At 45.3% G+C, this 576,716-nt stretch overlaps 2 protein-coding genes across 9 annotated transcripts in view; both read left to right on the forward strand.

Annotated features, from left to right (window-relative positions):
* Positions 1 to 76,361: 76,361 nt before the first annotated feature.
* LOC144822547 (caspase-8-like) lies at positions 76,362 to 311,880 on the forward strand. 7 transcript variants are annotated; one of them, XM_078680210.1, is made up of 13 exons: positions 76,362 to 76,449; positions 86,064 to 86,118; positions 104,473 to 104,527; positions 105,316 to 105,367; positions 141,806 to 141,887; positions 159,867 to 159,923; positions 160,723 to 161,028; positions 161,393 to 161,495; positions 223,004 to 223,148; positions 251,800 to 251,948; positions 269,832 to 269,955; positions 272,206 to 272,701; positions 309,456 to 310,955. In XM_078680210.1, exons 7-13 carry the CDS (start codon positions 160,736 to 160,738, stop codon positions 309,634 to 309,636), a joined length of 1,491 nt encoding a protein of 496 aa, XP_078536336.1. In that variant the 5' UTR covers positions 76,362 to 76,449; positions 86,064 to 86,118; positions 104,473 to 104,527; positions 105,316 to 105,367; positions 141,806 to 141,887; positions 159,867 to 159,923; positions 160,723 to 160,735; the 3' UTR covers positions 309,637 to 310,955. The 7 variants fall into 7 exon arrangements, with proteins under 7 accessions (XP_078536336.1, XP_078536335.1, XP_078536334.1 ...); XM_078680209.1 differs by lacking the exon at positions 159,867 to 159,923; XM_078680208.1 differs by lacking the exon at positions 141,806 to 141,887.
* A 100,517-nt stretch (positions 311,881 to 412,397) lies between these two features.
* The window catches only part of CASP8 (caspase 8), a 188,175-nt gene continuing 23,856 nt past the window's right edge, over positions 412,398 to 576,716 (forward strand). Inside the window, exons 1-6 of one of the 2 annotated variants that reach the window (XM_078680213.1) lie at positions 412,398 to 412,536; positions 527,303 to 527,643; positions 531,253 to 531,355; positions 550,651 to 550,789; positions 564,108 to 564,187; positions 567,814 to 567,952. In XM_078680213.1, coding sequence (XP_078536339.1) covers positions 527,339 to 527,643; positions 531,253 to 531,355; positions 550,651 to 550,789; positions 564,108 to 564,187; positions 567,814 to 567,952 — 766 coding nt within the window. In that variant the 5' untranslated portion in view covers positions 412,398 to 412,536; positions 527,303 to 527,338. Of the gene's footprint in view, positions 412,537 to 527,302; positions 527,644 to 531,252; positions 531,356 to 550,364; positions 550,467 to 550,650; positions 550,790 to 564,107; positions 564,188 to 567,813; positions 567,953 to 576,716 lie in introns of those variants that run through there. The other variant, XM_078680214.1, reaches the window with a different exon arrangement.

Below are 576,716 nucleotides of genomic sequence, written 5' to 3' on the forward strand. Positions count from 1 at the left end.
GCTGCTATGTATTTTTCTTGTTTTTTTCCAAATTCTTGGGCAGGATTCCTCTGTCATTTGACTTGAGCATACATTCCTAGACTCTGGTCTAAACTGCTGTTCGGTGAATCTGTATAGGATTTGGAGGCAGGAGTATATGGTTTGTATCATCATAGTATATCATTTCGTTATCCACTGACATTACATTTGTGACATGGAAGATGGCCTTCTTTATAGCAGTCATCTCTTTGTGATGTGATAAATGGGTACAATCCATATTATCCAAGGAAACCTATCCTATGTGTTGTAGGATAACGTTGATTTTCCCAATTTATGCCTTGTTTCTAACAGTTTCTTTCAGACTTCCATCTGAATCATCTTTCTACAGTTTTCCTCTATCCACCTTGAGATGGTGGGAAGAATGTCCACCATGTTGCAATTAGTATAGTTTTTTCACAAAATGTAAAATATTTTCTGGATTCCAAACATGCTATTAATTTTTTCATGGTACCCAAAAAATAGACATCAGGGTACAATGTCTACTGTTCCCGCTAAGAATATTCTCTGAACTTTGTTATGGTACTCTGAGTGGATTGCCTCCTCTGAGGGCATCTGTGCCAAAGCAGTATCCGTAGATTTTAGAAAGTATATGCATCTTAATGTTGCACAAAGATTTTTAAATTAGTATGACTTCATGGTTGACTTTGCTCTGACCATGTTTTTATGCCTTGGCTTAAGAGCAGAGCTGTCGGACTATTTTATGAGAAGCACCAGGAGAAGGGCCTTGGCTCCGCCACATGTTGGGATCCAGGAGTACATGTTTTGATTTGGCAAAAGTGTACTTCCTTTTTTTTTTTTTAAGTGGTTGCCCTCTACACACCTGTGATCATGTTTGTTTTAGGCCTCGGCTAGGCAGTGCTTGGGCTGTCTCTTTGAGACATGCTGTATTCAGTATATGGGCATAAAGCTCCGCCCACTTTCTGTCCATCTTTTTAATTGGCTCCTGTCCCTATCCTTTGTAAGTGGTGGCTTTTCATTGGTCAATATTATTTGTAGTCCCTCCTTAGTACCGCCTGGTCTCTTCTTGTAACCTCCCATGAGGACACCCCCATGTTACATGTGTTGTTACTCCCTAGGTTTTAATTACAGCCACGAAGCACTATTTTCTTAAAGGGCTGCAGGCAGGACACACTATTGGTCCTAAACAAGGCTGGCAGAGGTTACTTTATTCAATAGCACAACTCACATATTTACATGAGATCTTCTATAAATTTCCCTTCATCTACTTTACACAGAGTACAACCTCATCTAGAATTAATATAATAATATTTTTGTCACATTTCAAAGCTACTAATTGTATATATGGACATAGCTATGTGAATGTACTTGTGGTACTGTCTTGCATGCAATGCCTTATGGGTAGGGTGGATGTAATATATCTACAGCAGGTTGCAGTACCATATGTGGCCAAAAGAGGTCCCATTGGACCCCTTTTGGCCACATTTGGTACTGCACCCTGCAACATGGCTAATTAAAAAATATTGCCATGTATAATGCCAATCACTCCAACTTTGCAGGGTGCAATAGGATATGTGGCCACATATGGTACTGCACCCTGCAACATAGCTAGGTAAAAAAACTCCAACAAATGCAAGACTGATTGCATTTCCAATGCAATCGTTCTCGCATTTGTCAAAGTTAGAGCTGTTGGCATAGAAAATTACAATGTTTTTTTTCTTTTTGCCTATTTATACCATTGGCAATAGTGATATGCAAATATAATAACTCCACTGTAAATACAAATAAAAAAACTTCTTTTTAATGCCAACAGCTCGAACTTTAACAAATGCGTGACCTATTGCATTGTAAAAGCCTGTTTATCTCGCTGCCTCAGCTGCAATTTTCAGGGAAACACACATGGCATTGTAATGCTATTAAACTGTCTTAGATACCTAGATAACTTATGGCATTTTTCTTTGGCAGCAGCTCAGTTAGAAGGAGGGTAGTCATTAACATACATTGATTTTTACGTTTGCTTGACAGTGCATTCCTAAGCCAGACCTAGTGGCTTTGCAAATGCTTCTTGAATATGTGTGGTGGGGTGATCTGAGTATTTTGTATTTGCCTCCATTATTGGGCTTTATGTCTTTGGAAACTTCCATATGTTGGGAGGAACAGGGTCTACATTTAGAGAAGTGAGATTGAAATATGCACTTTCTTAAGCTTTATCATGCATCCCTTTCCTTTATGCAACTAGCATGCTTTGTATACTCAGTGCACTCTATTCTCTGTAAATATCATTTGCATTGATGAAGTAGGGGTATGGGTTAAGGATGGAGGAGGACTGTGAGTGCCCTTACTTCATAGATATTTTTCTGTTTGCTGTGCAAATTCTCCTACCTGCATCCATCTGGGGATAGCATCGCACATGTTCAAAGGACGGAGACTTGAGAATTACGACTACACACAACACTAATGACATTGCCCAGGGCCATCAAGCGAAGAAGTCATTCACTGAGTTTACACAAAAAATGTTTGGCAGAAATGGATGATATATTTTGACGATGTCAGCAGAAGATGTGTTTTATATGTCAAGGCAGGGGTAGATGGATCCACAGGGTACTCTATTTTCCTTTAGCAACCAAGGCAACAAAGAACCTCATTGTCACTGATCTCATTATTAACTGGATCACAAAAATAAAGGTATATTCAGTTCTTCTGTTGTCTGCGATGCACATTTTCTAATGTGAGATTACCTATGCTAAAGTGGGGCATAATTTAGAGTTTGGCAGAACCGGGCATCTACCAGAAAGTGCCAGATTCGAATTATATATATGTGAGGCTCAGAATACCCAGGAATTGTTATCCTCTTCGAACTTGGGACTGTTGAAAGCTATGAATACCAAATTGATCAGATGCCTGGAAACTATTATTTCGGTAGAAGAAACGGGCTGTGAGTTCAGTTTATGCAGGGGTTGGCAAGCATTAACCGCTATACATTGCTGGTGTTCAAGAATATGTAGGTTTGGATGTGGTCCTAATTTTAACAGAAAGGGCACAAATATGATTTCTGTACGTTAATCACGAGCTAGTTATAATTGAGGGTCCATAATGGGAGCGGGCTATCAGCTTGCGTAATTTTGTCTTGCGCAAGTCAGACAATTTGGAGCCAGATCTACAGTTGATCAGTCTGGGGTCTTCTTTTGGAGGCTGTTGCAGTGCGGCTCCAAAAATTCTTCATAAACCATCACCTTAACCCGCGGATCTACTTACTATTTTCTCACAACTGAGCCCATTACTCTTACCTTTCATTTATTCACACATTTACTCTGCTCCGAGAATTCGGTGAAGATCCAAAAAGGAGAGTCGCGGTGTAATAGCGGAGTGCCTAAACTGAAACGTTATACATTATTTACAACTGCAGTTTTATTTCTGATACCATGGTTTTCTTTAAGAAAGGTTTTAAAACACCCCACTATTCATTCATTTAATGGATCAGCTAGTAAAAGTTAACTAAAGGACAATACGACCTGCTTAATTCTCCATTTATTTAATTTTTATTTTAAGATTAAATCTCCTAGCATGATCCCTCCGAAAACCTCTGTCTCTCTCAAACGACTTCGCACCCATGCCAAAGTTAAAGTTCAGAAAAAATGTCAAAGTCCCTGCACCATAGGAAAAATTGCGCAGACCGACAGCATCTCGGGGTGCAAAGATCAGGTCAAAAACAGAGCTCTTTTCAATGTCCCAAATGGCCTCTTTTATACCCTTTTTCACTAACTTATCTATCTAAATTCGTAACTCCTAAGTCCTAGAATGTCTGTGATTGGTCAATTTAGAGTTGGATGAGCATCTCCTCATCGTTTTACTGTTTAATTTGTCCGGAGTCATCCTTATGTCATGAAAAATAGGGGTGCCATTGTTCAGACTTTTACTTCCTTCAAAGTGTCCTTTAAATTGTTATTCGTTGTTCTATTCACATGAATCAACTTGCTGACTTCAACAAATTTGGCTTGGGCCCCATGAAGGCTGTCCTTGACCCACATTGCTCAGTCACAGGCACCGCGCATCTCCGATCTGGCGCATGCGCACTTCTACTGCCATCTCGGAATTTCAGTCAGCATCCATCTTTGTTGGCGCACATAGGCCTCAATTTAGGAACTATTACAGAAACAAACACAAATAAACGTACATTTACGAAATAAAGCCCCTTTCTAATAATATCCCAGTTAGTATTAACCTAGCTTAAAGCGACACATATGCGTTATTTGACTTACCAATCTTCATGAATTATGCCACAAATGGACAAAAGCACATTCATGCAATTGTCAATTACATTACATCAAATGCGTACTCTTTATGACACAATATACGACAAATTAGTGAATTATGTTTGGCAATTCCATGCAAATTAGTATCCCACGTGTATTTGTGTATGTGCATTCTATTCTATGTTGATTAATTTCAAAACCACACGTTTAGTACTTATTACTGTTTTGCAAAGTTGGTTTCACAAGGGGTATACAAAAGAATTTTGTTTCCACCTTGCTCCATCAACTTCACCCTTTGGTGATTTTATCACCAAATACCTCCCAAAATGTGGAAAATTTTATCTCAACATGTTTCACATTCTTTTAATTAGTACATGTTACATTTCGGTTTCTTCTAAATTCTTTCTATCTTGATAAAACTTTTCTTTAAATTGTTCCATCTCAATATCACCTCTTTCTCTTTCCCTGTCTGGTTTTTCTTCAATCTTTTTCTTCAAGGACCTTTTGACATTTCTTTTCTGCCTACATTGACAACTTATTCTCAAAACTAAGATCACTATTATTATTATAGTTACCGGTATTAGTATTTTCCTATAATAGATCTACTTATTTCATAAAACCAATTTCTAACTGCTGATAAACTTCTACCAAGTTTCTCAAGAACACCTTCTACTTCTAGTGGTTCTATTTCTTTATGCAACTGTGTAATATTTGTAATGTATCTCTCAATGTTCTGACTTTTATCAGGAATGTATGTACAACAGTGTTGCACCTTTAAAATTCCACAGACTCCTTCTTTTACCAAAATTATATCTAAAGCAAGTCGATTTTGCATTACCATACTTCTCATAGCAAACATTTCAGTGTTAACCATTAACAATCCTCCAGCTGTGTCTGTTGACAAGCTCCAAAAACATCAACTATTATTTCGATTACACTTTCTCTTTTTCTACGACTTAGGGGTTTACCTATTTCATGAATCCCATTCGTACCTCTGTCAACATGAAACATTTTTGGAAAGACCATTTCAATATAGCATGAGCCATCCCAGTGGTCAGGTAACCTATAGTAAGCTTTGTTCCCGCAAAGAAAATAAATTCCTGGAAAAACGGAGTCATTTCCGGTGGAAGAGGTGTGGCGCCGCGGCCGGGGCGACTGACTCCGGAATCTGGGGACCACGGTTCGATCCCCGGCTCCGGCGGCAGGTCAGCCCAGCACCATGTGACTCTGGGCAATAGCTCGCTTAATCTTCCCGACGGCCCCCCAGCGCCTAGAGACCCTTACGGGTGATTGTGCGCTTTACAAATATGGACTTTACTTTACTTTACCTTTAAATCCCCATCCCCTGATGGGGCGTGGCCAAGATGGCGGGCTGAGAGGACGCTCTCATCGTGTGCTCCCGAGAACCCAGAGCCCCTGTGCCGCCTAGCACCGCTGATCTCCCCCAGATCGAGCGGCGACCACAGCCGGAGCAAGCGGGCGAGCGACAGTCCAGCTTTGAGCCCCGGTGACTCCTTGACCGTCGCGGCGCTGTGTCGGGGCGGCCCCCGGAGCTGGGTTGGCCTACATCGCGGCAGAGAACAGTGGGGCCGGTGACCGGAGCCCGTCGGGGATCCGGCATAGAGCCTCAGCGACGCCGCGAGGCCCGGCGCATCGGAGACACGCCCACCACGAGTGGCCGGTGAGGCGGACAGACGGAGTTCACCGGCCGGTCAACAACGTGCCGGCCGACGGCCCGGGGAGGTGGGTCCGGCGGGGAGCAGCTACGACAGCCCGGGGATCGGGTAGGCCGGGAGGCCTGGATCTGCGCCCCGACCTTCGTGCCTTCTTTCTGGAGCCCCACAAGATCGGGGGTAGGCGAGCAGCAGTCCAGCTGGAGCCCCGGTGACTCCCTAAGCACCGCAGCGTTGCGCAAGAGCGGCCCCCGGTGGGGTGGTTGGCCGATGGAGACCGGGAGAGGGCCGATGACTGGGGCCCACCGGTGGTCAGAAGTGGGGCCTCGGTGACACTGAGGAGGGCTGACAGATTTGGGGCGCACCCAGCACAAGCCGCCAGTGAGGCTGAGAGGACAGAGGCCCCCGGCGAGAGGACAACACGCCGGCCGACGGCCCAGGGGGCTGGGCCGGCGGGAAGCTACTACGCCAGTCCGGGGATTGAGTAGGCCGGGAGGCCTGTATCTACGCGCCGACCTCGGTGCCTCCCCCCAGGGCCCCACAAGACTGGAAGTGACGAGAGGAGGTGGAGGGACGCTCGGAGGAGTCTCGCTGTTTCTACACACGACGAGTGACCCCCACCCCTGCCACAATTCCGAGGAGGTCCTTGCTGGGCCTGTTGCGTGGAGGTGGTGCGCGTCCTGTAGACCTGACCGGAGGTGGGCCCCTGCCTCCTAGTCTTCCTCTACACAGGACCGGGGCCCGGCCGCTGCACTGGGCACCCTCATAGGTGGCCTCGTTGGAGAAGCAGGAACCGCCTAGCCCCTGCATCGAGTGCCTTGGACTGCGGTGTTGTCCGCTGACCTCGCGGGGGTCTGTCCCGCGATGCCTTCCACTGTGGCACGGTGGAGGCGATTTCGACTCCTGCAGACGTGCTGTGCAGCGGACGTTGGCCCAAAGGTGAGGAGGGTGCCCTGACGACGAGGTGCTTTGGTTTTGGCTAGGAAGGGGGACATCCCACAGTCTTCACCTATAATCAATCAATCAATCAATGCATTTATATAGCGCACTACTCACCCGGAGGGTCTCAAGGCGCTGGGGGGAGGGGGTCCGCTACTGCTCGAACAGCCAGGTCTTGAGCTGCTTCCTGAAGGCGAGGTGGTCCTGGGTCAGGCGGAGGTGGGTAGGAAGGGAGTTCCAAGTCTTGGCGGCCAGGTAGGAGAAGGACCTTCCTCCTGTGGTGGCTCTTCGGATGCGGGGGACGGCGGCGAGGGCGTGGCTGGTCGATCGAAGCTGGCGTTTGGGAGCGTAGAAGTTGAGGCGGCTGTTGAGGTATCCTGGACCTATAGACATTGCCTTTAACTTCGCGGAGCAGAGGGGGTGCCCTGCGGCTGGAGGGGGACTGCTACGCCCATCCTAGAGGCGACACTCCTGAGGTACGGGACACTCTCCGGCTGGAAATTGACCGAAACGAGCCACAGCGGAGGGAGCGTTTGCGTGAATCTCGGCCCCTACGTCATCCAGACGTTCTGAACTTTATAGGTCCCCTCCCTGTTGCGGCGCGACCCCCCCGCCCCCTCCACGATGTCGGGCAACAGATGGGGAAAGAAAGGAGACCGCACCTTGCCAGAGATGCTGGGCAGGGGGGCCCGCGACACGATAGGACTCAGCCGGCCCCAAGCCCCCCGGCCAGCTCTCGAGGAGCTGAGGGAGGGGAGCCTCCAGTAACTCGATCTTTCCTAGAGTCGCTGTTCGGCACCCTCAGGGAGGACTTCCAAACACTGAAACAGGAGGTGGCCGGGGAGGTCCGTGAAGTGAGGAGAGAAGTCGACTCCCTTGGAGAGCCAGTATCCACCATGGAGGAAAGTGGCCACTCCCGAGATGAGGAGATCGCGCACCTGCAGCGGGAGGTCTTGCGGCTCAGAGACCAACAGATTGATCTTCAGGCCCATGCCGAGGATCTTGAGAACAGGTCCAGGCGCAACAACATCAGGGTCCGGGGCGTTCCATCCAACGCAGAGGGGGAAGACGTGGCCGCTTACCTAAGAGACCTGTTCCGCGTCATTTTGGGCGAACCCGGCGATTTCCCGGTGAGAATTGACAGGGCGCACAGAGTGGGCCTGCCTCGACGCCGCCACCAGAAATACTGGCCTTCCTACCGGACTTCCCTTTGAAAGAGCGGATTCTCCGCGAGGCACGGCGGCGGCAGCCGGTGAGTTTCCGGGGGCATCAAGTGGCACTGTATCAGGACTTATCTACGATCACCTTACAGAAGCGCAAATCATTCAAAATCGCCACAGACCTTTTGAGAGAACATGACCCGCAGTATTCCTGGGGCCACCCCTTCAGGCTCATTTTCCGTTGGAACGGGACTCTGCATCAGCTTCGGTCCCTTCAGGACACTTGCAGAGTGCTAGGAATCACAGCTACGGATGAAGACGCTCCCACGCCTCACTGCCGCCGCAACACCAGGGAGGGATGGCAGACAATCCGAAGGCGGCGATCCACAACCCTGCCTTCACGACCCGACTCGCCCACGGTCCGAGCAGAAATGGACAGCGCAATACGGGAGGTATCCAGAGACACGTGGTCTGGTGATGTGGCCTTGACGGCCTAAGCATACTCCGGGGGGAGATCTTTTTGGCCTCATCATCGCTGCAGGTGCGAGGGTTCCGGGGGGGGCGCAGGAGGTGGCCGGACGTCCACTCGAATAACTTACCACAGACTTGTCCGATACGGACCAGACTGGGACAATGGTGTTCTTTGAACGGTTGGGGTTGGGGCTTGGGGCTGAGGGGGGGGGAGGATGGGGAGGGGCCGTTCACTAGGCAGGGTGAGGGGGGGGCTGGGAGTTGGGCTGTTTGGGGGGGGTTCGGAGGGTAGGGAAGGGGGGGATTCGGGGTTTGTGCTGTGCTATTTTGTTTTGCTGTTGCACTTGATCTGTCCACACGCCACTTTTATAGAGCTCGGGGCACTGTGTTGTATGGTTGCCGCTTTTGCCACACCTTGCACCACCATTTCACACTACTGTCACTTCTGCCGCCCCCGAGGGGGAGTCAGGCTTCTTAAGCGCAGTCCCTATAACGGTCTTTGATGGCCTTTGAGATAGTTACCATTAATGTGAAAGGAAAGGGCTGAATAACCCAGTCAAGCGGAGAGCAGTGTTGTCCCTACTAGAAAACACCCAGGCAGACATTTGTCTCTTACAAGAGACTCACCTCCTATCCAGAGACTGTCATAGGATGAGGTCGCCGAAATTTCCTGTAAGGCTCTTTTCCTCGGGGGCCACCAAGACAGCGGGGGTTGCAATCTTAGTGTCTAGGAAATTTAAAGGGGAGGTCTTGCACAAAGTGGCCGAACAGAAGGGGAGGTTGCTGGCATACAGGGTCAAGGTGGGAGGTCTGTTGTTTACGGTAGGCTCAATGTATAGCCCCAATGATCACCAGGACCGGTTTCTACACTCGGCCCTGGAAGACATTGCGTCTACCCCCGATAGGCACATCATCATCGGGGGAGACTTGAATATGGTCTTTGATTCCTCTTTAGACAGATCAGCGCAGCGCCGCCCACAAACGGGAGAGATCTCGCAGCTGAGTAAATCCCGACTGAGAGACCTCGATTTGCATGATTTGTGGAGGCGCCTTCACCCTGCTGTTCAGGCCTACTCACACTACTCACACGCACACAAGACCTACGCGAGACTAGATCATCTTCTGGTGACGGGACCGGTCTACGACTTGGCGACGGCTTCCGACATGGGGGTTCTTACACTGTCAGATCATGCCCCGGTGACGGGCACTTTCCAACTACCGCCGGTATCTCCCTCTAGAGGGGTCTGGCATCTTCGGGATACCCTGTTGCATACACCATCGGTTGTAACGCAGGTACGAACCTCGATCCGTGAGTTTCAGGAGCACAATGATAACGGCGATACCACCCGGGCGACGCAGTGGGCCGCCTTGAAGCCGGTGCTCCGCGGGAATTTATCGCCATTTCCTCTGCAGAGAATAGGGAGAGACAGAAAAAAAGGGACGAGCTTACGAGCAAGGTACGAGAGCTGGAACAGGTACATCAGAGGACGGGAGCACCTAGAGTCTGGCGGCAGCTCAAAGCTGCCCGAAAGCTCCTTTCTGCACTAGACATGGATAGAGCGGAATAAGCAGGGCTACGCCTGAAGCACACGTTTTACACGGGCGGCGACAGGTGTGGCCGGCTTCTGGCGTACAAGCTTAGAGTAAAACACCAGACCCAACGGGTTAAGGAGTTGTCGGTTTCCAATGGGGAGACTGTCAAGGAGGATGCCCAGATTGCGGACGGATTCCGTCAATATTACGCCGACCTGTATGCGGGCGAGCCCCCCTCGGCGATGGCCGAGACTGAATACCTCGCTTCGGTCGATCTCCCCACCCTGACCCTGGAGCAGGCAGAGCACTTGGAGCGGGATATCAGGATCGAGGAGGTGGTCGTGGCTATTTCCCGACTCAAGCAGGGGAAGGCCCCGGGACCCGACGGGTACACCCCACTCTTCTATAAAACGTTCTGCCCAGAGCTGGCGCCGCTGTTGACGCGGCTCTTCAACTCCTTTTCTGAGCCGGGGGCTATCCCTCCCGACCTACTCCGTGCGACGGTTTCGGTTATCCCCAAGACGGGGAAGGTCCGAACTGAATGTGGTTCCTACAGGCCGATCTCCCTATTAAATGTAGACCTCAAGCTCTACACTGGGATTTTAGCGGCACGTCTGGCTCCCCATTTGCCGGGGTTGGTGGATCCGGACCCGGCGGGGTTTGTCCCCGGTAGGCAAACGGTGGACAATACTAAAAGAGTGGTCCATATCCTGGAGAAAGCCTCAAGTATTCCTGGGGAACGAATGCTGCTTTCGATTGACACGGAAAAAGCATTCGACCGTGTACACTGGCCATACCTAGAGAGAGTGCTTTGCAAGTTGGGTATAGGTGAGAAATTTCACACCTTAATCTTCAATTGTTACAGATTGCCGTCTGCGGTGGTGCGAGTGAACGGTTGCAGCTCTAGAATATTTATGATCGAGAGGGGTACCAGACAGGGGACCGTTGTCACCGCTGCTCTTCGCTCTTTACATGGAGCCGTTTGCCCAGAGGATCCGTCAGAACCTGGATGCGTCTGGTGTCCGGATGGGAAAGTATACTCATACCATTAGTTTATACGCGGATGACGTGATCCTAATGCTTGAAGACCCTAGAAAGGCACTCCCCGCTTGCATCGCCGAATTGGAGGCCTTCGCGACCGTGGCAGGTTTTAAGATGAATATGGGGAAGTCAGCGGCCCTTGACATCTCGCTGACCGCTGCCACGAGACTCGAGTTACAGGGACGCTTTCCCATGCGCTGGTCTAAAGACCTGGTCCCCTACTTGGGCTTATTACTAGCACCCTCTTTACCTGCCATGGTGACAGCCAGTTACACGGCCTTAGGTAGGAAAATTAAGGAGGAATTGTCCCGCTGGAGCAGAGGCACGTTGTCGCTGTTAGGAAGGATCGCCGCGGTGAAGATGACTCTTCTACCGCAGGTATTGTATCTGTTTAGAGCCCTACCGCTCCAACCGCCGAAGGGCTGGATTCGACAGGCTCAGGCTGACATCGCACGGTTTGTCTGGCTGGGCCGCAAACCCAGACTCAAGAGAGCCTTGTCCACGCTGGCACCTGAATCTGGAGGGCTTGGCGTACCGGATCTACTTAAATATTATCAGGCTGCGCAATTGCGGTATTTAGTAGAATGGAGCAAGTGGGAATCTGATAGGCATTGGCTGTTTCAGGACCAGGCAGTGGCGGGCAGGACTCTGCAGGAGATACCCTTCATGCGCAGGGTTCACCGTCCCCCCAACCTCTATGCGTCCTTTGTCACGCAAGTCCCGTTGCGAGTCTGGGACGCCGTGACTGCTGTACATGGGCTCGCCACCTTCCCGTCACCACTTACGCCGCTGGTCGAGAATCCCGACTTCCAGCCCGGGATGGAACCTGGAGCATTCGCGCTCTGGCGGGCGGCTAGATGCAGCGCTCTGTTTCACATTTACGGCCCGGAAGGCGCCGTATCATTTCAGAACCTCAGACAGGAGTACCGCCTGCCTGAGACTGAACGAATGCGATATTTGCAAGTACGCCATTGGGCGCTTCAACCACAGGTGCGGGACCTGGCCGACCGGAAGCTCACGCCCTATGAGATGTGGCTGGCGACACGCTCCTCGGACTCCAAACTCATTTCTGATCTATACAGACTCTTGCAACCCCCCCCCCCCCCCATTTCACATTTACAACCACGGGAGGGAGCGTTGGGAGCGAGAACTGGGAAGGGAACTGAGTCACACGGACTGGGACCACATCTCCTATCGGGCGCGCCATTCTGCATACCACACTGGGCTCACTGAGACTTTCACTAAGATATCTACTTATTGGTACTATACACCTCAAAGGCTGCACGAAATGAATCGCAACATTGCAAACACTTGTGGGCGCGAATGTGGGCAGATTGGCACACTTATACACATCTTGTGGGATTGTCCGCTACTGACCCCCTACTGGAAGGAGATCCTAGATGAGATAGACCAGTGCTTTGACATTGAATTGCCCCGCTTCCCAGCCTATGTCCTGTTAGGGCTGCCCAATGGCTTGATGTATCCTCTGAAATCCAGAAAGGGTAGGCTGATAGCGATCGCCTTGGGCTCAGCAATTCAGAACATACTCATCTATTGGCGCACCACCACACTTCCCACTACTACCGGCTGGTTGCATAGGTTATGGCACGTTCTGGGAATGGAGCTGTCCCTCGCGGTGGCGGGGGAGGTGGATAAGTTTGAGGAGCTGTGGCAGCCTTTCCATACCTTACTACAATCAGAATTTAAGGAAATTACTTGTCCCCAATATCTCAGGCTACTGCGACTGGCATCTCTGACCGATCTGCCTACCTAGCATGCTTGGGAGGATTGCTTGATGAGAGAGGCGGAGGCCTCGAAGGAGTGGCAGGGGGGTAAGACATTAGCGCAGCACGGGGGGAGGGGGGAAGGGGATCTGGGGGTAGGGAGGGAGTTGGGGTGAGGGATGTTGGGTTTTTTGAACTTGTCATCACATGTTCACCTGATGCTACGCTCTGAAGGATGCTATGATTGTATTGGCTGAAGATTGAAGGCGCTCCTGGAGTGCGAACTGCTCTACTTCTTTGAGACGACTGTATTCATTTGTTTGTATTGTTTCTCACAAAACTGCAATAAAATGCTTTAAACCTAAATCCCCATCCCCTTTGATAACATATGTATCTTCACATTGACTAGCACCCACAAAGTAATTGTCATACACAATGTTATCTCTTTGAATACATAATTTCCCTAACATTGGTGTATCTATACTTATAGCCACATTTACATTATGTCCTTCAATATTCTCATCTGAAAATACCCATTTTGTAGATTGTCTATTTTACTTTTTCTTGTCTCGTATATTGTTGTCTTCTTTCCTCTACCATATTCAGAAAAGCTGTTTCTTCATTTCTCATTTTACAAGACAAATTATGTTTAAAAGCATAATCATGTGTCAATTCTTGTGTTTCTAAGAAATATTCTCCAAAAACTTTAGCAGGCTTAAATTGATTTAGTTCTGCTACAATTTTCAATTTCACCAATACATCATCTGAGTCAGAATAATAATATTCTAATTTTCCAGATCTATAAATTAGACTTGATATAACACTACAGGTCACTCCATATGTTAAGGGTAAATGATGGTAGGTCATGCCTTCTGACACAGATGCAGGCAGCTTTACACAGACATAACAATCGCTGGCATCCATCGTCCTCACATATTCAGACAATAATTTTGAAAAGGTGTTCCTAAAAAAAAAATCGCTGATCGAATTATCTTGATAAATTTCAGGTCTATATACATGTAATTTCTCATTTTTCGAATCATCATTTTTATCTTTCAAACTCATTTGTTTTCAGTCTTTCAATATCAGGAGTAAAAGGAATGATAATAGCAAGAATTAACCATATCAACATCAATATTCCAGTACAAATTAACCACATTCTACACCATTTTCTAAAAATAGAACATTTGGATTTAGTCACTTCATTAGTACCATTTATTTATTTATTTTTACACCGCAAATATCTCAGTCTTTTTACTTGTATTTGTCTCGTTTTAACCTTGTTTTCACTTACAATGTTCCTTCGAATTCAATTACAGCTTTCATTTGGATATATATATATATATATATCCCTTTCTTTTCACTGTTACACTTGGAAATCCTTTTCCTTTGTTACAGTTTACTCCCTTTCCCTTTCAACACCTTGGCTATGCAAGTTCTCTTGGCTGCTGTTTACTTCTCTTATTGGAGGATTTGGTCTCCTCACTCTTTTTGGCCTTTGCACAACTACTATTTTCTTTCCCAACAACTCTTTTTGACTGGTTATTTCATTTACTTGATTCTTTTGTACCTTTGCTTTGTTAACCAGTTTAATTTTCAGTCTATCAATTTTTTTAGGCCAATTTTCTGCTTTTCTTACTTTTTTTTATTTCAGGTTCAGTAGTGTTTCACTCCACTCTCCAAGTTTGTTTTCTCGAACTTCTCCTCAATTCAGCTTCGTCATCACTGTCATCTGTCTCTGTTTCAGATCTTTCTATAGTTTCATTTATAATGAATTTCACAGGATCTGATTCTTTTTCGGAGTTTAAATTGTCTCTGGTCAGTTCTTTCACTCTGTTAGAAACTTCTCCATAGCTGGTACCTGGAAGCTCAGCCTCATCGTGAGTGATTTCCTTTTCACCAGTTTTGAGATTTCGGTTCCTGCTTTCAGACTGTCCTTCAGTATTTTCTGAATTACCAGTTTTATTTTCACTTTGCTCAGTGTCCTTTCTGGTATCAATTTCTACCAAATCTCGACTTACAGGTCGCTCTTCAATATTTGGTATCTCAACATTTTCATTTTCTCCTTCTGATGCAGAGCTAGTATCTGATATCTCCAGATGTCGACGAACAGGCCAAGCTTCAGTATCTGGATCTCTTTCTAGTTCACCTTCAGTGTCTGAATCAGTGGTGCATTTACTCTCCTCCTGCAGATTTTCCGGCTCTGGCACACTTAACTGCAGTGGTACCAACCAGAATAACTTGTTGAGGTTTTTGCCATCGAGGCAATAGATAATTTCTTCTCCTGTGAACCTTTATCCGTATCCAATCTGCAGGGACTAGATCATGAGCTGGATGTTTCTCTTTCGTTTCTGACTCGATTCCCATCTGATGGAACACCGAAGTTACTACGTCAGACAGATTTTTGCAGTAATCCAGTATGATATCATCATTTATGCTCAACAGTTTATCAACTGGTACAAATGCTTGTCTCATTACTCTTCCCATCAAAATCTCATGCGGGCTTAATCCTGTTCTTTTGTCAGGAGTACTCCTCAGGGTCATTAGAACAAGTGGCAGTGCATTGGGCCATTTTTTTGTCCTGTGGCCAAGCACATTTTGGCAATTCTGTTTCTTATTGTTCCCTTTACTTGTTCAACCACTCCTGAAGCGTCTGGTCTGTAAGCACAGTGCAACTTTTGATGAATGTCCAATGCTTCACAAATCATTTGCATTAACTCGTGAAAATGTGATCCACGATCTGTTTCAATAGTTACTGGAAAACCGTAGTGTAGTATTATCTCACGTATCAGAAGTTTGGCAACAGTCACTCCATCATTCCTCTTAGTGGGGAATGCTTCAACCCACCGTGAGAATAAACAAATGATCACAAGTACATACCTAAGTCTGTTACATGGAGAAAGCTCAATAAAATCTAACTGCATTCTTGTGAATGGACCTCCCTCCCGTCCTATGGTTCCCAGACTCGCAACAGTTTTTCTTCTTGGATTTAGTTGTTGACACACAAGGCATCTTTAACAAAGGCTTTCAGCAATCATCCTAAACTTAGGATTGTACCATGTCAGACTAAACAATCGAATCATAGCGTCTCTTCCAATATGAGCTTGACCATGAAACATTCGGGCCATATTTGAGATCATGTTATCGGGCATTACTGGGCTTTCATCTTTGTAAACCCAGATTTCATCCTCTTCTCTTTGTCTACATCCTGCCTTTAACCAGTTATCCTTTTCTTCTTCCTGCATTTGTTTGACCTCCTGCCACGTCTCCACTGCTGTTGTTAGCATCAAAGGACTTGAAACATGTTCCGTTTGTCTATCCCGATTAATAGATGCAAGATTTTTGGCACAGTATTGTAGAGCATTTTAGGACCCTACTGTAATTTTCCCAATTCATGCCCTTATATAGGTATAAATCACCATGTCCATATATAGGCATAGAAATCATATCCATATTTAGACATAGCTCATGCAGTCCAAATACGGCATGGCTACTTCCACTAGTTTCGAAAATCCACGACGATTTCTTGGAAAACTTGGCTTCAGCAGCTAGGGACTTCCCCCTGCTTGAATATTGATTTATCCAAGAACTCATGGAGTTTTCAAAGAACTGAGGTTCTTTGATGACGTTATTATGTCCACCTTTACGTCAATCTCGGCACCTTCAAGGTATAAATATGCCCACACTTGCCTTAGCAAACACACGGTGGTTTGGAGCAGTTCAACTATCTACTTGCCCAACACATCCTGCTACAGCAAGTGCCGATGGAAGCCGACCCTCCAGCAGATGCACTGAGCGAGACGCTGTCTTTTCTCTGGCCGAGAAATCCAGCTCCAATGTTTCCAAGCTACCTTGCGGTTTGTTGGGAATTCAAGTCCTGAGACTGACCTCCTTCATTCTAAAACCAAGCTGATTAGACCCTAAGAGAAATCTTGGATAGATTCTTGGCAAAGAATACTAAATTTATGCTACACCTCACTTACTTCTTCCCTCGTACTAGACTTAGGTTAGGTACATCGGGGTAGGCGTATTTTAGAAGCACCAGTTGTGTACTTTTTAGCCTTTGTTATTTATGTATGTATTTATCTATGATCTAGGAACATACAATGCTTTTACAGTATTATTTTATCCTACTCTTCATACTGAACGCATTATACTTTGCAACAAGTCTTACGATTGTAGCAGTTCATTTCTTCTGCATGAGAAAGAAGACTGTTCAATAAATACTTTTATTGAAAACGTCCGGCTCTATTTCTCTGCACATCTGGTGAAACGAAGCATGCACGAATGACTGAGTAAAATATCTATCTATTGTTTCCACGACTCTGAAGATCAGTTTTATCTTGGGGAAACAAAGTTGTCATGTTTATGCGGTTGTCAGAAACTAAATCCCTTCTTGTGACCTCTGAGCTAGCCGACACGCACAATTAAGTCTAATATATTTGATGGCGACCGAGGAGACATAGGTCCTACGTCACATCTATAGGATATATTATTCCAATGCGCAGAACCTATTGGGAATATAGGAACTATACTACTGTTTTTTGCAATTGAATCCACATATTTAGTACCACGAGTCATATAGTCATCTACCTTTTTTTGAGCTGCACATTTAACAACAGTTATCTTATCTGGCAATTGAATGGCATCAATCAACATTTTCACAAATTCAGCATTTCTGAAGGGGACATCCTGCCGAAGTCATATAACCTCTTTGGGACCACAGTTGACCATAGTCATGGACAACCCCAAATCCATATTGACTGTCAGTCACTATGGTGATCCTTATTTCTTTTCCCAACTCACATGCTCGAATCAATGCAATCAATTCTGCAATTTGAGCTGAACGGATTCCTTTCAGACAAGATGCTTCCAAGACATCTGCTACTGTACAAACAGCATATGCAGCGCTCAGTACACCCTCATCTGTTCTTAGACATGATCCATCCACAAACATCACATAGTCAGATTCAGGTAAAGGTACATCTTTGATATCAGACCTTGGTTTAGTGCAATATTCTAGAACATCAAGACATTTGTGATCCACTTAATCTCTTACTTCCACATTCATGACATCTGGTAGTAATGTAGGTGGATTCACATTTACACATCTTGAAATTGTAACGTTGTCTGCACCTAGAAATGTCTTTTCATATTTTGTCATTCTGTAACTGGTAAGGTACTGTGTCTTAGTTCTTGTGAGGAGAATCTCCACTGAATGAGGTACATACACTCTCAACGGAAATCCCATCACTATACCTTCACTTTGTTCAATACTCATGCTTGTAGCAGCTACTGCTTTTAAGCATCCCGGCAATGCCTTTGCAACGGGATCCAGAACAGCAGAAAAGTATGCAATTGGCTTTCTCAGCTTTCCATGTCTCTGTATTAAAACTGACAAAGCACATCCTTCCCGCTCACTGCAGTATAGCTCAAACTCTTTTTCATAATCTGGCATTCCTAAAGCTGGTGCTTCACATAGACTTGTTTTTAATTGCCCAAAAGCTTCCAGTTCTGCCTTATTCAGAGTTATTGGGTCTTTTACATCTCCTTTTGTCAATCTCTGCAAAGGTTTAGCTATTAGGAGGTTTAATTCCCTGTATCATTTTGATCCTTTCTAAAGTGACCTGTCTGATTCCCTTAGCAATCTTATGGCCCAAATATTGTACTTCTTTTGTGACAAAATCGTAATTTTGACGGTGACACTTTATGTCCTTCATCTGCCAGATGGTTTAACAATGTAACAGTGTCTGAAACACATGCTTTTGTTTTCGACGCCAATAACAGGTCATCAATGTACTGCACTAAAACTGATTCTCCAGGTAGACTCAGGTTTTCTAATGATTTCTTTAACAATTGATGAAATATTGAGGGACTTTCAGTATACCCCTGAGAAATTTGACACCATGCTAAAATACGGTCTCTGAATTGGAACGCAAATATTGGTTGGCTTTCAGGGTGTAATGGAACTGAGAAGAACAAATTACATAGATCAATGACTGTAAACCATTCTGCGTCATGTGGAATTTGGTATAAAATGACTGCTGGGTTTGACCAATTGAACAACATGGAACAACTATCCTATTTACCTTTCTCTGGTCCTGTACTATTCTTGAACGTTCTATTGGGCTTTTTCATTCCCATTATCGGTGAATTACAAGCACTGTTATCTATTTCTCTCAAAATCCCTTGCTCAATCATTTGTTCTATAACTGGCGTTATTCCTTAAAATTTTTCAGCTGTCATCTTGTATTGAGGAATATTCGGAAAACGTATTCCTTCTTTCACAGAAACTTTTACAGGATCTACATTTTTCATCAAACCAATATCCTCTCCTGTAAAATTCCACACTTGCTGTTTGACTACCTCTTTCAGTTCTTTGGGTATTTTCTCTTGATCAAACACAGGAAACCTACTATTCTTTTCTGCTTCAATTAGTGTTATTGTCATTTTATACAAACTATCTTCATCTGGAATTTGGAGCTCAATGCCATCTGATGAGCAATAAATGGCACAGTTCATTTTACAAAATATGTCCCTTCCAAGAAGATGTACAGGACTACTGTCACACACGACAAATCGATGCATGTCTTTGAAATTTCCAATCTCTATTTCAATTGTTTTTTTTAAGGACGTTTTAATCTGCTGATTTGCTACACCTACCACTTGAATGTGTTCACCCGAGAGAGGAAGATTTTAAATTTCCACTGATCTAACAGTAGAACGGGTAGCACCTGTGTCCACTAGGAAAGTCACATCTACATCATTCACCTTTCCATTCACATATGGACTAGACTGATTACCTCTAGAGTAGCCATGCACGCACTCTTCTCCCTCTCTCAGGCACCATCAGAAACTGTCATCCGACTCGCTTCTGTCTTCTTTCAGCCAATATTGCGGACTCACATGCACTCTATTATTTCTAGTTACCTGGTCTCCTGCGCAGAATCTTGTCTCTGTACTGTATCTCTGTAGGTTTACATTGTGAGGAAGTGGAGGTTGTGGCACCTGACACTGTGGATTTACTACCTGTTGCTGTGGCGATGGTTGCTGAATTATCTCATTCAGCACCTGTGGATTTAATGATGTATTTTCCAGATTAACTTTCAGTGGATACTTACACTCTTTGCTCCAATGTCCCATCCTACCGCAATTATGACATGGATATTTCTTCTTCTATATTTCCAGTTAATTCTGGCTTACTAGAATTCCCTTTTATTCTATTTTGGTTCCCTTCTGTAATTTTTTTTCTAACTGAGCTACCTGGTATTCTGCAACCTTTACTTGTGCCCACATTGCTTTCTCTTTGAGTTTCCTTTGTTTTACTTCAATTTCATCACTACAGTATTTTGCATGTCTCAACTTCATCCATGGAACATGACTGCCATCCCATCAAATTATGCTTAATCGTATCCCCTATTTCAGGTCTCAATCCAAACACAAAGCGATATACAAAGTGACTCATATCTTTTTCATTTAATTCCTCATATCCACTATACTGTTTAAATACCAATAACAGTCTTTCATAGAATGCATGAACTGACTCTTTGGCTTCTTGGATTGTCCTGTCTATTTTTAACCAATCTCTCTTTTGGTGGAATTTTATTTTTCAGAAACACTATCACTTGCTCATATTTTCGCATCACTTCAGGTCCAGGAGCACCTGTCACTTTATCTCGTGGATATTCCTCTTTTGGCCAGTTCACCGTAATTTTACACTCTGTCCATAGATCTGCTGGTAGTACTATGTCAAACAACCCATCTAAATCTTCCCACAAAACTTTTGAAACTTTCACAAATTGGTCTACTTGCCTATACCACTCTACTGGTTTCTCTCTCATTCTGGGAAAATCATTTGTGAATGATAAAATATCTTGTCTGCTCCAAGGTACATGTACATATTCTCCTCCAGGTATTTCTCTTATAGGGAATTCTTTCACCACTTCTTGCTTTTCTCTTACTGGGAATGCTAATATGGATTTGTCACTGTTTTCCTCTCTTTTCTTTGTCCAAATCATTTTTCACTTATCCATATCTCCCCATTTTCTCAATAACACAATTAATTTTTATTTGAGTAATTCTCCCTGCTGTGTTCATGTTTTCTATATCTGTGTCAATAAAATCCACTCTATAAGGTTTCTGCAATATTTTGTATTTTGTAACATCCACATCCATTTCACTTGCTAGGCTTTCAAACCTATCATGCATGCCCATAAATGTGATCTCATCATCCTGATAAATTTTCAATCTATCTGTACCAATTGTTCCAATTATTAATTCCTCCATATCAACTTTTAACCTGGCTACATCTAACAACTTTGGTTCTGTTTCTTTTAGTTTGAAGGTTTTGATCGAATCACTTAATTCCTGCTCTGTTGGCCCTACTGGAGTTTGTGTTAAATCGATTTTCTCTACACTTTTTTCAGGAGTCACAGAACCGGACTCTGCTCCTGTTGAAAATTTATACGGAAGACTGATTAAAAGTCAAATCTGGCAGTGTCCTTTGGTTAGTACGTTTAATTTCTGATAAATCTGGATAAACCTTTTCTTTTACTTTTTGTAGACTCTGATTTAAAGGAATAGTTAAAGATGGCTCTTTTATTTTCTGGTTTTCAAATACTGGGATTACAGGACCTATTGTTACTGGAACAGTTACAGCTTCTATATTTTTAGTAAGCTCCTGTATCTTTTCAGTTAATGCATTTGTTGAACGTATATATTTAGGAGTGCTCTGTTGTGCTTCAACTTGTTGTTCTACTCTATTTCCAATGCTCTCCATTCCATTCCCTTGTTTAGGTGTCCCCGTATATCTTGTTCCGATTAATGGAACATCAGAATCGTATTTCATTTTTACTCTCTCTGGGAGATCTCTGAAATTTGAGAATCGTTTTGGAGTTTCTGCTAGTCTATCCTCTATTTGTGGAGCACTTGGAGTTGTACCCATAGCATTTGCTTGGTATGGCGGTGGTCTCCTATTTAAAGATTTCTTCCAATACTGCATCATCCGACCCACAATCCACATAACACCTCTTTCCTGTTTCTATATTATTCCTCTTTTCTGTAAATTTGTGCCCTTTTTCCTCATCTACCAATCTAACCGGTTAAATTCCATCACACATGTTAGCATCTCTGCGCACTTTCGCATTCTAGTCTCATGCGTTTCTCTCCAAAATCTATGACCTCTATTTCTTGGTCCTAGGTAGTCTCCAAACCTTTCTTGCTCTAAATCATGCATTTCATCTTCCCACTCAGCTAAAGCTTCAAATTGAGTTGGTCTAGGTCTTGGTTCAAGCTTCATCATTTTGTCTCTCAAGTTTCTTAATATCGCAAGACCGAAAGATCTTTCTTCTGGGAAAGCTAATGCACCATCATTTCGGGTATACCTTGCCCAATTCTCTAACCTCTCTAGTTTCAATTACTTTATCTTTTTGAATACATTTTTCAATTTTTGAACCCATGAAGATTTCTCTTTCTCCATTCCGTAATAAAATTACGTTTTGTTATTAATCTCCTGTCTTTTAAAAAGATCGCACACACTTCCGTAAACTGCTTCGTAACACCAGCCTATCGCAGCGTGGTTCAAACTATCGCACCAATTAGAACAAGATACGTTTCATTAGTGCTCAACCAATTATTTCGCTGATTTCGCTAATGCACCAATCAGCCGTTACTCTGTCTTGGTCATGCCGACCAATCCCAGTGCGACACTTTTAACGTCAGCCCTGCTCCGGCTTCTGCAGCTTCGAAAATTACAAAAATTATTGGCACACTGTATTTACATTTTTATACAGCAAAATCAGTTTGTAACTACATAAAACAACTCCATTCGTCTGTTTCGCAAAAAAACAAAGTGATAGTTTTCTCAATCACACAAGTATTCTGTATTTCCTGTAGACAGCGCTTACCTCTTCTCTACCACAGAATATTTGCTTTTGCCGATAAAACAGCACTTCCCTCTACCTTACCCTTATTTCAAGCTTCGGTTAAACTTTATTACTCTCTCTGGGTAGAGTTTTAAGACAGAATATGAAATGATCCCTGTACTCAGACCCAAGATTTCACAGGTTGCCCTCACTATACATTCACCACTTTTACACGTAAAGGTCCCTAACTTGTAACATACGACGATGTCATCACTTTGAAACAGACTATGCGATGTGCGACTTCACTTGCCACTCTTCCTCTGCCTGCAGACAGAGTGACCAGCTTCCCACACTTTCCGGAAGCCTTTTCCAGACTACATATAACGTAATACGAACTCAACAGATGTTAGTCCAAAATTCTGTACATTACAATTCTATATATCCTACTCTACACATCATATATCCTAGTTAACCTATAGCAACCTATGCTCTGCTACCAAGTATTACTGGTGCAACGCGGCTCCAAAAATTCTTCATAAACCATCACTGTAATCCGCGGAGCTACTTACTATTTTCTCACAACTGTACCCATTACTCTTTCCTTTCATCCATTCACACATTTACTCTGCTTCGAGGATTCGGTGAAGATCCAAAAAGGAGAGTCGCGGTGCAATAGCTGAGTGCCTAAACTAAAACTTTATACATTATTTACAACTGCAGTTTTATTTCTGATACTATGGTTTTCTTTAAGAAAGATTTTAAAACACCCCACTATTCATTTATTTAATGGATCAGCTAGTAAAAGTTAACTAAAGGACAACAAGACCTGCTTAATTCTCCATTTATTTAATTTTTATTTTAAGATTAAATCTCATAGCATGATCCCTACGTTTTTCTAGAAGGAAATAATTCAGTTATGCATTAATAATCCTGAAAGAAAGATTACAATTTAAAACACTGATTTATTAGCATGACAGTTTAGATAAATAAGTTGGAGACATATTACCCAGATATAGAAACGCAGACATCAGCATAGAATGAAATAGTTTGCAACAAAAACCTCTCTGTCTCTCTCTCAAAGGACTTCACACCCATTCAAAAGTTAAAGTTCAGAAAAAATGTCAAAGTCCCTGCACCATAGGAAAAAATTGCGTGGACCGACAGCATCTCGGGGTGCAAAGATCAGGTCAAAAAGCGAGCTCTTTTCAATGTCCCCTTTTATACCCTTTTTCACTAACTTATCTATCTAAATTCGTAACTCTTAAGTCCTAGAATGTCTGTGATTGGTCAATTTAGAGTTGGATGAGCATCACCTCATCGTTTAACTGTTTAATTTGTGCAGTCATCCTTATGTCACGAAAAATAGGGGTGCCATTGTTCAGACTTTTACTTCCTTCGAAGTGTCCTTTAAATTGTTATTCGATGTTCTATTCAAATGAATCAACTTGCTGACTTCAACAAATTTGACTTGGTCCCCATGAAGTTGGCCACGCTGTCCTTGGCCCATACTGCTCAGTCACAGACAGCTCGCATCTCGGATCTGGCGCATGCGCACTTCTACCGCCATCTCGGAATTTCAGTCAGCATTCATCTTTGTTGGCACACATAAACCTCAATTTAGGAACTATTACAGAAACAAACACAAATAAACGTACATTTACGAAACAAAGCCCTTTCTGTTTACCTCCCCCCCTTTCTAATGATATCCCAGTTAGTAGTTACCTAGCTTAAAGCGACACATATGCGTGATTTGACTTACCAGTCTTCATGATTTATGCCACAAATAAACAGACAAAAGCACATTCATATTATTCTCAATTAGAATACAACAAATGCGTACTCTTTATGACACAATGTACGACAAATTAGTGAATTATGTTTGGCAATTCCATGCAAATTAGTATCCCACGTGTATTTGCATTCTATTCTATGTTGATTAATTTCAAAACCACATGTTTAGTACTTATTACTGTTATGGAAAGTTGATTTCACAAGGGGTATACAAAAAAAATTTGTTTCCACCTTGCTCCATCACAGCCCACCTGACTTGGCACGTTTTCTTGGCTGCTCCAGATACCTTATTAAAGCTCATGAAGGACAGACCACTAAGACTGCTTAGAGAGTTGTGATCAGTAAAATCCTCAAGCGTAATTATTTCTGAGATAGAACGCACTAGGCGTTTTGTCGGACAGCCATGCATGTTTTTAGTTATTTTCAGGCTGTGGTAGGCATGTGCTTTGCCATATGTCCCAGGCATTTTCCCTCGGCGTAAACCGGCCCTCTGTAGGTATGCTGCTAGTTGTTGAGCTTGTTGTACCCAGACTTATGTCCAGCTGAACTATCACCCGATAGAATGAAACCATACAAGATGTTCAGAATGGGGGTGTTGTTGCTTGGAGACCGAACAGGTGCATGACACAGCACACCTATGGAGTTACAACATTGGTGATTGAGTGGGATTAATAAAGAGATAGTTCTAGCAGGGCATCCTCATTGGGTGCACAATGCCTTTTTCTCTCCATTACTCCTAATCGCAGTTTATTTGGAGGCCTTGTTTGAGGCTTTATCTAATCTAGATACTTGCCACGAATGACACAAAATGGGTGACTGTAGCATTGTTTACATTAGATTATGTGAGGATCTATGTCCAGGGAAATTGTTATACAGTGCTTTATATATTTTTATTTACCTGCCTTTAACCATGTTTATATACTGTGCTAAAATAATGTATTTTGATAATTGTATGTATATAGCTTAACTGAACATTATGTTCTCCTGTTCATGTAACGGCCTCTATCAGGACCTTTCTGCTCAGATTGTTAATGCTATAAATTCTACTGGGTGCTCTTGCTTAAGGGTTTTGAATGCTAAGCATCTTTCTCATAGGCCTACCAAAATATCAAAAAGACCTTGACAGAAGTTTGTTAGAATACCAACTATACCCACACCAAATAAACCAGCATTGGCAAAGCCAACAGGTCGTGTTTTAGGACCTATTCGCTTTGCCATCTGCTGTTGTGATGGTGCTGTGCAGCATCAGGAAACAGTGAAACATCTTCAAAATTTACAAAAAAGGGACTCATTTCAGTCTCTTTTACACTGACACGTGCATGCGTTAGGACGCATACCAGCTGTACGATGCATATGCCCTTTGCTTTAATTTTTTATTTTCCAATCCAAAATGGCGAACTTCGATTGCATTGGTTATTAAAAAAATATGATATTTTTCCCTCCAAAGCACCAATTTAAAAATGTAGCCCATGGGTGTTGGGGGAGGGAGGGGTGTAAGGGTTAAAAGGAAAGCGGTGGTGGGAGGAAGGGGAAAGACAGCACTTGAAGGATAGCGGAGAAGTACAAAATGGAGAGAACATCACAGAAGCATAAAGTCGAGAGCTTAGAGGAAGCAGGGGAGAAAATGACAGATGAGAGAGGGCAACATGGAGTGATAAGGGGGAGAGAAGCACACAGGAAAGACAGCTGGAAAACTCATGCACTCATGGAGTGCATAAGCAACAAGCATTTGCAATGCAATAGGTCTCGCATTAGGAAAATGTGAGCTATTGGTATTGTAAATACAATTTTTTTTTTATATGTGTTGGCTTTGAAAATATATAAATAGCATTGTTATTCACAAAGCCAATAGCTTACACTTTCCTAATGTGAGTCCTTTGGCTATGGCAATGCTTGTTGGTAGCAAGCAAGGACAGTGCTGTTGTGGTGCTGAGTAATGCTGTTGTGGTTGGGCTGAGTGATGTGGTGGTGTCCCAGAGTGATGTGGTGGTGTCCCAGAGTGATGTGGTGGTGCCCCAGAGTGATGTGGTGGTGCCCCTGACTGATGTGGTGGTGTCCCTGAGTGATGTGGTGGTGACCCTGAGTGATGTGGTGGTGTCCCTGAGTGATGTGGTGGTGTCCCTGAGTGATGTGGTGGTGTCCCTGAGTGATGTGGTGGTGTCCCAGAGTGATGTGGTGGTGTCCCAGAGTGATGTGGTGGTGGTGTGAGGCGTGCAGCAGTGTGAGTAATGCAGCAGTGTAATGCAACAGTGTGAGTAATGCAGCAGTGTGAGGCATGCAGCAGTGTAAGGCGTGCGGTAGTGTGCAGCATGCAGCAGTGTGAGTAATGCAGCAGTGTGCAGCTTGCGGTGTGCAGTAGTGTGAGGCGTGCAGCAGTGTGAGGCGTGCAGCAGTGTGCGGCCTGCAGCAGTGTGCGGCGTGCAGCAGTGTGTGGCATGTGCAGCAGTGTGTGGCATGTGCAGCAGTGTGTGGCATGTGCAGCAGTGTGTGGCATGTGCAGCAGTGTGAGGCGTGCAGCAGTGTGAGGCGTGCAGCAGTGTGTGGCTTGCAGCAGTGTGTGGCGTGCAGCAGTGTGTGGCATGACGAATAATGCAGGCTAACAAATGCGAGGAAGCTAGACTAAAACAAAACCCAAAACATCACCTCACGCCGAAAGCAAATCTGTTACTGTGGGTGGGGAGGTGGTGGTGGGGGGGGGGAGGGGGCTGTAGCTGAAACTAAATAAAGGTGACTTCGTACAATATGGGAATGCTTGCATGTTGATTAAAGCCCAGGCCATGGTTGATTGAGTGAGATGTGCTACGTTTATACGAGGAGTGGTTCTGCCTTTTGTTGTCGACACCGTGCAATGGCCACAGTTAATGTGTGGTGCAGAGTGGCAGCACGTCGTGGAGCGTCAGAGCAGAGTCAGCTCTCGCAAATAGAAATTCCTCTTTTGTCTCTGTGTTTATTTCGGTTGTAATGCAAGGAAAACATAGTTTAAGATGGAAGGACTAGCGCATTGTTGCATGTACCTTTGTGGGCACTAATCAGGAAATACGGTAAAAAATGTAAGTGGTCTGGTGTGAAAGATGAAGCAGGGCGGCCGTGAAGAGGCGCTGCGCTGATTAAGGGAAAGGAAACACGAACACTTGCATACAGAGCTTATAATGGGAGAAGTTTGTATGCCACAAGTAATCATGGTGATCCATGGGGGTGAACAAACAACAGGCGTGCAGCGGTGTGAGGCGTGCAGCGGTGTGAGGCGTGCAGCGGTGTGTAGCGTACAGCGGTGTGAGGCGTGCAGCGGTATGAGGTGTGCAGCAGTATAAGGCGTGCAGCAGTGTAGCAGTGTGAGGCGTGCAGCAGTGAGGCGTGCAGCAGTTTGTGGCGTGCAGCAGTGTGTGGCGGGCCGCAGTGTGTGGCGTGCAGCAGTGTGAGGCATGCAGCAGTGTATGGCGTGCAGCAGTGTGTAGCGTGCAGCAGTGTGAGGCGGGCAGCGGTGTGAGGCCTGCAGCAGTGTGAGGCGTGCAGCAGTGTAGCAGTGTGAGGCGTACAGCAGTGAGGCGTGCAGCAGTGTGTGACGTGCAGCAGTGTGTTGCGTGCCGCAGTGTGTGGCGTGCCGCAGTGTGAGGCGTGCAGCAGTGTGAGGCGTGCAGCAGTGTGAGGCGTGCAGCAGTGTGAGGCGTGCAGCAGTGTGAGGCGTGCAGCAGTGTGAGGTGTGCAGCAGTGTGAGGCGTGCAGCAGTATGCAGAATAATGCGGGCTAACAAATGCGGGGAAGCTAGACTAAAACAAAACCCAAAACATCACCTCACGCCGAAAGCAAATCTGTTACTGTGGGTAGGGAGGTGGTGGGGGGGAGGGGGCTGTAGCTAAACTAAATAAAGGTGACTTTGTACATTATGGGAATGCTTGCATGTTGATTAAAGCCCAGGCCATGGTTGAAGAAGCTTGTAAAGGAAACAGGAGTGTGACCCATAGACCCACTGGGATTGGGGTTCAAAGTTATAAAGAAAAAACAATATCCCAAAAGGTATAAATGAAAGGACAATTTGTATTGCATGTACAAAGCATTACATAGATCAAAGAAAGGAGACACTTATTCAAATTAAATAATTTTTTCAAAATTAATTTGTTATGTTTTGATATTCATCAGAAGAGAGAGAACATTTTATAAAGACATGATTATGTACAGCACAGAATACAATAATTCAAATGACAACCGGAAAGACTTGGTGCTCAATATATACAGGTGATATGTGGCGACGCAAGTGCAAGGGTGAACAGCGATAGACGGCGCAAAGTGAGGAATTTAAAGTGAATAGCTCAAAGATGTGACATAGAATCAGTGACTTTTTATAATGTAGTTCACAATTTCAATGGAGTCACGGCCAAATGCGCCTATAGTTTGCGCTGTGGGGTCGACGACGTTTCGGTCCTTAGACAATGTGGACCATCTTCAGGACGAGTTTGTCTCGTTTTGGAGTGCTGTGGGGCAAGAGGGGACAGGGTTAGGGTCCCTAAACTTGAAAACCCTAAGGGATGGATAGGAGAGCAAGGATACGTGAAGGGTAAAAGAGTGGGACAGGGCAAACGTGGGAGGGAGGAGGGGAGCAAAACTCGGAGGGGCAAACAGTGCGAACTAATGGTGAATGAGGAGTTAATAGGATGGTAGGTATCCTTTGCGTCAAAGAGCTGTCGCCCAAGCCATCAGGGGTTATATAGCCATGTTAAATTAAGATTGGTTGCACAGGACCCAAAGTAATTTTAAGAGGGCGGTAGACTGTTTTTAGTATATGTGCCCCGAGGTAGAAACTTAACATCAGGGGTTGAAAAAGCGGGGACATTTGGCATAAGAATTCAGGAGCCTTCCGAATTTAGTCTTACCTGTGAGTCAGTAGTTTAACAGCCCTGATCCGAAGGATCCGGCGAGATTCAGTTAGCTGCCCGAGAGCTAAAATAAGACGGAGAGGGATATTAAGTATACTCGGTCCCTGTAGGGTCAAGAGTGCACAGGCGGCAGTGCGAGGCATTTACCTTAGTCTTCTGGCAGGTCAGGGTGGACGTCGCGAGCGAATTGCGGTGAAGTAATGTTTTGACAGCCAGGGACCTACAATTGAAAAGGACCCGTTAGCCCCAGGGTTATGTCTAAAGAGGGAAAGAAAACAGAGGACCAAACACGCATCTCGGTACCTGGAAATTACACGGTCCGGGAACGCAATGAATCCGTTTGGGCAACCCAGCCAAGGAGTTAGGGAGCCTGTGAGTTAGCGTATGAATCACTAACGGGGTCAAACGCTGAAGCGAAGGGAAAATTACTGAGGGTGTGGTATAGTGACGGCGGGGAGGCGTGGTCAGGGGCGGATGGGTGTGGTCAGGCAGAGCGAAGGGGAGGTTGTGTGAATCAAGCTTGCACGTAACAGTTAAACATATTAAGGAAACAGGTGTTTTTACAACAGGATGCTCGCGTAGTTTTAGAACATGTGATACACGGTACATCAAATTACCGAATGATTTGGTAGGAGTGTAATATTTACATGTATATCTGAGAATACATGTACCAAAAACAAACATTCAGTATAATACATTTATGTATATATATAATAGTATCCACCGCCTTTACAGAAATATTCATGAAAGAATTCAGATTGTTCAATATTAAAAACCCAGATACCCATTGATAACTCTAGAAGTAACAGATACTCCCCATGAGAAGTAGTTTTTAAAGAAATCCCACAGATAAAGTGATGGGACATTATTGACATCAGAGGGGGGGGCCTATATAGACAGAATAGCTAAATGGAAATAGTATTGCTCCACTCTTCAACGGTATTTAAACCGGAATTTATAGAGTTACATAGTGTCATCCATTTGCATTCTGCTTTATTTAAAAGAATCTTAATGTCTCCTCCCCGAGCAGGGATAGAGGGTTTGTCAATCACTTGCCACCTGATATCTGTGTCTTGGTGACCAAGGGCAAACCACCCTAATGATAAAGCAAAGGATTATCCAGCATAAAAGCAGGATTAATTGTAAAGTGCTTACTGCCCCCCTGGTTTCACATTTTCTGGTTGAAGAGTGGAGCAATACTATTTCCATTTAGCTATTCTGTCTATATAGGCCCTCCCCTCTGATGTCAATAATGTCCCATCACTTTATCTGTGGGATTTCTTTAAAAACTACTTCTCATGGGGAGTATCTGTTACTTCTAGAGTTATCAATGGGTATCTGGGTTTTTAATATTGAACAATCTGAATTCTTTCATGAATATTTCTGTAAAGGCGGTGGATACTATTATATATATATACATAAATGTAATATACTGAATGTTTGTTTTTGGTACATGTATTCTCAGATATACATGTAAATATTACACTCCTACCAAATCATTCGGCAATTTGATGTACCGTGTATCACATGTTCTAAAACTACGCGAGCATCCTTTTGTAAAAACACTTGTTTCCTTAATATGTTTAACTGTTACGTGCAAGCTTGATTCACACAACCTCCCCTTCGCTCTGCCTGACCACACCCATCCGCCCCTGACCACGCCTCCCCGCCGTCACTATACCACACCCTCAGTAATTTTCCCTTCGCTTCAGCGTTTGACCCTGTTAATGATTCATACGCTAACTCACAGGCTCCCTAACCCCTTGGCTGGGTTGCCCAAACGGATTCATTGCGTTCCCGGACCGTGTAATTTCCAGGTACCGAGATGCGTGTTTGGTCCTCTGTTTTCTTTCCCTCTTAAGACATAACCCTGGGGCTAACGGGTCCTTTTCAATTGTAGGTCCCTGGCTGTCAAAACATTACTTCACCGCGATTCGCTCGCGACGTCCACCCTGACCCGCCAGAAGACTAAGGTAAATGCCTCACACTGCCGCCTGTGCACTCTTGACCCTACAGGGACCGAGTATACTTAATATCCCTCTCCGTCTTATTTTAGCTCTCGGGCAGCTAACTGAATCTCGCCGGATCCTTCGGATCAGGGCTGTTAAACTACTGACTCACAGGGAAAACTAAATTCGGAACGCTCCCGAATTCTTCTGCCAAATGTCCCCGCTTTTTCAACCCCTGATGTTAAGTTTCTACCTCGGGGCACATATACTAAAAACAGTCTACCGCCCTCTTAAAATTACTTTGGGTCCTGTGAAACCAATCTTAATTTAACATGGCTATATAACCCCTAATGGCTTGGGCGACAGCTCTTTGACTCAAAGGATACCTACCATCCTATTAACTCCTCATTCACCATTAGTTCGCACTGTTTGCCCCTCCGAGTTTTGCTCCCCTCCTCCCTCCCACGTGTGCCCTGTCCCACTCTTTTACCCTTCACGTATCCTTGCTCTCCTATCCATCCCTTAGGGTTTTCAAGTTTAGGGACCCTAACCCTGTCCCCTCTTGCCCCACAGCACTCCAAAACGAGACAACCTCATCCTGAAGATGGTCCACATTGTCTAAGGACCGAAACGTCGTCGACCCCACAGCGCAAACTATAGGCGCATTTGGCCGTGACTCCATTGAAATTGTGAACTACATTATAAAAAGTCACTGATTCTATGTCACATCTTTGAGCTATTCACTGTAAATTCCTCACTTTGCTCACTTTGCGCCGTCTATCGCTGTTCACCCTTGCACTTGCGTCGCCACATATCACCTGTATATATTGAGCACCAAGTCTTTCCGGTTGTCATTTGAATGATTGTATTCTGTGCTGTACATAATCATGTCTTTATAAAATGTTCTCTCTCTTCTGATGAATATCAAAACATAACAAATTAATTTTGAAAAAATAATTTAATTTGAATAAGTGTCTTATTTCTTTGATCTATGTAATGCTTTGTGCATGCAATACAAATTGTCCTTTCATTTATACCTTTTGGGATATTGTTTTTTCTTTATATGGTTGAAGAAGCAGCACAGACGTGCTACGTTTATAGGAGGAGTGGTTCTGCCTCTTGTTGCCGACACCGTGCAGTGGCCACAGTTAATGTGTGGTGCAGAGTGGCAGCATGTCGTGGAGCGTCAGAGCAGAGTCCGCTCTTGCAAATAGAAATTCCTCTGTTGTCTCTGTGTTTATTTCGGTTGTAATGCAAGGAAAACCAAGTTTAAGATGGAAGGACTAGCGCATTGTCGCATGTACCTATGTGGGCACTAATCAGGAAATACGATAAAAAATTTAAGTGGTCTGGTGTGAAAGATGAAGCGGGCGGCCGTGAAGAGGCGTTGCGCTGATTAAGGTAAAGGAAACACGAACACTTGCATGCAGAGCATATAATGGGAGAAGTTTATATGCCACAAGTAATCATGGTGATCCATGGGGGTGAACAAACAACAACAAGCTCTCGGCATTGCTGTGGCGGGGGGGGGCGGTGGAGCGGAGCTGGAGCGCATTCCTTTGAAGTCTGATGTGGGGCTGGGGAGTGGATCCTTTCAAGTCTGATGCGAGGCACAGATGGTGGTGTGACGTGGCTGGTTTGTACACGCGCATAGCTCACATGAACTGTGTGTGATCCGCAAGTTTGGTAGAGTTTTTGAAGTGCTTACTATAATTCTCGCCTATCTATCCCTGCGGGATAGAATAGTCGAGACCTAAAAAGTAACGATATAGAGCAGTTTGGGTTGGGAGGAACGCAGATAGATGTCAGAGAGCAACACAGAGCAGGAAGAAGCATACGAGGAGGAAAGCTATAAGACAAATGCATTCTCTTGGATTGCTAAAGAAACAAGCATTAGAAATGCAATCGGGCTCGGATTTATTTGAGTTTGAGCTAATGGCATTGTAAATGCCAATGTATTGTTGCTATGTGTTATGGAGTGTGTTCATGTGGTGTGTACTGCCAGTGATCTCCTTGTGAGTGTGAGACTATTGCACCGTTACTGCCTGTGATGTCCTTCTTGTGAGTGTGAGAAGCTTGCACCTCTGCTGCCTGTGGTCTCCTTGTGAGTGTAAGAAGCTTGCACTGCTGCTGCCTGTGATGTCGTTCTTGTGAGTGGGAGAAGATTGCACCTCAGCTGCCTGTGGTCTCCTTGTGAGTGTAAGAAGCTTGCACAGCTGCTGCCTGTGATGTCCTACTCACTACTCTACTCTACTCACTACTCTGCACTCTCTACTCACTACTCTACTCACTACTCTACTCACTACTCTACTCACTACTCTACTCACTACTCTGCACTCACTACTCTGCACTCACTACTCTGCACTCACTACTCTGCACTCCCTACTCTACTCACTACTCTACTCACTACTCTGCACTCACTACTCTACTCACTACTCTACTCACTACTCTACTCACTACTCTGCACTCACTACTCAACTCACTACTCACTACTCTACTCACTACTCTACTCACTACTCTTTCTACTCACTACTCTACTCACTACTCTACTCACTACTCTGCACTCACTACTCATTACTCTGCACTCACTACTCTACTCACTACTCACTACTCTCCACTCACTACTATACTCACTACTCACTACTCTACCCTCTACTCACTACTCTACCTTCTACTCACTACTCTACTCACTACTCTACTCACTACTCTGCTCACTACTCTCCACTCACTACTCTCCACTCACTACTCTACTCACTACTCTACTTTCTACTCACTACTCTACTCACTACTCACTTCTCTACTCACTACTCTGCATTCACTACTTTACTCACTACTCTACTCACCTCACTACTCTACTCACTACTCTACTCACTACTCACTACTCTGCACTCACTACTCACTACTCTACTCACTACTCTGCACTCACTACTCACTACTCTGCACTCACTACTCTGCCCTCACTACTCTACTCACTACTTTGCACTCACTACTTTTGATAAAAGTGCTAATTATGAGGCAGATTATGTGGCCAATGTGGCAAGTTCATAATTATGCTGTAAACCCTGCATCCAAAGTGACAGAATTGCATATTTTTCTGACCCTCGCAATTTTCTATTAATGCTAGCTGACCCGCATCTAGGCGCCACAATGATTGGCGCATATGAATCAAGAAACCGAAGTCATTTTAAGTGAGGGAGTCACAGCTCGAAAAACAACGTGTCTCGCAAGTTAGAAACGAAACCCGCACAGAAATGTACGCACAATATTGGAGCCGGCTTGCACTGATATATTGAAATTGCATTTATATAGCGCTTCCTATTTGGCAGCATTTTGAAACTCCTGTGCAAGCTGATTCAGATTGCACTGCGCCCTTAAAGCACCCGTAGCTCACAAGGCGCCATGCTACAATAGGTAAGCTGTTTTTTTTACCTTTACATTTTGTCTTCTCTTCTTTCAAACAATTCCTAGTGCTACGCGTTAACAACAATCTGTAGACATGTTTTTTACTACCTCAGACCTAAGTTCCTGTTACTCATTTTATGTCGTTGATACATTTCGAAAAGGATGCTGGTTTCTTTGGAACGGTTGCAAGTTACAACTAATAGAACAATGCATTCAGAACTGTGTAGGCAGCTCAGGAGAATAGTGTACCTGCTGCAGAATTCCGTATGAAGATTCAAGCCTTCATGCTTCTGAGGTCGATAAAATCGAGTGTCCCTGATTTATAAACCAGCGCTTCTCCGTTGGACAGCGAGCGCTGGTAGTCACAAGGCAAAGACAACCGATTAATAAAATGAAAATCAGTATTTATTGTCAATAGCTGACTAATACCCCTTCGTGCATGAGTGTGGGTTAAATATGTGTACATTGAATTCGATACTAAGCCTCTGAGATGGGTGGGAACAAATCGACATGCTCGCCGAACGCAAGATTTATCCCCCTGACAGCTCCTCGGCGCTGGAACAGTAAAACTCCAAATGAAAGAAGCAAGCTGCCGAAACCGCGATAAACCCATTCATCCCCTGAATAAATATGCTCGGACTTGCACCCACCCACAGGAGGCGCAAACAAACACCGAGGCCCTTAAAACCACTTTTAAAGCTGCACGACCTCCACCGCTTCCCGCCCAGTGCGCGTGCCAACTGTAACATGATGCCACGGCCATGTGTGTGTGTGTTTTTGACTTTTTGTATGCAATGCCATGGTGAACGCGCTCGCACCATCTGGATTGCATTACACGGGCACTCTGACAGCTCCTAATTAAGATTAATCACTCGGCCGTGCTCGTTCGCGCACACAATATGCCACATCGGCCACGCGTAAATTACTTATAGCCTATCAGGTCAACGCTACAAAAAAAACAGCACAGCGAAGACGAATCACTAGGCAGATACCAGAAAACACTAAGGAATGTGCCTGGAAAGAGCCCTTTCTGAATTCCTTCTTCTTTTGAACGCATAAGATCTCGGGAAGCTCCGCCTCCCCACTTCGTGGAGGCGGAGGCCCGAGCCCTAAAAAGTAATCCCCTAAAAGTGAGCTGTGGACAGACACAATGCAAGTAAAGCGGAGGCTCGAGGGGGTGGGGAGAATACCAGATGGACAGAGCACACCCATGAATAAAAAGCAAGCAAATGAGATCGACAGTAAAATCAATGGTAAGCAGTGGCTTGCTTAAATTAAGCTCACTATACGGCATTGGTAAAATGACAGTAGCCTTTCGCAACAAGGTTCCAAGTACTGATCACGTGTTTAAATGTTGTTTAAGGCAAATGAAGTGCTTTTGATGGCAAACTTTTTGAAGCAATAAAGTTAAAAATATCATACTACACAAAATATTATGTGTGTAAATGTTTCAAGGTGGTTTGAAACTGACTCATTCTGCTTTCAGATTTATACTGTTACTGCCCCGATTAATTTGCAGCAGGTTTACGATATGCCTGTATGTCAAATCAGAAAGAGTGCCTGGAGTAGTGTGAGTGCAGGTTGAGTGGCATCAAGCTTAGAGGGGACAGAGCAGAGTACATAATAGGTACTGCCAGCGGCTCAGAACCCTTGGAGCGAGTTTGTCCATAGGTGCGTTCCCCCGCCTGTCCTAGTGGGTATTATGACGTACTGCTAAGAGCATTAATACATGCCCACAATAAGAACTCAGGCAAACGGGCATAGTTTCACGTTTTAGTCTAGGTTATATGTTGTCTTTCTGTATTACCAAGACTCTGGCCAATTAGGAAGAAACATTAAGAACTAAAATTAAGAGCCTCCTAAAAATATTTTCTGATGAAAGCTCTGGACCCGGAACATGTCGACTACATACTAGGTTATAAAGAGACTTAATTCTCTACATACACCCAAAAGAAACTGTTTTTTTAACCATACAGGAGGCACCCAAATATAGAGATACCAGACATTTGATAGATTTATTGTTGCAGCGTTTGGACCCTTTTTCTATCATTTTATTGTCAACCACTCTCTTAGTCGTCCGATGGACCTTGCTTTGTGCAGAGGGGGGTCTGATAAAAGGGGGTTTAACCAACCATCCAATGAGGACCAGGAATTGGATAGCTGTTCTGCAAACTGATAATCAAATTTATGTAGATGACTCTCAGAAATGTACTACTTACATATAATATCTCCTAAAGAAAGTTAGTCTAGCTAATGTCATACAAACCAATGCCACAGTAAAAGCCTTACAGAACAACGTCAGTACTCGATATCCAGAGATCTCCCTAATTCGATCCCTTTTCAGTCGTCAATAAATCAATTGAAATCACAATCAAATGGAAATAACCAAGGTGAGACAGAGGCAGCTTGAATTAGTTTCTTTATCAAATTTAGTAAGTAAATACATGAGTACTTCGCTTAATTCAAACGAAAAGAATAATGAGATAAAATCAGGTTTGCCATAGAATGACCAAAGCTCAGGAAAGTTAAGGAAGGGACATGAGTTAATCCATTTCCAAACAGTTTCCCATGCGGTAAGAGACCATCAAGGCGCACACAGCGTATGCGTCAGTCCAGAGTTCGCAAAGCAAGGCTGGATAGATCAGCAAGGAAAGTCCGCAAGTGCGAAAGTTCTCCCTCGAAAGTAGATGAGAGCTCCTCCTAATTTTCGTCAAATCAATGGACATGATAATCCGCAAGTTCCCAGGTGACACCTCCTTGGTCACCTCATTTGGTCAGACCACTCAGTTAATTGGTCGATTAGCGTAGGGTGATTGTGATGAGATTTAAAGAAGACACATTTTATGGGAATATAGGCGTTGGGGAACGCATAAGCTGTCAGTTCATCCAGTAGAGGTGGATTCGTAAATATTCTGTAAACAAAGCACATGAGTGAGTTTGAAAGGATATTTTCTCGGATCGATATTCCCAAAGTAAAAGAATTTATGTCAAATATCCTTGCAATCGAGTTTGAACTCCTAAATAAAACATAGTTGCAATTCATTACTGGGACATTTTCCCATGGAGACGAAGTTGAACATGAAGGAAAAAATATGCATACACAGGCAGACCTGCACAGAATTTAGGCTACTCTAAGCAGGAATATAGAGTATTAAAATTTACATTTTCATTAAGAAATACGACATTTAAATATAAATTGCAGCTGATTTGTACTTAAAAGCAGGTTAATTTAATTGAAATTAGCAAGTGCATCTAACATACTACTGCATTTTCAAAGTTCCAATGTATAAATGTATTTCAAATTCTTCGGTACCTGGGCTGCGGCGCTCGGGTTCAGAGTGGAAAGGTCAGGTGGGCTCTGTGCGTCCAGGGCCTAGCGGTTGTCGGTCTTGCTGGTTGAGGACAGCTGGGCCACTTTGGAAGTGGGTTCTCTGTGGTGCTGACATCCCTCGATGGCTGCCCTGTCTCGGTGCAGTCTGATTCCGGATTGGACTCTCACAGGCTCTGTTTGCTACAAGGGGTCCAACACCCTGGGTGTTGGTTTTGTGCAGTTCCAATTGGCCTTGGTTTCCTCTCACTTGGTGGGGGGGTGGGTTGTGTGGGCAAATCTGACCTTGAGGAACACCGGATCCTTTACCTGTGAGGCTTCTGCGTCGAGCTGGCAGGGGAGCAGCAACTTGATACACCGAACTTTGTGTTTTTGGTACCTGCGGTCTGCAGGGGAGTAGCTCCTCTATTCCAAGGGAGATTGCTGGCAATTTGCAAAGGACTGTCCGTTTCCTGGGGTTTTTGGAAGCTGTTCAGCTGCAGTACAAGTTGCTGCTCACGATTGTAGAGACTGGTGCAGGTAGGCAGGGTTTGGCACCAAATCTCTACAGCAGTCTTCGGTAAACATAGTTTACCATGAATCCTTTTCCCCGCAGGCTATTACAACGTGGTTGTTACAAGGACTGCGTTGTAACAAAGCATACCATTACCCCGCAAGTCATAACAATGACTTGCGGATGGGTCAGAAGGTGTTGGATTTAAAATCCTACACATTCCCTACTGTTGCAGAGACCAGAGTTGGAATAGTACATTTTACTAGTCCCAAGTTCAGCCCCCCCCACCCCCCAGTGCAAGTCATTGTTATGACTTGTGGGGTAATGGTATATGTTGTTACAACGGGATCGTTTTAACGACCACATTGTAATAGCCTACCTGGAAAAGGAATGCGTTATGAGGAGGCATATTCGTAGTCTTCAGTTCTGGCTTTTCTTGCGGCTCTTCTTTGTCCTCTTCTTTCGGATCCGTTGACTCTGAGTTCCTGGTGTCAGTGAGCTGCCTAAATATGCAATTTAGGGGTGTTAAGGGGACTGACAGATAATAGTCACAAAACTACTTACCTCCAGGGTTCCTGCACCCTCTATGACCACTTCCTGCGGGAACTGGGCATAACCCTGACCCACAGAGCCTAATTCTGCCATAACTAAGATAGTGGAATTCTGAAAGTCTTGTCCACATCAGGTAGTCCACCTTAGGGGTGAAACTAGCCAGAGAGGGGGACATGTCTCATGACTAGCTCATTTTTCCGCCTGTTCTGGTGCCAAATGGACCCGGGGTAGGGGGTGGCATGTTCCCTGTCTGGGGAAACCTTGGGTTGCGTACCAAAGACGGCAGAGGTATTTGAAGCTTCCTGCCGTAATACGCAATCACTTAGACATCCTGCTTGGAGAAGGTGACAAAACCTCTGGCAGGAGCAGGCATTGTTTCTGCCCTCAGAGATCATGGGCTCTCACCTGCAGGTGGTCAGAAACCGGTCTGTGGTGGCAGGCTGGTCTATACCAGTCAGCCAGCACACTAGTAGTTGGTAGGTTTTTAGGGGCACCTCTAAGGTGCCCTTAGGGGCATGTATTAATAAATCCATCACTGGAATCTGTGGGTTTACTAATACGCGATGTTTGATACCAAACACCATAGGTTTCAGTGAAGCCATTATGTAGCTGGGAAAACTCATTTTGACCAGTGCCCAGATACCTTAAGATGGCTTCCCTGCTTGCTCACTTGTAATATCCAGCAATGGGTCTAGACATTACAGAGGCATATTTGCTCAATGGCCGTCTGTGTGGAATTTGTGTGGGGTCTCTTAAGGTGGAATAAAGTATGCTGCTGACCCTAGGGACCCTCTTTAGTACCCATGCCCTTGGTACATGGAGTACCATTTACTAGGGACTTAAAAGGGTAGGATACTAAAGTCCTTTGCCAATTGGGTACCATTAGACATTACTCAGTCCGAGTCGAAAATCAGCATTTAGCAGCTAAAAAGGGGTCAAAATGTGGGTGGATCACTGCAACAAAAAACCAGTTTCATACACAGCTACAAATCAAACACTAATTTAAGAGTTGTCTCCCTAAGTTAGAGGTTTGCTGAAAACTGTGGAGGGACTAAGGGTGAGCGATCAGGGGAATGGCATTGCCGCCCCCTCCCACCCCCCCGTTAGGTACTATAGCTAATGGAGTTTCAGATAAAAAGCGTTAGATTAGAACCCGAACGTACTTATGCAGCCTGTCACGTGGAAGGTGGGGTAAGTGGGGTACCAGACCCCCTTCACCATCCCCACAGAATGGAGCTGGTGACTAGTTGTTGGATTTAGGAAGTGAGGGACAAAGCTGCAAAGAAGAGTCTCCGAAGGAAGGTGAAGACTTTGGTGTCAAAACCAACAACTGAACTGGCTACTGAGAAGGAGGGGTACTGTCTACTGGCTTCGGCGGACTTGGGAAGACCAGTAAGATTGTTTGGTGTGTAGACCAAAGCTAGAGACACTCCACAGGAACTCTGTGTGACGTTTGGAAGTTGTGAACTGTGCCTGGCTACACAAGGTGACCAACTATCATACATTGGCATGATAGAAGCTGCCAGAATCCCTTTTGGCAAGCAGGGGTTAATGGGCCCAACTGTGGGGGGGTGTAGGCCTTTTACCTCTTCTGTCCCAGGGCCCGACTTACTACAGGCCCTGAGTAACTGGGCTAACTACTACCCCTTCAGGACTTGACTACCAGTGCTAGCTCGGATCGAGCAGTCCAAGGATTTTCAGGGAGAGGCAGGTGCAAGGGATGAGTTGGCTCATAACTCAAAATACCCACACTGACCAAAATAAGATAATTATCCATAACAATACTTACTTTGCATAAGGCTACAGTATTGAGTGTTCATGCAAACACAGTACGCACATTAAATAAGTCACACAAAATCTCTCATGGCTAGTGTCCTACCGCTTATCGGTGCTGAACCCCCACCCCCTTCCTCCCAGGGTACCCTCCCTCTCTTTCAAGCTTACCAGTGTGTCCCTGGCAGACCTTCTGAGGTGACTGCACTACCAATGCAGCTCTTTGGGCGATAATCCGTCAAGCTCATGCAAGTCTCCCAAAACTGCCTGCGGCCCTGCTAAAGTCTTACCCAACCGCTGCCTCCAGAAGAGTTTGGAAGCCAGGGCGCGTCTTCCAGCACTCCAGCAAGAAGCAGTTTGCACCATGTCATCTTGCTGTCGGCGGGTGGCACGCTGAAGCAGTCGCAGGCAGCAATGGCTTCCAGGTGCAGTGGCTCCTTCTTTATAGTTCCTCCCAGTAAGTTGATAGAGCAGCTGATGTGCTATAAGACTACTCCCTCCAATGGCTGCAGGAACTCCTCTGATGCGGGCGTCAGCCTATGGTCCTAGTGACCCTCCTGGGAGGAGTGGTTGCATGGACTCCTCAGACACAGGCACTGGTCCAATGGTCCTAGTGACCCATCCTGGGCCCGACCTGGGTCACTAGGACCAGGGAAACAAGCATGAGCAGAGGTGCACCAAGCAATGGCCCTAAGGGCCTCCTCCTGTCTTACAGCAGTCATAGGCAAGGTCGAAGGCCCCAACAGTCTCAGTTGCAACGGGCAATGTCCCCAGCAGGTTCAATGGCAACGATTGATGCCCCAACAGTCCAGATGGCTTTCCCTTTGGCATACGGTGGTTACAGACATGGGCAACAGCCCCTACCTACTCTGTCAGCTGCACTGGTCAATGGCCAGAAACTTCATGATCGCGCCAATGAAGTTTACCGAATTCTACGAGATAGCCAAGGTCGCTCTCTCAACACTGGGCCAAAGTGTGATTTAGTGGCTGATCCTTTGAAATACGGTTTGAGGGTGTCCGCTCTTTTGAAGTGCGGTCTATTCTGAACTGCCCTTCATTGAAGGGACAGTCTAAGCAAGTGGCTCCAGGTCTGACTGACAACACAAAACAAGGGAGTAACCGGGTGTCACACCTGGCTGTCAGCCGCCACTGAAATATGGTTCATAATGGTTCAGATGCCTAAGCCTTTTTCTCTGTTGAGATAGATTCTATGGTCCGCATTGCCAACTTTATCAGACCCACCATCCCTCTGACAATTAGCCCAGACCCCAATGACCAGTAACTCTTCCTGGAATCAAAGAGGCTTTTCAAGTGTCCAGAGGATGCTCTGTTCCCCTTTCTCCAGTGTGCGTTTTCCTACCCCAGCCCTTAAGGATGTCAGCAATGCACATCTCCTCTCTGGGGGTTGCAGTACTCCGCTTCTCTAGTTTCTCCAATCCCTGAACTTTTCTAGATGGAACTCTGGTACCATGTACGATGCACAGACACACACCCGAGCAAGGACAGGCAACTGGCATGCACTGTACAGTGCTGCACACAGTCCACGGGTGAGTTAAGTACACAGCCACAGAACTTTACATGAGTGGGCTGGTAGGCACCACTCCAGTGACACCGGAATAAAGGCCTGTTCACACTACTGATTTTTACGAAACTGAAAATCGGTGTGCTGTTACCACTGTGCTTGTATCCCTTAACCCCAGGTAAGGGCAGTAGCCCTCTACCACTCTCAGGGTGGCACTTGGGGTAACCCTCATGGGTTAACAAGACTAAATTACCATGAGGCAGGCTTAGGTCAAGGAACATGTGAGGGTGATGACGGAAGCAAGGCTGATCTTAGTTCATGGCTAACTTGAAGATCCTGACACTGCATAGACCTGGAGGTAGAGCCCAGACCCCTCTGGTAGGTGATAGAGGTGGCAGCAAAAAGAAATCAGCTAAAGCTGGGAGGGAGAGAGAGAGAGCCCACTGCCTTGTGTTGAGAGGTCACTATCCACTAACCCTTGGACTTAGGCTCTACCTCAAGGTCTCTCAATTGCGGTACGCTTGAGGTTTTCGTCTGCCTATCTGCTCAGTGTCTCAGATTGAACAAGACAGTAGGGGTGCTGGTGAATGTTTATATTGCTCAAAGGATAAAAGCACCAGCTCCCCCGTACCCCAGATTCGACCCCCATTAGCAAGTAAAGGATTCAGAGGATAACTGGGACATTGGCACTGGATAAGCCTTTGTTGGCTTCTCCAATACTTCACAGCTGATTGTCCTACTTCCTTTGTTATATAATGGTGAGAGCTAAAGTCTGACTTTAGATTGGAGACCTTTAGCTACCTTTGGCATACAAAAGCTGGAGGTAGGGCGTAGCAGCATTTTCTGCAGGGGTGCTCTTCACATGGGGGAACATGTCCCAGAGGGCTTTTTTCTCACTTCTTAATAAATACTTCAGGAGCAACTTCAACCGGAACGCTACTGAAATTGCCCTGAGATCAATTACTTAGGTCTTAGTCAATTTGAGGGAGTAGAGCTGCTTTAGCTGAGCCGAGCTGGAGGCATGGAAACCTTCCCAATGAAATGCTTGTTTGAAGCTGAGCCATTCAGACAAGCCAGACCCTCTTTCCCTAATGAATTTAACAATGATTGACATCAGTACCTCTATGAGTCCAGAAGAGATAGTAAGAGCCGGGGAACATAAGAGCTTCTGTCCTGTCATTCCCAAATTTGACATTACGACAAAAAAAATAGGCGAGCCAATGGTCACAGTAAATGGGAAATCTGACTCTAATATTGGGGTATAGAGAGGAGCTCATACTGGCAGGATAAGAATCATTTGCCAAGAGAAAAGACCCCTCCTGGGTCTTGTGGTTTCACTGGCCACCACCCTTCTTTGTCTGAGATCGACTTTGGTCAGGAAGGCAACCTGAATGGAATGCAATACCCCATATTTCAGAAGCCTGGGAAGGGGGAAGAGTTCGGAGGGACATTAGCTAAGACAGCATGCATTAGGAAGAGTGTTTCTGATTTTACCCCTGGCAAAAACATACAGGCCAATATAAGAGAGTGACGACTGCACCCTCTTCTGTTTCTGCCTCCACCCTGACTAGATGAACATTCCAGTCCTCGAGGGTAGGCAGTATCCATATTGACACTGTATCAACTTCTTTGCAAACTACAAGGGAGCAAGAAAGGATGAAGGTATTAGATTCTATGGGATCTGGTTTCGTTATCGTAAGTCAGCCTCTGGCAAGTTGGGGGACCAAGAACCTCTACATGTTTTAACTCCTCTTCAAGGAAGTCCAAGAAATTAAAGAAGCACAAATAGCCATGGTCAATGAATTGGCTAAAAAATTGGAGGAAATAGAAACTAGAATCATAGATTTTAAATCCTGTCGGACAGAGATGGAGCAGAGAGTATCTAACCTGGAGGATGCACATACTAATCAGACTCTATTTGCTCAGCATTGACAGAATGAGATCAGAAATTTGAGTGGGGTGATTGAGGATCTGGAGAATTGCTCCCATAGGTCTAATCTATGCTTGGTCGGTGTGCCAGAAGGATGCGAAAAGGATTCGGAAATGATATACACAGTCTCTAAGCTGATTTCTGTGCATATGCTTAAACATCGTATATCCGATTTATCTGTAGCCAAAGCCCACAGAGTGCCTTTGGGGAGGGTGCCCAAAGATGAGAGATAACCTTGTACAATATTGGTGCACTTTCAGGACTTCCATATTTGGGAAAGAGTTCTAAGAAAAGCTATCCAATGTAAATCTAGAAGTGTAGTGAATGATTTAACTTTCCAGATTTCCCCAGATATTTCTTTCAAAACCTCTTGCCAGAAATGGAAGTTCAAACAGATGTCTAATGCTTCTAATGCCAGAGGGTGTCAAGTTCAAGTTATCCAAACAGCTAAGCTGGAATTTTATGGACGAGTAGGGTTCAGATTTTTTCTGAAGTACAAGAGGCCAGAAAGTTTATCTTCTCACTGGGAAATGAGAAGAGTCCTGGTTAGTTTAACGCATTATTCCTTTTTTGGTGGGGGAAAAATGTCAAAGCCGCCCCTGGTGACCCAACACCACAGCAATTCGATAGAGGGAGTGGGAGGACTTAGCTTTTGGGGGCAAGGTTTCCCAGGTTTTTGGTTTGGCTAGGTGGTGTGGGGAGTGGTAGGTTTAGTTTGTCGGGGTGGGGAAATGGGTGTATGGAAGGGGAGGGTTTGGGTTAAGGGGGAATGAGTGTATGGGGTAAAGGAAAGTGGGACCAAAGAAGAAAACTGTTGTCAAAAGGGTGGTGTTTGAATGGCACATATCAGATACTGGTTGGGACAGGGGAAGAGAGGCCCCCCATTAAGGGGCGAGATAAACTATGATGGTGTATTAGGGAGTCTTAGGATGGCAAGTTTGACAGTGATTAGCCTCAATGTTAACAGGCTTAATAACAGAGTGAAAAGGAGAGCTATTTTTGCTTGGTGTATGCAATTTAAGCCCAGTATAATCTTAATCCAGGAGACCCATTGGGTAACGGAGAAATAAACCAATGAGGTACAATCTTAAAGACATTGGCACTGTATTTTTTCCTCTATGGATTTCACTCAAAGGGGAGTAGCATTTTTGGTCAAAAAAGAGCTGCAAGTGAGATATCAATCTCCTACAGATGGGGAGGGATACTGGGCAATACTACAGGTACAACTAAATAGTAGTAGATTTAACTTGGTTTCCTATTATGGCCTTGAGAGAGCGCCATTTACAGTGAAATTTGTAGGGGTGCAGCATATGTACAAGTAGTCAGCACCCGCGTATATAGAGGCCTGTTAATCATAGTTAGATGCAAGGTATGGAAAGTGCTAAAGTGAATTGGTATCAGAAAATGTGCAGAGCCAACGTTACAAAGTGCAATCCATGCTTGCTGACATATATAGATGCGTTTAAAATGAAACCTTCTCCTAATGCAACGTGTGTTTAACAATGCAATAGAATTTGTGATCTGCTTTATCTGAAACGTAACGAATTACATATACACATATACGATTTGCTTAAAGTAGAAGATGCATTTATTGTTAAGGTTTAATGTCTAGTGAACTAAGAGAACAAGTTAATGTCAAATGTTGGGCCTAAAACCCAAGCAGAGGCCTAGTTAATGGAAACAGTGCAGGCCTGTTGAGAAATGTCTTGTTTAAACATTGAGCTGTAGACAGGAGGGATAGATGTGACCTTTAAGAAATGTTGCAATACTCATAGACTGCGAGTTATGTGTGTATTCTTTTGCAGGCGCCTCATCAAGCAGATAGTAGAGTAGAAGGGCCCATTGTGTGTGTATGTTAGGATTCTAGACTCAGACATGGAGGAGTAGACCAGGAATTTTACAGAAGCGACTTGAAAGGATGAAGAGCCTGGGACCCAAGGACGGCTGAACGGACAAAGATGAATCCTCGCCATGTGGAATTTTTCAGAACTCAATACCTTCTAGATGGGCGTACCTATAGGCGTGTCATTAACATTGTGGGGTTTTGTATTAGGGACAGCACCCCGAGGGTGGATGCAGAGCAGATGGCTGAGGAGCTAGAGAGAGCGGTCGCATGGGCAAAGAGCTTAGCAGCAGTGATGGAAATTTTAGTCTAAGAGAGAAGGTGGTGAACTTCTTAGGAAGTCTCCACGGCTGACACCTTTTGTTAGGTTGGGCTATTGTCGAGTAGGGATGTCATCTAGCATAGAGTAGGGACAGACTAATCTGAATTGATGTCTTTTATCCTGATGAGCACCAGAACACAAGTTATAGCTATCCTGTTTAGTTTAATGGTTCTGGAATTGATTCTCGTTCTTTTCATCAGTCGGTTGAGGCTTTTCCGTAGGATTATGTTTGTACTAGTACCTGTTTATCTTCTGAACCTCTTGCTGAGGTGCCTGTATCTACAGTTATTTTTGGTTATGTAATAAACCTTTAAAATTCAGTCTTTAGTCAGTGGTTCTTTGGGGAAAGCAATTGGGTATTCTGAAATTGATTTATTTAGTTGTGACTAGATTGCCTAAATTTACTCTATGACAGGTAAAAAGGTTCAGTCGACCCGTGACGGGATTCTGGAGAATGGTAAGCAGACTCTAGAGGTGAAATCCCGCCTTTTCAGTTGGTAGCAGATTAGGATGGTTTATCTTCTGGAGTAAGGGTAATCTAGAAGTAGGTTGAGATTTCCCCGAGGCCCATAGAGAAGAACATGAAGAGTGTCCAGAGAGCCACGGACGGAGGATGGCGTTCCATGGAATCTGACGGAGAGTAACAGTGCGGCGGAAAGCAGCAGGTCGGAAGAGAGTGAGTATGAAAAGGGTCATGCGTTGCTAGATTGCGGTGTTATGTTGTGTCATGGTGTTGTAATGTCTTGCGGAGTTGAATGCCTGTAGTGTGAAAGGAGATCAGGTTGTGAGCGCGCGCAACCGGTGAAAATCTTAAGCTCAAGGAGAGTTTAAGTGGTTTGGGTGTATCGAACATCCACAGTAATTGTCGACTGTTGTGAAAGGGGGTCATGAGGTTCCATTGATCGTCCGAAGGAGTGTGGGGGTAACGGACGCTGGTCGGAAGTTACCGGAGACAGTTGAGGTGATTGTCTGTTTGCTCGCGGACAGGCATTTGCCGGGAAAAGTGACAATTACAGTTAGACTGTAGCCGTACAGTCAAGGAAGTGGTTGCTTGATCGGAAGTAATCATTTCTAGTGTGTGATTGGGATGCATGCGTGACCGGTGAGACATCGGGGAAAGGAGGGGAACTGCTGCGAAACGGAGGCGAGTGACGTCAGGAGGAGCCGCGCTGTGATAGGGCGGTTGGTGTGAAGCCGCGCTGTGATAGGGCGGTTGGTGTGAAGCCGCGCTGTGATAGGGCGGTTGGTGTGAAGCCGCGCTGTGATAGGGCGGTCGACGTGAAGCCGCGCTGGGATTGGTGGATTGTCATCAGGAAGTAAACGAAGGTTGTACACAAGGAAACGTTGTGGGTTTCATCATGAAATGTTTTAAAGTATTGCGGAAATGTTTCAAAGGAGAAAACAAGATAGAACCTCGGGGCGGGGAGGAGGCTCCACCCGAGGATACTCCAGCTTATTACATGGCAACGAATGTTGGGTTGCATACCATATTGTGGCTTGATAATTGGTGTAAGATGACAGATGGAAATGAGGAATTGACCTTTCCTAAATATGGAACGTTTAGACTAGAAGTGTTATACCAGTTGAAAGCAATTATGGCTGCATTGCGACCTTTGCCCAGACCAACACAGTTCGAAGCGCTCAATGCATGGATTAGGGCAGCCCACGACAGGAACAGAGACAGGAGACAGGAAAGAGTGAAGCGATCGGTAAGGTCGGTTCAGGAAGCGAGATGGGATGCAATGGAAAAGAGATGGAGGGTACAGACCATTACAGTAGACAAGTTGTATCCGTTACTGGAAAGTAAAGGGGATGGGCAGAAAAAGAGTACAGAAGATGAAGACAGTGAGACAGACGACAGCCTGATAGAGGCTGTTGTCAGAAAGCCCACCCCCATACAATCCAGAGCTAGAGGGAACGCAACAATTGAGAAAGCACTGGGAGGCCCCAACAGGGGAAGGCGGAGTTCCAATGGGGAACGAACGGACACCTCAGGGGACAAGTTTACCCCAGAAAAGGGAGAAAAGGCACCTCCACCCTCACCGGTAAATAGAGTAGTGGGAAGACTTACAGTACAGGAGGTACGGGTGGAAGAGGGTGTCCATTCTCAGAAACTGCCAGACGCACTTACAGTACCGGTTACCATAGGTCCCATAGTATCAGTGTACAATCCAGAACAGACACATCATGAGAGTTTACCCCAGATGGGGAGTGAGAGAAGTGCAAGCGATGGTAGAACTCATGTGGCAGATGGGTGGAAGACATTACCTCGACCTATAGAACGGAGCACCCCTTTGGTAACATCGGCACACCCTTCGGAAGACAGAGGGGGTTGGAGGGGATCGATGGATCTGAGAGGTCCAAGGCCGAAGTCGATGAGGGAGTTAAGGCCAGATTTGAGAACTTGGGAAACAGTTGTGGATACCCAGAGCGACAGGTCGAGGAATGTATTTGGGTCGGAGAACGAGGAAAATAGGATGGTCTCTCACTGTGCAGCTAGCGAAAGCAGACAAGATTGGGAACGCGGAGGTGTGGGAAGCAGGGGGACGTCCCACCACACCTCTGGAAACAGCAGGCAGGAGTGGGACTGCGAGACCTGTGAGGGTAGAAGGGTTCCTCCTAACACACCTGAAGAGAACAGGAGAGAGAGTCAGAACTGCAGCGGGAGGGACTCTAAGGAAACTTCTAGCCAAGGCACGTTGAGAGCGGCAATAAAGGCAAGAAGGTTAGACGTGCTGAGACTAAAGTCAGAAGTAGAGGAGATTGTGGAAGGTACACTGCCACTAGAAAGGATTGAATTATACGAACCGGATGAGCTATTGTTCGTGGCAAAGGATGTCACTCGGAAGGCTAGGACTGCTCATGAGAAGCTCTCAGAATTAGCGAACAAGTATGAGGTGGATTTGACAAAAACGAAAGCCCTACAAGGGGGCCATAGGTTACAGTACTCAGATCAAGACCTGGAAGAAAAGAGGGTGATCGGGTTAAAGACCCATATCAGGGAGCTGATCATGGGAATCCGAACATGGTCCAATTTGGAGAGATGGGAGGAAAGGTCGTCAAAGAAAAAGACTGTCAGGCGGAGTGTTATTGGGACACCCCCGGGAGGAGGGTTGATGCATGTCGAAGCGTACCCCTTGCGGGAGATGGCCCATGGGGGATACGTACATGTACCCTGGAGCAGGGGAGACCTAGCTGCCTTTACTAACACTTTCCCAAAGTTGCGAGAGAGCCCAGTGGAATGGTACAAGCAGGTAGAGAGGTTCGTTAAAATCTCAAAGGTGCTGTGGATTGATTTAAACACACTGTTTGACATTGTGGTTCCAAGTGATTTGTGGATAGCGTGCAAAGTCAGTGTCGAATGGCCCACAGCGGAGCCAGAGAGAGATAGCACCACAAATGGACCGTCACCTAGGGTAATGGCAAAGTACGAGCAGGCGATCACGTGGCTGAAGACTAAAGTACCACCACAGGACATAGACTGGGTAAAAATAGATCGGACTAGGCAGGAACCAAAAGAGACGGTGCATGAGTACTATGAGAGGCTATTGCTGATTTTCAAGCAGTACAGCGGATTAGATGTGATGGATCCGAAGGATATGGGACAGTTTGTATCCAAGTTTGTGCTGGGATTGAGGCCTGATATCTGCCTCATGAAACAGCAACATTTGATCTGTTGGCAAAACAAGCCTTTAGACGAGATTTTGAGGTATGCAAGGTACTGCAGTGATGAGATAGATTCGAAAACGAAGAAGCTTAAGGACAAACTGATGCTAGTCCAGATGCAAGCAGGAGGACAGGGCCAATCAGGAAATGGCACCTTGGGAAGGAAGTCAGGGGGACAGAAAAGAGACAATGAGGAAGGTCCGAGACCTAGGATAGATATAGCGACCCTGAAAAAGACGACCAAGTGCCATCAGTGTCACGAGGTCGGGCATTGGAAACGCGAGTGCCCCCATAATCCGGACAACCAGGTGCAGGAGGAGGAGGAGGAGGAAGTCGAGGAAGTCGAAGCCCCTCCGAGGCGGGAGTTGACAGTGACTAAGCCCCAAATGACAAAAGGGGGGACATCGGCCCCTAGGGCTCCGGTTCCTCAACCACCTAAGATTTCAGTAGGGAACAAGGTTTACAAGCAGATGCCCTTCATAGTCGAGGGAGATGAGCATTATTATTTTGATCCAGTGTCAGGACGGTGCCTGAATGGGGAGGAAGACTGTACCCTTGGAGCAGTACTAGAGGTAGATCAGAGGGGACCCTTTGTAGAGGCTGACGTAGATGGACACCCCACCACCTTCTTAGTAGATACTGGTGCTTCCAGGTCTACTGTGCGGTCCGCAGTGGTCCCTAATTTGCCCCTTTCAGGACAGACTATTCAAGTAGTGGGGGTTGCAAACAGAAGAATGACAAATCCCCTGACAGAGCCAGTTCCGGTAAAGATCGGAAGTTTCAGAGATAGACATCAGTTTGTGGTGTGTGATTCTAGCCCTGTATGTCTGCTAGGAAGAGACCTTTTGTGTAAGCTGAATTGCACCATCTATTGTACCCCCAAGGGAGTAGAGTTGCAGACTAATGATGACGATGCTGATTTTAAAGTTGCAAATTCGCATGTGTGCATTGAACTGTACCCTGCCATAACTGTGGAAGAACTTCCCTGGGACTTGAGAGACTCAGTCGCACCGGAAGTGTGGGACTTTACGGGGGAAGAGATCGGACTGATCAAAGGAGTAGAGCCTGTTAGAATACAGATAAAGCTGAACGCTGACTTCCCTAGAACACCACAGTACAAGTTGACCCCAGAGACACTTGGAGGTATAAAACCCGTGATTGAGTCCATGATTAGACAAGGGATCTTGAAGGAGGTTATGGGCAGCCCCTGTAACTCTCCGATAATGGGCTTGCAGAAGCCAAGCGGGAAGTACCGGATAGTACAGGATCTACGAAAAATTAACAACATAGTTGTCCCATGTTGTCCAGTGGTACCGAATCCAGCAGTAATACTGTTCCAGATACCGTTCCAAGCTGAGTGGTTTTCTGTGATTGATTTGTGTCAAGCTTTCTTTTCCATCCCACTGCATGAGGAAAGCCAATTTCTTTTTGCGTTCAAAATAGAGAGTCGGTTATTAACATGGTGCCGTATCCCACAAGGGTATACAGAGAGCCCATCGATCTTTAATCAGTTGCTGAAAAGGAATTTGGAGAGTCTAGTATTGCCACAGAACTCAGTTCTCGTACAGTACATAGACGACCTCCTTGTTGCGTCAGACTCCGAAGACGCTTGTAGGATTGACCCCATAGCCTTGTTGAACCATTTGGGAGAGAATTGGCACAAGGTATCACCTAGCAAGTTACAGTACTGCCTGCAAGAAGTGCAGTATCTGGGTCACCGAATCGAGCAGGGAAAGCAGAAGGTGTCACCAGACAGAATAGAAACGATCATGAGAATGACTGTGCCCTCGACCCAGAGGGAGGTTAGAATGTTCCTGGGCATGGTTGGCTACTGCCGACAATGGATTGCAAACTTTTCTCTGAAAGCAAAACCCTTGCAGAAACTGACGCACAAGGATGTAATTGATCCGGTACCATGGGACACAGACTGTATGATGGCTTTTCTCGAGCTGCGAGAGGACCTGTGTCGTGCTCCGGCTCTGGGAATGCCAGATTACCACAAATCATTTGCATTATTCTGCTGCGAAAGGGAAGGATGTGCTTTAGCAGTTTTGGTGCAGGATCATGGAGGAGTCCGTAGACCAGTTGCCTACTTTTCGGCTACCTTAGACCCAGTAGCCGCAGCGTTGCCCGGATGTCTCAAATCCGTTGCTGCAACAGGTGTCAGCATTGAAAGATGTGAAAGCATTGTAATGGGATATCCACTGACAGTGCATGTACCTCATTCGGTGGAATTGTTGATGACCAGGACCAGGACGCAGCACTTAACCAACAACAGGCTCACACGCTACGAGCAGGTTATACTTGCTGCAGAGAATGTGACCCTCAGGAGGTGCTCTGTCTTGAATCCTGCTACCTTGTTGCCATTACCAAACGATATAGAAGATGATTGGGAAGACCATGATTGTCTTGATGTAACTGAACTGTGCACCAAACCAAGGCCGGATATTGTTGATGTGCCGTTGACCGACCCAGATGAAATTTACTTTGTCGACGGCTCATGCATAAGAGACAATACTGGTCAGTTGAGAGCAGCGTTTGCTGTTTGTACTATTTCTGGAATAATTGAAGCAGCCTGCCTGGAAGGAGTACACTCCGCGCAGGTGGCTGAGATCATTGCGTTGACGCGTGCCTGTTTGGCAGCCAACGGAATTCGGATTACCATCTACACCGACAGCCAATATGGGTTTGGGGTGGTCCATGATTTTGGTCAGTTGTGGTCTCAGCGGGGTTACATGACGTCATCTGGCTCCCCAATCAGGAATGGCGAATTTGTCAGGTTATTGCTGGAGGCCTTGCAGGGTCCTGCAGCGATAGCAGTGGTTAAATGTACAGCACACACCAAAGGCACGGACTTCGTGACTATGGGAAATCGTTATGCTGATGAAGTTGCACGTTACTGTGCAGAGCAGGGATATTCATATACTGAACAGACGATCGAGGGGCCAAAGGAGAGAACTGAGCTAAGCATGATGCTTGAAGTGGCAGATACCTGGGAAGAATTGAGAGACATGCAAGGACAGACGTCAGATTATGAGAAAAAGGTGTGGGAATCGGCTGGTTGTGTCAAGGGAGATCTGGACATGTGGGTTTCAGCAGATGGAAGAGCTGTGTTGCCGAATGAGCTGGTGAGTGCGATGGCACGACAGATACATGGTCCTGTGCATCTGGGAAGAGATGCGATGTTGCGCGTGTTCAGACAGACATGGTATAACCCCAAGTTTAGACAGGCTGCGGAAGCAGTATGTCAGAGATGTGTGACATGTCAACAGATAAATGTTGGGAAACGAACACCAGTTACACCGAGTCACATTGGAAGGTCCGGCGGACCTTTTTACAGGATGCAAATAGATTTCATTGAAATGCCGAGGTGTAATAGCCTTAGGTATGTCTTGGTGATTGTGTGTGTGTTTTCTAGATGGGTTGAGGCATACCCTACTCGCAGGTGCGATACACTCACAGTGGCTAAACTATTGCTGAGGGAATTGGTGCCACGATTCGGGGTTCCGACCTCTCTGGAATCGGACCGAGGAAAACATTTTAATAGCGAAGTTGTGAAGATGCTTTGCTCTGCTCTGAATATTGATCAAAGACTGCATTGTAGCTACCGTCCAGAGGCTTCTGGCATAGTAGAACAGATCAATGGGACCCTGAAGGCCCGAATGGCAAAAATGTGCTCATCCACGTCCCTAAAATGGCCCGATGCACTGCCATTGGTATTATTGAGTATGCGCAGTACCCCGGATAGGCGGACAGGGCTCTCACCTCACGAGATCCTGATGGGGAGGGCTATGAGACTGCCATCTATTCCTACAATTGCCTTGCTGAATATCACAGATGACCTGATTCTTGATTACTGTAGGGGACTATCTGATGTCATCCGTTCTGTGTCCCTTCAGGTGCAGGCTGCTGAAGTTCCGGCTGCTAGCGACCTCTGTCACGACCTGTGCCCAGGTGATTGGGTGTTCGTACGGAAGCACGTGAGGAAGAGCTGCTTGGATGTGCGCTGGAGAGGACCTTTCCAGGTGATACTTGTGACCACTACTGCTGTGAAGTGTGGCGGATTGCCGAATTGGGTCCATGCTTCTCACACCCGACGAGCTCCAGCACCTAAAGAAGGAACAGCTCCTCTCGTAGATGAGAACAATAACGACGAAGAGGATCCAGAAGAGGGGACAAGCCAAGCTGTGGGGGAGCCGGTAGAAGTTGGGAACTCCCCTGATCAAGCTGTGTATGATCACGACGACAGTGACACTGAATCCGCCCCAGAAGAAGGAAGTGGCGGAGAAGGTGATCAGAGTGCAGAAGAGGCTGACAGGGAGGACGAACAGGGGGTGCAAACGAGAGGCCGGCGAGCAAGAGGTGCAGAAGCTCATTGGCCCGAAAGGCGGAGGCGAATGAATGTGAGATTGGCTTCCGAAAGAGAACTCGCCCCTGTGTCCGAAGAGTCTGATCTGGAAGGAGAAAACGAAGGAGCGGCGCAGAGTGGACCGAGAAGGTCAAGGAGGGTGCGAGTGCCGTGCCAAAGATATGCCACTCCAGAGTGGACCTATCCTTTCACAAATGTTAGGATTACCAATGCCAGGGGTACTGAGGTCCGGGAGGGTGAGGTCAGTGGAAGTGACCAGCACAATCCCCAATGTTAAGCTGCAAGTGGTGCTGTTGATACCTGGACTTGAAATTGAAGGTATCCTGACACTCACCATTCCTAATCCCCCTCTCCTAAGCAAGATACGTGATTTACTCCTGGAAAGACTGATTTTTTCTACCTTCGTTCCGGACATGCCAGCCTATGATGTAGTTGTGCTTCGCATGGAACTTTTGGATTATGTGTTGCAGGCCATCGGATCAAGCATAATCATTGACTATTAAGAGCTGTAAAAATTGAACTTTGAACTTTTGAAAAGAACTTTGAGCTTTAAAATGTGCGTTGAAAGACTTTGAAAAAACTGCTGTGAATAACTGTTAAAACTAACCTAGAGCCAAGTGGAAGAAGAACAAAGTTAGGGACTTTCCACAGAGGACGGAGAAGAGTTAGGGCGGTCTGTTGACTGAAGAAAAAGAAGAACTGAAACAGAATATTCAAGTTGCCAGGTGTGGTTCAAAGGACTCAAATAGCAAAGAAAGAGACTTGGGTGCTTTCCGAGCACGAACTGCTTGAGCCGAAACCATGGCACCTGGAAACCCGAATCGTAGAGCCAAGTGCATAGTAGGCACCCTTTTAGCAGGAGTGATTCTCCTTATAGTTATAGTAGTTTCAGTTTCCTATTTTGCACCACACGAATCAGTAGAGAAGGCTGAGGGGACACAGGCACCTGACACCCCTAGCCAGAAGGAAGAAAGAGAAAGAAGAGAGAAGGCCTTATTGGCTGCAGAAAGTCGTAGGTTACATACTGACCTGTCTAAAGGAAATTTTGGACAGAACGCTTATGCAAAACTGTTGTATGAATACATTGATGCGATGGATGCGAAAGACTGTTATGTGTGTATGCAATTGCCAGCCTCAGTAGATGAGGGTATTAGATACCATCACCTTCCATTGACATATGGAATTTCCTGTAGCTTATTGATTAGCATATTGTATGGTAGAAATCATTTTGAATATTATTTTTCAAATTATGATGCTGTGTTACCAGAAGTCCCAAATTACAAGCATTTGAATAAATGGGACTATTATAAATCGGAAGACAGACTGGGATATTTTTTCATTCCCACACAAGAACTAGACACCCCGTATGCACACCGACACAATTTGACTAGCTCATTGTCAGAGGTGGAAAAGAAGTTCATTGAGCAGGTGGAAGATAGGTACACGAAGCAAAAACAGTTGCGAGATTCAGGTCAAGGAAAGGTAGATTGGACCGAAGAAGAGAAGAAGCACAAGTCAAAAGGGAGTTACGGTCCCATAGCTTTAGATGAAGTACAGAAAGGGTAGCTGTGCCTCCACAGACCACAGACGTATTATGAAAATGTGTATGTGGGTCAGACCACGTGCGAACACACCTTTACATTAGAGTATTACACGAAGGACTTTTTGAAGAGCGTGGTGCAGGTGATTCCTACTGTATACTTTGTCTGTGGAAAGAATGCGTATGTGAGATTGCCAGAGAAGTGGTATGGAACGTGTTATCTAGCAATTATCTTTCCCAAGATTTACCATACTGAGGATTTTGCTCTCTTGGAGGGAGGGTCTCAGAGGAGGGTAAAGCGGGGGGAGAGTGCTGGAGCAGTGATTGGAGATGTGTTTGGAGCAGCGATACCTATGTTAGGAGTCATTTTCAATGACATCAAGATAAGACGGTTAGCAACTGTAGTGGATGAACTGTCAATGAATACTGCCAAGTCATTAGTGCTGGTGGAGGGTGAGATGTTGTCGATAAGGACAATGGTTTTACAGAACCGTCTTGCCCTAGACGTCCTCCTAGCAAAAGAGGGCGGAGTCTGTAAACGTTTGAAGATTCAGGAAGGCTGCACTTATATACCAGACAACTCTAAGGATCTGGAGACATATATAAGGAATATTACTGCGATCCATTATGAGATCGAGGACTTGACCCAAGAGAATACATGGGAGACTGTTGGTAAGGGATTTGGGAAGGTTGGAAGCTGGTTTGCCAACCTAGGAAAGGGTTTCCTTGGTTTTGTACTAAAACCCCTTATCATAGCAGTGGCATGTGTGATCGCCTTGTGGGGTTTAGTGAGGTTGTGCAAGTGGTACAAGGCGAATAGATTGGCAATATCAATGAAAGTGCATGAGATGCGAATGGAAAGACTGCAAGATAATCAACATCGCAGTTTGAGAGCATTGGAGATGCTCAAGAGGGGAAAAATGGCAACAAGCTCTGTTTAGCTCAGTTCTTATCCTGAGGATGATGTGAGGGTGGTGATGACACGGGTCATCAAAGGGGGGGAACTGAGAGAGCGCCATTTACAGTGAAATTTGTAGGGGTGCAGCATATGTGCAAGTAGTCAGCACCCGCGTATATAGAGGCCTGTTAATCATAGTTAGATGCAAGGTATGGAAAGTGCTAAAGTGAATTGGTATCAGGAAATGTGCAGAGCCAACGTTACAAAGTGCAATCCATGCTTGCTGACATATATAGATGCGTTTAAAATGAAACCTTCTCCTAATGCAACGTGTGTTTAACAATGCAATAGAACTTGAGATCTGCTTTATCTGAAACGTAACGAATTACATATACACATATATGATTTGCTTAAAGTAGAAGATGCATTTATTGTTAAGGTTTAATGTCTAGTGAACTAAGAGAACAAGTTAATGTAAAATGTTGGGCCTAAAACCCAAGCAGAGGCCTAGTTAATGGAAACAGTGCAGGCCTGTTGAGAAATGTCTTGTTTAAACATTGAGCTGTAGACAGGAGGGATAGATGTGACCTTTAAGAAATGTTGCAATAATCATAGACTGCGAGTTATGTGTGTATTCTTTTGCAGGCGCCTCATCAAGCAGATAGTAGAGTAGAAGGGCCCATTGTGTGTGTATGTTAGGATTCTAGACTCAGACATGGAGGAGTAGACCAGGAATTTACAGAAGCGACTTGAAAGGATGAAGAGCCTGGGACCCAAGGACGGCTGAACGGACAAAGATGAATCCTCGCCATGTGGAATTTTACAGAACTCAATACCTTCTAGATGGGCGTACCTATAGGCGTGTCATTAACATTGTGGGGTTTTGTATTAGGGACAGCACCCCGAGGGTGGAGGCAGAGCAGATGGCTGAGGAGCTAGAGAGAGCGGTCGCATGGGCAAAGACCTTAACAGCAGTGATGGAAATTTTAGTCTAAGAGAGAAGGTGGTGAACTTCTTAGGAAGTCTCCACGGCTGACACCTTTTGTTAGGTTGGGCTATTGTCGAGTAGGGATGTCATCTAGCATAGAGTAGGGACAGACTAATCTGAATTGATGTCTTTTATCCTGATGAGCACCAGAACACAAGTTATAGCTATCCTGTTTAGTTTAATGGTTCTGGAATTGATTCTCGTTCTTTTCATCAGTCGGTTGAGGCTTTTCCGTAGGATTATGTTTGTACTAGTACCTGTTTATCTTCTGAACCTCTTGCTGAGGTGCCTGTATCTACAGTTATTTTTGGTTATGTAATAAACCTTTAAAATTCAGTCTTTAGTCAGTGGTTCTTTGGGGAAAGCAATTGGGTATTCTGAAATTGATTTATTTAGTTGTGACTAGATTGCCTAAATTTACTCTATGACAGGTAAAAAGGTTCAGTCGACCCGTGACGGGATTCTGGAGAATGGTAAGCAGACTCTAGAGGTGAAATCCCGCCTGTTCAGCCTCATAGGTGATAATCCAAAGTATTTATGGAAGTTGGGTTGGAAACGTAGCTATTTGTGGAGAGAGGCTTTAATCAGGGGTGATTTCATCATTGTACCAGATTAGCGGCTGTACTCATCTAACCTATGTACGGTGCAAAGGAAGAGAAGAACGGAGAGGATTTTCAAAGATATTTCTCTCCGCTTACGGGTGGTGGATAGAAATAAGGCGGAAGCCTGGTCCTACACACTTTATTCTAAAGGTTTAATACAGCTTCTCTGATTTATGTTTTTAAGGCCCCCTTCATTCCCTGTTTATGATCTCTCACATCATGCCAGTGGCTTAACGGACCATCCGAAGTTAGCGTTAAGATACACCATCCCTATACTATGCAAAGCTAGGAGGCGGGTGATGGACAGGACAATCTTATTGGAAGAAGAAGTGATAGACTTAATTACACTAGAGAATATTGTTTTTTGGCACCCAATAAGGCATAATCAGATTTATCATTAATTTGGAAGGCCTTTAAATGTACTATTAGGGGAGCCTTATTTCTATACAGGCATTTTGTGTAAAGAAAAAGAAGGAAGATTTGGCCGTGTTGCAAGCAGAAGTTGATAGAGCTTGTTAGGGTCAGCCTTGGCAGGGGACAGATGGGTCCTTGCAAATGAAAAGACAAGGGACTTTTCCCTACAAAAGGCTTTGGTCACTAATCAGACCTTATTATAACAAGTCTATGGGGGGGTGAATTCATAGCCTGGTTTTTACCTGGAGGGCAAAGGAGAGGGTTAATCGCAATAGGATGACTTAAATTAGGAATTCTCTGACTGGGCAGGGTAAATAGAAGGAGGAGGAAATTAAAAAGGTTTTCTTTCAGTACTATGCCAGCATGTACTCTGATGATCATGCTGGAAACAGAGGGCTGGAACAGTAAATTGACGACTTCCTTGTGAGAGTATAGCTACCAGCCTTGACGGAAGAGGTGGCAATTTATTAAACTCCATTTTAGAAAGGAAGGTAGAGGAGGTCAAAAGACAGCTCCCCAATGGGAAAGACCCTGTGAAAGATGGTTTTGAGTTTTATAACACTTGTGTAGCTTGCTTGAAGGGCCCTTTATTAACTCTTTTTAGTCATTGCTAGCTGGTGGTCAGGTTCCAGATTAATTTCGGAGAGGGGTTTTGATGATTTTTTTTAAGGCAGGGAAAGAGGCCATTGATCCAAAATCTCGTAGACCTAGTAGTCTGTTAACTTCTGATTATAAGAATACTAAAATTCTAGCAAAATCGGATAGCTAAGGTAACTCAATTTCTTGTAGCGAGAGATCAGAACCGTTTACTAGGGTCCGGAATTTATTTTCGAATACGCATTTTTCATTTGAATTCATAGATAGATATGGTGATGGCAGATACCATCCATGTGGTGATCATTTTGCTAGATGCAGAGATGGCTTTTGCTCTCGTAAACTAGAGGTGCTTATTCTGGATTTCGGAGAAGTTACATTTTCCATCCCAGTTCACGAGATCTATTAAGCTATTATATCATGGGGCAACAGCACAGTTAATGAGTAACCAGCAGGGCCTTCATCTTAAATCGAGGCACCCGTCAAAGCTGTCCTCTTTCCCATTTATTAATTGCCCTCTTTATTGAGCCTTTGGCCCAATCAGTGGTCGAAGTGGGCAGGATCGGAGGGGCACAGCATGCCCATACTTTTTTAATTTAAGAAAAATAGTTCCAATACTTTTTATGAAAATGCACCCGTCCCGGGGCACTTAGTTCCAACAGTTGAAAAACCTCAACTGGAGTGTAAGGCAAAGAACCTCCTGAGCTGTGAAACCAAGAAAGTGACAGACAGCTAAACAAGTCTTCTTGCCAGGGTGCTTGCTGCCTGAAAGAAATGAAAATGTGCACAACTGGTTAATCTGCAATTGTAAAGGGTGCCTGAAAGCCGGTATTGGCTTTAATTGATGAAATCACTTGAAGCTTCCTGATAACACAGATGTAGTTTTTTTGAGTGGTACTGCAAGATAGTAACCATAATGACTTACATATTCAGTGGTTTATGTCACGGACTGGGACTTCCTAGCACTAGACATACACATTCACTATTCTGTACTGCACCAACCAGGGTTCAATTCTGTGGAGCTCTGATTACACACACAAACCTCTGCACTGATTACCTAATAGAGGTTTCATAAGCTACAATAATGGATTTCCCACTGATTAACTTAACTTGCATTTATTTTTCGTTTAAACTGTGTGTTATGTTATATGTAGTTACAAAGACAAAAAAAGTTACACAATATTTAAATATTTTTAGCTATGCTTTTGACCCTGCCCCCACCCTCACTCATCCAATCCTCATTTGCAGGCAGCATCACAGATCCCATACCTTTTTTAGTGTACTTCAATGACTGGGCCCAATACATCCACCAGGATAGAATATAGTGTTTCCCCTATCCACGGAAATTTTAAATAAAGTTGTATGCAAATGATATGTTTGTATTTTTAACCCTGACTATTCAGGAAATGAATGGGGCCTTGCAGTTGATTAAAATATGAACGCATATTGGGGGATATAAAATGAATGAAACAAAACTGAATGCTTGTTCATTTCCTCCCCGCTGGCCCTGCCTATGGCTCTGATGGAAAATTATAAAGTTGGCCCAAAGAGGTATTTGGGGGTGTTTTATTTAGAGGAGCCAGGGGAAGCTTTTAACAACTATTTTAAAGCGTTGATGAGAAAGGTCAATAACCTTTTAGAAATATGGAGAAAATTGCCCTCATCAATCATTGGCCGGATTGCCTGGATTAAAATGTCAATCCTACTACTATTTCTCTTTTTATTCTTATCTACGCCTTGCAAGTTGGAGGTCTCCTTTATTATAAAATTGGAACATAATATTTCATCTTTTATTTGGTCCCAGAAACAACCATGGTTGCAGTAGAAAGCCTTACAGCTGCCTAAGCTGAAGGGAGGTTTGGGACTCCCCGATTTCCAGAAATATAATACAACCTCATTTATTTTATAATTGCATTTTTTCTCAAGGTCTTCATCTAATTTTGATCATTCCATTTTACATTTTTACTTTTGTTGAGGGTACCTGATTTTGGATAGTGTCTTTTAATCCATAAATCCCCTCCCCCGCACCCCCCCCAAAGAAAATCAGATACAATTTATTAAACCGCATTTGGTTGTTGAAAAATTACTTTTTCAGGAAACATAGAATCCCCTTGTTTTTTGCTACTAAGAGGTCAACGGGGATGTCTTAGAGAAATTCTGTTTGTCTGACTAACAATTAGTTTTGTACTGTGGTGGGAGTTTATTGCCCCACTGATCAACCTGGCTTTCTAGTCAATTTATTGGAGAAATGTTTGAAGCTGATTGGTGTCAGTGTCTGCTAGTTTACTACGAGGGAAGGTAAAGTCTGAAGATGGTCTGAGAGGGTTTCTACCAGTGTGCATGACAAGAACTCCTGTTTTGTGCTACTAAGGGGTCAACAGGCTGCCTTAGTCACATAAACAGATTTAGTTTTGTACTGTGGTGTGATCACCGATCAAACTGGCTTCCCAGTCATTTTCTTGGAGAAATGTTTGGAGTTGATCGGTGTCAGTGCCTGTAGGGGAAATTTATTCTGAAGATAGTCTACAGGTTGAAAGCAGCTGAGGTCCAGAAAGTACATACATTCTGTCAGAAACAGGTTATTTCTGTGCTGGGGCGATATAATATTTGAATTTTAGTGACTGAAGATGTAAACCTACCAATGTTACCAGTAAGAGTTGGGAAGATCTTTTCTCAGAAAGTTTCTACCTGTGTGCATGATAATGATTCCTTACAAACAATAGTTAACACGCCTCCTGTTATCCGTTTTTCTCTATGGAGAGGATCTTATAAAAGGGTGGCAGTCGAAAGTCAAATCCCGGTGTGCATGACGGTATGAACCCTGTTACTGTTAAGTGTGAACAATTCAAGGTTTTATTCCAGGAACAAGGGAGAGACTGCTGCAGATTTGAATATTATATTACAATACCTACAATTTACAGTGGCATCCGCTAGGTAGAATATTGGTGCAAGGATGTTGCCGTCGTTATTTCTGCATACCAATCTATGATTTAGTTTTAGTGTGCAATTCATAGTTCTGGTGATTATAGGAATAGAGTGAGTTGGTGTCAAAGTGTCTGGAGTGGGAATTTATGTGGGCATATTTTAGTTATTTGATGTCCTGAATGAGAGAGGGTGATAGGTAAGACTGGAATGGGTGTGGCATCCTTCACTGGTGTATTAAGACAGATTTCAGAGTGAAAATCATCGTAGGTTGAGGTGCCAGTGGGTGAGAGTGGCGATCCACTACAGTTAGGATGTTAGATTGGGGCAAGGAGAGAAATGCATTTCAGTCAAGAGAATGTATCTTGCGAACTTGACATAGCATCACAGTTTGAGATGGGCCTCTGATGTTGCACAGCAAGCTTGCGTTTATAGGTACCCATGGGATTGATACTAACATATACATAAAATGGTGACCTTTTTATGAGGTGCAGAAAATGTTCACAATGCAGTCTCAAAAGTCTATTGCCTGGATAATGCATGCTCCCATTCAGGGCTTTAAGTAGGATGAAAAAACTGGGGGGGGGGAGGGTCTCTCAAAGGGGCGTGGCCAATGTAATTAAGCGCGTGGCTTAAAAACACGTAAGCTAAAAATCTGTGCTTAGCATAGTGTGCCGCCCAAATTGTATTTTGCTGTTTCTGTCATTGCATCCAGATATATGATACAACAAGTAACATCATACCTACAAAAAGTCAGGACTATTGTCTTTGTCAATTGTTGTCAGTTGCATAAGATAAATAAGCAGCAACTGTGGCTTGTATATAATCTTGAAAAAGCTTCCACTTAAAGCCTTGGTAACATCACAACAGTGTTGCTGCTCCTGATTTTCAAAAAGAGAAGGGAAATCCTGAGAGAAAATGAGTCTTTAAAGGATTTCCCTTACCCTACAACGCTTACCTGGCATGACTACATGCTATAACTTCTCCACTAATGAGAAGTGAGCAGTGTGAGCACGCGCATGTCGATGTGCCTGCTGTCACTGCAGTGCGGAAAAAAACTGACCACCTGTGCCAGGACACAAAACAGAGCCAAAATAGAGACCTATTTTGAGGCCCCCTTTAACAAGCACTGGCGTTGCCAATAGGTTTCGCATTTGGAAAGTTGGAGCTATTGGTTTTGTAAATGACATTTTATATTTATATATATAACGTGGCATTAAAACCAGCTCTTTAGTTAATTTATAATTAAAAACAACCTGGAGTTGTCTTGATACGGAATTTAAAACTTACAAAAACATCTCTAAAGTACTGAAGCGCATCAAATAATGTGTTCTTTTTAAATAAAAAAATAACTCCATGGCACTGCACAAAAGGTGTATCTTCGTGAATCTGTTGTGTACTGTGTTCTTGTGGACTGGGTATTGTTGTCGAAGATTGGTTTTGATTTATTTTTTCCCAAAAAATCTCTTTAAATTAAGTATTTTAAAAGTTTTGAAGCTGCATCTTTATAGAGTGTTTTACTTTGCACCCTTTATTGCCCCGATGACTTTGTTTGCCCCTATGAACAATGAAAATATTCGCTGTGAAATATTGATTTTGCACTTACAGTTTTTGTACTTTAAACGTAAGGAAACCTCTATAACATGTGTCTTGTGCGGATGGGTCGTAATGCCTCTCCCCTCCCTCAACAATTGTAATAAACAGCATTTATCATTTAGGCCTCGATTTTGAATCCGGCGCTGAAGTCAAACCAGACAGCAGGGGCTGAATTCGAGGGTTGAGATAAAGTGCCGTAAAGTGCGTCTTTCTGCAGAGATGTATGAGAGGAATGTGTGAGAGGGCAGGCGCGGTCTCTTAACCCGGCTCTACTCCAGTAATAACAGGCACTTTGACCTTTGAACTGTAATAATAAATGTGCGGACGCTGGCTTATTTCGACACTTTCTCCAAATAACCAGTTTTATTGGGCGACAAGTACTGTCCAAACTCTCACCACTGCCTTTTCTTTTCACAAGGCCCCTGCGGGCTTCCCGTTCATTGGTGAAGGGGGTGTGATATTATAGCGCCCACTGGTGTGTGCAGAGCTTGCCTTTGTGTCGGCCTGCTCCAATTAAAGGGAGAAGGTGTTGGCTTCCCCCAGTCACACTCAAGGGCACTTTTGGTGGCCCTGCGATAAAAGTGACAGCACTTTGAAGGAGCACTTTAGCAGGCTGGTGAGACTTCTTCCTAATTCATTTGCCCCCACCCCTCCCCTCCCCCTTAATTGCTGATCACCCTCTAAGCTTCGGCGCTTCCTTACCGGGGGAGGCTGGTAATGCTGATCTCAGGGGTCCCAGCTGGGAATCCTAGCCTTGTTTGTGGAAGGAAGCGCCGCCTGTGCTTATCTGATGCTTCGAGGCCCCTGCGTCTGTCTAGGCGGCCGATAGCGTTCTCCGTCTCCGAGGCCCCTTCGGAGAAGTTGCTGGCAACATTAAAGTTTAAGAAGCAAAGAAAGACACGCAATCCTTTCCTAAACACCGGCCCCCTCCCCATGCCCCCACCGACCCCTCCCCCGTCGTTTCACTATGGGTCATGTTTTTATTTATTTATTTATTTATTTATGCATTTTTATATAGCGCGGACTTTACCCGAAGGTGTCAGAGCGCTTCACAAAAGGAACAGAAATGAAACATAATGAGAAACATTACAAAAGAACAGATTACAAAAGCATACGTTACGTTACATAAGGTAATAGTGACAATTGTGAGCAAACAAAATACATGAGGTAGTAAAAATTGTGAGCAACCATATGAGCATCTTGACTAAAAGTCCCAGAATTCATTGCATGACTACAACACGGTGTCCTTGATGACAGGGAGTCATCTGGTTAGTGGCCCTTTCTTCTAATGACAGACATGTTCTTTAAACAACCCAATGTGACCTTTCCCCAAAAAACCGAGTGTTTCTCTAATTATTTGTCCAATTGTCGGAACAGGATTTGGAATGCCCTGGCGCTGGCTGCATTAAGGGGGCAGGGAGGCGGAGTTCCCGGAGTCAGCAGGGGTGCGAATCTGTTTGCAATCTGAGGTACAATGTCTGCTGCATTCGGACAGCCAATCAGCAAATGATGCAAGGGAGGAGTAAGTATTGAAGAGGCATTGTCGCCTTATTAAGGGAAATAAATAGGTTGGGTGCAAAAAAACACTATTGTAGTGAAAGTAAATAGAGAGCGTTCTGGGCGAAGCACTAATGCGATTTAAAAGTAACGCTTTTGCTGCACTGTATTATCCGAGCTTCAACATAGCATCCGTCAATGGCTTGAATGTGACTTCCATTACCATTACATTCTCTCTTTTTTGTTTGCTGATATCATACATAGTAATAAGGAATGCGTGTTTTACGTTGGATTGGCAAAAAAGTATGTCATTTGGAAGAAAAAGTAAAGCGTGAGCAGGAGGGGGCAAAGGGAGAGAAAGAGAGAGAGAGCGAGAGAGCGAGAGAGAGAGAAAAGTAAAGCGCGAGCCAGAGAGAGACAAGGGCGTGAACAGGGATGTAATTAGGGGGGAGGAGGGACGGAACTGAAGTGCTGGTGGGCAGAAAGGACGGCCGTGGGAGGCGGATTAGGGAGATGCTTGTGTGGTCACGTGACCCGCTTTTGTGGCCACGTGACCTCACATGCACTGTGAAGAAACGCCAGTGGTTTCACGAGTCGGATCAAGCACTTGAATTTTCGCCTATTACATTCGCAAGCGAATGATAATAGGCGAAACCTAAAAACTGCAGCTGCTCAGCACCGGTGAGATCCGGCCCACTTAAAGCTCTGCTCCCAGTTCAGCATAGCCCTCTTGCCCTGAAACTAAGGTAAATAAAGGATTAGCAACGGGTGCGCTCCCAATCTACAACTAAGAAAGAAAAAAGTAGAATGTGTATTCTACTGGACATTTATATAGCACTTACTACTGCTTTGTGGGGCACTAAAGACCACCAACATGCGGTTATTGTTTTACGGGAAAAGCAGTGCGGTGGATAAAGAGTTGTGAGAAACATGTGCGGTTTGTGATTAGCAGTTTTGAGAAGCTGCAGGTGCCGTTATGGTATTTTTTAGGATCATAGTCCAGTTAGCTGGCTAGTGCACTGTGTTGTCCAGTTTGTGGTTTAAAGTTACAAGGGACTTCGAAGGAATCGTCATGTTGAGTGTAAAAGACAACCTTGCACAAAGTATTGTGTGTATTTTGGCAAGAGACATATGAGGATATATGAGCGTGTTCGAGATGATCAATTGTGCAGTCCTAGACAATGATTTAGCTGGCTTTGCTTTCGATTTCTAATTTGACAACATAATGTTCACATATTTCAATCAATCAATTCTTTATTCGGATAAATACATATACATAAAAGCACAAATGTATGTGATTTCTTATTAATAAGGAGCTGATACTCTGTATCGAACATAAATACTGGCCATTCCTAGGACCTGCACGTCAAACTGCGGTGTCTCGTGGCCACAGATGGCCATCTCAGAAGGGAGTTAGGACCTTCTCTCTGACAAGTCGAATAAAAATTATGTTTCCCTCATTATTAAGACATAGATCCATATATCCTTACTTGCAAATACACAGTGCTTTAAATGGGCCGGTTCTCACCGGTACTGAGTACCGGCACTTTTTTTCATTTTCTCTCATCGAGTACCAGCTCTTTTCCTTGAATAAGGAGAGTACCAGTACTCACGAGGGCCTGGCTTTGATGCAGGTGGCGCTCCGTCATCAATCACCTCGTACCTCGGCAGCACCTTCCACTCTTAATCACAGTGGAAGCCTGGGCTGGGCTCGTACAAGAGAACTGCTGCTCTTGTCACCCGTGCACAGTGATCTGCATGTGCTGCTCTAGAAGCCATCAGAGCAGAGGTGTGGCTGCAGGGCGGTTTGTTTATCCTTTGTTTTTACACAGCAGGGCAGAGACGTGGCTATTAAACCTAATGGGCGAGGGTGTGAGAGGCATTGTTCAGGCGTACACAGTGCTGCAATGACCTCTGTAGCAGAAACCGCTCTATGTAAACTGCTGCCATTAGAATTTTTAACACCAATTCGTTAGTACATCTATGCCAAGACAAAATGTTTAACACTATGCAAAAGTCAAATACTTGATATTGTGCATCTACAAAACACATACAAGCCTTTTTTCAAGATACTGCTGCCGGTGTTGGGTATTTTCAAAATGCCTGGACAGAACAAAAAGTTTGCGTTTACTTTCACGATCTCTAACCATTGTATCACAATTATATTGCCTATTTGCATGTGTTAATATAATGGGAGCTTGGTAACAACCTCACTGATCCCTTTGAAAAATGCGATATGCTCTTTGACCAGAGATGTTTGCAACCAGCGCTAAACCATCTGTGCTTACATGCCACAAGGAAGTATACAGCTGTATTTTAATCAAAAGCCAATATAAGTAATGCATGACTAGGTAAGTGCATGTAACTCACACTCATGGTTGAAAATTATTGCACACTGCAAAAGCAGGAAAACTGAAACGATTTATCTATTTAGCAACCCCAGGTAGTCATTGGTACAAGTTATTTGAGTACAAGTACAGGAAACATATCTTATTTGTAATAAGTCTCATCTCCTGACTGAGAGAAGAACTCTGTTTATTTAGACCGTAGTTTTTAAACTTCAAGATCATAAAAAAATTCAGAACACTGTACAAAAACCAATCAGTAGCGGGATAATACAAACATTTATAAAATCACACAATTACTTTCTGTGCAACTCCACATAACTACTTCTATGCTAAAATCAATTTCATCAATATTCTAATTTGTAAAATCAATAAAAGTATAAAACCCTCCACACATATTAAAAGTGGGTGTTACAAATCTCTTAGAGATAAAAGCAAGTTTTTTACATTCATCATTATTCATTTACAATAAAATATTAGGACCGTTTGAGTTAGCTTCACCTCGGTTTTTAGCCTTTGACTTCTGCGGGAGAGGGTGTAAAAGTAAATTCATCACTGTACTTTCTTCCCTCGCCAGTTGGTTGACCCCTCTCAGATAGTTACCAAGTGCGATTGCCAAATATTCCATTCCTGTCAGTAAATTAATTGCTTGGGCTTGTAATCTTATGCCATATTATATAAATAAGGGTCGTAAGAACCGTTTTCTCGCTTCTACACACCTAAGACAATCTAGCAATATGTACAATATTTCACACTTGGTCCCCAGTCCACACTTGCATATACCATCGGGATATAACATTTCTGCCTTCAGTCTCCCCTCCATTAGCCAAGGGATGACACCAATACGGATTTTCAAAATATCCCGCCTAAATCCATAGTTCGGCAGGGTTTCTAAATAAGGACACCATGCATCATTTTCCCATGCTTCTATCATGTATTGGACCGATTTTTTATTTCTCTGGTATCCTAAGTCCTGAATTCTTGAATGCTCCCTTCCTTGTGCTCTGAGTGCACTCTTCGTGAAATCTACGTCTAAGGAATTTTGATTTACACCCACGTTTAGACTCCAGATTATCTCCTTTAATTTCCTTTTTGCCTCCATTGCCCATCTTAGGCTGCTATGCCGGATTTCATCACTGCACCAATGTGAGACTTTTTGGGCTTCCCCTTGGGATTGGCGTTTCCAGAATCTTGCCACAGCCATTTTGGCCTGGGTATTCCATCCTATCATTCCTGTCTCTAATCTAATTGCCTGTATCATTGCTGACTTTGGCAGGGACAGTAGCATTTTTAAAGCCTTACCTTCCTCCCGAACCCACACCCCTTTGCCACTGAGGAGGAGCACCTCTACCCCATACAGTACTTGGGGAGGGGGATCATGGCTTCATAAGCCTTTAACAGGGGTTTGTGTGACAAGTCCCCATAATCTTTATTACATTTTTTCAAACCACAAATGGAGGAAGATGCTTTTGCATTTTGATTTTCCAAATGTTTATCCCATTTTAAAGAGGATTCGAACCATAGGACTAGGTATTTATATTCTTTTACCGTTTCTAATTTTGTTTTACCTAGATACCAGCTAAAGCTCTTGGACCTTTTTCCGAAACACAAGATCTTTGTCTTGTCCACATTTACTACTAGCAATTTTGCCTTACAATAGTCACTAAAAGTGTTTAGTTTTCTCTGTAACCCTAGCTCTGTCTGGTCAGTAATCACTAGGTCATCTGCATACAACAGGCTTGCGACCTTTCTTCCACTCATTCTTGGGCTAGCACTTTTTTCGACCTCCAATGCTGCTGGCAGGTCTGCTAAAAAAAATTGAGAAGCGAAAAGGGGCTAAGACACAACCCTGTCTTAGCCCGTTCCCTATGTCTATTTTCCTTGTCAGTGCCCCCTAGGTGTCTTTTATTACTTGGGCCCAGTACCCTCTATGCAGTTCTTTTAGGATTGCTAGTAAGCAAACTGGGATATCATATTTGATCAGGCACTCCCATAATCTCCCGCGGTCCACCAAGTCAAAGGCTGCCCGGAAGTCGATAGAACAGGGAATATGTTCTGTTGTTTTATCGACTTCCGAGCAAGTGCCCAAAGGGCATAGCAGTGGTCCACTGTGGAGTGCCTTCTTTCAATCCCACCTGTTCCACCTGGATGATTGAGTTCGCGTCTACCCAGTTTTTTTGTTTGCCTAGCACTATTTTTGCAAATATCTTCTCCCCAATGTCAAGTAGATTGATTAATCTATAGTTTTTCGGGGTATGCATATCTCCTTTCTTATGTATGGGCCTTATTATAGACCCTTTCCAGTTATTGGGGAACCTCCCAGTGTCTAAAATTGCTCGGAACATATTTGCAGAGAATTCCGCCCACCAATCTGTTTGAGTTTTAATTATCTTTGCCGGGAGGTTATCTGGACCTGCTGCTCTTGTTAGATTCAAGCCCTTTATCGTTTTTTAACTTCAGTGACTGAAAAATCGAGTTTTATATCTGCTACCAGACCGCACCAGTCTGTGTACAGATTCTCTTTCCGGTTAGTCCCAGGCTATACAAGTCCTGTAAATATTCCTCCCAAGCTGCTTCTGCCACTATACAATTCATTGCTCCTGGCTGGCGGTCTGCTGCCGAGTGCACTAGCTTCCAGAACTGGCGTACGTTCCTTCTTTCGATTGCCTCAAGTAACTTTAACCAACAACCTTCTTTAAATTCTCTTTTTGTCCTCCTAATTAGCATGTTGTGTTCTCTTTTTAAGGCCACGAGGGCGTTTCCAATACCCTGATCCCCCTGTAAGGATTTACGGCGTGCCATTCTCCTCACTTCTCTTTTTTTCTCCTGACATTCCCTTGTGAACCAACCATTTTTTTTCTACGTCTTTAGACTGCTCACTTTAGTTTTATTTTTGCCACTATTTCCATTTTTCAGTCCCTTACTGAGTGTTAGGACCACCTCCTCAATTTTTCCTACGTACCAATCTAGGCTCTGGCCACTTTCTGTCTCCAGATCTAAATTCTGTTGTAGCTTTATTAATCTGGAGACATATTATTCCGTTAACCTAGTTGTACATCGTCTAGGGTAATCCATCTGTTGTTCCATCACTTGTGAACTGGGTTCTAGCTGTACATCAGGGATCTCCAAGACTACCACATTATGATCGCTTCCTTCTCTATTCAGGATCCTAAACCCAGTAATTAGTTAGAAGTTCCAGCGTGACATGAAAACATAATCAATAGGGCAGATTTGAGTACCCAGCTTGAATGTTTTTTTCGCAGGACAGTCTAAGTGGCATCTCCATTTAGGCAAAAAAGATTTTTGGCTCCCAAAAATGTTCCCAACTGCGTATCCTTAGCACTTGTTATACATTCTGGGAAGGTAGCTTGTGGTATCTCATAGGCATCTAGTATTTCTTGAAACCAGCAGTCTACATTCTTAGGGTGTAGTTTATGATTAAAATCGCCCATTAATATAATCATATCTGTGCCAAATTTTTCACAAAGATAATCCATATCTTCTTTAAAAAGAACCATTTCATCTGCATATTGCTCTGTAGAGCCCCGTTGCATGTACACATTTATAATCAAAAGCATATCCATTTTTATGAACCCCGATAACAGTATTCTACAGACCAGTAACCATTTACATTTCAAAGTTATTTCTGTTACTTTCTTCATAATTTTTGTTGACACCAGAGTCATTATTCCACCAGCTTGGGCGACCAAATCTATATTTCTTGGCTAGTCGGTTTAGCTGGTAGAAGCCATCAAATATTGGGGTCTTGCCACATAGCCAAGTCTCCTGGATACCTATAATCTCTGTGTTTTCTCCTAGTTCCCTTATGTTTTTTCGTTTAACATCATCTCCTAGGCCATTTATATTCCAGGAGGCTAATCTTATGCTATGTGGTGTACCTATTTTCTATTCAATATCGTCTAACCAACCTTCCTCCCCCTGATCTTTGAAGGCTCTAGATGAGGGATCCGCCTGGCCTGACTCCTTGCTCCAATTTCCCCACCAGTGTTCAACATTTGAATTATTTGCTACTATTTTGATGTTTCCCAATGGCGCTCCATCCTCTTCTTCATGATCACATAACCTGACCTGTCTTTTTCCTAGACCTGCGTGACATTTTAGGAAGTTTTTTCCCTGCCACCCCTTCCCTTCTACTTCTACTAATACTTCGTTCTCATCTAGTAGTCAAATTCCCTCATTCTGTAGCTCGTTTGCTGCTTTCTCAATTGTATCTTTTACCAGATTTGAGTACAGCGTAATTCTGGTGACCTCCTTTCCTTCTCTGGTTTGGCTGAAACCCACTGGCCTTAGGTCATTCGATCCTATCGCTTTCAGGTTCTGGCATTTAGCAAATCCTTGCAGGAGTTGTGACCTATTTAAGGGCAGCCTCTTTCCCCACTTACCTCGGTTGTGTCTGTCTAGACCAGCCTTTGTGCCCACGCCCCGCGGTCTGCTGGTTGAGCAGGGAGCACCCCGTGCACCCCCGTGGCTGCCTGCCAGCCGACACGGTTTGCCGCGTCTCCTCCTTCCACTTCTTGTCGCTTTTCTGTCTTTACTGCTTTTAGATCCTGTAACCGTGTTGCTGCTTTTTCTGACGCATAAACGCTAACGCGGATGCAGAACTCGGCTCTGCACTGCTCGTGCGTGACGTCAATCATATGGACGTAGGGGCTGTGCTGAGGCAAAAGCTGTGTTACGTCTGTGACAGGCGGACGGGAAACGAAGCGCTTCTCCTGACTGGGACTTCATGTCAGTAGCAAAAAACACAGTTGATGTACAGAATGTAGAACAATGTCATACATTCACCCCAGTACAAGGATCTGGGACTAAATCCATCGTTTTTTTGCACTCCACACCACCCTGGGTTAGACACTGGCTATATGCAAATTAGCTCTGACCCTGTGCCTCATGGGAACAGTCCAGTCCGAACTACCAAGCCATGTCTTTCCCAGACCGGAATCAGCATCCAAGGACCGGTTTCTGGCTATCAGCCTTCATCAGCCTGGATAGCTTGACTCCAGTGGTGTGGAGAGCCTGGGACTCACGTCTGAGCATACCCAGCTCACTCGGGGTGAAAATTGCAAAAAACACAGTTGATGGACAGAATGTAGAACAATGTCATACATTCACCCCAGTACAAGGATCTGGGACTAAATCCATCGTGTTTTTGCACTCCACACCACCCTGGGTTAGACACTGGCTCTATGCAAATCAGCTTTGACCCTATGCCTCATGGGAACAGTCCAGTCCGAACTACCAAGCCATGCCTTTCCAAGACCGGAATCAAGCATCCAAGGACCGGTTTCTGGCTATCAGCCTTCATCAGCCGGGATAGCTTGACTCCAGTGGTGTGGAGAGCCTGGGACTCACGTCTGAGCATACCCAGCCCACTCGGGGTGAAAATTGCAAAAAACACAGTTGATGGACAGAATGTAGAACAATGTCATACATTCACCCCCAGTACAAGGATCTGGGACTAAATCCATTGTTTTTTTGCACTCCACAGGGTATGCTCAGACGTGAGTCCCTTGCTCACTTTGCCACTTGAGTCAAGCAAGCCCGGCTGAAGACGGCTGTAATGCCAGAAACCGGTCCTGGGAAGCTTGATTCCGGTCCAGGGAAGACATGGCTTGGCAGTTCGGGCTGGACTGTTCCCATGAGGCACAGGGTCAGACTGATTTGCATATGGCCATGTCTGAACTGGGGTGGCGGAGTGAGCTAAAGAACGGTGATGGATTAAACCCAGATCAGTTGACTGGGGGTGAGTGTTTGTATTGTCAACGCTCCGTCCATCACCACCTTTGGTTTTTCTTTGTTCGCCCTAAGTTGGAAGGGTATGCTCAGACGTGAATCCCTTGCTCACTTTGCCACTGGAGTCAAGCAAGCCCGGCTGAAGACGGCTGTAATGCCAGAAACCGGTCCTGGTAAGCTTGATTCCGGTCCAGGGAAGACATGGCTTGGCAGTTCGGGCTGGACTGTTCCCATGAGGCACAGGGTCAGACTGATTTGCATATGGCCATGTCTGAACTGGGGTGGCGGAGTGAGCTAAAGAACGGTGATGGATTAAACCCAGATCAGTTGACTGGGGGTGAGTGTTTGTATTGTCAACGCTCCGTCCATCACCACCTTTGGTTTTTCTTTGTTCACCCTAAGTTGGCAGGGTTTGCTCAGACGTGAGTCCCTTGCTCACTTTGCCACTGGAGTCAAGCAAGCCCGGCTGAAGACGGCTGTAATGCCATAAACCGGTCCTGGGAAGCTTGATTCCGGTCCAGGGAAGACATGGCTTGGCAGTTCGGGCTGGACTGTTCCCATGAGGCACAGGGTCAGACTGATTTGCATATGGCCATGTCTGAACTGGGGTGGCGGAGTGAGCTAAAGAACGGTGATGGATTAAACCCAGATCAGTTGACTGGGGGTGAGTGTTTGTATTGTCAACGCTCCGTCCATCACCACCTTTGGTTTTTCTTCGTTCACCCTAAGTTGGCAGGGTATGCTCAGACGTGAGTCCCTTGCTCACTTTGCTACTGGAGTCAAGAGCCCGGCTGAAGACTGCTGTAATGCCAGAAACCGGTCCTGGGAAGCTTGATTCCGGTCCAGGGAAGACATGGCTTGGCAGTTCGGGCTGGACTGTTCCCATGAGGCACAGGGTCAGACTGATTTGCATATGGCCATGTCTGAACTGGGGTGGCGGAGTGAGCTAAAGAACGGTGATGGATTGAACCCAGATCAGTTGACTGGGGGTGAGTGTTTGTATTGTCAACGCTCCGTCCATCACCACCTTTGTTTTTTCTTACTTCATGTCAGTAGCCATATTTCGATTCAGACAGACCATCTTGCCATTTGTAATGTTTATTTCAGTGACAGTTAAAAATGCAAGAATACATTTGACATTTACTAGATTAAGTATATAAGGCATATAATATGTCATCCACATTAACATGCGTGGGATTGCAATAAATACTGTAAAGTAATGTCAACAAAAGATTTTAAAGCAATTCAAATTATCCAACGGAGACATTTTTTCAACATGTGTGCTGTGCTACATATATGGGTGTATATTTTAATTACACAGAGTGTATTCAGATAACCCAGTTAGATACATTTATTCATTTAAAATGTAAATGTTTTTGTACTTTTATAGCGCGCAGCTACCCGGACCGGGAGGGCTTGTACTCATACCGCTAAGGAACCCTTCCTGGTTTTCCTTGTGAAGCGTCCACTCCTGGGCACCCCCATGGTGAAACCAGGCATCCTCGCGCTGTTGGGGCCATTGTGGAGATTAAGCAAGCTATTGCCCAGAGTTGCAGCGTGGGACCCATTATTAGAATAGGCAATGAGGCGAGAATATCCGGTCAGAGGAATTTGAGCCCAAGACCCACCGAGGCGGGAATCGAACCCTGGTCCCAGGCCAGAGCTTTGCATCAAGGTCTGCCGCTCTAACCATTGAGCCACACTTCTCCACATGACAAAATGACAGGTGGAACCTGTTTATTCTGTCCACCACTGCTTTTCAATCACATAAAATGGAACATTGTAAGGTTGAGCCACCAGCAGCAACTTCCCCAGTGTCTTTTGTAAACATTTCTTTTCCAGTGGCAGCGAATATGCTGCTTACTGAAGTTACACAAAGTATGTCCCTTGGAAAGCAACTCTGGCTTCCATTTTAGACAGAAACTCCCACTAGTGCATAGCATTCAACATGTGATCAGGGATTTTTTTTTTTATGTAGATAGCTCAGTTGGATACTGTTTTTGTTGCATAGATCCCTGTCTTCCCTATAGATTATGAGTTAACATCCTTGGCATATATCTTAGTGAATTATGTCCCTTCTGCAAGGACCTGCATGCAACAAGGCATATATATAGAACCTTACTGTTTTTTTCTCAATCTTTTCATTTTTCACTTATTAGTAAGTGCTCTATAAATGGTTATTAGTGTAAAAAGCTAATGAACAGATACATCCGATGTTCTAATATTATGCAATTTTTTAATTTTATGCATATTTCTTGCATAAAAACCTTGGAAAGGTCAAACACGTAGCCCCGCCCCTTGATCCACCTTTAGCACCGCCCTTATACCCGCCCAAAGCTCCACCCCGTCTATCCCGCTATTTGATGAGTACCTGCACATCATTTTTGTCTATTTAAAGCACTGCTTTAAATAAAAATATAGAGTCGTGCAGACAATCACTATTTACAGTACCTGTTTGCTCCTGAGAAGTGCCGGTACTTTGCATTAAATGTTCTGCATAAGTGCTGAGAGTCAGGCACTCTCCGTGTCAAATGGAAGTGCGGGTACTCGGGACCTGACAGTACCTGTGTATTGAAGCACTGTCTGTAAATACACATACACTCGGACAGCCAACTAGAATTGCTTCCCTCCGCTCAGTTGCTGGGCGTTTACGTGTAGAGACGAGCAAGACAGCATAAGCGCCCGTGAACTGCGGGTCACTTAGCGCAGGCCCCGCCACCTTAAGGACAGTGTAGGAGGACCTGACACTGTATCACATGATCCAGGAAGGCGGGTCAACAGTGCAGCCCGCGCTTCGTGCGCTAGGAAAGAGTATCTCCAGGCGATAGGCTCCGAAAGTAAGTGTCAGCCTTGAATTAACTGGTTTTCGAACAATAGTTAATTGGCTTGTTTGTGCCGAGGAGCAGGCTGCCTGTGCTGACTTCATATGGTAAGTTCCACTTTGCTGAGACGTTGTGTTAAACTGGCTGTTACAAAGTGAAAGCAAACTGGGTAACTACACTGGCCCGGAAGAGACTACTTTTTACTGCGCGCAACAGAAGGACTTGGACGTTTGAGTAACACAAGTACAGCATGTCTGTGCCGGTATTCTCCCGTTAGGAATGCCTGCCTTTTTACAGCACCGATTGCCACTTGTTTCATGACAAAATGGTTTTCTAAAATGTTCACTTACTTCTTCCGCAAAAGTAGAGTTTGAAGCCGAGCCTACCCGGAAGGGAGCCGGGTACACCAGCTCAGCTTTCGACCAACTATCAGCAGCCAACAGCCGGATTGTATTGTACTCCTTATCAGGAGTTTTGGTTGACCCGGACAGAAATGGAATGTGTAAGGCGTATAAGTTGCATGCGGCATGACGACACAGGAAATTACTTCTCTGGAAGTGCGATCAGATGATTGTTATTCATCTGGCGTTGTTTATGCGACTGTGCCAGAAGCCAGTTCCTGCCCTGGTGCAGATAGCAGTAAAACAATGAAATCATAAATAATAATAATCCCTACAAAATATGTAAAATATATGTTCACGTTCTATTATGTGGAGACAATTTTATTAGTACTTTGGAAAGCGGTGACACAGGGCACAGTGTATTTTACATTAGGCTGGCATGTCAAATCTAGACTAAGTTAATTAAACATACAGAGAAAACACAAATACTAACACAGGATAAGTATAATACGTTTATTCTTTTCTTATTAATATTCTTATCCCTTTTTCGGGGTTGGGCAAGCAAGGAGCACGGATGCAAGATAATATAGTATCGGCACACCATCGTGACTTAAATAGAGAACTTATCCTGATCCATCAAAAAATACTCTGTAATAGTGCAAAGTTAAACCCAACGCCATCAGGTAACCTTCGTTTTTGTTACCTAAGTAATGCATGTATTAATATTGAGCAACTACTTGGCAGGAAGATTCTGAACACTCGTTGAGAGGAAGGAAAACTACTGATATTATCTTGACGTGGTGTACCTGTAGTGGCAAGCCACCATATATCCATGATAGAGACATTATATGTCTCAAATTACTTGAGGACAATGTTACCTAGACACCTACGAGTAACCACTGTGACGGAGTCCTGACGAAGGCCTAGCCGAAACGTGTTGTTTGTCAAGAAGCCGCCAGTTTCTGCATTACGATTTTTGTGGTTTATGGGTTTTAATATATACTTCTTTTAACCAAAGTTGAAAAAAAGTGTGTACAAATGAATTGAAATTATTACAATCCTGCTACTTGAAATATAGTCATGAAAGCATATGAAATGTACCAACTGTCAAAGGAAGACAACACATGTGTTTTATAAATTAGCATTAAGACTGCAAATAAACTTATCTTTGTCTATATTTTATTTTTAAAACATCTATAAAAAAGAGATAAGAATATTAATAAGAAAATAATAAACTGTTTATACTTATCCTGTGCTAGTATTTATGTTTTCGCTGTATGTTTAATTAACCTAGTCCAGAGTTGACATGTAGGGGATGTGGTTGGTTTGTGGGGTGTCACTGCATCTTGATTTAGTGTTTAAAGAGGTGAGTATTCAGCTGTTACCTAAATTGGAGCGTTGTTGAGGATGCACAAACAAACATTGCAATATCTTTCCAGGACCTTGGTGCATGGACAGAGAACACATTTGTTTTTTGCCCTTCTTTGTCTCCATTTGGATTGTGTCCTGACTGCTAGTGTAAAGAGACAGGGGCGGCACCTCATCGGGAGCGAAGGAGTGTCGCCCTGCCAAGGCAAACACAAATAAATAAAATGGCATGTCAATTCCATTTCAGTCATTTGCCACTGCACTGCGCTATGGTGGGGCAGTGCCGAATCCTGTAAATGCAGGATTACACACTGTTCTACAGTGCAGATGACGGATTGGCCGGCCGTCTTGCGGCGGCCAGCCTGACATATGCAGTGTAGAACCAGCGATCAAAAGGCTGTGAAACCGCCTGGGGATTACTGGCACAGGCCCCCATAATCAAAATGTGCTCTGGGTGAGCCTGCTTCCACCAATCATAGAGCTGATTTCACAGCATGAGAGCAGCTTTAGGATTGGTTGGAGTTGCGATGCACAAGCAGGAAGGAAGTCGTTCCTTCTCTGCCATGGACAGCAAACAGAAGCTTGGCACCGGTGGAGCTCCGGAATAAATGGTGAGTTGCGCACATTCGTGACCATCCTTTTTTTTTTTTAAGCTAACCCCGACTGCGCATAGCAACAACAGATGATTAGCATCTCAGCTAGCTCGGCAGCGGCGCCAGTCCTGATGGATTCGTAGATGATGCAGCTGGTTTTAAAGGTGGTGCAGATTGCCAGAGCCAGTGGAGTTCCATCAGGGTGGGGTGATGTGGTTGAATTAGTTAAGGCCCTAATGAGGCACACTTGTTAAACTTCAGCATTGCTCTAATTTTCTTTGATGCCATTCATCATGGCATGTGGGCATCATGGTCTCTTCTTCTTGTTTTTGGCCTTCCCATAGCGCAAGGACCAAGTACACGTCTCCTTGGGAAACATCCTTTACAACGTGGTCTTTACCATGTTGTACCTTTACCACACATTTTTTACCACGCATGTATTTAGAAAGCCTATGCTTTTACATTGTATGCCTTTACCATGCATTTTAGGTGGAATTAGGGAGTGTGGGGGGGTCATCCCCTACAAATACATTGTATATATATATATATATATATATATATAGTTATGTTACCAGAAGGACCTATGCAATAAGGCAGCATCTTACATGTCGCTCAACATGCATTATTTATGTGATTCAGTGCCAACGGCAAAGCTGTAAAAAAACCAATATGTAGGCCAAACAGTGAATGACCTCCGCACACGATTCAGGAACCACAAATCAGCAATAATTAATAAGAAAATTGACCAGCCTGTAGCCAATCATTTTAACCTTGTGGATCATTCACTATCAGATTTGAAGATTTTCCCCGTGGAACATGTCTCAAAGGAAGAACTACTGGACTCCAGGGAAAACTTCTGGATGTACCGTTTAAAATCATTGCATTCAGATGGACTGAACATTACTGACAATACAACCTGATTACTGCATATCTCAAGAACTCTCAGGACCGCATTGATTCCACATTCCAAATGGAATCTTCACTCATGATGCTTTTTGAAAATTCAGCTGTGTCATCTGTGCAGCCACTGAGCTTACCATCTTGAAACTACCTGAGGAAGGCGGAAGCTGAAACGTTGTAGTGGAAATATATTTTTGTTCTTTGGTGAATCTATCTGTTTGAGTCACTTCTTTCTTGAATGGATATATATATGTCCGGCGTGAATCGACAGGCATGCTGTAAACTGGATCCGCTCGCCGATCCGGCTTTTGCCTCCTGAGTGGATGTCAGGGTGCGTCTCCAACTGGTGGGAACCTTGGAGCTTTGATATATATATATATATATATATATATATATATATATATATATATATATATATATATATATATATATATATATATATATATATATATATATATATATTGCATGGTAAAGGCATATGTTGTAAAAGCATATGCATTCCAATAAATGCAGGGTAAAAAATGTGTGGTAAAGTCATGCAGAGTATTTCCTTGCATTGTTCGGTCATACTACCGTCTCCTTACGCTGCTCCTTATTTACGGAGCTATTTTTTACTTTGTTTTAAAGCACTCCATGGGAGCATTCCTGTTTTCAGGCCGTCTCTCTTGTACACATACTACTAAATAAAATACATGCATGTGTACATAAATAAATGCATTTCTTAAAAAGTTGTTAAATCGTCAACAGCATTTGTTTACTTTTTTTTTGCACGATCCGATGGTATGAAGCGCTTGTTCCATCCTCCATCTTGTACTTTGTGTTCAAGCTCTCCTTAGGAGTACATGTGTTTTCAGGCCGTCTCCCTTGTACACACTCACGCATACCACTAAAATGCACAATCTAATGTTATTGGAGCACTTGTTCCATCCTCTATCTTGCCACAGTGCTAACACTAGCCGGTGGTATTGGAGTGCTTTAAATGCTCATCAGTTACATTACACAATGACGCATTCATTATCGTGGGCAGGGGAATCGCAAGTGATCTGCCCAAAACCATAAATTGTTCAGCTGACGTTTAGATTCGAACCTGGTTCCCCAGTTACCATGTTGGCAGCTTTGGCCGTTACGCCTGATCTTCGTTTCACTTCAAAGCTCAATTGTATCTCACAATCTCTTCTACATTTGTCAAGACCCTTTCAACATGAACAAGCATTGGCAAAGTCAATAGAGCTCGGCAATGCCCAGAGCTATCGGCCTTGTCAGTGTGAATGTCTTTTAGCCATGTTGTCTAGCAGCACATCTGCTGTTCAGCATGGCTTAAAGTTACTCAAAAAAGCGCTCTGATTTGGCCAGTGCAGCCCATGTCATAGCGCTATTTTGTCTTAGGAGGTCCAGGACAATACATTGAACATGGGGTGAAGGTGAAGAAACTCGGCGTCGGCTTAACATCCTATTAATCTGGGCTTTCAGTAACTTTCAGCCTGTCTGTCCCCCCCCCCCCCCCCAACCCCCCTGGGGGCAAAGGGGATTTGCCCCTGGGGGGTAGAAAGCCCAATAGATGCCAGAGATTTATTTTAAATGTAAGGGTGGGCTATCCTGCCATGGTCATGCCTCCACCCCTACTAAATAGGACTACAGTCCTTCTGCCTCCATGGAGGACTGATGGGGATAGTTACTCCTGATTTGCCCCTCCCCCACCCCCCCTTTGGCGGGTTGGGGGGGCGGGAAGCCCACTAGACACCAGGGTTTAAAAAAAAGAAAATAGGGCTATAGGGATGGCAAAATCCGGGCTTGGGAGTGACCATGCCCCCAACCCAAATAAATGAGGAAACTAAAACTTTAGGGGAGTCCAGGGTGGTGTGCTCCGCTTGCTCCCATACCATTTTCTTACCCGCAATGCCATGCAAACCTTAAATGTTGACTAAAGACCCACCTTTTTCTCACATCTCTGTGAGAAAAATGTCTGGAATCTGCAGGGAGCCACACATTTTCTACCACAGAGCATTCCCCCAAGTCTCCCGATAAAAATTGCACCTGACTTGTGTGGGTGGGCCAAGAGACCTTGACACAAAAGGCCCTAAAGTGGAACTTTGGGAGATCAACAATAGGGGTAGCTGCAAAATTTGGGGCCATGCTCGGCCACCACCCAAAAAAACCCACCAACTAAAACTTTTTAGAAAAGTAGATAATCAGGGGATTCTAGGGAGGTGTGCCTTATGTATGTATCTTACCAACATTGCCCTGCAAACCTCAAACCTTTCCTGTAATCATACATTTCCCCTAAATTTCTGTGATGAAAACTTTTGGAATCGTCATGAATCCACAAAATTCCTAACACCCAGCATTGCCCCACTTTTGCCGATAAAAACACTGTGCCCCTTGTGTGGTTGTGCATAGTGCCCGCAACAGAAACAGATCAAACCGAGTCCCCACGCAAGGGCTCCCATAGACCCTGGTTTGACCCGTTCCAGTCGCAAAAGGGGTGTACATCTAGAAGACAGTTTCTACATGTACATGGAGGGCACTGAAGTCATGTCTGTCCGAGTGCAGATACGACCCTTGCTCACGATGGAAAAACTCACCAAATACTTTACTGTAACACATTAGTGGATGTCTTTTAAGTTCCTGAATTAAAATCCTACCAAAATTGAGGTGCTGTTAATGAGCAAAGCATCTCCTACCTGGCCCCTGGCCTGCTGCCCTGAATTTATGCAACCTCCTCAAATATGGGCATCCATCGCAACATCAATCTGTTACTCGAAGTAAAAAAAAGTGTATGTTCTTCTAATTGCTTCTAGTGTTGGCTGGTAGTGTGTTCCAGAGCTCGCCGGCTATTCGCCAGACAGCAGTCAAGCCTACAAATCTCTTATTGTACATGGTATAAGTGGTGCCTGAAGTGTAGTGTTCTATTTGGTTTGTATTTCTTGAATTTAACTTATAGGTATAGTAGTCGCTTTCCTTGGGAGGTTTTTGTGGACATTGCAGCTATCAGTAGCCAGTGGAGAGATTGCAGGGCGTGAATTGTGCATTCACTTGGGTGAAATCAGAGAAGAATTCTTGCGGCAGCATTTTGGATCAGATGTATTTTGCATATGCTAAATGTGGGTGTTCAAAGTATAGGATGTTGGCATTGTCAAGCTTGGAAATAACGAGTGTTGGGATGACTTGCTGTGTATGTTGGTATGGGAAGATGCGACACAGTGTTTTCATGGTTTAGAAGGCACACTTTATGACGGTGTTAACATGCAGTATTCAGGCTATCTCTAAAACCAGGTTTCGCCACTTTTCAGTGGCTTCTTAATGCTTCTTTACCCGCTCCCCCCCCCCAGATTCCTCTGGTACACCGACAACACCACGTGGAAGCTTCAAACCCTATCTAGAAAAGGAGGAATTCCTCGCCCGATGGGCGGGGGGTGGAGTAGAAAAGCAAATACGCTGGTGTGACGCATTCTTCTGATAGACTGTTTGTCAAAACTTTAGGCAGATTCTTAATCGGTATTCCACTTTCTTTGGGACTAATAACCTTTCATAGGGTTCATAGAAAACAAACTCCTCTATAAGAAGAGTTGGCTACGATAATGTAAGTAAATGTATAGTTATGGACATGCATATGCATAAATACCTGACGGAAGCTTTGTTTTGCCAGTTTACTGTCGAATAGGCTTCTTGAAGTAGGACAAAGCATGGACAAGTAGCTGCTGATATATAATAGTACTTTGGCATCTACTGGGAACTGTGGTTATGCTGCTCTCATCCATCATCTGAGGCTCCCAAGCATCATGAGGCAAATCCTGAAATGGAAAAGAATGTGCCGAAGATCAACATCAGCTCTTACCTCACAGCTGATTGTTGCCGGATACATCACATCCGTTTAGGCACTGTAAATAGTTCTTAGAAAGTACCGAGTAAAATTCATGGAAATGTCTCGCCAGCCACATGAAGCTTCTTCCCCACAAAATACCACATAATCCAGAACACCACCAAATGTATCATCAGAATACCCGAAATCTACGACATGAATCAGCCAAAGCAGAAATCTGCCCACGCCCTCAATGAGTTCAAGCAGATGCAATCTTTCTTTTTGTACACTGGTCAGAAGTCTGTCAATCTGGCCACACCCCAACCCTCACTGTTGAGTATAACAACACTTTAAAGACATATTTCTTCTCTTATTTCAGATTTTTTAAACAAAATAAAAATAGTTGTAGACACCAGATATGTAACGTCAGACCTTGCCTGGGTACTGTACTTGTCATGTTAAGTGGTTAAGATTTCACCATCCAACATTGTGATAAGGTTTGTAGTCATTGCTTTAAAATGTGCTCATAAAAATATTTAATTCTGTATATTTCTATGTAGCTACTTCAGTTTTTATGTACTACAAGATTTTAATCTGTATTTTTGAATGATCTGGTTTTTTTCTGTGTCGTAAGGGTACTCCATCATTTAACACATATTTTTTTAGTTTCGATATTGCAGCCTCGCAATAATTATTTGACTTTGGGGCACATGCATCAAGGTAGGCTTTTGCGAGTCCTTTATTGCGATTATTAAGGAATCTCATTTAAGGAATCGCAAAAGCCTATTCATGTAGGAATCGCTATAAAAATAGCGATTCCTAAACATTCCTTAATTACGGAATGGCTTCCCATAATTCCTATGGGCCGACAGGCCCTTAGGAATTAATGGGAAATTGCATGTGCAATTTGCGAGTACCACTAGGTGCAAGGGTGTCAAAAGGACACCGTTGCACCCCTGAAATTGTGATGTGCACCCATGTTGTGCATACATATGCCCCAAGGGCATGTGTCTGTGTAACCTGAAACTTTGAAAAATGCACTTTAGTGCATTTTTCAAAGTTTTCACTAAATACCATCAGGTTGAAATAATCAGTATTTAGCGGTCCATAATAGCGAAATCGCTATTTTAAAGGCAATCTTGCATTGCATTTAAGGCATCGAAATTTGCCCCTTTGCAATCGCAATTTCAAATGATGCATGTGCCCCTTTGACTTTTGTACTGATAGTCCAGAATCATGCCTGTCATTTACAGGCTCCTGTAGGTGTTTAACAACCTATTTCATGAGAGTTCGGGGGTTTCTGATTTCATATGAATCTTCAGCTTTGACCCTGTGCAGAGAGAGACATAGGTAATATAGAATCGGTTTCTGCTGTCTAAAAGGCACTAAGTTTATTACATGCAGGAACAAAGGGCTTTGGAAGTGCTACTGAAACTCTGCCTAGCTCTTTGCTATGTAGATGGTTACGACAAGCAGCATACTGTCTTACTGCGCTGGATGAGACATGCCTGTCTCTTGTAGGTTGTTGTGTTGTTGTTGTGACATCTAGCTAAGGAGCAATGGATTGTAGAACAAAGAGTGTGAGCCCTGATGATTCAAGATCACTTACAGCGAGACAGGAGATAAGAAGGTACCTATTCGGTTGGGTCAGAATACTCTTTAAATAGATGTCGCTTCCCTTTTTTTCTGAATTTCAGGAGGGGTGAAGCAGATGTGTGTAGTGACCACACACCTCACTAAGTTATTTTATCAGGATTGCAAATTGTGATCTGCAGGTTTCACGGATATCTTTGTAAAAATGCTTTAACCTGCAGAGCTGTCTTACTAGCATAAGCATTTGAGACTTACAAGTTACTCATGATGCATTGCAGCAGACACATTAATCCTCTATGCTGTATTATGATGATGCTAACTTGTGACCACCAGATTACACACAGATATCTGTAGCAAGTGCACTAACCACATAAAGTATCTTATTAGTTTAGCTTAAGGCTTGCTGGATGCACCCAAGTCTCTGAATTAGGTGCCTTAACCAAGCAATCAACCAACACTAATTAATCAACAAAGTAAACCAGAGCAGTTTTGCTCTGTCATTTCTTCCTCCTGTCAATTTGTTTTAGGGGCAAGGTTTGTAAAATGAATAAATATATAGAGGGACTATAACAGACCCTTGTCTTACCTGCCAGTACCCTCTAAAGTTGTGTGTTTCTGAAGTAAGTGTTCTCATTTCAATTACTATAGATATAATCTAGCGTCTTGTCATGTTGGCGCATAACCATTCCTGGTTATTCAGCCACCAGGACTAATCATTAGTCCAGTAGCCTTAATGGCTAGTCTGTATTTGGAAACTCCTCAGGATTAATAGATGGACAACGAATTCAGCAACAGTGGATGTGAATCCAATGTGGATGATTGGTCGGAAATAAGGCTTAGGAGGCTTGCTTAGTTTTCTCATGGTGGCTTTTATTAGTATATTTGAGTTACATATATGCATCTCGTCCCTTAAGTATCAGGTAAAGAAAACGCTCCAACAAAGCTCTCCTACTATCAGGTTCAGTCGCCCTTTTCCTAGGCATATGATGCTGGGTAGTAATGCCTTTTGTTAACACCCTTTCTTTTGCTTCTTAGGTCTGGTAAAGCTGTGCGACCAACGTCCCTCGGGGAAAAAAACACAAGCGTCCAGGTAAGTGTGAAAATTAAAATAAAAAAAACCTCCTCCAGTTAACTTTGTCAAGGAGGGAGGCGATTCCCTCTTAGTGGTTCTAAGGTGTTCTCTATTTCCCCGGTACCAGTTAATCTTTATCCCTTCTTTCTTTTCCTCTGTTCCCTTTTGCACTTTAAGTCAGGGTGACCGGCTTTACCTCTCCGATTCTCATCCCCCAAAGTTGATGCCGATTCGTGATTTGGGACAGAGAGTAAAGTGAGATCACACTAACTCGCCTATAGCTCCACACTGTCGTCCTCAACGATGCAGGGATCCGAGACAAGGCCCTGGAATGGACCACATCCTTCCTCTCCGGCAGAACCCAGAGCGCCACCTCCCCCCATTCCGATCCGAAGCCTCCAAGATCATCTGCGGCATACCCCAGTGATCATCCCTGAGCCCGACACTGTTCAACATCTACATGGCCCTGCTCGCACAAGTCACCTGACAGCACGACCTCAACATAATCTTCTACGCCGACAACTCTCAACTGATCCTCTCCCTCACCAAGGACCACCTCACCGCCAAATCCAACCTCCACGAAGGAATGAAGGCCCTCGCCGACTGGATGAAGATCAGCCGACTGAAGCTGAACATGGACCAGACGGAGGTCCTCATCCTCGGCTCCAACCCTTCAGCCTGGGACGACTCCTGGTGGCCTACGGCACTGGAAGCAGCCCCGACACCCACCGACCACGCACGCATGCAACCTGGGAGTCATCCTCAACTCAACACTCTCCATGATCGAGCAAGTCCACGCAGTCTCCTCCTCCTGCTTCAACACTCTTCCCATGCTCCGCAAGATCTACAGGTGGATCCCGACAGATACAAGAAGAACAGGCCCTCGTCAGTAGCAGACTCAAGCGCCCTCTACGCGGGTGCCCCTACTAAACTCATCAAACGACTGCCACGCATTAAAAATGCCTCTGCACGCCTGATCCTCGACGTACCACGCCACAGCCACATCACCACCCACCTGAGAAACCGGCACTGGCTCTCAGTCAACAAGCGGATTTCCTTCAAGCTCCTCATCAACGCACACAAGGCACTCCACAAGACCGGCCCAGCCTACCTCAACAGACGACTCTTCTTTTACATCCCCAACCGCAAGCTCTGCTCCGCAGACCTGGAACACCCTCCCACTGAGCCTACGACAGACCCAAGACCTGCTGACCTTCAGGAGGCTACTCAAGACCTGGCTGTTTGACCGGTAGCATCCCACCCACTTTTTCCCCCAGCGCCTCACGGGTACGTAGTGCGCTCTACAAATTCTTGATTGATTGAAAGGACTAGTGTAGCACAGACACAAGCATCAAAACCCTGCTTACCCAGGATCACCCTCCTCCTCCCCAACGGTATTCTGTCCCCATTGACTCTCCCTGGTAGCGACAACTCACCTGAGTGGTGGCAGGAGTGTACACCTTGGTCGCTGGCAAACACCAGTCTTCAGAACAGTCTTCTTCCGTTTCCTCAATTCTATCATCTCACATCACTCTCTGTGCTCTGGGAATGGGGTTTGGCTTTTACCTTGTCCGACCCTGTTGGCTGGTTCCCTGCTTTCGGAGCGACTGTGGACTCTTTACAAGACCCTCTTGAAGGTCTGCATCCTTCCTCGAGCCTCCATCCATGCGATTTGTTTTGTTTGTGTCCTTTCCCCTCCCTTTCTAACTTAGATCCTTTTTTTGTTTTGTTGCAGGGAAATTTTAAAAATAAAGAAAAAGACAGACTACTCTTGGCAAGGTATAAGCAGCTCTTTACTGTCGCAACAGGGATAGCGACCACCTGCACACAGATAAACAGCCAGTCTCAATTTACTGATTCACAGGCAGCTGCTTTTATACACGGTCAGACAATGCTTATTACAAAAAGTCAAACATTAAGTTGCTTAGAAATTACTCATTGGTTACAGAAACATTTAGTCATTTGTATTTCTAAACTTGTAACCACCTTCTCTACACTTCCTTTACTGCAGTTCTACCAATGCTTAACAAACAAACGATTCTCTGCTCTTGAATGCACATATGTTTGCCATAAAAGCAGGTGTATTTGTGTGTGTGTGCTTCACATTCTGCTCCCAAGACCTCCTATCAGATTCCGTGTGTTTAGGCTGATTCAATCTCCTGCTCTCATTGTTTAATTAGTTTTAATTAGCTGAGAACACAGAATACATGCCTGTGTGCTAAGCCCATAAACTCCTTTAACCTTGCCAATTAAGAGTTTTCCTTCAACTATGATCTTGCAGGTAATTAATTCTGTTTCCCAGTGAACTCTTCACCTCTTATTAGCACGAGATTTTGGGCATGCACTGCTCTTTCACCATGTACAGCAGTGACGCTCTCTACTGATGTCAGCTGTTGCATCACTTCTTCATATTTTGTTTCTTCCATAACAATTTTGAGGTCTTCCTGCCCGCTGGGAGCTCTCTCCATGGAATACTTATCTGGCCAACCAGGTAAGTTTGGATACCTGCCCTTAGGCTCCTCACATCTCCCTTATTTTCTTCCTTAAAAGAAATCTGTCTGTGGGATATCTTGAAAAGAAGTCCGCATTTGCTTTCTTCCCTTTCTTTGATCGATCTGGAACCGGAAGGGTTGCAGAGCCAGAAACCACCTCAGTACTCCAGCATTATTCCCCTTGTTTTGGGACATCCACTCTAAAGGGCCCTAATCATCATATAGATCAAATTCTCTCAGTTCTTGGAATTATCGAAGAGTTTCGATAGCCCGTTTGACAACCAACCTTTTCTGTCTCGACTATCGCATACTTGGGCTCCTTGGGGAAAAAGTTTTTGACATACACAAACAGAATTTTTTACCCCGTTTGTATCCGCTCGGGATAGAACAGCTCCTAGTTCTACCCCAAAAGCATCTGTTTAGAAGATGAATTTCTTGGTATAATCTGGGGTTTGCAACACCAGTTCAAAGGTTAGGGCTGTTTCCTTTTTTTTAATTGTGTATTTTATTGATTTTGCATATACAACAATAACAGGAAAGAAAAAAGATGGAACGTTCCTTCCAATATGTGCACAGTCTCCCCCTCACCTCCCTCCCGCTTGCATTAACCAGAATAAATGTGATATCAGCCCTTCTATTGCTTACATCTTATCAAGATTCGATATTAACTTGAGGAGTCTAGGGACTGTGTTCCTTCTCGTTTCGACCTCGACTTGTTATAATGGTCCTTAATTCCTTCATCGTTCTAAGTTTCACCCTTATAATAGTCATAGCTCTACCCTTCTGTGAGCTAACAGTCCCAAACTTTACCTAAACTTCTTAGGGCATACCTTCCCTCATAAACTAGTTTTTCCTTTGCTTGACATGCACTCATTTCCCTAATCCAATCTTGTACTAATGGGCGCTCTGCACTTCCCCATTTCCGCACAATTTCTCTTTTGGCTAGGAAGAAACCCGGGTTGATGATGAGCTTCTGGTACAAAGTTACATCAGTACCTCCATATTCTTAATAGTACCAGGGGTGCCAGTCCATCTATCTGTGAGCCCACTGCTGCTTCAAGTCTATGCAGGGTCCCATTCCAGCTTAAATTAAGAGCTGGGCAATTCCATAGTGTGTGTATGAAGGAACCATTTTGACCACACGCACGTAAGCATTGATTGTCCCCAGCCATGCCTATGTTGTGCAGAAGCGTTCTGGTATAGTATACCCATTGTAGTATTATAAGTTGGATCCAGCCAAAACACACCTAAATTGCAACTTCTCATGGGAATTGCAGTCCTCGGCATCTAGTTCCCATACATTTATCTGCCATCGTGTTCGCCCTGTGTGTTTATCATTAATGTTCCATATGTTAAGGAAATTGTCTTTGTGGTCCTGCAACCATCTAACAATCGTTGTTCCAGCCTGGATTCCTCCTTAGTCTCCTCTCTTGGGGAGATCCCGGCCTGCAGTGCTTTGTGTAACTTTAAGTATTTGAACTTTTGTGTGGAATCCATGTCATATTTCTTCTTGAGGTGCTCAAAGGGAGCCCTGCCATACGCCCATGTGGGGCTGTGATTACTTAGATATTATTCCTTTGTCATTCCCTGTCACTGACCATGCTAGTAGCCTACCCACCTTATCTCGCGCCTCATAGGTAAGTTTGTTTTTGCCACATAGATCTTAATCACATTGGTTACCATTGCCCGATATTCCTCTTGTTTCAGTGCGATGCGGGCTTCTGTTGACTTTGAGGGTTGCTGGAGATATTCCCTCCCTAAACCTGATGGATCCTTTTCATTGCCTCACATTGTTCTTCTCTCTTCCTGTTGTCTCCCAATCCTCCTGATATTATCACTCCCTATATAGTGCCCTTGTAGACCTCCAAAAGTGTGCACCCTTTCCTCACTGAGTCAGCGTTATCCATAAAATAGTGTTTAGTGGTCTTGTGTAATCGCTCTATTTCTGTTTTGTTGGTCAGACACCATGCAGCCATTCTCCCTTTCCAGGACTCTAGTTCGATGGTGGGTGGTCAGAGATTCCCCTCGCTTTGGATTCTGCGAGGGTAAAGAAATAGTCAATACGAGAATAAGTGTTGTGCGCTCCTGAGTAGCAGGAGTAGCCTAGTTGTTATACATGCATTGTTCTCCAGATGTCCCCCATGCCCAGCGCTTGCACGAAGAAGTGGAGTTTCCTGTCTAGGGCCTGGGACTTCCGCCTGGCAGTGGTTCTGTCTAGGCATTGGTTCGAGGGTCATATTAAAATCCCCTTCTACTATAGTTTGTGCCTGCAGTAATTCCAGAAGTAAACAACCAAGAGTTTGTAATGTATACATTTTTAACCCAGGTAGGACGTATAGATTTACCAGCGCCATCGTTTGTGCCTCCCAGTGCTGAGTGTCAAAGTGACCCAGGTCACCTGTCCATATTCTAATAACATGAAAAGTTATTGCACTCCTAGTCAGGATTGCAATTTTTTGGGGGCATGCCAACGTTTGGGTGGAGTTGTGATCCCTTCTTCGGGTAATGGATATCCGTGAATTTCTAGTTAGTCCCACACCTCTGCAGCTGTATCAAAGAAATTATATGATCCTTTTACTCTGAGCTTTGCAGCGAAGACAAGGCGTAAGGGAGTGCTAGGTGTCATAGAAGTTGCTCGACCCTAATGAAGGTTTGTCATTGTATTGTCGTGGTGTAGTCTTGGTAGATATTAACGTTGCTCCCATCCATCTTCCAGGGCCCATATATACTTGCCTTTTGTAGTATGGAATTTCTGTCTCGGAAATTGAGCAGTCTGGCTTCTGTGGCATGTGCTGGTGCCCCTGACTGTGGCGGTCTGCTGGTGTGCTCCACCATAAACCAGTGGGATGTTTTCCCTCCCGCACCACTGATGATAGCCAATACTCCAAGAATAGCTCTACGCTGGGTCCTTCTTTCCCTCCTGGGATTCCCACAAGTCAGACTTTATTCCGCCTGTCAATCTGTCCCCTCAGGTTACTTATCCTCTAGTGCCTATAATTGGGAGGTGTGGTCGGAGATTTCAGGCTGGGCCTGGGCTAGATGTATTCCACCTCTGTCACCCTCTCCACTAATTTTTTGTGGTCTGTCTATAGTATGGCCATGTCCTGTACCACTGTGTCTATTTTGTATTCTAGGGCCATTTTAATATCTTTAGTGGCTCCAGTATGATGGCTGTGTATGCCTCTAGTTCCTGCTCAACCGGTGCCACCATCAGTGTGTGTTTGTCTCCCAATTGCCCAAACATTTTTATTGAGAAAAGAAATAACATAAGGCAGCAATATGGCAGCGTATAAGTCCACAACATATGTGTACAGTTTTCAATACATTTGACACCAGAGCACGTTAGACACCCTTCCATTCCGTCAGACCAATAAGTTCCGGAGTATACAGTGTGAAGATCGTACAGAGCATAATAAACTCCCCAAACCAAGATGCACCCCCCCCCCGCCGACATCTGGCATACAAGTAACTACCTTATTCAGTACTGGGAGGGGGTATACCATCCACCTCAGTGGCATCCATCAATCTATCCCTTTCACAGTGCAGTTCTATAGTGGGGGACAAGCAAATGGTACCCCTGTATCTGTTCCACCCCTCCCCCTCCCCATTTGTAGTCCTATTTCTTGGGGCAGCCCCTATGTTTGAAGACATCTTTTTTGGCAAGCATTGCCCTGTCCATGTCAACTGCCCAATCGTGTAGGGTCGGAACCGTCCCCACACCCCACTTCTGGGCAATGTCACGCTTTGCAATGGCCCACCCAAGCGAGGCCCATGTTTACTCTATTTGCGTTAAGTCAGTAGCTTCCCAGATATTTAAGAGGCACAATTGGGTGGAGGCCTTAAGGGATTTACCACCTGCCCTCTGCATTTGTTGCATGACCCTGCTCCAGTACTGTTGCACTATCGAACAGTCCCAGAGAACATGAAAGAAGGTCCCTGGTTTGTGACATTGCCAGAGGCACAGGGGGTCAGTCCTCCTACCTATCTTGACCAAAATCCCCCCACCGTCTAGATATACACGGTGCAGGATCTTCAGTTGGATCAGGCGCAATCTCATAGGGATAGCCACTTCCTTGGGAGAGGCTAGAGCATAGCGCCAGTCCTCATCTTCTAAGTCTCCCAAAGTTGTCGCAGACGCCTTGAGGGGTCTGGGCGATTGTTAATTAGCTTTTTGTATGCGAGAGATATGGCCTTTTTGTGCATAAGGTCGAGTATCAGTCGGTCCTCCAGTGGAGAGGCCTCAGGGAGAGGGGCGTCTTTGGGCAAAGCTGCTTTGATTGCATAACCGATCTGCAGGTAGCGATAGGCCTCTGTCTGTGCTAGTTGATATTTGTCCTGTAAATCTGAAGAGGTGGCTATTCTACCCCCCCATCCACATGTCCCCCACTGTCGAGATACCTATCAGATCCCACTTATCAAAACCAGGGCATTCACTATGCTGCCCAAAAAAGGTCTGGTTTCCAAAGCGATGTGGACTTTGTGAGCTTGTTATGCCACCCCCATTTTTTTCTATTCACACCAAGCCAGACCTCCACTGTGCAGAGCCCCTGTCACCCACCCTCAACAGAATTAGGGCTGTGATCTAACCCCACTCCCTGGAGCATCAACTTGTGAGAGCGTGTGCATTCCGAGCATATGACCCCCCGCCTGCGATTTGAATATGATAAACTGTAATCAAGGGATAACACAAGAAACAACAATGTTAACACCACTGAGACAAACCATAGCGGCAATCTGGACATTTGGAGTATACAGTCTGTTCGAGAACAAGTGCAGGGCTATCAACGCCAGATCAGTCTGCTCCCCTCAGGTCATTGTTTGAAAGGTCAAGTTGGCCACTGAACAGTGCGCGACATCCTCAACCGCCAATCCCGTTCGTGGGACCAAGGGCAGAAAGGTGTGTCGTCTAAAGACAAATACGATAAGTTCACCCTCCTCAGAGGCCGGCAAAAATGCAGAAGTGAACAATGAGAGGCTCATACAGCCCTGGAAAGCCAGAACGTGGTGGAGTGTCATTAAGGCACAGTTTGTCCGTCGAGATTCGGCCCAGCAGACCCCAGCGAACAAAGGCCAATTAAACCGATGTCAAGCCACCAGACCGTACCCATTTGGGCTCTGCTTTGCCGAAGCATCACCCGGCGGAGACTCTGTCTGCGGGCTTGATCTGTCGCCGTTGGATCTGTCGCCAGCAGACCTGCGACAGCTTTTTTCAACTTTTCTCCAGCCCTCAAGCCAGTCCCAGGCATCTTCAGGTCTAGTAAAGAACCACACCTTCCCCCTCAGATTCCACATGCATCCTGGCAGGGAAGAGCATGGTGTGTTTGATGTTTTGACCCCGCAGCGCACGCTTCACATCCAGGAAGCTGCAACGTTGTTTCTGGACCCGTAGGGTGAAGTCCGGAAAAATTGCGACCTTGCTGTTATCTATGGATAGCGGCGGAGCCGTTCGTGCCGTTTACAGGATAATGTCTCTGTCGCGAAAATTGCCAAAAGCGGTTGAGGCGGCGCGCCAGGCCTGGCTCTTCCCCCCGGCACCTGATGTGCACTTTCGATGGAAAAGTGTTGAGATAGTCCCTTCGGCTGCAGAAGTTTGAGGATCAGATCTTCGACAAAGAGATCCGCTGCTGGCCCTTCGGCCTGTTCCGGCACTCCCAAAATGTGGATGTTGCGTCGCATACGGCCTTCATAGTCGTCTAGTTGCAGAGCCATGGCTTCCTGGGAAGTCTGGAGGTCGGCCACCTGGCATTTGAGGAGGTCAGTGTCTGCTGTTGGGTCCTTGGTCACACTTTCCACTTCACACACCCGTTCTGCCATCTTCTTCATGTTTGCTCTAAAGAATGAGACCGCCCGAGGCGACGGAGTCTATACGGCCTTTAGGGAGGTGCGCACCGACGGGATAACAGCAAGGGCGTCCTGTAACGTGGGGTCTGGTTGCTTCCCGCTAGATTCGGGTGCGGGTTGCTTCTCATCTTGGCCCTCTGCCATGCATACTTCTGAAGCTTGGTCTGAAGTCTCCCATGTCCGCTACAGCTGCTTGTCATGATGGTGTCGTAGGGTGTGGCTAGTCAAAGACTGGGTCCGAGACTAGACGAGTTACTCACCGCCGCCTGCTTATGAGACCAGCTCACAACGGCCTGTCAATTTCCGCCGGTCAACCCCAGACACAAGTGGGCTTTAGTTCCAAAGAATACCACACCTGCAAGGGAGGGGCGGGCAGAGAGTGTGAGTGACCCGCTAGGGGCTACACCAGCCGGGCAGGTCCCCAACTCCACGTCTGCACCGTACTGTCCAACAAGTGATGGGCCCAGTATAGGATCAAGACAGTCTTATTCCCAGTCACACACCATGAGGTGGTGCGTCTGCAGCCCAAGCAGCCAGCACCTGAGGTCGGTTGTGGCTCGCCATAATCACTGCGCCCGCCTTCAGCAATGCCCTGTGGCGCGGGCTCTGTAGGAGGCTTCAACACTGGGTGGGGAACTGCGTACCGCGATTCGCCCCACACCACAGCAATTCTCATTCAAAAGTACTGGAGCCCCCAGCAATATCAAGAAAGTTTACAAACAGGGCCCAAGGGGATCCTCTGCCCTGGCCCTGAATAAGGAATCGTCCTCCGTCCCCTCCACAGCCACGGCGTACAACATCTCAGTAACAGGGCCCAAGGGAGGCTGGAGGAGCAGGGTCCGCTGCCACCTTGTGGATTGCCCAGGTCTTGTGGGGAGGTGCACCAGAAGTCTACGCGGCCGGCACAGATGGTGCAAGGCTGCGTTTCAAAGTAGGTCAGCTGATGGGGCCTCTGGGGACCCGTGAAGCGCAGCAGCAATGAGGCCGAATGTAGCGGGGGATACTGGGTGCAGCGCACTCACCAGGGGGCTCACTGGCATTGACAGTCGCCGTCCCGGCCTCCAGCCGGGCCTCGGATCTCTGCTGCAGCCGCGGTGTCAAGTAGCGGCTCACAGCACCAATTAGCCTTGCAGCAACGTTCAGGCGCCGTCGATCAGCCCAATATTCAGCATGATGGTGGAGAGGAGCCTCGGGGTCAAATGCGTTCCGTAACAGGCGATTATGGCCGGGGCAGGTCTAGATAAAACAGATTAATCGGGAGTGGCGCGACGGAGCGAAGCTACCATGCGGCCATTTCCCAGTGCAGTTGGCCATGCCCCCCAAACCACAACTCTTGCAGCAATGAGGAGGGAGGGACTTCGTATCCCTGTCACCTTTGATCCTCTTGGAGACTTTAGTGGGCTCAGAGCATCTCAACCCCGGCCCAGTCCATGTTCCAAACAGCAGCGGTGGGGTCAATATTTATTGTTGGGACCACGCAGCCCCACCATCCTTGGGGCCTCTCTGGGTTCTGGCCAGCTTGTCTCGCTTCCACTTCTGATGGCCGAATCAAGGCAGCACAGTGACTGCTATCTTGGCCCTCTGCGCCACTTGTCCATTTCCAATCTCTCGCCGTATGACCCCTCACAGTGGTCGCTGCAACCGTATTGGTGCTCGTAACATGGGTACTCCGGAAATGGCCTATTGGCCGGTAGTCGAGTTATAGCTGTGGACTGCTTTTTTGGACACCCTAGGGGCTGTCTGTGCTGGTAGGATACCGCCAGCGACCCAGTCGGTGCCTGAGTGGCCTTTCTAGAGGTAGATGGGCGGAGGTATAACTCCCTTTCTCTTGCTGGGCTGGCCCATTAATGTATGCAGATTGAGCAGGGGCAGGGGGCCTGAGCAGAGGTGGTCTCACTTGCATTCTTGTGTGGCTCAGCAGTGTGAACTAATCTGTGCATTTAAAAAAAAATCGAAGTGAAGTTAATAAAACATGCCCCCACCCCCTTTCTTTTCATAAACCTTGCAGGGATTTGCGGAAAGGCAATACGCAAATGTGGGCCAATTTTTTGGGGTGTTCCCTGGCCGATTTTTTTATCCCAGCCCAACCATGTCCTCAGGGCCCCTCAGCTGTGCCTCTGCACTCTGTCATAGGCGAGGTTGTCCGGGGGCACAGAGAGATTGCTGTTACGTCTCTCAGGTGCTGGAGCTCGGTGCTCACACTGCCGCCTCCATGCTTTCCTGGACACGCCCCTGGGGGCTTTTTGTAATTCCTTGAAATCATTTGAAACCCTTGACGACTGTTTTCTTCACTCTCTTCCAGCTTCTCTGGTTTCTTTTAGCAAACCAATTAAGGGGTAGAATCCTGGAGATGAATCTACGGTAGTATCCTGCTAGCTCAAGGAATGTTCATCAGTCTCTTTGTTTGAGGGATGGTACCTGCAGTATGTCCGCTGTTTTCTCAGTTTGGGGGGTGGATAAGTCCTTTTCCCAACAAATACCCCAAGTACTTTACTTGTTTGGCTGCTAAATGGCATTTTTGAGTCTGCTTTTAAGTCTTACTTTTTGTAGAGTTCAGAGGACGGCTGTGAGGTGACCTAAATGTTCTTCCCAGTAATGGCTGTGAATGATCATGTCCTCTATATAGGCTGCAGCATATTGGGCGTGGTGTTGGAGTAAGCTGTTCCTCATCCTTTGGAAAGTGGCAGGAGCCACATGAAGTCCAAAGTTAGAACGGTGAATTGATATAGCCCCCAAGGTGTGGAAAATGTGGTTTTCACTCTGATTCAGGAGTATTTGCCAATACCCTTTACATAAGTCTAGAGTACTGACGTTTTGGGCTCGTTATAGTCTTTCTACCATCGCATCGATACGGGAAAGGGGTACACATCAAACTTAGATATTTTATTTATCTCTTGAAAATCTTTACAGAAACAGATTGTGCCATCCGGTTTAGGGACTAAAACCACTCGCAAATTTTATTCGCTCATGGAAAGTTCAATCACCTCCATTTGTAGCACCTTTTGCACTTCCTCCTTTATAGCTTTGCGTCGAGCCTCTGGTATATGATATGATTTTAACCTGACTCGCTTTACAGAATCCGTAACTAAGCAATGGTGAATTATGTGGGTGTTACTGAGAATTGTGGAAAAGACCCCCGGCATGACTTTAAACCACCCAGCAACTCCTGTCGTTCTATTCTGCTCTACTTTTGATCTATACATTGGAGGTCCTCTGTTGCTAGGTCTCCCTTCCCCGGGAATAGCCTGGGGTTCGGTCTTTCCCATTTTTTCAAAAGGTTTACATGGTAGATTTGTGATTCCTTTTTTTGTGTGTTAACCTCAAACCTGCAGGTGACTGGAGTTAGTCTTTCTAGGATTTTGTACAGATCCTGCCACTGGCTCAGCATCTTATTCTCCAAGACGACGTAGTCCCTGGTAGAAAATGTTCTGGGTTTAGCCTCCTTTTTTTTTTTTTTGTGTCCTCATTTTTCGCCCTTGGTGATCAACTAGTAGCATGTGGAAATGAGCTTACTGTCTCAGATAAACTGGAAGGAGCTCCGAGGAAAGCCGCCCTAATTGCCCCACAGTAAGTAATGTCATAATCCAACTAAGCCACTTTGGAGCAACCATTTGGGATACATGCTGCGTTCATATACCCAATCATACATTACTTACAATATATTGGGTATAGTCAAGTAAAAGAAAAGAGGGTGCCAAGCAGCGTAATCATTGGACCTTGGGAAAAAAAACCAAAAAAACCCCCCAAGACCAGAGCAAAACCAGTTACCAATTTAGTAGTCTCCAAAAGTTTCTCTTGCTTTGGTTTCCTGATCTTAAAAGGTCCATCTTTGATGTTTGTAGTACCGACATTCGCCAGTCCAGCAAGGTTAGAGGTAAAGGGTCTTTCCACTTCTTACATATTTCCCTCCTTGCCAACAAAATACAAAAGAAAAGTAAATTTTTTGCTGGGCCATGAAACTCCGAAGAAATACCAAAAATAACAAGAGCAGGACATAAGACTAGTTGGGATCCTAAAGAGTTGGATATTGAAATAGAAACAGCGTCCCAAAATGGTGTTAGAAGTGGGCAATCTAAGAACATATGTAAATCTGAGGCCTCTGCCAAACCACATTTAGGGCATAAAACCGGCAAATTGTCCGTGAACTTCGATATACGTTGAGGTGAATAGTAGGCCCTATGTAATGTAAACAAGTGGTTTCGGCGTAACCAAGATGGTTTTACAATGTTCCACATGATTTTAAAAGATTCATACCACATATTCTCCACGCTAATATCGGTTATATGTGTAGACCACAGCTGTTCTGGTAGTAGGAACTCACCCTTGACTTCATCCAGTAAAAGATTGTACCAGCATGAGATTTCTTTCTTGAATGGGAGCCTATCTGTTAGGAGAGACACCAGTGTGCTGTCCCCTCCCAGCTGAAATCTGCCTTTAACAGAGGGCCATGCATGTGCCCAGCTTTGCATTTGAAGGTATTTGAACCTAGAGAGCCGAGACCCCACTTTTGATTTTAATACCTCCCATGGCAATAGGCTTCCCTCAACAAAGATATCCCCCCAGACTACCATACCTGACTCACGTAAGGGTGTTGCAAGACTATCTAAAAGCCAACTCGGGGAGCCAGGAGAGTTCCATAATGGAGCTTTAGCAGAGTAGTAGTCAATTCTAATGGTACGCCTAAGTTTAGCCCATGTTCTACATGAATCTCTAAGCACCTTTAATTTTATTTTCTTTAAAAAGTTAGGATCCCCAAATTTAAACAAAAATTCATGGTCAGCCACCCTTTCTCCTCTTAGTAATGCAGCAAACATGTGTCCACAAGCCAAATTTATAGGGGATTTCAACAACATCCTAATATGGGACATTTGAAAGGCCCACCCGTAGAGTTGTAGGTCAGGGGCTGACAAACCTCCCTTCTCTCTACGTCGCCTGATCTTCTTCCTGGCAATTCTCGGGTTACGATTATCCCAAATAAAGGAGCGCATGTCACCTTGGAGCTTAGCTATCATCATGGGATTAAAAAAAAGAGGGATGGTATTAAATAGAAATGTAATCTTAGGCAAGATCATCATTTTAATTAGGTTAGATCTACCCAATAGAGATAGTGGGAGTGTAGACCTGGATTTCATTTGTCTGCGGCATTCTTTAGCTATAAGCGAGAAATTTGCTGGAACTATCTCGTCTATGTTTTTATATATATTCAGGCCTAGATATCGAAGGACTGAACTTGTCTGAGCTCCTGCTACGGGCTCGGGGTCATTCCAGGCCATAATATCTGTCTTGTCTTCATTAACTTCATAACCTGATACCTGGGTTTAGCCTCCTTATCATAATGTTCTTTCTGGCTGCTTTGATGTTGCTCTAGACTTTGCCTCATGATCTCTAGCATCACTTTCAAACGGATTCTTAAGTGACTCACGTACACAAGAATAGTTAAGTCCTCTCTCTCTTTCTCCCATACCTTGCGGACCTGGTCCAATACATTCCAGAGTTTCCGACTAAGTAACAATTCAAATATCCAAGCTATTCTGCTCTTTGCACCATATGGCAAACCATGCCGCAGGGAGCATTTGATCCCACTTTGTTTTTTATCGCTAGTAGCTTCTACAGGGTGATTTTTAAAGTGGAATTGTATTGTTCCAGCAACCTGTTCATCTGGGGGTGATAAACTGCATTTTTTATTTGTCTCACAAGTTTAAACGTGAATGGACTTCCCTGGTCAGTGAGTATTTTGTGGGGAAACCCTACCCTGGAAAATATTTCTATTGTGTGGCCGTAACTATTTGGGTGGTGTTGGGTTTCCATAGCTGAACTGCCTCGGGATACCTCGTTGTGTAGTCTACCATGATGAGGATAAACTGATATCTACTTCTCAAAGGTAATATGGGACTTATAATGTCCATTCCTATCTTGGAAAAGGGTTCCTGTATAATAGGTAGTGGATATGAAGGGTCTCTCGACGGTCTGTACCTTCTACTTTTCTGACATATGATATAGTCCCTCCGGTATTTCTTCTCTTGGCTAGGCCAATAGAACTGGTCTAATATCGTCTTCTCTGGTTTTTTTCCTTGTCCGAAGAGACCCTCTAACACATGGTTATCTGCTAGGAAAATTACTTGTTCTCTAATGGTTACGGGGACTAAGAGCTGTTTTGGTTGAGACCTCCCTCCCTTCCTGTATAACAATCCGTTCCTTTTGAAGAATCGGGGACCTTCATCCTGGATTTCCTTCTCTTCTGCTTCCTTCGCTCAGGCTTCTCGCAGGAGTTTATCCTCGCATTGTGCTGCTTTAAAATTCTTATCTTTATAGGTAGAAAGAATTGCCTTGATTCCATGTTTCTCTGCCCTTTTCTGGCTTTTGCTTTTTTTTGTTCAGGTAGGGGTCACTCCGTGCCTTCCTTTCCTGAAAAAGGGGCTCCCTCCCAACAATTGTCCCCCCTCCCTCCAAGAGTCTGTACCAGTGACTCGAGCTTCAGATATTCAGTATCCACAATGAGCGGTTCTGACCATTCCGGTATCAAGCCCACTTGTAGGGTAATGGGACTCTCTCCTTTTAGTTGAATATACACCTGAACTACAGGATATTCTTTCTTGTTTCTGTGAGAAGTTGGCCTGATATGTGATGTCCACTATTCTAGTGGGCACCTTGTATCAGTCCAAACAACTCTTATGGCGATGGTTGTAAAGTCAACCTTATAGACCAGCTATCCTAGTGGTAGCATGGACAAAGCAGTCTTAGGCTAAACTCAAGAGAGCATGTGAAGCCAGCTGTTTTACCATATGCAATCCCTTTTAATACCAAGTGAAAGGACACCACACAGGTTATATATATATATATATAAAATATATGTATTTATTACTAAATTAATCCTCTGAACTCTTTATGAGGTCAGAGGCACAAGCACATAACAAGATACTCAATTATAATACAATAAGTTGCACAAAATACAGTAATGCCCTAGGGGCACTTCGAACCATATACTAAAATAGTGGTATAAGAACCACGTCCCGAACAAAGGATAGGCCTAGGGCCTGGAGAATCGCTGGGGCTACGCTGTACTACCAAAGGATAGGGAGCAGGAGGCCCACGGGATGCGCGTGCAGTGTCTTTACACACACGCGAGTTACCATAGAGTTAGAATGGGAACGAAAGAATTGCAAACTAGTTCTTTTTGGTCACTTCCAGATGGACAAGGAGAAAGCTACTTGAAAGTTAGACACTAGGATAGTAAATACCCACAGGAGCACCGAAGTACTCGCGTTACCTCACCCACAGGAAGCGTTGCATAGGTGTCAAAGTGTGTCTGGTTTCGTCGCTGAATCCTATGGAGCCTTGAAGAAAGATGCTGCAGGCGACCAGGAGAGAAGTGTCCGGTTGGATCCAAGGGCGGATCGAGGATGAAGAGTACCTGAAAGCAGAGGGGACAGAGTCTGGGTCACTAGCCAGTGACCAGGAAGGAACCAGGCGATGTCGCGAAGCAATCAGGTGATGTCGTGAAGCTTGTCTCTGCAGCCACGTAGACCAGGAGGTGTCGACGATGACCATGAGCTGGATACGGACTGTCCCACGAAGGCTCTCGCTGTCGGCGGTGTCGGCTTCCGGATTGGAGTCAACAAGCCTTGGCAAAGGCAACCCACGCAGGAATCGAAGATGGCTTACGGATCAGACCAGCAAGGTCTGATGGGCTTCTCCTTTTCAGGGAAGGAGGGGCCAGTCTGGAGCAACCAGACCAGCGGTGTAAATCAAAAGGTTCATCGCCACCGAGGCCACTAGCCAACGGGCAAGTGACCGGACAGACGCGTCGAGCAGGAAAATGCAGAAGGCCCCCACGCAGAACTCGTGGATTGTGGAGGGCTAATCTTCGGTGCAGTTGGTGCTCGGGGCTGGGACTTCTCAATCCCCAATGCACAACTTTGAGTGTGCCTCAGAAGTTGCACGGAAAGCAATTCGCTGGCAGTCCAAGATGGCCGGTCCCACGTCTCTCGTCTCCTCCACGGGTCTCAGCTCTGCTGTGACTGTGGATCGGGCTGTTGGAAGTCTGGAAGTCCAGGTCTTGTCAGGCTCTGTGCTCGGGCTCCGGCGGGAGCGGCGACAAAGCAAACCGTTGATCGCTTGATGGTGCCTGCTTGCACAGGGTGGTCACTCCTTGACCACAAGGGAGATTCTTCAGTCTTCTATCTTCAGGTAGAACGTCGAAGGTCCAGAGTTTCATTTCAGTCAGGATAAATCTAAAGTCTTGGGACTCAGCTCCCACCTATATACCAAATTTAGGGTCTGGATTACCTGCTAGGTACCTCCTATGGGTGGGACCAGGGAAGGGGGTGGTTACACCCCTTTCCCTTTGTCCAGTTTCGCGCCAGAGCTGGGGCTGGAGTGCCCCAGCACCGCTTTGAAACGGACTATGCATGGGACACCTGGGGTGCCCCAGGCAGTGTCACATTTCATTCAACCCTCCCTGCCCCAATACCTTATGGCCTGTCTGGGGTGGTGCTAGCACCTCCCAAGACAGGAAACCTATTGTCCAAGCATCCCTCGCTGGAAGGACTCCCAGCAGCAGGAGGTCAGACTTGTGTCTGTGGCAGCAGCATCCATTTTGTGATGCTGAGGCTCTGGTTAACTTTAACCGGGATTAGGAGGAACAACATGTCTTCTCCCTCTAGAAGGGTGGAATGCCACCCCGTCGCCAGAACAGGCGAGGGGGTAGTATTCAAAAGCGTATGACACCTTACACGACATGTTTTGATAAAGCCAAACCAAAGTTAGCATTCAACCGCGAGGATTATAATGCACTTAAGAGTATATGGTATGGCAATATCATAGAACAGCTATAAGGACATGGTTCCGAAAGCTGCAGACAGGCTCAGCTCATGCTAGAGCACCATCTCACATAAAACCAAGCACTCTGCCTTCAGGATTGTTAAGGCCTGCCATAGGAGTGACTTATAGGTGCATATGTGTCTATATATAATGGTAGGTATAGGAATACTATACCTAAGCAAGGGATGATTACACGACCTTGCCCCAGCTGAGTGATCAGCCAGTTGTGTCAGTTTGGATGGCCAGCCAGGGGTGGCATAAGATACGCTGCAGCCCCTGGTAGACCTTGGATGCACCTATGCCCTAGGTACCTATGGTACATTATACATGGGCTCATAAGGTGACCCAATCCAATTGGTGATGTACCTAAGGTACATGGAGTCCATTTTACAGTGAGAGCAGATAGCCTGGGGCCCTGATTAGCAGGATCCCAGGCCAACTAAGTCGAAAACCAGCTAAACACAAGGCAAAAAATCTGGGGTAACCATAGTCAGGTATCCACCTTCCTACAGTCTCCATAGAAGCATTGGACAGTAACTATTCCCTTTTAGAGGGGCCGATATCCCTGAAGGAGGCGTGGTCTCATTATGCCTGCAAACCCCCTCCCCTCTCTCCAGAAGGTCATTTATGGGTTTCCATTGACTTTCAGGGAACAATGATAAGGTATACTGGAATCGGGAATAGCATAAAATATGAGTCTGTACATCAGATTCTCCAATAGTTGTTTTCTAAGGAGAATAGCAAGCTATGTGGCCCAAGCCTCCACAGTTGAAACATTGAGTCCTGCAGGGATATGTATCTGACCTCCTCTCTGATCTGCAAGAGTTTGGATGGCTTTTTGAAAGGATTCTTGATCTTCCGTGCCTACTACCCCAGATTTCGCAAAAGTTTTTTCTAGTCGTTGTTGGCGATAGTCCACTTTAGCCACAAATTCCTCCATTTCCTCCAATCCCACTTCTGACACCACTTTGTGGAGGGATGGTACACCACTTTGTGGAGGGATGGTCTGAAATAAGGATTAGGAGGGTTTTCTAGTTTCCTTCTGGTGACTTTTAATGAGTGTATTTGAGTTACATAGAAGCGTATTGTTCCTTAAATATCAGGTAAAGAAAGCACTCCAACAAAACTCTCCTTCCATCAGTTTGTCACCCTCTTCTTCCTAGGCCTGTCACTCTGGGGAGTGATGCCTATTGTTAACACCCTTTCTCTTTCTTCGTAGGTCTGGCAAGGTAGTGCCGCCGACGGCGCTAAAAAAAAACCAAGAGAACATCCAGGTAAGTGTGCTTATAAAAAAACCCAACATAACTCTTCAAGTTCAAACTGTCAATGAGGGAGGTGATTCCATCTTAGTGGTTCTAAGATGTTCTACATTTCAGTTACCAGTGAATCTTGAGCCTGTCTTCCTTTTCCTCTTTCCCCTTTTCAACTTTGTCAGGGTGACCGGCTTACCTCCCTATTCTCACCCCCGGTGTTTATGCCCAGCATGTGATTTGGTACAGGGAGTAAAGTGAAATCGCACTAACCCGTCGCCACTAGCACCTTACCAACACTCTATTCTGTTGTCCTCTTAGTATGAATGAGAAGAACTAGTGTAGCACAGACACAAGCATCATGACCCCTGCCCCTCCTTGTCCATGATAGTGTTCTGTCCACAATCGCTCACCCCAGTAGCTCCAACTGTTGAGTTGTGGCGGGCAGGTGTGTGTTGGTCAGCAGAAACCACCATTCTTCAGACTAGTCAACTTCCTCCACCATTTCCTCGATACCAGCATCCTCACAGTTCCCCGTTTGCTCTGCTGCTTGGGATTTGCCCTGTTGGACCCCACTGGCTGGTTCCCTGTTGGCTCTCTTCTTGAAGTCCAGCGTTTTCCTTCAATCCGCCGCGTCTTTTTCATGGTCCTTTGCTTTGGTGTCCCTCTTCTGTGTCTCTTGCCTGTCTTTTCTCCTCTTGGCTTCACCCCTCTCCTCCTGTGTGCGGAAGTCTGGTTTTAGGGTATGCGGTTTGTTTTGTGTGTCCTTTCTCCTCCCTCTTTCCTAACTGAGGTCCTTTATTTATTTCTAGTCTAACTCCCCGCCAGGAGTTCTCCCCACGGAATCCTCGTCTAGTCAACCAGGTATGTGCCAATACTGGCCCTAGGCCTCTAAATTACATTGTCCAACTGTATTTGCTTCTTAAAAAAACATAGGTAGGAGAAAGATTGAATCTGTAATCCCCAGAACATGTGTCATGGCTAATAAAGATGATTAAGTACATTAGGCTACCAAAATTCGTTTTAACTTGAATTGAAACACTGTAGATACACAATGCTGGCAATAAGCCCACATGATAGGTGGGAGGATTCGAAGCGCCTCGCTAAGACTGCTTTGTTTTACAGCCCTCCTGTTCCATTGGTGCCAATAGCCATCTTCCCCTCATAGTTATTTACCCATAGCAAGGGGTCCATACAGCCCAATGGTGATTTATAACCATGGCATTCTTTCCCAAAGTACTTTTTATTCATTCTTTATGTTGTGATCATGCTGTACAGAGATCACAGCTCTATGATCCAGGGTGCCTATTTCCTATGCAATTGAAGTACTTTGTCACCACCCCTTATGTTGCGTTCAACATATTGTGACCCATGAAATCTTAAGGGAATGTGTGTCCATGCAGTGGATTTCATTGTGGTGAAACTACGTAGGGGAATGGAGATCCTTGTTTGCGATTGCTCTTACATGCCTCCAGATCCTATCCCAAGTGGTATGATCGTCAAACCAAGGGCGGTTTGTTTTCGCATTGAAGATTACAAAGCATTCTACAAATTTGCTGTATCTCTTTTTTGTCAAACCTGTTTTTATTGATTTTCAAACATTAAGCATGGCAATACATTCAATCAAATTCTCCCTTTATAGCTTCTGGTTAGCTATATCTTTGTACAGCGTTTATCTGATAATCAGGGTATTCTCTCCCTTGGATACATATTTAAGTAATACCGGGATGCTAATGAAACCTTCTTTCAACTTCTCCCCTAACTGAACCCTCCTCTATCCCACCCCCTTCCTGTTAAACGAAGTCCAATGAAAAAAACCTCTTTGGTAAAGTAATACCGCTAGTGAAATAAAAGAAATTAGCACAATAGACAGAAGCAACTGGGCCTGACAGGAGACTCGGGTGACGAGGGGGTGAGGACGAGTCTCGTTATTCGTACTCTAGTAGGAATGATTTCACAAATTAGAACTGGAAGAGGTGCGGTGCTCTCACCCTCGAGGGGCAGGCAATCAGTGGGAGCCCTCTAGATAGATAACTGATCAGGGGGCTACAATTGTTTAAAAAGTTTTTAAAGTCTCTAAAAAATGTTGCTAATTCTTTCCATAATGATTGCTTGCCACAGTCATGCAGGCCATTGTTTAAGGGCTGGGGCATCTTTCTTTTTCCAGGCTGCGGCCATTGCCGCCCTCAGACAAAGCCACATTTTGGCCCAGTCTGCTGTCGTTTGATATTTCAGGCATGTTTCGCACAGGCCTAGAAGCGTGAAGTCGGGGGAATCTGGTATAGGGTATCCCAGAATCTCTTTAATTTGGGCAAGGATTTCAGTCTAGTAGCCCACACCCTGGCCAACAGAGATCTGATGTGTTGGGAAGTATGTCTTTTAATTTGGAGGGATATAAGTACCAGTCAAAGAGTATCCCACCAGCCCCCTACATGGGCCCCATGATGCACATTTCCAGTTCTTGATGATCGTCGTCGTTCCCCCAATGCCAACTTTGTCACCCAGGCCTCTGTAAAAAAAAGAAAATCAAACCATAAAACAGATAATGTTAGGACAACGTGTCCTCAGTTCTGTCTACGCCAGTGGTATCCGTAGAGCATTGGAGGCAATATGGACCAATGTGACTTCAAAAGTTCCTATATGATTTCTGTTTGAGAAGGTAAGCACCAATGACGTTCGTGTGTGTCAAGGCGGGTAACTCATACATTGGGCTCCTGGTGGATGCCCGAAGGCCTTGCTAAATTGTGGGCTAACGGCCTTAGGGAAGAGTCAACGTGTGTTTAGTTCCCAATAGGGAGATAGTTGTGTCTATATATGCCCATTGTTAGCATTCGAGTGTTCTGATTACATAGTTGAAGTTCAAAAGTTTGAACATGCTTGTGAGTCTCTACAGGGAACTGTTGTTTTCTTTGCGATCTGGGAGGGCGCTGCACCCCGGTTCCTGCGGGGGAAGCGCCCTGATGCCTTGTTCCGTCAGAGCCGTTGTCATCCTCCTGATTCGGGAGCCCCAAAAGTGTGAGGGCCTCTTTCACTTAAGTGATGTGGTTTGCTTTGTTCCAAAATTCGAAGCCCAAGCCAAAGGGATATGTCCAGCGATATTGAATGTTGTCTTGTCTAAGTTGTTCCATGATTGGTCTGAAGTGCTGGCGGCATGCTAGGGTTGCTGGTGCTATGTCTTGGTACAGTTAACACGCAAATCCCTAAAACTTCACAGTGTCCAATTTCCTGGCTGCTTGTAGCATTGCATCTTTAGTTTTGAACCAGTGCAGTTTTGCCAGAATGTGTCCTGGGCGCCGTCTGTCACCTTGGATGGGCTTCCCCACCCTATGTACTCTTTTCAGTTTGAGTTTGACAGTCGTCGTTCCCAGGATTTCATAGAAAGACCCGTCACAAAGGCCTCTAGATCAGGGCCCACTGCCCCTTCCTCCAGGTTCTGGATTCTAATGTTGTCGCCTGGAACGGTTCCCTAGGTTTTCTTTTTTCAGGAGAACTGCTTGTAATTGTGTTTGTAGATACTGAGTAATTGCTGCCATCCGGTCCGTTCACTGTTCAAGGTCTGATGCCTTGGTCTCTATGGGCCAGATGCGTCAAAGGGTTTTGGCCATTCTGTGTCTATGGGAAAATGTGTTCATGCATCTGGCCCTATATCCATCACCTTAGACCCCACCGAGTCCACATTCTGCTGAAGCATTATTAGTCTGCCACTGAGGTCGGGCTTAAGCGTTTCCAGAGAGGTAGACCTGTCTGCCCTCAGTTCCTCTCTTAGCTCTTGTTTAAATTTGCGCAGCAAGACGTGTAGATCTTCTTTAGTTAGCACCATGACGTTCTCCCCTTCTGTAGTCTGTTGTTTCCCCTTGGCTGCTGTGGGGGCGAAGTAGGTGGAGACTCTGTTATTCTGTTGTTTTTTTGGGCGGCATAAAGAGTCTCTTGTCGCGCCAGTACATGCCAGGACGACGCTCAGAAGTTGTTGGGAGCAAGGTTTTAGACGGAAGCTGAGCCTTTCTCTTGACCTGATAGCCGTGGCCGTACTGGTAGTTCTGCTGAATGTAGTGGGGTTCCTCCGTACACCCCTCCGTGTGTGAGTGTAACTGTCTCTTGTAGCCAGCTCCAGGATGCACCTCTAGTTCTTAAGTGGCTCCACTTTCGCCACAACAATGGTTCGTATGAGTTGTCACACCCCTGGAGGTTCCGTTTGACCAGCAGGCCTGGGCCTGTCCCACGTGCTCTGAAGCTCTCCGTGCCTCAATCCGCTGTGTGCACTTTGTAGCTGCCAAGGGGGGAGAGCTGCCTTGATGGGACTCCATGAGGGGTCAGGCATCCAGCGTTTTGACTCTGCTGCCGATTTGTCTCTCCAGTGGTGGGTTGATCCCTTCTGGTTCCCCAGGCAAGCCCGTTCAGAGTGCCATTCCTGCACTCGTGGGCTCATTTTCTGCTTATGCCCTGTATTGGGTGGGTGCCATTTTAGGGTCCGGCCGGCCGCAGGGGCTCCGGTGGCATGCATCTGCTGTGTAGTGTCCAGCAGGACACGGTCTAGTCGTTTTCTGTATGCCCTACACTAAACACCCACCCACCACTGATGTCACTGGTCAGGTGACACAGCTTGAATAAAAGAGGCCGAGCCCACGTGCTCTGGGCCAGTTGTACCATGTAGCCCACTGTGTCTGCGTCAGTGATTGCGAGCAATGAGGGCCCAGGGCCCCCAACATTACATTGGCGACGAGGAGGGCGGACGCTAGCCACGCGTGCCGCATTTAAAAGAAGAAAAACCTCGGAAAGAAGAAGGGAACTGCCCATGTGGAGAGCACCCTCCCGGGGAAGCGGCGCCGTCCGCCGAGAGGCCTGCAGGGCGTAAGCCGAGCCGCGGGCCTGCCTGTAGACAAGAAGGTGACCGAGAGCCCACCCCGCACCTTCTGCGTGGGGTGAAGAGGAGCGGACCGACCGGAGCCCACCCACGTCGGCCGCGAGAGAGTGACCCCCACAGAGTGAAGAGCAGACCGACCGGAGCCCACCCACGTCGACCGCGACTGAGCCCCCCTGCCTGGGGTGAAGAGAGAGCTGTGCAGAGCCCACATGCATCGGCCGCCACTGAGCCGAAACTGGATGCCCCACAGACGCAGCAACCACGGTGAGACCTTCGCGGAGCCCACCCGCGTGGAAGGTGAAGGCCCGTCGGCCGAAGGTGAGCCCAAGCACCGAAAGCGGAGCCCACCCGCTATAAGCTGCAAACATTGACTGTGCCCCCTAAAGTGCTAGCGACGCCGGCTATTAGCCCCCAGCAAAGTGAGGCCAGCGCAGCCCAACTGCGGCCTGCAAGCGACGACCCCTACCCCGCCGTGCAGCGTGTGAGTGAAGTTGCTGCGGCGGGGAGCATATGGAAAACTGCCGGGCCCTGCCCCGAAGTCAGCGGGAGGCCATCCCGTTTTTCCCGAGGTGCCCGCAGCGTGGGAAGAGCTGCCGGGCGCGGAATAGTTGAAGAGGAGCCCACCCGCAATGAACTGAACCTTCAGCGGAGCACACCCGTGGTAATGTACTAGTCACTCCCCGCGCCGCGTGAGACGTGTGGCGGCGGCGGTGGGGGAGGGGAAACGAAAAATCTAGCACCCGGCCCGCAGCCGGCAACCGCATCACTACACCCCCGGCGCAGCCCAGAAAACTCACCGCAAATGGAAGAGATGTCCGGCGGTGACCGCCTGCATTAACCCCAGCACCGTGGGTGAAAGAAGCGGCTGATCCTCGCAGCCCGAAGAGCGGTGCCAGCAACACCTCCACACAGCCCGTGAAAAGGGAAGGCAGCGAGGCGGCTCGCCTCGTGAGCGGAGGCCCAGAGTAACACTGCCGGCATAAAGCCAGAACTTCCCAGCGCAACAAACAATGAGGGGAAGACAGAGTGGCATGCAGCACCAAACCCCCATATAGCGCGCAGCCCATGGAAGGGAGAAAGCCTGCTCGGTAAACAAAAGGATTAGAAAAGAAAGGCACGTGCAAAGTGCCACTCACCGCAGCAAAACCGGAGTCCGTGGGGAGCCCCATGTGGCATCTTACATCCCCCGTGTGTACAGGGAGCAGCTGGGGAGGCAGGCCATGAATCCCAGCTGCTCCAACGACGCTTGCTCATGTGGAGGAAAAACAGGGGCAGAGTCAGACAAGAAATGGATCCAAATCTCACGAGCAAGGAAACCGGCCAAGGAATACAGGGAAAGCAACACTGCCATCTCGGGACCAATCAAAGGTACTGCACCCACTAAGCAAATACACTGACTTAACCCAGTGATTTCCCCAGCATGAAACCCTGCCTTTAACCACAGCCCTGGTCACAAGGACGGTACCCAAGACAAGCCCGCAGCAACACAAGCCGAGGACGGCAACCACCGCGAAATGACTAACTGCAGCGGAAGTCCACCACAGGAACACGCCAGAACACAGCGCAGGAACGCGCAAGGAGTGAAGGAACTCCACACCTCAGGACAGCACAGCATTGCGCAGGACCGCGCAAGGAGTGAAGGAACTCCACACCTCAGGACAGCACAGCATTGCGCAGGACCACGCAAGGAGTGAAGGAACTCCACACCTCAGGACAGCACAGCATTGCGCAGGACCGCGCAAGGAGTGAAGGAACTCCACGCCACCATGACGGAGAGACGTGGGGATCGCGTCCTCGGAGACCTGTCAGTAGGTCACAGCGAAGATGACTTGCCAGAAAGTCATCGCCAGACGCGGACCAGGCAGATGGTCGCCCGGAAAGAAAAGGAGAAGATGGCCAGTCAGATGGTCGCCCGAAAAGGAAAGGAAGACGCGGACCAGTCAGATGGTCGCCCGAAAGGAAAGGAAGACGCGGACCAGGCAGATGGTCGCCCGGAAAGAAAAGGAGAAGATGACCAGTCATATGGTCGCCGAAAAGGAAAGAAGACGCGGACCAGTCAGATGGTCGCCCGAAAGGAAAGGAAGAAGCTGACCAGGCAGATGGTCGCCCAGAAAGAAAAGGAGAAAATGACCAGTCAGATGGTCGCCCGGAAAGGAAAGAAGACGCGGACCAGTCAGATGGTCGCCCGAAAGGAAAGGAAGAAGCTGACCAGGCAGATGGTCGCCCGGAAAGAAAAGGAGAAGATGACCAATCAGATGGTCGCCTGGAAAGAAAAGGAGAAGATGACTAGTCAGATGGTCACAACTGCGAAGACATGCCAGAAGGTCAAAGCTAAAGTAACTGAATAGTCTGACATGAAGACCGACGTGAAGTTCAAGAAGAGGTCCATGGACGGGACCCAGAAGAGGTCTAATAACACAGACCCGAAGTAAAGGAGGAGCGACAGGAAGAAAGGTGCGATGGCTGGTTCTGGTCATCGGAAGAAGAGAAGGCGTGTCCTAAGGGTAGGACGCAACCAGGGAGACACGTGTGGAGTGCACGCCACACGGAGATGGCCTGGGTAGTGAAGATAAGAAAAGGGACCAACCACGTCGTGAAAGGAATGGAGGAGAAGAAGGGTAGTGAGTGCCACGGTGCCACTAGAAATCACAAGGAGAGAAGAGGTGTGACCAGTCAACACACACACACCAGAAGAAGAAGATGGTGACCTGCACTAGAACAATAGAGTGCATTGAAGAACAAGGCCTGGCAAGAACACCGGCGGCACAAGTCCGAGATATCTACCTACGAGCCATCCATCCACGTGGCGAACGCAGAAGAGGGCAAGTTGGACTGTTGGCAACAATCTACCTTTGGGGTTGAGCGGAAGGTTGGATGGCGAGAGTGCTCACACATCCGGCTGAGGAACTGACCACTCCACTCCAACCTGTGGCAACCCAAGAAGCAGAGGCCTCAAGGGACTCTGGTGGCAGCAAGTCCCGCAAGAGAGACAGATCCACAGCGGCGCGTCTGCAGGACCCATGGAGAGGAAAGCTCAGCGTGCAAGAAAAGAGTCGACAGCGTAACCTTCAGGCGGAACTAGGACACAACAGTGAAGATCGTGGAGCGCCCCGCTCACGGCCCGAAGGCTATGGTGGAGCAACATGACCGACAACACCAGTCCAGTGGAAGCCTGGCAAAGAGGTCCTCCCGGACATCTTGTGAGAGAGGAATACCGGCGAGAGGGGCATCCTTGTGAGAGGGATGTTTGCACCTACTCTTTTCACCTGCCAAGAGACACTTTGAAGCCTGCCCAGAGACATCACCAAGGACCAGGACTGAAGAGGAGAACCTAGAGGACAAATAACATCCATATCATTTCACCCTTCTCTCTAACTACCAACTGTCACCAGTGGTGCCAAGCAAAGGCAAGACCGAGAACAACGTCCAGGCGGCATAGACAGAAGACAGGACCCGCCAAACAACTGCGAACCATGCAACAATTAACTGTGTTCCTGGATGCAGTACCTACACTATCCACGGCCTGCAAGCCGCCAAAGAGACTCGTTTCAAATCATCGAGTCCAATGTTATATTGTGGTATAATTTCTTTCCCACAGGTTGGACTTTCCTTTGTTTTCATTTTTCCCCAAGTTTGGGAGGGATGTAGTGTCCAGCAGGACACGGTCTAGTCGTTTTCTGTATGCCCTACACTAAACACCCACCCACCACTGATGTCACTGGTCAGGTGACACAGCTTGAATAAAAGAGGCCGAGCCCACGTGCTCTGGGCCAGTTGTACCATGTAGCCCACTGTGTCTGCGTCAGTGATTGCGAGCAATGAGGGCCCAGGGCCCGCAACATTACACGCTGCAATGTCAACGACACTCCGCACTGCCCCCGAACCTCCGCGGCCCTCGTTTAGGGTCGACGCCTTCCTCCGAGTCTCGGGGGGACCCGTACTTCACGCCCAGGTGTGCTCTGTCTGTGAGTTACGCGCTGCTGCGGTGTGGCCTATATCGCCCGCACCCCACCCACCATTGTGTTGGGGAGAATCCGAGGCTACTCTGGCGATCTCGGTTAGAGGGGAAGCCGTGTGCCTCTCGCCACCGCTCGCAGAGCAGCAGGATCGTGGTGTTGTGCTGCTCGGAATCTGTCAAGTCGGGCGCTGGAAGTCTCGCCCGCTGGAAGTCTCGCCCGTCAGGTCCGCCTTTCACCAGGGCTCCCACCTTTCGCTGTCATCAGGACGCCTTGTCACCGCCTCAGACACCTTTTTCGCAACAGCGAGGTTCACTGGGCGAGCGGAGTGACTTTCATCACCAGAGTTTGTTGTAGGTGCCCATTAACCTTCTTTTGAGGAGCTGTGGTAGTCGAACCGTCGTGGATCACATCCACATGGCCATCTTGGCTGGCCATGCCCACCCTTGCTATGACTTTTAATAGGATTTCTTAATAGGATTTTGTGCCTGACGTTTCTGGTATGTAATTTGGTAAATTTGAGACGACATATCCAGTCTTTGTCTACAGAATTGACATCTGATCTATTTGAAGAATCCATGTTTACCAGCTCGGTACCTCGTATGTGGCAGAGGTACGGGTGGCAGTGAGCTCCCAATTATTAGATGTAATGCTTGGCTTCTCTGAAATGTATCTGTTTAGTAATGGATCCTCAGCCAATGCCAAATCTTTCTGTGAATTCTTTTAATATACCAAACCCTTTGAGTTATTGTATGTAAGTACTTCACACACAGGACAGGATGGATATGCACAGTTTAGAAGCCACGCTACTAAATCTGTGTTTCTATACTACATTGTAGGAGAGTGGGGTCTGCAATCCTATGGTCACCCCAGATTTTTGCTTTTTGCTTCACTGGTTTACGACTTTCCCTGGCTGTGGGCCTACTAATCAGACCCACAGCCTAGCTGTTCTCTCTCTAAATGGACAACCATGTACTTTAGGTGCATTTACCAATTGGTACTGGGCCACCTTATCAGTCCCTGTACAGTGTACCTTAGGTACCCAGGGCATAGGTGTACCCAGGGCCTACCAGGGGCTGAAGCATGTATTATGCCACCCCTGGCTGGCCATCTAAAACTGACACAACTGGCTGCACGACAGCTGGGGCAAGGTGGTGTAATCACCCTTTGCTGTAGATATAGTATACCTATATCTAACCCTAAAATGGACACATATATTCCTATCAGTCACTCCCATGGCAGGCCTTAACAATCCTGAAGGCAGAGTGCTTGGAATTATGTGAGATGGTGCTCTGGCATGAGCTGAGCCCGTTTGTAGCTTGCGGAACCAAGTCCTAATAGCTGTTCCATGATAACGCTATACCATATACTCTTAGGTGCATTATCAACCTCGCGGTTAAATGCTAACTCTGGTATAACATTATCAAAACATGTCGAGTAAGGTGTCATATGATTTGGAATACTACCCCCTCGCCAATTCTGGTGACGGGGGTAGCCTTCCACCCTTCTAGAGGGACACGACATGTATGTAACTGTGAACCCCGGTTAAAGTTAACTCGAGCCTCAGCATCACAAAATGGATGCTTCCACCACAGACACAAGTCTGACCTCCTGCTGCTGGGAGTCCTTCCAGCGAGGATGGCCTGGACAAAGGGTTTCCTGCCTTGGGAGGTGCTAGCACCACCCCAGACAGGATTTTGTGTATTGGGGAGGATAGGCCTGAAAGGAATGAGACATGCCTGGGGCACACAAGGTGCCCTGTGCATACACCGATTGAAACCAGTTGCTGGGGCATCCCAGCCCCAGCTCTGGCGGGAAACCGGACAAAGGATAGGGGGTGTAACCACCCCCCTTCCTGGTACCACCCAGGGGAGGGACCTAGTCAGTAGTGCAGCCCCCTTTAGGAGAATAAAGGTAGGAGCTGGTCCCATTCCAAATTAGATTATCCTGAACTATTCAACAAGAAGAAACTCTGGCCTTCGACGTTCTGCTCCACAGAAGACTGAAGAATCTCCCTTGTGGGGAAGGAGTGTCCACCCTGCAACTGCAGGCACCATCAAGCGTCCAGCGGCTTCACTTTGTCGTCTTCCCTCGAGGATCCAGACTTCAGAGCCCGACGAGACCCGGATTCCCAGACCTCTCCGACCTCAACTCACATCTACAGCAAAGCTGAGACCCGTGGGTGCGACGAGACACGTGGGACCGGCCATCTTGAACGAACCTGCACTTCGCTTCCAGCACGACTCCCGAGGTAAACTCGACCAAGTGCTTTGGGGGCTGAGAAGCCCCAGCCCCGAGCAGCTCCTGCACCGAAGATCAGCCCTCCAGTATCCACGAGATCTGCGTGGGGCCCTTCTGCTTGTTTGCTGCTCGACGCGTTGTCTGGTCACTTGCCGGCTGGCTAGTGGCCTCCTAGACGACAAACCTTTGAATCTTTGCTGCTGGTCTGGTTGCTCCAGACTGGCCCTTGCTCCCTTCCAAAAGAGGGGCACCCCGGACTCTCCTATTCCGCACCAGACACTTTCTCCACTCACCGCGTGGGTTGCCTTTGCCAAGGCCTGTTGACGCCGATTCCGGATCCAACACTGCCGACAGCGAGAGCCTGCGTGGGACAGCTCGTGCCTCCATCCTGGTCGTCGAAGACACCTCCTGGGCCACGTGGCTGCAGAGTCAAGCGTCCACTCTTCACCTGATCGCGACGTCGACATCTGGTTCCTTCCTGGTTCCACTCCGGTCACTGGCTAGTGACTGTGAACATTGTCCCCTCTGCTTTCAGGTCCTCTTCTTCACCGATCCACCCTTGGATCGCACCGGACATCTTCCTCCTGGTCGCCTGCAGCATCTTTTCTTTCAGGCTCCTTTGACTTCAACGCGAGAACCCGACGCACTTTGACACCTATGCACCCGCAGCCCGTGGGTGAGGTAACGAGAGCATTTCGGTGCTCAAGGGTAGTTTAACTGTCCTAGTGTCCAGTTCCACAGTCGTTGTTGTCCTATCTAGTCAGGATTGTCCGTACTCACCTTTAACTTGAACTGTACTGTCCATAGATGTTGTTACGCATCTCGCGTGTGAGTTCACACTCTGCACACGCGTTCCGTGGGCCTCCTATTACTTACCTGAAGTTAGTGTAGCGTGGTCCCATCGATCCTACAGCCTGTGGACAGCTCCATTCCTCTTATTGACTTTCACATTCCACTTACTTAGTATATGGTTTGTCGTGCCCCTTGGGCACCATTGTAATTTTGTGCAACTTGTAGTATTTTTCGTAAGAGATTGTCATGTGCTTAGCCCTCTGACCTCATAAAGAGTTCAGAGGTGTTGTTATTAATAAATAGACTGTTTATTTTCATAACAACCTGTGTGGTGTCCTTTCATCTGGTATTCAAGGGGTTATATTGTGGTAAAACAGCTGGCTTCACATGCCAAAAGAGTTTAGCCTAAGACTGCTTTGTCCATGCTACCATTAGGATAGCTGGTCTATAAGGTTGACTTACAACCAATCACCATAAGGGTTGTTTGGACTGATACAAGGTGATCACTAGAACTAGTGAGCATCATATATCAGGCCAACTTCTCACATACAGTACAATCAAACTTTATTTACCTGGTAAAGTTGTACAGTGCCTAGAGACCGGGGTCCCCATCGTCCTGGTCTGTCCCAGTACAAACATTCCTGCAGTTATTGCTACTTCATTTTGCTAGAGTTGTACATAGTATTTTCAAACCTCTTCCAGACATGAGGAAAGCAAAATCCTGTAATAGATTAGTTCCTACTCGTAGAGACTGATTAATATGGACAAATGTACTCAATACAAGGGCTGCATGTATTTAGGAGTGATTTGTGTATGTCTTTATTGAACTAATATTAAAGCCATGTGCTTCTTTTAGCCTGCCAAAAGCCAAATATTATGTTGTTAAAATATTTTTTTGGTGTGAATCAATTCTTTTTGTTGTAAGCAAAATGGAAATTGTCTGCAACTGGACATACCCTGTTTTAAGTCACTCCAAGAAAAGAATACAAGGATAAAGAACGAATACATAGAGAACCTCAACAGCAGCTAGCTAAATGCTGCTTATTTACACACTTCACATCTTTAACATATGAGATTTTAAATTCACTATAGAGACAAATGTTGCCAAAAATCCTGCCTGCATATCATTTGCTTCCATTAGCAAAAAATACTCCTGGGGGGCGTGGCTTGGCACGCAATGGCGACGGAAGCAGCGGGCTAGAGCTCCGATCTGAGCTCCCCTTCCCCGGGCCGATTCTCCGTCCCAATTATCCTAAACTGGTCATAACTGCAGGCGGAGTGAAAGATAACCCTCCTTCACCCCTCAGCCAAGTTTGAAGCCGATTGCTGAATCGGGACCGCTCCGGCGCTGCTTGTCGGACTCCTGCCGCGCTGGGTGCCCCTGAACCGGCGAGAGCCATCACGCAAGGACGTGGTCTCTACTTGAACACTAGGCCTCATAACGCGGCCTAAACGGTGCCCTACTGAGACGCCCGGCGATCGAACCCGAACAGCCATGCCTGCACCTCTGAGGCCCTGAGACACAGCGGTCCCACGACCCACAAAGCCCAGCTGCAACCACCCCTGCATGGAACCCGTGTGGAGGCAGGGGAACAGGAGCGCTCCAGACAACTGACGAAGGGAGTGGACTGAAACGACGCGACATACTTGGGGGAGAGGCGCCATCCGACCGGTCACGCTGAGACATGGAGACGGCGGGTAGACAAGGGAACGCTCGAGAACCAAGCAGCGAAGCACACCTCGAGCTGCGCCATCTACGAGAACCCACGACGACAAGAGCAGAGCCGACCGACCCCACATCACAGCTGGAATCTAGCAACTCGGACAGGAAGGCAACATCAAATTGTACTTGGAGTTCCTATAGAGGGACAGGACCTAGCGACGGACCCTTGCAAGGCGGGAAACCGGAACCCCTGAAAGCGGAGCACTGGGAAGCCGGACCACAACCGAGACGCGCCGCTATCCTGCCACATCGGAGCTCCACCACCACCCACGTAAGGGGGCACCCTGGTTTGGCGATCTCGAAGACCTTGTTGAAGCGGTCAACAGCTGGAAGGTGAGGAGGAAAGTGGGAGAGAGCGGGTGTCGCCCCACCCCCCCTGGAGCAGCGGGGACCGGATTCTCCGAATCTAGTGCTAGCCCCGACACGACAGCAGAGGTGAGGGGGTCCTAGTGGAACGCGCCAAACATCGCACTGCCGAGCAAAGACATTGCAACGCCAGCTACATACCCTGATTGGTCACCCTATCTAGCGGCCTTTAATCGATCGGCTGCCCTCACTGCTCGCCGCACCTGTGGGGTGCTGAGGGGGGGGGGGTGAGTGGACGGCGCCCACACCGGACACGCTGCGCATCCTGGCTGCTGCCCGAAATGGTCAAACCCTGATACCTCAGCTGCCTGACCTACACGACAGAGCGCTCCCTGCCAGAACGAACCCTCCCAGGCACAGCGGGCGCTGTTGCCCACTACCTTGCTCATGTCTGGGGGCGTGAAGACACGCACTGGCACTGGAGGTGCATTGGCGAAAGGAAAATTGGACAAATCACCACCGCAAATGAATACCGACCAATTGACGACGAAACTGGACAATGTGCTAGCTGTAATGGAACGCCTGGAAGAGTCGCTCCAACAGACTCGTACATCACTGGAGACTAAAATTGACAGTGTGGCGATTGATCTCAACCACCTCAGAGCCGACCACAAGAAATAGGCAGACCGCACCAAATCGCTGGAGAGAACGGTGGCGGAGCTGGGACCCCGGGTGCACCAGGCAGATAAGCTCATACAAGATCTCCTGAACAGGGTTGGGTTTCTAGAGGATCGTGCTGAGGACGCAGAAGGGCAGGCACGAAGAAATAACATCAGACTCGTGGGTGTGCCGGAGAAATGGGAAGGGACAGACCCCACACAACGTGTGGAAGATTGGCTGAGAGCCGTTATACCAGAAGGCAAGCTGTCACCACATTTCGTAGTGGAACGCGCACATCGCGTACCCATGAGACCACTTCCCTCGGGCTCCAATCCTAGACCGCTGCTCCTCCGTGTCCTTAATTATAAGAGACCGCGATACAATTTTACGTGAAACCAGGAAACTCGGAGAGATCCAGATCGATAACGCCAAAATAATGTTTTTCCCTGACTATACAGTTCCAGTGCAATGACGGAGACACTCCTTCCTTGCTGTAAAACGAAGACTGCGTCAGGCGAGTCTCAAGTACTCACTACTCTTCCCTGCCAAATTGAGAGTGGTGGCACAGGACAAAACGCACTTCACTAGCCCGGAGGAAGTTGAAACTTGGCTAGACGGTGGCGTGGGCGAGGCGCCCCGGCGGACACAGGGGACAGCTACAATATCGCGCTCACGTGGATCGCGATGACGCCGTAGGCGCAAATCACCCACGCCCCATCAAACACGAGAGGCGACGACTCATTCCCCACCTACAGACCTGGTTTTACTGGAACAACATGATGCTCTCCGCAAAGTCACGGAAATCAGCAGTTGCACGGCGCGTCCTCTGCCCTCAATACCAGCCCGCGCTCGTTTCCAAGCGATGATGAAGCCATCTACGGAATACCAGACTCCCAGTTATCTACAGACCCACCCGATGTCACGCCACAGACAGCAGATCTGCTCAACTGACAAGAGCAACAGGAACCTCCTTAATGATACATGGCCGATGCCGTCTTACCTGCATCTTTCATACTCGCTTCGGTGCGGGTGAGATAAGACAATGACGGATGTGGGACTCCTTTGCCCCGGGGAGGTGGCGGCGATGAGACGCAGTGAGTAACACTCACAGACATTGAACACTGTTGATGTATCACACTACTGCCAACCTCCCCCTATCCATGCCAACTGGACCCTGGCTACTAAAGACCCGGATCTACCAGAGACATGTGCCCCCGCACGGCCCTTCCCTTGGAGAATTGCATTGGGCGGACACACTCCTATAGAACTAGGCTGTGATAACCTTGATGATGCCTGCAAGCTGTGGCCTCTTCTCTATGGCCCGGGGTGGGGAAGAAACCCCCCCCCCCTTTTTTTGTAAATAATACCACTGACTCGCAGTTTTGTGCCGAACGCCTCACACCCCCTAGAATTGTAAGGTTTATTGTCTCTTTTGAGAATTTGGACGGCAGCATGTTACGCAACCGACCTTTTGGTATTTTTTACTATTTAGGCCTATCCTGGTCTGTTGTGTTATAATATTCATACCTGTTTTGCATTAATGAGGACTATCTGCTAATGACACTACACCTATGTTTGGATGTGAGACAGGGGGAGATACGGGGGGGCTTGGGGGAGGCTGCATGGGGTGGGTCGGGGGCGGGTGGAGGAAATAGGAATCACCTAGACAGCAGACATGACTGAGATAAAAATTTGTACTTGGAACGTCAGGGGCATGCACACACCATCGCGCAGATATCAAATATATTCCTATCTAAAACGACACCGGATACATATTGCACTCTTACAAGAGACGCATTTGAACAAAACAGAAGTGCGTACATTGCACCGCAGGTGGTGTGGACAGCTGTACGCCACAGAATACTCATACGCTCGCGGGGTGCTGCTGTGGGTTCGGCCTGGGACCCCTCTGACAGTGACACATACGCATGTCGACCATGATGGTAGATTTGTGGTAGTCCAGGGCAGGCTGGATGGACAACCAGTGGTTCTGGGCTCCTTGTATTCTCCAAACACTGAACAGGGAGATTTCTTAGCACGACTCTCGATGACACTAGTGCCATGGCATGGCGTCCCATGGGTCTTAGGAGGAGATTATAACTGCATCTTGGATGCACTACTAGACCGCTCTTCCCCACCTCAACCCGGCACGCCTGCACATGGGGCCATGAGGGCGTTGACCAGCTGGGCCACACAATGGGACCTATATGATGCATGGCGCGCACACAATCCCACTACTAAGATATACTCATACTACTCTGGAACACATGATTTGCACGTGCGGCTGGATAGATACATGGTATCAGCTGATCTCCCACCCCTTATCATTGACACACGATACATGGGCCGCACCCACTCTGATCACAACCCGCACATACTAGATATAGCATGGGAACGGCCACATCCCCCCCATCCCCACCTGGAGGCTACAGCCAGCCCTATTACAAGATGCAACATTCCGAGATTCCCTCCTCGCACAAACAGCGCAATATTTTGAGGACAACGCAGGCACAGCATCCTCCCCCCAGATCGAATAGGACGCTTTCAAGGTCGTGGTCAGGGGACACTGTTTAGGCACACAAGGACACATGCAGAAACAACTAGAGAGCGACTTGACACAAGTGGAGTCCCATCTACTCCAACGGGAACAGGATGCAATTAATGGCGCTGACGGCCCCCTACTGACGGCGCGTGCAGAACACGCTTGACTGATGGAACGGCTTCGTAACCTTAATTACGCAGCTCATTCAGCGCGCACGCACCACCTCAGCGACAAATCAAGCAAGCTACTAGCTAATCAAACAGGAGGACCGTGCGAAGCCGGTGTCAGCGATAAGCACTACTGAGGGTGGGGTGGTCTACACACAGAATAAAATACACACAGCTTTCACGGGACACTACAAATCACTATATAACTCCCGCCTACGAGTCCCCCACGCAGATATCGTGGAATACCTCTCGGATTTACATCTACCACAATTGACTGCTGCGCAACAAGAAGACCTCGGAACACCCCTCACATCTGAGGAGATTTGCGCAGCCATTTTTAACTTGTCCAATGGCAAATCCCCTGGCCCGGACGGGCTACCCGCCGAATTTTACAAGGCCTGCTCAGAAGTCCTCATTCCTGAGTTATTGAAAGTATATGCTGCGGCCATGGAAGACCCCTCCCTCCCTCCCACACTGAATGAAGCTAACCTTATCTCCATCCTCAAACCTGGCAGAGACGATACGCACATGGGCTCCTACCGCCCGTTGGCACTCTTAAACACTGATTACAAAATACTCGCCTCCACCCTAGCCTAGAGGCTGGCCCCCTTGGTTCCAGCGCTGGTGCACCAAGACCAAAACGGCTTTGTTCCCATACGTAGCACCTCACATAATATTCGCAGACTGTTTCGTTTACAAGAATACGCCACTCGTCAATGGCCACGATCGTGGTGCCTAGTACTGGACCTCGAAAAGGCATTTGACTCAGTGGAGTGGCCATACCTAGCAGCAGTGATGGAAAAATACGACCTAGGAGATGGTTGCACAGACATGGTCAACCTGTTGTATCAAAGGCCCACTGTACGTGTGCGCACGGGCAGACTCCTCTCGGATACCATTCAAGTGCGAAGGGGCACCAGACAGGGCTGCCCCCTGTACCCACTACTGTTTTCCATGGCTATGGAGCCTCTGGCCACGATATTGCGGGCACGAGGGGAGGAGTGGGGAATCCTGATGGCGGATGTTATACACGCAGTCTCGCTTTATGCAGACGACCTGCTTCTATACGTCAAAGATTTGAACAACATCCCGAGATCTCTAGCTGAAATATTCCAGACCTTTGAGGACATGTCAGGCTTAAGAGTCAATTGGACCAAATCGGGCGCCTATCCATTTAGCCCGGAGACGCCTGAATGTGATTTGATTCGGGGGCGAAAGACTCAATTGGTATCCCACAACGTTCCGATATCTAGGAATACACATATACAGGAACCCATCAGATGACCGCAGATGACCTTCTGGAAAACCCTGCCCCTAAATGTGCCAAGCCGAGTGGCGCTAACGAAAATGATAGTCCTACCTATTGTATTACTACGCCAACATCCCGAACTACGTCCCTACCAAAGTGTTCCGTGAATTGGAAACCCTACTTCACTACTTTAATTTGTTTATCTATATGATCCCTGCTACAAGCTAAACCTATTCAACTCCTATTGCTAATTACTCATGTAATCGTACTGATAATGCTATGTAACCCTACCTCACCGAGCTTGACTATATGACTATGACACAAGCTAAGCCTTATGCACCTCTTAATGCTAATTGCACAGGCGTTAGGAATATATTTATCTAATCACCCCTGATAACATATCGCCTTCTACCTCATATCTGTGTTGTTGTAATAATTGCTATTATAATGTCAATCTGTAATCTTTTTTATGTTAAGCGCTCTGATACCCACGGGTCTTGTTCGCGCTATATAAAACACTATAAATAAAATAAATAAATACTTCGCGGCCTACTCTGGAACACGGGTAGACCCCGTGTAGCACTGACGAAGCTGTATATGACCACTGAGGCTGGGGGCCTGGCGGTCCCCAACCTGGAATTGTACTATTTGGCAGCACAACTGCAGTGGGTATCGGGATGGCTGAGTGGCAGAAACTTGGAAGACATGGCCACAGACACCATTCGCTGGACACGCACACAAATCTGCACGTTGTTCCATCCCCTGGCTAAGACCCCCCGCCCTATACAACTACACCTAGCGGTGGCGTACAGGTGCTTCCTACGCTGCTTAAAGCTAACCCAAGCGGTGAAGCCGTACGCCCCGGTGCTCCCCCTACTGGGCACTCCCAGAGGAGATGGAGTGGTAACGGAAACCATGTTGGGGAGATGGACGCAGGCGGGAGTGGAGACATTAGGAGACTTATATGCTGACGGAACCTTACTCACTTTTGCTGAACTTGCAGCGGACACAAGCTTACCAGCCGGACAGTTTCTGACACATGCATCCCTAGTGCGGACGCTAGCGGATGCCTGGGGCGACATTTCTGAGGTACCGCCAATGCACCAGTTCATGCAATATCTACATGTCATGGGTAATATGGTACATTGGCTGGCACAAGCTCTCTTGGTACATACGCAACACTCCACCCAACAACTAAGAGACAAATGGGAGGCGGACAGAGGAAGGGCCTGGACGGACAAGGAATGGGCAATGGTGTTGAATGGCCCAGTCAATGTTCCACGTAACTCCCATTTTAAGATCATACAATTTTACATTTTGCACCACACATACCTGTCGCCAGATAAAATTAACAGATACTTCTCAGTCACCAACACAGCATGTCAGAGATGCTCCGTGACTGGAGCAGACCTGTTACACATGCTCTGGCTGTGCCCCAGCATCCAATCGTACTGGGACACGATCACAACACTGCTGACACAATGCACGGACGAAGACATACCGCACACATGGGAAGCCTGCATTTTGGGACTCTGTAAAAGAACTAAACTGAACAAAGTACCAGCTAGGTTTTGGGATCTGGGACTTGTCATGGCCAAACGTCTACTTACCAAACTCTGGAAACACGGCGAACCCCCATACATTCGACACTGGTACGCGTCTTTCTCCAATTGGGCGAGGGCGGAAGGTACAATATTGCGCCGAGAGGAAACGATGGGACTGAGAAAATTCCCCATTGCACAACTCTGGGATGCTACACTGAAGTCCTTCCTACAAGCCAGTCTAGCACAAGGAATCACTTGAAATAAGACCCACTTTCGGAATAGAAAACAGACATGAGGCATGACAGATATCCCATGTGCACAGCACCTCCTCCTTCCCCCCCGCCTACAACTAGGCGCACAGCATAGCATGCAAATCTACAACACAGCAATGACACCAGGGAGTACAGCATATTGTATCTAACAACCCCACGTGCACAGATACTAACGCTTCCCTGAATCATAGACACGGCTGCGTTGTCTCTTCCCCTCTTCCTCCCCTCCCCCTAGGCGGGGACCCCGGCCCCACGCGTTGGAAATGGCCAACATCTTTGCCGTGACCTAGTAAAACTCCCCCTGCGCTCACACATCGGCACTCCCCACACTTCATTAACATTAGCACTAACGTTCACACCTCATTCTAATTATTTTTGGACCCTTTTCGTTTTTGCAATTCCCCCCCCCTCCACTTTGTACACCTAAAGAAGACTTTTTTCGTTCTTCTCCTTCTTTTCTCCCCTGAATTATCCCATCCCCCTGTTCATACAATGGTTACGTTACAACAACCATGGTAAATTTCATTGTTGATGAAACTCTTCTAAATTTGCATATGTGATATTGGCAATTGCACTTCATTTGACACTCAGTACCTTCCCTTAAGCTACCGTGAAGCATGATACACTACGCATTGACTGCAAGGTATGACCAGGAAACACGTTACCCTGGGGAAAACATGCAGACCCACACCACAGCTTATCATTACATCCTCCCCAATACTATCCCCAATATCAGACGACACCACACATACAGAGACCGAAGACACACCATATACAACCTCAACAGTCTATTTGCAAAACCACCACTGCGCACAGTCTCCCGAAACTTTTATGCAAATTGCTGTTGAACAAAGCAGTCGTAAACATGATGTAAAAGGAATACGAATACTGTATAATTTCTTTTTTACAGTCTTCAACTGTTTCTTGTCGTTATATGTACTGAATATAACTGCCAATGATTAAGAAATGCTAATAAAATATATTAAAACAAAAAATTAGCAAAAAATACTCCTGAAATAAACATGGGCGCCCTCACTTAAGTACCTGCCTGAAATATTGATTGATAATATTACTTACATAGCCCCGAAACTGATAAAGAACCAATCATGCTGCATACCTATCTCACTCCCCAGACATCAGTGTGTCAAAGTCTTTGACCTTCATCTCAGTGTATTAAAATGTTTGTAGTGAAAATTAAGAATGTTTATGTTCTGTATTTCAGTACTTCCGGCTTCACCACACTGCAGAATGTTCATAGATACTTCCCATCTGTATTGTAGATCTTACTTCAGAACTTCCGTACATTCCTATCCTATCCAGTGTGGTTAATCCAATACTTTCGCAATTCAATTAAAATTAGAATCTCTTGTAGACGTTTTTCAACTCTCTAAACCATCCTGTAAATAGTCTGCATTTAAAATCAAATATCCAACTGATTTTACTTACATCTTCTGATGCTGAGGTAATCTGCTTTCTGCACAGCAAATCTGCGTACAATGGATTCTACCGTTTTTAGTCCCAAATGACAGCAATTCCTTTCTGCCTGAGTGGTTGAGCTAGTGAAGAGTTCTTGAGCTATGGGTTCATCCACGAGAGATTGAAACCGATTATTCAGGAATTTAATTCACAAAAAATGTCAGCTACTGTTTTTTTTTAAATTATGTATGGGATTAGTATACTTCGAGATAAGTTCCTTAGTTTATGCAGAACTAGCCTGGGTTATCAGTAGCTCACACTGTCTCAAGCTATGGTTGGAAAAATAGATTCTTGGGTTGCTCCATCATTGCTGCCAAAAAATATAGTTGTAGAGCCTGTTTCCTTTTCATAATTGGCAATCTTCATTTCTTCCTTCAGTTACTTCATAACAACTCACTCATTAAAGAGTGACCTTTTGTAATCTTTCTTGCACCAAAAATGGATATTTATTAAGAGGAAATTTATTTACGTGAGGTAGTTGTTTGATTAAATAATTCACAGACTAAATGTAATTGAAAAGTGTCACCTTTTGTAGCGGTACATTCTGTCTAAAATGTTAATCATTAAGATGAGTTTACCATGCCGAATTAGTTTTTTCTATAATCACAATAGTGATACTGCCCTGTTGATGAATGACTAGAAAATCCTGTATTTGAAAAATTAACGTAATTGAATTGATATTGGGTAAAAATAAGACCCCTTGCTAAGACGCTGTACAGTTTATTCTCCCAACAATTACCAACAGTCTTCAATTGATTAGCTTATAGTGGACATTGAACATGGGCCAATGGTAACACAATGCAAGCCATGCCATTCTTTCTAATGTTCTCTTACTTTGTTTTGAGCATTTTGTTCTGAATATTGTCATAAGAGTATCCCCAAGGATGACATTTCCTTTTTATTTTGATCATTTATTACCTCTTTGTTTGTCTTTGTAGACTCTTTACCCTAGGATCCTTCTGATCGCCAAGGCAATATCCTCTACCTTGTGTTCAAGGTTATCAAAATTTGAGTACATCCACACATTATTCACTTACAACACTACATCCATAGAGCATTTTCCATGACTATAGTTTTCTGCCCACATTCAAGTGTATAGAGCAAATATGGCTGCTGAAAGAGGGCAACCCTGTCTTGTTTCACTTGTAATCCTAAGATTGTCTGTTAACATGCCATTAAGGTTTTAGTTCTTATTAACTTTAATTTTAGTTTCCAATATACATTATCTTGCGATGCATACCACCATCCTGTCATTGTATTTGCCAGAGAAACTCTCACCAAATACAGACAAATTACGTTTGGTTTGTCAGACTGATAGTGCTTATGACTTATTGAATAAGAAGAGATGGGGGCCTTCCTTTAGAAACAGTATTGGTTGACAGGTACCTGCTCCTCTTGGATAGTTATTTTGTTTTAGATAATAAAATATTCAATGTGGGCCTCTAGATCTATTGTGCCTTTTTCACAGGCAAAATGTAATTGAAAAGTGGCACCTATTGTGGAGGTAGATTCTGTCTGTACAAGTTTGCAGCCCAAATTAGCTTTTTCTACAGTCACGATAGACATTTAATAATTTACCATTAGCTTAACATATGAAAGGGGTCTTTATTTTACCATTAGTTTCAGTGTAGCATATCATATAAATAAATAAATGTCTTACAGAGAATACCGACAACTAGAAAATCCAATATTTGAAAAATTAATATAAATTGATTGTCTGGTAAAAGAAAGGCCATTTTTTAACAAGCTATACAGTTTATCCACACAAGAATGATCAGCAGCCTCCAATTGATTAGCTTATAGTGGCCATTGAACATAGGCCAATACACAATGCAGTCAAAGCCATGCCATTCTTTCTAATGTTCTCTTACTTTGTTTTTAGCATTTTGTTCTGAATATTTTAGGGGGATTTGAACGTAGGTTAGTTGTAACACAATGCAATTAAAGCCATGTCGTATTTCTGATCAAATTCTTCACCTTTTCTTTTTTTATAATCTGTTTTTTGTTGATATTTTACATGCAATCACCTGATCCTGTGCAATCTCCTTTGAATTATACAGCTGTAAACAAGAACATCTAACAATGTAGTTGTTTGTTAAAAAATCTACAATATAAAGAATATTGGACCACTTTATGATGAATAATGAGAAAATCTTCGGTATAGTAACTGGAATATAGTGTAGTTGGAGGTGATCCGAGGCCCCTGGTCTTCAGAACTAAAATAGCTCACCTTAAAACAGACTTGATTCATGGTGAAAATTCTCCTTGAGGATGTACTGACCTAAGCAAAGTCTTACTGATTTTTCTAAACTGTTTTCATTGATTTTACAAACTTTAGCCATCAGTTATATACACAGTATTATTAACGACTAGGTACAAATCAATGTGATGTTGTGTACATGCAATTGTCTCTAGATCATATTTCAGCCCTTCTCTAGTAGTCCATACCGGGTGGTACCATACATCCTGTGAAGGGAAGAAGAGAACTGTGCCCGGTCCACCCCAAGCCTTCAATTTAAAGTTAGGAGTACTATAGCTTATGTATACCAGCCCACCTCGAGGAGACTATTATCATCAACCATTATGGATTTGTGGAGCAGTCATGTCAGTGCATGCTTCTCCATTTATCTGAATAAGCATTGTTCAATCGAGGGCTTCATTAAACAAATTTATTAGGTCGTCCCTTAGGTATGGAATAGGGTTTTTGCGCGGCCTGGCTCTTCAGCTACTGCTGTCAGCCATTTCTTGGCTTCTTCCTTTCATCTACACGGGGGATCTCCGGTGCAATGCTATTCCCCATGCATCAAGGTCAGATCAAGAAATTTGGAGTCTGACTTACCCTTTTTCGGTCATGGGTATAGACCCAATATGCAGGCCTCAGAAGTGTGCACGCCTCTTCTTCCCGCCACCTAAAGCAGTCTTACTTAGAAAGCCTTTTGGGTTTCATAGCTGGGACACTGCTGCCACGTTTAAGAAGATTCAAGCACAGAGAATGAAAAAACATGTTAAGCAAACTTGAATTTGGTAAATGTAGTATCACCCGTGGTAAATTTTCAGCTTCTAGAGTATTATCATTCCTTTGTGTTCGGTGTTACATGCACTTTGTTCCCACAATCTTTAATTTGTGGTTTGTTGTTTTATGAAGAGCTCTCGCTCTCCATCTGGTTACCTAGCACTGACCACAGATATGGAGGAGGAGAAAGAGTTGCAACATGTAAACAATGATAACCTTAAATTTCTACTCCTGCATTTCAAGTGGCGGCAGAGGTTAGAGCCAAGGCCATAAATTAGTTATCAAGCAGGAGATAAAGACATTCAACGTTCAACTCTGAGGAAGTATGATACTCACTTCTAGGTGTTCGATAAAATGAGGACTTAGCGACTAGACAGATTAGCAAAATGTATAGTTATATAAAGTCTAGAGGCTTCTGTTTTGCTTCGGTACATTTTATTGAATTGCATAGAACTGTGAGAGGGTGGCTTATAATAAAATGTGTAGACAGTAGAGTCATGGTCCAATATCTAAATGGCCAATTTAGTTCTTGCTGAAAAAGCTCTAGGTTCCATGGCCCTGGCCTCAAGGATCTTGTAAATATAGAGTATCAACGCGTGCAAGGTTTAGGACGAGTATTGATGCCTGCGAGGAGATAGATGTGCCTCCGTTTTAAGGCGCGATCTGTTGCAAATGATGCAATAGAGGTCCTTATTGGCATTCCTGCCATACTGAATAGAGGAACACGTTATATGTGCAATTATCCTAAGCAAAATCATACTTCGTAATCCTGTTCAAATACAGAAAGTTCATTACAGTCACTGAATGCACTTTTGATAAGACGGTGTCACGTGTGACCAAAGGAATATAGTTTGCATAAAGTCTTTTTCTCCAACACCGAATGCCCTTAAGGTACCAAGTTTCTTGGTGATGAGGCATTACTATGTGTGCGTTATAGCATAAGTGTCCACGCTAGACCATATTCAAATCTAAACTCCTATGGTATCGACGGGGCACAGCAGGATTTATTCTAAGTCACCAAAGAGGGGGTGTCGTCAGACAATAACTGCTATCTTTTTGGGCGGAAGATACTAAGGCGCTGATTTAGAGTTTGGCAGGCAGGTTACTCTTCCCTCATTATCACATGTGCATTATATCCTATTGCACTTCTACTAAGACGGGCAGGATATAAGTCACTTTTGTAATGGAATAACCCATCTCAATATTAGGCTCTAAATGACATTGAATTCTATCATCTTGAATGTGTTGGCATGATTACTACAGATGGAGGAGCACACAGAATGAGAAGCTGTTGGATTCCTTGCTTCTATTAGTACTTTCATCTCTCTCTACATTGACAGTCTTGTGATGGGGATTTCATTTTCATCTTCAGAAGATCTGCATAGTGACCCCTTTCAGAGGTTAAAAATCACCCTTTTGCCGGCATGCTGATGATGTAAAATCGCAAGATTCTGCTGACAGAACAATGCACATTAGCAAAGGAACCCACCCAGAGACTCTGGCAGTGATAGATTTCAGTTAGTGACAGCAGAAGATGAATGCTAACAGCTAGTAGTCCAGAATGTATTTCTACCATTGTACATCAGTGAACACACTGTACTGTAATGATTCTACATAGATTGTAATTGACTATAAGATTTCTTACATGACAATTTAACACTTTAGTCCATGATACATTGTGCCTCTTAGTAACTCTCCAGAGTTCTAGGTTCGCCTCCTAGTACTTGTAACCAAATGCTAAAATTGTACTGTTGTCCTGGTTCCCAAAAAGGAAGGGATGAAACTCTTACATTGTAAAGATACAAACAAAAGTCAGGGTGTGACACCTGTGACATTATTCAGATTCCTAGCTATCATAAATACACCCAGAAATCTTAAACAGGGCCCTCTCATCCAGGGTAGAAAAATTGCTCTCTGATAAGTAATATAACTACAACACTAGTGACAAAAACATGACCTCCTTTTCTACTCACATTGTTTTATGTTTTTTTAGTTTATATATATATATATATAGCGCAAACTAGACCCAAAGATATCCGTTATCCGAGTGCTTTACATGAGCACCAGTTTCGTTACAAATGGACACATTCATTTTTTTGTAAGGCACGGGGAGGGGGGGTTGAGTGATTTGCCCAGAATCACAGGATGTTGAGCGTCGTTGTCAACACTCGAACCCGGTTCCCCAGCTTCGAGATCGACCACTCTAGCGGTAAGGCTAACTGCAGCTTTGGAAAAATTTTAACGAGTAATAAAATAACTCCTGGCATGCGACCTCCCTTCTTCAAATCTTTTTGCCCATTGTGACTGTACCTATCGGCCCTCTGCCCTTTTTACACCCCAATCATCAGGATACTCTTTCCCTACCTCCCTCAAACTGATGGGATCTAAACAATTGTATCTCCTGTAATAGTGTAATAGCTCTTTTTATTGACTCCCCTCCTTCTGCTAAACACCTTATCACTCTACTCAACATATTGACGACTGCTAGATATCTTAGCTCATGAAGTCTCAACTGATCCACCTTCCCTTATACCTCGATATTTTAGACACACATCTTCACCAACACTCTTTCGCTTACCTGCCGCACTGAGCAGCCCCCAGCAACCTCTTTGGGCTGCAGTATCACAGTTATTGCTCCTCCCTCCATAGCTCCTCTCACCACTGTATACTGACCTGCTCTAGCCTTGTGAGTAAACTGCCTAGTAAACCCTGCTACCCTGAAAAGACAATAGTGCCATTTCAATTTTGTTAACGGCTCCATCAGTCATATTTCCTCAGATGTGATTACCCGTCCCAGTCTAACATTTGCCCTACTGAATATTCAAGCTTCTTAACTAAGACGTGGTTAAATCACACCTCACACTTACTCATGGAAATTGTTGTTCAATCTAAATATTCAGGCATTAGACAAGATACACTTGGTAAATCAGACAGGATGATGCCTCCCACTCCACATTAGAGCCTTCTCCTCTCGGCACACCCACCTGCTCAGCACCAGGATACCATAGCGGGTGATAGTGCGCTTTACATCTCAACATAACATTACATGCAAAAGACGCGTTTTAGTGCTTCTTAATTCCTTCTCTACCTTTCTTCTCCTTTGAACTTCTACAGGATGAGCTCATCTTTCCCAACATGGCCAAAATGGGATGTCGGAGCCTTGTCAGGCACCCCAACCTAGGATGCACGGCCAAAATGTATATGCGAACCATCCAATAAAGTTCAGATCGTTATCCATTTGTAAACCAATTTCCAGAAATAATACATGCTTTTTGTTTCCATTTTCTGCTCCAAATTCATTGCATGCCTTCCAAATGGGATGTACCATAATCCTCTCATCTCTGAGCTAATGATACCAAAACACCTCCTCTATTTGGCACTATAGTACTTGGTGACTTTACCATTGACCGTGATAAGACTTCAGACCCTACTACTAAAGACTCCAGTAAACTTGAAAAAAGACATCATCCTGATTTCATGTGTCTCGACCAACTGCACACGTTTCCTGTCAAAGTCACAGTTCAACAATGCTAAGAAAAGTTCCAAAATTGTCTGAAATCTTCAACCTGTAGGTCTTACCTTATTTAGACGATTAATTCCAGTTTCAATGAATTATGCTTAATTGTTTGTTAAATAAAATCATCAAAATTAGAGAATAACTCTCAAACCTGAACCGAATTAGCAGGAAGCACTGGTCCATACAAATGAAGAAGTTTGTGGATCTTAAACTCTCTTAAAAGTGACCGCCACATAGATCTTATTTCCGTTAATTTCTGAGGATCCTCTCTTGTCTGTTTCCAGCACCAAGCCGTCTTTGTACTTTGGCAAAGCAGCAGAGATGAGATTTTCAAAGAACTGGCCCAATCTTTGCTTTTACACTGGCTATCTGTAACAAAGTTTTCACTTCAAAAATTGTGTTGTACTGTAACATTTCAAGGTAGCACATCTTAAGGGTTCTGCTGGATCTAATACAACATAGGTGAACTGAGTAATAGTTAGGGCCACTGGAGTAAGGTCGCTTGAGTTATAATCAATCTCGGAGTGCCTCAGCGATAATAATGGTTCAATTTAATGTTCACAATGACCTTAAAAGGAGAAAAAAAAGACACTATGCTGCCATTTCACCTGCTATAGATGAAGTCAACCCGCTCGCCTTCCAGGAAAGCTGACGTCCATAGAGTAAAAGAGTATATTAGCTCTCCAACCTGCCAGAAACCCACAAATAGAAAGAGTACTCTCATCTTAAAGTCTTAAAGCGGCTAAAGGTTGACCATCTTGCAGGGGTGCTCGGATCCTATTTCTATCTGTAACTTGACTTTCCTCGTTTCTGTGTCTCCTATTTCAACCGAATCCCCTCCCCTCTGCTCCTCTCTTTTCCCCCTCTGGAACCTCTCGCGCTATTCACCCCTCCCATCCGTTTAACTGGTTTTAGCAATTTGCTCAGTCATGGATCCTAATTCCCTTATAGCACCTGACCCCAAATGAGCTGGCTGTCTGAAACGCTTACAAAATTGAGAACCCACCCTATCTTACAAAAAACGCTTCCAAGAGCTTAATACACAATCATCTTCAATTTCACCCAGAAACTCTAGTTACTGACCCCCACTTCTGCTACAAAAGGAGCTATTATAAGTGATCTTCCACACGAAAAGAATAGCACAGTGGAAAAATACAACATGGTCTAAGACTCTCTGGAGCCCCCTCGCTTACTTTGCAGAGCAGACACAACCATCACCATATATAAACAATGTGGGGAGCTGGGCAGCATTGTGGGGCAGCATTGTGGGGCTGGGATAGGCTGGAAGAACTTACTCTAGCAGAGAATACGTTTTTAAGGTGTTTGGTGTCACTTCCCCAGAGCACACCACTCCATCCATAAAGTTGGATTTGGGCGGTAAATCTATTGTCGATTTGGACAAATTACACCCACTGCTATTTTGGCAGAGAATAAGATCGACCCCAGAACTGTGCTCCTATGCTACCACACTAGAGGTAGCTAGTTTCTTCACTACATCGAACAAGATATGCTGGATACAAAAACCAACAAAGGCTTTTAGAATGCATCTGGGTAAGAGGCCAATGGGATACTGCTAACCCACCCAGCACAAACCAAGTGAAAGCCCTGTATTGGGACTGGGTAGCCCAAATTGAATCCAAGAACTTATCAAGGGGTAGGCTAACAGCAGAATTTGTTGATTTTAAAGTGATTAGACCCCCCTGAAAGGCTACCTTGACTTTATCCAGTCACAGAGTGACAGGAAACTCTACATGCATTTTTGATTTGGCACACTTCCCCTGAACTCTTTTAGCAGCACTTGGTCTTGAAAATAATCACCTTCTAAGTCCTGCCCTGCCCCAAATAAATGTAATCAATTATGCATGTCTTATTCGCCTGTCCTGCATATTTTCGGCCAAGAGCCAGGTGGCTTATGCCCATCTGTAAGCTACTGAGAACTAGCAAGCACGGTGTAGCTCTGCATATCCTCAATCTGACGCAAGACCTCACTTGCAAAATTTCTAGGTCACATGTGGAGAATCAGGAAGAAAGCCCAGAAAACCTTGTTTATCACCTACATAATTAGTTTTAATATTGTGATTTTAAGTAAAGCCTTTTTGTCTTGTATACTTGGGAGCTGTTTTGATGTTCTCACATACATATAGGTGGCTTAGACAGCATAGCGGATCCTACTGCCATTTTCCTTCTTAGTGGTGGTTTTTGTTGCCATTGCCCCTATTTGTACAGCATGAAGGCATATTTTTAAATACATTTTAGCTGGATATTCATATCAATCAAATTGTGCACAACGGCTGGGTAAACTAATTTGACTAGAAGTCCTCAAAATAATTGGCAATCTTAAACCGTCCTCTCACACAAAAGACCATGTACCCTCCAATATTATCCCCACCATTAAACACATCATCGCCCCATTCTGGACAAACATTATCAACACCTCACTCTCCACGGGCTGTGTCCCCACCTCCCTTCAACTTGGAGAAATCTCGCCCATAATTAGAAATCCTAATGCTGACCCAAATGACCTAAACAATCTCCGCCCTATCACCAAACTCCCCCTTCTCTGAAAGGTCCTTGAAAAATGTGTCCTACTACAACTTGACAAACACATCGAAAACTTCAACCTACTTGACCCCCTTCAGTCTGGCTTCAGGAAAGGCTGCAGTACCGAAACAGCAATGCTCAATGTCATTGATGACATCCATCAATCACTTGATAATGGCGAGACCTGCTTTCTTATCCTCCTTGATCTCTCCTCTGCGTTCGATACAGTCAACCATTCAGCCTAACTCAATGTTCTTAGGACCCGTTTCGGCCTTAATGACACCGCCCTCAAAAGGTTCACCTCATACCTTCAACACCGAACTCGGCAAATAAAAATTCAAAATTGTCTCTCTAACCCCTCTCCTGTCTCCCTTGGAGTCCCCCAAGGATCTATTCTCTCCACTTCCCTCTTTAACCTCTTTATGGAATCCCTCACTCTCATTCTTAAACAAGCAGGCATCAACTACCACCTATACGCTGATGACACCCAAATATATTACAAGATTAAAACTCACACTGACATCTTACACCTGAACAACGCCCTTCAGAAGATTCAATCCTGGTTCCAGTCAAATCATCTCAAACTAAAACCAAACAAAACTGAAATCATCCTCTTCTCCCCTAAAAAGAACTGTCTCCCCATTCAATCATGGATTTCAGACCTTAACGCACTCAACTGCTCACTCACACTGTCAAACTCCGTCAAATCTCTTGGCATTACTATCAACAACACCCTCACCCTTAACGTTCACATCAAAAACTCTGCCAAAGGAGCCCTCTTCACTCTCCGTCCTCAAGAAAATCAAACCATTCTTACCCATCGATGATTTTAAACTTGCAGTTCAATCACTGGTTCTTTCACGTATTGACTATGGCAACGCCATCCTCAACGGAATCCCCAAGGTCCACCTTGCTCCAATTAAAGCTGTTCTCAACCTTGCCGCCAGGCTCATCACAGACTGCAAACGCTTCGATCATATCTCCCCAGTTCTCAAATCTCTTTAATGGCTCCCTATCGAAGGGAGATCAACTTACAAAACGGCCTGCATTACTCATAAAGCCCTCCACCAAAACACTCTGCAGTACCTATCCAAGAAACTCCTCATTGCTGGTACCACTCGTCCTCTGAGAAGCACCAACGCCCTCCTCCTAATCCCACCTCTGCATAAAAAGAAAACCACACAATCTCGCTCCTTCTCTGGCAATGCCCCTACTATCTGGAATATCCTCCTGAAAAACCTGTGCTGTAACCCCTATTACGCCAGCTTCAAAAAAGACCTCAAAACCCACCCCCTTAACCAATAATGGGGATCCTAACCTGTGCCCGACACCTGATCTCTTTTGACTATACCATATTTGTCTCAGTAATATATGGCCCTCTTCCTGTACTCCACTCTACCTATATTACCTGTATTTTATTGCTTCAACTCCTGTTTCATTCCTCCTTGATTTTGTAATTTATGTTTTTTACTTTGTTATTATGCTTTTTATACCATGTTTGCCTTATACTATCCTGATCATGTAAAGTGCTCTGATACCTCTGGGTCTAGCCAGCACTATATAAAACTTTTAAAATAAAAAAATAAAAATATATCTTTTGTGCAAAACTGTATATATTGTATATATAGCATCTTGCACTTTTATGGTCTAATGACCAAAATAAAGTTCTGTGATTGATTTAACAATGTGATTATCCTCATCCTGTCTTCCGAATGCAACTTATAAGTATTTTATGACATTTTCTCCAACATCAAAACTCTAACTTGTTATGACTCCGCCCCCTCCCAAGGTCGTCCTAGCTCTTCAGGCAACCCACAGGAACCCCAAGCAGTATCCTTGCACATCCTTGCCTCATTAAGTGCTCTACCCATTCCCCCTCCACAGTGAGCAATGTACCAACGGTACCAATTCTACTCCAACTCTTGATGGGTCTGAGTTCCCTTCCATTGGGTCTGAGTTCCCTTCCATTCTCCAACAAACTAGACTACAGCACCCATGCCAGACCCCTAGAGCAGCGATCACGGAGTCACATAGCAACCAAAGTAACTCCATCAACCCGACTATCCTCGATCTTCGATACTACTAGCTTGCCTAAATCACTCCCCATAGCACATTCGATGACACTCTCGAGTGCGAACTACCAAACCCGAAAGCAACATGACCCATACAGTCCCAGCACTCCTACTCAGGCTGCTCATGCGCTCTATACCTCCTAACTTCTAGTTTAACTCCAACCTGACCCCCCTCTACTAGTTTTCTCTGGTGAGCAGTACTCAAAACACCACAACTCTGTACACTCCCTTGCCCCCACTCCCTGCCCCCTGATACAAACCCCAAGCACCTGTTCCCATAACTCACTAGAACCCGGACTTGACTAGATTACATTGGACCTACAGCAACTTAAACCAGACTTACAACAAAGACTAATAAACATTACCTCAGAATTGGCGAACAATTGGTGGTCCACAGGACCCCTGAGAAGAATGTTCACAACTTTTGTAAAGAAAGATAACCCCATTAAGTGCATGTTAGTCCATTTATTTAAGCAGCAGATATCGGCCCCTGGAAGCTCCCTGAGATCAACTAAAGCTGGTGTGACCATTCTGGATCTCCAGCAGAACACAGTTGCATCATCGCTCAGTAACAATCACCATGGACACTATTATGGATCTATACCAGGATGCACCCTGGTGATTACAATACAAAACATAACACATCTCCTTTCTTATTAAGAATTTTCTTTTGTTTTGAATTAACTAAACATTACATGCATGAACAATACTTAAATAGTATTCTAAACATAGTCCTTGTGCCACTAAGGTTTCCGTCTTAATCTCTCACTCATTTTACCCTTGCTTCCACCATCATTATCCGTGTCAAGGCACACATTCCTTCTCAAGCATTCAGATTCCTCCATCCTGGAACACACTAAAACTCTCCTGGTATTCCACCTTTTACCATCCACCTTTTACCATCCGACAACAACACGAAATTACTGTGTGTTTCTATAACTTTCATAGGAATAGAACATTTAGAAAACCTTTTCTTGATCACCTTTCCAACTAACACCCTCACCAACATCCTTTTTGAGAATCTCCTATTAGATCTCAATATCTTATCTTCACGTCTTTGTAGTGTGATTGGAAACCTTCCATCCTTTGACGTATTTAATTTTCTTTTACTTTTCTCCTTCCATACCTTTCCTTCCATGCAGGAACAGTTACTGTGCATGGTACTATTCCCTTCAGTAAACAGAAAGGCGTCTCACCCTTTACTGTATGTTGAGTTGTTCTATAATTCCACAACATTTCCTTCACCGGCTTTCTCCAACAAATGCTGCTGGAAATGGCTAACTGTATACTCTCACCCAACACACGGTTAAAGCGCTCAATGAGACCATTACTCCTGGGGTGATAAACAGGAGTTCTGGCTTGTTTAATACCCCATTTTCTTTTAGAAAAACATTAAATTCCTCAGATGCAAACTAAGGGCCATTATCAGTTACAAAATCTGCAAGACAACCTTCCTTACAAAAAATATCTTTGCAAAATGCAATAACATTTGAGGTTTTCACCTCACGCATAAAAGCAACTTCTGGTAGTTTTGAGTAATAATCCATCAGTACAGTGGCAAATCTCTCATTCAATCCCAAACACTCAAAGGGACCATATATGTCCATAGCCTGTCTTTCCAAGCTCTTTTGGGCCATTCCACAGGATTAATTGTAGTCTCTTGCAAAAGATGTGATTAGTCACTACAAGTGCACGCAACACAATTTCTGACAAATCTCTCTCTTTGCTTATCCATTCCTGGCCACCAGAAATACATCCTAACTTTTCATGGCAGACATTCCACAGTGGCCCTCGTGCATCATCGCAATCAATCTACCACACAAAGACTCCGGTACAACCAACTTATCACACTTTCTTACTATACCATCCATAACTGATAACTCTTTCCATACATGTTGATAAGGAGCAAGATCCTAGTCATGCATTCTTCCATCAATTTTGATTAACTTATCTATTACCTTTTCTTACATGTGATTAGTTACTACCGCTTCTTTCCATTCTTTTTCGTCTATGGCATGGCACACATCTGAAATTTCAGCAACCTCCACTCATCCTCCTCTCACATGGTCGATTTTTAAGCAGTAATCTGGACATGCAATCTGCATTTATGTTTCTAATTCCTGGAACATACTGTACAGAAAAGTTATATTCTTGTAAACAATGTAACCACCGTGCTATACTAGGTGTGGCTTTTCCTGCACAGAATGTGGAAAATAAATCCACCAAAGGTTTATGATCTGTTCGTAATTCGAACTGGGTGCCCCATACAAAAATTCTGAAAGTTGTACCCCCCACCAACATGCCAAGGCCTCTTTTTCTATGACAGAGTAAGGTTTCTCTGCACCTTTTAAAGCTCTTGACGCAGATGCCACGACTCTTTCCCTTCCATGATCCCTTTGCATTAATACCGCTCCTAAGCCATATCCACTAGCATCAGTGACCACAATAGTTTTGTGATCTGGATCAAACCGTTTAAGAGTTACAGCTTTGGCTATTTCTTTCTTTATAGAATCAAAAGCATTTTGACATTCTTCTGTCCAAGTATATGTGGCACCTTTCTTCCTTATATTTCTTAAAACATGCAAATTTTCTGCAAAATGATGTACAAATTTTGCGTAATACCCCGCCAACCCAAGGAACGATCTAAGTTGATGTTTGTCACGCGGAGCAGGAGCTATTTCAATAGCCTCCACCAAATCATGTTTTGGCTTAATTCCACTGAATGCCAAGGTATGTCCCAAGTATTCTACCTCTTCTTGAGAAAATTTACATTTTTCTAATCCTGTTGTCATCCCAGCTTTTTCTAATTTTGTTAAAACTTTGTTTAGCACTTCATTATATTGAGACATATCTTTGACCCAAACTAAAACATCATCTTGAAATACTAAGACATTTTTCTTGTTACCTAGTGTGGTTTGCATCACTCTTTGGAATACAGCTGATGCCAATCCAAATGGCATACGTTTAAACTCAAATGCCCCTTCTGGTGTGATAAATGAGGTTAAGTGCTTAGATTCTGAATGCGATTTCACCTGATGGTAAGCAAGTGATAAGTCTAATGTGGTGAAATACCTACCCCCATATACACCCGTCAACATTTCATTAATGCGAGTTAAAGGATGGCTATCAATCCATATACATTGGTATAAATCTCTCAAATCCACACACACCCAGATCTTGCCATTAGGTTTCGTGGCGATAACAAACGGACTAAGCCATTCTGAAGCCTCAATAGGCTCAATCACATCATTGTCGCACAATCTTTTTAATTCACACTTGAGCGCTTCTCTCAGCTGAACATTCGTTACTTTGTGAACTATTGTTTTGACATTTTGTTTGAGAATAATTTTGTATTAACATTTTTTAGACAACCCAAATTTCCATTAAATAATTTGGGAAATGTATTCATCCATTTGTTAACTTCTTGCGTTATCAATACCTGTTGTGAATGTTTTGGATCTATTATCATCCTCAACGTGCGCTGCTCTTTCCAACCTAATAGTGACTTTCCTTTCTCAACTATGTAGACTTTAGCCATTGCATGCCTGTCTTGAAACAATAAATCGACTATAACATAACCTATTATGGGTAACTTGTCCCCATTATAACCTTCTGGTTCAACATCTTTGGAATTTAATTTGAGTTTTCGGAGCCTTTCCCATGTATACTTATCATGATAGTGAACGGTGAACAAGAATCTGCCCAAAATTGTACTTTCTCACCATTTACCAATACATCACATTTCGGGGCAGAGTAATTTCCTCCTGACACCTCTGAAATATTGCATGTTTGAGTTGAATACTCTGTGATCATTAATATTTCAATTTCATCTGTGGTATCATTATCCCTATTATCTGAGCATTTACTGATATTTCCTAAAGTATTTACGGAATTTTGCATTCTCTTGCAAAATGACATGTTTTGTTACATTAAAGCATTTATTAGTAGTGGCAGGACAGTAGCTTGCCTCTACTGTGTGTCTGTTAACAACACATCTAAAGCAAATTCTTTGTCTTGGTACATTTTGCCTCCCTTTTATGTCTCTGATTCGCCTTGTATAACGCGATTGACTTTTTTCATACTTGACTTCACATACTTTCTCGGTATCTACATTTGATTTGGACACATTACCCCCCAACTCGTTTACATAACAGGAAGTATTCTCCATACGTAATTTCTCTTTTATTCTTAAATAGCATTACCTATTTATCATTTGGTCCCGTATGATCTCATCTCTAAGATCTTTAAATTTGCATGTAATCGCTAATCTATGCAATGTAGCAACATATTGACTAATCGCTTCTTCAGTTTCTTGACCTTGGCAAAAGAACTTTCGTCTTTTGACGACAAGGCACAATTTCTTTCCATAGCTCTCCTCTGAAGTCATCAAAGCATCTTCATATTCATCAGCTTCATCCCCTGAACAATCAGCATCTCTGCCCACAGGTGTTGGTAAGGTTTAACAGTTTCCTACCCTCTATACACCAATAACAATTTTTCAAAATTGCTAATTTCCTCTTTACAATGTATACATCACCCCCAATCGCTTATAAGTAAGTCACAAATGATTCCTTCCAATCTTCTCACTACATGAGGGGAGACCCTGGTTCCTGTAAGAAAATTGGTGGAGGAGAAATATTCTGTACTGCCATTTTCCGTAAATATCTTTATTGAGATAACCTGAATAAATTATTTTCAAAATGTCCCCGCAATTAACCATTTAAAAAAAAAAAATCCCAATTTTGTACTCCTTGGCATGTAAATTAGATGCTCCGACAGTACTGTTCCTCTTGCCTCTTCTTTTTTTTTTTTTACTTGCAGCCTTTCACATAAAAAAAACACAACTTATGACCCACCGTAATTTGTGTAGGGACGATTGTCCTCATGTAGCTGACAAAAGTAAACAGCCGAGTTCTCAAAAGGAACTGCTGAAGTATTCCAATGCAGGTCACATAAGAAAATGCGCTCAGATACACGCTCCAGTAAAAATGCCCAGATCACTGTTGCCCTAGTGTTCATCAAGATGGCGGCATTTGTACCCGATGACGTAGAGTGTCCCATCATTCACTAGGGTAGTTTGAATCATCCGGAACTACCTCACGTATAAAATCGCCAAAGACTTGGAGCGCGTCAGGAAATGGAACGCTTCCGTGGTTGCCAGGTAGGTCGAGTGCCTCTTTTTAAATGCAAACAAGGACACAGTGCTGCATGTGAGAATGTCAGGTGCCTATTTCAAAGATCCACGACTCCAACAACATTTAGGCTAACCCGCCGATACTCCCAAGTAGCACAAAATCCCAACATAGAAATTCACGTACTGTAGCACTGGATACGTGGAATGTGGCACACTATCCTTTTCTGAGCTGCGGGGGCCGTAATTTGATGTGGCGATTTTCATGCCTTCTAAAAATCGTTTTCATAAAAATTTCATTATGGGTGGAGTCTTCTTCAATCCATCCCATCCTCGTCGCCATTTTTGTAAAGAAAGATGACTCTGAGGGGGCGTGGCATAATGGCGGCGGAGTAGGACGTGCTATACTGTCCCTCTGGTGCCGCCTGCATACCGCTTTGTATATCACCCCTTCTACGGCCCATCTGTGCTGGCCGTGGGGGTCTTCTTACTCCCCTCTCATCCTAGCCTCTGGAGGGGGCCCTATTTTCGCACCCCAGTGCGGCATTTTGCCCTTTTGGGGCGTGCGGCCCTAGCTTGGCGGAGGCCCAGCGACCCTGGCTAATCGGGACTGAGGACTCAGCTGCTGCTCTGCGGCGTTGAGAGGCGGCTGCCACCGTGGCGGGAGCGGTGGTCTCACTGCCTGAGCGGCAGACCGAGGAGTGGAGCAGTGGCGTGGTGTCGGCGGGCCCGGGCAGCAGCCGCCATTTTGTTCCTCTACGGTCCTGCCTTGCGTGTGTTGGCACGCAGAGCCAAGGCCCAGCTACGATCTTGTACGGAGAGGCCCAGTGGACCCCATACTGCAGCGGCGGCTGCTGCTTCACATGGCGGCTGGCTGTGTGCTCCTGGGGTGCTGCGGTGCGGAGCTGATGAGCGGGGGCCCGTGAGCCGAGAGGTGAGGAGCGGTGAGAGGAGGCAGCTGGCTGGATTGGGGCCGTGTTTTCAGTCCGCGAGTCGGCGGACGGCTGGAGGCCTAGCAGAGTGGTCAGAGCTCATTTTCCTTCCTTTCCGCCTCCGGCGGTACCCCGATGCCCGAGATGCCTTTGTGGACACACCCCGACTGATTGGAGGTAGGGCCCAGCTCCGTACGTGGGGGAGCAACATGACGCCCGTTCGCCCCCGAGAGACTGCAGCAGCGAGGCCTGCGGGCTGGCGGCGGGGGTGAGTGGCCCTCTCCTGATGTGCATAGCGTGTGGGGGTGCCTGCATTGCTGGGACCTGAGAGGCTTGCGGGGAGTGTGAGGCCTACCATCGGCCCGTGGGACGGCGGGCGGTCGGTCTCCCTGCACCTGCGGTGGAGTCCCGCCTTGGCTGACAGTTGTGTGCGGTGCACGGAGTGAGCTTGCTAACCTGAGTGGAGCCTGGAGATCTGCCTATATTTGAGAGTGGTTGTGGGAGCCTTGGCCGCCTGCTCTGTCCGTATCTTAGCAGACGGCGGTGCAGTGTAGCCCAGCACCGGGGGGCGGCCTTGCCTTGGGAGGTCCTGCTGTGGGGCGAGTGGTGTGCCCCCCGCTCCTCTCACATTTTGCGGCGCTTACTGTCTGGACTCCCGGTGGTGCCCCCCGCCCCCTGACAGACCGCCATCACTGCACGGGAAATCTATTGAGATTCTAAAGCACTAAGCCGGGCCCTGACCGAGCTGTGGCCCCCCTTCCCCTGGATGGGCACGAGGCCTATGTAGTGCTTTGGCGCGTGAAGCTCCCGCCTGGGTTGGCGTTCGGGCGCTAACGTGAGGACTACACCTTTGCCCTATCTGCGTGCTGTGGGGCGCAGGCCCCTGCCGGGGGCGAGATGGCGGCTTCCAGGAATCAGAGAGATAAACCCCTGAAGGACCTGCTTCAGAAAGCGACGGGACAGTCTGCCTCTCCGCCTGCTGACAAAGCCCCATGCTCTGAGGACAATGAACTCCCGGCGACCAAGGCTTTCATGCTAGAACTGTTCTCTGCCATAAAGGAAGACATTTTGGAGCTTCGTTTGCAGCTCACCTCTGATTTGCGCGAGATACGGCGTGATGTGGACACCGTTGGGGAGCGAGGGGCTACTTTGGAGGAGCATGATCTGGGAGCTGCGGATGACATTCACCGACTCCAGCAGGATGTGTTTCGCCTCACGGAACAAAACCTAGATCTCCAGGCGCACGCTGAGGACTTAAAGAACGGTCCCGGCGGAACAATATTAGAATTCGGGCGGTTCCGTGGAAAGGAGAGTGGGATAACCTACGTGAGTACATTGGGGCACTTTTTTGTCAAATCCTTGGTGAGGAGGAGGATCAGGACATCCAGATGGATCGTGTCCACCTTGTTGGACTGCCGCGTGGTGCCAGGGCCCCTCCCCCGGACACACTGGTGTGTATCCATGACTTTCAGATCAAAGAGAGGATTCTCTGGAAGGCCCGTGACCTCAATCCCATACAATTTCGGAGCCATCAACCAGAGCTTTTTCAGGATTTGCGGCCTCCACCCTCGTCAAACATAGGGACTTTAAGCCCATCACTAATCACCTTCGGGAGAAAGGCCTCCCCTACTCGTGGGGCCATCCGTTTTGATTTCTCTTCAAATATAATGGCAAACTTGTGCAGGTTCGTTCGCTGGACTCTGCCTTTGAGATCTTGGGTCTGGAGCGGACCACACCCAACGCCTGGGAGCAACAGGTCGCCTGCTAGACATCGCAAGCGCTCCACCGAATGGCAGCGCGTTGGGAAGCCCTCTCAGTCTGCGAAGCCGGATGTGTCCCCAAGTCTGTTGGAGAGGGAGGCTGCTGTTACCTCCATGACACTGGTTACCGATAACCCTGTGGTCTCTTGAGACCCACAAGACTGGTAGTAGTAGGGTTTTTATCCGGTGCAGGAGGCGGGCGATTCTCTGATGAGGATTTGTTGCTTACCTTTGTCCTTGGAAGTTAGTGTGTTCTGTATCAGGAACGGGAAGTGTTCCACGATGGCCCCATGTTCTCCTGCTATTTGGGCATGTCAAACAGACTGTTGTTACTCTTGGCGAAATCTGAGTCTCTTTACCTTTTGGTTTTTCTTGTGTTTGGGGGTGGGGTGGGGTGCTTTGTTGGGGATTTGGGGTTGTTTTAGGGGCTCCGCATCAGCTCTCAGGGGATCTAGGCGAGGACCCGGGTTGCAGACAGGGCATCTTTGGCCCCCAAGGGGGCACTAGCGTTAAGCGCTGCATTAGCCACTCCCCCTTCTCTAGGTGTTATGGGTAGGGACTTAAAGACTGTGAGCCTGAATGTTAGGGGTCTAAATAGCCCTGTTAAGCGTTCGGCCATCCTTTCCCTCCTGGAGAATGTGGAGAGCGATGTGTGCCTGCTGCAGGAGACTCACCTCCTCTCTAAGGATACTAAGCCTATGGCAGATAAGAGCTTCCCTCTACAACTATGGTCCTCAGGTCCTAAGAAACATGAGGTGGCGATTCTTTTTAGCGTGCGCGCGCACTGCAAAGTCCTTTCTCAGGTTGTGGACATTAAGGGAAGGTTTTTAGCTGTACGCGTCCAGTGGGGGGATACACAGCTCACAATAGGGTCAATATATGCCCCGAACGAATGACAAGAGCCCTCCTTGAGGGTGGCCCTCTCTGAGGTGTTAGCGTTGCCGGATGCATTGATTCTCGTGGGTGGTGTTCTGAATATTGTGATGGACTCTGGGATGGACAGGTCTGAGCAGAGGTCCCACCAGGCGGGGGCAATGTCGCAGGGAGGGAGACAGTGGCTTCTGGAGGTAGGGTTGCATGATGTATGGCGTGTCCAGCACCCCCTAGAGCGCGATTACACCTACTACTCTGCAGCACACAAGACGTACGCGCGCTTAGATCACTTCTTGGCCACATCCTCTCTCTTACCTCATTTGTCCACGGCGTAAATTACACCACGCTCCCTGTTAGATCATGCTCTTATCTCAGTTCTACTCACCTCCCATGGCGAACGACCGCCACTGTCTGGCTGGCGCGTTCACAACTCCTTGCTTCACTCGGACTCAGTGGTCACACGGATACGGGACACTATCTTGACGATAATGACTTGGAGGGTACACCCCTAGCGTCGGTATGGGAGGCCTTGAAATTAGTGGTGCGGGGAGAGTTTATAGCGCTCGCGGCAACGTATTCTCGATTGCGCAAAGAGAAGCGCGCTGAGTTCGAGAAGGAGGTAGGCGACTTGGAGGCGATACATAAGAGGACGGGGACCCCGAGGGTTTGGAGGGAGTTGGAGACGAAGCGACGCATGTTAAAGCACCTTGACCTAGATGGAGCTGCACATGCCCTATTGTGCTTGTGACACAAATTTTATCTCGAGGAGACAAGGGGAGGAAGATGCTGGCACACAGATTGCGGGCACGCGCTCAGTTGACGACTATACAATCCATTGGGGACCCTCAAGCAGCTGAGCAATCCCCCTGATGCCCTCATTATGGACTCCTTTCGGCAGTTTTACCAGACCCTATATAAGAGGGAGGCAGCGGCCTCTCGGGGAAAGGCAGACTACTTGGCATCTTGTGGCCTTACGCCCCTATTACAGACGTTCTCGGATGCTTTAGATTCAGCGATCTGCATAGAGGAGGTCATATCCGTGATTGCTCGGTTGAAGGTGGCTAAATTCCCGGGGCCGGATGGCTACTCTGCCATATTTTATAAAACTTATTGTGTGAAGCTGGCTCCTCTTTTAAACCACCTCTTCAACTCCTTTCTTGATACAGGAGAAGTGACTCCCTCCATGGCTGAGGCAGTGATTACGGTCATTCTTAAACCTGGGAAGGACCCCAAGGATTGCTTTTCATACAGACCGATCTCGTTGCTCAACATTGATGCAAAATTATTCGCGAGCGGCGAGACTCAGCCCATTAATGGATGGAATAATTGATCCGGACCAGGCAGGCTTCATCCCGACGCGGCAGGGGGGGGACAATACCAAGCGGCTTCTCCACCTCATAGATTTGGTCCACCGCTCTCAGACTCAGGATTTCTTTCTTTCTTTTGACGCAGAGAAGGCCTTCGACCGGGTAGACTGGGACTACCTGTTCGCTGTTCTGAAGGCCTTTGGGGTGGGTAACAACATTTTGCGTTGGGTTCGGTGCCTCTATGCGGCCCATAGGGTGGCGGTGCGGGTGAATGGGTGTAAATCAGCCCTCTTCCCCATCACTAGAGGAACGCGACAGGGTTGTCCCTTATCTCCGTTGCTCTTTGCGCTCTATAAGGAGCCCTTCGCCCAACGCATTCAGTCCAACGTGGGTATCGAGGGGATTAAGTTCGGCGCTGATACTCATAAGATTAGCCTGTATGCGGACAATGTTATCCTGTCGCTAACCCAACCTCAATCCTCCCTGCGGTATCTGTCTGCAGAACTCCTTGAATTCTGAAAGGTGGCGGGTTTCAAAGTTATCTTCTCAAATTCACTAATCCTTAATGTCTCCATTCCTGATGCAGACGTGCAGGATCTGCAGCAAGACTTTGCCTTCCAGTAGGTGCACTCTGATATTCAATACCTGGGTACCCGATTGTTCCCCTCTATCTCTAAAACGGTGTCCCTTAACTATAGGCTGCTTGTTGAACAAACTGCCAAAGCCCTCTCTGAATCGTCCCGCCTCAACTTGGCCTGGTATGGGAGGTTGGCGGGGGTGACAATGACGGTGCTCCCGCGGGTCCTCTACCTCTTCCAAATGCTACCCTTGAGTCCCCCGCCGGGCACTCTTCGGAAACTGCAGGGGCTCCTTAATAAGTTCCTGTGGAACAATAAGCAGCCTCGGCTTGCGATGTCCCTCGCCACTACACCGAAGGCAGCGGGCGGGCTGGGCTTTCCCTTGTTGACGGCTTACTATTAGGCATCCTGTCTGCGATATATCGTGGAATTGAACAGGCCCTTGTCTAGCAAACATTGGAACTTTATGGACCAGACGGTGACGGGCTGTAACATCTGCCGGGAGTTGTGGTTACGACTGAAACACAGGACGTGGGGCCTTTACTCTTCCCCGGTGACCTCCCCAACTCTAAAAGCGTGGGACCAATTGGTGCAGCGCAGGGGGTGGATTACATTTCCCTCCCCAATGACTCCTTTTGTTGATAATCCAGATTTCCCGCCGGGTTGTGCGTCTCCAGTCTTCCATCGCTGGCGAGAGGAAGGCTGTAAGAGGGTGGGCTCCCTCTTTGACCTTGATGGTCTGATCCCATTCCCCTAATTGTGTAAGGAATTCTTCCAGCTGCCAGAGTCTGCCGCTTTTCACTATTCGCAGTTAGCGCACTGGGTGCCCAGCCAACCAATCTCGCCTCTGTCTCGCCCCTTGTCAGCGTTTGAAAAATGATTAGTTTGCAAGAAGGATGACCGCAAGATCATCTCTGAGCTGTATGCGATGATTCTGCGACATCCCAAGAAGCAGCGTACGAGGGCGCAGGTCCGATAGGAGACAGAGTTGGGGTGCCCCTTGACTGCCTCTAACACTGCGGGTACCGAGTCTGCCTATAAAGTGGCCGCTTATTGGTACTATAACCCGGCGCGCATCAAGGCATGGGATGTAGCAAAGTCAGGCCTCTGCTGGCGGGGGTGTGGCCTTCCAGGTACTTTGGTGCACTTGTTGTGGCATTGCCCGAAGTTGGTGCGATATTGGAAAGTGGTTCTGGATGACCTGGATGATGCGTTTCAGATTACATTTTCCCCGGGCACCTGAGCATGCGCTGTTGCTTGTGGCGAGGCAGATCCTTTTGGCGCAATGGGGTTCCCCGGCCACACCTGACCCACGGGATTGGATACAAAGGCTTTGGCACCTCTTAGCTATGGAGCGTCTTTCGTTGGGCATGGATGGAAAGGGTTCTGAATATGCAAAACTATGGGGTCTGTTCCTGCAGCTCCTGAGGGAAGTGACGTGCCCGAAATATTTACAAATTCTGCAACTCATTCCTTTAGAGCCTAGTGGGGCTACAGTGCAGCCTGAATGATGATATGAAGAACCTGTGGGTCCTGGAGGATAGACGGTGAAGTTAGAAGCTGATGCGGAGCGGGGTGGGGGTGTGGGGGCTAGAGGGGGGTGGAGGGTTGGGGTGTTACAGGTTTCTTTTGGTTGTTTCTTCTAATAAAAGTGGTGGCTATGGAATTGGAGGGACTGCTTCTTAAAGCTCAAATCTCCTACGCGGGGTCACCATCCGGGTTGTAGGCCCAGACGCCGTGTCGTTGCCAAGAGATTGCGCCCTGCTGGCAAGTTGATGTAGGCAGCTGGGCTGTGTATTAAGTTGCTTTACCACACAATAAAAACGATTGACTCTAAGAAAGATGACTCTATAAGAAGTGCATTTTAGTCCATTTATTTAAGTAGCAGATATCGACCCCTATACGGTTTATTTTCAGCACAACTCAAGATACTGATCTCTCTCTATGACATAGGAGCCCGTGGGCCCATCACTTTAAACATTTCCATTGAATTCTTCTGGGTGGATGGAAGGTGGATGGAAGGGTAATCATTAATGCCCAATTTTTTGATTCAACAAATTTCCTTTCTTTTGCCTATCACCAGAATTAATAAAGTAATTATCCAATTACCCCTAGGTATCTCCCATTGTCCTGATGAATTACCTACTGTAAGGACCCGAATCCTTTACGCGCACCCTTGGGGTCGAAAAGATGACAGCTTTACCTGTTTTCCATATATTGATAACAGTGATAGATTCACTGTATCACCAGAATATCATGGTTTTTACATGTGTTTAGCCTTTAAAGTGGCTGGATAGGCCATGTATTGTTTTAATGTATATATAGTGCACATTGCTCTTCCTTACTCACCGACCTTCAGTCTCCGCACATTGCTGCATATTACCTCCTCCCCACTTGGAGCATCTCTTCATGTTAATGCAGACGATTGTGCTGTTATGGAACATGATTATTATTTGTTAAACATTAATAAATGTTGATTATGATTTACTCAAAGGTGATGTTGAATTTCATTTTGAAGTAATTTCACTGTGATCACTTTCCTTTTTCACCGGACCTCACCCAGGTCCAGTGGATTTTTGGTCTCCTCATTGTTTTGTAACTTCCATACCTCGTAGACTCCACGAAATCACTGGGAATAACGCTGGACAAGAACCTAAACATACAGGAACACATCAGTACAGCCACCAAAGGAGTGAACTTAGAAAAAATATTATGAACACCTTAAGAAAAATAAAACCCTTCCTCCCCCTCGATGACTTCAAGTTGGACTATTAAAGTGCAACCCTGTGCGGCCTAGCTATATATAAGTTGGCTTTCTAAGGGCCTCTCTTAACTCTGCTGTAAAACTCATCACATAATCTAAAAGAAACTACCACATCACTCCTGATCTGAAATCTTTAAACTGGCTCCCATATGAGGAAGGATGCAATTGAAAATTGCTTGCATGACCCTCTAAAAATAAAAATAAAACTTTCTCCTTGAAATAAAGCGCCAGGATGCCTCCAAGGTTGAGAACTAACATTTCCTCCATGGCCTTCCTTCGCCTCTAGGGTCATTGAGAAATTTGTTACTTTGCCATAAAAATCCAAGTACACTATAATTCATGCCTTGTCAGGTTCCAAACTTTATTCAGAGTTGGCCGTATCACATAATCTGTCACACTTGTGGTATTAAACTACATCTCTCTATTTTTGATCAAGCCTGCCTTTGTCTTCTCATCCTACTGGATCTTACAGCAGCATATGACACCGTTGACCATCAGACGTTCCAAGACGGTACTGTTATTGTTCGAATGATAAGTCACAGGCCACACTCAGCCATATGGTTTACTTCCAGGCTCCATGCTGGCACCCATTCACTACAATCACTGCATTGAACCACCTGGAAGCTTTTTTAAAGATCTTTGTGTATCATTTTACCATTATGCTGACGGCACTGAAATCCGTCAAAAGTCAGATAGTACTGAATCCATTTCCATGAACCGACTGGTGTTGCATGCCATACGTACAAGCAGTTGCAGTAACTGATTGCTTCCAAATTGATCTTCATTACTTTAGTACTCTTGATGAACCTCTTAGAAGTGTTCCATCCAGTCGAACCATAGACAATTTGAATCAGGTTGTCCATGGTTAGGTATCTTTCTTAGTTCTCAAGCCCCAAAGCCCCTCTGGTTTCTTCAGAGATCAAGTTCTTCCTGCAGTGTTTTTCACCAGCATTGCTGGGGTCAATTGCCCCTGTAACATAGTTTTGGACAGTGACTGCCTGTCGGATTTCTTTCTTTGGTCTTTCTTTGGTCCCAAGCTGATTCTGTGCACCAGATTGCTAGAGGCAAGGATTTGAGTGACTCTCAGAATGGAACTGGAAAGTGATCTCACGCTAACATCTTCCGAAATTGCATAGCCTGCTCGCCCACCCATTTCACCTTCTCTGTACTGTAAGTACTGGCCCTATGGTTGCTTATTGGCATCTCCTGGCATCTCCTTTCCCCGAGTACCTTGTTTTAACTAAATCTGTCATTTAACTTTTTCCACTAGATCTCTTAGAGCTCTTGCTTCACTTTCAACTTCACCCACTGCCGTGCCCTTCAGCCTAAACCTCTTGAGAATCGTTTTACCCCTTTTTGACCTTTTTTCCAGTTTAATATCTAAGAGGATCCTGTGAGTGTGACAGGATCACACATCTGAAAAACTCTACAGTAGAGTTTTTAGGATGCTCAAATGACAGATTTTCAGACCCATGTCCACTTGTTCCCCTCTCCAGGGATGGTATAGTGTCTTACTAAAGCTAAATTCTGTGGGCTTTTCAGCAGCATCATCAGGGGACAAGCTCTATACTCTCCCCAGCAGAAGGCATCACAAGCACAGTAATCGCTTAGATTTATCTTTGTCTTGATTCCTTGTGCCCAATTAATGAGTTACACTTATTTCATATTTTCTTTTATATGAGGCTGATGAAATGATTTACACTGGCCCAGTTACATCCGAACAGAGAGACTGTTAGTTTACACTGGGTTAATCTCGGTCGGCTCACAGTTTAGGCATACGTTAGTAAGGGTCGCACTATCAAAAAGATAAACACTGTTTAAAAAGAGCACCAGTGGCTTGACTGTACCCTGGTTGTAGGCCTCTGTCCCAGTGAAAATATAAATATCCAGCTATCCAACTAAAAAACTAGAGGAATAAATCATGCACTTGGATTTCCTGCAGTATCCTTACATGATTTTAAACTTAATGGACTTCACTGACTCTCAGTACCATAGGCAAATATTGCTAAATTATTGTACATGCTTTCTTGATCAATTTTATATGAGCAAAAAGTGACATAATTTCTCTGGATAATGCACAAGTTCTTGTTGATTATAATGAGTTACCAGAAAGAGACAGTGGGTGATGACCCAAAAAATTAAGGACAGTAAGGAGAAGCCCACCCAGCTGTCCCTCACCAGTATTTAGGAAGTGTCTACACTAGGATGACACATTATCACTGGACATTGCTGTATCAGGGGCCAAGGAAAGGCACTGCCTACTGACTAGCGATAGGAAGGTTCGTGATACACATTGTGACAGATGCATTCTGTACCATCTTAAGTTAGACTTTTTTTTACCATTTTAAGTTAGAAACTAAACAATCTTAACACAAAGTATGGAGTGAATGCTGTTGTTAGGCTTTCTGTATTTGTGACACAGGGTACTTATGATGAAATAGCACTGTGAGCACAGTCCTACATACGCGCCTGAGCTGTGATTTCTGGATAGTGTTTGAGGTAAATAAAACAGACTCCACCCAGGGCCGGTTTTAGCGCTGGTGGCACACAGTGCAACAATCTTCTACCCCCCACCTTCCCATGACCTACTCCTCAGATTCCCTCACTACTCCCCCACCTCCCACCGCAAAAGGCTGGCTTTACTAATCCACTCAGCTATACACTTTAAATACAGATCTGTTGTTTGCACCAGGCATATTAACACTCTGCGCTGTTTTATGGCGAGTCAAAACTGCCACTAGACAAAACTCCAATATTTCTCTCTAGCAGGAACATTAATCACAAGAGTTTTCTTCACATTTTTGTTGTTGCCAGAAATCTGGATGCAAAAGGAACTCTGCGTCAGCTGCTTTTATTTATTTTATTTATTTATTTATAAAGTTTTATATAGCGCGAACTTGACCCAAGAGGGTATCAGAGCGCTTTACATTTGGTATCATTGCGGTACAAGATGCATCAGATACAAGAGCATAGAAAGGTACAGTACACATAAACAATGTTTCAATAGTTCGTAGGAGTGAGGGGAGGAAGGAGTAAAAGCAGGGAGACGATGGAACAATGCCCAATGACCGGCTGGGTAGGTGACGGTCAAGGGGGAAAACCAGGGCCAACTCCTCATTAGCTGTCAAGCAGCTCAACCGGTCATCAGCCATGTTGCTCAGGTCTCAGCTTTCAGGAAAAAAATGTTTTAGTTTATTTGAATCTGCGAAGGTTATATAGCGCTATCTAGACCCGGAGGTATCAGAGCGCATAACCAGGGGAACATTACATTAGAAGGTACATCAAAAGGATTGTAAAGCGCTGGCTAGACCCGGAGGTATCGGAGCGCTATAGCAGAGGAACATTGCATTACAAATTACATCAGTTACAATAGCGTAGTAAGGTACAGTAAACAAACAACGCAGGTGAGAGAATTTATAGGCAAGGAGGGGAGGGGAGGAAGGAGCCATAGCAGGGAGACGAGGAAGAACTGTGTCCAATGTCAGGAGATACAAGTAGAGAGGGAAAGGGGAGAGGTGGACTGAGAAGGGAGAGGACGAGGGGGAAGACGGAAAAGAGATAAAGGAAAGTCAGCCCCGAGACCAAGTGGGTAGGTGACGGAGAGGGAGATAATCTAAGGCCAGTCTTCTCTATAGCTCTCTAGGAAGCTCCAACAAGCATCGGTTAGAAAAATGGAAAGAACGGAGACAAAGAAAAGGCAGAACGGCAGAAATACGCAGGGGGAGGGTGAGACAGGGAGAAAGAGAGAAACAGTGTCCGGCTGGGCAGGTGACGGTCAGGTCTTGCTCAATGAATGCAAAGCTTTGCAATTTCACATTGTTTAGTTTTGTGAAGAGACTAACAATTAGGCCAAGTACCTTTTTGTGAACAATGAGTTCCCACACAAAACCTTTGGCACACTTGCTTTGAAGTTCTTTGTATTACACTTTACCACAACCAATTTGGATAGATTTTCATGGCAGCTAGATTTCAGGCTGCCAGGCCATAATCAGGTTTGTTGATGAAGTTTCGCATTAGGAGCACCACTTGGCACTACCTGGACCCTCATAAATTTGATCAAGATTTAGTTCATGGGTAGTGCCAAAGAAGACATTTACATTGGTGTTGAAGGGCCAGAAAAATACTGGCCGCAATTTGTTAGATTTAGAAGGAACTAAATATCCTATCACTGCCATGCATTTAAATCATATGCAACTTGATGAGGAGAAAAATAAACAAAGCGTTGGATCCTCATGTATCCTGGATACAGGTAGGCAGGTACGCGCGAATAAATAAGTAAACGGTTGAGGTTTAACAAATGCGATTGCATGCACTTGTGACTTACCGCTCTGTCTTTTGACATGTTAAATAGAGCTCACCATATCCAACGAACAGCATTAAGGAGAAAGTAAACTTCGGATGGTAAAAGCAGCCAAAAGTCCCAGATTATAAAGAGTCTCACCAGCGTAGTCATAAACGCTGTGAAAGTAAAGCAATGATAATCCACTAATCTTCAAAAGTCCATGTGTGATCAAACGTGGAGGAAGCGTAGCAATGATAACCCGCTGATTTTAAAAAAGTCCATGAATTATCATCGCTAAAGTAGAGCCCGCACCGAAATCTCCCAACCTCCCAGGGTTTATAAATAAAGAGGTGAGATGTGCGGCGGTTGCTCTAGTTCATGAGCTCACAAGTGACATTTAAACCATAAGTTGAGTGGTAAAAGTTACTTATAAAATTAGCTTTGAAGATTCTAAATCCAAAGTGATAAATTGTACTCACATAAGCCTGATAAATACCAGTAATTTGATAATTCAGTCCAGAAAAGTAAAAAAAAATGTTGTTTGATGTTGGGATCACAATGTTGTTGCGTGAGTAGGGCCTCGCCACCAGTGTAAGTTTCAAGGAAGATGAGGAGACTCCAGAAAGTAAAAGGTAGTTGTAAGTTTAATCCAGTAAAGTGATCCCATCTATCCTGCAGAAGAAGTCCGGTGCAACTGACAGTAAACTGCAGAAGCATCACCACACCAGATTCTATCACCATGGTACACCTTTAAACATAAGCAAGATGTCTATAGGCATAAGCATAACAGTGACTAAAGTAATTTCAGAATATTACACATTAGTTTCTCTGAAATTACTTTTGTTTTCACATCTGTCTTCACACAACATTATCATAATGCCTCAAACACGGAGTACAAGGCCTTTAGACATGATGTACAAATGTCGTTCTACCTTCATCCTGGGGCAACAGGGCTATCTGTATATCCACAACAAAACTAATCTGTGTGTACATCGCAAGGATGCTTTTTATTATAAATAAAGAAGCATTTCCGGGGGTTAGCAGAGGAGGCACTTCAGCTGACACTGAGGGTCCCTGTATGCGGTGGATTCACCGAACAGCTACCTGACATCTCCGTGTGGGGTGTCCAATTCGTGACCAAGATGGGGTCCTACATTCTCTCACACCTGGTAATGGGGTTGGATCATCCCATGGGAGGATTCTAGGCTCTACACCTACACACACTCTAGACATACATAGTGTAGGGATTGCATAGTAGGCGTATGCCTGATTACTACCTTCTTTTATTTGACTGCATATATACACTGCCTTAGCACCATGGTGGAAAAATATCTGCTATTTACTCTTTTGGTGCCTGTAATCACTTTCATCTATTTCTGACTACTGATTATCACAGAACATGTATTTTATACAATAACGATGGTTAAATAAATATATTGAAAACGTCCCACTGTTTATTCTCTGTATACTTCTCTGAGAACAAAAGAGCACAAGTGACTGAGCGGAAGGGTTCTGATCTTTTGCCACGATCCCTGAGGGGTCAGGGTTGTCATATTCAGTGGTTGCCAGAAACCATTCGTTCCCTGGTTGGGATGGGGGGCTTATGGTGGCACTGTGAGATAGCTGGTCTCTAGGCCAACATCTCCTGTAGGTGTGATTGGAATCAGTCTAGACACCTCACCCAAAGTTTATGTTGTCTGTAAAAGCGCAGGACCTACAGATTAGTGGGAACTACACGGCATCACCATATATGTATAGCATTCCCCCAAGCTCCATTGCCCCTCAAATAGTCCATACTAACACCTGGATATGGTTGGCGGGGGGTGGTGTCTCAGTTTGCAATGAAAATGGGGTAAGCATGTGTCCCTTCCCAGGTGTTCTCACTGTTAGTGTGCGATTTGTCTATCTATGCCCCTTTCCTAGCCCTTGTAATATTTCCAGTTTTTTGAGTCCCAGTTCTCTCTTGAAAAGTTTGTCTTGATTGTGTTACTCATCCCACTCCGTCCTGTTCTCCCCGTCTGTGTTGTTAACTGTTAAATAAACATGGAAAAACACTTGAGCTTACCAACTGACATCCCATTCTGAATGTTGACTCAAATTTACTTGGATTCAAGAGTGCGTATTCACACAGAGTCTTTCCACTCCACAGTCCAAGCTGTCCTTCATCTCCGGTATTATACGCCACATCAGTCGGAATCTCCTGGGGTTTGCTGGGCTGCTTTGCTGCCATTGATGGCACAATGGACTGGAGTCCATTGTCTGCTAGGCGGGGCTACCCCTTCTGTTGGCCTGCCTCTAATATCCACATCTTCTGAGATTTTAAAATGTTTGCCAACTTCGTTTTTGCTCTTTACACTGTGTTTCTTCCAATCTATCCAGATAGACTAGAGGAATGTATCCATCTATATGTAATCTTCTCATTCTGCAGCTGCAGTTTTTGTTATGGGTTGAAAGCTCATGAAGTGCTGCAAAGTGGTTTGAAAAATGTCTTGAAACACCAGGAGTAATCTGCAAAAGTCACCTCCCTTTAAAGTCTTGCTGCCTTTAGCACGTATTATTTTTCCCTAAAGTATTGAAACTTCACCACGATATCCATATTCTCTGCATGTGTTGCAGTCTGCTAGTGATCCTGATATCAAGAGCGATTTTCTAGATCCTCCAGTTTTGAGAATGAGCTTTGAAATTGCGTCCCCAGGTCTTCACATTCCTGTATATCACATGTTGTGTTCTATTCCAGGCTCATATGTTTGCCCTCAACCTCCAGCACTCTCTGCCCCACTGAGTTGACCTCATTTCTAGGCTCACCAATTTTGTGTTGAGGTGGTTATGCAGGTCTGTCAAGCTTTTTGTTGAAGTCATTTTTGAGTCAATTCCTGAGTACCCGCTGAACATGTGAAGGTTTTCCATAAGGTCAGGTTTTCGGAGGGACACTGTTGCAACTGGGGCGTTCTCCCTGGCTCTCCCCTCTCGGCCCACATTGACATCAGCCTATCTGTGGGCCCAAGTCATTTCCTGGATTTATGCAGGTAGACTTGGAGCCCGTTCCAGGACTTCTTTTTAGAGGCCGTGCAATGAGGAGTGGTGGCCATCGCAGGTTCAGGTCACGCTATGCTGCTTAGGGCACTCCGGAGTTCAAACCCTCTTAGAACGGCTGCATACCTCTGCAATCCAGGCACACATAGCCAACGGGAGTAGGCCAATCCGAAAGGAGTGTTCATGCCGGTCACACTGAGGGAGTTAGGGAGAACAGCCCCACAGTGGAAGCCGCGCCTCATACCTGGTTCTACTCGAACACTCTAGCGGTTCGCACTGGTGCTGTGTCTCCATTCGTTTTGTTGAATATGGCAACTACCCCCAATCCTCTCGCTCCTATATACCCTCAAAGTGTGCTGAACTTTGCTTTGTGCCCTGGCTAAACTACCCGTGATCTGCAATGGGGGCTGCATAGCCGTTGGTCTCTTATTTTCGGAGAGGCTCTGCAGCTTCTTATCTTTCTCAGGATCCTGAGAGAATCTTTCACTCAGCAGAATTCCACTCAGTGGCCTTTGATGCTGTGGTTTACTGCACGCACAATTTTTAAAGGCTGCGCTGCTTTGTTGACCTGCAGGCCTGGCCTCAACTTCCGCTCCTGGGTCCTCCTGAGGTAACCAGTGACTCAGTCTGCCATCTTGCAGTCCCCTGACGTGGGTCTTCTGCTTCTGGATGTCACTGGGTTCTGTGCAATAGGGGACCATCTTAGCCACACACCATCTCCCTGAGTTTTTCAATTCTGAAATATAAAGTCCACAGAAAGGAACAGCCACAATAGGTAATGCATCATCAAATATGCTATTCGTTGGAAAACAAGCATTGGCCATGCCAATATGTCAAGCTCATGACTGCATTGTTAAGCCACAGCTAAAAATCTATGTACGTTACTGACTGCCCTCCTTCCATCAGTGCTGCTGCCAGAGAAAAATGCAGTAAATTATCTACAACACTTTAATAGCATTGCAATGGCAAGTGTGTGCCCCTTAAAGTTCAAGCACAGGCAGTTGAAATGATCACAGCTGTGCGGGGGGCGAGCACTTATTTTGTGGAAGCACACAACTTCTGCCCAATCAAAACATGTACTCCTTGTTCCCATCGTGTAAGTGGAGCAAAAGCCCATCTCTCCTTGTGATATTCACTTTGGATGTATTTTTACCTCTCACCATGATAACCTCTTACTTGGACCTCCGATGGATCTTGTTCTATGCTGAAAGGGATTAAGATATTTGGAGGATGGGCAATTATCAAATGAGGACCAGGAATTGGGTATTTGCTAATGTTGAGTTAAACACAACTACAATTAGAATAGCCAGCAAAATTCACCACAAGAATTGAAACCCCACAGATTTACACTAAAATGAAATGAGACAGAATCAACAACATTTGGTTGCATCTAAGTTTCATTATTCAAATGTGGACTTCCCTCAAATTGTAAAGTGCTCTGATATCCTTCGGGATCAAGTTTGCGCTATATAAAACTTTATAAATAAACAGATTAGAGCATCAAAAGGTTTGTAATAGTGTTCCTCAGAGATCCTTTTGAAGGGATCTCAAAGAGCCTTGTGTTCCCTCGACAAAATAATCCCTTATTTGTGTTTTACATTGATACTGTCAATTTGTATATATTGTATGTTTTTTGTACATAAAGGTTGATAAGGTGGGGTTTGGATATGGTCATTGTAATGGTGTACAAACTAAAAATGCACGACTAATAGAAAATATTTTAGCTCTGTTTTCCTACTTTCCCTTATTTTTCTTTCACCCAATATCCCAGACTTTGTATACATGTGCTGATAGGATCCTGTGATACTGCTTCTATCAATATTCTGAGGTACATATATGTTCAATTCATTGTATGTTTGGCTTCCTCCATTGGAGTAACAGTAATTGTCCTTGCTGCAGTTGCTACATATGTTGCTGTTCCAGCGGGAATGGCCAGCCATGAACCAGTCTGCTGCTGCTTCAGTCACCTACTCTGCCTCAACTTTTCTTGCATCCCCCTTGGTCTCTTCACATGTGCTTCCCGCTACTATGTGTGCTTTGAAAACACAAGCTTTACATATAAATTGCCATAGCCCCAAATCCGCCCTTCTGAATGTTTCTGGGGAGCTGGTGGGGTGGGCTGTTTCAGTTTAGCCTGCTCAGCACGTCTCAGAACTTTGGCTGCTAATTATCAGCGCCCCCATCTTAGGTCAGTGCCCAGGTCAGTGCCCAGTGCGCCCGCATGCCCCCCCTAAAGCCGGCCTTGTTTCCACCTTCAAAGTAGCCAACATGATCAGTAAATTGTAAAAAGTGTCTTGTAAAAAAAGAAAATGTAGCTGTCTTTCGAATATCATTGATCAAAGATTAATTATGTATCAGTTTTAGTGGTGGGGTTTTGCTGTTTCCCACCACTAACCTAAAATCCTGTGTCTACTTCACGAAACCTGTCAGTTTTACCTGATTTTCAAATGCTCAGAGATTTTTTTAGGATTTTTAAACCTCTTTAAAAAAAAAAAAACGGAAGATTACAATGGAAATTTCAAACTAGCTTTCATTCGACACGCGCAGGCGGACCTAGATCAAAGAAAGTTATTTGATGGATGATTAATGCCAGGGAATCTTAGTTTGTCTTTTTGTTTCACTTTCAGATAGCCAGTGGACATGAGTGAACTCTTTATAGCCATCAGCAACAAGCTGAATGAATACAATCTGCAGTGTCTCAAGTTCTTGTGTACAGAATATACCTCGACAAGTTATCTTGAGAAGATCACTGAAGGATATGAACTTTTTCAGGTTCTAAATCAGAATGGAAAGCTTAAAAATAAAGACAGCTGGCTCCTAAAGGAGCTGATTTTCAGAATAAAACGAATGGACATTTTGAAAAATCCAATGGGTGCCAACCAAGAGGAAATTGAGAAAGAACTCGAGGACAGGGCCCAGATAAGCCCTTACCGGTGAGCTTGAGTATGACCTGGCATGACCTCATTTGAAAGCTCAGTTATCTATGTGTATGTATGTATGATATACGTGAGTGCGTATGTATGTATATATATATATATATATATATATATATATATATATATATATATATATATATATCCATATCCAACCCCCTGTCGCACAGCCAGGCCCTGTGGCCATTTCCCCCAGTAGCCATCCCGACGTTGTGCACGGCGAAAGGCCACCCCCTTCATCCAACCCCACGCATGTAACCAACCGCGCACGGCCTTGAGTCAAAGGTTGAAAGTGGAGGACTTGTGTAAGACTTCTGATGACGTTATAGAATGTTTTGGTTAACATTTTTATTTATCTTGCCAGGGTGTTTCTTTTTCAAATTGCGGAACAGCTGTCTCGTGACCAGGTAGAAAAAATCAAGTTCCTGTTGCATGACAAGGTGTCAAGGCCCAAATTGCAGAAAAAGGTAGGGACAGCCACTTTAAAAGTGTGTGATGTACTCGGGTTACTTTAAACAGATATACCAATATGGTTATGTTTACGTTTTACTCTTATGATGACTAATCAGATTGACAGGATTGATATATTCCGTTTCTAATTGCCACATTGTATAGTCTTGAACATGTTTACCTGAGATGTGAGATATTTTATTTTTGCCTAGCTTTATTCAAGTTCAACAATTACAGGGATTTAAGTTGCCCTTTCCTGTCTTCATGTAAAGTACAATGACCAGTGTGATGTCTCATCTGGATGAAGACATTGCACATATTTGTAATGTCCTAAATTCGTTTTTCCAGGATGGGTAAAACTGTCATGAAAAAATAAACTCCTTCCTGTTATCTAAAAACACTTCTGTTACAAATGTTCATAGTTTGCAATGGAATGGCTCTGGAATTTTCTTTTTATGTTCTCCTCAAAGGCCCCTGTCAGAAATGTTACAATTGCCCGGTTACTAAATAAGAAAATTGGTACAAACCTGTACAGGCAATCGTGCCTTCTTTATCCATTTAATTCTTCTGTCAATGCAGGTCCATACTGCCTTTTAATGATTGTCAATAGAGTGTCATCATTTTCTTTTTTTTGTAAACAAATTTTATTGATTTGCAATAAAACAGTGAAAACAGCCCACATGGTGTTGTGGAAGACATGACGTCCATCTCAAGATTCAACATAGTGGGATACACAAGTGCGAACTAATCCTTCAGGTTCGAGTGCCAGTCCACCTGTTGGGGAAATATGGTAATGCACATCTTAAGCCAGTGCCCGCCCACTACTCAGGATCCTGTGGTGCTTGTTAGTGCACTCTGTGTCCTAAATTCCACTGGGGTCCCATCCGGGAATAACAACGCAGGACCCCCCTCCCAACTCCCTCCAAACCCCTGCCTTCCCCACCCCCCAGGCATGTCGCCAATACGGCAAAGCATCTGTACTCGGACATTGGTCAATTCAGCCATGTATTAGGGGCGCTGTGTCCCATGTTTCCGATTACTGGCGCCATTGGATGGCATGATTACCATGTCAGCCCGGCTCAGAGATACCACACGGCAACCCCTAGATCATTCCCCTGCTACAAGGTCCACGTCAACAGTGTTGTCAGTCGGGTGTTTCAACAGGTCCACCAATGCCACCCATGCCAGTACCATCTTGAGCGTTCTCTCATTACCAGTGCAGTTGGTCATCTGCAGTCGCACGGTCCCCTCGCAATCCGCCTACTTCACCATCTCCCTAGTCCAGCGTGTCACACTTGGTCCGTTTTTCATTTTCCAGTGACTAGTGAGTTCCCTTTTAGCCAACATCAACCCCAGATCTATGAACTTACTAGTAAGTTTATTCCTAGCATTGTGAGGGAACCAGTGCAGCAAACCACAACAAGGCGCCAATGCTATGTCTCTCTCCGTCACGGCCGCCAGCCCAGTTTTCACCCCCCTCCAGAACTCTCCCAGATGTGGAGAGTCCCAAAACATGTGGAGGAACCCCGCACCCTCTAGATTGCATTTCAGGCACGCAGTTCGGGCCCTGAAGGATTCATTAGCCTTGCCCGGGGTAAGGTACGTCCTGTGCAGGACATGGAAGTGAATAAACTGGAAGCGTGCATTCCTAGAGCACTTCCAGGCCCTTTCTACAAGTTCCCCCCATGGTTTCTCACCGATAGCCTCACCCGGGCCCTCCTCCCATATCAGGGCGCAGTGCCGTTAGGGGCCGGCGCAGTCCCTGTGTGATACGCCTGTAGAGGCAAGTGCCTGCCTTGATAGTACCCGCCGCCATCACCACATATTGACAGGCCAGGAAGATCTCTGGTTCCACCTTCCCCTCTCGCCCATCTTTTCTGATAGCTGCCGTCCGAACGGCATGTAGGAGGAAATCACCTCTGGGGAGGTCGTTCCGCTTCCGAAGATCATTAAAAGGGAGCAAGGTATTGTTTTCAAATAAATCTCCTACAGTGGAGATCCCAACCTCATTCCATAATCGCAATCTGCTCCAGACCCCTCCATGGGGCAATGCCTCACAAACAACCAACGGGATCTCAGGAGCATACGGGGTCCGCACCCGCGCTAGTCTAGCTAGTCTGTTCCAACAGTAGCGCAACGTTTGTAAGTCCGAGGGGATCACCCCATGGGCAGACGCAGTAGCACTCGGGATAGGAGGGTCAGGCTTGGGTCCGGACCATCAAGGTCTTCCGTGTATTTTAACAGTCCTGCCATCCATTTTGTGTACCACTGAGCTGCACTGCATGATAATAGGCCTCAAAATCCGGCACCGCAAAACCTCCCTCCGCCCTGGGTCTCATCATAGTGGTGAGAGCCACTATCCGCATCCCAGTACTCGTTAGCATCGTTGTGTTGAGTTGAGCAAAAATCTTGGGTGGGTTCCAGATTGGAAGCGTCCCGAAGAAACAGAGAAGCCTGTAACCATTTCCACCAACGCCAAACTTCCCGCCACAGATAATGGGAGGGTCCCCCAGAACTCAGAGTTGCCCTTTGTGCTATGCTCTGCATGCCCTATGTTACCTTCTAGTAGATCGACAGGGTTATGGTATATCTGAGTGCCCAGGTAAGGTAGGCATCTAGTTTCCCAAGGTACACCCTGAGCTTCCGTAGATCCATCTCTACCTGACTGTGTAGGGAAAAGACACGACTTGTCCCAGTTCACCCTAAGCCCGCAACTCTCCCCAGGACACCTAGAAGCTCCTTGGCTCCTCGTAGGGCCTCCCCCGAGTCGTCCAGAAACAGTAGGAGGTCATCCGCATATAACGCAATGTGCTGTAACTGTCCCTCCACCACCAGCCCCTGATAGTAACAACCTGACCTCGCGTGCATAGCCATGGGTTTCATCGCCAGCGCGAACAATAAGGGCGAAAGTGACAACCTTGTCTCGTACCTCTGCCCACCATATAAACCTTCGAAATCAACCCCCCGTCCAAACTCAGGCAGTGGAATTTTTGTACAGGAGCGCCTTCCACTCTACGAAGCGGCCCCCAGGCCAAATGCTCTAGGAACCGTAAAGAGATAATGTAATTCTAGGCTGTCAAAAGCCTTCTCAATGTCGACCGTAAAAATGTATGCTTCCTCCTTGCAATAGGTGTCTGCCCCCAATATGCGCAGCAGCCTACGGACATTCATCGCTGTGTTTTTGGATGGGATAAAGCCTGCCTGATCTACATGGATAAGCGTCTGCATGTGGGCTAATAGCTGACTTGCCTATATCTGTCTTAATATGTTATAGTCTAAGTTAAGCATGGCTAGGGGCCAATACGTAGTTCGGTCCTCAGGTGGTTTACCAGGTTTTAACAGTGGGGCAATCATCGCTTCCCTCGTTGAAGCAGGAAGACAACCCTCCTGTTTCGCCTCGTTGTACAGTGTCACTAGCCGTGGGGCCAATACATCGTTGTATGCAAAGTAAAACTCCACAGGGAGCCCATCTGTCCCTGGTGTCTTATTCCTAGCCATATGTTTGATGGCGCTATGAACTTCCCCAATCTCCACCTCCCTGCCTAGTTCCTCCGCCGCCGCAGCATCACCCGTAGGAAACTCCACTTCAGCCAAGAAACCCGTCTCGTCCTAAGCCCCTGGGTCAAGTCTACTCTGGTAGAGGGAAGCATAATACTCCAAAACTGAGCATTTATATCTTGTTGACTGTAGAATACCTCGTCCCCCTGTGATATAGGTCGTGGCCCCATCAGTTGCTCTGGTGCCAGTACTCTGCTGCCACCTCATGGTAGCCTCTCCAACAGCCAGCCCCCAACGTCACAATGACCATTCCTCCTGCAGGCCGGCGAATGACCGTCAGACAATGCCATTCGCTGTTTGGGGTGTGACATCTGGCAATTCAATCTCAGAGTCTCAGTTCGTGCTACCGGGTCGGGAGCTTTCAGATCTGTCCATACCATACTCACTGTCCGTCGACTTTGGACTAGCCTTCCCTGGCTAATCTCCGCAACGGCCTGCACAGCCCTGTGTCTCTCGAGTTGGCGACCTGTCAGTGTGGGAGCCCTCCGATATCTCGGGGGTGTGCCCGATGCCCTTCAGGCACTGCTTAGCGGCAAAGTACTTGCTACATGTAGCTGCCGTATCTCCAGCCAGTGCCAGGCTTCTTGCGGGGCAGTAAAGAAGCGAGTCTCTGTTGTCGAACACCAGGAGACGTGCTGGGAATAACATGGCATGGAGGATTTGCAACTGGCGTAGCTTCCGCATGAGAGGCAGGAAGGAAGCATGTTGCCTCTGTACCTTCCTGGGGAAGTCTGGATAGATCATCACCCTGGCATTCCCAATCTGTTCCTTTTTAATCCAGTGTTCCATAAAATGCACTGCATCGTCCCCTTCCTCTCGCTCCGGGACCCCCACAATACACAGATTGTTCCGGCGGAACGCCCTTCGCTGTCCTCTCGTTTCCAGCACCCTAACCTTGGCCTCCACTAGTTTCAGCGAACGCTGTGGTGCTGTGACTGCCTCTGGGACCTCCTCCAAGGCTTTCTCGTTAAGCTTCACACGCTCCTTAAGCTTACGATGATCGTCCTTCAGCAGATTGAGGTCTGCCCCTATAGAATCTATCTTTGTCTCCAGAGCTTCTCTCGAAGAAGTGATGGCCTGCATGATGTCCACCAAGTTGGGCCCCTCCAAGACTGCATCCGCCTCACCACCACCTCATCTTCATCATACGTGTGCGGCCCGTGTCTTCCACTTGCCATGTATTGAACCCTTTCTTCCTGGACACCCTCCCCATTGTTAGCGGCTATTCAGGTTCTGAGGGGCGGTATCAGTAAGAATAGCGTAGGCGCCGAGCTCGGCAGCAGGGCGGGCCAGTCCGCACCGTCAGGACCGGTGTTCGGCGCTCAAATATGTGCCTGCAATCAGTCAATGTGGTGTTCCATTTCCAAGGGCCTCTTCCGTGTACACAGGCTCTTGGCGAGAGACACCAGCGTTGGGAATCACCACTCCACAGGTACAGCCAGTGGAGCTGTCCGCTTCAGACTGATTTGCATATGGCTGGGTCTGAACTGGAGTGGCAAAGTAAGCTAAAGTACGGTGATGGATTTACCCAGAAATGTGACTGGGGTTAGTGTCTGAAAAGTTTCAGCACTCTGTCCATCATGTCTTTGTGTTTGCATTGACGTGACACAACTAGAGCAAAAGACAAATGTTTATTGATTTTAAGATTATACAGTCTAATGTTCTTCTAAAATATTAAAAGTCATTGTGCATAAGGTATTTGCACCTTTCTATCATCATTCTATATGTAATTCTTCCTCCAGACGTGTCAGATTTTTTACCTAAAATATTACAACAGACCCGTCTCTTCCTGGTCAGGTGAATAAGTGTTTTAGTGTTTTGTAAATCACCTGTTGGTCCTCGTGAGCTTCTACTGAGGAGTCCACTCTTAAAAATGCATGTCAAGATTCAGATCTCCTGGACCAAATATTTAATTGGCTTAAAAAGAGAAAATATTAGATGTATAAGAAGTCTAGAAAACAGTCTGAGAAATCACTCCAAGATCCTCACCATCTTCTCTACGTTCGCCCCTTAAGACTCTCAACCATCGCCTATTTCACCAGATGTACATAGTCTAGCATCTTGTCTTCCAGCTCGTAGCTATTGATTACTTGGCTAGAATCAACCCTAGCCAAATTAACTTTTAATGCTCTAGGAGTGCTTCTTGTAAACGTGTCTTCTGGGCTACTACTTGTTGTAGAACCAGTTCTTCAAAACTCAGATTTAAAGAAGTTTTACGTTATCATGACACAGGTAGATTTTTAGTCTACACACCTTCCTTTATAGTCGTGTACAGTACGAGAAAAATAACTTGATGGGATTTCCTCCTTGTCCCACCAGTTAGTCCTAGGCCTCTAACTCAATTGTCAAATTCTATTTAGCTCACTTTATGGAACTGTAGACATAATTCAGAAGCACATGAAAGATCCTTCCCTTGCATATGGACACCTTCTCAATGTGTCTTAAGCATGAAGCAACATTTCTGTCACCCTTACAGTTAAAATGTAAGTGATAAGATCTCTGCCCTAAATTCTTTCTGCAAAATTTGACATAATGACTTTCACTTCTGCGCACCTCGCAGAAATTTTTGGCTGCCAAGAACATTTAATATAACATTTAAAATTACCACTTTTAAAACATGACCTCACATTTTCTTGCAGTTTCTGTCTTTTTTTTCCTGAAGATACCTTATTGAATTTAGGAACTGTGTGACTACAAACAGTAATTTATCTGTACCCATTTTATTTTTTACAAAGGTCCTTTCCATATTCAAATATGTGTTCTTATCCTTTAGCCGACCGTGGGTACCTTTAGGTAAGGTTCACCTATTAAGAAGCTGTCCTGCTGTAATTCTTGCATTTGAATGTTGCATGTGAAAGCATTAGCATGGAAAACAGTAAAATACTCAACTGTTTCCCTCTCTCCTTGCACTCTAAGCCCAAGGTGATGCCTGACTATGATCACAATGACCCTAGGTGTATAGGAAAGATTCACTTATTTTCTTCTTGACCTCCAGTTCCTGGCAATTATTGTGCCCTTATACAACGAAGAACACGGTTTTTTATATTAAACTGTAGACACATGCAGAGAACACACAGTCATCATTTGTTAACCATTCTTTCCTTCTGTGACAGCCACTTCAAATTCAGCTTTTCTGGTGAAGCCAAGTAGTTAAAGTCAACTCTCTGCAAGGCATAGGCACGTTTTAGCTGTCATGTTTCATGAATATTAAAGACAAACGAGAAAACCAATTAATACCACATGCAGGTCAATCCAGCTTGCAGATGCAGGCTTGTATCCAAAATTATGAGGGCTTGAGCTCCCACTACATTTAACCACACCAGAATTGTTACTCGATACTGCGTTGTTCCCCATGACTAAATGGTACAATAATGCAAGAACAAACTGAAAAGAAGGATGATCGCATAAAAATACTATATTCATAAAAATACTAAATACAGGCGTGATAATGAGAGACTTTCCATACACAAATGCAGTTTGAGGGCTTCATACACCTCACCTACATTACAGCAGGGGTTTGGAATGTAATAAAAAATCTACTGTCCATGAGGCAGGTTGCTTCATAAAACTATTTGTCCTGTAACAAAATCCAGCTGTCCCTTTAGTGTCATGTAGTGTGGCGACAATCATGGCAGCAATCTCATTATATAAGAGCTCTGATAATAGTCTCTCTGATTATGCCAGCGCTCATACTATAGCACGGTTTGAATACTAGTAATTCCCTTGTTTTGCCACCTTTCCACAGATCTACACAATGGAGCTGGCGGTAGCGGAAAGCAATAGTTCCCCATGATTGGAATGCCCTTTTGGGTCTATGCAAACCTACTAACTTGCATGTTTTATGGTTTTTCATCAGCTTGTCTCTAATATTTTCCCATTTAAAGAAAGGTTGGAAATTTACTCCTGACAAGCACAGAGATAAAATTTCTTCCAGGGTTGGGGAAAAAAGTGGCTTTGGGAAAGTGAACTTGTTACAGCGCATCAGATTTTCACAATAGGAAATCGACACCTGATTATTTGCCAGTGCTAAAATGTTCACAAATATTTTCTAGAAGTACAATTTCCTGATCTACATCTGTAAATTCTTGTGAATACATGAAAGCCGTAAATCTGTTCTACTGCAAGGACGTATACCATGAGTGCACTTTTGTGACTTTCTTTAAGAATTGGGACCCTGTTTAGGACTGGCATTTTGTTTTTGTTAAAATTCTATGTCTCTCTCTATCTACCTACCGGCTGGCTTGACTGTGAGTGACAGCATTCTGCTCTTTCATAAGGAACATATTGGCACGCAAAGTAGTTTTGTTCAGTGACAGGAACTATTGTGGCAATGTATGTTTTTTGAGGCCAAAAATGTTGTTGCTTTGCCAATGTTTGTTGTAATGGTGAGGGCCCAGCAGCTCCCACAACAATTAAGTTTTTCAAAATCTACATTAAAACAAGGCACGCATTGACATAACCAAAAGGTTGATCACCAAAATCCTACCTATTGCCTTTGCCAATGCTTGTTTATTTTCATGTTCCCTATAGTTTTGTAGCAACTGCTTACACTGATTTTCCATTATGAACATTTTTGAGAAATACTAGCATACATTAACAAATTTTCCTAAATGATGCTTCAAAGAAATGCAACCTAAAATTTCACAATAGGTTAGTAAAAAATGTTTTCCTTGTTGCATTTTTTTAATGACTATTTTATTTCAAGCTGTTGCATATATTTGCACCTAATCAGATAGCATATTGGAAGCATTATACATAGGCTTATATTGTTAAACTTTGCAAACATGTGTACACATTTTTATACTGGAACCACTGTCACGAGTGCTGTTCGAACTTGCATTTCCTTACAGTGCTCACCCTAATAAAAAAAAGATTTGTATTGACGAACCATAAATACAAGTTCAAACAGCATTAACATATGGGCACAACTATTCCCTTATCCTGCAGACAATGCCCTTCTTGATCCATAATGTGTTAGTGTAATCTGGTAGCCAAAGGGTTTGTGCTGCAGGGGGTTGGACCTACTTGTCCCAAGGACAAAATAAACATGAAAACATTTTCTCCTTGACCCCAAACAATATGTCCTGGTCGCTGGGCTATAGGATTTCCACACCCCTGATTACAACTAGCTGATATGGTCTGCATGATGTAGAAACAAAACTATGCTATTACAGTACACACTCAATAAAGTAATGAGTAAGAAATAATGGCAGCAGGATTGGCAGCCAGTTGTCCATGGTCAAATTACATTGATGTACTTGCATGAGAATCCAAAGACTGGCACAAAACCCACCACTTGGCCTTGCATGTGCAGTTATCTAGAGTGTCAGGCACAAACCTGGACAGTCAGCTTGGAGCTCACTAGTGTAGGACTCTAGAGGCAACTCATGTGAGCAGCAGAAGAATGAAAGGCTATCTGTGGCAGTAAATGTCAATGTTCTTGATTCACATCTCTGTCTCTACCGCCTCCTCTCCAACTGGAGACCCTCATGGGTGAGTAGCCGTGCTTAACAAGCACTGATTGATTGTTGTCTACTTCAGGGCAGTGCTAGCGGTTCTACTTATATCCTCTGTTGGGTTTAGGCCCTCCCCGCTACCAGCAATCTAGACAGTTTTGAAATGTTGAGTGTTGAAAACACATGCATATTCCTTTACTTGAAGTGTACCAGCCCTTTGGATGTTGAGCAGTAGGTGAATGTTGGTTCATGTACCAGGGGCTTCCTTTCCTATGGTAAGTAAATAATACATGGCAGATAAGTTTTTTGGGTTTGTCGTAAGCATAAATGTCAGGAGCTACTGCACTTTGATTGGCGAATTTGCCAGGAGCACGGATGCATGTTAAACTTGGAAATGTGAAGAGCAGTCAGTTGTTAGTCTAACTCAGCCACTGGTAGCAAGGGATAGCCGTCACTCCTGTTTGATGACCTTGGAGATGGAGCACGGCCCCTTCAAGGAGGAAGGAAGGGGCCCGAGGGTTAGACAGCCTTCCACTTGGCCTGGTCAAACAACCAACCAGTAGATTCCCTGTTGCAGACCCTCATGATTTTCAGAGAGGCCTTGAGGATATAGAGGAGCCACTGGCTCGAGATGCCACTAATTCCTTGGTTAGTTAAGAAGTGCATAAATCAATACCAGTCAACACTATATGCTTCTATTATAAAAGAAAAATGAGAGTTAACCAAAATTCCAGAAAAATAATAGCCAAATCCTTTGCTGAAATATGAGGAGAGAAACAAGATGAGATGGTTTTTGCTTTAATTTTTCTTTTTTTTATTCTTTTCTTCTTCAGAGAGACAAACACACCAATGCATTTTGCCCAAACATAAGCCTCTTCAAGGCTGCAAGCATGCCTAACATACATATAAATAGTTTATCTACAACATATATGAAAACTATAAATACAGACACATGACATCAACAAATATCCCACCCAACACCAGATTGCAATATGAATAGAGGAAAAGACCGAGAAAATGTAGATATTAACAATGTTTCACATTAAAAAACATAGTGAAAGAAAAATAGGAGAATACACATAACGGCAATACTTATAACAACATAACATAATAAAAACACTTAAACCAAATGACAGTTGAAACCCAACAAAAAACAGCAAGCATCACTTTACGATTTTGGATTTCCCGGTTTTGCCTTTCATCACGTTTTAACTGTAAGAGGGAGATTCAGCAACAAACATGAAAGCAAATGATATTAGGACAGGCATGAAAATTAACGAGCACTACAGAAAAGAAAGGAAGAAAGAGGGAGACGAGAAGAAATTAAAAAGAGTGAAGAACAGAAATAACACACATAACCCAAATCTCATATTTGAATGGTGCACCTGAAAAGTTAACCAAAAAGAGAGTGCCCAGAGCATGCATGTGAATTTCTGACATACTTTGTCAGAATCACACCTGAAATAGTTTTTATCAGTGCTTATCAAATAGCAATGATCCCGTATTGAATAAACGGCTGCGCCACACAGAGACTGTAAACATCTGTTCCATGCTAAGGAGTAAAGTATAAACATTTTAAATATGAATCCGTCAATCCTTTAATTCTACTAGCGACAAAGATGTGTAAAAAAAAATAAAAAAAATACTGTGTGTACCACGTCTCAAGGTCACAAATAAAAACACCTGGTGTACCTTTAGTGTTCAATGTGCCCAGTATTCGATGTACCACAGATATCATGCATTAAAAATAGCTCGCACCCCATCAGGTTTTCCTTAACCAAGTGTTCAAGAAATTAGTGCCTCCACAACTAAAGAGCAGTAACACCAAATAACTATTGATGAAATCCTGGAACAAAAAACATAGAAGACTGAAGAGTTTCTCAATAATCTTTAGTAAGTAAGTAAAAAATTTTATTGCACAATTATTTAAAATCATTGCAATATGCACATCTAGAAAATTACATTTTAGATAGAAAACAAGAATTCAAGTCTGTTAAAAAAGACAATAAAAGTGATGGATTGGGTAAAGGGAAGGGAAAGGCACATAGGGAGGTTAAAATTCAAACTTGCTCGGATAATTGGATCGAATAGTTAATTTCTGTGATGAATTTTACAAAGCGAGTCGCCAATTGTGGCGAGTCTCCCCTCATACAGGCCTCGAGCGCTTCTTGACAAGTCCTGATGCCTAGAAAAAGCCAAATTGGTCTCAGCCAAAATATTTTTTGCGCCCGGAGGTGATGGCAAATGCACAGAATGTGGATTAGACTTTCCTCTCCCTGATTACAGAAACGACACTGAGAGGAGGCTTCTTTCATGTATCCTTGGCCAAACTTGTATGCCTTCAACGGAATTAAGCCAAAGCGAAATCTCATTGATTGATGTTTGATATACGGCTTCATTGCTGATGCGAGATAAGATGGTAATGTTTTCGGGGCATATAGTTTGGCGGCCCAGGGACCGTGATAAAGTTGGAGAACCTGTTGCATGTCCGATTGATTTGATAGAATTTTGGCTTGCTTGGTTAAAAGCTTTGCTTTCGTTTCATCTGACAAGGGAGAGGACCATATGTTCCCCGCTTCAAGGGAATTGAGGCAGAATGTCAGATACTTATTCCATGATGTAGTTGGATTGCTAAGCAGGAGCCATATGCAGCTCTTCAGCGAGTGGGGGTTAGCTTGTTTCGCTTTCAGACAGTATGAGACGTATCTTGCTCCCATAATCCAGCGCATAGAGGATAAGGAAAATTCTTTCCGGATTTGGGCATGAGAAGTCGAATTTGGCAATCGGAAGACCCAGCGATAGCATGATGATTGTGCTTTATCTAGCCAGTTGTTCATTTTGTCTTTGAAGATTATTGCGCCAAAGGAGATTGTGGGCAGGAATTGTGCATTGATTAATTTGATCAAAGGGACAAAATCTTGGGAATGCAGAGCACTCTTCGTTCTCCTGAAGGCCCCCTCTAAACTGCGAGCCACTGCCTGCATCTCTGCTGTATGCACAGAGCATCTCCCTTTATGCCTTTTGCAGCTAGAGTTGTTTCCATCAGGTGGGCTATGGAGATCAAGTTGTCCTCGATGTGGCAACCTTTACGGAAGCCGGTTTGGCTAAAAGGGATTACGTTTTTCGTTTCCACCCATTTTATAAGTTCTTTTAAAGGTACACTTGCGTAGGCTTTCCCATCCACATCAAGCAGGGTTATCATTCGATAGTTATCGGGATTGGAACGCGAGCCTTTTTTATGAAAAGGTACAAGGAATGATCCTTGCCAAGAGGGCGGGATTGTGTTTCCCAGTATTGCATCTTTAAAGAGAGGGGTCAGTATCGCAGCCCATTTTTGTGCGGAGGCTTTGAGTACTTGCGTAGGGATCCCGTTGGGTCCGGGGGCACCGCTGGAGCGCATTTTCTTTATGACTCCTACTATTTCTTCTGTGGTTATCATGATGGTGGCGGTTGTGCCATCCTCAGTGATGAGCTGATCGAGCGTAAGTTGGGTACTACTGCTGTTATTTGATGTGTACGGTGCTGTGTATAATATTTTAACGTAATTCTCCCAGTCAGCGGGGGAGATATTAGCTGCAGTGGGTGGTTTAGTGGCTTTGGTAGCCTCATTTACCCAATTCCAAAATTTTCTTTGGTCCTTGGTTTTAATTATCTCAAAGACTGTCGCCCAACGGAGCTCTTCTTTCTGTCTTTTTAGGGCGAATCTGGCCTTTCTGTAGTTTTTTCTGGCGGCAGTTATGTCACTCCTCAGGGATTTATATTCACTTTTGTTGCTCGCATGGACTCGTTGCAACTTATTTAATTTACTCTTTGCGGAGATTATAAGTTGTTTTTGCTCTAACAAAGTAGTTGGGACCGAAAGGTCCTTCGGAGGGCTATTTGGAAGTTGTAATGCTAATTGGTCTCTGAATTCGCTTAGTCTTGTCTCCCAGGCAAATCCTGTCAGGTAATCAGTGCCATCCAGACGCTGTTCGGAGAGAAGACTGTCAACTTCCACTTCTATTGCTTCACGATTCCATTCGGACCATCCTAATTTCCTTACATTCTGAAGGTATGATTCCCTTCCAATCAGGGGAGCTATTGGGCGGTGTTGCTGCCTAAGGGCAATCTTGCATACTAGAATGGCATGATCGCTGTCTAAGGATGGTATTATCGAGAGCTGATGTGCCAGATGGAAGGCAGTGAAAGATATCCATATGTAGTCTAAAGTCTCCATACGGGATGAGGATATATGGGTATATGCAGCTTGTTGATCAGAGGCTAACCTTCCGTTGAGAATGCGCAGGCCTGATTGGTTTAATTTTGTTGCTAACATTGTTCAATTGGCCTCCTTCCGTTGAAATTGGGACTTTATCTCCGGGATTGCCCACTCTTCATTTACTAGTGATATTTGAGAGGATTGAGTGGGGTCAATGTCCATTAAGTTGGAGTTGAAGTCACCCGTTATCAGCCACAGATCATTTGGGAATAAAGCTTCAAGTTTATTTATTATAGGAAGCAAGTTGCTTAAAGTAGTCTCTCGACGAATTTTTACGGGATGCAGGTAGACACAGCCAAGAATGAGTTTTTGCTTTATTTTCCCCTTAACATGACTCTTAATCTCAATGCTGAGGAAAATGTAGTCGCCTTCGCCGTTGTAAAGTGTCTCTAATTTTGCAACCAATGTATTCTTTACGGCGATCAGCACGCCTCCAGATGCATGGCCACCTGCTGTGGATGGAATAGCAAAGGATTTGGCTACAGTAATAATGTTTATTCTGATTTGCTAAGCAAAGAGAGGAAAGTAAAGAGCATAAGTAAGCACTAAAAATAACCTTCAATGCAAATGTGTAACGATGTAAAAAAGATATCCTAAAATGATCTTCAGAAATAATCAGCTGGTCAGCTGATCCCAGTGGGGCGCGAATATTTGTGAGTTGTCCCAATAGGCATCAGTGGTGCTTTCCCAATTCCCATTGCCATTCATGGGCAGAAATGGGGCTATTTTGCATAAGTTGGTCGCATCGGAAAGACCACCCATGTAACACTTCAATCCTAATCAACTCGTGGTTGTTTGTTAGTCAACATAAGGTGCCCATAATAGTCAAACAGACTTACGGCGCATCACAACTGGTTTGTGTGTAGCTCCCTAAATCGAGGGAGAATAGTCTGCATGTTTTAGCCCAAATAAGATGCATAAATGTACCGTGGAAAGCACTCATTGGGGCAACTCAGTGGGCTAACTAAAAACAGTCCGTGTGGAATTGCCAAACCATACATAGTACTTATAGGTATTATCAATCATGCGGCGCAATACTAGGAATTCTGTGCCTTAAAACTGGAACACCGTGTTACAGTAACAGTATCAAAAAAAGAGCACCAGGCATGGCTTCTGTTGTCGTACACTTCTAGTGATAACACTATGAGCAATTCTAGTGGTGACCCCCCACAGTGCATTGAGAAACGCCGCATACGTTTTCACGTGCAGTAAACCAATGCCTTTCCCGAAACTCGCTTTTGAAATTTTTTTTTTTTTTTTTAACAAATCTGTTTTTATTGTTTCAAGATTACACTCTATAGTAACAGGCATTTCATACAGAAGTTCGCTGTCATGTGTAACTTGTTAATCAATACATGGGCACGCTGCCACATTATTTTAACGTGCATTCAAACTTCACTGCGATTAAAACAAGGAACGCTCACCCAGGAGCTAGCTGTACTACATTCTGCCAGTTCTGATACAGTCTTTAAATTGCAGTACGAAAGTAGTGTGTCAACCTCCCGGTTACTCATGTGGTCCAATGCTGATCGTTCAGCTTCGTCAATGAAACAGATGTTTTACTTACAAAGGAAAGGAACAATATCTATGGCAGCACAAATCATTTAGACCTGCGTAACTCCCTCCCCCCTTGCCTTTGTCCCACCCCTCGTCCCCCGGAGGCCCGTATGTGTTCCTCAGCCATAATCGTGCTAGTGTAGGTGCACCCGCGCCAAAGTAGGGTAGGAGAAAGTGGGACCAGGCTATCACTTCAGCGCAACAGCCCATGGCATGCATCCGCCTGCGCAGTCATCACCTACCTCCCCCGCGTGCCTCATGTGGCCTACCCCTTCCAGCCGCTGTAACGCACAGAGCATCTGCTCCCAGTGGGCCGCTATAGGCTCCTTCCTCAACCCTATCGTTTCCTCCCTACGGATGGCAGTCCTCTCTGCCCTAGCCCATGCCTGAAATGAGGAACTCCATGCCCGTATGTGCGGCGGGTCGTGCGCCTTCCATCTCTTTGTGAAGCGGCGTTTTGCTACCACGAGCCTAAGGTCCAAGAATCTGGATTTTACCTTGTCTTTGGGGGACCTCTTAACGTGGTGTAAGATGCATTCGGGCCAGTCAAACGGTATAGTACGACCCATGCTACCCTGCAGCAGCCCACTAATTGCGCGCCAGTAGTTGCCCAACCTAGGACAGCTCCACAGCATATGCAAGAACCCCGCCCCCAGCTCATGACACCTAGGGCACAGTGCATCATTACGATGAAAATACTTGTTGATCAGCACTGTTGTGAGATAAGCCCTGTGGACAATGAATAATTGAATTTGGTGAAACCGCATGTTTCTGGGAATACGGACCGGACTTTTGAGTATCCTTCCCCACTCCTTATCCACCAGTGGCCGCCCCAGGTCCAGTTCTCATTTGCATCAAAGCGGGCCTAAGCTGATAGCTGCATGCTCCCTCAGTGATGCCGTGAACCAGGTGCCTACCTCTCCCATGACGTGCAGGTATTGCATGGTTAGATGCTGGTTGGGCTCCGTGGTCATGTCCCCCCATTTGGCAGTCAATCTCGCCATCAGGGAGCGGTGTGCCAAAAAACCCCGGGTGGGAGCCCTTCTTCTGCCCCTAGAGTCTCGTATGGTATGAGCTCACCATCCCGGTATAGATCTCCAAGCATACGAACATCGGCCTCCCACCATTCCGCGAGCGCAGGAGCCGTAAGCACCCTATCACCACTCTGAGAATCCTCCAGAGGTATGGCCGGTGCGTACGGGACAGCAGTGCGGGATTAGATATAGGGCCCTTCGGTAACACTTGTATGCCACCGCCAATAGGAGCGGAGTCGTTTGCGTAACTGTAGCAAGGGGATGGAAAAGTCTGGTTATTTGTTCTAGTGAGTAAGGCGGCATTGCTGTGGCTGTATCATTTCTGCCCCTGTCTGCCAGCCAGCAAGCAACCCATTGCAGTTGAGCGGACAGATAGTAGTGCTCGAGACCGGGAGCAGCCAGGCCACCCCGGTCCATCGGCAGGAATAATTTAGCAAGCGCCAGCCTCTGCCTAGCTGTGCCCCAGACAAAGTCCCACAACATTCTATTGAGCATGTTAAAGAAGGGAGCCGGAATGAATAGCGGCAAATTAACAAAGAAGTACAGAAGGCGGGGAAGTATGACCATTTTGGCAAGTGCCACCTTTCCTGTAGTCGTCAACGGAAGTGTACTCCAAAAGCGCACCTGCGATTTAAGCACCATAACCGTCCTTCCCAGGTTCCCGTCAAATAAATCAGCTGGGCTACGGTAGATTTGTTTCCCCAGATATCTGAAGGTACCATCTTTCCACTGGACCTGCGTACCGTCAAGACAGTATCCCGGGTCCGCTGTCCCTGATTTGAAGGATTTACCCGCGTTCACGCGAAGCCCCGAGATAGTGGCAAAGGTCTGCAGTAGCTGGGCCAGCCGCCCCGGCATGTGTCCTACGTCTCTCACATATACCAACAGGTCGTCAGCGTAGAGCGACACCAGGTGAACTGCATCCGCCAGTGGTATACCATCCCCTAGAGTCGCCCATATAGCCACCGCTAGGGGCTCAATTGCCAGTGCGAATAGCAACGGGGACAGAGGGCACCCCTGCCGAGTGCCACTGCCCACTGACACCGCTTTAGAGACATAGGGGCCTAACCGCACACAGACTGTGGGATTCTTGTAGAGCAGGGCGACCATGTGGAGAAACCCTACGTCCAACCCATATCGCAACAGCACTGCCGACAGATAACCCCATTCTAGGCAATCAAATGCCTTCTCCAGATCTAGGATAAGACATCCTGCCCTAGGGCACTTATGTGTGGCCTCGGCTGCCTCCCTGAAATACCTCAGAAGATTCAATGACGTGGACCTCGCAGGGACAAACCTGTTCTGGTCTGCGTGTTCTAAGTGGGGGACCACTGGTGCCAACCGTTCCGCCAGTATTTTTGCGAGGATTTTATAATCCACATTAAGCGTCGCCAGGGGCCTATATGATCTTAAAGCCTTAGGGTCTCTGCCCCGCTTGGGCAGGGAGACCAGGAACGCCTCCAGCATTGAAGGGGGCAACAATCCTTCCTCCACTTCTTTGTTGTGGAGCGCATGAAGTAACTGCCCCAAGGACTCACAATATGCTTTTTTAGTACTCAGCAGGCAAACCGTCCGGCCCCGGCGTTTTCCCGGATGCCATTGAATGGATCGCCTCCCCGATTAACTCTAAGGAGAGAGGTGCATTAAGCGCTTCCCTATGCTCCTCAGAGGGTATTGGCAGCTGGATAGAGTCCAAAACCCCTCTAGAAGGTGCCTGGGGCCAACTCCTTTGGCCTTATACAACTGCTTATAGTGGTCAGTGAGGGCCCGGTGGATTTCCCGCTACGTATACACCAGTGTCCTGTCCACCCCACGAACTGCTCCTATCGGAGCACGGCGTTCCTCCTGCCGTATCAACCAAGCCAGTAGGTGGCCCGCTCTATCCGCCCTAGCATGTGTTCTGGCTGTGTGTACCGCATAGTTGTGACATCGGAGCCTCTCCAGACGCTCCGCGTGTTGGGCGCGGAGATCTTCCAACCTGTGTGAGTGTCTACCCCCTCCATCTCCCTCCCGCTCATTTTGCAGTAGCTCATCTTCTAAACACGCCAGGGAGTCAGAAAGCGTCCTACGTATATTCCATGTGGCGCCCAAACAGTGGCCCCGGACAGTCACTTTGTGGACGTCAGACTCAACTAATGCGTTGCTCGCCGTACCTTCATTAATGTCAAAGTATGCTTATATAGCCATACCCAGGGAAGAGTGAAACTCTGGGTCGTCTCCCAGCGATCTGAAACCACAATGGATTATGATCGGAGTGCATCCGCCCCAGGTATACTGACTGCGCAATAAGCAGAAGCAATGATTGGGAACCCACCATCCTTTCTAGCCGGACATGCAAATCATGTACTGCTGAGTAGTAGGAGTAGATCTTATCTCTCGGGTGGAGTGTGCGCCACAGGTCCTGCAGCGCCAAGTGTGTGAGCCAGTCCCTAAACGCCTGCGCGTTGAACTCCGTCACTGCGGCACGGAGGGGGGGAAAAGATCTGTCCAACTGGACATCCAGCACCATGTTAAAATCCCCTCCTAGCAACCAAGGGAGCCCAGCATAGGGATGTAGGAGCTGCATCAGCCGCGCTAGAAAGGACGGTTGGTCCACATTAGGTGCATATAACGATCCTAACAACATCTCTTGACCATTTAGTTTTCCCTGCACTAGCGTGTACCAGCCCTCCCGATCCACCTCCACCGTTTCACAGTTGAAGGAAATGCCCGCTTGCACCCAGCTCAGTGTGCCCCGCGCATGCGCTGAAAAGGTGGTGCCGTATACTTACCCCCTCCATCGCCTGCGAAGTCTGTCCAGTTCTGTCTGGGTCGTGTGTATTTCCTGTAGGAGGGCAATCCCCACAGAGTGTCGCTGTAGGTAGGAAAAAATGGAATAATGCTTCAACGGTGTGTGCATTCCACGTATGTTCCAGGGCATAATATTAGTGTGTATCATCATGCATCTGGGTAGTTAAGCGCAGCGTGGGGCAAAGTGGCCGCACCAGGGGGTCTGGGCTGTGGCCTGAGGGGATCATATCAATGCGCTGCCAAGTGAACAATATAACAACTGCGAACAGTGTAACAAATAGGGCGTATCCCTGAATGGGCATCCGTCCAAACCTCAAAAACTTCAGTTAGAAGTGAGCTATTCCAGTGTGTTGCCTGGTGGGGTGCTTCGTGGTAGCGGTGACCTGTCTGCACTATTCCCTCTCCCTTGTCTCCCCTGATTACGGGAGGTGTAGTAGCGTGTCGTGAAGTAAACTAACGCGCAGGTACAGTGCGAGTCGCAGCGGCAGGTGCCCGCGAATGCAGAAGAGTGTGGCATCAAACGCCTTGTGTCCCGCCCCTGCGCAGCATGCTGTCCCCTGTTGTTACACATGTGCCCCGGCAGGCTCCGAGGACCCCCCCAGTACACAGTACAGTTCAATGTTAAAGAAATTGAAATTAGAAAAACATATTACCCCTCTGTCTGCAAATGACAGTCGCACAGGTTCCCAAAACTGTCTCTCTAGTCTCCTCAATGCATCCCTTCCAAGATAAACAAGCATTGCAAATGCAATAGGTCTCGCATTAGAAAAGTTGGAGTTATTGGTCTTGTAAATGACATATTTTATTTATTTGTTGGTTTTTAAAATTGCTAAATTGATGGCTTTGTCATTTACAATGCCAATAGTTATAACTTTCGCGAATGTGACACCTATAGCATTTGGAATGCAACGTGTTTTGTATTTACGTGACTTAGATGGCAGCTCTGGTCGTTAGGCCACATCTCTAGAGAGCAGGAGAGTGCAGCAGGGGAGAGAAGCACAGCAATGCAATAGGTCTCGCATTAGGAAAGTTTGAGCTATTGGTATTGTAAAGGACACATTTTTTATTTATGTGCTTGTTTTGAAAATAGCGAAATTAATAGCTTTGTTATTTACAATGCCAATAGTTTTATCTTTCGCAAATGTGACACCTATTGTAACACAATATGTGTTGTGAGGGTGAGTGAGGGTGAGGGTGAGGGGTTGAGGGTGAGGGTGAGGGGTTGAGGGTGAGTGAGGGTGAGGGGTTGAGGGTGAGTGAGGGTGAGGGGTTGAGGGTGAGTGAGGGTGAGGGGTTGAGGGTGAATGAGGGTGAGTGAGGGTGAGGGTGAGGGGTTGAGGGTGAGTGAGGGTGAGGGGTTGAGGGTGAGTGAGGATGAGGGTGAGGGTGGGTGAGGGTGAGGGGTTGAGGGTGAGTGAGGGTGAGGGTGAGGGTGGGTGAGGGGTTGAGGGTGAGTGAGGGTGAGTGAGGGTGAGGGGTTGTGAGTGAGGGTGAGTGAGAGTGAGGGTGAGTGAGGGGTTGAGGGTGAGGGGTTGAGGGTGAGTGAGGGCGAGGGGTTGAGGGTGAGTGAGGGTGAGGGGTTGAGGGTGAGTGAGGGTGAGGGGTTGAGGTTGAGGGTGAGTGAGGGTGAGGGTGAGTGAGGGTGAGGGTGGGTGAGGGTGAGTGAGGGTGAGTGAGGGTGAGGGTGAGTGAGGGTGAGGGGTTGAGGGTGAGTGAGGGTGAGGGGTTGAGGGTGAGTGAGGGTGAGGGTGGGTGAGGGTGAGGGTGAGTGAGGATGAGGGGTTGAGGGTGAGGGGTTGAGGGTGAGTGAGGGTGAGGGGTTGAGGGTGAGTGAGGGGTTGAGGGTGAGTGAGGGGTTGAGGGTGAGTGAGGGTGAGGGGTTGAGGGTGGGTGAGGGTGAGTGTGGGTGAGGGGTTGAGGGTGAGGGTGAGGGGTTGAGGGTGGGTGAGGGTGAGTGTGGGTGAGGGGTTGAGGGTGAGTGAGGGTGAGGGGTTGAGGGTGAGTGAGGGGTTGAGGGTGAGTGAGGGTGAGTGAGGGTGAGGGGTTGAGGGTGAGTGAGAGTGAGGGTGAGTGAGGGGTTGAGGGTGAGGGGTTGAGGGTGAGGGTGAGGGGTTGAGGGTGAGTGAGGGTGAGGGGTTGAGGGTGAGTGAGGGCGAGGGTGGGTGAGGGTGAGGGGTTGAGGGTGAGTGAGGGTGAGGGCGAGGGTGGGTGAGTGAGGGTGAGGGGTTGAGGGTGAGTGAGGGTGAGGGGTTGAGGGTGGGTGAGGGTGAGGGTGAGTGAGGGTGAGGGAGGGTGAAGGTGGGTGAGGGTGAGTGAGGGTGAGGGTGAGTGAGGTTGAGGGTGAGTGAGGGTGAGGGGTTGAGGGTGAGTGAGGGTGAGGGGTTGAGGGTGAGTGAGGGTGAGGGTGAGTGAGGGTGAGGGGTTGAGGGTGGGTGAGGTGAGTGAGGGTGAGTGAGGGTGAGGGGTTGAGGGTGGGTGAGGGTGAGTGAGAGTGAGGGTGAGTGAGGGTGAGTGAGGGTGAGTGAGGGGTTGAGGGTGAGGGGTTGAGGGTGAGTGAGGGTGAGGGTGAGGGTGGATGTGGTGGTGGATGTGGTGGTGGATGCGGTGGATGTGGAGGTGGTGGTGGATGTGGTGGATGTGGGGTGATTGCGGCTTGCAAGCTTATTCCGCTCACGTTATGCAGTTTCAAACATGATTGCCACTATTACTCTCAAATTCACTTGGCAGCAAACTGGTGAACTAATTAAAAGAAAGTCGTATTCAGCGTTATGGCCGGTACTTTATTCCAGCAAAGTGGCAAGCCAGTACACACCAATTAGCTAGTAAAGCTAAAAACACACCACATGGCACAATTGCTGGCTGAGCGAGCAGAAGTAAGCCAAACAGCTTTCCCGTAGCTAAGGAGAGCTGAGCTCTTTTTGTAGCAGCACGCATAAGAAAAGTCCCGTATTTTCACCAAAACACTCTCTGATAATGATCAGCCGAATTCAGAAGGCTTCCTGCCCTCATATATTCCCAAGAGAGCAGTAATCTTATAAGGAAATGCTGTCATCACACCTAAAGCTACGGATGAGGAGAGCTTGCTGGAAGACATTCAATTAATGAAAAAAAAAAAAAAGAAAAGGAGACACGGCCGGCCGGCCGTGAACTGAAAGCACGGCCGGCCGGCCGGCCGGCCGTGAAAAAGCCTTTGATGCCGCAGGGGGTAATTAGGGGAGGAGAATGGCTGGGCTGAGGCACAGCGCCAAGCCTTTGATGCAGCAGGGGGGCGGAGCGGGAAGAGCTGCTGGCGGCACTAAGCTGACGATTTGATGCTGTGCTGTTAACTAATTACGCTTGCGCATTGAGTTAAAAGTGCACATGCACTTCATCAAATCGCCAGTGAATCGCCAGTGTAGGTAAGCTTTGTTTAAGCCCCCATAGTCTCGCTCTGCTCAATGCGCATGCGCATTGACAGGCGAGACCTAAAACTCTGCAATCGATCATGTCTTCTGCCCCATCAAAGTTAAAGTCCAAAAATATTTCAACCTCTCTAGCACCATTAAATTGTCCAAACCGACAGCATGTCGTGGTGCAAAATAAAATCCGTGGAGCAGCGACTTTTTCTCCCTTTCACACAAGCTCTTTTATACCCCTTTTCTCTAACTATCCAACTTCAAATTGAAACTTTTAGGGTCCACAGTTCTTTCTGATTGGTCCATTAGAGGGGTGGTGATGATCACCTCATGTACTCCTTGTTCAAACCAGTTTGCATCTTAGCAATGTCATCCTGTAATTCTTTCCCATGGCATTCATCTCAAATTTGTGCTGGTCATTCTCCCATTGCAACACTTTTCGTTAATGCGCTTCCTTACAAACGATCTCAGTAGCAGTCATCCTTTGGCAAATATCTGTGTCTTAGGTCACGCTGACCTTAACATCTCTCACTCCATGCACAGGCCATTCTATTCACACGTTCTGCTCTCAACGCATGCATGGAGGCCATCTTTTTCCGAAGTGATGTCAATAATTCAGTAAACAGCCATTTTCTCTGACCAGGCCGCACAGGCCTCAATGGGAACTAATGCGAAAATAAACACAACAGAAATTAGATTGATAATTATAGTCCTTCTGTTTACCTCCACCATTCCAATTTTTCCCGGTTAGTGGTTACCTAGTAGAAACAAACATATGGAGTCATTTTACTTACCAATTCTATTTTTATTTTGCCACAAAGGATTTTCTACTTATGCGCAAACACATATACTTATTTGATTAAATATATATTATTACAGCTCTGTTAGTATGACTGATTCACGTTTATTAGTATATTATTTTATGCAAAACAGCAATTAGTTTACATTTAGCGTCTTGCTAAGAGTAGAACTTTGTGCCGTGTAGTGTGGGTGGGTAGTCTGGATCCCCAATTATGGGTGTGAGCGGTAAAATAGATGTAGAGAGTTTTTGGGCTAATCGAAACCTGTCCCATGTCTCAATGGTCGCCATCACCATTGGGGAGATGTATACCCCTGATGGCTGGTGTTTTTTGATTAGCCAGGTATGGTAATGTGCCGTTGTAATGTTCTACCAAAAGGGTTCATGGAAGGCTGTGCGTTTTGAGTGTTCCATGTTCTGTTTGGAATGTGAGGATTGGTTGGCCTGTACACTTATACACCGGTGTATTTTCCATATGTGTATGCTGCCAATTGCTTGGCCTATAAAACACCAATGCTTTTCCATGCTCGGCCGCTGCCATTCCACCATGTATCTCAACTGTGCTACCCGATAGTAGTGACCATGTGGGAGATATCTGCCCTGACTAAGACCAGCTGGAGAAAGGACCAGTACTCTTGGTTGAACACTTTTTCAGCAATGATTGAGATTAACATAGCTGAAATAAGGGATTGAGTTGTTTTATTAATAAGATGAAGGGTCTGCTAAGAATTATCGCTGCAGTTTCTCCCTGCAATAAACCTGGATTGATCTGGGTCTGTCAGCACTGTCACCTACGGGCCCAAGCGAGCAGTTAGTATGCTGGTAAAAATGTTAGCATCTACATTTAGAAGTGAATTTGAATCATATGAAGAATTTTAGAGTATGGCCTGTTCCAGGTTTAGGAATTACCCTGATAGTAGCTGCCTTCATCAGGGGTCAGTTAATGCCGAAAGAAGCAAAACAAAGTTAAACACTTTTTTGAAAGACTTAAATGTTGGGGCACACATGGGCTTTCACAATGCAAAAAGATTTTATTGCAGATGATATAGCAAGGCTGTTTTTAGGAATCATAGTTAGTGCTCACATTAAGAGTGAAAACAAGTGTGAAGTGGCGAGTGAGCTTAACGTTTAAAATATATACATTGCATTGACAACATGGAAAAAAACTCCGTGTTAATATGAAACAGTATAGGAGTTTTTCGTTTTATAGAGGTCGACGGCTTTTCGATCTTCTTTTTTTTTATTTATTTTTTTACTTTTTTTTTATTGCAAGCAAATCAGATAGATACATATTTCATACTGAGAGGGGCTATACAAACATAGTAAGAAGAAAGAAGAAAAGAAATACATTACAGTTCTACAGATGCTCATATCGAAAAAGAAACAAAATTAATCTTTTTAGTTAATATTAGACCGAGATCTTCTAGGTTCCCAATTCTGCCTGTATCCAATGATGAACTGGAGCCCATAATTTCCCCCCGCTAATCTTTTAACACGACCTTTCACGGCATAAATTGCCTGTTCTAGATTATACTTCGCTAAAAGCCGGGCCTCCAAGTACAGAATTGCGGCGGATCTGGGCTAATCCATTCCTGAGTAGCACAAACACGATAAACAGACATACAGATAAATAGGAGCTTTTTTTTATCTTCAGCAATGTTTTCAGAGGATGTACCTATCAAAACCAGCTCTGCTGTCCGGGTAATATTACAGCCGAGGATTAAAGACAGAAAAGTCTGTATCTGAGTGAGTACTGATGAGAGCAGCGGGCATAAGAAGAACATATGATTTGCATCCGCTGCTTCTAGCAAGCATCTCTTACAGGCTGTACCTGAAGATGCTCCCCATTTAGAATTTTTTTCGGGGGTATGATATAAATCAAAGAGGACCATATAGTGCTGAGTACGAGATATACCGGTCAATAAAATAGCGTTAGCCATCAGAATGGAATCTTCTATCAGCACATTTGTCACCCAGAGTTTCTCTGCCCATCGGTCTTGTACTATAGATAAGTCATCTGAATAAAATTAAATCAATAAATTATAGAAAAAGCCTATCTTTCTTTTAGTATATAAAGATTCAATCAAATATATTTTCTGGAGCCCTAAACGTTGCTCTAATGATAAAGTGTTAATATAGCTATGTAATTGAAAATATTTGAAGTAATCCAGAGTTGAAATGTTAAACTTAGAGGTCATTTCAACATTATACCATAAATCACTGATACAATTAATTCCTTGTTTGCTCCATTTTAACATAATATGATCCCTAAAAATAGCAGGCAATTTATGCTTGGATGACAGGGGGGTATATCTCAAAATCTTTGGAATCCCTAGATCTTGAAATAGCTTGGTTCTATATTTTTAGAAAGCAGCCACGAGCTTCTTACCCCTAAAGAAAATTCATAGATGGAGGGAAAATGTGCTTCGTGAATTGGGGCTTTAATACCAATAATTAAGGGATTAATGAACTGTAGTATTGATGCTAGGTAGTAAAATAAGAAATGTGGCGTGCTCCATCCTCCTCTATCCTTAGGGAGAGTCAACTTTTTAAAAGCTCTATGGTGACGTTTGTATCCCCATAGAAATCTTCCCGCCATTCTCTCCAGTTGTTTAAAAAATTCTATTGGAAACTCAAGAGGTATGGTTTGAAAAAGATACAGAAATCGCGGAACTATTAACATTTTGAATACATTATTTCTGCCATGTAATGACAGATGTTAGTGGTTAATCCATTCCCGAGTAGTATTTGCTTTCTTAAGAATGGGGATAAAATTAAGCTTGGGAATATCAGAAATCGGGGTTGTGATCTTAATTTTTAAGTATGTTGCGGTGGATACTATGTTAAGGTGTGTAGGTGGATTCTGACCAACAAATAGAATTTGAGTTTTGGAGGAATTTAATTTATAGCCCGAAAAAGCACCGAACTCTTCCGCTATCTCTTCAATCTTTGGGATTGCCTTTACAATGTCTGTGGTGGTCACCACCACATCATCAGCATATGCCTATGCTCTGTAAGGAGTCCCTGCCACCTCCACCGGATTTATTTCCTCCTCTTGATTTAGTTGATTAAGGTAAATATCAATATATATAGAAAAAAGTAGTGGAGATGACGGGCATCCTTGCCGAGTACCACGAAAGATGGAAAACGGACTAGAATTACGGGACCCGATTTTAATACAAGACGTTGGTGTCAGATATAAAGCTTTCAGAGCCTCTATCATTTTTCGTCAAAAGCCTTTCAGAGCCAAAACATCCCATAAATAAGGCCATGCCACCCTGTTGAATGCCTTCTCGGCATCCAACAGGGTGATTCCAATAGGTGTGTTGGTAACCTGCGCCCAGTCCATCATAGCAATTAGTCTTCGGACATGGTCCGAGGTGTCCCTATTAGGGATGAACCTGTGTTGCCATCGTGACACAATAGAGGATATCACTGTTGACATACGGGTGGCAAGTATTTTTGAAAAGACCTTGCTATCAGCATTTATTAAAGATATCGGTCTAAAAGACGCCGGATTAAAGGGGAGCTTATCCTTTTTAAGAAATGCCATCAATGTGGATTGACTCCACGATGCTGGTGGAGACCCTCTCTGAGCTTCCTGAAATGTAAGCAATAAGTCTTCTTTCATAACATTTCTAAACATCCTAAAGAATTCAAGAGGGATGCCATCAGGGCCCATAGCTTTCCCCGTCACCAGCGAAAGCAGAGCTGATTCAATTTCCTCCCATGTAATGTTAGCTTCGAGGGAATCTGATTGTAGTAAATTTATTTTCTCCAATAAAATTTAACAACATATCCGGAGAATATGCCACATTATCATTTTTATATAACTGGGAATAGAATTGCCGGAATACCTCGAGAATTTGATCTGGGTCGTTATGAACCTGACCTGCCTCATCTTGTATTGCATTAATAGAATTTAAGATTTCTTTCTCTCTAGTTCTTTTTGCTAGTATCTTTACAGAATTTTCTCCTATTTCGGAGATCTGAGATCTAAATGTCGCAAGTTGTTCCGCTAGTTTAGCTGCAAATGTTTCATAGAGCCTAGCCTTATGTATGTCCAATGTAGTTTTAATTTGTTCAGTATCTTGATGTTTAAAGATGGCTATGGCAAGTTTTTCCTCCCATTCTCGTACTAGGTTAAAATTCTGTTCTATTTTCTCTTTAATAATTTTTTGTTTCTTAATTGAGTAGGAAAGTGTTTCGCCCCGGACCCCAGCTTTGAAAGCATCCGAAACTATTTGAGTAGATGTACTGCTTCTATTGAAGTGAAGAAAGTCTTTGATCCATTTCCTCATTATTTCTAGATATGATGGATCTGCAAGTAATTTCCGATCAAAAGACCAGGATCTTAAAGTTGGGGGAGAGCCAGTCTCTGTCGGAACCTCTATTACTATTGGATTGTGGTCAGAAATTATTCGGGGGAAGATTTCGAATACTATACTATTTATTAGTCCGCAATTCACAAAAAAATAATCCAGACGTACAAATTTCTGATGGGGATTAGAAAAAAAGTAAACCCCGGTGAGAGAGGATTTTTTACGTACCCCACATCTCTTAGACCATATTCTGTTACTAAACCTTTGATTGCATTATAGGTCTTCTTTTTTAAACCTGGATATATAACATCACTAGATATATCTATCCCCCCCTCAAGATGCATGTTCAGATCTCCACAAAAAATAACCGAGGGCGGCCAATCCGCTAATTCTAGGCTTAGATAGTCTATAACCTCGGGGTCATCTGAGTTTGGGGCATAGACTGAACAAATTGTCCATAACTTAGCATCTATCTCAAGCTCGATTATTACCCATCTTCCATACTGATCGGCCTTAGTGCGTTTTAAGCGTCCTCGTCCTTGCCTCATAAGGACTGCCACACCCTTTGTGGTAGTGCCTTGTCTAGTACAAGCTAATAATTGCAGACCCAAATCTTTAAACATATTTCTATCGCTCCACCTAATATGAGTTTCTTGAAGACAAACTATGTCTATTTTCACGCTCTGCATAATTTGGTTACAGATCCCCCTTTTTTTTCTGTTATTTATTCCACAAAAGTTCCAAGAACAGACTCGGAGTTTACCCATCATCAATAATTATACAGTCTCCCTTTCTGTGCACCTTCATACATCCATGCTGTTTGACACATTGGTTATTTACATACAGACTCATATTTCTGTTCTCATCCCTTTTAATCAAAAAAGTAAAAAGCTTTGATAGAGCACCAATCGAATGACTAATCAGTTTTTTCTGATTTTGCTTGCACCCCCCACCCACCCTGGTGAACCCCCTCCCCCTCCCCCTTCCCCCCAACCCAACTCGGGCATAAGGACTAGTAGTCCCTAGTATGGATGATGTGAGAAGCATCTGGTGTCTCACTGCCGCCTCCTTCCTTAATTAATCTTTTGCTATTCAGCCACTCTAGCTCCATTTTTAGAGCCAGATCAAGAAAAGTTACGTTATTTTTTTTTTAGTCAGTAAATAATTGATTAACTGGTTAGATACCCAAGTGTCAATAAGACTGTTTGTGCAAGGGGGTTCCTCAGGGCTCTGCCCTGAGTCCTACCCTGTTCAATCTCTACATGGCCCCTCTGGCAGAAGTGGTGCAATCGTTCGGCGTAGAGCTTGTCTCTTACGCCGACGACACGCAACTTCTCATATCCCTGACCCATGCCCCTTCTAAGGAAGCTGATAACTTCAACGCCTGCATGTCCAAACTAGCTATGTGGATGAATGAACACTCATTGGACAAAAACAGAGGTCCTCATTATGGGAGGAAATGAGGTCAAATGGACGAAAGAGTGGTGGCCCAGCTGTCTGGGTCCCCTGCCCACGCCTGCACAAGAGGCGAAGAACTTAGGTGTATGGGTGGACAATAAACTGTCCTTCGACAGCCACGTAAAGGGGACTGTTGGCAAATGTTTTGGGGTGATGAAAACCCTCAACCGCACCCTCGACCTGTTACCCACTAACTCCAGGCGTACCATGACGCAGGCACTAATAACGTCCCGCATTGATTACGGTAATGTACTACTCATGGGGACTTCAGTGAAAAACATAAACAAACTACAGGTTCTACAAAACTCGGCAGCTCGCCTGGTGCTAAGGCTTCCCCGCCGTGCTCCCTCACGTCCCTCTCTAGCAGCCCTCCACTGGTTACCGATCAGTAAGAGGATTGTTTTTAAAGCAATGCTCTGGTGCCATAAAATAATTCATCACAGAGCGCCGGCATATATGTCTGATTTGGTGTCTGTGTACGAACCCAACAGATCTCTTAGATCCAAAGGAAAGGGTCTACTTAAAACTACCTGCCCCAAAAAAGCTAAAATGGGTGGCAGATCATTCCGCACCTTAGCTGCCAGGCAATGGAACCTCCTGCCTCTAGATATCAGGTTGGAGAGTAATGAAATCGTATTTAGGAAGAAGCTGAAAACTTGCCTCTTTGCTGTGTGAACTGGCTCTTTCTTTTTTTCCTCTGCCGCTGCTTTCTTTCTCTATAGCGCGGGGACACGCCGGGAGGTGTTACCATGCGCTCTACAAACTCCTTTAAACTAAACTAAACTAAAGAACATCATCATTAGTTTCAACGATCTTGTGAGATCTTAATAGCCCTTTTGTGCCCTCCATAAAGCATATGAGGAAGAAGAAAAAAAATGCCAATACTCTTTTACAGTAATTGCATTCAAAATGAGGCCAAAAGCTCTTTAGCTGCGCCCTCCGAAGTCAAAAAGTACGATTTCTCTTTGAAAATTATTTTAAGTTAGAAGGGTTCAAGAGAAAGGCCTGGGCGCCTTTAGCCTGGAAGGTGGGTATTAACTGTCGAAACTGCCAGCGTTGCTCCACTGTGGCATGACAATAGTCAGGCCGGACGAAGAATTCCACGCCTCTCCCCCTTCTTTTCCGATCTGGCCTGGCCAAGTCATAGAGAGCCTCTCTTGCCAAGAAATTGTTTAGACAAATCAGGATTGCTCTAGGTTTTGAATTAGTATCCTGTCTGGGTTTTTTTTAAAATGGAAATCGGTGTGTACGTTGAATTTCCATATCCCATTTCCATAGCACGAGCTCTGGAAATGCTTCCGAAAAGAGATCAATTACAAATTGTCTTATATTGCCGCCTTCGTTTCCCTCAGGAACACCCAGGATTCGAAGGTTATTTCTACGTGATCTGTTTTCCAAGTCCACCAGTTTCCAATTTATCGCATCTCTCAGCCCTACCAATGAGGAAATTTGTGTTTGTTAAACTGTCACAGTATCTTCGATCGCTGAAATTCTCCCCTCAGTCACTCTAGCAGATGGCTCACTGCAGGATTTGGCAACTTTTCTGAGGTTGTTTTGGAGCCGTCGGATAGCACCTTGCGTGCGGAGATTTTCTGCCCTTGTCTCCTCCCGATGCTGGATCATGAGCTGACAAAGTGTATCTAGCGTAGTACCAGTTGATTGGGATTGTGTGCTATCCTGGGTCTGCGGTTTCTGTAGTGCAACCGTAATTGGTGCATTGGGGAGAGTATCTCCATGTGTTGTGAGTACTGTAATGTCTTTAGCACCACATTCCGACCTGTGTTGAGGGGGATCCTCATCCTCATCTTCATCTTCCTCCTCACCCTCCTCCTGTCCCACTAAGCCAAGAGAATCTTGTTGCGATCCCAGACTCTTACCGCTCAGCTCGTCTCTCCATCCGCCATCTGCCTCAAGGATTTCGGATTCTAGAGCCACCGACAGGACAGTCATAGAGTAAAAATTACCCACAGAATCTACTGATTCAACATCTTCCACAACTAGTAGAGATTCTGGTGCATCCTGTGCTGATTCTAATAATGTCTTGTGAGTTGGTTCTCCAAAAGTCTGAAGGGACTCCGAAATAATTGTCTGTGAAGACATTGGGTTTTGACTCTCTTTTGACCCATCTTTACCATTGCCAGCGTCTGTATTCAGCCCAATGTCACTAGGTATATTTAAGCTCTCAATTGCAATTACTGATGTTTTCCAAGTGTTGCCATTTAATCGAATATTTCCCGGTTCTAAAGTTTTGTTCTTTTATTTTTGTGCAAACATGTCTGGGATTTTGGGAATGGCTCCCAGCCTACAACTCCCAGAATCCCCCACTATCGAGCGAGCGGTAACAGTAGTAATTTCGGCTGGAGCTGCTGTCAAAACAGGCACAGAGACAGAGTCAGAGTTAAAAATTACCTGCTGAGGGTCCTGGAGATTATCCTGCAGTACAGTGTTACCGACATTACCGCTACTCTGCGCGTTCTGAACACTCTGGGCGCTCTGGGCATTCTGAACACCTTCCTGTGCGGCCGTGGTTGCCCTAGTCTTTGGCTTGTTTTGTGGCTTGGGAGCCGCCGCAGGATTCTTCGGTGCCATTACTCCAGTGGTGTCTCCCTTTCGTCGTTTCTGAGTGCAAAGTCGTCTGCCAGAAGCAGCGGATTGCTGCAAATCGATATCCTCCGCAGAGCTGACCTCCGCTCCAGTCCGTGGTCCCGGTTTCGCCCTTGAGTGCGGGAGAGATGGATGCCGCCACGTAGGTTGCAGCGACCGGCGGAACCAACACCAGAGATCCAGCCGCATCCCGGGAAAGAAAACAGGTAAGAGGAATTGAAAACTTAAAGGCTCCAATTGAGCTGTGCTGCTAGCCGTTAAGACATCAGGTTTTTATGGCTGCAGTCAGATACTATCAAAAAGGTCGGAAGGGTTCAGGCAGCGAGACCGCTAGCGATGCTGCTCACTCGGACGCCGATGCGTCCGCCATCTTGCCCCTTAACATCAGATTGGCTTTCCGATCTCAATGATTTGATATCATCCTCAGGACAATGAAATGTGAGCATGAAGAATCTATAGGAAAGATAAGGTACATTTTAAGCGAAGGCCCAGGATCATTAATTGCGATGCACAGTTAAGTATTAATGCAGTGCTCCCTGTAGAGCGCAACTCGACAATTTAAATTATTAATTAATTATAGTTGTTCAAAAAATTGAGACAAATTCAAGCGATCCGATGGTCATATATTTAGTAGAAGAAAAGTTCAGAGGTGGAGAGTAAAGGCAGAACTTCGTGCCTAAAGAGCATGCTAGCCGGGTGAATTGCTGCAAAAGGTATTCTGCGATAGTTTGATGGCTGTGAAAGAGGAGTCCAACTCAGTGATAGCCAAACAAGCGAAGGCGCAATGTGTCGCAGATTCGGAGCTACACAGAGTGCGGATTCTAGACCAGGTGACACGTGCAGCTACGGTCTATCAAGGCAGGGGGAAAAAAGAGGGAGGTTGGAACAACTTGCACGAAATGAAAAACTACACAGCCTATGCGTGCAAGTTACGCAGTTGGGGAACCACCACTTAGTCGGTGTTCTATGAGAATGTGTACTGTAATGAAAAAAGGGGGGTCAATAGTATCCACAGGGATTGTGGTGAATTTACGCTAATAAAGCAGGCGTAGGCTATTACTTACAGGGCGAATCAGCCGGGGTGCGCAGATGAGAAAGGCGCAAATGAAACGGGCCCGCTGGAGATGGGTCAGATCTTTGGAGAACGCCGCAAAGTCGATGTGGTCGAAACCTGAAAAAGGACAGTGAACTGAATATTCAGGAACCATTACCCGAGTGAGTTAACTCAGGTTTGGTGGGAGAGTGAACTTACTGGAAGATAGACCTTGGTGGTCGAGTAGTATGCTTGACTGGCATCCGCTCCATTTGGACAAAGTAGGTATCTGCACCTAAACACCACATAGTGTGTGTCCGGTCCCTCTTGTCAAGAGGGTAGGTGAAATCAATAACCGGCGGTCATAATTGTCGTGGTTAGCAGGGTGCTTGGGGTGAGAAACCAAGCGACTGACATACCTTAGGACCGCAAAAATCTGTCGGAGTTCCTCGGGACGAGCAGCCGCTCTGTCTCAGACATGCAAGGAAGGTGCAGCTTAGGTATCTGTACCTAAATACTGCATAGTCAGTGTCACGTTCCACCTGTCAAGAGGAGAGTGGAAATAAATAACGGGTGGTCATGAGCACCGCGGTGAGTAGGGTGCTTGGGGTGGGAAGCCAAGCAGCTGACATACCTTAAGACCGCATTAGTCGGTCGGGGTTCCTCGGGACGAGCAGCTGCTCCTTCTCGGATGTGCAATGAAGGATGTGGATGGAGTCAGGCGGAAGTGAATAAATACTTACGGTGTGTGGCGTTGGTGAAAAAAGACTAGACCGCGCCATATGATGCACATGCGCGGTGAGTCAGAGAAACCTTGCGAGTCAAGGACAAGTGTCCAGAGTGAAAGTACGAAAAGTAAATCACAACTGGCAAGAGATGTGAATGGGAAAAGGAAAAATTTGATGCGCTCTGTATTTAACATGGGCGGTGAGCCTTACATCTACTTTTTCTGTGGTCAAGGGTGCTTACCCTTTTATTGACATCCCTTGGATGCGTTTTGCTTTCAGCTGCCTGTTGGCCTTCTGCGGCCGTGTTCCACAGGTTGCTGTACCCTCTGACTATGGTATTCAGCCGGTGGCTCAGCTCGGTAATGTCATTATGGCTCGGAACTCAGTTGACCGGTTCGGTTTGTTACTGCATTCTTTTGGCCTGGCTTATTGCCCTAAGAGGTGTTCCCCATTGTTTGCGGTATGCATACTCAATGTGGGGTACTTGTATGCTATTATATAGCCATGCTTATCTCACCTGGGCCTGGGAATCCTGTGGGCTCCATGGGTCGCTTGGTGGTCCGTTGTACGGTGATCTATGTTTTTCCGTGCTGCCATCTGCTTACGCCATGGTCATCCAACTCCTTTGGGGGTTTCATGGTCTCCTCTTCAAGAACGGCTCCTACCTACCCTTACGGTTATAGGTATGGTCCGCTATATACATGTTCATGCTCCTGGCTAGTTCTGTCTCTACATAATTGTATGTTTATACATTTATGTCTATATGATGGTTGCCTTGGTATCCTCTTCCTACTTCGCCACCTCTTGTCGAGGCAGCGAGGTCTGCATTAATATCTCCTTGCTTCCGCTTACTCGAGTAATTTCCTAATTTGACTTTAAGGTCTCTATGGCCATTTGCCTGCTGCCTATTTCAACCTGCTTCAGCGGGTTTAGAATTGATGCTAATTGCCCTTAATGATCCCTTTTGGGATTGGGTGTGCACTTGAGGTCTTTCTTGTCCCACCTGGCTAATCCTAACGCATTGCTCAGGTTCTAGTCTTGCCTCTGGGATCTTAACGCCGGCTCCTTTTGAATTCCTTCTATAGGCTAGTCTGTTAGGCTTTGGTTGCATCTCTTCAAGTTCCTTTTGTGCTTGGGTCTGTGTACTTATTGTGTGTCATTAAGCGGAGAGTGGTCTCTCTCTCTCACTCTCACTCTCACTCTCACTCTCACTCTCTCTCAATATATATGTTCTACTTGCTCCTTTGGAATTGGCCCATTCGTGTATGTTGTCCCTTCCGAACGGACCGCTCTTATCACATTCAAAAACGTTGTCTCGATCGCCGCCCCTGTTCAATTAATTTAAATAGATGATGACACCAATGACCTTTTAATGCATTTAAAGAGGGTTTCTCACGATGCCTGATGTTGTATGTTCAGTGTCAAGTTATTTGAAAAATATTGTGCATATCCGTTTCTGATAAAAAATGCCTTGCTACCCCCATAGAAAGAGTAATATTAAACTTAAGAAATCTCCATGATTCAATGAGGTTTTCAGACATGCAGAGCACAAACTGAATATAAAAGTTTAAGAGTTAGTATTCTGAGACCAGTAACTTGCCACACATCCAGAAGTGTGGTGTTCCCAAAATGACGGTGCAGAGAGCAGCTTCCAAGACCCAGTTTATATCGTCTTTAAAGTTTTCTACTTGAAGTGCATTACTGCTGTATTTTCAATTTTGTTTTATTTTCCTCTCAATAGTTCATTTTTCATTTCATAGACACGTTTCACTCTTTTGCCACAACAGTTCTATTTGTCCATAAGCTCACTATGGCATCATCATTTTCCAGTGTCTGATTTTCACCTCAGCACTTTGTCTGTACTGTACACATGAAATCCTATCATGTCTTAAAATGTGAATTTCTATCTAAAATAAAATACAACCGAGATAATTATTTCGTACTTAAATGCGGTTTCATTAGCCTACTGTTTGTCAACAGCTCTCCAATGGTTAACAAACCCGGGAGAAGTTTAGTAAAACCACACTATCCTGTGCATGCTCAAAAAATCATAAACGCGTTTGACACTGGCAAACCTAACATAAACTGCAATCAACAAAATTGTACAAGGTTCCCCAAGGGAAGGTAAGGGTTAGAAGAATAATTACTCTCTCACTGGAAATGGTGTAAAACCATGACAGGGAATAAGGTAATCCCTTATCGGAACTGAGGATGCCTCACACAACTAAAAAGCTGGACGACTGTTGTCATCCTACCTGATGGTTGTATTGTGTCATCATTGGCCTCCTGCTCCAGCGACAGGCTGGCGGTGCAATGCCTGACGGGTAGCACAAAGTGCTACTCTTTGGTGGAGTTCTTTTGTTCCTGGCCAATGGGTGCATGTGTGTGAGGGACCTGGGAGGTGAAGAAGTGAGCGTGAAAGAAAAGGTTAAAAAAGGTCAGAGAAGTCCACTTCAATTGCTTTATTCATGTGGCTTACTGCCTTATTAAAATAATGAAGGGAGGGGTACCGATGCCGAAAAGTTAGATGGTTCGGCTTCGTTCAACCCTCACTTGTAGTGTGGTCGACATGTTTCATGCCTCAACGGCAATTCATCAGGACCTAGGAGTGCTCATCAACTTGTAAAGGAATTCTCTCAAGTTTGAAGGAAGTTTTCAAATACAACCTGCGTGGTGAATGTACCAGTGCAGTGGGGTGTCTGTGTCCTGCGTGGGTTCCCGCCCCCTTGGCCTTGGTGGATGGTCCCCACAGACTGTCCTTGTGGGGCCTGAGCTGTTAGGTGAAGACCTTGTATGCTCGAGGCAAATGCCGGAATGCACCTACCCCTACCACGTCAGCGATGTAGGATCGCAGGACAGCCGCTGTTTGAAAACTTCCTTCAAACTTGAGAGAATTCCTTTACAAGTTGATGAGCACTCCTAGGTCCTGATGAATTGCCGTTGAGGCATGAAACATGTCGACCACACTACAAGTGAGGGTTGAACGAAGCCGAACCATCTAACTTTTCGGCATCGGTACCCCTCCCTTCATTATTTTAATAAGGCAGTAAGCCACATGAATAAAGCAATTGAAGTGGACTTCTCTGACCTTTTTTAACCTTTTCTTTCATGCTCACTTCTTCACCTCCCAGGTCCCTCACACACATGCACCCATTGGCCAGGAACAAAAGAACTCCACCAAAGAGTAGCACTTTGTGCTACCCGTCAGGCATTGCACCGCCAGCCTGTCGCTGGAGCAGGAGGCCAATGATGACACAATACAACCATCAGGTAACATGACAACAGTCGTCCAGCTTTTTAGTTGTGTGAGGCATCCTCAGTTCCGATAAGGGATTACCTTATTCCCTGTCATGGTTTTACACCATTTCCAGTGAGAGAGTAATTATTCTTCTAACCCTTACCTTCCCTTGGGGAACCTTGTACAATTTTGTTGATTGCAGTTTCGTAGGACACGTACATTGGACCCCGTTAAAGATTGTCCTTACTTTGTCCCTCCTTGTTGTTAATATAAACCTAACATAAACACAATTCAGTGCAGTGCTCATGCATTATTGACTCTGTATCTTATTCCTACCCAGAATCGCTGTGAAGCAACGATATTTCTGTGACTTGACTCTATATTTTTGTGGACTGCCCCTAATTTTAGCGCCATACACAAACGCATAAACATTGACAACGACTATAGCTCTTGATTTGCCGAGACCTGTTGGCTTTGTCAATGCTTGTTTTAAGTAGCAATTATTCCTTAAAGAAAGAGGTGCTACCTTAAAAAAAAAAAGTTTCCCTTTTGACAATGCTTACACAGAGATGGTGGTCGCCTGACTCTTGTGGGCCACCATCCCTGTGTTCATAATAGACAATCACGGGCGGTTGCAAATAGTAACTTGTCTAGTTTATATTCATTAGGTATGTCTCGTGACCTCCTTCAAATGGAGGATTTTGTCATGGGGCCTGTTAGTACATAGGTTGTATCGTAAAACTACACACGTCGCAAAAATGTTGGTGCACAATTTTCACCCACTTCATGCGAACGATCTGCCTGTTTGTACATCTTGTCGCAAGTGAGACTCTTATAATCACACAAAGGGCAAGCCAGAACCAGATCAGAAGACAAACGATACGTTGTATGGTATTGTAATTGCATTTGTATTGTGCTTACTACCCCTGACGAGGAGTCTAAGCGCTTTTTCGGCGAGTAGGACGCTACTCCGGGACCCATAGAGGATTAGTGCTGGATTAGTATAGTGAAACGTGCAAGTACATTTTAAGTGGTGGATATGTTAGTCAGTTATTTGGTTTCTGAAGGATAGCAGAAGGCTAGAAGAGGAAAGAAGGTGTGTATTAAATAGCGCTTAAAAACCCCAATGTGGTGTTAAAGCGCTTTTTTTGGTGAGTAGCACGCTCCTCCGGAAACCCATAAAGAATTAGTGGTGAATTATGATTTGAGAAGTGTATATTAGTCAGTTATTTGGAGTGAGAATGATAGCGGAGGGATAGAAGGGAAAGAAAGGTTTGCATTCATATAGCACCTGTTACCCCTGATGGGGTGTTGAAGTGCTTTTCTGGCGACCAGGCTACTCCGGATCCCATAAACGATTACTGTTGAAAATTAGCATACTGAAATGTGAAGTAATTTGAGTGGTGGACATGTTAGTCAGTTATTTGGATTGAGAAGGGTTAGAGAGGGATAAAAAAGGAAAAAAAAGGTTTGGATTTATATAGCGCTTGTAACCCTGAAGAGGTGTTGTAACGCTTTGTTGGTCAGTAGCACGTTACTCTGGAACCCATAAAGGATTAGTGGTGAATTAGCATGGTGGAATATGGAATTAGAGAAGTGAACATGCTAGTCTGTTATTTTGATTGAAAAGGATAGTGGAGCCATAGAGTGAAGTATTTCTTTTTTTAGGTCATAGCAGTAGGAGGAGGCTTTTGGATGAGTAAAAAGGGTTTTTGGAGGGATAGAGTCAGAGGGAAGAGTTTAGAAAGGTTTGTTTTGGGGGATCGGTATAGTAAAAGAGGTGTCAGATGATGCAAGGAGGAGTGGAGTAGGAGAGAGTCAAGAAAGGGTTATTTTGGGGAACATAGTAGTGGTATGGGATACATGAGAGTGGGTGTAGAGGATATAATGATAGATGTATAGGGGGAGAGATAGGGTAGTGAATTGGATTGGAAAGAGTAGTAGAAAGAAGTTTGAGATGAGTCAGAAAGTTGGACTAGAAGATATATTGAGGGAAGTATAGGCTGAGAAATAGGGTAGTGCATTGGAAATGTTAAATTAGAAGAAAGAGATACATATATAGATCCATAAGTGCATTGAAAGTATATAGATGCATAAAAGAGGTAAGTATGTGCAGATTAAAGATATTCTTAGAGGTAGCGGATGAGAAATAGGGTAGTGTATTGGATATGCTTTTTCAAGAGAAAAGTAACAGACACACAGATCCAAGTGCATGGAGGTACATAGATGCACAATTGAAGCAAGTACATGTAGACCAAAGATGGTTGTTTTTCTTGTTTTTATAACAACATATTTATTGTACATGTTTATACAAAGCAATACACAAAGATAAGCACATATCTATAGTAAAAATAAATGCTTATATACAGTGGGACAAATACATAGGGTGGGTATTAATGAATGGGAAAATGGGCAGCATTCCTGGCCCTGGTACCGACCAGGCTCAAACAGGCTTTCACCATTGTCCTCTCCACCCTTAACAGGCTCAAACAAGCACTCACCCTTGTCTTCTTAACCCATAACAGGCTCATACAGGCACTCACCCTTGTCCTCGCCACCCTTAGCTTCGACGCCCGGACTGAGACGCCCTAAGCCTTGGCCGTTTATAGCCCTAGTAGTCAGGTGACCCCTTCAGCTAATGGGAACCCTAGCCCTAACACTTTCCAATGACAGCACTAGCCCTAAAATCTAGGACCAATAGGAGATGAGGACCTTACAGCCAATCTTAGCCCTAGTTAAGCACCCAATCAGTTTCAAAAACCCTGATCTCTATGTCCAATAGAGGCCCTAGCCCTAACAGTAGTCTCAACCCTAGTCCAAGCAACCAATGGCACAGGAAGCCCTAGTGCCTACTTCCAATAAAAAGCCTAACCCTATTCTTAGTCCCACACCTAGTCCAGCAACCAATCACACCATAAGCCCTAATCGAGATTTCCAATTAAAGGCCTAACCCTAGCCCTAGTCCCACCCTAGTCCCAACAACCAATGACACAGGAAGCCCTAGTCCCTATTTCCAATAGAAACCCTAGCCCGAGACCCAACCCTACATTGATTAAAACACAGCTCCAAAATCCAATCCGAACCCTCAAATACTCAACCAATGAGGACAACAACCCTAATCCAATAGAAACATCGGATACAACCACCAATCAGTGTACACATGTACCAAACAATATCAGACTATATAAGGCCCCAGCTACCTCAGCCAAGGTTTGCTGGCCAGGAAGTTGGAAGCTGCTCTATTCAGAAATCTCCTAGGAGACAGACCTGCTGAATCCACACTTTGGACTTCTGCAGGTAAGGCCCCAACAAATGTGCCCTCTAACAACACTACTGCATAAAAGTACTCCCTCTCCTGGACAAAAAACGAAGTGCACAGTCCCTATTAAACACAGTTTAAACAGCTTACAGCAGATTACTACTGTCTCGGGGGGATGGTGGGGCTTGTTTCACTGACTTGTTAACACAAAGTGGGCGCTGAGCGTGCACTTCTTAACATACAGGTGTTACCACAGAGCAAATGAGACATTTGGAGGGAAAACTGATAGTCACAGGGAATAAGAGGGAAATACTACAGAGTTTGGACTGCAAATCCCACAATTTCAACAGGTTAAATGGAAGCAGTCACAGGCAGGAAAAACCACAAGTTTAAACACAAAAACATGGGATAAATTATGCAATCACTGGCAGATTAAAAGTACAATTTTAAACTGTAACAACCACAGACAAAGACAGTTAAAGACATTTAAAAAAAAGAAATAGGATGATGCAATTACAGGTAGGGAAAATCGTTTTTTTAAACTTTTTTAGGAAAGAGAGAGCACTAGTCTGCCTCCTTACCACTTCCTGGACTCTGCTCACTGCAATCTGGGGCACAGTTAGGCTGCAACTCACAAGATGGAGGAGAATGATTTGGGATGCACCAGCAAACCCTTAAGGGGCCTGGGCAGGTGTGAGAGGAGGGCTCCGATTTGCTTGGATCTAGGGAAAACCAATATCAATCCTAGGTCTGCTGGCCTGGGGGTGGGGGTGGGACTGGGACTGGGGAGCTGCTCTATTCACATATCTCCTAGGAGACAGACAGCCTCAATCCACACTTTGGTAAGGCCCCAACAAACTTGTCCTCTCGCAACACTATTTGTATAAAACTTTACTCCCTCTCCTGGCCAAAAACGAAGTGCACAGTCCCTATTAAACACAGTTTAAACAGTTTACAGCAGATTACTGCTGTCTCACAGGGGCTGGTTTCACTGACTTGTTAACACAAAATGGTGGCTGAGGGTGCACTGCTTAACATACAGGCCTTAGCACAGAGCAAAGGAGACATTTGGAGGGAAAAACTAATTGTCACAGGGAATGAGAGGGAAAAACTACAGAGTTTGGACTGTACATCCCACAATTACACAGGTTAAATTGAAGCAGTCATTACAGAGTCTGGACTGCAAATCCCACGAATCAACAGGTTAAATGGAAGCAGTCACAGGCAGGAAAAACCACAAGTTTAAACACAAAAACATGGGATAAATTATGCAATCACTGGCAGGTTAAAACTACAATTTTAAACTGTAACAACCACAGGCAAAGACAGTTAAAGAAATTTAAAAAGAAAGAAATAGGATGATGCAATTACAGGTAGGAAAAATCGTTTTTTAAAACTTTTTTAGGAAAGAGAGAGCACTAGTCTGCCTCCTTACCACTTCCTGGACTCTGCTCACTGCAATCTGGGGCACAGGTAGGCTGCAACTCACAAGATGGAGGAGAATGATTTGGGATGCACCCAGCAAACCCCTAAGGGGCCTTGGCAGGTGTGAGAGGAGGGCTCCGATTTGCTTGGAGCTGGGGAAAACCAATAGCGGTCCTAGGTCTGCTGGCCTGGGGGTGGGGGTGGGGCTGGGACTGGGGAGCTGCTCTATTCGCATATCTCCTAGGAGACAGACAGCCTCAATCCACACTTTGGTAAGGCCCCAACAAACTTGTCCTCTCGCCACACTATTTGTATAAAACTTTACTCCCTCTCCTGGCCAAAAAACAAAGTGCTCAGTCCCTATTAAACGCAGTTTAAACAGTTTACAGCAGATTACTGCTGTCTCACGGGGGTGGGGGCGGGGGCTGGTTTCACTGACTTGTTAACACAAAATGGTTGCTGAGGTTGCACTGCTTAACATACAGGTCTTAGCACAGAGCAAAGGAGACATTTGGAGGGAAAAACTGATTGCCACAGGCAATGAGAGGGAAAAACTACAGAGTTTGGACTGTAAATCCCACAATTCAACAGGTTAAATGGAAGCAATCGCACGCAGGAAAAACCACAAGTTTAAACACAAAAACATGGGATAAATTATGCAATCACTGGCAGGTTAAAACTACAATTTTAAACTGTAACAATTTGAAGGGAAAAACTGATAGTCACGGGGAATGAGAGGGAACAACTGCAGAGTTTGGACTGCAAATCCCACAATTCAACAGGTTAAATGGAAGCAGTCACAGGCAGGAAAAAACACAAGTTTAAACACAAAAACATGGGATAAATTATGCAATCACTGGCAGGTTAAAATATAATTTTAAACTGTAACAGCCACAGGCAAAGACAGTTAAAGAAATTTAAAAAGAAAACAATAAGATGAGGCAATCACAGGTAGGGAAAATCGTTTTTTAAACTTTTTTAGGAAAGAGACCGCACTAGTCTGCCTCCTTACCATTTCCTGGACTCTGCTCACTGCAATCTGGAGCACAGGTAGGCTGCAACTCACAACATGATGATTTTCTCCCATTCTAGAACTCTGGTATCAAACAGCCATGATTGCTGTTTAAAAGGTATGCTGTGCAATCCATCTTAGAAACTCGACAGGCAGAGATGCTATTTAATGTTTTAACTAATTACAGTAGTGCAGGCTTAGAGGTAGCATTAGGTATAGGATTCCAGCCAGTTCAATAAAATACTAGAAATGTTCATACTGTTCTCGCTGACGGTTACGGTTTTAAAAGCTTTTTTATTTTTTCTCTGTATGCTTACCTTTTATATTTTATGCTGAAAATCAAGACTTTTAAAATAAATGTTTAAAAACTATAAGTTCCGGTTTCTTAGTGCAGTTAAGTGTATTGGTCAAGAGAAGAAATCGTTGTTTGGATCACCGCTGTGTCTCTGAACTTGTCTATCGAAACTGCTGATAGTAACCTCAAAATATTTCCTTCACAAAGGTAACTTGGCAGGCTCATGGCGAGACTGCGGTCCATTAAGATTGTTTTACTCGGCGCTGGTGCACTGAACTGAATCCTTGCACCTGTGGGTTAGAAATCCTACCCCTGAAGAAATTCCAGAATTTGTATCAATAGGGGTCACATGCTGACTACGAGGACAGTTCCTCTAGCAGGAAGGAAATCAACATTACAACAGTGCATGCGACCACCGAACAGATCACTGTGCTCCAAGAAGCCATGCAAAGAGACCAGCTTCGTACAAGATAGGAACCACGCCCCAGGGGTCACTCAAGCGACACATCAGCGAGGACTTGGAACACATGAGATCCTTTGGGGAAAAAGGACCACCCAGTAGTGGTTCAACAAGCCAGCCAGATCTAGCGCCCAACACAGCTGACAACTGACCAAGCTTTGAGTGTCCATAGAAGCATGTAAAGGAAAGGGCATTTGCCCAGACAGGCAAGGAAAAAAAGGGCAGTACAGATATGTTCAGTGTAGTCTCTAGTGAATATAAGGGTAGAGGGCCACGCATAGTCCACAGATAAAACTGGAGAGGCCATGGTTCCTTGAATTGAAGAGAAAATGCTGGCCTTACAGAATTCTGCTTACTCCTTTATTGTGATTGTGTAATGTGTTACGGCATTTTGCCTTTCTCAATGACATTTGAAAGTTCCATAAACCTTGGAGATAATTAACATACCTTTTAAATAAACTGAGTTCATAGCCGTGGTTGGCCTACTCACTCATACAGCGTATGCAAAATAAAAAGATGGAAGCATTAGTAGTAAAGGAATTCATAGCAAATACTTTTATAATGCATCCCTGATGAAACATATGCACCTATATTGTGGAAACCAAAAACATTAAAGAGCAGGTGTTTCAGAGTTTGTTAAAGGACATAGAAAGCAGACTACAGTCCCCTCTTAACACTGGTGTATAATTACTACTAGTCTGTCAACCACTTAAGTTGGCACAGGTAAAGAATTGACACTATGTTATCATATAATCTAAGATAAAGTGTCTATGGAGGATCAGAGACGGCGTTATCTTCAAGAATATACGAGGCAATGTGTAGCAGCAGATAACCATTTAGAAGCAATTAAATCAGCATAGTGCTTCAAATAAGCCTCAAGCCAAGAAGGCTGGAATCCAGTAAAATGTAGAAACCATGAAGGTTTATGTAAAATTAAGAAGCAGTATAGAAGGCGAAATTAAAGTTGATCAGAAGGGGATTTTCATAAATCTCAATTAGATACAGCAGAGAGTCTGACATACAGTCAAGTCTCAGAGCAAAAATAATCAAAGTCCAAAATTAAGAGACAGACTGATGTGGGTTTGCTTTCTAATGTCGGGGTACACATGAAGTTACTCTCCTTCCAAAAAAGCTCCTATAATGATATTAACAGTGAAAATCACAATGTGAGTATGATATGATCATGTTGCTGCACACAATTGACAAATCAAAATATTTAATGCATCATCCTCATCTAACACCAATATTAACCCCTTCCGTGCGGGGCACATTCCCCCGCTGTGCTGGGGGGCGAGGGGGCGCGTACAGCACCCCGGTGCTTATGACGAGGTCAGCTCGTCATGAGCTACCGCGCTCCGGTTCTCATGACGAGCTCGCTCGTTCCAATGGAACGCTCAGCACAGCAGGGGAATCAGCCCAGCATGCGACCGTTCCAAGTAACGGGCGCGGTCATGACGAGCTCAGCTCGTCATGAGCACCGGAACGCTGTGGCTCATGACGAGCCGACCTCGTCATGAGCACCCAAGGGGTTAAACCACCCCTTTTTAGGTCTCGCACCTGGTGACGAAGCGCTGCCGCCTGCGAGACCTATAGTCGTCGGCTATGCTTTCAAGGGCTCTAAAGGGAGACAGGAGATGGGCAGGTGCAGGCTGCAGGCCGGATCGGATCGGGACGCATGCATGAACACGCGCTAGCATCCACTATGAGCCGTTCATTAACTTTCACTTTCATTGATAAACATGTGCAGCTGGCGCTCCTCCCTGCAAGCCGCACGAAATTGTACATTAAAGTCAAGCTCGCAATGCGGCTAAAAAGTAATTACAGGCTGGTGAGGCGCTTTGCTTCACTGCACTTCGTGGTAGCAGCGCGGCGCTCGCGGGCACGGCAGTGCTGCCACTCACCCGTCTTGGTCGCCTCCCAGTAGCTGTTCTCGGGCGTGCAGCATGGTGGGCAGGGGCTGCTTTTTGTTGCTTTGGTGGCCCCTCCAACAGTCTCGCCAGCCGCACATCACTCCTCAAGCTCAGCGAGCTAAGACCACAGGCTCCGCCACTGGGCACAAGCCGCAGGGCACGCCAATGTGCACGCTCACGGCGTCTCGCTCCTCCCCTCCCGCGTCTCTTCCGTCTTGTGCCCCAGTCCTGCCCCTTGGGTTACGTGTGCCTCAGGACCCGCAATCCTGCTTACAAGCAGCACTGTGGGCTACGATCAATGTTTGTGTATCCCGATCCTCCAGCACTCGTAAACCAAGAAACCGGTACGGACACACAAACACTGAGATGCGCTAGGTGTGCACTCTCAAAAGCAGCGCAAGCCAGACTGTGTGCCTCAACCCCAGCCCGAAAAGCCTCAGCTAGTCTGCAGGAGAGGGACAACGTACAGCAATGCTGGCCCTGTGACTAAGACCCGCCGACACCGCACCGGACCCTTACGAGCTTTCTTGTTTTTGTGCTAATAATATCCACTGCTTAATTCAAATAATAATTCGCGTTTTTAATCATTTTAAACGTTTTCCGTCAATGTCTCCTTGCATTCAGAACACAACTTTCACGGTCCTGGTGCTTCGTTTGGAAAAACATTGTTCCAAGTGTGTCAGCCCAGCTTTCTAAATTCGGACTTAGCAACGGTTTATCTACTTTAAAAAAAATTAACACTCGAGTCTGTATGCCATATGAGGATTGCTTCTTGGTGGTGGTAGGCCCAGTGTGTGCCATCAAGTGTTTTGAATTAAATAGTCAAATCTGTGGTAGAGGAATGTATTCTTGCATGGTTGCGGTGCCATCCCCAGGTCTGTTGTTCGAACAATGGAGTGACTGAGTGCTTGGGACACTGAGATGTGCTGTACACTGTGCCTGCTGATGCTGCCGGCACCCGTGGGCGCCCCTCACCTACTGCCCCGGCAGTGCCCTTGCGGATCGCCTCGTCTGCACCCAGAAGGTCACCATGGTACAGCGCTTCAGTCTCCAAAGGCAGCTGTCTAAGGTGGGTCTTGGCCCGTCTCCGCCCCTCCTTGGGGTCTGCAAACTCGGCAGGCGTTGGCAGGGTGCTGCAGCCTTCCCCTTTTTTCTTCTTTAAGTGGCACATTTTAGGCTAATAAAGAAATGGCTCTTGGAATCTGTGAAGGCGGCACCGTCTCCTGCAGCTCCACTATATTATGGTACCTTGCTGAGTCAACATGGCAGCCCCAGGCTTGCAATGTTACAATCGCCTCCTCTAATATATTCAAATTGATATTTGATATATGATCCAGCGGCCTATAGAAAATATATCAGAAACTATGCTACCTAACTTCACCACACACTCTAAAAATCACTACTTAAAAACATGGACCCATTAATAAAACCTGACATATTTTGACCAACTGAATCATGTGGCCTAATTAAACTTATATACAACTTATATACATTTATATATATCCACGGTAAATAAACAACATTACTCAAACAAATCCTAACTATTTAATTGGCCACCATGGCGATGGCATCTAGCTAATGATAACCTGCACTCCTGAAATAACAAGACCAGCTTGTTTCAAAAGTAAGTTTTTATTAGCTATTTATTTGAATTATAAGAATATAGTTTTATTTATGCATTTTTATTAGAATCATTGTAAGTATATTTGAAAGCATCATATAGAATTTAGTTTATTTGCAAAGAATTATAAGTTTAGCATTTTCTCAAAACCTAAGTCCCTAAATTAGCTAAATGAATGGAAATAAAGCAAAGTCTTTAGGATTTCTTACGTGCTCCAAGTAAAGTCCGTCAGCACGACACCCTCATCCAAAGGTTAGAAAGCAGCAGCGTGACCCATCCACGGGGCAAGGATCTTTATACCTTTCTGCGCTAAGCTAATCTAAGTAAAAGTAAATCTTTCCGCAAAAGTCGATGTCCCATTGGTTCATGAGTGACAAGTGACATGTCACCCCATTATTTCAAAACATCAGATCCATCACTTTCTTAGACTCCATTGTCTCTACTGTACGTGCTCCGAGGCTTCCTTTGCTTGCAACAAATTTGTAATAGTTTTTCGCTGGTTTCATTTCACTTCCTCGGATGCCAAGTTATCAAATGTTCCTTCTGCCGGTTCCTGACCTTGGCCACGTCCGACCAGAATAATGTCAGAGCCTCATCGCAGTTCAACAAATGTTACTTCGATGGAAAACTTTTAGAAAGGACATCTCAGGCTTCGTGCAGAAATTAAATTCGTCATTTTGATAAGCTCGAGTGAACTAGGCCCAAAGCAGTCAATTTAATTTCTCTAATGAATAAACAAACACAAGAAAATAATTAATGAAAGAAATATTATTCATTCTGTTTCCACCCTTTGTTTGCTAATTATTTTAACCCACCCATTAGCCTAATATTACCTAGCAAAAAGCAAACAAATAAAGCAGCATTTTATATCTACCAGTCTTCATAAATCCACGAAATCCTTTATGCACCTATCGAGAGTAGAATGACATCACATAGACAAGGAAAGCAAAATAAGCACATGCCACTTTTTAAAATTCAGCTGCAGTTAGTTATGACATGACAGAACGACAAAATTAATTTATTATTTTTGCACGAACAAAAAGATGCAACAGTAATGCACATTTATGAGCACATGTATTAGTGTTCCCGCGTGTAAAAGTTTAATCTAAGTTGATTTAGTACAAACACATCACAAATCATTAATAGGATTATTTTATTTTATGGAAGTATGACTTCACGAGTTGGAATAAAAAGTTATTCTCTATCTCGCTCCATCAACTCCCTCATCTGGTGATTAATAAATCACCACACCATACCCAAAATTTGGATAATGTAAACTAATTAGAAAATGATTCAAATTCACTTGAGTTAGTATTCTAAAAATGTGTTTCTGCAAAATCTCTGCAATTATCATAACGAGCCCTATGTAATTCTTGTAATTCTATTTCTTTTTCTTCTTCCTTTTTTATTTTATAAATTCTCTTCTTTTCTTTCATTTGTTTCTTTCTCTTGTGTAATAAACAACCAATTTTTGTTAGAACTATTATAAATATTATCACAATCAAAGGTGTTAAAATCTTGCCAAGAACTGAACCACCTATTTCTTGAAACCAAGTTTTTATAGCTTGAAACCTTTTTGAAAGTCGTTCTGAAAAATCTTCCTCTTCTAATGGAACTATCTCTGAATGCATTTCTGTAATATTCTTAATATACATATCAATATTTTTACTTTCGTCAGGTATGTAGGTACAACAATGTTGCACATGTAAAATGCCACAAACTCCTCCCTCTTTTGCTAGAAGTATATCTAAAGCAAGGCGATCTTGCATCTCCATAGTTCTAATTGCAATGACTTCAACATTCACTAATTGGAAACCATCTGCTGTATCAGTGGACAATCTATCGACAATTGTGGATAATTTTCTAATTTTCCCTGCATTCAAGGTTATACCTACTATGGGTATCACTGCTTCAAAAATATCTCCTAAAATTTCTGTGAAACTTTCTCTTCTATATCTATTTACATGATTATTAATTTTGAACAGTCCTTCTGTATTTCTGTCAACATGAAATATCTTTGGAAAAACAATTCCAACAAAACAAGTCCCATACCAGTGGTCTGGGAGATTATAGTAAGCTTTGTCACCACAAATAAAATAAATCCCAGGAAAAATTGGATCCTTGCCACCTTTGAATCCCCAACCTCCCATAATCTGATAAGTGTCTTCACAATTACTAGCACCCACAAAATAATTATCAAAAAGTGTATTATCTCTTCTAATACAAAGCTTACCACTAACTGGTTTATCTATGTGAATTGCAACATTATCAAAAGTTTTGCCATTAAGCTTCTCATCTTCTCTTTGCCAGAACCTAGATTTAGTCTGCTTAACTAATTCGTTTCTTTTATAAATTGCTCTCCTCTCCTCAACAAGGTTCAGGAAATTCTTGCCTTCAGTACTTAGTTTACAAGTTAGATTATTCTTATAAGCATATTCATAAGTGAGTTCGTTAGTTACTAGGAAAAATTCCCTCATCTGTTTGGCTTTTTTATGTTTATTCAAAACACTCTCAATTTTTAAGTTCGCAAAAATCTCATCAAAATTTGAATAATAGTATTCTAAACGTCCAGTCTGATAGAACAAACTAGCTAACACACTACATGTTATACCATATGTAAGAGGAAGCATATTGTATGTTACTCCCTCAGAAACAGAAGCAGGTAACTTTACACAAACATAGCAGTCTTTAGCGTCCATTACTTTAACATATTCTCCTAAAAGCCTTGTGAATGTATTGCTTGAAAAATCACTAATAGATTTGTCCTGATGAATTTCAGGTTTGTGATCAATAACTTTACTTGTTGCACTATGTTTGTTTTGACTAATTGAAGCTTTGCTTGTCATATTGACTTTGTGTAAATGTTTGTTGATTTCAAAAGGAATAACAACAGCTAAAACTAACCAGAGCAGAATTAACACGAGCACACACACCAGAGTCATCTTACAGCATCTCTTGAATATAGAACACTTTGAAGTACTCCGTTCCATAACGTAAGGCATTTTTTTTTTCAAACTTTGTCTTAGAAGATAAAAAGAACAAAAAATTATTTTAAAATATTACATTTTTTAAAATGTACACCTCTCTTTTTAAAAGAATTTTTTTTTCTTTTTTTAAATTTTTACCCTAACAATGTATCTTCGACCTTATGTCACAAACAATTTCCCAGCTAAACAAGTTTTCTTCGACCTTGTGTCACCTAACACAATTTCTTCGGCCTTTTGCCAAACAATAAAATAAAAAACCTAATTTAATAAATCAGTGCTTCAATCATTGTCACTAATTTCTTCAATTTCATCTTCCTGGCTGCTACTATTAATCTCAATAATAGGAGGAATTATCAGATAAGTCCATTCAGGAGACCTATATTTCTGATTAGGCTTCACAACTCCCTTAGTTTTTCTAGACACTACTTCTATTTTCCTCCCTTTTTCGGCTTTCTTTTCAGGCTCGTTTTGACTAGTGATTTCATCCACCTGCTCTTTAGATTTTTTAATTAGCCTGACTCTCAATTTTCCACTTCCACTTGGCCACAAATCACCTTTTCTCAAGATCTTTCTTTTCGGTTCTGAAACATTTGTTTCTGACTTCCAAGATCTTTTCTTTACTTTTCCATCTTCATCATTAACGTCACTTTCTCCAGAGTCACTGTCAGAAATTTCAATTCTTGACACAGGAACTTTTCTACTCGGCAGTTTCACTCCGTTAGGAACTATACTTTGTCTTCCATCACTGGTACTTGGTAATTCGTTCTCCTCCTCTTCTTCAATTACCTTCAGCTTCCCAGTTCCAGGATTACCGTTCCTTCTTTCAAAGCTTAGTTTCTGCTTTTCGATACTCTCCTGGTCAGAAATTTCTATTGTCTCAGTTTCTCTGTCTTCAAGATTTTCAATAGATTTTATTCCATTTACTTTCTTGACTGAATCTTCTGCTACTTTCTTTTCTAGCCGATCTTCATTCTCAGAATCTATTTCAATAACTTCCAAATCTTTTCTTGTCAACTCTCCATTCACAGGTACAGTTTCCAGATGTCGACCTCCTTGTCGATCTTCAAAATCTGGAACTCTCTCACTTTCTACTTCAGAATATGAATCTTCTGTTGAATCACTTTCTTCATCAGAATTATCAGGAGTAGGCACTGGAATAGTATGACTGGGATGAATCCACCTTTTCAATCCTTTACATTTTACTGCATTTGTAGTGACTAGAATTATCTGCCTAGGTTTCTGCCACCTAGGGACCAGACAATTTCTTCTTCGATGAACTTTTGTCCTGACCCAATCTCCAGGTCTCAGATCATGAGTCTGTACTTTTTCATCTGATTGTGCTTCAGTTCCCACCTGATTAGACACAGAAGTCACTACGTCAGACAGTCTCTTGCAATATTCTAAAATAGCACTGTCATTAATGCTCAACAGTTTTCCAACTGGAACAAAAGCTTGTCTCATGACCCTGCCCATTAAAATTTCATGAGGACTCAGACCTGTCTTCTTATCAGGTGTACTCCTTAATGACATTAGAACTAGTGGAAGAGCATCTGTCCACTTTACACCTGTATCTAGACACATTTTTCCAATCCTGTTCTTAATTGTTCCATTAATTTGCTCAACAACTCCAGATGCCTCTGGTCTGTATGCACAGTGTATTTTCTGCTCAATATTTAATGCTTCACAAATTAATTTCAAAAGTTTGTTATCAAAATGACTTCCTCCATCACTTTCAATAGTGACAGGGAAACCGTACCTCAGAATGATTTCTCTAAGCAACAGTTTTGCAACTGTAACTGAATCACAATGTCGAGTAGGAAAAGCTTCTACCCATCTTGAAAATAAACAAACAATCACAAGAACATATTTCAAACAATTGTGTAGGGGCATCTCAATGAAATCCATTTGCAATCTGGTGAAAGGACCACCCTCTCGACCTGTAATTCCTGTACCTACAATTGACTTTCTGTTTGGGTTCATTTGCTGGCAAGTTAAACACCTCTGACAAAAAGACTCAGCGATAGTTCTAAATTTGGTATTAAACCAAGTCTCTTTAAAAAGTCTGATCATGGAATCTCTTCCAATATGGCCAGGACCATGATATAATCTGGCCATGTCAGCAATTAAACAATTAGGTAAGACTACTCTGCCATCTTTGTAAGTCCATACTCCATCCTCATCACGTGGTCTACATTCTGCCTTTAACCACAAATTCTTTTCCTCATAATCAGCTTCATTTTGCAAATCCCTGATTTCCTGCCATGTTTCCACTACTGATGTTCGCATCAATGAATTTGAATCACATTCTTTGCTTTTTTCCCGATTGTAAGCACGACAATTTTTTGCACAGTATTTTGCTGTCTCCTCAGCATAAGCATTACCTTTGGAGATAAAATCCACACCTTTTGTATGTGCTGCACATTTAACCACAGCAATTTCTTTAGGCAATTGTATAGCGTCAATCAATCTCTTGATAAACACTGCATTTTTAATTGGTGATCCTGCTGAAGTTAAATAGCCTCTCTGAGACCAGAGCTGTCCATAATCATGCACAACTCCGTACCCATACTGGCTGTCAGTTATTATGGTAACCCTCAAATCCTTTGAAATTTCGCAAGCACGAATTAAAGCAATTAATTCAGCCACCTGTGCTGAACGAATTCCTTCAAGACATGATGCTTCTTCAACATCTGCAACTGTGCAAACTGAATAAGCTGCTTTTAAAACACCTCCTTCTGACCTCAAACAAGAACCATCCACAAAGTAAAAAAAATCTGATTCAGGCAAAGGAACATCTTTAATGTCCTGCCTAGGTTTGGTGCAATATTCCATAACATCCAAACACTCATGTTCCACATCATTTTCATCAATAATTTCAGAATTAGGTAACAATGTGGAAGGATTCAGATTCACACATCTTGCAATAGAGACATTATCTGCTCCCAGAATTATTTTTTCATATTTAGTCAACCTACTGCTAGTTAAATGCTGAGTTTTACCTCTTGTCAGTAATATTTCAACTGAATGAGGCACAACAACTTTCACAGGAAATCCCATTATGATTCCTTCACTATGCTCAAGACTGACACTTGTTGCAGCAACTGCTTTTAAACAGCCTGGTAAGGCTTTAGCAACTGGATCAAGAACTGCAGAGAAACATGCAATGGGCTTCTTTAGATTCCCATGTCTTTGAATGAACACAGACAATGCACATCCCTCTCTTTCACTGCAATAAAGTTCAAAACCTTTCTCATAATTTGGCAAGCCTAGAGCTGGAGCTTCACACAAGCTTCTTTTTAGATTTTCAAAAGACTCAAACTCAGCTTCGTTTAAAACAATTGGGTCTTTTACATCTGATTTTGTCAATCTCTGTAGTGGCTTCGCAATTACCGAAAATCCACTTATCCATTGTCGACAGTAACCAACCATTCCCAGAAACATTCTGACCTGTCTTTGTGTTCTTGGAGGTTGCATTGCTTGAATCATTTTAATTCTCTCAACTGTCACTTGTCTCTTTCCCTTTGCAATTCTGTGACCTAGATATTTTACTTCCTGTTTACAAAACTGCAATTTAGCTGGAGACACCTTATGTCCCTCATCTGCTAAATGATTTAACAGTATAATTGTGTCTGTCACACAATTTTCTCTTGTTTTAGCAGCTATCAACAAATCGTCAATATACTGCACCAACGTTGACCTGCCAGGTAAATCTAGATCTTCCAAAGATCTTTTTAACAGCTCATTAAAGATAGAAGGACTTTCTGTATACCCTTGAGGAATTCTACACCATGCGAGGGTCCTACTCTGGAATCTGAAAGCGAAAATTTCTTGACTCTCAGGATGTAATGGTACAGTAAAGAACGCATTGCAAAGATCAATAACAGTATACCATTCTGCATCATGTGGAATCTGATATAAAATGACTGCAGGATTAGGAACCACAGGACAACATGGTACGGCAATCTGATTAATTTTCCTCAAATCCTGAACAATCCTATATGTTCCATTTGATTTTTTAATTCCCATAATAGGTGAATTACAAGGACTGCTCTCAATTTCTTTTAAAACACCTTGCTTAATACATTTTTCAATCACAGGAATAACTCCTTCAATTGTCTCTGCTTTCATTTTATACTGAGGAATATTTGGAAATTCTATTCCCTGCTTTAAAGTAATTTTGACTGGATCGACATGTTTCATCAGACCCATCTCATTTCCAGTCAAATCCCAAATTTCAGCCTTTACTGTTTCTTTGAGCTCTTCTGGTAAATTATCTTTTTCAAATGTAGGAAACTATTTTGTTTCTTCTGTTTCTACCAACATCATAGTCATTCGATACAAACCATCTTCCTCCATTGTTTGCAGTTCAACTCCCTCAGGAGGACAATATATTCTGCAATTCATTTTACACAATATATCCCTCCCCAACAAATTCACAGGACTACTGTTACAAACCACAAATCTGTGTTTGTCTTTAAAATTTCCAATTTCAACTGGTACTGGATCAGTTAGATCCGTTCTGATCTGTTGATTACTTACTCCTACTACTTGGATGGTTTCCCCAGAGAGAGGTAGGTTTTCAATTTCCACTGATCTAACAGTAGAACGGGTAGCACCAGTGTCCACTAAGAAAGTGATGTCTACATCATTAACTTTCCCATTTACAAATGGACCAGACTGGTCAACCTCAAGAGTGGCTCCAATAACACACTCTTCCCCCTCTCTCGGGCACCGTCAGAAGTAATCATCAGAATCACTTTCTTGTTGCTCAGTTAACAAAAACTGTCCTGAAGCATTTTGTACAATTTGCCTTTGGGATCTTATTACCTGTTCATCTCCTTGAAATCCCACACTTGGATTATATTTTTGACTTCCCCCACAATTAGGAAAAGGAGGTTGCGGTATTTGATTTTGCTGGTGATTCAATTGGTTTTGGAGCTGTCGCTGAAGACTCAAATCATTTAAATTCTGTTGCAACTGTAGCTGTCGCTGCAGATCAACATCACTCTGCATCTGTGGATTTAACAATGGACTTTTTAAATTTCTAGGTGGTTTCTTACACTCGTCTCTCCAATGTCCAATTTCTCCACAATTGAAACAAGGTAATTTCTGTTTTAATTCTTCAACTTTAGGATTACATTTTCTGTTAATATTAAATTTAAATTTTCCTTGACCCTGATTTGAATTTTGAGTTTGAATAAAATTAGTATTTTTATTTCCAAGACTAGCAATCTGTTGCTCAGCCACTTTTACTTCAGCCCACATCGCTTTCTCCTTGAGCTTTTTCTGCTTCACTTCTAACTCATCACTGCAGTATTTAGCTTTTCTTAAAATGTCATCAACAGAAAGTGATTGCCAACCGACAATATTATTTCTGATCATTTCTCCAACCTCTGGTCTGAGACCATAAACGAATCTATAGATAAAATGACTCATATTCTTTTCATCCAATTTCTCATAGCCACTGTATTGTTTAAAAACTAACAGTAACCTCTCATAAAATGAATGAACTGATTCTTTCGGTTCTTGATTAGTTCTATCTATTTTAACCCAGTCAACCTCTTTTGGCGGAATTTTTTGTTTTAACCAGTAAATCACTTTTTCATAAAAATCGATTACTATCGGAGCTGGAACACCTGTTTCTTTATTTCGTTCAGGTTCCTCTTTTGACCAACTTATAGAAATTTTACATTCTGTCCAAAGATCTGATGGGACAACAATGTCAAAGAATCCATCCAAATCAATCCACAGAACCTTTGAGACTTTTATAAACCTGTCTACCTGACGGTACCACTCAACAGGCTTTTCTCTTAATCTAGGAAAGTCATTTGTAAACAACAGAATGTCTTCTCTTGACCAAGGGACATGAACATACCCTCCACCTGCAATCTCTCTCATTGGAAACTGTTTTGACAATTTTTCTAATTTCTCATCTTCCTTCTTTCTTGTCCATTTCACTCTCCACTTACTCAACTCACCTAATTTTTTGATGTAAACAATTAAATCTTTTATATGCATTATTCTTCCCATTGAATTCAAGTGTTCAATATCCTTTTCTGTAAAATCTAATCTATAATGTTTTCCAAAATTCTTTTGCCTGTTCAAATCAATTTCAAGTTCTGCTGCCAGTTCTTCTAATTGATCATATTTGTTTTTTGTTTTCCACTGAATACTCTTACAGATGAACAGGAGTTCATCATCACGATAAAATTTTAAACTGTCAGGACCAATTGTACCAATAATTAACTCTTCTAAATTAGCTTTTAATTTTGCAACATCAAGTTTAGAAATTTGTTTTCTAATATCAGAAGTTTCGGCATCAGATTCTGCACCCATTGGAGATTTTGAAAAAGAACCTTCATTAAAAGTTAAATCAGGCATTCTAGTTTTGGCAGAATTAATTTCAGATAAATCTGAGTAAAATTTTTCAGCAACCTTTTGAATTTCAGCATTTAGAGGAATTGTTAAACCTGATTTAATATTTTCTTTTCGTTCAAAAACAGGCTGAACAGGACCAATCCTTACTGGAACCGTCACAGCTTCCATGCCTTTCGTTATTTGTTGAATTAATTTTTCTTTTGAACGTATATATTCAGAAGTATTTTCGATTTCCTCATCCTTAATTTCTCTTAATAAATTTTTAGGAGGTTCTCTATCCTTCGGAATTAACGAAAAATGTCTACCTCCAATACAGACATCAGCATTTGTTCTGGTTTCTGAATTTTCCGGAATTTCAAAACATTCAGAATTATTTGGGTATAGTTTAGAAGATTCACTAATTGGAGGTGCACTCGGTGTAGTCTCTGTAGAAACCATCGGAGTAGACCATGATCGAGGAGATCTCAAAGGCTCATTTCTTTTATTAGAAGTAAAAATTTCTTCTAAAACTGCATCTTCAGTCTCATTTTCTAATGGAGCATTATTTTTCTTTTCAGTTCTTTTTTCACTAGGAGATCCTAAAACCATTTCTCTAATTAAATAAAGTCCATCACTCATGCTTCCTTGTCTCCACATTCGCATTCTGCCTTCATGAGTTTCCCTTCTATAGCTTGGTATAGCTTGGTATTTTAGGAGGTCTTTTAATACCACTCGCTTCTCTTTGTAGTTGAAACATTTCATCCTCCCATTCAACTAAAGCTTCAAATTGAGTAGGTCTTGGCTTTGGTATAAGAGCATTCATCTTTTCTCTTAAATTTCTTAAAACCTTTACATTAAAAGAACCATCGTCCGGCCAAGTCAAAACACCATCATCTTTTGTGTAGTGTTTCCAAATATCAAACCACAAAACAGTATGATAACCATATTCACCTTCCATATACGCTGCAGGTGTTTTATATTTATGTAGTAATTTACCACCTCGCGTTTCTATTTTCTTGTCAGGTGAAATAAAAATTTTAAGTTTCTGAAGCAACGTAGGCTTTTTCTCAACATGAGTTATCATTTTTAAGAATCAAATTCAATAAAATTGTTCTAAAATTATTTCCGGGATGTTCCGCAAAGTCAGCCAATCCGTGCGCGAAACACACCAACAAACCAATCAGGATTGAATTACGTCACTACTTTGCTCAACCAGTAAATATGAAGTTTTTCTGAAGAGCCAATCAGTTTACAGCTCGTCAGAGATTCAAGAACCAATCAGAACACAGCTCGTGACGTATATCGTCCAATCACAGCGCGGCTCTGTGACGTACACAGCAGCTGCGGTTTCTCACGTCTCACTCCCAGCGCTCACCCCTCCTTCACAAAATCTTTTCACAGCGCCATTTTGAGAACGCTTTTTCGATGAAAATTAATTTTTAACAATGACAAGAAAGACTCATCTGTCTGTTTCTCTAATAAGTGATAGAATTTCAATCACACAAGGATTCTATACGTGGAATAGACGACGCTATTCTCACAGAATATACATTTGCTAATAAAGTAATCTTTTTACTCTACCCTTCAAGCAAGTAATTAATGAACTCGTTTTCTCTCAGAATGCACAACTAAGTGACAATTCAAAAGTTCGACTTGAACATAATTACAAAACAATCACGCACTTTCAAACGGAAAAAGACCCTAAAATCAAACACACATGAAATCCGTACAGGACTCTCACCTGTTTATAGATATCATGCACCGTTAATAAAATAAACGACGTTATCCGTACAGGACTCTCACCTGTTTATAGATATTAAGCATGTTATCCGTACAGGACTCTCACCTGTTTATAGATAAACATACACCGGCGTTAACTTACCCTTCACTCAAGCTCGAATATATACTATTACTCTTATCACAGTGAGTTTTAGAGCGGGCTCATTGTCCCTATACTCATGCTGTTCAAATTTCTTAGATAATCCTCACTATACAACATTCACACCTAGCCCTAACATGTGTTGCACGGCCACAACACTAGTGATACACGGCGATACCACTACACTGAAACAGATCAAATGTACTGTGTGACTACCTTCTCATCACACTATCTGTACCGGTACAACTCACATATAGCACGAAAAACAAACTCAACATGTGTTAAACATCGATCCTATATCTATACCATAATACATTGATTACCATAGCAACCATCAAAATCTGCTACCAGAAGAATTGATCCAGCGGCCTATAGAAAATATATCAGAAACTATGCTACCTAACTTCACCACACACTCTAAAAATCACTACTTAAAAACATGGACACATTAATAAAACCTGACATATTTTGACCAACTGAATCATGTGGCCTAATTAAACTTATATACAACTTATATACATTTATATATATCCACGGTAAATAAACAACATTACTCAAACAAATCCTAACTATTTAATTGGCCACCATGGCGATGGCATCTAGCTAATGATAACCTGCACTCCTGAAATAACAAGACCAGCTTGTTTCAAAAGTAAGTTTTTATTAGCTATTTATTTGAATTATAAGAATATAGTTTTATTTATGCATTTTTATTAGAATCATTGTAAGTATATTTGAAAGCATCATATAGAATTTAGTTTATTTGCAAAGAAATATAAGTTTAGCATTTTCTCAAAACCTAAGTCCCTAAATTAGCTAAATAAATGGAAATAAAGCAAAGTCTTTAGGATTTCTTACGTGCTCCAAGTAAAGTCCGTCAGCACGACACCCTCATCAAAAGGTTAGAAAGCAGCAGCGTGACCAATGCACGGGGCAAGGATCTTTAAACCTTTCTGCGCTAAGCTAATCTAAGTAAAAGTAAATCTTTCCGCAAAAGTCGATGTCCCATTGGTTCATGAGTGACAAGTGACATGTCACCCCATTATTTCAAAACATCAGATCCATCACTTTCTTAGACTCCATTGTCTCTACTGTACGTGCTCCGAGGCTTCCTTTGCTTGCAACAAATTTGTAATAGTTTTTCGCTGGTTTCATTTCACTTCCTCGGATGCCAAGTTATCAAATGTTCCTTCTGCCGGTTCCTGACCTTGGCCACGTCCGACCAGAATAATGTCAGAGCCTCATCGCAGTTCAACAAATGTTACATCGATGGAAAACTTTTAGAAAGGACATCTCAGGCTTCGTGCAGAAATTAAATTCGTCATTTTAATAAGCTCGAGTGAACTAGACCCAAAGCAGTCAATTTAATTTCTCTAATGTATAAACAAACACAAGAAAATAATTAATGAAAGAAATATTATTCATTCTGTTTCCACCCTTTGTTTGCTAATTATTTTAACGCACCCATTAGCCTAATATTACCTAGCAAAAAGCAAACAAATAAAGCAGCATTTTATATCTACCAGTCTTCATAAATCCACGAAATCCTTTATGCACCTATAGAGAGTAGAATGACATCACATAGACAAGGAAAGCAAAATAAGCACATGCCACTTTTTAAAATTCAGCTGCAGTTAGTTATGACATGACAGAACGACAAAATTAATTTATTATTTTTGCACGAACAAAAAGATGCAACAGTAATGCAAGGTTTATGAGCACATGTATTAGTGTTCCCGCGTGTAAAAGTTTAATCTAAGTTGATTTAGTACAAACACATCACAAATCATTAATAGGATTATTTTATTTTATGGAAGTATGACTTCACGAGTTGGAATAAAAAGTTATTCTCTATCTCGCTCCATCAAATCGCCTCCTCTAATATATTCAAATTGATATTTGCAGATAGACTGTGCTTTGTGCAGCTTTGATGTCAGGTGGTGGTGGTTGCTGTTAAGTGACACAGAGGAAGGACTGCATTTTATTGCTCAATGATGACGAGGTGAAGCTGGAATAGCTGATTAGTGTTAGTTGTAGTCATGTTTCATCTAAAAAAGCGCACAAATATACAGAAGTGTTTTCTGTTTAAAGCATCTGCACCTAATATGTCCTGGTAAAACCCTGTTTAGACCACTGGAAGCCCTTTTCCCCCCAACCCCCACCTCCAGTTGCCACTGTGACACACTCGAACTTGTTAAGATAACTCAATATCTTCTGCCGGGTACACCCAGTTGCACGAAGGCCAAGGTAGCTCCAAGCTCACTTCACTAATTCCAAAATATCAAGTATTCTATCCAGCGAGTAATCTGCATTAAATCTTGAAAGTAGCATTTCCCTGGCCCACCGCAGCTTTATCTCCCAACCCCCAAACGCCCGCTGCTGCTTTATCTCGCCCCCCTCCCTTCAATGCCGCAAGAGTCGTCGAGAGTGTCCTGGACTACCAGACGGTGGAGGAGGGGGAAGGGCTGGGAGGGGAGACCGAAGTATCACATACACTGTGCCCCCGTCCCCCCTGCTGCCCACAAGGCGTATTCCAAATCGGCTGCAATCAGAACCAAAATCAAGCTGCGCCTCTCAGCAGCACGCTCTAGAAGCTTAGCTGCTTTAATTAAAAGATTATAAGCAAACACACCTAATAATTTAGCAATTTATACGCAGTGTCACGTAATTTGTCAATAAAACACTGACCGCTCTCAAATAAGTGAAACAATCACAAATGCATGTATTCCAGTTTGTTTTATCAGTATGGTATAGATGAGATTTCCTGTTGCTTTAACCTTTTTTCCTCACTAATTCATCTCCAGTCTAATGGTGCATAATGAATAATATATACTGTATACTTTTTAGAAAATAAAAACAATATAAAAAACAATGTAATTTACAATGCTAATTACTTTAAACCTGTCACTGCGAGACCTATTGCATTGTAAATGCTTGTTACTTAATGTCATTGGATGCTTCAAAACAAATCTAGTTACATTAAGAGCAATGACAGTAAATAAACCCAAGGTAACACAGGCAGGAAGAAACTTGAATCTTGCAAAACTTCCTCCAGAGTTCTTCGAGTACAGCGTGTCAACATAGAGCATTACACTGATGCACTTTTTGTTATGTTTGGTGAGAGGATACATGAACACACACCACTTCATGGCTGCATTAGGATTCAAGATGGCATTTCCGCCTAGTTTGTCGAAAACAAAGGAAAAATACAGTTTTGAGAAGTTAAGTATTTTTGTTTTAGTTAACAAATGTTGAGTGTCAATCTGCTGTGGCACACTCTATATATACTCTTCACAACTCTGAATTGACTTACCACCATTAGATTACAGTGTAATGGATTATATGGGAACAAGAGAATGATTCCAGCAATACTTTCACATTAAGTGGAAACCCATTTTTCTAACATTATTAGTGCGTTGTTATGTCAAGCATATCAGTACACCTCATTAGAGGGAATAATAACCAATTTAACCCAAAAGGGTACATGTCATATCGACATTTTAATTCAAAACAATGTTGAAAAGAGTAGTTCTAATCCTTTCTGCTGGTCCAAGTGATGTATAGCATAATACATCTCATTAAGTTATTGAGAATTAAAACACTAACCAGTTTCATTAAGAGAATAACATTAGACCCCGGTGTCAATATATTGAGATAAGTGAAGAATAGAACTCAAGGAGATAGCTTTGACTTTGGTTAAGTACAAGCGCCTTGAGACCCATCCGGGTGAGTAGTGCGCTATACAAGTGTTATGATTGATTGATTGATTGATTGATCCCCATATGGTCTAAGTGTAAACTGTCAAAATCAAAATTAACTCATTTATTGAAGGCCAATTTAGATCTCAATACAATGACTTCAGTTGGACTATACCTGTCAGTAATAACACCTAACATATCAATAGGCTTGAAGGCCAAAGTAGGGGTGTTGATGTACATCAATTTCAGCAAGTAGAAAAACAAGTGCAAGCGGAGCAAAAAAACATTTAGATCAGTCGATCCTAAAAAAAATGCCAGTCCGTATTATCAAAGTTTGAGTTTGTGTCTGTCCCTAACATCTTTTACATTTGCTGCAATATTTTTTCCTGCAGGCAATGCTGGAGATATTTCTTGAAATGGAAAGGACTGGACTTCTGGCTGAAGACAATTTCCAGGAGCTGAAAGATCAGATGAAGTCTATACAGCGAATTGACCTGCTTAACAAAATTACGTTTTTTGAAGAGACGAGGAAAAAAGGTAGCCTTTTTAAGTGTTACTACATTTTCTGTCAGCATTTTCAAAATCAACTCCCCCTTGGTAGGACACCCACTTAGATCAAAGAGGACAGCCAATTAGTGGACCATAGTAGCAGTGTATGATAAGAACGACAAAATGACACTCAAATTGCGATCATATAGCACGGATTTGTAATACTCTTAACATTCTCAGGCATGTAATCTCTTTTCAGTATTCAAAGAAGGGACGTATAATTGTGAACAGGAACATTTTGTATTGCTGATGTTGTGGATGATTTTTTTTCCATACCCAAGATGTACCAGTAGTAAAGATGACGGACCAGTGCAGTCCCCCATGTATCCAAAATAACCCTCTTAGATGCCAGTGGCGTTACATTGAACAATGTGGCAGCTGCCTTGCAAGGTCCCAAGTGGCCTTTGTGTAACCACCCCGGGAGAGGGCCTCCCGCGACTGCTGTATCGGTATCTTGGTGGCGTCCTTTATCACACCCATCACTCCATTCCAAAAGTCCTTTATTTTGACAGTGTCCCATAGCGCATTCCCAAATGCTCCCATTCCCCCACATCATATCCAACATTTCTCCAATTTATTAACATCAATAGCATTAAATGGAAACCAATACAGATGCCATCGTACTAACCAATTCCAGTCCATGAGTCTGACAGCTCACTTCCTTGAATTCTTCATTTCACCTCCCATTATTCACCGTAGAGAGCCATCTACCAGTTCCACCTCCAACTTGTCAAAAATAGGCCCCTTTTCGTACCTCCCTTTCTGTAGCAGGTCTCTATATTCAAGAGGTATTGTGCTTATCATCTACCCTTTGTATGAGTCTGCAGATACAGTATTGGGTCTCCTAGCTGCTGCTCTCCTCGCATGTTCCCATACCCAATGCTGGACCTGCATTTCTGTACCTTCCTCATTCCCCAAAGTCAAAATCCTGCTGAAGTTGCTCGAAACTATTGAATGACCACTACTCCCTTCTCATGCGTGTCTCTGATCTTAGTACTTCATAAGACTTCTCCGTTTAGACCAGGAATAAATACCTGATTACCCAGGATCTGTGTATATGGCGAAATAAAGGAGGGGACTCCCTGGTCCTGCCTTCAACATTGTGCACGTAATAGGAGAGTGTAACATATTTGCGGGACTATTTTTGTAGCTGAGCCAGAATACCTACCATAGGGGGCAGTCCCACTACGGTATGATCTAAGTTTCTGCTTTTGACCACTTGGAAATGTACTTAAGTTATGCCGTGTGGTAGAACCATGTCAAATTAGGACTGTCTAACCATGTTAGTTGGAGAATGAATCAGAAACCAATCCATATCTTTCCTAGGAATGTTGATTATTGAATCTTCTGATTTGTACAAACTAACTTTGACGGATACTGCACAGGAGTTCCTTAAGCAAAGGGGCAAGGATCTAGTGTAACTTGATACTGAAACTGTGGAGTGCTTCCCTACATTAATAGTGATTTGCTGGCCTCAGAGCAAATCACAGTACTGTAGGTAGAGGAGGTTTAACATCCCGGCAGGGAGTAAGAGGATGTAGGCTGTGGAGAGAGTTAATGGGCTAAAGGGAGGTAGAAGCAAACCAGGCTAAAGTGCAGAGTGCAGAAGCAGACGTAGCAAACGGAAACTGAATTTCTTGTGGGTGGAAAAAAGGGAAGTGAGGGGAACAACGCAGGTCAGAGAAGCTCCGAAAGATTGGTTGCCTCAAACAAGAAAAGCCTTTGCCGAATGTGTAGAAGAACTGCCAATTGTAGAAAGCTGATGTAGAAATTGTACTCTGGGTGGAAGAAGAAAGGGGTAAAGAGAAAAACAAAGAGAATTGGATCAGTCCCAGTGACTGGTGGTTCCCTGATCAGGAAAATGCCGGTTAGCCCTACATGTCTGAGGATAGACTGCATCTTAATAGGTAAAAATGAAGCTTTTAAAAAATATATATATATTTTTGTATGCTAAGATTTTCTTCTGTTCAGTTACTCACTGGGGAAAGAAGGTTGGGTACAGGAGTGCTAAAAAAACTCCTAGCAGACGCAGAAGGAATGGAAAAATGCTCAACACCCACCAAGTTCCCTGCATTTTCTTACTCTTAAGAGACATCCAGTCTCTAGAGAGATAGGTAATTGGAAGCCTAATTTATGAAAGGAGAATCTGACAAGGAAAAGAGGAATACAGAAAGTGATATCCAAAGTTCACAACCACTTAAATCAGCAATAAGGGGTTGAGAATTAAATGGAAAAGCTAGAAGACAAAGAGAAACCTAAGTATGGAACAAAGCAAAGCTTCCCAAGTGTTTTCTCACTTACCGGTCTTATGAGTGTTTTGCTAGGGAAAATGTTTCCCCTGACGTGGGAAGACCCTAACACCAGTTGATTGAGGATCACCAGAAACCCATATTTATTTATTTATTTATTTAAAAAGTTTTATATAGCACGAATATGACCCTTTCTGGTATCAGAGCGCTGTACATAGAGGCAAAAGCATGAATAAACTCAGTCCAATGGGGGTCACCACTGTAAAACAACAAGGAGTAAACAATAAAAATCAGGTACTCGGTAGTGAGCCCCACTAGTTCAGTTCCTTATATAGTGCAATATATTTCTTCTTACATGCAGCAAAACAATCATAGAGTCGCTCATCACAACATAGTAAAATAAATGATAAATCTGTAATCGGCCCAAGAAGTATTCTTCTAGTATAGTTCCGGAAGGGCCCTTGTGTAAAACTAACAATTTACCAACCAATCAAAAATAAATATAGAAAGATATGTTGGGATAAAAGACAAATCTGTCAACAAGGGGACTTGAAAGAGAGTACATGATGATGCGGTTAATGTTCACTCAGGAAAAGCTATTTGGTCTGTTTCTCGAAAGAGGCAGTGAAAGGATTGGCTCTAATCCCCGTAGGAAGAGTGTTCCAAATTCTAGGAGCAAGGCCGGAGAAATCACGTTTGTACTTACTTTTCTTTTTGTGTGTATGTACTTAAGTTCCGACTGAAACCAGAAAGCACAAGCTTGTTCGCCAGATAGGCTGGAGTGTTGTAATGCAGGGCTTTATGCGTGAGGCAAGCTATTTTAAAACTGATCCTGGCTTCAATAGACAGCCAGTTAAGCTGCACAAGGTCGGGTGGGATGCGATCGCGTTTTTTTGAGCCTGTGATGAGCCTGGCCGATAAATTGCGTGTGGCTCTGAGAGGGGTCATACTCACTTTAGGAAGCCCTGTAAGGGTCACCAAACCATATTCAAGTTGTGAGATCACCAGGGATTGTACTACAGGCTGTAAGTCTTATAGCGGAAGGAAAGGCTTGATTTTCTTAAGGGTGTTACGGTGAAGGTTTGCACCCCTAATAGTGTCACTGGCGTGAGCTTGCATATTAAAGTATTTGTCCTAATGATTTAGAAGAATCAACCAGATGAGTTGAGCAGTTAAGGGCTGTGAGTTGTTTTAGCCGGTGCAGAGTAGTTGTGTGGGGCAATCAGCCGGAATTATGTTTTGGGGTATTCAACAAAAGATGATTCTGGGCTAACCATTGTTGAGTTTGCGAGAGAGCTTCGTTTAAAGTTTTAATGTCCTCCAGAAAGGAGATCTTCAGGTAAAGTTGCGTGTCGTTCGCGTACATGTGGTAATGAATGTAAGAATGGTTCGGAATGACAGTGAGAGGTTCCATAAAGAGGTTGTAGAGCGTGGGCAAGAGTGTGGAATTCCAATCCTGACCAGGGTACTGGATGCAAGGGATTGGTTGAGTTTAATCCTCTGTGTGTGGTTATGTAAGAAAGAGGCAAACCACTTTAGGACTGGTCCCGAGAGGCCCATCCTGAGTTGAAGAAGCTTAATCAAGTTTTCATGTTTGATGGTGTCGAATGCAGAAGACATGTCCAGAAGGATCAGAAGACAAAGGACATTTTGATTAAGGGATTTCAGGGCGTCATCCACAATGTGAGTTAGAGCAGTTTCAGTACTATGCCCTGCTCTGAAACCGGATTGATAGAGGTCAAGTAGTTGAAATTTCTCTATATGGTTGCAGAGCTGCTTGTGGACGCATTTCTCGAGCAGTTTGACTAGTGTCATGATGTTGGTGATCGGTCGGAAGTTATTAGGATCAGATAAATCCGATTTGGGCTTCTGGAGTAGTTCTGTGCAATCTGGTAGGATAAAAGAATTCCAAGGGGCATCATTTTTGGGAGAACAACCAAGAAGTAAGGAGACTGCCTAGGGAACCACAGGCTCCACTGATGATATTAGAGGTGGCACCGTGGGAGTGTCTGGTTGCAGCTCCTGTTCAATTTATCTAGTATTTTCAGAGAAGTGCACTGTGAAGTCCTCCCCCCTAGGGAGTGGAATCAATGAAACTAGGTTGTGGTTGAAAGTGTGGTTTCCTTGCTGTTTGATGATTTCGAAAGCATCGTGGATCTATTTTTAGCACTGTTTAGCTGCTCCCTGAAATGGTCTGTTTTAGCAATGCAGATTTTTTTGTTGTTGCCTAAGTTTACAGCATTCGTCATTTAGGGAACCATTAAACCAAGGTTTAGATTGTTTGTTTGCATCCTTTTTAGTTGTTTTGGTGCAATGGTGTCAAAGATATTAGCCACAGTGCTAATGTAGTGATCAGAAAGATCATCAAGGTTGGCCATGTCAGGGGGAGGCTGAAGTCTGTTCACAGTGATGACAGTAAGATCATTGATGTTGACGTCTCTCATGTTGTGAGACAATTGTTTAGCTTTAAGAGGTTGTCCCTTTCTGCAAGTGGTATTTTCCAGTATGTGTAAGGCAATTTGATGATGACCTGACCAGTCACAAGGAAGGATATCACCCAGTTGAATGATATTGTCTCTAGCAGTAATGAGGTCGAGGGTTGCACCTTTGTTGTAGGTAGGTCCCTTACCAAGCTGAGAGAAGTTGAGATCCGAGAGGAAAGACTTAAAGGAGTTGACTAAAAGATAATTGGGGTCATTCTAATGGAGTTTGAATTCTCCGAGGAAGATATGGTATAGTTGATGCGAACATGAACTAATAACCTCCATGATTTGCTCTATGAAGAGCAAATTGTCTCCCTGTGGATGGTAAATTGTGTGAAGCACACAGATAACCTTGCCCTTGTTCCTAATTTCCATTACTAGTAGCTCACAGGAAGATAGCCGAACATTCTGTGATGTTTTTTATAGTTAGGCTGGAGTGATGAATGCAAGCAATGCCCCTCCCATCACCCCCTCCCCATTTTCCCCTGATAATCACATCGGATAATGGCATAATGAGCGGGACTAAGATGTCGAGAACAGGGGAGAAGGCCTCGCTGAGCCAGGTTTTGTTGAGAATCTGTAAGTCCAAGTCTTGCGCTAAGATGAGTGCAGAGTTGTCCACAGCATGTTTCACGGCTGAATTGCAGTTGATCAGCATTGAAATAATGTGGGAGAGGTGTTCATCTCCTCCTGATGAGCGGTAGTAATTTGGAGTAGGTTTTCCTTATTAACCGATCCGAGGTTGACCCTGGGTTCCCTGTCAGGGTCCCGGGAACTAACGGGGATGGTAATAGCGGAGTTAGAGGAGAGGAATGACCCCGTGCCATTGTACGAGAGTACAAGAGTGAGGGTGTCCTCAGCCAGGAGCTGAGGCTGAAACCTACAAGGTCTGGATTGATGGGTTAGGAAGAGGCCTAGAATTCCAACTGGAACTAAGTGGGAATCGAGTAAAGAATTGTTCGTCCCCAACCCCGCGGACTCCAGGAGGATTGTGTTGCACATTCCCAAGTGGAGGTTGTATATATATTTTTTTTAACCTTTTTATTGAAATAAACAACATAAATGACACTTCATCCATTTGTCATGAACAATACACAATGATACACCAAGAAATGAAAGGAGATATAACATCACTATTTGGTCAGATTCACGTCACTACCGACTCCCCATCGCAGAAATCGATCAGCATACAAAGCCTATAACGTTGCATAACCTTGTAACGACAGTGGAACCAGCAGCCATATTGACAATAAACAGCACAATACCTTATAAATTCAATTACTTAAAAAAAAAACAGAAAATAGAACTGAGCCAAAAGAAAAGAAAGGCAATCCACTGAGAAGTCTGTAGCCATCCTGCTGGCACTGATATCCTTTCCTGACCAGTCAGGCAGGACAAAATCCACCCCACCTCTTAGGCATTATGGCAGTACTCGTACTCCCCAACCCCCCCCCCCCCTTAACCTATCTCACAGGTATCGCTTCCCATCGATTCATTGATTAAATACAATCTTAACGGTTCCCAGATGACTTTCGGTCGCGACCGGACCTGCAGCTCCTCTACATAAGTGTTAATGTTGTCTCTGCAGTAGACTAAGTCAGATAACCAAGCCTTGAGCGTGGGCCTAGATCTGCCACCCCAAGTGACAGCCACTCTTCGCGCAGCCTGTAGCAATGCCAGCCTCACAAAAACACCAGTCACTCCACGAATATGCGGAACACAGCAAAGCAGGCATACCAGCGGTGTGTATTGCACATCTACTTCTACCATCTTCCGGATGCTGCTCACCACAGCGCCCCAGAATTCACCCACCTTCCGACAACTCCACGCCAGATGCATAAAATCTGCGTCATCGTGCCCACATCCGACGCAGCAGGCACTCTCCCGTAATCCGTATCGAAACAGTCTCACTGGGGTGTGATAAACCTGATGTATAAATTTAAAGTGAATAATCCGAAGATTACCATTCATAGAGAGAGTCCCCGTTAAAGCACAAATATGTACCCAGTTCTCTTCTGTAACGGGATTCGGCAGACAGTCATTCCATCGTTCCCAACTTTTATCAGGCGCCACAACTACCTCACTCCTAATCATCTTATATAGGTTGGAGATCAGTTTCTTATTAGCCAGTGTAGATATCACGAACTGTAGAGAGGCCAACTCAGGGGGCTCCTGCGGGGCTGTAGGGTAATGTGTTCGGATCGCATGTCTCAGGCGATGTACCGCAAATCTAAACAGAAGAGACTGAATGTTAATATATTGCAGCGCCTCGGACTCTATAAGGCCTCCCTGCGGGTAGATATCCCGCATACGCTCCAAGCCAGCCTCCAGTAGCAATCTCATGGATGGGGCCTCATGCGTAACCGACAGTGCACGGTGATGCTCCAGATACATAAGCGACGCATAAAGCGGCAGCTTCCCTGCTAAGCGCCCGATATTACCTCAGGCCGCTATCGTGGCATCCACCGCGTTGATTTCCACTTTTGGGGTACCACGTGCATTATGTGTGATAATACTATAAAGCGGAATCGGAGCGGCATCACCTTCTTCAACCTCGACATGAGTCGTGAAGGCGTGCAGCCTGTACCAGTAGGAAGCATACTGGGCTTGGGCACTTAAGTAATAGACATAAAAGTCTGGAGCATCAAAGCCCCCTCTTTCATAACACTTCGTGAGAACTGACCACCGCACTCTTGCATTCTTGCCTCCCCATACCAGTCAGATTAACTGGCTCCGAAGGGACTTAAAGAAGGACTTGGTGAGGACTACAGGAATATTCATAAACAAATAAAGGAATCGTGGCAACACGACCATCTTGACCAGCGCAATGCGGTCCGCCAGCGAGAGCGGCAGCCCGATCCAAACATCCACCCAATCTTCCTGTTTCGAACATGCCTTGCCATAGTTCTCGCGGACCACAAATACAGGGTCCCGGTGGACCCAGACTCCCAGATATTTGACTGGATCAGTGGTCCACAGTAGTGGAAACTCAAGGCTGGGCTTAGGTGTGCATGCCGTTAACGGGATGACGTATGACTTATCCCAGTTGATGCGAAGTCCAAATATGTACCCGAACCGGACATATTCTCGGAGTATTTGCGTTAAAAATTTTACTGGCTCCCGCACATAGAGAACCATATAATCGGCATACAAGGGTATTGCAACCGGTCTATGATTAAAATTAAGTGCAGCTTCCCTGTGTCTTTGCCGGACCACACAGGCCAGCGGCTCCAGGACTATCGTGAACAGCAATGGTGACAGAGGACAGCCCTGCCTAGTGCCTCCCTCAATCTGAAATGGCTCGGACGTCAGCCCACCTACACGTACCCTCGCAGTCGGCGCTGTGTATAGCAATTTAATCCACTGCACGAAAAGCGGGGGAAGCCCATGCGTCGCAACACTCGATATAAATAAGGCCATTCCACTGAATCAAATGCCTTGGCCGGTCCAGCAGTACCGCCACCGCTTCCAGGCTAGGATCCATTACATGAAACATTGAAAAAATTGTGCGCAAGTTGTGTGAAGTGGACCTGCCCGGGACGAAGCTGCCTGGTCAGGCAGCACCAGACCCTGCAGGAGAGGCTGTAACTTATCCGTAAGGATCTTAGCCAAGATCTTAGCATCAATGTTAATAAGCGATAGCGGTCGATAAGACTCACAACGCTCCGTAGCCTTATCCTTTTTAAGGAGCGTAATGACTAGTGCCTCGCTTAAAGAAGAGGGAAGTACCCCGCTCTCATACGCCTCAGCATACATTTCCAGGAGGTACGGAGCCAGCAAGTCGGCATATTTCTTATAGAATTCAACTGTAAGTCCATCGGGACCAGGTGCCTTGCCGCTGGACAGCGCAGCTATCGCTGTCTTGATATCTTGTTCGTCTATAGGTAAGCATAAATATTTTCTCTGCATGTCAGAGAGCCAGGCGCATGCAATGTCATCTAGGTACATCTCAAAATCCTGTGCCGTAGCGGAGAAACGCGACGCGTACAGTCCTGCATAAAAGCTTCGGAATTGTTCAACAATATCTCCAGGTCTATAATGCTCACCCCCCGTCTCATCGACTATCCTATCAACTCTGGGCTGGTCCAATCTCGCCTTAATCTTGAGCGCCAGTGTGCGACCCGGCCTACCTGCCTCACCATAACGTCTCGCTGTGTGTCTTCTAGATAAGTATTTTATCTCTGTGTCGGCTAGGTCTTCATACTCTCTGATCAGCCCTTGTATGCTAGATAGTGTCGCCTCCCCCGGTGTGACCGAATACTCTCTCTCTAGCATACGTAATTGGCTTTCCACCCGCTGAAGCTGCGTGCGAATATCCTTTAGTATGCCCGCCGCCGTCCCTATGCAAACTCCCCTAATAGTAACTTTGAAGGCCTCCCACAGGGTGGAGGATTCTTTCACAGATCCCTTGTTTAATGTGAAATACTGTACTATGGCCTCCCTGACCGTCGACTCAAAAAGTGGATCAAGGAGCGCCTCGGAGCGCAACCTCCAAGTAAATGGACGCCTTACTGCCCCAGGCACTGTCACTTCCAGGACAACCGGACTGTGGTCCGACAGCGTCCGAGCCATGGGTGTCACCTCAGCCACCCATTCATTACCTACGCCCCGACCAGCCAGTAGTCCAGACGCGACCAGCTGCCATAAATAGGCGTGGCGTGCGTACCCTCTCTCGCCCGTGGGTGCCGTTCTCTCCAGGCATCATAGAGTCCAAATTCCGCCATGGCCCTGACTATGCTCTTGGCTACCCTAGGAGTCCTATGCGAGATTGGGTTAGATTTGTCTAATGTCACGTTCAGTGTGATCTTTAATTTGGCAGGATACAGCATAGCATAGGGCACTGCCGATTCTCTCAATAGCTTTTTTGTCGGCACAAATTCTTTGCGCGCTGCTTGCACCGCAGGTGTATAGTCAGGGGAGAATGATAGTTTGTCTCCTTTATACACAACCGGTTCCTTAGCTCGAGCTTCCCTGAGGATGGCGTCTCTGTCAGCGTAGTTTAGGATCCGGGCAATAATGAGATGTGGGGGCGCGCCCGGCTTGGTCCGTGGTCCCAGTGAGCGATGGGCCCTCTCCACTATCATCACTGACGACAAGGCCGGTCCAAACAGTTTGCGCAGCAGTCCATCCGCAAAGAGCTCCATTTTACTTATGGGCGTGGACTCCGAAAGGCCAATGATGCGAACGTTGTTTATGCGCGACCGTGCCTCCAAGTCCTCGTTCTTAGCACTTATCACCGCCAGCACCTTCTCCATCTGGAGGAACTGTGTTCGCATCTCAGCCTGCGTATCATGCCCGTCCGACACTCTGTCTATTGATTTCATTCCCGCCCGTAGTTCTAGGAGGATGGTTCTCATGTCGTCCTCTGCCCCCTCAGCTTGGCCCGTTGTACTCTTGGTGTCCTCCGACTCACTCGGACCATCCGTAGCCCGCGTCAGCCTCTTGTTCTCAAATTGAAGTTTCGCTTGCCTCGGCTCAGACTTGCCCATTGTGAATCAAGAGCCGGCCGCACCCTCTCAGCATGCCCCACCGCAGTGTCAGACTCAATGGGCACTCACAGGTAATATAACCTTCCCGAGGCCCGCCCTAGCAATTGGCACACCAGGTAACACAGCACTTTGTCTTCACAGCAATTGCCTCCACTCTCTCTGGCAGGGGCACACCCCTCTCCCAGCCAAGCTGAACTTGGGAGCTCTCTCCAACGTCTATTTGTGCAGCAGCGCCAGGGACTGATGTGACCCAGCAGGGCCCACACTCGTGTCAGGGGCAGGATCACGCCACCAGGACCTCCAGAGGGCTCGCAGCTCGTGCCCCGGACCCAGAACCGCGCCCCCAGCGCCACTCCCACGCTAAGGACACCCACCGGGAGCCACCTCCCCCACTCGTCCTATGTGAGGACAGCAGTGGGGCACAGTCAGCCCCCAAGAGCAACCCCAGATGCGGGAGAAAACACCAGGACCCGCCATCCAGGACGCCGAGCCTAGCCAGAGCCGCCACCCGCCGCAGCCGACCCACACAGACAGCCGAGGCACCAGCCCTCACACGGACCGAGCGCCCCGCCTGACCCACGCAGGCAAGGCCCACCAGGCACAGCCCCGACCAGCTCCCCGCTTACCTCTGGCCAGCAGGCCCGCCCAGGGCCAGGACATCCGAGCCGGTCAGCCGCCGCTTCTCCAGCCGGCCTGGGCCCTTCAATCTGTTTCGCGGGTCCCCCGCAGAGCGGCAACACAGGCGTCCGTCTCCGCGGGCAACGGCTGCTCCACACGTACGTCCATTGCGCCCTTGCAGGTACAGCGTCCAGTGATGCCCGCCAATGCCACCAACACACTAACGATCGATCCCGCACCACAGGTCGGAGAGTGCCCACTACCTTCCCGGCGGCCGCCAAGGGTCTCCATGGCCCCGTAGATGATGGGCCAGCCAAGTCCACGTCCACCAGTGCGCGGCACTCACAGCCCGATCACAGAGGCGCCGCCATTTGCTGGTCACACTCGCCTGTACTTTCTCGGCAGTCTACCGGTCAGCACACGGGGATACTAGGCATCAAAGTTCACCAGCTTGCTCAGTTAATCATCCCCATGCCTCGGGGAAGAATCAGCGCCCGCGGGGGGGGCAAAAAGGAGGGTATTTGCTCGGTTAATATTCCGGCGCGCGGAGCTCCCTCAAATGGCAGCCATTCCGCAACGCGCCTTAGCCACGCCCCTCCAAGTGGAGGTTGTATATCCCATACCCTCTCCACCTTCATGGAGAATTGTAGTAGGAACTGCATGATCTCTTTGACAGCCCGGAGATCCTGCTTGAGGTCAGCGAACTTCTCCTCAAGGAAAGGCCCGTTAGAGCACTCCTCAGCCACCCCAGTAAGACGAGGGGAAGGATCCTGAAGTGTGGAGGGAATTGGAAGGTACAGTAGGTCCCTTACCACAGTTACAAGGCGAAGTGAGTAGTTAAGAATCATTGTGAACATGTACATTTGTGAGAAGATAGAAAACTGAGAGTACTTGATCTAGCTTGCCCTCACAAATTACCAAATACATTTGTGAGAATCATTCTGACAACTTCCAGAAACTAATAAGTCAATAGAAAACAATGAGAGTTTGAATCCAGGAATACCTATGTATAGTCCCATATTTTCTGAGCTAGTTGATTTAGATGCATCATGAATACCAATGGGGACATTGGTAGCCCTGTCAAGTTATGTGCTCTATATAGTTATTGGCGAGTCCCTGTCATTCACCCATATAAAAGTAGTGGGGCTGGCATATCTAGCCATGGCCATGTTTTGAAGTGTCAAGTTGAAGCCCCGATCGTGCAGCAACTAGCCAAGAAAACCGCAACTAACTCTATAAAATGCTTTATCAAATGTATAGTTTCTCTTTTTTATGTTTATTTCACATGGCACATAGTAGAGAGACGGGGTGACAGAAATGCAATCTAATGACAGAAGCCCCAGCTTCTGTCATTAAGGGTGTCACTGCACCCGTAAGTTCAAAACTGTTAACCTCCCAAATTATTATTCCCAAGAATCCTGACCAATATGTTTTTTAATGGAAGGGTAGAGTCCTGGAGCCTTTCCCAGCTTCACACTTTTTTTTTTTTTGTAAAGTCTGTTTATTGATTTTGTAACATACAAAACAGACCAGAACTACAAACATACATGGGTATGGAGCCTTGAGACATTAAGATAGCATTCACAACAATGAGCAATGACAGTATACAGCAGTGCAAAATCATAAGCAGCATCGCCATTTGATTCTCAGGGTGAGTGCAGTGCACAATGATTAGAGGAAATGTCAAAGGAGGAGTATGCATGACATGGAGGGCACAGCGTAACAGTGTGGATGAGGATGTAATGCCAGTACCTGATGATGTGGGCATAGTGATAGCGGGCAGAAGTGGACCACGCTAGTCAGCAGGGCATAGGAGAAGCGAAGAGTCTGTGGAACTCAATCAGAGGTCCAATCAAAGGAGAGCGCAGCGATGATCAAAAAAAAAAAACACCCCCTCAAACGGCAGTATGCTCCTGATTGATATCCCTCCCTGGGTTGTTGTCCCCATCTGCTTGAGCTAGTAAGTAGCCTACCAGAGGCCCCCAGATGTCTTTGGGTTGACTCGAAATCGGTAGTAGCTCAGTGAAAGTTATGTGTTGCTCTTGGCAATAGGTCATATCCGCAAGCCAGTCTTTGAATTTGGGGGCTCTTCCCCGACTCCAGCGGCATGCCACTCGTCGTTTCTCTAGGAGCAGTGCAATATCTAAAAATTTCCTACAGGTCTTAGGGACATGTGGTGTGTGTCCAAGGAGCATAAGCAATGGGTCAGTAGGTATGGCTTCTCCGGTCATTGACATGAGGGCGTCGTGTACTTGTTGCCAGTAGAGGCGAACAGGGGGGCACTCCCAAGCAAGATGCAGGAAACCCGCACGTTCTGCGTGGCAACTTTCGCACCTGTCGTTATCGATCAGTCGGAACCTATGTTTTTTAACCGGGGTGTAGTACAACCTCTGCAGAAATTTGTAGTGTATTATCTTGAGTCTACTACCAGCCGATATTCGGGCCGTGAGGTTGCAACAATATAGCCATTGCTCATCGGTAATTTCGATTGCTAGTTCAGAAGCCCAGTGCGAACGAGCCCTGGCTTCAGGCATCGGGCCGCTCGCCCTGAGAGTACGATACATGCCAGATACTAGATGCGAACCATCCTGTGAATTTAACATAAATTGAAGTGGAGACAGGACTTCAGGTTCACTGGGGAAGTCAGGCAGGATGTCTTTCATCCCTTGACGCAGGCGCAAATAGTAAAATACCTCGAGCGGGGTACGTGCGTGAGTAGTGAAGAACAGTTCCGCAGATTTGAACTGACCAGTCGAGAAGAGGTCACCCCAACAGGCGATTTGCAAGCGTTCGCAGAGCCGCTGAAATCCTCGTTCCTGCAGGAGCGCAAGTTTAAGGTGATATGTCAGTGGTAGTCTAGGGGAATATATTAGGCCGCATTGCAGCCTCTTGGCTATACGGCGCCAAGCATCCAGAGTACTTGTAACGGAGGTATACGGTGTCGTTATGGATGACTCCGAGCAATGGAGAAGTCCATTGAGGGGGAGAGGATGTAAGCTTCACACTTTTAATAGCTTTGATTACCCCTTACAAGTTGATTGGGTTGTCCAGGGAAGTCTTGTTGGTCTGCCTTTAGCATATCTACGCATGCCTGTCTCATACATTTTTTTCCACCATTCTTGGGGTATTTTTTCTCTGATACGAATATTCTTTTAGTACCATTAAAATGCCTCATGGTTTCCGGAGTTATTCCCATACCCCTCCGACCCCTAGTCCTTTAATGGCAACTACAAACATTTCAGCCTGGCTCTGCCTAATTGTTTGCACCAGTGTCCTCCCAGCTCTTTGCTACTACCGCCGTAGTATTTTTGTTTAACTCTTATTAAGAAATATTCTTTTATTGAGCTCATCCAGTTGCAGCTTTCTCCTCACTGGCAAAACATAGGCCATCATTTTTGTGATGATGTCACCTTGGGTCATGCTTCAAACTCCGTCTATGGAGAGTAGGCAGTGTTCCTTCTCTCGCTTTCTTTAGCCTAACAAGTTCCTCAATGCAGGACCCCCTCACCACTGCTTTTTGAGAGCCCCAGACCATCGACAAACTTCATTCTCCGTGTCAATAAATTGAAGATATAATGGTTTTCCAAACAACGGGGTCTTTAAGAAGAAAACCTTTGAGGTGCTACATATGGTCTCTAACTAGTGATGCCACCTCCATTTAATTATGCAAGTGACTGTGCATGGTCCTAAATGTTATCACCATATCCTCTGCTTCCAAGAGGGTAGGGCCCAAAACGCGATCCACTAAGATATCAGTTCTAGTGTAAGTTCTATGGGCTGCGTGATGATGGTGCAAAACCTCTCCTTAATCAACCTGATCTGCTTCCTATAGTCACCTACTCTGCTGTCTCAGAAAGCTCAACTAGGCCCCAGACCTTTAACCCGATTTGTTCCTCAGCTACCCAACGCCAGGTTTCAGCACCCACCCAAAATAAGGGTTCCTGTTGGCAGACTAATTAACCGCAAAATCATTAGTTGAAATAAACCTTGTTCCTGGTTAAGGGCAGAGATAGCTGCTACGTAAATTGACTGACCCCGCCCTCCCCCATGAAACATTTGACGAGCCAGTAAGACTCTTTTTTTATGAAAAGGATGCTTGCATTGAGAAACATGCCAGAGGGGAGCACAAAATACCAACTCATTTCAACTTTGTTTTAGCGAGGCAAAGAATTCTTTGGGAAATTGGTAAGTCAAACACCTCATATCTCAGGAAGCAAGTGAGTCATGGATAAAATACATATTCCTCTTTCTAATTTACAAGCCCTAAGGATTACTGTACTCCTGCTTGTGGTGTTAAGACCTCAAACTTTTAAGATGTAATGGTAAGTGATTTATCCATCAATATGCTTTAAAAACATGCCCAACCCAGCTCGCCTTTTCCCAACCACATCACAGTCTTGGGGAGACTGGGTCCTCTCTAGCAAATGTTAGTTTTCTCTCCATTAAGACATTCCAATTACCAGTTTGCACAGTGATCTCATAAACTCCCCTAAAACTAGATTACTCTGCCCAGCCCTCCTCAGAATTCTAACCTCACTGTGGAACCTCCCATCCGAGACACAAAAGACCAGAGGAACAAGTAGACACATATTTACAGGATTTAAATGTGACCAAACTTCACACCTTTTTTGTGACTCCTGCCTCCCTGGAACTTCCACTGCCTCAAATAAGCTATAAAAGTTCCTGTCTAAAAATTGCTCTATGAGACAACAGATGAAGGTATAATGTGGGGCCAAATTAGATCTGAGAAAACCAGATATATTACCAGACAAATAAACATACGACTGTATATATACATAACAAACAAATCTCAACCCCGGGGTATTCAATAGCCCCTGAATATTAGCACATGAATACAAACGAATGAATAAAATCACAGATAAGTGTAACCATTAGATACTCCATCCCGTCTTCCAATTGTTTACGGTATATATGGCTGTTGCCCTAGTTGCATGTACAGTCAATCTTAGGAGATAGTTAGGAAATGTTCAACACTGAGGACAACTTTAGCCTCTGTTTCTTTGGTGTGTCTCCCAAATATTACTTTTCAAGAATCCGATTCAGAGTGCTCCTCCAATAGAAGGTATTGGCGCGTTTTACCATTTCAATACGATCCTCTTCAGGACAATAAAAGAACAAAAGCACCTATTAAAATAGTATTTACTAATTGTAACCTCATTTACGGCGCATACTTGATTATGGTGCATCCAATTAATGGATGCAAGTGAACCTTTAACATGCAGAGCCGATAAGTACAGTAAACTTGAAATTAATTTTAGAAGGGGAGATGTGTCATGTATTGCTGAGAAAATGGTGCTGTGAGGGCATGCGGACATCCTTTCTGTGAAGTAAACTCATTTATGGGACGTGGCCTCCAATTATGAAACCTGCGAAATTGATATGTCATGTCGCATAATGCTTGTACCGATCATGTGCTCAGGCGCTGTATGATTAAAGTGCAACACACCCATTACAAAGAGCTGGTATACCTGGGCTTGTGCACAGTGGCCAAAAAGCGAAAAGTAATGGTGACAAAGTTATAAGGAACCGACGGGCACAAAGCACTCCCTTATAAAGAGTCGTGAAGGTGCTTGGGGGCGATACAATCGAAGGTGACCATAATGATATATTGATGTCTCTCCGTTGAAAGGAAAGAAGGCAGGTCACGTCGTTAATCGGTGTCCGTCGGGCTCACCAGCGGGGTTCCCCCTAGCCCACATTTTAGGGGGTCTTACATCTAAGGACAAGTTAAAGACTGGTGAAAATCGCACTGTCAATGATGAGAAGAAAAGACAAGCCAACTGCAGAGAAAAAGAAAATTGCTTCTTCTCCCAGTCCCCTAAATAAAGTTCTTCATCCAGAGTATAGGCCGGGACTGGTACAGTTCCCGAGAAGTGGAAATTCACCCTAAAGTCCTCTTCATCACCACCGGCATGAACTCAAACCTGAGTTGCAGAATTCAATTAAGGAATTACAGGGAAAGGTAATCAGACTGAAAGGGTGTCTGCCAGCCCCAAATAATGGCCAAAGGCGTTGAAATTAGTTGATCCATCACAAGGGATCTAAATGCCCTACTACCTGTTTCTAAATAAGGACGCACAGTTGTACTAACACAAGTATTGTACTTGGACAGACGCTGAGAGACTGCCCACAGGTTAACAAAAGCCTAGACCTGAAGGGGCGGGAGGGGTGCATTGTGGCAGGCAGCCGCCTGGTCTTTAAACTACTTGGGTTCCTATCTCTATGTGAGACAAGGGCAATGTATTAAAAAGCGTAGTACTGGGAGTGCGTCTACAGGAAAGAATAGCTAGGAGCAATTCTTACTCAAATGTCTGCTCCGGCGGTCGCTCGTGGCTTTACCAGCAAGGATCAGAAACAATCAGTGTGGCAGTCACAGCGGGTAAGGCGGAACCATCTGAGGTTGGCCTACTTGTGACGGAGAGGAGCAAGGACACCACTAAAGTGAGTGACTTATTGTTGGCCAGATTGGATTGTGTTCGCATGCACAAACTCATCACCTATCGTGCTCACGATACATGATCCTATCTTCCAATCCATTACCGTGTCTAAAACATTAAAACCAATGTACAATAAATTAGTGTACAAATGAACCAAAGTACTTCAACAACGTTGAAACTTAAAAAGTCGCCCAATATCAAATTGCAGTGTCCGATCAAGCATCTAGTACAAAAACATAGTAAACCAGAGCTGTCAACAAAACATGACATATTAGTCTGTGAAGAAAAATATCCCCCTCATTCCTTCATCATATATGCAGAATGGACTATACAATGGGAATACTGAGGGCAGGGTAAAACCAAATGTAATCCGAATGATGCCTGCACTCCATCCATATCTTTTAGATCAGTGCCCACGTCTCATCTAACTCATTCAGACTCGTTGTCGCTGTCCCAAATCCTTCTATCATCCTTGCTTCAGTCTTGTTTCAAGTGGAACTGCTTTCTGGTTTCTCTGTTCAGCAAAGAGCACTGACCACTGGATGTAATTTTTTGTGTGGTTTAAATTTCTATAATGTTCAACAAAGGGTGCACCTAGTACTCTGCAACATAGCCTTGATCTGTGCTGTAATAGCCTGATCTTTACAGGCTTGATAGTCTGACCTATCTATATATGTTAATTTACACAGACCCTGTACACAATACACAGCATTTTTCGTGTTGCAATTGGATTATTTTACTGATGGTGTGTTCTGCATTATATTCTTGACGTGGTTAGCTTTAGGGTTTACGTGATGACACATCAGGGAGTTGGTCTCTGGGCATGTTTAAGGAGTAAGTAGTGTCCCTCTAAGGGTAAACAAAGCTCGTTTTGACGCAGCTTTATCCAGTTTCCTGGGATACCCTTTATCAACCAGTTTGTTGACTAATACTGTTGCATTATTAAAATAGTCATCCCTACATCAAGAATATAATCCAGAAGAACTGGAAAACCTTAAGTCCTTTGGGATTTCCAAACCAATGTTTTCATTCAGAAAGATGAGGAATTCTTGTAATTATCTGGTGAGAGCTGCACCCCCGACAGAGAAGAACAAGCATTTACAATGCAACGGTTTCGCCTTTGTAAAAGTGCTAAATAGTGAAATGGTTCGGATACAGGACATAAAGAGAGTGTGCAGCCATCAACAGAAACAAGTCACATGTTAGAAGATAACACCTACAAAAAATTCACCTTGCATAATGATTGATAGATGCCAGCACAGTGTGTTAAATAAAGCATCCTATGGTGTAACTAAACCCAACGCATTTGGTAAAAAGAAATATCCTTGAACCATACAATGGAAGGCAACCAAAACGTGAAACTAGCTGTGCTACTTAAAACATGAGGGTATGGGGATTCCCACCAATCAAATAAGTCTCACTCAGTTTAATCAATACATGGAAGCATATGTGAAATGGGAGTATAGGGCCTCCAAGCCTGTGGCAACATAAGCATGCCACATCCCACAACATCCGCCAATATCTGAATGTGTGGTCTAGGCCTGGAACAATAAATGTATGGGGGGCATTCAGACCAACAAATAGGTACAGGGGTGCTTCATTGCCTTTCTGATGAAGCCCATGGACCTGTACCAATGGCAGACCCAAATCAATTGAGAGTTGAGGGGACCTATGACAATACAAACTTTGCAGCACTTTAGTCCTGTACCAACTGCTGTGCGAGAGCATCCAGGTCCTGTCACTACATGCACTGCAACCCTTCCCTTCAGAGTTGTGCGAAAAGCACGGGGCCCTGTCTAGACTGGGATAAGGGGTTTCAAATGGCCACAGACAATAGTATTAGGTACCACCTAAGGCCAGTGGTAAGGACTGCATGGGTGCTCCAGCTCACGAACCAATGATGGGTACCATTGGCCTGTTCCAACAGTGCACATAAGTACAATCTGTTCTGTGCCTGTTGAACGGTACACCCAGATCCAGGTCATTTAGGGATACTGAAGCCCCAGGACATGAGCCAAGTGACTCATGGGAAACGACCACCAGCCTACATATACGCTACCTATAAAACAAGCTGGTCTGTACACTGTGGAATTGAGAATACCCAGAACCTCAGCCAATGGGCTATCCCAAAACAAGCACTTCAAAGCACGTTCTAGTGAATATAAAGGAAGAACTGTATCTTTCTTAGCTAGCAGTATACGTACAGTAAGCGAGGTAGATTATAGTTTGGACCGTGCGCCTGTTTACGTAATATAGCACTTAGTTTCCAACCATAAGATTTCGTGCAATAATGCAGCGCATTCGGAGAGTCAAAGTCCTGATTCACTTCAATCTCATCAGTTCGATTAATGCATGTGAAAACACTAATCTTTGAAAACAAATTCTATGTAACGGCACCAGTAATGCTACTGCCAAAACTTCCAGTGTCTCCGTTTTTGTGCAGCAATTAGAACATATTGGGTGCATGAATGGCAACACTGCTCGGTTCTAAGAGCCAGCCGCTCAGCTACAAGAGGACCTGCCTGCAAAGGTCTGTCATACCACGTAACCCACCCACTTCAAGAGGACTCGCACATCCCACCAGTCTGTCACCCCCTCCTAACATAAATCCCGTAATCCATTCCCAAAGACCAGCCGCTCGCTCACCCAAGACTGGGCCCCGGCCCGCTTCATCTATTCCCAGGCAACACGGCTCGCTGACACACAAAGGAGGCACAGCAGAGCTGAGCCTGCTGCTGCAGCTGTTGTCTTTCTCAAACTCGCTCAAATCCATAATGCAGACACACAGTCAAACTCCCGCGCTCAGGACGGAGAAGGATGCAAGCACTGCGCACGCTCGAGGAAGTAGAACGCTCCTTCCCTGAGCTCGAATCTCTTTTTTTTTTCTGTCATTGTGCACGGCGGACATTTTGGAACTGGAATGTTAGCGTACAACTTAATTGAAAAGGCGGGCATTGGCCAGCCCTCATATGTAGAATGTTCCCGTACGACGTCTGAAAAAAGAGCTAGAGTGCTAACGTATCTCGTAGAATATGCACGCGGTGATCGCCATTCTGCTGTACAGTCCAACTCTAAACGTCGACTTACATATAAAAGTAAGTTTCACCGTTCTCTTTAATATGTACTTTTTTAATATAACATTTTTATTGGAATTTAAACCTTTGTGACGTGAATAAAGCACTGTCCAGAAAAATAAACACAGTACAGTTTCATGTCCATGCTTTCTCTAAATACTTTCTTGGTTACAAGCCAAAAAACAAGTCAGGTCCCGGGCCGTGCTGTGATTGGCTGACGTCACAGGGGTGTCCCGGGCCGCCAGCCAATCACAGCGCGGCCCGGGAATGACGTCACGGAGGTGTCCCGGGCTGGCAGCCAATCACAGCGCGGCCCGGGACAAAGGGGCGGGGCTTAAAAAACACCGCGAAACGCCCCCGAATCGCGTTTTCAAGAGAAAGCGTGATTGACAGCCTCTGTCTCCAAATGGCTAGCCTCCATTTATGGAGCTAGCCAATGGGAGACCGAGGCGGAACCAAAGTCAATATGTAGGATCATGAGGTTTGCCGTGGGAGGAGCAACTGCTACGCAGTTGCAACTCCCAGGTCGAAACCTAAAAATGACCTGCATGAAATGCATGGCATGCCACCTGTGAATGGGCATTTCAAATGTAACAACTGTACTGCCTGCCAGTTCACAAATGACTCTAAATCCATCATTAATAATCGTAAAATACAACATCAGAATTTCTTTCCCAGTTGCAACACGAAAACTGTGTATTGTTTGAGTGAGGCAACGGGCTTGGGGAGGGAGCATAAGTTAAAGTTGAGCTTGTTGTGTTTGGAGAGAGAGAGAGAGACACACACACATTGGGCCATATTCACAAAGGGCCTCTGCACTCGTGGCGGTCCCCCGCAGTACTGGCTCGGGGCCCACAGTTGTGGCAGGACCTCTGCATTACAGTTTCTCATTGCGGTGGTTCCGCCACATCTTTGTGATTCTGGCCCATTGTAGTTAGAGCAGTAGGAATGCAGCTTGTGCGTGGGTTGTTTGGTGGTATTAGAAGGTCCCCAAAGAGAGGAGCTGTCGGGACCAGTGAAGAAAATTGCCTTCAGCCTAGTGTCTAGAAGCTCTGAGTGAGTGTAAGTGCGCTGGATGGGACGCTGGATGGCACAACAGGAAGAGTGGCCGCCTGTGTCCCAGACGAGGAGCGGACAGGTATAACAAGCATTTACAATGCAATGGTCTCTGCATTATTAAAGGTAGAGCTATTGGCATTGCTCATGACTTTTTTTCATAACATAAATAAATGGTATTGTCATACGACACACATTTAATTTTCTTGCACTTGGGCCCCAGACAGAGGGCTACGCTACTGGTAACCAGATGACTCCCTCTCACTGAAAGAAGAAACACCTTCGCCGAGCTTACATTTAACAATCAGTGCATTCTGGGACTTGTAACAGTGGATGACACCGAACTACCATTTAAATTAAGGTGGCAGATTATGGAAGTCTGAGTAAAGAAAGTACATGAAAAAGGGCAGAGTCATTCGGCATCTGGTGAATGGACACCACTGTTCTCTTACGTGTTCTTGAATAGAAATCTTAGACGTCAATCATTCCTCTGAGGAGGCAGATCTTTTCTCGACTGGGGTCGGGAATCTTTGTGACTGGGAGGAACTCTCCTGCTGTCGAAGAGCAGAGACGAGAGAGAACCTGCTGGATACAGAAGACATTGCATTGCAGCCTGGGGGCAGGATTGCTGATGTGGCAGTGAAGAGAACATCTGTAAAAACAGCATCTCTACCGACATAAATGTACACATCCGAACACGGCCCAGAAGGTTGATTCACTGCTCCGGTCCGGCCCTCTTGGGACAAAGGGAGGTACTGCAGGGTATATCGTTAAGTATTCCGGCAGCCTCCTTCACCGATGCAGGGGGTGAAAAGCGGGCTCGTCTGCTGTCCGTGTGTGCTCTGCTGGAGGGGAGTGGGGGCACTTTGCAGGGGTCAGGGGCAAGGGGAGACGCCCATGCTTGCTGTAAACACTGGCAACACAATAAGAGGAGTATTTTAAACGGCACAAACGGGGGCAGAGGCTCGAGGCTCACCTTCACTGCGGTGAAACAAAATGGCGGCCTCAAGCTTCTGAATTTTTCGGAATCGGGGGCGTGGTTTTGTGGTTCTGAGTGACAGGCAACGTCACTGTCTAAAGAACGCAAAAAATCACGCCCCCAAATCCGAAAAAGACGGAGCTTCTTTTGAGGGACGGCTCTCTCCTCCAATGGCTGGCCTCTGTTTAGGAAGCCAGCCAATGGAGGAGAGACGAAAACAGAGGCGGGATAAAGCAGCCTACTAAGTAACATAAGATCTCTCTACTTCCGGTTCTGCCGAACCGGATAGTACCGAGACCTAAAAAGGCCTTGGGTAATTATACCTGGTGGTGTGTAAGTTTGTGGGGATCGGCAGGGCGTGTTGCATATCAGCTGTCAGCTCTGGCAAAGTGACTGGCTTTGAGGATCAGTAGAAAGTCAAAGGTAAAACAGAGCTCAGTGTCCTCTGTTTCTACCACATTAGTAGAATACTGGGAAATGGAATAGAAGGTAACTTAAATGGTAAAACCAATTAAAGAAACTTTGATGGATAGATTTGAATTGTATGTGGGGAGAAGCTGGTGCGAGAGATAGGACTTTCAAATAACTGGGCTGAATGTCGAAATATCGAAGTTGAGGTCTATACTCGTCTGACTCCAGAATATCAACTACCAATGTATTATCAAGGTAAGTATTCTTAAGGAAGTGTAGCTTTGCTCGTCTTAATTTCCCATCTTCTTACCTTGAAAATGTTCTAGTCGATATTGCATATTGAAGTATGCACAGTTCAATATGAAAAAAACTTGCTGTTCTGCTAGAACACCCATACTGACTGGGTGTGTGAATGCCTGAGCACAACAGAGGTGAAAATATTTTGATTCTTTGGTTGTTGAAGTGCCTGTGAGGCTGGGCTCCAGTCCCCAAAGAGTAGGTGTCCAAGGCAAATGCTTTTGGAGGGTCTCAGCCAGGGAGGGCCTTTCTAGAAGATGCGATTGCTAGATGGGATGGCACGAGGCTGAATTGAGCCCCCATTATTTGGATTTCACAAGGCCTGCTAGGTCCCACGCTATCTCTGCAGCCTAGGCCATTGCTGGATATGAGGAGGAGCCAACCGAACCCAATCTCCTAGTTTCTTAGCAACGCACTAACTCATAGTTAATCAATGCAATAGACCTCCAAAGTCAAGTTGGTGTCAATGGGGTTGGGAGTGCTCTGTCCAAAGAATAGATCGCATAGAAATGTTCAATAGCTCTTAGATAGCATAGCTTGACTGAATGTAGGTGCCTCCATGAGGGTCACAGGGTTATCTCTCACATCAGCTCACCATGTATCAGTTACCTCATTTGTGAGGTAGGTGCTCATATGTAAATGTAACCTATCTCTTTCAGATGCTTCAGAGCACTTCCCTGTCTACATTTATAAACAAAGAGTGGATTTGGGGTCTGAACTGATCAGCTGTAATTTTTCTAACCCAGTTAAAGCTTTTAAGGTAAAGGGTGTAGCACTGGGCAAGATTAGCACTCGGTTTCATAACGAAAGCATTTTCTTTTGCCTGCATCCGTTTATTGATGTTTTGGTTATGGCAAGCAGGGAACTAATACTGCATATCTATATAACATATGCCAATTATATTGATGTTGAGATCAAGTGTTGAAATCATAATTAAAAATGTGGTTGCACTAACTCAGTGTTATTTTATGTTACCTGTTAAGTGTGCCCTTAACAACAGGTCAAGTGAGCTGTACATGTATTCCAAAAGAACAGAGTAACACTAGGCACAGTTAACAGGGATATTTAAAGAAATGAAGCAAACTTTTAAACACAAAGAATTTGCCTACTACCACTTCCCAGAGAGCTATTACTTTTTAGCAGGAAGTTACGCCCAAGCTCCGTAAGACAAATGTTCTTCAGCCGAGTAGCCCTAGACTCTTCATCTATTAATTTACAAAGCAGTCTTAGCATGGAACATCATTTAGTGACTGTGTGTTTATCATTATTTCCCCAGTTGCTCGACCCCCCAACTTGGGGCTTGAATCCCAACCAGATAGTCCAGCATGCTGAGTGTAAAATGCAGTGGTATATGTGCAACCTGCAGGTCACAGGTTCAAATGCTGAGGGTAATGCATGGTAGGTTATCTCCCTCCCATTCGCGCTCTCAATTTTGAATGCTCTCTCTCTCTCTAAAAGATTCGAATGATATTTTGGTTAGCTTTCACACATTAAAAAAAACCTCAGACATTCACTTGGAAAAACTGTTAAAGTACAGTTATGGTTAGCAATTAAAACTGATAAACCACCAAAATATGTAAATAAAAATATCGGATGAAAATTATTTTGGCAAAATCATTGTTTTGATGATGCTTATAGTTATAACCAATGAATCAATGATATTGCACTTGAATCAAGTTTACTATGTCACTTTGAAGTGTAATTAATTCTGTGAACTAGTTTTGCCACATTTTCATGTGGCCATGTCTGAACTGGGGCGGCTTCGTGAGCAAAATAACGATGGATTAAACCCAGATCTGTGACTGGGGGTGAATGTTTTGCCATTGTGCAACATTCCGTCCATCATCTTGTGTGTTTTGTTGTTCACCCTAAGTGGGAAGGGTATGCCCAGACGTGGGTCCTGTGCTCAATACGCCACTGGAGTCAAGCTATCCTGGTTGAAGACGGCTGATAGCCAGAAACCGGTCCTAGGATGCTTGATTCCGGTCCAGAGAAGACCTGGCTTGGCAGTTTGGGCTGGACTGTTCCCATGAGGCACAGGGTCAAGACTGATTTGCATATGGCCATGTCTGAACTGGGGTGGCTTGGTGAGCAAAGTAACGATGGATTAAACCCAGATCTATGATTGGGGGTGAATGTTTTGCCATTGTGCAACATTCCATCCATCATCTTGTGTGTTTTGCACATTTTCATGTGAGACACTATATTATTTTACTTGGATGCAGATTCTGGTGTTCTGCTCATTTTACTCCTGCTCTGATCACCTCCCAGTCAGTGTCCTGCTGCAAGCCATGTCTCCTTTTGTGTCAGCAGAGCAAGCGCCAAGTTAATGTTGTCAAAGATTCAAACATGATAGAAAGTGTGTATTGTGTGTGAAGCTTCCGTCGTGCATCCAAGGTATCATTTTGAAGGACTTCCACTGGAAGTTCCATTGTAGCTGCGCTAATTTTATGAGCCATTGTTTAAGAAAATTTTAATTTTATGTTGAACATCTCTGGAGTGCAGTTGCTGAAGGATAAGGTGGAGAAGATGTCCTTAACCTTAAGAAATGGGTTAGTTCTAAAGATTTGAAACATTACAATGCTTTTTCTGGTATGCTAGTACGCAACCTTAATCATGATCATATCATGATGAATTTGCTGAATCTATTAATAGCTTTCGTGAATTGTGTATGAAAACTCTTGGATTTTGTAATCATGCGGGTTCATGTTTTTTATAGTGGTTTCAAGGGATGTTGTTGCATCAGCTTCTGCTGGGGGGACTTTCGATTTTCCTTCTGAGACTGTCCACCACTTGTCTTGGATTTCTTTTAAGCAGATGCTCAGTACTTTCTTTTTTTATTGAGTTTTATACAGCCCGAACTTGACCGGGTATCGGCTCTTTACATAGCGTCAGGTGCGTTACATGAGGACGCATTAATTTTTTGTTAGGCACGGGGAGATTGAGTGATTTGCCCACAATCACAGGATGTTCAGCATCATTGCCGAGACCCGAAAAGGGGCTCCCCAGACTCGAGGTCGACCGTCCTTGCAGTTAGGTCAACTCCTCTCCCCTTTGAGTTTGGCTCGGGGATTTGCCTAGACTTGTCTTATTATGGCTATTTTTGATGACCTTGTATTTTTGTATTTGGGCCTTCATTGGGATTCATGCATTTTCTCTGTACCTTCATTTATTACAAGTTCTGTATTTTAGTAATGTGTTCCCTATTTTTGCTCTATAAATCAGTTATTAATGCTTGCATATTTTTACTATTTTATTCTACTAAAGTGTGTATTTTTATGGTGAGTAGTGTTGTCTCCAACCACTAGAACAGCTGGAGATATTGCAGCCGAATTGATTTGATAAAATTCGAGGTGTTCAAAATATTGGGGTTCAGGTGATTATTAGGGTTAGGCTCCCACATGGTTATCTCCACAATCAGTAACTTGCACAGCTGACATGCAAGCCGTACCTCGCACACCAAAAGGCTGTTGGTATTTAATATTGGGTATTTGAGATTGTGTGACCCTAGCTACAAAGAGAGGTGTAGGTGCTTTCAAAGAACATGTTATCAGCAGGTGCGTCTGAATGCAGGGACGCTAAACATACGACAGTATTTAATAGTTCATTATCACAAACACCAGATCGTGATGAGAAGTTGGGAGACACCAACATTTTATTGTGAACATATTCTGGATCTTTCCAGAACACAGCCCTGAAAATAGGGTTTCTAGACCATCTGGCTCGAATGACTACATCAGTCATCATACAGCCCCATTGAGAAGTACTTGATTGAGATACTTTTCAGGTAACAATCAATTATGTGAAATTTCACAGGAATGACTAGTGAAAGACAAACCTTCTTTCATGATAGAAAGGCACACTCAAGAACAATAGGAAGCAATGGATATATTTAGAGATCTATTTGACAGTCAAAATCATATCCTAGTGCACACAGTATGTGTAGTAACTATTATGAAAATACACTATACTAGCTGCAATGTTACATGTAATGTGAACAGCAGAAACTATTACATCAATATTGGCTGTGTAACTTTATAAATATCCTACCCTTATAACTTTGGCTTGCTAGTCTAAATTTGACACCAAAAGAAAGAACGTAATTTTAAGTTTACAGATGGCTGATGCTTTTATATCTGCTTCAAACTATTACGTTACTGTTCAGTATAATAGCACATTCGTGTATTCTCGTTTGCGTGGGAAGGCAGGCTGTTAAGCACAGCAAGTGAAGGCTGAGTGTGTCCCCCGTTAGCCTTCAGCAGATGTAGCTGAAGTAATTCTGTATGACCTGTCTCCTCTGTCATTTGTCATGACGGCCCTCTCTAGCCCTTCATACTTTATTTCTAACTTATATAACATTTATTTGGTCATTGTTGCATCTTTCAGAATAAGCAATGAGCAGAAACAGCCCTGATGTCCTTTTACTTATTGTCGTTCTGTGAAAACCATGCCATTTAAATGATAATAAGAGGGAAATTCAGTAGCCAGTTTCAATGAAACTATGTTCAAAACTCAATAATAATTATTTCAGAACAGAGAATACAATTCAGATTAAATACTGTGACTATATTTGACCAAACTTAATATTACGACGCAATGAAAACATATTTAACAAACATATGTTCTATATTTGACACTCATACCTAAATGATTAACATTTGTAATCTAAAAACAAGAGGATAGTAGAAGAGGAAATATGATTATTATAATAATTGAGACATTCCTCAATATGGAAAGTAGTAAGCTAGTCACCAAGAACCAATTCTATCCATTACCCTACTCCTATAGCCAGTCCACCAATCCCTAGAAAGTGCTAAATCTAACTGACTGAAACTGACTCCAAGTTTACCTACCTGTGTCCTACTTCTGAGTAGTCTGACAGGACGGGGGCGTACCATGGTAGGTTTTTAACCCCTCCAGGCACACATTTTTAGTATTCTTAGGTCTTCTCTGTTCAACAAAGAGCACTGACCGCATGCATGTGATTTTTTTGTGTGGTTTAAATTTGTATAATGTTCAACAAGAGGTGCACCTAGTCCTCCGTAACATAGCCTCGATCTGTGCTGTAATACATTTTTTACAGGCTTGATAGTCTGACCTATATATGTTAGTTTACACGGACACTGTACACAATACACAACATTTTTCGTGTATCAATTGGATTAATCCAGTGGAACCCTTTCTAGCTTTTCCAACTCTTCTTCACTTCCAAATTCCTTCTTCACCCTTCCTTATTTTTTGCCACACATGGTGTTTACCTCCAATAATAAAAGCTTTCCTAGTTAATTGTGCTAGATGAAAATAGTGTTGATATGAATCATCTACTATGAGGGGCATGTTAAATGAACTTCCATCGATGCTTATAAAGATGTATGATATAATGAGGTTCCTGGGTTTGAAAGTAGTTAGCTACTTTTTTTCTTTTGTAGCTACTCGGGCCTAACGTTCGATACTGTGTTTACAGTTAAAATGCAAGATGCTAAATCATCATCTTTGCTGATCTGTTAATTTATTCTTTTCTGTAGGTGTACCACAGCAAGAGAGCCACACAGATGCGAAAAGGTGGACAAACCCTGAGCTCCAGCCTAGGGAAGAGCAACGGAAGCTGCCAACACCAGTGGAAAGACAGCGGCAGGTGCCAGCACCAAACATAAGTGAAACTCACGCTCCTCTGGTAATGTCACACATTTGCTAGTCTGCGTAGGAATGATGCACGCAGCATACCAGCACCTTTTCCAATTTAGACAGATACACCTCTTTAAAGAACACTACATCTCTAGGAAGTACATGCCCATTTCACCTCTGAACATCGAGCTAATCCTCATTGCCTGTATTTGTACCTTAAACCTTGCACTGCCTATTGTTTTCTTTTGGTCACCTTCATTTAATACAAATACCACAAACATACAAAAATACACACTTACATGCTTACAAGAATACAGAATTATCAGGCTGAAGTACTATTACTTTAACATAACCCCATTTATGCAATGTCCTGGACACCTGCTAGTGTAAACTAGTCTGTGCCCTTGTTTGGCATCTCAGAAGATAGCTACATTTAGTAAAACATTCATGTTTGCCATGATGGGTGTTGTACAGAGGCGGCGAGTCCATAAGAGTCCGTGTTAAGATGTATTTTGCAGGTATCATCCTAACGGTATTGGTGTTTGTAACAGGATGTGTGACCTTTACCCCTTGTAAATGTCCGTGCAGGTGAATTAAAGTCAATTTTAGAAAATAGGGATCATTTTTTTACTTTGTTGTCGTAAAATAGGATTCTTACCGAAAATCAGGTGTATCAAATCCAAAATGGTTGTGTAGCTTAAATATAAGTTGCTAAATGAGGGAATGATAGACCCCCATCATGTATGGATTTAAACAAAGTTTTTTTGTAATTGTAGGGGCCTTATTGCCCAATGCAACCATAAGTAGTTTTTACTGGATGTGTTTTAGAGTAGCAGGCGGGAATGTAATTGGCAACATCTGACAGATTTAAGGATATTCTCTGACCTGGATTCCACCATGAATGCCTACAAGGCTATCTCTACGCCTGTAGGATGTGTCCCAAGCCTAAATGTATCTTTCTCAATCTCCTGTCTCACCCGCTTGACCCAACTAGCAAAAGTAATATATGAAACTGGTGCAAACATCTTTTGAAAAGACTCAAACAACTTTGGTAATCCCTCGAAGTCTCGTACTTCCGGAAACATCTTACCACATGCAGTTTTAAGAAAATTAGAATAGTCAACTAATCTAGAATCCTTGATTCATTTAGTTGCGTGACACATCACACTGTCGGTGTTAGAATGCCCTATGTCCCAATGCCATTGATCTAATTTATAAAACAGATTAGACACTACATTGTCCTAAATATTATTAATAGAATCTTCTGTGACTGTTACCTCTCACTGATGACTCCCACTGATCTTGTACACTGATAGCCATGTTTCTTCCTCTAGATTCTGTCAAAGGCTCCAGCCTTAGGAAATAAAGTTACATCCACCAAAATGTATCCTATGTACCATCTATAGTCTAATGAACAGCCTTTCTGATTGAAATGTAACTATGAACACATTCATAAAATGAATGATTGGGACGGAAATGCTTCCTGCTTGGTGTACAGTTGTGTTCTCCTGCCCAGTGTCTCACTGTGCGTGTATCTGGTGTCCTGGTATTTGATGAGGGCCCTAAACTTGCACGAATCCATTGTGTAGTCGGAGAGGCCCGTCTCTTGACATGCGTGAAGTCCCATGGCCTGGAGGAGTGCAATAGGCGTGAACTCCTCGAATAGACAGTGGACTACAGTGCGGGTCGTGGGTTTAGCACATGGAGTGGTGGTGATAGCATACTTTTTTGAGAATGCAAAGTTATGCCCAGACTTTTTTTATCTGTCACTCGGGTGGACGCCTACTGGCCCACTCGTGTAACATTCCACTTCTATGTGCTAACCCATATCCTAGCGTTAACATTTCAAGTGTATGTTGTTCATTATTGTGTATGTGACCTACGTAGTACATGCGTTGCACGTATGAGTGAACCAGAGCAATGGAGGTTTCTGGGATCCATTTTGGAGGTCACTGGCCAGACGTGTTAGAAGATGGAGGTGAAGTTGTTTCCACTTACAGTGGAAGTGTATTGTTCACATTCATGATTCTGGAGGGAGGCCATCTAAACACTAAAGTGGGGGGAGAGTATACAAGGTTCCTTTCGAGATTTGATTGGGCCTTTTGCTGAGATAAACTGCTGACCAACGCTATTTGTTGATGGTTGCAGTGAAACGTGGCACTGCAATGTGAAAAGGACCCCTTAGGTGAGACTAGCCTTTTGTCTTTCCCTGGTCATTCTTCAGTTTGGCCGATAACAGCCAGTTGCAGAAAGATTATATCTCTGTATGCTCAATTGTGGATGCTCCGGGCCGGAGACAGCCCTGCTGTGAATAACATCACTCTACAGAACCGCTGTCTGGAAAACAGTCTTGAGAGAAAGCTTGAAAGAACCACCCCAAACTGGTGTGGAAAGTGTAGATAGTAGATCCAACTCTTATTTGCTTTGGCTGTGTAAAAGTGAGACCAGTAATCGACTTTCTGTTCCATTTCAAGTTCTCTATGCTCTGAGTTGCACTGAGTGTTCGGCTGAGTACTCGGAGGACTTTTGTACACTCATAGCAAATATCTACTTAGAAGTCAGCTTCCCAGGGGTTCAGAAACATTGCCTGAGTCTAAATTTTACTGCAAGAGCTGATCACCTTAGCTGGAGCACCTAAAAAGCAGTCTGCCTGCTAAGAGACAAAATCAGCCTGCCATCCCTGCAGGAGGAGCGACTGTCAGGGAGGAACAATGTGCAGCATAAACCTGGTGCAGTGGTTCCGATAGAGTGCGCAGGTCACCCAACCAACAATTTCACCATATACGTATCGGGCCCATAAACTTCAATTTATTTTATACATTAATAAGGTGACCTTACACTCTACTATCAGTAACCCTAGTTCCTTTCCTATTTATTCCTACTGTACCCGACTTACCATTCCACCGTTACGGGTACCTAATGACCACAATGGATCAGGGAGCTAGCTGTGGAGAAAGATGCAAAACAAAATACCAACATATACTCTTTTATATTTTAATTAATGACCACAGACTACTGGGAAGTTTTAAAGGTTTTATCTAAATTTCAGATTCGGAAAGCATAAAGTTTACAACCAAAAGACAATCAATAATCAAAATAATGAAGAGCACATAACCATACAAGAAGTAAATTAAGCTGATCATTTGTGGGTTTATGGGAAGGTAAGAACCAGAAACATGCTAGTCAGGAAGTTTCAGAGTTTAGATTTAAATGACGTGACTAAATTACGGAACCTTTGAGAACACGCTAGAGGTCGCTACGGGAAAAATACCCCTGATGTACGGGTAGGGAGAAGAGCTGTAGTTTATATGAAAAGATTCTGGAATACTATACACCTATAGGGAAGGTAAAAATGGAACACGCTATAATTCTAAGAGCATCAATTCAGTTGGCAAAAAGGGAGAAATTATAAACCACATCTATATTTCATAAAAATCTGTAGAAAGGTACTTAAAGGGAGGGTAACATAGGAACATGCTAGAAAAACAGTAATAACGTATGAGCTTTTCATTCAGTAGTTTTGCGAAAGCATGGAAAATCAACTATGCGCAAAGGTATGTCTTTATTAAAGCAAAAGACAGAAAAATAGAAGGTGCAGTATAGAGTTTCCAGCACTATAATTACCTAGAATGGTGTGAAGACCAACCCTGGCCACGGATCAGTCAAGGACAGGAAAAACCACAAGGAAGGACAGTCATCAATGGGACAGCAGGTGCAGAATGGACACCCCAGGACAGGACAGGAAACCCAGATTAGGATCAGGACAGGACCACCAAGGCACGACCAGCACCCGCAGTTCGGAAGCAACGCCTGCGCTCCACCCTCTCTGCAGCTATCGGCCAGAACCCCGATTGGGTTATCGAACTCCCCAGCAAAGTGCTCCGCCAGCACTTAGGGTTTCTTTAGCAAAACCCCGTGAGTCTATGGAAATTTCAGACAGAGTGCTCCGCAGCTCTCTGTATCAAGTCACCTATAGAGTGCGTTGGGTCAGTGACAGGTCAGCTATTCGGACAAGTCGGACAATTTCTCTAGCTAAACCTAGGCTAGTTATACTGTTTTCGGGTCAGTGTACCACCCCCCAAATGTTGCAAGTGTCAGAATCCACAATTTCGATTGGTCCCCAAGTAGGATAGGTCAACACACCAATCACATTTAATTTCTACAAGCCGATATTTGCATATTCTGGGACCGCCTATTGATTTTGGGGTTCCCATGACCTATTCTACAGAATACAATGGAAAGAAATACATTTGTTTCAATTGTAGAACATCTCAGCCTCTTCGGCTGGGTGAAGGTGCATCTTCCCAGGCACGTTTTGGCTGAGACTTCAGGTTGGCATGAATTCAATGCCACCGGCAGAAGACAGGCATTGGCAGTGGTGTACTTCAATATGGATTCCTGCGTGTCTCGCAGACCCTCATAAACCCGGTACATGAAAAGTAAGTGAAAACAAATTAAAACACAGAAAATAAATGAATACACTGTATATACCATGAATAGCTACTCTATACCCCTTTACTTAAAAATATACTATGGCGTTAAAGTTTAGGGCAACAGACAATGACATGCAAGCATCAGTGCAAGCTTCACCATGTGAGGACACAGGCAGCCATCTTAAAAGCCAGTGCGCAAGCGCAAAGGTTCCCACCAGAACTGCAAGTACGTCACGTCACGTGAGTGTGACTAACGCATGCGCAGAAAGAAAACCCGCCAAGCAGCGGCCATTTTTAGGAACAAGAGTTATTGAATTAGTAAACACATATGCAAGCGTCTCTAGGACACCCCAATGCCAGGATAAAGGGAAATTAGTATGACAAACAGGTTGAATTACGTTGTTACATGTTATTTTCGAGGTTCATGAATCCAAGCAAGTCGCGTAATATGCGAATCCTTGCTCCATCAGTTCTGCAGCAGCAAAGGTCTATGGAGAGCAATCTGTGTACCCTTTTGACGGCAGGCCTCAGACCCTGCCCCGCATTTCCAATCAGGAATCATAAAGTGGGGCATGTCCTGAGTTGTTGTGTTGAAACGTGAGGCTACAGCATGTCTTGAGCTGTACTGCCTAAAGTGTGAAGTTGTGGCGGGACCCAGGCTGCGGTCACTGAAGCAAGAAGTGATGGTAGGAGTTGCTGTGTCCTAATTTTCAAGGCTCAATGTGGCCAAATATGATACACCCGAAGTGTGAAACTGCTGCGCAACCTGAGTTGCTGTGTCCAACTTTTGAAGCTGCAGTGTGACCAGAGCCTAAGACCTGCCTTATGCCTTACTTGTTACGAGAGCCCAGCCTGTGCGAAGCCACGCCGATCTCAACATGACTAGAATGCGCAGGGCTGCACTGCACACCAGTAGGCAACCTGCAAACCAGTGCGGCCGACTGTGGAGCAGGCTGAAAGACCCTGCCGACTCGCACTCTGATTCAGAAAAGGGGTCGCGGCTGAGTCTGAGAGAATCAGGGCTGCTGCTGAGATGCATTGACTCAAAAACTGGTTTGGGGGGGAAACTATTGATGAAAGTAAATAAGAGCGCTATTTGTTTTAATTAGTTGTTTTTTTGAGTTGGGGTAATCTGCACCTGAACCTATTCCTGTAAATATTATTATTTAAGGATTTGTAAAGCGCCTGGTGACCCGAGGGCATCCCCGCGCTATAAACTGTAGGTTGGCTAAGAGGGGGAAAATGAGGAGCGGAACTATTTATTTGGGGAAAAGCAGCGTTTTAAGTTGTTTGCGAAAGCGAAGGTAGCAGGGTTCCAGTCGCAGGATGCGTGGGAGCAAGTTCCAACGGGAGGCTGCCTTTACTGAGAAGCGACGGCCTCCGGTACGTGCCCTCCTAAACTTGGGAACATTCGCCAGTCGTTCACTGTCCGATCGCAGGGACCTCAAGGCTTTATACGGGGTAACCATTTCTTGTAGGATGGAGGGGCCTTGTCCATTTAGGAGCCTGTGAGCAATGCACATAGCCTTGAACTCAATCCTCTCTCGTACTGGCAACCAAGGGAGGGTTCCACCTGGACTATAGTGATTAAAAAGCGGGAAGGGGCGCCGACATACTACAGGCCCAGGACACTAAACTGCTATGTGTACATTCCTATGTGTAGTATCTAGTTCTACTTTTCTTCTTCTGTTCTTGAAAGTAAAGCACTGTTTTGGAAAATTCTTTATTATCCTGATGTGAGTTTAAGTGCTGAGCTCGGTCACCTTCCTACTAGCTCTCAGAGAAGTCTGTGACTGCCCACTATCGGGATCCGTGAATTTCAAGCACTGAGGGGGATGGATGTATGTCAGTACAACGCGATCTAAAAGATTGCGGTACTTGACAACGCGGGCATTACAACGCAAGTCGTTACAACGACTTGGGTTGGAGGGCGCGGATTTTGGAATATTATAATTTTATATTCCAACACCAGTCCACGTAACAGTAGGGAAGGTGTTGGAATATAAAATTACAACATTCCTTGCCCAACAGCGCCATCCAGTGCAAGTCGTAGTAACGACTTGCGTTGTAATGGCATAGTTGTAAAGGCACTGCGGTGTAAACACCGCGTTATAAACGATGTTTACCGAGGGGGATGTGTTCAGCCTGGTTTGCTGAGCTATAATGGGACAGATCTTAGGAAATCCGGAGCAAATAACAAATGCCCATGGTTGAGGTCCAGCAACCCCCCTGCTTGACTCATACATCTGGAATAGTGGTCTGGAAAGAAGTATTACGGAATCCTTAGAAAGTTCTATCAGAACTGGTAACCAAACTGAACTGATGACATGCACATTGTATTGACCAACACCATTTCTGGAAAACGCCACGCCTGCGTTATCAACCTAAGAATCCAAAAAAAGGATTTAAAAGAGTATGTAATGAATAGAGCTGCATGAAGCATTTTGTAACCCTTGCCAGTGGGACCAGGCTTCATTTGAAGAACTCTGTAATACAGCCACAAAGCAAAGAAGTCCTGTAATACAGCCACAAAGCAAAGAAGTTCATGGCATGAGAGCCCTGCTTGTCCATCAAGCACAAGAAAACAAACCTCTTTGACAAACATCCACTTACTTCCCCAAGTGACAATGCGCTACAACATTTGATAGACCAGGGACATCTGAGCAGATGGTATGCGATTCATACACAAGTACCAAAAGTGCATGGTCCGTGCCGCTAATACTTGGGGCCTTGTACCACCTAGATGATTGCTGTATCTTATCACGAAGATACTGTTCATGTGAAGTAGAATACAGTGTTGAACCCTAGATCGATGTTATGGTTTATAGTGGTTTTAATCTCTGACTGGAGTTAGATGTTAAGCAGGGTGAAAAGAGCTTACAGGTGTGAGGAATTGTGGTGTAATATGGTGCGGTTGTGCGACCTCACCGTTAACTACACCCCCACAACAAACTTGGATCAAGCTGACTCGTTTGCTAAACCTTAGTTCAACCCAGGGTAGCTGCAGCTTCGAGCAATCAGGCTTAAAAAAGTTGAGAAGTGTAAAACATTTAGAATACTAAAACAATATCAAAAGAAAGCCACACAATACAAAAGAATTGTGACCTCAATTTATAAAAAAAATAGGTTATATTTCTATGAAAATTTAGACACCAAAATGAGCTGACTTCAGGCGCCAGTTTTCTCCAGATATAGTTAGGTACTGGATCCATAGATAAACCAGAGCCTAGAGAAGTGAGGAATAGGTGCAACAGTGGCTGAAGGAGGAATAGCTGAGGATTTAAGAATGGGCCTCCAAACGGATCCCAAGGTCTGTCTAATGGCGTAAGGTTTAATATAAAAAAAAATAGGAAGACAGTCCTTCACAGAGCTATAAGGAGGATCAGCACCTAGCTGCTCCAGCTGAATTGGAGGGCTCCTGAATTACTTTGAAAATTTCTTTAGACAAGATTTAACACTAAAGAATTATTTTAATTAAAAACAACAGTAAACTCTACTTTGCATGCTATGATACAGAAAATAGGCGTTATCCTCCGGGCTGCCTTCAGCCTCCAGTACCATTCTATGTTTTTATACACAATTTTATTTGCAATTTCAATAGGGATTATTCTAACGAGAGGCTTTATGGCATTGCTTTAGGGCCAAGCAGGACACTGGACACATGTCTAAGGAGGTTTTCGTCCAGGTGTGTAGGATGCATACTATGAGATGAGAAGTCCTACTAAATTATACTTGCAAATTTCGGGCTTTAAGTACTTTATCCCTAGGAACAGCCGGTTTAGGATTATTATTAGGCTGACCAATGAGGCTTGCCAGTTGTAAAGCTACCAAGCGATGCTGCTTCTAAATGACTGGAGTAAGAATCCATTCTGGAATAGAACTTGTGGAAGAGACAAAATCAAGTCATAAATATGACGTCCCTTGTGGGTGGTGGCATTAATTCTTTGCGGTCGACGTGCAGTGTGTAGTGGTTCAAGAAGTTCAGAGGCCATGTGGTCATACTGATGCAGGTTAACCTTGCCTAAAATAAGAGGGTAAATACAGGAGACTAGGAAATTAGAAGTCACGTCAGCAAAAGATGCAAAAAGCTCTTCTAGGTCACTAAAACCAACTAACATCACCGAACTGGTACGACGTGGTGCAAGCAATATCTCTTTCAGCCTATACAATGGAGAGAGAAGTTCATAGTTTAAGGCTTTCGCTAAAAATGATTGCAAAGCCACGCTCCAACTCTTCTCAGGGCAGCCAACCAGCCGGTAAGAAGAACCTGGTGGAACAACCCTCCACTATACCAGGACCTGACTTGACTAATAGTACTTTTTTGTTTCAAATCTGTTTTATTTTCAAAGGAAGAGGGATATTGCATATCACAGGACCAGGAATACACAGCGTTAAGCCTACAACCCTAACCAGGGCCGGCCGCGTGGTCGAGTATTACATGCAATCTGCTAGTGCTCTGCAGAGAAGGCGAAGTGTTACACAGCGTTACGCCTACAACCCACAAGGGGGCGGCCGCGTTCTGTGGCGTCCATGATGGTATAATCTGATCCCTTATGGAAGGAGAGCCCTAGTATCCACTCTGTCAACAGGCGGGCAACTCAACCGGTGCCAACAGATGGCCCAACAAGGGCCCGGAGCCCGCAGAGTAGCGGAGAAAAGGAAGTAGAATGGATAGACAACAGAAGAAGAACTGAGGAGAAGAGAAGAGACAGCACAAGGGGAGTAAGAGTAGGGATAGTGTGCGTTAGGGCTGAGAGAGCAGGGCATGAAGATCTTACCCATATGGCCATGATAGGTTGCAGCGCAGGAAAGCGGCTAGGGCAGCAATCTGCTTGGGTCCGAGGGGAGGACAGCGTCCGTAAACAGGTGCAGCGTTCTGAGTTTGGTGGGCATGTGGCGTGCGTGTTCTACTCTGCATAGGTATGTAATTAAAGGTTGCAATAACAAAAAGGAGCTTAGAGGGAAAACAACGGGTACTGTTAGGGAAAGCCCTCCACTCAATGAAATGCAATCCAAAAATTCCCTGTACCCAGGACTTGAGTTAACAATTGTCATACGGGCATGAGACCATTCTCCAATAGAATTTTCTATAGTAAAATTCTGGATATACCTCTTCATAAATTCTCTAAGTAGGTATTTGTTGTCTCTAATGCATCAATGTCCTAAACGAACACTTCGTTTATAGATATTAGTAAAACGAAGAGGGGGTTCATTATATATTCAACTCGGCGCAACCAATCCACACACCTAAGTAGGACTGTACAGACAACCACACATACACATTTAGAAACAGAAAAAATGTGTGGCGGAAAGGAAGGCACCTCAGGTTGCAGGTATTGGGTTGCAAATTTAAGCTACCAGCCTTTTTAATTCAGCAATTCAGACCTCAATTAGCAATAAAGTGGTTCAGGAGGTTTGTTTGTTGATTTTATCTTCACTCTCTTCTGTTCTTCACTAGGAGCTATGCTCTAAGCTCCTTGCTTTGCACCTTTTTCTTTATTACTTTGTCTTTACTTTTCACTAATTCTGGAAATTGGAATGGTCACCTATGATGAGAAAGGGGCACAACATTTGGTAAACAACTGACCAAATTGCCCCGAGGGTGTTCGCCCGTGAGGTGCCTTCCTTTCCGCCACACATTTTTTCTGTTTCTAAATGTGTATGTGTGGTTGTCTGTACAGTCCTACTTAGGTGTGTGGATTGGTTGCGCCGAGTTGAATATATAATGAACCCCCTCTTCGTTTTACTAATATCTATAAACGAAGTGTTCGTTTAGGACATTGATGCATTAGAGACAACAAATACCTACTTAGAGAATTTATGAAGAGGTATATCCAGAATTTTACTATAGAAAATTCTATTGGAGAATGGTCTCATGCCCGTATGACAATTGTTAACTCAAGTCCTGGGTACAGGGAATTTTTGGATTGCATGTAATTAAAGGTTGCCAGACAGCCTTGTAGTGTGTTTCGCGCGCCTGCAATCGTGCCGTGAAAAGCTCCATAGCGGCAAATTGTGCCATAGACGCACAAACCAGGCTGCGATTGGGGGTGTCTCAGGTTTTTTCCAATACAGGGCAATGAGCTGTCTGGCCGCTCCCAACATTTGAAGCGCCATAGTCCAATCGCTCCTGGTGAGTGCCTTCAGGCCAGCAGGTTTGATGCTCAGCAAGACTGCGCTAGGATAGTCCGGCAAAGGGAACCCTAGCACCCTCCTGATGTGGCTGAGGACCTCATTCCAGAGCACAGTTAACAACGGGCAGGCCCACCAGATGTGAAGGAGGTCTCCCGTCGCAGATCAGCATCTCCAGCATAAGGGGGAAGATGAGGGAAACATCCTATGGAGGCGTTGGGGCGTGTAATACCACTGGGTCATGAGCTTATAAGCATTTTCCCGTTGTGGAATGCTACGGTACACTTTGGGAATATCGCGCCACAATCTGTTCCACTGGGCAGGTGAAATATCCGCCTCTAACATTTCCTGCCAGCGGTGCTGGTAGGGGTGTGCCGGTGGCTGCTGTGGGTGCTGTAGAATCTGATAGATTCAAGATATAAGCCCCGGGTGTCGGACCAGGCGCTCAAAGGGAGTGAAGTCCCGCGTGGCCGCCTTGTACGTTCCCTCTGCAGATACCCAGTGCTTCAGCTGGGCATATTGTAGCGCTGCTTGTCATCGGGACTCGGAATTCTTCCCTGCACTGAGCGAAGGATTTAAGCCCACCCCCCTCAAACAGGTCCGTTATAACCCGGCAGTCCTCTTGCGACCATTTTGTAAAGGCCCGTGTGCGATAGGCCGGTGGGAAGGATGGATTTCCCTCTATCGGAGTGTGTGGTGAGGGGAAGGTCGTGAGGCCTCTGCGTACGGCTACTTTATCCCAGATGTCTAGGACCGTTTTTGTGGGCACCGCAACATAGAGCGCGCCGCCCGATGGTGCCAGGCAAGGTCCCAAAAAGTGCACCTCGTCACAGCTCGGTCCATGTGTAGCCATCCCTTTTCACTCTCTGGGACCACCCACTCCACCATGCACCGACGATGTGCTGCCCAATAGTAGTCTACGAGGTTGGGGCATGCCAGTCCCCCCCTGTCCCTAGACGCCATCAGGAGCTTTTGTGAGAACCGGGGTTTCTTGCCGCCCCATATAAAGTTTGTGAGGTTGCGCTGTAGGCTGTGTGTGCAGTGTAACGGAATGGGGGTGGGGAGGCATTGGAAAAGATATAGAATTTTTGGAAGGCTCGACATTTTGATAGCGTTGAGGCGGCCCAGCCACGACAGCAGCAATAGTCGCCACCGCCTCAGATCCTCAAGTACTGATCTGCGACAGTCTCGCCAGTTAGCTTGCGTCCACGTGTCTAGGGAGGGAGTCACTTGAAGACCAAGATAGCGAATGGAGTGGGTGGTCCATTGGAATGTCCCCAGGCTTTCCAGGATGGGGATCTCTTCCTGCGGGATGGTAAAGTTGAGGGCCCAGGATTTACTGTGGTCAATTTTGAGGCCAGAAGCGCGTTCAAAAAGGCACAGGGCAGCATGGAGGGCCGGAAGAGAATCACGGGGACACGTTAAAGAGAGAATGAGATCATCCGCAAACAACTCCACCTTGTTCTCACGCCCCCCCCAATTGGATACCATGGATATCGGCCCCCTAACGAATCATCTCTGCCAGTGGTTCCACCACAAGGGCAAATAGCAGAGGTGAAAGGGGGCACCCGTGCCTGGTACCCCTAGAGATGGTGAACGGCTCCGTAAGTCGGCCATTGACCCGGATCCGAGCTCGTGGAGCAAGATATGGCGCCATGATCCGGATAATCATATTCCGTCCCAATCCAATTTTACTTAATACTGCCCGAAGGAAGGTCCAATCCACGCTGTCGAATGCCTTCTACGCATCCAACGAAAGGAGGCAAGCAGGGATCTCCCAGTGGCGCGCCGTACCCACTAAGTGGGCTAGTTTGCGTACATTATCAGCCCCTTGCCGGTTGCGGATAAAGCCAACCTGGTCTGGGTCTACCAGATCTGGCATATAGGGGTCCAGGCGCTTCGCCAGGAGTTTGGTATAAATTTTAAGGTCAGTATTTAGCAAGGCGATGGGGCGGTACGATGCGCACTGCGCGGGGTCCTTCCCTGGCTTTAAAATTAATGCTATCTTCGCCATACCCATATCTCGAGACGGCCCCTCGGTATCCGTAAAAGAGTTATACAGCCTCAAAAGATGCGGCCAGAGCTGGGATTGGAACATGCGGTAGAAAGATAAGGGTAGACCATCCGGTCCCGGAGTCTTCCCCAGGGGAAGATCCCTCAGGGCTGCCAATACCTCTTCTTGGGTGATAGGACCTTCCAGGGTCTCAGCATAGTGCGGGTACAGGGTCGCGCCTGCGTAATTATTAAGAACTTCCGCCACCACCTCTGGCGGCTCTCCCCGATAGAGCGCCGAGTAATAGGACTGAAACGCCTCGCGCTTATCCCCCTTCAAGGTGACCTTCGTCCAATCGGGGAGTTGGACCGTCATTATATGACCTTTGGCCACGCACACCCGTAGCCTTCCCGCCAGCAATTTGCCCACCTTGTCCACCCCTTCGTAGTATTTCTGCTTAAGGGCCAGCAACGATTTCTCTGCTTTGTTGGTGCGCAAAAGTCGTAGCTGCCCTCTAAGGTTGGCAAGGCGCCTCCTAGATGTGAACGAGGAATAGCCCTGGTCCCGTCGCTCCTCCAATTTGATGTCCTTTGCCAGTCGATCTTCTAAGGCCCGAGTCTCACGTGCCCTTGCAATCGAAAGGGAGGTGATATGGCCCCTCATGGTGGCCTTAAAGGCGTCCCATACCACAGGGAAGGGCGTCTCTGGGAGATCATTGGTAGCGAATTAGGAGTCAATGGCAGTTCTGATGCTGTCTACATCATCCGGATCGCGAAGGATACCTGGCGGCAAGCGCCACTTCGACTCGCAGGCAGAGGGAGCGGACGGAACCTGGAGGAGCAACTCGACATGCGCATGATCGGAAAGCGAAATATCGGACATGGATGCTCCCAACATATCGCGCAGCAGGGTGTGGGAAACAAAGAGGTAGTCAATCCGGGAGTACGAACGATGAGCATGGGAATAAAACGAGTAGTCCCGCAAGTCTGGGGAGTGAGAGCGCCACGCATCGAACAGTCCCAGTTCCGTTATTTGAGTACGCAATGCGGAAGACATGCCCCGGCACCACTGAACATGGCATCTCTGCGATCCACTGCCGGGTCCCAGACTAGGTTGAAATCCCCACCTACGATCAGGAAGGGGTCTCCCCGCGGAACATGATCCTTCAGATGCGACTGAAGATACCAATCCTGCATCTGATTGGGTGCATACACATTACACAGGGTGAGGGTTCGCCGTCCAATCGCCACACTTACCTTAAGGAAGACCCCATCGCCACTCCTGAAAGGCCTAGTCTCTCCCCGCCTGATGCCAGCCCTGCACAGTATAGCTACACCTGCTGTCTTAGTGTCTGCTGCCGCCCAAAATTGAAGGGGATATCTGGGATGAGCCATGCGTCCAGTGTCAGCCTGTAAAAGATGGGTTTCCTGCAAAAATATAATGTCTGGGCTCTGCTGCAGAAGATACCGCCATGTCTGGCACCGCTTATTAGGGGAGTTCAAGCCCTTGACGTTCAGCGTTAAGACCTTCAAGGGCCTGGGTATGTTAGCTGTCATGGTATGGGCCATTCCGTACCTATCCTCGCCTCTATTTCCCCTTCTCTGCGCAGCGCAGCCTTGCGGGGGATGCACCCCTCCCCACTCCACCCCAATTGTTGACGTCGCATCCCCCCAACCCAATGCGCACGAAAGAAGGGAGTGGGGAAAAAAGCAGAAGCGAGGGAAAGCAAGGTGTGAAGAGGCGAAGAAAGAAAAGGAAGAAGCGAAAGAGGGAGAAAAGCCAGGTCAAGACAAAAAAAGAAAGAGAAGAGCAAAAGTACAAAAAGCGGCCAAATCAGCCATAAAACATAGTGGAACCATAACGGCCAACAGGGCCGCACTACTCTGGCCCATGTACAGGGCATCCTACACCCAAGGGTTTGGATACTCTCAGGGATGTCACTCCCTTAGGGACAGTCCGGGGTGGGTCCGCAGTGATCATACAGTCCCATCGTCAGGGAACTCCCGCCACCCCCACCCTCCCATCAAAGAGCCGGGGCATATAGTAAGACATGTTGAAGAATACCCCTCACCGGAGGTGGGATGAATCCACTGGTGAAGCAGGTGGGCTGCTGCTTACCCGGAGGTTCAGACTCCGATCATGGTGTCGAAGGGCGCGATACAGGTTCCTCCCGATCACCTTCCAAGGATTTAATGTGGGCTATGATGTCCTGTTTGGCCTGAGAAGGCGACCGCTCATCCCGCGGGGGCGTGCGGTGATGGTGCTGGACAGTGGTCCAAGTCGGTCTGGCGGGCACCCGTTCCTGTCGTCGAGGGCTTGTCGGCACTTGAAGGAGCCACGCCACCTCCGTGAAAGTCCTGATCACTCTTCGCGTGCTCTCCCATTGAAAGATGAGGACAAAAGGGTGACCCCATTGGTACGGAATGCCCAGGGTGCGGAGTTTCTTTGTCACTGGCCTGAAGGCCCGTCGCCGCTTCAGAGTGTTGGGCGCCAGATCTTGAAAGATCTGTATCTTGTGTCCCTGGTATCGAAGGTCTGTTTTGTCATGGGCCGCTCTCCACATGGCATCCTTCTCCGTAAAGAAATGGACTCGTGTCAGGTTGTCTGGAAGGAGGCCCGGTCGCCCTGCGGGTCCAGAGACTCGATGCGCTCTATCCAAAGTCGGCGGGGATGCATTCTCATCGCCCCATACCTCATGGAGAAGCTGCGCCACATACGTGAGAATGTCCTTCCCCTCTTCTCCGATGGGAATACCCTGGATGCGGAGGTTGTTCCGGCGGCTTCTGTTCTCTAGGTCCTCCTGTTTGACTTGCAGCTCTATGTTCTGCTCTTCCAGAACCGCCATGCGCTGCCACAACTGTTCCTGGTCCTCTGTACGGGCATCCATCGTTTTTTCCAGGCCATCCACTCGTTCCTCCAGTTCCGTGACTTCTCTCCATAGCTCCGTCACACAGGTGTGTACCTCAGATCTAAGGGAGCTGATTTCCACCTTGAGCTCCGTCATAAAAGTGGCCATAAACGCCTGTGTAACCGGAATCGAGTCTCCCGCCGCCTGGGAAGAGCCTCCAGAGGCCGTCGACGCCCCACATTGCCATGACTGAGTTGTCCTTGGGGGACGCGGCCAAATCCACCTTACCCCCTTTGGAGCGCGTCATCGCCAGTCTTGGGGCGGCCCGGTAATATGCCAACACAATCCGCCCAGCACCCCGTAACCAGAGGGGCTCCTCACCGTGTCGCCGGGTATCAGGTATGCGCCAAAGTCGCAGTCGCAGAATAGTATGTAGGGACCGGTCCCCAGCACCCTGACCACCCGTCCACTGACACTCGAGTTCCAGGGATCTTCCTTCAGTCCCCCCTCCCCTCCCGTGAGGCTGAAGCAGGTGTGACACAGCCTCCAACGGAGGTTATTATACCCCCCAGGGATGTCTACCACAAATGTTCCACACGGGAAGGCCCAAGATTGCCAGGCGGACCGCAGACAGCACCCACCACCACCCTTCGCAAAGAAACCAGGTGTGCAAGAGGCCCAGCACCCCCAGGCCTCTCCCAGGGACAAGCACAAAATGGCGGTCAAGGGCTCCGCCGCGCAGCTCCTCTCCCGCTGCCTCACCGCAGTCCGGCCATTACCGCCCCGCACAGGTGTCCAGCAGGCCCCCCAAGTAGCACCAGGGTGGAGGGTGAAAGCCCCAGTCTAGGTCGGGGGCAGAGGGGGGGCCAGGACACTCCGGAGTCCAAGTCACCAGGCCCTTAGGGGTCAAGAAGCAAAATGGCGGGGGAGCGCGCCCAATGCCGCCGCTCACCGCAGAGGCCAGGCGCAGAGGCCTTCGCGCAGCGAGGGAGCCCCGATCCGGGGCCCCCTCCAGTCCTCTTTCAGTGTCCACACAACCCGGCCTCTCCCCCAACAGCGCCGGCGGCCCAGCCCAGAAACGCCAAGGGTCCCACAGCCTGCCACCGACTCACCGGGTCCGCCAGGCAATGTCACCGTCGCCGCTGGGTCGCTCCTCGCCGATTTCTCTCAGGCGGGTGGGGGGCCTTCAGTACCGCCTCAACTCCCATTGTCCGCCTTCCGCCGCACTGAGGGTTCCAGGGCCTCTGCCTGCACTAGCCTCCAACTGCAGAGGTACCGCAGCCCGGCCCCCTTCACAGCAGCACCTGTAGCCCAGTCACGATTCACCGGGGGTCCCAACAGCCAGCCACCGACATTCCAGCGCACCAGGCCCAGTCCGCCGCAGAGTTCTCCAGGCAGCGTCCCCGTCGTCACTGGTCCGCATCTCCCTGGGCGCACCCAGGCGGGGGGAAGAGGGCCGTCTGCACCTCTCGGGGCTTCCGCTGTCTAGGCCCGCTCCCCGCTCCGTCCCAGGCCCCTGGGTCTCCGCACCGGAGGATTCACAGGGGCGGTCCTGTCACCCGCCGAGCGCCAGGATCTCCCCGGGCCCCGCAGTCCGCTCTGCCAGCAAGGGACCGCACACACGCCGCTGGGCCAGGAGTTCACCCAAGGCCGGCAGTCCGCAGGACGGGGGTCCCCGTCAATCTCCACAAGATGGTGGCTCCCGCCTCGGAGCCTTCGCTGTCTCCTCGCCGTCCGACCCTATCGTCGCCGCAGGCAGCAGGCGCACCGCATTTCAGGCCCCCCAGTCTCTTTGGGCATCGTCCACGTCGGGGGGTGCAAATGTGGCCCCCAACTCCGCTTATGATAGCTTATACAGGTGGCGGAGGTCGGGAGCTCCCCTGAGACACGTCTCACCACATCGCTGGTTAGACCACGCCCCGACTAATAGTACTTTTAACAATATTTCTCATGTAGAAAAATATTTGGTGAGCAAAACTTTGCTTAACCTAATTTAAAGGACAGGACACATGGTTTAAGTAGGAGGTTTAGTTAGCCATGAAGTACTCCCATGCATCCTTGGAGCTGTATTTGTTATCTACAGCGCTATGGGAATGTGTAAAGTGTGAGTTTTTCTGTAATATGTGCTTCAGATTGCTATCATGAAACTATGGTTAGTATCATCATTTTTCTCCATGATAGATAATGTGCTGGAAACTTCTCTGAAATGTAGCTGATATAAGCACCCTCCTTTACAATATTATTCTTTTGTTAAGGTGAACTGTAGCTTTGGCACAACTACCAATTTTATTTTGCTTGTAATAATTGTATTTTAATGGAAAATTATTGTTATGTTAAAAGTTTATATTTTTCATTTTGAAAAGAATGGCTTCATGAATCTTTTCCAAAATGAACATGAATTTATTATTTTTCACTTTGGTGTTAGGGATGTATCTCCCACTAACTTAATGCATTAAACTGCCTTGCCAAGAGAAACAGTATTAAAATAATTCCAATTGTTAATGCCCTCTGTCTGTGTATCCACAGCTTGGGGAAGCATACCGGATGGGTGATGGAACTCTTGGATACTGCCTGATCATCAATAACTTTGATTTTAGTGCATCGGTAATCAGGAAACTTACAAAGCGGGAAGGAACTAATACGGATGCAGGTGAATATGACTACTGCTATCATAACCGAGATTCCTGGCCCGTTTGGTGTTCCTCTGGATAAACCTTAAGTCTGGTTTGGAAGCTCACACAGAAATGGTCATAGGCAAGAAGACTATTTAAGACTTGATGAGGGCACAGGAAGTTGAAGAAGGCTGTGTTTTTGGATGATTTTTTAATATTTAAGATGCATTCTTCAAGATAGAAAATGCACAGAACAGCATGCAGATAGTTGGGGGTACATTTTTGCAGTGTTAAAAACTTTAGGGCGGCACGAAAAAGCATGGAGAGCCATTATGACTGTAGACATGATAAATACAACAAAAAGGGGAGTGGAGAGATGAAGTGGATTCGGTCTCCCCGACCACAATTATTTAAACACAAAGAATCCACACAAGTATAATATAGTGTTGTCCCTACAATGGTGGGGAGCACACGGTGTTCTTTAAATACCCCTCACACATCAAAAGGGCCCTTGGTGTCATGCTTCATCATTGGGGTCTTCGCATCCCTCTACGGAATGCGGCGTGCTACTGACCAACGATTACGTGGGAGCACTGAATTTTTAAACTATGTGTGGTGTGTGGAGGTATTGGATGGTAAGTGAGTAGTGGGGTCAAAAGTGAAAAATATGTGAATGCTAAAAAATACCTGGCAAGTGAGGTCTAATAAATTTAATGGGCCTCCATGCTGGTATTGTTAAAAGGGGTGTGGTGGAGGTATTTTGTATTTTAATGTACAACACCTCATGTGTGCGTCCACATGTTTTGAAACAAGGGCTTCTTCAGGACGGGGTGCACAGATTCCCACCTTACTCACGTCAGGGTGTCACTAGGCGTAACTAATAAACAAACTTTGTTTAATCTAGCTAAGAAGAAGACTAAAGTGTGCCTACTTAGTTTCTCTTACTCACAAGTATGTGCAATGATTACCTGAAAAAATGGTGAACAGAAGAACACAAGAAGAAAAAACATGTGGTATTTAGTAGAAAATATCCAATATGATGGTTCAGTGGCCTAGAAAAAAGTGATGGCGGCACTAACTAGACAAAATATGTCATACTATTTCTGTGAAGTGCCCTGTAAAGGAAAAAGTACAAGACATATATACACACAACATAAAACACACGCTCTATTAGGATATCCATTAGATGTTGTAGTCTCGGATTTAAATATAGCACGTAAAAAAGCATACTTGCTGTCATTGAAGTGGTTAACATCATGAGCCTTTAATACGGTGTGATTGTTGTGCTTAATAGCATCCTACAGAACACGTGGATAGATAAAAAAAATAGTCATGGAATGGCCGACCATCGCATTACTTACTTGAGAAAGATGTACTGCAATCCTGTGCTCTATCCCGGCTGTGCCCTACTTGCAGATGCTGGCGATTCCCAGTGCTTGACTAACCCCAACCGCGGGTCCGTGGATAGTGTGTGGAGCGCAGCTGTACATCGTTAAATACACCATCTGATTAACGTTAATTGGTAACAACCGGAGTGGACCGGGAAAAATATCCAGGCCTTAAAAGGTATTTCCGGGGCTAGAATTCCAACGCGATTGCTCCGTGTGGAGATGGTGTCTGTTGACACTTGTGTCCATGCTTCCGCCGTCTGCCTCTTTTTATTTGGCGTTTCAGCAATAAAACTGCATGCAAAGGATGCATCTGACTAAAGCCACACTTTGGCATTCCACAAATTCTGTACAGGTCCTGGGCACCATCGTCATACATGGCCCTGTTGGCAAGCATGGACTTGTGCAGATTGTCCATCTGTGCTGCACCTCGAGAGACTTGAATTAAAGCCTTTCTGCGGTCTGGAATGCCTTGGTTTGTCTCAGCAGGATGTCCTCACTCAGCCGTGCATACCGTGGACATGAACTGTGTAGATATGCCCGTGAGTGACCAGCATTTATTTACTTGGGATTCTGTGAGGGCAGAACTTGCACAGAAGGTATAATCTGAAACATAGCTGTGGAATCGCGAGGAATGAGGTCAGATGCTATAAGGCTGCTCTAGACCAGGGTGAGAAGGTTATAAAGGGTTTAATTCTCCCAATGGACCTTACATTTCCTCGGTAAGGAACCACCCCTGCCCTGTATACATTGTGCAACTTTAGTGAGTTATTACCAACTCACACATTTAAGTTGGAATGGTGTTGGAGAGCGTGCACAAATCAGCCACGTCTAACTGTTCTTTTATTTAATTTTGTTTCTTGTATTTATTCACACCTGTGGTTTATTTTTGTGTTACAGAAACACTAAAGAAAATCTTTCAGTGGCTTCAGTTTACAGTGGAGGAGCGTCAAGACCTGACTGCAAGTGAGATCTGCCAGGCTATAGAGAAATACCGAACAAACAACCACGGAGACATGTCCTGCTTTGTGTGCTGTATTCTGTCCCATGGACATAAAGGAGAAGTGTATGGGACAGATGGGCTGCCAGTGCTGATCAATGAGCTGATTGATTTGGTCAATGGACAGAGGTGCAAGTCCCTTGCTGGCAAGCCAAAAGTCTTCTTCATCCAGGCCTGTCAGGGCAATAAGCCTCAGACAGGTGTCCCAATTCAGACAGATTCGGTTCATGACTTTGAATCTGATGCAGCCCCAATGGGTATGGGCTCCATTCCTATCAAGGCCGACGTCCTACTTGGAATGGCTACAGTAGAAGATTATGAGAGCTACAGACACACATCAGATGGCAGCATTTACATGCAGTCCCTCTGTAAGCACTTGGAAAAGCTTTGCCCAAGGTGAGTGAGTTATGCTGCATCTGTGGTGGCACATGTATGTGGGGATCTTTGCTTCTTAAACGTGTATTTTAAAGACTGCATACAGAGGACTGACCAGTAACTCATCTGGTGGGCAGAGATGGCAGAATTCAACCAATGCCAACCCTACGGATCCGTTGATAAAATAGGAGGTGCAAATCATCACTCGAAAATCATTTTTTACTCCTTTCCTCACACAGCCCAGAATTTGAGGCATTTATTTGCAAACATTTCAATGAAAAATATTGTAAAAATGCATAATTTCAAGAGTCTTGATTAATTTTCCAATGAGATTAATAAAATATATTCTGCCAAGGCCTAAGTTCTCTAAAAACGAAAAGAAGGAAGTCTCGGGCCCTATTTTGGCAGGTCCTTCAAATGTCAAAGTACAGAGAAGCAATACGTGTTGGCTCAGAAGCCTCTTTGAGGGCGGTGTATCTCAATTTTTTGTTGTAGAAATATTGGTCGGATTCGATATATTGCCTAATGTGTTATACACAGAGCTTTGAATGCGATCCAATGAGACTTTGGAAGCTAGTGCAAGATCACGAGAGCTGGATGAAAAAGTAGTTTAGCTACTAAGTTTTGGACCCATTGTAATTTGTTTAGAAGAGATTTCAGGGCTACTAGGTGTACCTGTATGCTAATTAAGGGAGTAGAAGAGCACAGACTCTGCTTTTGCTTGCTCTGTGGGCGAACCAAGGATGGGCAAAAATGTGTCTTAAAATTCTGAACATATTTGTTGGGGATTTTACTACAGCATCCATTTGTTACCATAGTAAGAGCTGCATCAAACATAACGCTTAGCATTTTGTTGTGTTTCTGTTTAGGCTCACTTGTAAGCCTGCTGTTCAGTGATGTACCATGACAAAAGATGTGGAAACGTCTAGCAGGATCATTATTGCAGCTCCATTAGCATTCACATTTCATTAGTTTATCCATTATAGTGAAAAGGGTAGATTTTGTCCCTCTCGAAGGTTGGAATCTGGCATTTGTAAAGCTGTTCTTTTTTTCCAATTAATTCCTGCATTTGAATTTAGGTGACATTTTCAATTATTTTAATCTGATAGAGACTTATAGCGGCTGATTCCTTACTGTAGGATTTGCCCCAGGTTTCAAACTGGATCTGGTTTTTTTTTGTGATCTCTAGCCCTGTACGCCTGTAGGTGGTGTCGATGGGCTTTGCGTCCGTTATTGATGTCCTCCACGCCGAATATGACGTTGGGGTACCTATATAGATGCCACCCAGGAGCGCTGATGTTCGTTCTTTTCTTTCTATGCCAGCCAGCACTGATCCGGGGAAGAGCTACCCATCTGTCACTTTTTTACAGTTTTTTTTCTCCTTCTTTTGAGGTTTACCTCCTGGTGTGTCGACATGGGTTTTAAGCTCTGCAGCACCTGTAACAGCCCGAAGTTTGCGACGGACCCGCACCTCGTCTGCCTATGGTGTCTGGACCGTGACCACGAAACCAAAGCGTGCTCTGTCTGCCGGGTCATTGCTCCGAAGGCTTTGCTGGAGATGTCCCTGAAGCTGCTTGCGGCCCGTCATGTGACTCCGCAGCAGTCAAGATCTCTGTCGAGGAGAAGGTCCCTGGATCGTTCGCGGAACCCAATGTGCTTTTATATATTGTTAAAAGTGGTTCAGGTAAGGGGCATAAGAAGAAGAGTAAGAAGTTGAAGCGTTCTTCAACTTCCCCTCATCTGCCGGCTAATGACAAGGGAGCCTCGCGGTTCTAGGCCTTATTCTCCGTAACCTGCGCCTGGGTCGACTCCTAGTCTTCCTGAATTTCCCCCAGGTCAGAGCAACCACCACCCAATGAAGAGAGCTCTATGAGGCCATGCATCTTAATTTTAAGCGTCCTGACGCTGATGATGCAGCTTTGGGCCCCGCGGTTCGGAAGGGAGTCCCCTCTGGTTCTGCACCAACGGCTCCAGTCCGGTATTCGCTGGGGCAACCCAGATTAATTCCTGGATTCAGACCTGCACCAGTCGAGCCATCTCAACCTTCCCTGGCACCTGTCCTAACGCTGATGCTCCTAGCGCCGAAAGCCCCATTGTCATCCCAGACTCTAATACAGATCTGGAGGGGCACGCTCGGTATTGGTGGGAACCACGTCTCCCAAATCAGAACCTGAGCCTTAATTTCATCTGCTAGGCCTTCGGGAAGACTGGGAGTGGTCGCTAGACCCTTTAGAATACCAGCCCTATGAGGCACAGATTGTCAACTGGTATGAGGACCTGGGGCAAACCAGCGGCCTGAACTTTTTTTTAGATGCTGGTCTGCTTTCTCCCCCTACAGTGGTTACAGCGTAGGGAGCATTATAGGCCATGATGGTGCGTAGGGAAGCTGAGGTCCTTGACCTTCAGTTGCCCACAGTGGCAGTCAAGACTAATGTTTTGACACGGGTGTTGCAACCAGGAGTATTCACGATCGAACCGACACTCCCGTTCAATGACGCCCTCACTGACTTCCTGTTGGGTCCCAACAAGGGATTCTGTGAAAAGGACAATTGCCCGCCACCATCGCCCTGCACCTGGGGACCCAAACTTCCTCACCCAAAACCCTACCCCTGAGAGTTTGGTGGCCCAAGCCTCCACCTCCCAAGGTGCTTTCCCCTACCGCTCCCCTGGATAGGTAATCCAAGAGGCTAGACTAATTTGGGAATATGTTTTCTTCTGCCAGCCTAGCATTGTGGTCCGCGAACACCACATGCCTTTTGAACCATTATTCCCACACTCTTTGGGATACAGTTTGCTCAAGTTCTGCCACAGGTCCCAGATGAGGCCGGGCTGTACCTCTTCCAAGCTGTTACTGACGGTAGAGACACTGCTGAGTTCATGATTTGTTGCAGACTTGACACGACCGACTCGCTGGGCAGAGCAGTTTCAACAACAGTGGCCCGTAGGCGCCACGTCTAGCTGAGAGCAACTGACTTCTTGAGGATGTCCAGACTTTCCTTACGGACCTGCTCTTCAGGCAGGAGGGATTCACATTGTGGTGGAGAATAATCATGTACAGGTTTAGCCCTTTTATTCGGAGAGTGTTTCAAGATAATTTTATACCCTGATGGTATTGCTTCTTGCATGATGGTGGCTGCATCATCTGCTAGCCATATTCAGTTAAGAACTGTTTAGTTTTTGGTCTAACACTAAAGGTGAGTGGTCCACAGGTGTAAAATAAAGCAAAAGGTTAACACTCATGACCATTTGGCTGCTTTAAGAATGACTTGTAGACGTAGCCATGAACCAAAGTTCTTGGATGTTTTATTCTCCCAAAATCTGTCCACAATTCTGACATATTGGATCGCGTCCTGTGAGCCAGCAAGGAAAGGAAACCTGTGAAATGGTTTTTAGAAGCCAATTCTTGCGTTGCTGATTCAGTATTGTCCTTATATGATTTCAGGCAGCAAACCTCACAGAACGTGTTAGAGTCCAAAAGAGTCAAGAGATCCACATAAAATTCACACAGAATTTTATAAAAAGCAACTGACACAGTATAAAAGATATAGAATTGTAAAACACACTAAGAAGCCTTTCAGCATACGAATATGCTCTACTTTGATAACAAGCCCCACGGACGAGTAAAGTTTAAATGCGCTCTTAAGTTTCAATCAATCATTTTAAGACAATTCTTAGATGATACAAAAAACTGTTCAAGCATAGTAAATGCAACAGATAAATAGTGCAACAATGTTTTATAGTGTTACACCAATACCATACTTCTAGTGATACAATACATTCAGCTTCACAATACCAATACAGTAAACTCATTTATCCTGTGCAAACTCTTATGGCCTAAAATGCCTTATTTAACAAATGCAGACCTGCATACAGTTAATATAGAATTACAATGTACAAACCAATCTAAAAAACATTTATGAACTGTTTAAAAAATGTAAAAATCTTTTAACGGACTATTTCCGATGATGGCTCAAAAAGACATTTCTGGGCCTCCACTACCGAAGTAATATCATACTTTTAAAAATATTAGTCTTAGCAGCTAGCATCGCAAAGGATGTAGGAGACAATAAATAAATAACACATGATTTAGATCTTGAACATAGTTCCCACAAAGATCACAAAGCCTCTCTTTCCTTGATAGTCCTTCCCAGGCTCCAGTGATGATTGTTTGCGTAACAAATTTAACCTTAATAACATAATATTTCTACGTGCACCATGATGGAGGTACCATAGAACATCAGAATACTAAAGTTTAATAGATGCTACTCTCCACTACTATTTAATTCCGGGCGTGCAGAGTATAATAACCCTTTCCGACTAACTTCATCAATTGATTTTTTTATCCGATTTTTAAAACTAAAATTTGGGAGAGGCGCTACCTCACTCTGAGCAATTTCAAACATATCCAGAGCTATCATATAGAAGATGACACTTCTTCCCTTCAAGCAATACAAGATTTTATGTTTTAATGCAGCCCGGATAGAGCTCAAGTCACTATTCAGTATGTTATTCCCCCACCTTAAAGCAGCAGCCATGGCAAACACATTCGTAGAGGGAAGCCCAAATTCATGCCAGAAAGCTGAAAAATTCAAATAACAAATTTGACGCCAAATATGCCATTCAGCCTTCTCAAATGAGGACCAATACTGCTCTTCCATTACTTCACAGGCATAGCACAATGAAGGCAGGATTTTATTTTTGTAAACCGCCAAAACATGGGAAAAATGCGTTTGCCCACAACACTTATATAGTCTGCCGGGGACAACACAAGTAGCCCAATCCTAACTCGGCGACAAGACCTTCAACGTATTGGACACCCAACTTTCACTTAATGTCAAGTACCTTGGATTAACCGTGAACACCAGACTCCGCCTCAAGGAACATATTATGAAGGAAACAGGTTAAGGGCATGAAAATATATAACCACATCACACCACGTCTGGAGGAACTCCATTGGCTCCCCTGCCAGCATTCACCATCTTCAAAACCAGCTGCCTCATCGATAAAGCCATTAAGACAGGTACTCCTGCCTATCTAGGTGACAAGCTCACGACCGAAAGAGCTCTCCGCACTTCTGGAGCCACCATGCCATGAGACTATAGGTAGAAAATTGCACACAAAAGAAACAACCAAAAAACTATGCAAGAGGCCTTCTCCATGTATGTACCCAGTATCCCTGTATGCAACAGACCTGCTGCATCCTAGGAAAGAACTTAAGACACATATTTTCAAAGAACACTACTTCTCAGCGAAGCAGTGGTCCACAGCAGCGCTCAAATCCCTACTTCTCCTTCTGGCAGTGATTGACTCTATCTTTGCCTTTGACCTTGTACTGCGCTCTGCTGACTTTTGGCTAGATTTGCCCTGTACAAAAACCACTCACTCACTATGTACATAAAGGTCTAAAATGCCTTAGTACAATGCATTAGGGAAAAGCAAATCCCTCTGTGGGAAAATGCCTTTCCAGAAAACCTAATGGAGCAAATATCTAAACGTCTCACAAAGGATACCTGGCACAGAAGCAAAGCAATCTTACAGAAAAGCTGATTCAGTAACAAGTTCATTTTCGGGTCAGGAGATTAGAAAGCACTAGGCGTGGGTGATGTTCCTCCGTTGAGGATTCCCCTAGGTGAATACCCCTTGTGCGATGGCAAATAAGAGAATTTATTTCAGGTTCACAAGTTGGACTCAAGCTAGTTGGTAGCTGAAACAGCAGATAAGAAAGGCTTGACAGAATGATAAACCAAGCCTTTGTATGAATGAATGCTGCCAGCAGGTGGCTAGGACCTCCTCTGTAGAGGTAATGACATCCATAGTTAGTCCCATGCACCAACAAACCTCCATTGATCAAGAGAAGGCATGCTGTGTGTCGGTGACCAGAGCCAGGGATGCTTGCAAGAGAACAAGCTTACTCTAAGAAGCCCTTTGATGACAAGGTACCCCTGAAATCAGGAGCAGATCATGGCAGGAACCCGTGGGTTTCGAACAATGACAAGAGGTTGCTTAGAACATCCAGCAGCACCAGTAATATGGCAGGTTAATAAACCTGGGCCAGGAGACTACCAGAACCATGGTTGGGTGCACTGAACCTCAGATATAATTTGGAAGGAACACCTGCAACAACCTGAAGTAACTGCAAAACATATAGAAGAAATCACGAAGAAGACCATATCTGCCGGAGGTGACCATAGTATACAACTCCGGGACCAGACTTCAGCTGTACAACTATGGAATCTGAACAATAGATTATCTGTGATAGTTGGGATTAATTCAATCTTTAATCCCAAAACGAATCAATTGTCAGTGTCTTGTTTATTGACGATATAGAGGTCCATTTGGGCTTTAAATGTGTAATTAGAGGTATATCTCTTTGAAATATGTGAAGCTTAGAAGCTAGGCATGGGGCGGGGAGGCAATGAAAACCACGAAAACGAATTTAAGATTTTGTTTTTAAACATTTCTTTATTGATGGTTGGTTCTTTAACAATAAATCACACTTCAGCAGGTTACATCACCTTTCAGTATTTGATTTCTTGAAATGAAGATTGAGAACCTGAACAAATATGCTGTGCATTTTAATGGCGTTAATCTGAACATTAATCACCCTTCTATCATATTCTGACCTGCAAAAGGTTTGTGTGTAAGTCTTGTTTTTTTATGTATCAATATATATATATATATATATATATATATATATATATATAGATATATATGTATATATATCTATATATATATGTAAAAGGTTTACCATTATCGTTCTGAACAGTATTTTTAAATGTGTATTCACTTTAAAGAGGTTCGGATTTCTGGCTATTGTACTTAGTGCATTCAGTTATTTTGTTTTATTCATGTCGTATACATTTTCATCTATGTCCTTATTATAACTTTAGGTGCTGCCATCCCTGTTACATTGGTATCCATCCAGTCTTTTTTTATTTTTTTTTATATATAATTCTTTTTATCAACATCAGCTCAGCCAGTACTATCATCATTAGATAGTTACATCGCATTACAGTATGTCTTATTACAAACACATGGACACAGTTAACTTTACCATGGCAACACAGTCTCTGCCTACACTGTCCCTCTCCCACCCCCTTACAGGCCTCTGTAGATCTGCCAGGCACTCCATATCTTTTCCCACTTTTTCCGGCACCCCCTGCTTTTATATATTGTCTGTTCCGCCTGTCTGCACCAGTCTAGGTCAGTTTTCCATTCTTTGATTGTTGGCAGGTCTATCGCTACCCATTTCTTCGCTACGTTCTTCTCAGCTACTCCCAACGTTAATGTCACCCATTGTCTCGTGGCCAGTCTTCCTCTCTGGCTATTATATGTAGCACTCATTTCAGTGACAAGTGTACCTCCACTCCTGTAACCGCTGTTAGGACCTCCCCTACTTCATTCAAAAATACTTGCATTGGGCAATCCCAGATGAGGTGGTGGAAGGTTGCCTCTATTCCACACCCTCTCTGACATATAGCATCTTCACATCTTTTCATACGGTATAGTGTTATTCTGGGTTAATATACTCGGCGCAGGACCTTGACCTGTATTAACCTAAATCTCGCCCTGATCGCCACTTCCCTGGGGCCTTGTAACGCTTCCATCCATTTTTCGTCTTCAAGCTGTCCCATGTCTCTCACCCCCCCCCCAAGCCCCCGAGGGCTGAAATCAGTGTCTCAGGAGCATTATTAATTATTTTTTTATATATCAGGGAGATGGCCTTTTCAAGCAGGGGCTCGGTCTGTTTTCTATCTTCTAAGGGCACAGTATCTACCAGCGTTTCCCCTTCTTTAATATGGGCACATATGGCATGTCCTAGCTGTAGGTATCGTAACCACTCCCCTTTACCCATTTCGTAATCTGTCTGCAGGGTTGTGAATGTGATACATCCCCAATCGTTTCGATGCCCAAAAGTACACATTTTGCAAAACCCTTCAATTAGTTCACCGATTTTAGCCTAGCACCTACCCAGAGTGGGGTCCTCCCAGTCAGCTTATTCTCCGACCCTAGGAATTTTATGGGCGCCCGTCAAGCCAATGCAACTATCTGGGGTGTGGTGCGGTGTGTTGCTCGCCCAGCATGTAGTGTAGAGCAGTGACATGGTTCCTCCCTTACCCATTGTGAATCTGTCTACTCCATAGGTCCCTTCCAACAATTCTATAAACATCCATCCATTCACTGTCACTAGTTGGGCCGCCCAGTAGTAGCTAAGGACAACTGCAATTGCCAGTTCCCCATCTTAGACCCCTATTTGCAGTTTACGGAGCGCTATCTGGGGTGCCCCTTCACCCCACAGCAACGTTCGCAGTTCAGCTTCCACCCTTTGGAAGTACAGCTTGGGCACCTCATAAGGTTTATTCAGTAGAGCGTATAACAGCAGAGGGAGAGTCATGATTTTAAACAATGCTGCATGCCCCATCAAGGTGAGGGGTAGGGTCAGCCAATGCTTGGTGTCCACTATTAATCTGTCTCATTTTGTACCAAGATTACGGCAATAAAATTCCTGCCTGCTTCTTGGTACATATATTCCTAGATACTTGAAACCTTCTGTCTGTATCGGGACCATACATCTGGATGTTAACTGTAGGGCGCCCCCTGCCAGGGGGAAGAGCAGTGATTTATTCCAGTTTATTTGATATCCTGAGTATTCCCCATATGTACTGAAGATTTGTAGTATCCTGTCTATCGACTGGCGTAGCCTCCTCACGTACAGTAGGACATTGTCAGCCTCCTCACGTACAGTAGGACATTGTCAGCGTATAAGGAAATGTGTTCCTCCCATTCCTCCCCAATCAATATCCCCCACATCAAGGGTTCTTGGCATATCCACACCACCAGGAGCTCTAAGGCCAGGGCAAATAGCAAGGGGGACAGTGGGCACCCCTGTCTTGTGCCTTTTTGGAGTGGGAACACTCTTTACACTGTGGCGTTAACTCGAACCCTAGCTAACGGGTTTAGATAGAGTGGTCTCACCCATCCTATGTATGCCATCCCACTCCCAATTTCCGCAGCACAGCAAAAACACAGCTCCATTCCACACTATCGAAAGCCATTCTGGCGTCCAGGGATAGGAGCGCAGTTTGTTCATCCGGTGTTGTCTGTGTGGGATGTAGCACCCCAAACAACCTACGCAAGTTAGGTCTGGTCCCCCTCTGGTGCATGAACACCGATTGGTCTGGGTGCACCAGTGAGGGGGATCACCTTGCCCAGCCACATGGCTAGTAGCTTTGCCAAGACCTTAACTTCAAAGTTGAACAGGGAGATAGGTCTGTATGAACCACACTCCGTAGGTGACTTACCCTCTTTTGGAACTACAACTATTACTGCTGTCCGCTGATCTGTGGGGAGACTAACTTCTGTTTTGGCCTCTTCTAACAATGGTAACAGGTAATCCGCCGTGCTCTCCAGCAGGCATTTATACATCTTGGCCGGAAGTCCGTACGGCCCTGCTGATTTGCCCAACTGCAGCATGGGGTAGCTGCTTTAATTTCATCAACTGTTACGTCCTCCTCCATCATATCTCTGTCCTCCTTTGACAGCCGTGGCAGATTATTATTCCACAGGAAGTCACTACAGTCTTGTTCCATTTTCACAGAGGATGAGGTGTATACTTGCTCATAATACGTTGCAAATCCCTCCGCTACGTCTTTCCCGGTGACAAGGTTATGTCCCTTTTGTTCTAACAGGCCCGGTACTCATCTACCCTCCACCTTTCGTCTAACTAACCAAGTTTGTCAGTTTGTTTGCCTTGTCACTCACGTCATATAATCTGTGTTGTGTGGCTAATGCCTGAGCTCAGTCGCTTTCCTCCAGTAGATCTCTCAATTCTTTTTGGCGGAGCCGCAGGTGATGTTGCCCGTCTACCAAGACCTGCCCTTCCTTTACTGCCTGGGATTCCAGTACCGTTATTTCGTCTTCCAGAGTTTGGCCCTTAAGAGCTTTCTCTTTCCTTTTTGCCCGTGCCCTTGCCTGCATATCCCCTCAGAGCACTGTCTTGAAAGCCTCCTACAATATCACTTTAGATTCTATGTAATCTACATTTTCAGGGGGGAAAAAGGTCTGCACCTTTCATAGCATCTTCCCTGAAATCTTCATCTTTGAATAGCCATGGGTCTATCCGTGGTGGTAGTGTATAGTCTCTCCTGTGGCCAATGAGACCCACTTCCACTGGGGAGTGATCTGACACCCTGCTCGCCTAATGTATTGCCCCCAGAAATTCTCCCAATCCTGTGAGTCGTTTTACCATATAGTTTACTCTTGAAAGGCTCCCACTCACGGTCCCAGATGCATATATTGTTTCTCATAGGGGTGTTGGTGTCGCCACATATCACCCAGTCCCATCGCCCAAAGGAAGCCCCTCAGATGGCCCACTCTTCTGCCTGTTACCACCTGCCTGGCAACATTCATATCTATATCTATGATATCGTTCATGTCTCCTCCCAAGACCAGATGCCCCTCTGGGAGCTCTAGCAGCCTGGAACCTAGCTTTTCCAGAGTGGCCTGAAGCCACGGGGAACATAGACCGAACAGAGATCTAGCCTTTTCCCTTCTCATGTTCTGCTAATCGCTACATATCTTCCCTGAGTGTCCTCCCGTACCCTCCCCTAGATGAATGGGAGCAATTTTCTGATATGCACCCCCTCTCCCCTGGAGCCGGTGGTGTACCCTCCTTATGCCACAAGTGTATATCCAAATCTATTTAAAGCTTTACATTGATTGCCCTTTAGGTGTGTTTCCTGCAACAGGACAATGTCCGGCGAGTGTCGCTTGATGTATTGCAGGACTACGGAGTGTTTTAGTTTACTGTTCAGCCCATTTACATTCCATGATCACACTCTGAGGGGGTTCATTAAAGTAATACAATGCGCCATTGGCGATACATTCTCCGTGCTAATATTTTGTACTGTAGAGCAAGCCTGTACCTCCTCCCACTGTTCTGTGTTCCTGTGCTAAACCTGGTAACTCCCTGAGCTCTGATCTTCTTCGAAGCAATTCTGAGATAAACTAATACAAAATCCCCAACTCCTTTAACCCCAATCCCCCCACCCTGCTACTAAGGTTGTACCATCCCCAACTTTCCAACCCGCAGAGTGCCTGTCACCCTCGAACGTACATTAAACAACTAAAACTCAGGGGATGCTCGGCCGTGCCCCCGTACGACTACTAACGGGTGGAAAACGGCTCAGAGAATCCACATCCTCAGGACGAACCCTTCACATCTTTCAAACAATTCTTTTGGTTGCGTGGTTCTACTATGTCCCAATTTAAATCCAGGCCAATTTCCCAATTGCTCTACACTCGTGGAGGTCTCCGGGGTCGGGCCAGTTTTACCTTACTTCCGTTTGAAGATTCTCACTCCTCTCTCCCACTTGTTCCAGGCGCCCACTATTCGGTCCCGTTGCTAGATGTCTGCTCTTGGCTCGTTGTATGGTTTCCTTGTGTCCACTGTTCATGTCCCCGTGGCCTGTCTTTGCCTTTTGCTCGGGTGCCTGGCTGCGAACCCTCCAGCCATTCCTAGGCCTCCGGGGTTGTGAAATGCCATGTCTTGCCTTCTGCAATTACTCTTAGCTTTGCTGGGAACATCCTCATATATTTTGGTTCACGAGCTCTCAGCTCCCGCTTTACCGCTTCAAAGCTCCTTCACTGCCACTGCACCTGTAAAGTGAAGTCTGTGGGGTGCCGCTCGCAGCCGTCTTGGTGATTTCTGGATTGCTGTTGCTCATTGAATGCCCGTGGATACTCAGACTCATCCAAGATTCCTGGGGAGAGACCAGTCCGGTTAGTGGGTGTGGGACTGCGAGTCCCAGTAGGATTAGCGCGTGAGGCACCAGCGCACCTGCGACTCTTCCCGCCCACCCCCTCCCCTCTATTTAACTCCTTCTAATCTCGCGGACGCGGGACGCGCGCGGGACGGAGCTCGGGGCAAAGCCTGGGCAAAGGACGGGCCCTCTGAGGCCCTCAGAGACCGAGTGAGGCCGGGCAGGGCCTACTCTCTTACATCTACTGACTCCTATTGTTATCCGGTTTTCCCATGGCTCAAAATCTGGCCCAACCACCTCTTGAGAAGACTGGATCTCATTTCAACGGCCCCCTTGACAATTATTTCACAAAGGCTATCACCGATTTAGATAGGGAGAAAACCTTGGCAGAGCGTAGGGCAGAGCGCCGTCGCTCTGTCGAAAGTATGAAGAACCAGGTTTCTGCCGATTCCCCGCCCAATGCCCTTTCCCTTATTCTCGGATGTACCCCTACTAATGAAGATCCCTTATCTTTGGAAAGCTTCCCACTTCTGTTACGAGACTGTACTCCAACACCCCTGGCCCACATAGACCAGTCCGTAAATGACATTCCTCCCTCCAGTCCGATATTGCTTGACGCTGACTTGTCTACCTGGACCTCGATCCAGGCTAAACATGTTCCAAATAAACTGAAAAAATCAGCGCAGGCACAGATCCATGGCCCACCACCTGCAAAAAGAAGACGGAAGGGGGGGATCCGCAAAAGCCAAAGATCAGTCATTCGGATTTTGGGAAACCTCACAAATCTAATAATAAATCTGCTCTGGTGCCAGTGGTTGTTCAGGTTAACACGTCAACTTCGGTTCCCTTGTCACCAGTGGTACCAGTTGTACAAATTGTGAATACCAATGCCCCAATTGATATTCTTGATGACCCCTCCCAAATGGATGTTTCTACTGTTGCCTCACTGGATAACATGGAACACCTAATAAGGTCTTTCATTTTACCCATTATAGAGAGGCTGAGGAGGGTGGAGAAAAAGCTTGAAATCATTGAGGCTGCAGTCAATAACCGCCAGGGACCATCTAAGGCACTGGCGAGTGGGGTTCCAGTACCATCAGCCGTGGTGACTTCGCGCACTCCCGGCGTTTCTAAAGGTACTACCGAATCAACCAAGCTAACGATCCCCAAACAACAGAAGGCTCCCCCGCCCAAAGAAAATAATAATTCAGTCTCCTCACCAGTAAGTGTAGCCGTGACGGGACCTAGAAAATCTTCTGCTGAGATCTTACAGCAGACCACAAGGGGTTCTATTAGACATACCAGGTCACCCTCCCGTAGAAGCCCTCAAGCTGAATTGCCTCCCAAAGCTGCCCCGTATGTGGTGGGACTGATGGGGGTCCCTACCTTGCCAGTTAATAAGAGGGAGGGGTTCTTTCAGCTCAAAAACAAAGTTATGCACTGGCTTGCCCAATTTAGACCACTTACACACAACATTAATGGTGATATTGTGCACGTTAGACGACTCCCCTGGTTGGGTAGTAGGGCCAAGGATAACGATGGAGATTTGGTTGTCATAAATTTTAGAGACCCTCGAGCAGTTAATTATATATTAAACTGGCCCCAGGGTCAAGGCACCAATTCCATTGTTCCACGCCCCTAACTTATTTCTACCCCAGATCCCTGGTATTTCCCCCTACCCACATTGGTGGTCAGATACCTAATCAGATTGCTCCCCCATTCCCTTACAATACTGGGTATCCGACACAAGCCCCGCATCTCCACCATCTTACTGACCCCTTTGGGTGGAATACGGTACCTCCTAGGACTAACAGAAATCCTAATAGGAGAATGGAACACTGGAGACCTTTCACACCCCTGGAGACAGTAAACGGGTTTGACGTCTTCTCTGGTCTGGATAACTGCGATTGAAGTTCACAGTCTGACCAGTGTATGGGTGGTGAAACAACTGTAATGGTTGAGGGTGTGAACAATGGGGAAGTCCATTCTACTGAACCCCTTCCTGAGTTGTCACCCATCACTATGGTTCCGCCATCTGATCCCCCTGTGTTGTTTACCGGCATGCTTTTATCCTGTTTGTCTATTCTCTCCTGGAATTTAGCCGGTCTTCAAAGCAAATTAGACTCCCCAGATTGGGGGCCTTTTATTGATAATCACGATGTCTGCATGTTTCAGGAGACATGGGTGCGGGAGGACAAATGGCGCTCAGGCTATGCATCCTTTTCAATTCCAGCCAAATGGGAGGGGAAAGGACGGCCTTTCGGGGGGCCTTTGCATTTGGGTGGCATCCCATCTGGGCTGTAAGGCCAGGGCCCTCAAAACCAACTCACTGGATGTCCAGTGCGTATTGTTGGAATGGTCAACCCATACACAACTCGCCCTGATAAACGTATACTCCAGACCGGTGGGCTTAACAAGGCCATCACCCACCTTTGAGGAGCTCTCTGTATTCCTGCCCAAACTACCCAAGGGTGCTAGAATCTTGGTGGGGGGAGACTTCAATTGCCAGTTTGAGCCGTTAACCCTGATTATGGAAGGAGCACTTCTGGAGGAGGATGATCAGTGGGGAATACCGCAATTAGTTGGTCCCCCTGCCAAGCCATGGACCCCTCTAGCAACACAAATTGTGGCACTTACCCTCAGTAATTATCTGAGGGCTTGTAATGGTAGATCTTGGAGAGATACCCCTGCAAAACCTAGCTTTAACAGATTTGGGCAGGAGTCCCATTTGGATTACATCCTGGTTCAGACTCTGCATTGGAATAAGGTTTTGGACTTTGAAGTAGTCCAAAGAAGTGACAGCGACCACAACGCGCTGATCATTTCACTGGTCTTGCCCAGTGGTTCTACAGATGAACAGCTGGCGGAGGCATCCCCAGACCACAACTTAATTCTAACTAATGATAGACGCAGAGTCGTTGGACTAAACTCGTGGATAATCCCGCCCAGATTTCCGAGCTTTATGTGCGGATACTCCCCACACTAGAATGTGTAGGGACAATTATTAATCAATCCTCCGCAGAAGAATTTTTTCCTAAATTGGGCACCCTCCATACGGACTTGGTGGATACCCTTGTGGAACTCTTGAATCCAGTTGTGAGGAAAGGGCCCCGCAGTGCGCAGAGACCCTCATGGTTCAATCCAGCTTGTAGGAAGGCAAAGGCCAAACTGCTCGCTGCATTGAAGCACCCCAGGGACATAGAGGTAATTAAGACAAGGAGGGTGGAGCTAAAGCAAGCCATCCACCATGCAAAGGTGGATTGGGACTATTCCAACTGGGAAACTATGTTGGCCTCCCTCCAGGCTAGAGACGCTCGTAAATTTTGGCAGATAGTGAGAACAGGATCTGCCGAGCCGACCCAAGCTGTTGAGGCCAACATAGCCGCTTCGGTGTGGGAAGACCACTTCCGTTGTCTGTACGAAGAGGTCGGCCCGGGCCTGCACAAGCCCCAAGCCGGTTCCTCAAGCGAACACCCCATTTCCCCTGGTGGGTCAACTGCGCAACTTTTACCCTTGGAGGGCGCCGAGCCTTTGCTATTTTCTTTAGGGGAGGTTTCCAATGCAATTTCTAAGTTGCCATCAGGAAAGGCCCCCGGATTAGATAAGATCCCGGGTGATTTATTTAAGCACCAACCTAGGGTTTGGGCTCCTTATTTGTTAGTAGTTTTTAATGCAATCCTTGCGGGTATGGCAGTCCCCAGTACTTGGCTGGGAGCAGAGATTGTACCTATCTTCAAGAAGGGCTCTCCTCTGCTCCCAGCCAACTATAGGCCAATCAGCCTCATTGACGTCTCTCAGAAGCTTTTTGCGAGGCTGATTCTTGACCGCCTCCAGGATTGGATGACGGATCACTCAATCTTAAGTACATTCCAGGCGGGCTTTAGGAGTAAGGTGTCAACCACGGACCAACTTTTTCGGCTGGCCCTTCTCTTTTGGAAGACGGCGTGACTGGAGGGGGGTACATTATATACCGTCTTTGTTGACCTCCGCGCGGCATTCGACTTGGTTCTGCGGAGCAAACTTTGGATGGTACTAACTAAACTTGGCATCCCCCCTGCTCTTTTAGACATCATCATTCGACTACATACACATAATTATGCACAGGTAAGGTGTTGGAGGATGGGTTCCCTTTCTAAAAGATTTCCCGTTGGCAGAGGGGTAAGGCAGGGCTGTGTTCTTGCACCGACCCTGTTTTGCCTCTTTGTCAACGGGGTAATCGATTTTTTAAATCATGTCACCAATACAGATGCACCTAGGCTTGGCGGCAACAGGGTGTCCGCAATCATGTTTGCGGATGACACCCTGCTGCTGTCGAAATCCCCTATGGGGATTCAGCGTATCCTGGAGGGGTTCGAGCCATTTTGCGGAGAGCATGGTCTCGAAATTAATGCCACGAAAACCAAGTATATGATTTTTAATACCCCCCAAAAAACACGACCCAATCCATCTATAGGCCTGAATAGAGTAGAAAGCGTCTTTACCTTTGAATACCTGGGCGTGACCATTAATGATAAAATGGAATGGGGTGATCACCAGGCAAAGTCACAGCTCAGATTGGCGCAATTAACAGGGGGAATAATCAGGCTAGTAAATTCCAATAAATCTTCTGTTAGGCCACTAGCCCCCCCCCCCCCCCCCCCCCCCCCCACCCCCCACCCCCCCCCCCCCCGCTGGAGATTTATAGACTCCAGGCCAGAGGAGCAAACCTCTATGGTAGTGAACTTTGGGGACATGCTTGCAGAAAAGAGTTGGTCATTTTAGAAAACAAGTTTCTTAGGCAACTCCTAAAGTTACCGGTAAGCACACCACTTCTGCCTCTTAGGCTGGATCTCGGTCTGAAGCCTTTGGACGAAGTGGTGGGTGTGAAACCTCTAATATTCTGGAGAAGGTTATGGTCCACTCCCGAGTTGGCCAATTACAGGCAGGAATTGCAGGAAATCCTTGCTCTTCCTGCTGTAGAGAACATTCCGTGGTTCAAATATATAAAAACTGAACTTGCCCGGCTGGGCCTTTCGTCCCTGTGGAGCGATCCAGAAGTGGCATGCCAGGGTTTGTCCCGTAAACATCTGGTGGCAACCTTCTATGCATGTAACCTGGCATCCCATACACAGGGTACACGCCCAGATTCTCTTGCAAATACCTTTCTCGGGGTGAAAGATTTGTATAAGTTTGAGTCAGTTTTTGATGACATCTTTCCAAATTTGGCCAGGAAGTTATATCTCCAATGGCGGTATAGTACTCTTCCGCTAAGAGCATTCACAAGCAAATGGAAGCAGCAGCCCCTGGAAAACTGCCCTGGTTGCAATTGTAGGCTTGAAGATGAATTGCATCTAGTCTTCTTTTTTTCTGCCTACAATACGGCCAGAAGGTTTTGGGTAATTCCCCTATGTAAAAATCTAGGCTTTCGTAAATGCTCTGAGGCCTTCAGAACTCTTAACCCCTTCGACGCTCATGACGAGCTGGGCTCGTCATGAGGTAGCCTCCCAGCACGCTCATGACGAGCCCAGCTCGTCATGAATAATGGGTTTTTTAAAACATGAGCACAGGAGGGGAATTTCGCTAGCGCTCATGTGGTTAAAACTGACCTATCCAGAGTAACTGTGTTTGCAATGGCCAAATTTCTAGAAGCAGCATGGCACAAGAGATTGCTCTTAATTCCTAGGGTACCGCATTTCTGAGCCCTTGTTCATGCTATTTCGCCTGAAAACTCTGTATTAAGACATTATATGTAAGGTTTTACTTTTATCTGACACATTGTTTTTAGTTGTACATTAGTAACATTTTAGATTTTTTAAGTAATTAGTAGTGCCTTATTGGATTCTTACACAGAACAGGTGACGCATTCCTTCTCTGTACCTTGTGCTATTTCGATTTTGATGTAATATTGATGTCTGTCTTTGTCTGTATTATTCTCATGTTTATCTTTTATGGCAAATTGCCGAAATAAAGATTAATGAATGAATGAAGTCTGGGAAAAAGCGAATCTGGGCATTTTCAAATTTCACGTCACCAATTGCTCTTGCAGCTTGTTGTATTACGTCGCGGTCTCTCTAAATAAAAACCTTCCCAATGATTGTCCGGTCTAGGCGGCGGTATTGGCGCACGATGCGCCCTTTCGATCTAGAAAACATTTGAAAGTCTCTTGGGCTTGAGGACTTTCGTGATGAGATCCTCCAGGAAGAGGTCTACCGGCTCCCCCATACCCCCCCCCATACCCTCTCCGGGACCCCCACCACCTTGATGTCATTTCTCCTCGCTCTACCTTCTTGGTCTTCAAACTTTGCCGCCATTTCTGTAGCCTTCTGGGTGAGTGTCTGTACCTGGGCCACAAGGCGCTTGGTGGTTGACTGGAGCGGAGTGATATTTGTCTATGTTGTGTTTACCTTCTCTGAAAGTTTGCGGAGCTCCGCTCTTATGAGGTTTGTTTCAATTTGCACTGCGTCGATTTTGGGTGCCAGCGGGCCCTTAAGGTCTTGGATAGCCACCATGAATGCGCTGAGTGTGGGCTCTGCCGTTTCATCTGTCTGTGACTCCTCAAGGTTTTTGGGCACCGCGTACTTATCCATTTTATTGGTTTGGGAAGGACCCACACATCTGGGCTTTCGCATCACAGGCTCGGTCAAATGTTGAGGTGTCACCCCCTCTCCCTGTTTTACCGCTCAGGTCCTTGCTCCGCTGAGTTTCCCCTGTTCATTGCTCATGTGGACTTTGTGCCGCTCCTCGTACCACTTTACTTTGAGACGTGTTTTTCACTCTCCTGGTATGTGCAGCCTTCTGTCCCCTCCGATGGGCTCGCTCAACCTTCCATTTGTTGCTGGGTTCGGACGGACACCGCTATGCCTGGTCTCTCTCCTTACTGTTGTCTGCACACTGCACTTTCTCCCGTAGCGATTAGTGCCTCAAAACTAATAGGCAGCTGTGTGTTTGGCCCCACCTAATGTGTCGACATACTATGACACACTCTATCCCCTCGGGACTGCCATCTCTGTCCTGGGTGGGGCCTAGTTAATTGGCCGCTTCACTTTGCAGCCCGGCTTTGCTACTTCAGTGCCCCGATGTGAGCCCCCTTGGCCTGTCCCCTTTAGTCTCCCACACACACAGAGCCTTTTGTTGCTGTCTACTCCTGGTATTTGGGCCCCTGCTCTCTCTCACCTCATGTATGGGTCCCGGTTTCAGCTGCCTCTTCCTCCTGCCACGTGTGCCGCCATCACCGCCCCGGACACTGACCATCTTTTAGCCCGATGAGCCGCCTTTGCATCTGCAACGCTTACAGCTTCCCGCTGCCGCTCCCGATCGTGTCCCTCTATTCTTGGTCTCGACGTAGTGGCTGGTCTCTTCTGTTACATCTTGTTTTCCCCCGTGTGTCGGCTTCCAGCTGCTCTGCTGTGCTTCACAATACTTTCGCTCTCTACACCGTTTATTTGGGGGGTCGGATATATGACGGATGTTTGGTTAAGCGTCCCACGGATGGCGGAGTATGGCGCCACCATCTTCTCTCGCGGCCAAGCCACGCCCCCGGTAACCATCCAGTCTTAATGCATTCTTTGTAAATAGCTATATGTCGTTGACATACTCCATCTACTTTTCTTACGTGTATAGGCATGTGTTTTGATTTCATGGTGATCTAGCATCTGAGGTCCATGAGTTTACACAACTAAGTTACCCATTTTGCCACATCCTGTGTAAGCATATTGACACTTTTCACTCTTTTCATGTGGCTTTCTTCAGTCACTGCTTAATCAGTCATGTCTCTAGTAGCTCCCAACTGCTAACCCTAGATGGTCTTGGACCCTGCCGGTATCTGCTATTTACGTGCTGACCAATATTGTGCCCAATTCACCAGAATATCCTTTAATTTTTCCATTTTTTTATTTGTTAACCTCTTCTGTACTAACATGGGGAGCCTACCAGTATGCTGATGCCTACCAGTATGCTCAGTTTAATAACTCTGCACTCTGGGGCATGTAATAGGTGTGTCCTACTCGCTGCCACAGACGACATCCTCACCCGCCTGGAGCAAGGCCACTCCGCTGCCCTCATCCTACTCGACCTATCAGCGGCCTTTGTCACTGTTTCCCACCGCACACTAATCGCCAGACTACACGACGCAGGCATACAAGGAACAACCCTGGACTGGACCCAATCATTCCTCACCGGAAGAAGCCAAAGGATCAGACTCCCACCCTTCCTCTCCGACCCCACGAAAATCACCTGTGGAGTCCCACAGGGTTCATCCCTGAGCCCCACCCTCTTCAACATCTACATGCCCCCCGCACCAATCGTCCGACAGCATGGCCTCAACATCGTAACCTACGCCGACGACAGCTCGCTCATCCTCCCCCTCACCAAAGACTCCACCACTGCCAAACTCAACTTCCAGAAAAGGATGCAAGACGGCACAGACTGAATGACCAACAGCTGCCTGAAGCTCAACGCCGAGAAGGCAGAAGTCCTCGTCCTCGGTACCACCGCTTCTGCATGGGACAGCACCTGGTGGCCAACCGCCCTCGGAAGCCCACCTACCCCCTCAGACCACGCTAAGAACCTAGTCATCGTACTCGGACCATCACTCACTCACCATGAACTAACATGTCAACGCCGTCACCTCCAGCTGCTTCAACCCCCTCCGCAAGACCTTCAAGTGGATCCCTCCTGAGCCAAGGAAGACAGTCACCCACACACTCATCACCAGCAGACTGGACTATGGAAACACACACTACATCGGCATCAACAAGTCCCTACTCCGCAAACTCCAGACAATACAGAACACCGCCGCCAGACTCTTCCTTGGCATCCCCCGACACAAGCCCATCAGTCAACACCTACGAAGACTCCACTGGCTCCCCGTGGAGAAAAGAGCCACTTTCAAAATCCTCACTCACGCCTACAAATGCCCACACAACAACGGACCGAAATACCTCAACGACGGAATCAACTTCCACGTACCCAAAAGAAACCTCTGATCTTCCAACCTCGCAGTGGCCGAAACCCAGCGCATCCACAGAGCCAGAGCAGGAGGAAGATCCTTCTCTCACATTGCAGCCAAGACCTGGAACGAGCTACTGGCAGACATCAGACTCCCTGAACATTGGCCAAGACTTGGCTCTTCGGCTAAACAGATCAACGGACCCCCTCTTTATGTGATAGGCAGATTACTAGATAAATGCAACTGGATTACTCCCAGGGAATGTTCGGGTAGTCGTTCTATCCTAACACTCTGAAGCAGCCAGCTAAAACAACTTAGATTTTTTCCAATTTGTGAACAATACAGACAGATCTCCAAAAGTAGTGTAGTGTTTGTTGAATGGGATTTGTAATGTGTATGAGTGTGCCATCTGCAGAGACAAAGCACGGTTTGTTACACCCAATCTTACTCCAAAAACCTGTAAGACTCCCCTCACACAGCATGCCAAAGGTTCTACTGCTAAAGTGAGCAGTCGATTGGAGAGGGGGCAGCCTTGCCTGGTTCCTCTTTTCAGGTCTGTACTGTCTGAGACTATTTTATCCGTATGTACCCTAGCCACATGCTTTGCATATAATTGCTTAACTCATTTAACGGATGTTTGTCCTATTCCTACATGTTACAGAACCTCCCACATATATGTGCACCCAACTGTGTCAAATGCCTTCTCTATATCCATCAATATTAGGGCACACTAGAACTATACTAACCTTGGATGTCTAAGCTGTGAAACGTGTGAGTGGGCTGATATTGCATAGTGTGTCTTTTCAAGGGATAAACTCACACTTCTCTTCCAGCACTAAATGTTTGCTTACTTTCAGAAATGTATTGGTCAACAGATTACCCATTATCTTAATATCTGGGTTGATCATGGTCAGTGGTTGGTACAATTTCATATACATGGGATTGCAATATTGCTTCGGGACAGTGATTATCAGTGCCTCTCTCATTGCATATGCTAGACTTCGTAAAACAGGATTGATTTCAGGTTTCTTCTACATAACCAAAACCCCTTGGTTTGAAAGTATAGATGAGAAGACATTTTGTAAAACAAACATCCCCATCTTTGCCTTGCATGTCATTTTCTCGAAGGGTTTTACATCGGGGGAAGTTGTCTTTCACTTTGAATTCCCAAAAGGGGCCACAAGACGTGTTGTATCAGCTAAGATTGAATGTGGGACAATCACTCCTTTGCCACAACTTTTTTTCCTGATTGGGTGACGAGGTGAGCATACCAGTCATCCACTGTCATGTCCTATCCAGCGATATCTCTTCTTCCACCAACACTTTGCAATACATTTCAAAACATCTCTTGCTTTTTATTACACCCAAGTTCCACTAACTTGTTCCTTTGCTTTGTCTGTTGTCCCATTTCTTCTTTTACCAAATGTTTGTATTCCCTTCACTTCACTTTTGCAATCCAGTCATCTCCTGGATCCGTTTTATTACCAAAATAGCATAAAGCATTCTTTCCAAAGCAGTCTTTATCATATCACCAATTCATGCAGTGCACTTTACTTCACTACTTAGAGCCATGGGAGCCATACACCCCTGTGCCCTTATTTCAATCATGATTTCATATTGCTTGTTTTCTAGGTTCTGTACATGCTGTATCTCAAAGCAAGCACACCACATTAATCTATTCATGGCTCATTTGAATAACCGTGCCACTGTTTTTTTAAACTACAAGTATAGAATGTTTAAATTTGCTGTATCGTAAAATTGTACTAGCTGTTGATTTGAATCTGAGATTGCTTTGATGTTTCCTCATCTGAGTTGTAGTTGTACATTATTCTCAAGTATTACTGTAATGATGGATCATTAATCGTTTTTAGTACAGTAGTATGTCCATGGATCTACTACTAAGTATATATAAATAAATGAATTGAAATGTATAACAGGTTCAGCGTATAGATATTCTGCGTATGTAACTCACTTAGCAGCACAGTGTTATGTGAAACTGGAGGGACGTAAATATCATGGTACTACAAAACACCATGAACCTCTTCAACTGTCTTCAGATCTCTCAAACTTCTTGTTGCAGCCTCTGCTAATACATACTGACTTCTTTCTGCCATAATGCACTAGTCTAGGACACCAGAAGTTTGCTCTAGCACGGTGAGGGAAATCTAGCCTGTACATTGTGTTATTTTCGCCTGCATTTTAACTTTTAAATATTTTTAAAGCACCATATCTACCGCCGAACTTTTAACTTACCTGCATCTTTGCACTTACATACATACTGCTCACTCCCGGGTTGTGTCCTTGGTCTTCCGCGGCAATTTGTGGCCGTTTTTCGAGGGGTGCAACTCCCCCTCCACTGACTGCACTCACTTCAGGTAGGGAGGGTGACACTCTAGTGGTCGCTAGCTTCTACTTAAATGGCATGCTACGCCGGACACGCAGCACACTAGAAGCTTTCTCTAGCACGGTGAGGGAAATCTAGCCTTTACATTGTGTTATTTTTGCCTGCCTTTTAACTGTTAAATATTTTTAAAGCACCATATCTAAAGCAGAACTTTTAACTTACCTGCATCTTTGCACTGCTCACTCCCGGGTTGCGTCCTTGGTCCGCTGCAGCAATTCCTGCCGTTTGAGTGGAGCGACACAACTCCTCCCCCGCTGGCTGCACTCACTTCAGGTAGGGATGGTGACGCTCTAGTGGTCGCTAGCTCCCTACGTAAACAGAATGCTGTGCCAGACGCGCAGCAGGCACGCCAAAGGCAAGCCCGTCTGCGCCCGTCCGCACCGGGACCACGCCCAGCACCAGAGACGCTGGTCGTTGCCTTAGCCAACAAACTGACCATCTATCCTACTCAAGCACTGATTTGTGGATTCTAAATCACACGCTAGCCGCTAATATTGGAAATTGCACATGCTGTATCCTGGAAAATGTGTACACAAACAGGCCGCTGAAGTGTACTAATTGCATTTTTTTGTTAAAGTGTAGCCCAACTCCACGTAAACTGTACTCTAACAATTGGCCCGCAGGAATGCAGCTACAAGCCCAAGCTAATACATTGAGGGGCACTTATAAATGCCCGATCTCTGCCCAAACATAAATTAGACATCGCTGAGTTACTCGATGCCCAGTGCCTAGATCTGCTCCTTCTTTACAGAAACATGGGCCGACAAGGCATCCGGCCCAGACTGCTGTACTGCGATGCCTCCTGGATACACAGTATTCAGACAAGACAGGAAGTACAAAAATGGGGGTGGTCTTGCTATTATCTATCAAGATACCTTTTCAGCCTCCCTCGAGACCATTCCCTCCTCAGACTGTGAGGCCTTATTTTTCAGTTTTAAAATAGCCAGTTGTCTCGCATTCAAAGGATTGCTGTTATATCGCCCACCGGGGTGGGGGACCGTTCATTGCTTTCCTTTATACTATACTTAAAACGTGAGCTCTGAAGAACAACTTTGCTATACTAGGTGATTTCTGTTTGCATCTGTACCCGGTCATGGGCTCAAACACGATCTCCTTATTTGATACCATGACACTTGCTGGGCTAAACCAAAGGATCAAGGGACCCACTCATCAGGCCAGCCATTGTCTGGATGGTATTTTTTACTAACTATGACTCACTTGAGATCAAGCAAATCCTACCACTGAGTTGGACCGACCGTAGTGCCATCATTTTTTAGCTTAACTCAAACAAGGGCCAATCAAGCCAATACAACCAGTCAGTTGGATCATACCGTAATTGGAAACCGGGAGACAACAACCAGCTTAACCTCCAGCTTACACGCCTACTCACAAAATCACCACAAGAAGCACAACAGGCCTCTATCCATTTCAATCAACGGCTCACGGCAATTGCCAATATGATAGCCCCCCTCAAAAACTCTTCGAGCAATAGGACTACTCCATCTATCCCCTGGTTCTCTGTCACTCTTAGACTTAAAAAACAGGAGTGCAGAAGACAGGAGAGATGGTGAAGAATTAACTGTGACGAACAGGAACTTGTAAAATACAAAATTCTACTAGCCGACTAAAAAAAACTGATCCTGGCAGAAAAAGTTTCCTATTTCTCTAAGCAAATCAAGGAGGCAGAAAACTCCTCCAAAGAGCTCTTTTGGGTGGTAACTAAATTGTCTACACCCCCGAAAGAAAGGGGAGTGGTTACTCTCAGGAATTTTGTAACGCACTGGCACAACACTTTCTAAATAAAGTGGAGCAAATCTTCACCACCTTCGGCAATGGGGCAAACTTGGATACTCACAACACCCCAAGGTCACAACACCCGAGTGCCCCCATCCTCACAGAATTCAGAGTAGTAACCATTGATGAGACAATTACTCCTATTTCAAAAATCAAATCAGGCTCTCCCTATGATCCTCTCCCTCCTATGATTTTTTAACCGGCCCCAGAGATCCTTGGAACAAGCCTAACCTCAATTTTTAATCCATGTTCACTGAAGGTGTCTTTCCCTCTATTTGGAAGAGTGCCTTGATTCTACCCCTTTTTAAAAAACCCAACCTGGATGCACTGGACTCAGGCAACTATAGGTCTATCTCTCGCCTTCCTCCTATGATTTTTAAACAGGCCCCGGAGATCCTTGGAACAAGCCTAACCTCAATTTTTAACTCCATGTTCACTGAAGGCGTCTTTCCCTCTATTTGGAAGAGTGCCTCGATTCTACCCCTTTTTAAAAAACCCAACCTGGATGCACTGGACTCAGGCAACTATAGGTCTATCTCTCGCCTTCCAGTTCCAGCCAAGCTGGCAGAAAAGGTTATGTACAACCAGCTTACATCATATCTATATGAACAGAACTTCCTGGATGAGTCACAATTTGGATTCAGGGCAGAGCATAGCACCTAAACAGTGCTTACAAAGGCCACTGATGAAATAAGAAAAGTATTGGAGGGGGCGGGGGAAGGGGGCGCTGCGGCTCTTGTCCTGTTTGACCTGTCGGCCGTCTTCCACACAGTAGACCATAAAACCCTGCTTAAACCACTAAATTCTTTTGCCATTTCTGGAAAGGCACTTGTATTGGTCTCCTCCTTTCTTGCAGATAGGATACAATCTGTTGCACTGGATAATTTCAATTCCCCTTCCTTCACACTTCCAGGTGGAGTTCCACAAGATTCTAGTCCTATGCTTTTCAATGTATATGTTTCATTACTGCCATCACTAATCAGATCTTTTGGGATGGCTCTAATATCCTACGCGGAAGACACCCAAATTGTGGTACTGGATTCAAGCTAGCCTGGCTGATAACTGCTGATTAGCCAGAAACCGGTCCCAGGATGCTTAATTCCGATCCAGGGAAGACATGGCTTGGCAGTTCGGGCTGGACTGTTCCCATGAGGCACAAGGTCAGACTGATTTGCATATGGCCATGTCTGAACTGGGGTGGCGGAGTGAACTAAAGAATGATGATGGATTAAACCCAGATCAGTTGACTGGAGGTGAGTGCTTGCATTGTTCAACACTCCGTCCATCGTCCCCTTTGGTTTTGCTTTGTTCGCCCCTAGATGGCAGGCTATGCCCAGACGTGGGTCCCTTGCTCACTTTGCCACTGGATTCAAGCTAGCCTGGCTGATGACGGCTGATTAACCAGAAACCGGTCCCAGGATGCTTGTTTCCGGTCCAGGGAAGACATGGCTTGGCAGTTTGGGCTGGACTGTTCCCATGAGGCACAGAGTCAGACTGATTTGCATATGGCCATGTCTGAACTGGTGTGCGCGAGTGAGCTAAAGAATGATGATGGATTAAAACCGAGATCAGTTGACTGGGGGTGAGTGCTTGCATTGTTCAACACTCCGTCCATCATCCCCTTCGGTTTTGCTTTGTTCACCCAAATTGTGGTATCCATCAGCAAAAATACCCAACCACCAGTAAACAAATTTAAGGACTGTATAACAGCAGTCAGCTCATGGATAAGTTTGCACTGCCATAAGCTAAATTTTGGGAAAACTGAGGTGATTCTGTTCGGTAACTATTCCCCCTCCTGGTCCCAGATTTGGTGGCCAGATGACCTGGGAACAGCACCAATCCCTGTCCCCAAAGTAAAAAATCTGGGTGTGATGATAGACCAGAGACTGGACTTTAAAGCCCAAGTTAAGACCGTTTTATCAGCAAGTTTCTTCATTTTTAAAGCAATCAAGAAAATCATACCTCTGATTCCAACAGAAAGCAGGAAAACTATAGTCACATCCCTAGTCCTCCCCAGACTGGATTATTGTAATGGGTTATATCTTGGCATTCCCATAAAGCAATTACATAGGCTCCAGATGATGCAAAATGTGGCTGCAAGGCTCCTCTTGGGGATTCCCAAATTTCAGTCGGTGGGAAATCACCTCCAGAGTCTGCATTGGCTGCCAATCAAAAGGTGTATCAAGTTTAAAACTGTGTGTATTACATACAAGGCATTACACGGGACCGGCCCTCAATTCTTGAAATGTTCACTCTATTGGTACTCTTCAAATAGATGCCTTAGATTACAAGGGGCAAAAATTATACTTTCTCAGAGATTTTTTAAATCAAACTGGGGTGGCAGAATATTTGTGGTGGAAGCTACACGGCTCTTTAACTCCCTCCCTTTTAACATCAGAAATCATCCCTCCTTGACATTGTCCAGGAAAGCCATTAAGATCTGGCTCTACGTTGAATAGTGCTTCTGCTCGATTCTCGGTCTGCTAGCGCCAAAACACTCTTGGTATTCGTGCGCTTTATACATTTATAATATAACATAGTCTACCCCATTGTAACCTAGCCTCTCATAAGATGGAACAATAGTCCCATTGTTGTGCGCCTTAATACCAGTTCACAGAAGAGCTTGGAGTACTTGGAAAAGGTGAGGTCTCTCCATACACCCAACATGATAGATTATCACAAAGTTGTGCCTGAATGATCTCCATATATTAGGAAAATTGCATTGAAGTAAACAAAGATGTACGAAGGTTCAGCTCTATAAGGTTGTCACCACTATAGAGAGTTACTAAGTTTTGTGTATACCAAAACTCACTTGGAGCTAGATGTTAAAATATGCTTGGCCCTTCTCTTAAAGAGCTCCCTATATGACTCCTGGCACGTCAATAACACACTTAAAACACCATGTAGTACTAATTCTATAACCCAGTCTGCCTGCTCTTGCAAGCTGCTCTCACCTCGCACGTAGATAACAAACAGCTCTCTGTTTCAGATGGCAAGCCAACAAACATAGGCACTTCTGAAAGCAAGATAGGGCAAAGGAGAGACCAAAAGGAAAGCAAGTTCATTACAAAGTAGCCCCCTCCACTTAAACTTGAGGTATATCTCACAACAGATAGAAATACAAAATTGCATCCTTAAACACTAGGAGAAAGCATAAAGTGATTGTAAATCTTCCTCAATTTCAGGTTGATTACCAAGACGACCCTATTAATTTTCCTTCCTATGAGGAACATGTTGCCGACGAAACCACACTTGGGAGGGTGAACCCAGGCACTCTTCCCTTCGGCCAGAATGACAGGGAACTCCTGATTGATTAGGTGTGGCTACTATTCTTCAGAATGAAAGAGACTGATACAGTGCTTTAGAAGTGCCCAGAATTATATATGGAAACTGACTGATTTCTAAAACTCAAGACTTAAAAGTCGAATATTGAACTATTTTTACAAAAAAACTTCTTACTACTGTCTGAATTTGCATAATGGTTTGATGCACTAAGGCGACCTTTTCCATGACCATGACTTTGGGTGATTGGTTCACAGGATCCTTCCAATGGCCACACTGATGTAACAGACCAATACTAGATTCAATCCAAAGATTTTGCTGAATCTGAAGTTTCTACTCTCGGGTTGCAGCTCCTGGTAAATCTAGGCGTTGTTATGAAGGGTATGAAGGATACAGTTTACAGCGTCTCAGATTCTGAGTGCGGTACTGCCATATGGGCAAACAAATTCTGAACTTTTTCACAGTTTTCTCTTTATTTTGATTTAGAATTCATTAACAAAAGATTGTAACAAAATGCACATTTTCATAATTCAAATGTTCTGTGCAGTCACTTTTGTGACTGAACTGTGAAATGAAGTATTTTTAGAGGAGTGGTGAAGGAGAACTTTTTACCCTAGTTTAGAAATCCATCTTTTGAGTTGCAGCCTACCCGTGCCCCAGTTTGCAGTGAGCAGAGTCCAGGAAGTGGTAAGGAGGCAGACTAGTGCTGTCTCTTACCTAAAAAAAGTTTAAAAAACGATTTTCCCTACCTGTGATTGCATCATCGTATTTTTTCTTTTTAAATTTCTTTAACGGTCTTTGCCTGTGGTTGTTACAGTTTAAAATTGCAGTTTTATCCTGCCAGTGATTGCATAATTGATCACATGTTTTTGTGTTTAAACTTGTGGTTTTCATGCCTGTGACTGCTTCCATTTAACCTGTTGAATTGTGGGATTTGCAGTCCAAACGGTGTCGTTTTTCCCTCTCATTCCCCGTGACTATCAATTTTTCCCTCCAAATGTCTCCTTTACTCTGTGCTAAGACCTGGATGTTGAGCAGTGCACCACCAGCGACCATTTTGTGTTAACAAGTCAGTGAAACCAGCCCCCCCTCCCTGAGACCGCAGTAATCTGCTGTAACCTGTTTAAACTGTGTTTAATAGGGACTGTGCACTTCGTTTTTTGGCCAGGAGAGGGAGCAAAGTTTTATACAAATAGTGTTGTTAGAGGGCAAGTTTGTTGGGGCCTTACCAAAGTGTGGATTGAGCCATTCTGTCTCCTAGGAGATCCGTGAATAGAGCAGCTCCCCAGAACCAGCCCCACGCCCAGGCCAGCAGACCTAGGACTACTATTGGTTTTCCCCAGATCCAAGCAAATCTGAGCCCTCCTCTCACACCTGCCCAGGCCCCTTAAGGCTTTGCTGGGTGCATCCCAAATCATTCTCCTCAATCTTGTGAGTTGCAGCCTCCCTGTGCCCCAGATTGAAGTGAGCAGAGTCCAGGAAGTGGTAAAGAGGCAGACTAGTGCTGTCTCTTTCCTAAAAAATGTTGAAATTTCTATAACTGTCTTTGCCTGTGGTTTTTACAGTTTAAAATTGTAGTTTTAATCTGCCAGTGCTTGCATAATTGATCCCATGTTTTTGTGTTTAAACTTGTGCTTTTTCCTGCCTGGGACTACTTCCATTTAACCTGTTGAATTGTGGCATATGCAGTCCAAACTCTGTAGTTTTCCCCTCCAAATGTCTCCTTGTGCTAAGACCTGTATGTTAAGCAGTGCTTCCATTCTCCAAACAAAATCTGTGTATTTCTCCCAAAAAGTCATGAACTCATCCACCAAGGCTAAAAACATTTTCTCAATTGTCAATGAACTCGCACAACCTGATAGGGTGATGGCTAAACCCGCCCCTTCACAAATTCTCTGCGACTCCCTGAACTCGTTCTTCATTGACAAAATTACCCTGATTAAGGATAATATCCCCATCCCTATTTCCCCACCCCACCCTCGTCGTAACTTGTAAAAATCCCTTTAAGCTCGACCAAATCCCTCTGATCTCTAAAGAAGAATTCCTGACCCTACTGAACAAAGTGGGATCTGGCTCTCCTATGACTGCTGCCCTCCCCATATGCTAAAAGATGCTTTTCTCACCTGCCCCGATCCACCGCTCTCACTCCTTAATAATAACTCCCTTAAAACGGGCATTGTTCCAGACACCTTTAAATGTGCTGTAGTCGTCCCGATACTGAAGAAACCGAACGCCAACCCTTTAGTGTCTAGCAACTTTCGCCCTATCTCGCTGCTCCCTTACCTTAGCAAAATCTTGGAGGCACATGTCACGAACTGCCTTAGCTCATTTATTGAGCATTCCAAGTTTCTCGACCCCCAGCAGGCGGGTTTTAGGCCTGCCCACTCCACCGAATCGGTGATCTTGGCTGTCATGGACGAACTTAGGAGAGGTGCTGATAAGAACATCACCCAGGCCCTGGTGCCTTTAGATCTATCAGAGGCTTTCGACACGGTCGATCATGAACTCTTGATTGACCGTGTCACCAACGCTGGCATCAGGAGCCTGGCCCTTAAGTGGATCACCTACTTTCTACACGGTCGCTCTCAGGCTGTCAGGTTGGACAACTTCGTAGCAGAGAATACAAAGTTGACCTGTGGGGTCCCTCAGGGCTCTGCTCTATCACCCCTCCTCTTCAATTTATATATGCAACCCTTGATGGTGTCCCTGCGTAATAGCCCTGTCACAACTTTCAATTATGCTGATGATCTTCAGTTGATATTCAATATAGACTCTTCTACCACATCCATTAGTAATTGCCAATCTACCATGACTTCCATCAGTGAATGGATGTACTCAAGCCAACTAAACCTCAACCCCGATAAAACTGAGCTCATCCTTACAGGGGGGCGCTCCAACCCATGGAACTCCAGCTTCTGGCCTCCATCTTTGGGCACTCCTCCCTGCCCAGTCAACTCCTTGGTGTTATCATTTGCAGTGACCTGTCCTTGAAACCCCAAATCAATGCGGTTGTTTCCGCCTCCTTTTTTCACCTGCGCAGTATCCGAAAAATCTGCAGGTTTCTGACCAGAGAAGCCCTCACCCTCGTCACCCTGGCCGTGATCACTTTTCGCATTGATTATGCGAATGCTCTCTATGTTGGCATTCCAGCATACCAACTGCATCGCCTAAAGCTTGTCCAAAATCAGGCAGCTAGGCTCATCTTCCGCCAACCAAAGCATCAACATGTTAGACCTCTGATGAAGAGCCTTCACTGGCTCCCAGTGGCCAAATGTTGTGTATTCAAGCTGGGCTGTACCATCTTCAAGACCCTTGCGGGCCATGGCCCTGCCTTCATCTCTTCCAGAATCCAACGTTATGTCCCCGCTCGGGATCTCCGGTCCTCTCACCTCCACCTGCTTATTGTCCCCACCTTTAAACGGAAAAAACACGGTGGACTGAGGTTTTCCCTTTTGGCCCCCCGCTTCTGGAACTTCCTTCACAATGAGCTGAGATCCGCAACACACTACTCGCAATTCAGAACTCTCCTGAAAACTTTCCTCTTTACACAAGCATACGAATAAACACCTATAACGCCCTTACTCCCAGTTTTTCTGCATTAGCGCCATGAAACCGCCTGGTGTAAGTGCGCTTTAGATTTTTTTTTTAACATAACACCCCCAGCTAACATTTTGTGTTAACAAGTCAGTGAAACCAATTGCCCCCCCCCCCACCCCCATACCCCGAGACCGCAGTAATGTGGTCTAAGCTGTTTAAACTGTGTTTAATAGGGACAGTGCACTTCGGTTTTTGGCCAGGTTAGGGAGTAAAGTTTTATACAAATAGTGCAGAGAACAAGTTTGTTGGGCCCGTACCTGCAGAAGTCCTAAGTGTGGATTGAGCCGGTCTGTCTCCTAGGAGATTTCTGAATAGAGGAGCAGCTTCCAACTCCCTGGCCAGCAAATCTTGTCTGAGGTAGCTGGGACCTTATATAGTCTGATATTGTTTGGTACATGTGTACACTGATTGGTTTACCTGATGTTTCTATTGGATTAGAGTTAGTGTCCTCATTGGTTGGGTATTTGAGGGTTCTACTTGATTTCTGGGTCTGGGATTCAATCAATGTAGGGTTGGGGCTAGGGTTAGGATTTCTATTGGAAGTAGCAATTAGGTCTTATGGTGTGATTAATTGCTGGACTAGGTGTGGGACTAAGAGTAGGGTTAGGCTTTCTGTTGGAAGTAGGGACTAGGGCTTCCTGTGCCAGTGGTTGCTTGGACAAGGTCTAAGGCCTCTATTGGACGTAGAGATCAGGGTTTTTGAAACTGATTGGGTGCTTGAACTAGGGCTAAGATTGGCTGTAAGGTCCTAGTCTCCGATTGGTTCTAGATTTTAGGGCTAGTGCTGTGATTGAATAGTGTTAGGGCTAGGGTTCCTATTGGCAGGAGGGGTCACCTGACTACTAGGGAAATACTTGGCCAAGGCTTAGGACATCTCAGCCCGGGCGTCGAAGCTAAGGTTGGAGAGGACAAGGGTGAGTGCCTGTTTGAACCTGTTCGAGATTGGTCAGGACCTGGGCCAGGAAGGCTGCACATTTTCCCATTCATTAATACCCACCCTATGTATTTGTCCCTCTGTATATAAGCATTTATTTTCACTATATATATATGTGCCTATATTTGTGTATTGCTTTGTATAAACATGTACAATAATTATGTTGTTATAAAAACAAAAGAACAAAAAAAATCATCTTTGGTCTATATGTACTTGCTTCCATTGTGCATCTATGTACCTCCATGTACTTGGATCTGTATGTCTGTTACTTTTTTCCTGGAAAAGCATATCCAATGCACTACCCTATTTCTCATCCGCTACCTCTATCAATATCTTTAATCTGTATATACTTACCTCCTGCATCTATATACTTTCAATGTACTTATGGATCTATATATTTATCACTTTCTTCTAATTTAGCATTTCCAATGCACTACCCTATTTCTCAGCCTATACTTCTCTCAATATATCTTCTAGCCCAACTTTCCGACTCATCTCAAACTTCTTTCTACTACTCTTTCAAATTCACCACCCTATCTTTCACCCTATACATCTATCATTATATCCTCTACACCCACTCTCTCATTTATCCCAAACCCAAAACCACTACTATGTTCCCCAAAATACCCCTTTCTTGACTCAACAAACCTTTCTAAACTCTTCCCTCTGACTCTTCCCCTCCAAAAATCCTTTTTACTCATCCAAAAGCCAACTCCTACTGCACTGCTATGCCATAAAAAAAGAAATCCTTCACTCTTCTATCCCGCCACTATCCTTTTCAATCAAAATAACAGACTAGCATGTTCACTTCTCTAATTCCATACTCCACTATACTAATTCACCACTAATCCTTTATGGGTTCCAGAGTAGCGTGCTACTTGCCAACAAAGCTATCAACACCTCATCAGGGTTACAAGCGCTATATAAATGCAATCCTTTTTTCCTTTTTTTATCCCTCCCCAACCCTTCTCAATCCAAATAACTGACTAACATATCCCCTACTCAAATTACTTCATATTTCACTATACTAATTTTCAACACTAATCCTTGATGGGTTCCAGAGTCGCCTGCTACTCGCTATGAAAAGTGATTCAACACCCCATCAGGGTAACAGGCGCTATATGAATGCAAACCTTTCTTTCGCTTCTATCCCTCCGCTATCCTTCTCACTACAAATAACTGACTAATATCAACCACTCAAATTACTTTAATATTTCACCATACTAATTCACCACTAATCCTTTAAGGATTTCCAGGGCAGCGTGCTACTCGCCAAAAAATGTGCTTCAACGCCCCATCAGGGGTTAGAAGCGCCTCATAAATACAAACCTTGTTTCCACTTCTATCCTTCTGAATCTAAATAACGAACATATCCACCACTTAAAATTTACTAGAATGTTTCACTATACTAATTCAACACTAATCCTCAATGGGTCCCGGAGTAGCGTGCTACTCGCCGAAAAAGCGCTTCGATTACTCGTCAGGGGTAGTAAGCGCAATACAAATGCAATTACAATACAATTATTAATTTCTTACAGTCCTCTCTGCACAACACAGCCTTCTTAGAAGGCTTCTTTGTATTCATCGTCCCCAACACCCTCAGCCACATCAACATCAGTATCTTTAGTGACCTCTACAGTTGTTTCAATAAATAAAATCTATTCCATGCTCCATTTCCCTTGAAGGATTGAACCCTTATAAAAGTCTCTCTTACCAAACCAATTCAACGAGACATACCCTGTATGCTATCACTGCCTTCCTCGGATCCATTATATGACACCACCCCTCACTACTACCACACCACAAGCTCCCACTTCAACCTTCCTGACTCACAAATAATGTAAACCACAACTAACAGAAGACGTTAATTAACCATGGAAGAAATTCAAACTTAAACTACTACTTTCAGATTAGCTCAGTTAAACCATGGGCTAACCTCTGCCTTTGACACGAGTCCCTCAATATATTTAGTTCTCCCTAGACACTAGTAAAAAATTAGCTGGATCTTTAAAGACTTGGAGACTGTAAAAGCTGAAAACAATGTCATTTGAAGGACCATGGAGGAAACTATGCAACAATAAAGGCAACCCTCCTTTTCAACAGTGTGCTAACTCTACAAAGCCACCATCAAAGATGCTGCACAGCATGACTCAACTTTCTGAAACAAGCTAGCCAGCTGGAGAACTCCACAAAATCTTTGCTGAATCCTACAACCCAGTCTTTACCTCCCTCTTTCCACTTTATTCATTCAGAATCCCTCTGTAAAGATCTGTCCACTCAGTTCATCTCCAAAGCTACCTCCCGATTAAGTCTCTCAAAGAATGCCTGGCATAGCCACGACCTTTTAAGACTTGTCTCTCCAGGCTTTCCTCCATAATTCTAACATTCTGCCCACTGGCCACTGCCAGTCTTACATAGCTCACTAAAGACAGTGACACAAACTCCCTGGTACTTCTTTCCCTTTCAAAAAGATTCTCTTCACCATTTAGCATTGTATTAAGTTGAGTCAATAGCAATCACTTCATTAACCGACAACTGCCACAGTGATCCCAAAACCTCATACATCAATCCATTCAAATACAGTCACATCTTCTATAGAACTTCCTTAGGCAAACCTATTGTAAGGTATGTATTTACACAGCTCCCTGCCTTCTTCAGAGTATCGGACAACATTCCTACTCTATATTTCTTGGAACCATCCTTAATCACTTCATTAGACCCATTCAGGTCTACCGTCAATGGGAATTGAATTGGGGTCCTTTTGCTATTGAAGCTCCCCTATGCCATACACTCAGTGCACCACCAGCCTTTTTACTAAGTCCGAGCAACCTTAGGATACATGGTACAATCTTGCACTGGACTTCATCATATCTATTGAAAAATAGTCACACTATCTCCTACTTTCCTTTCATATCTCCCAATTTCAACTTCAATGTAGCAGTTCCTCACGACTCCACCATCCCTCCTCTTCATTGCTTACCTCATCACCCTCTACCAGTCATCAAATCTATGACCATCACCTGCTACTGTCATGCTGATGACATGTAGGTAATCCTCAGACTGGAATATACATCTCATAACAGAGGACAAAAGGTTTGTATATGATCACATCAAGCTCAACTCCTCCAAAATGGGGATCTTCACATGTGCACACTAGTCCCAACATCACTGTTCTTGCCTTTGCAAATAAATATTTTGCCACATTCCCTAAGCAAACCTGAGGGTGCCCTCTCTATTCTTCACCAAGTAAATCAGGTCACCAGATTCTCCTTCTTTACTATGAGTTACATTTTCCTACTCTGGGGTTTTCTCATACGGTACAGACCACAATCCCCTTGGTTCTGTCATGCCTCAGTTATGTCAGTGGACTCTACCAAATGCCACCCATTCTAGTGCCACACAGACTCCTGTACATCAAGTATGTGGCTCCCAGACCGCCTCTACTTACTCCTCCCAGAAAAGAGAATTGGGAGAGCTTTTCGAGGTGGCACTTGAATAAGGTTGGTGTGGTTGCACTAAATGTACATGAGAAAGTTGTCCACCAGACCTTTGTATCTCACTGAATCCTGTAAGGTAATTTCCCTGGTTAAAGTTTAAAAATCACAACAAAATACCTACAGCCATGATTTGAGTTGTAGCTTACGGGCACTTTAGCACGACTAGGAGGAAGCATATGCATTGATGTTTCATCAGTAGGTTGGACTTTAAGAGATGCTGCTCGGCAGTGACATTCTCCATCACCTGGTGCCAAATCTGGGCTCTGAGCATGTGTTCCATTTGATAGCAGCTGGAAATCCACTATATTAGTTTGCCCAGTATGCCACTTCAGGCACAGACGAGCCATAGGTTCCCCAGCGGTATACAGCGCCAGGACACCACGTAACGAGGTAACAGTGCGCTTTACAAGTATACATACATTACATTACATTACATTACATATGTAAATCAGTGCTGGTTCTTCTTATGGGGCATTCATTTGCAAATGCATGGAATTTGTTTCTATAGATCTTACAGATCACATGACAAAAATGATTATTTGTACATGGCATTGACATTCACATTACTTTGTGTTTCAGGGAGTTTGATTTGATGACTATTCTCACTGAAGTGAACAAAGAAGTAGCAACTAAAGTTCTGAAGGGATTTAAACAGATGCCCGAAATCAGGACAACCCTACGAAAGAAGTTGGTTTTTCCTGTCCCTCTGCAAAAGCCTGATGGATTTAGAGAAGAGGAAGCTATGGATACGTGCGACTAGACAGAATGTTATTGATTCAATTCAAGGATGCTGAAAGACTGTTGATGTACTACCTCAAGATACACATCCGCTTGGATCCTGTAAAATGAGTGATAGTCAGACAACATTTTTAACTGATTTTACACATCTGCCATAAATACACCTGAAATAAAATCTCTTATTAAATGATTCCGTACCCATGCCCACTCAACTCCTCCCTTACCCCTCCACTGCCACCTGTTGCAAGCCCCATCCACCTGCTTACTTTTCCTCCATCTCATGTGCAACTGAACTGGAATGTCTCAACAGATCTGGAACTGTGTTTGCAAACTTTTCACTACTTCTTTTGTATTTTAGGACAGTTCCATTTACCAGTGAGCAGTTAGCCAGTAGAGATGGGCAAAATGTCTGCAGTAGAGTACAATTGGGACTGATCCAGTGCTCTGTGGGTGATGAAAATAAACCCAAAAGCATAATGCATTAAGCCTAAATATATAGCCAACATTCTGACAGGGTACTTCTAAGCAACTTGTCTGTGCTGTGCTTACTGACTACTGCCTACCTGCAACATGCTCCTGGAGCTCTAGCTAGCAGACACCATGCACAAGCTACTTTGTTATTGTTTTTTTTTTTTTTTTTTTTTTTTATTATTTTTTTATAATGCTGGGAAAGTTGCTTCAAAGAGCTTAGTCAGGGGCCAGACAGTGTAATTAACTTGACTCTGTTATGTCCACCTCCTAACTCTCACTTCCCCGAGGCTACCTTTGTTGAGACTTTTACCTTTTTCATTCACCTTTCGCTCCTCACATCCTTTACATCACACGTTGTCTCTTGGTCTTTGTTGCTTTTTCCTGTACTTCCACTCTGCTCCTTCTTTTATTCCTAGGACAATAATTTTGCTTCTCCTCTCCTTTGTGCCTTGCAGTACTCCTAGACATTCCATATCTGCCCTGGGGTCTGCCTGTACTTCATTCTCCCTGTTTTCTTGATCTCTTTTCATCTGTCTTTTAGAGTTGTATTTCCTCCATAAAATCATTGCTATTCTGGCACAGTTAATTATTTTTGATAAGGTCGGGGAAAGAGAATAACTGTAATTTGTAAGGTTGCCAGTTCTCAGCTTGAATACTTTGTCTCCTCTATTGATTATTTTCGGATGAGTGCTTCGAACGGCAGATTCCTCACCTTATGAACATTATAAGTACCAAACTGTAACTGGAGATGTTTCCTCAGCAATTCGCTCCCGAGTCACTAAGTGATGTTCTGCGGTTCCATATCTTTTCTGCCATGCCCCGCCTCTAAAATGATGTTGGCCCATAATATAACCACTACCTCTGTACATCGACGCCAGTTTCTTTCTTTTCACAGCTTCTGACGCAGATCACGAGCTTGCTTGGTTTCTGTAACCTGACAGTAAACGTTACTAAAAACATTTCAAGTGTACAATGGACATGTCTTCCCCCAAACCCGCAGGATTTAAACCCTGTAAGGATTGCCACAAATCAGTGTCAGTGACTCAGTGACAGACCCTGAAGAGGTCTGTCTCTGGTGTCCGGGATCCTCACATAACTCTGCATTGTGAGACAAATGCACTCAGAATAATCTGAAGCCCACCTGGGACTTATAAACCAAACTCTACGTCGCAAGGCGCAACAAGAAGGCTCGGAAATCCCAGTCCTGATACCTAGCAGCAATGTGTGATCTCTTGGTCATCGGCAACGAGCTGAATTTTTTTTTATCTACAGTGTCTCATATTTTTGTGCTTAGATTTTGTCACGACATGGGATCTTGAGACGATCATTGAAGGTGTGAACTTTACCAGACTCTGGAACACAAAGGAAAGCTTGGGAAAAAAAAGACAGCCGGCTCCTAGAGGAACTGCTTTTCAGAATAAATCAAAGGGAACTTTTAAAAAATAAAATGGGTGCCAGCCTAAAGGAAAATGAGAAAGAACTTCAAGGTAGGACCCAGATAAGCCCCTACTAGTGAGTGAGAGAGAGAGAGAGAGAGAGAGAGAGAGAGAGAGAGAGAGAGAGAGAGAGAGAGAGAGAGAGAGTGTGTGTGTGTGTGTGTGTGTGTGTGTGTGTGTGTGTGTGTGTGTGTGTGTGTGTGTGTGTGTGTGTGTGTGTGTGTGTGTGTGTGTGTGTGTGTGTGTGTGTGTGTGTGTGTGTGTGTGTGTGTTATGCGCTGCTCCTGATTTTGCAATGCACAGTGTTCTTATTGATGTAATTTCAAATATCATAATCAATAATAAAATAGATGATCTCATGTCCTGAGTGATGTAGTATGTGAGGTCATAAGCAGTGTATGGCGAAGTTTATAATGTTATGTTTTAACTAGCATTTTCGCCTAGCTATAACGTCACTTTAACCTTTATTTTCTGTCAGATGACTGGATGGTAGTGTCAGATTTTCAGGGTACTTCTATATCCCCATCCTGTAGTCCCACACATGCTATCTGCAGTTTCCATGAGCACTTTCAGTTCTCCGTGCTCCCTTATGGCCTCACCAGTGCCCCTCTGGTGTTCCCAAAAGTGATGGTGGAAATAAGGAGGTTGGAAATAAGTCTTCCCATAACTCATTAACTGGTTGCTAAAGGTGGGCTCACCTAAGACAGTTGTCAACGAACTCCAGTCAACGGCTGCCCTGTAGACATAAATGGAGGTTTCCATCAACGTGCCAAAGTCACACCTGACTCCTTCACAGAAGCTCCCTTACACTGAAGCCATCTTGAACATGGTGCTGTGTCATGTCACCCCTTCTTCCTCATTGAGTCCAGGATGTTTGTGCTATGAGCCTGATGTTTCAACCCTTTTTATGGCTCTTAGAGCGTCTCCTGAATCCTGCTAGTGGACCAGGCCAGGTTGCACATCTCTGGAAGTCTGAAGTCTCAGTGGGCTCAGCGCCAAGGGAACCTCTCCGATTCCATCCTAGTGTTGGGGGGAGAGTGTAAAAGACTGCAGTGGTTATTGCTTGCAGTTGGACTGGCAGCAGACCCCTCTCCCTAACCCACCCAGAGCTGACAGCTGTGACGGGTACATCGTTGCTGGGTTTGAACGACCATCAGGAGGAGGTGGAGATCAGAGGACTCTGGACTCCGGCTGAAAACTGCCTCCACATCAAACTGTGGAGTTGCGGGAGATTTGCTTGGCACTAAAGGCTTTCCTCCCACCCATAAAAGGGGAAATGGTGCAAGTGCCTATGTCCAACACCACCACCATTAGGTACTGCAACAACCAGGGCAGAGTGAAACGGTGGGTCCTGTGCCTAGAGGCACCACACTTCTGGAACTGGCTGATTTGTCGAGAAATCTCCTTACTTGTACACGTGGCAGGATCATTAAGCACCGGTGATAGCTAACTTCTTTTGACCTTCTTCCAGAGGTAGTATATTTAATTCTAGCAGCCAGGTGTCCCTCCACTAAAACCATCTATGTGGGATACTTTGAGAAGTTTCTTCTATGCATGTCTGGGTCCCCCAAGTCTAGTTATCTGACATCCTTCTTGTCTCGCTTTTACTAAGCCAGCAAAGCATGTGGCCACAATAAAGGTTATTTATCTGCCTTATCGGCCTTTCTGAGGTCACCTCATCAGCCATCTCTATTTAAATCACCTGTTGTGATACATTTCCTAAAAGGGCTGACCTGTATGTTTCCGCCGAAACGTTTTGTGATTCACCAATAGGATCTGAATTTGGTTCTCACTTTTTAATGTGCTCCCCATTTGAACCATTTCGCATTTGCTCGCTAAGATTACTATCCCTGAAGACCATGTTCATCATAAGATTGTCAGCCCATCATGTGAGTGAGCTACAAGCACACTGCAGCAACCTTGCACCATCTTCTTTCTGGGCATACTAGTGCTAACAAGTAAAGCAGTGTCCCTTCCAAAAGTTGTCATGCTCTTCCACATAAGTCAGTCTATCACCCTGCCAGCGTTGCCCCCTCCCACCCCCGCCCCCAAAATCCATCCAAGGAGGAAGAAAGACTCCATCGCTTAGGGTATGTGCCAGAGTGGCCGTTCTTCCTCATGATCTGCAAGTGACGATATACCTCCAGGCACTTACAGCTCTGAATGCTTTTATAGCACAAAGTCTTAAGAGTGATCAGGTGGGGAAAGGGTGTGGGAAGGGAACTGAGGGGGGAGGAGATCTGAACAGCAAAAGGTTAACCACAAGCAAGCAAATAAACAATCACTTTTTAAGGCTGCAACTCACTAGCTACATACCACCATGAAAACTGTAGTTAGTATGAGAAGCACTAATGACTGGAGAGTTCTCTTGAACCTTTAATTCAAATAATTCTTCTCTTAGAGAGAGAGCGACTCCTTTAACTTGTAATTTTTCTTTAAGCTGAGCCCTTTGAGATAATCAACATCAATACCTTGAATCCGAGGTTCTAGCGTTCTGTTACTGTAAACATACACCAAGTATTAATGTTCAAAAAGAATCTGAAACTCACACTTGATGTACATAAATGTGATTGTCACTGCTAGAACGTAATCCTAAATTACATGCATTCATCACGTCTAAAATTGTGAGTGTTTATACATGCAGCAGTATGCTAGTACATAATACCAATCAGGACGCGCGTTTGAGAATAAACTCTTAACACGTCACCAAAAATGCTGCTGGATCCAACGGCTATGTGCTACGAGGAATGCAGTGATAACCAGCAAGAAAAATCCCTCGCAGAGGGATACCAGGAGAATCCCCAGGAAGTCCGATTCTATTTCAGTCCACGGAGGCTCAAATTATGCTTCTCAATCTTTACTACAGAAACAGCAGCGAAGGGTTAAACTTTAAACAGCATGCCCCGGAAGGACAACCCCCTCGAGGTCTGCTTCAATCATCACACAATGTCACCAATAAAAGTCCCAGAAGTTCTCGTCACTTCCTCTTTCTTTGCTGCTGCAACAGCGAGATAAGTGACTTTACATTTCTTGTTTTTATTGTATGCTTATTAATTGATGTTTGTGTTATAATGTACAGCGCGCTGCGCTGAATTTGTTGTGCTTTAGTTCGCGCGTTAGCTTCACTGGGGTTTGCGGCTTTGCTGCCCTCCCGACATGCGCCCTTGACTTTTTCCTTTCCCAACGCACGCTGCACTGTATTTACTGTATTTGTGCATGCGCAATCTACCGTAAGGAGCTTGAGGTTTTGGTGCCCATCTGCCGTGTATTTTGCTTTGGGGGCGGTGGCGAGGAAGCGGAGCTCCGCACTTCAGTGCACGAGGGGAGCAGGCATTTTTTTTCAAAGCCCCACGTTCTTCACTGTGCGCATGCGCGGAGAGCCAGTTTCGTTTTCAGTCACCGGCTCTTCTCGCATGTTGCCAGTTTTGCCAGTCAAATCCCCGGCTCGTATCTAACACTTACCGGAGCGCATTCCGGAGCAGTGCTTGGCACTTGGGGAGTTACAGGGCAAGCTCCTGCCTCCAGCTTAAGTTTACCATTATGATTTTGGATATATTTAGATATATTTATTTTACAGACACTTTCTGAGACCCAGGTTATTCTGTACTCAGATAAACCTTTAGGGGGTCTTTTTGCCCTTAGGTTACGCCCCCCCCCCCCCGAATCTCCTTCAGACCTTCTATACTGTTCAATGGCGAACTACGCCAAGGAGGATAAGCGGGTAGAGTTTAATGAATATGAGGAATATGAATCCTGTCTTAATTTATTCATTGTCCGTCGTTCTTTGGTGGCGAGGTTTGAATGCTGTATGGGACCATACTTTATATTTTCTAGATCCTTCTTGACCAACATCTCGAAAGTATCTAATGTCTTATGTGAAATGGGTGAGAGGAACTTACTTTTAGGTCTGAATTTACGTTGTTCTTGTGTCAGTTCGTCAGTACTGGGATTAATAGTGAAAAACCACCTTAGTCTCAATTTCCTCATAAATTTGAAGAGGGTAACTTCTGTTTCCAGTGCGTTTGATGTACAAGTAGGGACAAATGATATGCCTTTAAGTATTTGTTCCTCTTCTTGACTCAATGGTCTTCTAGAGATGTTAATGACTAAAGAATTCATTTCTTCACTGTTCTGTGTGGTCTGCCTTGCTCCTTTGTGACTTTTGGTTTTTCCACGCCTGGTGTTTCGTCTGGGTTTACTAAGTTCTTGTCTGGTGGGATTTTTGTTGTGGAACCTTCCACTAAAAAAGGCACATTGCTGGCTGAAGTAGTTGCGGTCTCCTCTGTTGCTACCCTAGTGATTTGCACAGAAGATGCACTGGGCCTCTGTAATGTTAGATCCTGGTCTGTTACGATGCTTTCTTCAGATGAGGTAGTTCCAGGTTTTTTGAAAACTCTCTGCTGGGCATATTTCTCAGCCCACGTATAAACTTCATCCAGCTTATAATCTATTGTATCCTGACAAAACTTACGGGTTTTTCTCTCATGCACTTCTTTCGCGTGGGTATCCAAATTTTTGTTAATTTTCTCTAATACTTGATTCCAGTCTTCTGTTCCATACGCTGACTGATGTCATCTTTCAATTTGTTAATGTCAAATGTAAGTTCACTTAATAAAGTTGAAATTGCTTTGATGATTAATAAAATAAGGTCCAGCGAACACTTATTTAAAATCGCATACCACCGTGCCATAAATGATTTATTGAATTTGAAAAGCATTGGGTGAAGAGCAATCCTCAAGCCACGAGGTATACGTTTTACTTTGTGGTATTCAATTAATGTTGTGGCGTGTAATGTTTGATTGATTTCTATTCTCATGAAATACTCAAGTTGCCTTAGTTGCTGTGTTGTAGTACCGGATGATGTGCCATATTCTCTTACTTCTTTGACCAGTGCATAAATTGGTTCGGCATCCTCAGATGAGTATGCTTTTGTATCTGCTTGTTTAGTTGTCAAATTTGAAATGTCCTGCCAAGACATGATTATTTAACGGGTGCTGGCCCACTAGTGGGCACTCAAGGTAAGAAGATGAATCCAGAGGGTGGATCCGCACACCAACGTGTCAATATAACGAATCAGATAATTCTTCAAATTTAAAATTTTAGCGTGCTCTCTAGTTGTAAGGGAGCGTGCCCTACTTTTCAAAGCCCCACGTTCTTCACTGTGTGCATGCGCGGAGAGCCGGTTTCATTTTCAATCACCGGCTCTTCTTGCATGTTGCCAGTTTTGCCAGTCAAATCCCCGGCTCGTATCTAACACTTACCTGAGCGCATTCCGGAGCAGTGCTTGGCACTTGGGGAGTTACAGGACAAGCTCCTGCCACCAGTTTAAGCTTACCATTATGATTTTGGATATATTTAGATATATTTATTTTACAGACACTTGCTGAGACCCAGGTTATTCTGTACTCAGATAAACCTTTAGGGGGTCTTTTTGCCCTTGGGTTACGCCCCCCCCCCTGAATTTCCTTCAGACCTCCTATACTGTTCAATGGCGTACTACGCCGAGGAGGATAAGCGGGTAGAGTTTAATGAATATGAGGAATATGATGAGCCTTATGAGGATGAATTGGAGGGGAACCTTGTGGAAGCCCAGGATTCCCACGTCCAGGGTTTGGTGAATAAGGCGCTTATCAGAGCCTTAAAGCCCCTGGCGAAACCCCTTAAATCTTATGGGAAAAGAAAGTTTGGGTCATCTCATAAGGGCACTTCTGCCACACAGGCTTCGGCTGAAGTCCTGGCGAAATTGGCGAGGAATGTTCTGATGGACCATGGCTCCCTGACTGGCAGGGATACGCAAGGAGAGTCTTCTCCGGCTACCCTAGATACGACATATTCCGAAGAAGGTTCAGTGATGCCCAAGAAGAGGGTCAAGAAGACTAACCCTGGGCGTAGTGTGCGTAGTGGGGCTACGCGAAGCTACGAAAGTGGGCGAGAAACTACGCCCACCTGCGCACTTCGCATAGCCCCATTATGCGCTGCATGCCCCCCTCCCCTACATACCTAATTTTATTAAATGGGCACATAAAAATAAATAAAATGCACTTACCTTGTCCGCGGCGTCCCGGGGCTCCCTCTACTCGTTCACGCCACCGTCTGCTAACCAATGCGCATGCGCGGCCGACCGCGCATGCGCATTTCTCGAGTGGGAGCCCCGGGACGCCGCGGATAAGGTAAGTGCATTTTATTTATTTTTATGTGCCCATTTAATAAAATTAAGTATGTTCGGGAGGGCGTGAGGGAGGCGGGTGGCGGGCAACTTCGCTACGCCCAAGGAGTGGGCGTAGTGTTGCCTGCTTCGCCTTCCCACATTGAGATTTGGTGCATGTGGGCTGGGACAGGTGGGAAAGCGCCACAGGGATGCATGGGGTGGACCCTAAACCGTGCACCGCCCTCGGTCTGCCAATAAGAGAGCTCTGAGGTTCTACATTTATCTACCTAGGGACCATCAGGTGTATGATCAGCTCTTCAATGGGTTCTCTGGAACAAAGATAGTGAAGGCAGGACAGAAGCAGACCATCTCCAGGTAGATTGTCCTCTGTATTAAAATAAACTACGGATTGGACAACAAACAGCCTCCTGAAGGCCTCATATCATCAGGTCCAAGGCTGCCAACACTGCGCTGGTGTGTTGTGCGTCTGTCTTGGGCACCTGCCAGGCTGCTTGTCGGACATCAGTCTACATGTTTACGAAGCACTATTGCTTGGATAGCTAGGGAGAGGTATTTTGCCTGTTCAGTCCTGCGAGATGTTTTTGTGTGAGCCACTCCGCTGACCAACCACTTAGGGAGGCACTACTTCAGTATTCGTAAGGTGAGGAATCTGTGGTTAAAAGTACCTATCAGAAGAAAAAGTTACTTACCTTTGGTAACGCTCGTTCTAGTGGATACTTTAACTGCAAGTACCTCGACGACCCTCTCATCTTCCAGTTTTGTGTTAAATTTGGCTCCAATGCATTCCAGGGTGGGACGGACTCAAGGTGGAACCACATGATGCCATCTTCTGGAATACAAGGGAATTGCTGAGAACGATTTCTGGATCCAGGCTGGTGCTTTGGGGGAATTCACAAGGTGAGGAATCTGAGTTTAGTTGGAATATCCACCAAAGAGCATTATTAATGGTAATTGACTTATTCTTCTGATGGGCTTCTGGTTCAGAAATAAGGAGCCAAGAATGTAGGTATCATGATGGTGTACAGTCCAAGGTGACATAATAGTGTCCTGTACCAGGGCAGTTACTCTAACCCAAGTCTTCTCAACTTTCTCTTAGTTTTCTTCCCCTGTATCATTCTTCTTCACCTTTTTCCTTTCTACACTTTGATTTTTTCTAACTCCCCTACTAACACACACAGAATCCATGTCCGCATCTTCCTGTCCTAACCCACCACAGATCATAAAAGACTAGTTACTTCTTTAGCACCTATATAGCATCCATCTACCCAGGGACATTCAGAAAATGAAGCTGGATGTACAATACAGGGATGGTTGGAGATCTGACTGATGTGTTCTTGTCTTATTTAGCAGTCAAATTGGTTTTCATTGAATCATGAAAAAAAATTCATTACACATTTGTGTCTGTTTCTGTACATTAAATATTAATTGTCATCGATCAATAATGGTTCTAACAATCATTTTGACACTGATTTGCCTTAATAATGTACTGCCCATTCTGTCTGGGCTTGACAAGTGAGCAAGTGGGTTTATTTTGTATAGCTGTGGAACTGTATGTAGTATGGACTGAAAGGTGAAATGTAAGGCTGTGTATTGTGTGCGAGAGAGATACGTTGTGACTGTATGACAATGTTATGTACTTGAGCTAAGAAATACTGGTTTCAGTTGTAAACAGTTTGAGTATTGCTCAATTTGTCTGCTTGAGATATGTCAACGATGTTTCCTTGGTGTTTTATTTTTATAAATGAATCAGTTGGATGCAAGTATGTTATTGTTTCTGAAGGGAAGAGGGGTGAACTGAGCATGAAGCAAAAGTTCTATAGCCAATACTCCTTGACTTGTGTTTTATGGTCTGGCTTGAGAGCAAAGCTGTCGTCATGCAATTATGTGAGTATCACAAGGAGAGAGGGGCTTTGGCTCCACTTACACGATGGGGGCAAGGAGTACATGTTTTGATTGGGCAGACGTTGTGTGCTTCCACAAAAGAAGTGCTCGCCTTCCGCACAGCTGTGATCATTTTGTTTATAAAACTACCTGTGCTTGAACTTTTAGGGGCACACACTTGCCATCGCAATGCTATTAACGTGTTTTATATAATTGACTGCATTTTTCTCTGGCAGTAGCACAGATGGAAGTAGGGCAGTCAGTAATCTACATAGATTTTTTTAGCTGTGGCTTGACAATGCAGTCATGAGCTTGTCATATTGGCATGGCCAATGCTTGTTTTCCAACGAATAGCATATTTTAGGATGTGTTAACTATTGTAGCTGTTCCTCTCTGTGTAAACAGAATTTTATTGATTTTCTATACCAACATACAAACAAATGGTAGCAGGTCGTCAGTTTGCAGTTCACATATCAACATTTCAACTATCACACCCCACAGAGCCATACCCTATCTGTCCCTCCACCCCCTCCCTCTCTACCCCCACCCCACCTTGTCAGTGTGCCTCCTGCATCAAATCCTCAATGCAACATAACTCAACATGGAGTCACAGGTAGCTCCTCTCAAATCTCGGGGAGCAGCCCTCATACCCTGACAGGCCTCAAACGCCAAACGGGTCCGCGTATGTAACCCCATCCCATCCCCACAACTCCTAGCGACTTTCTAGTTCCTTAATAACCAGTAAAATGCAGTCCTAACGTGTAAAGTCCCCCGTATATGTCCCCGCTTTCCCCGTTGCTGCCTCCACCCCCTAGTTCGCCTGCGCCTCTTCCTCACTATCCACCGCAACCTCTGACATTGATTGTAACTCTGCCACTAGCGCGCACCACGCCCTAGCTGTTTCTAGCGCCTTATCATTAGCTGCGCGGTTGGCCATTTGCAAGCGGAGTGTCCCTTCACTAGCTGCCCATTGCAGAAAACACCCCCGCCATCTCAAGAAGCTGGGACCCCCCCTAGATTTCCAGTGTAGTGTAAGCTCCCTCTTGGCCAGGATCAGTCCCAAGTCGATGAATTTACTGGTGACCTTCGTGGCCGGGGTGTGTGGGAACCAGAGCAGGAGGCAGACTCCCATGCTCGTTTCAACTTGACGGTCAGTGATCTCATTCAGACAGGCCACAACATCAGTCCAGTAGGAACCAAGCCCCGCGCAAGCCCAAAACATTTGGCCAAAGTCGTCACCCTCTGAGTTACAACGGGGACACACCGACTGTGCCCCACCAAAGACCCGTTGGATCTTGGCCGGCGTCCAATACGCTCTGTGTAGCGTGAAATATTGGACCAATTGAAATCGGACATTGCGCGTGCCCTTCCAGGCCCGGCGCACAAGCTGGGGCCACGTAGTCTCCGGTATCTGCCGGACAAGGTCCGCCTCCCAGCGTTCCCGCAGCGTATCCAATGGAGGGGGGTCATCCAGCGCCAGTCTCCTATACAAGCAAGTAACAGCCTTGAAGGTGCCCGCAGCCATCACAACGTACTGGCATCCCAAAGACGTAGGTGGCTCCGCCCGACCCTTCCTCCATCGTCTCTGGATCGCAGAGACCAAAGCCGCATGGAGTAAGAAGTCGCCTCTCGGCAAATCAAACGCCTCCTGCAGATCGGAAAACGACAGCAGAACACCATCCCTGTACAGGTCTCCTACCACATGGAGCCCACAGTCTTCCCATGTGGCTAGCCCCGACCAGTCCCCGCCGTGCGGTAAAGCTGTGCACATGCCTAAGGGGATCTCCGGCGCATACGGAACGTGGATACCCGCTCGTTTCTGACTTCGAAGCCAGCAGTGTCGGAGGGTGCGTTCCTCCAGAGACAACTGGTCTAGGCGAAGGCCCTGTTGGAGCAATATGAAGGACAGGACATGACGCTGTATAATTCTGCCATGTGTACCGTCTGGACCCCTGAACTCCCGCGCCACTGCCTGGGTGAGCCACTGCAGCTGCGCCGCCAGGTAGTACCATTCAAAATCCGGCACAGCAAGCCCCCTGCCTCCCGCGACCGGAGTAGGGTGGAGAGAGCCACGCACCTCCTGCCAGGGCCCCATATGAACCCTATCACCATTGATCGTAATGTCCGAAAGAAGGAGAGCGGGATCCGCACCGGCAGTGTACAGAAAAAATAAAGTAAGCGTGGGAGAACCACCATCTTCAGTAAAGCTATGCGTCCGGCCACAGACAGGGGGAGGGTACGCCAGAAACCAATACTGCCCCTGACGCCTCTCAACGCTCTGCCCACATTCCCCTCATACAGGGACGAGTGGGTATGATAAATGTAAACCCCGAGGTATGGTATACATTCCGGCTCCCAGCGCAGCTCTCCAAGCCCCGCAGGTCTCGCACACCGGGGAGTCAGGGGGAACAGGCAAGTCTTAGACCAATTAACACGGAGACCCGATAGTTCGCCAAACTCTCGAAGCAATGCCCGCGCTCCTCGCACTGAGGCCGTCGTGTCAGCTAGGTACAACAGGAGGTCATCAGCATACAGGGAGATGTGGTGTCGGACACCACGCATCAGCACCCCTTCATAATGTTGCCCCTGACGCGCCCGCGCCGCCAACGGCTCGATCGCCAAGGCAAACAGGAGCGGGGACAGAGAGCAGCCCTGCCTAGTACCCCTCGTCACTGCACACGCCGCAGAGATTGTACGGCCCGTGCGGACCCTGGCAGTAGCGGAGGCGTATAAAAGCTGCATCCAGCGGATAAAGCCGTCCCCCAATCCGAACCGACGCAACACGCCGAACAGATATGGCCATTCCACGCTGTCGAACGCCTTTTCCATATCCACCGATAGGACAGCCGCGGACGGAGGACCTTCCCCCTCAACATCCATAACCCGTAACAAGCGGCGTATACAGGCAGAAGTATTCCGCGTGGGGATAAAGCCCGCCTGGTCCGGGTGGACGAGGGAACACATATGGGCCGACAGTCGCGTAGCCAAAATCCTGCTCAACACTTTATAGTCCACAGTGAGCATCGAAAGGGGACGGTACGCCGTCCTCAACGCGGGTTGGCCGCCCTTCTTCAGCAACGGCACAATGATCGCCTCCCGCGCCGACTCCGGCAGCCTGCCCAGCTCCCATGCCTCACCATAGACCCGCAACAACTGTGGTGCCAGGAGGTCCAGGAATGCAGCATAGAACTCCACAGGGAGACCATCACCCCCAGGCGTCTTCTTCCGAGCCATGTGCTTAATCGCTGCTCTAATCTCCCCCTGCGTCACAGCGGCACCCAGAGCGTTCCCCTGTTCTAGGTCCAGCTGTGGTAGCTGGACCCCCTCCAAGAAGGCATCCAAACCAGACGGAGGTAAGGACAGTTTGCATCGGTACAGCTCCGAGTAATAAGCCAAGAACTGGTCATTAACGTCCCGTTGGGAGTAAACCAGCGCCCCGGTAGGTGTGGTCAGGGACAGAATCGGTGCGCCCCCAGAATGGGGGTTAGCCAGCCACGCCAGCAGCGAACCAGCCCGGTCCCTCTCGGCATGGGCCCGGACCATGTATTCCCGATAGTCGTGGCAGCGGAGCCTCTCCACTTGTGCAGCTACACGTTCTCTTGCCGCCAGCACCTCCTCCCTATGGCTGTTCCTCTCTGTGGACTTCATATTTCAGATATTGAAAAACTCAATGAGATGGGGTGTGGCTAAGATGGTGGTATGAGAAAATGTGTTCTGCCCACTGCGGCATCGCTTCCGGCCCCTATTACACAGAACCCAGTGACATCCAGAAGCCGAAGACCCACGTCAGGGGACTGCAAGACGGCAGAATTGAGTCACTTGATACCCCAGGAGGGGCAAAGTTGAGGCCGGGCCTGCAGGTCAACGAAGCAGCTCAGCCTTTCAAAATTGTGCTTGCAGTAAACCACAGCACCAAAGGCCACTGGAGTGGTATTCTGCTGAGTGAAAGATTCTCTCAGGATTTTGAGAAAGCTAAGAAGCTGCAGAGCCTCTCCGAAGATAAGAGACCAACGGCTGTGCACCCCCCATTGCAGATCACGGGTAGTTTAGCCAGGGCACAAAGCAAAGTGCAGCACACTTTAAGGGTATGTAGGAGCGAGAGGATTGGGGAGTAGATGCCATATTCAACAAAACTAATGGAGACTCAGCACCAGCGCAAACCGAAAGAGTGTTCGGGTAGAACCAGGTATGAGGCGCGGCTTCTACTGTGAGGCTGTTCTCCCTAACTCCCTCAATATGATCGGCATTAACACTCCTTTCGGATTGGCCTACTCCTGTTGGCTATGTGGGCCTGGATTGCAGAGGTATGCAACCGCTCTAAGAGGGTTTGAACTCCGGAGTGCCCTAAGCAGCATAGTGTGACCTGAACCTGCGATGGCCACCACTCCTCATTTGCACGGCCTCTAAAAAGAAGTCCTGGAACGGGCACCAAGTCTACCTGCATAAATCCAGGAGATGACTTGGGCCCACAGATAGGCTGATGTCAATGTTGGCCGAGAAGGGAGAGCCAGGGAGAACGCCCCAGTTGCAACAGTGTCCCTTTAGAAAACCTGACCTTATGGAAATCCTTCACATGTTCAGCGGGTACTCAGGAATTAACTCAAAAATGACTACAACAAAAAGCTTGACAGATCTGCATAACCACCTCCACCTCAACACCAAATTGGTGAGCCTAGAAATGAGGTGAACTCAGTTGGGCAGAGAGTGCTGGAGGTTGAGGGCAAACATATGAGCCTGGAACAGAACACAACATGTGATATACAGGAATATGAAGACCTAGTGACGCAATTTCAACTCTCAGTCTTAAAACTGGAGGATCTAGAAAATCTCTCTTAATATGAGTACCTGAGGATCACTAGCAGACCAACACATGCAGAGAATATGAATATCCTTGTGAAGTTTCAATACTTTAGTGAAAAAGAGTATGTGCTAAAGGAATGCAAGACTTTAAAGGGAGGTGACTTTTGCAGATTACTCCTTTTGTTTCAAGACATTTTACAAACCACGTTGCAGCACTTCATGAGCTTTCAACCCATAACAAAAACTGCGGCTGCAGAATGAGAAGACTACATATAGATGGATACATTCCTCTAGTCTCTCTGTTTAGATAGATTGGAAGAAACACAGTGTAAAGAGCAAAAACGAAGCTGGCAAACATGTTAATTTCAAAATCTCAGAAGATGTGGATATTAGAGGCAGGCCAAAAGAAGGGGTAGCCCCGCCTAGCAGACAATGGACTCCAGTCCATTGTGCCATCAATGGCAGCAAAGCAGGCAAGCAAACCCCAGGAGATTCCGACTGATGCTGAGTCCAATCCCTGAGATAATTTGTCAGCTTGGCCTGTGGAGTGGAAAGACTCCGCGTGAAAACCCACTCTTGAATCCAAGTAAATTTGAGTCAACGTTCAGAATGGGATGTTAGTTGTGTAAGCTCAAGTGTTTTTCCATGTTTATTTCACAGTTAACACAGAAGGGAAGAACAGGACAGAGGGGGCTGAGGAACACAGTCAAGACAAACCTTTCAAGAGAGAACTGTGCCACATACTACTCATGACGATGTATACAAAAGTTGTCTGTTACCCTAAGATACTACTGTTTTAAGATCTGAACACTTAACACAAAGGTTTTGAATAGTCCTATAAAACGGGCAATTTGGAAATGCCTTTGTGATAGCTTGACATCCTCTGCCTCCAGAAAACCCACCAGCTGAAAGACGAGCATGGTAGGTAGCAACACAAGATGTACCTCACAACAAATAATTCCTCCTTCCTTGTGGCTAACACAAAGAGAGGCATTAAATATATGGGGAAACAATACATCACTTGGACAGACAGGGTTAATGCCATCAAGAAGAATGTTCTCCCGAGGCTCCATTATCCTGTCCAGGCCCTACCAATTGTAGTTGGGCAAGCCATTCCTAACCCGACTCAGAAACTAATCTTGAAGTTCATATGGTAGAATAAGGAACCCAGACTCCTTTGTCAGCCTGGAATAATTGAGGGGATAGTTCTCTCCAGTTTCCTTGTTATTGCGCTGCAGCTCAACTGTGAACAGCAGTGGGACAGATAAAGGCAGAATGCAATAAAACTGTATTCTTATGGACCACGCTATAGTATATCAATATCTCTGAGAGCTGTTCTGAGTAGAATATAACCATATGCCTACCAATGCACACCTCAGCAGCCGAGTCAGCACTCCAGTTATAGTTAGAAACTGTATTGTGGAACACCGAGAACTGGTAACTTTTCCCCCCTACCCCTACAATTAAGAATTTATACGTGCAGTGCGGGAAACTTCTTTCCAAGCATGGCGGTTAGGAGGATGTAAAAGAATCTCAGACATGTACCACAACGAAGCTCGGAAAACCTTTTAGAAATGCAAAATAGACGTTAACATTGATAGAAGGAACAACTAAAATATGCACGGATTTGACACTGGTTTACCCACCCCAAAATCCGACATACCGCCACAGAAAGAAACTATTTTAAAACGCTCTCCCCAAAATTAATTGTAACCAATGGTACTATTTCCAAACTCTTATCAAGTAATACTGGAAACTAACCACTCAAAAAACTGGAACTATTACAAGGGCTAGGAAAGGGGCATAGATAGACAAATCGCACACTAACAATGAGAACACCTGGGGAGGGACACATGCTTCCCCTGTTTTCATTGCAAACTGAGACACCACCCCCATCAACCGTATCCAGGTGTTAGTATGGACTATTTGCGGGGCAGTGTAGCTATGGGGAATGCTATACATATATGGTTGTGTTGTGTAGTTCCCACGGATCTGTAGGTCCTGCACTTTTACAGACAACATAAACTTTGGGTGAGGTACCTAGACTGATTCCAAGCACTCCCACCGGAGATGTTGGCCTAGAGACACAATAGCTCTCAGTGCCACTATAAGCCCCCCATCCCAACCAGGAAATTATTGGTTTATGGCAACCACTGTATATGACAACCCTGAAGACCTCTCGATCGTGGCAACAGATCAGAATGCTTCCGCTCAGTCACTAGTGCTCTTTTGTTCTCAGAGAAGTATTTAGAGAATACACAGTGGGACGTTTTCAATATATTTATTGAACCAACGTTATTGTATAAAATACATGGACTGTGATAATCAGTAGTCAGAAGTAGATGAAAGTGATTACAGGCAACAAAAGAGTAAATAGCAGATATAGTTCCGCCATGGTGCTAAGAAAGTGTATATATCCAGGCATATAAAAGAAGGTAGAAATCTGGCATACTCTTACTATGCAATCCTTACACTATGTATGTCTAGAGTGTGTGTAGGTGCAGAGCCTAGAATCCTCCAAGGGGTGATCCAACCCTATTACCATGTGGGAGAGAATGTAGAACCCCCATCTTGGTCACAAATTGGACACCCCACACGGAGATGCCAGGTAGCTGTTCTGTGAAACCACAGCATACAGGGACCCTCAGTGTCCGCTGAAGTGCCTTCTCTGCTAACCCCCAGAAATGCTTCTTTATAATAAAAAGAATCCTTGCGATGTACATACAGATTAGCTTTGTTGTGAATATGTAGATAGCCCTGTTACCCCAGGATGAAGATAGAACGATATTTGTACATAATGTCTAAAGGCCTTGTATTCGGTGTTTGAGGCATTATGATAATGTTGTATGAAGCCAGATGTGTAAACAAAAGTAGTTTCAGAGAAACTAATCTCACATTGTAACATGTGAGATTAGTGCAAAATATGTGCAAAAGGTCACAGCAATAATGTTATTGCTCAAAAAGAGGATAATGTAAGGAATGTGTGGCTTTGTTACATGGGCATAACTCGGGCACATAATACCCACTTCTCATACTAAGGGTTGACCTAAAAAGCTATCTTAAATTGTAAACTAAAATGACCTAAAAAACACTCTTAAAATCTTCTAAAAGCAAACTTCCATTTAGAATACCCATAAAAAGCTATTAGAAGTCATTATACTGTTTGAAATCCCAAGCACTCAGAAAGCCACGGTGCCTAGAATAACGGGGAAAAAAAGCATTGCTTCAATTTGTTTTATTTAAAAACAGGCCAAACTGTTCCTATCAGACGAAAAAGCCAATTGTCTGTGTTCTGAGTGGTAGTTTCAACATTGCTGTCACTGACAACTGCAGACGACGTTCCCAGAGATGCACATAGAAGTAGGTTTATGGAGCAAAGGTGGTTCCATTCAGTTCCCACAGCAGCTGGCGGGGGAGGGACTACATCCTGTAAGTGTTCCGCAGAGCTGGTATCCATTTCACTAGGAGCCAAAGCATCCCCAAGGTGAATCGAAGAATGGGTTCCACAGAAAAAGAATATGCTGGGGACAACTTTACCCATGGGCCTTTAAAGGGTCAATTAGCACCTCAATGTCCAATGGCGGAACCAATTGCTATCCAAGGCAGAACTCCAGTTTGCACTCATGCCTTCAAAGCAGGTAGCAGAATACAGGTTTTACTCAGAGAGGCCAAAAAGGCCTGAATAACCAGAACCAATGCTCATTCAGTTCTCGAAGCCTAGGTGTGCTGAAGCAGTGTATCATGTGCTCACAGCACAGTAGCACAGCCAGTGCTGTCTCCATTCCGGTTTGCACCGGGACGTCCATTGTAGAGCAGGAAAATTAAAATCAGAATTGCCGCCACAAGAAGCAGGACAGAATTACCAATAAAGGGTTTGGCTACTACGCAGCAAGGCCACGCCTCAATAACAATTAACAAATAGAAATGACAGTACTGCCACTCTCTTTAATTGTTTTAAAGATGGGAAAAAGAATCAAGTCCCTCTTAGCCACTCTTTCAGTTTGAATTGATCTACTTTATTATTATCCAATTAAAAAAAAAATTTAATGAATGAAAAAACATTCCAAAACCTCAATCATCACAAAAACAAATCTCCCCCGCGGAAAATCTTTTCCTTTTATGGAACCCACTTAATGATCCCTTTTCACACACTCGCATCTACAATCTCCCTATCAATCTCACATTTGGTGCTGCGATTATACTTGTCAGACCCTTTCCCATTTTCATACAACATCCTTTCTTTATTCACACAAAACCCACCCTAGGGTACCTAACCAGAAACCTTTCATGTAAAAACACAATTTTTTCAAAAATTTAGTCAAACACAGAATAATGAATTTCAAAGAAGGCCATCAAAGATTCTCAAAGCTATATAAATCATAAAAGATAAATCAGCTTGATTGGCCTAAAGTGTTGTGGTCTACGCGTTTCGAATCCTTTCGTTTGAGGGATTCTCCTCAGGACCATGAATCTCTGAAAAACATAATAAGCATTATCTTTGTGTAAATCTTTTCAACTGTCGCTCCAAAACCTGTCAAGGTCTGCAGCCTAAAACCTCTTACCTTCGTGCACAATCAGACAGAATCATAAGGACATCTCTTGTACCATATCTGTAAACAAAAGATTCAATAAACTCATCTCAGTCTCTGTCTTAAAGTCAGTTATGTTCTACATTCAAAGCACCACAAGCTGCTGTTGCTTACTTGAAAGATCAAGGCGCAGCGTGCCTGATTAGGGGCCGTCTTCCCGATTCTATGAAGATTTACCAGTTATTTATTCTGCAAGGCAAAGTAGGTCTCCATCAGTGTCAAGATTTTTTCATGTGGCAGTATTAGGAAACAAATGTGGCATTTCTACAAGAAGCAGGACAAGCTGAAGACCTACAAAAGTGCTTTCAAGTACAGTGTTTAAATGATGGAATAACTCCAAAAACTGTCTGAAAGGTGCTAACCAATCCAGAGCCAGTACTTTTAAAAAAAGTGTGCTATTCCCTTTGTTTCAGACATGTTAAAGATACTATGGACCAGCTCCCCAAATGCAGTGGGAAGTTAGTATGAAGTAGTGCCTGTATTTCGGACGAGGACCTCACAACTTTGAGATCTAACGTCTCTCTGGTGGGTGTTAAGGCCACATCCTTTTGAAAAAGCATGGCTTTCAGTTTGCTTAGAGAGTCGAAGCATATTTCAGAAACATTTATCGAAGGCCACATCATTGCCTCCCTGACTGTGTGGGCCGGTGGAAACCATACTTGTGTGCAACAAGTAACTTTGGAATTAACAGTTACAAGATAAGCGATGCCCAGGTCATTCCACAGCAACCTATTTATTTGTATCCTGCCACAAGCAATAGGTCCTAGGCCCTTCTCTTTTCTCAACCTTTCGATTGTCCCAGAGCTGAGCTTCTAAGTTCAGTCTCCTGGTCAATCTTTCTAGCATGAGGTCCTCATCTGTGTCTGAGGGGACCGATTCCTGTCTATTCTCAACATCATTTTCATTGGTATTATATTATCATCATCACTACACTGGCCCACCAGTTCTGGGTGATCTCTCTCAAACTGAGCTATCAGTTGCCGAAGATATTCCTTTTAGGGACTTTTGCCTGGTTTGATACCATACCACTGTTTGTTGTGGAGGGAGTTCTTGGCTACAGAGTCCTTCGTTTCCCCACTTCCGGTGGTCTGAATTGCGGGGGCCATCTTGGAAGGGGCTGACTGATCTCGTGGTTGGGCACACATACTGGCAGTATAAAATTCGACCTATGGCGCCGCCGCGCTTGGAAAGCTGACACAGGAGTTTGCCTCTGTCAGTGCTACTGCGAGCATGCTGCCTGTTGGTTTTAGATGCTTTTTCTAGATGCGTGATTTAGCGCTTTTAATTGAAGCAGAGCTGCAATATTTGTTTTTAAAAAATAAATTTACTTACTTTAGGCCACTATCCTCCTCGGTCCACCGCAGCCTGTGCTGTTTGTTGTGGAGGGAGTTCTTGGCTACAGAGTCCTTCGTTTCCCCACTTCCGGTGGTCTGAATTGCGGGGACCATCTTGGAAGGGGCTGACTGATCTCGTGGTTGGGCACACCTACTGGCAGTATAAAATTTGACCTATGGCGCCGCCGCACAGTGGACGCGCTGAAGGCAAGCCTGTCCGCGCCAGTTCGCCAGACGCCGGACTTGCTGCCGGTTCTGAGAGAGAGAAGGTTATCTATACTCGGGAGGAGCTATGGAATATCAGGAAGTTGGGGAGTGATTGCTGGCAGGCTGTTGAGTTCGCCACTGAGGATCCTTTCGGCTGCCTGCAATGTAGATTCCAAACTACACTTAATCCATTGTCTTGCCACCCCCTTTCCAGATCCCAAAAATATACTAACATATTCTCAATTGCCGCTCTCTAGCCAAACATGCGGACATTCTGGATCTCTTAGAGGAGGCCTCTCCAGACGTTCTCTTTTTAACCGAGACGTGGCTCTCAGATGACATGACTGCTGAACCTGGCCTTGCGCTCCCTGTGGGGTACAGTTTTCGTCTGATTAACAGAGCAACTAGAGGTGGGGCCAGGCCTAGTGATTATTTTTAAATCATGTTACTCCTGTTCCTTTACTCAGCAGAGGATCCCTGGCTGTGAGAGTGTCCTTTTTAACGTAAACTTGAGCCCCACTTACACCTTGCCTGGGCTCTTGATATATCAACCCCCAGGTCCCTCACTAGGTTTTAGGGAGGCCCTGGAAGACATGGTTAGCACCTTAGCTGTTCACACCGCCAACTTTGCTATCCTGGGGGATTTGAACCTACATTTAGATGAAGTAGAGAACATTGATATGGCAAATGTTGCGGCTGATTTAGCAGCCTGTCAATTGGTAAAGCTAGTAGTGGGCCCTACTCATATTGCAGGGCACTTATTAGATCCAGTTTTTACTAATATATCCCACATTACAGTGCACACACCGATCAGGTTTGGTTGGACGGACCTTTTTTTGGTTTCAATGTCCCTTTATGATGTCACTCCTGCTCGGACTGAGGGTCAGGCTTCCACTTGGAAACGACTGTGGCACAAACTAAATTGGGATCATCTGGATGCTTGCCTTTTGGCTACTTGCCCGAATCTAGCTGAAGTTTCCAATGAAGCTTACAGAGCATTCTCAAAGTGGATAGAGCACCCATTAGATAGCTTAATCCCTATGAAGTGCTCAGCCAATCGCAAAACCAAATCTCGACCATGGTTCAAGATGGAACTTGCTGATATGCGTAAGGGGTGCAAGAGACTAGAACGGATTTGGAGAAGAGATTTCTGCTCTAAGACCAAAGTCTTCTGTCGGGCAGCAATTAAAAGCTACCATAAGGCCATATATCAGGCACCTGCAGCTTTTATCTCCAATCAAATACGTGAGAGTACTAATCCCTCTGAGAGTAAATTTTCCATTCTTGCCAGTCTGCAATCTAAACAAACTGCAGCTGGGTCAACCATTAAGTCCAATAAACAGTGTGAGGACCTTGCCCTCTTTTTTGTGGAAAAAGTGGACGCTATCTATCGGTCCTTCCTGACCACTTATAGCATCCCGCAGGAGTCACGCAGCTGCCAACAGGCTAATACCCTCCACACTTTTCCGCCTATTACGGCGGATCAACCAACTCTCTGATCTTTGCTATAAGATTAAGTCAGGATCTCCTGCCGACCCACTTAAGCCTGACCAATTTAAGAAAGTGCTGTCGACAATTCTACCACCCCTGAATCAGTTGATAAATGGTTCCCTCAGAACGGCTGTGGTGCCCAGGGCCTGGAAACAAGCCAAAGTGAGTCCTCTACTCAAGAAACCGACTCTTGATCCAGCCAGACCAGAGAATTACCGCCCTATTTCCTTGCTTCCATGGGCAGCTAAGATCACAGAGGCCTATGTGAACTCCATTCTATCTGACTATCTGACCGCCAATAACCGTCTGGATCCTTCTCAGAATGGTTTTAGGCCGGGTCATAGCACGGAATCAGCACTCCTGGCGGTTACGGAACATCTCTGGTCAGCCGTTGATGAGGATCGAACGTCGGCGCTGATTCTGTTAGACCTGAGCGCCGCGTTCGACACAGTGTCGCATGACATACTGCTGCGACGCCTCCCGGAGGCCGGAATTATGGGCTTGGCTTTGGAGTGGTTCGGTTCATTCCTTCATGAGAGGTCATTCACGGTCACTGCCCCGCTGTTTACCTCTGGCAATCATCCAGTTAAACAAGGGGTGCCTCAAGGCTCCTCCCTCAGCCCCCTATTGTTTAATATGTATGTCCAACCTTGAGCGGCAGTTGCCAGCAGTAGGGGTCTGACCATGGTCTCCTACGCTGACGATACGCAGTTGGTGGTGGCACTCTCTAATAACAATGAGCGGGACTCCCTCAAGTTTCAGGGCGACCTAGCGGCAGTGGCCGAGTGGATGAACAGCAATTGCCTCCAACTGAACTCTAACAAATCAGAGGTATTGTTAGTAGGAAGGGACCATGGTCGGTGGAGCGATCTCTGGTGGCCAACCAGTCTTGGTAAACCCCCCTACCCCAAACAGGCAGTAAAGAACCTTGGGTATGGCTCGACTCTTCCTTAAACTATCGAGTCCAAACAAAAAAAACGTCTGGGACGTGCTTTGGACTCCTTCGGGAGCTTAGACCCCTATGGGGCTTTTTCGATGCCTCAACGCGTCAGGTCATCATTCAGGCAAAGGTTCTGTCAAGACTCGACTATGCCTGTTCCCTGTATTTAGGGTCCAACAAGGCAGAGGTCTTGAGGTTGCAAAGGGCACAGAATGCATCTGCCAGAACACTTTTAGGTCTACGCAAATTCTGCTCTGTGTCTAATGCTATCCGCCGCCTGCACTGGCTACCGGTGGCCAGACGCATTGAATTCAAAACCGTATGCATTGCTTTTAAGGTTTTGAAGCTGGCCACCCCTCCCATTTTGGCTGATCTCCTGTTGCCCTATGCCCCCACGCGTTGCCTCCGCTCACTGGGTCAGCATATGGCGGTGGTTCCTCGGCCCCATAGAGCCCGGGCAGGTGGCCGCTCTTTTCGCTATAGAGCCGCCACTCTTTGGAACTCGCTTCTGGTGCAGATCCGTGGCCTTGACAACTACTTTGCATTCAGAAAAGCCATCAAGACCTACCTCTTTCCGGCTCCCTAGTCTTCCACATGTTCTCTGTCGTGTTGTCTTTCCTGCATTAGCGCCGGGACGCCCCTTTGCTGGGGCAGCTGTCGTGCTTTACAAGCTAAGATTACATAACATAACATAACCCCTGACAGAGGGCTATGGCTCAGGTCCTTGTAAGGGGTCAGGTTGAGCTCCTGATCCTGGCCACTGGTCTCAGGAATCATTTTGAATAGAGGTGGGACCTTTTTTATGAGGTTATGAAGGGTCAGCGTACAACCCTCCCCAGCTGATGAGCTGTTTTCCCCTCCACGGAGGGCTACCGAGGCTGGTGCGGCATTTTTGAGAGTGGTCTCTTTGGCCACCCGCATTTTAAATATGCAACCCCCCCTCTACCTCTTTTTCTGTAGACCCCTTGCTTGAGGTCCGCCACCTTGGGTCTGGAAATATGGAGCCGCTTTTGCCTTTTGAGGCTTCCCTTTATGATACCCTTCGGTACCTGGGTCCGACCTGCTTCAGGTGACCCGGTGGCTCATTCAGTTTTGCATTGCCACCATCCAGCTCCACATGATCCATTCTGTCTTTTTGTGCACCCTGATGCGCAGGGGTTCGTGTTGCAAACTGCCTTTCCTTCTCTGCCCCCTCTAATGCTTTCTCCCTCTCGGGAGTCCAGGTGGCTTGAATCATGGAGTAGGAAAGTCTTTGCATCCAATAGTGCTGCTCTACGCTCCTTAAATACAGCGTGTGTTTTGGCTCGAGCTACCTCTGCTCTGTGGTACTCTGCAGAGTCTTTGCATACTGCCACCTCTCAAGGTGCTCTTGTTGATCTCCTTCACCTCATCTAGGATGGCCGCGACAAATTCACAATCTGTTCAGCCTTAGATACTGCAGATTCTGTGGGCCGAGCCATGGTGAGTTCTGTTGCCTTGAGGCATCAAGCTTGGTTGCGAGATAGAGTCTTCCCTGAAAATATCCGGGAGCGACTAGTTGACTTACCCTTTGATGGGGTTTTGCTCTTTGATGCTCACGCCGAGTCGGCGGTTCACTGGCTGCTCCTGGCGGGCTTTCGTCCTCCCACTTAGGCCCTTTTAGGCCTGTCTTCTGTGGTACTTTTTCATTTTGCATCCTTTAGATGCGCTCTGTGTTTCACATGGGCAGTAAGCCTTGTGTCTTCTTTTTTCTGTGGTCAAGGGTGCTTACCCTTTTACTGGCATCCCTTGGATGCGTTTTGCTTTCAGCTGCCTGTTGGCCTGCTGTTTTTTAGGAAAAACCAGGGAACACAAAGGTAAAACACTAGGGACCTTGGGCGCTAATTTATTACTAAAGACAGTGGTCCCTAGAACATTGAAAATGAACGTTTAGAATCAACATACGCTAGATAGCCAGTATGTTCTTTGTCCAGCCGGACAGCGATTTATTTTGCATATATATATAATAACCAAAAAATGAAGGTAATGTCAAGGGGGCACAGCCTGTGACCCACATACAACAAGACAAAACAGCAATTTTTAAAGGCAAAAGGCGAACGAGGCAGTCTGTTTTCTAGTATTCAGTGAACAGACTTGATTCAATCAAAGTACCATAGTGCAATGCAATCAGAATATTTAGTTGATATATGGTACAGAAGTTGTCAACGTTTCGATGCACAAACTTTAAATAAATGGCATAATCTTCAGGACAGTAATATAAAACATGTCTGTCTTGGGATCATATAGTTTCCTTTCATCCATGCATAATAATAAACATAAACAATTTTGACAAAGGGGAACTAAATGGGAGAAATGGAGAAAAGAACAAGAATTTAGACCGTTAGCTAGGCACGGAACATTCTAGTCAGAGAGAGAGGCGTGATTGAACTATTGTAAGCACGCAACTGGTGGTGGAAGTAGCATGTGGAACTAATTAGACGTGCCGTTGTGACAGCATGGACGGCGTGCGGCGCAGTGCATTTATCTAATAGTGAGTGTATGGCGTAGTGAGGAGGTAGAGAAAAAAACAACAATTCCCGCAGCAGTTAGCAACACAATGACCGATGAGCAATGGGGCATTCCAAGGTATGCAGCACTAGGCGGCTTGGAGGGTTTAAATCAGGCGTTGAGCAGGCAGATGGAGGGGATTGTATTGCGGCGCGGTTAGGCATTGTGCACACTATACAGTGAGGGTGTGCAGATTAAAAAGCGGCTCGGTAAGGTCTTCACAGTGTAAACGTTTACGGCGTAGTGAGGCGGAATTTTAAAAAAAACATTTAGCTGGTGATTTCGGTGTAAAGATATACGGCGCGGTGAATTACCGGAGGACTGACAACTGGAGGTGGATCAGAGGCATATGAGGATATCGGGTGGGATCACTCCGGGGGGCGTATACATGATCTGGAAATAGATTCGAGGATTCAGGGGAGGGAACGAATGGGGCCCTGGGGGTGAGGTCTGCTGGCATGGATTATGCTTACCTACAATTGGCGTAGAATCAAGGGACAGGCAGTATGGATTGTAAAGCCACCGCGGATGGCGAAATTCGGCAACCTCTAGATTAAAAGGGAAGAAGGCACTAAATGGACGGCTCAACATGAGCGGGATTCTGTATTTAAAGTTTTAAAAAAGTTTAAACAAAGGGGTTTACAAGGGCCGTGTCCACAGGTTGCTGTGTCCTCTGACTGTGGTATTCAGCCGGTGGCTCAGCTCGGTAATGTAATTTCTGCTCGGAAGCATTTCAGTCCCATTAATATACCTGAAGATTACGACAACGTCCTGGCTAGCAAAGCGCGGAGATACCCTCATGGGATTGAATCCTGCGCGATATAAGAAATTAAAATAAAATAAATAAACTCAGTTCTCGGTTTCGGTTTGTTACTGCATTCTTTTGGCCTGGCTTATTGCCCTAAGATTTGTTCCCCGTTGTTTGGGGTATGCATACTTTAATGTAGTTATACGTGATACCATCCTTAATCCCAGGTCAAGTCGCATCGGGACAAGGGGGGCACTCTTTGGCAGTGACAAAATGGCTCTAATAAATTCATTTTCTGCCATCTCCAGCCAATTTATATTATTGAAACCCCATAGTTCTGCTCCACACAGGGTAGCTCCGAGCCACCTAGCTCGATACATTTTCAGTGTGGGAGAAATAGGGCGATAGATTGAGCCCTGAAGTTTCTTCACTATTGCAGCTCCAACATGATGTAAAGACATTTGGCTTTTCAGAATCTGGGCTGACCAGGAAAAATTACTTCCCAACCTTACTCCTAAGTAGTCAAATTCTTTGTAACGAAGCTTAATTTTGCCTTCAAAGGACTTATGTGGCGAAAGGTCATGAACTTGGTTTGGAGACCATTTATTTCTAGGCTGTACAACTCACATGCCTCTGTGAGCCTATTCAAAATATTTTTAAGGCGAATTTGATTCTTAGAGATTAGTAGTATGTCGTCGGAGAAAAGGAGGGCAGGAACTGGCTGGCCTGCTAATTTTGGGGATCTTCCTTTTAATCATAAAGCAAATTTACTAGCCCATTTGTATATAGTGTAAAAAGGGTTGGGGCTAGCACACAGCCCTTGCGGACACCAAGGGAGACATTTATATGTTTTGTCAATTTATCTTCATTGCCCCACCTGACTTGTGCAAAATTCCCCTGGTGCAGGCAGATCACTAAATTTAACAATTCTATTGACACCCCATTTTTTTAATGCGACCCATAACTTCTCTCTTGGTATTAGGTAAAAGGCCGATTTGAGATCCACAAATACTAGGTATAAATGACCCTTTTTAATACCCACTTTCATATTATCAGTAAAAATCAAAACACCTGATCTATGGAGCTCGTATTTGGCCTAAATCCTGCTTGGGACAATATCCGTTCTTCTTCTATCCAGGTCTGAATATTAACCAGTTGCAGTGTACTGAAGACTTTTTGGGCTACATCTATTAAACTGATGGGTCTATAGTTGGGAGGATATCTGCCCCACTAGCGATTGCATTGGAGATTCTGTTAAGGATGAAACCCCAGACTTCTGGTACTGAGCTACATAGATCACTGGGAATTCCATCTAGGCATGGTGCCTTTGTAGTTTTCATACTACCAATGGCTGCAATAGCTTCCTCCATGGTTAAGGAGATAGGCTTGTAGATCCCCATTCCTATCACTTTAATCTCACCCCCTTTTTCTGGCTGTTTGGAGGATTCTTCTGCCAAGTATAATTTAGAAAAATGGTATTCCCTGCGTTGTGGCTGTATTTAAAAATCATTGTCACTGACTCCAAAAGGTATACTTTTGATCATACGGTGCCAAATAGCACAATTATCCCTCGATAGGGCTGCCATAGCTAATTCCCACCAAAGGGCCTCCTCTCAGCATTTTTATTATGGTCTTGTATTCTGTTGTAAAGTCTTCTCTCTTCTATAATGGAGATCCTGGTGCCCGCTTTTACTGCAGATACCAGCTTGGTGTTAGCTTGCAGTCCTCAGTATACCATTCATACTCCTTACACTTATGGACTTTGGCCTTGAATGTGTTTTGGAATATTCTCTTTATCCAGAAAATCAGGTTTAGTGACACATTCATCACAGCTAAATCATTAGTCCCTAAGTTCTTTTTTCAGTTTTAAAATTTAAGTTTATTAAAGTGAAAAATACAACATAATATCATACAAAGAGTTGTGGTTATACTATCAAAAAGAAGGAAAGGGAAAACATAAGGATAAACAAAGTCTGGTAATGTGTATTAGGTTATACCTATATATGTTTGTTAGACAAGCCTATATAGGTATAAACTATTGTGTTAGACAAGCGTAAATATTCATGATCACACAATTGGATATGTCAAATAGGGTTCAAAAATTCTTGTTCCACAGGAGCACGCATGCAGTAACGTTTTGTACTCATATCAAGAAACTTTGTGACAGGGGACATAACAATAAGCATTTCTTAGCGAGAGAGGCAGGATAAACATAAGCTGCGTTTAATCTGTGGTTATGACAGACTGCGTACCACCAGGCTTGAAATGATTTTGAGAGATCTTTCCAATATTTAGTGATTTGTTGAAACGCTACTGCTATAAGTAAGTCCAACATTCGTATACTCGGAGGTGCAATTGTCCCAAACATCTGATAAAGAGCCAAAAAAATATTAGTAAGGGAAAAAGGAGCTGCATAATCAAATATTCGAGTAACCTGCTTCCAAACACCTCCAACAAAAATCATGAACAAAAGGACACGCAAGAAGTAAATGTTTTTAATCGGCGTGGCATGAAGAACAAGACCAACAAGCATCTGATGTATCACTGTTCATCCGATGTAATGTTATGGGAGAAAGAAGGAGCCTATTATATATAAAGAAGAGTGTCTGAGTGGTGTTAGCTGCTCTAGAGGCTTTTCTAATTTGAGTCCAGATTCTATTCCAGGTGAGAATTGACCATTCCTTACCAAGATCCTGTTCCCAGCCTAATTGTACATTAGTTTTATCTCTAATGATACTAGACGTGCGTAAATAAGAATATATAGTGAAGGCCTTAGGATTTGTGTTAAGGAGATTGTGAAATTGATTAATTAAATTGAGCAAATGCACAACATAAAGCGTTCTGCAATAGCTGATATTTCTTTCGGAAGGAAGAAGGGAGGTCAAATAGAAGGCGAGCATGAGAAAAAGACATTGCGAAATTATTTTCAAGTATATAACTTACCTAAATTAGACCTTTTTGTCTCCAGGATTTCCAATGAAAAGGTTTCCCTTTAATCAATATAAATGTATTATGCCATAGAGTGGATTTAAGAAACATTTTGCAATCCATAGGCATATACGGTAGAACCGATTCTAATAGCTTACTTGAATGTTTAAAAATGGGAGTGGATGGATGATCCGTCTGACCCTGCTGCCATAAAGCTCTCTGAAGCCATGATTCCACTGGGCCTCATACCTCATCTGCAGGGGCCGACTCATGCTAAGGGGCATACCCTTGACCAGGTCTTTTCTACATCCCCGTTGGTGGTGAAGGAAATTTTCCCGGTCTTGTGGTCGGATCACTGGCTTGCCAAATTTGTGATCAGTGGCACTGCCAGGTTGTCCACCCCTGTCCCACAGCAACGGGGACGAGCTTTTAGAGCATTTAGTAGAGTGACCCCTGAGATGCTGGCTCAGGCGGCTTTGATTCACCCTTGTCCTCTCTCAGGTGAACTGGAGAGGGACTTGGAGTCCTTGCAAGATTGGCTTACGGAGAGGCTTAATGACCTGGTCCCGATGCAGCCCCCCCGCTTGACATCAAAACGGGTGTCGGCCCCTTGGTTTACTCCTGCACTGTGGGCTATGCGGCAGCAGTGCAAGGTAGCCGAAAGGGCCTGGCGGGCTCACTATGACAGCTTGGACAGGTCTGCCTATAAGGCTGTGGTTAAGGTCTACCACCGGGACATCCGCCTCGCAAAGAAGGCCTATCTTGCGGGGAGAATTGAAGCGGCCGGGAATTCCAGCAAGGAGATTTTTACCATCGTAAGAGAATTCATTTCCCCTCGGACCATTACATCGGAAGAGGTGCCCTTAGGCTCCTGGGCGGCGGATCTTGCCTGTTTTTTTACTAGCAAGATAAAACTTATACAGGACTCTTTTTCATCTGTAGGACCTGTTAGGCCGCCGGTGTCCGAGGTTGGTATGTTTTCTTCGGCTGCGCGGGGTGTTATGCTGGCCGAGTTTCCATCTTTGTCAGCCCCCGCCTCTCTAGCGCTTATGGGCAATTTAAAATCTGGTTCTCCGTTGGACCCTTGCCCAGCTAAACTTTTGGGTAAATTGGCGGAGGTAATCAACCCACTGGCGAACCCTCTCCTCAACTTATCGTTGAGTTTGGGAGTGGTTCCGTCAGATTGGAAGAAGGCCATGGTTATTCCGCTACTTAAAAAACCTGGCCTTGACCCAAAGGTTCCAGCTAACTTTAGGCCGATTTCGCTTCTGCCGGCCTTGGTAAAAATCTTGGAGAAGCACGTTCAGTCGGTGCTCTCCAATTTTTTGGAGTCCCACGAGATTCTGCATGACTCTCAGTCAGGCTTTCGCTCTAATCGTAGCACCGAGACCGCGCTCCTTGAGGTTTCTGAAACCATCAAAGGGGTGTTGGATACCGGGGGCAAAGTCATGCTGGTGTTGTTGGACTTGTCGGCGGCTTTTGACACCGTCCCCCATGATGGCCTTCTCGCAAGACTCTTTGAGATTGGTCTTCGGGGGACGGTGCTCAAATGGTTTTCGTCTTTCTTAGCCGGCCGCCGGCAGACGGTCTGGACACCACCTGGCTCCGCCGTGATGCCGCCATTGGGAGTCGGGGTCCCTCAGGGCTCTATTTTGAGCCCGACCCTTTTTAACATCTTTATGACCCCACTGGCGGCGGTGGCGGAGTCATTTGGTGCCCGGATCGTGTCGTATGCCGACGACACCCAGCTCCTCTTCTCTTGCGAGAGGGGGGCTGACTTTGACGGGGAGAGTATCCGGAATTGCCTTGGGGCGGTGTTCACATGGTTCCAACTGAACAGCCTCAAGTGCAATTCCGATAAATCGGAGGTACTCTTCTTCGGGTGCGATATAGAGCCCAGCTGGCAGGCCTGGTGGCCCGTCGACATGTTCCCACCGTCCGGCTCCTCCCCTATGGCTAAAAACTTGGGGGTTAAGATGGACAAGGGGTTGTCGATGAAAGCCCAGATTCTTGGGTGACCGGCACCTGCTTTGGCCTATTAAAAATGCTGCGGAGGTTTCTGCCTCTTCTGTCAGAGGAGCATAGGAGGCTGACTGTGCAGGCTCTGATAGGCTCCAGGTTGGATTATGCCAACATTCTTTACCTGGGCCTACCAGAGTACCTGCTACAGCGGCTCCAAGTCGCGCAGAATGCGGCGGCTAGGGCCATTTTTGGTCTAAATAGACGCAGCAGCGTCTCTGGGCTACTGCGGGCGCTACACTGGCTACCCATCCGCAAACGGATTGCCTTTAAGGCTATGACCTTGGCCTATAAGGCGCTCCATGCGGTGGGGGCGAAGTATCTCCAAAAGAGACTGGCCTTTTACCATCCGGCTCGGTCGTTGAGGTCTGAATCTCTACTTTTGGCGGCGGTCCCTCGTGTTAAGAGGGCCCGCCTGGGTGGCCGTTCCTTCAGTTTGTTGGCCCCACAGATGTGGAATTCGTTGCCGCTCCCACTTCGGGGGGCTACCACTCTTCTTGAGTTTAGGAAAGGGCTCAAAACCTGGTTGTTCTCCCAGTAGGCCTCCAGGTTGTTCCTTTTTTTTTATTGTCGCTGTGCTGTTCATTTTTTTTTTATACTGTGTTATGTTACTCTGCATTACTTCCCCTTACCTAAAGCGCCGGGACACTCTTTTTGAGTAACCGTTGCGCTATACAAAACCACAAATAACATAACATAACATAAATGTTGAGGTGTGCAGGTAACAGACAGGTATTCTTGTAAAGAGAAAGGATGCAAGTAAGATTGTTCAAGTGATAACCAAAGAGGGTGAGCTAGTGAAGACTTTGAGATCCATTTGGAGGTTTGACGTAGTAAAAATACTTTGTGATATTTAGAAAAATCAGGGAAATGTACTCCCCTTTCTAGACACATGAGCTTTAGTAAAGACATGCAAGCTTTTTTATTGCCCCAAAGAAAAGAAAAAAGTATGGAATTAATTTTCTTAAGGGATTTAGAGGATGTAGCAAATGGAATATTAGAAATAATGTAAAGTATGATAGGTGATAGCATCATTATGATAGTATCTACGCAGTCCCACCTTAAGAGATAAAGAGGATGCCATCTATCCGTCAAAGCGAGCAACTTTAGTAAACATTTTTCCATGTTTATGGAAATGGAAGTTTTAATTGACGGTGTAAAATATAACCCCAAATATTTTATGTGCTTAGAATTCCAGGTGAAATTAGACCTAGTAAAATCATCTTTAAACGTAAATTTGTTTAAGGTAATATCTCACATTTATCATTATTTAATTTATAAGCAGAAACAAAAGAGTAGAAAGTTATTTCCTGTAGAAAAGCAGGAATGGAGGAGTGGGGATTCAAAATAAATAACAGAATATCGTCAGCAGAAGCTGCTTATTTAACTTGTATCTTATTAGACTTAAAACCGTCTACTTTCAGGTTTTGACCTATTTTATATAGGAAAAGTTCCAGAGCTGGATTGAAAAGGAAAGTAGACAACGGACATCCTTGCTTGGCCCCTCTGTCTAAGGTAAAATACGGGGATGGTATGCCCTAAACAAAAACTGCTGCTTTAGGGTTTGAATAGAGAAGAGAAATCAAAGATGTAATTTTTGGACCATTTCCGAACCATTTAGGAGACTGAAAAAGGAAAGGCCAATGGACCCTGTCGAATGCTTTCTCGCATCTAGAACAATTGCAGCTTAGGAGTCAGATATGTGGGAGGTTTTGGATAGAATGTCGAAAAATAAGCGGGTATTGTCTGTGATAAAGCGCCCCTTAACAAAACCAGACTGTTCCCTACCATTAAGATCCAGCAGGAATGAATCCATGCCCAAGACTAAGGCTTTGGAAAAGTTTTATAATCGATATTTGTTAAGGAGATGGGTCTATAACTTCTACAATGATGCCAATCTTTACCCTCTTTGGGAAGGAGGCAAATCAAAGCTTCCCAAAAAGTTCCAGAAGCTTTGCCAGTATGTTAAAATGAAGATGTAAGAGCTGTCAATTTTGGGAGGAGCGATTGAGAAAAATGTATAAAGAATTCTACAGTGAAACCATCCAGCCCTGGAGCTTTATCTTTTTTGAGTGTATGTAAAACTGTATGCAATTCATCATGTGAACCATCTAACTTTAATGGGTCAAGATTTAGTTGTGTATCAAAAGATGTCTTTATAGTGGAAAGCTAAACTGTAATTTCAGTATATAATGTGCGAGGTATATGGTGAATAAAAAGATTTGTAGAAATGGTGAAACTCTTCTAAGATCTCTGTATCTTTATATTTGAGATTCTGTTGAGTGTCTAGAATTGATTCAATATTAAGTCTATTGTGTTTGACCTTGAGATAATTTGCAAGTAGCTTGCCTGATTTATTCTGACCTCCATAAAATTGTACGCTGGATTTTAATAGATATAATGAAGCATTGTCTGTAGATTCTTTATTGAATTAGAATTTGGTCAGTGGCGGCTGCTCCATTAGGGCGTTGGAGTGCCGCCCAACTGCTTTCTCGCAGTGCGAGAGGCAGAAAATAAAATGTTATTGTAAATACCATTTTATTTTCTGAGAAAGCAGAATGCAGTGGTATGCCTGGTTGGGGGTGGGCGGGAGGATATGCCTAGTTGGGGGCGGATGGATGGGCGCGGCAGGAAAGAGTGTCTTGCACCACTCTAAGTACCAGACTGCTTTGGTTGTCCCTGGGGCTGTCCAAAACAGTCATGCGCACACTACATTTTCTCTTTGTAGGCTGCATGCAGCCTACATAGAGAAAATGGTATCCCTACTGGTGCCCTGCTGGGCGCTGTCCTGGACTCCCCATCAATCACAATGCTGCCATTGCAGCATTGTGATTGGCTTACAGGAGGGTCGGGAGCATGCCTGTTCCTGTTAGCAGAGGCGGCTCAGGACCCGGCCAGGAGCAGAGGGTAGAGGAGGCGCGGACCCGGTCTGGTAGGTTTTTATTATTATTTTAATGCCCCCCCGTGTGACACCACCTCCCCCGTGACACCACCCTCCCCCGCGACACCACCCTCCCCCGCGACACCACCCTCCCCCGCGACACCACCCTCCCCCTTAACACCACCCTCCCCCGTGACACCACCCTCCCCCCGCGACACCACCCTCCCCCCCGCGACACCACCCTCCCCCCTTCCGCGAGTATATTGCGAGCCGCGACTGTAGGTGTCACATACTAATGAACCAGCAGGAGTAAGACGTGATTACTCTACGGCCGGATTCACAGCGGCTGTGATTCACTTGTAAGATGTCGTGGAAATTCACTTCTGTTCACAAACTTCAGTCACTTCCTGGATGTAAATGCAAACTACAAGGCATGTGACATATACACATGGTGGTTCAACTGTTAATACTGTTAATAACATTGCACGGTGGCCGACATGAGTGGAGGTTGAGAAGTGGGAACCCTGCCCTTTACACTGGACCAGAAGGCAGCTAATTTGCATTTTCTGTTGATTTTATACTCCTGGACCCGTAGAGGGGAGCCACAGTAGTTTCCCTCCTGATGCCAGGTCTTTGGAACTTGCTACCATTGGCTTTCCTGCTGTTGTTTTTTACCGGTAACCAGGAGCAGTATGGAACATGGTAGTTGCTGAGCGTTTCACATATAGTTTTGCTGCTGTTCGCCTTATCCTCATGTTCCGAGCCAGCTGCATTCTAGCCAAAAGTGTTGTAGGAATGCCAAGGTAACAGGAATTTGCATAATCCAACATTGCAATAATAATATTACCTGCTCGACTGTGTCCACTCTCACACTTGTACAACTGCTTATGCCTTGTTAATGTCATTACCACAGGAGACCACAGTAGAAAAAAAGAGGTAATTGTCACCACTGCCCTCTTTTTACTCTGCCACTTAGGCAGCATTCAAGGGAAGCCATCCCCTTTCTCTCGTCCTGATTTCAGGACTCTGGCGAGATAACAGAGGTTATGAGGGGTCAAGGCAGGGAGAAGACAGGAGGTTCTGAGTCACTTAGCTGATTTTTGGTGAGACCCGGCTAAAGGTGAGATCCACTTTGTCCTAGGTCAGCCTTGGCAGAGGACTCTGCTGTGGGTGCACACACCACAGCTTGCTGGATGCATGCTATGGGTTCAATTTGGTCTGGTCTGGGAATACAGGCTATCTTGCAAGGCTAGCCTATGATCCAGGTGATCAGTGCTGTGTTGTGGGTTGTGTAGAGGCTGCACCCTCTTTACAAGTCAGGGAGATCGGTTGTGTTTTTATAGGCTTTCTCAGGATCTAAGTAAGCAGACATGTTGTTTTGGGATACTGTCCCGAGTTCTTTAAGTCCTGCCTGTATGCTACAGGTTGTGTAAGGGCTGCAACCACCAGACTACCCCGAAATGGGGAAACCTAGTATGCTTTCAGGGACTAGCTAGGCAGATTGCCTGATTTGAGAGACCGCCATGAGAACAGGGAGACCGGTCTCTGTTATTGGGTGTGTATCGGTCGCATCCAACAGTGAATGGTGAGTTTGTGAGCGCAGAGTGAGTTGTGTGGCTGTATGAGTACACTGTATGAGCTGTATGCCCTCATGAGTGAGGGTTGAGTGAGTGGTGTGCATACACTGGATAAGTGGTGGGCCCTTCTGAGTGCAGGGTGAGCAGTCTACTTTTGTGAGTGTAGGGAGAGCGACACCGTGTGCATCTTTGAGTGCAGTGAAGGGTGAGTAATGTCTGTGTGAGTGCAGGTTGAGCTGTGTGCTTGTGTGAGTCCAGGCTGAGTGATGTGGATGGGTGAATGCAGGCTTAGTGATGTGTCAGAGAAGGGTTAGTAATGGGCCTATGAGTGCATGGTGAGTAGTGTGCCTATGTGAATGCAGGGAGAGTAATGTATATGTGCAAGTGCAAAGAGAGTGGTGATATAAATTGAGCTCGCTCACGCTTTATCTAAAAACTCAAAGCTTTCTGCTCACCACTTTTAAAAGGCACCAGCCATCACTGCATTTGGTGGCTATGAGTACAGATAAACATTCTTTTGACCTAGAAGTATAGTATTTTATTTTTATTTTATTTAAGAAGTTTTATATAGCGCTAGCCTGACCGGAAGGTATCAGAGCGCTTTACAACAAGTAGAGAACAGTGCAAAAGAAAGCAAATATAATACAGTCTCCAATCTCTTTAATTTGTGGAAAGTTCAGTAGCAAGTTTACGAGCATTGTGTCTCTTCTTTGAGACATACTTAATGATGAAGTCCTGAGCAGCCGCCTTAAAAGCGTCCCAAATAGTACAGAGAGGTAAATCATCTGATTCATTAAAATGAAAGTATTCATTAAAAAAAGAGGTAAAGGAGGAGGTAAATGTAGGGTCTAAGAGTAGAGAGTTGTTAAAATACCAACGCTTAAGTAAATTAGGTCTAATAGAATGGAAACTGGAGCATGGTCTGAGATTAAAATAGAACCAATGTCAGCAGATTGTAAGGACTGTGAAACATTATGAGATATAAAAAAATAATCAATGCTTGACTGGGTCTGATGTACCGGGGAGAAATAAGTAAATTCTCTTAGGGTGGGGTTAAAAAGTCTCCAAGCATCCAATAGTTTTCGCTGCTTGATGGTTTGTATAAAAAGCTTATGAGCGTTTTATGGTGTGAAGAAGGCTTAGGAATTGCAATCAATAAAGGGATCTATAATCTGAATACAATCCTCTGCCAAACTAAGGTTATCAAAAGAGCATTGTAGAAGACTTTTTGTGAGGTTGGCCCAAAATAAAGAAGCACCAGTAGTTGGGGCATAAATGTTAGATAAGGAAAGTGGAACTTTTCCAATCATCAATTCAGTAAACAGCCAACGCCCCACATCATCAAATTCCTGGGAGATTAGCTTAACACAGAGAAAGATACTGCATAAAGTAGCAACTCCATTTCTCCTACAATCTCCTGGTGAAAAAAAACTGTACCCAACCAATCTCTTTTTAATTTTAAAGATTCACTTTCCGTGAGACGTGTCTCTTGTTTCAGAGCTATGTCAGCTTCTAACTTAGATAAATTGCGCTCGAACATGCTGTATTTTAATGGGAGAATTCAAGCTATGTACATGTCATGAAATAATTTTCAATAACATAGAAATTTCAATGTGAAGCGAAGATAAACCAAGTTAATCATGTCATAGGAATATTACAATGCAACCATATAACCACAAATAAAAGCATAAATATCACAAAAAATGTTAGTAAAAAATATCATCATAGTAAAGATAGAAAAACCAGAGAAAATGCTGATAAAAGGAGTATAGTAGAGACAGAAACGAGAAAGAAAGGAAGAAAAGGAATAAGAACAAGAATAAAGACATACAGAGGAATATACATACCTCAAAAATGCCCAAAAAGGTGGGGGAACCACATGGAAGGGTGGCACATCTAGACTCTGCAGACGGAACACAGGGACGACCGCAGTCACCTTGATGTGTAACAGTGACAAGCACACATACTAGGGTATCTAAAAGGGAGAAACAGAGAAATCCTGTCCAATTTTAAGCAGTAAAAGCAAAATCAAGTGCAAAGCACTAGGAAATTACACAAATGCATAATAAAACAATCCATAAGATTGTGAGAAAGGCATTTATGAAAGTCAACGAAACTCTGAACTATTAAATAGAGTGGGAAGTTAAAGATCCCGAAGTGTCCATATTTTCGATCTTGCAAGAATTTATGAAACCTCTCAATTTAATAGGATCTTCATAGGTGGACGTGTTGTTTCTGTATGTAACCTTGAAAAGACCATGGCAAGCATGCAAAGAGCTAGTCTCATGTTCTTTTCGTCCGTCAGCCGTGCTCTTGGGAGAAAAACAAGGCGTGACCTGACCAGGAGATACAATTTATTGAATTCAATGCTGAAAGTACTTTGAGGAGATCTGTGTACAGGATTACACCTCTCAGACGTCTTGAAGAAGAACCAGCAACAAGCATACGCCCCAGTTGATGTGCGTGTTGAATATTTAAAAGGGTGCCTTTAGGTAGCTTTAACAGCTCAGGGAGCAAATTCTTAAAGAAAGTGTGAGGATCGGACCCTCCACATTTTCCGGCAGTTCAAAAATTTGCAAGTTATTTCTTCTATTTCCGTTTTCCACCTCTTTAACTTGTTTTTGTAAAAACTAAATTTGACCTTGAAGAGAGTTAACTTTATTTTCAGTTGTGCCATAAGAAGAGATGTTGTGCTCTACTGCAAGCAAACATTCATCCATTTAAAACCATCTTTTCGTAAGGTGTTGCAGCTAATTATTTGTTTCCTCCATGAAGGGGCGCAAAGCACAAATTTCTTCAAGCAGTAAGTCCAAAGAAACCGGAGTAGGTGATATTGTAGGAGAAGGCTGATCTCTTTTTAATCATTTTGAAGAGGCTTTCCCAGAGATCGTCGGGCCGGAGGTCGTGTCTGGAGAGACGCCATTCTTAGATGAAGAGGCTAAAGAAGCTTCCATGGCTGCAAATTTCTTGATTTGATTTGCAAATTTCTTGAAAATCATAGAATTTTTAACAAGTTTTTGCTTTAAAAGGCTGGGCAAAATATCGGCTCTCTTCAGGCTCCCCATATGGCAGTGAAACTAAAAGGTTTTCCATAGTGCCATTTGGAGTAGGAGAGAAAGTACGGCGCTTTATGTTTCTAAATGCTGCTCAGTATATAATACCAGAAAGCCACAAAGGGCAAGAAATGTTCCAAAATATTTATAAGCTCAATTAGCCCAAAAACGGTATGAAAACCAAACCTTAGATGTTATGGTATGCACCAATTGAGGCAAAGCTCTTCAACATGCTGTCCTTCAGTGCACAACTGCAGCGGCAAGAAGCGGCTGCAACCTAAAATGCCGTCCGCTTCTGAGGAGAGATAGAGCGCGGTCAGAAAAAAAATCAATACCACCGTTTCAGAGGTACTCCAAAGTGTGTGCGCCGCTCTCCACATCAGGAGGTCCGCGTTGAGGAAACTGATGTCCGAAGTCCGGGTCACCCCGACGAGAGCTACATGTGTGCCGCCATCTTCCTTGGGCATCAAACCACACCCTATTAGTCCCTCAGTTCTTAATTTGGATGAGGGCCCTTTCGACCTCAGTATAAAAACAGGCTAGAGTATCCATATTCATATACACCTGGGACCACTTCACTGCTCTTCTATAATTGGTTTCATAATGGGTGGTACTATCCTACAATAATTCTGGTTTGATTGTAGGAAAGGAATATTATTGAGCTCAAGTACTAGGGCATTATGATTGTTTTCATATCAATCAACAACCCCTACGTCAAGTAATTTTGGCCAAAGATCCATATCCAATAAGATATAGTCTATCCTACTCTTGGTATGGGGCCGCTTGAAGGTAAAATGTACCCCTTTATCCAAATCAGAATGCCTGTTACATGCTCATAGGCCAAATGTAAGCGAAATGGAGGCTAGTTGTAGTGCAACCTTATATCCTTTCTTAAGTGGTGGGGTTGTCAGACTTGGGATCCCTCTTCCCTCATACGTTCCTGTACAAAATCTAAGGGTTTAAAGAATATATTCATGTCACCAGCTATGACAAGATGATTGTTTGGGTTATTTCTCGCCAAATAAATCTATTAGTCCTGGTTTGGGTTTGAAAATCGATTATATAGATTAATCAGTCTAATCTTAAAGTGGGCAATCATTGAAATAATGTCTACACTCAAAATATCTTCAGAGCTTAGATCACATCTCTCTTATCCTGCATGCTGAGTAGGTCTTAATCCATATGATTAGGCCACCAGCTAGTGGACCATATGAAGACAGTTTTGCTGCAGTACTGATATTAACAAAGCCTACCCTATGCATAGAAGTCAAAGCTTAAGTTTCTCAAAAAACAAATATGTGAAATGTATTGATAAAAGTTCCCCAAACTGGATCTATCATCTTGGGCTTGAGTCCAGCTAAATTCCATGAAAGGATCTTGAGTTGAGAACTATTGTCTGGGACCTTCAAGTAATTTACTGAGTGCTGACCCAATCTGAAAGCCATCCTGCCAATCACATCCTCAAGTTCAACATATTCGGTGTTACCCTGTAACCCAGTTACTCAGGGCCCTGTACGTAGGGTTGTCACTGTGTTTGTAGCCCCTACTGTCACTTTGGAACTCGCCAGTCAGTCTACTTCATTGAGGACTGAGCCTCCCTTACTAACATTAACCACATTTAGCTGTTCTTTAGTGTATGTTAAGTGGGTGTTTTCACTTTTGGCAATTGGATGACTATCTAGGGGTGGAAGATTGTACTTAAATTGTATTAGCGAGCAATCTGGGAGGCAAGTACACAAATACAAATTCACTAGTCCTTCAGCGTACTCCTACCTACTTAAGTCTAAGACTATTTAATCCAACTGTACATCCTGTAGGGAACAGCACTTCACTTCCACTAAATCAGATCTAATAAGGAATAACAATGTCTATCATACCTAACCCAGTAAATTATGTAGCTTTTTAGCTTCTCATTTTCTTTTAATTCCAGGGGTCATTTTGGCAGATTAGTCATGTATAGTATTTTTGAACCTGCCCCGAGGGAATGTGATCGTCTTAGTTTGCTCCCGGTCTACTCGCTGGCTCAACCCTTCCGATACCATCTCCTACCATTGGGGTTAGCCATTTGGGTCGAGGGTGCTTTGAGACAGCTTAGTTAATCTCGTGGTTTTTCTTCCTTCATCATATTTGCACCCAATCCCTACTTGCGATATGCTTTGATAATTATGTGTAGCTCCAAGGGAACTCTGACCATGTTCATCCTCCCCCGCCCTGATAGTCTCACCTTTTAATACATTTCCTGGTAACCTCCCGGATGCATGAGGAGGGACCTTCTCAGAAGGGATACCAACCTGTGGGCCCAGTCCACCCATTCGTTCTCTTGGTTTTTGCATATAATCATCCACTTTACACACAATTCTATTCTCAACCAACCTATGAGTATAGTGTTGATTTAACCCATCCCCTCCACTTCCATCATCCATCCTTCATCCCTTTTACTCATTCATCCTTACATCTATCCTTTCACTTATTCATTCATCCATGCATCTATCTAGCCACTCACTCACTGATTCTTCCACCATTTCACTCACACATCCATCTACCCATGCATCCACCCTTTTACTCATCCATCCATCCTTTCACTCTGACCATACATCCACCCTTTCACTTAGTTCATTCATTCATCCTTTCACACCATCCATCCATTTACCCTTCCACTCACCCATCCATCCTTTCACTCGCTCTTCCATTCACCCAATCTTCCTCTCATCCTGCATTCATGCACCCTTTCATTCATCCATCCATCCATCCATCTACCCTTTCACTTTTTCAACCATTCTTCCTCCCTTTCACCCTTACATACATCCTTTCACTCAGTCATTCATGCATCTATCCACCCACCCTTTTGCTCACCCATCCACCAACCTATTCATTCACCTGTCCATCCATCCACCCTTTCACTCATGTATCCATCTAACCTTTTATCCAGGCATCCACCTACTCTCCCTTTCACTCATCCACTCATTCTCTCACTCATCAATTCTTACATCTTCCTTTTACTCATACATACATGCTTTCACTCATTGACCATCCTTCCTCCCTTTTACTCATACAGCCTTGCATCCATCCTTTCACTCATTCATTCATGCATCTATCTATCCACCCATCCACCATTCCAAACCCATCCATTCAGCTATACATCCTCTCACTACTTCACCCACCCAAATTTTCACATGAATTTGGGTCTTTTTCCACCGAGTTGCAGACAGAATAGGCCCATCAAGAACCCCACCCTTCTGTAGCTGTTAAAGTTGAGGGTTGATGACTACGCTGTTTGTAGTCCCTCCCCTCCCCCCAGTAATGAAGGAATGGTGTTGGTGGTCCCATGCAGCTGAATAAGGGAGCGCGCTTTATAGTACCACTATCAGTGGCAGATAGTGGGGTAATCAGGGACCGGCTTCTGGCGCCCTGAGGATGCTGATTTTCATAGCCCTTCCCCACAGTAATGCAAGAATGTTGTCAGTGGTCCCGAATAGCAGAACAAGGAAATGTGCTTCATAGCGCTAACATCAGTGGCAGGTGGTGGGGTAATCAGGGACCACCTCTTGGGGCCCTAAGGATGCTGGTTCTTGTGGTCCCCCTATAGAAATGCAGGAATGCTGTTGGTGATCCCAGGCAGCCGAACAAGGTAGCGTGCTTTATAGTGTCACAATCAGTAGCAGGTGGTGGAGTAATCAGGGACTTGCTCCTCGGGCCATTATTATGCTGGTCTTTTTAGTACCACCACAGGAATTCTATTGTGGCCTCGCGCAGCGGAATAAGGAAACGTGCTTTATAGCGGTACAATCAGTGTAAGGTGGTGAGGTAATTAGGGAAGGCCTCATGGGGCACTGGAGATGCTGGTTTTTGTAGTTCCCCCACAAACAAAAATGCAGGAATGCTGTTGGTGGTCCCGCACAGCGGAACAAGGAAGCACACTTTATAGCTCTACAATCAGTGGCAGGTGGTAGGGTAATCAGGGACCGCCTCCTGGTGCCCTGAGGGTGCTGATTTTTGTAGTCCCCCCCCCACAGAAAAGCAGGAATGCTGTTGGTGGTCCACAGCTTTTACCTTAATGTGCAAGTTTGTATCTTAAGAAAAGGACACTAATTAAAGCAATATTAGACTTGGAAGTTGGATTTGTAGCCACAATTAGCAAGTCCCAATATTAGGTGATCAATTCTGATGTTCGTTCAAGTAATCATCCGTCATCTCTACTGAGGACAATGCTTGTGGGTCAATCTGTTGTAGAATTGACATGAGTCAGGCCACAAACAGCACTGGGCTGTTCTTGTACCCCAAAGGGAGCCAGCAAAATCAATATGGGAACCGAGCACGGAAAATGCACTTAAGTCCCTGCTTTCAGGCCCTATATGGTGGCAGAAAAAACCATGGAAATATCCAAGGTTGTTTTATATTTTTTACAGACTATATTGTTAATCAGTGCCTTACTGTGTGAATTTTTCTATCGCAAATGTGCGTGTATGACTATTCAAATGTCTGTAGTCTTAGACTATACGATAAGAATGATACAGTTTCGCCACTGGAAACAGTAGATTATTTATCGAAGTTGCACAGAGTTTTATTACCCCCTGGTACTCAAGATGGGAGAGTATTTCTTTCACAGGCGCTGTTGCTTCATGTTTAATTGTATATTCTGGTTGCACTTGCAGACTGGACCTTTTGTGTATAATGTGATAAGGGGAATCTTTATCCCAGCCCACATGGTTGCGGTCTAATTCAGGGGCCCTGTGCAAGAGCCTATTCTGATGCACAGCCTTGTTTAACTTTGTCAGGGACAAGCACAGAAAATTATGGTATTATTACCTGCTCTCCTTGAGGGTCTGTTCTTACAAATTGCGGGGGACAATTAACCTCCATAGGATAATGTCATATGATGGCATTAATTTTATCACTTATAATAGTGAACATTTTGTCACCCTTAATTTGTATGGTCAAATTAAATAATCCGGAGCGCTCACACGCTGATCCGGGCTATTGACTTTAATGTAGTCATGAGTTGCTGTCGCCTCCAGATACTATTGAAGATTCTGGTGAAGTTTGTGACCTCTGCTGCACTTTGAAGGAAACTCACTACCCACGTCTTGTTCAGAAGGAGAGTTCTCAGTGTTTCTGTTATTTTTATCCATCATTTCCACAACCTTCTTTTTCTGAAATTGGGGTTTGAATTGAGGAGGTTTCTCTTCCTTTATTTTATTTTAACTATAGATGAGCGCTGTGAGTCCTTTTTTGGTTTCACATACTCTTCCTGTCTGCGCTCTTAACGCCATCTTCTCTCTTATTGTTTATATGAATATTCCTGAAAGGAACGAGAAGGACACTTATCAGAAAACTGATACCTATTAAAGTCAAAGAATCTTGTATAGCGCACAAATTACCGTTAAGTCTCAGGGCGCTTGCAGAAGATTACACTACCTGGGTTCTATCTTGTTTCATTTAGAGAACAGCCATGTTTTTAATTCTCTGCGAAAGCACAGGTTATCTGAGATAGACAAGAGATGGGACGGAAGCTTATTCCAAAGGTGGGGGGGCAAGATATGAAAAGGAACGGCCTACGTTTCGTACAGTGCGAACCCGCAGAGGATTAAGGAGAAATTTAGAGCTGGACCTCAGGTTTCTTGCGGGATGGTATTTTTTTTCTAAATAACCTGGGCCAGTGCCATAGATGCTTATTCTGAGAAACAGAGAAGGTTTTAGATCCTACGTCTGCCCAGCCCGGATCTTGGCAACATGAAAAACAGAAACAGTTGGCTGGACAGGACTATTAACACAAAAATTATTGTGTAGGCACGTAATCAATTTGTACCACGTGGCCACTGGATTTGTATTCCAAACACATTTATTTATCTTTTTAAACTAGAATTCCCAAAAGTTTCAAAAACAAGGGCACAAACAAGAAATCGTCAGAACAGTTAGTTCATGTACACAGTATCTACAAATATACAAATATACAACAGTGCAGCATATCCAGCGATGAATCAAACAAAGCTAATCATGACACACCAACAAAATATAATGAACAATATACAATGAAACAATTAAATTGCAGTTATGTACAGTGCAAAATTAGTGCATAAGCAAAGAAAAGATAACCAGTCCTTAGAACTCAAAAACCAGGGGACAGGCGGTATACAGGTGGAAAGTGGTGCCTGCCTGTTTCCCAAAGCCCGTGGCCGAATGAGTCTGTGGGGTTGCACTGCTAGGGTCCAAAGTCAAGAATTAATTTATATCCTAGCGGCACCCTTTAGGAATTGCCACTGGGTGGAAGTGTCGACGCGTTTCGAACCTAGGTGTTGTAGGTTCTCTTCAGGACAGGGACTGGGGACGGTGATTCTGTGGAAGAATATGGAGTTGGTGTCAAATTCTAAATCATAATACTGTGAGAGTCTCATCTGGATAGATGCTTATTCTGCAGGAAGCCGCAGTATTCTGCAGAATCTACAGTTTGGAGAAGAGGTCTTCATTTATAGAGGCCAGTAAGGCATGTCCATAGTCCATGCAGCTTACAATTAGGCTCTGCACCAGTGGCTTCCGGGTTTCAATTGGTAGCCACTTGAAGATTTTTCGTAGCTGTCGTAAGATGCCGTAGCAGGTGCCTAATACACGGTTTACATGGGCTTTCATGGAAAGCTTATTGTCGATCGTAATTCCAAGGTTGCAGACCGTTTGTTTTGGAGACGGACAAGGACCGAGTGTCTGGGGCCACCAGCTGCTTGACCAATGATCTTCAGCCCTGCCGAACAGAATGATCTTGGTTTTGCTATCGTTTAACTGTAGTTTGTTTTGGCCCAACCAGTTGTCAATGTGGGTCATACTGTTTTTAAACCGGATCATTGTATCTGTGGGGTCAGGGCCAAAGGTGATCAGCAACTGGGTATCGTCTGCATACGATACTGCCTCAAACCCGTAGGACATGATTATCTTGGCCAATGGGTTGACATAAAGGTTAAAGAGCATAGGGCTCAAGATAGACCCCTGGGGTACTCCAATGCATACTGGTCTGCTACACGCAGCCAGCGAACCTAGATCCACAGTGGTAGAGCGGTCCTTTAGATAATTATTAAACCAGTCTAAGGCCTTCCCTCGAACCCCCAGAGCTGCTGTAACAAAATGACGTGGGTGATGGTATCAAAAGCAGCCGACAGGTCTAAAAGAACCAGCATAGCCGATTCTTTTTTATCCAAGGCCCGCCTGATGTGTTCTACCATTTCAACTACCGCCGTTTCAGTGCTATGCGCCACTCGGAACCCTGATTGAGAAGAATCAAGGAGCCTATGGCTTTCTAGGTGACTAGTTAGTTGTTTGTTTACCAAGGCTTCGAGAGCTTTCCCGAAATAAGGCAGCAGCGAAATGGGGCGGTAGTTGCCTGGTTCGCTGGTATCTAGGGTAGGCTTCTTTCGAATGGGTCTGACTTGTGCTACCTTCCAGCTTCCTGGTACAAGTGCTTGATCCAGAGACATGTTAAAGATCTCTCTTAACCTCGTTGTCAACCGAGGTGCTACTTTCCTAAAGATCTGAGGGGGGAGGGGATCAGCAGGAGAGCCAGATTTGATCTTGACAATAACTTCTGATACCTCTTCACAAGTTACTGGTTTAAAATTAGTCAGCATAGGTACCAATGAATGGCTCTTCATAGCTGAATGCATATGGATCTATAGATAGCTTTTATTTTGTCATCAAAGAAGAAAGATATTTTGTCGACCCAATCTTGCATAGGGACAACGGAGGGTTGGTTGGCTTCAGAGGCTGTAAACTCTTTCAGAATTTTGTATAGCTCTTTGCTGGAGTTAGCAGCATTCTCAATCCTCCCTGTTAAAAACAGTTTTTTAGCCTGTTTGATATTGCTTAAATATGAGCGGTGGCTTTCTTTATATTTAGTTTGATCTATGGCTGTTTTTGTTTTTCTCCATAGGCGTTCTGCCGCCCTATTGTACAGTTTCTTGACTTTTAGTGCTGCGGTAAACCAAGGAGATGGTTTACTCTTAATTTTAACCCTTGACATAGGCGCTACTGTATTCAGGGTGGATGTTATAGCCTTTTCGAAAGCCATAGTTGCTTCTTTTATGTTGTCCGTATCAGGTAGGGCTTCAATATTGAAATGGATAAAGAAAGAGTCGAGTGACTTTTTGCCAGGGTCTGATGACGGCACTATTTTTATCACGGCTGACTATAGGATCATCCATAAGGAAAGTAAAATGTATTAAATAATGGTCCGAACAAAGAAGCTGTAGGGGTTGTCCAAGGTACATAATGTGACTGGCCTGATGAGCCGGACCTACTACCAATTGCTCCAGCCCTAATGTCTGCAGTGATGTTATCAGTTGATCAGAGTCTAAATCCAGCAATAGGTCAACATGCTAGTTAAATTCTTCAATGAGAATGAAGTTGTTTGCGCCCAGACAAGGGGTGCAATGAGTTCTTCTAACCAATTTACAAAGTTGGCTTTATGTCCTGGAGGTCTGTAGACTAAGACCCCTGTCCATATTTACGATGACTGCATCGTAAGTTTAAAAATTTGGATTTCTGCTTTATCTGAGTTCAGGGAGTCTACAGTGGTAACTTCTAATCTGCCGGTCGTGGCAATTGCTATTCCCCCTCCTCTCCCGGTTGCTCTATCCAACCTGGTAAGCATATATGGTGATGGAAAGGCAGTAGCTATATCAGGAGATGCCGGATCGTGAAGCCATGTTTCAGTTATGAAACAGACATCTGGTTTCTCCTGGTCTAGAAGAGTCCATAGTTCCAGAGCCTGTTTGGGGATAGACTGGGCATTAAGGTAGATAGCCTTTAGTTATTTAGAATCAGCGACTGGAGCCCTTTTCCTTATGGAGCTGGGGAAAGATACTATGGGTAAGATCTTCACTGGGGGGAGAGGAGACTCCTTATTACATGATATATACATGGATTCTACAGTGTGGGGGGACTTATTTAAAGATATAAGCTCTGCGCTTGAATAATGTATAATAGACATAATAAGATAAAAAATTCCAAGTCAATTACCCAAAGGTCAAAGCAAACAGGGCGGCTGGCGGCGGTCTGCCACGGATGGGCTCAGATGGGCTTGCCTTCGGCGCGCCGCTACGTGTCCGCGCCCCTAGCTGTGTTTAAATAGCTGAGGGGAGGGCGTCGCAGCTAGTCCGCCAACCGTCTTCCACACGCCGGTGAAACCGGAAATGAGGAGCCTGAAATGCCTGAAAGTTCCTCCGCAACAAACGGCACAAGCTGCGGCAGAACGGGGACCGGGAGCAATTGGAGGCAGGTAAGAGAGAAGTTGAGAGCCCCTACAACAGAGCAGTGGTGCTAAAAGGTGGCAGAGTGGCCAATAACAACACAAAAAAGATCAGGCACGATCGCGCATCAAGTGTGAAAAGAAACAGGCAGTGCCAAATAATGTATTCAAAATCCAATTGACAGATATCAATATGTTGAAGATATGGATGGTGCACCAAAAATAGAAGTCCAAAGATTCGCAGCAGTATGAAAAAATCCTTTATTAGTTCAATCTTTTTAAAAGGCCTCAGCCAACGCGTTTCATTCCTTGCGGAACTTCATCAGGGCTTAGCAATTCCTTGAAGATCCCATGAAATGGTCAGAGAGTAGATATAGAAAGCGTCTATGGTATGGGTAGGTCACGTTCTGTGGAGGTATATGGAAGTCGAAAAAGTGTAGCAGCGCATATTGGTGACCCGGTGCCTCCAGAATCAAGTCAGGATTGAACCACAAAAAGTGGTTGTGGATCTATACACTCAGACAGTAACCTTCTGTCGTATGAGAGTTAAGCTACCGACCAATATCACAGTCGTTCAGATGTTTACCTTTAAGTGCATCAATGGGGTGTGTATAGCCCCAAGCGTCTATATTCATCTCCCCTCGTCACGCGCAAAAAGTACCTGGAAGTCGACCTTTGATATTTGCTAGAATAATTGAGGATACTGTGGCAAAACTGCCCATCAGTACCATAACAAGTGGCACGTACATAGTGAAAATCCTTTGTTTTTTCTGCAGTCTAGTAAGGGGAGACACAGCTTCAAGCTGATTTGTTTTATGGGCTATCACAAACAGAATTTCGTCCTGTCTGGAGGTTATTTTCCCCATAATGGAATCAATAGTCACTGGACTGATTGCCGCCATAGCTATATGTTGCTATACAGCTTGAGCAGTGGGCAGAAAAAAATATTATTCACTTGAGTCCAATCAATAGAAGGATTATATTTTCTTATCAAGGGAGTGACTATTGTAAGAGAGATTGAGGAGTTCAATTATATCTGCAAAAAGAACAATTGACGGACGGAATGCTGAACAATGTCAAACCTTCACCCCAAGTACCTGACTACTGCCAGGAGACTTGTTTTATGATTTCTCCATGGCAAATCACCAATTACTATATCCAAACAAGACAAAGTAAATAAAATGCCTTTGCCTTACTATCAGTCGGAGATGTTTTCAACAAAACAAAACACATTTTCCACTACCATACAGAAACCTTATAGAGCCTTCATTAGGGCCTAATTCCTGAGCCTAAAATCTTTCATGGTAAATATACATTCTCAGTTTATGGGAATAGGGTGAATTAGAGTGTTAGTTTCAAGAAAATCTTGCTAATGGGTTCAACACACATTTGGTATTCCCTGCGAGTGCACCTATATTTTTGGTTACCAAACAGAATGGGGAGTTAAGGTGCTGTGTGGACTATTGGGAATTATATGCTGATATACCACACCAAGATGAATGTGAGGAGAGTTTATAATCTATTGAGATTCATAGAGGGAGATGCATGGTAGACTGCATTGAATACCAAGTTTGGGCATTACAAATATTTGGTAATGCCTTTTGATGAGGCAATTCCTTGATACTTTCCAATGCCTTCTCAATAAAGTATTCAAAGCCATTTTGGACATATATGTTGAAGTGTATCTGACTTTTTTCTAGTAGTTTGGTGGAATATCAAGAACATCTTACTGAAATGTTGAGGAGAGTATGTCAACACCATCTCTTTTTCAATTTGGAAAAATGTACCTTTGAAGTGTCAGAGTTTCTGTTTTAAACCTTTGTTCATTTAAGACATTATGTAGAGTTCCCAACTCCCGACATCCCACCTCCTTATATCCTGATGATCCAAAAACAATCTATGCCTTTATGAAGTTTGTATTTCTTAGCAAGAAGAAAATACTGTCATGATCCGAGGAAAGTAGGCCCACTCAAAACACCTATTGTTGAACACCTAAGCTGGCAAGCAGAGTTGGATGTGCTGCTGGTTATAGGAATTTGGGAAAGGACTGAGTCAGGGAGAGAGAAGAACACTAGACTGGAGCTTGCTCCTGATGGAATCGTCGAGGGTTAGCATAATGCTAAATTGGTGTTGAGGAGATGGTTTATTGGACTGGCTGGAAACTATACAAGGAAAGGTGAGCATGTGTTATCAGCCATGAAGGAGATATTTTTGCTTTTTGCACCTCCTCCAAAGATCTTTGTCCACCAGATTAGTAGGCAAAACCTATAAACAGATACGTCCTCAGACAGGCGCTCTTTCCTTTTGCCCTGTGGTCCATCTTTGACTTCTTCACCTTAATCCACAGACCTACTTCTGTACTTTCAAACCCTGCCACTTCCAGCCCTCCTTTAGACCCTATACACAATATTTCTCACACCCTAAATGCTCCGGAAAAAACTTCCATAGAATAATTATAGAGAATATTGTCACCTCATAACTGTTGCAGCATACAACTAGTAAGACCCTTAATACCTACTTAAAAATGGGCCATGACAATGGCTGCCTCACCCTTCCTCCGTAACTTTTGCCTATGCCCTAGCTCCCAAACCAAAGGACCGTAGCCCTACAACATCTTGCCATAAAAGGCTATTCTCTCCAACTTGCCCATAATGGTCACCTTTGATAAACTTCTTTTAGTCAAAGACATTTTAAACTGTACTACGTCATCTCTCGGTGTCCAATAAATGCAAACACCACTCCATCTGCATACTTCTGATTGCCCGGTGCACCATTTTCCTTGGCAGAACAAACCAAAACCTTCTGCTCCTGCTGCATTTCAGAATATTCAACTTGGTCACCTAAACCAACCAAGGAGATGGCACTGTCATGTTCCAAAAATGCCCTCCACATTTTAAATCGACCCGCACACCAGCTGGTGCAGAAGGGACAAAACTAACAGTTCTAGGCCTAATCTCCTACAGAAAGTCCTGCATGCTCTCACCACTCTGCATGCAATATGTAATTTGCCTAGCAAAACTTGTACCTCCCTCAACTGAACTTTATTCAGCAACATCTTATCCAGTCGCACCACCATTACTCTTTTCTTGTCTGCCTACAGCCTAGCCCCCACTTAAAGAAGAAACTCTGACACTATTGTCCCACTGGAAACCTCAGATCTAGCGACAAAACCCCATGCATCCGTACTTCTAGATTTGGAAGAAGATCCTTAGATGCCCCTTCGGCCTGGAATCAAATTCTGTACTACACTCGCCCCTGTCCAGACTTTGCAAAGTTTTAAAACTCTTTAAGACCTGGTTGTTTTAGTTTGTAGCAGGTTTCTGTGTACCGAAGCACCAAGATGCACCTATAGGTGTGGGTTGTTGTGGTATACTAAGTGATAAGTGAAAGTACTTAGGTATACTGTCAACTGGATGTCCAGGAATCTCCTGAAGATCAACCCGGAGAAAACCGAAGTGCTAATAGTGTCACATACTTGCTCCCCCTGGAGCGACCTATACTGGCCTCAGGAACTTGGCCCCACCCCCAACCCCGTTAACACGGTAAAAAGCCTGGGCATTAAGGTAGATAGTGCTCTTTCAATGGTGAGCCAGGTTTCCGCAGTGGTGGGAACTTGCAATGGGCTCATAAGACAACTGCGCAAACTAGTGCCGCTTCTTTCCCAGTCCATGCTCCGCACTGTAATTTCGGCCACCATACTGTCAAGGCTGGACTACGGAAACGCACTTTACCTAGGTCTACCAAAGGTACTAACGAACCGACTGCAAGTGGTATTAAACAATGTGGCACGACTTATTTTTAAACTTCCAAGAAGATCACATGCATCCCCATTGCTGCGGAGCCTCCACTGGCTGCCAGTAACGCAGAGATCCATATTCAAAAGCCTCTGCATAGCCCACAAGGCCATCTATGGACAAGCCCCAGCCTACATTAAGAAAAAACTAGAGATCTACCGACCTGAAAGAAACCTGAGATCCTCGGAGGCCCAATTACTGGTATGCCCCCGATTTAGATTAGCAACAAAAGGTGGGAGATCTTTCTCGACCTTACTGCCAAAGATCTGGAATGAACTACCCGAAGCCTTACGTAAAGAAGGAAACCTGCTCCGCTTCAGAAAATCCCTTAAAACCATCTTATTTAGAGCAGCGGTAAATCATGTCTAGCTCCCCCACCGTTGTGTCACCGTCTAGGTTGTTGTGTCTGACAGTTCAAAAGCGCCCTGGGACCTGCAGGTCATTTGGCGCTATATAAGCTGACTATAACAATAACAATAATAACATAACAATAATAACATTCTACTTGTGTCAATCTCAGTGCCAAGAATGGACAACATCATATCTGGGCCAATAATTATTTCCTCTGCCAGGAGATCCCTTATGTTTGCCATCCAGTCCCTAAACTTACCCAGCATCTCTTTATGCTCCTCTGAGGCTGCCTCTCCCGCAAAGAAAAAAAATATCCAAGTAATGGGTCACCAGCTTGTGCTCAGTCACAAAGGCATACAACCACTGCAGAAAAGATGTGCATGAGACAGAGCACCCATTGGCAACACCTTATCTACAAACCATTCCCATTGAAATACAATACCAAGAAGCTTCAAATCCTCTGGGTAACCTGGTAATGAGCAGAATGCCGCTTTTACATCACTTTTTGGTATCTTAGCCCCCACTCTACTTTCCTTCACCAATTCAATTGCCACATCCACTGAGAAATTATTAATAGAGGTCAAATCTTTGACAATGAAATCAATGACGCATTGCCTCTGGCGAAGACAAATTCTGGATCAGGCGGGATTGTTCTTGTTCTTTCTTTCGGACCACCCAGTGGGTGAAGCAATCAGTTTGTCCATTAACCAATCATAAAATGGGCTTGCCTTCCATCAACTTTTCCTCCACGACTTGAACATATTCCTTTGCAGATTTCAAATTCGTGTCCCATCTCCTTTCCTGTTGCCATTTGCATCCCAACTTAAACCTTCAATCAATAAACTCCTGTCCTAAGCATTTTCTTACCATAGTGACCAGTATGCAATTCTCTATCTCTTTACTGGTGTAATCGCCCTTTCCCAAGGGCCTCTGTGCTCCCCTTCCCTCATGGCCCCTTTGATGCTGGAAGTTTATTCGCTGCTACTCTTGGTTCCCACCAGGCTTAACTCCACAATGTATGATTGGGTTCTGCAACCCACATTTAGGGAATTTGTAGCAAAGTTTTCAAAATTCCCTGCCACAAAACATCTGGTTGAAAGCCCAGCACACTTCCCCTTGCCGCTCTCTGCCCATCGACCATAAGCCTCCTGTAAGGGTCAATAACCCCCCCCCCCAGAGGTCAGCTGCCTAAAAACACGGTTGGTGCCAAAATCGGTGCCATAATGTGGAGCCACAAGTCATTATCCAGTTCCTCCCACTCCCACTTGACTTCCACGTCTTCTGCAAGGCGAGCTGTGAACTCCTCGATGTACTTCACTCATGTATAGTTCCTGAAAGTTATTTAAGCCTTCCTAATTACATCCATATATATGAAAAACGCTATACATCACTCAGCTGTCTAGTTCTATGTATTCACCAGTAACCCTATGCCACTTGGCCAACGTACTTCCTACACCCTCATCTGTTTCTCTCTGTCCCTTCTTCCCAGTCTTACTTGCCTTACTCTTTTCTTCTGACTTGTCATTGCTTGCCACTGCACTAATTTACGTCCCTTTGTCTGTACCTGCCCCATGGTCCACCATGTATTTATCATTATAGCGGCACACCACTCCATCATATTTGTCATCACTCCCACTTGGCACCATCTCTTAAGAAATCATATCAGGTCTCACCCCAGAAACAGACCTCTTAACTGGGCCTTGCACTGAAGCCGGCCGTCCACCCAGCAATCGAGACTCCAGTTCTTTCACTTTCTTCTCTCTTGAACTTCTCCGCACAGATTCCTGCAAAACCACCTGCAAACTCCAGCTGTGTGGCCGCCTTTGCATAAACATCTCATCCCACCATAGGCATTCCACCCTACTTTCACCACCTTCCTCCCAGTCTTTCATTTCCCCCTCCTCCCTTTTCCGCTTTTCATCATTCTTCTCATAATCCTATGTCCCCTCCCTGGTCATCACTCCTTTACCCAGCCCCCTCGTCACTGGTATCTCTCCATCCTCAATGTACTGCTCTCTGCAAGTTTCTAGCTGACTCTAATTGGAGACGGCACACAAACATTCTCCAAGCTCCTCCCGTCTGGTTCACCGATGCCATCCTCGAACCGCTGGTGACGATGCCATTGCTTCTTCTTGGAGCAAGTGGGCCTCACTGAGTCCTCCTGGGTACTGTCTCCGGTCCGCCAAGCCGGCTTTGGAAGCAACGGAGAAACCCAACTGTGTTAGCATCATTCTATACATAAAATTAGGCACCCATTCCCATCTTCCTGCATTCCCTTCCATCCTGCCTCTAACTTCGGTTGCTCTTGCATTCTTTTCTACCTCAGGTCCTGTGCACATACCTTGTGTGCTTTCCCCATTGCTCCTCGCGCCCCCTTACCATACCCTCCTAATGGCAAAGATTGACTCCTCTCTTTGAGCATCAAAATTGTCCCCACTTATGTGCTCTCTGCTAAACTGATTGCTCCATTGTCACCCTTATCCTCACTCATTCACCATTCCAGCCCGGTGGTGATATTCGACAATGTTGGTTTCAGCTGTGTGCCTCCAGACACACTGCGATGCCCCACACTGTGTGTCATGTTGTCCGCCTGACCTTGTATGCAGACAAGGCAGGCGGAAGCGGATGGGGAGGGGCGAAGGGAAGGAGGAATAAAGAAGCATGTAAACCCCAGCTCCGAGTCTTCTTGGGGGGTCACGCCGGGTTAGAGACAGAACAGTGGCGACGTGGGTGGGATCGGATGATCCACCGCTCTGCCCCTCGCTGTGACTGCGCCCAGAGACCTGCCGTAAGAAAAAGCGCAAAAAAGACACGATCGCACTGAAAATAGAGCCACAGAGGTGCCAGCAGCAGCAATCAGCAGAGCACAGGGTGAGTCTGAGCAGCGACTACCTTCTTCTTGCTGAAACAACTGCCAGGAAACAAAAGCAAATAGTGAGTAAAAGAAAGCCTGTGTCCCCGTCGACGGCCATTTTGAAGTCAGGCGCTGCACATAGAACTTCACAAGCTCCTGCCACGGCGGCCATCTTGGGGTCAGGCAAGTGAAAGAAACCCCCTAGAAACCTGAAAATTTCTAGAAATAAAGCGTTGTAAGGCCAGTTAAACCTATATCTGCGCTCAAGATGCCTGGTGAACCTGATACGTCACGCCCAGGAGCCACAGGGTCCACCCTGCAAGTCCCGTAACCACACCCAATGATGATGGGAGTGTCATACCTACGCCCACCGGAGCCCCTAGAATTAACGTCTGGAAACAGCATGGGGCCGAAATGGAAAAGCTGGGCAGAAGATTTTGAGGACTTTATGACAGGGTCCCAGGTGCAAGACTCCAAGCAGAAACTCATAGCGCTGCGAAATCTGATAGGAAAAGACATCGCGCAGATCATCAAAGAATTACCCGCTGCCACTTCATATGAGGATGTGAAAGGAGCCCTAGATCGGAAGTTCCTCCACAAACGGAACCTAGACTACGAGCAATACACGTTCAACCTTGCCTCCCAAGAAAAGGATGAACCAATGTGCGACTTCATCGCTCGCATTCGGCGCTTAGCCCGGTACTGCGAGTTCGACACGTTTAACACTGAAGATGCCCTACGACTGCACATTATTGAGGGATGCCAATTGGAATCACTGCGCCGCAGGCTGCTGAAGAAGCATTACACGCTAGAAGAAATTGAAGAACTCACACGCATCAACGATCAAGCCGAAGACCATGCTAAGAAAATGGAAGCCAGCAAGTCTGAGAAAAAAGAAAAAGCATTTCGAATGCAATCACACATGGACTCGAAGCGCTACCCTGACCGCCGCAAATCAGAAAGACCGACGCAGAAAACCCGAGCGACTTCGTCACGCAATGGAGCTCGAAGCTATCACACAAACAGGCCAACCTCAAAATGTTACAGATGCGGTCAAGACTACCCACACTCGGGACAATGTCCTGCCATAGGACAACAGTGCCACCGATGTGGGAGAGAAAATCACTTCGAAGCAACCTGCCAAACGCGCCGGTCAGACACAAAGACAACCAAGTCAAGTCCAGGAACCCGCCACCACGCCAGGGCAGAAAGAGAGAGGAAAAGCCGCTCCTCTAGCTCATCAAGGTCAAGCACTCACTCAACTGTTTCATGCAAATCTCAGAGGTCAACGTCCCGGGAATCGTCCTCTCCCACGCCTGTGTCACAAGACAGTGACGAATATGTATACATGGTGTCGGACCCCGACAGACTGAAAAAATACTCACCGCTGAACGTTCGAAAAGGAAGTCACCCAGCCAAATTTGTTTTAGACTCGGGAGCATCCTTAAACTACATCTGTGCCATGGAATACAAAAACATGAAGCCTCAGCCAAAACTATAACCAGCCGCTGTGCGAGTCTATACATGGATGTCCAGGAAGCCTCTACCCTGCCTAGGACAATTCCGCACGACTTTGACCTACAAAGACCGACAGATCCAAGCACATATACAAGTGATTGAAGGCCCTGATGCAGCGGATTGCCTCCTCAGTCTGCCCACTGCGGAGCGCCTCAAACTTGTCGAACTTTTGTACACCATGGATGATTCCCCGGACATCGTCAACAAATTCCCAAACCTATTCAAGGGCCTCGGAAGACTCAACCAATTCAAGGTCAAATTACACATTAATGAGCAGGTACCCCCGGTAGCGCAACACCACAGAAAGGTGCCATTTCATCTACAACAGGCAGTGGATGAAGAACTCCAAGACCTACTGCGGACAGGCATCATTGAAAGATCCACAGGGCCCACCCCATGGGTGTCTCTGGTGGTAGTAGTACCTAAGAAAGGACAGGACAATAAAATATGCCTCTGCATTGACATGCGTGCCCCGAACACAGTCATTGAGAGGGAAAGGCATCCAGGACCGCACATCAGTGATATGATCGCTCGTCTCAATGGAGCGACCGTGTTCTCAAAGCTGGACCTCAACCAGGGATACCACCAATTGGAATTACATGAGCAATCCCGTTATATTAAAACTTTCACCACCCATCAAGGTCTATTCCGGTATAAACGCCTAAACTTTGGAATATCTTCCGCTGCAGAGAATTTTCAAGAGGCCATTCGGAGGGTCATTCAGGGCGTCCCAAATGCCTTTAATTACAGCGACAACAACCTAGTGTTTGGGGAGAACCAAGTGGAGCACGACAAAGCCTTGGACCAAGTGTGCCATGCCTTACTCAACGCCAACCTCACTCTCAATCCGGTCAAGTGTGAATTTCACAACTCTATGCTCAAATTCTACGGACACATCTTCTCCAAAGACGGCATGAAACCAGATCCCGAGAAAGTGTCTGCCCTCGCAGACACTCCACAACCACAGGACATCAGCGACCTCTGCTCCTTCCTGGGAATGGCGAGTTACTGTGCCCGCTACATTAAAGACTATGCCACCATCAGCTACCCACTCCGGGAACTCACCCACCAAGGCCAACAATTTCTGTGGTCACCTGCATGCAAACATCCATTCAACACAATTAAGGACGCTGTGAGCACCGCCGTCAATAGAGCCTATTTTGACACCAAACGAAAGACTGAAATCACGGTAGACGCCAGTCCGGTGGGGCTGGGTGCCATCCTGGCTCAGTACAACAGTGACGCAGATCAACCCCACGTGGTTGCTTACGCCAGCCGTAGCCTCACTGATACGGAGAAGGCGTACTCTCAGCCTGAGAAGCCTCAGTCTCGCGGTCGTCTGGGCCTGTGAACATTTTCATTCTGTTTGTATATGGGAAGCATTTCACACTCGTCACGGACCACCAAGCACTCATCACCATCTTTGGCAACCCACGAGCGAAGATGCCTCCACGAATAGAAAGATGGGGCCTTCGTTTACAAGACTACATCTACACCATTATCCATAAACCTGGAAAAGCCGAAAACCCAGCAGACTATATGTCACGGCATCCGCAAACCCACACGCGTGAACGATGCTCGGTAGCAGAGGAGTACATTCACTTCGTCATCGACAGCGCACGCCCCCCAGCTGTGCCCCTGGAAGCCATTCAAGAAGCCTCAGTCCAAGATCCTACTGTTCAGGCTATCATAGGTCGAATACGCACCAACTCCTGGAGGCATCTGGACACCAGTCACCACGACGCGTCTGCGGATGCTCAAGAATTAATGGCATTTAAGCATGTTCAGGCAGAACTATCAATCAGTACCGAAGGTCTCCTGTTAAGAGGAGGGAGGATAGTCATTCCCCAACGGCTTCGCCAAGGGATCATCAATCTTGGTCATGAAGGGCACAGAGGAGTCATAGCCACCAAGAAAGCACTCCGAGAACATGTCTGGTTCCATCCCTTGATCACATGGTGGAAGCCACACTCAAAGACTGTGCCTCATGTCAGCTCATTGGTCGAGAAGAACCACCGGCCCCTTTGCAGATGTCTGAACTACCTGATGGGGTATGGCAACAAGTGGCTATCGATTTCTTCGGGCCATTAAAATCAGGCAAGTACATCCTCATCATCATGGACGAATAATCCCGCCTACCTATAGCGCTGCAAGTGTCCTCCACGAAAGCGTCCGCTGTCATTCCTGTCATCGACAAGGCATTCGCGGCATGGGGAATACCTAGGCTTCCCTGTTTTCAGTTTCTATTTTGGGTAAATTCTGGTGGTGTTTTGTCAGTGTTTTCCAGTGATTTCAATACCTGAAAAAAACAGTGCTTTTCAGTGATTTCAAATTTTCGCGCCATAAAAAACAACTGAAACGGTGTTTTGTCGGTGTTTATGGAACGCTTTGCTTTTATGATTGCTTTTTCAATTTTTCCTCAGAAACTGTATACTGCTCTACATTCCAGAAGCTTAGTAAAGTCATGAAATACTTTCTATTGTCCTTTGATTCTGCAGCTCAGATTTAACAAGCATTTGCAATGCAATAGGTCTCGCATTTATGTGAGTTTAAGCTATTGGCATTGTAAATGACGTAGCCTTTTATGTTTTAAAAACAAAAACTGGAAAGGAAGTTCCCTGTATCATCTCAGCACTTTAAAAACAATGTTTTGTAGCGTAACGCCATACTCAGTACCAATGTACTGCACTTTGAGATCTTACATGTGCCACCAGTTAGACGTGTTATAGGTGCCATCGCGCACTGCACCCTGATATGTCACATGAACTGCCAGTGCACTGCAGTCAGATGTTCTAGGCAACACTGTCCAGATTGTTTTGCTTTTATAAATATCACACGCAGCAACAACCAGAGATAATGGGATTGCTGCCCTAATTTTAGTTAATGTGACCCCCTCCTTCTGTCCTACAATCTCAGGTATTCCAGTGCAACCCTACGTTACGTACAAGTGCAGCTGGGGAGATGCGCCCAAATGTTAGAGCAGTTACTGGCTCTAATTGCTGATTCACTAGAATAGCTGCCCTTCAGACAATCCCAGTACTGTCTGTATCAACACTTCCCACTTGCTGGCGCGGGTAACACTGGCCTGTGTTTGAAGGACTGCATGCATTCCCTAAGAACAAATTCAGCTGTAATGCTCAAAAACGAAATGCCATCACCATATCGCAAGAGTATGTGGACAGATTATCCGCCTGTACAAACTCCATAAAGGCTCAGTACAGTTATAGCATATTAGATTGGAAGCACATTCATCTCTTTCAATTTTTACTACCTCATGTATTTTTGTTTGCTCACAATTGTCACTTTTACCTTATGTAACTTAACGTCTGCTCTTGTAATCTGTTCTCGTGTAATGCTCTCATCATGTATCATTTTTGTTCCTATTGTGAAGCGCTCTGATGCCTTCGGGTAAAGTCCGCGCTATATAAAAATGCATAAATAAATATATGAATAAAATTGCCTTGTAATGGCCATGACCTTCAGTAATATTATCATGGCACTTTGATAAATGAATTTTCAGTATCAGTGTCATAATCCATGCCATATCCCGGGGAGAATACTGATAGCATCAAAAGACATTTGAACGGGCCAATGGCAGAGATACCCCACAGATGGCCAGAATGGCCTATTGCATGCTTTGAACACTCTGATTATCAACTTAATGGGGCAACTAATAGCTGGCTGGCATAATTAAATCCTTGAATATCATACGTAGAATAATGATTTATGTACATTATCTAGACCAGCTACTTGCAATTCAGCAAAAATCATGCAACTCCTGATTTCCGTGGGCAACAGGTGTTATTATTTCTTAAAGAAATGCACGTCTTCCGTCTTTCTTCTTTTGCTGGCGGCAGTATGAGGAGCAAGGTCATACTAATATACTAGCATTTACACGTTACATCTGTAACTGTGCATGTGTGAGTTTTTAAATAGCCGCTCTTGCTTAGTTTATATGTCTAGGAGCTAGTTGTTTGTCACTAGGTCTCGTGATGTCTTTGACACCGATTTACACAGCGCTTCATACGCCCGACAGGGTCCCGAAGCACTTATGGCAATGTGTCCTCTGACCTTTCTGCCACAGAGTGACTCACGTGTCTTGGCCTCTGAGCAGCCAGAGAGGTATCTGAAGAGAGCAGTACAAATTCAAACAAGATAATGCGGATTTTAAGAGGTAGGAGTGTAAACATCCCTGGTTTGTTTGTGTGTGCGCGCGTGCCTAATGCCCCAACGTCTGCCAAAGAACCATACAAATATATTGTTTTTTAAATGCAGCTTCTCGTCGGGCCTGGTAAATGGCCTGGCAAATGTATTGCTTTATTGGGGTCTCTGTTATCTTTAGCGTGTGCGTGCTAAACTGATAGTGCACCCGAGTAGCTGTTTTTTGTGGCACCCCTTTTTCCGTCATGTATATAAAATATATGTTAGCCCGTGTTTTTTGTATTGTGGCAACCCTTTCCTGTTTGTTTTGTAACTGTTTCCGTTTTTATTAAAGTCGCATTCCCTTGCGTTGTAATGGCATTTTAACATTGCATGCGTTTTAAGTGCATGCGATGTTAATGCCATCGCGCCACAATATTCACATCGATGTCATTGGTGTTTCCCCCCCAGTAGCAGCACAAGGACCTCCTGGTCGACAAAACCCCTTGAAAGGCTTTGCCTCTGGCACCATTAAAAAGTCTGCTCACTCTTCACGCCCCCGGCTGCTGGCTTCGAAAAGAGAAGTTGCTGTCTCTGTAGCTCCTTTGTCACACTCTGCCCGCACTGAATGAGGGTCAGTATCTTCAAACACACCTGAGTGGCTGCAAATGTCACCCCTCCTTTCCAATTAAAAACACAGCAGGGCGGACCATCTGCTCTGCATGGCCTCCCCCGGCGCCACTCTCCCCCGGCGCCACTCTCGGCTGATGATTTGTACGGCTGTCAGGGAGCTCGCGGCTGCAGCGTCCCCCCTCGCCTGCCTTTCTCTGGCGGTCAGTCAGCTCGGGAAAGCTGAAATACTGCTATTCCCACATTTTACCCCCCCCACCCCACCCTCGGCTCCAGGACTGAAGCTCGGATGCTGAGTTTGTACTACTTTGGCGCCCTCAAGTGGCCAAAAGTTGCAAATGGCCAAGTGATGATTCTAATATGAAAAATACAGCGATACTCGGTTTAAACCGAGTCAGCTGATTTGCAATCAGTGGTGTAATCTCGGGCAGAGTCGATTTAAACCGAAAACCGGACAGCCTAGGAATACCTCTAGGAGTAAAGACAGACAACGGACCACCGTTCAACAGCCACGAGTTTGCTGAATTTGCGAATCACCTTAACTTTAAACATCGGAAAATCACTCCCCTTTGGCCTCAAGCCAACGGCATGGTCGAGCGATTCATGGGAACTCTCAAGAAGACAGTTCAACAAGCGGAACTCGCTCACCGTAACATCCAGCAAGCACTAAACGAAGTGCTGCGAGCGACATGACCACGCCACACAGCACCACGAATTAATGCCCTGCCACCCTGATGCTCGGGCGAGTTCCTCGCACGCGACTGCCGACATCGAACACCGTCACGCAACCCCGAATCGTGCCCACTGATCATGACACCCTGGTAAAGCTAAACCAGGCAAAGAAAGCGAAGATGAAAGAATACGCTGATCAGCGCAGGCATGCGCGACAGAGGGACATTCATGTTGGAGATTGGGTGCTGGTGAAGCAAGACCGCAAGACCAAGGCAGACAGCCGATACCTTGCCCACCCGATCCGTATCTCCAGTCAAAAGGGGACTATGATCACCGCCGAGTCGGAAGGAAGAAGGGTGACTCGAAACATATCCCATTTCAACAGGTATCGCTCTTCAGTTCATGTTCGTTCTCAAGACAGTGAGTCCAGCATGGATTCGTCGAGCCACAGAGAAAACAGTGATGAAGCACGTCCTAAGTCCGTGAGGCTAGAAGACACCAGGGACAGTCCTGCTCCTGATCAAGCACGAAGCCGTCGCCTAAGAAGAGTGATTAAACGACCTGTTCAACTTATTGAAGAACTCTGAGAGACAGCAAGCATTATTGTATAAAGGGGGGAGGTGTCGTGTTGTCCGCCTGACCTTGTATGAAGACAAGGCAGGCGGGACCGGATGGGGAGGGGCGAAAGGAAGTGAAGTTAGTTCGGGGTAGAAACGGAGGAATAAAGAAGCACATAAACCCCAGCTCTGAGTCTTCTTGGGGGGTCACGCTGGGTCAGAGACAGAACACTGTGTTTCCTGGCAACTGTAGTGTTGCGATGTTTCAGACAACGCCACTTGGGGTGCCCTAGTGGAGGGAGTTTGGGATATCACCCATAGGGTGTGAATGGTTTTGGTTTAGTCCGACGCTGACGTCAGATTGGAAATAAATAGTCCAGCAAAAAAGGTGTGGTCAGTTCAGAGACCACGAGCAGTTAACAACCATCTGTCTACATTCCGTAAAGTTGTTGTGTTGCTGCGCCACTACACTGGCGATCAGGAGGCTGCATTGCCCCCACATGCACCTGCACTCTCTGTCCTCGGCTGGCTGCTGGGTGCCTCTCCTCGAGCCCTCCTGCTTCGCCCAGTGCAGCGGCCCTTGCTCCCAGTCAGCTGCTATGCTCTCTGCTTCCTTGGCATGCCTGTTTGCTGTGCCCTGTGGAGCTTGCCGAAAAGGGCAGCCGCTGCAGTTCGTCCAGCAGCTCCTCCATGAGCGTGACTCCCGCAACTTAGACTCATCTGCATCTGGAGCTGCCACGAGGTTGGTGCGCCCCAGTGACTACTACGCCCCGCTCTAACTCCATCTAGCCTTTGCTCCATGAGGCGTTTCCTATGTTCTGTAGGCCTCTCCATGTGCTCTGGCCTTGCGGCTACCAAGCCCTGCCTGCAACCATCGCCCCTGTCGCCTGGTGAGGCGGTGGGGTGAACTGAAGAGCTGCATGACAAAGGCTGCTCTTTGCCCACATGAGGCTAAGACTTTGCTTTTGGGTGGTCACCAGCCCAGACTCATATCATCAGCCTCAGCACTGTTTGCCACCCATATGCCTCAGCTTTGCAGAACCTCAAACACATAAAGAGGGCACTGTTCATCCCTTCTCCACCATCTCCCGGCAACCCCTCCCCCACTATTGACTGTTGCCAGCATCACCTTCTCACATTGCACATGCCCAAGGTGTACCAGGGTGCTCCACTTACTGCTGCTTCAGCACCCTACAGCCTCAGTGTCAGTATGATGTCTCCTTCAACTCCATGATCACCTCGTGATGTCTTCCATCCTTGACTTAGAGCCTTTCCCAGTCACTGGACCATCACCATTGCAGGCCACCCACTGGAAAACCTGAGTGGAACAGTTAAAGACATACTTTGAGGCAGCTGAGACAAGTGCTGCCAGAAAACGTGCCATGCTTCTCCATCTAGGTGGCACTGAAGTTCACAGACTCTCAAAAACTGTTGTCGAAGCGGGCCCTGCTAAATTACACCACTCTAAAGAATGACATTGTAGCACATTTCAAGCCCTATGCAAACCCTGATTATGAATGCTTTCCTCTCCACCAAACGCAGCAAAATCTGATGATGTGTTCTTCAACAGTATACAGGAGCTTGCAAGCACATGAACCCTCCCAGACTAAAGGGGATGAAATGAGAGCACAGGTCATCCGAGGGTGCACCTCTTCCAAACTCCGGGAAAGGATACTTGAAGAACCCAACATGGCGATACAGCACATCCTCAATCTTGGGAGCACAATGGAACTCTCCAAGATCTATGCTTCCGACATGGATCTGAACCAACCCACACCCATCAAAGAAGAATCGGTAAATGAACTTCGCAGAGGGACACGCAGACATCAGGCCGCACCTGTGGATGGTGCGGCGGTCCCTACCCCAATGCGGGCGATTGCCTGCCAAAAGGAAGTTCTGCAGAGCTTGTGGCATGCTCAACCACTTTTCTAAGGTGTGCCACTCCTCTTCGAAATAATGGTCAATGCCCCTTGAAGAAGCCAGTCAGTGCTGTAAAGTTGCACATAGCCACACTGACAGAAAGCGATATGGATGACTATGATGACACCAAAACTGTCCATGTAGTGAGGGCAATCGACCCACTATTCCGAAGGTCCGCATCCAAACCCCTACAGAAGTGGATCCTGCTGCAGCAAGAGTTCAATTTCAAGGTTGAGTACCGACCAGGCACTCACAATCCTGTGGATTTTCTATCCCGCCGTGCATGTCCCGCCACACCGTTGGAGTCAGCGACGCCCTGGAGACCAAAGAGTACATTCGCCTAGTGGTAAAATGTTTCAAAACAATTTCCATGTCCCTTGAAGTAGTAGAAGCCACCAGACATTATTAGTGTTTACAACTTGCGATCCAGGCTACCCTGTCAGGGGATTGGCAACCCATGTGATGCCCGGTGCATATCGCACCACAGAAGCAATACTCCTATCACTGCATAACATCCGTCAGGAACTTTTGGTCACTGATGAAGAGTGCATGATGACAGTCTCATGGCTAGTACTCCCGCACAGCCTACAACAAAAGCCTGTCTTCCTAGCCCATGGGGCGCACCAAGGTGTTGTCAAGTCAAAGAACGGGCTGAGGAGCAAGGTATGGGAATGGATCTGGACCAGCAATTAGAAGAAGTCGTACGACAATGCCCAGCCTGCCAGGCCACCAGCCGGCCTGATCCCCTAGCCCCATCATCATGGAGGAATGTCCGACTGCCCCAGGCAGCATGTCAGTGCAGACTTCGGGAGTCTCCCAGATGGTTCCCACATGCTTATTGTTCTTGGATGACTATTCCACGTACCTTGAAGTAGAGATTGTTTCAACTACTGCTGTGTCCGAAGTCATTCCTAAAATGATGAAGCCACCCACGGGTAGTTTGGGGAGATCCATGCAGATAACGGTCCACCCTTCAGCGGACATGAATGGGCCGAATACCTTTGCTGTCGAGCTACCCAACACTACGGTCCTGTTAGCCCCAAGCCAATGGAGAGGTACAGTGCCAGATGAGGACCCTAACAAAGTTGATCTGCACCGCAGAGGCCGGGATCACCAACATTGAGCGATCCATCTATAACTTCCTAAAAGAATACTGTCTCACACCAGACTCTACACCCGAATTTCCCCAAGCAATCTGTGCTTCGAACGGACATTGACAGATACCATTCCCCATATTCCAACGTGAGCAGACAATCCAAATCCCCCCAATCACTCTGAGTCCAAACGAGCTCACAACAATGAGTATACTTTGCAGAAACAGTGAGTCAAATGAACCATCTTTCAACTCAGAGACAAAGTCCAAGTGAAAGACTAACATCTTGGGGCTGGTTCCGCCTACCTTTCGAGAATGAGCCCTTGGACTGCCACCGAAATCAAGGGCACTGTGGAAATGCCGTGAGAGGAGCAGAAAGTGTTACCATCAATATTTTACAGTTCAAAAGGGCCCACTCATCTCCAGTTCCAGGGCTGGGAGGACATGATCCACTGAAGGGAGGGACAGCAGATGGCATGACCGACATTGAGGAAGAGTTTGAGTATGCCCCCCAAGACTATCAGCGCCCCAGGTGTGCCTCTATCTCCACTGATCACATCTTCCTAAAGTGCTGTCCAGGTCTCCGGCTTGGTACGTCGGCCAGCATCCAGTATTCCGGACACCGAGGAGTCCTCTTTGTCAGCCTCTTCACGGAGTGGTCAAGGTTGGTACCACTTGCGGCACAATCAAGAGCCGTCTCAGCGGTAGGTTGAATTTCTGACTGATTGATGTGGTACCGGCCCGTGGACAATTTTGGTAACATCAATAAGTATTCCATTATTGATGTTATTGCTGACACCATGCTTACACTGTTTGATATTGTATATTCAAATCTATGGTAAAGGAGGAATGTGGTGTTGAGATGTTTCAGACAACACCATGTGGGGTGCCGCACCACCACAACGGCATAAATGGTTTTGGTTTAGTCTGACGCTCATGTCGGACTGGAAATAAATAGCCCGGCAAAAATGGGTGTGATCAGTTTAAAGACCACAAGCAATTAACAACTGTGTGTATCTCCATTCATTAGCGTTGCCATGTTGCTGCACCACTACAACAACCTGGCTCTGCCACTCAGTGGCGTAGTGATCGGGGTGGTAGGGCGGGGATGCGGGGTAGCCAGGAGGCGAGGGGAAGGGGCTAAATACAATTTTTATAAAACTTACCTCCTCGCTGCTGCACATCTCCACTCCTCCCTCCGGCCAGAACAGGAAGCCCACAGGAAGCACCCAGGCTCCCCTGAGTCAATCACAATGCTGCAATGCAGCGTTGTGATTGGTCTGAGCGCCGTGGTTTGGCACTCAGACTGGGACTGGGCGCCTGGGCATGTTCTCCACCATGCTAAGTGAGCATGAATGTTTGGCCAGCCTGAGACGGCTATAAAAAACATTTATGCTTACTTAGGGAGTGAAAAGCACTCATCCCCTCCCCTGTCTGTAGAGCAGCCCCACCCAGCCCCCAGTAAAGCTGCAGCATCTGCAACAAGAAAAAATAAAATGATGATAACATTGTGTTATTATCATGATATTTTTCCTTGCACTGCTGAAAAGCAGTGAGGCGACCATTGCAGCCAATGCAAGTCCTCTCTCAAATGGCACAGGCTCTAGGGTGGATCGATCCACCAAGTTTACTTTACTGCCCCCTGCTGGTCCACCATAGACACCGAGGTCTGCAGTGCAGCCCTGTTTCCCAGGGCCACTGGATCTTACCATGCAATCAATCTTTTCTCACAGTGATAGCTCCATAAGGTGATGGATCCCGTTGTGGTACCCGCCTGCTAAGTACCCCCTCTATTGCTTTGCTAACCTCTCCTGCTGAAGCCTCTCGCTTGCACCGCTTCTCTGGCTATCACTGCTTGACTTTGAGATGCGGCACTGGACAGGCAAATACTGCAGCCCCTCCTATCCCGTTGCCGAGCACCTCACCGGGTGAATGTGCCCCCATGCCCCATCTCCTCCATTCCCCCAGACGCCAGAAAACACTTGTCAGCCCGCAACCCTCAAGATCCTCAGTGTCTCGGCCACACCCGCTGCTCTGTCCATCTCAGTAAGTGGGTCCCAACAGCGTTCCTCACCTACACTACTCTCCCCCCTCTGCTCTGCCTATACTAAACATATATCCCTTGGCAATCTATCTGCTTGACCACCACCTAACTGATAAATCAACCATCTAACCACAAACTAACTGGATGTGACCAACTACTGTGTGGTTTCCCCAAAATGGTGGCCAACTGTCACCTACCTTTAGCCTTAAACCCTGTGACCATGCCCCAAAGTGAATTAAACCAATTCTGGCCTCACAGCCTCTGGACTTCACCACCTCACCCAAATAGCCTGGGGGCCAGACCTACAGTATAGCCTGGCACTAAAGCCCCCAAGATAGCTGAAATATGGGGGCACCAACTTGTAAAAGCAATTTTAAAAAACAGGGGCATAGTGGCAACTACACTCCGTAAAGAAGAAAAGAAGCAGGGGTCGCACCATTGCATAAAAACAAAAAAGAGTGGACTGCGTAGGCCCACATTTACATTCAAGTCACGGTCTGCTCAATAAAAAACACAAAGGCCTGCTCCTTATCCACAAAAACTTGAAACAGGCAAAATAAATCAAGTACTCTTGAAAAGGAGGTAGGGTTGAATAAACAATTGAAGATATCACTGCAGGACAACCACCCACTAAACAAATGAAATATCTGCAGATTACGCTAGTCTAGAGGAAGAAAAGGAAGAAGTAGTTCTCCTTCTAGACCTAGAGGCACAGGAAGAGTCAAAGTGAAACACTACAGCCCCCATATTCATGCTACAGCCCAAAACAAAACCAATGGGGTGGCAGTATTTATTAGAAACGCAGGCAGTGAAAGTAGCGCACACTTATGGACAAATTAAGGGCTGTACACATTTATCAAATGTGACCAGAACAGGAAGAACATAACTGTTGCTTCCTTGTACATACCTCATCAAGGTCAAGCCTAGTTCATGCCAGGGGTTTTGAGGAATCTTCAGGGAATCACAGAGGGGAGACTGATTCTAAGAGAGACTTCAATCAGGGACCATGTACAAGATCAATAGAAACAAGACGAGCAAGTGGGCGACGAGCATGATGCCACTAGACACAACTGAACATATACAAGACCTATGCTGATTAGATGCATGGCACAGGAGACACACCAGACAACAAAGGATCATACTTCTCACATGTCCATTGAGTACACTAGGGGATAGACGTTATTTGTATTGAGTGAAGTCAAAGAGCCAAACATAGGACTGATGACGATACTTGACTATGCACTATTTACGGTGATCCTGAAGAGAATTGATAGTACAAAGGTAGGAAATGGCAGTTGGCGAGATATCTCCTACAGGGAACAGGGTGGAGATAACATCAGGCATGCAAACATTTCTGCACTTCTACACCACAGCCATCACCTCTTGAGAGACTCAAGGGAGCACTGCTGGCAGAGATTTGAGGGGAAATGATTGCACAAGGAGAAGCTAAGAAACATAGCAACAAATTGTACAACGTAGGTTGGAGGAAGAAGTACAGAAAGCAAAGGAGAGACAAACCCCATCAAGTGCTGAGGCTTGCCCCGTCAAGTGCTGGGCCCTTTTTAGATGTTTGGGGCTGTTCGCTCTTAGGCTTTCATAACCTTTTCCCCACCACGTGTTGGGAATACTAAAGGTACACAGGGTTTGTTGGATTCCCTTGAAGGGGCCTCAGAAAATAGCCAAAATGTAGCAAAATTGAGGGACGGATGATTGTTGTGGAAAATGTGCTGTGCATGAAAGTGTGATTGTTTTTCTAAGAATGGCATCAGTGAAAGGTTTGCCATACATTCATAGTGCATTCTGGGTATAAACCGTGCTGGGATCCTTGCAAGCCACACCACTCTAAATCCCCATGGATCGCTATGTTTCAGAAATGCCCAGGTTTTTGTTGAGTTACCTGGTTGTCGGCTGACCCAGAGTGCAAACTGTGCAGCCTTTCACCATGGCAAGTGAGAGGAAGTTGGAATATCTGTGGGCATTGTTCTAACATATAAGTTGGCAGAGAGGCGGTAAACTCCCTGTTTCACTTCCCAGTGGGAGCAGAAATACTGTCTGATGCTTCAGGGCTGGAGCCGCATACCAAGATGGCCCCGTGGGTGGGCAGATTGTGGGGCTAGCCATCTGCCCCTCTGGAGGATGAGGGCGTCGGGGTAGGCGAGTCAGAAAACCCACCAGTCCATAAGGGAAAAAAGTGAGAAACAGAATGGGGTGTGAGGCTGCCACCGTCAATCCTAGTGCCCATACTCTTTCTACCACCCTGGAGAGGCAGAATGGATGGGGTTAACCACCTCTGTGTCAAACTACCACACATAAGAATCCACATTTCTTTTTGTTTGCCATGGGGTTACCTGCAGTATTCGGGCTCTCAGCCTGGAGGTTCAACATGGGCTGTTCCCCTGTAACAAAATCGGCCGAAACGGGCCTTAGCAAACAGCTTGTCCGCACCCCCAAATCCCTCGGGGGCTGGCCAAGCACTTTGCCAGGGCCAGTTTTAGTTCCCAGTCTGGCCCTGAGGGCCCAGGTGCTGCCCCTGGCTGAGATCGGGCAATCAGGTGTTCTGCCTTCTTCACACCTCGCCGCCCGCTCTATTTAGTTCTCTCTGCTTCTCTGTCCCCCAGGGGCACCTCATACTCTCCACAGCCGGTCCAAAGCTGCGCTAGAAGTGATGGCGGGGTTCCCGGCGCTTCGATGTGTACAAACGCCTCCGCAAGATGGCAGCCGGTCGTTTCGACTGCGTCCTCAATGCCGGCAGTTTGCGCTGTCCTGGTCACACCATGCCCCTCGTAAGATCGCCCTTCAGATGCATCTGCTTGTTCTACACCCTGCACGCTCAGGAGCAAGGAGACTCAGCCACCTGCTAATGGTAGATTATGGTGGATAATTCAAAATTTGCAAACATTCGTGACAAGAATTTTCAATTCTATTAAGGACTAGGAGGCGAGGATTATGCTTTCTCATTTCTTTAATGAAATGCTCAGCAGCCAATAAAAAACAATGAAAAACTACATTTCCCATGAACACTAGGGAATGACCATAGAGACTATCCTATAAAAGGTCCAAACATTAGTCCTTCTTCCTCTTTCTTTGTGGAAACAGTTCCATATCAAAAAACAATCCCAAGTAAATCAACAAAAACAGTTCCAAACACGCTGCAGAAATCCAAAGGATCTTGAAGCAGAAGATCAAGGAACACTGGGTCCGAGAACCAGGAAACACAGGAGACTCTTGAAGAAGAGGAGCAACTTCATTTCGGGTCTGAACCTGAAAAAGACACATAGCCGTAATATCCAAATAATTTGAAGAAAAAAGTCAAAGCAATCCAGGGGGGGGGAAAAACAAGGATAAACAGACCTGCATCAGTAGGCAAGCAGTATACAGTACATAACAATGCAAATGAATCAGAAAAGGGTGGGATAATCCTCGCCTCCTAGTCCTTAATAGAATTGAAAATTCTTGTCACGAATGTTTGCAAATTTTGAATTCTATGTCAGGACAGGAGGCTCCGATTATGCTTTTTCAAAGCTGATCCACCACAACAGAAGCAACACTAACAATAGGTTTATAATAAAACGTCTTGAAAACAGAGTCTGAAGACCAATCTGCAGCTTTCATAATATCAAATAGAGTGACACCCATGGAAAAAGCCTTAGAGGCCATTGCCCCTCTTGCAGAATGTGCACCAAAAACAGATACATCAATGCCCGCCTCGGACATCAGCCAACGCACCCAGCGAGCCAGAGTAGCTGGGGTAACAGGGCGAAATGGCTTCTGTAGGGCAATCAACAACTGACCTTGCATGTCTGTACGCAAAGAAGCAGTACTCACCTCATAATCCTTCAGACACTGGACAACACAAAGATTGGGATGATCAGGAAAAGAAGGATACGTAATGGAGGAAGTATTAGACTTAGTCCTCCTAGAGAGAAGAAACGTAACACCCTCAGGGGTGAAACTACGGCCCGCAAGATCCAAAGCGCGGACATCAGAAACGCGTTTGCACGAGACTAGACACAATAACATGGTCAATTTCGCAGACAACTGCTTACGAGATAAAATGAGATTAGAAGGCCAAGCTTCCAAAAAACGCAGAACAATAGAAACATCCCATAAAGAGACATATTTAGGCGTGGGAGGTTTCGCAAGACGAATCCCTTTAAGCAATTTGGAAATGAAGGGATGCTCAGCAGCGGGCTTGCCATCAATCTGAACGTAGCCAGCTGAAATAGCGGAACGAAAACTATTGACTGTCCGATAGGCCAGACCTGAGGTGGCCAGGGATGTCAAAAAATTAATGATCAGACTGACATCCGCTGAAACGGGATCAACTTCCCTTTGAACACACCAATCACACCAGCGCTTCCAAGCCCCTTTATATCGTTTGTGAGTATTGGGAGACCAGGCGTCACTAATGAATTTGGCAGCGTCGCTAGAAATGCCCGGGATCGTCCAACGATCCCTGAGATGCGCCACGCCAGTAACTGGAGAGAGCCGGACAGAATGAGGGGATGTGGATCTCCGAGAGGATCCAGCAACAGATTCCACTTCAGGGGAAGAAGGAGCGGAGGTTCGCAACACATCTCTAGGAGAACCGGGAACCACGCCTGAGCCCTCCACAGAGGAGCAATCAGAATCAGCTCCGCCCGAAACCGCTTGGTGTAAGCCAGCACCCTGGGAAGCATCATGAATGGGGGAAACGCATAACAGAGAGTCGATGGCCACTGTTGAAGAAAAGCATCCGTGGCCAGAGCCAAGGGATCCGGTCTCCAACTGTAAAACCGGGGAAGTTGCGCGTTGAGGCGAGAGGCAAACAGATCCAGGTGACACTGGCCCCACTGCCGGAGAATGGCACGGAAGACTCGAGGATGAAGCCTCCAGTCGCTGAAATCCCGAAGATGTCTGGAGTGCCAATCCGCAATCTGATTGTTGCGACCCGGAAGATATTCTGCAATAACCGTGATCTTCCGTTGCAGACAAAAATGCCAAAAATCCTTGGCTATCTCCACCAACACCTTGGACCGAGTCCCGCCCAGCTTGTTGACATAGCGGACTGCGGACACGTTGTCCATCCGGAGAAGAATGCAACAACTCGTCTGAAGGGGAGAGAAACACTTTATCGCAAAGGAACCCGCTAGGAGTTCCAGACAATTGATGTGGAGAGACAACTCCTGGGGGGACCAACGGCCCCCCGTCGAGAGAGACCCGCAACGGGCTCCCCAACCCCACCGACTGGCATCGGATTCGACCACCAATTCCGGAGACGTACCGAACAGGGCTCGACCGTTCCAGGCCTCCATGTGGTCCAGCCACCACTGCATCTCCCACCGCACTTCCTCTGAGAGAGGAATTTGATCCGAATAGCGGAGGCCTTTCCGGAGATGCTGAATTTTCAGGCGCTGCATTGCCCTGTAATGTAGAGGACCCGGAAAGATCGCCTGAATGGATGACGCCAGTAGTCCTACAACACGTGCTAATGACCTCAAGGACACAGTCTGTTTCGAAATAACAGACGTCAATTCCCTCTTGATGTAGCGCAGCTTCTGGGCGGGCAAGAGAAGCTGGCAAGTCACCGAGTCTATCAGAAAGCCCAGAAAATCTATAGATTGAGTGGGGACCAAAACAGATTTCGGAATGTTGACCAGAAAACCTAGAGACTGCAAGAGTTCGATGGACCACTCCAGATGTTGCAGAAGCCTGAGAGGACAATCCGCCATAAGGAGAATGTCGTCCAGATATACGATCAATCTGACCCCCGCGACCGTAGATGTTCTACAACTGGTCTCAGTAGTTTCGTGAAGCACCATGGTGCCGACGAAAGGCCGAATGGGAGGACTTGATACTCGTACCAACGCCCTTGCCATTGAAATTGGAGAAACCGACGATGGGGCTTGTAGATCGGGATCGACAGATATGCGTCCTTCAGGTCCAGACGGACCATCCAGTCTCCTTCCCGAAGGAGATCCCGCAAGAGATGGATGCCCTCCATCTTGAAGTGTCGGTATACAACTCCGCCGTTGAAGTCTTTGAGGTTGAGAACTAGGCGAGACCCGCCGCCTTTCTTCTCGACCAGAAAGACTGAGCTGACAAAGCCCTTCGGATGACGGACGGTTGGAACAATCGCTCCTTTTTGGAGGAGAACTTTGATTTCCTCTGAAAGACAAACTTGTGCGGGACGGGAAAAAAGCAAAGGGGGGGGGAAGACGGGTCTGATGCATAGGGTGATAGAACTCTATTTTGAAACCCTGAACGGTTTCTAACACCCATGCATCGTTGGAGATCATACGCCAATTGTTTAGGAAAAATTGCACTCTGCCCCCCAACATGACATCGCAAGCATGAATCAGGCTCACCTGCAGCGCTGGAATCTTGGTAATGGCCTTGCTGTCCTCCTGACCGACCTTTGCCATATTGCCCCTTTCCTTTGCGGGATGGGTAGAAATTTGCTCGAGAGGAGTATCCAGAGTCATATCCTCCACCACGCTGCTGTGTGTTCCCTCTCTGGGACTGCTGCTGCGACCCACGGCCGAACGAGCGTCCCCGTTGTCGTCCGGCCTTGGCAAAAACCAGACGCATGGCCCGGCGCAAAGATGCCTGTGCTTTGTCAATTCCACTAAAGGTGGAAACAAACTTTGTGAGTTCTTTCAAAAACGGCTGACCAAACAAGAGGCCCTGCGCCTCTGGACCCGATTCCGAAGTTGCCAATTCTGCCAATTTGGGATCTAACTTGAGCAAAATGGATCTACGCCGTTCCGCAGAAACGGCGCAATTAACATTTCCCAGCTGGAAGACAGCCCTCTGCGCCCACTCAATGAGCTCGTCAGGGTCCACGAGAGCCGAAGCTTCTTTAGCCCGAAAGCCCAGATCAAGAATCTTGGAAAGGGGACCAAGCATGTCCAACAACTTATCCTGGCACGACCTCCAGGAACGGTCGAGGCCCTTCTTAGGATCTTTGGAATACTTCTTCAGGTAGGTGACCATCATCGGGTCTACCTCCGGAGTCTCGGCTAGATGGTCAGCAAGGTCTGGTCTCGGGCATTCCGAACGGAGCCTGGCCCGAACAGACGCCTCAAATGGCTGGCGAATGTGCGCCTGAAGATAAGCGGCCACAGCCGGAGAGGGTAACCATGAGGACGAGTTCGGGTGGACCATGTCCGTTGGCTCAAAGTTTAGCAGGGGAGGATGCTCAGGGGCGTCAACAAAATGCTCCTTGCGGAGACGCTTCTTGGGAGGTGGAGAATCCTGACCAGAAGAGGTGTTAGCAATATCTGAGTCCTCTGTAAAGTGTGACGCAGAAGATTTGGAAGCCTCTGTCGCCAAAGTCTGTGCCAGCTTCTGGAAGTCTGATTTATGAGGATTAAGGGGCGACTTAGTGGACTGACGAGAGGCAGGAAGCCAACCTTGCTGTTTGGCATACTGGTTCAAGTGGCGCTTAAGAGGGTTGATAGCACGAACTATCGCCTTATTAACTGATAGCTGTACACCTTTATCCAGTTCTTCTACTAGATTATACTCAAGGGAAGCATTCTCCTCATCCTCATAAAAGCAGTCATCATCATATGCGTCAAAATAATCAGCCATGGCACTGGAGTGCAGTGAATCAAAGCCCACAAGATGACTGGCCCAGATATATAGTATCAGAGATACAATGAAGGGGGAGTGACCACCCCAAATGCAGGCTTAACGAGGTTGAAAGTATCAAACTCGATATACAAACAAATTAAGCGTGGAGGGAGATAAGCCTGCCTATCCAAACATCACTCTAGGCAGAGCCTATGCATACAATTACTACCAAAGCACTTTCCTGTGCGTTGGCGTCGAGCGGGGTCGAAAGTCTGACAGGCTGTGGGTGTGAGAGCTCCAAGGAACCTCCTTCTCTCAACCGGCGTGAGGAAAGCAAGCGGAAAGCCGGAGAAACGCAGTGCGCATGCGCGACACCGCCGCCTGCAAGCTCCGGCTCGAGAGCGCTCGCGCTCCCGTCACGAGCCGGCAACCCCTACTCCCACTCTACCAGAAGCAACCGGGCACAAGCGGCCAGGCGCAGGGAGGCGAACACACGCTCCCACGGGGCACGCCGCTGAACGGACGCTCAAACAGCCGGCAATAACAACGGAGCCGGAGTGCTCAAACAGACACCTACGCTGCGCGGTAATGCAAATAGCAAAGCAGCGAAATGTAAACAAGCTCAATGAAAAGTACAACAAAGCGCAAATCATTAAGAGCATCAGAAGTAAGGTAAATAGACTTAACTGGCTGCGGAGCAGCAAAGAAAGAGGAAGAAGGACTAATGTTTGGACCTTTTATAGGATAGTCTCTATGGTCATTCCCTAGTGTTCATGGGAAATGTAGTTTTTCATTGTTTTTTATTGGCTGCTGAGCATTTCATTAAAGAAATGAGAAAGCATAATCGGAGCCTCCTGTCCTGACATAGAATCGGGCTGCGGGCGCGGAGCTGTTTCAGTACACGCCTGCCATCTTGGTCGGCTAGCCCCTCCCCCATTGTAAAAAAGTATTGTTATTGAATTATTTTAATGTGTTTTAGTTTATATATTAATTTTATGTTACTATTGTTTGTGTAATGGTTAACTTTTTTTAATATAGCCTGCACTTTTAAGTGAGTTTGATTTTTCTATTTAATCGTAACGTATAGTTTTGTAGCAAATTGTTGTTTTGCTTTAGGGGAGTGGGGTGGGAAGTTAAGTAATAATGAGTTTATTACTCATGTTTAATTAATTATGTGATTGATATCCTGCCATCACTGGGCCTATTTTTATGTTGTATTTGTGGGTAGTTCGAGCTTAAGCCATAATAACTATTTCTACTTTGAAAGATGTCCAGAGCAAACTTGCATACATTTTTCTTCACATATAGCGAATCCTAAAAGAACCCATGGCTTGTGAATTCCCCTGGAGGAATCTGAGAAAACAGTGAAAAATGCAGTGTTTTTTTAATTGGAAAAATTAGAAAAATGTGCTGTGCAAGAACAGTTATTTCCTTCCGGTTATTGGCGGACCATCACAAACTGTACAGATGGGTCCTCCAGATCGTCCAACAGAGCTATGTTTTTAAATGGAAGGACAGGCCCCGGGGGATGTGGTCCCTGTAGCCAAAAGTGGCCCAGGGAAGGGGGGGCCATGTGACACCCCCCCAACCGTATAAGATGAACAAAAAATAAAAAACAAGGCCCTGCCCCGGGTTGAGATGTCATCAGCGATGTCACTGAGCATGTCATGAGTGATGTAATATGTGACGTCATCAGCAGTGCATTGCGAGAGCACAAGTTATAGTTAGCTCTATTAACTAACGGCCAAATTTCTCAGGTTTTATACGAGTGAAATGTCCAACTAACTATAACGTCCCTAAAACGTATGTTTTTTCTGTGAATAGATATATGTGTATATATGTATATATATATATATATATATATATATATATATATATATATATATATATATATATATATATATATATTATAAATAGATGACCATTGAACAATGGATAGTGCAAACAATTCAGACATGGTTCGAGAGTCCATGTCTGTAATGCAACTGGTGCTGGTGTAAAGTGCTCTGTTACCTGCGGGCCGAGTTTGCGCTATATAAAACTCTCAACAAAGAAAAAAAAAAGAAAAAAAGGGGGGACAGAGGTCAAGGGCCACTTCTCCTGATACAGTAACTGACTGTGAAATGAATGGATATTGCGAGCCAGCAGCTTATGTGGCTTAGTGTGATATGAATTGATGTAATGAGAAAAGCAGGAGTCTGCACAGATGTCCACGGATTCACTGCCTGCGCCGGTGACTCACTTTAACATTATTACATTTGAAAGTAATGGATGTAATGAGGAGAGCTAAGATGTGACCTGTGTCCAGGGCCCTATCTCCCGTTATAGTGACTAGTTGTAGAATAAATGGATGTATTGAGGAGAGTAGGCAGGTGATAGAAGTGTCCAGGATTCCTTCTCCAGCGACATAATGCAATGTTTTTGGGTATAATGAGGCCAGTAAGTTTTGAAGCGGGCTAGGGCACAGTACAGCTAATGTTACTGACCATAACATGAAGGGATGTAATGAAGTCAGTGGAGAGTTGAGGAGGGCAGGACCTCCATCTTGTGAGTTGCAGCCCACCTGTGCCCCAGATTGCAGTGAGCAGAGTCCAGGAAGTGTTAAGGAGACAGACTAGTGCTGTCTCTTCTCCAAAACAAAAGTTGTTAAAAAAACTATTTTCCCTTTCTGTGATTACTGTCTTTGCCTGTGGTTGTTACAGTTTAGAATTGTAGTTTTAACCGGCCTGTGATTGCATATTTTATTAACTGTTTTGTGTTTTAAACTTGTGGTTTTCCCTGCCCATGATTGCTTCCATTTAGTGTGTTGAATTGTGGGATTTGCGGTCCAAACTCTGCGGTTTATCCCTCTCATTCCTGGTGACAATTCAGTTTTCCCTCCAAATTTCTCCTTTGCTCTGTGCTAAGACCTGTATGTCAAACAGTGCACCCCCAGCCACCATTTTGTGTTCACAAGCCAGTGAAACCACCCCCTGCCTCCTCCCCAGCAACAGGGATACTCTACATCAGAGGGTGCTTCTGTGTGCTGTTTAAACTGTGTTTACTAGGGACTGTGCACTTCGTTTTTTGGCCAGAAGAGGGAGTAAAGTTTTATTCAAACAGTATTGTTAGATTTCAAGTTAGTAAGGCCTTTACCTGCAGAAGTCCAAAGTGTGGATTGAGCCGGTCTGTCTTCTATGAGATTCTGAACAGGAGAAGCAGCTTCCAACTCCATGGCCAGCAAACCTGGTCTGAGGTCGCTAGGAGCTTATATGGTCTGCTAGTGACTGGTACATGTGTACACTGATTGGTGGTTGCATCTGGTGTTTCTATTGAATTAGGGTTAGTGTCCTCATTGTTTCGGTATTTGAGGGTTCTGATTGGATTCTGGGTCTGTGATTCAATCAATGTAGGGTCAATCAATGTAGGGTTGGAACTAGGGCTAGGGTTAGGATTTCTATTGGAAGTAGGGACTAGGGCTTCCAATGTAATTGGTTGTTGGGAATAGGGTGGGACTAAGGCTAGGTTTAGACCTTTAATTGGAAGTAGCGATTAGGGTTTCTGGTGTGATTGGTTGCTGGACTAGTTGTGGGACTAAGAGTAGGGTTAGGCTTTCTATTGGAAGTAGGGACTAGGGCTTCCTGTGCCATTGGTTATTTGGACTTTGGTTGGGACTACTGGTAGGGCTAGGGCCTCTATTGGACGTAGAGATCAGGGTTTTTGAACTGATTGGGTTCTTGCACTAGGGCTAACATTGGCTGTAATGTCCTGGTCTCCTATTGGTTCTAGATTTTAGGGCTATTGTTGTGATTGGATAGTGTTAGCGCTAGGGTTTCAATTGGCTGAAGGGGTTACCTGATTACTAGGGCTATAAAAAGCCAGGGTTATCGCATCTCAGCCCAGGCGTCGAGGCTAAGGGCTAAGCAGACAAGGGCAGTTGCCTTTTTTAGCCTGTTTGAGACTGACCAGGGCCAGAAATGCTGCCCAATATACTTACCTCCTTTATGTATCTATATACTTTCAATGTACTTATGGATCTATATATTTATCACTTTCTTCTAATTTAGCATTTCCAATGCACTACCCTATTCCTCAGCCTATACTTCTCTCAATATATATTCTAGCCCAACCTTCTGACTCATCTCAAACATCTTTCTACTACTCATTCCAATGCACTTCCCTATCTCTCATCCTATACATCTATCAATATATCCTCTACATCTACTCTCATTTATCCCAAACCCCATACTACTACTATGATCCTCAAAATAACCCTTTGTAGACTCTCTCCTAATCTACCCCTCCTTGCATCATCTGACACCTCTTTTACTATACCGATCCCCTAAAACAAACCTTTCTAAACTCTTCCCTCTGACCCCTCCCCTCCAAAACTCCTTTTTACTCATCCAAAAGCCTCCTCCTACTGCTAAAAACAAAAACAATACAAAAAAAATCTTAAACTCTTTTATCCCTCCACTATCCTTTTCAATCAAAATTAATAGACTAACATATTCACTTATCAAATTCCATATTCAACTATACTAATTCACCACTAATCCTTTATGGGTTTCGGAGTGGTGTGCTACTCCCCAGAAAAGCGCTCCAACACCCATCAGGGGTAACAAGTGCTATATGAATGCAAACCTTTCTTCCCCTTTTATCCGTCCGCTATCCTTCTCCCTCCAAATAACTGACTAATATCCATCACTGAAATTACTTCATATTTCACCTTATTAATTCACCACTAATCCTTTGTGGGCTTTCTGAATAGCCTGCATCAACACCCCATCAGGGGTAACAAGCGCTATATAAATACAAACCTTTTTCCTCCTCTATCCTTCTGCTATCATTCCAAATCCAAATAACCGACTAACCTATCCACCACGTAAAATGTACTTGCATGTTTCACTATACTAATTCAACACTAATCCTCTATGGGTGCTGGAGTAGCGTGCTACTCGCCGAAAAAGCGATTTGACGCCTCGTCAGGGGTAGTAAACGCTATATAAATGCAATTACAATACAATACAATATTAATTATGTAAATTACAGAATACTGATTTATTTTAGTTGCTAGGTTTGTAGGGGTATAGGGCGGGAAGCTAAGGAATAATTAATGAACAATAAATTGATTACAAATTGCGTTGAAGCGCTTTACGCAGGAAGCACGCCTCTTCGGTACTCAAGGATAGTGGTTAATCCACTGGTATTGTTGGTCATTAGGATTAGTCATCTTCTTTACAGGGGGAAAAAACATTGATCTACTCCAATTTCTTCGTGGTAGATAATAGATTAAAAATAATGCAAGTTAGCTGTGATCAATAGTGGATTATGTGATTTTAGGCAAATGGTTCGTGAGGTAAGTAGGCTGGCAGAGGTTAGGTATAGTTGGATTGTAGGGATAGGGTTTTACAGAGGGAGAAGTTGTGATCTATAAAATGAGGTTGATAGGTATTTGCAGAATTGCAATAGGAGAGATTAAGGCTGACAAGCATGAAAAGGTAAGTAGAAGATCAGTCTGAAGTAAGAAAGGAGACAAATCAACCAGAAGGGATCCAAGGTCAATTTTGCATGAAAGGTTTAAGACCTATAGTGGGAAAAGGTTTTCTAACATACCAAATAAACTAAGGATGTAAGCTATGAAAGAAATATAACATAACGGTCATTAAATTGGCCTCCACTAGATGTGTAATATGTATATATTTTTGTTATATTTTAGGAGAGGGCTTCTGGGTTTGTAGGGTGGGAAGTTAAGTAATAAATAATTAACAATTCATTATTAATGGTCAACTATTTAATTGATTATCAATTATGTAAATTGAGATATGCTTATCTTAGTTTTATTTTTTTCAGGTGTGGGCTGCTACGTTTGTAGGTGCACGGGATGTGAAGGTAATTAAGTAATAATTGAATACTTATTTTAACAATATTCTTTTAAAATTTTAAATAATGAAATTATTAATAAAATAGTAAATAATTATTGTTAAAATAGTAACTAATGATCTTTCAATTGATTTTATAGTTAATCTATTATTAATTATGTAAATTGTTTAATTCTTGTTTTAATATATATTTAATGTTAATGAATAATGTTTATATTGAGAGTTTATTATTTTTTCAAAATTAATAGGGTTATTTAAATATGTAATATATTTGAAGTGAAGTACATTCCCTACTGTTGCTTAGACTGGAGTGGAAATAGTAAATGTAACCCATCAGAAGTCCAACCTTTCCTTACTGTTGCACAGGCTGGAGTAGGAATAGTAAGTCCAGCACTTTTCCTACCACTGCACAATCTGGAGTGGGAGTAGTACGATTTACCCCTCTGAAGTCCAAAACTTTCCCTACTGTTGTTCTATTTGAAGTGGGAATAGTAAATCTATCCCTTCTAAAATATAATGCTTTTCCTATTGTTGCTTAGACTGGAGTGGAAATAGTAAATCTAACCTGTCTGAAGTCGAACATTTTCCCTACTGTTGCGCTGTTTGGTGTGGGCATAATAAATGTAACTCTACCGAAGAGCAACAATTTCCCTACTGTTGCGCTGACTGGAGTAGGAATAGTAAATGTGACCCCTCCAAAGTATAACGCTTTCCCCACTGGTGCTTAGACTCGAGTGGTAAAAGTAAATGCAACCCCTCCGAAGTCCAACACTTTCCCTAGTGTTGGGCTGAATGGATTAGACATAGTAAACCAAACCCTTCCAAAGTCCAAAACTTACCCTACTGTTGTGGTGTTTGGAGTGGGAATAGTAAATCTATCCCCTCCTAAGCCCAACACTTTCCCTACTGTTGTGCTGTTTCGAATGAGAATAATACATTTAACCCTTCGACGTCCAAAAGTTTCCCTGCTGCTATATAAACTGAAGTGGGAAAGGTATATTTAATATTTACAGACTCCAACACTTTCCTATTATTGGTTACATATATTTCTACTTTGTATCTGTCTATTTTTTTATGTACATCATTTTTTACATTTTTAATTTAAAAAAATAATAATAATTTTTAGTACTTGTGTTTTGTTTTTGTTTTTAATTGTTTTATATGCTATTTGGTAATTTACTTAATATTTTGTATTTGAATTGCTAATATGTTTATTTAAATATGTTTATTTAAATATATATCTAGCTATGTCTGTATGTGTGTGTGTGTGTATATATATTGTTGCTGAAATGCGTCGTTCCTTTTGCACATTAAATCCTAGTGCAAAACTACTTGGTGGGCCGTCTTTTTGATTTCATATTTGAATGAACCTGGACTTGTGTTTTGATGGCTGTTGCTCCATCAACGGCACTGGCATTGTGAGGCCAGTGGTGGTGACTTAGCAACGCTCTTTGGAAAAAAAAAAAAATATATATATATAGACATATATAGATATATATAGATATATATATATATATTGGGCAGTACTATCTGCCCTCTGAATAAACGCATACTGGAGTACACTGGAGCAGTGCAGAACAAGAATTTGAACTATACCATGGCCAAGCATCTCCTTACACATCCCGAGATACACTGGCAAAGTATGCGCTACTATGTGATAATGAGCATGCCTAAGAATGAGAGAGGAGGGGATAGAGTCCTCAAATTGAAAACGCCTGGAGTCATGCGTTTTTAAAAGACTGGGAATGAAGGCACCACACAGATTGAATGGGGAGGGGAAACTCTATGTTCACTTGTGAACATATGTGCTCAAATAGGATTGGTCTGATTGATGAATTGTAAGGAAAATACAGTTGTGTATATGAACTGATGTTAAACAAGGTGATGAGGTGCTCCACAATACTCCTGTAAGAAATTGGGAGACTGCTGTTAGGGTTGCCAGTGCATCAGTCAATCTGAGATATAATATCTGGCAGATTTAATTAAGAATAGGTCTTTTCTGACATAGCTTTACCATGGGTACATCATCACATGTTTTTACTAACTATCTCCATACATTGGGGATATGACACAAATAGGACTATATATGGGCACTTAGCGGATGATGTACACTGCATTATTGAAGACCTGCAATATACCTCTGATTCCTTAACGGACAGATAATTACAATGTGTGTAAAAACAACCGCTGCATTTAGAAGACAAATAGGGGTATGCCCATTGAGTAGGGATGGTATATAGCCGCCTCTCCGAATATGCAGGTACTTAACCTGACTCATAGCCACAACAGTATCTTAGACAGTCTGGCATGGAGTGACTGCAAACTGGATACCCCCACCTATATACACTATACTACAGCTATATAGACCAAACAACAAACCCCACTGGCACCTAGCCAATACAAGATGTATGATATCCACCCCGAATGACATCTGGGTTAATTACTCCCACTAAGTATAACGATGTACCGGCGAGATGATGAGCATACCTTACAGTCATAACTCCCCCATACTGTGAAATTGAGATGGATCTGCATTATGAATGAATTAATCGATCTAGTAGACATGGTTATTCTCGAGAATTCTATACTCATGGAGAATGTTCTAAGAAGCCATACAACTATGCCTCCACAGCAATGAAGTGTTATTACGCATGTATATATTATTTTTTTTAATAAAAATGTTACGTTGCTAACTACAACTTCCACAATGCCCCTTAATGGCTGAGTTGGATGTGTGTATATATAGCTGAAACTGAAGATGGACAGACAAACCATGAGCAAGACTTAACGGTTGAAACGTGTCGGTGGTGGGATAAAGTGGTGGATATGTAGTACATTTTATACATTTGACAAAATACATTTAATATAATATAGATCTTTTTAATAATTGTTACACTTTATATATTCATGTATATATAAACACACAAACATATATATGTGTGTGTTTAAATAAGTATTTATTTATATATGTGCTCAGTCTGTGGAATTTATGTAATTTCCATCATATTAATGTTATATACTAAAATATGTAAGATTTAGTACTCTAAACTAAAAATATACTTTATATATATATATATATATATAATATATATATATATATATATATATATATATATATATATATATATATATTTTGTCGAGGGGGCAGGGGGGTCTGCCAATAAATCTTTCGTGGTGAACATCGACTTGGAGTGCCGTCTATTTTTCACTTGGAGAGCACGAGTGTGTGGCAATTATATATATATATACATATATATATATATATATATATGTATATATATATATATATATGTATATATATGTATGCTCGTGGGGAGGTCCAACTAGAGAACTGCAACCGAACACAGGTGAGCTGTTCCCCAAACAGATTTAATTAAAGGTACAGGCAGTCACACTCTCCGGTGCATTAAAAGCATATGTCCACAGTCCCAACGCGTTTCGAGTTTGCCTCTTCTTCATGGGTCACTGCAGGCATCACACGCATATTTCACTCCAACTCCAAATTTAAGCTATGATGAATGCCATGAATTAGCGAATCTGCTGCTTTCTGGGAGATGGAGTTTCAGTTTATATCCTGGATGAATGCGTGCTGTAATGAATGCCAAGATAAAGCCCCTCCTGGGCCCCAGAGAGCCGGCCGCCTTTATCCCACACCTGCGCTCCACACAGTGGCCCCCTCTTCCTACTGGGGTGGTGCTAGTTCGGCGGCAGGACGGCCGCCAGAATATGTATGCTCGTGGGGAGGTCCAACTAGAGAACTGCAACCGAACACAGGTGAGCTGTTCCCCAAACAGATTTAATTAAAGGTACAGGCAGTCACACTCTCCGGTACATTAAAAGCATATGTCCACAGTCCCAACGCGTTTCGAGTTTGCCTCTTCTTCATGGGTCACTGCAGGCATCACACGCATATTTCACTCCAACTCCAAATTTAAGCTATGATGAATGCCATGAATTAGCGAATCTGCTGCTTTCTGGGAGATGGAGTTTCAGTTTATATCCTGGATGAATGCGTGCTGAAATGAATGCCAAGATAAAGCCCCTCCTGGGCCCCAGAGAGCCGGCCGCCTTTATCCCACACCTGCGCTCCACACAGTGGCCCCCTCTTCCTACTGGGGTGGTGCTAGTTCGGCGGCAGGACGGCCGCCAGAATATGTATGCTCGTGGGGAGGTCCAACTAGAGAACTGCAACCGAACACAGATGAGCTGTTCCCCAAACAGATTTAATTAAAGGTACAGGCAGTCACACTCTCCGGTACATTAAAAGCAAATGTCCACAGTCCCAACGTGTTTCGAGTTTGCCTCTTCTTCATGGGTCACTGCAGGCATCACACGCATATTTCACTCCAACTCCAAATTTAAGCTATGATGAATGCCATGAATTAGCGAATCTGCTGCTTTCTGGGAGATGGAGTTTCAGTTTATATCCTGGATGAATGCGTGCTGAAATGAATGCCGGAGAGTGTGACTGCCTGTACCTTTAATTAAATCTGTTTGGGGAACAGCTCACCTGTGTTCGGTTGCAGTTCTCTAGTTGGACCTCCCCACGAGCATACATATTCTGGCGGCCGTCCTGCCGCCGAACTAGCACCACCCCAGTTGGGAGAGGGGGCCACTGTGTGGAGCGCAGGTGTGGGATAAAGGCGGCCGGCTCTCTGGGGCCCAGGAGGGGCTTTATCTTGGCATTCATTTCAGCACGCATTCATCCAGGATATAGACTGAAACTCCATCTCCCAGAAAGCAGCAGATTCGCTAATTCATGGCATTCATCATAGCTTAAATTTGGAGTTGGAGTGAAATATGCGTGTGATGCCTGCAGTGACCCATGAAGAAGAGGCAAACTCGAAACGCGTTGGGACTGTGGAAATATGCTTTTAATGTACCGGAGAGTGTGACTGCCTGTACCTTTAATTAAATATGTTTGGGGAACAGCTCACCTGTGTTCGGTTGCAGTTCTCTAGTTGGACCTCCCCACGAGCATACATATTCTGGCAGCCGTCCTGCCGCCAAACTAGCACCACCCCAGTAGGAAGAGGGGGCCACTGTGTGGAGCGCAGGTGTGGGATAAAGGCGGCCGGCTCTCTGGGGCCCAGGAGGGGCTTTATCTTGGCATTCATTTCAGCACGCATTCATCCAGGATATAAACTGAAACTCCATCTCCCAGAAAGCAGCAGATTCGCTATTTCATGGCATTCATCATAGCTTAAATTTGGAGTTGGAGTGAAATATGCGTGTGATGCCTGCAGTGACCCATGAAGAAGAGGCAAACTCGAAACGCGTTGGGACTGTGGACATATGTTTTTAATGTACCGGAGAGTGTGACTGCCTGTGCCTTTAATTAAATCTGTTTGGGGAACAGCTCACCTGTGTTCGGTTGCAGTTCTCTAGTTGGACCTCCCCACGAGCATACATATTCTGGCGGCCGTCCTGCCGCCGAACTAGCACCACCCCAGTAGGAAGAGGGGGCCACTGTGTGGAGCGCAGTTGTGGGATAAAGGCGGCCGGCTCTCTGGGGCCCAGGAGGGGCTTTATCTTGGCATTCATTTCAGCACGCATTCATCCAGGATATAAACTGAAACTCCATCTCCCAGAAAGCAGCAGATTCGCTAATTCATGGCATTCATCATAGCTGAAATTTGGAGTTGGAGTGAAATATGCGTGTGATGCCTGCAGTGACCCATGAAGAAGAGGCAAACTCGAAACGCGTTGGGACTGTGGACATATGCTTTTAATGTACCGGAGAGTGTGACTGCCTGTACCTTTAATTAAATCTGTTTGGGGAACAGCTCACCTGTGTTCGGTTGCAGTTCTCTAGTTGGACCTCCCCACGAGCATACATATTCTGGCGGCTGTCCTGCCGCCGAACTAGCACCACCTCAGTAGGAAGAGGGGGCCACTGTGTGGAGCGCAGGTGTGGGATAAAGGCGGCCGGCTCTCTGGGGCCCAGGAGGGGCTTTATCTTGGCATTCATTTCAGCACGCATTCATCCAGGATATAAACTGAAACTCCATCTCCCAGAAAGCAGCAGATTCGCTAATTCATGGCATTCATCATAGCTTAAATTTGGAGTTGGAGTGAAATATGCGTGTGATGCCTGCAGTGACCCATGAAGAAGAGGCAAACTCGAAACGCGTTGGGACTGTGGACATATGCTTTTAATGTACCGGAGAGTGTGACTGCCTGTACCTTCAATTAAATCTGTTTGGGGAACAGCTCACCTGTGTTCGGTTGCAGTTCTCTAGTTGGACCTCCCCACGAGCATACATATTCTGGCGGCCGTCCTGCCGCCGAACTAGCACCACCCCAGTAGGAAGAGGGGGCCACTGTGTGGAGCGCAGGTGTGGGATAAAGGCGGCCGGCTCTCTGGGGCCCAGGAGGGGCTTTATCTTGGCATTCATTTCAGCACGCATTCATCCAGGATATAAACTGAAACTCCATCTCCCAGAAAGCAGCAGATTCGCTAATTCATGGCATTCATCATAGCTTAAATTTGGAGTTGGAGTGAAATATGCGTGTGATGCCTGCAGTGAAATGAAATGAAATGAAATGAAAATAACATTTATAGAGCGCTACAATTGCCCTCAGGCGTCCAGGCGCTATGACTCTCAGAAAAGCCCTCTAGAAACAAGAAGCTCTAGGTTACTGGAAGAAGAGGGTTTTGAGTTGTTTCCGGAACCACGTGAGGTTAGGGTTGCTTCTCATGTGGAGGGGGAGGGAGTTCCACAGTTTCGACACATTGAAGGAGAAGGAACGTCCCCCTGATCTGGCTCTGGAAATTTTAGGGACTTTGGCCAAAAAAGCAGAGGAGGATCGAAGCTCCTTGTTGGGCAGGTATGGGGAGATGAGGGAGGTGTTAATTTCTGGGCCCATTTTCCAGAAAGCCTGGTGGGCAATGCACAGGGCCTTGAATTTAACTCTGCTTCTAACAGGTAGCCAATGCAGCGCTTTTAGGCCAGCAGTTATTGAGGTCCTGCTTGGGACTCCAAGTAGCGTACGAGCAGCACAGTTTTGGGCGCGCTGAAGTTTCTGTAGGGTGTAGTCCGGTGCTCCAAGGTATAATGCGTTGTTAAAATCCAGGCGGGATTGGACGAGGCCCTGTATGATTATCTGCCTGGCCTCCAACGGGAGAAGGGGAAGGATTTTCTTGATTACCCTAAGGAGGCCAAAACAGGTGGCTGCCACCTTTGTGGCCTGGGTATTGAAGCTCAACGACTTATCTAACCATACCCCCAGGCTTTTGATGTTGTCGCTGGGGGCAGGAGCCGCCCCCATGCTTGCTGGCCATAGCAGCTCTAGAGTGGAGGGGGCTGCCGGGCCTAGGAGCATGAGCTCGGTTTTGTCGTCGTTGAGCTTCAAGCAGGAGTCCATCATCCAAGTCCTCACTTCCTCTAGGCAGGCCGATAGATTGGGCGGCTATTGGAGGCCGCTCTTCTGTACAAGGGAGACCACCAGCTGGGTGTCGTCCGCATAGGAAATTATGTCAATGCCATGCGGACGAACAATCCCAGCCAGCGGCCTCATGTACACATTGAAGAGCGTGGGGCTCAGTGAAGAGCCCTGAGGGACTCCACATCCCAGAGGCCTGCTTGATGAGACGGAAGTGCCGTCAAAGACCTGGAAGGTTCTATCTGACAGAAAGGATTTGAACCAAGCCAGGGCTTCTCCGGACACTCTCAGGTCGGCGAGACGGTTCATCAGAATAGTATGATGTACCGTGTCAAAAGCGGCACTTAGGTCGAGGAGGATCACTGCCACTGACCCCCCTCGATCCAAGATCCGTCTCGCTTCCTCGGTCACCGCCAGTAGAGCAGTCTCCGTCCCATGTTTTGGGCGGAAGCCCATCTGGGAAACGTCGAGGAGATGGTTTTCCTCAAGAAATTTTGTTAGGATAGTGTTGATGTGTTTCTCCAGGATTTTTGACGCCCATGGGAGCAGGGAGATTGGGCGATAGTTGCTGGGGTTGGCTGGGTCGAGGGCAGGTTTTTTTAGCAAGGCCCGTACCATCGCCTGCTTCCATGTCGTTGGTACCGTCCCGCTGAGGATGGAGGAGTTCAGCAACTCCATCAAAGTGGGAGAGATGGTCTTGCTAGCCAGCCTCAACGAGCCCGGGGGGGCCGGGTCACATGGTGAGCCTGATTTAATTTGCTGTACTAAAGGTTCCAGCGTTTCCAGGTTCAGCAGTGGAAAGGATTCTAGCTTATTATGAGAGAGAGTAGCCGTATCCGAGGCTAAGTCGGAATGGCGGGTGGAAACTTCAGCAGCTGGTTCAGGGCAGGAGAGGTAGATTTTATTCACTTTGTTAAAAAAGAAGTCAGCCAGCTCATTGCATTTAGAGGGGGAGCTGCTGTTTTCTGCGGCGGGCGGGGGTGGTTTTATGAGGGAGCTCACTATCTGGTATATTTCCTTCGGTTTGGATTTTGCCATTGTGATTTTGTTATTATAGTATGCTGCTTGTGAGGTTTTTATTGCTAATTTGTAGTTCCCGATCGCGTCCCTGTAGATGGTTTTGTCGACAGGGTTGTACGTCATGCGCCACTTCCTTTCTAGTCTCTTACAGACGCGTTTTTTCTCTCTAAGGTCTTCTGTATACCAAGGTGCAGATTTGCTTTGTCTCTTTGACCCAGATGGATAGGAAGGGAGGACTTGATCAAGGGATGCCGTGATCCAGTCGTTATATTCTTTATTATTTACCATTGGGTCCTGGGAGAGTGAAGGACGAGTGGTGTGAGAGTGACCCATGAAGAAGAGGCAAACTCGAAACGCGTTGGGACTGTGGACATATGCTTTTAATGTACCAGAGAGTGTGACTGCCTGTACCTTTAATTAAATCTGTTTGGGGAACAGCTCACCTGTGTTCGGTTGCAGTTCTCTAGTTGGACCTCCCCATGAGCATACATATTCTGGCGGCCGTCCTGCCGCCGAACTAGCACCACCCCAGTAGGAAGAGGGGGCCACTGTGTGGAGCGCAGGTGTGGGATAAAGGCGGCCGGCTCTCTGGGGCCCAGGAGGGGCTTTATCTTGGCATTCATTTCAGCACGCATTCATCCAGGATATAAACTGAAACTCCATCTCCCAGAAAGCAGGAGATTCGCTAATTCATGGCATTCATCATAGCTTAAATTTGGAGTTGGAGTGAAATATGCGTGTGATGCCTGCAGTGACCCATGAAGAAGAGGCAAACTCGAAACGCGTTGGGACTGTGGACATATGCTTTTAATGTACCGGAGAGTGTGACTGCCTGTACCTTTAATTAAATCTGTTTGGGGAACAGCTCACCTGTGTTCGGTTGCAGCTCTAGTTGGACCTCCCCACGAGCATACATATTCTGGCGGCCGTCCTGCCGCCGAACTAGCACCACCCCAGTAGGAAGAGGGGGCCACTGTGTGGAGCGCAGGTGTGGGATAAAGGCGGCCGGCTCTCTGGGGCCCAGGAGGGGCTTTATCTTGGCATTCATTTCAGCACACATTCATCCAGGATATAAACTGAAACTCCATCTCCCAGAAAGCAGCAGATTCGCTAATTCATGGCATTCATAATAGCTTAAGTTGTGAGTTGGAGTGAAATATGCGTGTGATGCCTGCAGTGACCCATGAAGAAGAGGCAAACTCGAAACGCGTTGGGACTGTGGACATATGCTTTTAATGTACCGGAGAGTGTGACTGCCTGTACCTTTAATTAAATCTGTTTGGGGAACAGCTCACCTGTGTTCGGTTGCAGTTCTCTAGTTGGACCTCCCCACGAGCATACATATTCTGGCGGCCGTCCTGCCGCCGAACTAGCACCACCCCAGTAGGAAGAGGGGGCCACTGTGTGGAGCGCAGGTGTGGGATAAAGGCGGCCGGCTCTCTGGGGCCCAGGAGGGGCTTTATCTTGGCATTCATTTCAGCACGCACTCATCCAGGATATAAACTGAAACTCCATCTCCCAGAAAGCAGCAGATTCGCTAATTCATGGCATTCATCATAGCTTAAATTTGGAGTTGGAGTGAAATATGCGTGCGATGCCTGCAGTGACCCATGAAGAAGAGGCAAACTCGAAACGCGTTGGGACTGTGGACATATGCTTTTAATGTACCGGAGAGTGTGACTGCCTGTACCTTTAATTAAATCTGTTTGGGGAACAGCTCACCTGTGTTCGGTTGCAGTTCTCTAGTTGGACCTCCCCACGAGCATACATATATATATATATATATATATATATATATATTCACTGAAAAAACCATAGGTTATAGACCATATATAGTTAGGAATTAGCATTTACAAAACCTTGAAAATTCACTGAAAAAACCATAGGTTATAGACCATATATAGTTAGGAATTAGCATTTACAAAACCTTGAAAATTCACTGAAAAAACCATAGGTTAGAGACCATATATAGTTAGCTGGACATTTTATTGACATAAAACCAATGAAATTCTATATATAGTTAGTTGCACTAACTATATATCGCGCACCCGCAATCCACTGCTGATGATGTCACATATTACATCATTCATGACATGGTCAGTGACATCACTGATGACATCACTGATGACATCTCAAATGACATCACTGATGACATCACTGATAACAACATCCAGTGATTTTTTGTTTCTGTAAAGTTTAAATATGTCTTACATATTGAAGAATGAGTGGATGTGTAAGTGTCTGGACGAAGGATTTAGTAGGTGCATGACTGACTGTATGAGTGAGTGATTAAATGTGTCTCACTGAGTGCATGGGTTAGTGACTAAACTGTCTTAATTTGTGCATCATTATGTCTGTTGTTCTGTAAACTGCTGCATGTGTTGATCAGTAGCTATATGACTAACTATATGGGTTATTGATTGATTGCCCAAGTATTTGTATGGGAGACTGAGTGTGTGTGTGGCTAGCTGGGAGGTGTGTGACTCTGTGCAGATCAATGTGTACTTGTATCAATGATTGTATAAGAAGGTAAGTATGTGTTAGTATATGTTTGAAAATGTAAGGTGCTCTATGTTTAACTGTATAGACAAGAAAATGGAAGTGTCATTGATTCTTTACAGGACTGACTAGGTGTGTGAGTAACTCCATGGATGAGTGGCAGACTGTGAGTGTCTGTATAGGTGTATGAGTGCATATGATAGTGTTGTAAAGATGAGTGATTGTATGTATGAATGATTGTATGGGTGAATGAGTGAAGGTGTGTGTAGACGTAGCAATCAGTGAGTGCGTATGTAGTAACTAGTATTGGTGTCAATGGTTTCAAAAATTATACTCTGTATTTAACACTGGGTGAAACAGAGGTTATATTAAAATGTGAGGAGATGCATTGTATTGTCACATGAATGATATCATCAGTGATGTGGTCATTGATGTCAAATGAGATGTCATCAGTGATGTCATCAGTGATGTCATTTGAGATGTCATCAGTGATGTCATCAGTGATGTCACTGACCATGTCATGAATGATGTAATATGTGACATCATCAGCAGTGGATTGCGGGTGCGCGATATATAGTTAGTGCAACTAACTATATATGGAATTTCATTGGTTTTATGTCAATAAAATGTCCAGCTAACTATATATGGTCTCTAACCTATGGTTTTTTTAGTGAATTTTCAAGGTTTTGTAAATGCTAATTCCTAACTATATATGGTCTATAACCTATGGTTTTTTCAGTGAATTTTCAAGGTTTTGTAAATGCTAATTCCTAACTATATATGGTCTATAACCTATGGTTTTTTCAGTGAATTTCAATGGTTTTTTAATAGCAAATATCATAAGCTGTCGAATGTCAAGTACGTGGTAAGTAAAAACATTTTCGTGTTTATGCACACTGATCTGCTTTGAATGCTGCCCCCCACCCCTCATTTCTATTAGGAGTACTCTCTCTTTGCAGATAGTGAAGGGTAGTTAACGCAGGCCTTTGCCCCCGTTGTAATCCGTCGTGCCTGCTTCTCTCTCCATTTGATTGATTGTTCTCTTTGGTTCATTCTCTATTTACAAACAAGCACAGAGTCGCAATACTCTGTTTAGTCTTTGCAGATAGCGAAAAATCTTGTAAAAAAACAAAAGGAATCGAGCAAAATCAGTAGGCCACTAATGGGATCTCTTTTTGACCTCGCTAAAATAGAAACATTAGGAACAACCTGTTGAAAATAGCAATGTGTATGTACATAAGCGGCGTTCATTTGTGTTCACAGTACCCCTTGTTGATTGTTTGAATCGAGCATTGAATTGTTCGAAGTTGGTTCTCTTAAGGATCTTCTCTGCCTGCAAACGAGGAAGAATAGGAATATTCTCTCTCCCTTTGCAGATAGTGAAGGGTAGGTAACGCAAGCCTTTAACACGTCGTACCTATTTCATTCCTCATTGATTGATTGATTGTCCGAACATTGACTGTTTGGGAATTAGTTCTTTTTGGAGGTATTCCCTGTTTGCAAATAAACGTAGGAAAATCTTTGCAAGTAGTGAAAGGGTACGTAATGCGGACCTTTCTCCCCCGTTGTAATCTGTCATGCCTATCTACTCCCCACTGATTGATGCACCTGTTTCACCCGGACCATTTACTAGAGATAGGTCATCTGGCCCGACCAGAGAGCACCCCTAGTGAAAAGGACATATGCAATAATAACGAAGTGATCACTGTATCCTGTTAACAGAAACTTTAGCATGAAACAACCTGGAAAGAAAAGAATAGGAAAACGAAAATCAGTAAGCCACTGATGAACTTTTTATTAAATAACAAACAAAGAAACGATAACAATACGTAATGATAAAACCTATTATTGTCCTAGAAACAAGAAACGTTAGTAGTAAGCCCGTAATAAGAAACCTAAAAACATCGCCCCTCACTGCCCCAAAACGTGTCTGTCCCACCGCCTGCCACGGCCAAATAACGGCAAACTGGGAAAGTTAGAAGTCAGCAGACATCCGCCCCATTCTAGAAACTTCCAAAGGGCAACAGGTTTTCGGCTACGCCCAGCCGGAAGCAACACATATAAGGCGGGTCCTGCTGCCACGCCTCGGCCAGGAGATCATCACGTAGGGTGTAGCCGGAGGAGAGGCCGAGGCCAGCGGGACCCGGCCAGGGGGATTGACAACACTGGAGAGTTTCAGGGGGGGGAATGTCCGTGTCCTCGACCCTCCCCTCTCTCTCCCAGTCCGGCCGCGGTGGCCCTTGATAGTTGCAGGTTGTCCCTCCACACTCTCTCCCGGTCCGGCCACCAACGGCCGGGGGCTGGGGCCGACGGGATCCGGCTGCAGCCGATGAGCCAAGGAACCCGTTCATGGGGCCAGAGCAAAGGGCGTCCGGCCGCCATCCACCGGAGGTCCGGCCCAAAGACGGACGGGACATTTCTTCTTTCTTTTATAATGGCTGCGACAACACTGGGGGGGGGGATGTCTTGCACATGCCTCCGACCCCCCCCCCTCATCCTCATCGCCTGGTCCGGCCATAACAAATGTCCAGCGAGACGCCGTGGGGTGCACTGGGAGGGAGAGACGATGCGAACAGGCCTCTCCCGCCTCCCCAGGTGAAGGCTTCCCAGCTGCACCCTCAGCGCTCCAGGCGCCCGGAAAAGGGTTCTTCCACTGTGGCGATGCTGCAACGTCTCGCCCGGCAGGGTGGAGCCCGTCCGCTCATTTGACCCCGCGATCGCCAGTAGCTACCGAACTCTCAAAATGGCGGTCGACCTGGCAAGAGCGGGCCCAGCATAAAGAAATGGCCCGGTCACTGGTTGACTCCACCACCGTAGTCCTCCATGACCTTGAAGATTCTAGAGGAGCCGCGGGAGTCTCCGACCCCCGCAGACACCCCCGATGGGGAATGACTGCCATGATCGCCCGTGGAGTGACGAAACTGTATCCGCGGGACGTCGGCGCTCCCATGCTGCCACCAGCCTCAGTTTCAATGACTAGAATCCTGCAGACCTCAGTTCCGGTGAAAGCACAGTGTGACCCGGTAGGAAAAATTGTTGCACCCCCCTCCCCTTTTTGACTGATAGTTCAAACCACCGATCCTTTCCTTTGCCCTTTTACCGGAACTATGGACTGCGTCCCCCTCTTTTACATTTTCTAGAGAAAACAAAACATTAACCACTACATTAGCATAGCAGTTGACACCAGAACTGTTTTCAAATTGAAAACCAACAACATCTTCAACAGAATCCTTTTTGTTTCTGCTGTGACCCTGCTACAGCACAGGCATTGTCCCCAGCATTAATTCTGCAATGCCGATAAGTATAGCTGTGGTGCCTACTGGACTCACTCACCCCCGCGGCGCCCCACGCCGTTATTTGCTGGGCGGCAACTTACTAGACATCACCTTCGTGACATCCAGATTTCAGCGCTTTCTGCTGCCTTGGAACTATTCGCACAACAGACCGCTACTGACAATCCACCCCCCGGGACGCCCCACGCCGGATACCCAAATCAGTGCGGCACCCAGGCAAAATCTTCTGAATTTTCATAATTTGAAAGAACTAGTAACATGTCCTCATCAGGAATCTCCTCATGAAAAGTCTGCAATGATGATTCTTGTAACTCTATGGTCTCCAAACATTCGATAAATTCGCCATCAAGAGATTGATCAAAAAAATCATTCAAGTCATGTCCTCCTTGTGAGAATATTTCATTATTGGTGCTGTCAATTTCAATAAATGTATTGGATAATTCAAAAGAAATTGCCACGGTCTCTTCGTTGTTTAAATGTTTTTACTGTTTTCTTTTGTTGTATATATTTATAAGTTATTAAAGTTTTATAATCCTACTACTTTGTTGGAGTGCTATATATTTTTAATATGACACATAATTGTAAAAACTTTGATGTACAGAGAGTCATCCCTGGAATCTTCCGCTTCAGGCTCGGTCCCCTCCCCAATCACAATACAGGATGGTTTTCAGATAGTAGGAACACGTGTGGTGTGACGGATCTCATCGGGTGTGCGCCTTGATCTACTATAACTCCTTTGAAGAGGGGTGATTCTTTACAGCTGGGGCCATAAACTACATCTGCAGGGCTAGCTGATAGCCTGGACAATCGGACACAGAGGAAGAGGAGTGTCAGAGGGTGCGGTAGTGAATAGGGCGAAAGGGAGGTGTCGGGCGGGCACAGAGTGTGATTCTCAAGGAAGAGCAGCGCAGATGGGGGGAGGTTTATTGCCCATGCATAACACAGAGAGCGGGGGTGACCAGTGCCTGGGGAAGATGCTTGCGAAGGTGGGGAGCCATGCTAAGGATCGACAGCGTGCAGAGAGTGGGTCTGGTCAAGGCATCTAAAATGGCTGCCGTGCACGACAAAAGTGTGGCATTTCAAAAAAGGCAAGATGGCGCAGACAATGTTTTTCAACATTTACTTCGAATCGAACGTTAACAGACGTTGGTGCATATTACCAAAGTTAAGCGATATTTATCGCTAACGATGCTTAGCAACGAATTTTTTACCGCTAAGCATCGTCAGAAATTATCGAAGATAAACCTTGCTATTATCAAGGTTTATCGCAAATGCGATAAAAAACGGCCGCAATGCATGAATATCGCTAAAAAGTCAGCGATATTCATGCATTACCGAGCTAATGCTCTTAGCCATGTTATCCACCTCCCATTGGATAACATGGCTAAGAACTGCTCAGGGCAGGTGTTAGTTTTTGGAGATATTCGCGCTTAGCGCGAATATCTCCAAAAGTTGGTAATAGGAGATAGATATCTTGCATGTTGTAATGCAAGTTATTGTGGTATATGGAACTCATACCATAATCTCTCAGGAAAGCAGAAACTGATCCTTTTGGGACCGCCTGAGAAGGCCTAGGAGGTGAGGGGTACTCTACTTTGCCCCCTTTTCACGTTCCAAACTATTTTTTTTTACTCTCTTCTGTAATTACACAAAATGGCAGCGATAAGATGCATCAGAGACAGACAGTGAGAGAAAGGAGGCCGGAGATGAAGAAGAGATGTCAAATACACATTGGAGATAATATAGTGGGAGAAGGAAAGTAAATATGAGTAAACTTACCATGTAACATAAAAATGTTGCACTCTATACTATAAGTCTCATTTTATACTACAATCACTTCGCTACAACCTCATAAATTAAAAATAAAAATGAATAATGTCTCAAACAATTTTTGATTTCTAAATATAAATTTATTCTTCTGAATTTTCAAAATTTGAAAGAACTAGTAACATGTCCTCATCAGGAATTTCCTCTTCAATCATCTCATCTGGAATCTCCTCATGAAAAGTCTGCAATGATGATTCTTCTAACTCTATGGTCTCCAAACATTCGATAAATTCGCCATCAACAGATTGATCCAAAAAATCATTCAAGTCATCTCCTCCTTGTGACAATATTTCATTATTGGTGCTGTCAATTTCAATCAATGTAGTGGACAATTCAAAAGAAATTGCCACGGTCTCTTCATTGTGAGCCATTTTATTTTGAAATTGCTTGCTGTAAATTGCAGAAAAAAATAATCACTTTCATTTATCGTTTTTAGTAATACATAATATAAAACTAACTTTATCAAGTATTTAGTATAACAGAAGGACTGCAAATAAATAACAGAAAACATTTTTCAAATTATCTTCGAGTGTACAACATAGTTCCCCTTACAAATTAACAACTCACCTTTTTAAAAGTAGGAGAAGTGTTAGTACTGTGTAAATCAAACACCAGAAATTCACCACCAAAAATTCCTCACAAATGTACCTCAGACAGTAGTATCACAAAATGGCTGTGGTTTCCTCTCATTTGAGATATATACATAACCAATTAACTTTCATCACACACAAATACAAAACCAAAGTAACATTTTAATTGGTTCTAAATTTCAACACTTTCAAATGTGTTTTCCCCATGCAATTTTCCATAGGACATTTACATACGTCTACAGCCTGAATGGCTGAACGGAATTACACCAAACTTGGCAAAATGGTACATGAAACCTAAGAGGTCAGGAAGGATCTACTATGCCCCCTTATGGTCATTTGCCCCTTCGCTTTGGCCTCCTCTTGTCTCTCGATCCTACCGAGAGACAAGATGGCGGCCGCTACGGACTGTTTGGAATGTTTACAGACGCCGGAGAACCAATCAGCTTCGCAAAGCTCCGTAACGCGAAAAGTACGCGAAGCGGAGCGCTGTTACAGATATATATCTTTTTTTGAACGTTAATTTCTCAAAATCCACTGGAGCACATATATTGAGACCTAGCAAAGGCACATCGGGCTACCAGTCCCTAATATTTTGCCAAGTTTCGTGCAAATCCATTCAGCCGTTCGATTATTATTATTATTTTTTTTTTTTGCCCCGCGGGGCCCTTTTAAAACCTCCACATCAAACCTAGGGGGTCAGCGAGGATCTACTATGCCCCCTTATGGTCATTTGCCCCTTCGCTTTGGCCTCCTCTTGTCTCTCGATCCTACCGAGAGACAAGATGGCAGCCGCTACGGACTGTTTGGAATGTTCACAGACGCCGGAGAACCAATCAGCTTCGCTTCACAAAGCTCCGTACCGCGAAAAGTCCGCGAACCGGAGCGCTGCCCGGTCCGCTGTTACAGATATATATCTTTTTTTGAACGTTAATTTCTCAAAATCCACTGAAGCACATATATTGAGACCTAGCAAAGGCACATCGGGCTACCAGTCCCTACAATTTTGCCAAGTTTCGTGCAAATCCATTCAGCCGTTCGGGCTAAAAGTGAGGCCAACCGCCCTATGGGAAACTCAATGTTAAAAACACGTTTTGGGACCCCCCTTTTTTCTCGGCCCCCCCTTGACGAAACCCCCCCAAATTTTCAGGGGCTGCTCAGAAACAAAATGTTCCATTTTCCTGAAAATTTCAGCCAATTCCGTCCACAAACGCCAAAGTTATTAGACATAGAATTTTCAAAAATCCCATAGAGAAAAAATCCTAACTATATATACCTACTGGCGACCGCCAGTAGGTAATATATATATATATATATATATATATATATATATATATATATATATATATATATATATATATATATATATCCAGGCTCATACTCCGTTTTTTCGTAAACAAAGTACAGCACTCCGGGGGTAAGGGCAGGGTTTTCTTTATTCCGCCGTTAGCAGTTCAAACAAATGCGTTTCGGACGCAAGTCCTTCGTCAGTGTTTACTCTACACATCGTGAGTCGGCTACTTTTAACTACTTTTAGATACGCCATCATGGCGTGCCAGCAACAGTGACAATGGTTTTGAGATCGCATGGGCGCACTAGTGAGTGTGGCGGCCATCTTTTAGTGTTCAATATTGAACATAACTCCGATGTATATAATATGTCACACCAGCTTGAGCGGCCGATTTGCCGATACACGGCAAGATTGTTCGGAATCGATGATTTACATCGGAGTTATACGGCCGTTCCCGGTCGGGGGAAGAAGCCCGCTGCTGTTTCAGCAGAACCAGCGTTGTTTCCTACGTAGGGCAACAAGGACACAAACATTCTGGGTCTCTGCAGGGTAGTCCCAGGAAAGCTCTTTCATCAGCTTAGAAGCGGGGCCGGCTGACGGCAGAGGTGAATTCTCCCATCCACTGCGATGTTTTATTTGTGATTAGTCAAGTCACGATGCTCTACTGAAACTATCAGGATTACAGAGCCCATAACGCCGCTGTGACTGTACACGCCCAGTGGGCGGGGACTAGAGATAAATGGGGCACCTGTGAGTAGCTGACACCATATGCCACTGATGAAGAGAGCGTGGTCTCTCGAAACGCGTTTGGCAGTATTTCTGGAAGAGCACCGATGCGAGAAGCCTGCTGGCAAGCTTTTGAAAATAAAAGAGGATTACAGTCAGTTCGTGTGGGGCTCCTTCCTAAGGGGGTTCCTGTGCTTTTGTTGGATATATATATATATATATATATATATATATGACCAAATCTCCTTCTTGCGAATGAGTAGAGACCACACAGGGGAACACTTTGGAAGCACGCTTTATTCCTTGTGTGGCGAATGCATTTCGGCAATTTCATCAGCCTTCCTCAGCGCCCAAGTATCCAGGAGGCTTCCAACAAACACACTGAAGTTCTGCCGCCCTCTTAATTGTTGAGAGCGCGCTCCGCCCCTTGAAGATTGCTGCTCACCTGTTGACAGTTCGCATAGTGGATGAGAACTGCAACACCCAGAATACATCGTGATGAGTCCAGGTAGGTGCTGCGTGGGGTTTGTAGATTCAGACAGTTCTCGGCAAAACAGTTCGTGGAAAACCAATTTCCTGCTTGTAATGGAGCAAAGCACCTCCTCGGGTCCCCAGACCGCCTCAGCCTTAGAAAGTGGGTGTATCGTCCGGCGGGGGCAGCGAAGACAGTGCCTGCCGCCCAGCATGAGGTTAAGTAACCTCAAACCACCTTCTATTTTCCCCACAGTCCATGGCGGGCCCCGATCTTCTAATACCTTAGACAAAAGACGAGCCACCGCAGCGGCGCAGCCAGTGAAATCGGAGCCAACTTGCAAGGCGGGGGTCTCTAAACCGTGTCTCTGGCTGACACGGAAACAATATGACCAAATCTCCTTCTTGCGAATGAGTAGAGACCACACAGGGGAACACTTTGGAAGCACGCTTTATTCCTTGTGTGGCGAATGCATTTCGGCAATTTCATCAGCCTTCCTCAGCGCCCAAGTATCCAGGAGGCTTCCAACAAACACACTGAAGTTCTGCCGCCCTCTTAATTGTTGAGAGCGCGCTCCGCCCCTTGAAGATTGCTGCTCACCTGTTGACAGTTCGCATAGTGGATGAGAACTGCAACACCCAGAATACATCGTGATGAGTCCAGGTAGGTGCTGCTTGGGGTTTGTAGATTCAGACAGTTCTCGGCAAAACAGTTCGTGGAAAACCAATTTCCTGCTTGTAATGGAGCAAAGCACCTCCTCGGGTCCCCAGACCGCCTCAGCCTTAGAAAGTGGGTGTATCGTCCGGCGGGGGCAGCGAAGACAGTGCCTGCCGCCCAGCATGAGGTTAAGTAACCTCAAACCACCTTCTATTTTCCCCACAGTCCATGGCGGGCCCCGATCTTCTAATACCTTAGACAAAAGACGAGCCACCGCAGCGGCGCAGCCAGTGAAATCGGAGCCAACTTGCAAGGCGGGGGTCTCTAAACCGTATATATATCCAGGCTCATACTCAGTTTTTTCGTAAACAAAGTACAGCACTCCGGGGGTACGGGCAGGGTTTTCTTTATTCCGCCATTAGCAGTTCAAACAAACGCGTTTCGGACGCAAGTCCTTCGTCAGTGTTTACTCTACACATCGTGAGTCGGCTACTTTTAACTACGTTTAGATGCGTCATCATGGCGTGCCAGCAACAGTGACAATGGTTTTGAGATCGCATGGGCGCACTAGTGAGTGTGGCGGCAATCTTTTAGTGTTCAATGTTGAACATAGCTCCGATGTATATAATATGTCACACCAGCTTGAGCGGCCGATTTGCAGATACAAGGCAAGATTGTTCAGAATCGATGATTTACATCAGAGTTATGTTCAATATTGAACACTAAAAGATGGCCGCCACACTCACTAGTGCGCCCATGCGATCTCAAAACCATTGTCACTGTTGCTGGCACGCCATGATGACGTATCTAAACGTAGTTAAAAGTAGCCAACTCACGATGTGTAGAGTAAACACTGACGAAGGACTTGCGTCCGAAACACGTTTGTTTGAACTGCTAACGGCGGAATAAAGAAAACCCTGCCCTTACCCCCGGAGTGCTGTACTTTGTTTACGAAAAAACGGAGTTTGAGCCTGGATGTTAACGCGAGTACCATCGCGTATTAAGCACCCGCCTACGAGTGACCCGAGAATTGTGGTACAAGTGGAGCATTATATATATATATATATATATATATATATATATATATATATATATATATATATATATATTTAATTTTTGGGGATGTTTTTCAACGATATTAGTGTTAAACAATATTTTATTTTCGATATTTTTGTATTTATCATTATAAGTATTAGGACACAATATTATGGTAAACAATCTTTTTGACACAATATTTGTGTCAAATGATATTGTTTACCTGGATATTGTTCAGTGATCCGTTTGGTGGTTAGTCTGGTACAAAGATGGTTTTGAGTTAAGGCTGCACTGGTCCATGTAGCCGGTTGGCTTGTCTGTGATGAAGCAGTGATTCTGGAGACTAACAAAAAGGTGGAGACCAAGGCAGTTGGGAAGATGCCAGGGCCCGGGATAAGACGCTGGAGTCAACATGGGCTGTTTTTGTTAAGAGATGAGAAAAGTTAAAGAAATACCAATGTATTAGGTTGATGTTTAGGGATGTGTATTCTGTGCGAGGGTGGGGCCAAGAATGTTATTTCTGTGAGTTCTGTATTACAAGGACAATGAAGCTACCCCTTGCCACCTGTAAAGCTGTCTACTGACCTTTAAAGTTGAGTTCAAACAAGCCATTGTGAAACTCGGCAGGCAGCCAGCTGCACGCCCTCCCTTCCAGTAGTGACTAGTGAGCATGCAGAGGCAGGCCAGCAGGAAGTGATCAGTGAACAGCATTTACAACTTCCTGTCTTCTTTCTGGCCCTGAGAGGATGAGACCCAGACAACACAGCCGGGAGAGCGTCCCGTGACCTGCAGACATGCACGGCGACGCCTGAGGGGGTGTTTTTTTTTTATCTCCGGGGTGAAAAAGGTGCGTCGCAAGGTAAGTGCAACCTTCCAGGAGCAGGAAGCAATTTCTAGCACATGAACGTCGCGTTCTTTCTAGCCCCCTCGTGGCTGCTATTTGGTGACATTTCCTGTTTGTGCAGCAATACTACCAAGAGAGAGAGGTGAAACGATAATTCCAGGTGTCTGCGCATTTATAACACAGACTTGTATCTTTAGCCCTTCATCTAACTGAGAAAGAAGTAACGTTCAGTGGGTGGTGTTTAGTAACAACATTGTTTGTCAATAATGAACATTGTTTTTTAGTTGTTGTTTTTTAATACTGAAGTCGTTATTGCTGTTATTCAACTTCTTGATAACTTTAAAAGTAGTCAACGTACAGTTCGCTGATTCTGTGTACCTCCGTTTCCCCCATTCACACCGCTCTTATCTTGCGGGAATCCCAAGTATTTTGAAGGTCTCATCTTCAAACAGAGAAGTCCCATCCATACAATAATTTTCATTTTTCGTGCCCAGCGCATCCTCTCATTCAGCATTTTGGGGCTGCAGCTCACACATATTCCGATCAAACCTATTTCTGCGCATTTACTCCCCAGTGTACAAAGAGAAAGGTAGCAGGCTGTGCACCGATTATTTGCAACATGTCTTATTGCAATGTGACTTATTTGCAGGGGGGTCTCAGAATGATGTACCTAATGAATATTAATTGGGCAGCTCACTAACTACCCCTCTGTAGATAGTGGCCAGCAAGGAACAGAACAGGAACGTGCCTGCACCTGCATTCACAAACTGCAAGGTTTTCTTTCAAATCAGTTAGGGGCATACTTACAAGGACGAAGTTAAAATTACCGCCGCTTTAGCAGCAGTAAAGCGGCCATAATGGGCTTGATAATAGGCTCTTGAGAATTCCAGAGAATTCCAATAGAAGCCCATGTTCGGGTGTATTTGAATTCTCTGGAATTCTCAAGAGCCTATTATCAAGCCCATTATCGCCGCTTTGGCGGCAGTTTTCTGCTGCTCAAGCAGCGATAATTTTAATTCCGTCCTTGTAAATATGCCCCCTAGTGTTCCGTTAAGGAACTGCTGTTGCTTTTTAAATAAAAAAAGTTTCCTGTACGGGAAGACACCAGGGAGCAGGTGCGCATAAACTATGACTTTGGAGTAGTTCTACAAGGTTTGCTTTCGCACCCACAGGTGAAGACAGGTGAACTCAGTTCAATGCAAAAGCGCTGAATGTGAAAGACAGGTTATTGTAGCCCTGCAGACCTCCATCCAATACCTTGTTGAAATATCGCTATTGCTTTTGGATTACTAACAACATCTACAAAAGGGATCAGAGGCACCGTGGTGACAGAAACAAACTTATATATCGTTATTTTCATATCACACCCACACTGTGCTAATATTAGACACTTTTAACTAAAATCATGGATTCAATGTGGTGGGGAGATGTCACTTTTGACATACTAATCACAGGGTGAACAAGCTCTACTCTGAGGACTGGAGACACTAGAGTAGCGAATACGCACATTAGAAATTTACTCTGTCATACAGGTACACTCTAGACATAAACTGGCATGGGTCAGGGAAGAATAACAAACATTATTGGAACGCCTGGGTAACTTGAATTGCAAGGAACATACTGCTAGAAATCACACTGAGGTGGATAAAGCGGGCACAGAATTAGCTTGCCCCCTTAAGGCAGAGACCCCAAGAACAGTGGTGCGGGCTTTAAAGGACATCACTGGAGAGATAATCAACACCCAAACGGGGTTCAGTGCAGTGTTTAGACATTATTATAAAACATTATATGAATCCCCACAGGACACACAGTGTTCTCAGGTACACTAATAACTCAAACACCTTCCACTCCCAAGAGTGAATGACGTCCAACGACTAGAATTGAGTGAACCCTTACATTTGCACGAAATCCAATTGCCCATTACAGAATATGGCCAGGTCCAGGGCACCAAGACCAGATGGGGTCCTGGTTGACTTATATGCCGCATATAGCTCTAGGTTGGCCTCTAGATGGTTACAGGTATGTGAGGAATCTGAGTGACTGGGGTCCTTACCCACCTCTATGCAAGAAGCCTTAATTACAGTGCTGTCCTAGCCTCCTCGATGTGGTAGCCCGCACCAAAATGTCGAAGCATGTGTGCGCCTTAAAAGACTTAGCTTTTATTCCACCAAAAAGATGCATCACCATGATCTGGAAGGCAGCAGTGACGCCCTCAATTCATGACTTGTGGTGAGATACCTTGAGATGGGTATATCCATAGGTGGCAGTGTGATCAGCCTCCACCAACAGGGGCGGAAGAGAGGAAAGTTTTGCATTGTGGCATTCACAGCTGGAGAAAATAGCAGTGGTGGCTGGTAGTGGACGGTGGAGGGGGCAGGGGAGTTAGAAAAAAAGAAGAACTTACCTGTGGGTCACCTGCTTCCGCCTCTCCTCCGTACTTGCTGTATCCTGCCTCCCGGAAGCACCCAGACTCCCCTAGATAATCATGACACTGCCTTACAGCAGCGTCACGATTGGTCTGAGCGATGTTGTTTGGCCCTCTGACAGGGACTGGGAGGCTGTGCATGTTCACTACCCAGGCTGTATAATACAGCTTGTGGAGAACATGCAAAGTGGCATGATGGTTTGGCCAGCCCAAGATGGCCAGCCAAGCCGTCATGCGCACTTAAGGTGCAGCAGCCACTCCTCCTCCCTCTGGGTCACTGGAGCCCAGCCCCGCCTGCCCTAACATAGAGCTTGCAGCCAGACAAAAAATAAAATTATAATAGTGTTCGGTTAATATCATTTTATTTTTCCTTTGCACTGCTCTTAGAGCAGTGGGGTGATGCTCCTCTGCCTTTGCAGTGGAGCCGCCGCTGGAAAAAAGAGGCGAAGTGTGATAGTTGACTGTCCTGTGGAAGTAGTCCCTCGACCGTTACAGCTTAAAGGGTTTGACCACCTCCTCTGAACCACTTATAGTAGACAGTAACCTCTCCCCGGCGTTGCTGGGTCTCCAAAATGCAAACCCATGTGAAAGGATGTCAGGGAGCGATTCAGCAAAACCCTTACCACACGACCCCCACGGCAGGGACCTGGGAAATAACTCTACAAGACAAGTTGCGGCAATCTGGAGGTTTGGGTTTGTGATCATTTATATGATGTTTTTATTTTTCTTCAGTTCTTCTTTGCAGGCATTTTCCACAGCCATCATTTGGAGCTAATTGGGTAATTTGCTTAAAACATGCATCAAGCAACCATATCGCTGTGTTGTTATTAGGACCAAATGTACTAGCCAAGATCCAGTATATCTTGCTATGTAAAACCACAAATTGTGGGGCACCGGTAAATCGTCGGACTCATTGCTATATGATGTTTGCATAGTGTTCCATCGAGCGACAGTTGTTTGTACTAAATGAGCAACATTTTAAACTCTAACAAAACCATCTTTAAAAACAGGGGGCCTCATTTATGAGAAGTGACGCATCGCTGCGTGAAAGCAGCGATGCATCACTTCTCAGTGCGCCCTCCTTGCGACATGATTGATGTGATATTACTGTATGACGCATCATGTCGCAAGGAGTTACAGATTCGTCAGTATTTCTGACGTATCTGTATGGCGCAAAAGTGACGCATTGCTGGAGTGTGTCACAAAAGTGACGCAACTTCAGCAATGTGTCCTTTCACATGGGTCAAGCCCCATGTGAAAGGGTCTGCGTCAGTCTTACGCCTGCTGTGAGGCAGGCGTAAGATATTGACACATTTGCGTCCTAGAAGTGGCGCATTGAAATCTTATAGATTCACTTCTATGACCCTTTGTTGCGTCAGAACGCCCCTCCTGCATACATTATACCTGGCGCAGGTATAATTTGGCGCAGGGATTTACAAAGTAACGCATCTACCTAGATGCGTCACTTTGTAAATATGGTGCAACAAGGCACATTTTTGTACGCCGCTGGTGCTTCACAAAAAGTGACGCACCAACAACGTAAAAGTGACGCACTGCCTCATAAATAAGGCCCAGGAGGTAGGAGCTAGGAACCTCCGGTTAAATCAGTGTGAGTGAGCACGTGGGTGACATCATGGCTGCTTGGCCAACCAACTTCTCCAGAAGTCATATTGAAAGTAGGCCATGTTGGCTTTGGCGAGATCTTATGCAATTGTAGAAAATCTTCAACCTGCCGAAGCAGTTGCCACTTCCTGTTTCAGAATAAAAATGTTTTGTACAGATTAAGCAACGCTTGAAAGTCTGAACATTATTTAACAAGTGTTGGTTTCCATAGATACACAAATATTGCCAGTCGCTCGCAAATAAAACAGCCAGGTACTTCTAGACTGGCTCTTTTATGGAATATATTGAACATTTTATAAAAGGTTAAACAATGTAAATATAAAAGAGCATTTAGGGGCTGATGCACAAAGCGTCTGGTCACAGCACAGTTCTTGCATTGTGCTGAGACCAGACTCACGCTTTTTGGTGCCCAGAAATCTTTAGCCACAGGCAGCACAAAGGGAATATTCGCACTATGGCAAATCCGTCCACCTCCTTAATAGTAATGGTGCTGAAATTGGCTTTTGACTCATTGCAAACTATGGAGGCCTGCGTTGGACAACAGGGCTCAATCCCAGCATTCACATTCGCACTTTTCAGACATTGAAACTCCTTAAAAGGACAAGGGTCACAATTGTGAATTTGATAGTGGGGGTAATACCCGTGGTCCCCACTGTCAACAGGGTCCCGTCCTTCAGCTCTCAACAATAGATGTATGGCTCACGTTAAAACTAGCAAAGTAGCACCGGGCAGGTGGTATGGCTTCAGACCTCTGCAAGGCAAGTTTTGTAAAGCAAGGCTACGGGCTCTTTACTTTAGATCTACACTGCAGTTAATCACTGCCACTTAATAAATTATATATATATATATATATATATATATATATATATATATATATATATATATATATACATATATATCCTGTACCTTGATGCATTAACTTCTTTTTACGTACTAAGAGTTTAATCTATTCAAACATTTACAATCTGATCTGAAATAACCTGTAATGGGTTTCATGTCGGTGTTGAGGTGCACTGGCATGTGTACGTTTTTGGTAGGAAAATATAAGTGTGATGGAAAATGTAAGTGTGATAGCTAGAAGAAGGACCTGGAAGGGAGGGATGGAGGGGGGGGGGGGGGAGAGAGAGAGAGAGACACTTGATATTGGATAGTAAGGATGTGTAAATCAGGATTGGGGCACTGACAATGTGTAAGTAGTACATAGCTGTGTAATACCAGGCCTGAATTTGCTGAATGTTCTGATTACAGTGCAGAAGGATGTTAGCCAGGAATACAATAGGTTAGAATTGAGGTGAATCAGCACAGTTGTCTTTGGGTATTAGTTCTGGTATGACAATGACACTACATGTTGGGATTTGGGTGCAGTGACTTTGTAGGCCCACTTATCAGCTATCGGTCAATGGGGCAGAATGGTCCAATGCAAATAATTCACTAAGGCCAATGCAGGCAGCTGCCTTATGTTCCCATTGAACATTGCAACTGGAGGGTGACCAAACACGGTAAACGGTCTGAAATGAATTAGTTGCCAGAAAGCACTGAAGAGGATTTTCCTTGTGTCTCAGGACCTCCAACCCTTTCTGTAGTAAGAGCCACTTATGTTCAATGAAAATCATCCTGGGATATTAATATTATTAGCGTTGTAACAATGACCACATCAAACAAGATTGCAGTAGTGGCCACCATATAAAAGCTATGAGTTGTCAGCACTAGTATACAACGCTCATAGTCAATTTAGAATGTCCGAGCAACCATATTGGCAATGCCCTGACAGCAAGGTAAATAACATTAGCAATAAACACATGATTTATCACTCAAATATGAGCTTTCGAACATTGGTGTATGAGTTCTGAAAATACACAATCTGTCCATATTACACAGTCTGAATTTTGGTATGCATACAGCCAAGCAAAAGCTTCAAATTTAGCATGCTGGGCTGCACAATGGAGAGTTACTTCTAAGTGGTTGGAAAGTTACCAGTTGCTCACAAGCTACTTATTGGAGAAGCCTGCTCTTACTGATATTTACATTACAGGCTGGAGAGGGGAGAGTCATTCGGGTGTCAGGGAATAAAAAGGGGCATAGGAGAGAGGGGGAGGTGTCCTTGAACAGTATGGTTGGAGAAAGAGAAAGCCTAAGGATAAAATAAGATTTTTAAACAAATAACCCATCATATATCCTGCACACAATTGGTTGTATGGGGCCGTCAAATATTTTTACTGTGGGCCCCGTGAAGGTCTGTTACAGCCCTCTTGACTGCTGGCCGCTGCTCCAAATGTTCCCAGCATCCACAAGCACAGTGTGAGCTTTCAGATGCTGACAGGTCAAACTTTATGAAATGCTGCTGCCTGCCCTCGACTGGCATTTACCATCTCATGCTTTGTAACTGCATAAATGCCCGGTTACTCACCGGTAATATTCATTACTGCGAGTCCTGGTCTCCCCGTCCCATTACTTACAAGTGAGCAGCTAGTCTGCTCCACAGAAACCTAGTACCTAGCAGAGCTTTTTGCCCCTCCCCCAGTATGGCGTCACCATCATGTGACAATAAAGGGGAGGAGTGGCAGAGAAACTTCCTGAGAATACCAAAGACAAAAACCCAGAAACGAAACAATCACCCCAAAACCAAAAAGAGGGAGGGAGGGAAGGGCTCAGGAATGGGACGGGGAGACCAGGACTCGGAGTAATGGATATTACCGGTGAGTAACCGGGCATTACCTCCTCGTCCTGTCTCCCCGTCCCATTCCTTACAAGTGAGCCCATACCCAAGCACACGGTGATTGTAAGAAAAAAACAGACCAAACAGTTTAGAGAAAAAAACCAGGTCCATTTAATCCACAGAAAACAGTACAGTTCACAAACCATGTACTGCAGAAAAGACACTAGCCCCAAAGGCAGCAGAGGCCGCCATCCCCAACTGAAGACGATAATGTGTAACAAAAGAATGGGGAGAAGCCCACGTGGCAGCATTGCAAACGTCCCTCAAAAAGGCCCCCTTGAACATGGCCCAGGAGGACGATACGCTCCGAGTCGACCGACCCTGAACAGAAGAAGGCAGAGGACAGTGTGCAGAATCGTAAGCAGAAACCACAGCGCCCTGGACACAACGAGACAAGGTGGACAAAGAAGGCCGAAGCCCCAGACCCGAGAGGCCATAGGTGACGAACAAGGAATCAACCTTACGGAAATCAGCCGTACGCTCCAAGTAGATGCGGAGAGCCCTCAGCACATCCAACGAATGGAGGAGCACCTCCTCAGGAGAGGCAGGAGCCGGAAAAAACACCGGGAGAACAGTATCCTCCTGACGGTGAAAAGAAGACACCACCTCAGGAAGAAAGAACGGACTCGGACGGAGAATGACCTTGTCAGCGCAAAAGCGCAAGAAGGGGGGGAGAAGCCATCAGCGCCCCAATCACACCAACCCTCCGCCCAGAAGTAATGGCCACCAGGAAAATAACCTTAGCAGAAAGGAACTTCAGGGCCACAGAGCCCAAAGGCCCGAAAGGAGGACCCGTCAAAGCCCGCAGAATCAAGGGAAGAACCCAAGTAGGCACAGGAGAACGAGAGACAGGACGCTGAAGCAAGAAACACCCCAGAAGGCGAGCCACCAACGGGGAGACAGAGGAAACAGAGGAACCCCGAAAAGCAAGAATGGCAGCCCATTGCGCCCGCAGGGAAGAAACCGCAAGCCCCAAGACAAAACCATCCCGCAAGAAGTTCAACACCCTCACGGCCTCACAGGAGGCAGAAGAGAGACCCCTCCCAAGACACCAGGAGGAGAAACATCTCAAGCGAGGGGCATACGACTACAAGGCGGAAGGACGCCTAGAAAGCCGGAGACATTGGGCAACCTCCACTGAGCAACCCAGACCCAGCAAACACAACCCCTCAAGCGTCAAACCCCCAGCCGGAGGTGGCGCAGGGAGGCAAACCCGAGAAGAGGAGCCCGCAGGGGGGAGGGAGACAGGGGAAACTTCCAACGAGGGCAAACAGAAAGGGCTAGCAGAAGGGGAAACCAAGACTGCCGACACCACACCGGAACCACCAGGAGAACCTCCGCCTGAACCAACCGAAACTCCCGGAGGACCCTCGGAATGAAGGCAAACGGAGGGAAGGCGAACAGCAGACCCTCCGCCGACGGAATCGAGAAAGCAACTGTGGCCCACGCCAACCGAGAGGGAGCGCTGCAAAACAGAGGAAGAAGGGCGGAATCCTCCGAGGCAGAAAAGATCCAGCCAAGGAAGGCAGAACCGGAGGACAAAAAGATCCAACAGAACCGGGGACAGACCCAGGGACACCGAGGAGGGGAACACCCAGCTCAAAGAAGCCGCAGGCCCAATCATCCACCCCGGAAGATAGACAGCCGTCAGAGACAAGAGGCACGACTCGGCCTAAAAGCCGAACCTCCGGGACAGGAGAAATAGAGCATGACACAAGCCCCCAAGGCGATACACAGAAGCATGAACCACCAGAACTACGGTCTGCACCGAGACCGCCCGACCCCAAAGGAGAGGAGCGAACCAAAGCAAACCAAACCACCCCCAACTCCTTCCAAGCCGAGGACTCGAGGGACTCGAAACGGGACCACCGACCCGAGCCTAGGAGGCACCCAGAACGGCACCCGATCCCAAAGCACAGGCATCCGTGGACAACACGACCACAGCCAGAGGAGGAAGGAGGACGAACCCCGGGAAAAATACAGTGGGGACAACCACCACCGGAGATCCGCCCGAATCCCGGAGCGACAGGGATCAGAGTCTCGTAGTCCAAGGAGGCAGGACCCCAGCGTGACAGGACATGACGCAACAGGGGGTACAGACGTAGCCTGGCCCAAGGAAGGAGTAGCAAAGCGGACGCCAACACCCCGACACCCAAACCAGAGACGGGCAGACACCCGGGAAAGAAAGTCAACCAGCGCCGCCGGGAGAGGAACACCATGCCCAGGTCCAAGAGGAAGAGAGCCCCCAGGAACCACAGGGACAGGGAGGGCACCAGGGAGGACTTCCGGGGGCCGATGAAGCCAGCCAACCAGAAAGGCAAACACATGCAGCCCCCTGGAATGAAGAAAACCCACCAGAGGGGCCAAGAGCTCGGTGAAAACCCCAAAACATACCACCTGGGGGACACACACACAGCAGTGGGAGGACTCGAACCCTGGACCGTGAGGGCGGGCATCACCAAAGGTACAAGACGCACCAACGAGCCAAAGCATCTCGGTTGCAGAAACGCAACCATCAGATCCAGGGCTGCCAGGAAGCTACCCGGAAGCACCAGAGGCAGAAAGGACAGCAGAAACGACGACGGAGAACGAAGTGAAAGACCCGCTTCAGATCCAAAACAGGACGCCGAACCGAAGAATCCTTCCCGGAGACCAGAAAAAGGACCGAACAGCAGCCCCCACAACAGCCACCTCCCTCAACAGAAGCCGCTCACCCGCCAGCAACGCCTTCTGACGCAGAGGAAGACGGGGCAGGAGAGCCAGAACGAAACCCAGAGGGGGAGGAGAGGAAAACACCAACTGGCAACCCTCCGACACAGACCGAACCGCCCAGGCATCCGGAACAGACAACCACCGGGACAGGAAGGACTGGAGGCGACCACCAACATGCATAGGCAGAAAAGCCAACGGGAAGAGGAGGAAGTGGGGGCAGCAACACCGGCAGGGGCACGGGACCAGGCACCCTCAGGGACCCCCGGCCACGACCCCAGCCATAAAAAAGGGCCGCGAAGCACCCCGAGCAGGAGGCCCAAAGGCACGGCGGCAGGCAAACCCACGTCCCCAAGAAGGAGGGCATACAGGAGCCACAAGCACGCGGGACCACAAGCACGTCCACGGGAACCCACAAAGGGCAACCCAAGCAGGACCGAACACTGAGAAGGCCCAGCCTACCAGGAACGCAACCAGGCAGGACGCCATGCAGTAACCAAAGCAGCATAAGCAGCGCAGAGGCACACAGAGGGACAACAACCAGTGCACCTGCAACACCAGGAGGGCCAAGAGAGAGGAGGCATCCATACCATCCCGCAAAAGAAAAACCAGGGCCCAGACCATGTCAGCAGAACAGGCCTACGCCCGACAAAAAAGCGGGAAGCAGCAGAGGAACGCCACACCCCACCAACAGCCAGCCGAGCCCGGAAGGCAGCAGCAACCCCCACACGTAGAAGCAGGAACAAGGATGCCAAGAGGTGCATGCAGAGAGCACCGTCACACCGCCAGCAGAGCAGCAGGCAAACAAGGCGCAGAACAGTACATCGCGAGAGACGACTGTGCACTGAGAGAACCATGAGAGTCCGCAGGTGAAGAAGCATCCAGCACCACGGCAGGAACGCAAGAGAGGAGGACACAAAGCAGCCACAGAGGACGGGACCCAAGAAAAAGGGACCCGCCCGGAAAGGCATGAAGTCCCAAGGCCCTGTCCCCACACAGGAAACGGGTCCAGCTGCCCAAAAACATCCCCAGGGAGCTGAGCACCCAGCAGGAAACACAGCCGAAAACCCCCGCCCGCTAAGCAGGGTGCATTGGGAACGGCATCGAGAGGAACGGCCGCTAGAGCAGGCCGGCATTGAGAGGAACGGCCGCTAGAGCAGGCCGAGGAGGCACAAAAAACACAAGACATTGCTAACCTGCGCAGGGAAACCCAAACGGATTTCAAGCGCAACGCCTCCACCTTATGTAATAGCAACAAATGAGGCCAAAAAAAGGTGGGTCACAGATAGAACCTATACACACTACATGAGAGCTCCACAGCTGGTCTCTTCATGTGAAGCATTGTGCTGCATAGCAACTGCCCGTGCACTTTCCAGAATAGAACCCATGAACATGGGTACCAAGCACCACGAGATCACTGAACAGAACACTCCAGTGCCCAATAGCAAGCAGCAGCCAAAAAAGGAGGCACAGCCGGCCGCTAGAGCGGACCGAGCAAGTGACAGGCCCCCCCCCCCCCCCATAAAACTACAAGAAGGTGGAGCCACAAAGAGCAGGGAACGAACCTCCGGCAGTCCCACAAGCAATAAAAAGTAAAAAAGGCGGCCGCTAAAGCAGGCAGCCACAATAACAACAAAAAAAAGAGATAAACTTACCCCCAAACAGCTCCTGCTAGGACATCAGTAGACTGCGAATGCAGAAAAAAAAGAACAGGAAGTTTCTCTGCTGCTCCTCCCCCTTTATTGTCACATGATGGTGACGCCATACTGGGGGAGGGGCAAAAAGCTCTGCTAGGTACTAGGTTTCTGTGGAGCAGACTAGCTGCTCACTTGTAAGGAATGGGACGGGGAGACAGGACGAGGAGGTAATGGTTGCAGAACAGTTCTCCTGCTGAAGTAGCTAAAAAAAGGATAAATAGTGGGCTTGGGGGATAACACCATATGCAAACAAATACTCTTGCATCACCATTCAGGATTCATCTGCATACAAAATGGAGAATTAGTAATAGGGTTTCTCCCCAATCTAAGAAAAAGGAGTATGGAAACAAATAAAGATTTTCAGTCCTTTGCTCAAAATTACTCAACTTCGATAACGTTGATGTAAAAATATCGGTGTTTGTGCAAATCAATAGTTTGCTATTTTTTGTTACATTATGGATCATCCCCTGTGCTTGTGATAACACAGAGTATTTTTAATCTAGAGGTATGTTTCTGTTTTCGTGCTATCATACCTCCCTTTCATTTGCACCATGCATTTTTCATTTAATGTTTAGCTTTTAGGTGAGCCAGAGCCATCCGTCAGCAGTTCCTTCAATCTAGTTTTCCATATATCTCTTAGCAATATATATATATATATATATATATATATATATATATATATATTACCTACAGGCATCATGGAATGTTCCCAATATTAGGAAGCGAATTATTAGACGCAATAGAATGTTGTCCAATGATAATGCATTTTTTCTTAAATCCAACGTGTAAATGTTTGTAAATAATGCACATGAATTAATGTGTTCACCACGTTAAGATGGCGGACAATAATGGTGCCATATTGTGCGTTGTGATATGCCGTTTTCACTGTTGATTGCTCTGCTTACGAAAACAAGTTTAAAAAGACGCCTCACGTCAAAAAGACTAAACACTGATGAAGGATTAATTCCGAAACGCGTTTATTTACAGCGCAGCTTGCCGAATAAACAACGTTCACCGTTACCTCTTGAGTGCTCAAATTTCTGTTCTATAAACAACGGAATTGCCAGCTTTGATATATATATATATATATATTACCTACTGGCGGTCGCCAGTAGGTAGTTATAGTTAGGATCGTTTTCCATAGGAAATCCGCAACATTCTATTGGGAATAACTTTGGCGCCGAATGAGGGATCTGCCTGTAATTTTCCTTAACTTTGCCTCGCTCCTTCCCTGAAAGTTTCGGGGGGATCCGTCAAGCGGGGGCCGAGATAAAAGGGGGGTCCCAAAACGTGTTTTCCCCATGTTAATTTCCATAGGGCGGTTGGACTCACTTTTAGCCCGAACGGCTGAATGGATTTCCACCAAACTTGGCAAAATTGTAGGGACTGGTACCCCGATGTGCCTTTGCTATGTCTCAAGATATATGCTCCAGTGGTTTTACGGAAATTAACTTTGAAAAAATATATATTGGGCTACATTGGGCTATATATATGTTAGAGCCCAAATGTAGCCCAATGTAGCCCAAAGATGGCCACCAGAGACAAAAAAAAACAAATGTAGCCCAAATATCAGCCAGATGTAGCCCAACTATAGCCCAATGACAGAATGTCCCAGAGTGTTCTAAAGAACAACTAGAACGCTAACAGTCTTACTTATGACAAAAGTATGGCACACCTGAAGTTGATTGGAATAAAGTGGTAACACTTAATACACTTAATTTGAAAAGGAACAAAATGAGGGGTTTCATTTTGCCATAGAAATGTTATATATTTTTTCATTCCCTTTCCCCTGTCATTAAGTTTGTGGATGGTGGGTGCGGTGAAGTATTTTATTTATGTTCATGCACCATGTGACTCACTTTGGAGGTGGAGCACTGCAAAGGAAAAAAATGTATTTAAATGTGTGCTGACCAGGTGTATGGTGTGTGATCAAGAGCACGTGTTGCTCGAAACGCGTTACCTGAGAGGAGAATAAAACCTACCTTACTGCAGCCTGGGGTCCGTGTCTTCTATTGCAGGAGTGTTTTGCAGTGTTTGGAGACTTGGTTTCTACATGTTACGGAGGCGGGCTGTCCCCGTTTACGGTACCCGCTCGCTTTACAAGTGGCCTCGCTACAACAGCTTTCTTTGTTTTTGTTCCGAGGAGGAAATTTTGCGAGACCCCCTGAACCGAAAGAAACAACCACGACCAGCATTGGAGGAAGACGCGCTAGTGGCTGATCGGATTGGTGAGCTACGGCGGGTGTCGTCCAGTCACAGATGTGGTGTTATTCCGGGATTTTCAGGTAGCGAGCTCAAGGCTTAAGCAGTCAGAAGACCGATATCGGCATCTGCCTTCGGTGAACCATATCGAATACTCCTCGCGTTGTCACCATGTCAGCCAGTTTGGAGAGAGAGCGTGAAGACGCGGCAGAGGCGCTGTTTAACAATGTGCAGAAAAACGCCTCAATTGCCAATGCGGCGGCACCTGGTAATCAGCCTAATAGTGTGCAACTAAATGCAAAACAACTATTGAAGACCGTAGAGAAGAAGACCAAGGCGGAAATCACCAAGTGGTGGGAACATAAATCGCTTACCAAGTACGTGGAAGTAGGCAGGATTCCGCGTGGCTTGCGAATTATGCTGGCGCCGAGTTTTGAAAATCCCAACCCGGCTATGCTGAAGAAATGGGGGGAATTGAACCTCGACGCTTCAATGAATCTGGTGAAAGTCCTAATTGAATATGCCGTGATAGATAGGGATATATTATTGGAGGAAATTAAAAGCCTTAATGATCAGCTGGATGCTATTGCCGACCCTGAAACAAAACTTTTGATAACGGCTGCGCGCAAGGAAATAAGTGAGCGGCTACGTAAGCATGAAGAGCGCATTAAAGTAAGAAAAATCCACAAGTTTGCAAGGGATTTGAATGACTACACAACCGGGCAAATATATACATTCTCCCGTAAGTTTGACAAGGCGCGACAATCCAAACTAACTAAGCAAACGACAAGGTTTGACGGTGCAGCCACTACAAACCGAGTGGATGAGCAGAGTGAGAACTCTGATGCAGACTCAATTTCTTTAGCCAGTACATCGAGTACTTCACTAGTGGATTGCACTGGGGTGGAAGGAGGCAACCCAGGTAGAATCCTCAATCTTGCAGAGGAGATTGATTTTTTAGTGGAGGACCGGCTACAAACACTGCGACCCAGGACGCGGAGGAATCAAAACGCAGGAGGCGCAACGCCAAACGTCACGCAAGGCGAAAAAAACGAAAAGCAACAGCAGCAGCCACAAAAGAAAAAGAGGCAATGGTACAACAAAAAGAAATATTGAAGGATTGTACCATTACTAATCTTACAAATATAACCTTATCAGCGGCAGAAGAACAACTTTTAAGTTTAGGACTAAACTTTTGTCCTGAAAGTTCATTCAACTATACAAACACCAGAGCGGATGTTTTTAAGTTCATTCGCAAATTGAAGTTGAAGAAATTCTTTTCCTCAAAACCAGCAAGTAAGGACAAAGGTAAAACCACCAAACAACTGACAATATCTGGAAACAGTATTCCTCCACCAGCGGCACGAGATGCGAGATTGCTTCTGACACTGTGTAACCTGGAGAATCCTACTAACAATGACGATGAGGTTACATCCACACAACGTGAGCTTTATAACGTGGACATCTGCCAAAAGGGATCTGGAATCAGCCCATTTAAGCCGGTAAGCACGTTTTTGCCTGTAATGCCAAATGATGCGGTAGACATTTACCATGATTGTGTCATTGAAGATCTTAAGAAATTAAACCGCAGAGTGCAGGCTCAAACGCATATGAACAATGCTAAGGTAAATCAATATAACATGTTAATGAAAAAATTGAGTCAGAATCATGAAGTGATCATCAATAAATCAGACAAAGGTGGTAATATTGTGCTCTGGAACAAAGAAGAATACATTGTAGAAGCCATGAGACAATTAAATGACACCTCTTGTTATGACAGATCGAATGGAATGGCATATAAGCGAGCCAAAGATGAGGTGAAAAAGATGCTAATGTCATTTAAAAGGAATAATTTGATCTCACAAACTGAATATGATTTTCTGAATGTTGAACACCCAGTGATACCCATATTATATCTGATTCCTAAAATACACAAACGGAAAGTTCCAACACCTCGCCGTCCAATCATTGCGGCCATTAACAGTGTAGGAGAGAACATTTCCAGTTACATTGATTTCTTCTTGCAAGACATTGTGAAAAGCTTACCAAGCTATATTAAGGATACGGGGGACTTTTTGAGAAAATTGTCCTCCATTGTGTGGCAAGAGAACTGGTGTATTGTAACTTTGGATATAGAGTCGTTATATACGTCCATAGATCACTCCAAAGGGTTAGAGGCAATCAAACATTATCTTGGTCTACGATCATGTGAATACTACGCACACAACAAAATGCTGTGTGACTTAATACACTGGTGCCTGCATAATAATTATTTCATGTTTGCAAAGGGCATATGGAGACAGGTACGGGGTGTGGCGATGGGGTCGTGCTTCTCTCCCAGCTACGCGTGTTTACACGTGGGCTGGTGGGAGGAGTGCGGCCTCACTGCCACACCAGGATTTCAGCATGTGCGATACTGGAAACGGTTTATAGATGATGTGTTTTGTGTGTGGGAGGGGGATGAGGCAAGTGCGCAAGTTTTTGTTGATGCTCTCAACAAGAATCAGGAAAATCTTTTCTTCACCTCCAACATTAGTAAGGTACAGGCAGACTTTTTAGATGTTCATCTAATGATTGAAAACAACTCTGTAACTACCTCCCTTTTCCGTAAACCGACAGCTGGTAACAGCATATTACATGCCAGCAGTAACCATCCGCAACATGTGATCAATAATGTCCCATATGGAGAATTGGTGCGGGTCAAACGTATAAGTAGTACCCCTGAGATATTCGAACGTGAAGCCAGAAACACCGTAGATAGGCTAAGAGTCAGGGGTTACAGTGATAAGGTTTTGAACAGTGCCCTACAAAGAAGTCGTGACAAATCCAGGGAATCTTTACTTAGACCTGAGATATCAAAACCCACTTCAGAAAATAGCCCTCCGCGCCTGATTCTAACCTACAGCAAGCAGGAAAAACAAATTAGGTCCATTGTTAGGAAACATTGGCCAATTTTGATGACTGATGGTTTTTATAGTGAAGTATTACAAAATTCACCTACGATAACCTATAAAAAATCTCAAAGTATGCACAACAGCCTAGTGAAAAGTAGCCCAGAATCAGGTGGTGGCAGCACCTGGCTCAAGTACAAAGGCTTTTTCAAATGCTCCACATGTAGGGCGTGCAAGTTTGGTGTGAACACCACTCATTATAGCACACCATTCTGTCCAATCAGGAAGGCCATTCGTGGTAACTTTAACTGTCATAGTGAGTTTGCTATATATGTCCTGACGTGCACCTGTGGGCTGCGGTATGTGGGCAGCACGAAGCTGCAGGTGCATGTCAGGATTTTGCAACACTTGCGTGCTATAGTGAATAATGACAGTGCGTACCCAGTGGCGCGCCACTTCAAGTCAACGCATAACAATGATTTGTCTCAGTTGACTTACTTTGTTATTGATGTGGTGGCCCCTCTCAGTCGGGGAGGTGACAGAGAGGGACTCCTAAGAAGAAAAGAGACAGAATACATAGTGGAGCTGGACTGTAAATACCCAAATGGGCTCAATACAACTGAAGATTTGCATCATCTTCTATAATTAAGCACATTATGTATGTTGTGTTGCGTAGCACATGAGTAACAATCTTCACAAATCCGATCCTGATTAGGATTCTTGTTTTCTTTATTTTCAAAGGGTCTACAAGGATTACGAATTACAATGCGTAACATGAGAAAGATTGTAGCATTGAGTTGTACCCATTAGGAAACAATCGTGTGAACCACATCTTCCACGACGTTGAACTGATTACAAGCTGAAATTCCTATGAAAAAACTCTCTCCTAACGAGAAATTGTATAAATTATGAAAAATGCACGTTTTATGAAATTTACTAAACACAAAGATCTTTTTTGTACTTTGTTGTTTTTTTAATCATTTCACAATGATTCATTTATGTATTGCCACTTAGGGTTATAGTAATGACTAGAGGGGAAATGTGAATATATTGAATATGGTGTTCTCAGATACCTACCTTTTGGACCGGCCGCAAACTCCAGTTCAGTAGGTTTTCTATGTAGTGATATCGAATTGTATATATTTGTAGATAGTGTATATGGTTATATAGGAATTTAATATATGTTGGTATTTATATATGTACAGTGTATATATATGTATATACATATATTTATATTTATTTTTATATGTAGTAGATAATGTTTGTGAATCTGGAGTAGTGTTTTCGGATTAATTTGTAAAGGAGGTGTAATGTTAAGCCTTGTATGATGGATTTTACAAGGAGCAATTTATGAGAACAGTGTAATATATTGCATTCATGCAGTTATATATTTTTTCATTCCCTTTCCCCTGTCATTAAGTTTGTGGATGGTGGGTGCGGTGAAGTATTTTATTTATGTTCATGCACCATGTGACTCACTTTGGAGGTGGAGCACTGCAAAGGAAAAAAATGTATTTAAATGTGTGCTGACCAGGTGTATGGTGTGTGATCAAGAGCACGTGTTGCTCGAAACGCGTTACCTGAGAGGAGAATAAAACCTACCTTACTGCAGCCTGGGGTCCGTGTCTTCTATTGCAGGAGTGTTTTGCAGTGTTTGGAGACTTGGTTTCTATATATATATATATATATATATATATATATATATATATATATATATATATATATATATATATGTAAAGAAAAGAGTTGCCTCCAATGAGATATTTTAATGTGATTCGAGATGGAGAGCAGAAACCCACTGGGGCGGATATTCTTTTGGAAAACCACAAGTACCAGCTAACATTGCAACGCATACGCCCACTGGGGCGGGATTATTTAATGCGTGTGATTTTCCTCATCTGCTCTTCGACTCTGCCAGTGAACAAGGGCGTCTGAACGCTCGAAACGCGTATGGCTAAGACATTCAAGCTGGGCGTTAGCTGATGGTGCTGCTGTGTTGCCTCTCCGATTAAAAGGATAAAAACTTACTGAGTGTGGCGATCTCATTGGAGGCAACTCTTTTCTTTACATATTCAGCGGCATGCCTGCCGCGAGAGAGCCCCACCGCTGCAAAGAGCGGGTCTGCATCGTCAAAAAATCAAAGGACGCTGCAAGAGCGGTAAGCCGGTCTGAGAGGTTGCACTTACACGGCTTGCTCGAAATCAGTTGACTATCAGCAGACCCACTGGGGGTGATATTTTAATGTGATTCGAGATGGAGAGCAGAAACCCACTGGGGCGGATATTCTTTTGGAAAACCACAAGTACCAGCTAACATTGCAATGCATACGCCCACTGGGGCGGGATTATTTAATGCGTGTGATTTTCCTCATCTGCTCTTCGACTCTGCCAGTGAACAAGGGCGTCTGAACGCTCGAAACGCGTATGGCTAAGACATTCAAGCTGGGCGTTAGCTGATGGTGCTGCTGTGTTGCCTCTCTGATTAAAAGGATAAAAACTTACTGAGTGTGGCGATCTCATTGGAGGCAACTCTTTTCTTTACATATTCAGCGGCATGCCTGCCGCGAGAGAGCCCCACCGCTGCAAAGAGCGGGTCTGCATCGTCAAAAAATCAAAGGACGCTGCAAGAGCGGTAAGCCGGTCTGAGAGGTTGCACTTACACGGCTTGCTCGAAATCAGTTGACTATCAGCAGACCCACTGGGGGTGATATTTTAATGTGATTCGAGATGGAGAGCAGAAACCCACTGGGGCGGATATTCTTTTGGAAAACCACAAGTACCAGCTAACATTGCAACGCATACGCCCACTGGGGCGGGATTATTTAATGCGTGTGATTTTCCTCATCTGCTCTTCGACTCTGCCAGTGAACAAGGGCGTCTGAACTCTCGAAACGCGTATGGCTAAGACATTCAAGCTGGGCGTTAGCTGATGGTGCTGCTGTGTTGCCTCTCTGATTAAAAGGATAAAAACTTACTGAGTGTGGCGATCTCATTGGAGGCAACTCTTTTCTTTACATATTCAGCGGCATGCCTGCCGCGAGAGAGCCCCACCGCTGCAAAGAGCGGGTCTGCATCGTCAAAAAATCAAAGGACGCTGCAAGAGCAGTAAGCCGGTCTGAGAGGTTGCACTTACACGGCTTGCTCGAAATCAGTTGACTATCAGCAGACCCACTGGGGGTGATATTTTAATGTGATTCGAGATGGAGAGCAGAAACCCACTGGGGCGGATATTCTTTTGGAAAACCACAAGTACCAGCTAACATTGCAACGCATACGCCCACTGGGGCGGGATTATTTAATGCGTGTGATTTTCCTCATCTGCTCTTCGACTCTGCCAGTCAGTGAACAAGGGCATCTGAACGCTCGAAACGCGTATGGCTAAGACATTCAAGCTGGGCGTTAGCTGATGGTGCTGCTGTGTTGCCTCTCTGATTAAAAGGATAAAAACGTACTGAGTGTGGCGATCTCATTGGAGGCAACTCTTTTCTTTACATATTCAGCGGCATGCCTGCCGCGAGAGAGCCCCACCGCTGCAAAGAGCGGGTCTGCATCGTCAAAAAATCAAAGGACGCTGCAAGAGCGGTAAGCCGGTCTGAGAGGTTGCACTTACACGGCTTGCTCGAAATCAGTTGACTATCAGCAGACCCACTGGGGGTGATATTTTAATGTGATTCGAGATGGAGAGCAGAAACCCACTGGGGCGGATATTCTTTCGGAAAACCACAAGTACCAGCTAACATTGCAACGCATACGCCCACTGGGGCGGGATTATTTAATGCGTATGATTTTCCTCATCTGCTCTTCGACTCTGCCAGTGAACAAGGGCGTCTGAACGCTCGAAACGCGTATGGCTAAGACATTCAAGCTGGGCGTTAGCTGATGGTGCTGCTGTGTTGCCTCTCTGATTAAAAGGATACAAACTTACTGAGTGTGGCGATCTCATTGGAGGCAACTCTTTTCTTTACATATATATATATATATATATATATATATATATATATATATATATATATATATATATATGACAATCTGATCTGATTTTTTGATTAATGTCAACGGGGTCCTTGCGGATTGGGCGGATCACCAATGGGTGGTTGGAGGGGACTTCAATGCTGTGTTGAGTGTTACCCTGGACAGATCGCACCCCCCACTACACGCCACGGAAAGCAGGCGACAGGCGGACGCACTGGCACAGTGGGCGGAGGGATGGGATCTGGCAGATGCATGGCGCAGTACACATTTGCAGGACAGGGAATATACCTTTTTCTCCCCACCGCACAGGCTCCACACCAGAATAGACCGAATCTTTTGCTCCCGTTCCTTATTAGGATCGGTTATTCAGGCCCAGCACATGGGGAAGACCCTATCCGATCACAATCCTGTTGAGCTGACTTGGCAATGGGGCTGACAGACGACCCCAATCCCGACCTGGAGATTACCCACGGAGCTGTTGGAAGATGCAGTCTTCAGGTCCACTATGGCGGATGCCATTAAGGGTTATTTTGACACAAACACTGACACTGCCAGCTCCCGACAGTTGGAATGGGACGCCTTCAAAGTTTTCATCAGGGGGGAGGCGATGGCTACTAGAGTGGGCATGAGGAGGGCAGTCATTGCAGATCTGAAAGACGTGGAGGGTAGACTGGCGACGCTGGAGTGTGAGGCTGCGGGCACGAACACACATTTCACGCCACTGCAGGAGTGCACATGTAAAACATGCTGAGCTACTAGAAGACTTGAGATTGTTAGACTACAGGGAATACACAACTAGACAACACACGCAGGCAGATAGGGCGGGCACTCTGCTGGCCCGCATCATACGTGACTCCCCAGTGCACCATCCCATCTTAGAAGTACTGGATCAAGACGGCATGCTAGTTTCGTCTCAAGTAGGAATCAACGCCGCATTCGAGGACTATTACACCACGCTTTACAGCCCACACAGCTGCCTCTCACAGGCTGCATTCGAGGGATTCATGAGGGATTTAGAACTACCCAAACTCACTGACAAGCAAAGCGACGATCTGAGGCGTGCCATTTCTATTGCGGAGATTAGGCAGGCAATACGCGCACTCCCAAGAAACAAAACCCCTGGGACCGACGGCTTACCGGCCGAGTTCTATGCCACATACATGGACCTGCTCGCCCCGCGCCTCCATGCCATTTATATGGAAGCGCTACGGACTGACGGCTTACCACAGTCCTCCCTTCAAGCTTTGATAACCTCCCTCTTGAAGCCGGGTAAGGCTGGTCTGCACCTTGCTAGCTACAGACCCTTATCTCTACTTAACACCGATTACAAGATTCTGAGTAAAGTGCTAGCGACGAGACTGGCACAATACATCCCGCAACTGAACCATCCTGACCAGTGCGGATTTGTACCGGGCAGGAGCACGGCCATGAATCTTAGACGTTTGGCGCAGCTGATGCTACGGGACCCGACAGCCCTAGGCTCTGAGGGATGCATCTCATTGGACTTGAAGCAGGCTTTCGATTCCCTCAGATGGGATTTTATGTTCGCTGTGCTCACGAGGTTTGGAATACCTATAGAGTATATAGCATGGGTTAAGCTACTATACACACACCCCACGGCCCGGGTGCGCACATCCAGATACATCTCGGGTCCCATAGCCATAGCAAGGGGTACAAGGCAGGGTTGCCCCCTCTCCCCGCTTCTCTTCATTCTGGCACTTGAACCACTGCTCTGTAAACTCCGGACTGTGGCCCCCTACTGTGGAATTAGGAGGGGTGAGACAACACATATAGTGTCCGCCTACGCTGACGACATTATCCTGTACCTGTGTAACTTACGGGGCGACCTGAACCCTATCCCTTCTATATTTGAGGACTTTAGATCGTTGTCTGGCCTCACTATAAGCGAACCTAAGTCTTACGGGTTTACCTTTGCCACCGCCGACTCGACTACGCCACTGCCCTTTGCGCCACACGCGTTTCAGATGACGGATACTACCTTCCGATACCTCGGGATACAAGTTTACAGGGATGCCGAAATGATGATTGACGGCAACCTCGGAAGGGCTATGAGGACACTTAAATCTCAGATACAATTCTGGTTGTCGCTCCCTCTCTCGGTGGCCGGCAGGATCGCCATTTCCAAGATGGTGATGCTTCCCCGTCCCATTTACTACTTTACAAATCTACCGTTTCTGATCCCTGCAACGACGTTCAAGACACTGGACACGCTCCTTACGGAACTCATATGGGGACAAGGGCGGAGGCGCATAGGCCTCGCTAAGTTGCAACTCGCAACCAGCGCGGGAGGTATGGGAGTACCAGACTTCAGGGCCTACAACTTTGCATGCCAACTGCAATGGCTGGCCTATTGGCTTGCTGGTAGAAACCTACATGAGATTGACATGATAGAAGACGATCACTCTAAAGGGAGGATCCATGTCCTGCTCCTGCCCCGCTCGGAGCTACCGAGTGACACCTCACCGCTTCTCCGACTTGCAATACACTACTGGCGGAAGGCGGTGAAGTACACAGCTCCGCTGTCATCATATGCTCCCACAATTCCACTACTGGGTATACCCCTGGGGTCGGGACCGCTCACAACACAAAAACTTTTGCCATGGCACGACGCAGGTGTGACACACGTAGGAGACCTTTTTGCTGAAGGGCGGATGCTGTCCTTTGTAGACTTCAGGACCGCACATGGCATCCCTGGAGGATTATTCCTTTTGCATGCTGGCGTCCGCCGCTATGTACTAGGAAGGTGGGCGCCTGGGGGAGTGGAGCCATCCACGAACCCCTTACTGACGATGCTCTACCTCATGGGAACGGGAAGTCATCTGACAAAATGGCTCACTGCTAGCATTAGAACGGGGCGGGCGGTTTCACTGTCACCTCTCAGAACCAAGTGGGAGGGCGATATAGGGAGGCCATTACGGGACAAGGAATGGGAGCGGATCCTTCAATTCCCCAAAAAAGTAGCTAGGAACCCCAAATTTAAGTTCATCCAACTAATGGTCCTGCACAGAGCATACTTAACACCACACCGTTTACATGCAATGTTCCCCAATGCCACCGACACCTGCCCTAGATGCGCTATAGATGATGCGTCACTGACACATATGTTGTGGAGCTGCCCCAAACTGGGTTATTTCTGAACTACTATTAATGACTCGCTCACAGACGCAGGTGCGTTGATGCAGACGCTCACCCTGGAATACACGCTCCTAGGGTTGGGCCCAGCAGCGCGTAAGAGAAGCGTAGCCGCACGTTTTGCTGATATAGCCATGTTACTTGCGAAACGTGCCATCACGATGAGGTGGAAGTCTCCCAAACCACCTGACCCCGATTTGTGGAAAACGGAAATGATACGCTGGGGCAAAGCGGAGGGTGAAGCGCTACAGCGTGAAGAACGCAGAGGCCTCAGGAAAACACCGATCTCATTAGATTGGTTTACTATTCTAGGGAGGTTTGAGACAGGGGGTGAAGAGGAGTCTGATGTTTCAATACCGTAAACTGGACTGTATATTGCTGTAGATGGACTTACATGTGCCGTGCACGAACATGCTGCACTAGATTGTGATACGGGGTACCCCGTGATACTATTGCTTATGCCACTGGCTGGTTGTGTAAAAATGCATATTTGAACTGATCTGCTTATTGGGTGCGTCCTGGTACTTACTACTGTATACGTACGTACAAAGGGAGTGTCTAGGGTGGGACTTTTGTTAGTGGGTGGAGGGAGGGATTTCTTTAAATTCTTAAGGGGTTTGTTCAATTACCTGAAATCACAACAAAAGTTAAAATGTACAATGTGCCCACTGTTACTAAGCCCGATAGAGCTTCCTTCCTTCTGAATATGTCCTATGATACTGATACTGTAAAGTTGCTCTGACTACTCTGCTAATAAACAGATTTAAAAAAAAAATATATATATATATATATATTCACTGAAAAAACCATAGGTTTCACACCAGTTATAGTTAGGAATTAGCATTTAAAAAACCTATTAAATTCACTGAAAAAACCATAGGTTTCACACCAGTTATAGTTAGGTGGAAATTTTACTTGCATAAAACCATTGAAATTCCCACGTTATAGTTAGTTGGACTCACTATAACTTGCGCGTGCAATGCACTGCTGATGACGTCACATATTACATCACTCATGACATGGTCAGTGACATCACTCATGACATCACTCATGACATCTCAAATGACATCACTGATGTCATCATCCAGTGAATGTGTATCTTTCTGAAAAATAAATATTTGTTATATATGTATATCTAAAGGTTGATGGAAGAATAAATGGGTAAATAAATGTCTAAATGGATGTTTTTTTTGTGTAAAATTGATTGGTTAACTGACTTATTAAATGTATCTTAGTGAATACATATATTAGCGAGTAATGTTTAAATATTTAAATATCTGTATCTGTGTCTCACTTTGTGTATAAGTGGCTGCATGGGTTGGTGAGTAGCTACATGAGTGTGTATATGGGTTATTAGTTGTTTTTTTTAGTATCAGTATCAGTGTCTGTATGGTTCGGTGGGGGATATTACTTAGAGCACAGATGCATGAATGAGTGACTCACTATTTGTATGTATTTTGAAGACAGCATGTGTGCAAGACTGTATGGGTGGATGATTGTGTGTATGGGTGGGTTAGTGAGTATGTGTTTTTATAATTGATTGTTTAAGAGAGTAAATATGTTTCCGTTTCTGTAGAAGTATGTGTAGTGGTGTGTATATAACAGTATAATCAAGTAAATGTTTTTTTGATAGTTTATTTGCATGTGTGAAATTGTGTGTGAGTAACTATATGGATGAGTATTAGTGTGTAACAGGATGTATAGGTGTATGAGTACATATGATGAGTAAGTACATGCATGAGTGACTATATAGAACTGTTGGTGAATGAGTGGATGTGTATGTAGATGTTGGAATTACCTAATAAGTTGTTGTAATTGGTATTGGTTTCTCCTTTTTTAAGAAAATGTTAGTTTCTATTTTTGAATGTGTGTGTCAAAGGTTATTTTATGCTGATAGGAGGTCTGCCACTTTGTCACAAGGATGTTGTCATCAGTGATGTCATTTGAGATGTCATCAGTGATGTCATGAGTGATGTCACTGACCATGTCATGAGTGATGTAATATGTGACGTCATCAGCAGTGCATTGCACGCGCAAGTTATAGTGAGTCCAACTAACTATAACGTGGGAATTTCAATGGTTTTATGCGAGTAAAATTTCCACCTAACTATAACTGGTGTGAAACCTATGGTTTTTTCAGTGAATATATATATATATATATATCTGTCATCTTTCGCCTGCTGTAAGCCGAAATAAATCTTTTTTGCTGTACCCGGAGTGCTTAAGTTTTCCTTTGAACTGGGAGGACCACGGAGCTTACATATATATATATATATATATATATATATATATATATATATATTACCTACTGGCAGTCACCAGTAGGTAGTTATAGTTAGGACCATAGGAAAATAATTTTTTGACCTGGCTATAACTTTGGTGTCGTTTGATCAGCCTGCATAAAATGTTGCCACAAAAGTGCCACAATGGGTACTATTGTTATGCAAATTTTGGGAATGATCCATGCAGTAGGGACCTTAAACTTGGGGTGCGAAAAAAGGTTGAGTTTGTAATGTTTATTACAATTGGAACCTTTAGCCACCTCTGCAGCCCGAACCGCTGAACGGACTTACACCAAATTTTGCAAGGAGGTAGATATTGGTTCAAGGAACGGCCTTTTGCCTATTTGGTGTAAATCAGTTCAGTAGTTTTGAGAAATGTAAGTTTAAAATTATAGTGATATCTCTGGCAGCGGATATTTCGCTGTGGTTTCGCGATGAATCGCGAATGCACGCGCCAACAGGAATGCACTGATTGGGCTTGACGAAACCTGAATAGAAAGTTGCGGCTGCCATTTTAACTATCGGGATTGGTTCCCGGGGCTGAGAATCTGTGTAAAAGCCCACATTAGGGGTCAGGATGGAGAAACACTGACCCCATGTTTGAGAAATGGGGGTGTTAGTGATACAAGTTATGTGCCCAGAATGTATTTTTTTAATTGCACATGATTTTCGAGACAACGCCGCGACCACCTGCGCGGTACCCTGTGTACCATTGCAGAGACATTGCGATTATCAGCGTCTTCACAAATATTGCTTAAAAAAAAAAAAAAATTTAAAATCATTAATATGCATTGTTATAGAGATATTGATAAATGTTTTTATAGAATTATTTATATAGCGAGTTATCTACTGTGATGGTTAGGATTAATTATTTAGTTATCATTTTTTTATGTAGTGGTGGCTATTGAATTCCTGCTTTTGCTTTCTGCTTTCGCGACGTAACTGCGGGAACTACGATGACCGAAGTCACCGCGAAAATGTAAAATAGGTTTCAGAGATGGTTGTTCTAAAAATACACTAGAAAAACATGAGTTTGGAGTTTACTGTAATAAACCCCTAGTCTGTAAAATACTGTAATATGTTTCTTTCGATGTGTTTTACAGTTTATGGAAAGTCGCGACTGTTGCGGTTAATGGCGACTTTGCTACATCCCGAATAACTACAAACACTGAAAATAGGTCTGAAAGATGGTTTTTAAAGAAACGTAGTACTCAAATATGAGTTTAACCCGTTGGCTGCTGCCGTCGGCCATTGGCCGACGGTAGCACTACCTCGCTGGTGCTGCCGTCGGCCAATGGCCGACGCGACCGCGCACATTTTTTAAAACGGCCGCACTGTCGCAAAAAAGCGGAAGCAGCCAACGGGTTAAACTTGTTTTGAAAGAAGTATTCATATAGTAATATGTGTAGTGCAATGTTCAGAATGGATTTTTTTTACGTATTATTTTTGGGTGTGTTGGTGGTCATTGAATGTCTGCTTTTGTTTTCTGTTTTCACGACGTGGCTGCGGGGATCTCGACATCGTCGCGAAAATTGTCAAAAACTAAAGGAATAAAAACCTTTTAGAAAAGAGCTTCACAATATTTTGGGTACTAGGGTTAGTTGGTTGTATATGACAGCTCCACATAAGATCGGATGCAGAGTTTCAGGTGACTTAAAAACATTCTGTTGCCTTCTGTAAATTGCACTCCACTTTGCACAAACCATGCGCTCTTCGTGACCACTGATGTCACTGCAATGATGCCGGTAGTGGCAAATATAATTTTTGTCTGTAAAGGTGGCTTACTTCTAAATTGTACATAAACAATGTGGACGAACCCACTTGCAAAAGTCGACTCACTTGCAAACAGATTTCCAAGAGTGCCAAAAAACCATTAGGTTTTGTAAAAGACCCCTCACAAACCAACCTAGTTGGTGTCATGGTTCATCATTGGGGTCTCAACCGGGTAGCCGAAGGCCACCTGGTTGTGCTACAACGCCTGATTACAGCGGAGCTGGTTTTGTGTGATATGTGAGGAAAGTGGTGCTGAATTAAAATTATCTCCTGGGATCCTTACTAAATATCCTTTATTCAAAGCGGCCCAGGATAAGGTTAAAATAAAAAAAGGGGGGCAACTATGGAGAGAATATGCTCCTTGTTGTCACAAATAATAGGTCTGCATGTTTCAGCCCTTGGAAGAATATATAGGGCTCCTTCCGTCCAGGACCACGAGGAGACTGGAATAGGTAACGGAGGTGGTTACCTAGTCTTGACAAATGTGTGACTACAGACTGGTAATCCTCCCGGGTCCTGATTACTGGTGCAGGCAACACTAATACAGTGTTTTCTTTTTACAGTGGGTCCATGAGTATACAGAAACCACTTTCACCACAACTCACCTTAGCGCATGTATTGATAGTTCACTGTACACGTGGCGTAATTTGGCACTCCTGCACTTCACGCACTTGGTCCTGACGAAAGCCCTATATATATTTTCATTCACCACCACTTTCCTCAGATATCACACAAAACTAGCTCCGCTGTAATCAGGCGTGGTAGCACAACCTGGTGGCATTTGACTACCCGGTTGGGACCTCAATGATGAAGCATGACCCAACTAGGTTGGTGTGTGAGGGGTCTTTTACAAAACCTAATGGTTTTTTTGCACTCTTGTAAATCTGTTTGCAAGTGAGTCGACTTTTGCAAGTGGGTTCGTCCACGTGGTTTATGTACAGCTTAAATTGGGGATAGGGACGTACCCCTAGATCATCCTCGCTCTCCCTTTGTTTATTCGTCATTTTATTCTTCTAAATTGATCACAGAAAGAAAAGTTAAAACAATATTTTACTAAATATTTAGACTTAATCTTTATTTAAAAAATGTCTTGGAGTGTATTTTTCAGTATGTAAAATCAATTTACTGATGACAGATTCTCCACAGTAAATGAAACAATGTTATGCGACTAGTATTAAAAAAACTGTTATTAATTTACTTTCTGATAAACACATATGAAATCAAAAAAGGAGTGGTGCATTATATAAATATATTACACAATATCCAATTATAGAAAGAAAGTATGAAAATCTTAGATGTTCACTTTAAAAAAAATGGACATCACAATTTAGAAATAGAATTTAAATAAACCTTAGAAACTGAAAAACCCAAAGGTTACAGGGACGTTATAGTAAACAATTAGCATTTAAAAAACCTTAGAAATTCACTGAAAAAAACAAAGGTTACAGGGACGTTATAGTTAGGAAATTGAATTAAAAAAACGTAGACATTCACTGAAAAAACAAAGGTTACAGGGACGTTATAGTCAGGCTGACATTTCACTCATACAAAACCAGAAAAAATCAGCAGTTATATTTAGCCGAGCTAACTATAACTTGCTCCCCTGCAATGCACTGCTTATGCCCTCACATATTACATCACTCATGACATTGTCAGTGACATCACTCATGACATGACTGACATCTCAAATGCCATCACTGATTACATCACTGTAGGAGAGTAGGATCTGCTTAATATGGTTACCCCCACTTTTTGCTGGTGTTTCACTGTTTTTCAACTTAAGTCTGGCTGGGGCTTTGCTAGCCAGGACCCCAGCCTAACTGCTTCCTCTCTAAAATGATTGCATGTACATTAAATACACTCCAGATTGGTTACTGGGTTACACTTGTGAGTCCCTAGTATATGGTACCTTAGGTACTAAGGGCATAGGTACCCCAGAGGCCAGGGGCTGAAGCATGTATTATGCCACTCCTGGGAAGCCTTTCAAAATGGCACCACAGGTCTGCTATTGCATCCTGGGTAAGGTGGTGCATGCACCCCTTACTAAGATATAGAATACCTTAATCTACCTTTAATCACTGACAGATATAAACTTACAAGTCACTCCTAGGGCAGGCCTTATCAATCCTGAAGGCTGAGTGCTTGGTTTTGTGTGAGAGGGTGCCCATGCATGAGCAGGACCCCTCTACAGCTTTCGGAATCTATTCTCTGAGGCTGTTCTGCGATGCAGCCAGACCATATACTCTTAAGTGCATTGTAACCTCGCTGTAAATGCTAACTTTGGAATAGCTGCATGGAAACATGTTGTGTTTGGTGTCAGACACTTTGAAATCCTACTCCCCCGCCAGTCCTGGCAGCGGGGGTAGAATTCCACCCTTCGAGAGGGAGAAGACATGTACACACTTACCTGACCGGTAATAGTTTAAAAGAGCCCCATCATCACAAAATGGATGCTGCAGCCACAGACACGAGTCTGACCTCCTGCTGCTGGACGAAACTCCGGCAGGGGAGGCGTGGACAATAGGCTTCCTGTCACAGGGAGGTGTAACCACCTCCCAGGCAGGCTTTAGTGTATTAGGTAACCCTGGGCGTAGTGTGGCTACGCGAAGCATCACAAAGTGGGGGGGAATCTACGCACACCCACACACTTCGCATAGCCCCACTACGCCCCGCCCGCCTCCCTCCTGCCCTCTTCTAAATGCCCTTAAAATCATTTAAAACATTGTAAAACTAATGAAAACGACTTACCTGAGATGCGGCGTCCCGGGGCTCCCTCTTCCTGGTTTCTCGCCGACTTCTTCCTCACAAATGTGCGGGCGCTGAGACCCGCAGCCCTCACGAGTGAAGTGGGACCGGAACTCCTGGACACCGTGCACATTTGCTAGTGCATCAACTTCCCGAGCTTTTCAGAAGTTGTGCATTGGGCTACTTGTAGTCCAAGCCCCGAGCACCATCTGCACTGCAGTGGGCCTACACTCCACGAGTGTTCCGTGAGCCCGTTTCTAGCATTTCTGCTCGAGGCCCCTTCGTGATCCCTGCTCTGTCGACTGGTGGGTCCCCCCGAAAGTAACTCTTCTGTTTCTTGGGCTTTCCTGGTTGCTCCAGATGTTACCTGATTCCCCTCCAAAGGGTTAGTCCCTCAGACCTTGCTTGTCTGCACCGAAGCCAGTCTCTGCTTTCTGCTTGGGTTGCTGTTGCCAAGGCCTGTTGGGTCCAATCCGGAAACCGACACCGTAGCACTCAACATCCTTTGTGGAACAGCTCGTGATTGTCTTCGACGTCTCCTGGTCCTCGTGGCTGAAGAGTCAAGCGCCACCTTCTTCACCTGAAATCACCCGACATCAGTTGGCATCTTCTCATCGCCTTCCTGGTCCCTGGCAAGTGACCCAGACTCTGTCCCCTGTGCTTTCAGGTTTTTCTCATCCTTGATCCAGGCTTGGATCTCTCCGGACACTTTCGACTTGGTCGCTGCAGCACTTTGCAGCAGATCGCCATTGAAATCGATGACGAAACCCAACACCAAAAGACGCCTATGCACCCGGCTTCCCTGGGTGCGGTAACTCGAGTACTCCGGTGCTCCTGTGGGTATTGCTTCTAGAACTGCCTAGTTCTAAAGGGGTTTGCTCCAAGTCCTCTTCTAAGTGTCCTTTATCTTTAAAATTCCAACTGTGACTTTCCCCATGGAAGTTAATGGTGATTCACGGCTGTGTTTAGACACTGCAGGCGTCCCCCGTGGGTCCCCTGTGTCACTACCTTGGATGGTTCCTGGGGGCCCCAGTGGTTCTAAAGGCTCTAGGTCTTGTATCTATGTCAGTCGTGGTTCTTATACCACCTTTTTAGGTCGAGCCTGTCAATGCGCTTGCGCATTGAGCTTGCAAGAGATATTGGGGCTTAACCAGAGCCTAACCATCGGGCGATTTGATGCTGTGCCCGTGAAAAGCAAGGCTCAATGCGCAAGCGCATTGACCTAAAAAGCGCGTGCACATCAAAGCCACCAGCCTCCCTCCCACAGGCATCCCCCAGCGTGCGCTGTGCCTCAGGCATTTCTCCTCCCCTAATTTATTCACTGCCCACGGCTTTCACTTTGACGGCTGCCAGGCTGTCTCTCGCCTCACGCTTATCACACCCCCCCTTCTCTCTAGCACGCTAACACTCATTCCACAGCCTCTCTCCCATTGGCTCTTCACTTAGTGCACGCTCTTTTCAGCTGACTCGGGCGCCTCGCGCTGATCACACCACCTTTCTCTCCAGCACGCTATCACGCATCCCACAGCCTCTCTCCCATTGGCTCTTCACTTTCTGCACGCTGCTACACCGCACTCTCTATAACACTATACCAACATCACTCGCTATACCAGCCTCAATCACTCTAACGCCTTCTATAATTACATGTTTACGTGTCTTCACCCATACTAATTTGATGATCTATTCAAGCACTTTATTCTTTAAGTCCCAGTTCTCAGCAAAGATGCAATGTCTCAATATTTAAAGCTTTATTACAAAAGAAAAAAAATATTATTATTACACTTTTGATATTAATTTTTTACCAAACAAAAAAAATAAAAAACATAATATTCACAAAATTAAATTACAAACATTTAATCTAGTGCCATTATAAATTACAACAACTATTAGGTAAGTAATATTTACTTTTAATATTTATAAGCCATTGTGATTATAAAAACCAAAACCAAAAAATTAACTACTTTCAAAACGTCAACATAAGTAAAAAAAATTATTACATTTACAAAACAAATAGCTCCAACTTTCCTAATGCGAGACCTATTGCATTTCTAATGCTTGTTAATATATGGTTTGGTGCGCCCCTAGGGCTCAACATATATTGTGCTAATTTACCGTGTGCTAAATAAGTTTACTCAATGTACTTTTGCCTCTAGCCTCATAAAGAGACTAGAGTGATGTGTTTAGAATAAATACATATATTTTATATATATACCTGGTGTGGTTCTCCTTTCATTTGGTCATTCATGAGATTATAGACTGGTAAAACAAGCTGCTTTACATTCCTTCAAGACTTAGCCTGAAGGCTGCTCTCCACAGCTACCACTTGGATAGCTTTCTATATAGATCGTCTTTAAACCTACCATCAATAAGGGTCGTTTGGACTGGTGCAAGGTGCCCACTAGAATAGTGGCCAGCATATGCCAGGCCAACTTCTCACAATCACTGATGACATCATCCACAGAATCTGTGACGCAGCCACTCATACCTCCATGTAACCTTTCATACACCCACTGCGACTTCCACACTACCATTCTCGAAACCATTGACACACCCATACCAGCATTTACATACCCACTCACTAATTCATAGGTCTACAAACAAATCCACTCAGTCACCCATACAGCCGCTTGTACACTAGCTCACTCACTAATACAGCCACTGATATATCCACTCATACAGCCATACAGCCACTCACACAGTCAGTCACTCATAGAGCTACTCACACACCTACTCACTCACCTGTAGAGTCAATCCGACAACCATTTACTTACCTGTAAAGTTATACACACACCCACTCACTTATTCATACAGGTATTAACATATAATCACTCACCCATACAGACCCTCACACGTGCACTCACTAACCCATACAGCCTCTATCACAATCCCTCACTCACACATACAGTCACTGATATATTCCAACACTCACTTATACTGCCTTTCACATATCCACTTACCTATATACCACTGACACATACATTTGCTCACTGACACAGCCATAGACACACTCAGTCACTTATAAGACCCTTTTCTTACACTCACTAACCCAAACACCCACTGACTCATGCACTCACTCATCCTTGCAGGCAGTCACACCCCCTCTCACTCACCCACACAGACACTCATACACCCATACAGGTACTCAGACAGCCGGACAATCACCCATACACGCACACATATGCCCACTCCCCAACCCGTATAGCCACTTCAACACCAACACCACCAGCAGGCAACCTAGTCAATGACCCATACATTCACTGACACACCTAATCACTTACTTCGACAGTCAGTCATGCACCTACCGAATCATCGATACAGGCATTCATACACCCACTGATTCATCATTACACTTTGGTATATATATTTAACACTCATAAACATTTTAAAAACATCATCCAGTGACTGTGAATATTATCAGTGATGTCATTTGAGATTTCATCAGTGATGTCACTGGCCATGTCATGAGGGATGTAATATGTGAGATCATAAGCAGTGCATTGCGGGAGCGCAAGTTATAGTTAGCTCAGCTAAATATAACTGCAGACTTTCTCTGGTTTTGTACGAGTGAAATGTCAGCCTAACTATAACGTCCCTGTATCCTTTGATTTTTTCAGTGACATCTATCTATCTATATATATATATATATATATATATATATATATATATATATATATATATCCTGCTCCAACTCCCAATTCCTATACTTAGAAAAGGAGTTTCAGCACTCACAGGAGGATTTTTCAAAGTCTTTTATTCTTCACAAAACAGACGCGTTTCGGGTTGCCTTCGTCAGTGTTTACAACGCGACACTGCGAGGGGCCATTTTAACTCATTTGCGTCATAAATCATGAACCTAGAAAGGAGACTGTAGCTTGCGCCATTTGTAAACATAGTATTCCGTTTCCAACTATACACGTATATACAAATTTCTGTGTACAAATTTACAGATTGTATGAAACGTTCACTGTACATATTTACATATTTAAACATGGCGTGTCGCACAACATTATATACCTATTGTAGCGTTGAGCCCTTGAAGTTCCGATCATGCCGTGGATCGGCATAGCCACCGTACAATTCTTGTTTATACTGTACATATTCCCATAACAAGAAACGGTGAGAGGAGCAGCATTCAAATTCAAATACCGTGTGTATATTTACATTCTAAATCATGCCGTGGATCGGCATAGCCGCCAGATGAATGCCTAGCTGTGGCAAGCGCTGGCGGATTATCTGCTCAATTATTCTACAAGGGCAACAATTGGCTATCTATTACCAAATACAATTTAGTTGTCTCCTACTCTGAAATGGTTCAATTTCTAGGTGGCTCAACTGTAAAGTAGATGCATGCCTCTCTTTTCCATTAACCTAGATGTGTTGCCAGTTCCTCTCCTTTATTCAATCCATTAGGCGCCTTACACTGTAGATCTATTACATAGCGGGACTCTAGTCTCCGCAACTTCAGAATCCTATCCCCTCCTCTTGGATCTGGTAATACACAGTCTATGGCAAAGTATCGCAACAGATCCCTGTTGCGCTCATGTTTCATGGAAAAATGTCTGGCTACTGGGTAATTAAAATCTCTATTTACAATCGCTCGCTGGTGTTCAAGAATCCTGATTTTTACACTATGTACAGTGCTGCCAATGTATCGCAACCCACAGGGACATGTGAGGCAATACACGGCATGTGTTGTGTGGCAGGTGAGAAATGTATTGATAGTTTTCTCTTTCTTCAAGCCCGGTATTTTGTACGACAGTACTTTTCTATTTTTCGCGCAGGCTTTACATTTCCCACAGGGAAAAAAACCCTCATATCTTCCGCTCTTCCAGTTTTCTCCGGGATTTTCTGTAAATTACTGTGGACCAGCCAGTCCCGTAATGATCTTGCCTTCTTGAATGTGATGAGAGGGGTCTTCGGTATATCATTACCAATGATAGTATCAGCTTTTAAGATGTGCCAACTTTTTCTCAGAATTTTTCTTAGGGTGTTGGCATCATCCGAATATGTTGTTATCAATCTAAATTTTCCTCCATCCTTCTCAGCTTCTATCCTTTTGTTCTTATCTGTTTTTAGCAATTCACTTCTGGGGATCTTTTTTACCTTCTCTAGTGTGGTGTTGAGACGATCTGCGTTGTACCCTCTAGTTCTGAACCTCGTAATACTATCCTTTGCAGCTGCAATGAAGTCCCATTTTCTAGAACAATTTCTTTTTAACCAAAGTAACTCGCCATACGGAATGCTCTTTATCAATTTAGGTGGATGGTTACTGCTGGCCTGTAGTATCGAATTTCCGGCTGTTCTTTTCCTATATAGTTCTGTCTCCAATTTCCCCTCTTTCTCAAACACCCTTAAGTCAAGATAATTAACTGTCTGAGTGCTAATTTCTGAGGTCAATCTAAGATTAATTTCATTTTTATTTAGATGTTCAACAAATTCCTCTGCCGAGGTTGGCGACCCCCTCCAAACTAGGAAGAGGTTGTCGATGTACCTGTACCAGACGACAATATTTTCTACCCATATGGCCTTCTTAGGGTCTTGGAATACCTGCTCCTCCCACCAGCCAACGAACAAGTTTGCATAGCTGGTGGCAAAACAGGTACCCATCGCTGTCCCTCACGTTTGCCTGTACAGGTCACCTTCAAATATAACATTTTTATTTGTCAGACAGAAACTGATAGATTCAATAAGCATTTCACTATGTTCAGAGTATTTTAGAGATCTTTTGTTCAAGAAGTGCATTACAGCTGTTATTCCGTGTTCATGGTTAATGCACGTATATAAGCTTGCGATGTCTAATGCCACCAGGATATACGTAGGTTCCCACACAAGATCACTTATCTTCATGATAAAGTCTTTTGTGTCTCTAATGTAAGAGTTCAATTGTGCAACCCAAGAGAACAGAAAATGATCCACGTATATCGATACGTTCTCCGCTACACTTCCTATCGACGAAACGATAGGTCTGCCCGGCGGGTTCTTTTCATCTTTGTGAATTTTTGGTAGTTGATAAAACGTTGGTATAACAAGATTATTCAGGGCAGTTTGTTTCAGCATAAAACACCCCCGGTCCTATCGAAGAATGTACTAGGCTATTTTATTTCACATACGCATTTTTGTTGTATTTTGATGAAACCAATGACCAAACAGAAATCATGGTAGTCAGAAGTGCAACTACTTTGAGGTCTGCTTGCTGGTGGCGGCCCCATCAGCCTGTAATTATGGTTTATTGTTGATGAAACCCAGTCTATTCGATCGTAGATAAATGAAGTGCATGTCTTTTGTGTTTGAAGACCTTGTGACATATTCTCCATACTTAAGTAAAACTGTGGTTTGGAGTCTGACCGGACAGATGCTTTTTGCGGTTACAATATGCAATCCTTATTATGCTTGTAAGAACTCGAGAGGCTCCCAGTGCAATACACTGGAGAAAATGTCCTATGCTACAGTTCACTAATGAAAAATAATCGAAGAACTTACAAGCCCTGATGAAGTTCCCCTAGAAGGAATGAAACACGTTGGCTGAACTTTTCTTACCATAGAAATTCTGTATGAAATTACAAATAAAGAATTGTTTTGATACTACCTACAGTGTATTGGACTTCATTGCCTGGTGCACCCCCATATGTAGTAAAGCTGTTGTTTAGGCTGTAACATTGTCCTACATTACAGGTATTCTTTACACCTGGGATTGCAACGGACTGTAATGGCAAAATTGCAATGTATTCAGTAATCTCCTGCAAGGCCTATTCTAGGAATTTTTATCTTCAGATCTAATGTTTAGGCCTCTCTCAGACATCCACTGGCCACTGATTGTCAACTGTGCTGTGAATAGGCTGGGCATTTGCGGTAGAGGCATTTCGAACACTGACCTGCTGATCCCCCGTGGCTGGGCTTGGCTCCGCCCCCCCCCTGATTGCTGCTTCTTTTCCTGCCGGGACTCGCTTGCCTTTCCTGGACGCTGACCGGCCGGGCTTGGCTCCGTCAGCCTGCAAAACTACAGCCCCCATCAGCCCTCGGGGCACGACACAACAGCGGTGCGCACCAGGAGGCGCATAAAGCCCCGTCCGGGGCCAAGTCCCCTGTGCTGCGAATAGGCTGGGCATTTGCGGTGGAGGCATTTCGAACACTGACCTGCTGATCCCCCGTGGCTGGGCTTGGCTCCGCCCCCCCCATGATTGCTGCTCCTTTTCCTGCCGGGACTCGCTTGCCTTTCCTGGACGCTGACCGGCCTGGCTTGGCTCTGCCGGTCAGCCTGCAAAACTACAGCCCCCATCAGCCCTCGGGGCCCGACACAACAGCGGTGCGCGCCAGGAGGCGCATAAAGCCCCGTCCGGTTGCTCGTCCCGCGAAATCGCGCGCGGGACGCGCAGGGCTAAGCCCTGGCAAAGGCACCGTCTAACAACCCCATATCGTGACTCTAAAGGTACTGTATTATAGCTCTATATTTACTGTTGCCTGAACTATGGGGAAAAACACTCCTGTTCAAACAAGATCTAGCTCCAGACTCAAAAAGAGTGCTACAGCCCCATTGCCTACTCTGACTGCGATAGACAGGATGCTGCAGAAGACAATTGGGGTGGTTGTCACTGCCATTGAGAGCACGGAGAGACGCCTCTCGCTCCCCCCAAACATGTGTTTGCAGCAATTACAAACTAATACTACTCTGACACAGGCAAACAATTCAATTTCAATAATTGTTGATTCATATATAGATCTTCCTGGGGTTGAGAATAATCACAACATCTCACCTACACAAAATACTTCTCTGGGGATACATCATATTGATAGTAGCCTCTTGCAAACACCAAATCTGCAGTTTGAAGATCTAAGTGCAGAGTCCTCCCTTCTATTGGACACCTCTTTATCGGGGCCTGTGCCCCAGGCTGATTTCCAAGATGTACCGGTGGGACCAACGGTGTCATTTAATAGTGATGACCCCCACCAGTTAGGTATTGTTGAACAAATAAGGGTGCAAGAGACCCTCCCAAATGATGATACTGTTGTGCCCAAACCGGTTAGCAGACAAGCACAAAATCAAACGATTATAAGAGGTACCATAAAAAGAAAAAGGACTGAAAATACACAGGAAGGGAGGCAACCAAAAGTATCGAAAATGGTGGATCCCGCTATTTTCGAACCAGGTCTACAAGTAGATAGAGCGTTAGTAAGACTTGATGTTACCCAAAGGGGACTCATTAAAAACGCTAGAGACAATTATGTAGGGAAGCCCTCTCCTGCTCCTATAGAGGAGGTTGAAGTGTCAATGGTGCAGATAGAAAAGGTTGTAAAATCATTGATCCTCCCTCTCCTTGAAAGGATAAAACTGGTAAATAACAAACGGCAGAAACTTGAACAGTTAACCCTAGATAATTTCACCTCGTTAAAAAATCTGGTAAAACTTGAAGTTAGAGGGCGAATGGAGAATATGGTGCCTCCTCAAAGGGAACCTCCTATAAATAATACAGGATTTAAAACGGGTGTACCTACTAGTAAAACTACAGATGTAGGAATCTCAAAGGGCCCCAGTACTAATAAGCAGACGAACAAGCAAACTAAAAAGTCCCCTGAAAAGACTGCACAACACATTATAGCCAGTATAGGTAACAACGCATCTAAAAATGCTGTGCACCCGAAAGGTAATGGAAATGTAAAAAGAAACGATGATAGTAGTGTAAGAGCTCCCTTTGCCACGGTTGACCTACCGCCCAAATCATTACCATACGTTATCGTACTCACGGGTGTCCCTGAATAAAAAAATGGGAAACCAGAATCTTACCAAGAATTAAAAAATAAGGTAACATTCTGGTTGAACAATAACAGGCCGATTCCTAGACATTTGAATGGTGAGGTACTGTTCGTGAGAAGAGTTAACTGGATAGGTAGAAGACCGAAAGACATTCAGGGAGACGTAATCATTGTTAACTTTAGAGAGAGTAAAGTAGTGAGCCTAATGTGCAAAGAATATCATTACATGGACAGGGGTTAAATTTGTATAAAAGAACTTACTTATTTTTACAGCCCAAGGGCCATGCGACTATATGGGAGCCAGCAAACTCCCACCCCTAAAGAGATGATAGATGGCTTTATTACCCATCCCTGGGTGGCCACAAACAACCGATTTGCAGCACTCTACGGGTTAGATGAAGCTTATTGACTGGGAGATACATACGAAACAGGGAAAAGTATAATAACAACAGATTATACTCATGCAAATAACTGTAGGTGCAACACAAGGGAAGCTGCTATTCAGGTTAAATATCCCGTTCTAACGAACCAGGGGGGAAATCCAAAACTGTTAACCCGAAAAACTAAAGAGAATATAAGTGTGGCTAACAAATCGATAGCTACATTAATCAAGGATAAGGTCAAGGGGACAATAATTTCTTGGAACATTGCCGGCATAGGGAAAGATATGCCTGATTCTGCATGGCATGACTATATTAATAGGGGGGATTTTATTCTGTTCCAAGAAACATGGGGAGTAGAACATTATTTTAAAGTAGGGTATAGATCATTCTATATCCCAGCTAGTAATCCGAATAAAGGTAGACCCTCTGGTGGCCTGATAGTCTGGGCGAGAATAACACTAGGCATTGATGTCAAACAGATAGACTTCAATAGCCCCGATATCTTGGCTATAAAATTTCAGGATGTTAAAGGACGAGTGATCTGTATTATTAATATCTATAACAGACCCCAATCGCCCAACAAAGATTCGGAAACAATAGCCCAGTTAGGCAATTTTATTTCTAGCCTAGACCACAAAACCATGCTGATCATTGGAGGAGACTTCAATAGAAAGTTTGAGCCAGTTGTAGGGCTAGAAGATATTTACGGGGAGGAAGATAGCGCCAACAATATTCCCCGCATTGATGCAAGTGATACTGTCGCTTGCTCTAAAGGGGCTCTGCAACTACTAAAACTAACAATGGAATATGGTTTGCGCGCCTGTAATGGGCGGTTTTTGTCAGATTGTCCAAGTAACCCTACTTTTAAAAGAGGCCGCTGTGCCAGTCATCTAGACTATATATTGGTCTCTATGTGCTTATGGCCAATGCTTCTGGATCTGAAGGTGGATCATCGTATAGAAAGTGACCACCTCCTCTGAACTTTGACCATTTGCAGCACGCTATTTCCCCCCTAATGGAGCTGAATCTCTGTGGTGAAACTCGATCTGAGGACCCTTTAGAGTCCAATAATCGCAGGTCCTTAAAATGGCCTGCTGTTATGAGTAATATGAGCACCATTAAGAAAATGTATGATTCCTATGTAACTTTAATGTCTCCATTAGTCGATAACAATGTAGAGGGCATTTCCTTAGTAGAGGTACATGAGAATTTGATGCCACAGCTTAGAGAGATTCTCTCAAAAGGGACCAAACAAGCACAATCTGGAAGGCCGCTGGTATAGCAGAGCCTGCCACCATGCCAAATCTGAATTAATACAAGCTGTAAAAGAGAACCAGATTAATATTATCAGAGACAAAAGGATGCAGTATAAAAAAACACTTGACCTTGCAAAAAGGGAATGGGATGGAGGAGTCTGGTCGGACCTGCTTTCAGCTTGTAAGCTGAAAGACCAATCCTCCTTCTGGAAGCTGGTTGCGAGTGGTACCAAAGATGGAAATCCATCGAGGGACAGGTTCCTTGAAGAAAGTGTCTGGGTCAAGCACTTTTCATCTTTATATTCATGCGGTGGGGTTGACGACGATGAGTGGACACATGGGAATATAGAACTAGACCCGTGTATCACACCCTTAACATTTAGTTTGTCTGAAACTATACTTGCCATCAATGCAGTCAAACAGGGTAAAGCCCCAGGCCCAGACAGAATACCTGGCGATCTCTGGAAACACGAAAACCTCTTGTGGGCCCCGTATATCGATTTACTTAGCAATGACATCTTAAGAGGGGCCCCAATTCCGGAGACATGGCGGAGCGCCGAAATCGTAACCATCTTTAAAAAGGGAGATAGACTCAACCCATCCCATTACAGACCAATTAGTCTGATAGATGTACTCCAAAAGATTTTTGCACGTCAGCTTCTAAACAAGCTAAATATTTGGATAGAGGATAATTCTATTTTAACAAATATCAGGCAGGGTTCAGAGTTAAAATTAGTACAATGGATCAAGTTTTTAGATTTTTATGCTTAGTATGGAAATACACTAACATAAGGAATTCTCACTTATATGTAGCTTTTGTGGACCTCAGAGCCGCCTTCAATTTGGTCCCGAGAGGGAAATTATGGAAATCACTAAAAGATATGGGAGTCCCCGGGGACATACTACAACAACTAGTCAGACTGCATGAGGGGAATTATGCAAGAGTGAGGTGGGGACCTAATGGGGAGTTGACGGAAAGAATTAACATAAAGAGAGGGGTAAGGCAAGGCTGCGTTATGGCGCCAACCCTCTTCTCTCTTTATGTTAATGACATCCCAGACACGCTCTTGGGCTGGGAGCATGACTCTCCCAAGTTGTGTGGTCAAGCCGTTCCGGCATTACTATTTGCAGATGATACGATTTTAATCTCCCAGACGCCCAAAGGACTACAGAATTTGTTGAACAAATTTCGCTCATACTGTTTGGACAAAAGTCTTGAAATTAATTCCTCTGAAACTAAGATTATGACCATCAGTCCACATAAGGGTTTTAACAAAGTTTTTAGTGTAAACAATGAGAATATTGAACAGGTCCAACATTTTAAATATTTGGGTATTAGCCTCGATTCTAAAATGAATTGGAAATCGCAAATAGAAAAATCGAGGCTAACATTAATACAAACCCAAGGTCCTATAATAAGGAAGCATAAAAACAGCTTCCTCAAGGCAGTATCACCAGCAATTGAGCTATTTAAGTACAAAGCTCAAATGGGCACCTTGTATGGGGCAGAACTGTGGGGCCATGTAGTTAGAGACTCGTTTTCAGTGCAGGAAAACACCTTTTTTAGACAACTTTTAGCTGTGCCAGGCTGTACTCCTCTAATTCCTTTCTTTTGGGATTTAAATATACGACGCTCTGACGATCATGCTTCCCTACGCCCGCTGCTTTACTGGGTTCGCCTGTGGTCCACTGATGAGCTTGTGGACTATAGAGCAGCATTAAAAGAAATCATACAGATAAAGAATATTACTAGAGTGAGCTAGCTATTGCATATTGAAAAATGTTTTTTAAAACTAGGCCTATATAGTTTTTGGACTGATCCTGATTCTCTTACCTATCGTTCAAAAAAGTTATTGAAGGTACGATACTGGGAACATATTCATAGTTACCGCCTTCAAAACTCAAAAATTGGGAAACTGACACTTAAATTCTTTGATGTTAAAACCGAATGCAAATTTGAATGTTTTATGGACGAAATTTTACCCTCAATGGCAAAGTCACTGTATTTAAAGTACCGTTATGGCATTTTTCAATTAAAAACTAGTACTTCAAAGTGGGTGTGTAACTTAGATCCTATGAGTAAATGTGATACTGATCTTTGTGAACTGTGGATATGGGCGTCAAGGAGGATGAGGCCCATGTCTTATTTATATGCCCTGCATACCTGCAAGCAAGGAGGAAGTGGATTAAGCCTATTTGTCTTCTTCTAGGTTTCCGGAAAATTAAAGAAGGGGAAAGAGTATTTAAAGCGGATACCTCACAGACCATAGTATTCAGTCTGAGTCGGTTCCTACTTGCAGTAGCAATGCCTAGGAAGAAAAAAGGCCTAAAAATGTAGCAGTACGCCTAGGATCTGTACTAACCCACAGTGTGCTAAATAAAATGTATTAATATTGCAGTAACCCTTATATATTCATGTCCCAATTGTCCCTTGTAAAATGGCTCATATTTTTAAGACATACATTTTTATTAACTGTACTTTTATAATGTTGTCTCTTGCCAAATATTTAAAAAACATTTTTTATTGTATTTATTTTTTAATTATGTATTACCTCGACTGATTGATTTATACTGTACTTTAAGAATTCTTAAATCTCCCATAAATCAGCCAACTTTTTATATATACAAACGCTTAAGTATGTATGTATGCCTTAAACAGATTCTCTTCGGAATACCAGCATATGATGTTGATGATGATGTTTTTTATATTGTATTGTATTCTTTTATGGTTACTTAAACCGAAATAAAGAATTAATGATGAATGATTGTCAACAAATCTTCGTTTAAATGCCTTGTGATTTGTCAAGAGGCAGTACACAGATTCAGTCGCTCTCTTTTTGCAACCTGATCATGGTGGTACACGTGCTCACAGGCTCCACCGTGATTTTATATGTTATTGGTTTTGGAGAAGTGCTGTCTATCTTCCCGCCTAGGGATGGAATAAGGTCCTTGTTCATTTACATAGTCAGGTCAATTTGCTGTTTTCACAACAATCCTTTGAAACTGTATTAACAAATGTTGTTTAGTAGATCCAGGTAATTGCACACCAAGCACACAGAGAAGCTCTTTAGAGTAGCTGTGTACTTTATAAACTGTGCAACATCTACGTTTTAAGAGCCGTGGATAATACAATGAATACGACTCGGGTCCGAAGCAGTTACTGGGTTATGTAGTTTCAAGTCTGTGTTTCACTATTTATTGTATGCATCTGCCTACAAGTCAGTCCCAGTTACAGAATTATGGCTCTGGAAGGGGGGCAATGAAGAAGAATGGGTTGGAATGAGGATCAAGGGGATGCGGGCAAAAAGAAAAGAGGGGATTTCATAACATCTGCCATTTTAGACATGGACATCTTCCTAATTTTGGTTAGCTAGAGAAATTCTAAGTGCGCATGTATGTTTTGGTCGGCCGGAAACAGCCGACCAAACACACATGCCCACTTAGGGAGTGCACATGCACTCCTCCTTCTCTCTCCCAGGCCCCGCCCTTCCCTGCACAACCTGGGTCAGAGCCGGCAAACAAAAAATAAAACAATGCTAGAACATCGTTTTATGTATCATTTGCTGGACCTGCGCCGGGCAGTGGGGCGATGCTCCTCCTCCATTACGCTGGAGCCGCTGCTGATTCTATGTGTATGACGTTTAGCCATGTATTGTGTCTGGAACCCTATTTGTACTATTTTTACTGCAATGGTGGATATTTGCCACAGATAATGGGTGCAGACCATGCCAGTGTCCACGGGACACTGCTGCAAGCCATGCCCAATTAGTTCTGGAGGCAGTGTACAAGTCTGGGGGCTGTTCGTTACCTGTGCCAGTGCCCACTAGGCATAGACATGTCCCACCATTACTGTAGTGTATGAGCTGTGATTTGTGGGATGTCATGGTGCCAAACCCAACCATAAATGTTGAAAATCCTTGTTTTTAAAGTTTCTAATCATAATGATATTGTTCCTGCGGAAGGAGTTTTAAAACACACATTACACAAGAATAATTCCAAACCAATTAATTATTTATTTTTAATATATTGTAGAAACTACACTTTCCCTATGAATTGCAGATGCCAATAAACAATACGGCTGGAAATTATAGTACAGAGTATACAACAGTGGGATGTGGTAGTGTTTTAAATTGGCATTTTCCTATTTGAAATTATTTAATATAAAATATACATACAAGATGACATGATCCTGAGTTTTGTTGACATTTACACATCATTCTGCCTCATTGTTGAACCATACATTGGCATTAAAGAACTAGTGATGTGTAGATTATGCTCATGTAGTATCATACTATGAGAAACTGTATACTCTTTAACACAGGGAATTTGTGACAGCAGGGAAACAAAATAGTCACTATCCAGCAAGATGCAGATTTCCACTTCCAAACTGCCAAAAGTCCTGCCCTGTGACTACCAGCATTTGAGGGAGTAGAGAAACATTGCCCATCGAAACTGGTAGGAAATGGCTTGAAAACGCTGTGCTTCTCACCCTGTGCTGTGGCGAAAATGTTACCATTGCTGCACAGCACCCCTTTTTTGCCCCTGAATTTTTTTTGAAACCTTTGCAACCTGAAGAATAAACAAGATTTTAAAAAAAATATGCAAAGTACTAAGCTTTTCAACTTTTCACACTATTGTATGGAATCATAATACCCAGTGGCCCATTTGTATCCCATACACATACACACCCGTAGATATTATAGTGACACACTTGTGCTGTGTACCAGTATAAATAATATTACCTTTCACTTTTGAAGGGGAATTAAAAAATCTTTTTTGTGAAACCATTATAGTCTTCAACTAAAGTTCAAAATGTGTGCTTCCTTATATGTATGTGTGGAACACTAAATTAATATATATTGAGCAAGTAAAAATGTTGCCACTCTTCTTACATAGGTTGGTTCATATATTCGTCAGTTGGCCTTTACTTCCCTGAAGTGTGAAGCACCACAAGGTGCTTCTTTGAGATCTATTTTATTCAGCACATAAACATCCATACAGGAGACACTGATCAGGTGGTTTTCCATGATTTTCTATGCATACACGGTCAGCACACAAATCTTGGTGCTACTAGATGATTTTTTGGCCATGTCCTCCTCTTTCTTCAAAGCATGTCTGATAGCTCCAGCAAACATGATATCAGCAAACACAATCAAATGGAACTCTGAGAAAACAAAGATGTTCATCAGAAGGGGGACTTCCTTTTTTACCGAGACTGCATGATGGTCCTCAACCTCTGGTTGGTCACACTCAGGTAAAGCAAAACCAAAGGGGATGATATACGGAGTGTTGAACATTGCAAATACTCACTCCCAGTCAACTGATCTGGGTTCAATCCATCATCATTCCTTAGCTAACTCCGCCACCCCAGTTCAGACATGGCCATATGCAAAACAGTATGGCCATGTGCCTCATGGGAACAGTCTAGCCTGAACTGTCAAGCCTTGTTTTCCCTGAACCGGAAACAAGCATCCTGGGACTGGTTTCTGGCTAATCAGCCATCGTCAGCCAGGCTAGCTTGAATCCAGTGGCAAAGTGAGCAAGGGTAATGCCAGAAACCTAGGCAAACTGTTTGATTCAGCTTTAACCTTTGCTCTCCACATGGGTAAATTGCCTCAGTTTCTCCATATTGCGGGCAAAAACCTTGTTATTCAAGTGACTATCTCAGCTCGGTTAGATTATGGAAATGTCATATTAACTTGGCCTGCTCAAATCTTTGATCAGTAAACTTTTGCCAGTCCAAACACCACTATTCAAATACTATAGGGCCTCAAAATTACTGAATCAACATTGTCCCACTTTGCAAAGACGCAATGACTCCCAGCAGCTCAGAGAATATCTTATATAGCCTTGGAGCCCGCCGTAGCGGGCTCTACCGGGCATTAAAGGCCCTCTCCAGCGGACCTTTTAGAACATTCCGCCCCTAGAAGGCAAAATGTTTGAATTTGTAAAATAAAGACCCCTTGGAGCATAGCAGCAGCTGTGAACAAACATTGGAATGTTGGAGTTTCGGGCTTCTACTGGCCATTAGAAGCCCGGAGCACTCCATTGTTTTTATTGGAGCTTCCAACATTCCAATGTTCTAATATAATCTTTTGAATAATTGACAAAACCCAAAAGTATTTGCAGAATGTATTTGTTTTGTTATATGCGCATTGACTCTTAGTCCTGCTAGTTAGACATACTTGAATGTGCCACATTTCAGATGCCCCTGTTCTGGTGACCGCTCCTTCTGTTATAAAGGGTAGTTTGATGGAACTTGATCCAAATCTCTTCGTGCTGAAATTCAGAGCTGCCGTCATTAAGCTAGGAAACTTAAAACCCAAGTGTTCAGAATTTAAAGGCTTCATTGTTAATAGGGAGTCTAAGTCCAGGACATCTTTGGCATACTTATTCAAATGTATACAAAATCTGAAAACACAGCCTCTTCCATTCCAGGAAACAGTCTAAATGTGTTCAAGACTTATGTATAATGTGTATATTCTGAGTATCCAAAGAGAAAGAACTTAATATCTTAAAAACATTATGTGTCCAGATCCAATTCAAATTCAAGTTCTGAAAGTTCAGTTACTATTCCAGGACCGGACTAGAAACTAAAATAAGCAATGGCAGAAAGGATCACACCAGACCCACACTGCAGGAGATGACTACTAGTATGAAACTATGTATCTTTGATTGTTTGATCATGAAAGCCCTAACAGCTCTAACAAGAGAGGGACCGTTGTTAGCCTGCATCCCACTGGCAAAATGCAAGAGTGGAACAATGGCCAGTCCTACCCTGACTATGTGGACAATATGAAACCGCCTTCCATGAAGAACCTTGTACAAAGTCCTCTTCATTAACTATGTGAAACACATGAAAGTGAACCTTAACTCATGTGCAATCACTCTAATGAATGTGTATTTTTATAAATACGTGTACATTCATTTTAACCATTGTACGTTGGAACTAACGTACATCTGAACAGATGATTGTACAGTTGCTAATGAACATTAAAAAAAACAATAGTACATTTGAATTGTTTTCACACAACATCACATAAACAAGGATCCTCCGAATATGTACCAGGTGAACTGACCAATAAAATTGCATGCACATGCCCTTGACTAAGCTGACATGGAAAGATAACTCCTTACTTTGTGCCATGTAACTCCACCTAATCACTGTTGTGTGACCTAGTACATCAGGATTTACAGGCATAATAGGTGCAGACTACTCTGCTTAAAAATATACCTCAAAGGTACTGAGATAACAGTGTTATACAAAGTCCTTAACTAAATCTTCTAAATGAACACAAGTATTCCACAACATGGTTCTGTACATCATTTAGGAAATGTTAAGATTTGTGTATGAAGCCATTAGGTATTTTCCTTATAGAAAGCTCCTTCCTGAATGTGTTTCAGTCCTTTTAAGTTTCACGTTTATGTTTTGGAGCCTATACCATTGTAACTATATTTCCATGTGTTCCTAATTGTTGACTAAGTAACACAGAAGGTTGAAGGAGGAGGGAAAACATGGCTGCCGCTGGCTAGAGCGGACCGCACGCTCCGAGCAGCCCTCTGAGACCCTTCGCTGCAGCGCCATAATAAAACTTTCGTAATGGAGCTGAAACCCGTTTAACATCGGACGGATAATATTGCGGATTTTGTAAAAATCTCTGGAGAGGTTTGAGACGTTTTTTTCCCACCAGGACTCGGTGGATGTGTCTACCTGCAGCTGGTTCCTCCCCGGCCCCCGCCTTTCATCCGTGTTGGAGGCGGGCAGCCGTGGAGCTTAGGTGCGGCCGGGTGGCCGCTGCTCGGGGGCTCCTCGGCACGATTTCTGGCGGTAGAGGAGGGGGAGGAACGCCGATAGACACCGGATTCCCACTGACTGAATCTTTTTCTCCCTCCTTTGGTGGGTCGCTTGTACGGACTTCGGCTGGTGAGGTGAGTCACACAGAGTCACACAGAGGAGGCGGGAGGCCCCGATCGTCTAGAGATAAGGATTCTGAATTGAGCAGGGACGGGCCAAGTTTGGGTGGAAAAGTTGGAAGTACAGACCGTTTAGCAAGAATAACAAGAAGCAAGACCAGGGGCTGTGACAAGGGGACCGCATAGGTGAGAAAAAAATACAGGTTCCAGAGTGCACCTTGGGGATAGACACAACTAAAGGTCTAGATTCTAAAGTAAATTCAACGGAAACGAAGGGAGCAACCACAATTAAGGGGGCCAAAAACATTAAACAGAAAAAGTCTAAAAACAAAAATCCGAAGATCTCCAAGGGTATAACTCCGTCGTTGCGGTCCTTTTTCAAAACTCTACCCCAAGTCTTGGAAATTCCACAAGATATGGCAACATCTAGCAGTCTGGGTCTGCAACAGGACAAACAAGAGAGACAGCTGGATATCCTAAAAGCTGCTTCAGTGGAGGGCTCTTTTCCCACCCAGTGCTTGGATGGGACAGAACTCGCGGCTCCCTCAGGGGCTCCCGTGCCTGAACCTAAGTCACCCCTAATTGCCACCCCGTTGAGTCGTTCAACAATCTCAGAGGCCTATAGTGCTAGTGAGGTACCCAACCCGCAGTAGGAGCGGGAAGATGAAGGGGGCAGACTGTGCTAATATCAGGAAAGGAGGTGAGACAGGAGGGAGCAGACTGGGGCCGGGAGGAACTAGGGGTGGGCAGCACTCTCGAGGCTCTTGTTAGCTCTATAACAGCAATGAGAGAGGAAATAAGACACGACTTCGCAGTTTCTAAAGCAAATCAGAACGAGATAAGAGCATCCTGCGAGATATTGGACCAAAAAGTGGATGGTCTCTGTGAAAGAACTGAAATATTGGAGAGTTCAGTGGGAGCTCTGACTTTAAATCTAGAGTCTGCCAGATCTAAAATACATACCCTCCAAAGAGACGGAGAGAGTATGCGGGAGCGGATTGAAGGGTGTGAGAACTACTCCAGACGGAACAATATTTGACTTTTGAAGTTCCTGAGGGAAAAGAAGGAGCTAATCTCAAGAGCTTCATAATAAAGTTATTAAAAGACTCTCTTAATCTGGACGAGACGGTAGAGGATCTTGAAAGAGACATACAACAAATACACCGTGACCCCTTCCGTCTGAACCCTGCAAGAAATAAGCCTAGAAAGGTGTTAATTAACTTTCTGACATATGCACTCAAGGAAAAGATTTTGAACCTTGCCCTGAAGGCAAGAACATTGCAGGGCTCAGACTTTTCGTTTGAGATTCGGTCAGATCTTTCCAAAACCACTCTTGATAGACAATGGGAGCTGGGACAGCGCATGGAAAAGTTCAGATCACTAGGAGCTACAGTTCAGATGAGATTTCCTGCATTCCTACGGATCATGTATTATTATTTATATTCTTATAAAGCGCCAGACTAGACCCCCGAAGGGGTATCTCCGCGCTATTGCTGCAACAAGAGAGTGTTCTGATTCTGATTGTGTGTCCAGAGAGGAAATATAGGCTACAAGGCATTATTTACCCGGATACAGATATGTTTTTAAAATTTTCCGGAAAGTCAAGTGACTGGAGAGAGATCTTAGTTCTGAGGGCAAAGAATTCCACAGTGCTGGTCCGGCATAGGCTAGTGCACGGCCGCCTTGTCTGGTCTTTTTTACTCTGGGTATCTGCAGTAACTGCTGGTGACTGGAGCGCAAAAGGCGCCCTTGGATGTAAGGCTGGAAGATTTCGGTCATGTATTTTGGGCCCTCCCCTATCATACTCTTGTGGATAGTACATAGGGTTTTGAACTGGACTCGTTTTCTCACTGGAAGCCAGTGGAGTCTCATCAGCAGGGGACAGGAGGGAGTCCTTGGTGGAACATTCAGGATAATCCTTGCTGCTGTATTTTGGATTACCTGTAATTTACTAAGTTGCTCCTCGTTAGCTCCGAGGAGCAAACCGTTGCAGTAATCCACCCTGCTGATGACAAGAGCCTGTACAAGCGTCTTTCTGTGATGGTCCGGTATGTAGGGGAAGACTCGTCTTAACATCCCAATAGCCCGAAAGCAGGTACCAGCAACTTGATTTACGTGGCCTTTGAATGTAAGTTGCTGATCAAAGAGCACTCCCAAGTTCCTGACTGTACTCTTGGGAATGGGGACAGGGCCTAGCTCTAAGGGCCACCAGTCAGATGCCCAGTGTGTTGCCGCTTGCCCAAAACACATAACCTCCGTTTTCCCCACATTACACTGCAGACAGTTTGATGACATCCATTCTGCAATGGCTCTCATACCATCTGCAAAAGATCTTTTTATTGCAGGTGTGAGGTTTTTGAAGGGAAAAAGGAGTTGGGTGTCGTCGGCATACGACACCGGGGTGAACCCGAAAGATCTTGCTAAGTTGGCTAAGGGGGCCACATACACATTAAAGAGTGTAGGACTTAGGCACGAGCCTTGTGGCACTCCCTTATTGAGCTCCCTAAGAGTGGATTTGTGGGAGCCCAGCCTAACTTCTTGGAGACGACCAGTCAGAAAGCTCTCCATCCATGCCAGAGCCTCTCCCTCCACACCCACCTCACCTAGGCGGTTGAGAAGCACCGTGTGAGACACCGTATCAAAAGCGGCGGAGAGGTCCAACAGCACCAGAATCATTGAGCTGCCATCATCCAGTGCCATTTTGATGTTATTGGTCACTGTCTGAAGGGCTGATTCTGTGCTGTGGTTTGGCCTGAACCCAGATTGTGAATAGTCCAGGCCATCCGTCGCTTCAAGATGTTGAGAGAGATAGGTGTTCACGTGCCTCTCCGTAACCTTACCCAGGTAGGGTAGGAGGGAGATAGGTCGTAAATTGGAGAGGTCTGTCCATGGGGACGATGCTTTTTTTCTAATCGGGTTCACCACCGCCCTCTTCCAGTCTGCTGGGACCTGGCCTTTTGTTAGGGAGATGTTAATCACATCCAATATGGGAGGTCCCAGGAGGGAGATCATGGGGCCGACCATCTTAGCGGGAATAAGGTCACTTGACGACCCTGATTTAATATGACTGCAGAGGGAGAGGAGCTCTGTGTTGGTAATCGGAGGAAAGGATGTCAGAGGGGTTTTATTGTTTATTACCGGGGTCTGAGGATGGCAGTTGTTGGTTTTATTTATAGCGCTGTTAGCTGCTACTATTTTTCCATAGATATTATTTATTTTATCCTCAAAAAATATCGAAACTTCATCACATAAGTCTTGTGAGAAGTCCTCTGAGCTCTCACATGCAGTCGGTTTAATAAAATTCTGCAAGATATTAAAAAGCTCCTTAGAGCAATTGCCGGCTTGTGCTATCTGTTGCGTTAGGTGCTGTTTCCTGGCAAGCTTTATATTCTTATAATACTTTGATTGAGCATCTAAAAAGACTGCTCTGCTACTCTCGGTTTTCCTTTTTCTCCAAGCTTTCTCAGCTCGCCTACAGTTTTGCTTTTCTGCTCTCAATTCGTAGGTATACCAGCTATCCTGTTTGGACACAGGATACTGTCTATGCTTTTTTAAAGGAGCTACAATGTCAATCGCTTGCTTAATAGAAATGTTGAGCTTAGCTAAGGCCGTATCAGCTGTGTCTGTTGCCAAAATTTCCGTACTTTTCCAGCATTCCTGGATGTTGTTAGCAGTGACTTTGTGCCATTGTCGTCGCCAGGTAGGGGGAAGAGAAACACTCTTTACAGTTCTTAATGGAGTTACTAATAAAAATTCTAGCATGGAATGATCTGTCCATGATATTTCTTTTACCGGGGAACAGATTACTTTGGCACAATTACAGAAAAGTAAATCCAGCATATGTCCTACTTTATGAGTAGGTCCTTGATTTTGTAATTCTAGACCTAGGTTAGAGAGGTCTGTAATCAAGGCAGTGGATTCAGAGAGTGTTGGAAGATCAACATGTGTGTTAAAATCACCCAAAAGAAGAAAGTCTTCTTTGGATTTAATGTGAGGGGCTAAAATTTCCTGGAGGGTAAGTGCAAATTTCGGGTTGGGTCCTGGGGGTCGATAGACCAAAGCACCTTTCCAGGTTATATGATTAGTAAAAAAAAATTTAAAAATCATTATTTCTAGCTGTGGGTGCGTATGTTGTTCACTAATAGTAACTTTTATACAATCTTTATGTATAATTGCAAGACCACCTCCAGTTTTTATTTCTCTATCTAAATGTTTGATTTTGTACCCAGAGGGGATCCCCATTGCTATGGCAGTGACTGTGTGGGGTTTTAGCCATGTTTCAACAAGGAAACAGATATCTGGCTGCATAGTATGAATTAAATCCCAAACCTCATGTTGGTGTTTGGGTAGTGATCGCACATTTAGAAAGAAGCTCCTGAGGCCCAATGAGGGAGTTTTAGGGTCTGAGGGAGGTATGCTGTTTTTACAAAGACGCCGACATTGTAGACAAGAGAAACCTCCCTCTACACGGTGCCATGGAATTTTAGTGCTACATAACATAGATGGTCTGAGAGTCAGTAGCGTTTGGACAGAGTAGGTAATTATCCGTGTACCCTTACCGGTAGAGGCTCGTTGGGCAATTACAGAGTCCATCGCCCCTCGCCCCGTCCTGTCGCGGACGGGCGCAGACGGGCTTTTCTTCGGCGCTTCTTAGGCGCGCTCGAAGGCGCCCCCTGCGCGCAACCGCTGCGCGCTTGGAGGAAGGTCGTGGCTAAATAGCCCGGAGTGAGGTAGCCACTAGAGCGCTAACCTCAGCTCCGGCAGAACCGGAAGTGCATGTATAATAACAAGATGCACAATATCCGCTCCACACAAGATGCAGATGAATTACTAGAAAGCATACGAGTTCACGCTCAGGCCCAGAATGTAAAATAACTTAGGCTCAGGTAGAGAGACACAGAGGTACTTATATGTCTGCCTCCACCGGTTCTTGCTCAGATTAATGAGAGATAGGCAGAGAGAGAATAAATAAAAAGAAATAAAAACAACATTAAAAAGGAGGTAAATGGGGGGGAAAAAATAAAAAAAATAGGAGCGGGAAGAAAAAGAAGGAAAAGGGGAAGAAAAAAAAAGAAAAGAAAGAAGGAAACAAAAAAAGAGAAAGAAGAGGGAAAAGAGGGAAAAAATAATAATAATAATAATAATAAAAAAGTGGAAGTAAATATAACTAAAATATATAAAATCAAGAAAGTGAACAATATAGAAGCTAAAAAAATCTTCCTTTGGGACATCAGTAAGGGTTCCTCCTTTACGTCCATATGGGTTGGCAATAACAGCTCCATACAGGTAAATACTTGCAGCAGCGGGAGGTCGAAGAGCAAGGCAGTAGCGAGCGTGAATTTGGCCAAACACCAGGCCATAGTAAGTAGGGGGGTTTTCCCAGGGGGGTGGAGGGAGGGGTGTGAAGAAGGGCAGAAATAATAAAAAGTCCTCACGAGTCTACCCTATTTAGCATTTTACTTGTCCTATTTTTCAATTTCAGACTCACAATAAATCAATACTGGGACTTCGCCAGTGGAAGAGAAATATTATGAAGGAGCTAGGGATAGACATAATAAAATGATACCTGTCCACTATTTATCCTGGAATGTCAATGGTCTGCGGGTGGGAGGTAGAAGAGAGCGTATTCTACAATATTTGAGAGACTCAGGCACAGATCATAGTCCTCCAGGAGTCACACCTACGTAAATCAGAGGCCACATCTATACTTAAAAAACAGAGATGGATAGATAAATTCTGTTCTACAGACCATAACGCTAATATCAGGGGGATAATTTTCATCTTTAAGAAACCCGTAAAGGCGCACATTCTGGATTACAAAGAAGACTATACAGGGAGATGGCTAATATTGAGAGTATCACTGGATGGTCATATCCGTACCCTGGTGGGCTATTATGGCCCAAATTCAGATGATCCATCACATCTAGATGCAGTCAGGAATTACCTGACATTAGTTCAGGATCCAGTGATCTGGATGGGAGACTTTAATATTGTGCTCAACCCCAAGCTAGATAAATCAACAAACTCTAAAGCATGTAGCTCCACTAAGTCTAGGCAAACTCTTAACACAATTATGATACAGCTAGGCCTGGTAGATCTGTGGAGAGAAAGAGTTGGCAACAAAATGGGGGTGTCCTTTCGGAATAGCCGTTTTAAACACAAGTCTAGAATTGACTATGCGTTCTTCAGCTATTGTTTGAAAGACACTCTGACAACAATAGACTACCTCCCCTCACACCTGTCGGATCACTCCGCCTTAACGTTCTCAATGAGATCTGATAGCAAGACTAAATTAACATCTTGGTCGTTCGACCGAACACTCTTGCTTGAGGATGAAGAGGTTAATTTCCTGGCTGCAGAGTCCTCAATATTTTTTTATCTAAATTTGGCCTCCTCAGTATTGGCTGTAGTCTGGGAGGCCTTTAAGGCCTTTTTAAGAGGCCAGATTACCAATAGAGCCTCCTATAGGCGTAAAATATACAGAGATAAGATAATCAACCTGGAGCAGGAAATGAGGCAATTAGAGCAAAAAATCGACACACCCCCGGCAACTCCACGGGAGCAGATAAAACTAGCTGAAATAAAGGCACAACTGGAAAATATTCTACAAGAAAGATTAAACAAAAGGTGGGAAGCAAGTAAGATCTCTCAATTTGAATTTGGAGAAGCCGCCGGGAAAGTCGTGGCATGGAAAATAAAATCCGACCAAGCCCTCAAATATATTAGAGAAATTCAGGTAGAGGGGGAGGTTACAGTAAGATCCCCTAAATCAGATATAGGTAAAGCCTTTTATGATTTCTTTGAGGCAATTTATAGAGAAGACCTTCCCAACGACCAGCTTGCAAGGGATAGATGGCTGGAAGAAATTACGCTCCCAGCCCTCTCAATGGCACAGAGCAAATCCTTGGAGAGCGAGATAAGGGAGATAGAGGTGAGGAAAGCAATACGTCAAACTAAAAAAGGCAAAGCAGCAGGCCCAGATGGTCTTCCAGGGGAGATTTACAGATCACTGGAAGATGTTATCGCCCCCGTACTGATGGCCCTATTTAACGATATCTCAATAGAAGGAAATCCACTGCCAAAAACATGGGGGGAGGCCACAATTGTGCTTATCCCGAAACCAGGAAAATCTCCCCTGGAATGTGGGTCATACCGACCCATATCGTTGCTTAACAACGACTATAAAATCTTTACAACGATAATCTCAACAAGACTGAGTGGCGTAATTGGTAATATAGTCCATCAAGACCAGAAAGGCTTCATCAAAGATCGACAGTTATCAGAATTAACACACGATCTGATAGGAGCTACAGATATTGCATCAGCCTTTTCCCTACCCCTGGCTACCCTTACTTTAGACGCAACCAATGCGTTTGACAGCGTCAATTGGCCCTATCTCAAAGATGTCCTTAAAAAATTTAATTTTGGAAAGGGATTCTGTAGAACGACATCCCAACTCTACGGTACCCCTTCTGCCAGGCTACTAGTCAATGGTGTCCTGACGGATGCCTTCAATATCACCAGAGGCACACGGCATCCCTGCCCGCTCTCCCCACTCCTCTTCAATCTATACATTGAGCCATTTGCCCAGGTTTTGCAGGAAGCGGCCAATATTCCATCATTCAGTTTTGGGGAGTGGGAAAGACGGGTGGCACTATACGCCGACGACATTTTGATCTTCACATCTGATCCAACAATGACATTCCCGGTAGTCGTCCAGCGAACAGAGGAATTTGGGCATATCTCAAGCTACGACATCAACTCGAGTAAAACCGAAATAATGACATGGAATATACCAGATCTACACTTGGGATAAAAGTCTCAACCTCCATGTGTTACCTTGGGATACGAGTTACCCAAGAAGTGGGTAACATTGGTCAAACCAACCTGGACAGAATACACAGTGAGAGCAAAAAGTTGTTGAGATCTTGGACACACTTGCCTCTCTCTATAACGGGTCGAGTTAATTTAGTTAAAATGTGTATCCTTCCAAAATTTATTTTCGCCTTCAACGCTATTCCCTTGGCGTTCGATCTTAAAATGATTGAAAAATGCCAACGAGAAATTAACTCCTTTATTTGGAATTATAAATCCACCAGACTCGCGTGGAAAAAGCTGAGGAGGAGAAGAGAGAAGGGAGGCCTCGCTTTGCCAGACCTACTATACTATGCATGGGCTTTCCAGATGACACACTCTAGGATGCTTTTAAAAACACCAACCAATCTTTCTAATGGGTCGATGTACAGAGCCATGCTAACTGGGGCAAACCTACCAGTGTACGGATTCATGTTTAAATTTGCAAGCCAGAAATTCTTATAAAAAAATTAAACATAAAATACTACAATCATGGTCTAAGACTTGGCTTATTATCAGAAAAAGACTGGGGCTGTCCTACTACTCTAATTTCGCCCCAATTTGGGGTTCCCCTGGGCTTCCATTGTGTATGAGAGATAGTTTGTCATCCATACTGGAACAAGCTGGGATTTTAAGATGGGGTCAATTACTGAAGGAGGGATCATTAATAGCTTGGGACGAGTTATATGATCACATCGGTCCTGGACTGTCCAGATTTAAGCACATCCAACTGGATAGTTGGACGAGATCCCAGCGCAGCAAAGACGAACATTTTGGGAAAATAAGCTTTTTGGAACAACAGTTAGTGGAAAGATCAGGGGGAGGAAAGGAGGTAGCCTTATGGTATTGGCAGATCCTGGAAGAAATCGACGGGGATTTTACCCTCCCAGATAAGCTGTGGGGGGCGGCAACTGGCCTTCACTGTGAGGAGTTGTGGCTAAATTCTTTCGCTCTTCTACACAAAATTGTAAAACCATCATGGCTAAGAAGAAACCATCTCTTCTCAGTGCACCGTGCATACATCACGCCACTAAAACTTTCCAAATTCCTCCCTGACAAAAAATGTAACAAATGTAATCTCATGGGAGCATCTGATATCCATATGTTTATGGATTGTCCTGAAATAGGCCAGTTTTGGGAAGAAGTGAAGGCTACCCTAAACTCCATTCTAAATACATCACTCTCAATTACACTATCACTTATCATTTTTGGGTTGGAAGACAACATCACTGGTAAAGCAAGGTCATTTCTTTTCTATGCTATTTTGTTGGCCACAAGGCAAATCTGTTTGCATTGGGTAGAGAAAACAGCCCCATTACACTCTGGATGGCTCACGTCTCTATACAAAACATCTAAAGCAGACCTCAATAGATCATGCAGTAAACGCAACCTGGCTTTTTGGGATTTGTTGACCAAGTGGAGACAGACTCCGGGACTTTTTTGTTTTTTTCCCCCGGGTCCTATGATTATGCCGTAAACACTCCTTGGACTGGGTCTAGCCTCGACACGATATTGGTCCTACAGGTTGAAACATACCTAGATGGAGTCAGCTTAAACCCCTCAAGCTTTTGGGATTTCTCTGCCACCTTTAAAACAACTCAAGTCTCGGCACAGGAGAGAGGGAAGGAAAAGCACTCTGGCTTTGCTCCAAAGTGAAGGACTCGCTAGGTGGTTGGTATCTCCTATATTGAGGGTAAGGCAAATGAGGACCAAAAAAAAAAACCACAGAAGGTTGAAATGCTGAAATACCATTGCTGGGATTTCAGTCACATTGAAGTTAATATACATGTTTTTTTCTAATTTTTGAGTTTTATATAGCGTGAACTCAACCCAAGGGCATTAGAGCGCTTCACAGTGATTAGCAACATATGTTTAAGGTACATTTAGGGAAATACGGGTGCACAGTGACAGAGGGTGTCAAGATAAATGAGGAAATTGCATAGACTAAGCGTAAGCTACATTTGCCGTTAATACAGATACATGGTGAAGGAACGTGACATGGTGTACAAGCCCAATACATAATTTTGTTGGTACAATTTTGAGGTAGTTACGGTACACAAAACGAAATATCGATATACTTAGCACAGCAGCAATTGGACAAGATTACACAAGGAGTAAAATTGATAAAAAAGCGCAGAGCAGCAATAAAAAACGGCACAAGATGAACAGTAGTAATGATGGACAATATCGTTCAGAGGTAGCTGGGTTAATGCGTCTTGAGGATGGGGGAATTTGAGGCACTATTTTTCCCGGGATAGTGGTGTACAGATTTGTTTAGTCCCTGTGGGGAGGGAACCGGTGGGCTAGTCCAGGGCTGTAAGGAGGGGAGTTAAGGTATTTGTTGAGCTGAGAAGTTTCTTTTTGAAGTATGGGAAGAATTTATTTTCCGACAGGTCCTGGGGCAGTGAGTTCCAGATTTTGGGAGCATTCTCCGAGAAGTAGTGGGTGCAAGATTTCTCTCTCTTAAATTTTGGTAGAATCAAAAGAAGACTGTTTGAGCTCCGTAAAAGTCTCTTTTGGCCGGCTTTTGATAATTTATTTGTGAGGTAGATTGGTTTTTCATTGTAGAGCGCTTTGTGAGTTATGTAGATGGTTTTAAATATGGCCCTGGCCTCAATTGGCAGCCAGTTGAGTTGTTTGATGGCGGGCGAGATGTGATCAAAGAGCCTTTCCACTGATATAAGTCTGGCCACGGCATGGAGTGTGGCTTTCAATGGGGCTAGGTACGATTTTGGTATGTCTGTAACCATTGATTTGCCGTAATCCAGCTTAGAAAGGACCAAGGATTGCACCAACATCTTTTGGTCTTCAATGGCGATGAAAGGTTTGACTTTTTTTTAGGTTTTTTAGAGTGTAGAATGGGCTTTTTTGCAGAGGCATTGATATGGTCTTTCATGCTTAGGTGGCAGTCAAGAGTAATCTCCAGAGATTTAACAGAGTCAGAAATGGACAGATTGCAGTTTAGAGTCGTGAGGTTGTCAAGCCAGCTATCTATGGGAAAGGACTTTTCTTTGGGATGAATGAGAAAGAGTTCAGTTTTTCCTGGGGTTGAGTTTGAGGTGATGCCTGGTCAGCCAGGCTTGAATTGTGAGGAGAGTGTTATTTAGGGGTTGGATGTTTTTGACTGATACAATTTTCATGTAGAGTTGGGTGTCATCTGCATATAGATGTTAAGCTATTTTAGCTTGCTTCAAGATCAGTGCAAGGGGTTCCATATAGAGGTTGAATATTGTAAGCAAAAGGATTGACCCTTGAGGGACTCCTTGAGAGACAGGAGTTGTTATTTAGGTCGAGTTGTTGAGTTTGATTAGCTGTGAGCGTTCGGTTAGGAAGGAGGTGAAACACTAAAGAACAGTCCCGTTGATGATTGCTCGCTGTGAAAGGATGTGTGGTTAACGGTGTCAAAGGCCGCCGAAAGGTCTAGGAGGCAGGCCTGGCCGTCATCCAATGATCTGTGTAGGTCGTCTATGATGTTTAATGTAGCAGTCTCTGTACTGCAACCTTTCCTGAACCCAGATTGGAAGGTGTCAAGCAGGTTGTATTTTTCGATGTAGTTGCTGAGATGAGTAAGCACACATTTTTCAATGGTTTTGGTGAGGAGGGGAAGGTTAGTTATAGATCGGAACTTGTTAAGGTCGTTCTGGTCGGTGTCTAGTTTTTTTAGGGGAGGGGTGACGGCCAAGTTTGAGGGAAACCTGCATAGAACCACTAGAGAGGGAGGAGTTGATGATTTTGGTCTAAATCTGAGAAATTATGTGCCTGAGATTTTTCACCATTGCAGCAAGGAGAGGGTCAGATATGTGAGATGCCGGCTTCATGATGGAGAGTCACTTGAGGACTTTTTCTTCAGGGGTATAGTTACATTTAGAACAGGATGCATTGTTTTTCAGTTATAGGGGGAGAAGGTTGTTGAGCTGTGTTGGATAGAGGGGGAGGCATCCCTTCAGTGACGGTAGGGTTACAGGTGACCCCTTTCCGTGTGGGGCATCTTTAGTGCAGGGTGGGTAGCTCAAGGGATAGTTCAATGTTCAATATTTGTTCAGCAGAAAATGTGGCAAATTCTTCACAGTGCTCTGAGGAGATGTTACTTGAATACTGTGGGAAGGAGGAGGTTTACTGTTTGATGATGTTGAATAGGTCTTTTGGGCTGTTCTTAGACCGGTCAAGTTGATCTCGGAAAAAGGCAGATTTTTCTTTGAAAATGTATTTTTTTTATTTTAAGCGTTCAGCCCGGAGGATCGAGAGGTTAGATTCTGAAGGTTGTTGTCTCCAGTTTCTTTCAGCTAATGTAAACTTTCATTGTTCAGGTCTTTGATAATGAACTGACCAGTCGGATGGTAGGATACTGTGCAGAGATAGTGTATTGTGCTTGGAGAGGATTGCATCAAGGGTGGAACCTTTGTTGTGCATTAGCATGTTGCAGTGTTGTGTAAGATCATTTGCTTACTGGAAGGTTGACAGGGCTTGAACAGTGGGTTCTTTATTGTTGTTCAGGGGCAGATTTAGGTCTCCAAATATAATGTCGGTGCTGTCTTTTAGTGAGATTTGTGCTATTAGGCCCGCTAAGTCTTAGAGGAATTGTGAATTTATGCCAGGAGGGTGATATAAGCATGCAGTGGGGTGCGGGTGCAGGTCTCTGCTCAAGATGATTGTGCTGGAAGATTGTTAGTTGGGAGGGCGAGAGGTGTTTGTGCTCCTGTTCGAGCTGAGGACCACCGTGATCTTTTGGCAAAAGGATTGGCTTGGGGTATTTCCATAGGTGTTAATAATCGATTTTGCATCTTGCTGTGACGTGCCGGTCGAGGTGAATTTGGGATTGAGGCCGAGCAGCGTGTTTGTGACAGGGTCTGGGTTGATCTGAGATGGGCTATTGAGGGGAACCGTTGAGAGAGGACTAGAATAGCCGTGAGTAGGGGATGCTGGGGCAGGTCGGAGCCAGGGCGGGGGCCTAAGGAAGAATCCAGCCTATTAAGGGTAGAAGATTTCAGGGTAACCAGAGTGGAGTGTAACTTGGGCTGGGTGGTGGCCCCTGGGGAGGGCAAAAATGATAATAGAGGAGAAACCATAGCGTCCAGGAGTTTGGTAATGGGGGAGGTGGAGGGGATGTGTGGGCGGAGCTGGCAAAAGGGGAATTGAGAGTCTTAAGTTTGGGTGGCAGAGGTGTGGGTGCGTGGATCTGCTAACTCAGAGAGGGTGGCGAGATTGGTTTAATGAGAGAGGGGGAGGGATGATGGTGGTACCAGAGGGCAGGGAGGTGCAGTGTGTGGTGAAGTGTCGGTCAAAAATGGTTAGGTTTGGTTTGGAGGCTTGGACTAAAATGTTCCCATTTCTGTATACTGTTATGGTCAGTTCTCCACTAAAGTTCAGAGATGGGAATATAGGGAGCTTTTTAGTTATGTGAAGGTCTCTCTCCATTTAGCAGGGTTTTTTGTGTAGAAGATGAAGTCAATGTTTCGTCCACCTTGTGCTGGACTGTAGTAGATGTCCATTATTAGCATTTCTGGATCTTCCATGAGAGTTTTATGTTTGAATTTTTTTGTGGCTTATTTGGAGAGGCTTTGTGGGAATTTAATGTGGTAGGATGCTGTACCTTTCCATGACAGTGTTGCTACTGGGCATTAGTGAATGGTCCTTTTGCTGTGTTCTCGGTCTGACAGTTAGAGAACATAAGGCTTAATAGATGTCAAGGGGGTAGGGTCCCTTTGCTGGCACATGGTAGGATTGGCAGAGATAACCGAGGAGGAGGTGGCTGCTCATCTCAATGAAGACACAGTGTATGCAAGAGGTGGTAAAGACCAAAGTCGCAATGTAGGAGGGGGTCCCAGCATAGGGTATGGGGACCAACAGACCTGTAGCTGGGACATTCGGGGGTAAGTAGGATGCTACTGGAATAGGCCGGAGAGAATATTAGAGGCCCTCGGCTGTGCAGATAGTTGTGGGAAAATAGTGGATGTCTATTAGTGGAGATACAAATCACAGAATAAGGCAGAGGGCTGGTAATTACACCCATGCGCATATGCTAGACCCATTGGAATTATGCAACAGGAGAGGACCAAATTATTTCCAAGTTAACTAAATTAGGTGTCAAGAAAAGGAAAATCATGCAGCTCAAAGCTGCACGTTTTGTAACGTTATTTTTCACCATTTTTTCATTTGTACTCATGTTAACACTGTCTTAGCAAATGTTTCACCTCATTAGTAATGCTTTAGACTAAAATACAGCAATAAACTTCTGAAAGGTGACACGTCAACCTTCACAAAGGGACTTTAAGTACAAAGCAACTCATGACGCTGCATTCTAGGTAACTTTTAATTAGATTGAATAGAAGATACATTTTTGTCAAATTTTGCAGCAGATGATGGCTTATTTGAAAAATGTTTCTGCTGCAGAATCACATAATTCCAGTGACTCTGGCAGAATGATCACCAGTGTTCTCGTTTTTGGGGCTCGGCGACGTCACCACTTCGTCAGAAGAGGGGCGGAGCTGCGAGCCGTATTGTTAAGGGGTTTCTGGATCGTGCTTGAAAAATTCCTCAGTGCGCGAGCATTTTCACTGCTTTATGTTACCATCTTTATGGTGATTGGTCCTCGCGGTGCCGTGTTTGTAATACCCTTAACGCAATAGGCCATATATATTTCCAGTTGGGCATTTCCTGCATTTTGTCTGCGGTTACGAGCGCGGCAGTCCATAAATATCAATTAGGAGCTGTCAGGGTGCCTCGGTAAGTGAATCCAGATGGCCGGGGCGCGTTCACCATTCAGCAGTGAGTTTTGCGGGCGCGTGCGAGAAACCAGCAAATATGGTGTTTATAAACGTAAATGTTTCTTTATTCTTCTATTTTTTTATTTATCCGTGGACATTTACAAGTTGATTAAAGTGAAAAGTTTACAAGGGCATATGAAGGACATCTGGACTTTACGGTCACTCGGCAGAAATGTGCATTTTAGTTAAAAATTACCTCTGTAAGAAACGCCCATCTGTAAATTACGTGTCCAGCGATGGAGACACACGGTCAACTTTATTTACACAACACCGTGCATTTAAAATAAAATAGAAAAGAAGGGCCAGTGGAAGCTCTCAGCGAAGTGTCATTTAAAGCAGCCCCGGACTTCTCACTAACATTGTCGGATGTTTCATACAAATTCAGGCCAGACGCCTCCCTTCTGCACTCGATAGGAATGCTAGGTACAGAACACCCCGCGAATATTTTCGGGGTGTGCAAGGAAATCGAATTTCACGCGCAATATAGCAGCCACCATGTGCTGCTGTTGGCACTCTCCCAAACAAGCACTAGTTAGTGTGTATCCCGTTGTCTGTGTAAAGCGCCACATGCAGCTAACAGCGCTTATAGCCACCCGGCCGTGTGTCACCAACCACCACAAAGTCGTCACGTGGCCATTGTGTGCTCGCGTTCTTCTCTTCCAATCAGCAAACACGAATAAAATAAACATTTCCACATGCCCTAGCAAGGACTGAAGACCTTGTCGTGCCCTCTGCTAACCTGGGATGAGTGGGCTGTCATATAAAGGCACGAGAGATGCCTCTCTGAAAACTCCCTATCAGTACAAAAGAATCTGGCACAGCCACTCCAATGTAGAGTTTAATGTGTTTGTCAAGCGCCTACACTAAACCGTATCGAGGCGCTCTGCTGTGGCAAGCTCTGTTAGACAGGATTTGGGAGCAGCGTGTCTAGGCCGGGGATTTTCCACTACAGATCATTGCCTTCCGCGGAATCAGTCTAATGGAAGTGCGACTAGACTACAGCTCCCACAATGCAGTTTTCCAGACTTTATATCAACGGTTGAGGACGCAATTGCGACTTCCGCGCGGACATGGTCGAAAGAAAAGGAACTGGGTGTCACGATAGTAACTACTATGGGGCTAATTAGCTCAATGTAAGTGCGGATCTGATAGCCAGGGAGCTCCCCCTTGCATTGGTACGGCCCATGTTACATGGTACATTCCTCTATGATGGGACACAGCGTGCAGATGTCCGCCCTCCCCTCCCCTTCATGAATATGTATAGCAGGAGGCTTTAATTCCAGATTGTGATTGCAGATTCAGAGTGCAGATTGTGAGTGCAGAGTGCAGATTGTGAGTGCAGATTCAGAGTGCAGAGTGGAGAGTGCAGATTCAGAGTGCAGAGTGCAGATTCAGAGTGCAGATTGTGAGGGCAGAGTGCAGATTGTGAGTGCAGATTCAGAGTGGAGAGTGCAGATTCAGAGTGCAGATTCAGAGTGCAGAGTGCGAGTGCAGAGTGCAGATTGAGAGTGCAGAATGCAGATTCAGAGTGCAGAGTGCAGATTGAGAATGCAGAGTGCAGATTCAGAGTGCAGAGTGGAGAGTGCAGATTCAGAGTGCAGATTGTGAGTGCAGAGTGCAGATTGTGAGTGCAGATTCAGAGTGGAGAGTGCAGATTCAGAGTGCAGTTTCAGAGTGCAGAGTGCGAGTGCAGAGTGCAGATTGAGAGTGCAGAGTGCAGATTGAGAGTGCAGAGTGCAGATTGAGAATGCAGAGTGCAGATTCAGAGTGCAGTTTGTGAGTGCAGAGTGCAGATTGTGAGTGCAGTTTCAGAGTGCAGAGTGGAGAGTGCAGATTCAGAGTGCAGAGTGCAGATTCAGAGTGCAGATTGTGAGTGCAGAGTGCAGATTGTGAGTGCAAGTGGAGAGTGCAGATTCAGAGTGCAGATTCAGAGTGCAGAGTGCGAGTGCAGATTGAGAGTGCAGATTGAGAGTGCAGAGTGCAGATTGAGAATGCAGAGTGCAGATTCAGAGTGCAGATTCAGAGTGCAGAGTGCAGATTCAGAGTGCAGAGTGCAGATTGAGAATGCAGAGTGCAGATTGAGAATGCAGAGTGCAAATTCAGAGTGCAGATTCAGAATGCAGATTCAGACTGCAGATTCAGAGTGCAGATTGTGAGTACAGAGTGCAGATTGTGAGTGCAGAGTGCATATTGAGAATGCAGAGTGCAGATTGAGAATGCAGACTGCAGATTCAGAGTGCAGATTGTGAGTGCAGAAGGCAGATTGAGAGTGCAGAGTGCAGATTGAGAATGCAGAGTGCAGATTGAGAATGCAGAGTGCAGATTCAGAGTGCAGATTCAGAGTGGAGATTCAGAGTGCAGAGTGCAGATTGAGAATGCAGAGTGCAGATTCAGAGTACAGAGTGCGAGTGCAGAGTGAAGATTGAGAGTGCAGATTGAGAATGCAGAGTGCAGATTCCCACAATGCAGTTTTCCAGACTTTATATCAACGGTTGAGGACGCAATTGCGACTTCCGCGCGGACATGGTCGAAAGAAAAGGAACTGGGTGTCACGATAGTAACTACTATGGGGCTAATTAGCTCAATGTAAGTGCGGATCTGATAGCCAGGGAGCTCCCCCTTGCATTGGTACGGCCCATGTTACATGGTACATTCCTCTATGATGGGACACAGCGTGCAGATGTCCGCCCTCCCCTCCCCTTCATGAATATGTATAGCAGGAGGCTTTAATTCCAGATTGTGATTGCAGATTCAGAGTGCAGATTGTGAGTGCAGAGTGCAGATTCAGAGTGCAGATTCAGAGTGCAGAGTGCAGAGTGCAGATTCAGAGTGCAGATTGTGAGTGCAGAGTGCAGATTCAGAGTGCAGATTCAGAGTGGAGAGTGCAGATTCAGAGTGCAGATTCAGAGTGCAGAGTGCGAGTGCAGAGTGCAGATTGAGAGTGCAGAGTGCAGATTCAGAGTGCAGAGTGCAGATTCAGAGTGCAGATTCCGAGTGCAGAGTGGAGAGTGCAGATTCAGAGTGCAGAGTGCAGATTCAGAGTGCAGATTGTGAGTGCAGAGTGCAGATTGTGAGTGCAGATTCAGAGTGGAGAGTGCAGATTTACATACTTAAAGCCCGCTTAGCACAGACAGCCCTGATGAGTCACTACCGGTACATGGTGTGACGAAACACGTGTCGGCTACTTGCTCTTGTATGTACTGATCAACCCTGAACGATTAAATAACTATCACTCCACACATATGGACTCTAAAATCATTTATTGAACGTTTATTAAAAACTTTGGGTTCTCACTTGAGAACTATTCTGAAATATACGTGTGCACAGAACACTCCTAGATTCTGAAGGTTGTTGTCTCCAGTTTCTCTCAGCTAATGTAACCTTTCATTGTTCAGGTCTTTGTTGAACTAAGATCTAGAGAGTATTTTTATTGATTTAGTTTCAGGGGGGTAACTGATTTCACAAGCTCTCTAATTTTTGAGTTGCAGTGGGAGGTGAGGTCCTCGCCAGATGATAAGTCGGGAGGAGATAGGATTTCGGTACTGACTAATGCGTCAAGCTCCTCTTGGTGGATTTTGTGGATGTTTCTTACCCAGCGCTTGGGACGGCTGCATTGGTGAGAGCGATGGTGGATTGAATTGAGATCAAAGAAAATTTGATCATGATCTGACCAGTCGGATGGTAGGATACTGTGCAGAGATAGTGTATTGTGCTTGGAGAGGATTGCATCAAGAGTGGAGCCCTTGTTGTGCATTTGCATGTTGCAGTGTTGTGTGAGATCATTTGCTGCCTGGAAGGTTGACAGGGCTTGAATTGTGGGGTCTTTAGTGTTGTTCAGGTGCAGATTTAGGTCTCCAAATATAATTTCGGTGCTGTCTTTTAGTGAGATTTGTGCTATTAGGCCAGCTAAGTCTTAGAGGAATTGTGAATTTATGCCAGGAGGGTGATATAAGCATGCAGTGGGGTGCGGGTGCAGGTCTCTGCTCAAGATGATTGTGCTGGAAGATTGTTAGTTGGGAGGGCGAGAGGTGTTTGTGCTCCTGTTCGAGCTGAGGACCACCGTGATCTTTTGGCAAAAGTTTTGGCTGGGGGTATTTCCATTGGTGTTATTAATCGATTTTGCATCTTGCTGTGACGTGCCGGTCGAGGTGCATTTGGGATTGAGGCCGAGCAGAGTGTTTGTGACAGGGTCTGGGTTGATCTGTGGTGTGCAGGGTTTAGGCAGGGTATTTCTAGTCTTTGCCTCTCTGCGAAGTGATAATATTTCCACTAAGATAGCGTCAATTATGAGTTCTAGATGGGCTATTGAGGGGAACAGTTGAGAGAGGACTAGAATAGCCCAGAGTAGGGGATGCTGGGGCAGGTCGGAGCCAGGGCGGGGGCCTAAGGAAGAATCCAGCCTATTAAGGGTAGAAGATTTCAGGGTAACCAGAGTGGAGTGTAACTTGGGCTGGGTGGTGGCCCCTGGGGAGGGCAAAAATGATAATAGAGGAGAAACCATAGCGTCCAGGAGTTTGGTAATGGGGGAGGTGGAGGGGATGTGTGGGCGGAGCTGGCAAAAGGGGAATTGAGAGTCTTAAGTTTGGGTGGCAGAGGTGTGGGTGCGTGGATCTGCTGACTCAGAGAGGGTGGCGAGATTGGTTTAATGAGAGAGGGGGAGGGATGATGGTGGTACCAGAGGGCAGGGAGGTGCAGTGTGTGGTGAAGTGTCGGTCAAAAATGGTTAGGTTTGGTTTGGAGGCTTGGACTAAAATGTTCCCATTTCTGTATACTGTTATGGTCAGTTCTCCACTAAAGTTCAGAGATGGGAATATAGGGAGCTTTTTAGTTATGTGAAGGTCTCTCTCCATTTAGCAGGGTTTTTTGTGTAGAAGATGAAGTCAATGTTTCGTCCACCTTGTGCTGGACTGTAGTAGATGTCCATTATTAGCATTTCTGGATCTTCCATGAGAGTTTTATGTTTGAATTTTTTTGTGGCTTATTTGGAGAGGCTTTGTGGGAATTTAATGTGGTAGGATGCTGTACCTTTCCATGACAGTGTTGCTACTGGGCATTAGTGAATGGTCCTTTTGCTGTGTTCTCGGTCTGACAGTTAGAGAACATAAGGCTTAATAGATGTCAAGGGGGTAGGGTCCCTTTGCTGGCACATGGTAGGATTGGCAGAGATAACCGAGGAGGAGGTGGCTGCTCATCTCAATGAAGACACAGTGTATGCAAGAGGTGGTAAAGACCAAAGTCGCAATGTAGGAGGGGGTCCCAGCATAGGGTATGGGGACCAACAGACCTGTAGCTGGGACATTCGGGGGTAAGTAGGATGCTACTGGAATAGGCCGGAGAGAATATTAGAGGCCCTCGGCTGTGCAGATAGTTGTGGGAAAATAGTGGATGTCTATTAGTGGAGATACAAATCACAGAATAAGGCAGAGGGCTGGTAATTACACCCATGCGCATATGCTAGACCCATTGGAATTATGCAACAGGAGAGGACCAAATTATTTCCAAGTTAACTAAATTAGGTGTCAAGAAAAGGAAAATCATGCAGCTCAAAGCTGCACGTTTTGTAACGTTATTTTTCACCATTTTTTCATTTGTACTCATGTTAACACTGTCTTAGCAAATGTTTCACCTCATTAGTAATGCTTTAGACTAAAATACAGCAATAAACTTCTGAAAGGTGACACGTCAACCTTCACAAAGGGACTTTAAGTACAAAGCAACTCATGACGCTGCATTCTAGGTAACTTTTAATTAGATTGAATAGAAGATACATTTTTGTCAAATTTTGCAGCAGATGATGGCTTATTTGAAAAATGTTTCTGCTGCAGAATCACATAATTCCAGTGACTCTGTCAGAATGATCACCAGTGTTCTCGTTTTTGGGGCTCGGCGACGTCACCACTTCGTCAGAAGAGGGGCGGAGCTGCGAGCCGTATTGTTAAGGGGTTTCTGGATCGTGCTTGAAAAATTCCTCAGTGCGCGAGCATTTTCACTGCTTTATGTTACCATCTTTATGGTGATTGGTCCTCGCGGTGCCGTGTTTGTAATACCCTTAACGCAATAGGCCATATATATTTCCAGTTGGGCATTTCCTGCATTTTGTCTGCGGTTACGAGCGCGGCAGTCCATAAATATCAATTAGGAGCTGTCAGGGTGCCTCGGTAAGTGAATCCAGATGGCCGGGGCGCGTTCACCATTCAGCAGTGAGTTTTGCGGGCGCGTGCGAGAAACCAGCAAATATGGTGTTTATAAACGTAAATGTTTCTTTATTCTTCTATTTTTTTATTTATCCGTGGACATTTACAAGTTGATTAAAGTGAAGCGTTTACAAGGGCATATGAAGGACATCTGGACTTTACGGTCACTCGGCAGAAATGTGCATTTTAGTTAAAAATTACCTCTGTAAGAAACGCCCATCTGTAAATTACGTGTCCAGCGATGGAGACACACGGTCAACTTTATTTACACAACACCGTGCATTTAAAATAAAATAGAAAAGAAGGGCCAGTGGAAGCTCTCAGCGAAGTGTCATTTAAAGCAGCCCCGGACTTCTCACTAACATTGTCGGATGTTTCATACAAATTCAGGCCAGACGCCTCCCTTCTGCACTCGATAGGAATGCTAGGTACAGAACACCCCGCGAATATTTTCGGGGTGTGCAAGGAAATCGAATTTCACGCGCAATATAGCAGCCACCATGTGCTGCTGTTGGCACTCTCCCAAACAAGCACTAGTTAGTGTGTATCCCGTTGTCTGTGTAAAGCGCCACATGCAGCTAACAGCGCTTATAGCCACCCGGCCGTGTGTCACCAACCACCACAAAGTCGTCACGTGGCCATTGTGTGCTCGCGTTCTTCTCTTCCAATCAGCAAACACGAATAAAATAAACATTTCCACATGCCCTAGCAAGGACTGAAGACCTTGTCGTGCCCTCTGCTAACCTGGGATGAGTGGGCTGTCATATAAAGGCACGAGAGATGCCTCTCTGAAAACTCCCTATCAGTACAAAAGAATCTGGCACAGCCACTCCAATGTAGAGTTTAATGTGTTTGTCAAGCGCCTACACTAAACCGTATCGAGGCGCTCTGCTGTGGCAAGCTCTGTTAGACAGGATTTGGGAGCAGCGTGTCTAGGCCGGGGATTTTCCACTACAGATCATTGCCTTCCGCGGAATCAGTCTAATGGAAGTGCGACTAGACTACAGCTCCCACAATGCAGTTTTCCAGACTTTATATCAACGGTTGAGGACGCAATTGCGACTTCCGCGCGGACATGGTCGAAAGAAAAGGAACTGGGTGTCACGATAGTAACTACTATGGGGCTAATTAGCTCAATGTAAGTGCGGATCTGATAGCCAGGGAGCTCCCCCTTGCATTGGTACGGCCCATGTTACATGGTACATTCCTCTATGATGGGACACAGCGTGCAGATGTCCGCCCTCCCCTCCCCTTCATGAATATGTATAGCAGGAGGCTTTAATTCCAGATTGTGATTGCAGATTCAGAGTGCAGATTGTGAGTGCAGAGTGCAGATTGTGAGTGCAGATTCAGAGTGCAGAGTGGAGAGTGCAGATTCAGAGTGCAGAGTGCAGATTCAGAGTGCAGATTGTGAGGGCAGAGTGCAGATTGTGAGTGCAGATTCAGAGTGGAGAGTGCAGATTCAGAGTGCAGATTCAGAGTGCAGAGTGCGAGTGCAGAGTGCAGATTGAGAGTGCAGAATGCAGATTCAGAGTGCAGAGTGCAGATTGAGAATGCAGAGTGCAGATTCAGAGTGCAGATTCAGAGTGCAGAGTGGAGAGTGCAGATTCAGAGTGCAGATTGTGAGTGCAGAGTGCAGATTGTGAGTGCAGATTCAGAGTGGAGAGTGCAGATTCAGAGTGCAGTTTCAGAGTGCAGAGTGCGAGTGCAGAGTGCAGATTGAGAGTGCAGAGTGCAGATTGAGAGTGCAGAGTGCAGATTGAGAATGCAGAGTGCAGATTCAGAGTGCAGTTTGTGAGTGCAGAGTGCAGATTGTGAGTGCAGTTTCAGAGTGCAGAGTGGAGAGTGCAGATTCAGAGTGCAGAGTGCAGATTCAGAGTGCAGATTGTGAGTGCAGAGTGCAGATTGTGAGTGCAAGTGGAGAGTGCAGATTCAGAGTGCAGATTCAGAGTGCAGAGTGCGAGTGCAGATTGAGAGTGCAGATTGAGAGTGCAGAGTGCAGATTGAGAATGCAGAGTGCAGATTCAGAGTGCAGAGTGCAGATTCAGAGTGCAGAGTGCAGATTGAGAATGCAGAGTGCAGATTGAGAATGCAGAGTGCAAATTCAGAGTGCAGATTCAGAATGCAGATTCAGACTGCAGATTCAGAGTGCAGATTGTGAGTACAGAGTGCAGATTGTGAGTGCAGAGTGCATATTGAGAATGCAGTGTGCAGATTGAGAATGCAGACTGCAGATTCAGAGTGCAGATTGTGAGTGCAGAATGCAGATTGAGAGTGCAGAGTGCAGATTGAGAATGCAGAGTGCAGATTGAGAATGCAGAGTGCAGATTCAGAGTGCAGATTCAGAGTGGAGATTCAGAGTGCAGAGTGCAGATTGAGAATGCAGAGTGCAGATTCAGAGTACAGAGTGCGAGTGCAGAGTGAAGATTGAGAGTGCAGATTGAGAATGCAGAGTGCAGATTCCCACAATGCAGTTTTCCAGACTTTATATCAACGGTTGAGGACGCAATTGCGACTTCCGCGCGGACATGGTCGAAAGAAAAGGAACTGGGTGTCACGATAGTAACTACTATGGGGCTAATTAGCTCAATGTAAGTGCGGATCTGATAGCCAGGGAGCTCCCCCTTGCATTGGTACGGCCCATGTTACATGGTACATTCCTCTATGATGGGACACAGCGTGCAGATGTCCGCCCTCCCCTCCCCTTCATGAATATGTATAGCAGGAGGCTTTAATTCCAGATTGTGATTGCAGATTCAGAGTGCAGATTGTGAGTGCAGAGTGCAGATTCAGAGTGCAGATTCAGAGTGCAGAGTGCAGAGTGCAGATTCAGAGTGCAGATTGTGAGTGCAGAGTGCAGATTGTGAGTGCAGATTCAGAGTGGAGAGTGCAGATTCAGAGTGCAGATTCAGAGTGCAGAGTGCGAGTGCAGAGTGCAGATTGAGAGTGCAGAGTGCAGATTCAGAGTGCAGAGTGCAGATTCAGAGTGCAGATTCCGAGTGCAGAGTGGAGAGTGCAGATTCAGAGTGCAGAGTGCAGATTCAGAGTGCAGATTGTGAGTGCAGAGTGCAGATTGTGAGTGTAGATTCAGAGTGGAGAGTGCAGATTTACATACTTAAAGCCCGCTTAGCACAGACAGCCCTGATGAGTCACTACCGGTACATGGTGTGACGAAACACGTGTCGGCTACTTGCTCTTGTATGTACTGATCAACCCTGAACGATTAAATAACTATCACTCCACACATATGGACTCTAAAATCATTTATTGAACGTTTATTAAAAACTTTGGGTTCTCACTTGAGAACTATTCTGAAATATACGTGTGCACAGAACACTCCTAGATTCTGAAGGTTGTTGTCTCCAGTTTCTCTCAGCTAATGTAACCTTTCATTGTTCAGGTCTTTGTTGAACTAAGATCTAGAGAGTATTTTTATTGATTTCTTTAGTTTCAGGGGGGTAACTGATTTCACAAGCTCTCTAATTTTTGAGTTGCAGTGGGAGGTGAGGTCCTCGCCAGATGATAAGTCGGGAGGAGATAGGATTTCGGTACTGACTAATGCGTCAAGCTCCTCTTGGTGGATTTTGTGGATGTTTCTTACCCAGCGCTTGGGACGGCTGCATTGGTGAGAGCGATGGTGGATTGAATTGAGATCAAAGAAAATTTGATCATGATCTGACCAGTCGGATGGTAGGATACTGTGCAGAGATAGTGTATTGTGCTTGGAGAGGATTGCATCAAGGGTGGAGCCCTTGTTGTGCATTTGCATGTTGCAGTGTTGTGTGAGATCATTTGCTGCCTGGAAGGTTGACAGGGCTTGAATTGTGGGGTCTTTAGTGTTGTTCAGGTGCAGATTTAGGTCTCCAAATATAATTTCGGTGCTGTCTTTTAGTGAGATTTGTGCTATTAGGCCAGCTAAGTCTTAGAGGAATTGTGAATTTATGCCAGGAGGGTGATATAAGCATGCAGTGGGGTGCGGGTGCAGGTCTCTGCTCAAGATGATTGTGCTGGAAGATTGTTAGTTGGGAGGGCGAGAGGTGTTTGTGCTCCTGTTCGAGCTGAGGACCACCGTGATCTTTTGGCAAAAGTTTTGGCTGGGGGTATTTCCATTGGTGTTATTAATCGATTTTGCATCTTGCTGTGACGTGCCGGTCGAGGTGCATTTGGGATTGAGGCCGAGCAGAGTGTTTGTGACAGGGTCTGGGTTGATCTGTGGTGTGCAGGGTTTAGGCAGGGTATTTCTAGTCTTTGCCTCTCTGCGAAGTGATAATATTTCCACTAAGATAGCGTCAATTATGAGTTCTAGATGGGCTATTGAGGGGAACAGTTGAGAGAGGACTAGAATAGCCCAGAGTAGGGGATGCTGGGGCAGGTCGGAGCCAGGGCGGGGGCCTAAGGAAGAATCCAGCCTATTAAGGGTAGAAGATTTCAGGGTAACCAGAGTGGAGTGTAACTTGGGCTGGGTGGTGGCCCTTGGGGAGGGCAAATGATAATAGAGGAGAAACCATAGCGTCCAGGAGTTTGGTAATGGGGGGAGGTGGAGGGGATGTGTGGGCGGAGCTGGCAAAAGGGGAATTGAGAGTCTTAAGTTTGGGTGGCAGAGGTGTGGGTGCGTGGATCTGCTGACTCATAGAGGGTGGCGAGATTGGTTTAATGAGAGAGGGGGAGGGATGATGGTGGTACCAGAGGGCAGGGAGGTGCAGTGTGTGGTGAAGTGTCGGTCAAAAATGGTTAGGTTTGGTTTGGAGGCTTGGACTAAAATTTTCCCATTTCTGTATACTGTTATGGTCAGTTCTCCACTAAAGTTCAGAGATGGGAATATAGGGAGCTTTATTCCATCGGATATGTTGGTAATTTTAGTTATGTGAAGGTCTCTCTCCATTTGGCAGGGTTTTTTGTGTAGAAGATGAAGTCAATGTTTCGTCCACCTTGTGCTGGACTGTAGTAGATGTCCATTATTAGCATTTCTGGATCTTCCATGAGAGTTTTATGTTTGAATTTTTTTGTGGCTTATTTGGAGAGGCTTTGTTGGAATTTAATGTGGTAGGATGCTGTACCTTTCCATGACAGTGTTGCGACTGGGCATTAGTGAATGGTCCTTTTGCTGTGTTCTCGGTCTGACAGTTAGAGAACATAAGGCTTAATAGATGTCAAGGGGGTAGGGTCCCTTTGCTGGCACATGGTAGGATTGGCAGAGATAACCGAAGAGGAGGTGGCTGCTCATCTCAATGAAGACACAGTGTATGCAAGAGGTGGTAAAGACCAAAGTCGCAATGTAGGAGGGGGTCCCAGCATAGGGTATGGGGACCAACAGACCTGTAGCTGGGACATTCGGGGGTAAGTAGGATGCTACTGGAATAGGCCGGAGAGAATATTAGAGGCCCTCGGCTGTGCAGATAGTTGTGGGAAAATAGTGGATGTCTATTAGTGGAGATACAAATCACAGAATAAGGCAGAGGGCTGGTAATTACACCCATGTGCATATGCTAGACCCATTGGAATTATGCAACAGGAGAGGACCAAATTATTTCCAAGTTAACTAAATTAGGTGTCAAGAAAAGGAAAATCATGCAGCTCAAAGCTGCACGTTTTGTAACGTTATTTTTCACCATTTTTTCATTTGTACTCATGTTAACACTGTCTTAGCAAAGGTTTCACCTCATTAGTAATGCTTTAGACTAAAATACAGCAATAAACTTCTGAAAGGAAGACACGTCAACCTTCACAAAGGGACTTTAAGTACAAAGCAACTCATGACGCTGCATTCTAGGTAACTTTTAATTAGATTGAATAGAAGATACATTTTTGTCAAATTTTGCAGCAGATGATGGCTTATTTGAAAAATGTTTCTGCTGCAGAATCACATAATTCCAGTGACTCTGGCAGAATGATCACCAGTGTTCTCGTTTTTGGGGCTCGGCGACGTCACCACTTCGTCAGAAGAGGGGCGGAGCTGCGAGCCGTATTGTTAAGGGGTTTCTGGATCGTGCTTGAAAAATTCCTCAGTGCGCGAGCATTTTCACTGCTTTATATTACCATCTTTATGGTGATTGGTCCTCGCGGTGCCGTGTTTGTAATACCCTTAACGCAATAGGCCATATATATTTCCAGTTGGGCATTTCCTGCATTTTGTCTGCGGTTACGAGCGCGGCAGTCCATAAATATCAATTAGGAGCTGTCAGGGTGCCTCGGTAAGTGAATCCAGATGGCCGGGGCGCGTTCACCATTCAGCAGTGAGTTTTGCGGGCGCGTGCGAGAAACCAGCAAATATGGTGTTTATAAACGTAAATGTTTCTTTATTCTTCTATTTTTTTATTTATCCGTGGACATTTACAAGTTGATTAAAGTGAAGCGTTTACAAGGGCATATGAAGGACATCTGGACTTTGCGGTCACTCGGCAGAAATGTGCATTTTAGTTAAAAATTACCTCTGTAAGAAACGCCCATCTGTAAATTACGTGTCCAGCGATGGAGACACACGGTCAACTTTATTTACACAACACCGTGCATTTAAAATAAAATAGAAAAGAAGGGCCAGTAAAAGCTCTCAGCGAAGTGTCATTTAAAGCAGCCCCGGACTTCTCACTAACATTGTCGGATGTTTCATACAAATTCAGGCCAGACGCCTCCCTTCTGCACTCGATAGGAATGCTAGGTACAGAACAGCCCGCGAATATTTTCGGGGTGTGCAGGGAAATCAAATTTCATGCGCAATATAGCAGCCACCATGTGCTGCTGTTGGCACTCTCCCAAACAAGCACTAGTTAGTGTGTATCCCGTTGTCTGTGTAAAGCGCCACATGCAGCTAACAGCGCTTATAGCCACCGGCCATGTGTCACCAACCACCACAAAGTCGTCACGTGGCCATTGTGTGCTCGCGTTCTTCTCTTCCAATCAGCAAACACGAATAAAATAAACATTTCCACATGCCCTAGCAAGGACTGAAGACCTTGTCGTGCCCTCTGCTAACCTGGGATGAGTGGGCTGTCATATAAAGGCATGAGAGATGCCTCTCTGTAAACTCCCTATCAGTACAAAAGAATCTGGCACAGCCACTCCAATGTAGAGTTTAATGTGTTTGTCAAGCGCCTACACTAAACCGTATCGAGGCGCTCTGCTGTGGCAAGCTCTGTTAGACAGGATTTGGGAGCAGCGTATCTAGGCCGGGGATTTTCCACTACAGATCATTGCCTTCCGCGGAATCAGTCTAATGGAAGTGCGACTAGACTACAGCTCCCACAATGCAGTTTTCCAGACTTTATATCAACGGTTGAGGACGCAATTGCGACTTCCGCGCGGACATGGTCGAAAGAAAAGGAACTGGGTGTCACGATAGTAACTACTATGGGGCTAATTAGCTCAATGTAAGTGCGGATCTGATAGCCAGGGAGCTCCCCCTTGCATTGGTACGCCCCATGTTACATGGTACATTCCTCTATGATGGGACACAGCGTGCAGATGTCCGCCCTCCCCTCCCCTCCATGAATATGTATAGCAGGAGGCTTTAATTCCAGATTGTGATTGCAGATTCAGAGTGCAGATTGTGAGTGCAGAGTGCAGATTGTGAGTGCAGATTCAGAGTGCAGAGTGGAGAGTGCAGATTCAGAGTGCAGAGTGCAGATTCAGAGTGCAGATTGTGAGTGCAGAGTGCAGATTGTGAGTGCAGATTCAGAGTGGGGAGTGCAGATTCAGAGTGCAGAGTGCGAGTGCAGAGTGCAGATTGAGAGTGCAGAGTGCAGATTCAGAGTGCAGAGTGCAGATTGAGAATGCAGAGTGCAGATTCAGAGTGCAGATTCAGAGTGTAGAGTGGAGAGTGCAGATTCAGACTGCAGAGTGCAGATTCAGAGTGCAGATTGTGAGTGCAGAGTGCAGATTGTGAGTGCAGATTCAGAGTGGAGAGTGCAGATTCAGAGTGCAGTTTCAGAGTGCAGAGTGCGAGTGCAGAGTGCAGATTGAGAGTGCAGAGTGCAGATTGAGAGTGCAGAGTGCAGATTGAGAATGCAGAGTGCAGATTCAGAGTGCAGATTCAGAGTGCAGTTTGTGAGTGCAGAGTGCAGATTGTGAGTGCAGTTTCAGAGTGCAGAGTGGAGAGTGCAGATTCAGAGTGCAGAGTGCAGATTCAGAGTGCAGATTGTGAGTGCAGAGTGCAGATTGTGAGTGCAAATGCAGAGTGGAGAGTGCAGATTCAGAGTGCAGATTCAGAGTGCAGAGTGCGAGTGCAGATTGAGAGTGCAGATTGAGAGTGCAGAGTGCAGATTGAGAATGCAGAGTGCAGATTCAGAGTGCAGATTCAGAGTGCAGAGTGCAGATTCAGAGTGCAGAGTGCAAATTGAGAATGCAGAGTGCAGATTGAGAATGTAGAGTGCAAATTCAGAGTGCAGATTCAGAATGCAGATTCAGACTGCAGATTCAGAGTGCAGATTGTGAGTGCAGAGTGCAGATTGTGAGTGCAGAGTGCAGATTGTGAGTGCAGAGTGCATATTGAGAATGCAGAGTGCAGATGAGAATGCAGACTGCAGATTCAGAGTGCAGATTGTGAGTGCAGAATGCAGATTGAGAGTGCAGAGTGCAGATTGAGAATGCAGAGTGCAGATTGAGAATGCAGAGTGCAGATTCAGAGTGGAGATTCAGAGTGCAGAGTGCAGATTGAGAATGCAGAGTGCAGATTCAGAGTACAGAGTGCGAGTGCAGAGTGAAGATTGAGAGTGCAGAGTGCAGATTGAGAATGCAGAGTGCAGATTCCCACAATGCAGTTTTCCAGACTTTATATCAACGGTTGAGGACGCAATTGCGACTTCCGCACGGACATGGTCGAAAGAAAAGGAACTGGGTGTCACGATAGTAACTACTATGGGGCTAATTAGCTCAATGTAAGTGCGGATCTGATAGCCAGGGAGCTCCCCCTTGCATTGGTACGGCCCATGTTACATGGTACATTCCTCTATGATGGGACACAGCGTGCAGATGTCCGCCCTCCCCTCCCCTTCATGAATATGTATAGCAGGAGGCTTTAATTCCAGATTGTGATTGCAGATTCAGAGTGCAGATTGTGAGTGCAGAGTGCAGATTGTGAGTGCAGATTCAGAGTGCAGAGTGGAGAGTGCAGATTCAGAGTGCAGAGTGCAGAGTGCAGATTCAGAGTGCAGATTGTGAGTGCAGAGTGCAGATTGTGAGTGCAGATTCAGAGTGGAGAGTGCAGATTCAGAGTGCAGATTCAGAGTGCAGAGTGCGAGTGTAGAGTGCAGATTGAGAGTGCAGAGTGCAGATTCAGAGTGCAGAGTGCAGATTCAGAGTGCAGATTCCGAGTGCAGAGTGCAGATTCAGAGTGCAGAGTGCAGATTCAGAGTGCAGATTGTGAGTGCAGAGTGCAGATTGTGAGTGCAGATTCAGAGTGGAGAGTGCAGATTCAGAGTGCAGTTTCAGAGTGCAGAGTGCGAATGCAGAGTGCAGATTGAGAGTGCAGATTGAGAGTGCAGAGTACAGATTGAGAATGCAGAGTGCAGATTCAGAGTGCAGATTCAGAGTGCAGTTTGTGAGTGCAGAGTGCAGATTGTGAGTGCAGTTTCAGAGTGCAGAGTGGAGAGTGCAGATTCAGAGTGCAGAGTGCAGATTCAGAGTGCAGATTGTGAGTGCAAATGCAGAGTGGAGAGTGCAGATTCAGAGTGCAGATTCAGAGTGCAGAGTGCGAGTGCAGATTGAGAGTGCAGAGTGCAGATTGAGAATGTAGAGTGCAAATTCAGAGTGCAGATTCAGAATGCAGATTCAGACTGCAGATTCAGAGTGCAGATTGTGAGTGCAGAGTGCAGATTGTGAGTGCAGAGTGCAGATTGTGAGTGCAGAGTGCATATTGAGAATGCAGAGTGCAGATGAGAATGCAGACTGCAGATTCAGAGTGCAGATTGTGAGTGCAGAATGCAGATTGAGAGTGCAGAGTGCAGATTGAGAATGCAGAGTGCAGATTGAGAATGCAGAGTGCAGATTCAGAGTGGAGATTCAGAGTGCAGAGTGCAGATTGAGAATGCAGAGTGCAGATTCAGAGTACAGAGTGCGAGTGCAGAGTGAAGATTGAGAGTGCAGAGTGCAGATTGAGAATGCAGAGTGCAGATTCCCACAATGCAGTTTTCCAGACTTTATATCAACGGTTGAGGACGCAATTGCGACTTCCGCACGGACATGGTCGAAAGAAAAGGAACTGGGTGTCACGATAGTAACTACTATGGGGCTAATTAGCTCAATGTAAGTGCGGATCTGATAGCCAGGGAGCTCCCCCTTGCATTGGTACGGCCCATGTTACATGGTACATTCCTCTATGATGGGACACAGCGTGCAGATGTCCGCCCTCCCCTCCCCTTCATGAATATGTATAGCAGGAGGCTTTAATTCCAGATTGTGATTGCAGATTCAGAGTGCAGATTGTGAGTGCAGAGTGCAGATTGTGAGTGCAGATTCAGAGTGCAGAGTGGAGAGTGCAGATTCAGAGTGCAGAGTGCAGAGTGCAGATTCAGAGTGCAGATTGTGAGTGCAGAGTGCAGATTGTGAGTGCAGATTCAGAGTGGAGAGTGCAGATTCAGAGTGCAGATTCAGAGTGCAGAGTGCGAGTGTAAAGTGCAGATTGAGAGTGCAGAGTGCAGATTCAGAGTGCAGAGTGCAGATTCAAAGTGCAGATTCCGAGTGCAGAGTGCAGATTCAGAGTGCAGAGTGCAGATTCAGAGTGCAGATTGTGAGTGCAGAGTGCAGATTGTGAGTGCAGATTCAGAGTGGAGAGTGCAGATTCAGAGTGCAGTTTCAGAGTGCAGAGTGCGAATGCAGAGTGCAGATTGAGAGTGCAGATTGAGAGTGCAGAGTACAGATTGAGAATGCAGAGTGCAGATTCAGAGTGCAGATTCAGAGTGCAGTTTGTGAGTGCAGAGTGCAGATTGTGAGTGCAGTTTCAGAGTGCAGAGTGGAGAGTGCAGATTCAGAGTGCAGAGTGCAGATTCAGAGTGCAGATTGTGAGTGCAAATGCAGAGTGGAGAGTGCAGATTCAGAGTGCAGATTCAGAGTGCAGAGTGCGAGTGCAGATTGAGAGTGCAGATTGAGAGTGCAGAGTGCAGATTGAGAATGCAGAGTGCAGATTCAGAGTGCAGATTCAGAGTGCAGAGTGCAGATTCAGAGTGCAGAGTGCAGATTGAGAATGCAGAGTGCAAATTCAGAGTGCAGATTCAGAGTGCAGATTCAGAATGCAGATTCAGAGTGCAGATTCAGAGTGCAGATTCAGACTGCAGATTCAGAGTGCAGATTGTGAGTGCAGAGTGCAGATTGTGAGTGCAGACTGCAGATTGAGAATGCAGAGTGCAGATTGAGAATGCAGATTCAGAATGCAGATTGTGAGTGCAGAATGCAGATTGAGAGTGCAGAGTGCAGATTGAGAATGCAGAGTGCAGATTGAGAATGCAGAGTGCAGATTCAGAGTGCAGATTCAGAGTGGAGATTCAGAGTGCAGAGTGCAGATTGAGAATGCAGAGTGCAGATTCAGAGTACAGAGTGCGAGTGCAGAGTGAAGATTGAGAGTGCAGAGTGCAGATTGAGAATGCAGAGTGCAGATTCAGAGTGCAGATTAAGAATGCAGAGTGCAGATTCAGAGTGCAGTTTCAGAGTGCAGAATCAGAGTGTAGAATCAGAGTGCAGAATCCGAGTGCAGAATCAGAGTGCAGAATCAGAGTGCAGTTTCAGAGTGCAGATTCAGAGTGCAGATTCAGAGTGCAGATTCAGAGTGCAGATTCTGAATGCAGTTTCAGAGTGCAGATTCAGAGTGCAGATTCAGAGTGCAGATTCAGAGTGCAATTTCAGAGTGCAGATTGAGAGTGCAGAGTGCAGATTGAGAATGCAGAGTGCAGATTGAGAATGCAGAGTGCAGTTTCAGAGTGCAGTTTCAGAGTGCAGATTCAGAGTGCAGATTGATAGTGCAGATTCAGAGTGCAGTGAGTGCAGAATTCAGAGTGCAGGGTGCAGATTCAGAGTGAATGAGTGCAGAGTGCGTGTACAGTGACAGTGAGTGCAGAGTGACTGCAGACACCGTGTGTAAGGGTACAGGGTGCACATTGTGTTAGTGTGCAGAACGAGTGTGCAGTATAAACAATGTGTGACTATGCAGGGTGACATTGGGAGTGTGTGGGTGAGCAGTGTGTGAATGTGTAGGGGCAGTGTGTGAGTGTGCAGAAAACACTACACACACATACACCACACACACATACCATACACACACCACACACACATACACCACACACACATAGCACACACACAAACCACACACCTCACTCTCTCAACACCACACACTCGTCACCACTCACCACAACACACTCACCACCACACTTTCTCCCCAGGCTCACCCCCACAGACTCACCACCACACACTCACCAGTACACAGAAAACAACACACACAACACCACACCCCCAGCCGTCAATGAATGCTTTCACCATGCACAAACACCAACAACCACCAATGTACGCTTTCACCCCAAAAAAACTCCACCATGCATCCGTGCCGCTAAACACCCACGCACACAACAAACAATGTCAGTGCAACTTTCACTAAACAAACACACACCAACAGCTGACAGTACACCAGCCACTCTTTCAATTGGCACAATCATCAGCAGCTGTCAGTGCACATTACCATATACAATGCCATTATCTCAAACTCAAACAAACCGAGCCCTAATGCATTCCTAATGCTTGTTACTTGATGTCAGAGTGCAGCATTTATTTTGATCAACTGGGCTAATTTAGTTTTATTGCGTGCATTCCACATATTGCATTAAAACACACACTTTGCCACACAAAGGCTTTTATCATACTGGGGAAAAGGGTCATTTGCTGCACTCATTCAGCTGGCATCTGAGGAAGAAGGTGTACTTACCATGACACTTCGAACGTAGGCTCATAATTTAGGGGCATATTAGCAAGAAATAGCGATATTTATCGCTAAACGTGGTTAGGGACTTTTTTTTTTAATCGCTAGATATTTTAGCGGAGAAAACATGCTATTTTTTCTCCATTGTGCTAAAATATACAGCGATAGCGGCGAAATGCGAGAATATCGCTGGAACTCCAGCTATATTCTCGCATTAACGCCAATGGGGACTCAATCTGATAATCCACCCACCATTGACTATACAGGTAAGTCAGTTTAAAGCGATAATCGCGCTTAGCACGATTTTTGTTATCGCTTCGCCTGCCTTGCTAATAGGCGATAGCTGTGTTAGCAACTGTTTTCAGTCGCTAACAGTTTGGGTACGCTCACTTTGCATTGTCATTAGCGATAAATATCGCTGACATGCAATGCGGGCCCCAAACCTGTAGCTATCGCCTAAAATCTGTCGCTAACTGGTGTTAGCGACAGCTTGCTAATAGGGCGATAAAAATATTGCCGCTTTAGCGGGAAAAAGTCCTGCTAAAGCGGCTATATTGCTCTTGCAAATATGCCCCACAGTCCCTGGGCTATCACAGAGGAGCAAATTCTTGAATCCTGTGGAATATAAATAAAGCATTGGCAAGCATTTCCCTTTACTCCTGTTACATTCTGACAAGTTCTGTTCAGAGCTTCCTGAGTCAAAAGAATTTCAAATTTACCATGACTTTGTATTTTGAGTGCAATGTTTTCAATCATTAGGCAGTTTTGAGATACCATTAGATATGTTTGATTTTCCTCTAGTAAATTGATTTTTAAAAATGTTTTATTAACAATATTTCATGAACATTCCTATTAAAAGTTGTTGGATGAGACATTCATACAAAACAAGAGTCCTGCCTTTTCTTTAGATTCAGGACTAAGTTAAGAAGATATCATAATTAAAGATTTCTTTGAAGGATGGTCTGTGTAACTGTATGGGCCATCAATTCTTTTCACCACATTTGACATTAAAAGCTTAGTGAATGTTTTCTCCCCCCTTCTTTGTTGGAGGCCTGCTCTTTACTGACGAAGGGCACACCTTTTAGCCTGTTATCTTTGGAGGAATGGGCAGCCACGGCCGCTGTAGGTAAGAGCAGTGGGGCGGTGGGGACCAAGAGGACCTTTGAACTCCTGGTCACAGATCCAGCTCTCTGCCCTGGCAGCTCTGCTGACAGAGCCTCCCTGCAGCTGTGCCTCCACCTCTGCGCCTGTCAGTGGTTCGAGTCCTACTCAGTGTATTGTATCCCTATGATACTAGCCATATTCCTGGTTGGTTCTGCCTTATTTTCAATTTCCTTATTGCCTGTTTTCTTCTCTTCTTGGCCTATTCTTGCTGTGCCTTTCTTACCCCATGCATGGTTCCCGCCTGTTTCTCGCCGCTGCTGCCCCCGCGGCCCTTCACCACTCCAGCTTCCCGCTCCCGCCACCCAGCTTCTCCTCCCTCCCCCTTCCCCTATTTAATGGTGGCCGCTGCGCTGCCGCATCTGCTGCTAGACCTTTGCCTCTGACAATGCAGCCACGGACACCGCCCCCACGACAAATCGCCAACACCTCCAGAGCCCTAAACTGCATCCTCCTCAACATGTGCTCCCTGCACAGACACGCCATAGAGATATGGGGCTTCCTCGACATCCTCGCACCAGAAGTCGCCTTCTTTACTGAAACCTAGACCAACGCCTCCTCCGCCCCAGACATCGCCACCGCCATCTCTGAGGGATAAAAGATCCAGATGAAGGACCGCTCTAACCGCCCAGGAGAAGGACTCACCATTGCACACCAGAGCTCCCTTCGACTCTCCACCTTCACCACGAGTGACTCCTTCTCCACTTCCGAACACCTTCACTTCCAGGACCACACCAGCGCAGAACCACACTTCGTGCCACCACCATCACCAACCTCCTTGCACTCCACGCTATCGCCTCCATGGACTGCATACTCGTCGGTGACCTGAACTTCCACCTCGACAACTCCAGCGACCCCCAACTCCATCACCCTCCTGGACAACCTCGCCAACATCGGACTGAAACAGCTCATCACCACGCCTACCCGCAAGGAAGGACACACCCTCTACTCCATCTGCGCAGGAGGCAACAACATCCATTTCAGCCACACCATGCTACACCCATGGACCGACCACCACTGCGTACACTTCCACGTCGGCAAACCCAAGCCGCCCAAATCTGCACTACGCCCTCCAAGAAGGAACTGGAGCAAAGTCACAGAGGAGCAGCTCAACTCCACCCTCAACCACGATGACCCCACCACCTCAACCAATGCCAACCTTGCAGCCAAAGAACTCCACAGATGAATCTCCAACTGCGCAGACAAACTTGCACCCCTACGGAACCCCGACAGACAGCGCCCCAGGAAGGCCGTCTGGTTCACCGCTGACCTCCAGGAATCCAGACGCACCTGCAGGCGTCTCGAGAAGAACTGGAGAAACAGCCAGACGACAGGAGATCGCACCACCTACAAGAATGCCATGACGGAATACCACCAACGCATCAGATCCATCAAAAGGGCCTTCATTCAAAACAAGATCCTCGCCAACTGCAGCAACTTCAAGGAACTCTTCAACGTCATCAAGGAATTCACCAAGCCCGCCAGCGAAACCAAGGAAATCCTTGAAATAGTTTTAAATATGCACAATCACGGGTGGATATATTCAAATTAATTTGAAAACTCAAACTTTTGAAGCACTTCAAGTTGTACAAAATTAATGAAACTGCAAATATAAATAAACCCATTATTACATCAGGAAGTAATTTGCAGGTAGCGGATATCCACCTACTAAGTTCCATGCTTGCGTTAAGCCCAGAAGTTGATAATACCGCCAACTCCACTCAAGATGATCATTCTGAACTGGGTGTGCAGAGTATAGGTACCAGCTTAACTCCCTTTCGTCTACCATCAACATTCATACCGTTGATGCTAAATTAGCAATCAATACCTTTAGTGACTGTGTTGTGGAAGATCTTAAACAACTGAATCAAAGTGTTACACAAGGATAAACAAAGAAAATCTTAAGAAAAACAATACTCCATTCTTATGCGTAAACTACAAATCAATGGTAACATCATCATAAACAAGTCCGACAAAGGGGGAAATATAGTGCTGTGGCCCCGGGCGCTCTATATGCAAGAAGCGGAAAGACATCTAAGTGACAATGCATGTTATAGGAAAGCCACATTTAATGACCTCAAACGCATTAAAGAGTGTACATACAAAGAACTATCACAATGGAAAAGAATGGGACTCTTAAGTAAAGATGAATTCTGTTTTTAAAAAAATGACTATCCAACCACCCCAGTGTTATACTTCATCCCGAAGGTGCATAAAAATACAACACCGGTACCTGGCAGGCCTATTATATCTGCTCAAAAAGGACTTTTTGAACCAATGTCCAAATATGTGGACTACTTCCTAAGTGAATTTGTGGAAAAATTACCATCATATATACCTGACACGGGACATTTTTTATCAAAAATTCAAGGGGTTGAGTGGAAACATGAGTATGTTCTTATTGTCATGGACATGTGTTCATTGTACACCATTATTCATCACACCGATGGACTGGCAGCGGTTGGACATTTTTTATTTAAACGAAATATTGAATATTATCGCCACATTGAAATGCTTTTGAGTATGATTAATATGTGTCTCAAAAACAACTATTTTATTTTCAACAAAGAAGTTCATCAACAACTACGTGGAGTGGCGATGGGGGCGTGCTTTTCTCCCAGCTATGCGTGTCTTCACGTTGGCTGGTGGGAGGAACACGTCCACAGAACCACCCACAAAGAGCTGTATGATGCACATGTCAGACAGTTGTGGCGTTTCATAGACGAAGTGTGCATTATTTGTGAAGGATCTGTTGAATCTGCCTATAATTTTGTTAATGATATTAACATAAATGTTCTTAACTTGAATTTTTCAGCTCAGGTTAGTAATGAAGGTGTACAATTTCTAGATGTCGAGATATATATTAAACATGACACCATCCTTACCAAATTGCATAGAAATGTATTGCAGGAAATGCAGTACTTCACACCAGCAGTTCCCACCCTAACCATCTCATTAAAAGTGTCCCCTATGGGGAATTTCTAAGAATAAGACACATTTGTAATTCAGACCAAGATCTTACATTCTGTCAAAATGAGGCACTCCGGAGATTCAAGGTTCAAGGGTACAAGGAAAGGGATCTGAATTTAGCCATGATCAAACCAAATGGCCATACCAGAGATGAGTGTCTACACAGTGCTATAAGTGATACCACCTCTGTAAATACAAATAAGAACACAGATCAACTAGGACGTGATAATACAGTGAGACTCATTACATCATATAGTCGCCAGGAGAAACAATTCAGGAAAATTATTTAGAAAAATTGTCCCATTATAAAAACTGACCTCACGATGTCACAATTGGTACCAGATTTACCTTTCATAACTTTTGGGCGTGCACCATCAATGAGGGATGCATTGGTCAAAACTAGTTCAGAAGTAACTCCTTCGTCCAATCGGTTTCTAACAGAAAAGGTTTTTTTTAAATGTAGCTCATGTCGAGCTTGCTAGTTTGGGAGAAATACTTGTGAAGTCTCAGCAGCATTCGATCCTAAACCTATGAGAATAAATAATCTATCAACTTGCCGAACAGATTTTGCCGTCTACGTACTAGAATGCTCATGTAGATTAAAATATGTAGGCAGTACTAAACTACAAGTTTTTTTTTTGTCAAATATGTTTTATTAGCATTTTAAAAAAATTACATTACGTATCACAGTAGAGCCATTATCGTTGCAGGCACGATGGTATGGGCACATTAGTCATACAAGCAAGAGCACAACAAGGCATTATGCCATTGTGTATAATGTTCAAGGCGTGCAACAAGTAAGACAGGGAATTTTGGCCCAAGGCGGGTCGAACCATGACGCTCTTGCCCAAATGCATACGCTGAGACTGTGCACGGTAACCAGCTCGCAGACTCTGTACCCAATCAGGTGATTCAGGGAAAACCCTCCGGCTTGGGCTTACAAACAGATGATGCATTTTGTGAAACAAAAAGAGAAAACTTTAACTGTAGCGGCAAAACCACATTCGTACTCCAGCCCTCCTTCCACCCCCCTCCCCCCCTCCGTGCCCCTCCGCCCGGGCCCTCAACCCCCCCTGCCTCCATCCCCAGAACATTCGCGTGTCTACGGGCCTCAGCTATGCTTGCGCATGTGTGTGGGTGTGTGTGTGTGTCCTCGGGCCTCGTAGGAGCAAAAAGTTTAACATAGTGAATTACCTCAGCAGGGGAACTACTTGTGGTATGCTCCAATCCCCATGCACGTCCCTGGTTCCCTCCGCGCCACCAGTGCCGTCCACCCTAGCAATCTGCTGCAGTGTAGTAAGCATGTGCTCCCACCGCTCCGCTATGGGCTACTTCCGGAGCCCCAGAGTCTCCTCTCTGCATATGGCGATCCACTCCGCCCAGGCCCACGCCTGAAGGGAGAAAGTCCACGCCCACACACACGGCAAGTCTTGCGCCTTCCACGTCCTCGTGAGGAGGCGCTTCGCCACGACCAGTCCCAGGTCCAGGAATCGGGACAACACCTTGTCTTGGGGGGGGGGGGTGTCTCCTGAAATGATGTAAAATATACTCGGGCAAATCAAAGGGTATAGTGCGGTTTGTGCATCTTCTTAGCAGCTCACTAATGGCGCTCCAGTAAGTGCCCAACCCAGGACAACTCCACAGTGTGTGCAGAAATCCCGCCCCAATCTCATTGCATCTGGGGCAGAACGCATCAGTACGGCGGAAGTACTTGTTGATCAGCTCAGGCGTAAGATAAACCCTGTGGACAATGAAGAGCTGAATCTGGCGGAATCGCATGTTTCTGGGGATGAGCACTGGGCTTTTAAGAACCCCTTCCCACTCTGTCTGTTAGCGGCCTTCTGAGATCTCGCTCCCACTTGCCTCTAAGGGGCCTCAAGTTAGCCGCCGCATGCGCCCGGAGCGATGCTGCGAACCAGCGAATCAAGTGTTTGCCCCTTCCCATGACATGGAGGTACTGCATAGTTGAATGCTCCGTTACCATGTCCTCCCATTTGGCAGACAGTTTCGCTATCAGCGAACGATGCATTAAGAACCCCCCAAGGGGTAGCCCCTCCTCCGTCACCAGTGTCTCGTATGTCACAAGTGCCCCATCTCTATAGAGATCGCCAAGCGTCTGGATGTCAGCCTCCCGCCACTTGGCAAGCATGTGGGATGTAAGCACCCCCTCCCCGCCAGGAGAGCCCTCCAGTGGTATAGCCGGCACTTAGGGAATCGTGCCACGCATGAGGCGCAGGGCGGGGTAGGACGCTGCATCGGTGCCAACGGATGGAATAGCCCGGTTATACGTGCTAGGGAGTAAGGCGGCATGGCTGTAGCCGTGTCTTCCTTACCTCTATCCGCCAACCAGCGGGCAATCCATTGGAACTGCGCAGCTAGGTAGTAGTACCCAAAGCAGGGAGCTACCAGTCCCCCTCTGTCCGTTGGGAGGAAAAGTTTTGCTAATGCCAAACTGTGCCTGGAGGCGCCGCAGATAAAATCCCGCAGCAGTTTGTTGAGCATGGAAAAAAAGGAGGCGGGAATGAACAGAAGTAGGTTGACGAAGTAGTACAGGAGTTGGGGAAGCATGACCATTTTGGCAAGGGCCTCTCTGCCCGTGGTCGTCAGCGGGAGCATGGCCCAAAAGCGCATCTGAGACCTGAGCGCTGCAACCGCCCTCCGGAGATTCCCGTCAAACAGGTTGGTCGGGTGACGGTATATTTGGATCCCTAGGTACCGGGAGGTGTCCGCCTTCCATTGGACACGTGTGTCCTCAAGGTGGTATCCCGGGTCTGCGGACCCTTCACTGAATGCGTAAAGGCAGGATTTACCCGCATTTACCCAGAGCCCCGAGACATCTGCAAACGTGAGTAGCAGCTGGTCCAGTTGGTCTGGAATGCATCCCACGTCCTTCACGAACACCAGCAGATAGTCGGCGTAAAGTGATACCTGATGGACTGCATCTCCCTGCGGGGTTTGATAGCCAGCGCAAACAGCAGCGGGGACAGGGGACATCCCTGTTGGGTGCCCTGGCCAACCGCCACTGCCTCTGAGATGTAAGGACCCAGGCGCACTCGAACTACGGGGTTCTTGTATAGGAGATCAACCATTTGCAAAAATTCGAAGCCAAGCTCATAGCGCATCAGTACAGCCGATAGATAACCCCACTCTAGGCCATTGAACGCCTTCTCTAGGTCTAATATCAGGCACGCTGCCCTAGGCCATTCCCTCAAGGCCTCCGCTGCCACTTTGAAGTATCTCCTGAGGTTCAAGGACGTGGATCTCGCTGGTACAAACCCGTTCTGGTCAGTATGAATTAAATGAGGGACCACCGGCGCCAATCGTTCCGCCAGTATCTTAGCAAAGACTTTATAGTCCGCGTTGAGCATCGCCAGCGGCCGATATGAGCCCAGGGCTGTAGGGTCTCTATCCGGCTTAGGCAGAGAAACCAAGAACGCCTCCTGCATAGAGGGGGGGAAAGTGCCCTCTTCTATCGCCGTGGCGTATACCTTGTGGAGTAATGGCGCCAGAGTTTCCCTGTGCGCTTTATAGTATTCGGCAGGTAGGCCATCCAGCCGGGGGTCTTCCCTGATGCCATAGACCGAATTGCCTCTCTGACCTCTTCCAGAGTAAGGTTGCACCAAGCGAGTCCTTCTGCTCCTCAGAGGCCACAGGTAGGTGGATAGAGTCTAGGAAACCCTCCAAAACATGCCTAGGGCCGATACCCCGAGCCCTATACAGCTGTGTATAATGATCAGTCAAGACTCGGTGGATTTCGTGCTGCGTGTACACCATCTCTCCGCTTGGTGGACATAGGGCTCCTATTGGGTCACCACGACCCTCCCGCTGTATCAGCCAAGCCAATAGTCGGCCCACCCTGTCCGCCCTGGTGTGCGTTCTGGCTGTATGCGCTGCATAGTTGTGACACCTTAATCTCTCCAGGAGCGCTCCGTGTCTGGTACGAAGGTCTCCTAGCGTGTGTAAATGCCCACCCCTGCCCTCCCCCTCCCGCTCGTATTGTAGGAGCTCATCTTCCAGGTGCGCCAGAGAGGTGGAGAGCGATTTGCGTATATTCCATGTGGCCCCCATAAAGTGCCCCCTGATAGTTACTTTGTGGGCATCTCACTCAACCATGGCGTTGCTCGCAGTCCCCTCATTGGCATCAAAGTAAGTAAGAATGGCCGTGCCTAAGGAGGAGCGGAATTCCGCATCCTCCAGTGCAGCAGGTTGCAGCCTCCACATGGGGAACAGGGGGACGGTCTGCCTCCCAGCTAATCTGAAACCACGGGGGGTTATGATCCGAATGTGTTCTCCCCAGATATTCTGATTTTACAATCAGTGGGAGCAGGGACTGGGTGCCCACCATCCTGTCCAGCCGAACATGCAAATCGTGGACTGACGAATAGTAGGAATAGACCTTGTCTAAGGGGTGCTGTACGCGCCATATGTCATGTAGCTCCCAGTGGGACAGCCGGCTCTGGAACGCCTGCGCATTGGACGCTACCGCAGCAGCTCGGAGGGGAGGGAAGGACCTGTCCAATTGTACATACAGCACCATATTGAAGTCACCGCCAAGCAGCCAGGGAAGACCAGCGTACGGGTGGAGGACCTGGTTCAGCTGCGCTAGGTAGGATGGTTGGTCTGTGTTCGGGGCGTAAAGGGATCCCAGGAGGACCTCCAGACCGTTCAGCTGTCCCCGCACCAGGGAATAACTGCCCTCTTGGTCCACCTTCGTTTCCTTGCAGATGAAGGGGACGCCCGCCCTTACCCATATCAGGGTGCCCAGAGCATGCGCAGAAAAGACTGTACCATGTATCTGCCCCCTCCAGCGCCTTCAGAGCTTATCGAGTTCTGTCTGGGTCATGTGGGTCTCTTGCAAGAGGGCAATCCCAACCATGTGTCGCTGCAGGTAAGAGAAGATAGAGTAGTGCTTTGATGGCGTGTGCATACCACGAATGTTCCAAATCACTATGTTAGTGTGCGTCATGTGTCCGGGTGTGTTGCAGCAGCGTGGGGCAGCGGAGCCGCCCAGGAGGGGGAAACAGAGGTTCCGTCCGGGAAGGGAGTGTCTGTGCGCCGCATTAGAAACAGAACAACAACTGCAAACAGTGAAACTAGTGGGGCGAATTCCCAACAGGGCATACGTCCAAACCTCAAGGTGAACCACCAATGATGAAGTGTTATGCCAGCGTAGTGTCTAGTGGGGTGCGTGTGACTTTAGCAACTAATCTATGCTGTGCCCCTATCTGAAGCTTCACGTGCTTGCAAGAGGTGCATAGTGAAACGCAGATTGGTCAGTCGTGTAGGGTCGGTGTGGACCACAGCCACAGGGGCCCGCAGGCGCCGCATCTGCGCATCGCATCCTGTCCTCAGGCCAGCAAGACAAGTCGCAAAAATACTCATACATTACATCAGGCAATAGACGACGCGCTCAGCATGTGACCCAATTCAGTAGCGTGCGAGTGGGCAGCACACAGTGCTCAGGGGTATGGGTCCTGAGAGGGCGCCCACGACACTACTTAATCACATGATCTGGTCAGCTGTTTGGGTTGTCACTTCTGGCATGTTCAAGTCTTCAGAGAACACAGTGGACGGGGAGGACTAACCGCTTGTTCCTGGGCCACTGCTTGCCTGGGTCTCCAGGCGGGTGACATTGCTCGCTGCACCTAGTGTTGCCACTGCCTCGAGAGCTTCCTGCTGCTCCATTCTTCTCTTCTCCGGGCTAGGCGCGACTGGGCCCAGGCCCATGTCTCTGCAGGCCTCCCGTCTCCTGCGTCGTCTTGACCTCCTTTCTTGCCAGCCGCTTTCCTCCGGGCCTATGGGTCGCGTTCCCTTCCATTGGCCCGTCTCCTCCAGCCAGTCCCAAACATCCGATGGGGCATCAAAGAATCGGGTACCGTCCTTCGAGACCACATGGAGGCGAGAGGGGAACTGCCGCCGTATAGTCCGGTAAGAACATCACCCGGCGGTTTCCCACCGTGATGTCCCCCAGGTTCCTGGTCTCGCGTAGCACCATGTCGCGGTCCCGGTAGTTAAGGAGTTTGAAGAGGAATGGGCGGGGCCGAGCCCCCGGCCGGGGCTTTTGTGCTGGTACTCTGTGCTCCGGTTCCACCACAAAGTGTGGTGACAGCACCACCCGGGGCAGGAGGTCACGCAACCAGTTCTCGATGTACTGCTCCATTTTTTTCCCCTCCTCATTTTCCGGAAGGCCTACCACCCGGACATTGTTGCGCCGAGAGCGCCCTTCCACATCCTCCATGCGTTCTTCAAGCACGTGGATCCGGTCAATCATGTCTTGGAGCGCTATATTGTGGTTTTGCACCACGGGGTGGATTTCCTGAAGTGTCTGATCCTGAGCGGCAACCGACTCCGACAGCTTACGATGATCGGCATGGAGGAGAGTGAAGTCTGACTTGACTTTATCAATCCGGGCTTCCAGCGACACTTTAGTTTGTTCCAGGGTGGTGCCAATCCGCTCCACCGCCGCCAGCACAGAGTCCATTTTGGCCGCAAGGGCCGCCGCCTGAGGTTCCAAGGCACCGCTCTGATTCCCAAGGGGAGGGCCAAGACCCTCAACCTTCTGCTGTCCATTCTGCGATTTGTCCCGCAGCCGGCCCATCACCAGTTGTTGTGCCTTAGGCATCCGCGGGTGTTCACGCAGGCGGGCGTGAGCAGTCAGCCGCAGGCCCTCCGTGACCAGGACTCTCCTCAACAGCAGGGGAAGGGGGTCATTGCACCAGCCCGGGGGCCTCGCCAACAGCAAGGGGAGGAGCTCCCTCCATGAGGTGGGTACCGCTGTCGTCAGAGTCCGTACCACGGATCGCTGGATATCAACTCCGGGGACTGCGTAGGCGGCAGCCCTTCGTTCCCCGCACAACCCAGGGGCGTTATGCTTCCTCCGCCATCGCTGGGCGTCACCCCACTTGCACAGTCTCGTCGACCCACCAGGGCCCCGGGTCCTCGGGCGCTGCAGTGCCGCAACTAGGGGAGCTCAGTAATCCCGGGACCTCTTGGGCTGCCCAGTGCCCCCTCTGAATGCGACGTGTCTCTCATTCTGGGCTGCAGTGTTTTCCAAAATGGCGCTGTCCCCAAGGTGGCGCCCAGGACCCTGTGCACCAGGCCACAGTCACACAGTTCTCACCAGTGGGCCTTTCCCCCGCACCATTCCAGTGGAGTTCACACCACAAAGTCACAAACACTAGCTCTAGCCGGCCGCCCCCTCAGATGCCTCTCGAGGCGCGATGTGACACCACCAGTTCGTGCCAGCCCTGAGTTCCGGCCGTCTTTTTTTTAGTTCAAGCGGGTGCCACTCCAGTTTCTCCCCACCACCCGCTTGGCTCCTCACCAGAGTCACCGGCGTCTCCGCTGCAAATCAGGCCAAAGTCGAAGTTCGGGCCGCCTCCCGGTGGGCCAGCGTGGAAGCAGCAGTCACGCCCTTGTCTCCGTTCACCACCCTGGCTGAGCTCCACCACAGCTGTTACTGACGTCTTGGGGCGCCAGCCGGGACAACCCCCTGATGCCACAGCACCCCAGTGGGCCCTTTCTTGACCGTCCCCGGTCCCGCTCCACACTATAGGTGTTAGATTTGGGGGTCTCTGGTTGGCACAGGTAGGTACTTGTGACAAGCAGGGACCCTCTATAGTCAGGGAAAGGGGGCTTACACTTCTAAAATAACTTCTAAAACATGGTAGATGGCGGAACCTTGATACAAATGCACCTGATAAACAAATTGCCAATATTGTAAACAATTCCCCTTATCTAAACCCTTAGGTGGGGATCATGTGCACACCGATACGACACCCGCCAACACAATGCCAGTTCTAAACAGAACTAAAACATGAGTTAAATGAAAGCACAGGTGCACCATAGAATGAACAAGTTTTCAAATTCAATTATAATAACTTCACAAATATGAATGTCCAAAAAGTCCGTTTTGTTTAGATGATTTATTTTTCAACAGAGTGAAAATAGGACAGCCGACGCGTTTCGTCCCTGCCGGGACTTCTTCAGGGCTGTGTTTACAAAAGACAAAAAGTATAAACATACAATTAAAAGATGGAACATTGCAAAACCCAGCCGAGTATACAATGGTCACATTCATTAAAAAAGTGAATCAACACTTATAAGAATGGCATCTAAAGACAATCACCTTTAAATTGCTACATTCCTGGAATTAACCAGTACTCGGTACCCCAAGTTAACATCATATGAAAAAAGACATATTCTCTCTTTTTTTATTTTATAAATCAACTTGAAACTCCTAGCTGAAGGATGAATATATACAGTTTCAACAAATAATGCATTATTAGATACAGTGTATACAGAAATAAGAACAGAATTTTAAAACATCTCTTAACAGGTGATGAGAAGGTGCGAAATCAAGTAATCTGAAACCCTCTTGGCACCTAAAGAAAAAAGCCCAAGACAGAGAAAGTGCACCTACCAAGAGTTAAATCAATGTCCAGGATAAGGTGTAAAAACCAATTGGGTTGCAGTCCGCTCTGTCAGTCTCTATTTCCAATACTGAAAACAAATAAGTGACAAAAACATATAAGATAAGAAGGGGAATTCAGAGGAGGAGAGAACCAACTATGCAGGTAAGCTATTACATCGTCCAAGAATATCCATATTCGGTAGACCAACATGGATGGTCAGAACAAAGGCGAAAAAGTATCACTTACTAAATAGTAAGTATCCACGTGGATGTTCATGAAACAGTTCAATCATGAAGTATCATATATACACGGGGTCTTGGCAAACGTACTATGAAAAGAAAAAATGAATGAACAACATTTTTTATTTTTGTTATTATTAGAAACAATCAGGAGCTGGTGTGTGAAGTCCTTACAGAACACACTCGAAGATAGCCAATGGTCCTTTCACAACTGCATTATTTAAACTAAATGAGGAAAACTATACAGAGGAGAGATAACAATTCCAGAGTAAAAAGAATTGTAGACCCGGCTTACCTATAAAAAAGCTATCAACGTTTAATAGGAGAAATATTTTGAAATCCAAGTATCACGTAAGAATTAATATATGGTGCACCATCAATACGATGTGCACTGCAATCTGAATGAATAAGGAGAAAAGAGAAAACAGCAATAATTATTACAAGTTATGTTGCATGATTTGGGTTAAATCAAAAGAAAGGGGGTAACATAAGATGGTGGGATATACCTAAGAATAACCAAGTGCCCCTTGTAGCGGAGATCCTGACATCAAAAGTGGTTGTTCATGATTCCTCCTCCTAAGTTCTAAGAAAACAAACATATCAAAAAGAAAAAGGTAATGTAGCAGTAAGCTATACATTACGTGTAACAGAATAAATAGAGATAGACTAAATACACTCGACGCAAAGTGTATCCATAGAATGAAAAGTGATTTTAAGGCATGGGAAGTTATTGTAACTGCCATCAATCTATGAGGTTAAACCTGATAACATAGTAAGATGTGGTGAAAACATTTTAAGAATAAAAACATAAATGAGGACAAGCCTATGCAAAATAAAACCCACATATGCAGAGGCGAAAAGTCAATACCCAACAATTGCTTTGTATAGGAAACTGAAGATAAGAGGTAAGAATAAACAAAGGGATACAGCCAAAGGGGACAAGGCGCGGTAAGCCTAAAAAAAGATAATATATCCAAGAAAATAAAATTAAAAAAAAACCGAATAGCACTCACCTCGGAGAAGCTGGAAAAAGCGGAAAATAACCGCCCAGACGTAGGGTCCCCTCAGTCTGAATAACGCCTGATGGTAAACGGCCATGGCAGCACTACTTTATATACCTGTCTTAATTGAGTGAATGAAATCACCTGCACGGGAATAAGGACGAACAAACTCCAGGATGTCGGCATTTTGTGGCCGCCATCTTATACGAGTAAGGAAGTGAGGGTGTAATGGCAATAATTGTAAACAAAGCCTATACAGGGTGAGCAAAGAATCGGTATTACTCGATTTCTTGAAGGGAATTGTGGGCTTAATGAATAAGTATACACCATCAAAAGTCGTAGTAGCCTGAACCGCCATGTATATAAGATAGTTTATTGTGGATTTATAACGTGGCCGCCATGTTGGAACAGTCTAAGGACGTCTACTGGAGGGCGGCCATCTTGGAGCAGTATAAGAGCGTCTGAGAAAAGAAAGTTCAAACCGTGATAGAACTGAAACAATAAAATATACCAAAACAACAAAAATTAAAAAACAAATGAAAGGAATATATTACGAAAAAATGCCTGTTGATTCGGGATAAGACTGTTCATGTAAACGTTATAGGACGTACGTTAAAGCCCTAGAGCGTGGCGGCCATGATGGAAGAGTCTAAGGGCGTCTACTAGGGGGCGGCCATATTAGAGCAGTATAGGGGCGTCTGAGAAAAAAAAGGTTCTATCCATGGTAAAAATGAAACGATAAACCTTGCCAAAGCAACAAAAAGATACAAGATAGATAAAAGAAATATATAATGAAAAAATGCCTATTGATTCAAGATGTAACTATACGAGTAATTGTTATAAAACGCACGTTAATGCCATTGAGCGTGTCGGCCATGATGGAAAAGTCTCCATGCCTAAATTAAGCATGGAATAAAGGACTTGAAATATAGCTCACGCGGCCATGTTAAAACGGTGTCCAAGCGTGTAAAAGGTAACCGAATCCCACCCATAATGGTAATAAGAAAAAATATCCAAATACGAAAATATAACGGTATGTTGACAAGGTAGGATAGGTCCTATATACCGAAAATGAACTTCGTTATCAGGTCTTAAAGAATCTAATTATGTATGTTAAGTAGTAGGACACATATTATAACGAAAAAGATAAGAAAAGAAGAGAAATTAAGAAACGATAATAATAATGAATAAGTGAATGGCAATCTACATAAGAGAAAAAGGAATCTAACTGTGCAGAAGAAAAAGACAGAACGAAAAAGCAAACCAACTGGACCCGGCACATTAACTGGCTAGATTATCATGGAGGTGCAGGAAGGAAAAGAAGAGTTATATCAAAGAATAGTCAACTGAGAAATAACATGATACATATTCTCATCTATCCATTGTATGTAATACATCTGTATTATACACTCGAGGTGTTGACATTGTGCCCCATTGCTGGTAATAGTTCGAAACGCAGAAAATCCAACAATGGAACATATTTCATAAAGATGAGAAGGGACATGTCTGGCAAGAACATTGCAGCCCAAAGGGAATTCATTATACCAGAACAACAAATTTAGAACATCCATATTGAAGGCCTTTCTAGTTCGGACATCTGGTCAAATTATGCCAAAAAATGATGTAACTCATCGTCACAATTATGGCCAAATTCCAGTGTCCTCAATCTCAAATCCACATTGCTTCCTTCTTGCGTAGCGCTGATAATCTATCCCCTACCCTAGGATTAACTGGGATATGGTCTATACCCATGAACCAGATAGTATCACTGGGTAGATGTTTTTCTAGCATATGATGTGTCATCGCATATTTAAAGTCCCCATTCCTATGTGCCCTGACATGTTCCTGTATTCTGATTTTGAGTGCCCTCTTTGTACTGCCCACATAAATTTGATCACATGAGCATCCCAGAACGTACACTACATAGGGGTATTACAATTAATGTAATGATTGATTTTGTACCTATGTGTGGTATTGAAACAAAACTCTTTCGTTTTATCCTTACCAAGACCACACATATTGCAACCTCTACAAGTGTAAAAGCCTGTTAGCTTGCTGCTGAGCCAATCCACCCCTTTTTCTCGGGTGATGTAGCTGGGACAGAGGATGTTTCTTAAATTGGGACTCCGTTTGTATGTGATCTTGGGTTTTGCTGGTATGATTCCTTGTAGACTAGGTATAGAGGTGAGCAAATGCCAATGCTTGCGCAAGGTATTATAGATTCTTGCACTCTCATCTGTGTATGGAGTAATGAGTGCAACACCAGGAAATTTGTCCTTACTTCTTTTGGATGAAATGAGGGTGGACTCTCTAGGGACATTGTTGATTCTTTTCAGAGCTTTATTTAGTACTTGAGGGGGATAGCCCCTATTGTGAAAACGGTTTGTGGTCTCCTTGATATTTTCGGAGAATGCATCTGGGGTACTGCAATTTCGGCGCATTCTGATCATCTCCCCATAAGGGATGTTATTGACAACATGTCGAGGGTGCGCGCTAGTAAAATGCAATGTACTATTGCAGCTAGTAGCCTTCCTGTAGGTTTTACTATTTACCCTGTTGTTTTCCACAAAGAATGTGATATCAAGAAAATTCATTTCCTTAGCACTATACTCCATGGTGAACTTAACATTGATGGGGTTATTGTTCAGATATTCAAAATAAGACAGCAGTGCTGGGACAGGTCCATTCCATAACATAATAACGTCATCAATGTACCTGCCCCAGAAAATCACATGCTCTGACCACTCTATAGCATGGCGGCTCCAGGCATGCTCCCGCTCATACCACCCCATAAAGAGGCCGGCATAAGCTGGAGCAAACCTGGAGCCCATGGCCGTGCCCTGGATCTGTTGGTACCACATAGAGTCATGTAAAAAGAAGAGGAAGAGGTCAAAGTGGAGAGGCAGTGGCGGGGCGAACAAGGTCGAACAGGACAAAGAAGCAATGAGTAATATTGTTAACAACATGGTGGAAACTGAAAAAAATATTGTTGTCAATCTTTCAGATAGGGCCCTCACTGAAGTGGAAATAACAGTTCTAAATAAGGGTTTGGGTCTTTGCCCTAATAATATGGGTGTAGATACTGACATTTTTGTGGATTTGTTTAAATTCATACGTGTATTGAAACTAAAAGATCATTTTGTCAGAAACCCTACCACTGTACCCACTGATTGTAATGTTGATACCATCTCTGCATATACAGCAACGGAAATAAAGGTCATTCAATCCATGATGTCAGTAGAACTTGATACATCTTTTGAAAGTGATGTGGTCTGTGCAGAATTGGGTGTTGTGGATAAACTTACAGTTGATAGTGGCTTAAAACCCATGTCCAAATTCATCCCAGTAGGGACGCATGCTAACATTGATATTTTCAGGCAGAAAGTCACACAAGGTCTATACCAACTCCTTGACCATCCGATCCGTCCTAGTGCATGCCGTCACAACCTCTCATTAGAAGAACGCATCGCCCTTAACAATCTCAAAACAGACAAAAATACAGTCATCCGCGAGGCGGACAAAGGGGGAAATGTAGTTTTGATGAGAAAAGTAGACTACCTCTCCGAAATTGAACGACAACTTTCCGACATCTCTTGCTATACCAGGATCCCCAGTAACCCCATTGCTGCCCTGAGTGCCCATATTAACATGCGACTCATAGATTGGCGAGAAGAGGGACTAATCAGTTCTGAAGAATGCAGATACCTCATGGTGTCTGAGCCTACTTTTCCATGTATTTACATATTACCCAAAATACATAAGGGCGGCGCTTTTCCACCGGGCCGCCCTATTATTTCAGGGGTTAATTCTCCGACTGAACGCCTTTCGGAATATGTTGATACTTACATTCAACCTTTTGTACAGAACCTCCCGTCCTATATCAAGGACACACAGGACATTCTAGCTAAATTTGAAGAATTGACATGGGCAGAAAATATGATCTTCGTGACACTAGATGTCACAAGCCTTTACACTTGCATCAAAAAGGAATTTGGCATCACAGCACTTGAGTTCTATCTTGGACAGAGAGCTGCAGGCTTCATGGACCACAATGAGGTTCTTTTGGAGATGACTAATATCATCCTCTCCAAGAACTTCTTTTTACATGACTCTATGTGGTACCAACAGATCCAGGGCACGGCCATGGGCTCCAGGTTTGCTCCAGCTTATGCCGGCCTCTTTATGGGGTGGTATGAGCGGGAGCATGCCTGGAGCCGCCATGCTATAGAGTGGTCAGAGCATGTGATTTTCTGGGGCAGGTACATTGATGATGTTATTATGTTATGGAATGGACCTGTCCCAGCACTGCTGTCTTATTTTGAATATCTGAACAATAACCCCTACAATGTTAAGTTCACCATGGAGTATAGTGCTAAGGAAATGAATTTTCTTGATATCACATTCTTTGTGGAAAACAACAGGGTAAATAGTAAAACCTACAGGAAGGCTACTAGCTGCAATAGTACATTGCATTTTACTAGCGCGCACCCTCGACATGTTGTCAATAACATCCCTTATGGGGAGATGATCAGAATGCGCCGAAATTGCAGTACCCCAGATGCATTCTCCGAAAATATCAAGGAGACCACAAACCATTTTCACAATAGGGGCTATCCCCCTCAAGTACTAAATAAAGCTCTGAAAAGAATCAACAATGTCCCTAGAGAGTCCACCCTCATTTCATCCAAAAGAAGTAAGGACAAATTTCCTGGTGTTGCACTCATTACTCCATACACAGATGAGAGTGCAAGAATCTATAATACCTTGCGCAAGCATTGGCATTTGCTCACCTCTATACCTAGTCTACAAGGAATCATACCAGCAAAACCCAAGATCACATACAAACGGAGTCCCAATTTAAGAAACATCCTCTGTCCCAGCTACATCACCCGAGAAAAAGGGGTGGATTGGCTCAGCAGCAAGCTAACAGGCTTTTACACTTGTAGAGGTTGCAATATGTGTGGTCTTGGTAAGGATAAAACGAAAGAGTTTTGTTTCAATACCACACATAGGTACAAAATCAATCATTACATTAATTGTAATACCCCCTATGTAGTGTACGTTCTGGGATGCCCATGTGATCAAATTTATGTGGGCAGTACAAAGAGGGCACTCAAAATCAGAATACAGGAACATGTCAGGGCACATAGGAATGGGGACTTTAAATATGCGATGACACATCATATGCTAGAAAAACATCTACCCAGTGATACTATCTGGTTCATGGGTATAGACCATATCCCAGTTAATCCTAGGGGAGGGGATAGATTATCAGCGCTACGCAAGAAGGAAGCAATGTGGATTTGCAGATTGAGGACACTGGAATTTGGCCATAATTTTGACGATGAGTTACATCATTTTTTGGCATAATTTGACCAGAGGTCCGAACTAGAAAGGCCTTCAATATGGATGTTCTAAATGTGTTGTTCTGGTATAATGAATTCCCTTTGGGCTGCAATGTTCTTGCCAGACATGTCCCTTCTCATCTTTATGAAATATGTTCCATTGTTGGATTTTCTGCGTTTCGAACTATTACCAGCAATGGGGCACAATGTCAACACCTCGAGTGTATAATACAGATGTATTACATACAATGGATAGATGAGAATATGTATCATGTTATTTCTCAGTTGACTATTCTTTGATATAACTCTTCTTTTCCTTCCTGCACCTCCATGATAATCTAGCCAGTTAATGTGCCGGGTCCAGTTGGTTTGCTTTTTCGTTCTGTCTTTTTCTTCTGCACAGTTAGATTCCTTTTTCTCTTATGTAGATTGCCATTCACTTATTCATTATTATTATCGTTTCTTAATTTCTCTTCTTTTCTTATCTTTTTCGTTATAATATGTGTCCTACTACTTAACATACATAATTAGATTCTTTAAGACCTGATAACGAAGTTCATTTTCGTTATATAGGACCTATCCTACCTTGTCAACATACCGTTATATTTTCGTATTTGGATATTTTTTCTTATTACCATTATGGGTGGGATTCGGTTACCTTTTACACGCTTGGACACCGTTTTAACATGGCCGCGTGAGCTATATTTCAAGTCCTTTATTCCATGCTTAATTTAGGCATGGAGACTTTTCCATCATGGCCGACACGCTCCATGGCTTTAACGTGCGTTTTATAACAATTACTCGTATAGTTACATCTTGAATCAATAGGCATTTTTTCATTATATATTTCTTTTATCTATCTTGTATCTTTTTTTTGCTTTGGCAAGGTTTATCATTTCATTTTTACCATGGATAGAACCTTTTTTTTCTCAGACGCCCCTATACTGCTCTAAGATGGCCGCCCCCTAGTAGACGCCCTTAGACTCTTCCATCATGGCCGCCATGCTCTAGGGCTTTAACGTACGTCCTATAACGTTTACATGAACAGTCTTATCCCGAATCAACAGGCATTTTTTCGTAATATATTCCTTTCATTTGTTTTTTAATTTTTGTTGTTTTGGTATATTTTATTGTTTCAGTTCTATCACGGTTTGAACTTTCTTTTCTCAGACGCTCTTATACTGCTCTTATACTGCTCCAAGATGGCCGCCCTCCAGTAGACGTCCTTAGACTGTTCCAACATGGCGGCCACGTTATAAATCCACAATAAACTATCTTATATACATGGCGGTTCAGGCTACTACGACTTTTGATGGTGTATACTTATTCATTAAGCCCACAATTCCCGTCAAGAAATCGAGTAATACCGATTCTTTGCTCACCCTGTATAGGCTTTGTTTACAATTATTGCCATTACACCCTCACTTCCTTACTCGTATAAGATGGCGGCCACAAAATGCCGACATCCTGGAGTTTGTTCGTCCTTATTCCCGTGCAGGTGATTTCATTCACTCAATTAAGACAGGTATATAAAGTAGTGCTGCCATGGCCGTTTACCATCAGGCGTTATTCAGACTGAGGGGACCCTACGTCTGGGCGGTTATTTCCCGCTTTTTCCAGCTTCTCCGAGGTGAGTGCTATTCGGTTTTTTTTAAATTTTATTTTCTTGGATATATTATCTTTTTTTAGGCTTACCGCGCCTTGTCCCCTTTGGCTGTATCCCTTTGTTTATTCTTACCTCTTATCTTCAGTTTCCTATACAAAGCAATTGTTGGGTATTGACTTTTCGCCTCTGTGGATTTTATTTTGCATAGGCTTGTCCTCATTTATGTTTTTATTCTTAAAATGTTTTCGCCACATCTTACTATGTTATCAGGTTTAACCTCATAGATTGATGGCAGTTACAATAACTTCCCATGCCTTAAAATCACTTTTCATTCTATGGATACACTTTGCGTCGAGTGTATTTAGTCTATCTCTATTTATTCTGTTACACGTAATGTATAGCTTACTGCTACATTACCTTTTTCTTTTTGATATGTTTGTTTTCTTAGAACTTAGGAGGAGGAATCATGAACAACCACTTTTGATGTCAGGATCTCCGCTACAAGGGGCACTTGGTTATTCTTAGGTATATCCCACCATCTTATGATACCCCCTTTCTTTTGATTTAACCCAAATCATGCAACATAACTTGTAATAATTATTGCTGTTTTCTCTTTTCTCTTCTTTCATTCAGATTGCAGTGCACATCGTATTGATGGTGCACCATATATTAATTCTTACGTGATACTTGGATTTCAAAATATTTCCCCTATTAAACGTTGATAGCTTTTTTATAGGTAAGCCGGGTCTACAATTCTTTTTACTCTGGAATTGTTATCTCTCCACTGTATAGTTTTCCTCATTTAGTTTAAATAATGCAGTTGTGAAAGGACCATTGGCTATCTTCGAGTGTGTTCTGTAAGGACTTCACACACCAGCTCCTGATTGTTTCTAATAATAACAAAAATAAAAAATGTTGTTCATTCATTTTTTCTTTTCATAGTACGTTTGCCAAGACCCCGTGTATATATGATACTTCATGATTGAACTGTTTCATGAACATCCACGTGGATACTTACTATTTAGTAAGTGATACTTTTTCGCCTTTGTTCTGACCATCCATGTTGGTCTACCGAATATGGATATTCTTGGACGATGTAATAGCTTACCTGCATAGTTGGTTCTCTCCTCCTCTGAATTCCCCTTCTTATCTTATATGTTTTTGTCACTTATTTGTTTTCAGTATTGGAAATAGAGACTGACAGAGCCGACTGCAACCCAATTGGTTTTTACACCTTATCCTGGACATTGATTTAACTCTTGGTAGGTGCACTTTCTCTGTCTTGGGCTTTTTTCTTTAGGTGCCAAGAGGGTTTCAGATTACTTGATTTCGCACCTTCTCATCACCTGTTAAGAGATGTTTTAAAATTCTGTTCTTATTTCTGTATAAACTGTATCTAATAATGCATTATTTGTTGAAACTGTATATATTCATCCTTCAGCTAGGAGTTTCAAGTTGATTTATAAAATAAAAAAAGAGAGAATATGTCTTTTTTCATATGATGTTAACTTGGGGTACCGAGTACTGGTTAATTCCAGGAATGTAGCAATTTAAAGGTGATTGTCTTTAGATGCCATTCTTATAAGTGTTGATTCACTTTTTTAATGAATGTGACCATTGTATACTCGGCTGGGTTTTGCAATGTTCCATCTTTTAATTGTATGTTTATACTTTTTGTCTTTTGTAAACACAGCCCTGAAGAAGTCCCGGCAGGGACGAAATGCGTCGGCTGTCCTATTTTCACTCTGTTGAAAAATAAATCATCTAAACAAAACGGACTTTTTGGACATTCATATTTGTGAAGTTATTATAATTGAATTTGAAAACTTGTTCATTCTATGGTGCACCTGTGCTTTCCTTTAACTTCTAAAATAACCCCTGCTCACCCTCAAGGTAGCGTGGCAAGAGCAGCCAAGGCTTTACTTCAGAGGCGTTGTAAGTTAAGCAGTTGTGACCACAAACAGTAACCCAGTGACAACACTACAAATGGACACCACACAGGTTGTATATAAAATATAAGTATACTTTATATAGAGTTACCACAAGACCATAAATGACAAAAATACACACTATGATTACTTTAAGATGGTAGATTTAAGCTTAGTTCAGTTCAGTTCTTAGATGCGACACTCTGCATCAATGTACCTTAAGTTGCGTTGCGCTTCCACGACAAGCAATGTCGCAGCGATGGGAAATGCGGCAAAGTCAGGTACAAAGAAATAAAGACGTGAAGATCTTCCAGATGCGGCACGCTTCTCGGGGATGCGAGAAACTCTCGGTTCGATGCATGGTCTGCAGCGGCGACATCCTTACGATGCGACGGCGTTAGCTCCAGCGGCAACGCTCTTCTCCACGATGCGTGAAGCTTCCGCTCGATGCGACAACTACAGCGGCGACGGCAGCAGCTCCGATGGCGGCGCGCTTCTCGGGGATGCGAGGTGCTCTTGGTCGATGCGGTGCAATGCGACAGTTCCAGCGGCGACACCCTCCTTCTTCAGAGTTGCGACGTCAGCAGCAACGACAGCGACACGCTTCCTCTTCGTTGCAGCACGCTTATCTCCGATGCGGTGCAGTGCGACAGTTCCAACAGTGACACCCTTCTTTCTCCGGAGTTGCGACGGCAGGCACAGCGACGGCGACACGCTTCTCCTCGTTGAGTCACGCTTCCAGCTCCTTGCGACACGCAGTTCCTCAGAAGGCCCAAAACAGCAGCAGGCACTTCCAAAAGAACTCTGGGGAGCTGGGGGTGAAGTCTGTTATCTCTGAGACTTCAGCAGGAGGCAAGCTCTTTTCCAAGCCCTTGGAGATCCTGCACAAGTTGAAAGCAAAGTTACAAAGTTCCTTTCTCCTTCCTTTGGCAGTAAGGCAACCACTGCAGGCCAATCCCCCACGCAGCACTTCAGCTTGGGAATAGTCTCTCCTCAGTTTCTTCAGGTTCCTCTCCTCAGTTAAGGTTTCTTCTTGTAGTCCAAAAGTGATCTAATTTCATGGGAGCAGGGTCCCAGTACTTATACCCCAAATTCCTTTGTTCTATGAGGGGAGAGGGGCCTGTGCCTAGTCCAAACCAGTTCCTGGGCACTTTGTTTTTTCAGACTTCTCCTCTCCTTTCATAGTGCAAGGCAGAAACATTAGACGCCCCACAGGAGGTGGAGCCAGCATTGTGGAAGGCAAGTACAGCCCTGAAGTACTCTGTTGACAGTCTTCCTTCTCTTCTTTCAGTGTGCAGGGCAGAGACATCAGCCGCTCCCCAGGAGGTGCAGCCAGCATTGTGGAAGGCAGGCACAGCCCTATTCAGAGTTCAGGTGCACTCCTCCCTCCCATCAAGATGCAGATCTCTCTATTCACCACTGGGTGACTCAGCCTGTCTCCTGGAAATCCCCGGCCCTGTCACTCACAGAAATCAGACATAGGAATACACAAACTAGCAGAGGCAGGTTTGAATGGTTAGACAAGCAAAGACCTACTTTCTAAAAGTGGTATTTGCAAACACAGAATATTAAAATAAACTTCACTAAAAGATGTATTTTATTATTCTGAGTTCAGGCATACTAAACTAGAATTTCTACCATGTTCCCTGAGCCTGTTAGGATTATTAAAATGTTACAATTCTAACAGCCAATTCTGGCCTATGGAAAACAGGTAGCCTTGCAATAGTGAAGAACGAAAATGGCTGTAATTTACTATTAGGACATGCCACACACATCAGTGCTTGTCCTACCTTATACTTACAATGCACCCTGCCCTTGGGCCTACCATAGGGGTAACTGATATGAAGAAAAGGGAAGGTTGAGGGACTGGGAAGTGGGTGCACTTGCCCAGTGAGCATGACAGTACCAGACTGCCCGCAGGCTCTGTAATGGCAGACCTTAGACATATTTTACAAGGCTGCTTCTGTGGGTGGCACAACTAGTGCTGCAGGCCCACCGGCAGCATTTGGATTACACGCCCTGGCACACTCAGTGCACTAGACTAGGGTCTGACAAGTAAACCAAATAGCCAAACATGGAACCACTGATTCATACATCAATTTACAATAGGGAGCACTTGCACTGTGGCACTGAATAGCAGTGGCTCAGTGCCCAAAGCATCCTAACACCAGCAAAAATACATGAGGCAACAGCAAAAATGGAAGGGAGACCCACGCCAATGGTGCCAGGTCTAACAATGGGGTACAAGCAGGCGGTCCCAGTCCTCCGGCGATGCATGGTCCAGTCTCCGGCGGGTTTCAGGGGCCGCTGTGCCCCACAGCAGAGCCGCTTCTCACACCAGCACAGGCCCCCTGGACTCCCACTCAGCAGTCGCGGCAAACCGCTGAAGGCGTAGGCCCAGGCCCCGTCAGTGGTGCTCCCCTCCTCCGCAACTGCACCAGGCACTGAGGGATGCCAGCCGGGCACCCCTCTGCGTGGCGGCACCGCCATGGGCCCTTCTTCAGCAGCCGCCCAGGTCCAGCTACTCACCGTAGATGGCCGGCCGCGCCGTAGGTAGGGCGAGTCCACTGGTGTCCACGAGCCCCAGGCCCCAGGGAGCGCAAGGCCCAGACCCTGCCAGGCCTTACGGGCCGCCGCACTCTACGCCTGCACCATCCTGCACCCAGGCATTGGTTTCGGTTTCCTGGGCTCCGCGGCAGCAAGCGCGGCAGCCCGCCCAGGCCACAGGTCTGGCCACACCAGAGGCGCTCAGTCACCAGTCGTCTCCCACTCTAGGCCACACCACGCCTCTCCTCACCCAGCTGCGGCCGCCAGCAGCGCAGGGCCGTACGACCCACCAGTTCTCCGGGGGGCACCACTCAGACGGACTCACAGGGCGCCAGGGTCAAAAACAGTGTCCGGTGCCCTCAGTGGCACTCCGGCAGCGGCGCAGGCCTCGCCAGCGGTCGCCTGTCCCCAGGACACCTTTCGCGCCTTCCTCCGATAGGGCCGCTCTGCCTCAGCCCGTCCGCGAGCTCCGCTGTCTCAGCTTTGATCTGGAAGCTGCCGAGCCCCTGGCCGCGTCCCCACACCGTCTCCACATAGCGTGGTTGTCAAAAACACCTCGGGAGGAGAATTTCCAGGAGAAATAGGGGTTCTAAGGACGGAGCTCTAACAGGTCGCGTCCACCATGGTGGCTTGCTGGCCATGCCACCTGCTAAGCTACAAGTTTTTAACCGTATATTGCAACACTTGCGAGCAATAGTGAACTCTGACTCAAGCTACCCGGTGGCTCGACATTTTAAACATGCACACAATAATGATCTCAATGAGTTAAGTTATTTTGTGATAAATTTGGTGCCTAGATCTCTCAGAGGTGGCAACAGAGAGAAAAGACTTAGACAGTTGGAATCTCACTATATATTAAACTTGACACAAAGATGCCAAATGGTCTTAATACAGGGGATGACCTACGCAACTTTTTATAACTAAATGGATAGTATTCTAATGCACTGTGTTGCACCCTCAGGTTTAGCCGAGTTTTAGACGAGGTTTTACTGGTGATTTTACCCGGTTTTTACTGTTGGTTTTACTCTACTAATATGGGGCTAGGCTTGGGATTTTTTAGGGGCAATTGTGAAATTTTATCTTAAACGTCCTATTAGCTATTGTAATTTTAATTGAGTTCCCTTTATATATATTGAATGTACTGTATGATATTTAAAGTAATGCACTAGCACTTTATGTTGCCATCTTAGTATACCAGTACTATCATCTTGATATACCCGCATCAATTATTATTATATATATTGACCATTGTTTTTCGAATTAAGCTACATTTGCAGATCGGTAATGGTATGATTATACAAGAATGCACTAGCACTTTATTATATGCTTTATGTATGAATATAAGCATCTTTCGGTCTTTTCTCAGCTTCTATTAGCAGTTATGTTTTAAATAACTGGTTTTAGATGAATATCTGTGGTGTTGAGTGGTGCTGTGGTATTGAGTGGTTCTGTGGCATTCAGTGGTGCTGTGGCGTTGAGTGGTGCTGAGTGATGCTGTGGCGTTGAGTGATGCTGTGGCATTGAGTGATGCTGTAGCGTTGAGTAATGCTGTGACGTTGAGTGATGCTGTGACGTTGAGTGATGCTGTAGTGTTGAGGGATGCTGTGTGCTGAGTGGTGCTGTGGCATTGAGTGGTGCTGTGGCGTTGAGGGGTGCTGTGGCATTCAGTGGTGCTGAGTGATTTTGTGGCGCTGAGTGATGCTGTGGCGTTGAGTGGTGTTGTGGAGTTGAGTGCTGCTGTGGTGTTGAGTGGTGCTGTGGCGTTGAGTGGTGCTGTGGCATTCAGTGGTGCTAAGTGATTCTGTGGCGCTGAGTGATGCTGTGGCGTTGAGTGATGTTGTGGCGTAGAGTGGTGCTGTGGTATTGAGTGGTGCTGTGGCGTTGAGTGGTGCTGAGTGATGCTGTGGCATTGAGTGATGCTGTGGCGTTGAGTAATGCTGTAGCGTTGAGTGATGCTGTGGCATTGAGGGATGCTGTGGCGTTGAGGGATGCTGTGGCGTTGAGGGATGCTGTGCGCTGAGTGGTGCTGTGGCGTTGAGTGGTGTTGTGGCATTGAGTGGTGCTGTGGCATTGAGTGGTGCTGTGGCATTGAGGGGTGCTGTGGCATTCAGTGGTGCTAAGTGATTCTGTGGCGCTGAGTGATGCTGTGGCATTGAGTGATGTTGTGGCGTAGAGTGGTGCTGTGGTATTGAGTGGTGCTGTGGCGTTGAGTGGTGCTGTGGCGTTGAGTGGTGCTGAGTGATGCTGTGGCATTGAGTGATGCTGTGGCATTGAGTGGTGCTGTGGCGTTGAGGGGTGCTGTGGCGTTGAGGGGTGCTCTGGCATTCAGTGGTACTGAGTGGTTCTGTGGCACTGAGTGATGCTGTGGCGTTGAGTGATGCTGTGGCGTTGAGTGGTGCTGTGATGTTGAGTGGTGCTGTGGTATTGAGTGGTTCTGTGGCATTGAGTGGTGCTGTGGCATTGAGTGGTGCTGAGTGATGCTGTAGCGTTGAGTGATGCTGTTGCATTGAGTGATGCTATTGCGTTGAGTAATGCTGTGGCGTTGAGTAATGCTGTGGCGTTGTAAAATACAAATTTCACCAGAATACTACGAGGACGCCTGCCAGGCACTGACTTATCAGTGTTGGAGAACAGATTCATTAGGTTCTAATAAAATTAACTCTGAGCCCACGGTATCGGACGATGCATGACCAATAAAACCAAACATTATGTAGGTTTACACCCTCTGCTTGCTGTACTGCTTCTGTGAACCCCGAGCACACATACATAATAGCTATGCAGAGTGCTGCTCGGATAACAGTAACTTCTTTAATTGGCAAACTTTATTTTTAGTCAGTGACAACCAAAGTGGCAGCCCACGGGAGGGTCACAAAAGAGAATGCAACAAGATGCGCCAACTGTGAATCCTGACTCACCCCTTTCACTAAATGCCTGTTGATGTTATGTAGGTTGTGTTTTAAGAGCATAACATGGATCGCAACGCTGATAGCTGTGGCTGACTTTGAATCCAGAGTATTTACTTTAATGTATCATAGGAAAAGCATTGACAAAGTCCGTTTTTCTTTATTATTATTATCAAATGTTGCCGAAGACTGAAGAAAGGGGACCGATTACATGATTGTCCGGTACAGCGGGTGTCAGAAGTAAGGGGGCATCACATTTAACGCGTTCAATCGACTGTGCCTTAACACCAGCTGGGCCAGAGCTAGTAGAAGCGGACTGAAGCCCTGGGGGTTGGGCAGAGGATACATTTGCTGCATAAACAGCAGCTGTCGCACCAGCCAGCCCACTCCCAGCAGGAGCCTGTTCAACAACGGTGAAAAAAACAAGTTGGATGGGAGTGGGGGGGGGGGGCAGGGGAGTGAGCGAGTGGGAGGGTACGAGCATATGGGGTGTGTGTGAGGCCAATCGCACGCTGGCGAAGCGTCGCACTTCAAGAGCCTGGTGGTGTGCGAGGCTTACTTTCAAGTCGGAATATGTTCGAGCTATATAATAGCTCGACCTAAAAAGACACACACCAAGCCCAAGTAAAATCATTAACAGTCCCCACAAACAGGCTAATGATTCTCCGAACGTGGCAGGGAGTGGATGAGCCTACAGAACGACAACGAGACACTAGGAGACCTACCCATCCCCAACAGCTCCGAAAGACAAGTAGACTGTAAAAGACCTCCCTGTCTGCATTGTCCTTAAGAGCGAGACAAAGGAACGGCAGGAATTAACATAACAGATACACTAATGTGTGCCCGGCATCCCTGGACGAGATAGGTGCAACTTAACATCAAAATAACAAAGATGTTTCTTAGGTAAAGTTTTGTTGTTTACCTACCTAAAGTTCCCCACGAGCTGCAAGACTTGCAAGCAAAGAAGCAAGCTCGCACGCACAAAGCCAATGTGTAGTGCTTGTCTGTGGAATCTGTGAATTTCAAATAATGAGTAATTAATGCAGACGTGCTCCGCAAAAGTAATACAGGTTGTGGCTTATGATGTGACTCGTATTAGAGTTCCTTGTTGTTCACATGGTTTTAATTTCTGATATTTATGTTTCCCCAATTTTCACTGCTTGAGTTTGCATACGAGAAAGTGTCACTGATAGTCCTTGAAATGTCACCGATAATTACACTGAAATTAAGATGTCACATATAGGAATCCGATACCTTGGCAGCTATGTAACTGAACCATAACATATGGCACAGAGCTAGGGAGCGAGCGAGCAGGAAGTTGATGATGGCGTGCTCAGGACACGTGTATGGTATACAACCTTTACAACTAAACTTTTACAACGAACTACCATTACAACATAACTTTTACAACGCAAACTATTACAACGCATTGCGCTGGGGGGCGCTCTAGGATAGGGAATAGGTTAATTTACTATCCAATAACCTTCCCTAGTGTCCACGGGGACTGGAGTTGGAATAGTAAATTAAACTATTCACTATCCAAAACCCAAAAGCACTATGCGTTGTAATGGACTGCGATGTAAAAACCGCGTTGTAAAGGCAGGCGTTGTAATCGCCTGCGTTGTAACGTCATACATCCCACGTGTATATATATCTAAAAGGTATCTCAAAATGGGTACTTTTTTGTGTTTTTAGTGGTTAACGCTGCTGTACGTGTGCAAGGAAGAAGGGGGTGTGTTAATGAGCCGCGTGCCATACACGCGTGCACATCCACATGTCCTGTCCTCCGAGTTTTGCTAACAGAGTTATACGAGTGCACAGCTGCTGTTTGTACGTGTGCACGTATTTGGGGTGGGGGGCGAGAAGCTGAGCATCATTGGAGTAGCAGTTTAAACGGTAAGTCCTTGGTAAAGCATTATGAGTAAGTGTGTGTCACGTGGCGTGCAGAGGTTTGGGGCTTGCGTTAATGCGCAGTGGAGTTTTTAGTTTTGGCGGTTGGATAAGCGGTGTTGCTGAGTGTTTATAGGGAAGTGGCGTTGGTTAGGGTGGCAGCTTGGAGTGTGTAAGTGAGGTTACAGTTTGTACTTGTGAACGTCGCTACTTTGAACAAAGTCGCCAGCTTTGGCAGTAGATCGCAAATGTGAGCTAAAAATGAGAAAGAACGGTGAGTTTGCTTTATTGTTTTAACACTTGCGGCATGAGACAGCTTGATAATGGCTGTGCCGGGGACTGAGAGCAAGGAGAAGATAGGTATTGAAAGTAGAATGGGCTTTAGAGAGAAGGAGGGAGGGAGGGAGGAAGCAAGCAGAAGGTGTGTTATGGTAAAGCGGTATTATGTGGTAATGCCGGTAAAATAATGCGGGCAACAATAAAACAAGTGGAAAAAGGCATGTGTATGGAGATATAAGAAGGCAGAAGGGGCGGCAATGTTATAAAACAAGCAAAAGCAAACAAGCGAATGGCTGTGGCGTAACTGCTACAGCTGCCGAATAACGGACCTGGGGAATTGGGTTCGATTCTCGGTGCAGGTAGTGCCTTTTACAATAAAATGTAAAATACATGACTACAGGTGCAGGAACAAAAAAAAAAATATCCAGCACGAGCAGCTGGAAACTGCGCCGTCTGGACGATCAGAAGGAACTGTGAACACGGAGGGGGAGTAGCGAGGAGTGACGACAACAACAAAAACAAACTTAAATTACTTAGCGGAAAGCCAGTAAAAGTTTCAATAAACAAAAAATAACCACACAAATAGTGTGCTGATCGAGCATCTTCCAGAAAGCACTGGTTAATGATTCTGCCAGGAACCTAAAGCTGGAAGTAAAGATAACACACACAAGCAAATGCAGGACAACAAAAAGAAAAAGCAGATGGTCCTGTTTATGACCTGCGGAGCGCCGCGCTTCAAGAGCCTGGTGGGGGTGCGGGGGAGCGAGCCAGTGGGAGGGAACGAGCATATGGGGATGGGGTGTGAGGCCAAGCGCGCGCCTGGCGAAGCGTTACGCTTCAGTAGACAACATGCATTGGGAGGAATCCGCTTGGAATCCGCTTGGTCAGAGAGTTTGTTTCAACTACATTACTCTCGTCTATTTATCCCTGCGGGATAGAATAGTCGAGACCTAAAAATAAGATAGTAATGTTCTTGAAGCCGCGATTTATGTGTAACTTGCATGCCACAGGATCTAATGCTGCTAGAGCTGACTTTAGTTTTCCCATGTAATATTATCAATTTATATTAAGTGCTTAAATAAAAATCCCTATGTCATGAGTAGTATATGCGTAAATGACAATATTGTTTTATTGTTTATGCAATGTCTCGAGTATGTATGTTAAGTCAAGGATATATCACATTCTTTTTTCCTAGTGTCTTGCGGATGTCTTTGAACTCTCTTTGGCCTGAAAGAATAATTGTTTTTCTTTTTTAACAACTGTCTTTTATATCAGCCTCTAATATGTTTTAGCAAATCTCAGTTCCTTAAGAAATAAACTCAAATCCTTCAGAAAGGTGTGTCTAATATCTTACCTACAAACCCAGATAACCAGGAAAGATCTGTTTGTCCTATATTTTGGTCCACATTTACCTTTTAATTAAAAGTATAATGCAGCACGCTGCCATTGTGAAACATCAAAGAGATTGGGCACATGAAAACGTCCTGTTATATTATTTTTTAAAAAGCGGCTTTGGGCAGAGCTAAGGCTTTCCAGTGAACAATGAACATCCTTCACAAACAGGCCACTAACTCTGGCAGCAATTGAAAGGCAACCTCCCCATATTTCGTTTTTTTGCCCCCCCAGCCCCCTTCAGACTCTGGGCCATAAAGACACACCATTAATCCAGATATATCGATTGGGGAATAAAAGATGGACTCCCTAATCCCTCACTGCTGCTTTATCCAGTAGGGTAGATCGAGGGGAAAATCATGAATATTCAAGAGCTCACCTTGAGATGATCGTGACTTTTATAATCCTCACATTAACCCCGGTATTGCCTACAATGGCCATTCCCTTGTGTTACTTTGTCAGAAGCAATGACACTAGTTAAAAAACAGATGGAGATTGAAAGGAAGTGCGGTTAGCAGATGGGATCAGGACAGAGTTCAAGATAGTTACCCGCAGAGAGAGACACAGACAAGAGCAAAGGGTGAGAAGTCTAGGATAGGCATTAAGCAAACCACCCTACAGAGAGTTTAATGGCACTCAAACACGAAGAAGAGTGGTGATGTTAGTATTGTAGTTAGCGGTTTTTATGACCAATAATACCTACAGCTAGCCCTCATTGTCAAGTCAAGGCCTTATCAACACTATCATCTTATGCAACTTACTACATCTTCTTCTTCCTAATACATAATGAAGCGGAAGGTGGGCTAATTAGGAGCAGAGCTTCTACCTTCACACTCTGTATTATTAGCACATGGACCAGTCTCACATGCTTCTTAACAATAGTTCTTACTCAAAACGTTTCTCCTTGTTTCTAGTTCAGTAACATTTTGAATCCGGATCCAGATACTAGGATGGGCTTATACAAGCTTCTGTACGATATTAGCGAGACGCTGGACACAGAGGACGTGCAGTCCCTGAAATTCTTGTGCCTGGAGCAGGTTTCCCTGAGGCAGCAGCAGGGGATCCAAGATGCCAAGGACCTCTTCCTGAAGCTGCAGGAGGAAGGACTTCTCCAAGAGGGTGATCTTTCCTTTCTCTGCGAGCTGCTCTTCAGAATCAAACGCATCGACGTCCTTGAACGAAAGCTGGGTGGTAGCAAAGAAGAGATTGAACGAGCACTTCAACTACCAGGCCAGGCAAAAGTGTCTCAGTACAGGTGGGTGAGAACAGGCACAGTAACCATGATGTAATTGGAGGAATGACCGTGGAATTGATGTCTAAATTCCTAAAGTCTTGAAAAAGTGGTTCCATCAAATGTCATCTTCTACTTATAGTTAGATAGTTCTTCGTGTTGCATAGTGAGAAGCCATCACATTCTGTTACTTGAAAACCTCTAAATTGTACCACATAAAACCAACTTATTGCAGGTCTTTTCAGTTATCATATGCACTTTTTCAGCTGGGCAAAACTGTGTCTAGTTCTCAGTGCCCAGACTCACAACACATTCTATAACAGAGAGCTGCATGACCTTCCGTCTATTTTTCCAGAAGAGACTATACAATTCAGCAATAGGACGTTTCTCAGGATATCATCATACAGGGATGTACGACGTTACAACGCGTACTTTTAAAATGCGTGCCGTTACTACGCAACTTTTACAACGCAAGTCGTTACGACGACTTGCGTTGGGGGGCGCTGGATAGTAAATATTTTAATTTACTATTCCAACTCCAGTCCCCGTGGATAGTAGGGAAGGAGTTGGATAGTAAATTAAACTATTTACTATCCTGGAGCGCCCCCCAGCGCAAGTCGTCGTAACGACTTGCGTTGTAAAAGTTGCGTGGTAACAGTACCGCGTTGTGAAACCTTCGTTGTAAAGGTTGTTCCCCCATCATACGGGTATATTAACAAAAATATTTAAAATATGTTTTAAAATGGAAGTTTAAGTTGAATTATCTGTATCTGTTTATCATGTGCAGCAGCAGTTTCTCTACCAGGGTAACGGAGAGCATCCCCACAACACCCACTGTTAGCTGCCCGTCAAAAAATAAAATGGCTATGAAATAAATGATTTCATTGCCATTTTATTTTTCCAATGCTTGTGCCGCCTGCAATGCCCCGAACCAATAAAGGGATGTGTCAACTGTTGCTGATTGGCAGCGTAGAAAATTGGAGTGCTGGCCAAATGCTCCAAAGCGCACATGTCAGTTTGTCCTTCCGTCTTGTGCCGGGCAGCCTGACATGCACATTTTGCAGATCTCCACTCAGAAGTCTTAGACAGCTGCCAGGTGGAGAACAAGTATAGGCCTCTAGGGCCTTAAGGAGCGCCTGACCAGCCTGCTCCATCCAATCCTTGAGCTTCTCTCATGCAGGTTAACAGCATGAGCGCAGCATCAGAATTGGTTAGGGGAACTCCACAGCAGACTGCAGTTTTACCGAAGAGTAACAGACGATGTGTGGCAGTCATGAAGTACAGTTTATTTAACTTTTATTTATATAAAATGTTAGAGCTAGAGTTATTATGGGTGGAGGAAGGGGCTGCTGTATATAGGCTTTTGGAGGAAGGGAGTGTTTTTTTTTTTTTTTTTGAAGGGGTGCTTAATTATGGGCTTTGGTAGGAGAGGGAGTGTTTTTTTTTTGGGGGGGGGGAAGTGGTGGAGTACTTCACTTGGCCCATCCCTTTCAAAGGTTGCCAGACGCCACTAATCATGTGTCTACCCAATGGCACAATTGTTCTGACATTGGCAGACGAGCTGGCTTTCGGGAGCCTGAGTGAGTACAAGCTCAGAATGGGATACCCAGATTCCCCGCTTACTGTTCAGTCAGAGCAGCAAGTTGGAACCAATCCTCATGCTGCCTTATTCCCAGTGGTGCTGGAACAATTTTTTGAGGCGGGTGCTGGCCATCACCATCTCTTGACTTAACGGCCCTGATTGTTCTTTCCCTGCTTCTATTACACATACATTGAGAAGTGTACCTTAATTTGTAAAGTCACAACGTCTTTTTTTATGTGTGTTTGAAAACGTCTGGAATGCTGTGGCATTCTCTTTTCACCAGTACTCCAACAAGAGTGCCACTAGATAAGATGACAAAATACCCTAAACATGCAGTCAGAAAAAGGAACGGTAAACAACTCTCGTTATAAAAGGGTTAGCAGAACTTAGTCAAACAAAGTTACTTTCCTCAAGACAGTTTGTACTTGAGCGCAGGGCTCTTTCCTGTTGATTCTGTATCTAAACTTTGTCATGGATTTATGGGGATGCTGCAAAATCCGTGCACCACTACTGTTAATGCCACTGCTAATTCTAATTGGCGGGTGTTCTCAGAGTAAGGAGGATGCATCTGAGGTAGTTGGGTTCTTTCCTGGTCGGCGGCTTGGCGGGGCGGATGCTGGTGAAGCTGCATTTCCGGCAGGTGAAGGGTCCGTGGGTGTGCACCGGGGCAGCCAGGAAGCAGGTGTGTGATCGTCCGGTGTTGAGTGCATGTGGCATTGTGGCGTCCGGGGGCCAGGGGGTATGGCGCTGGGCACGGTCCAGGCGCTGACGGGTGCAGCCAAGCTTGCCTAAGGCGCGCCTTCGGCGTGCCAGCATGCGCCCGCTGCGCGGCCTCCATATGAGGGGAGGTGGGAGGGACGAGCAGCTGGAGGCGGGAGCGGGGCGGAAGGGGAGGGTCCTGAGATAGCGGCGAGCAATGGAGGGAAAACGAAGGGGGGAAGAAACAACAGTGAGGGAGAACAGAAGAAAAAGGACACAATAACGATGTCAGGAACAAAATGAAGGCAGTAGAATGAAGGGAACAATATCAGGCACAAAATAGAGGCAGTACAATGAAGGAAACAGTATCAGGCAAAATACAGAGGCAGAACCTGAGGTGGAAAAGGGGAACAGGTGGCTCGAACCTTGCAGCGGGGGCTGGATGGATCCGAGGCGGCACAGAGCACCTCTGAGCTGTGTGGGGAGTGATGTCCTATGACCGAGGTCTGAGGACTCACGTGCGCTTCCCGCTGCAGTCCCCTTAAGAAGGGGGGGTGAGAGGGACAAGCAGCTGGGAGGCGGGAGCGGGGCGGAAAGGGAGGGGTTCAGGGAGAGCGGCGCACAACTGAGGGAAAACAGAGGGGGCAAAAGGTTACAGGGGCCTAAGCACAAACTACTCTGAATAGCCCAAAAAAAGGCTCAGCACAGGGGGGGGGAAGGCTTAGCAGCAAAAGGGTCAAGGATAAAACATGTCGGCTAGTGATCATGTACTTGGTTGATGAGAAATATATATCACATGACCTTGGACTTACGGACTACTGACTTTTCTGGTTATTTGCCCCAAACCAAATGTATACAAATTGTTGGACTGCTCTAGTATATTGTTTTTAAGTTATTGTGGCTATTATTCTTTGGAGTAACACTATCAATGTTCTTACAGGTAGCAATGATGTGTACTGTGGTAGCACAAGTCTTTGAACAAGTATTCCTCTGTATACTTTCTACCCTAACCAGTTAAGTACTGTGCAACATCTGTTATAACCACAGCTACCTATCTGTATTTAAAACATAACAGGACATGCGTCTGACAAAGATAGAGGCAGTGGACTCCGAAATGGTTCTAGTATCACATATTGTCCCAAATTGCAGCTTGTGCAAATTACCAACTTAAAACCTCTTGCACAATCTATGTGATCTTGATCCTAAATATTATTAAGGAAGAAGGTTAGGAAAAGAGATGCAAAAGAGAAATGTATTATTTTCAATTGTACAAAAACCAGTATTTTAACAAGCCTTTCTTTGAAAATTGTATTTATATTTTATTTAGTGATGACTTTCTATCTTACTTCCAGACACATGCTCTTTATGCTGTCTGAAAATATAACTAAGGAGGATTTGAAGTACTTCAAGTTTCAGATCAATGAATTGCCAAAGAGCAAACTTGAAAGCTGCACGGTAAGATTACATTTCAAATGTGATTTAAAGTCTATTAATAGAAAATACTGATAACCAGGGGCAGCTCTTCTGTTTGAGCAGAGGAGCATCGCCCCACCAACCAAAATGCCCCAAAAAGCCCCAGAGATGAAAACTAAAATGGTAATAATTATTACCATTATTTTTTATTTGTTTTTTTGAACAGCTTGTAACAAAAGCAGAAATGCCCCTAGGTGGGGACTAAGGCAACCATTAATATACATGAAATAGTACAGACAAGTGTGTCATATTATAAAAACAGCACCCCTCAACTACTACCCTCCTCTCTCCCTCCCCCCAACACGTCAATGTAGGTGTTACTTTTGAATCCATAGTAGCATACCATCAGATGTGGACATTTCTCAACAAGTGACCTAGTCCCACAGTCAAATGCAGCAAGAACATCAATGCATAGTATCGATGGCAAATCAGTGTTACCTAGAAAATACACCGATAATGGAGCCCAGAAATCTTTGGGGCAGATCCTCAGCATATATCCCTAATTGTTATTTGCAGTCGAGCAAATCCCGGATCCACTTTTTTAGTGTAGTGGTTGATTTAGCCCCCCAGCATTGCGCCACCGCCCTCTTAGCAAGCAAGGTTGAGACAGCCACCAGCCTCCGATAGCAGGGCTTAAGGTTCTTCACCCAGCCTAATAGGCAAACATCGAAAGCAGACATCACAGGCTCTGACACAACATCTGGAAGCATATTTGTGACCCTGGTCTAGAATGTGTATATGCCTGCACAACCCCATGCAAGATGCACAACATCTGCATCACCCTGCCCACAGAGCACACAGCATGCACTCTCCCACAGACCAAAACGCTTCAGTTTCAAATGTATAGTATAACTGGTGCAAATACTTGAAGTGGATGATGCGGAGATTACAATTCGCCGTCAGGCGGCCGGTCATGGTGTCTCAGAACCTCCACACATCCAGCAACAATGTAGTCCCTAATATCGCTACCCACTTATTATGTGAAGGTGTATCAAGAGGTTCCATTTCCCTAATGGACGCATTGTACAACTTTGTGATCAGGCCCCTGCATTCCTCTCCTGATAGCACGACCTGCAGTGCCACCAGCGTCTTAGGTTGAGCCGGTTAATCAGGGTATATAGTTCTAATCGCTTGCCGAACACGCACATAAGTGAACCCCAGAATCATACCCCGGTCATTTCCATCTTGTAAATCTGAAAGCGGCCTGAACTGGCCCTGTTTGTATAGGTCACCTAATTGTGTAATTCCCGCCGCACCCAGTGCTTTCAGGGCAGCCGGCTCTCGTGCAGCAGAAATATCTGGATGCGCCGCAAGCGGTAAAGCTGGGGCATAAAGATAAGGCAACTGCGCACGTGCCGCAAGCATCTTCCACACCCATGTTGTGAAAAGTGTGGGATTGATTTCAGTCGGTGGCCAGACAAGGCTGCCGCAACAAGGCGCATTGGGAGTACTGCATCCGCCTCGATTGCTAGTGTGATTGGAACCGGTGAGGGAAATGCCAGTAGTGTGCAAACTGGGCCTGTGCACAGAGGTAATAAAGTCGCATGTCGGGAGCAGCAAAACCACCCTGCTCGAACGGTAGTACCAGCACATCCCCCGAATATCGCTGGCATTTGACATATTCGCGTAACATTTCTGGGAGAAACGTTGCAGTCACATGAACGTACTGAAGCATATAGTCGGCGTACAACGAGACCACCAAGGGCCTCTGTCTAAAATGCAACGCTGTCTGTGCATGGCGCTGGTGAAGCTTACAAGCCAGATGCTTCAATGCTAGCGTGAAAAGCATCGGCGACAGGGGGCAACCCTGCCGTGGGCCAGGCTTGATAGGGAAAGCAACATCTGAAACCCAGCCATTGACCCGCACACGCGCAGCAGGCGCCTCATATGAGAGCTGTATCCATTAAAGGAAAAAGGGTGACAAGCTCATCCTAAGTAGGACGGTGAACATATATTTCCACAGCAGGGAGTCGAATGCTTTTACTGTGTCGAGCAGCACAGCAGTCGCTTGAAAGTCTGCCTCAAAATAATGGAAGGTGGAAAAAACAGTGCATAGGTTATGCGCCATTGAGTGGGCAGGAACAAAGCCAGACTGGTCCGGAAGGACCAGGTTGGGGATGAGGGGCTGGAGCCTCCTGGCTTTCTTTTTTGCAAGTATTTTGGCGTCAATATTAATGATTGATAGAGGCCGGTAAGAGTCGCATTTATTGGCAACCTTATCGGGCTTCAGAAGCATAACAATGAGTGCCTCTTTCAACGTGGGAGGGAGCATTCCCTTGTCATACGCCTACTTAAATACATCCGAGAGTCTGCGCGCGAGATCGTCGGCAAAGGCTTTATAAAACTCACTTGGGAGTCCGTCTAGGCCAGCTGCCTTACATGTGGGAAGTGACATTATAGCCAATTTGACATCTTCAACGTCAAAGGGCTGCGTGACATATTCACGTTGGTCCACAGACAGCCACCCCAGCGTGACATCATCTAGATATGCATTTATGTCTGCTGCCGATTACCATTTTATTTTTAATACGCCCATCCTGAACCAAGCGTCAGCACGGGGTAGAGCCCGCTGAGTCACAGCAGCAGGGAGGAATGTGGGCTACCTGGGCAGTTCAAAGTATGCATGTACCTTTGGCCGGCTGTCTTGTGACGGCCAGCCAGACATTCACACTTTGACACCTCTTAAGACAGCTGGGTTAGATCATGGAGCATTCTTCTTGCATACCCCGCCGTTCAAATCCGTTACAGAGCTGGCACCGGAGGCCCTAGGGGAGTTTCTGGTTGTACGTCCAGCCCCTGGCGCATTGTGTTTACGTGGAGCCATAGACTGCCGGACAGGAGGAAAGCAAACGAGTAGACTGGGCCAATAGAGCACAGAACACCGCTGACCGCTCCGACGGTGTACACAGCTCTGGGTGTCTTAGCTGCATATATCTCGTACTCAAAGAGAAAAGGTTGCTCTCTCCCTTGCAGATGTCATTTGGTAATAGTTGCAGAAACGTATAGCGCTTAGCGTTCAGCACTCGAGAGCATTCAGGAGCACAGCACTCCCAGACACGGAATCGATGGGGCAAGAAATTCCTGCGCCCCTCTATTAGTTCTTTCTCCCTCAACTCTCAGCATACGTACATAGAATTATTCTACTCAGTTTCTAAAGCACCTCTCTAATATATCCCTTTTCACCACACCTATTCGTCCTCCTTTTTGTTCCTCTCATCGGTGCTCTGACTCATCTGTAACTTCTCCCACCTTTGCCTACACCCCTTACCTTGTTATGGAACCGCCTTCCCCTCCTTTCCTGTGTCTAGTTCCTGGCCATGCTCGTTAGACACTGCCCTGTTTAGGGCTCGACCTCTGCCAATGCGCTTGCGCATTGCAGATGTCGAGACATATTGGGGCTTAACCAGAGTTAACCAAACGGGCGATTTCATGCAGTGCCAGTGAAAAGCGCGTGCACGCATCAAAGCTACCAGCCTCCCTCCCACAAGCTTCCCCCAGCGTGCGCTCTGGCATTTCTCCTCCCCTAATTATTCACTGCCCACGGCCGGCCGGCACATCAAAGGCTGCTGCTCCCCGTGCGTCTCGTCACCCTTACTCTCCCCTATTCTTCCCTTCTTGTTTTCCTGCCTTTCGTCATGGCTCATGGTGCCTCTCACAACTGCCCCTCCCCCTCCACCACCACAACCACAGAGCGCTCAGATTTCGACTTTATTTGCACTTTTAATACCCGATCACGTTCTAGAATGATTCCGTTGTTTGTACTGAACACTCAAAATGACTGTCATGTACATTCACACGATCTTTGCGTCCGTATTCACAATCAGGCGGAGGATAGCACACAGTGTACAGGCTGGAACACTCGAGAGGGTGGAAATGATGCACGTGCACTCAATGGGGCCAGTGAGCGACCCTTTGCTGCCCAGCGTAGGTCCAATACACTTTGCAGCACACACACAGCTGAGCAGCATTACTGTGCAGAAACTTCTTCACCGGTGACGGGTTTGCAAACACTTTGCACTGGTGTGGGGTCACTTTGCACTCGTATTTTAATAAATCAATCGACCAGCGCACAAATTGTAACGCTTGTATTTTTGCTATATTGCCCTAGAATTCAAGATAGGCGCCTCTTCAGCAGGAGCAGAACTGATAACAACAAACATTTGAAATTCTGAGCAGAGGAGTACAGATCGGACCACAGACCTTCAACGCTACTTCTAGGATGGACAACATGTTGGGGAGTTAGTCTATGCGAACTTACTAAGCCTCAATGGGCCTGATGGCTTTTCCGTACTTTAGTGTGCTGCATTTATGTCCCTGCATTGAAATACTCTAGGAAGCATCTCGCTCGCTTCGCCCATCAGCTTTCATATCCTTTTTCTCCTGTATACTTTGCCCTCCAGCCCCATGTATGAGCGGGCCTAGTCCCAACGTGCTTTCAACTAAGAAGAGCCACGCTTCAAGGGGCACTGATTAAAGAATGTCGCAAAGTGACTCTCCTATGTTATGCTGAGCACGCTGTCTACATTACAGAAAGCCTCCACAGGCAGCTGTATCGGAATGTTCTTGTCTTTCGCTGCTGCTATTAAATACTACTGATTATGCTTCCAAATTTGTGTTTTATAACTCTGACCTAGGATTGGCATTACAGTAATTTATTTTCATTACATTTACATTTTCAGCAGCTCTCAAGTCTTGTTAAAAACTGCTTCACGTTTGACCGTCAGTGGGAGCCCATTTGTGCAGCTCGAGTGAATCTGTGCATCGTTGGGTGAGAGGTGCGCTTGACAGATGTGATTTCTTTATGCAGGGTGTGGGCTAGTGTGGCGTGTTGGGTTAGTGCACAAGAAGTATGCGTCCAGGGCAGGAGATGCGCGTAGCTTTTAAACTTAGGGGGCACAAGATGAACTGAATAACAACAGGTACTAGTGTGCTCGTGCACGGACTGTAACCCAGCAGCTCTATTCATTGGCTTGGGAGTGGTGCTGCAATGAGGTGATTGAAGAGGGCCAGATGAGGCTGCAAGGTAAATACAGCACAGAAGCTAATAAGGTTTTGAGATACTTTTCGACCTCAGCTGTGCTGGTTGGCTTGCCCATGCTGCTGCTTGCTTTCACATCTGCACGTTTCAGTATGTAGTTGAATTCAGATTCATGCTGCTTGTAAGCACTGACTTACATTGTGCAGGGCTATAAGTGGGATGAAAAATCTAGGGGGTCTCTGAAAGGGCCGTGGTCAATATAATTAAGGATGTGGATTAAAAACACATAAGCTAAAAACCTGTACGTAGAAACAGTAAAATACAAGTCGGGCAACACACTATGCTGTCATTGCATCCATATATATGATACAACAAGTAACATCATACCTACAAGTCAGGACTATTGGATTTGTCAATAGTTGTTACTTGCGTGAAATAAATAAGCAGCAACTATGGCTTGTATATAATAATGAAAAAGGTTCCACTTACAGCCAGAGGCGTAACACAGGCCCCTGCAGCCCCCGCGGTGCGGGGGGCCCTCACCCTCCCGGGGGCCCCGTCAGCACCGCACTTCTGCTGGAGGGCTCTAGATTAAACCCGGAGGGGGCCCCTTCAAATACCCTGCAGGGGGGCCCCCTCAAGGTTCGTTACGCCACTGCTTACAGCCCTGGTGACACCCCGACAATGCTGCTGCTCCTGAGTTTCAAAAAGAGAATGGAAATCCAGAGAGAAAATTACCCTTTAAAGGATTTCCCTCCCCCCCCCTCACCTGGCATGACGTCATGCCTTAACTTCTCCACTAGTGAGAAGTGTAACGATGCGCACATCGATGTGCCTGGTGTCACTGCAGTCCGGAACAAGCATTAAAAATGCAATAGGTCTCGCCTTTGATTAAGTTAAAGCCATTTGCTTTGCTAATGGTATTGTATAGCACAGCAAATGACTTTAACTTAATAAAAGGCGAGACCTATTGCATTTTTAATGCTTGTTTTATTTATATTGCCACAAAGTAATAATCTGTTTTGCAATAAAAGGCAATTCTTTTTTACACCCTCTAACGTTAGAAGTTTATTATTGTTTGGTGCTGTACACGAGATTCGATTCCTGGCCTGTGGGATTTCATTCGGGAGTTCATCTTTTTTCTAAATTGCAATCTGGTGCATCATAAATTTGTGTATTCATGAGCTCAATCATTTGTCACATTATACTTATCACAAAAGTATTCTTTTACTTTGACGTTCATCAAAATAACATAGCACCTTGCTGCCGCATGTTCAGTATTCACATACCAGATCTTTATACGTCTCATATTATTTGCAATACTAGTACTTATGCAGCAGGAAAGTCTTCTGCTAATTTATACACTCCTCGCATGTATTCAATCATATCAACAATTGTGTGACCTTCACTGCCACTACACAAGCCTTGGAGTCACACTGCCAGCCACCTTTAGTATTAAAAACATCAAGCAGCGTTTTGAGCAGAGTTTACTCTGTACCCCACATACATGCTGTATTCCTTATTTATCATGCAATGGCTGGTTTCTTACTCACAGAATCATTTTCCTCTGCACCCTTCTTTGTTCTTGAAGCAATGCCATGCCATCTCACATCTACCAAGGGACATATTTACAAGGACGGAGTTAAAATTATCGCCGCTTTAGCAGCAGAAAACTGCCGCTAAAGTGGCGATAATGGGCTTGATAATAGGCTCTTGAGAATTCCAGAGAATTCCAATAGAAGTCCAAGTTTACACCAGGACATGGGCTTCTATTGGAATTCTCAGGAATTCTTTTTTTTTTTTTTGCTTTACCATCACATTACAAAATCAGTTCTTACATCTTTTGGTAGCAACCCCTCCTCCCCCCACCCCGGGTTCAAAAAGTAGAGAAAACATATTATATTTGTAAGCGTTAAGGCACAATCCTTCAATGTGGATGCAAGTTTCAACAGTATCTATACAATAATTGATGAAATAAGAAGATAGTTATCATATCTAACAAAGAAAAAAAAAGAAAAACAGATAAGAAGAGAGCGGGAATAAGCAGCGAGTAAAAGAAAAGAAAAAGTGGGGGAGAACGCAGAAGGGCGAGCGGGGGAGAGAGGAGGCGGGGGGGAAGGCCAAGGGAGTCTAAAATACATTATACAACTTGAGTGTTCACAATGTCGAGCCATCTAGTCAAGGGGTCCCAGACCACCACGGCCTTTTTCCTTGCCCTTCTTCCCTTTTTGGCGTAAATAGCTCTCTCCAACCTATAAGTGGCGAGTAATCTAGCTTGCCACTGTCCAAAAGACGGGGGATTCAGGTCTTTCCAATGCATAGCAATACATATCCGCAATATGGTCATAGCAACAAACATCAGTGCGCCCCCTGCCTTAGGGTCCAACCGGTCGTATAGCCCTAGCATGATCTGGTCGCTGTTCATTCAGTGCACAAAAGATGTCTCCTATCCTCGGTAGGCTAGAGCCAAGCAATTTATCTATCAGACCTACCACGGCGAACGCTGCGGGCCCCCATTTTTATTTACCAAGAAACTCGTATTAGCATTGTACTGGAATGTCTGGCTGTTATTCAAATTATAACAAATTTTCAGCTCTTCAAATGACAGAATACGGCCAGAGCTGTACAAGTCTCCTAACTTACTAATGCCAGCCAGATGCCATTGTCGAAGGTAAATGTTTTTGAATATTAATGGGAGGTTATCATTATTTCTGATAGGGGTATAATGGTTCATCTTGGCAATTTCAAAAACTTTGCGAATATTACGGAAGACGTGATAAGCACTAATCATCGTCTTAAATGTAACTCTCTTATAACAACTATATTCCAGATTTCGCCAAAGACACCCCCTAACATTTTCTCCTAAAAGTAAGAGATAGGAAGAGGGCAAGCCTGACGGGCTTAGAGTGTGATCCTCAAGCATTAGTTTGCGGCAATGCTGTAGGGCGGCAGCCCAATAATATAATTTTAGGTTGGGAAGAGCCCATCCTCCCCTTTCCCTAGATAGAGAAAGAAAATTGAAGGCCCTTCTCGGCTGTGCATAAGCCCAAATGAACTGAGAGAAAATGTGTTCAAACACTAAGAGTATACGACTGTTAAAAACGAGCGGAATTGTACGGAAAAAATAAAGGAGTTTGGGGAAGTACGTAATTTTTTGTTTCAGATCTGTTTTTATTTTTTTTAAAAAGAGGTTTGCACACCACAGGACCAGAGGTACACAGCGTTATTCCTACAACCCTATCCAGGGCCGGCCGCGTACTCGAATATTACATGCAATTTGCTAGTACTCTATATAGAAGGCGAGATGTTACACAGCGTTACGCCTACAACCCACAAGGGGCCGGCCCCGTTCTGTGATGCATATGATGACATAATCTGGTCCCGTATGGAGGGAGACCACTAGTGTCCACCCTTGCAACAGACGGGCAACGCGCCCGGAGTCAACAATCAGCCCAACAGGGCCCAGAACCCGCAGAGCAGCAGAGAAGATGGAGGAAAAGGATAGACGATAGGAGATGGACGAAGGAGAAGAGGAGAGACAGTGCAGGGAGAGTAAGAGCAGTGCGCGCAGGGAATGAGAGAGCAGGGTATGAAGGCCATTCCCATGGTGACCATGTTGGGATCGCAGCGCAGAAGAGCGGCTAGGGCATCAATCTGCTTGGGTCCGAAGGAATAACAGCATCTGTGAAAAGGCGCAGCGTTCTCAGTTTGGTGGGCATATGGCAGGCATGTTCTACCGTGCATAGCTATTTAATTAAAGGATGCCTAACAGCCTTATAGCGTGTATCACGTGCCTGCAGTCGCGCTGTGAAGAGCTCCATAGTGGCAACATGCCATAAACGCACAAACCAGGCAGCGATTATGAGCCAGTCAGAACCCATCGGCACCTCTTCCCTCCCGCCCTTGCGCAGCGCAGCCCCCCAGGGTATACCCCCCGTCCCACTCCACCCCGAGTGTCGCTGTCGCGTCTCCCCCAACCCAACGCACACTAAAGAAGGGAAAGAGAAAGAGAGTGGAAGCAATGGGAAGCAAAGTGAGGAGAGGCAGAGAAAAGAGAAGAGAGGAAGAAGCAAAGAGGGAAGAAAGCCAGTACGAGACAAGAAGAGAGAGAAAAGAGCACGAGTACAAGAAGCGGCCAAACCGGCCTCAAAGCATAGTATAACCATAACGGCCAATGGGCCTCACTTTTCTTGCCCATGTACAGGGCATCCTACACCCAAGGGTTTGGATGCTCTCAGGGATGTCACTCCCTTAGGAACAGTCCGGGGTGGGTCCGCAGTAGCCTTGCAGCTCTATCATCAGGGAACTCCCGCTACTCCCACCCTCCCAGCCAGGACCCGGGGCATACGGTGAGACATGCTGCAGAGTACCACTCGTCGGGGTGAGAGGAACCCACTAGGGGAGCGGGCAATCTATTGTTCAGCTGAGGGCCATTCCTCTGATCATTGCGTCGAAGGACGCGAGACAGGTTCCTCCCGGTCTCCTTCCAGGGATTTAATGTGTGCTATGATGTCCTGCTTGGCCTGGGAGGTCCACCGTTCATCTAGTGGGGGGGCGCGACGATGGCACTGGACAGTGGTCCAAGTCGGTTTGGCTGGTATCCGCTCCTGCCTTCGTGGGCGGGATGGGCTTGCCGGCGGCGATGTTGGTACATGAAGGAGCTGCGCCGCCTCTGTGAAGGTCCGAATTACTCTTCGTCTGCTATCCCACTGGAAAATGAGGGCAAAAGGATGGCCCCATTGGTAAGAAATGCCCAAGGTTCGTAGTTTCTCTGTCACTGGCTTGAAGGCTCGTCGTCGCTTCAGAGTGTTTGGCGCCAGGTCCTGAAATATCTGTATCTTGTGCCCCTGGTATCGGAGGTCTGGTTTGTCGCGAGCCGCTCTCCAGATGGCTTCCTTCTCAGTAAAAAAATGGACCCGCGTCAGGATGTCTGGAAGGAGGCCCGATCATCCCGAGGATCCAGAGACTCGGTGCGCCCGGTCCAAAGTCGGCGTAGAGGCATTCTTATCACCCCATACCTCATGTAGGAGCTGCGCCACATACATTAGAATGTCCTTCTCCTCTTCTCCGATGGTAACACCCCGGATGCGAAGATTGTTCCGGCGGCTTCTGTTCTCCAAGTCCTCCTGTTTGACTTGCAGCTCTATATTCTGCTCCTCCAGAACCGCCAGGCGCTCCCACAGCTGCTCCTGATCTTCCGTGCGTACATCCATCGTTTTCTCCAGCCCATCCACCCTGTCCCCCAAGTCCGTGACTTCCCGCCGAAGCTCCGTCACGCAGGTGTGCACCTCAGACCTGAGGGAGCTGATCTCCATCTTGAGTTCTGTCATAAAAGAGGTCATAAACGCCTGAGTGACCGACATCGAGTCCCCCACCGTCTGGGAAGAGCCCTCAGAGGCCATCGACGCCCCCGCCTTACCCCATATCGCCACAATAGAATTGTCCCTGGGGGCCATGGCCGGGTCCGCCTTACTCCCTCTGGAGTGCGTCATCGCCAGCCCTGGAGTGGCCCGGAGGCAGTCAGAGAATGCAGCCACAGCTCGCCTAGTACCAGGTAATTAGGGGTGCTCCCCAACATGACGCCGTTCGTTAGGTATGGTCCAAAGTCTCAGTCCCAGAACAGTATGCAGGGTAACGGGCCCCAGCTCCCTACCCCTCCGCTCACTGGCACTCAGGCACGGGGAGTCTCTCTTTGTCCCTCCCCTCCTCCTGTAAGGCTTGAACAGGGGTGACACAGCTGCCAACAGTGGCGAATCTACCCCCCAAGGACACCAACCGCAAATGGTCCACAGAGGAGGACCCAAGACTGCAAGGCAGGACGAAGATGATATACACAACTCCCCTCAACAAACAAACATGGGGTTCAGGAGGCCATATGGGTTCGGACGGCCCGATCAGTACAACAAGCCGCTCAGCCACACCTCCCCAATGCGGTCCCCGCTGCACCCTATTTAGCAACAACAAGACAGAGAAAATGCCCCCTTATACTCAGGATACACGAAATGCTTGTCTCAGGGCAATCAGTCTCAACAGCGCAGGAGAGTCCATGCAAGGGGTCCCCACCAAGGCGCCAACGCAAGATGGGGGGTACACCAGCCTCTCCGCTTCCCTTCCTGCAGCCGGCCTCAGCAGTAGCGTTTCTTCAACACCTTCCAAGACCCACGAGGCTCAGCCTTAGAGTCCACTCATCCCCTGAGCAGCCAGGCCGAGCGCCGCGGGACAAGGCCCACCAGGGCAGTGTTCCCAGAGATTACTGGCCGGGCACCAGGTTGTATTGAGGGCCGTCGGCGCCACTACCCGGGGCTCCCCCGCGCCGGTGCCCAGCAGCAGTCCCCCGTAGGCACCTCCCCGTGTCCCCCCACAGCAGCAAGACCCAGGGTGGTAGGGGCCCGCAGCAGGCCAGTAGCGCCCAGGGGCAGGGGGCGCCAAACCGCAGCGGGGAAGCAGGCAAAATGGCGAGGCGGAGTGCGCACTCACACTCCCCTCTCACCTTAGGCGCTAACCACCTCGAGCTCCAGCAATGTCAGGGCCTTGTCACCTCCGCTACGCGCAGCACACCATCCAGCAGAGCAGGGGGGGAGGTCTCAGGCCCGGCCCAGGTCTCTGCCGTCCGGTCGCGCCTCCAGCCGGCAGATCGTAGGCGACACCACAGTTGCAAGGCTCCAGTCGCGCTCAATCTGCTCTCATCTCCTCTGCTGATGGTGTGGGGGGGGGACCCAGGCAGGCACCCGAGGCTCGCAGACCCCCAGGCCCGAGCAGACCGCACCAAGCGCTCCATCGGACAGGCCACAAGATGACGGCTCCTACCTCCGCTCCGCCGCGCACTCCCTGTCAGACTCTCAAGGGGGTCACCACGGGCCGGGAATCCGCCTCACCTCAGTTTCTGCGCCGGGGGACTGCCCGTGCAGGGGGGCCTCGCAGTCTCCGCAGGGCCACAGGAGCACCCCCGCACTTCCGCCACCACAGCGGGGCCAACCCAGCCGCCGGGGCCGCCCACTGTGTAAGGCATCAACAGGGGTTCCAAAAGAAGCCCCCGTCGCCGTCTCCTCGTGCCGCTCACCACCTATCAGAGCGGGGGGGGGGAAGCTTCAATCCCGGTCCAAGTCTCCGCTTCCCAGCCGCATTTCCAGCCCGCCGGCCGCAGGTTCCCTGCCGTCACCCAGGGGCCAGAGGTGACACCGCAGCTAGGGAGCTCCAGTCACCCCCAGATCGCACTCCGCCGGTCCTTCCCTGGAGCCGCCGGCACAGGGGGGGCCTACGCAGGTACTCGGGGCTCAGGGACCGCCAAGCTCAGGCAAATCTCAGCAAAGGCTCCGCCGGACAGCGGGCAAAATGGCAGCTCCCGCCTCCGAGTCGCTAACTGTTCCCTGCCAGCCTCTCAAGGGGGACACCACGCAGCAAGCCTCCACCGCCCTCTGATTCCGCAGCTCCCCACAGACGGCTCCCACCCCGGGGGGGTCAACATGAGCACCCCAGCTCCGCTTTGCAGGCCCAAAACAGTGGTGGAGGGTCGGAGCTTCCACGGAACACGTCCTACGGCATCTCCAGTCAGGCCACGCCCCCAAGTACGTCATTTTTAAAACATTGCATCTTCCTACATTAGTTAAATGCAAGTTGTCAATTTTCCTGTTTGATTTCTTCATGTCTTTGGCTAAAGGGGACACATTTTCAACAACCAAAGTGTCTAAGTCTGAAACAATATTGACTCCTAAGTATTTTGCTTTACTAGTTATTCTGTTATCTACCCAGGTTACTTTTTTGTTACCAACAATCTGCGTTTTTTGTTCTATTCAGAGCGTAGCCCGAGATCAGACCGAATTCTTGGGCTTCTTGCTCAAGGGCACTTATAGCCGACTCGTGTTCCGGGGTTATTATGGCTAGGTTGTTGGCATAGCAATGATCTTTGTATCTATGCCAAACCTACTCACTGGCAGAATTGAGGGGTTAGCTTAAATTCTTCTTATCAGGGGGTTGATATAAAGGGTGAAGAGTAGGAGCGAACGGGGACACCCCTGCCTCGTACATCTTGTTATCTTTATTTGTTCTGAGAGCTGACCGTTAATACCTATTTTGACTGTTGGGTTCTGATACAATGCTTGAAGGGCCTGGATCATTCTTGGTCCAAAACCAGACTGCCGCATGACAACCCAGAGAAATTGCCAGGAGACCCGATCAAACGCTTTTTCAGCGTCTAAAAGAATTAATGAGATCGGGTCTCCTGTCACCTCCGCGGTGTCAAATAGCATGATGGATCGATGGACATGTTCGTGGTGCCTTTTTTAAAAATAAATCCGTGCTGCGCCCTGGATAATAATGGCTCAATGTTGGAAGACATTCTCATGGCAATAACTTTATAAAAAATTTTAGAATCAGAATTAATTAATGTTATGGGTCTATATGAGGACAACTCAAGGGGTGAGTTGTCCTTTTTGGGCAATATCACAATTTTAGCCAATGACAAGGAGTTTGGTGGAGAGGTCCCTTCAAAGATGGAACTTATTACATTCGTGAATATATCTTTTATTTTAGCTGAGAAGATTTTATAAAGTTCAACAGGAATACTGTCCAGCCCAGGGGATTTACAATCCGGGAGACTAGCCAATGCAGCCGCAATCTCTTCCCAATCTGGGGGGTTTTCCAAATCATCATGCGCGTCACTGTTCAGTTTGGCTGTTGGTATCCCCTCTAGGTATTCTCTAATCATAATGACTATATCTTCGGGTGAACCTCTGATTTCTTCTTGGTAAAGCTTCTCGTAAAATTTCCTAAAAACTTCCTCTATTTTTATAGGATCAGTGGTTGTCCCTTCCGTGTCTGTATTAATTGAGGTGATGGTATTTGCAGTTATCTGTTGTCTGGTGGAAATGGCACGCTGATGGCCAATAAGTTCGCTCCACTCATAGCATTTCTACCTTGATGCGGCCCATTTAGTAGCTATTTTCTCTGCTAAAACAGTCCCCATCTCAGATTTGGAAACAGCCACCATTGTCTGTGCCTCTTCTATTCCTATACCTGCCTGAACTGCTTGTACTAGTTTTTTTTCTGCTTCTATCATCTGTCTTTGTAGCATATAAATTTGTGCTTTGTCATTCCTGTTCTTTCTGATTGAGAAACGTGATGTCTCCCCCTTTATGCCTGCATTGAGAGTGTCCCAAACCACCATTACAGATGCAGTCCCAATGTTTATATTCAGAAATTCCTGTATCCAGCCAGCCATATGCTCTCGATAGTTACTATCATACAACAAAACCTTTTCAAATGTCCAATTCGACCTTTGTCCCTGGTTGGCCCAGCCCTCTAAATTTAAAATAAGAGGGTTGTGATCCGATAGAAGTCGAGGAGCGACATCAATAAAACAGTTGTGTATTAACCCCTTCGACGCTCATGACGAGCTGGGCTCGTCATGAGGTAGCCTCCTCGCACGCTCATGACGAGCCCAGCTCGTCATGTAAAGTGCGAATCCCTAAAACCCAGCGTACGGGCGGAAATCCTACCGCACGCATGCGGTTAAAGCAGATGAGTCAAGAAAAGAATCCAATCTAGCTAGCGATAAGTGGGGAGCTGAGAAGAAAGTAAAGCCATTCTGATCGGGTTTGGAATAAGCCCACGCATCTTTTAAGCCATGAGTGTTTATTACATTAAGGAGGGGGCCCGATAAACTTTAGCCTTTCTTCCTTCATAGCGCCAAGAATTACCTGAGTCCCAGGTGCTAGACAGGTTTAGGTCACCACATAGAATTGCTGGGAGTGGCCAATGCGCTAATTCTTCATTCACATGATTTATCACCCCTCGTCTAGATTGCTAGCATAGACCGAACACCCCTCGTCTAGATTGCTAGCATAGACCGAACAGATTGGAAATATAAGATTAGAGGATAAAAAGCACCTTGCCATAACCCATCTCCCTAGTGTATTCAATTTAACCTGGTTCACTACTAATGGTAATGCTTTACACACCAGAATCCCCACCCCCTTTACCCGGGCGCCCTGCGAAGTTGCCCCAATAAGTTTAAAACCCAACGAATTTAGCAGAGATCTCTGGCCACCTTCGATGTAAGTCTCTTGGAGACATACTATATCTGCCCCAATCAATCGAAGTATCTGCGCGGACTTCTGTCTCTTCAATGAATCATTCAGACCAAAAATATTTAGCGAGACAATCCTAAGCTTATTTTGTAAGTTCATTATTTGTTATTTTAGTGCTACCCTATATAGTAACCTGTGTATGAACCGCAATAGCCAGGTCCCTCCTCCACATCCTGCGAATGTCTCTCCCCAGCACCCCCCCAATCCCACACCCCATGCCCCCCACCCCTCTCCCCCACAAAACCTCACATCCCGCTCTCCTATATTGCAAATGTAAGTGTTTCCTAAGATATAGCATTAGATATACTTAGAAAGGAGAGTACCAGCCTCTCTCCTATATTGCAAATGTAAGTGTTTCCTAAGATATAGCATTAGATATACTTAGAAAGGAGAGTACCAGCCTCTTAGCCTCTAGTTCCACAGTTTTCAGCATGTACCCAATCACCCTCCCCCCACACCCCCAAAAATGGACAGTCAGGGAAACCCTGAATGATGAACACCTAGTGTGAGACTCCCGGACACCATCTTGCTCCATAGTTAATCCCTTAAACACAGACATTTGGCTAGCATTGCTACCCCAGTGAGATAAGACAAAGATACAAATAATTACGTATGCGGGAAAGAAAAAGGTAAGCGTACAAATTTGATTTTTCCCCATTAAATTAGGAAAGAACGCCAATCAAGACCCCCTAACATGTTAAAGCTGAAATTTATGGGAAGTTCAAAGCTTCCGGCTTCATTTTCTTTTACTCCCCTTTTACTCCCCACAATCTCTTTTAAGTACTCTCCTACTTTAATCTCGGATAAGAAAACCCGGGTTGGTCCTTCAAAAATCACTTTCAATCCTGCAGGGTTCCTCAGGAAAACTTGGGTACCTTGTTGTTGTAGGGGAGTAATCATTTGGCGCAATTGCCATCGTCGCTCGACTGTTGCATGGCTAAAGTCTGGTTTGGCGAAAAACTTGATTCCGTCTGCCTCTTTCTGGGAGTTAGGCCTGGCCTGGTCATATATAAATTTGTCTTAAAAGAAAATTCCCCCCAAAACCCCAAAAAGCTCTAGGTTTATCGTTTCCAAAGTTGCTACCGTCTTGTTTTTGCTTCAGGTTAAAAGGAAAGAGGTGCGCTCTTTGGATCTCCTGAGACCAATTCCAGGTCGTCTGCGATGGGAAGACACTCCGAAGCAATTTTACAATGTACCCTCTGGGGTCATCTCCCTCCACGCCTTCTGGTATCCCTAGAAGTCTCAGATTATTCCTCCGTAGCCTATTTTCCTACTCCTCCAGCTTGGTCATCATGTCAGTGAGACAGGCCTCGTGGGATGCACCATGTTCTTTGACTTGCGAGACTTCGGTTTCAAGGGTCTCTGTTCGCACTTCAACCATTGCGACCTGATCGCCAATATTGGTGCAGATTTTGTTTAATTTCCTCATTCCTCCATGGAGTTTTTTTGAGGTTCCCTTCGCAGCGAGGCTATCTGTTCTAACTTCCTCCTGAAACTGCTTGATGGATGCAAAGATTGATGCTAGAGAGGGTTCAGGCGTTTGATAGCTGTGGTCTTGCGCTCTATTGGAGGTTGGATCTCCCTTCCAGCAGAGACCCTGTAGGTCTTGGTGTAGGTCTGAGTGATCTCACTTCAGTTGTCTGTGCTTTTTGCTTCGGGGCTTTTTTTGCTTGATGGTTCTGGGGGCAGAGTCGTCCGTTTCTCCTTCCAATTTACTGGTAGAGCTCATTGGATCATTGTCAGTCCCGGATGGGGATCCATTTGAGACAGAAAAGAAATTTTCATTTGCCATGTCCGGGGTCTGTGGATCTATAGGCCTGGGGTTCAGGTTTTCGGGGCCGTTCTCCTCAGCCGCTTTATTCGTCAAAAGTGTCTTATTTACGGCCACGCCGTCAGGCGCAGTAGCAGCAGCAGCGACAGTGACGGTGACAGTGGCAGTGGCAGTGGGAAAAGTAATGCTGGAGGCAGAAGGAGCTGGAGCGATGGTATCGATAGCAGTGACAGCAGAAGTAGTATTGACAATGTCTTGCCCACAAGTATCGATCTCTGGTGCCCGGCCTATCTCACTCCTGACAACCCCACCATCAGGTTAATTCATAGCACATTGCAGGGGAGGATGTATTGACCCTTGATCTGAGAGGACCTTGGCTGGACTGCTTATCTCAATTAAGGTAGGAGTGGGTGTGTTTTTCAAGGTGGTAAAATGTCTGGCAATAGATGGTGAACTCCCAGTATTTCCCACTGTATTTTCTTTTGAACACATTGCGCCTCTAAGTCTCCCCGTATTTTATTTGTTCACCCCAGCATCCCTTTTACCTTTAGGTGGGGGGTCCACTCCGACCATATGCCGAGATTCTAGGCGTCCGGAGCCCGGGTGCGGCTGACAGCGTGGCCGCTGCGAGCATAGCCAGGTGAATGCCCTTTGCGGTCTGCTAGGTCTGCTAGCCGATTGCGGAGACTGAACAGTCAGATCGGTCAGATCACCTACGAGCAGCTGGCGGCGTGGGGGCCGGGAAAGGAAATGCATCTCCTGTCGCAAAGTGGTCAGTACCACAGTTTCTATTGTTTCAATACACACTGCTTGTGCTGTACAAGTGACCACAGCGAGTCGGAATTCTCAGGAATTCTCAAGAGCCTATTATCAAACCTATTATCGCCGCTTTAGCTGCAGTTTTCTGCCGCTAAAGCGGCGATAATTTTAACTCCGTCCTTGTTAATATGCCCCTAAGTTCTTAGTAAGAACATCTCCCAATTTGCAGGCTTTCTCATCTGTCCTCACAATGCTAAAATATCTCAGGTCAAACGTTTTGAGCCACAATGTCTCTCTTACAATAACAAATGCATGCCACACTCTTCTCTGCATCTTTTCGGATATATATACTGCACATATGTAAATTCACAAATGTACCAAATTCCTTGAGCATCCCACTTCTGTTACTCTGCTTACAGTATATATCTCTGTGAATGGATTTAGAGTAGCTCTTTGATACAATATTGTAAACTAAACAGTTCTTTCTTCAACTTCTCCTGCCATGTTCTGTGAATTGCTTTTCTATGGCTTCCAGCACGATGCCCTTATCGCATGTCAGCTCTAGGCAGCCTTTATATACCTGTACTTATCATGTATTCTTTTTTAAACATATATATTTTAACAAAGTGAATCAGTAAAATTCACATTGTTCCGCTGAAGAAGATTAATTGACAGTATTTTTGTGGCGTGGAAAGGCACAGATACTCAATTGCTGGCCTTCCATCATGTCTTAAGGTGATTATAGAGGGTGCTTCCTGAAGAAGAAGTTTAGTCCGAAATGCGGTGATGTGACAGATTAAGACATATCCTCTCTGTATTCTGCATTTAAAAATTCAGTTGTGAATATAAAGACGAAGAAATGGAAATGGAAAGTGAACATTAGGCTTGAAGATATCTGGAAGAGTTGAAGAGTCTTAATCGTATTGTTGAATGGTTGACATTTTTTGGGGATAAAGCAAGCAGAATTTGTATAGAACTGTAACCATCTGGACAATGCATACAGGATTAGAGGACCATACCAAATTCGTCATGACACACATTAATCAAGCCCATTATTTTCTAATGAGATATACTCAGCCACATCCATCCTGGCACATAACCAGCCACACACTTTGGGGCACTGACAGTCACTATAGACTCCTCACATATAGAGCCCATATTCTCCCTGCTGAGGAGTTCACATATCCTGTAACAAACCTTGATTTTAGCATTGTGAAAAAAGTCTTTAAGTTACTCTTTGGTGAGTAATTGGAAAGGATCACATGGCGTAGTAGATAAGACACACCCTTCAGAATAATAAAACCTAGGTTCAAGTACAATTCTTAATGTTTGACAACTAACACTGTGTAAGCCTTAAGAAATCCTAAACAAATATTTTTATCTCTCTGTACCGAAGATGTTGATTTCAGGATTGGTCAATAACGCAACAATAAGTTATTTGTCCTTTTGTGAGGGTGCTGGCTGTTTTCAAGGGTCTCCAGAAGTTCTTGTCCAAAGAAAGTAAGTGGCAGATTCATTTCATATGGAAAATACTGTATTTGTTTATATGTGTAGCAGAAGTGAAAAACCAAGGTAAATATTGGAACAAAGGCATTATTGAGCAACATAAAAAGTGAGTAAACAATTAATTTTCCAACTCGTGGGTTAATTTCTTCATCCTGTTACAATACTTTTCTTTATACAGACTATGCTGGAAGTGTTACTGGAAATGGAGAAGATGGGAATCCTGGGGAAAAACAACTTAGACATACTAAAGAAAACGTGTGAGAATGTTGATAAAGGATTAGTGAAGATCATCGAAGAGTATCAACAGAACACAGCAGGTAGGGTTTATGCAGCACCAGTGATTTCAGTAGATGGTTAATGTGATGCAGTTCTTTTTAATCTTGGGACATCTGTTCACTTACAGGCTTAGCTCCCAAGTGAGAGCTTACTGGTGGTGGACGGGTACTTGGTATTTAATGTTCACGTATAGTTTCTTGTAGTGGGAGCCAACGCACACCCAACATGCAATTGATGTCACCTTTGTCTAGTTTATTTTCTGTTCAATTCAAGATCTCTTTTTCTTGCTAAACTTCAATACCCAACAATCCAGTCGACAAGATTAGTGGTGAGCTTTGGAGTCCTTTGTAAGATCAAACTATGCCCCAGTCCTATGTGCATACATAATTTGATATACTTTCTACCTGAGCCAACACTGTACTTCGTCACCCCCAGCATATGTACTGGTGATTGTAAACTGCATTAGGGGTTTGCTCTCCCAGTTGTAACAATTGTGAAAAGTCCAATTATATTTGCTGATCCAACCATTATCCTAAACCATTAGCATCTTCACTTATTTAGCCCTTGTGTAACTACTGCATATCGTACCACTAAAATTATTTTTTCTTTTCTTCAAGGAACTCTCCCTAGCCCCCTTGAAGGAAACAGTTGTCCCTCCTCCACCAACAATTTATTTTCCTACAATTGCATACTTGGTAGTCACCCAATACAACTCCATTGCTCTTTCCACAGTGGGCAATCGCTGGCACAATGGTGGCCATTCTGGGTGACATCCCTTTGCATAATAGTGCTTCTGGCATAATGATGACCTTTTCTAGACCTATTTTAATTATTCCTGGCCTTGACCTCTCCTGCTAACATAGTGGCCTCCCCTGCATAATCGTGGTCAATTCTAGTGCAATGATGTCCATGTGTAACATAATGCAAACACCTTTGGCATTATGGTGTCCAGCACCTGCATAACAGATGCCAATCTTGGGATATTGTGTGTTCCCTTGACATTTGGGGACCACCTCTTGCATGTGAGAGGATCTTCTATATGCGAGTACCTGACGAATAGGACAAGCTGGCATGTGTGGACCAAACATTTCTTAAGTGATAATAAAACTTGTATTCTGAAGCAAAACTATCCTTGTTTTCAGAAAAGGACAATCTCTTGTGTTGGAGGATTTTTGGGGTGCAGCTTAATGAATAGTGTGTAGTTTATTGTAAAATACGTATATTTTCAGACACTGATAAGCTGTGTTTGGAGGCAAGATAACAATAAGTTTGTAAGCTAAAAGTGGAGACCCAAGTATACATCCAAGTGTGACAAAAATATATATATGTGAGCTAAAGCTCGAGGGCATGGGTAAATTTTCCCATCAGTAGCCACTCTGTACCGCCCTTGTTAACATCATTTGGGTTCTCCTTGCCCAGGAGACAAAGGAAAAACAGCCTATTGATGTTATTAAGGCTGCTCCAAAAACCTTTGACGTGATGTAATGTCAGTACTATGTTTTATAGATGATATTTTAAGTATAAGTGGCGACTGAAAAAAAGCAGTGCAAAGATAAGAAATGTGAGTGAAAAATCAATTAAAATTGGATAATACTGAGTAGATATGAGACTTTAATTTTTCTTCTCAGTTTTCCAAATCTAAAAGGTAAAGTGCAAAAACAGATTTAATATAATATCTGTAAGCAATGATGGTCGACATGTTTCAGCATTATGGTGGTATAGTACCAATGCTTTCTTCAGGACCCGATGTTAGCTACTGCTAATATAAAATGAAGTTAGAAATGTCACCTGCAAAAGCCAGGTCAAATAGATCCACCACCGACTTTTGTCACATCATGTTGAAGAGACGAACACACAGGAGAAAACATGAAACATAAAAACAAATACATATTAGCATATTTGTGGACTAATAAACAGTACCATGATGTTATCAAAGCGTAAACCATCATGTGCCGGTATATCTTTAATACCACCAAGTCAACGCAATTGTACTACTGCAGGATATCATGGCCACTCACCCATTAGTTGTGGTGATGGCGCTTCACCCCACCTGGCTGCAGCTCAGGTATAGAGGAGCACCGCTCTGCAAACAAATAAGGAGACATTCGAAAAACAAGGGTAGGTTGAGCTATAATTCGACATTATGTTTTCTTATTAAAGATGTATTCGAATTTTAGACTACAATTCGATCCGTCTAGTCAATTTGTGAGTCAATAAGTTTCTTAAGAATAGGGTATAAAAGCCCCACTGGCTGGTACATATTATTTGCTCGAAACTGCTGTTAAGCATATGTACAACCTTTCAGCAATAGAATCAGATTATGTTTGTCCATTAGTGCAAACAATAAAGTTTCAACCATCACTCTCTCCTGACTTGTTATGGCTTGAGAAGAAATAGGATAATCAGGCAGACCATGTTTCAATTGAACCAGTTTGTAGCAACCTCAGTGGATGTCCATCAACAAACAGCACACAGCAATTTCAGTAGTAAACAGCATTTCCTCGTGTAACCATGAGTAGCAAGCCGTTTTAAACATGTAGGTAGCGAAAAATAAAAACATACACATGGTTATGCTGTTAAAAGCCGTCCCAGTCAGCGGTCACCAAGGGCTAAACAACGTATAGCCTGTAAGAGCGTGTGAGGAAAGAACTCAGATACTAACAATATGACTAACACGCCATTTGTTTTATAAGCGCGTGTTAAGAAAGAGACGTCTAGCGATATTACTCTACGGCACTGTGACACCACCTGATGAATAAGTGGTGTCCATTCCGGCTTACCTGCCCGTCGGTGTCTCCGGGCCGGCTTCTGTGCTGTCTGGGGAGGCATCGAACGGATGCAATGCCGCCATTTTCAATCCCGATGTGTCCGTGCACATGACCGCGCTCATGTGACACTGAGCATTCTGGGTAATGTAGTTCATGGGATCAAAAATCTCGCAGATAAAGCTATTTCTGCTGATTTTATACTAGAAATTTATATTTAGAGCCTCATTTCAATTTATCCGCAATCAGAAAGGGTCTCCATTTATTATCACACCACTTTCAGGAAAAAGTTTTTTTTATAACGCGTTTGGCGGAAAATTCAAGCTGATGGTGTGGAATGCCTATAGGTTAAACTTATGAAACATACACCACACAAGACCCATATATCGATTACTGGACTATAGTAAGAGTCAGACTGTATGGTACACGAACCTTCCTGCACAGTCATATCAGATTCAAAAACCATATTTCAAAATGGAGAAACAGAATTAGGCTTTGGAGAGTATAGTTAGATCTTATAGTTTCATAGACAATTGTTATAAACACTCGCTGGTAGGTTGCTATAATCACATGTTTTTGCAATCTACACAGTACAGTATACCGGTACCTATACTGGCAAGTCTGTTATTGTTGCACTACAGAGTAGGAACACTCTCTGGACTCTACTCTAGGATTGGAACTAAGCAACTCAACTGATACAAGTTTAAAGCGACATCCAGGGTATAGGTTCATTTAGTCCCTCCTTGTCGCTATTTAGCTTGTACACCCACTTCTGTTCTTTCTTAAACAGAAATCTACTGACATCAGGGCAGTGTTCAGGTAACAGAGGCTGTTCTAATACAGTCCAAACAAAATCATTGGGACTATGGCCAACTTCAAGGAAATGAGATGTCAATCGGGTCGCTTGCTTGCGACATCGCACAGTACTTTTGTGCTCCAAAATTCTTGTCCTTATTTTCCTTGTTGTCATGCCAACGTACCGCTTCTTACAAGGGCACGTGATCAAATAAATAAGATTGTCACTGTTACAGTTCGTAAATCGGCGCTGTTGCCAGGGTCTGTTAGTACCTATATCAACAACTACTGATTTACACGTTTGTGGGCATACCGAACAGGTACCACAAGGGTGGTGTCCTTGTACTGGCGGCAGGTCCCATAGCGTGCCAACTTGTCTAGGTACCTTCGTTTTTGTTCTAGTATGGACCAATTGGTCTTTCAGGTTCTGTCCTCTTTTAAATGCAAACAGGAGCATAGGAATATTATCACCACCTGTATTTAAAATGGACCAATGTTTACGGATGATCTTTTGGACCTGTTTAGACCTAGTATTAAAGGTGTTGACAAACGTGATTCTGTTTAACTTCTCTTTGGGTGTAGTCACTTCGAGAAGGGCTTCTCGGTTATTATTTGATGCCCGCTTTTTTGACTGACGGATTATTTTCCGTGGATAATTCTTTTCATGAAGTTGCTCCTCCAATTTTTTAGAGTGTATCGTAAATGTTTCTTTATTAGAGCAATTCCTCTGGACCCTGAGGAACTGGCCGAAAGGCAGATTGTTCCTCAGGGCCCTGGGATGGCAACTATCATAGCTCAATAATGCATTCTTTGCCATAGGCTTTCTGTAGAGTTCTGATGCTAATTGGACTACGCCAGAGCTGTAGTGTGAAAGTCTTTAATTATGCTGAGAAAACTCAAATGTTTCTCGGTGTCCTCTGAAATATTAAATTCATCCCAGATTAACCGATTCTCCCTTGAAGAAAAGGTGTGTACCAGTAAGACTTGCAATGAACCCTAGCAAAGCTTCTCCAGATTGATACCTCACTAGAAGCATCACTTTAAAAAACCTGGCCTACATCTTTAGGAGACTACCCTTCACTAGGAATCACCATGAAAAATCCTGACTACACCTATCAATGCCAACTTGTTTATTTAGTCCCACGTGGCAGCAGTACTAAAACTATTTTATTGCAGTTAAAAGTACGGAAATGTAGGCTCATGACATCACTACTTGGACTATTCCAGCCCCCCAAAGCTATAAGAATGGCATGGGCGGCAAGTATTAGCCATTTTAATGCATATTGCATCAATAAACAACTGTTGTTGTCATAATTTCTAAATTAGATAAACAGCGCTGCCATGTGGCAGACTGTCAGTTTTGGTAATTAAGTGCTGGTGCTGAGCACCGGAAAGCACGGCTAAAATTAAGTACTGTATACACCTATAGCAATGACTGTGTTCCAGGACATCCAATGCATGTGTCCCAAGCTTTCGCTGCCAACAATCTTAGAATCAGGAACTCACCTATATTTTACTTATTCCAGACATTCGGTCCTGCACCTGAAAACAAACACTTCGCAATGCAGCTTGCTATTTGGTGCAAAACTATATTTTAAACTGATTGATGTATGTCACTTTAAAAACAACTGGAACTCAGAATGTGGTATGTTAGAACTAGGGGCCTCTAGTTGGCAGAGGTAGGCACCTTTGTCCAAATAGGGACCCTTGCTTCTAGTCAAGGTAAGGGGGATACACACTTTAGATAACCCCCTTAGTAGCTTGGCACGAGCAGACAGGCTTATCCCAAAGGCAATGTGTAAAGTATTGTACCAACACTCACAGTAACAAAGTGAAAACACCACATATGGACACCACATCAGTTTAGAAAAATAAAGTATCTTTATCTAAACTACACAAGACCAAAACGACAAAAATCCAACATACACAGTTTAAAAATATGACTTTAAAAAAAAAGGTTTAAGAACTTGTATCATAGAAATCTATGGATGCGTGACTTTGCACCAAAGTATCAGTAGAAGCGACAAAAGTTCCCAAGCCAAACAGCTGCAGCGCTGGAAAACAAAGAGATGCGACATTCCTGAGACCCTGATGAGGCGATGCAAGAGCCCCGCTGCACGCAGCGGACGGGTTGTGTCAAGTCTGGTCTGTAGGGGGAGTGATGCGTCGAGTCTTCATGCCGGTTCCGGTTTGCAGGTGATCCGTCGGGAAAGCGTTTCGCACAAGTATGATACGTAGATCTTCGGGATGCGACAGCGATCGATGCGGCGGCGTTGCGCGGTCCTCTACAGCTGTAATTCCTTGATGCGTCAGTTCTGGGAGCGGCAACAGGCATTGCTACGATCTTTGCAGCAGCACGGCAATGCGATGGAAATCTTCTTGCGCCGTTGAGATGCGGCGGTGAAACGTGCCGCAAGAAGAGCGATGCGACGGGTTCTGCAGTTCTTTTCACTCTCCTTCTTCTTCCAGCTCCCAAACAGCAGCAAACAACCTCCAGAGGCCCTAAAACTGGGTTAAGCACTCTATGCAGGTCAGAACTCACACAGCAGAGTTCAGGGGAGCTGGGAGTGAAGTCCTTTTATTCCTGGGACTTCAAAACAGGAGGCAAGCTCTCCTCAGGCCCTTGGAGATCTTCTTTAAGCAGGGGACACAGAACACAGCAAAGTCCTTCTCCTTTCCTTGGCAGAATAGCAACTGCAGGTTAGCCCCAAAACACACAGCAAGGGCAGTCCTCTTCAGTTTCTCCAGCTCTTCTCCTCAGCAAAGGTTCCTCTTGAATTACTAGTGATACTAGTCTAATCGATGTCTCCCCACCGCTTCCAGTGTTGTGGTCAGACCACTTTTTAATTAAATTCTGCATTCCTTTTGCAGCTACGCCTGGTACAAGACTGGCGAATGATACCAGAAGGGTGTCTCGGCCTTTCCAACGAGTTACGGCGGAAATGCTCTCCGATGCTCTCTGCCAACATCCCTGCCTGTTTTCTGGTAATCTGGAACAAGATCTTGACTCGGTCCAAAAGTGGCTTACAACTAGATTTGAGGAGCTAGCCCCCGGTAAGCCAGCTAATTCTGCGGCTAGACACGCCTCGGCCCCTTGGTTCACTTCTCTTCTAGGTAAGATGCGCCAAGATTGTAAGAGGGCTGAAAGAGCTTGGAGGCGCTTGTACGACCCGGAAGACAAAATAAAATATAGGGATATGATACGACTGTACCACAAACATATTGTGGATGAAAAAAAAGTCTATCTAGAGCGCAGAGTTGATGCAGCGGAAAATACGAGCAAAGAAATCTTTAGAATTGTAAAAGAGTTTATCTCCCCTCCCTCGAGCACGCCCATCCATTCTCACACTGAAGTTTGGATTTGCCAGCTTAGTGAGTTTTTTATTAATAAAATTAAATCTATTCAGGGTTCTTTTCCTGATGCGGGCCTTATTCCAGCTGCCTGTCATCTGACAACTGTGCCACCATCCTTGAAGGAGAAAGGCCCTTTTCTTTCGGTTTTCCCTTCCATTTCTCTTGCTTCCTCTCTTGACGGCCTGTCTCGGCTTCAATCGGATTCGCCGCTTGACCCCTGTCCAGCGAAATGCCTAGGGAGAGTGGCGCCGGCAGTTAATATCTTGCTCAACCCACTGCTTAATTCTTCCCTGACAACGGGAGAGGTTCCTATGGCTTGGAAGCACGCCTTGATTCTGCCGCTGCTTAAAAAACCATCTCTAGATCCCCTTGTTCACGCTAATTATAGACCTATCTCCCTCTTTCCCTCTCTGGCTAAAGTGATTGAGAAGCATGTGCATCTCTCCATCTTCAGCTTTATTGAGAGTAATAATATCTTGCATGACTCTCAATCGGGTTTCTGTGCGAATTTCAGCACGGAGACGGCTCTTCTTGAGATCACGGATGCCATAAGAGAGAGTTTGGATGGGGGGGGGGTAAAGCCATCTTGGTAATGTTGGATTTGTCGGCGGCTTTCCACACCGTTCCCCACGACGGCCTCCTTTTAAGACTCTGGGAGATCGGCTTCCATGGGACGGTGTGGAACTGGTTTAAGTCTTTTCTGACCAACCGCCGACAAGTGGTCTGGGCACCCCCGTTTTCTGCCGAAATGCCGCCGCTGAAGGTCGGGGTTCCTCAAGGGTCCATCCTGAGCCCCACCCTTTTTAACATCTATATGGCCCCTCTAGCGGCGGTGGCGGAATCTTTCGGTGCCCGGATCATATCCTATGCTGACGACACCCAGCTCCTTTTTACGTGTAACAAGGGGGAGGATTTTGACGGCGGCCGGATTAAGGAATGCTTGGGCGCTGTATTTGACTGGTTTCAGAGGCATAGTCTGAAGTGCAATTCCGATAAATCGGAGCTGCTTTTTTTCGGATGCCTGCCATATCCCATTTGGAAGACATGGTGGCTCCGCGATATGTTCCCGCCTGATGCTGCCTCGTTAAAAGCCAAAAATCTAGGTGTCCTGTGTGATGATGATCTCTCCTTTAGACCCCAGATTATAGGGCTGGCAGGGAAATGTTTCGGCATCCTGAAAATGCTGCGGAAGTTTCTTCCACTACTATCTCTGCAACATAAAAAAATTACTGTCCAGGCCTTGATAGGCTTGCGTCTTGACTACGCGAACGTTCTCTACCTTGGCCTTCCCAAATACCTGATGGCACGCTTGCAGGTCGTGCAGAATTCGGCGGCCAGAGCATCTTTGGACTACAGCGTAGGGCTAGAGCCTCGGAGTTACTCAAGAGACTGCATTGGCTTCCAGTCTCTAAGCGAATTACTTTTAAGGTCCTGACCCTTGCCTTTAAGGCCCTTCACTCGATTGGCCCAAAATACCTCGGGAAGCGTATGGCCTTCTATGCCCCTAGGAGGACTTTAAGGTCCGCTTTGCAGGCTAAAGCCGTTGTTCCCACCATCAGACGTGCACGCATTGGATGTCGTTCCTTCCGGTACCTGGCACCACGATGCTGGAATGAGCTTCCCTTTTCCTTGAGAATAGCTAACAGTCTGCTCTCTTTCAGAAAGGAGCTGAAGACCTGGCTTTTCTCCCAGTAATTTCTCTGTCGGCCTGCGTTCGGTGTTGTGTTGTGCACTTTTTCCTTGTAGTTCTCTTTGCCAAAGCGCCGGGACACTCTATGGAGTAGCCGTGCGCTATAGAAGAGACTTTTATAACATAACATAACAATTCCAGGAAGATCTAAAGTTCAGGGGTTTCAGCTCTCATATTTATACCCCAAAAGTCTTTGTTCTCTAGGTGTAAGGGGTCCTGGGCCCAGTCCAAACCAGTTCTGGGTGCACTCTGCCAGTGCACAACTTCTTCCTTTTTTAGTGTTGAGCAGGGCCATCAGACACACCACAGGGGTGGAGCCAGCATTTTGGAAGGCAGGCACAGCCCTATTCAGGCTCAGGTGCTACTCCTCCCACCACTCCAAATGCAGATTAGCCTATTCAGCATAGTGCTGACTCACCCAGACTCCTGGAGCAATCCAAGCCCCTGTCACTCTCAAGCCAGACAGTCAATCCACAAACAGGCAGAGGCACACAGAAAGGTTGAACAAGAAAATAGTCACTTTCTAAAAGTGCTATTTTCAAACACAGAATTTAAAAACCATCCTTCCTAAAAGATGTGTTATTAAATTCTGAGTTCAGGGATACCAGACTCTAATTTCTTATCTGACTCCTTTGGGAAGCTATGCTTGTAAAACTGTTACACAGCATTCCCTATTCTGTCCTATTGGCAAGATAGCCTTTCAATAGTGAAAAATGAAATTTGCAGTATTTCACTATCAGGACATGTTACACACACTAGTACATGTCCTACCTTCTACATACATTGCACCCTGCCCAGGGAGGTACCTTGGGACTACCATAAGAGTGTCCTATGTGTATGAAAAGGGAAGGGTAAGGCCTGGTAAGTGGGTGCACTGGCCAGGTCAACATGGCAGTTAACAAACTGCGCACAGGCACGGTGGTAACAGGCCTGAGACATCTTTTCAGGGATACTTATGTGGGTGGCACAATCAGTGCTGCAAGCCCACTAGTAGCATTTAAGTTACCAGCCCTTGCACACTCAGTGTACTTTACTAGAGACCTACTGGTAAGACAAATATGCCAATCATGGATAATCAATCACAATAACAATTTACCCAGGGAGCACTTGCACTTTGACACTGACCAGCAGTGGCAAAGTGTCCAAAGCATCTAAATGAGCAAATACGAAATCCAGCAAAAACACAGGAGGTAGAGGCAAAACGTCAGGGAAAACCACGCCAAGGGTGCCAGGTCTAACATGGTGCATCATGTTTTTTTGGTTTTATGCAATGTATTCCAGAAGTGCCAAAATGAATACACTGCTAGAATTGTGTCCTTGCCCACTAATATGAAAATTGCAGACAGGTTTTTATGCATTTGTTTTACATGTAAATATTATACATAAATGAAATAAACAATTGTGTCAAGCGCTATAGAGCACTTGGGAGAATGAACAGTATAATGCAGGATACAAAGACTGCCTAAATCAAAGCGTGAGGGAACGGCGGAAGCAATGTGTCAGTCAGGGAGCTATGGGACGCATCACGGCCAAATGGAATCAGTCAGAACTTGAATAAACTAAATATCCTCCAACTTCAATAACCAAGAAATGAGCATTAGAATGAAGAAAGGGCAGATGGAGTGAATACATTTTGGAATGAACAATAGAATGTCAGTGGGTGCACCCAATGGAAAGTATTATAGCTGGAGCCTAATTTTAACACAACAAATATTAAGGCAAAATGACATAAGAGGTGGGTAAAATTGTGGGAAAATGTGCACAAGGTAGTTTTATAGACACCTAACACCATTTTTGTATTGTCAAAATATCACGTCTCTGTAGGCAAAATGTGTGCCCATCAGCATTTGTAAATGTGGAAAACAGGTGGGAGCGCTATTACTGCCTATTATGCTTGACGTGTCAGAATTTGCAGTAACATCATGCAGCCCTGTCAAGTGTCACACATCTGGTGTGACACTAACTCATGATTACTGATTGCAATAACACAATGAATGGCAAGTTATGTTATTATAGCAAGGGCTCAACAAAGTCTACATGAAACACTACATCCTATCCTCCTGCTGATCATGTTAATGATTATGCCCCAGAGGTATTTCTAAGGCACCGGCCTCGTGCACAGGCTACTGATTCTCCTTCCGGCCAGCACGCTCCTGCAGCACAGCTAGGTCGGGCTGCGTCTGGGTAGACCAGATGGGACATTGCAGGAGAAGTAGGCTCCACGCAAGAAGGACAGAGGTGAATGGAAAGCAAGGATGGCAAAGCTTCCACTAAAGATTATACATGGGATAAAGTACCCCCACCATACATTATAAGGCTACTGTAAGTCACTGAGTAGGTCTGTGACCATATAAAGGGATGAGGCCGAAGGTGGAGTTACTTTATATGGTCATGGAACGCTGTGGTGACTTAAAATATCCTTAAAATCTATGGCAGTATGTACTTTATTCCTTACAATACATAGTCAAACCATCACCCTTTCCACAAACCACTTAAATCCTTGTTGTGGTACTCTTTCATATAAAAGAGATTGCATGTTTACAAATATAAACAATTTTAGGTAAAATCTCTGCAGTTTAAGACACCAAAAAGCATGCAGATAACGGTTGCAAAAAGATCTTAGAAACAGTTTAATAAGTCAGTTTTTTAAAAACAGTGTCCCTCAGAATGTATAGAAGAGATTCTATATTTCCTATAATTTCCTGAAGTGTGCAAAGGAATACTTGTAAATATCTTCTTTTTGCTTGTCACCGATCAAGCAGAAAAACAGAGCAGGGGAAAAGCAATGTTTTGTTTTTGAAACTCGGACTTTATTTATGCTCTGTGTACTTCCTTTTCCCTCACTTGCTGTCTCTGGCAGCAGGAATTGTGACATCAGAACACAACTGTAGTATGTTATTAAAGATGAGCAGCTATGTCATTTCTTTATTACAGGCAACTAGGTGAGTTTCAAGTCGCCTGTAATAAAAAAAACATATTGACAGGCTTTTCTTACAGGGATTGCAGGATCTCATGTATTATATATCCGATAAAGTGCCCCCACCATAAATGATAAGGATAGCGCAAGACCCCTACAAGTTCCTCTACAAGATTATGGAATTGCAAAGTGACTTGGAATATCCTTTTGTGTGACAGGTACTTTAGCCCTTAAACACGTGGTCGCACCATTACTGTTCCCTCAAACCACTTAAATCCTTGTTACCAAGCTCTTTCGTATAAAAGAGAGAGCATGGTTGCAAACATGAAGAATACAAATAGAGTCTTTAGTGCAAAATTAAACACATAAAAAAATACTATGAGATATTTGTTGCAAGAAGATATTAGACTCAGTTTAAGACAAGGCAGCATTTGAAAAGAAAGTCCCAGTAGCTGGGAATGTGCAGAAACATGCAATAATATTCTGTCTTGTCTATAATTACCTAAGGAGTGCAAACAATAAACATGACGGAATAGATATCTTTTGTTTGGTTGCCACTATACAGCTAGACAAATGGAGCAGAAGAAAGAAAAGCCATATCTTGTTTTCCTGCTATAAACAGCTGTTTTATTTATGCTCGTTGACCTGATCTGCATTTCCCCTCAGCTGCTGGCTTTGGCAGCAGGCATTGTCAGAACTAGACTGTTAAAAATGATTACAGTTGAGTGTTGACGTCATTTCTTTATAATATAGGCGACTGGGTGCGTCACAAGTTGCTTTTTAGACATGAGAGACAGGTTTTTATACAGGGATTGCAGAACCCGTCTATTATAACATTTTTATATTACTGACTTGTTAATTATTTCCCAGTGTTGTTCTCCCAGGCATTGCCCTCCTCAATATGTCACTTCATCTGCATATGTGCTTGGAGGCGGTGGCTGCTTGCTTAGCAGTGGGGCGCCACCCTGATCTCTGTGTGAACTTATGCAGGTCCCCTGACACTACCTCTCTGAGGATTAGAAGCAGTGTATGCTGGACACATAGCCACGTGGAGCTCCTAGACAAAGGTCTTGCCACTAATAAATAAGCACAGTTGGATTGTGATAAAATGCCATTCACATGAGTAGGTGCTTGTGAAGTACCTTATTTACACTTTTATAATGTTATACATCTGGATAAAAAGATCAAACTCCTTCCATGAGGCAGTCAGCTGAAACACTGCTTGGCAGCACTTCGGGCCACATCAGCGGCAGCAGCATGATAAATAAATACTTATACAATATGAAGCAGAGATAGGCTACTGCAGCGGTTTTGCCATTTACAGATCTTCTTGAGGGGGCACAAGCTAAGGGTTAACTCCTAGAACCCAAGTCTGTGATCCAAGGTGCTCCATGTGTGCTGCAGCAACTTATTATTATTATCAGAGTGCCATTTGTATTATTCCTATTATTATTATCATTGTGGTTATTATTATTAATATTCACTATTATTGTTCTTAATGTGTCTACTACTACCACTATTACTCATAACAACATTAATGTTATTTTATAATTCTAATAATAATGCACACAACACTATTATCCATAGTGACATTACTAATAATAATGACCATAACAAGGCCAATATGACAAAAGTTACCGTAGTGTAACTAACAGTAATATGATCACCAATAACAGGTATAGTCTTACCACCCCAATTACAGCTAGTAATCCCATGAAGAAGCCCTCTGATGATATGCTTGACCAGAGTCTTACCTCCATTGTGCATTTCAAAAAGGGAAACTCAGCACATCATCTGATTCCTTCCATAAGTGTTCTATTATTTGTGAACTGTTTTAGTGAAAGAAAATGGCGGTAATGGTGGGACAATGCCCGTGTGCATCAGTGATGTTCCGGGACTGGCGGCAGAGCTGCTTCAGGTAAGATGGCGCCGGCAATTGCCACTGGCCTCTAAACCTAGGGATTTTTGGGAACCGTTTGGGCAATATATCCCCTCTACACAAAATGTTGACTGATGGTATAATGCAGTGCTTTAGTAAAACTTTAATGTGGGACCTCCCTGTATCAGATGTGGTGGAGGATAGCACAAAGATTGGGAGAAATGAGGCGTAAGGGATGGCGGCCTGGGATTCCAGAGAATTGATGGTTGTAGCCATTAAGTTTTCTCTCTTAGCAGCATAACACTCTGGGGAACATACTTATGATGTCGATGACTATGTCACCCAGTGAAATGCCATGTACGCTGTAAACTGTAGATTACTGGTATCAATTGTATGCAAATGTGTAATGTCGTATCTCTGCTGACTTGAATAAATAAAATAATTTTAAAAAAGAAAAAAGATGGCGCAGGCAGAAGCTGTGTGTGTAATTATGAATCTATACATCAATGGTCAGCTTGATTGGATTTCAGCAAAAGCTCCTTTGGACCCTCAGGACATTTAATAGGGCCTTATAGCTGCTGTCAAGGGCTATACCTGTATTTAAAGGTCCTGAACCGGAGTGTGATGAGGGCCTATAAGGAGTGAAAGGGTCTTTAACAACTGGGCTATAAGGCTATTAAAACATTCCCACCCACTAAGGAATGTTCTAAATTAAAAAGGGGGAAACATGAAGACAAACATTGGATTGTTGGTGCTCCGGGCTTATATATGGAGCTCTCAACATTCTAGTTCTCTAATATTGCCTTATAACCTGCAGCCAATGTCTATACCAGTTGTTAAAGGCCCTGAACCTGAATAAGAGGCCTGTGCCGCAGGCGAGGGCCTATAACGAAGGAGAGGGACTTTAAAAACTGGTATGTATTTCGAGGCAGACGGGCTATAGGGCTATTAGAACATTCCACCCACTACGGGTAGAATGTTCGTAATTAAAACAGGAGAAGCAGAAAGACAAAATTGGAATGTTGCAGCTCTGGGCATATACCAGACTACGCCATTGGCTTTAATGTAGCTCTCAAGATTCCAATGTTATAATATGTGCCATTGACTCTGGTTCTTACCTGCCTCCTCTAGGCAGTAATGGTAGCTATGCATGTCTGAGTTATCTGTTATTAGCATCAATGCAACATCTCTTGCTTGGGCATCATGGCATTCTCTGCGCCATGTTTGAAGATGTCTTTCAACCTCATAACCTCACCCAACATCTTGTGCGTAGGCTATATTCCATCCATATTATAAACTGAAGAAACCAGAGGACATCCAGTGTAATCAGGGGGTTTCTTCTGAAGTTGACATGCCAGTGACCATGTGGTAGATGGGCTTGTGGTAAGTGTTGCCAAAGGCAGAGTCGGATGGAGCCCCATCATTAGAAACCAGACAGTTCCCTTGATTCTAAATGAGGTGTGGGAACCAACAGCCTGATTCATGTACATGCCGTTTTGCGTGTCCCTAATAGCGAATCATAGCGATTCGCTATTGAGGACACGCAAAACGGCATTCATGTAGGAATTGCTAATAAAATAGCGATTCCTACATGTTCTTTATTTGCGAGTAGCAATTTGCTACTCGCAAATACTCCCCATTCATTCCTATGGGCCAAGAGGCCCATAGGAATGAATGGGGAGTATCCCTTATTTGCGAGTAGCAATTTGATACTCGCAAATAAGATAGCGATTTTAAGGGTGCCAGGGGTGTCCAAAGGATGCCCTGTAGCACCCCTAAAATGCACATTTGAACAGGTGTTGCGCACACACATGTCCAAAGGACATGTGTGTGTGCAACATGCAACTTAGAAAAATGCTTTTAAAAGCATTTTTCTGAGTTTTTGCTATTTACCGACAGGTCTGACCTCTCGGTAAATAGCGGCCCCAAAAGTGCAAAATCGCAATTTCCTGATATGTCATGAATAGCATTTGAGGAATCTCTATTAGAGATTCCTTAAATTCCATTCCTCGCAAATATGCGAATTCTTAGATAGCGATTTTTGCATTTGGTATCATGAATACCAAATGCAAAAATCGCACTCGCAAAGGGCCAGATTCTCAGAATCTGGCCCTTTTGCGAGCGCTAATGGCTACATGAATCAGGCTGCAAGAGTTTGACCAAATGGGACGTTCGGCCACCTTCAAATTAGCACAGCATTTTTCAGTGGCAAGAAACTCGTGGGCGACCACAGTTGGAAACTTGATTCCATAGACAAAGCCTATTGGACTCATCAGCTTCTTGGCACGAACAGATTCCTTTATGGCATCTTTCATTGAAGAAATCTGGACCATTCATTGAAGTACTTTGGGGCATATTTTCAAGCCCCTATCGCCACTGGGGCAATACTTTTTCAGACACTCAGGTGGTGTAGCTCCATTTTCCATATTTACTAGGTGGCGCTAAGCAACTTAGTAAGCTTAATAGTAAATACGCTGCATCCCTGAATTTTGAAAATATCAGAGCGCGTCACTGCCAAAATTGACAGGGATTCGCACTCTGACATTTTCTAGTAAATATGCCCCATTGTTTCTCAAAGGCCATTCTTTACAAGTAGCTATATGTTTTTCCTGCAGGATGACCTCTCGAGTCCGTCATCCGAAATATATGTCACAAAAATAAAAGGAAGAAAAAAGAATACATGTGGTGCCTAAATGCCGTGGCCATAAGCTTGCAATACATTTTTTTAAATTAAAATAAATAAATAATCGTAGCATATTATTTGAATAGACTCGTACTGTTGCTTCCTAGGTGACAGGTGCACTTTGAGCAAGTATAGATACAATTTATCATTTTAATTCGCATCACAGGAAAATAAGGTTCATATTGATGCAAAGAAAAAAGGTGTTATTGTTTTGTAATTACTCCTAACCCGAGGACATAATTAAGAAAAACACGGATGACAAAAGAAAAAAGAAAAGGAATGGAATGAAAACAGCATATGCAAAATAAATATCGCGCCACCAGTCCTAGCACTGTAAAGCTCTCCTTTTTAGGCGAATTTCGCAAATTTGATATTGCAAAATGCCATCACTCATAGTGCATGAGAGCCAGTGGTCGAAGGGGGACGATCCATTACCCTAGACATTGACACACCATAGACCTCTGCACCGTTCATAAATCTGAATTTCAAGGTGTTCTAATTGCGGCTTTTTGATTGAGGGCGTCTGGAACTCTCAAGCTAGACAACCATTTTACTATCTGCTGTTTGACACCCCCAACACATTAGCTTTAAGAGCAGGGACCGGTAGGATGAGGACAAGGATTTATTTGGGGGTTAATGTGTGGGTTACGTTGTTATGAAGGTTTGTTTCTTTGCAAAAGCTATTTTGTCCCAATATCCATTGTTATGTTTCATGTCCTCATTTCTAATGCAAAACCAGAGATGGTTCAGTTTGCCTTCTGTGTCATATTTTGATTTGCCATTTTTCTCAATTCGGTGCTATTTTATGTCTTGGTTCACATAACATGTTCGTCATTCACCTATTGACATCTAGAAGATAGTTTTAATATTTGTAAAAAGCTTCCATCGAAAACTAAAATCGCCAGCACCTCCTAGGTGCTTTAGTGAAAAGTTTTCTTGATGTCTGTTCTTGTGTCACATTTTCCTTTGATCACTTTTTCAGGTGGACCAGGTTTACAAAATGAGCAGTCGTCCACGTGGAGTTTGCCTAATACTGAACAACTATGACTTTGCCAAGGCAAGAGAAGAGGTGCCCAAGCTGAAACAATTAAGAAACAGGCGTGGGACGGATGTTGATGCAGGTAGTTAACGTATTTTTAAGAGGTATTTCTTTAGCACAGACCTAACCTAGAGAGCAGCACACTGCTGTACCGAAAACAGGTTATGCTGCAGTCCGTACAGGTTACAGAGGTATGGGTAGTACTTTACAAAAGCAAATAAAAGCAGTAGGGGCTGCTACCGGACCCCGGTGGTGGATCGGGAGGGGGGTACGAAAAAAGAAGAAATAATAAACAATTGCCTGAAAATGTCCGGACGCTGCCTCTCCTCTGTCCTCTTCCTCCTGTCTCCGGTCCCACAACAGGAAGCAGCAGGAAGCACCCAGGCTCCCTTGAACCAATCACAAAGCTGTTGGTTCAGCACTTAGATGGGGAATGGGAGGCTGGGCATGTTCCTCACCAGGCTGTGCATTATAACCTGGTGGGAAGATGCAAAGTGTGCATGACTGTTTGGACTGCCCAAGAGGGCCAAGCAGTAGTGCTGGGCCAGCCAAGCAGTCATGCGCACTTAGAGAATGCAAACCACTCCTCCCCCTATTCTGGGAGGCCCCGCCCGAGAGTCGCTGACTGCAATAGGAAAACTAAAATGATAATAACGATGGGTTATTATCATTTTCTTTTTCTTTTTAAGCAGTGGTACGACTGTAAATACAAAATGGAATACATATTTATAAAAGGACCATAGCGCAACATCTAGAAAAAACCAGAAGTGCCAGGTTCGGACTGGCCATTCTGCCACAATGCATTTTCCCGGTTGGTTACACGCTAAGGTATTGCTTTAAGAGACAGACAAACTTCCTTTCGTCTCTCCTGTCATCTCTTCCCGCACCCTCCCTCTATTTATGTCTCTACTTCTCTCCTCTCTCAATGTATTGAGACCGAACTATTTTGTCCGATGCCCGATGGAGCTACCTGGTTTAGCTATAGGGGAGACAGTTCGGGGATTCCCTCCTTGGACCTCACCTACCCAGTCGGTCTTTAGACAGACTTCCTTTCATCTCTCCTGTCGTCTCTTCCCGCATCCTCCCTCTATTTATGTCTCTCCTTCTCTCCTCTCTCAATGTGTTGAGACTGAACTATGATGCCCGATGGAGCTACCTGGTTTAGCTATAGGGGAGATGGGCCGTGGATTCCCTCCTTGGTCGTCACCTACCCAGTCGGTCTTTAGACAGACTTCCTTTCGTCTCTCCTTGTTGTCTCTTCCCTTATTCTCCCTTTCTCACCTCCCCTGCCCCCTCCACTACTTTTCTCTCTCTTTTCTCTCCTCTCCTAATGTATTGCCTATTTTTTGATGTATTGTATAATTGTTGATCTTTTTCTGTTACATTGTTTATTCTCATGTAAAGCGATCTGATACCTCCGGGTCTAGCCAGGGCTATATAAAACTCTTTAAATAAAATAAAATAAATAACATTTTAGCCGTGGTAGAGTTTGGCTTCCAATGCAGCCAGGATCAGTACTAAAGGCACTGGTGCTATTACAGAAAAAAAATTAGGAGGTAAGGAAAACAATTTACGGAAGAGCAAGGGTGCAGCATCTTCTGTAGTGCAATGGAGTGCAAAGCCATTGGTGGAATTGCCCCAAATACCAAAAAGTTGTGGTGTCGAGTTGAGCTAAGGGTTACATCACATAATAATTTTCCAGGAAGGCCACAGCTATTTTTACTTCTCAGGATTTCATAATTATGTGGTTCATGTTCAAAAGATGCAAAGGCCAGACTAACTAGGTAATTTGGTAATTTAGCTCATTGGAATGGGGTGTTAGAGTGGCTCCTGGATTTGCATGTTTTGCTAATTTAATTTTGACATGGCATCCATACTTATCCTTTTTATTTATTTATTTTATTATGTATTGTTAGCTTGCAGTAGGCTTAGAGCCCACCCATTCCTTACCATTGTTTGTCTCCATTTTCACTCACATGTCCTTGCTTCTATTTCATTAACATGTGTGGTCTTTCCTTACTCTTCTTGTGTTTGTCCCTCCCCTGGAGCATGGACTCATTACTATGTCCTTTTTTAAGCACTACTTATTTCTTTTACTATAAACAAACATTTTCCAGCTGTTTCCCTATTATGCCTTGCTTCTCTTGTCTGCACTGCTCGATCTCTCGCCCATGTGGTTCATCCCCAACCCTTCAGTGATGTTCTCCCTCATGTGCTCCGACCCACGTTGCTTTCTTCCCCGTGTGTTTCTCCCCTTTCCAAGCATCACAATGCTCTCTGTTTCGCATGTATGTTTCTCTCCCCAATCCTCTGCATTCCATATTGCTCTACTTTGCGCATGTTTGTCCTCTCCTGCACCCTACATGTTATCCCCCACCACCCACACATTCCATGTCACGTCCGGCCCCCATGTCTCTTCAGCCCCTACAGACCTCCATGTTGCTTCCATGCCCCCGCCCATGTTGCTTCGCTCCCTTGGCCCTATGTTGCTTCTACACCTTTCAGCTGTATTGCTTCCTCCGACCTCTTTCCCCCCAAAAAATGCTTTCACAAGCTAATCAGATCTTTTTCCTATTTAGCCATGCCACACAGCATCAGGGATGCTGTACAGCATGAGTAAAAGGTATTGGCAAAGGTATAGGTTTCAATGGTGAGACCTATTGGCTATGCCAGTGCTTGTTTACATTTATTGTGCCAATGATATAGCAGTCAGTATTTTAAGAAATGTTCCTACCTTATGAAATAGGAACCACTTGCCCTTCTACAGAAGTAAACTTCATTGAAATTAGATAGCATTTCTGTTTGAGACTTTGCCACCCTTCTACATGGGAAAAGTGGGTAACATGGCTTTATCCCACATTTTCTTTTGGGGGACGCATTTTCACATGGATCAGCTATTGAGCTGAATGTTTAAAAGGGTGGGTATAGATTCCCAATAAAATGTACATGAGTAGCGGAAATGACATCACATACGCTTTGATTCTTGATATCATCACATGATTGACCCCTTGACCCACACTTTGCCCCTCAACAGACCCCCATTTATTTGGTGAGGGGTTACAGTAAGGATGAAAGGTACAAAAAGTCAACACTGCTCCTAAAGCTCTTGGTAACAACATTTTCCTCTTTAGCAGTGAGAAAAATGTAGCAATGGCTATGCTCAGGGTACTAAAGGGCAAACCAGTGGCAACAACGCTACCATTGGTTATCACTGTTTAAGGTCCTTTAATCTTTAACTTCGCGAAGCCCAGTTGTGAAAGCTTTGTTCCATAGTTGAGTGAGCCTGGTGTTGGGATCCTTACCTATTAAGTGAATAGCTAGTGGTACTATTCATATGAGCGTATGACCCAATTAGGAGAGAGAGTAAACTCTGTATGTATGCTACTTTCGGTCCCCATAGGTCGCAGTGCAGGCATGGTGAGTGGGGTTGGGATAATTGCAGAGTTCTCCTAGCAACAAGATGACAGGATCAAGGACTGCCTAGACGGGTAATGGCTTCTAGTGTGCACACAGTACACAACACAATGTGCAATTGGCAATACGGATGGATGGGCCTATATAAAGGTTTCCTGGGTCTAATTCTTCTGGCAGTTGGTGAGTGAGACTGTATGGAGAACATAGAGATGGTGAGGAAGGGAAAAAAAAGTCAGAGGTGAAGAAGACCTCCTAAGAAGCTGGTGCCTTGCATATTCTTAGGGTGACCACTGGGCAAGGCTTAGTACTCAAAGGAGCAGGCCACAGAAGAAGTCCAGGAGATGGACAGTACAGTAATCCCTGCTAACTTTCCCTGCCTCTGCCCAAAACATCTGTTGGTTCCTTAGCGCTTGGACGCCCCCGGGCAACAATCGCGCTCTATAAATCCACATACAAATACAAATACAAATGGACGGTTGGGCACCAGGCCCAGCATGAAGCAATGGTGGATGGTCCTCTGCAAAGTCAGGTTCTCTCAACAACTGAGAGAGACACAGCGGTCCTGTACCTGCGGGCACTGAGCAGTAGCCTACTTATGTCATTGGTGGGTTCTAGCCCTTGTCTGGGCGTTCTTTCAAGTACCTACTAATAGTGGTGCAGCGTTCAGCGGTGCCGCCAATACAGTGGTCCTGGGGACACAAGGCAGGTGGAGACCACTGGATCCTGCTTTTCAAGCAGAGTAGGTGAGGACCCTTGGACAGGCTGTCGACACAGGTTGGGATGCCATAACTTTACAGTTGCACACTGACTTGCGAGGTCAGGGCTTGATGCTGGAGCAGAGTATGGTGATTACTCTTCACCTTGCGCAAAAAAAGGTTTTATTAAAAACAATCCTCACTTGATTAGAATTTAAACTTGGGCAAACGCCAATCCATGCTTACCAATAATGTACTTTTTTTTTAGTTAAACAATGTTGAATTTTTCTTCCTTATTACACTTGCAATACCTCTTCATAATTTAACAAACTCATCTCACAGGTAGTTGCAATAATTGCAGCAACAGTGCTGCTCAGGGGCATAACAAAACCTGATGGGGCCCCCCTGCAAAGTACATGGAGGAGGCCCCCCACTCAGTGCTGACGGAGCCATGAAAGAGGCATGTGAAAACTGAATGCACAGGCTTAGAAATGCAGTTTTTTCGTCAATCCTTCCCTACTCTCTAAATGTTTTCTAGACATTTTCATTAGTACAGATTTCAACAACCACCGTGTTATGTTTTTAATCCTGAGTGTTAACGCGTGATTTTGTTTTTCTCGACACCAAAGACTCTTAACATATGATAACTATTAGTATCGATGACAAACAAGTAACTCAGACTCCTACATATTTTGGACCTCATTGTCTTATGTAGCATTTCCTTTATGTTGATTGTACACACTTGTATGATTTATTGTCTTTGTATAATATGTGTGTGATGTAAAGCGCTCTGTCACCCTACAGGATAATAAGTGCTTGTTGGCCTTAATGAAATCACAGGTAGTGACATCATATGACCTGTGACTGAATTTTCCGAGATCATGTCACATGACCTTAACTCTGGTGACATCACAATAAGTGACATTACTGAAGCGCCATAATTGCTGTGATTATATAACAGCGCAACACATACACGTCTATGTTAGATACCACATATATTAGGGTGGTGCATGATCTTTGAAAGTTGTGGGGCATAATGTTAGCCCTGAATTGTAGTGACTGAGTGAAGCATGCCAGACATCTCCTAATAGGGTTGGGGGAGGAGGATACCCCTGAGAACATTTTTAAAAAATTGGGGTCGAATACTGCATTTTAAAGGAAAATGTCACTTAACTTTGCTACAAAGGAGGAGGAGCCTAGCCTGCAAACATGATGGCCGCCTAATCCTTCGGCTCCGCCGACCCTTTCGCTTTCCTCCCGTCCCGGGACCGATCCTGGCATCAATCCTGCTCCTGAGTTATATTTTCGGGTTCGGGAGGTGACCCCGACTCCAATGGTGTGTTTTCTTAAGCACTCCCTGCGGTGGAAGCGGTGGGACGTTCTCGCCTTCTCCCGGACGCTGCCCGGCGCTGACGGGTCTTTGTTCTTCGACTCTGGCTGCCTTTGCCCTCAATAACAGCGGCCGCAGTGGACGGAGTCGAGCCGGCCGACGGCTCGCAGCGGCTGAATTGGGTGTTTGCATTCTGTCCGCTCTACTCATCTCTACGCGGAAGGCATATCGGCTGAGAGTGCAACAATGTGTCACCGCCCAGGCTTGTGTATGCCTTTGTTTGCTTCTTGTCTCGCTCCGTGATGAGGTGGGCGCCATTTTAAAGGCCGAGCAACTGGACCTTGTTTTTCACGATCCCGGGCTGCAACTAGTGACATGGCCACTGCGGTCGCTACGTTTACACCTGCATGGTGCAGCATGGTCTGTGTTCCCTTTGTGCCCCCGGACGGGTGGTGCTCTACAGTTCACCGGCGTGGTGCTCGGCTTTGTGATGGCGACGTGGATGACCAGTCTTGTGGGCTGCAACGAATTTCGAGCCCCGTGTGCAGGGATCTGCTACATCCTCCCCTCCTAAGGCACCGGTGCGGATTGCGGACATTCTGAGAGCCCTGGATCTTTTTCGATTTGCTTTATGTGGCGACGCCTGTGACCTGGGGCACCGTCTGGATGCTGTTCTCGCTGCTGTGCCCTTGCTTGACCGAGCACATTCACGACTGCGGGACGCTGAGCCACATCTTGTGTCCGACTTCTGTGGACTGCCTGCCCGGGGGTGCCCGGAGGTGCTGGAGGTATGTGCTCCCGATGTTCCCGAGATGCTGTCTGCGATGGAGATGCAGCGGTCTGATGTCTGCGTGCTTGTTCATTATATGGGGTCTCGTCCTCGGACGCCATGTGTGGATACTCCTTTGTGGATTATCGGAGACGCTTCCTACGTTGTTCTGCAGCTGCTGCTACTGCCCTGGCCGAGTGGACTGTTACAGTGCGATGTCCACCTTTATGTCGCTGTCGCACACATGACATTGGAATGGACAGACTTTGTTGGACGGTGCTGTGCTCTGCTGGGGTCACTTTGCTTGTTTGTCCCATTCGAGATGGCTATTGTGCAGCTGAACCACGTCGATATTCCCGATCGCAAGGGCCAGGGCTGAGCTCCCCCTATCAATGACTGTGGTAGCGTATACTGTCGGGGCTGCAGGGGGTGGACGCTACTATGAAGTTGGACTTTGTCGCTACGCCGGGCCGCGGGGGGGGGGTTGAGGGTGTCTCCTCTCATGTTAGGATTGTTGTTGCTCGTAATGCTGGGATGCTGATGGTGAGCCGGGGATACTGTACGTTCATTTTGTATCGGTGACGGGGTCTAGGGATGGGTGGCCCGAATATTACATGCCGGGTGCGGGTCTGTTTCTCTCCTCCTCCACTCTTTATATCTTTATATTTTCCCTACTATGGGGCAGTTCCGGGGCGACAGGCACGCTGTTAGTGGGTTTGGCCGTAGCCATTACAGGAGTGCGGGGTGGTGGGTGTGGGGGGGGTTTGTTATTTTAGTTTGTTTTGTTCTATGGTCCCTATCGCTCTTTTCCGGCTTTGGGAGGGTTCTTTCCTCTTCGTAGGGTTGGCTGTTTCTGGGTCTTGCGCCTTTTCTCTTCCTGTGTTTCAATAAATCTTTGTTTCCTGTTCTTGGGGGTGGGCTTTCTGGGATTACGCGTGGAACTGTTGTTTTCTTGTAATGTTGCTTATTATCCGGTCTCATTGTTGCGGTTGCTTAGCCTATATAGTTGCTGTACTTATAGCCTAATTTCGATTGTGAATGGGGTACGCCCCTCTTGCTGCGTTTCTTTTGTGTCCCTTTATGTAAGGTGTGTAGTCCTTCCTGTGGCAGCCCCCTCGCTTCATCTAATTTAAAACGAAAACCTCCTCTCCTGTGTTGCGCACCCCGTAGTCACTTCTGACGTACTTTGCAATATCCTGATTGTATATTGATGTACTTTTCTCCTGTTTTTCTCGCCTATCTTTGCGGCCGGCCGTGATGGTTGTGGGCTTGCGCATGTATATCCTATTTTTGTCTCAATAAAGGTTTTAAAAAAAAAAACAAAAAAAAAAACTTTGCTGCAAAGCTATAGTCTCTGAAAGGACACGTTAAATATCCAAGTCCTCAAATGGTGTGCCAAGCCAATGGAACAAGACACTTCCCTGAAGTTGACACCATTTTTTCAAAATGTGCTATGGGGGCCCCCACATATCAAAAAATACCTCAATTGTGCCAGGACCAGCATTTTGTCACGGGTGCCTTCTTTAGGACAAAAATTACAAACAATATATCAGTGCCAGAATTTTTGCTTTTAATGCCATCCCTATAGCATGAGTGACACTTGCGTCAACAATTACCTCAGTATGTCAGGGCCAGCATTTTGTAGTGTTTCCCCCTTTGATGCACCCCTGTTGCCCTCACTTATGACAATAATTACCTCCAATGTGGTAGTGCTGGCATTTGGACACAGATGCTCCCATGCCAAAAATGTCCTCAAGTATGCCAGCTACAAAATGTTTTCCATCCGTGCCCAATATGCCACCAATTACCTCTCTTATGCCAATACCAGTATTTTATCATTAAGTCAAGAACTACCTTCAGAACTAATTACCTCCAGCATGTAAATACCACTATTATACTGTTATGTCAAAGACCACCTCCAGTATGCCACTACTTTCTCACAATTGCCTCCAGTGTGCCAGCGCCATCATTTTGCCATGGGTGCCTCCATCAACAATTACCTTCAGTATGCCATGGCAAACAGCAGACTCACAAGCATATTATCACAATTTCACTCATGCTAATTTACGTCTACTTACTCACTTATTCTCACTCGCACTCACTTATTCATTTTGACCAAATTGTACTCACTCATTCATTGTCACTCACTATTTTGCACACACTCTTACTCCTACTTCCTCACTCTCACTCACTTCCACTTTCACTCGCTATGACTCACACATTCACAGTCACTCAAATTTTACTTTCTCTATATGACTGAGTCATACTTTCACTCAGGCATTCTAAATCGTTTTTTTCACACCCACTCACTCATTGTCTCTCTCCCTCATTCTCACTCACATTTTTTCTCACACTCTCTACCACTCCCTCACTCATTCTCTGACTTGCAGTCACTCTTACTCAGTCTCACTAAGTCTGACTCACTCACACACACTGACACTCACACATTGTCCCACACTACCTGTCATTAACTCTCACTCTCATTCACTCTCACATTAATGATTACACACACAGGTACACACAGACACTCTCTCTCAAACAAATACACTCTCACCCACAAGCAGTCACACAACATACATGTAAAAACATTTTTACCTACCTTAGCTGCCAGGAAGGTCCCATTCCAGCTAATTGTACT

The sequence above is a fragment of the Lissotriton helveticus genome, chromosome 3_1 (genome assembly GCF_964261635.1).
Source record: "Lissotriton helveticus chromosome 3_1, aLisHel1.1, whole genome shotgun sequence".
Lineage (NCBI taxonomy): Eukaryota > Metazoa > Chordata > Amphibia > Caudata > Salamandridae > Lissotriton > Lissotriton helveticus.

What these genes read in the sequence shown, in the direction of transcription:
- LOC144822547 (XM_078680206.1), top strand. Translation starts at nt 160,736, where the DNA reads ATGAGTGAACTCTTTATAGCCATCAGCAACAAGCTGAATGAATACAAT. An exon ending in AGGAACTAATACGGATGCAG is followed by an intron (nt 269,956 to 272,205) that starts GTGAATATGACT and finishes TTTGTGTTACAG; the next exon opens with AAACACTAAAGAAAATCTTT. An exon ending in TTGGAAAAGCTTTGCCCAAG is followed by an intron (nt 272,702 to 309,455) that starts GTGAGTGAGTTA and finishes TTTGTGTTTCAG; the next exon opens with GGAGTTTGATTTGATGACTA.